We start from the raw sequence: 534,965 nt of genomic DNA on the forward strand, positions 1-534,965 counted from the left end.
TAAATTGGAGTGGGTAAGTTCATTATTAGGCTTAGTTGTGTAGAGTGTTCCATTTAATTGAAGCAGGGAAAAAATTGTTCTTTTTAACTTTATTTACTGCAGTAATACTGCAGTTCTATTCAAAGGATAAAGATTAAATTATGTTTCAGTGCAAAAGGATTAAATACTTTTTATGAAGAGCGCTTATTCCCTGAAATCACTGCTTTAGTTCAGGATTAGTCTGACTGTAATATTTATATAACTAACTATATGGATGGGTTTTAATTGAGTTTTAACAGAAGTTAAAAGACTAATTTCTGTCCGTGCCAATGGACATACTCGTAGTACTCTCCAACGGTTCGCGTTCCATTTTTGAAATCCCAACCTATCACAGATTAAAAGTATCATGATTGTGTTGCAAAAAAAAGAGCGAAATAATAAAAATAGATTGTACGTAGCAAGTTTCTACGGGCATTGGACCGACGGAACCAATTCTGGGCCGATGCGGAACGTTTTGTTGGAAATAGCTTTCCTTCAATCTGCATTTTCTTGCTGATTTACCAACTTTCATACAGACGGAAACTTTCTGGATACCTCGGAACTTGCGCCGAGTCGACACATTAAATTATTATTAAACTTCATTCAAATTCGGAAAATGCGAAATTTTGTGATGAATTGTTCGGTAGTTTCGTATTGTTTCTTTTTGGTTTGTCTTTATTTCCGCCTAGCATAAGCGTTAAAATGTGCTAATTGAATAAAATCTACGTCGTTTTAGAAGTTTCTGTTACATCTACGAGAATATTTACTATTTACTCGTGAGGGTCAATAAATTATTATAGAATTGTCATCAATGAGCAGAAAATTTAAAAAAATATAGGCAGTTTGCTATTATTGATATTTACCCTAACATTCAATTTGAGACTATTCAACTGTTTTATAATAAACTTGAAAATCATAAAAACGGTTAAACTTTTCAATCAATTTAAAAAAATATATCTCATGCAAAATAATTTCAGAGAGAGCCTAAGTTAAGTATTGTTTAGTCGAAAATATAATAATCTTAAATAACTTCTAAAAGTTTTCTATTCCAAATCGAAACATTAGTGGAATCGGGGTCAGGTGCTATTTATAAAATAAACGAAACAATAGCTGTCAGTGAAAAACAAAAACGCAAATCAGAGCGTAATAGAATTACGAAAAGGCCTAGTCACTTCATAAAAACGTTGTAAAAATTGAGTTCGTTTCGGCGCGCTATGAAAACCTAAGTGATATAATAACACACGTACGGACGTCCAGCACGAATCTCGTAAAGTCCAGGGTTCGATCGCCGAGTGGGTCGCGAGTTAACTACCGCGTCGGTTGCGTGACCGGAATGGAACGAACACGATGAATAATTCGTTACAAATATACTCAGAATGAGATAATTCATACTGATTGTGGGTGTGATGTAAATTACTTATGAAACGCCTATGTGGAGTAGTGGTTAGATGGTTTATTCGGAGGTCCCGGATTTGGTTCCCGATGAAAATTGGTAAAGGATGAATCGTTATATTCCCTGAACACCACGCTTAGTTTGGGGGACTAGTCTACGTAGGTACAATATTTCATTACATCACATTTCACTATACCTAGATTACAGACAATAAAAACTCACGGGAATAGTATGATACTTTGAAAGTTAAATAGTGTTCTGAATATTTTATGTTTATTAAATAAATACAGAATAATAAATGCAGTGGTTTATAGTCTTTTATTGTTTCACTGTATGTTTTTTGAACAAAATAAAATAAAATTATAAATCATGTGGCTAATTACTTATCAGTGCATAATAAATTAGTTGGCTAAACTGCATTCTGTTCAACTCATTTTAAAGGGGCTGGCATAAAGTACGAAATGGATCGTCAGCTTCGGCTTTCTTCACCCCAACGCAACGTTTGCTTGCACCCCTCTCTCAGAGGTAGTCAGATAATTCGCTAACGCATTTCAACAGCAGAGTGCACAGTGGAAGCGTGCTGGGCCCATAACCCAGAGGTCCGTGGATCGAAACCACGCTCTGCTACAAGAGTCAAAATCACAATTGTTTTGCAAATTCATTAATTAGCTTTATTTTATCCATACCTATGCATATACGTTTCATGAAGCATTCACTTCTATGATGACATTCTGATTATTACTCCTTACATTTTCCATCAAAAGGTAAAATAAAATGAAATACAGTCAGACAGTTGCACTTCAAAGTAGGGTTTCTAATACACGAATCCACGTGAGGGAAGTTGCTATTAAAAGCTAACAGGAAGTGCTATACTATAGAGTCAGTGCCTGAGGTATTGGTGCGGCACGGGAAGGTACATTTCTGAGACGTCAAACGTCAGCGAGACTTCAGATATGCTTCAGTAGGTCTAGACAAAGTGCACATTTTAATCGCAAACCAGTCGAAAAGTGGTCGAAAAGCCTTTTTTTTGTATGGAGTTTTGACGGATTCGATTTTCGATTCGATCAAAAAGTGCGTTTTGTCTAGGGGGGCTGCCCGATCGAATCGAATATTTATTTATTTTCCACACTTATAACTATCATTACAGGTTGACGCCTAATGCGATAGTATAACATACTTTGTTAAATAATGCTTAATCTAAACTTATATCTATACCTAACCATATTCTAATAATCTTAACAATAACAAATCACGTATAGAGCAGCTATTGTGAACTCATTCAGAGAGCAAGCAAATAAATCAATTCGATCCGCTAACGTATTAATAAGGCGCATGGCGCGAGTGAGCGGTGCCTCCCGCAGCAGGAGCGTGCGCGCGCGCGGCGTGTCCAGCAGCCGCGGCCGCCGCCTCCGCTCCACGTAGCGGCTGGGCACGCTCCACCGTATGTGTCCCAGGAGCTCAAGGTTACTCACCTTGCCTCGCATCAATTTAAAAATATATATGGACAGTGCGAGTTCCCTCCTCACCCTGAGTTCGTTATACCCCACCATGCCCAGAACGAATAAGGTGGGATACTTCAACGGGTAAAATGGGTACACCCCGTACCGTCTCATATATAAATATCTTATAAATTTGTTCTGAATCCGCTCGAGCATCACGCTGTACTTGGTTTCATGTGGTGACCAAACAACCGAGTTACATTCGAGGTGACTTCTAACTAACGCGTTATAAAGTGCGACGATGGCTCCGATGTTCTTAAACCCCTGAGATCTGCGTAGTATAAAGCCTAAATTGCGATAAGCTTTTTTGCAAATTTTGGTGACGTGATCTTTGAATGTCAAACTCGAAGTAAGCTGGACACCCAGATCCCTAACTTCGGTCACCCTCGTCATCGTGACCCCTGCTACCTTATAATCATTCAGGGTAGGATTGTGTGCGCGTGTGAAAGATATTGTTACACACTTGGAGGTGTTAAATTGTAACCTGTTCTCCTCGCTCCAAGCCACAACTCTATCGATGTCCTTCTGCAACTTCACACTGTCCTCAGGATCTTTGATCGCAAGATACAGCTTCAGGTCGTCCGCGAAAAGTAAACACTTGGCGTCTCTCACGACCTTCGGCAGATCATTTATCATTACGATGAACTCAAAAGGTCCAAGGTTACTACCCTGACTCACGCCTGACCTTGTGTAGTATGGTTCTGATGTGTAACCAGTGTACTCCACGTATTGTTGTCGATCCCTCATGTAACTAGCAAATATTTGTAACAGGTCCGGAGTGAAGCCTACACCAGCTAGTTTTTTAAGGAGCACGTCGTTATCGACCAGATCGAAGGCTTTTTTAAAATCAAAATACGAGTTAATACGTACAGATTAACCCAACTAATAAGACAGCCTTTTGTCATGCCCTAGCGAATCCAGTAAAACACGTAAATGAATGATTTGTCTAAAAATACCCAGGGGAGGCATTTACAGAAATGGAGGATTAAGCGGCCCCTCGGGGGAAATAATAAAACCTACGTTTATGATCTAAGAACAATGCTCGCGTTTCACAAAATTCATCTTGGTTCTTTTGGATTTACGTAAAAGTATTAAAAATGATGACCAAACTAAACCAAAGATATTTTGTCTATCTCTACTATATTATTAATAAGCAAAGTCTCTTCGTCTGTAAAATTCAGATCTCTTAAACTACGTAAGAAACAAAGTAGGTAGGAGGTATTCATGAGGATGTTTTAGACGTACGAGTATTACATTAAACCCATATGATGTCGAGGCTTACGGGTAGAAAATAATAAAACGTAATTCCTTAAATTCTGTAGATTAGAAAAAAAAATCTTTAATATATGAAAAGGCCTTAAAATGTCTACCGTATTCACAAATCTAACTTTATAATCTCCACAAAAAGCTTACTCGGGTCCTTCCATTTTATTCCAATGTGACAAGATTTGTAATCGAATAAAAACGTCATCAGTACGTCTGGAATCGTCACCAATAAAAGGGAAAAGGAATCAATTTGTTTAGGCAAAATAACCACTCCAGCCACTTCCCATGGTAAATCAGCTAATGGACTGTACGTGAGTCGAATCCGTCCCATCCACTAAGGAAAAACCGATAAGTATGAAAATTAAGTTTAGGAGAGCTAAATTACTCGTACCTTTAGTTGACGTTCAACAGGTTAAATCGAAAGTTTAGATGTGGGTTATCAGTTAATATTAGTTATTACGATAGAGATGATTAATTGCTTACATTGTCATAAATTATTGCCGTTGTGACAATATGATCATAAACTAGAATTATCTATCTACGTAATTTTAGAAACTGAACTGAACTTAACTTAACTTATCACACATATGAAAAATACAGTTGCCAAGGTTATTATTAAATATTTTGTTTTTAAAAGTTTGTCTCACTGGACTGTACTGATTTTTTCGTATAATTTGCTCCGGAACGTTCTCTTCTTTTAGATGAATTATTAAAATAATTAATGAAGCTGCTGATTCTTCGATTGTCAAATATCAGATTGGTAAAATTATTCTAGGAAATACTTTTTTATTACTTGTATATTTACTGAACCTTGCTCTATATTTAAAAACATAATATTAAAATATAAATCTCACGAAATTTTTTCCTTCTTAGAACGTCTTATTCTATCCATAATAAAACATGATTTGTAACTTTGTTTAACTTAACAATACCTACTTACGCTAAATTTCATCTCAGTTATTAGAATCCGGTGTTTGTTGATTCCACGAAATCGCGGAAAATTCTTCGTAACGAAGAATTTTTCGCAGTACCTATTCCGCTCGTAGTTAATCCACAGTTCTGTATTTTTTGTAAAATATGATTAGCATAATTAGAATCTCTGTTAGTTTTAACGTAGGTCGAAAATTCAAAATCCTCTTTTTCAATTGTCAAACTTTTAAACAATTAATTTTAGCAAACCAAACAAGTTTATAAAACAAAACAACCTACTATGTTACAAAATAAACCTACTTTCTGCGTAGTGCGCATTCACACATTGAAGGTAGAAGTCACAAACGTTATTACTCGTACATGCTCGTCAAGAGAATCTAGCTAGAGCATTTGGTATGCCTACGTAGTAACAGTGCGTGGTTGCTAATTAATTATTATGGAAAGAAAGAGAATAACAAACAACCTGTCACTTCCAAATGCATAAAACCTCCTTCTTGCGAAACAAAAGTCGTTATCCTAACGAAAGCATTAAATAATTTATGGGCGCTTTAAGAGGTAAATGTTTCCGTAACCTTACAATAAAATGGTAAAAAACATACTATATCAAGCGGACTAATAAATTATTCAGTGGTTACCCTCCAATTGTACACATTTACACGTATTTCGGTTCATATTTCACAGTTAATTTGACGGGGTCGATGTGTTACAATCACATTGGAACGGGTATATTTTTAGTGCCGGATAATTGGGTTAATTATTCAAATTTACTATCCGGACAGTTACAAATTAGCACTGCTTTTTAGCTTAACGTCAACGTTGAAACAAATAACTTGCAGCATTGACCCCAATTTTTCTAGGATTATGTTTTGCTATTTTTAATTAATTCCAGAACAATCAAAACAGGCTGTACCTAAGGACGTTCTTATGTATATACATAGAGTAGTGTTTCTTCTTTAACACAGCTTAACACCCGCATGCAATACTGAGTGAACTGCTAGTGTAAGTAGCGCAAGATAAATTGCCGTAGCAAAGAGACAGTAGTTTCTTTTTCTTGTAGCATTTCCTGCCAGAACTGTAGACACAAGTGTCTACATTCGCACATCGCTAGGCCGCGTAGCAGTCGTAGCAGTCGTAGCCAAAGCCGTTATCCCACATTTAGAGGTCAATAAACTGCGACGCGGCTACGAGTCGCCGGCGTCGCGGAGGCTGACCTATCCATTACTAGATGAACAAACCCCAAGAAACGGCTTATGGTAATAAATTTTAATGCGCAGTGACTAAGCTTGATGTGCGCGTATAATCGTCAGAGATACTCGTACCACTGGGCAAGGAAGAAACAAATTACAATTTAAGTGTAGGTATTAGGAATAATTTGTGTTATATGGTAAAGGAAGTATTTACCAAATAGATCCTCACTTCCATACTTTTGTGAAAAGCAAAATGTAAAGTTGTCAATATTTTCACATTCATTTGTAAACTATTTTCACAATAATATATAGCATAGAATATCCTAATATGGTACCAACTTCAAGTAAGTGTAGTAATAATCAGCTATTAAATGTAAAATAAATGAACATTGGTTGAGGTGTAAAACTACCTATGTACAAATTTTCTGATTTAATTTAGTATGTTAATGTTCGATCTACAGGCTTGTACTAATGAGCTACGGAAATATGCGCTAAAAGAACTTCCCTTAATTAGGCATATTGCTAATTACTCAAAATACAACAAGGCGTTACATGCAATTACAACGCCGGCGTCTTGTTTGCGGCGAACGGAGGTGCCGTGTGAGGCCTTGCGTTACACTAGTGATGTAGAGTGTACATTTGAGCATGCTCAGGCGAATGAGCGGCTCATTTGGCTCAAGTGGAGATGCTTGAGCACTTAGGTTCAGGCTCGGATATTACGATATAATGTAAGCCTTGTATGTACTTGAGCATGCTCAGGCGAATGAGCGGCTCATTTGGCTCAAGTGGAGATGCTTGAGCACTCAGATTCAGGCTCGGATATAATGTGAAACCCTGTATGCACTTCAGCATGCTCAGGCGAATGAACGGCTCATTTATCTCAAGTGAAGATGCTTGAGCACTCAGGTTCAGGCTCGGATATAATGATTTAATGTAAAGCTTTGTATGCACTTGAGCATGCTCAGGCGAATAAGCGGCTCAGTTGACCAAACCGCTCAAGTAGAGAAGCCTGAGCACTCAGACTCAGGCTCAGCTCAGGCCTCTCCACTTGAGCACTCAGGCTCAGGCTCGACTTAGGCGTCGCCACTTGAGCGGCTCAGCCAAATGAGCCATTTATTCGCATGAGCATGCTCAAGTGGATACAAGGCTTTACATATATTCGTTTTTATTATTAAAATTAGATAGATGAAGATATAGATAAATAAAATAAAAACAAACGAAAATGTGACAGTTTTTATTAGTTACTTCAAGGAATTATACTTCGTCGCTGCATCCTCGAGATTTTCATATTTACCAGGTAGTCCACTTCTCATTGTACTAGGCATCGAACATTTTAGAGCATACAATACAAAAAAGTACTTGTTATGACTCGATATCCGGCGGTAGTGGGGCACGCTTACGTCACACCCCTCCAACCGTCGAGTCGTCATTCGCTTCGATAGTGCGGGCATCGTAACATCGAAATTTCTCGTTCGTGCCGCAAAAAATAAATTAAATTAAATTGGAAAAAGTGTGTGCTTCGTGTGTGTTTAAATGTGAAATGACCATAAAAGTAAACATTTCGATAAAATACACAGTTATTACGTCGTCTAGAGCGACGCACACTGGATCGAGCCCATACAAAGCGTTGGACATCGCTTCCTTACTCAGTGTTTTTAAAATAAAATGAGATTGCGTCAACGTAGTAACTTCAAATTTTTACAGTGTAAGGTTGACAAGTTTATCTTTCTAATGTGATAGATTTTACTTATTAGATGGCAATTAATATAAGTGAAAAAAAATCTTAAAATATAGTGATGAAAAACTTGTATTTATTGTTCAATTAAAAGCAAATACTCACTCATTTTGGTCTGTTTCCATATTTAAAGAGTAACATAGTCTAACAATACTCTAAATTTATTCTCATTAAGTGTTAAAATTATTAAAGAAATATTTTTGTAAACGCCTGATTTTTCATTGCACACAATCACTTTGTTCGATTTTGTCGAGCTTGTTTTCATATTCTGTTAACTGTTAGATACATAATCTAACAATACTCTAAATTTATTCTCATTAAGTGTTAAACTTATGAAAGAAATGTTTTTGCAAACGCCTGATTTTTCATTGCACACAATCACTTTGTTCGATTTTGTCGAGCTTGATTTTATATTCTGTTAGCTGTTAGATACATACTAATGCAATTTTATAGGGACTTAGCGGACTACAAAACTGACTCCAATCAACAGATTGCCTAAGCCAATCTACGTTTGTAGCTAAAAACTGGTGCTCATTATAATGACACTACTTCTTCTTGCGACAAACAATGTCAATGAAATTATTGTTTTTTTTTTATAGTTATCTGATAAATAAAATGTGTAACTCAGTACCTACCTAACACAATCATAAATGAAGAAAAAAATACATACAAAATGTATGTATGGTATGTACTAAATTCAACGACAATCTTTTGAGATGATGACAATATGATTTTTTTACTATATCTGTTTTATAGTATTTCTTTATGTTCATAAAGTATTAACTACGTTAGTACTTACCTCTGTTTATCTGAAGAGAGTGTATGCGAAAACAGCTCTAGTATCCTAGCTAAAGAACTAGCGCGATCTTTCATCGTGGTTTTTAATAATGCATACAAATCTCTATTTGACTTGAGGTTTTTCATTTTAATGAGTATTTTTACTGAATTGCACACGATAAACAACTCATAAACCAAAATAAACATCTTTGGTTTACCTGACATTATTTTAGTGTAACGAATTTTACCTAAGTTAATTTTGCTATGCGGAAAAATGAGGCGCTTTTATTTAGTTTTTTGTGATTTTCTCGAAAATAGGGATGAATAAGGGTCTAAAAACTGAGTAATAATATCGCCCACGTTGTCATCTATCATCTCTCATTCATGGTTTGTTAAAGATCGCCCAAGATGTCAACTAAAACACGCAGTTTTCATTAAAAAAAATACCTTTTAAAAATACGTCAAAATAGCCAAGCTAGAAGTTTTTTAGGCACTCATTTTAACACACAGATTAAGATAAAGGTATAAGATAATACATTAATAAGTAATAACATAAAACCAGTGAACGAAATTGGATAAATTGACAATACAAACAGAAGTCAGAAAATCCATGATTTTGACTTTGTTCACTTTACGGTCGCACCACATAACTATGATAGTAGATCATGACTTGATATTAGTGATATTTGATAGAATGAAGTCTCATCTTTCAATTTATATGCAAATCAATCTTGTTTTAAGTAGTTGCATTTAAAGCACCATGTCCAACACCTTGTATGGGCTCGATCCACCGTGCGACGCGACATTTGGAGGATAATAATGGCTACCTGTTGGGGAATCAGGAGACCGGATCAAGGCCGCAAGTAAGTGCTCCGCCAACGAAAGTGCCTGCCAAGCTGCAGTCTGCGAGGAATCGCGCCGTATTGCAAAAAACATCACTCATCGTGAATCACAATGATGACTACGACCACTCTGGCAAGAGTGTACCGACCGAGAGGCAGATGAGTTTGGGGAATATTTAAAACAATTATTTTGTTTTTACCCAACTGTAAAAGGAATGGCAAAATGTTTTCGACTATGTTCAATCTGTGCTCGTACATAGGTACGTAATATATTGGATCCTAATTTAACACTGAGTTGTGCTGTGATGTGAGTTGTGCTGTGATGAAGTTCATACCGTGTTCATGGAATCTTACCTTAATGCTATTAAGGTAATCTATGTATTTCCTAAGAGTAGTGATGCGATTACTACCGAAATACCAAAATCGTAATAAAGAACCTCGATGCGATTGAGGTCAAATACGAATCTCTTAGAGTAGTGATGCGATTACTACCGACATACCAAAATCTTAATAAAGAACCTCGATGCGATTGAGGTCAAATACGAGTTTCTTAGAGTAGTGATGCGATTACTACCGACATACAGTTCACAAGAACAAAAACTCGCTGCGTGCCTCCGCACGGCGCGCCTGCCGTGACCACTGGCCCCGCCGCCCCGTCGTCTTCCCGTGCGCCCAGGTGGGACCCCGCCGTGGTTCAGCTGCTCTGCAACTGCCCTTCGCGACCTATGTCGCCCCGTCCGAAAAACGGTGTCGTAAGGTGAGTGCGTTCATTGCTATCATAATTGCTATTGAACGTAACTAAATTTACTTGGCTGGTGTATTTACATACAGGACCTACCTATCAGATTTTTTGTTTAAACTATTTAAATAAAATAAGAAACTATATTCAATTGTACTAAAACAATGATTTCGAATAATCAACCTGTAAACCATCAGCGAGACCTTATATATATTATGTATTTCCTTGAGTAGTAATGCGATTACTACCGAAATACCATAATCGTTATGAAGAACCTCGATGCGATTGAGGTCATATAACTATTACCTAGAGTAGTGATTCGAAATATCAAAAGAATCGGATGATTCAACACAGGAGGAAATATCAGTCTGTTAAACCAGCAAAACCGGATATAGAGGTTACATAGGTAAATAGTTTTAACTTCAGACACGGAAAAGTTATCCCGTTAGCCAATAATATTTTGGAAGGCTTAGGTCAGCCTAAAAAGTAAAACTGAGGTGTACGCACTCCAATTTGGAGATGAGATAATATTCTGAACGCTTGGGCGAATCTTGGCTAATTGACTGAGGGACGAGTCAATCCAGAAGTTGACTAAAATACTGGCACATGTTGTCACGTGTCTCTTACGCAAATAAATTAAAACGGGGGGCTTATCCCTCAAGGTAACTGCTCGAGGAAGCGCAGAAATAGTAATAAAAAAGAAAAATACACAAAATGATAAAATGTATTTATTTAAAACTTTTATACAAGTCCATAAATTAAATTAAAATTACAATAGGAATAAGGACTTTAATCTAAATCAAGAAGACGTTATTTAAATGTTCAATTATTATTTTCGAATATTTGCCTCTGTGTGGGGTAACCGGTTCACGCATTTCTTTTCCTCAACACCATCCGGTTATTGTATGTGTGCGCGTGCGCAAACATCACCAACACCCTACAGTAGTAGTGCAACTGTCGCAATTTTTTGAGCAGCAGCTTTATTGAACGGTGGCATGATAAACACCAAAATTATTAAGATTATATATCAGATATTTAATAGCAGTAATCCTACCTTTAGGTTTTGAGTGCCAAAACACATCAGCAGTTTCAGTTTCGGTCATCCTTATGAACAGCAGCGACGACCCGCGATTGCTACAGCAATTTCGTCCAAAACAAACAACAGCGAATTATTTCCGCTTTCTACGCTTTATTCTGGTCTCGTGATAAGGTTTAATTTAAACCAGTATACCAGCTTCATTCCATAGTTACAAAACAGAAGCTTATGCCAACAACTTATAAACATTTTCACTTTGGTCTACCTAAGAACTGCAATGTTTTTTCAATACATAGTTATACATATTATACATAAATATTTGATATGTATATCAAATCCAGTTTAACTGAGAAGAGTAATTCTACGATAATCGTAAACCATTTACGTTCTCTTTTACTCGAGTAAAGAATTTAGTTCAGTCGCCTAAATTAATGACTTTATGTAAAGAGTCTTATCCCACAAGCAAGATACCTACTTAAGATACCCATTACTTAATATACCTATCATCATCATCTTTTTACTTTTAGCAAAGTTAACAAAAAACTGGTAAATTGCCATAAATATTATCGACATAACAACGAATCCAAACGTTAACAATACCTAATAAACTATCATTCTATAGGAATGACGAATGTTTTAAAACGTTTCATTACCTGAACGTAGTTAGAATAAGCCACCTCTTTTGTGTGCCGACGTTCTGTCGGACTGACCACGCTGACTGGCGATACTCACGGATTGCGCGCAAATTTTTGCGAAGTACCCACTTATTTAGTTAATCTTTAATTTTATATTCTGTTAATATAAAGTTATCGTTCTCAGTTTGGTTATTATGTTTCCAATCCAAAGCTAGTGTTACTAAACATTGTGCTTCTCTCACGTTAGTGAATTGTTTTAATTCTTGGGGATATAAAAATCTTAAACTAGATATAAATTCAATTATCATAGCTCAATATACAAAATCTGACCCCAGAAAACAGTTATTGTGTAAACTTAAAAGCGAAGGCAAAATTTCAAACAACAGCTACATTTTATTTGAAGCAGAAAATTACCATCAGAATACTATTAAGTATTTATTCCATAAAAAAGAAGTAGTAAAAATATTAATTCGCAGAAGAATGGGACACCTGGTCTATTATATTTACCGGTGATTTTACTAATACTTTAGCACCCGGGCGATCTCAGTTGCACTTTAAAGTATTGTTTTCAATATCAGAGTTATTATTCCAGCAAATACAATTATTTCTTACAAGTTTACAGAAATAACAAGTTATATTCGTATCCTTACTAATACTAAAAAACTAATCTCAAACTACGAAGAAATTTTACCACAATGCAAGAACCTCTATGATAGATTAAACATATTTGAATATTTTTTCATTACGTGAGAGTTATATTGATATAACCTAAAATTATATTCCGCATAAAGTGTCCGTCATGCAACAACTAATCGTTGAAAAGTTATCATAGAATCGATTAAAAGAAAAGCAGCAGGCTAATCTAGAAAATTACCTTGAATTATATTCTTAAATTTTGAAGCAAGACCTTCTGCTTCGCATTTTGATAATACTTTACTTAACGATAATACCTATTATGTATAAATTAATATTCTTTATAAAGGTCTAATTTATTTAAATAACGTATTTATCATAGTTTTGATTTCACTAAAGCTCTCTAAACATCTACCTGGTAAATATGAAAATCTCGAGGATGCAGCGACGAAGTATAATTTATGGTTAAACAAACTTACCTTAAGTGAAATTTGACCGTAATTATACGAGTCGCTGCATCCGAAGAGATTTTCATTCCCGCCCTACCCCTTAGTTTACACTTAACTTACCCTTACTTAACTTTAGCGAAATCATACTCTGAAATGAATGACGACTCGACGGTTGGAGGGGTGTGACGTAAGCGTGCCCCACTACCGCCGGATATCGAGTCATAACAAGTACTTTTTTGTATTGTATGCTCTAAAATGTTCGATGCCTAGTACAATGAGAAGTGGACTACCTGGTAAATATGAAAATCTCTTCGGATGCAGCGACTCGTATAATTACGGTCAAACTTCACTTAAGGTAAGTTTGTTTAACCATAAATTATTTGCCTGGCCTCTATTTCTTTGTCTTTATTTTTTTTATCTATTTTTCCTTCTTTTATACATAAATATTTAGGTATTTATTATAATATTGTAACTAGTCGATATCCTATTCCAAAAAGTGGGGTATAATAAGTATCATGTTGTGTGTAGCTGTTTGTCTTTCTGTTATTGCTCTAAAATTGTTTTTTTTTGTTTCTATGGGCTTCTATTTACAGTTACGTTATCGATCATGTTGTCGGTTTATTTTCTTCGCATTTCAGTGCTTCTATTTAGAGTCGCTTAACAATATTTTTACTGTCAAGTAAAAATTAACGATTAGATACAGAATACCTGTTTTCTAAAATAACATAAATAAAAAATAGAAAATTGGTGTTTTTATCTTACTACCTAGCTCTAAAGTTTATTTTAACTGACACGTATTATAAATTATTTAATTTTAGCGTTAAGAATTACATCTCAAACTAATTTGAAAATTATAAATAACTTGGGTTCAATTCCCGCCTCAGACAGTTCGTTTTTTTCAAGTTATTTATAATTGACACGTATCATATTTGTGAATTTTGAACTGGATAAACAATATTTTTGTTTTTGTTCAATACAGCCGGTAGTCAGCTAGCGAGGCAATTTGTTTGTGTCGAATGGATCAATGCGGACGAATGCTTGTAGACAATGTCACATTCGTTATTGATTACGATTTGATAAAGTGACATACATACATTTGTTGTTTTGAAACCCAGTTGGAACGTAATTGGTAAAGAAATTACGATATAAATATTTTAGGTAATTCATGGTAAATCCCAGTAATTTCTTATTATTGTAACTTCATAAAATATGTTGGATAAAAAAGTGAGTGTAATTTTATTCACATAGTAAATAAATAAAGCGCAGATTGATTTCTATAAACTTTTATCAAATTAAGACATCGTGTTCTGAATACCTAAGTAAATCCTTAAAACTTATTTATTTAATAAAGATCAGAAAAAGTAAGCCATCTGTAGGTGGGTACCTACTTTTTAAGTGAATTCAAAATTCAGGTTAAATTATTTATAAATCTCAAGCGTAATCACGACTCTAATTCTATGCAAATACCTAGTAAGTTTAAATTTAAAATTATACTAAGTTCCCCTCACTAGCTGGCTTAATGAACGCTCTACTAGAATATCCAGCTACATTTGATCCACATATTATTAATAATGATGTTCCGCTGAAGCTTGAGCCAAAATGTGGGGTCATTGATGTCGGCTACAACAACACGGCTACGAGCCTTATTAACAAAATGCTTTCTGTCTGTAAACTATATTATCAAAAAAATTGGTTATGGTTATTAGTTATGGTGCGTTGAAGTTCCGCGTGACGTCACAAAGTGCTACACTTCTAAGCACTCCTTAACGTCACGGACTTTTCTTTGCAAAAGTCAAAGTTAAAATTCCTTAATTTGCTTGGACTATTAAGAAAGTGCTTACAAATCGTCAAATATTAAAATAAAAAAATAAAGACAAATAAAACTTTGGCGCGCTTTATTTCTTTCAATTTTCATTAGTTTGAAAAAGTGAAAAATACGTGTCGAGTGTTTTTTGATAAGTGAACTGACGGACTAATTCTTTCAAAGTCTTGCCTTTTTACCCACACTCACTAATATTTATTGCAAGGAACCATTTGTGATGCATTGCGATCTCCCGCTTACATAATGAAATACAACGGTTTGCATAATCGACAATTTATGCAGTGTAAACAACTGAATTGAATAAGCTAAAGAGATGATGGTACGTGATGAGACTTTTTAGTGATTTATATTTGAAATCTATACTTTTGGAAATAATAAATATTCATTATTACCATTAGTCATCATGTGATTGAAAATATAGACACGAGGCAATGTAGAATACCTATTTTTATTCCTAAAAAAAGTCTCTATCTTAAAAGGAATATGAAGACGTAAATTATGTAAAGTAAATACAATAAATAGACAACAAAATATCCCTCCCTCGAGTCAATTTGGGGGCAAGATATTTTTTACCTTATCGTTAACCAAACCACTTTGTTTTTGTTGATATTTTCCTCTGATAAAAGCCCGCGAGAGTGCAAGGTATTGCATTTGAGTCACGTATCCCCGGAGGGTAGTCGGTACCCACCCGAAAAACGTTGCAACGCGTGTTGCGTAACACTCATACCAATTGCCGTTTTCTTTTTCTGCTACTTTGGGTTTGTTTGTGGTAGAAAAACTGTTTGCTTGACTGACTGAAAATATAAAAAGAGCTCAAGTGGTATTGGTTGCTTTTATGAACGACATTTTTAACCGTTATTATGATACGATAATTACAGTTAAATGAGGAAATTATTGGCATCGATAACTTTAATGATTTCAAGACTTAAAGCCGTAGTAACCTAAGTTGACTTATGCGCGTTTTCACCACCAATCCCTAATTTTTAAGTGATCCCTATAGGACACGTAACAGGAATTTGGTTTAGGTACATAGGGGTCACTTAAAAATTAGGGATTGATGGTGAATATGGGCATTAGTCTAGTAGGTATACAGACCTTCCAAAGTCCAGGCTGAATGTACGAGTACACTGTAGTATGAAATAAAAATAACCATGCAAAAGGATGTCCGTAAAGGCATTTCGGTGACAAATCGTCAAACCCACGCGGATCCCTAGTAAGGGGAGGGTGGCAAATTGCATGTTATTTTTGGCCTTTTTATTTCTCAAGTATGGGACAGTCATCATCAATGCAAAATGCCACTCCAACCGGCCCTCCAATTATGAAGGGGTTAAAGTTAACAGCACTCTCTATATTACCAAACAAATATTTTTGCATCGTTGAATAAAATCAGTCAGATTTTTAAAACTTTTTTCCAGCAGTAGGTAAGTAACTAAGTTGATAGTAGATCTTACTATTAGTAATTAAATTAAACGATTAACAAAGCTGTAATAAAGCTACTTATCCTCTCGTCAGTAAGCAAATGACTCTCGGTATGTCAAAGACTATACGCATATCGTCATCCCAAAGATTTGCACATTTGCGATAGATGACGAATGTCTATTCATAGCAGAGAACTTGGAGACAGTTAACGACAGAAATAATCATATCAAACATACTATCAAAAGTTCCTTACACGACCTCTGCAAGTCATATTACAGACGTGCGCATCGCTATCAAGGCAACAATATGTAAATAGCGTAACACAGTCTTCTGCTCAACAAATACACCCGCATAATGCCAAACTAATCTTGTCCGTCCCAACATCTTGTTACATGTATGCACAATATTATCCCCGGGTGAACGCGATGCCCTAAGAAAGCATTATGGCGATGCAGTGGTCTCACTCAAACGGCGTCTTGAGACACAAGTATTGAGACCGTTTCTGCATGATACCGCAATAACAATACGAGCTCTAACGTCGTTGTCTGTGGAAATGCATAGATAACAACAGTTAAAAGAGAGTGGACAGTCCGATAGAGGGGTGGTTCAACTCGGCCCTATTTTTAGGGTTCTTTCGGATGCGAGCCGCTCATATAAATGTTGAAGCTTACATAAATAATGTACATGTTCTTTTAAAGCAATAAATGATTATGATTCATTTATTTTACTTCATTTGCCACAATAACGATGATTAAAAAAACAAATATGTATTTGGAAAGACATTATTATTTCGTGTAATTAAGTAAATTATCAAGTGTATTTGTACCTTCCCTGTATATTTAAATAAGAGCATTTATACACATAATTTGAAGTAGGTAATGACTGGGATATTTGACGTTTTATTTGATAAGCCCTCGATAAATAAACGTAGGGTATGTATTCTACGAAATAACGAGGACCCTGACAATTACGCGCCTAAAGTGAAATTACCCTAAATTCTATTGAAGCTTTTAAACTTTTGTAAATACGTGCAAAAACTGGCAATATGTTTTTACCATATTTTGTACTTTTGTACATAATGATAAGATATGTCAAAATGACAAATTTAAAAGATACCTACCTGACGATTGAAAAATCTGCCCACATTATCTAAAAAAGTGAATTTATCTAACAGACGGCAGCTCACTACTCACCTACATTTTCGTCAAACATTATTTAAAATTCAATACACACGAGTATAAAGTAAAGTGATACTTTGTAAATCAGGCTTGGACCAGCGCGTCGCCTCTTATCATTCAAATAAATTGAGGCATAAAATACTTACACGACGTTGTTGCATTTTGCTTATTCATACAAAAAGTGTGCTACTCTACGTGTTACTCTTTAATACGGGGGATAACTTTTAGGTTTTAAAATATGTAACTGTTAATAGCATAACTTGATTCATGCGTGTAGTTTTTCATAAATACTACATCAGAGTTTTGTTTGGGAGAAATATCCTAATGGGAAAGGTAGTATTTACAAAGTTGAAGATAAATAAATTGTATGCACTGCAGTTTGCTTATTTTGAATTGTAGGGTAACATTTATAAATTTAGCATTGGTGTATAAAATAAACTGACTAAGTGAAATAAACAGATCCTCTTTAATGAACAAAATGGTATTTTCAAAGCCAATTTGATACATACTAATCAGTCTTTTAAGTTTGCTCTATAAACGCATAACTTATAATTGTCATATTCAGTAAAAAGTATTTGAATCTTGCAAAACTAGCCAAATTCAAGGAATCTTCCAAAACATTCTGATCCGCCGTAACCCAGTTCGATATTACGTAACTCAAAAATATCCAAGAAAATCCGTGGTCGTTTGAAACTTAAAGAGCGCTCGCAGCCGAATGCAATCTTCGATTCGTCCAATTTCTATTTTTCGAGTGCGGGCCAGGGCGCTCGAGTTATTCTTTGGTTATTCGTCTTTTGTCTTATTTTATTATGCCGTTACTCGGTGCCGGCGATAAAGGCTAGCGAGACGGCTTGTCTGCCAGTTCTCGGTGTTCTCGCCCTTGTTTATCTGGCTGGGGTAGTTGAGCGGCGGAGTGCCGCCCCGCGGCAGTGCCTCCGCCGCCCGCCCAGCGATGGGACGCACGCCGCCCGCCCCGGCGAGTTTCACACCACGCGCGATCTCGCGGCACAGGTGAACCGTGACCGAATCTAATGTGAACGCGGCAAAATGACTCTTTTTCTACATTTATACTGTGTGATATGGATAGCGGTACTGCTGTGCTGCACCACGACAGGTGAGTTAATACAGCAATTAGCATTTTTATTGCGTTTGTCGGCAACTCGAACGAAAGTTTGTATTAAATTCGCATGCAGTTGCTTTTACGTTGACCAGGACAGGCTGTTTTATTGGAAAACGTAATTAAACACAAATATCCCGTAAGTTACGGTTGCTTGTCCTTTTTATCGGTTTAATTTTATTTTAAATTGTAAAATACTCTTTCCGCTTTAAAAAACTACACAGTTTTCGTTAATTTAAGGATTAAAATTACAATATGTTGTTAACAAAATATTTGTTCCTAGTAAATAGATATACCTACGCTAATTTGTTTCTGCTAGTACACCCACCCGTGTATCGTTTGTTACTTAATTACCTAGCAACTTCGTTGAGATAATGCTATCAACCGACTAAAACAATAACCAATTTACTGATCAAGTTTAATCATACGATCGTATTTTAGAAATACAATAATACATTTTAGATTCAAATCAATTTTGAGAAACCAATATTTTTTTATTCTGCTTCTAAAAGGCGTGAAAAGTAAGTATTCTGTAGGTATTTTTAAAGTAATGCCTACCAAGTTTTCTAAGCTATAATTTTCCGCATCTCTTGACATAATGGTACCATAAAACAATAAATAATAAAATCGATCTATAAATAGCTATTTATTATTTTATTTGGTTAAAATTTGTTAATTTTAAATAGTTTTAGAATAATAATATATCTTTATATTTATCAATTTTACAACGGTTTGTATTTACTTGACACGTGAAATATGTTTTTAATATATAAATTGTAATATTATGTTTTTGTAACGTTATAAATACTTACTACGTTAAACAATTAATTTACTTTTAATGTAGTTGACTTCCGAAAAGAATCTGTAATGATAGTAGGATTTAATTATTCATTATAATTAATGATTAATGAAACTACGGACGCTTTTATGAAGGTAAAATTTAGTATACGATGAGCTGAACGATAAAATTAACATTGTCACATGTAAAACACGGATTAAATGAAGTAATCGTCGGTGCTACTAAAACATAACACAGATGAAATCTTTACAAAGTTACTCTGTCAGTCTTAGTAAGATTGTAAACAGAGCCACCAGGAAACTAAAAGTTCTTAGCACTACAAAATGCTGGTTTTCTATATTCAATCCTGATCCAAATCCGTCCATCATCTGTCAAATTTCAATATGTTTTTGGACAAAATATCTGCGGTTGTCGATGTTTTTACATTTTCATGTTGTTTATTAAGGACTATTTAAACAATATTAAAGTGCATGAAAATATTTCATGTAATAACCAAATTAATTTTGACAGTTGAAATCCGGATTTGGACAAGCATTGGGAATATGGGAAATCAGTTCCTATGTACCTACCTTATTTAATGTTTGTATCCTCGTAAGTGTGACGTAAGTACATGCTTTAGATGCTATTAGACTATAAACGAAATCACGGGCGTCCACTAGTTACATATGTAAGTCGAAATGACAAAAGGACCCAAATAAAAACAAATGCGTAAAAATTGCGTATCCAAGAAATAAAATTAAAATAAATAAAGTTCATTCAACACTCACTCGGTGGACCGACGATCTAGAGACACCATAATGCGGGCAGCGCAGGACCGGTAGTTGGTTGTCCAGTTGTCCAATCCTTGAGACAGTCATTATTCAGCAACATCTTTTAGCTGAAACAACGGCGACAACACAATATTGAATGCACTTAACTATAGATATAAAATAAATGGTTTTGTCTCAAAAAGGACCTAAAGAGAGAGCTAAGACGATGGTTTTCATTCGACACCTCTAGGGCACAAGCTCTACTATGTCGCACGGTTGTTTTTGCCTGCCTCCGCCTCACACCTCACTCTAAGCCCGCTTGCATGGATGCACACTTAGAGGCACAAACTCAACGTGCAAATTGAGTCGCGTTTATACTGCCTTAGCAAATTTAGGGTAGCTGTAGGGTTTCTGGGTATTTAGTCGTTCTGACGCGCAGGAAAAGTGATGCGTATTTTAAATTACATGACCTAATGGGCTCTTACCTTATACATTAACTAGGTAATGAGACTCGGGTGTGTTTTCTTTAAGTACAAAGGACTTTCATTATGTTGAAATTACCTCATGTAAAAAAAATCTTGCAAAGGATTGCATTTATAACACTCTACATGGGCCCTGTCCTTGTTTTTCTAGGTCTTCTCCTATTTGGTACACATTTATAACGATTATAATATTAATATATCAGAGGCTTTACACTATTTCCTAATTTATTTACAAGCATGTAGCATAAAACAGGCTTGTAAACCACAAATACAAATAACATTACGAGAACAGGGAAAACACAAGTCAACAATGCTAAAACCATCGGCTTCCAGGATAAAAAACATACGTAAAGAGAGGCAACTCGAAGATTTATTTCAAGGGCGGAAAATGAGGAGCACTCGTACTCTTACAACATAATTCGATTAACAAGGGAGGGAGATGGCCCACGATACGCCGGAATAACAAAATAAGGGTATTAAGAAAAAATAAAAATTGATGGTGTAGAAAGGAGAATTGTCTTGAAAGCGGTAGGAACCAGGTTCGACTCAAAACACGACAAGTGGTCTTTTACGCCCGTGTTCACAAACATTACTATGAGGTCTCACAGTGCGCGTGGACGCACAGGGTTACACCACACACGAACCAATCACATAGCTCTATTCAACGCTATGCGTTCGATTTGCTGCTTCACTTAAGCAAACATCGTTTGTGAATACGGGCGACAGACCTCTATTCAACGCTGTGCGTTCGATTTGCTGCTTCACTTAAGCAAGCATCGTTTGTGAATACGGGTGTTAGGCCCGCAGACTGAAGCCAACAAAACACAATTCAACTTCAAGCAAATTATGAAGTCTGTTGAATTTAAATATTTAGACCAATCACAGACTTTCATTGTTTTCCAGTTAGTCTAGACTGGAACCTTCTTGTGTATCATAAACAGAAGGAACAATCACAAAAAGTAATTCCATTAACTTTAGTAAGTAAATATTTCTTAAGCTAAGATAAACTGTATTGTAATTAAATTATCTCATAACAAAATTACTGAATAGATTAAGTATTAGGATGTAAAAATTACTTGGATATTTTTAGCTCGAATTTAACCTATCATTTGGTTTGATATGCCCCGTAATTACAGTTTAATTCCGATATCATTAAATCAGACGGGAAATAACTTTTTGTTTCTTTTAAAAAATATCATACAAAAAAAAAACGAATTCTTTGTTGCTTACGATAAAAGCTACAACAAAAATATTCCAACAAGAAATGCCATAAACTGTCGCACCCAATTGAGTCGCACGACGTCATCCCATTAATGCTTGCAAGCGCCTCAAGCATCTCAGATTCATCCAAGGGGTCGTTCTTGTATTCCATAATTCAGTTAGCTGTAGGGAAAGAATCGCAAACAACGCGGGGTGACCCCTAGCCTGATGCGCCGACGGACGTCCGCTCCCGTCGCAACTGACAGTTATCGATGTATTCCACCCCCGCAATAAATATAATTGAGATGAGTTATGACAAAATACGCATGAATAATACCGTTTTGCCCGGATTTTACGCTGGCATCTGCAATATTTTGAGGATATTGGAAGTGAGGTAAAATGGTTATATTATTCTATCAAATTGAAAACACAGCTTACGTGCTACTTTGACATAGTGCATATAAGGACTATTCACTATTATTGCAAAATCTTATTTTAACTTTGACAAACGTGAAAAATCTGTCAAACTCCATACAAAAATCAGTGGTTATCATTATAGTTACGATCAAAGTTAGGTAGTGCAACTCAGCCTATGATTGCGATGCGTCATTCGTATGGTATTAGTTGGTACCTACAAGAAAAAATAATATTATAGAGAGAAGAATGACATTCAGTTACATGAGTTATACCTACATTACTAATTTACTTTCACTATTAATAAGTTTATATCTTAAGACCAGAACTGATTTTAGACATACCTACCAACCAGCGTTGCCAGACGTCCCGATTTTGGCGGGACGTCCCGATTTTTAAATAAAATTTATATGTCCCGCGCGGGACAGGCTCGGTCCCGCTTTTCGGAGAGAGACATTCACTTCACCAGACTATTGTTTGAAACGCCATATTATTGTAAAGATTTTTTTATTATTTCGATTTTGGTTTATTTATTCTTTTTTTATTCTAAAGACGAATTTAACGATAGAGTAAATCTGATTTAAAATATTATTTTTTGTTAAAATACATTTTCTATGGCTACTTTTCCTATCTATTGTCACGTAAACGTAATTTTAAGAGCCATTTTACATTTTCGTGCGAATTTCTAAGATTTTGGAAGCATGAATTACTATCTTAAGCAACACCCAGAGATTATTTAATAACTGCGAAAGATAGGTCAATCCTTGGTGTTGACCATTAATGAAATGGATTTACTAAAACTCTTTTGCTTAATTCACAGTGCCCCATCTCCCACAACCATTTTACGGAAAAATTGCCGCAGACTCATTTTCAAAGTCCTGTATCTATTATTTATGCTCATATAATAAGCTTAAAAATATATAGTAATCATCGGACATATATTCTTGTAGTCCATTAATGAAATAGATTCTTGAATTTCATTACCATTATTGAGTAAAATCTAAAAATAATTTGGCAAATTTGAAGATTAACGTCACATTTTGATCGTGGTTTTTGGTTTAAAAACACAGCAATAACTGCAATAAAAGTATCCAAAAATAAAGAATATTCATTGTAGAATTGATTTCTACAGTTATTGTTTAAATATTAGTAACCACTTTGTCAAAATATTGATGTGAATATCAGTATAAATTAAAATACGCAAGCCGACATCGATTAGTATGGCGCGAGCGCCCGTCAAGGTAGGACCTGTGTCATTTTTCCCGCCGTGACGTTTACGTGCGTTCGTGTCGTGAAGCGGTGATTTGTACGGCGACCAAATGCATTTGATACTATGCCGAGAGGCTGTTTCGAGTCGGCCGGCCGAGCAGAAATTGAAATGATGAATTTTAATTTCTTTGACGGATCTGGGTGTAACTATGTAGCTATAATATGTAGGTACCATGTATTTAATTTAATAAATAAATTATAAAAAAGTATATCCATTATGCTAGCACCCTTAACACAAGCATATTGGTTGCCTACTTTTGGACTAGATGGCGCTGTGAAATTGTCCAAAGATTTGTTTATTTATTTATCCGCTTTGAGTTTTGTTTCGTGAAGAAGAAAAAGAAGCGTTTTGTTTCGAGAGGGAAGCTTTGTTGTTAAATCTATACTAATAAAAGAGGAAAGATTTAATTGTTTGTTTGTTTGTTTGGAGGCAATAGGCTCCGAAAAAAAATTCTATCACGATTTAGAATCCTAATTTTTTTCTATGTAGGCTATAAAATATTTTCAAAAACTTTAGTCCAAAATCTTTGATAAAATTCGACGTTTAATAAATAAATTAGATAACATATTATTAATACTTTTTTTTCAGTACGATTTTAGTACTTGTTTTTCAGAAATTCTACGATTTAACTAAACTTCTTAAGTGTTTATATTTTATGCATATTTTATTAACTTCTAAAATGTACATAATATCCTATTGATAGATGATGTGCTTCGTATTTTATTAAAATTATTACCTGACTAGGTTAAAAAGGTGTGGAATGTTATTTTGGAGATAACTTGGTTCCATAGAAATATAGAGAGATGCTAAGTAATGCGCTGAGTTCGAAACTCAGTGTCGTATTAGAAATTCACACACACAAATAAATCAAATTATGTGCTCATTATCCACTGCGGTATCAGTATTCAACGTTCGAATAATCTTTAGTACTATGCAAGCAATATAAACTGTTTACATAATGACGTCGCTACTGTCATCATTGCTTTCACAAGCAATATGTTCCAATTTGTCCCTTGTCACATTTCCCTTTAGTTTCTGTGATCTGTGCTTGTTTCTAAGTTGATATCAATGAAATATTCCTTAGTACTTTTGATTTAAATTATTTTTTTTATTTTGACACGTGTTTGAAAAATCAAGGTCAGATAACAATAAAATAACAAGTGAAAACGTAACATTGCATTGCAACTCGCAATTTCGCAATATTGATGAGGAGATTCCATTGGAAAGTCTGTATTCATTCCTAGGATTCCCCTAACACCATCAAATTCAAGAGAATTCAAGAGAGTGCAGTTTCCCATCTCATGCTTATGGACCACGGTTTAAAATAGTGTGGTTGCATAGAGCCTGCAACGGGCAACGGCGTGCGCAGCTGCTCATACTAATTTTCGATACAAAAGTAAGTGTTGGCGCCCTCACGAGTTTTAGCGGAGTTCTATATGGTAGCGGGAGTAGACTTAATGGAAATCTATGCTTCTCCGACGACCAGTTGTATGTGGAATACTCCAGAGTATGCGCACACAATAGCCTGGTGATTTTAGCACCTGAAGGAAAAACAAAAAAACATTGTTTACAAATAAATCTGCGGCAGGTGTAGTGTTTTAATTTTGTTTTAGAAAGATCTCATAATTTTGTAAGTATTCAAATATTTAAACATAATAATTTGTAGATTTTATATCAAAAAATATAATCATTTAACAAAATTAATTTTCTTAGAATATTTTAATTCTATTAGAACCATTTTCCACTTCATCGTAGAAGAAGTCGCGGGCAAAAAGCTAGTATGAAATATGTAGTATTGCCCGCGGCTTCACCCGCTTGAAATTTAGTTTGTCACAGATCGTCATAAATTATAGCCTATACATTGTTATTCTAGTCGACGCCACGGATGGATGAGCGTCGCTGTCGCTGGCGACAGGGTCTTTTGGTTTAGGGTTCATGGCGTAGGTCCCAGTCAAAATGAAATTCACTCGTAGAAATTAATAAACTCAGTGTATTCACGAAAATGATTACACACAGCACTACAGTCGTATCGGAACTGAGTGAACCAAAGGTCTTGCGATAGGAACGTCCGACCCGAGTGATAGTTGAACACAGACTGCCTAGTACTGCTGTACTGTACTGTAAAGTTTCATCAAATCTGTTCAGTAGTTTTTGCGTGAAAGTGTAACAAACACCCAGACATCCACACAAACTTTCGTATTTATAATATTAGTAAGACTAGTAAGAAGTAAGATAGTAAGATGAATTATTTTAGTTATTTGTTTACTTATAATAATATTTATTTATTTATTTCTTAGCTCTGTCTGATAATGGATCTGGAGGAGATGCAATGGCCACCTCCGTAACAAAACAATAGAACCCTATGGAGTTTGGGCTTGTGTGATTCGCCTTGACGAATAGTTCGTATCCAGCGTCCGATGATGGAGCTGTAAGGGGGCAGATTTTTTTTTCACTATGTGACTGTCTTTATTTTGTACTTAATATATATTTTACATATTATACCTATTCGTGTTTCATTATGAATCGAAATATAAAAGACTTAATAAACTCTATTAAAATTTTAAATTAATTTATCAAGTTTGAATACCTCATTCTACCTTAAAATTAATAACTTAAATCAAGTCTTAATACGGTCACGGCTCAAGATTTTTTTGTCCATTTCAGCGTTCTTTTTACTCTTTTGACGTTGCGTTGACAGCTTTTGCCTAAATTCGCGCGGAATATTTTTGTGAAATGGCTCTTAAGTCAAATAAAAAGATAAATATTTGAAAACTTTTGATTGTATACGTTTTTTTACTATGTCCCGCTTTTGACGGAAGAATCCCGCTATTTTCACTCGAAAAGTACCAAAGTCCCGACTTGGCGAAAAAAAAAACTGGCAACGCTGCTACCAACCTACTCGTTTCGCCCACTGAAAACCAGCATCGTGGCCTTCCCCACCGTGGGCCACGGCATATGCTGAGTGGAGTCCCATTGCGATGGGCATCGCTGTTGCGACATAATAGCACTGCTTAGTTCATTTTTTATTTCTTGTAATATTTATGTGCTATTTCTGTCTTTTTTTCTGTATACGTTCTCTGTCCTTTACTAAGTGATGTTCATCGTAATAAATGTTTCTTTCTTTCGTTTATTAAATAGATATTATAAATATTTGAAGGATAATAACCTTTAATTAATTTCGTAAAAGCATTTCTTTTGTTCCAAAAACAGAACAAGACGCTCGACACTCGTCAGTACCATTTATATATCATTAACAAGAAATTAATTGTAATTATTACGAAGGACACTTAGAATTAAAGATAATTAAAAGATAGAAGCTTTTACTTCGAAACCCTTAATGAGAATTGTAAAACGATTAATTACTGTGAGACTCGTTTTTTTATTAAAATTATTTCTAATGCCTTATATTTTGGTAATAATAGTGAACACCTACAGATTTCGAAGGAAAATTACTTAAAAATTAACTAAACAAACAATACCTTTACTAGGAAATGTTTTTTTAAACTTCCTTGGGCACTACTCACATTATTATAGGTGGGTCACATCTTTTGGTAGTATTATCTACTTTGTCTATTCTGTGTACATTTAATTTATTAAAACACGCAGGATAATCGAGGTAAATTATATCAGATGACTATGGGATCAATGCTATACTGGAAAATAATGTTACATTCTACCTTAGCTCATACCTATTACATGCCCAGAGGTACGAAAACGACCCAATGCTACAATGTTCTCTTGCAATGCCTATAAAAGAAACTGTAAATATGCTAAATTAAATGCTAACAAAAATCTGAGACCTAAAGTTCTGGGCATATATGGGTTAATAGGGTTGTAAGCTAAGCCATTTTTAGTACGTTAATTACATCATCAGAACACAAAATTAATTTACAAGCGATAGGGAATGTAATTACTGTTCCCACGGTCTGAATAAAGTACAGACAAATGGACATAAAATTCTCTCCAATTAAGTTAAAATGTATCGTTTTATTTTGGAGGAGATTAAACCAAGTTGTGGAACTAAGTAAATTGCCCGCTATCCCGCGTCACGTAAAACAAAAAAAGAACTTTCCTAAATTGGTTTTAAGGCTCTGAAACTTTTTTCATAAATCAGATCCCCGTAATAGCAGGGCGTGTCTTTAAATTATTTAAATTATCCTCGCCTAATTTGATATTTTTTGCTCTGTACATTTATTTTCTATTCCCGAGAAAAAATTTACGTTCTTTCGTCTCAGTATCAATGACTACTTAAAGTTTGCGTACAGTAAAAGAAGTCGTAAGAAATCGAACGGCGCGACGTCTAGACGTCTTTTATGAAACGTATTTAATTGTTCGACTACAGGCATTAACATTTTATAACGAACACGTCATTAAAGTCGATTATCGTCGTTTAACTATATCGATTTTGCGGTTAACGCGTTGATCACTGCTCAACGAATGAAAGGAGGAAAGACTTGGGTTATGGTGGAATCCAATCCACTTATGGCGAAGTTGGCAATCGGACTGGAAGCGGCTTGTTTACCCTCGCAATGACCCCATGTCAACGAAGCTTGAGAAGTTGTGAGCATCCCTTCACAGGGAACTACGAAACTAAACATTCCTTGTTATTGGAGTCAACAACTAAATAAATATTTGAGTTCCGTGGAAGCTCCTTTTTCATGGAACGAATGTGGAACGTATTTTTTATGCTGCTATGGTATTAGTACATTTATTATTTCTCATCATATTAATTTCACTCTGGACATTCAAAATTCAGTTCAAATCCAGAAATAATTTCCGACAATTAATTATGATGCTCATTATCGTATCATTTTTGATTGTTGATTACAGGTATGATAGGTATAATTTTATTGCAATTTTAATTAATAGGTAACTGAATATTTTACAAAAAATCAAGAAATGGAACCCTAAAACTTTTACTAAATATTTTAATTTAAAACAATCGTATATCTTTTAACAAATTACTATCGCCTTAATAACGCTCAGAGTCGTGAGCTAAACATTAAAGCTTCAACGCCGCATCCACAGAGCAGAGTCGAGGGCGTGAATTATTCTTAAATCCGTGCCGATAATGGAACAATCCTGTCGCGCAGGGCGCTGTCATCGCTAGGCTTAATGGCGCACTCCCAGCAAAAACCTATCCTAGTTAATGTACCGGAGAGATGACAGGGACAATTAATGTGTTGTGTGTTGTGCACTCGCTTTACATTAACGCTATTAATACAGCTCTTCAGTTAAGTTTTTATTTCCCACGTGAGCGGCAGAGTGCGCCACGGAAATGGAAATGCAAGTTTAGGTTGCATGTTTTATGCAAAAGCCAATGGGCATTGAAATGAAGTTAGGTGTTCCGTGATCAAATATGCAGTCGATTTGGGTGGGGTCGATGGGTTTTCAGGGGCCTTTTCGAATATATTGACTGGCTTCACTTGTAGGTTAAATGCGTTTGCTAAATAGGAAACGCATTATTTAGGTCGCTGTAATTATTTGTACATTTGTTTTGTATTATTTGGCCAGATGAATATACATATTATGGTAATATTAAAATCGTATAAAAGTCATTACCGTTAAAATTCTTGAATGTTTATGTGACATACCTAACCTATTCCAAATTGAATTTAAATGGATCAAACTTTTTCTTATTAGATTAAACCACAAAATTATCCTCTTCATCATTTATCATGAAATTGGCATTTTCGAATGATCAATATAATATTCCTGTCTTTTGTAAAGCCAATTAATGAGCAAACATTTTGTTAATTTGTTGCAGGCCGGGAATTACCCACTGGACAAAATGTAGTATCCGTAGCACCTATAGAAGTTCCAGACGGTAAGTTCTTTGGTAATTACTAGTAATAATAAATCTTTATCTACCTCTGGGAAGATTCTAATGTAATTGAAATTATTATTAGTAATTAAAAGTTGGGACTAATGATAAAATTTACCTACGCCTCAAGACGAAAATCTCCTTACTTAGCATGGTTTCTAGCTGTGCACTATTTACTGCGCTTGACACAAAGTCAGCAAGTTTTATTTTCATATCATTGGGTGTACGATCTGCTGTTGAAAACTGGTGTTAAAAATACTCATTATTATGATGGAGTAGTTCGTAAATTGAAGTGCTATTCTATGTTTATCATAATGGCATAATCATGCTAAAAATGTTTAGCAATCTTGTTGTTTTACCAAGTTATCGGTTTAACATAGAAATAAAGTTAATTTGCAAACAATTGACCATAGCTGCGATAACCATCAGTAAATTAAGACTTACGATCCTTTTGAGCTCTAGAAATTTGCATCGAATTAACCGTGTTGCGCAATACATCGTTAACGTGCGTAAATAGGTTATGTTGGTCACAGTGCTAGTAAATAACAGTAGGCTCATAATGTTCCATAGGGACCATAGGGCTAATACAATTTTCAGGCAGCGCAAAATCCTTAAGAACGAAACATGAGGAAGGTACATTAGCGTAAATTTTCCGGGGGATAGCCTTTCTCTGGAGGTTCCCTGGCCCAAGCTTAAATTTTAACATAATTTTTCACTAAATGATACTACCTCAAAAGAATAGATTTTAATTATAAATCGAGCAATTCTCAAAAACCTGATGAAATCGGATGAATTGTTTGAAATCTACGAAACTTATTAGGGACGGTATCCCTATCGATTGGCAGGAATTTTCTCTATAACAAACCAACCTACTGAATGTATCTACATTAGTGCCAGGTATTCGATCAATTGACCATCTTGAAAGCAGCCGCACACTACTAAATGTCACTTTGTGAGAAATTCCTTTGGCACTAACGAGAGATTCACTGCTAATGTGTCGGAAAATACGGGATTTATCGCAAATAGATTTAATCGCGTCTTAGAACTTCCTTCCACGTGTTACCAATGAATCCTACCTTGTCTAAAAATAAATGTATTGTCCTGTCCTCTTGTTCCTTTGTAGATATTGATAGTTTTTGGTTAGTCCATGTTAATTTTTAAAAATGTGTCAGGTAACTATCTCTAGGGAAATTGGGAATAAGGTAGGTATACTATTATAATTTTACTTTTAATCATTTATTATTATTTGTAGCAGCTTTATATAGTAAACCAAAAATTCAAATAAATAAACATTTTACTTATAAAGTTCTCATTTGAATAGATAACAAACTCAATGGGGTGGCACTAAGTATAGCTTTAACATACAAAAAGGATAACTAATGTATACAAGTATACAGGGTGACTTTTCAATCAGTATCCAAATTTTTAGGAGCGACTCAGAATCACTCAACTATACAGCTTATTAAAAAAATTTGGATACTGATTACAAAATCACCCTGTATGTATACAGGGTGTTAGGTAAATGGGTATATGAGCCGACACTAGCCCATGTTAACATATAAATGGTATGGTGAAGTCAGAAAATTGATATCATCATTTTTTTTTTTTAATTTTCATACAAAATAAATTTTATAAAATCCGATTTGTATGAAAATTAAAATAATTAAATTTGAGATATCAATTTTCTAACCTCACCATACCATTTTTAAGCCCATGTTAACATGGGCTAGTGTCGGCTCATATACCCATTTACCTAACACCCTGTATAGGTAGACCAAAAGTAGAGAACGACAAATTAAATAGGTCATTACAGTGACAGAATGACCTGCATAATAACTTTCCGACTGCGGTGAACCACGTGGCATTAACATTGAATGCACCTAGTAGAATTCGTTGTATTTTAACGTGCGATGTGGTGGACGTCATTAATTTTATCGTTTCGGTTTTCAGTCAAAAAGTCCAGATAAATTAAGTATTAAATAGTTCTAAAAGTGACAGATTCGTAGCGAATAACCATCCTCTTCACTGTAACAATTACTGAAAATTGCATTAAAATCCATAGCGTAGTTTTAAATTATGATTTTGGAGTAAATAAATTTAATTATTTTAAGAAGATTTATGCAAACAGACAGCGGCAGTGATTCGTTTTATACCATGTTTATTTATTCATTTATTGCTATCAAATACATAGTACACTAATAAACTTAAAACTAGGTAACTTAGATACTATGCACACCCAGTTGGGTAACACACGAACAGCCAAACCTGTAATAACTTAAATACCTAATGCAAAAACACTATGAGTAGAAGTAGAATCTTATTAATTAAGCAACTCTTCCTTTAAAGAGAAAAAGCATAAAACAAACCTGCGCTATCGTTCTTCAGATAATTATCTACTCAGTAAAATTAAATTTTGCACAGTGTTCCTGAAAAAAATTCGAAAATTTATTTCTTGAGAGTTGCTATTGCAGAGCTAAGATTTTAAAGAAGATAAAATTATTACAAGTTAATAATATCGCAACTTACTGATTTTTTTAATATCTTATCTCTAGGTTGACTGGAAGAGATCGCTTTATAGCTAAAAGAATGCCTAAATTTTGCCATATTTTTTATATTTCTTTCGTTTATTTTCTTTTCTTGTATGATGTGCAATAAAATTCTATCTATCTATAAGTAGCTGCTTTCAGTCTGCTTCTACAACTGTATTTAGGTATTTTGTCACCGAAGTGACTCTTCACAAAAATAAGACATACTGTTTGTTATTGGGGACCACGCATTAATCATGCCTATAGTTTCGCCGACGTCGGACGCGGTGGCACCAAGGACTTGGCCTCAAGTGAGCGTCAAAGTAACGTAACCTAAGTGCACTATATTAATAAAACAGAAGAGTTTAAGTACTTGCTTCGTTGAGGTCTCAAACTACTGTTTCGAATTCAAAAATTACTTTTGTGTTCGATGGATGGATTTATAAATAAATAATAAATAAATAAAAAATCGTTTATTGCTTGCTTTACAAAAAAGGAATTACAAAAAAAACTTATATTATAAAGGTGGAAGCAATTAGAGGTGGCTCAGCTTGTGCTGCCAAGGACTACTTGTCCTAGACGGCGCTGGTTTTCAGCCATCCCCACTTCTCTTGAGGTGTTGATCGAGAAGAATGGTCACGGGGGCTTAGAAAATACGAGTAAAAGGAAAGACAAGTAACAGTAATATGTATCAAGGATGTATAGAAGCAGAGTCTCAATTAAAATATTGCAAAAACGGGACACATTATTCAAACAATTTTCTCACTAAGTCGCAGGCACAGCTAGGTGCCTCGTCACACCTCTACAATATTCAGTTTTATTCCTACTGGAGTGTCTCTTCGAAGAAATTCTGTAGGTGTGGTGAACATGCGTACCTACCTATATGTCAATTTGTATATTATATTCTCTGAAACAGAGAATGATATGTAATTCTGCAAATTGTGTTACTTATTGTGTAAAGATCATGTTCCATAAGTCACTTTTAAATCTCTGGCTGTACAGAATTCTAACGAATTGGGGTTTAGTTGTATATTTTCTAAACTGGAATTTAAAAGAATGAGAAAAAATATATTTATTTGATACCAAAAATAGACAGATACAAATCAACATAGAGCAAAAAAAAGAATTAGTTATACCAAATTGTCTCTGGAACCATATAATCAGATTATTTCTTAATTGATATTCGATACTTGTTTTTAACAGGATAAAATTATTGAATGTAATACCAAAAGCAAAAAATCATCCACTTTAAGCTTATTTTGATAGTACCATGTGCCACCGCCCATTCAGTATTGTTATTCAGTTAGGTAGGTATATTATTTAAAATCAATTTGTGAATAAACAAACGCGGATAGTGAAGCCCCGTCTTTAGCATACGTAACAACGTGATGTTTGTGACTTTCCGTGGTTCAGTCCGATCGATCTAAAAGTTTTAGTCTAGCAAACACACAACAACAACAACTTTATTGCCGGTCTTAAAAACAAGCTATTTTTTGTTCCAGAAACAATGTATCCGAGATTCGCGGAGCCAATACCGAACGTCACAGTGACGATAGGTAGAGACGCGTTGTTAGCGTGCGTCGTCGAAAATTTGAGAGGATTTAAGGTAATATCTTGTGATAAGTCTTCCGAGTACATTCTTATCCTTAAGACATGTAAGTTGGCATTGTGCTGGTGTTTGTTTGTACGAGACTTAGAGGCCTATTGTTCGCGCATGCCAAATCTGCTATAGATAAATCTTTTGTTTTAGGTGGCCTGGGTGAGGATGGATACTCAGACAATACTGAGTATCCACCACAACATAATAACGCAGAATCCCCGGATAAGCCTCTCGTATAATGACCATCGGTCCTGGTACCTCCATATAAAGGACGTGCAGGAGGTTGACCGCGGCTGGTACATGTGCCAGGTCAACACTGACCCGATGCGGTCAAGGAAAGGATACTTGCAAGTTGTAGGTGAGTTTATCATTCCTATTTTAATGTGTTACATTAACTTGCTTATTAATAAATAACAATTGAAGGCTAATTTACATTTCATGTGACCTAGTTATAGTAGTAAATTGTCTAGAATATTATTATTTGGTTTAATCAATAGCGCTATAAAATATTCAAAACGACCGATAATTATTACCTACTATAAGGTAAGGAATGTTTTAGTTTGAGGATAGTTATATATATATATATTTTAAACCCTTCAGTTTTAAGACAAATTACTTACACCTGATTTTGAATATTAATCGTTATTTATAAAGCCTTATATTAAATTAAAGGGAAGTCAAAAACAATTTGAATATAGGTATGTAGTTTCATATCTAAAGAACTTCTAACCACCAAACCCTTTATTTTTCTTTTTTTTTACGTCGGGAAATGCGATTTGGTTTTATTTATATTTGTTTCATTAGCGAGTCCTTAAGTGTTAAGACAAATTACACCTAATTTTGAACATTAATTAATCAATCAATCCTTATTGATAAATCATTATAATTAGTTAAACCGAAGTCAAAAACAATTCGAATATAGTTTCATATCTAAAGAACTCCAAACGACCAAACCAAAACCATTGCACCACCCTCGAATATAGTTCCGGTAACAAGTTAATAACATGTTTATTGGGTCGTGCAGTGCCACCATCAATCATCGACAACATGACGTCGACCGACATGGTGGTGCGCGAGGGCTCCGATGTGACCTTGGTGTGTCGCGCTTCCGGGTACCCGGAGCCCTACGTCATGTGGCGGCGCGAGGACGGGCAAGACTTCAACTACAATGGAGAACAAGGTATCTAAGGGAATATTCTTTTTTTGTAAATGCACTCATTGTCATGAGAAAGAAAGAAAATAAATTAAATGTACACAATATACTGAAAAGGCTATGGAGAGGGCTATGCTTGGTGTTTCTTTGCGAGATCGAATCAGAAATGAGGAGATCCGTAAACGAACCAAAGTCGCTGACATAGCCCGACGGATTAGCAAGCTGAAGTGGCAATGGGCAGGGCACATAGTACGCAGAACTGACGGCCGATGGGGCAGAAAGGTTCTGGAATGGAGGCCGCGTACCGGAAAACGCAGCCTGAGACGTCCACCTACAAGGTGGACCGACGACATCGTAAAGGTAGCAGGGAAGCGCTGGACGCAGGCCGCTACCAATCGATCAACATGGAAAGCATTGGGGGAGGCCTATGTTCAGCAGTGGACGTCCTATGGCTGAAATGATGATGATGATGATGATACTGAAAAGGTGGGGCCCACTCAGCGTGTGTCGTAGCATCTCAGGAATGCTACAACTCTGATCTTCATTACACTATATCGTGTTCTTTTACATAGTTACACACTATATTTGAGACTATATTACATAAAGTACATCGCAATATGAAGTCTAACTGGTCGCTTCAATTCAACATTAAATTAAATCACATTGTTGCGATTTAAATTACCTATTTGTGGAACGCTTAACGTCTGGACTGAAAGGGAATTTAATTATTTTCCAACGTCTGTCTATGTTTGTCTTACCTCTCTTTAATAACAATTTATTAATAGTTTTAAGAAAAAGGTTTCATCATTACACAAAAACTATTAACTCGGTTAATTATAAACAGATATGTATAATATGTGAGAATATGTAGCAAACAGGTCAATGTAAAAAACTTACTGTTTAATGATTTCAAACTGACAATTTTATCGAAATTTAAATCATTGACTTTATTTTAAACATTATTTGGTTATTTTAACGATTTCGTTCCAGCGAACGTACCATTTTATTTGTTACAAAATCCAACGAGCAAACAGCGGGATTCCCGTAAATGCAAACAAATAACCACCGAAATGTGGAGGGGCCTCCGGAAATTATCAGTCGCGCGAAATTCCGGTTAATGTTTAGTAATGCTAGTGTTTATATCAGACTGAGCTGAATTCTAACCATGCAAATATTGCCCAATTTTACCCACAATTATTTTCGTTTAATCCCCAGTTTTTGATCCGTAGTTAAAATAACCAACTAAGGTACAAACATCTTGGCCTAAGTTACAACGATATTTATAATGGAATCTCTCATGGGACATAATTCTAGAATTTTATCTGCTATCGAAATGAGAGCATTTTAACGTAAGTACTTAGTTTAATGTTTGCGAGTTCCTACAGAATGTTAATATTACTTGCACTATTCGGTACAAGCGCTCTAACTGTCGCCATCTTTTACCACTGCACACAATATAAACACTCAGGGCGCCTCCAAATTAGACGCGTGATTCCTCACGGTCACCAGTTAATAAAACTTTAAAGTAACTATATTACCTGATCAATACTGTCCTGTCAGTGTGGTCATCCGATTGATAGTCATCATTAACTCAGAGTAATCAAACGTAGCTGTGGTGAAACCTGGCGATCGAATAGAGCGATATCATTGTCACTCACTCACGATTCCGTCAAAGCGCTCTGATTTAGCACACTGCCAGATGTCGCATCTGTTCGCTGTGCAAACTCTAATAGCACGAGTGCATTACTAACTTAAAACAGAATTTATGAAAAAAAAAGTTTAAAAAATTATAGAATAAAATAACTTAAGCCTACCTATTCTGCTCTATCTTAACGGGATGCACCCTGATTTTAGGTGTCAAAAGTACTTACCTATTGATTCAAATAATTGGGAGATAAATATAGTTACTTCAGAAATATATTGTCCTTTCTTAACTTAATTTGTGTCTACGGGTACAGAATAATAATAAGTATAGATCTACGGATCTACCTACCTTTCAAGCATAATTTTTAAATACCTACTAACTTGAACATATTGAATTGCCTAAGGTGGGAATCGAACCCTGGTTGATCCCAAATAGTTTAACACAATTTATTCCACAAACTTTTACAGACACTCGTTTACGTTCAAAGTTTTTATTTCAGATCTTTTGTAATGGTATTGTTTTTGTCTGAACAGTCAGCGTCGTGGACGGGGAAACTCTGACCATAACCAAGGTCTCCCGACTGCACATGGGAGCGTACCTCTGCATCGCGTCCAATGGGGTTCCCCCTTCCATCAGTAAACGGATCATGCTGATGGTGCAATGTAAGTACTATATCACCAGCAAAGAAATCTGATTTTTTAGGAAGTTACAAGATCCATGCCTAGAGAAGTATTTTTAAAACATCATAGCGTAGGTACCTACGTAGTCTACAACCTTCTTAATTACTAAAAGTCCCATTAGCCCCTCGTGGTAAGCTAATTGTGCTTTTATTACGAGTGGGCTCACCCAACCACTGTTTGGTAACTCATGTGACTTTTACTTGTGAAAAAATATCTAATATCACAGTTAATTGAAAGCTAATTGTGTTTATAGGGCTAAAGTAATTTGTTTTTAGTTAATTAGTCCCTTACAGTTATTGGTTTCATTTACCCAATTAATATTTTCTCAACCCACACAAGAAAAATATATGTACCGACCCATTATAAATATTTGTCCTAGAAAGATAATAACAATTAAAATATAGTTTCAAATTGTTTACTGCCTGCGTAGGTAGACTTGTAATTAATACCAAGTATTACAGATGATACGCGGGCAGAGGGGAATATCCAAGCATTGCTATATTGCAAGGGGAATTTGATCAATGCCATCTCAAATTTCAATCTCGATTGTACGAAGCCCTTGTTAGTAATAATGCCCAAACTTCAGTGTCCTATCAAATTACTGAAACTGTCAAATCTATTTCCACCTGTATCAATCATTTCACGCATTATAAGTGATCGGTGAACGACGTCAACAAAGTAGACCTTCAAAGGAAAAGAAGGCACTCTATTGTCTCCCACGGTAGTCAATGTAGTTGAAAAAGTAAAAACTTTTACTTTAAACGCCTTAGTTTCAATTACGACTCTACAACTGAGCTTTGAGTGTCGAATGACTGGGAGTTTACCCTATCAGACAAATACATGCTACCTGGAAAAATGTCCAGAAACATTTGAATACAGACGATGGCACAATAAGCTAAAAGATCTTGTCGTATTTCGTTGTGATACAGGATGTTTTGCAAGGTGCTGTTGTCCGTACAAAATAAACTTCTAAAACAACAAAAATTGACAAACGTGCGAACCAATATTTGCAAATGGGTTTTACAAAATGAATTTGGGTCTATTACTAGTGGATATGCGAAAACACAGCTAGCATGCAAAATCGTAGGCAAACGCGAAACCCAGGGCAGTTCAATCGCGTATTCATCACAGTAATCTCGCGATCCGAATAATAAAATGTTCTGTGTACTCGTATACAGGCCTATGCATTATTTAGTAAATGAGAAGACTACCTAAAGCCTTACTATCCGTATTTTGTATATTATGTTTCTACTCGTAGCTACAGCGTCGAATAAAGCTGTTACTTGGTATCGAACTTCACTTTTACAAGTTCGTTTAATTCTCAATTTTTGTCCCTTTGGACCATAATAATATTGGCCCATTTATTGTCCCGAAGGGCAGGATTAAGGTAATACTCGGACGCGTAAAAGCGCTTTTAAAAAACTAATCTGCAGAAAGTAAATTAATTCTATGACTCGACTTCATATCACTTTGAATAGACCATTGGTTTGTGTAGGTAGTTCTTTCAAAGTTATTAGTGGCAATTTTGTTGAACCTTTTACTAATCCTAACTAAAATATCAGCCTTTGGAATTAAGAACTGTCAGCCACTTAGGCATTAAACGAAATATACTTTTATTGAGTTGGTTTTTCCTTGAATTTTCGCAATATTATGTAATTTTTGTCACAGTTCCACCGATGCTGTCCATTCCAAACCAGTTGGAAGGTGCGTACATCGGGCAAGACGTCACTCTGGAGTGCCACACGGAGGCATTCCCCTCGTCCATCAACTACTGGACCACAGATAAAGGAGACATGATCATTTCCGGTGAGATTTTTAATAGAATAATTCTTTAGTAGGTAATTCCTTATAAAGGCGAGAGTGAATAGGCACTTACAAGGCAGATACCTGTACCATCCAAAAATTCATTGCACCAGGAACGATTGCGGTCAAATACCTGCCTTGTTATGCATTAAAAAATTGGATCTTTTGTCTAGCATAAAATTTTTCACTTAAAAATACAAAAATATCTCGGATAGTGTCAAATTTTATAAGTAAATCCAATATTTCCACCACTCAGAGGTCTACCAGCGAAAAGCCGTAAGTTCAAGTATTAGTCGCTTTTTCAAGTCGAAGATCATATTTTGATCAATAAACCTTACACGTGTATTAACTACCGCTGCTAGGCCTCATATTAGCCTACTCAGTTACAGTAATAACACCTTTTTAATTAACACCCATACTTATAAGCGTAATGTGGGTTTTTAACATACTACTGACAATGAGGCCTTTTACTAGGCAAAAACTTTACACCTGAAAATTTTCTGTATTGTAAAAACAACAGAATACATTAAAATGATCCACCACACAAATTGAAGCACATCCTGTAATAGGTCTGGGAAACTTAATCGGCGCTGGAGTAAACTGCTGATTGCATTTACATTCAGATGCATCCTGCAAAAAATATGAATGATCAGACTTCAAAAACTACAGTTTTCAGTGTAAACAAGGAATTTATAGATTCCGCAACATTTTAAAGATTCAGCATTAAATATTATTATTATTCCACGAGAACTAGAGTAAGGATGCAAAACAAGACTCAAATAAGACAACGTTAAAGATGCACATTTTTCTCGCTGTGTCGTTTTAATATGCAGCCAACGTAATTTAGTTGGTTTAAGAATGCTATAAAAGTCACAGTGCACATACGTTTACAGTATGAATATGAACAAATATTGCAGTGCATTTTCTTCTTGAAGATTATTTCAAGTTTTTATTTTAATGAATAAAGATTATGAAAGTTTGATTGTTACTACCGCAAATCTGTTAGCATTGCTAGGCTAGGCTAGGATATCCTTGTTTTATCTTTGTCACAGGTACAGACAATAGCACCTCAAACACTATCTATGCTGAGTTGCACCACCTAACTTTGACCGTAATTACCTAAGTATAACGATAGCCGGTGCTTTTTACATGAAGTTTGTCAGATTTTTGACGTTTGTTAAGTCAAAGTAAGATGGTGCAACCCAGCCTTAGATGTAATAAGTGCTATTTTGCAACAAAATGTTTCAGTTTAATGTGCTGTCGTCTGTAAGTACATAAAAGTGCTAACCTTTTTATTTTTCTCCTTTTTCTATTCATTAACAAACACTCACTCTCTTTTTATTTACTTGAAATAAGTACCAATCAAATCGATATTATGACAATGCACCCCATTTCTTCTAAATATTTTGTGAGTAAGTAATATAAAACAAACGAATCCTATTTACATTACATTTCATTTAGCTTATACCCCGTTGGTGTTGCTAAAATAGAATGGCACCCTTGCTTGTCCTCTAGACTCGTATATAAATATCAAAGGGTCGATGTTTCAAAAGAAGCGTTAATTCAAGTTTTCTGACGCTGGACTCAAGTTTGCATGCTTATCCAATGAAGCACATCTCTCGATTCGAATTTCAATGCAATCTGTGCTAAAATTCGTGTGATTGAAACCATGTCATATGCCTTAATGATTCCAAGTTCTAAGATTTCTGAGCTCTGATATTAGCATTTTCAAAATACCTAATTTTGTTCGATACAAAAAAGTAATTAAAATCTGTAATACATGTCCAGTACTAGTAGTAATACTTATACATACTATAATCTACGAACGGACTGTTATTTGTAACCAATTAAAACACCATTTGGTTTTAATAAATCTGCTCACTAGAAAAATAATATGAGCAATGATTCATAATTCTGAAAAATGGCGAATGCTTTGCGTCAAATTCAAAGACCGAATAATAGATTTAATTGAATTCTACTCGTATTGTTACTTTTCTTTGGAAATATTTACATGGCGAGAACCTTACAACCTATTGAATACATACAGTGTTTTACTATACAATTGAAAGCTCAGAATATGAACTAGCATTATTAATACTCATGTAAACAAGCAGTGTCTGTTGAAGAATGGAATCGATTCCATCACTGATTTATTGCCTCTTAATGAAAATAGTTTTCCCCTGTGTTCGTGTAGTGTATAAATAAACGTCCCGAATGTAATTCTTCATGCAAGCAAGTTTTATCATGAGAATACTTTCGCATTGTGTTTCGCATTCAAACCTTGCAAATGAGTATTCGATTTGCGTAGTAACCTGTTTTTGATGAAATAGGCATAATATTATACGAGTTTTATGATGAAAAAGATGATTTAAAACTTTTTTCAGACCTATTTTGTTCTCTCTGAATCCTTGCTTCTTTACTGCTTTGAGCTTTTATTTCCATTCTTACTTTGTATTAATAATGTTGCTCAATACAGTTAACGCCACATCAATTAAATAATATTAAAAAGTGTGGTGTGGTGGTATTCAATTTAATATTAAAAAAAAATCCAATATGCTTTCGACTATACTTTGATCAAGTGGATTTTATTTCCGTGCTTTTTTTGTGTTTACATAAATCCAGTCAGATTCGGTTCGTTTTGTACCAACCCTTACCAGTTTAAATCAAAACGATCTCCGCAATCCTCAGGACCCAATAAAAAGTTTTTCCATCGAATTTAAGATGCACATATTTTTAGCACAGCCTTACCAATATTTCTGACGTCCACGCAAACTAAGTTGCGGACATAGCTAGTAAATAAATAGGTCAAACTGTTTGTGCATGTATGCGCTAACTTTGTAACAAAGAGCCTTTTGTCTCCTTCAAATCTACATACATTACACCCGTATTGGAAATACGAGTTAAAATCAAGTGCACTGTACCGGTGACGGGCAACTTTATACCGCTAGAATGCACTAGTTGCAAAGTTCATCACCATTTCGTGTCGACGGCAATTCCTTTACATGTTAGCGTGTGACCAGGATTTCACCACACTGAGGCGCATACTAGAGATGAGACGTATTTACTAGAACAGATCCACACACTAGGTATTTTACAGTACTAAGTGGCACCTATTCCAATTTTTAAAATACTTGATCCACCTAGTATTTTTTAAATTACACGATTTCCGACCCTACCATCAAAGTAATAGAGGTTATTATTGCATAATACGTAGTCGTGTATTACGCGCACCGCGTATTTCTCGCTAAGTATTTTTTAAATTACACGATTTCCGACCCTACCATCAAAGTAATAGAGGTTATTATTGCATAATCCGTAGTCGTGTATTACGTGCACCGCGTATTTCTCGCTAAGCTTATGTGCGAACGTAGAGATTCACTCCGTCTCTGTCTGACAAACAAATTTGAGCGCAGGCAGGTGTGAGATAGGAATAGGTGTTTGATGTATTACGTAATTTAAACTCTATTTGTACACAGGTAAGGTTTTGAATATTTTAATTTTTGTTCTCTCTCATCCAGCTCACTCCTTGTTGACTAGCCGGTAAAAAACCAGTTTTTATTCTTCCGACAGGTTTGTTTTGGTTTGTTGTCACGCGTCCGTGATAATTGCATAATTTGTATTGAAATAGTAATTTGATAATTAGATTAAATTGGAATAGTTTTCGAGTGTTGATTAGATAGAATTTAACTCCTGTTTCTGAGAAGTTACCCGCTAAAATACCGGTGGTGACAAAAGTTCCCAGAAATTTTTGGTAGTAGATGACCCATGGGGAGTTTTGTCACCAAGATTTTTTGTCTGTGTTTCTTTGTCAATTTGGGCGTGTTCCTTTACATGTATGGAGATTTGCTATTTTTGACATCAACGTTGATAAATTTAGCGATATCTGTGATATTTCTTTAATCTGTAAGCGTTTTGTGAGCGATGTGAAAAAATGTTGAAATGGAACACTCTCAGTTTGACATGAGCCGTCACACGTCCGATTTTTGAAGTGTTTATTTTTTACTATTTTTTATAGAAGAAACATTCTATTCTACAAGTTATTCAATTTCAAATTGCATTATTAATACAACGGTTGTATCTTTTCAAAGAAAATTGTATTTTAAAGTCATAATACGTGGATTAGTCCGCACTCCGCACTAGTCGCGTCAAGTATGGTAAATTACTACGTACTAAGTGGAACAGGTATTTGGATCACGTATTAATAAATACTTGGAATAGGTGCACCTAGTATCAAATTTACCTAGTATAACCCATCTCTAGCGCATACCTACTAGAGATGGGTTATACTAGGTAAATTTGATACTAGGTGCACCTATTCCAAGTATTTATTAATACGTGATCCAAATACCTGTTCCACTTAGTACGTAGTAATTTACCATACTTGACGCGACTAGTGCGGACTAATCCACGTATTATGACTTTAAAATACAATTTTCTTTGAAAAGATCCACTCGTAGTCGTAGTATTAATAATGCAATTTGAAATTGAATAATAATGTTTTTGCTGGTTGTTGATTGATTGATATCCTCCCTTCATACTTCAACAGGCTTAGGACTGTCAACTTAAAAGTTGGCGTATTTAAAAGATATCAATTTCATAAAAATATTTACATAATTTTTTCTATTTTTTATTTATGCAATTATCACGGACGCGTGACAACAAACCAAAACAAACCTGTCGGAAGAATAAAAACTGGTTTTTTACCGGCTAGTCAACAAGGAGTGAGCTGGATGAGAGAGAACAAAAATTAAAATATTCAAAACCTTACCTGTGTACAAATAGAGTTTAAATTACGTAATACATCAAACACCTATTCCTATCTCACACCTGCCTGCGCTCAAATTTGTTTGTCAGACAGAGACGGAGTGAATCTCTACGTTCGCACATAAGCTTAGCGAGAAATACGCGGTGCGCGTAATACACGACTACGGATTATGCAATAATAACCTCTATTACTTTGAGGGTAGGGTCGGAAATCGTGTAATTTAAAAAATACTTAGTGAGAAATACGCGGTGTGCGTAATACACGACTACGGATTATGCAATAATAACCTCTATTACTTTGAGGGTAGGGTCGGAAATCGTGTAATTTAAAAAATACTTAGTGAGAAATACGCGGTGTGCGTAATACACGACTACGGATTATGCAATAATAACCTCTATTACTTTGATGGTAGGGTCGGAAATCGTGTAATTTAAAAAATACTACGTGGATCAAGTATTTTAAAAATTGGAATAGGTGCCACTTAGTACTGTAAAATACCTAGTGTGTGGATCTGTTCTAGTAAATACGTCTCATCTCTAATACCTACCTCAAAGTTCGATTCCTACTTGAGTACAGATTCAAGCCTGTGATTGGTTGAATTTCAATATTTTAATAGGCTTGAATCTATTCTTATCTGTAAATTGAGTGTAATTTTATATAAATAAGTACTCGTAAAGTTTAAATCGACCAGGCCAATTTTGATATGATTGGGGGAGACCTATGTTCAGAAGTGAACATTCTGTGGCTAAAATTATGAGGACGAAATATTTTAAGTTGTCTTCTCCTACTTAAATAAACTGCCGAATCTGCCACTCCTTCCCTTTTGTGCATTATCATATATGTTTTCTATCGTCTATGAGTCGTAATAAACTACTTAATCTGTCAACCCTTACATCTTTTCATTTTGAGCATTATCTTATAACTTTTCAACTTTTGTATAACGTTTGCTATCTTCTATGAGTCATACCAGCAGCAGGTTTGATATTTAAGTAGAAATGGAAATTGTAGGTGGGAAGTACGAGGCGTTTCCGACAGACAGCGGCTACAATAAGTACATGATGCTCAAGATAAGGAACATCACTAAAGACGACTTCGGGTTCTACAAGTGCATCGCGAAGAACTCTCTGGGGGAGACCGACGGCATCATAAAACTTGACGGTAAAGTTTTGCAATTTTTTACCTTAAACGACCGATTATAAGGTCGAGTTTCCTAGTATTTTTTGGTTGTTATAAGTCATTATTTATTGAACTTGGTGTTACCAAAAAATTGAGTCATTCGCTTCGCATCGCTCGCACGGTACGGACGTGCGCTCCGCCTCGCCCGCCCGCTCGCATGCGCTGCGCTCCGAGTTCCTCGAGCTTATCGCCCTCGCTCTGCGAGTCTTGTTTCTGTGGTGTTTTGTCACAATTACGTGGCTTGCCCGCGGCTGCGCTTGGGATACCTAACGGTGATAACGAACAAGCGTAGTTAAACGCCTTTCTAAAGGCGGTTCGGTTCGATTGGGAGCGACCGACAGTGCCTTTTTCAAGGCGCTGAAATTTCCTGCCGCCGCCGGTATATTAGGCTGTGAACCTTGGCCTCCTGGAAGGCACGTTTGAGAGGGTGAGGCGTTCCTCCTCGCCCTTGAGACACTCGGTTTCACAGTCTTTTCACTGCCGGGCGTGACCCCCCTACCCCTCCCTACTTTCCATCCCTGAAGGAGCGTATCCCTGGTTGTTTTTGCAACCGGGGCCCTCCTGAAGGACTGATAGGAGTAGGTACTCACCCTACGTCGCGGCGTTGCTACGTTGCGGCGTAGTTACATTGGTTAGGGCACACTTTTCCCACTCACCCCGCACGGTTTACACCGACTGTGCGGGACTTACACACCGCTATAACCACCGAGTTTCTTGCCGGCTCTTCTCGGTGGTTGCGACTTGCGAACCGGCGTAGATTCACGCGTCGCGAATACACCCTCCATGCCATGGACACGGAGGAACTCTTAAAGTTCCTCCGGGCCACTCACCCGGAGGTCCTCTCCGGGTTTAAAGCCCACATACGGGCAAAGACCCTCGCAAGCTCTGTGTATGAGGAGCCTGCTTCCCCTTCATGTCCCGAGGACGCCATGTGCGATCCGAACTCGGCCCCTCTACCAATCCCGCTCACGAACGAGCACTCTATTGTGATAGATCACCAATCCCATGCCCCCAGTAGGGACATGGAATGTGACTCTGTCTCAGACGCCGATGACGGTGGCTTCACCACCGTCAGTCGTCCGAAGAGGACCCGCAAATCCGCGGCCTCTCCCCCTCCTTCCCCCCCTGCGAAGGCGCTGAAGGCCAACTCGGGCCTCTCTCAGCCCTCGCAATCTTCCCAGCCCTCCGGCTCGCAGTCGAGCACCGGGCGGACTGCCAGAGTCCCCCCAGTCTTTGTCCAGGACAAGGCGTCCTGGAACAAGATTTCCGGCGCGTTCAAGGAGCGCCACATCAATTTCTCGCACGCTAAGTCGTGCAACGTAGGCATTAAGGTGTCCTTGTCCACCTCGGACGAGCACCGAGCCCTAACACGTTTCCTCGATGAAAACCGTATCGGTTATCATACCTTCCCTCGCGAGGAGGAAAGGGAGCTGCGGGTTGTTATCCGTGGCCTTCCCAAGGAGCTAGACTCCGCCTCCATCTTGGCCGACCTCAAGGCACAAAACTTTCCCGTCAAACAGGTTCACCGTCTGTACAGGACTCGTACACGTGAACCATTTGACCTTGTCCAAGTAGTCTTGGACTATTCCAACGAAGCGAAATCGATTTTCAATTTGAAAACGGTTTGCTTCATCTCCGGGCTCAAAGTTGAGCCACCCCGAAAGCGCGGCGCTCCCGGCCAGTGCCACCGCTGTCAACATTACGGGCACGCTGCCCGTAATTGTCACGCCCGTCCTAGGTGCGTCAAGTGCCTAGGCGATCACGGCACAGCCGACTGTGTCCGTGACAAGGCCACAGCCACCGAACCACCGAGCTGCATACTGTGTGGTAGCCAGGGTCATCCTGCGAATTATCGCGGTTGTCCCCGGGCTCCACGCACTCAGCCGCGTGCCCCCATCCCCTCTGCCCCCAGGCAGATCAATGCTACTCGCAACTTTGCGGTAGCAAGTGAGGCTCCTAGCCTCCGCCCCAACAGGCCCAATGCTTGGGCTAGGCCTCTGGCCTACACCCAGGCTGCCAGCCTTATTCCCACACCCACCCAAACAGCTGTGGCCCCACCCGCGCTCCAGCAGGCTCCTCAACCCCACCCAGCCCCTAAGGCTACGCCAAAGGCACCTACCCAACAGGCGCCTAACCCAAGTCCCCCTGCCCCTAAGGCACCAGCCCACAAAGTCCCGGCCCCTCAGGCCATGCCCCAGCCTTCACATTCACCTGCGGCTGACATTAAGTTGGTCAGAGACTTCTTTGGCCAAATTAATGTCGGCGAGATGTTTGTGATCGCCGCAAAACTGCGCGCGACTAATGGCGAAGACAACATCATGGATAGGTTATCTATCCTCGCCGAACACGTAGACTTTTGCTACGCTATCTCCTCTTTCCACGCTCCGTAATGGCTAATCCCACCGCTAGGATCAAACCCCGGTCAATCACCTTAGCATTTTTCAACGCTAACGGTCTTAGACAGCAGAAGGACGAGGTTACTCAGTTCCTTACCGACCACCAGGTCGACATCTTTCTGGTTCAAGAGACCCTCCTAACACCCTCTATTCGCAATCCTAGGATAGCGAACTACAATATCATTAGACACGATAGGCCCACACGTGGCGGCGGCACGCTTATTTATTATAAGCGTTCTCTGCACTGTGCTTTAGTCGATCCCCCTTCTCTCTCTAACCTAGAAGTCTCACTCTGTCGGCTAGCCATGACTGGACACGAGCCCATCCTCATCGGCTCGGTTTACCTCTCCCCGAACAAGACTCCCTTAAGGAGCGACTTTCAGGCCCTCTTTGCTATGAATAGTGCAGTCATCCTTGGCGGCGACTTTAATAGCAAACACACTCATTGGGGTTGCGTAACATCCACTGCCAATGGCAACATGTTAAGCGAACTCTCTGAGGAACTCATCTTTGACATCTTAGTCCCTATGACGCCCACTCACTATCCTTACAATGTCGAGCATCGGCCCGACATTCTGGACATGGCAATTCTAAAGAATATAGGCCTCCGCCTACACTCTATAGAAACCATGCACGCGCTCACTTCTGACCATCGCCCGGTCGTACTACAACTAGGCTCTCCTGAGTCTACACCCACTATGAAGACAATTGTGGACTGGGACAAACTCAAGGTAAAACTTGGGAACTGTCAGAGCCCACAACTGTCCTCAATCCCCGACGATATAGTTTCGCCTCACGAAACTATTCACGCGATCGATGCGCTCACTAGTCACATCTCGGTCGCCATCGGCGACTCGTCTAGGCAAGTGCCTGCGATGGCTAACCACCGTCTCAGGTTGCCGGACGATGCGCGAGAACTATTGAGGGCAAAGAACGCAGCCACTCGCGATTATGACGCTTATCCAACCGAGGAAAACAGAGCCCGCCTACGTTCCTTACAGCGCGCTGTCAAGGCTCGTATCGCGGAACTCCGTAACAATCAGTGGGATGATCTACTTAAAGAAATCTCGCCATCTCACCAAGCCTATTGGAAGTTGACGAGAGCCTTTAAGTCCGACACCGTAGCGTCCACGCCACCGCTTTTACGTCCCGATCAAACGCTTGCGTTTGACGACGACGCCAAAGCCGAATGTCCAGCCGACAGTCTAGAAGCACAGTGCTCCCCCAGTACCCTCCCAGTAGACTCTGCCCACCTCCGCATGGTGGACAGCGAAGTCGAACGTAGAGCCGCCCTCCCTCCGACCACAACCCTAGACCCGACCAACGTCGACGAGGTGCGAACGATAATCAAAGGTTTCCGTCCCAACAAAGCCCCCGGCCCGGACCGTATCTCTAATAGAGTCTTACGCGCCCTGCCCGCCCCCCTAGTATACCTCTTGGTTGCTATTTTCAACGCGGCCATGTCTCACTGCATCTTTCCCGACGCGTGGAAAGAGGCAGAAGTCATTGGCATCCCGAAGCCCGGTAAGAAACTGGCTGACCCCACAAGCTACAGACCCATCAGTCTCTTAAAGACCATGGGTAAGTTATACGAACGTATAATTGTCTCTCGATTAAGATGAAGTATGTTGAGTCTTGAGGATGAATCAATACAAATGATGATCTTCAGAGGTGTTTATTAAAACATCTTCTCTCAACCAGTTTTACACTTATAATGATATAAAATCTAGTTACATAAATTACTTTAATTATTCTTACGAAATCTGCCTTACTATGCTTTTAAAGCGCATACTCTGCTACTTTATGTTGTAGACACTATTAATAATTATGTTACTGTTAAACACTAAATAGCGACTTATTACAACTCCCCAAAAACTACAGGGTACCACCCCCGGGGCTATTAAGAAAAAAAAATGTAGCATAGCGAGACAGATTCGCTGAACATTACATTAAATGATTAATACATTAATACTATAGACTTAATTATAATGTCGAACTAAACTAAATTATCATTTTTTTTTTATACAATTTCCAATAAATGGTTTTGTATTATTTTTATGTATAATATATTCTAATTTATTTTTTATAATTTTAACATTAGGACTTATATCTTCTATTACTTCAAATGGACCTGAAAATAAACTATCTAATTTATCTCCTAAATGATTTTTTATTAATACAAGATCTCCTGGCTTATAAACGATAGGATTACAAGTTTTGTCGTAATTATATTTCCTTAAATATTTATTATGTATAAGGTTTGCTTTGGCGTCCGCTTGCGCTTTTTGCAACCTGAATTTTAATTCCTTTGGGTAAGAATCGAAGTTATACAAAGGATCTATACCCGTTTGTAAGTTATTTGGTAGTACACAGTGTTTTCCAAAAACAAGTTCATAAGGTGAATATTTTGTTTCTGTGTGGACAGTAGTATTAAAACAGAAACACCAATAAGGTAGCCAATTACTCCAATTACTCTTATTTTGTTCACATTGGATTCTGAGATAGGCACCTAAATTCTTGTGAGTATTTTCTAGTGCACCAACGGTCTCATGGTGATAAGAAGTTGAGTTTAGTTTCTTTATATTGAGTAAAGTGCATACCTCGGTCATGACGGAAGACATAAATTCTGTGCCCCTATCAGTTAATATTTCTTTTGGTACTCCATATCTCAAAATAAAATTAGTAACAAAAGCTCTAGCGACCGTTTCTGTATCTTTGGTCGATAGTGCGTAGGCTTCGACAAATTTTGATAAATGGCATTGTATTGTAAGGATATACTTATTGTTGTTATCGTCAGGCAATAAGGGCCCCATAATGTCTAAACTAATATGTTCAAATGCGCTTGTTGCAGTTGAAGTAATAACCATTGGTTCCTTAATGTATTTATTCGTATGTTTTTGTATTTGGCAATGCTTGCACCTCCTCACGTAGTCAATTACATCATTCGATAACCCTGGCCAATAATAGAATTTTTTAATATTATTTAGCATTCTATTGGTCCCTGCATGACCACTTGTGGGTAATAGGTGAAAATCATTTAAGATGACTCTCTTATGGTCCTTATCTGTGATTCTAGTCACATCTTTTAATATTAATAATCGTGGCGCATTTATAATATTTTTTGCCAATAAACTGGCGAGGGTATTGATATATTTTTCGCTGCTTTTATTTTTTATTATTAGTAGTTCAGCGATATTTAATTTATTACATAATGATTCTAGATCTCTCACTAACACCGGCATGGTAGATAATGATCGAGATTCTAAGAAAATATTATTCTCTTTTGGTACATATGCGCAATATTTTAAGTCGGAATAAATATATTCCGGGTTATTCTGCCTATCATCAATCAAGGAACAGAATCTTAGCTCTACAACGTTATTAGGTTTTTTCAAAACCTCAACAACAGAAGGGTTATCATTTGTTTGGGTGGTAGGGCGGTCGGCGGTCGTATCAGTTGAAGGGCGGTTTAATCTTCGTGACATAGATCGAGTCACAACTGAAACGACTTGTTCTTGCATACTTTTTAAGTCATTAGAATTTATTACAATTCTACTTAGTGCGTCCGCGGCTGCGTTTGTCTTTCCGGGGACATATTCTACATCGAAATCATATTCCTCTAAGTATAGTCTGAACTTAGTCAGTCTACTAGATGGGTCTTTGAGGCCAAAAAGATAGATAAGTGGCCTGTGGTCAGTACAAACCTTAAATTTCCTACCATACAAGTATGGTCGAAAATGTTTGACAGCCCATACGATGGCTAACAATTCGAGGTCTATAATCGGGTAGCGAGTTTCTGCTGGATTTAAATTTCTACTAGCATAAGCTATTACTTGACCATCGCTATTTGATAGTATAGCTCCTAAACCTATACGAGATGCATCAGTTTGTAACACAAACTTATTATTCATTGAAAAATCAGGGTATGCTAATACTGGGGGGGTCATAAGTATTTCTTTAATTTTCTTAAAAGATGCTTCACAATCTAGTGTCCATTGAAAAACTGCCTGTTTTTTACACAATTTATTTAACGGGTAAGTAATATTAGCAAATTGTGGTACAAAACGTCTGTAATAGTTAGCAAACGCAACAAATCTCTTAACGTCGTCAGCGTTTTGTGGGACTGGGTAATTTTGCAATGCATCAATTTTGTTTGGGTCTGGTAGAATTCCATTGGAAGTAATCTTGTGTCCCAAATAAACTATTTCAGTGCGAAGAAATTCACATTTAAGTGGGTTAACTTTTAAATTGACGTGTCTTAGACGTTCTAATACGTTAGTAAGATTTTGTGAATGAGAATGTAAACTTTTTCCTATAACAATTATGTCATCTAAATAAACTATTGCTTCTTGATAATTAATCCCAGACATCGCTATGGTCATTAACCTTGAAAAAACACTAGGTGAAGTTTTCAACCCCATAGGACAACGTTTCATTTGATACATCTTGTCCGCAGTAAAAGCTGTATATTGTCTCGAACCTTTATCTAACGTAATTTGATACATTTTATCTAATTGAAATGCGGTATATTTCCGTGAATTTTCCTCTAAATTAAGTTGGTAATAACTTTGAGATAAATCAAGTTTTGAAAAATAAATACTACCTGATAAGGAGTCTAAAATATCAGTAATATTGGGCAGCGGGAACTTATCATCGACGAGCTTATTATTTAACTGTCTATAGTCTATAACAAGTCGCCATTTTTTCTCATTAGATTTGTCACACTTTTTTGGCACTAACAAAACTGGGCTGGACCATTCTGAGACTGCTTCTTCAATTATATCATTATCTAACATTTCCTTGATTTGCTTTTGTACTTCTGACTTTAAAGAATGAGGAATTCTATATGGTTTTGAATAGACCGGTGTATTATCCTTTAATGTTATTTTATGTTCCATTAAGTTTGTAACTGTTAACCGATCACCCGGCAAATGAAAAACGTCAGAATATTTCGCACATATTTGTTCAATGTTCAAACGTTCTTCCTTATCCAAATAATCTAGGTTTAATAGGTTGAATAATACTTTTACTCTTTCGACCGAAGAATAATACTTATTGAAGTGGCAAACATTAAATTCGTGTAAGTTTAAAATTTCTAAATTGAAAAAGTCTATTTCTACATCCTTCTCAGTTGTATTAAGCACTCTGATTGGGATACATCCGTTTTTTGGACTTGCAATAACACCCGCTAGAAAAACTCCCTCTTGTAACTCTCTTGCTAACATAACGCAATCGTTTACGCCCTTACTGCTTATATATTTAATTACTTCGCATCGGGCGGGAATAATGTGTTTGTATGTGTTTCTATTATTTTTTATAGGTATACAAACGTTTTTATAATTACAAGTCAATTGTAAGGTGCTATTTTTATAGTTTATTATAGCATCATACTTTGCAAGAAAATTTTCTCCTAATATACCACTAGAAGTACATGACATGTTTCTAAAAACATAAAATTTTTCGGTGAATGTTACACCTGCATATGTTAAATTTAAAAATAGGTATCCTTCGGAAACAAGTTTTCCACTAACACCCTTTATAGTTAATTGATCACATATAACATCATTTAATAAACTCTCGTAATGTTGGCTTATCCATTCATATCTTAATACGCATAAACTTGCTCCGCTGTCTATTAATAAATCTATATTTATATTTTTATCTAACTGAAAAGTTACATTATTACAAGTATTACAACTTAGGATAAAATTATTTAGATTGTTAGTCACGAAAAAACTCATTATTATTCGGTGCATTAAGTGCATTTTCGTCATTGTCATCATTTTCTTGTGGGTCAGTGTACTCAGCGTACGCTGTTTGTTGCGCACTTATGTGCTGAGCACGCGGATTCCGAACGTTGACGTTCACGTGATGCGGTGACGCTCGGTTACGTGTGTATGTGCGGCCGTGTGATTTTTCATCGGTCATTGAACTGGCCTGATTATTATAATTATGATTAAAATGGCCACGGCCGAAATGACTGCGACCTCGGGCAAAGCCACGATAGTTATTTCGTCCTCTAGGAGAACTGTATTGTCCCTTGTATTGATTCAGATTCAATACATTGTGTTCTGGGACTAGGAATGACTGTTCATCTGTGGCGGCCCTAATTGCTTCTGGAAGTGAATTAAAAGTTTTTGATGCAATGATCGTACTTAGACGAGTGTTAGATAATCCGTCTGAAAATCGTTTGATTGCTAATCTCTCGTTAATGGGGCGGAGAATCTTAAAATTATTTTCATCTCCGTTTGCTTGGGCTATTGTTAAATTTACAAATAGTTCTTCTAATTCTGAACCGAATTTTTCTATAGACCTATTGCCTTGTCTTGCGCGAAGAAGTTGTGTCTGAAGTGCGACTTCGGATTTTTTTTGTATGAGTAAACACTTCATATCTTTAACCAAATCATCAACTGATGTATAGGAAGACTGTAGACGAAGTTTTGCACTGGGAGACAATCTTGTTTTTAATACAAATTCAATCAAAGTTTGGTGTAAAGCGGCACCTATCATTTTACTATATAAACTAATTCCATCGATTAGCTGAAGGGTAACGTGCTCTTGCCCTGTCATGACAGGTAGCAAGGCAATTGCTGTCTTTATATCAAATATGGGAGACATCTCGGTTGCCATATCTAAATTAGAACATTCAGAATATTCGGAACTCGAACTAGAAAAATCTCTCTCCTCTTTTTTATACGTTACTAAACTTTGAATACTTTTGAATAGGGATTTTATATCATTTATAATACTATTTAATAGAGTTAAGTCACATGTGGCTATCTCAGAATCGTCAATCTGTTCTTTTACACGGCCCAAAATATTATCTAACTCTTTATAGTATGACTGAGCTTCTAATAATTTACTATGTGCTAGTTTTGACGAGCGACGCTCCGGTCCTATCTTAATTAGATATTCCTTTAAGTATAATAATTTTCTACGTAATTCACTTAAGTCTTGAGTCATATCATAATTTTATAGTTTATATTTTTATAAGTAAAATAAGAGTAAAGAAAAAAATGTCTACCTAATTGAAAACGTAATGGTCCATTTGAAATTTATAAAATAAAAACGCTTACTAGTTAAGTAGGTCACGATGTCATGATACGTGGGACGATGACAGGCGCGTGACGTGTGGCGTGATGACGCGTTGAGGAGCTAGCTGGCTGCAAGACTGCGTAGATTGGGCCGGGTTTATTCCCTGGACTCCGTGGGCCGGGATTACCCTGGACTCCGCTCGAACTTGGGCCGGGTTTATTCCCTGGACTCCGTGGGCCGGGATTACCCTGGACACCGCTCCAACTCTTCGTCACGAATTTATACTGATGTTGTTAGTTCTTGCGTTGATACAGTTATGTTGCCCCTGGTTATCTCACGCCGTAGTGTTTTTACGATATTAGCTCTGCATTTTCGCACCATGTACCAAACAGCAGCTAATATTACGAGGATGATGAGCACGATGACGAGGATATCTGTTTGGCTGACTGCTGAGGCCTTTGACGTGGCTTGTGCGTCTCCACTGGCGGTTTGTGCAATTATCACGTCCTCTTTTGTTTGAGTGCTGCCCATAATTATGTATTCTTTCTTCAGTTCTTCTTTAATATGGTGATGTATATTAATATACATGCGAAGATAATAATGACCGCCAATAGGGTAAAAAGGGTTGCTTGATGTGATTTCATGTTCTTTCTTCACGATTTCATTGGCTCGAGTGGCAGGGTCGCCATGAAGTATGTTGAGTCTTGAGGATGAATCAATACAAATGATGATCTTCAGAGGTGTTTATTAAAACATCTTCTCTCAACCAGTTTTACACTTATAATGATATAAAATCTAGTTACATAAATTACTTTAATTATTCTTACGAAATCTGCCTTACTATGCTTTTAAAGCGCATACTCTGCTACTTTATGTTGTAGACACTATTAATAATTATGTTACTGTTAAACACTAAATAGCGACTTATTACAAAGAGATTATGTTTTTTCTAATAATCTCTTAATAAACGAACAGTTTGGCTTCCGCGCCTCACATTCCTGCGTACAACAGGTGCACCGCTTAACGGAGCACATACTTAGCGGCCTCACTGCTAAGCCACCCGTAGGGACAGGAGTGCTATTCTTCGACGTAGCGAAGGCATTCGATAAAGTCTGGCACAATGGCTTGATTTACAAGCTTTACGAACTCGGTGTGCCGGACAGTCTCGTGCACATCTTACGTGACTTTTTATCGAATCGCACCTTTCGTTACCGAGTAGATGGCTCCCTCTCCTCCCCCCGCCCCATAAGAGCCGGAGTCCCCCAGGGCTCCGTGCTCTCGCCCATCCTCTTTTCATTGTACGTCAATGACATCCCCAAATATCCGAATACGGATTTAGCCCTCTTTGCGGACGACACCGCACTCTACAAGTCCGGACGTAATCGGAATTACGTCATCTTGGCGCTCCAACGCGCAGTCACGCAATTAGGCGAATGGTTCAGGAAGTGGCGTATCGAGGTAAATCCCGAAAAAAGTGCAGCAGTGTACTTTTCTAGGGCTTTGTCTGCGAAACGTCCTCCGGTTCGCACTCGTCCTAATGTCCCCACCCATCTCACCTTATTTGACCAAACTATTCCTTGGAAAAGTGAGGCCAAGTACTTAGGTGTCACCCTCGACCAGAGATTATCGTTCGCTCCGCACCTCAGACGCGTCTTGAGCCGTGCGAACCACTACATCCACCGACTTTACCACCTAGTTGGAAGGAAAAGTAAATTGTCACTTAGAAATAAGTTGACAATTTACAAAACCTGCATCCGTCCAGTGTTGACTTACGCCAGTCCGGTGTTTGCTCACACTTCCTGCACAGACCTTAAGAAATTCCAGACCCTCCAAAACAAATTCTTACGCCGAGCCGCGGATGCCCCGTGGTTCGTGCGTAACACGAATCTCCATAGAGATTTCGAGATCCCATCGATTGATCACTTTATGAAAGAAGCCTCTCGCCGCTACTTTGATAAAGCGATCAACCACAAGAACCCTCTTATCGTTAGCGCCGCCACGTATACACCCCAGAAAGATGTCGCTGCCCAATACCGACGACCTAGGCATGTCCTAGACGACCCGGACGATCCTATTACCGAATTTCTGAACACAGACATCACTGCCTTAAGCACGCCAACTACTCCACAACACAGTAGCTCGTTACACCGTACTCGCCGGCGAGTACGAGGCCCTGCTTTCCATTTCGGACGGTACAGACATGTACCGGGCCGGTTCTCCCCTATCCGTCCCCCGGACACGGCCTGAGCCGAGGTCCGAGCCTACCGTGGCGCCCTCAGGCCGCGTCCGTAGTCCCCTCGATCGGGCCCACTAGAGTGAGCCCGCCGTAGGCTGGACTTTGGTCCAACACCGCGGTGGGCAACCCTCTAGTTGGGTCCGCCACTGATCGGGCGCCTTATGCGCTCGATACGGCCCGATCGCGAACGTCGGTCTGCGACCGACGCGGACGAGCCTGGGCTTCGCTTCGCGAAGCCCACACTCGGCCTCGTCGGCACGCGCACCGACGATCGCCAAACGGCTAGAGTACCTTCTGTACTCGCCACTCTGCCCGGTGAAGCTGGAAAAGCTCCTCAAGCTACCAGCGCGCGTCCCTTCAAAAAAAAAAAAAAAAAAAAAAAAAAAAAAAAAAAAAAAAAAAAAAAAAAAAAAAATTGAGTTTACTGAAAAGAGAGTATATTTGAACTTTTTTCGGAATATTAACAGCACCAAACAAATTCTAATAGTTTTTACAAATCAACTGAAATCACAACTTGGCAATAATATAGCCTACTCGTGCGTACTTGACGAGGTAATTTTAGACTAATTTAACCTGGATTTAAATTAAGCTAATAATAAAATGAATATTCATATTCCAAAGCGAAATTAATTATGAAATGAACCCGTACAAACAGCTACAATACTACGTTTATTTCTAGAAATACCTGCTCCACCGTCTGCCCTGACCACAACACAGAAATCTATATTAGACAACCAGACGATCAGAAAAAAAGGTACGTAGAATAAATTAATTTCAACATTAATTAAAATTCGCAGAATTCTTCAGATTTCGTTGGATTAGTTTAAAAGAGCATTAATAAAACAGACCTTTTTATGGCTTCTATTTGGAGCTCAATTATAATTATAATATTCTCAATCTAAAAGGGCGATTTGCAGAATTAAATCTTTTTTCTTTTTGTTTTAAAACAGATAAATACCCCGCCGTGCAAAGAAATGACGTCATCAGTTCAAATTTCCAAGGTGGAGCTTACGTTGAGCAGATGAAAGACTATGGTAATTTGAAAAAACTTTTTAAAATAGGTAAATAACTTTTTCAAATTTCAGTTTTTTTTTGCAGTCTGTACTTACTACTTTTCGTAGCAAAGCTTCAAGTTAAAACAGTCTTGAACTGGGTTTTGAACCAATACTTAAGTTTGTTAATCTTTAAACTTTTGTTTTAATTGATTTTTCATGCCATTCTAAACCATAACCAAAGGTAACATCTATAGAGTTGACATTCATTGTTTCTATTTCAGAATTCGGCGACGAGAACTCAGCTTCCCCAAGGCAATTGAGTCACATTTTATTTTCCGTTTTATTTTGTCATATAATAAATCTAGCAAGATACAGTTTTAGGTCCTGATTACCTCGGTCCAAATAATTCAGTTTACTTTCTTGTTAATATAAGACAATAATGGCATGGACCTATAAAAAAAGTCGGACGGATTCTCATCAACAAAATACTGTGACATTAGGATACACCAGCTTGCCTGTACGTACAGGCCGGCACGCACACATTCACACCCTGATACACCACTTCGAGTGCAAACTTCACACAGTTGACACATTTAAGCAGCGAAAAAACAACACGAATACGACATGTCTTGTGTGATGAAATTGTGTAAAAACCGTTCTGTTCGAACAAACAAAAATTAAGGAATCACATTTCACAGGCAAAATAATAATCCAATCACTTATTTCCCGACATTAAAATATTGAAATTAATTGAAATCAAACGTCATTCACTCGAAAAAATAATACGTCAAAGACCAGTGTTCTCAGTTATTTACGTGGGACAATTACCCGAAATATGGGAAATTAATAATAATTTTAGGACTTTTTAGTTATGTATTACGGAATGATACTATGGAAATAAAATAATTTATCATAATAATTGTGTTTTAATGGGATATATTTTCATAGGCAAATTTGATCCTTCCCAAAAATGTGGAACTGCGAAATTCAAATTTTCTTACATTGATTGCAAGTCAGTGTGAGGTTGTATGTTAAAAACAATCTATCAGAGATAATAATAATATATTGATGATGCATAAGATTATGATTATAATGTACACAAGATTCGTAATTTGTAACTGCGTGAATCATTTTTGATCAACATTATGTACATACCCTGACACACTGACTTGCAAACAATGTAAGATGAACATTGAAAATTTCGCGCCTACCTCAACGAATTCACCTTTCATCCTTTTAAAATGGCACGGAATAATTCTGTCTACATTTCCAAGTAACATCTGCCGATCTATGTTTTTCTTAAAATAAATGGGTAAAATGTTTTGGCTAACATGGCATCCCTAAATTCACTCACACAATAGACAAACGCCAAAATTTTGCGTCACAGTTTTGTTGTAGCGCGAGTTCCGTCCGCCTTTTTTTATAGGTCCATGAATAATGGTAAATTTTTCGCATAATTTACTCAAATAACATAAACCAAAGTTTTTTGTAATACATACTGTCGAAAATGTTTTGTAATGATTTTAGTAGCTCTAATTACTATCAAGGTGTAAGGACATGTAAAAATGCTTAGATTAAAATAGAGATAGACCTCTGAAATCTGTCCACATCATTTTAAAATAGTGGCTACTCTTTTAGGCTCTTATTTTATAACAATTTAGGGTTGATGTTTTGCTAAATTCATGAGTTATTTGAATGCAAAATGCTCTTAGTGCTTGTCTAGAAAATACACTCGAGTGCGGCAAATTCAGGTCGATATATTGAATACTGAATGAAAGTAAATACTAGTAACGTCAGCAAGGAAAGTGGGTAACACAAAAACGTATTCATAGTTACATAAAAGTATGTAACAGTATTTGCGAGATCGAATCAGAAATGAGGAGATCCGTAAACGAACCAAAGTCGCTGACATAGCCCGACGGATTAGCAAGCTGAAGTGGCAATGAGCAGGGCACATAGTACGCAGAACTGACGGCCGATGGGGCAGAAAGGTTCTGGAATGGAGGCCGCGTACCGGAAAACGCAGCGTAGGATGTCCACCTACAAGGTGGACCGACGACATCGTAAAGGTAGCAGGGAAGCGCTGGACGCAGGCCGCTACCAATCGATCAACATGGAAAGCATTGGGGGAGGCCTATGTTCAGCAGTGGACGTCCTATGGCTGAAATGATGATGATGATGTAACATTATGCAATTTTATATTTATATCTTCAATGTTTCCTAAATACTTTTTTTCCTTGAATTTATCGCTCTAGAGTGTATTGTGTAAATTATAATGTTCCTTGCTTTATGAATTAATTTTAAATCCTTGTAAATTACGTGTAAATGATAATTTAATTTGCTGTAAATGTTAGAATTTTTAGGGTACCACTAGTCCAGTAAGCAATTAGGCCATTTTGTAATACAATTCAAATATTTCTACCATTGCTACAAATGGGAACTGCCAAATAAATGTGTACATTGAAATAAATTAAAGCTTAACATACATAGTTGTTTCATTTCCATAAGATATTATACATTGTATTTTATTAGGTTTTTAAACTAAAATAAAAAGGTTTCTACTCATAACCACTAGGTACTACCTTTCCCTTATGGGAATGGAACGAAAAGGGAAAACTTACCAAACACACTCTTTTTGTATAAAAAAGTAATTGGTGTAAAAAAGCAATTATATTTTGGAATGATCAACCCTATTCGAACTGAACATCCTGTATAGATCATTGAAACATTTTAAGATTGGTGAATACAATTATCATACATTTTCCATATTAATATCGAAATTGTTAAAAGATAACTCTTTTCCATATTATCCTGCCGACCTCGTAGATAATGCATTAAGCAGCTCAACTTTTTATTATGTTTTCGATGGATCCGTATTAAAAGCTTTTAATATATTAATAAGAATATGTTTTCATGGAACAGACGAGCAGGTTAACACAATATTATATTGCTTATTTGCTTCCACTTGTACATACATTCGAAGAATATTGCCTATAACATCATTGGGTACGTAGGATCCCAACTAATATTATAAATGCGAAAGTAACTCTGTCTGTCTGTCTGTCTGTCTGTCTGTCTGTCTGTCTGTTACGCTTTCCCGCTTAAACCTCGCAACCGATTTTGATGAAATTTGGCATAGAGATAGTTTGAGTCCCGGGAAAGAACATAGGATAGTTTTTATCCCGGTTTTTGAAACAGGGACGCGCGCGATAAAGTTTTTCTGTGACAGACAAAATTCCACGCGGGCGAAGCCGCGGGCGGAAAGCTAGTATTTAATAATTGAAAATATTTTTTTTAACTTTTTTAGTTCAGCAATTCAAATAGTAAAATTTTCAGGCTAATTGGTGTTAAATATCAACATAGAATAGTAGATTCATTAATATTTATGTAGTTCTAATCTCTAAAGCAGATTCTCTTAATTTGGGGCTAAGTAAGTAATGGTTGAAACAACTTATTTATTTTATTTATTTACAAGATCATTCCAACTTTTCGCATCCAAGGTATCCTACTAAATTCCCATGGACTCTAACGGGAGTCTACCGCTACTGTCATTAATACGTAATAGAACAATCCTGGTGCACTGCCCTTTGCTTTCTGAAAGAATCGATAGTCGATACCTTACTTAGTAATTTACTGCATTCCACTTTCATGCTGGTGAATTTCCAATCGCTTTGGGCAAAGGTGGCAATCTCTACAAAAGCGGGGAGAAATCGACAACCATTTTTAACCCGTGTGAAATGGTGCGGACTTTATATTGGATTACTGTAAGTCCCAATGTTTGTTGAACGTCTTATGTAAACTAAAGACTAATGTTTAGCCTTACATGCTTGAAGGTAAACCTGAATAATGATAAAGTGTGCTTTGACTCACAAAACTAATAAATTACATACAGCGTTATAACTCCGTTATGCGACAATACTTGATCACTGTGACAACTGGCTATGTGTTTCAGTGATGGATATACAGACAAAAGCACATCAGAGTAATAATACATTTTTGTTCCAAAACGCCATCATATAAGATGAAACGGTATTTAACATTTAGCTTAATGTTAAACCTAACCTAACCTAAATATTGGAAACGAAGATATTGAGTTCGTTCGTTCGTTTCAGCCGAAAGACGTCCACTGCTGGACAAAGGCCTCCCCCAAGGTTTTCCACAAAGACCGGTCTTGCGCCGCCCGCATCCAGACAAATCCAGGCACCGACCTTCACCAGATCGTCGGTCCAACTAGTGGGAGGCCTGCCCACACTACGTCTTCCGACTCGTGGTCGCGACTCGCGAACTTTTCTGCCCCAGCTGCCATCAGCTCTGCGAGCTATGTGCTCCGCTCACTGCCCACAAAGATATTGAGTATTGTTTTTTTTCCTTAGCCATTTTTTAAATAAGCTTTAATTTATTGTAACCGTAGGCACAAAATATAACAGAAGGTAAACTCATGTATGTACCTCGCTTTGCATACCTCTCTCGCTCGCACGCTCGGCCGTCGCGCTAGGGTTGTCTTGTCATGTGTTGCGTTTATTTCGTTATGATAGAAAAATGTTACTCTTAATACTATGCAAGAAAGACAATAACAGATATCCACGTATACTTATTTATATTTAGTACGTTATTATAGTAATAGTTTGCAAACAAATACACGAGAAGGAAGTAGTATTTAGTTGAGTGGTTGACACTATTATCCAACTATAATATTATAAATGCGAAAGTTTGGATGTCTGGATGTTTGTTGCTCTTTCACGCAAAAACTACTGAACGGATTTTGATGTAACTTTATAGTATTATTGTTTATGACCCTGAATAACATATAGGCTATAATTTATGACGATCTGTGACAAACTAAATTTCACGCGGGTGGATCCGCGGGCAAAAGCTAGTTATCCAATAATTCCTAAAACCTCTCTAAAACAATTCGATATTCCTAATAATTGAGTTGAATTTCAATTGAAATTTAAATAAATAAATTACTTACCTCCCCGAATCAACTGGTAATTTAAAAAATGAAAATTCGGTATTTAATGATGAGTGTAAGCAACCAAATACCGAACAATTATAATACGACTTTTTCTGTTCACTCATTTTCGTCAATTTCGCAAAACAAAATAATATCACAGGCGGTTGACCGGCGCGTGACTCAAGCGAACCACAGCGAACGTGTGGCGAACGTCTGCCGCGCCACGTCGCGCTCGCATTCGTCCAAGACAGTCTTGCTAGAGCGGTGTCTATGTGTGCGTGGCTCGAGCGCGTTTAGTATGGAGTTTGTCTTCTGTTATATTTTGTGCCGTAGGTAAGTAGTAGGATAAAGATATATTTCTTCCTTAACCCTTAACTGGTATCGTGGGGGCCGCGCGGCCCCCACGCATGACGTTTTCTTTGATTTCTAAGAAGCTACGCATCGTGGGCAGCCAATATTTTTGGTATTCTCATAACGGCACTACTCGCGTCTGGTGCAGGTGTTTCAGCACTGCATCATTCACTAGGACGAAGTTATGCACGTGTTGGGGTCCGCGCGGCCCCCACAATACCAGTTACGTTGGTTTTTTTTCATGGTAATTTTTATTTGTTTTTTGTTTTTTCGGTATTGATTCAAGATGCCATGACTTTTAAGTGATAAAACAATAGGTACCTAAGGATGAAGTTTTTGATTCCAAATTGGCATACCAGAAGGATATAGTGATAATAAAATTGTGAAGACCTAGTAACCATTTTTCGGTCGATAATGAGGAAATTGATTCTGATTCTCAAGTTATTTCTTCATAGAGTGAAGATGAAGATGTTGTAGGACCTAGTTAATCCAGCTACTATGATAAAATAAATACAATTGGTCTGATAATTCATAATAAAATTTACATTTTTATTTTCATGAAATGCTAATTATTTTTTATTGAACATTACTATAGAAAGTTATTTATTATGAAGTTCACATAATAAGGATTCATTAAAACAATAATATTCTTGGTTTTAACTTTCTAGACGATGGGTTTCATGGATATTTGTAACGTTAAAAAAATATTACGTAAAAAGTTCTTACTACTATGTAATCTCTTGTAGTACATAGGTAAGATACCAGTTACGTATGTCCAATTTACGATACCAGTTAAGGGTTAAATCGTTTTTGTGTCTAATAATCATCTAAGTACCTACTTACTTTACCATTTCAGTGACCTATACAAACAAGCACATAACTTCCTCCTATTTTTACAATACTGCGAATAGGTACAGGATAATACATACGTAATTATTTTTAATGGATTCAATAATTTCAATACGAAAGAATTATTCCGTTCACCGTCAACATAATTGGTAATTTATCTAGTCATTCATAACTTTATTTGCGACATCTACTGATATTGAGAATTAGTAAGACCCTTATTATCATTCTGTATCGCAAAATGGGTGGATATTCTCAAGGCAATGAAAAAACATGCAATAATAAATTTTGATTTCAATATTTTAAACAAAGACGAATGTCCTATCCCTTACGCACCTATTGTGATGTTTAGATGAAAAAACAGGCTAGCTAGCACGCCCCAGAGCAAAGTCACGCCACACACAAAAAATAAACAATCGTCAATGTAAGTCAGAGTGCGTGACGTCATCATACTGAATTGTTATCGGTGTGATGTTTGATTTTAGATAGACACCGGTTTTCTAGTGTAGTATTTCGTTAATAATAGGGCAAGCTTGAGTTTAAACCAAGTTTTAACAACGTTTCCTCATACGGGCCAATGCAGTACACGAACGGTATGAATAATAATACGCATTTAAACGGCGTGATTTACCTCAGTCAATATAACTACGGTTGCCTAGCTTCACACTTATTTACAGTCACAACTTTCCTGTGTATGGCAGACTATTATTGAACAGTTCATAGTACACTCTTGTTTACTTTTTTTGCATTTAATCAGAGGCAATAATGTTTAACAACAAAAAATACGTGTTTGGTGATCAAAACGTCAAGGTTCCGGCTCATTTGAATTTCGGCAAATACATATTGGATCAACTTCGCCTTAGGAAAAATGAAGTGGCTTTGGTAAGTAACGGAACTGCGTACAGTTTGACATAAATGTGTAAAGTTAAAATAAATATAAAGAGACTTGATAAATACAAATTCATTAATTGCATGAAAAATTATACAATTCGAGGAAATTATACTCGTCGTATTGGTTTAAATCTCAGTATGTCTACTACGAGCACATTCACCCTGCTGCAAAAATATTAGATAACATTAATTATTGAATAAATTTAAGTAGGTGTAAGCATTAGGAGAGGCCTATGTTCAGCAGTGGACGTCCTATGGCTGAGATGATGATGATGATGATGATGAAGTAGTATCGTTAATTTAATCACAAAATTCTTAGAAGAAGGCATGATCACGTATTCTGTTCAATTTAAAAGTCAAAATTTTATTTCAAAGCCACTATATTTTTACTGATACTGCATTGCATTGCCTGCTCCTCACGTGACGTATAATTTCTTGGTACAGGAACTTTTCGACACCGGTGAAAAGATGACGTACAAGGAGTTGACGCAATTTGCGGTGAACCTGGCCATTGGGCTGATTAAACTGGGAGTGGGCATTGGGGATACTGTGGCCGTGGGATCTGAGAAACGCAACGAGTTCATGTCCACCATTCTTGGCATTGTTTTCACTGGTGCCACTTATACGCCTTATGACTTGAAAAGTGGAAGAGGTGAGGATCTTTTCTAATAGATTTAGTTCTTCATCATTAGTGATAATATTCTTCTTCAAAATAAGGCAGTAGTAAGCAGGTCCTTGAATGAAAATATTTTGTTTCTTTAAAAAATATTAACAGACAACGGCATAATCTAGTTTGGCATCTTAAGCAGTTGTATTATCAAATTAGTATTTGAAAATATACAGCTAGTTCTGACCAGGCGAAGTTCGTACTGCTTATATTAGTCACAAATAATGTGGGAGTCTAATAGTAAAAAAAAATTTAAAGTCAGTCCAGTAGTTTCGGAGCTTATTGAATACAAACAAATAATTTATATACCTATATCAGTGTAGATTCTGTGCCGTCCAGTCAATTACCTACTTACTACATACTATTGACACTATGTAGGAGATTGGGATAGGAATGGGATGGGATACCTTCGATTGAGCAGACTCCACAGGACGGTCCAAGCTTGGTTCTTCTTTCACTTTCACAAACACTTGAATTTTATTGAGATGAGTTTAGCGCGCGATTTGGGTTTATTTGAATTGGTTTATTTTGGATACTTATTTAGTAATTAACGCCCAGATAGGTAGGCGAAGCGGCGCGTTGCGATGCGAGAGCGAGACTGAAGGTGGGAGGGAGAGGATAGGACAAGGACTGTCAGAATGAGTGATAGAATAGTGTGACATGAGTTTGAATTGCATGAGGTTTTAATGCTGGCGCGTACAACTCCCCCGGCCTAGAGGTCTTCCTCTAGATTGAGTAGCGTTTGTAAAAAAAAAATAAAGTTAAAAACGCAAAAAAGCATGCGTTAGAGAGAACTAAACGAGTTAACTTTAATTTAACTCAAGTTGAGTTAAATTGAAGTTAAAGAAAAATTAAAGTTAAAAGCATTATTTGAGTTACTGTAAAGGAAGAGGACAAACTCTAACTACAGGCCGAACATAAATACCGGTTGCAGTGCGAATCTTTAAGGTGCGAATGATTTTGTCCTTTCCGGGATATACTTCCACAACCACACCCAATGGCCAACAAAGAGGATGCGCATTGTCATCTTTTATAACAACAACAGAGCCCACATCTATCGGTTTGGTCACCGTATTCCACTTTTCACGGCGTTGTAGAGAAGTTAAATACTCCTGACTCCAGCGACGCCAAAAGCTTTGCACTAATTTATTGACTAACTGATAACGCGTTAACCGATTGTCAGAAATATCAGAGACATCCTCTACTGGTAAGAATTTCAGTGGAGTTATATTGAGAAAGTGATTGGGAGTGAGAGCGGATATATCAGATGGGTCAGAGCTAAGAACACACAATGGTCTACTATTCAATAAGCCTTCTATTTGTACAAGTACAGTGTTGAACTCTTCGTATGTTAACACTTGAAGACCAATAACTTTATAAAGATGCGTTTTTACATAACGAACATTTATCTCTGTGATGCCGTTAAAGTGCGGACCATATGGTGGACTATGAAGAAACTTAATGCGTTGTTCAGCCAAATGTGAACTTAAATAATTTTTGTGAGAGTCAAAAGAGCGTAAATTTCGTCAAGCTTGCGTTTAGCGCCAATGAAGTTAGTACCTCCGTCGCTATATATCATGGAAACGGGGCCTCTTCTACAAATGAATCGACGAAAAGCGGCGAGAAATAGATCAGAGCTTAAGTCTGAAACTAACTCTATGTGTAGAGCCTTAGTTGTAAGACAGCAAAATAAACAAATATAAGCCTTCTGGCTTTTAACACCTCTGCGGCGAATGTGAGTAATAAAGAAGGGACCTGCATAATCGACCGATGTATAAACAAAGGCTTTAGCTTCTGAAACGCGAAATGATGGCAAGTCGCCCATAAGAGGGTTTGTAGATTTAGGGTTTAAACGAAAACAGATATTGCATTGATGCACTCTTTGACGTACTAAGTTACGTGCGGAAAGTATCCAAAATTTCTGTCTAAGCAGACTGAGTAGAAGTGAAGGACCAGTATGTAAATTACATACATGAAAGTAATCAACTAAAAGTTGAGTGAAGCGATGTTTAGGCGATAGAATGATTGGATGCTTTTGTCCATAGTTGAGTTGAGAGTGAGTGAGTCGACCTCCGACACGAAGTATATTATCAGAGTCAATGAAAGGGTTAAGTTTGAGAAGCGATTTGTTAAAGGGTTTATTATTTTTAATTGCGTGCATATCTTGAGTAAAAAATAGTGCCTGTATACTGTATATGGCGTACTAAATAGAGTTCAGCGAGTTCTAAATCAGAGGATGTAACCACTCCGTTTGAACGTAGTATTTTAGCGAAGCGTAACACGTACACAGTAGCGCGTAATAATTTTGGGTACGTGGAAATGCGATCAATTAATCGATCGAAAGGGTGAGAGTTCGATTGAGAGTTTGTCTCTGAAACAAGAGCGATAGTTTTCTCTTCCAGTCGAACACTGTTAGATGAAACTTGAAATGGCTCGATAGGCCATTGCGAGATTGGCTGAGCTGTCCATTGAGGAGAGTGAAACCAATTTAATTGATTTAATAATGCTTTAGGAGTTACAGGTCGCGATATTACATCTGCAGGATTTTCATTTCCATTAACATGATGCCAAATTTTTGCGTTGAGTTTCGAATTAATTTCAGTAATTCTATTCGCAACAAATGTGTGAAATTTGTACGCGGGAGAATGTATCCACGTGAGAGTGACAGTCGAGTCTGAAAATGCGTAAATTGAGTTAACAGGATAACGATTCTCTATACTATCGCGAACCGATAATAAAAGATTTGTCAAGAGCTGCGCTGCGCACAGTTCAAGCCGCGCAAGAGATATTTTCTTTAAAGGCGCGACGCGCGATTTGGATGCGATAAGAAAGACTTCACCGGGTGAATCTGCATCAGAGCTCACGCGCACATAAACTACAGCTCCGTAGCATACTTCGCTGGCGTCCGCGAAGCCCATGATAGTGACGTGACAACCCGCGGTGATCCCTATATGACGAGATATTTTTAATTGCGATAAATAGTTAATCTCACTATCAAACCGATTCCATTTATTTTTTATTGAGTCTGGAACTGGCTGATCCCATTCAAGTTCGCGCTGCCAGCATTCTTGAATTAAAAGTTTGAGAAACGCTGTCACAGGGCCTAGCAAACCCAAAGGGTCGAATAATCTAGCGGTTGCGGAAAGAATCGTGCGTTTTGTGCATTGGTCAGAGTTAGTAGAGTTAATTTTGTAAAGAAAAACGTCATCATTAGGAAGCCACTGCATGCCTATGATTTTTGTCGTAATTTCTGAGTCAGTGTCAAAATCGACGAGCTGTGGATTTTTATGCGAATCGGGAATCTTATTTATAAGCTCAGGGTTGTTCGAGATCCACTTAACCATTTTAAACCCCCCGGCCATGAACATCTTAACCATTTGATGGTAAGATTGTTCAGCTTTTTCTAACCCGTCCATCGATGAGACATAATCGTCCATATACATACAGGATTGAGCTTCAGACGCGGCGATAGGATAACTCGCGCGCTCGTCCTCAGCGAGTTGGCGAACGACACGCATAGCGAGGTAAGGCGAGCTAGAAACGCCAAAAGAAACCCTATTGTATTGATAAGTATCAATCGGTGATTCAGGATCAAATCGAAATAATATGCGTTGAAACGGGTGGTGATTTTGATCAAGCTTTACACAGAAATACATCTTTTCAATATCAGCAGATAAAGCGACTGAGAAAATGCGTAAGTTAATTAAAAGATCAAAAATATTACTTTGTAAGTTTGGGCCAGTGTAAAGAACATCATTTAACGACTTTCCAGAGGTTGTTTTACAACTTGCATCTAAAACGACTCGAGTTTTTGAAGTGAGTTTATCTGGTCGGTATACTGCATGATGAGGTATATAATAATTTGGAGTATTTTCCTCTGAATTCGATGCGTTTTCAACTTTTGACAGAAAACCGCGATCGATACAGTCTTGAATATTTTCATTATAGTTAGTGCGTAAGCCCGGAGTTGAGTCTAACCTTTTCTCTAAGTTATAAAAGCGACGCCTAGCAGTAAAGTAAGAATCGCCGAGTTCTGATGGGTCGAGTTTAAATGGCAAAGAAACGGTATACGTCCCAGAGTCGTCGCGAGAATGAGTTGATTGGAAAATGTTTTCACATATTTCGTCGTCAGGGCTGATGTGTCTCTTAGTAGGTACACTTTCAAGCTCCCAAAAGCGTTGCGTGAGTGATTCTAATGAGTGCGAGTCTACATTGCAAAAGAATGCTTTATTATCATTGCGTGAATGAGCTGAGTAGCACTGAGCGCGTCCCATAGCGAGATATCCGAGCGTGGTTTCGATAGCGATGACAGAGGATTGCGGTGAAGTTATTTTATTACTACCTAAAAGAAGCGGGAATATCTCATTGCCTAACAAACAATCGATTTCAGCAGGGATATCGAAGCTGTCATCAGCCATAGGAAGACCTTGTAAATGCGATAACTGGGTTATGTCAACCTTTACATTAGGTAAATAATCGGTTATTGTATCAATGACGCGTGCGTTAATAGTGTATTTACACCTGGGATCAAAGCGTGAGGCAATTGTGAAAGATACATATCCTAGCGACACACTTTCAGACTGACCGATGCCCTTAATAGTGGTAGGTAGCGGATTGACTTTTAAGTTCAGTCGCGCACAACATTTATTTGTGATAAAGTTGCTCATCGAACCTGTGTCTAGAAACACGCGTAATTTTTGACACGTCTTATTATTGTCATAAGTATACACTGACGCGGTGGGTAATAAGACCGTGGTACTAGATTCATCAGCGATCGACGGCGTGACTGCAAAGAGAGATACATTGTTGGTTGGCATCGATTGCAACGGCGGCGTGACCGGACCGGGCGCGGACATGGACGCGTCGGTCGGCGAAAGCGTAGCGCTGCAAGTCAGCTGTTGTGACGTCATAGGTCTATTCACGTTAAAGTTGTCTATATGAATAAGAGTGTGATGTTTACGTTGGCAAACTGAGCAACGATTTTGAGATTTGCAATATTTAACATTATGAAAGCCTAAACAATTGAGGCAAAAGTTACATTTTTTCACTAGAGAGTAGCGAGTTGGCGCATTTTTCGAGCGAAAATAACTGCATTTGAACAGGGCATGTTCAGGTTCCGTCTTACAAAGTTGACAATTCTTGCGTACAGCGGATGGAGTGTATGAGCCTTGCGAATTCGGTTGAGATTGGAAGTAATGTTGATTGGGTTTTACTCCAGAAGCTGTATTAGAAACAAACGACTGTGTCGGTTTCGAGTTTTTAGACTGCGATGCGAAATTCGTTTTATTATTAACGTACGGCTTATTCTGCGTAAAACATAAGCGTAAAGCATGGATTTTATTTTGTACTTTTATAAAAGTCTTGAGATCATTAAACGTAGGCATTTTTACGTGCTTAATGGATTGTTCAAATAAATTTAGAGTGTCTTTGTCTAATTTACTGAGAGCAATATGAGTCAAAATGAAATCGGAAAGGTCATCAATCTGTAAACGTCGTAAGGCAGCTTCAGCTGAGCAATACTGTTCCAAAAATTCATCTAAAGATTGCGATTTGAAATTTATTAACTTTTCCAAATACATAGAGGCTTGTACTCTTATGTCTTGGTATTTTTCTAATAGATTGTTCCAAATTATGTAATAGTTCTCACCAGTAGGTGGAATACCCGAGCAAATTGTAAGTGCTTTTCCGGAAAGTTTTCCTATAAGGTATTGAGCCTTTTCACCTGGAGACAAACCAGTGTTCTCATGAATAAGAGTTTTAAAATTTTGGTAGAAAACGGGCCACTTGGAAGGGGCTCCGTCGAAAGAGACTAGTTCTAAAGGCGGTAATTTTTTTACGAAATCCTGTTTGCGACGCTCTGTGTTGGCCTTTAGTTGTGCGATGGAGCTTTGCACCGAAAGGATGTTACAGTACAAATCGTCAAACGAGTTGAGTGCGGCAAATGTAGGTTTGAGTTCCTCATCATCTTTCATATAACACAAATTAAGTTCGTCAATAGTATCAAGAAAATCCGATCTTGTTTTTTCAATCGAATGCATGCGAGACATGAAAATTTGTTCAATCTGAGGGTCGGAGACCTTTAGGCTGAGGTCGTATAGTTCCTGAACCCTCTGAAAAAGCGCTTCTTTTTTAGCTTCAAGCAAATTAATTTTGCGTATTACTCCCTCCATTGTATTGTAGGTGAGCAAACACACGCACGAGAGCTAGCGTTAAAAATGAGTTGAGTTGTGCGTATTTATTTATAATCCAGTAGGAAAATAAAATGCGTAGCGTATGTAAGCGAATTTGAAATTGAATTGAAATAAAATTTTAAAAGATTGAATTTAAAAAATATACGTGTTTACAAACAACGAGTTGACGTTTGAGTGAATAGCAATTTCTAGAATGTGTCAAATGTCAAACGAATCGAACTTTCCAGAAAGAATGTGTCAAACGAGCGAATTTTCTAGAATTTTCTAGAGAGTTGTCAAAATGACGGATGCGTGAAAATGTGTAGTTGTGATTTTCTGTAAGTGTAAAGGATAGGAAATGAACCATGCGGCTCGGTAGGACCAGAAAGGAGTTGTAGGAGATTGGGATAGGAATGGGATGGGATACCTTCGATTGAGCAGACTCCACAGGACGGTCCAAGCTTGGTTCTTCTTTCACTTTCACAAACACTTGAATTTTATTGAGATGAGTTTAGCGCGCGATTTGGGTTTATTTGAATTGGTTTATTTTGGATACTTATTTAGTAATTAACGCCCAGATAGGTAGGCGAAGCGGCGCGTTGCGATGCGAGAGCGAGACTGAAGGTGGGAGGGAGAGGATAGGACAAGGACTGTCAGAATGAGTGATAGAATAGTGTGACATGAGTTTGAATTGCATGAGGTTTTAATGCTGGCGCGTACACACTATAAACTTTCTTTTTCAGCTGTATTGAAGCACAAAATATCTATCACACAGCCGAAATATTTCATATGTTCCAATTTGTTCTGGAACACATACAGCGATATTTTGAAGTCTTTTGACTGCATACAAACATTTATAACTTTGGACGACGCCATAGAATTCGTGGTGTCTGTGAAAACTTTGATTGCACGGGACGCTGACGTGGATCTCTTTGAGCCAGTGGCAGTACAAGGACAGACAGACGTAGCTTTTATTTTATATTCGTCAGGCACTACGGGCATGCCTAAAGGGGTGCAGCTGACGCATCTGAATTGTATACTGAATAGCTTAGCTGACGAGTAAGTTAATAATTTGGTTTTTGTAACACGCTGTCAACTAATACAGGGTGTAAAAAGTAAGCAATGAAACCTAAGATAGCTGCACATTTTGGTGATGTTGAATTTGAAGTGCAGTGGAAGTAATTAATTATTATTATTATTAGGTAACTTTTAAAGATAATTGTGATTTGAAGTTTTGACAAAAAAAATAACAAACCATGTAGGACAAATATCGCCAGCATATCCATCATCATTAAAAAGAAGTCTTTATTTCAGTTTTAAAGACGAATCTCTCAAAACTGTATTTCTATACGGGGAATGGTATCACAATTACGACACATTCATGACTTACAAGTTTCTGTCCTTGGGAAGGCGAATAGTTTATGTGCAGGAGCCATCACTGATATCATTCTTAAGTTGCATCCAAGGTTGTCAGGTAAGCATAAGAAAATCTTTTTTTAGATTTTCTTAGAAGACTATCACACACTTGCACACTTACGGGGAAAATCTATAACACCGAAACTATTCCAATGTAGGTACTCGTACATATCTGCGTTTGCTTCCCCACATTAATGACGTGGTAAAGTAAAGGAAGAGATGTGTAATTAAATTGTACCTATCATAACATCGAAACGGTTTGGAGCCGTAGATTTGCTACGAGCATAAGAAGGTTACGTGAAACTGCTCAAAGGTTAACAAAAGCTTGTATTCTTGACGTAAGATGTTTTTAATGTTTTAGGTAGACATCGCAATGATTGTCCCTTCTGTCGTTGGATACTTATCAAAGTCAGACGAACTGGGCAATTATAATTTGGACTCATTAAAAATTATATATTCGCGCTCATCGCCACTACACGTCAAGACCATTGAGAATGTTAAAAGGAAGTAAGTTTTTCATAATTGGATAGTTGACAACATTAGCCAATTATTCAAAGATACAATTTCTTTAAAACTTTTCATTATAGCCCTAAAAACAGATTTGGTTTTCAGTTTACTGTAAAATCTATTTTGAGAGGCCATGAATCTAAAAGGTCACTAAAAGTTTGTCAATTGAGTTTGCGACCTAGTGACGTCACAGGTCACACAAAATGTAAACGCATTTAAAATGCATTCGTTTATTTAAAATGCGGCATTTTGCCTTAGAGCATTAAACCAACACCACGATTGACTAATGGTGTCAATCAGATACAACCCTATTTCATGTGTTGATATTTGTTCGTAAACGGTAATTTTAAATGTAAGTAACTTTATTACTTCTCTGTCAAGATTACCAAAATTGAAAATCCTGCAAGGATATGGTATGACTGAGTCAGGGGAGCCGACGTCACAGAGTTGGGCAACGAAAGGATATAAGCCGGGAAGCGTGGGTATGGCTTCGCCAGGAATAACTTTGAAGGTAAAAATAACACATTTTTCTTAGAATTATAAACAAACGGAGTTTACAAAGACACGTAATAGATCGTTAATAGGAAGGGTGCGTTGGAGTTGAAAACAAACAAAAGCAAGATACTTAAGTCAAATTGTATATAGCGGATTTAGGGAAAAATTACTGTAAAGCAAAAATTCAGAATGTTCAAAAGCACTGATAGGTGATCAATATTTTTGAAACATTACTTACTGCAGATTACCAGCGGCTGCCCGCGACTTCGTACGCGTGGATCCCGTTTTACTCCCTTAGGGGTGGAGTTTCGTAAAATCCTTTCTTACCGGATGCCTACGTCATAACATCTACCTGCATGCCAAATTTCAGCCCGATCCGTCCAGTGGTCTGGGCTGTGCGTTGATAGATCACTATGTCAGTCAGTCATTCACCTTTGAGTTATATTTATTACTAATAAATAATATTTACTTAATCCCTTTTCAATTTTAGATTGTTGATCCAGTCAACAACGATATATTAGGTCCGAATGAACGCGGGGAAATTCGACTAAGAGGGCCTGTGTTCATGAAAGGCTACATAGGGATGGACCCTTCCTCATATTTAGATCATGGAGGTTTCTTCAAAACAGGCGACCTGGGATACTATGATGAAGACAAATACTTCTTCATCGTTGATAGAATGAAAGAAATTATTTCCTATGACGGCAATAAGGTAACGTTTAATTAATTATGTTATTACGAAACTACGCACCAAAATTCAAGTCAATCTCTGGCATAGATTCAATAAACCTTTATTAATTAAATTTAAATATTCAGACCAATCACAGGACAGACTCTTCGAGTGGGATATTTAGAATAAGGAATAATTTGAAATATGTTCTAATTTAAGTATTGAAAGTTATTTTCGTTGAAAATTACTCAACAAAGAAATAATATTGTTGTTACATTTTGCCTCACCTAAAGCCAAGGCTTATATTACTTTATTTTTCTATTTGTTCTGAAATCCTATCTACCAAAATCTTTTCAGCAGATTGCTTATCTGGTTTAATATTACCACTGATAATATAAATTATATTTTACCTTTGACGCGATATTCTTCAGATGCTAGGTCAAATAAAGTGCCTAGTTATTATGAAGATCTCCTTTAATTTATATTCATTGATGTGATTTATTCTCACAGATAGCACCTTTAGAGCTAGAAGCTGTATTACAGCTCCATCCAGCTGTAAAAGAGGCCGGGGTGGTGGGGAAGCCCGTGCCAGATTTCGGGGAAGAACCGACCGCGTTTGTTGTCAGACAACCGGGAATGGATGTCAGTGAAGAGGAGCTAGTCAAGTTTGTTGCTTCGGAGGTATGTCTACAGTCAATATTACCACTAGTACGAGTAGTCACTAGTATTTTTTATTTTATTGATCACGATATTTCACGAATTATTACTACCTGATGACTCACGTCACGAGTACAAAATATTATGACTTCAGGCATTGCGATAATGAAAAATAATTCGACTTTTTTATCCACAACGAGGAAGCTCTTGACCTATATCTCACGTATTAATATTATTCGTCTATTCTGATTGGCTACTTTAATTTTAACTGTAATGAGCTTATTGAGTTCTATTTTCGTTTCAAATTATTGTTAAAGGAACTTTAATATTCAAATTTTATTAATACAAGTAGGTCTTTAGATAAGTGCAACAACAACGAAATCCTTCTAAGATGTTCCGCATTTAATATTGATGTAAAATTTCTAGGTACCACCATACATGCAGCTAAGGGGCGGGGTGAAATTTATAGAAGAAATCCCAAGAAACTCCCGAGGGAAGATTCTTCGTCGCCGACTCAGAGAGCTTCTGAGTAACAAGCCTTAAATTAATATGAAAGCAAATTGAATGCCTAAAATGAGTGTACAGAATTTCATTTGTATTCAACTGATAACGTATGAAGAAGCCTTATTTTATATACGACCCTTTATGAGTCTATTATGAAATATATTTTATGATACTAAATATGCGATTCAAAGAAATGTAATCGTAAATGTTACCATGAATGTATCGTATAATTTTTAATATAAGTATTTTCTCAGTGTATATGTTAGCCTAGCTCAAATTAAATAAATATTTTTAAACCAGTGTTTTTGTTTAACGCAAAATTGCTACCATTACGTGCTTCAAAACGTGATTTCCCATATCTGACTTTGACAATTAAAAGGTAATTTTATAGCAATACGAACATGTGCCGTTACTTACCTATACACCGTCTCAAATGACTGACTAGTTACACATTCATTCAAATACAGTGTGAGTCACGTTAAAGTGTACATATGAAAATAGATGAAACTAGACCTATTTTTATCGACAAAAAAGAGGTCAAAAAATTTTTGAGATTTTTTTTAAATTTTTTATAGATTTTTTTTCTTCCAATTACTTATAGTAAAGAAAACGTAATAACTTTTAAACTAAGAGGTATATCCTGATAAAATAAAAACAGTAATAATGCTAAATAACAGGCGATACTAAAAAATACATAAAATACACAAAAAAGGCCAACAAATAATAAATAATGATACTTTTTGAAAAAAATCTGCTTTAAAATTCGTGTTTTTTTGGTTATTTGATAAATTTCTCCAAAAAATGCCCCTATAACCGGTGGTTTTTACTACTTTGTATTATTCTCTATCGTATTACCTTCGTAAAACCAAAAATCGCATGTCTCTATCCCCATCACAACATTTGCAATGATCGTTTGAACTAAGCCTCTCCGGGCGCGCTATTCAACGCTTCGTTAACAACGAAACTGAAAATGGCTCTAGATTTGTAATTTAGATAAAGACAAGTTAAATTTAAATAAAAACAAAAGATTTCGAAGTAAAATAAGCATTTTAGTTAAAATTAAAATTTTCTCTACCTGCAGGCGGAGAATAATGTTGTGGCAGGCCTTTGTTCAAACGCTCATAGCAAATGTTGTGATAGGGATAGAGACATGCGATTTTTGGTTTTACAAAGATAATACGATGGAGAATAATACAAAGTAATAAAAACCACCTGTTATAGGGGCATTTTTTGGAGAAATTTATCAAATAACCAAAAAAAACACGAATTTTAAAGCAGATTTTTTTCAAAAAGTATCATTTTTTATTATTTGTTGGCCTTTTTTGTGTATTTTATGTATTTTTTTAGTATCGCCTGTTATTTAGCATTATTACAGTTTTTATTTTATCAGGATATACCGCTTAGTTTAAAAGTTATTACTTTTTCTTTACAATAAGTAATTAGAAGAAAAAAAATTCTATAAAAAATTAAAAAAAAATCTCAAAAATTTTTTGACCTCTTTTTTGTCGATAAAAATAGGTCTAGTTTCATCTATTTTCATATGTACACTTTAACGTGACTCACACTGTATAACTTCTACATTACTTACACAGTTAATTAAAATCGAATTACGATTTGAGGGTCAAAATTAAGCTGTTTTTAAAAAAGTGTGCTATGGTAATAAATGGGTTATTATTCCCCTTTTTTACCTCTGCCATAAAAAATACAATTTTAGAACATATCAAAGCATTACGTGAATTTAAGTGTAACATATTTGTAGCATTCGATCTGCCAGTGACCTGTGCCATCTTGTGTAACCCGAACTACTCGTAACGTATTCGATATGCCCTGCTGACATATCAACCGTTCACGCAGGTGGAGTGCGTAATGCGTAGCAACATCAACACGTCTGCCATTTCCAATCCTATTATACGTTATTGCTATTCCATTCCATAATCTGTCGGATCCCAACATCTGTTATCGATACAGCAAACATAACAAACAAGTTCAATTATTGTTTGGTAGGCTTTACACAGGTTAGCGACAGAGGGAGGTGACGTTTATTATGGCGTTGCCGGCACAAGCTTGGCAAACTAATGGTTTCAGCCGTATTATCACGTTTGAACTTTGTAATTTAATTTGAATATGAAAATTTATAAATTATGGGATGGTTTGTACGAATAAATTAATAACTATGGTTTGTGTAGATCAAGGTTATTGGCCCTGTGACATTTGTGCTCAAAGAAATATTTTTTTTTTGCATTTTTATACTTAAAGGAGCTTATTTTAAAAGGCTGCATTAAATATTCAGCATTAAAATAATCTCAGATGCAATAATTATTCGTGAAAAAAATATTTTTGTGTGTAACTATGATTTTAAGATTTACTGATTTAAATATTTTTAAATTTTTTTTTTTTTTTTTTAATTATTAGCAATTTGTATTGCACAAATTACTAATAGTCCTGTTGGCCCCTCGTGGTAAGCTAAATAAGCTTGTGTTACGAGTGGGCTCACCACAATAGTCGAGCGGCGGTGGGATTCGAACCCGCGCTCCTCGGATCTCGAGTCGGCCACTCCGACCCATTCACCGTTCGGCTATCGAATTATAACCGATCGGCTTATCGAAATTCTTAGAATTAAAAGCTTTGAAGTGTGAGACTTTTATGAATACTTGAACAAGCGCAAAAAATATAAAGTCGACTATTTCTTATTATTTTCTGTAAATACGAGTAATTTTTAAGCATCGAATCATTAATAACGTTCTAATGAAACATTTCTTAGAACTAATCCGCCTAAAAGAATCCCCACTAATCTAACGAAGGATCATGGGCCATAATGGATGGTGTACCCAGTCGCAATAAGGTCACGATCACAATCTGCGCGTAATATGGCCCACCCCGACCATTTGCATTGGCAATTTTTTAAATGAATCTCTTTTAACATTTAAATTGACTGGTTCCACCTCGGAGCAATTTAGCCCGTAGCTCGCCCGAGAATGGTCCCTGCGGGCTGTAATAGGTTTCTGAAAAGGAAATCGAGTTAAGCAGGCGTGATTGACTTAATTGTGGTATAGCTTTACTTTCCAAGATTAAAGAATTCCGTTGTCTTGGCTCAAATACATTAACCTGGTCCCGATTTCAGCGGGCACGCCAGAGACACTTTGTTTTAATGGCCCGTGTAGAAAGTTTTTAAAATGTAGCCTTTGAAAGAGTAGAGTAATTTTTTTATTTATTTTCGGCATCGTCTATTTTATCGTCTTGTTCGTTTATTTCAAAAATATACAATTAAAAAAAATGATTGCGATGAAATCTATCTTAAGACGGATGATTTTTTTTAATTTTTTATTGTAGGTAGATTTGAAAAACATTGAAGCATTACGCTAATTCAAGTTATTCGACGTAGAGTGTCATGGTTCATGGTGTGAACAATGAAAAACCCGAAAAAAAAACAATCGTGTACAGTGATGATCCACTAGGTATTTAAGTTTGCCAATGGAGCCATCACATCTTGGAATTTTCAGGTATGTTCATTAACATACTTTTTTTTTATTTTGTGCAGTCTAGATTACTAGTCCTAATTCACCTCATTTCATAATTATTCTGAATTATTTGAGGTTTAATGCGCTATTTAAAAAAAACGAAAAAATAAACCAATTTGGAAGTTTTTACTGACACAATCATTTTGTGATGATTAAAATTGACGTGATAAATTGTTTTCATATTATTATTTTCAGTGGGTCTAGACAAAGTGCAAATCGTAATCGCAAACCAGTCGAAAAGTGGTCGAAAAGCCCCTTTTTTGTATGGAGTTTTGACGGATTCGATTTTCGATTCGATCAAAAAGTGCGTTTTGTCTAGGGGGGCAGGTCAAGTAGTAAACAGAATTCAGACACAAATACTCGTATTTATGCTCACTTCACATTTAATTCCCGATTCGATGATTTAAAACGTGATAGATTGAAACTGACGTATTTATAAATTGCCTGAATTTCACGAGCCATTGTTTCGATTTATTTTATTTTAATAATTAGAAAACAATTATTTAAAAACAAAAACTTAATTAAAAAGTTTGCAATATTTACTGTTCAGCTGTGTTTTCTTGAATAAAAAAAGAACTAGACTAGCTAGACTAACTAGACACCAATGGTAGTGACTGTGTGTCCTTTGTCTAGGTGTGCGTGTTTTTATTTCATCCATTGTCCATCAATATCTTACTGCCTTTCACTTACATCCACTTATACATATAAAATATCGTATAATGTATCTCCAACAGAACCAATATTATAGCATACTGACACGCAAATGCATAAAACAATACTTACACTTTTATAGTGAGCAATAAACTTACAAATAAAATGGCGAGGGAAACAATGTGTCACCAGACATACTACCTAAATCGTTATGCTGATGACGCATTTGCTAAAGAAACAAACAAAGTAGTTAATAAAAAGTTTAAAGAAAAAGTGGAGTTAAGGTGTGTCAGAATGGGTGATTTAATTAATGAGAGGTAGTTCGACCAGAGGCTCTGACGTATCCCTAAAAATATGAAGAAAAAAAAAGTTTCATCTAACTTTATCCGACTGTAAAAAGGAGGATATTCTCAATTCAGATTCGGTTGTTTTCCTTTATTAGTCTCATCACAGATAATATAATACTAGTGTCTCATTTACCAATTTTTCCAAGCTTCGTCTCGCAAGGACACCAGTCACGGCCAATGATCTCGGAACGTTACTCAATATTCCTGACAGTTGTTTTCCCAAATGTCACATTTAATACTTTGAAAGCGGAAAATAGACGCGAAAGTCTTCATTAATTTGCCACTTCGAAAATTGAATCGCTTAATCGCGGTGCGACGAGGGCTCAGCGCGTTGGGAAAGGACGACTCACATTGGGAAGGTACAGACGGAAAATCCAGCTAAACATAGTGTACCTTATTAGCTGTTAATAGGTGTGATATTGCTACAAAAATATGTCGACTGATGTGCGGTCCGGTGTACCCAGCTATATTTTTTTACATGGAATCCGAGGGGTATTAGACTACATGCAAATATTACAATAAAACCAAACTTTTTAGCGCAACACTGCCAACAGTGTTGGATATTTCAAAAAATTGTGTTTGTTTTTTTGTCAATGGAGTTTGTTTGTATAAATTAATCTCGTGAACTACAGTTTACAGTCCATTGATACAGTTTGAACAAGCTAGACCGATTCCGTGAAAAAACTATCCATCAATCTGCAACCGTGCGTAGCATATCGCTAGTAGATACACATTTTAGTACTTCACTATACGTCCTTTCATCCCCAATTAACCAACAAATACTTCCGCGTTCGCAATATTAATATCGATTTTATATTATGACTAGCTTTTGCCCACGGCTTCACCCGCGTAGAATTTTGTCTGTCACCAAAAAACTTTATCGCGCGCGTCCCTGCTTCAAATACCGGGATAAAAACTATCCTATGTCCTTTCCCAGGACTCAAACTATCTCTATGCCAAATTTCATCAAAATCGGTTCAGTGGTTTAGGCGTGAAAGCAAGACAGACAGAGTTACTTTCGCATTTATAATATTAGTATATTCGTAGAAGTATAGATATAGATGTGTATCAACCATAAAGCAGATCATAGACGATGGTATAATCGTTAATTACGCTGTGGCCACAATCTGCCTTCAAAGTGCGCTAGACTTTAGCGCGAACGCATCGAGGCCATAATTACTGGAACACCTTTGATGTTGCTGAGATGGAGCAATTAAGCCCTCGACTGGAGGAGTTTACCTTGCTTCTTACACCCTCACCTTTCGAGAGGTCACAATATTTAAAGATCCCTTTAGAGAGCTATAAAAGAAGAAATGAAAATTGTTGGAACTAATTTTACAATATCTAAAAGGGCCCATAGCGCCTGATGACACAGAATTGCAACTAAACAGTTTATTAAGTCTTACTTATTCTGTGTATATTTAAAGGTAGATGTGCTTGCTTAATTTTCAAATTAGCTGAAGCAATAGTTCAATCACAGGGTCTTAAAAGTCTTCACGTTCAAATATCAATTACACCATTTAGATACATTACTAGGGCTTATGTTTATCCAGAGATTTAGCGATTCTATTAACCGATGAAGGAATCAAAAACATACTCGACTATCCAGTGTCTCTAACGGGATTCAAACCCGCAATATCTGTTGGCATTGTAGTAGTCCTCTAAGCGAAACGCGTAGGCTTCTAGGCGAACCACTGAGCTATCAGTCATGCTCTGTTTTCTTAATATCCTTAAAAATGATAGAGAAGATTTTGGATACCTTAACATTAAAGTTAGATTTTGAACTCCAGTTAATGCGGTTCTCCATCTACTGGAGTTGCGGTAAACAGTTCATGTAGTGTGTTTACCACATTAGTTAACGCGAAAGTAGTTTGTATCTTGGGCATGACAAAGTTCGAGATAACCGAGACAAAGCCGACTCTGATAAACCAACCTTCAAGCTGGGTAATTTATTGAAAAAGGGGCGTACCAACATGATAGTGATGGGAGTCTGCGAATATATCGATTGTTCAATGAACACCTTTTTCAATATCGTTTGTAGTAACCACACCATTCGTAACAGAAGCAGAGGTTGAAATACAAGACATTTGAATCTCTTCCAAACATTTGTCATAATTACATAAACATTTCCAGATTACCTACAAACAACTAGGTCACCATAATTATCTGAAAAACAAAATAATTGAAATACTAAGTAAAGATGAAGAAAAATAATTTGATTTAGAAGGAGAGTCATTGGTTGCAAAAATTACGTACAGCCATGAAAGGTGTCAAACCACCTGACAAGGCCTTCCAACATACATTAACCATCTTATTATCATCTATAGACTAAACGTGTAGGTAATAGTAGTTATATGGCTGTGATAATGTGGATAATATTGTACACAATCTCGTTAGCCTAACAGATATTGAATTTCAAATCATATCGATATCCAGCCGCATAGCACAACACTATTGCAAGTACTTAACAGGCGCCGTATATGCTTACTTACACTAGCTCCTTCGTTGATAATGTTTATGAGCGCTATTCATAAAGATATCGCTATAAAGTATAAAAGATTTATCTCCGCCTTTGATATAAAAGGCATGTTGATTACCAATACCTACGATTTTAATAGATTACGTCTTAAATTGAAAAATAAAAGATCTTTCAGCCAATATTTTCTGAAACTACGATTGTTTGCGATGAAGATTTATGGCTTTGTTTGTAATAATAAGATATTATATCCATTTAGTTTGAATAGAAAATGCTATGAAGCATTTTACCCAGAAACATGTGATTCATCAATGAATGAGTCATTACATTCGCCCAAATTCGCCCAATCCGGATGGTGGAAAGTAAACCTAAGGATCAGCTTATTTATCGATCTTATTTAAGGCCTTAGTAATGTGACAGGATCCTTCAGTATTAATACGGCCCACATTTAGCCTAGGCGCAGACTTTAGACCACCAACTTTTAGTTGGCCGATAGTTGGACCCGATTCTATTTTGTATGAAGAATCGGCTGATACCAAATCGGTGTAATTGCGCACTTCCATACATGCCCATACTTATTAACTGCCCGACTAAACTATCGGCCAACTAAAAAGTCAGTGGTCTGCGCCTAGACTCCAAACAACAATCAACAATCCAAATCTTGTCACACTAGCAAAGAAAGCATTTCTTACCAAATTCCCCTACCTGAACAGAGCCCAGAGAAATAGTTATGGGTGGCGTAAACGCTAACGTGTCGGTCCGCCCGCATGAAGCCGTTCGGCGCCATTTAATTAAGTAAGTACCTTCTAAACGGCAGCGGTCATCATAGCCCGATCTAAACGGCGAATAAGCAAACGTATAAATCCGCTGAGCCCCGGCAAGCCCCGGCTTTAGATGGCTTACTGGCTGCAAAAGCTGCGAAACGCGGTATGTGCCGCTGAAACAGGCAGGGTGACTAATTAATTTCATAAATTCTGTTGACATGACAAGACTTTTCAAGTTACTACTGATGTGAACGTTTTTTTAACTTATGTTGTTTAGAATGCGCTGAGGGCTGACACTGACGAGTTCCTAAGTTTTACGTAGCACTTAGTTAAGTTATTTTGTTAAATCTTGATACAATTCTAGATATACCTACATCTAGCCTTATGTCATATTTTCTCTATAAAAACTGGAATGACCTTTGTAAAGTGCGATCGATTGGTATCCGAAACATTTTAGTGCAAGTCATAAAATCCTTATTTATTTGTGAATGCAATATCTAAAAAATATTTTCACAGTCTCTCTGAATACCATTCCCTGCTATATTTCAACAGTTAAAGTATCCGCTCTATCTATATGTATATGATAACTTACAAGTCTTTTTGTAATATCGCCTTCAATTGAACATTGATTTTTAACGTATTTAATACTTACTAAATCACTACAGTTAACATTATCAGTTCATTGACTGGATTGTTTTCAATTAACTTACTGTTATCATTATTTATAACCTCCAGGCACGTTGCATGGATGTAAATATTTATGCGACATACGTAATTAATCACTTTACTCAATTACGAGCGCAATTAAAAATATGATAAGAGAACAGAGACCCAGTGGCCTATTTTACATCAATTACGAACTTTTTATACTAGTACAAAGCCACGGCTACAAGGGTTTTTTCGCATGGTAGATACACATTTAACCCACTGCTGATAGACTACAGCAATATTGTGGTGAACACAACCATATTTAGCATACCACAAGGGGATAAACGGGACACATAAATACTAAATTATTCCCTAAAAATACCTACTTCAAAGAAAAAACTATAGCTTCTTCGACGAATTTAATCCCATGCAAACAGTCAATAGTGATGCCAATTTACGTTAATTCTTCATTCATCGTGTGGGTTGTAACGACGGCTCAACCCTCTATCAGCCACCGTGTAGGCGTTTACATGGCTCAATTAGACTAAGCTTTTAACAGATACAAATTAAATTCTCTATTTAACCCTCAAGATGTACATTTATTAATTTGTGCACTGAAACCTTTTTAACAAAGTCAAATAGAATGCTTGTGTTAGGAGTGGGTTTACCATAACAGTCCAGTAGCAGGCGGCGATCAAGCAAGCGTTCCTCGAATTTTGAATTGGTAGTCCGACGTTGGGCTATTTTCACGCCTATTATTTACCTATTAGTACCTACACAAGCATTTCAAGCAAAATCCGTCAACATTACAACTTACACCTATATTCACAAACGATGCTTGCTTAAGTGAATCAACAACGCTATGCGAAGTCTAACGCACAGCGTTGAAGAGAGCTCTGTGTTGGTTCGGTGTGTGACTCCGCCACTCAAGTATTTTCTATGAATAGGTTTTTGGGACTCTGCGCGTCCACGCGAAACCTCATAATAATGTTTGTGAATACGAGTGTTAATGTATAAGACGTAAAATAAGCTATAATCAATAATATTTTGTTTCATAAAAACAGTAACGTTTTCGTCCGATTCTAGCTGGCCGTGACCAACGTTAAGCGGCTCTGATTTATTAAGCCTTCCTCCCTTGTCACTGCTCGTGTGCTGGGACATTATTTAAATTCGCTTCGTTACCATAAAGGGATAAAAGTAAGTTCATCAACTGGTTACGTACGAAATACGTCATACACATACACGTCATGCTGTAAATTATTGCAACTCAGTAGCAATAGAAACCGTAACAGTACACTAGGGCTGAGTTGCACCACCTAAATTTAACCGTAACTTTAACGATAACCGGTGCTTTTTGTATGGAGTTCGACAGATTTTTGACGTTTGTCGAAGTTAAAGTAAGATGTTTTTTTTTTATTTAGTGGCAACCAAACCTCTCGGGGAGGTTTATTTCTGCCAATGTCAAAGCAGGTTGTTCATACGACAACCCACTCGACACTCGATGCGCGCTCAAATTCGAAGTGTTTCAATGTTTTTTTATAATGTATCACTTCACTGCACTTTAGAACACAAAATAACACCATTTGTACACTAAAGTCCATCCCAACTAATATTATAAATGCGAAAGTAACTCTGTCTGTCTGTCTGTCTGTCTGTCTGTCTGTCTGTCTGTTACGCTTTCCCGCTTAAACCTCGCAACCGATTTTGATGAAATTTGGCATAGAGATAGTTTGAGTCCCGGGAAAGAACATAGGATAGTTTTTATCCCGGTTTTTGAAACAGGGACGCGCGCGATAAAGTTTTTCTGTGACAGACAAAATTCCACGCGGGCGAAGCCGCGGGCGGAAAGCTAGTTAAATAATAAATTGAAACCATTAAAACAGATCAACCATGCTTCCCGTTCAACTACCCTCCACGTAAGATGGTGCAACCCAGCCTTAGTATGTTACAAACCTCAAGATATCACAAGTGAAACAACGTCATATATGGAGGCGTATAGTGTGAGTTTACGCCAAACATTCGATGTCGACTACGTAAAAACGTGTCAATAAATGTACGACGGATTGTACACCGCCCCTAGCGGAAACTTTCAAGAACTAAAATCTTCATATATTTTTAACGCGATAACTAGCAACGACGTTTGATGTAAACTCACACTAAGCCCTCTGAACATATTTACATCTTTCCTTAAATTTTGAATGTACTTTTGATTCAATAGAAAACTTTGTTTGTTCTTAAGTGTGAAAACACTGCTACAAGCACCAAATTGTCCTGAAAGATCCAATTTATCCAACATCCGTAGTCTCTAGTCGCACGCATGATGCATTACTACAAAAGCAAAATACTTTAGTACTTTCTTTCTTGCAGTCAAATATTTCAGTTTCTTATTCAGCTTAAATCTGCCACCCATTAAAACCGTTGTGCAGCGAGTTTTAATAAAAAGCTTGTTATTTTAACAAGCCAAGAACTATTTGATGGATGGTTCCCACCAGCAGTGAGTCTTCCAAGTCTAAGTTTTACTTAACACTCGAAGACTGAACGGACAAACTTTGCCTGCACTTAAACTTCTAAACGTTAATCGATCATCTTTGGTCAACGATCTGTGAAACTGCGTGTGTTATATTGCTTTATGATTAGTTTGAAATTAATGTAATATTCGCGATAGGGAATGAACAATATGACAAATGCTTACCGAAGCGTTTTCGATTTTATATTAAACTAAGCAATATCTTATTCTATTTCAGTAAAAGCTATTTTGCAATAAAAAGTTAGTCTTTAGTCTCATGTGCTGTTTACTTTACTAGCATGTAGAAAACCTTTTCTGAATATCTTTTTCATTCGCTATCAGTTTTGTCTGCCATTTTTTAGTATCAAAACTTACAATGGGTAATAAAAATTTGATTGATCAGTGAACTGGAATGCCCGCATGCGACAAGGGTTAGGCCAGTTTTATGCGAAATCCGTGCAATATTTTACGAGTTTAACTGCCGGTCGATGCTCGTCTACCCTATGGTGCATTGTCGGAGTTTTATGGAGTCTCATATTCATAGGCTGCACCGTTCACGGATCATTAGCCATTGACGCAGAGTCCGTGACGGGGGCAAGAAAGTATGAATATTGCAATTTCTTAGCCTAAAGAAGTGAACGAAAGATTTTATCACATTTATGATAGAGTATTTAGATAGAGGCGACAATTGCCCAACAATGTTGACATCGAACTTCCGATAAGATTCATAGTATTTTAAATCATAGGTTATAGTCGGTCAGTCCATGAATGCTGCTATTTATGATACCCCTATACTTACTTAAATACGTCTTATAAGACTCCTTCAAATGCGACAGGAACATTCAATACACCTGCTTTTCCTAAATGCTCGACAATATCTATTTACTCTAAGGCTGGTTTGCATCAACTAACTTTTACCGTAACTATAACAATAAAATCGGTATTTTTGTATGGAGTGTGACAGATTTAGATTAGAAGTTTGTTAAAGTTAAATTAAGATGGTGCAACTCAGTCTAATTTCTGCGCCTTTTAAATTACTTTACCCTTTAAAAATAAAATAAATCGTGCTAAAGACATTAATTTGTTAAAAAACCGTAAAATGTAAAACCACAGAATAATAGTAAGCACTACGTACGTAGTGTGGACGCAGCTTTCAATCGGTCGAAGTGATAGGTCGGTGAAATCTCCCGAGATCTCATCTATAAATATTTGATTTGTGCTGCCATCTATCACGCCCCGCGTGTTAGACGCAACGCAAAGTGCGCGGGGTTGTGATGTGATCCGTATTTGTGTGGCGAATCACACTGTAAGTTGCATACATTGAAAGTAAATTCGTCATGAACGTGAATAAATACGCGTCAATTTGTCACGAGAAATATTGAAATTCTCTGTGATAAGTCGTATCTGTGGCAAATCTATCGCGAAACCTCAGAAACTAATAACACCTAACAACTTGAAATATGGCATGTAGGTAGATTTCACGAAAGTCGGATTTTACGAAACTCCACACGTAAAAGAGGTAAAACGGGGTCCAGGCGTACGAAGTCGTGGGCGGTCGCTAGTCGATAATAAACCTACCTAAGCTTACTTTTTCTCAATAATATTTTTTACTAAACTGTGTTCACAAATGAGATGAGGAAATATTTGAAATGATGAGATCATCGCCGACGCGATCAAAGGCCAATGACAGGTCGCGCGACCCGTGACAGTTCACACGACCTGTCATTTGCCTATGATCGCGCCGTGATCGCGCCGGCGATGGCGATCTGCACGCGTCGATGTGGTTAAAGCTTTAGTCAATATCCTTCCAAAAATCAGAGTGTGTTCCCAGAAAATCTCCGACAAGGTGCATCAATGCACGAGTGAACTTACGCTTAGCGGTAGAGCGCTCGCGTTACAGGCTTCATTAATATTGATGCAGCCGGTATAGCTGCAATCTTGGCCTACCTTGACTCCTTCATAATTTGTGCACTACGCTTATGAAACTCGGAAATTGTAACACAAATCTTGTGATTATGTAAAATCTATTTTTACCACCGAACCGTCGGAAAAAGGAGAAAAGGGAAATTATAATCATCTACATCTAAATCTCGTAGCATCGTAGCGTCTCGTAGCAACGTAGCATCTCATTTTAATTAAGGCAACACCTTAGCTTAATTTATTTATAAGGTAACTGTGAATGTATGGTGTATGTTTTGTTGGTTGTCCTTAAATAAATAAATAAATCTCGTAATATAAATGAATGATAAATTAAAAACTCTTTCTAAATGTTCCGGAATCGAACTTGGGACCCACTGAGTCCAAGGCAAGTATGCCATTAGGCCGTACTAGATAATAAATATAAACGTCTCAACAAACGCAGAGCCGCCGGAAGAGTCTGACAAATTGTTTCCTATTGTCGCCGTCGACCGGAGACAATAATTGACTTAATTTTATTTCTGCAAATGCGAATATTAAAAAGAAAAAAGCGAAGAATAACCAAAGCAAGCAGACGTTAATGACGTACCATCTGCAAACCTTAGATAACCTATTATCCCGAGATCTGATTTGTGGGCGGTAAATTTATAACTACGCTCGACTTAGGGGCAAGCTAGGTCAAACTGACGTTTAGGTTCTGTCTCCATTGTGTATTCGTAGACGAGGGTCGTGATTTATGTCGGGTATCGACGACAAACAAACGGGGAACACAGTCGAACGACATCTATGTGCTAAGACACCGGCCTCTTGGACAATTTTCAAGGGGATGCTCGCCTATTCTGACTAATAATTTGCCCCCTGTTTGAATATTTTGTAACAACACAAATGTACAAAGGTTTTTGGAGTAAGGAGGGGACAGTATTTTTTCGAATGGAAGTGTTGTGTTAAAAATAAAGGTTTATAGTGGGTAGGTTTTTGATACAATTTTAATGTAATATCGGATTTTTCTCTTTATTATTTTAATACTCGTATTTTTACTATAATGCTGATCCATGTTACATATGGCTATAGTAGAAATGTTAAAAAATGTTAATCAGTAATTCAATTAGCATATTCTGTAGGTACAAAATTATAAGAAATCTAAGATAAAAATATGTTCTTCCCACACATTTATTATCGTTTACTTATTGTAGAGCATTTTTTTTTTTGTCGACAAAATCATAAAATTATGAAGACGATAGCCATATTAATTCACGACAAGTTTTCATATCTGATACAATATTAACACAGCGTATCATTAATCCCTTCTCGTTATATTTTACATGCTGATTCCATTCTGCTGCACCCCAAACACGGACGTTTTAAGCTTCACCGACGAAGCTTTATTATACAAATAACTAGCTGTGCCCGCGACCTCGTACACGTGAAAACAGTTTAAATAATTTTTCCCGTTTTTACAACAATTTTCTTTATTGCTCCGCCCCTAACTAGCTGTAAGGTGATTTTATGTAGCTTAAAACCTTCTCCGATAAATGGGCTATCCAACACAACATGAATTTTTCAAGTCGGATCAGAGGGCTTAATGTGAGTTTACATCAAACGTCCTCACTAGAGAGCGCGTTAAAAAATATATGAAAATGTAGTTCTTGAAAATTTCCGTTAGGGGCGCTGTACAATCCGTCATACATTATGTTTTTTTTACGCGCTCACTAGTCACGACGTTTGTGTAAACTCACACTAAGCCCTCAGTAGTTCCTGAGATTGGCGCGTTTAAACAAATAATAAACTCATTAACTTTATAATATTAGTATAGATTTATCCAAAATAATTCACGCGAGAAAGATCAGGTGCCCGTGGATAGTTGCCCAGGGCTGTGCAGCCAGCATGTAGTTTCATCTGCTAATTAACTGGATTACCCCAGCCTCCCCCATTATACGGAATGGGGGCTATTTAGTGAATGGATTTTGTACGCGTGACAGCGTAAATTTGGTTTGCTCTACGGATAATAAACATTATTAAAGTGGGAGCGGGAAGTTTCTATCGGTTACCTGTTAGTGTAACTATACGTATATGGACCTTTGTTATGCTAGGCTGTTTGTTTGTATCAGTAGTTACAGCATATCAAACTGAATTTTGTTGAAAAATAGTACCTGTTACTACGACATAAGATGCCATAGCTTACCTTGATGTAACGTCGTCTTACTTGTATATAGTGTCACGCAATATAATACTCGAATACTCGTATGATTGATGAAGACTTATTAGAGTTTCAGAAATATGAATGTTAAATTTATTACCGTATTCTGTCTATTTGTGTCCTTTACCTTGTGGAATACTGTTTTCCACAGAAGGATCTCTCGGGATCTGTGGTCAGGGACTATTCCCGTACTGTTTCTATGAATAGAAATAGTAGTGAAAATGTTAATATAACATAATTATGTAGACTCGTATTATTAGTTCTACCTGTTTAAACAAATGAGAACAAAGAGAAACAAATGAAAATAAAAAAACATATAAATAAAAAAGGGACACATAGCTCGTAGAGACGATGGCTGTTGGGGAAGAACAGTTCTCGAGTGGCGACTATGGGCCGGAAGACGTAGCGTGTATAGGCCTCCCACTAGGTGGACTCCATCTGGTGAAGGCCGCGGGAAGAGCCTGGATGCGGGCAGCGCAGGGCCGGTCGTTATGGAAACCCTTGGGGGAGGCCTTTGTCCAGCAGTGAACGTCATTTGGCTGAAACGAACGAACGAAATAAAAATAGATTTGATATTTTTCCCAATAACAAATGGTTTTTCTGCAGATTAATTTAGATAGCAGTGCAAAGAAACGATGTGGTATTTAAAAGGCCCATAAATAATAGTGACGGGTCATTTACGGGGTCACACCACACACAGCTAACGTCAAACAATTAGTACGCGATGGTATCGGCGAAGTAGCATTACTCAAGTTATGGGGTATTGAGGTACACCTACATACGGTGGTTAGGCAAATCGTTACCACCAAGAGCACATAGCGATAACTGCGGACTGGGATGCTACATTTCAAAATTAAGTATTGTTGTAAGACAAGTGTATTGTCGATGATACTGAATAAACATTTTTTCTTTCTTTCTTTCTTTCAAAGTTTTTGTGAATTGAAATTTACTATAGGTACTGAACAAGTGTAATCCTCCTTCGTGTGATAATTTAATACAAACGTTGTTGGCTCAATTTTATTCCGAATACTTATGTAAATAAAACAGACACTGTAACTTCTGAAAAATGTTGCAAAAATTCCTTATTTGATTAAAATTCAAGGGATCTACCCTAGATACTGCGTTTTCAAGGGGCATTAACAACCGTCTTAGTAACATTTAGCAGCCGGTTTTTGGGGTTCTAAGCTGCTTAAACAGATTTATTTTTAATTCTAGAGGAATGATGCGAAGATAATTTGTATTGTTCTTTTATTTGAGGATAATAACTAAGTGATTCTCTGACCAGAACGATGCTAGTTTTATGTTTAAGAAAAGAACAAAGTGTGGTTAGTTTTTACTTGTGATTTTTTAACTTGTTTTGTGTAACACCTAATTATGTAAATTGTACACTTTGTATATTCGTCCAATATTTCGCTGTTGTGCCTAACAAAACATTTAGTGCTCAAACTAAAGTTTCTACTCATTACTGAAGTGCTTAGTGCCTGTAACTTAATAGGCATCCATTAGTCCTAATGAAAAAATACACCCTTATAATAGATTAAGCTGTTCTTTGATTAATAAACACCAAAGTTTCTTCATTACTCTATGTTCATTGATTAAGAGAACTGTTATAACCTCTTGGGTATGAAGGCAACATCTAAATAATAGGTAATAAAGACTGACCGTCTTCCTAATTGCGTAACTGAGGATCTATCGACATTGTTATAGGTTTTACTTACACATACCTACATTCGGTCATGCGCCAATATAAACGTAGAAAGTTTTTATGTGACAGCGATCGATGGCATACCAAGCTAAACACTGTATCTTCTATAACAATAATAATTAATGTTGCAAACAATAATGTCTAGTATACTGTACAAAGATTATTATGTTGAGAGCGACCGCGATTGAGGTCTCGGATCAAAATTAAAGATCAAAATTAAATGGATATTGGCACCTACAAAATTTAATTTAAAGTAGGTACCTACTGATTTTATAAAAAAAAACATCGTGATTGATATTAGGTTACACAATTAGGCCTCAGATCAAATTACCAAAATGTGATATGCCTACATATAAAATGTATGTAACAAATCAGAACGATGTATAATGTATATCTTGAGACCCAAAGCTTACGAATGCAAAATTGGGGTGAGCATTTGAGCAGAATGCTCACTTCGTCAGCTTGCGTGACATAGATGCGCTGTTACATTCAAATTCTTTACTTGTAGGTATAATATTCCCTCTTCTTCAGGGCCCGTATACACGCCCATAATACAACAGCCTATAGACTGCTTTTCCATCGGTTCGATGGTATTAAGAAGCGATGGAAAAAATTCAGACCACTTTTAGAAAGATAAAACTAAAATATTTTGGTTGTTTGGTTTGGTATTTTCATAAAACTATTACAATCAAGTTACTTATTTTCTGCAAATAGGCCTTTAAAAGCACTTTTACACGTCTCAGTATTACAGGTATTACTTTAACCTGACCACTCCTTCGGAGCTAAAATGGGGCAGTGCTAAGAAAAAGCAGCACAAGAAACTCAGACACCACTGTCAAATCTTGCAATAATTAAAGGTGATAGTTAGATAAATAATAACGATATGATAAATTAAAGCTCTACATAATATGATTGTAAACAAAAAGTCGTAAAGTGTTCATGGCTGTTGGTACCTAATTTTACTGATTTTATAAAATCATCTTTTACTGTAACCCCCGTTCGTTACCACCCACTTATGCCATTTGACCTATTAAATTATCTTAATTTTTAAACAAAACGCCAAGACGGGTTCAGCCGTCACGAGTGAAGGAGCACATCTGTTACCGGTGCGCGCTCCCCTGACTTGTAATAATGTAATTAACCGGCCGGTTATGAACAAACGGAGTCTTCATTTCAAGAGCTTCTTCCGTTTGTGCCGTATTTTCCCGCTGCACGGTATCACTGAACCAATTAATGAGCTTTGCTTTGTTGCCATTTAAAAGGTCAGCGTCACAGTAAAAGTTGATGGTAAAACATCTTGTATTCATTATGTATTTTTCCAGCTTAATGGACAGATGATCTTATCTGAGCTAGCATTGGTAATAAGCATTGCAAGGCTTCAATCTTTTAAGAAAAGGCCAGCAACGCACCTGTAACTCCCCCGGGGCCGCGGATGTCTATGGGCGGCAATACTTACTTACCATCACCTTCGTAAAGGTTACTAACTACTAAACCTTAGTTTGTCACCTGTCAACCGCTTTGCAATGGAGTTCGAACCTTAACTTCAAACTCCTATGTTCTTCTGATTGATTTCGTTGCGGGTCCAATGACAGTTTACTTTCCCCCGGCACAAACTTGACCTTCACTGGTTGGGTTTTCATTGGCGGTCAAGTTGTAGATCCTAGCTACACAGGAGTTGCAGGTGGAAATGAGAGGTGGGAATAGTCCCGTTACCATCAGGTGACCGTCTGTTCGTTTGCCTCCATACTGCTCTACCACCATCCTCAGGTCGTTTTATTTAATTTACCTAAAGTAATATTACTATCTATTAAATTGAGGGTTGTGCCTTAAAACTAGATAAACTCCCTAGTCCACACCACAAGCTATTAATTAAATAGTAGGGTAGTTCGATAAAAGTAAGTTTGATGCCGTCGCCCAATTTATTATTCACCAGCCGATACACACATTTAATGGGCGTAGCTTGACACAAGTTAACGTTCAGTACACTAGCTATGATCCTGATACAGAAAACTGAATCGATATTATTAAAATAAATACTAGCGACCGCCCGCGACTTCGTACGCGTGTACCCCGTTTTCCTCCCTTAGGGGTTGAGTTTTGCAAAATCCCGTCTTAGTGAGCACCTACATTATAAAAGGAACCCCCATGCAAAATTTGAGACTCCTAGCACTTATAGTTTTCTGAGATTTCGTGATAAGTGGGCGAGTCAGTCAGTAAGACCTTTCGCTTTTATAGATAGTTTACTTACCGTGAAATAAAATTAGAAGCTGAAAATGTGTTAGAACCTGAACACATTATAAAATGACAGAACAACATACTTAAAAGAACTTTTCAGATACTCGTAGAGATCTGCCTTGAAAAACAGATAGATAGATATCTAACACAAAATAAAGCAATATACCTAGCGAATAGGTATGTACGTACATAGGTACAAATCACTTCTAAAAACGCTGTTTTGTAAAGATATTCTGAAAGCTAAATTACTCTTACAAAATACCTAGATAAGTACAGAAAAATATGTTTGATACAGATTTCATAATAATCTTATTATACAAAAACTCCATAATGTAGTAAATCTTTACGTCGGCCTCTAATAGAGCGATATTGGTTTCCTCCAGCTTTGTTGGTAATTGTTTTTCTGAATTATTAAGCAGAAAATAATCTCTTCTCCAATATGTTCATTCCTCTAATCAATAGCTCTTACATTACGTAAATTGGATTAATAAGAGAGAGACTAGGTTCTGTGACCGATTGTAAGCGATACGATTGATAGTACTAAGAATTGTCATTACTTAGTGTTATTATTGTTTGAACGTGTTTATTGTTGTAGTTAGTAATATACGAACAATGCTTGAAGTAATACAGATCACTTCATTTAATTACTTTGTTCAAATTATATTTAACATAATTATTATCGTATACGAATTAGAATGCTTGTAATAACTATTTCCTCATTTTCTGCTTTAAAATATTATTTAAGATATAAGAATGTAGGTAAATCATATTTTGTAGGCAGTGTTATGTGCAAACTTTTACAATTTGACAACGTGCAAACCTACTTAGTAAATATTATTTTAGTTACTTAGCTCTTTTTAGGGAAGTTTGAAGCCATTTGTCAAAAACAGCGGCACTTAGGTAGTTGTTGCAAACTGCAACTAGACATATAAATTAAATTCAGACAACAAAGTGTCTCTTACTTTAACTACTTCAAATTCGCGTCTAGACTGCTATTTAAATAATTTAATGAATATTGGACACTTTCCAAGAGCCATTAAACAGGTAAACACAGTGTCTTAGGAGCCGAACATCAATCCCCAGAGATGAGGGTTCCGTACCAATATCTGGATGAGCCAATTAATTTCAATCCAGGGTTTGTCGCACCCTTAATCTGATGGTCACTCACGCCCAAAACTTGTAATTGAATTTCAGTTTGGGAGTACTCAGCAAACTCGCCCCGAGCAATATGATGCACTGACTTCAAAACTTTTACAAATAAATAATGCTCTCGCAAAAATTGGATTACCGCTCCTAGACTCTTTTAGTGCCGCTTTTAGTGGATTCTTTCAAATATCATGTTTTCCTAATACTTGATTTTCTGCGAAAATAATACGATTCTATTTACTGAAGTCAATGCCCCTTTCGATATTAGGTAGTCTGTAGAAAATATTTGGCAGATTTCGTCCACAATTACTTTACTACACGATCAAGAAAAAGTTCTACAAAGTGTTCGCAAAACAACAAAATGCTGACTTGTCTAACAGCAACTTATCCATATGCCTTTATGGACATATTTATGCCTCAAATAAAATCACAGTTACTTTCTCAAGTAAAATAAAAATGCTGGCATACGAAAGCATGCCTACAGTACCATGGTGTACCTTGATAAAAAGTAAAGTGCCTTGACGCCGGAGGTCAAATTAGGCTGCACACACTTTTCCGGCTGGTCACGTCTATCGTTTATGCGAAATCGATTCGTACGGTTTTATGTGACGTTTTCCGGCGAATTTAATAGCCATGAGATGACTGGACGAAGAGCAATAAACGGGAATAAGTATTCTTACACATTGGCCGATAAAACTTTATTCCCTAACTACCCTGAGACGGCACGTATTGAGTTCTAGTCATTACGCTTCGAAGTTCCGTGGGCCCGTAATAACCTCAATTTCATACACTAATTATGTTTCAATTTGTTGCTTTATTTCGTCGGCGTTTATTCAATTTACGCTTTAAACTTTCATGGTAGTAGTGATGTAGATAATAGCTGTTAATTGTGTTCATTTTGATTGCGTAATGGTATTGTTTTAAGTGCGAGGTGGAGTCGGATATTCAATCCAACATAGTGGATAGTATAGTAAATAATTCATACTGTAACCGGTAAGTGCGAGCGCGTTACGGGCGCTCGGAGACCCGAGCGAATCTGCTCGACGAGGGCGAAATCACATCGTAATTTTATTTTGCGAAATTAATTTTTAATTCGCACGTTACCCGACAAGGAATCAGTGTTAGGGAGAAAAATAAAACCGCATTATTCTTTTATTGCCACTTAAGCGAGGAGCGTGGAAAATGGCCTCCTAACTTTATGTTTCAACAAAGTACGATAAGTCTCTCTCAAGCAAGCCATTGTTAATACTGTAATTTCACGAAGTTCGCTTGCGTTGTGTTTTTGTTATAGATAATTCTATATAGCAACACAACTCTAATTTATTAGACAAACTAACACTAATAATAATAAATGTTTTCGGTAAAAATTTATTCTGGAAAATTTTATTTCATCTAAGATCAATAAAGTAATCGTAATCTTATCTAGGTATATCGTACAATACCTAGTTTATTAGATTGATTGTTTTAGGTACGCGAAACTTACTTGAAGCTAAAGTCATCACTCAAGATGTGATTTTGCAATAAAAATGGAGGCTCCATTTTTATTGCAAAATCACATCTATTACTATGTTATAGCTCTAATGTGATCGTCTCTACATTCATAATGCGTTATCAGAGACGAGTGTTAAACAAAATCCATCAAACATTTTCATAAACGCCTTCACCATACATATAGCACGTGTAATCTGTCAAAAGTACCAAATGAACCTCAAGATTCAGCACTCAAGCAAAGAGTATTACCGCTACAAAACCGATCCGTCCATTTCGCGAGGCGACAAACAAAAAGGTTTTTGTTGTTCCCGCAAATCTACGCAGGATTCCCGTCACTCCGATACATTATTAACGTTCGACGCGACGTCCTATCACACGAACATTATGTCCCAAAAGGGGCGCCCCAGGCTCAGTAGATAAGCTCATAATTTATGCATAAGGTGTTAGTTGATTTAATCACTGATACACTTTATGGAGATCGCGATGATAATACACCCCAGTGACCCGTGATCGGATGCGGTTGTTAGCGGTATAATTTTAGATATTTTCGGTCTTATTCATAATAAAATGCTAATATAGGTTTAAAACCTACATTAGCTAAAACGTTTGATAGGCTTAAAACACTCTTATAAACCTCTGATAAAAAACGTTATTCATAATCGTTTATAAACCTTTGATAGCTAAAACAGAGTTTAATATTTTCTTTCCACAGACTATACAAAAAGAATGAACGAAAACAGCTTTTTTGGTGATTTAACTTGATGGACCATGTAAAATCATAGACAAATCGCAGAAAAAAAAAACAAAAAATTGGCAGCTGTGACGTTTTACTTACTGACATTGGCACGAAAATTTAATAAAGTTTTCGGTTTTTTCGATCAACTCCCAAGTTTTATAAAACTTGGGATTGTATGTTCTGGATTCTGTACCTCTTACCCTGTACTCTGCAATAAGCTCTTACGACGACCCGGCTAGTTACATCGGATACTAATTATGTCCATGACGAAGGAGAACAGACCGCCTAAAAGGCAACGATCAGAAAACTGGTTGGAGGAAGATAAGGTAGTACTTATTTTTAGCCTGATAAAGTGCCTACTAATTTTTGTAGCATGGTTTTATTTATGTTTGACGCCTAGTGTTTGCTTTTCAGTATTTGCTGAAAGAGTTGGTGAAAGAAAGAGTAAATGCAATCGAAAATAAAAATACAGACACTAACACGAATAAACGGAAGGTTGCGGCTTGGGCTGATTTACAAACAACGTTGGTACATCTTTTGATTTCTGCCTTCAATATAAAATTTTGCCTTTACCTGTAATTCAAAATCCTGTCATTTCTTTTTCAGGTTTAATTCAATGTGCGCTGGTATGAACCGCTCCATTACCCAGTTAAAATCGCAATGGAGCCTCATAAAAATCAGTGCGAAGAAAGACAAGACCATTGCTAGGCAGGCTCAAATTAAAACTGGCGGTGGTCCACCATTATCAGTGCCTGACGATAGGGCTGATGATATAGCATCTTGGTTGCCCAATGAATTTGTAGTCGATGTTAACAGATTTGACTCGGACTCAAATAAAAGTGAATTAATTAACATTCAAGAGGAGGAATCAACTCAAAATACGCAAGATCAGGAATTGATAAATAATGAAGAAATCCAATATGAATTGGTGGTACTTGATGAAGAAATAGAAGATACACATGCTTGTACTACTAGAGGCATATTGGAAGATAAAGAAAATAAAAAAGTAGAGGCAAAAGAAAATAAAGCAAAACCTAATTTTAAAGCACCAGCAATCAAAAAAAAAAGGAAACTGTTAAACAAAGAAGGCTTAATTGATTTAAGCAAAGTTAGGATTTCCGAAATTGCAGAAACAGAATCAAAATGCCGGATTGAACTGCATGAAGTTCAAATGGAAAACGAACGGAAGAAAGGGAGAAACTTGGATCTTGAGCATCAATTATTACAGGAAAAACTTAAATATTACACTCACATTAATAAAGAATAATAAGTCTTTTGATGTTAAAGTTTTTCAAGTACTAACAGATTCTAAATAATAAGTTAGTTCCTCCCTTACTTCTGTTTGTTTTTAATTTGTATTTTATGCAGTTCCAATCCGCATTTTGATTGTGTTTCTGCAATATATTTAGACGGCTATGAATATGTTTACTAGTCATAACTTAATAAGAGTTTGAGATTACTATTAACTAGCTGTTGCCCACGACTCCGCCTGCGTAGACTACTATTTCTGTAACCTACAGGATCTGTGCATTTTTCCAGGATAAAAAGAAGCCTATATGTTATTCGAGACTATATAATCTATCTGTTTTAGCAATTTATTTGTTTATAAGAATTGAACTGTGATTTTTAGTAAGTAAGTTTAATAATTGTACTTAAATTAGTGATATAAAGTAAATACACATATGCCTAGTCACAAACATTCGCCTTTATAATAATAGTGTAAATTATGGTTATTTTGTTTTAAATGTAGAAGGTTGATAACCTCCGAATAGAAACGTTTATACTTAAGCAATTTCTTTGTTTTAAAGAATTGAACTGTGATTTTTAATAAGTAAGTTTGTTGAAACTAATTGTACTTAAATTAGTGATATAAAGTAATTTGTTTTGAATTTTTGCAGAATAATTGCTTTTTTAAAGAGAACTACAGGTTTTGTTTTTGTGATAGTAACAAATTGGACTGAAAATTGAAATACAGGTATTTTTCAATCAAATATTCTTTTTATTTTCATTAAGATGCCAGGAACAGTATCTGAAAAATTAAAATACAACATTTTCATGAACTCAAATGACATTACATAAAAGTAAATCGTTGGAATTTATCAAAATGTATTTTAGTACCATTCAAAAATGTTGATTTATAAAATTTTGTAGTATCAACTGCGACCTACGCCTCAACAATGAAGGTCGGTTGTCGTGAACACTGTTCTCCGTCGAAAGTTGCGGAGTTACAGGGACCTGCTCCATATGTTGTTCTGAAAAATATTATGAATTTGTCAACATTTTGTCATAAAGATTTGTATTCCTTATGTACAGTCAAATTGATAACATTTACCTAACAATGTGTCATTCATATCAATGGCTATATTATGTAATACAGCCAATGCTATGATCACAGCTTTTCCATTTTGGAGGCTTACTGGTAAGCCATGGAGTAGGCATTGGAACCGCTGCTTCCACACCCCAAAACACCTTTCAACAGTGTTCCTAGTTGAGATGTGAGCATTATTGTATGCTTCTTCTTCTGGACGACTAGGCCTTAAAATAGGTGTAAATAGATATGGCAGAAGAGGGTAGCCCGAATCGCCAATAAGGCGTCCTCTAAACTGCCTATCCTCAAATCGTTGTTTTATATTGCTCTCCATAAAAATTCGACTGTCATGTGTACTGCCTCGCCATCTAGCCACTATATCCATTATTTTGAGGTCAGCATCACAGACAACCTAAAATAAAAAAAACAGTATCCTGTAGGTAATCCATCCAATAATATAGTGTTGAATGTTGCTAAAATTTAGATCATACAAAGTAAAAATTATAGACATTATTAAAACAAATCTTTCTCTGTTGTAAACTGTATAAAATCAAAATATATTTTACCTGAACATTCAGGGAATAATAGCCTTTTCTATTAATATAGTACTGGGCCATGTCACCTCCGGTTTTTTTAATTTTAATGTGGGTGCAATCTATGGCTCCTATCACCCCAGGAAAATTTTTAATTGCTCTAAATTTGGCACTAATTCTTTCCTGCTCTCCTATAGTGATAGGCATTTTGATGAAGGAATTTGCCTTATTCGCGATTGCATGCGCGACTCTGGCGCATATCCGGCTCACTGTCGGCTGACTTAGGCCATGGAGGTCACCAGCATCATCTTGTACCTGAAAATGTATGAAAATAATTATAGCAGCCACGACAAAGGGATAAAATAAAACACTTTTTTGTGCTTACCTCACGACGTCCCCAACATCTTATGGCCACTAAAACTTGCAGTTCAGGACACGTGCCACCACCTCTAGCGCTCTGAACCAGATCATCTTCCACCAAATCTATGATGGTGCGCACTGTGTCCTTATTGAACCTATATTTTATTTTAAAATTTAGGTCCCGCAAATCGAATGGGTTGCTTCGTTGGCGGTAGAGCTTTCTACGTCGCGCTGGGTCGGCATTATTGGCTAAATGTACAATTGCATTTATAGCATTCATTTTCACAAGCAAGGATCACAGCAAGGATATTTTGAATAAATAAACCAACGAAGTGACATTCATATGAAATGACATTTATAAAAGTTAGGTTAAAATAGGTTTATTAGAGCTTTAAACAAGGCCCGAGCTCTCGATAACTTATCACACAGTTATAAGAGGATTTTAGCGCTAAATGACGATTATGAATAACAATTTTTATCAAACGTTTTATAAACCTCTAATAAGCATTTGATAAAATGTGAAAAATGATTATGAATAAGACCGTTTGTGTTTAAATGAAAATGAGATTTATTTATTTGAAATTACTTTACATTAAGCTTTTAGGACTTTATTACGAAACAATGCTCAAAACTAAATTCTATTTCAGACATGGATTCTAAATAAATTGGTTTAAATATTGAATTTCCATCAATCTACTCGTATGTACGAGTGGGTACCTTTTTTTGAAATTGAACCGAGCTTTTGAGCTTTGTTCTAAAAATCTACAAATATTGTTGTAGTGAATCTCACGGGTAATGTGGTTTTCTTAGGAAATAAAGTAACCTGTTTTAATTTTTAACATTTATTCAATGGCAAGAAAACACAGTAAACATTTTCACACAAGATTATAATTGATGATGATTAAAACCGAAAATAAACTGCTTTAAACAGAACCCTTTGCAATAACGGATAGCTAGGTCAACTTAAAGAACTAGATTCTTAGAATTTTGGTGTCAATATTAGTTTGCAAGATTTCCCCAAAGTCTATCCCAGGCTACAATAGATTTCGTACTTAGTTACGCAATCAAAATCCAAATACCAAAACAAGACCGGCACAGACGCTTTCAGCCAATTTTGTTGCTTAAGTAGGCGACATCTTCCGAACTTCACCATTCATCTTTTGTAAGCTCATTACGACAACTGCTGTTTTATTCAATCACCCCTACCAAGAAACAACAGTTCGCAATTTTCATTTACTAAATTGAAACGGCTTAGAGCGAAAACGACGGTAACACGGTGCACTTATTACGGTATTAGTCGCGTTAGTCAAGTTTCTTCGGATTATCCCATGTGCCGATACGTAATTCAGGGGAAGGTCGGGACCCCTCCAGTTTGCGCTGCCCCGACATTGATATAGGGCATTAAGTTCCCATCCCTGTCTCCCTTAACGCGTAAACAAGATAGAACCTTTCTACGTATCGCCCTACCAAAGGTTAATAATTTATTTAACACTAAGCGCGAGATGCTTTCCGTCTATTTTCTACTATAAACTAAAATTGTTTTGTTTCCATCATGCTGCAATCCCATGAATTATGTATGGACCATGGAAAATAAACGGTGATACTCAAATTCGTACTCTCTGAAGGAATACGTAATTGGAGCCTTTTTCAAATGCAAGATACAATCATAATGCTCGTTTACATTTCAATTTCTGTTTATGGAGCTGATTAATTTATACGTTAGAAATCTGTAAGGCATTTTTAAATTGTATATTAATAAGGTAATAAGACTACTTTTCCGGACACAAAGGTACAGAATACTCTAACATTATTGATTAATTTGTAAAAAAAATTGTTACAGCAACTAACTAAGGCTGGGTTGCACCACATTATTATTATTATTGGTTTTTGGGCCTTTATTTAGACGCGCAAGCGAGTGTACGAAGCGGACGTGTTGCAAATTTCTCTCAAAATATTTAAATATTAGTCAAAGTAAACTAAACTCAATAGTGAAAGAAACGGAGTTCATTATCAACTGAACGCAGTAAGTGACATAAGTCGTTGTCACATCAGCGAGCCAGACAAGAAGACCCTCTTCACCCCCTCGGGTGAACGAAACAGACTGCGATAATTCATCTCGCTCGTTTACCAGCGCAGTGCCACAACATGAGCGTGCGTCACTCACCAAGCAAGGGGCTCATTACGTATGGCGACAGCGACGGTTTGATGGCAACTCATACGATTGTGGCCAGTGGATCACAGCCCGACCTAAGACAACCACAATTGTTTGACTCCGAATTACAGCAAGTAACGCTAAGAAATAAAAGAAAACACTACGATGATGATTTGAGTGCCAAATTTGATGCCTTTGAAAGCAGAGTAATGGCAATTTTGACTACGATGACAGAAAAACAAAACGAAAAACTGAACACAATATCGCAAGATATATCGCAGATAAAAGATCAAGTTAGCCAGATGAAATATACAACTGATCGCCTAGCTGAAGAGCAAAATGAAATGAAAAAAGAACTACTAAAAGTCACAAAGTTCAACAAGGATACTGACAACCGAATCAAAACAATAGAAACCAACATTGATAAATTGAAATCAACTTCTCCGAGCAAGAGTTTGCAAAGTGAATATGATAATCTAATATCCGAAGTTCACGAGCGTTCAGAAAGGGCTAAAAATCTGATTATAAGTGGAATTGATGAATTGTCTTCTAAAAACGCTGAAGAAAGACGCAACTACGATATGGATCAAGTAAATAAAGCTATCAATATGATTGTTCCAGAATGTGAGGCACCTGTAAAAGTGATGAGACTGGGCAAGTTTGATATCAATAGAACTCGTCCCATCAAAGCATTTTTTGCAACGCCAGAAACACCAAAGAAAATCCTACGAAATAAAAACACTGTACAAAAAGAATCTTCTAAAATCAAAATATACTCTGACGAAACACCTATTCAGAAAAAGGCGATGGAAACTTTAAGAAATGAGCTTAAACAGCGAACAGAATTAGGTGAAAAAGACCTAATTATCAAATACGTCAAAGGCACTCCAAGAATAATAAAAACAGTTGCAAAAAACTAAGCAATTCAGATACCCAAACCCAGCGCTCAAATAATAATGATACTATAACTTATGAACTCACAAAGGACCACGTTAGTATAAACCAAACTGCGAAATCACTGAAGTTCCTGTATGCAAATATTAGAAGTATTGTCAAACCAGGTAAACTAGACGAATTGAGATGCCTTATAAGCTCAACAAAGCATCAAATTCATGTGATTGTATTGGTTGAAACCTGGATAAAAACAGAAGCAGAAGGACAGAGTATACAACTTCCAAATTATGCACATTATTATAATTACCGAAGTGGAATGAGGGGAGGTGGAGTTTCGATATTTGTGCACAAGAACTTAAAACACAATTACATCCACGATCTTTGTGAAGACGACAATCATTTTCTATGGGTACACCTGGATAAATTTTCTGTGGACATAGGCGCCGTATACAAACCAGAGAGAACCAATAACCCTAAATTTCTCGAAACGTACTCCGAGCAATTATTACAACGAAAAAGAGCACTGGTGTTTGGAGACGTTAACTACAATCTACTTAAAAGAAATCGACCGTCTACAGCCTATAAGCAGATGTTAAAAGAGACTGGATTCTTGATATCAAACAAAGTAGATTCCGAGTATTGCACACGTGAGTCTGAAAGCTCGAAAACAATACTTGATCATGTCTGCTCTAATATAAAGAATAACACTTTTCACTTAGCCATTGTGGAATCAGTAATATCAGACCATAAACAGATTTACTTAGAGATTCACCAACTTCAACCAGAAAAGAATTTGAAAATTGAATATCAAAGTATCAACTATAATAAACTACCCGGAGAACTGAACACGATGAAGCTCGGTGACTGCAATGGTGATTATGATAAGCTGGAAAAAATGCTACTTGAAGCCATTACCAAATGCAAGATAACAAAAACTAAGGTACTCAACCCTCTTAATAAAGACTGGATAAATAAAGATGTCATAAAAGCAATAAGCACAAGAGACAAACTAGGATACAATCACATTAGAAGACCGAATGATGAAATAGCTAAAGAAGAATACTTTGCAGAGAAGAGAAGAGTGCGAAGATACATACAGAAGACAAAATCTAACTATTACCTGAAACTATTTGAACACTGTGTAAACAAACCGCTTAAAATGTGGCAACTTATTAACAACCTAAACAATAGGAAAGTTAAAACCCACGCTGCCCCTGCTAAACTTGTAACCTGTTCAGGTGAGATTACCGAAGTTGCAGATATATGTAACCATTTTAATTCGTTTTTTGCTAGCATAGGTTCTACATTGGCTAATCAGATACCTACTTTAAATAATATACCAGTGTATCATAGGCAGAATTCCCAATGTGAGTTTTCCATTTTTGACCCCGTTGCATCTGACGAAATCGGAAAAATAATTGATAATTTAAATCCAAATACCAGCAGCGGTTTAGACGGCATAACATGTAAAGTTGTTAAGAGTATTAAGCCATGTATCTTAGTTGAATTAACGAAATGTATTAACCAGTGCCTAGTGAGAGGTTGTTTCCCTGATTCACTGAAAATAGCCAAGGTTAGTCCAATTTTTAAGTCGGGTAATAGAACTGATGCAGGCAACTACAGGCCCATATCTGTATTGCCTGTTATATCTAAAGTGTTTGAGAAGGTTATTTACACACAACTGGAACGATACCTGAATTCCATTAATTTTCTCTTTAGTAAGCAATACGGTTTTCGTCCAAAATCCAATACCCTGTCCGCATGTATAGATCTTACAACTAGAATTAAAACGGAAATCGACCACAAAAAGATTGCCCTTGGTATATTCATCGATCTTAAGAAGGCGTTCGATACGATAAGTCACAAATTACTATTACAAAAATTGGAATCGATCGGCGTTAAGGGAATGGTACATAAAATGCTCCAGTCCTATCTCACAAATAGATACCAGATTGTTAGGATCGATAATATGCAGAGTTCAGCAGAATCAATCATATATGGTGTTCCGCAGGGATCTATTCTGGGGCCACTATTGTTCCTTATTTATGTAAACGGTATTGGCGATCTGGGTCTATGCGGTGATGTTTCTCTGTATGCCGATGACACTTGTTTGTTTTACTTTGGAGATGATATTGTTTCTACGGCGCAAGCAGCACAAAAAGACTTAGACGCTTTGTTTGGTTGGTTTCAGTGTAACTTATTAACTCTAAATATAGCCAAGACCAATTACATAATATTTAGCGCCAAAAATAAGCAAATCTCCCATTTTGATCCGTTAACCATCAACAACGAACCATTAAACCAAGTAAAATCTGAGAAATATCTGGGTCTTACGCTTGACAACCGCCTCACCTGGAAACCTCACATCGAAAAAACTCGTTCTAAATTAACATCCCTTATGTCTATTCTCCGTGGCAACGTTCGCTGCTTCCCCATGTCTGTTCGGTACACTATATACAACTCCTTAGTGAAACCCCACCTGGATTATTTGATCGAAGTTTACGGTAGCGCTCCCAAAACGAACTTGAAAAAACTACAAACATCGCAAAACAAAATTATAAAACTACTGTTCCAATTTCCCTACTTAACACCAACAACAGAAGTCTATAGGAAAACCGGCTTAATGTCAATAGCTCAAATGTATAAATTTAATACATGTTTACTTGTACACAAAATATTAAGAAAAACTATTCACACACAACTATCATTTATAACAAAATCACAATCACAAAAGCGTTCCTTAAGAAGACCTTACGATATTCAATTACCGTCACCCAGAACCAATTATGGCAAGAAAAATATAATGTACGAGGGGGCACAACTATTTAACGGGCTGCCAAATGATATAAAAAATACGCAATCTTTTTTCTCGTTTAAAAAGAAATTAAAGCACTACATTACAAAACACTTTTTAGAATTCTCGTGAAAAAAAAAAAAAAAAAAAATCAATCTGGTTCATTGTACGAGCACATTCATTCATTCACATTCTCGCGTTTTTATTACTTGTAATGTAGGAAAAAAAAAAAAAAAAAAAACCGGTCACATAGCAACTGTGATAGCAACTGTTGAGCGTTACGTAATGGAAGCCAAGCAGGTTGCTGGTTTTGTAGTTGCAGTGTGGGTAGGTTAAGAATAAAACTACACTTGAATTTGAAAAAATATAGCATTTGAGCGGTTTGTTATTATTTTATTTTAACTTCATTATTTTCTGTACCTAGTTTCATTTAATACATAAATGAAACGAGCTTGTCTGTTGCGTGCACTTGCTGCTTATTTATTATAAAGTGTATTCTGTATTTTTCTTATAAGTGAATATAATTGTATTCTTTTAGAAAAATAAATATCTAAAACCATTAAAAACCATTATTTGCGCCAACTCGACCAGGTTTGATCTATTGTGGCAGCCCTTGTCTTTAAAGTTCACTGCTTAGTCCCGTTGAGTCTATAAATTTCCAGATTCTTTGGAGCGTGATATCTGCTATCTCATCCGGGTGCATGATGTGTCGCCCGAGATGGATACTTCTTTTGCTCATAAGCGGGAAGCATGAGCAAAGAACATGCATGGCCGTTTCTTCTTCTGTATGGCAGAATCTGCACAGAGTTTCCTCGGTCATGTTCATGTTCGATTTATGTTTGTTTAGTTTGCAGTGGCCGGTCAGTATTCTAGTCACTGCACAGGCTTTGTATCTTTTGAACTTTAGCAGTTCTTTAGTTACTTTATTGCTATATCCCTGAATGAGTGCTTTTGAGTGTTTTTGTCCCGATGTAGACTTCCACCACTCAATAGCCTCTTGTTTGCAGAGGGCGGTTAGTAGCGTGGTGGCTCGTTGTTTGGTAATGCCACAGAACGGTTCTACGCCGATTTGAGGGTTATCGGCTCCATCTCTGGCGAGTTCATCAGCTACTTCGTTTCCTTCTATATTCGAATGTCCTGGTACCCATGTAAGCGTTACTTTGTTGGTATTTCCCAGTGCATTCAGTGTCTCGGTGCATGTTTGCACCAATTTTGACGTGTATTCGAAGGATGTTAAGGCCAGCAGTGCTGCTTGGCTGTCTGAGTTGATGTAGATGTGTTGATCCTGGAGCTTCCTTTCCAAGTTTATCTCTGCACATTTGTTTATGGCAAAGACCTCGGCTTGGAAGATTGAGGCTTCAGTCCCCATGTTTAGGCTAACTTTGAGCTTAGGCCTCTCTCCGTAGATCCCGCAACCTACATTATTTTCCTTTTTGGATCCGTCCGTGTACCAGACGTGACTACCTTCCTTAAATGACATTTGGCCTTCTAGCCATTTGTCTCTAGGAGGTATGTTTACGGAATATAGTTTGGTGAAGTTACATTCCGTATGCATGTCGTCACTGGGCATGCACAGAAGTTTGTTTTCAAGTACTGATTCCTTGAGTCTTATCAGATTTTGAGAAGCCCATCTGACTTTCGTGCGGGTGCAGATTCTATATGTGCTCTGCTTGGCTTCTCTTGGCTCTTAATAAAACTTGTAACAGCAACAAAAAGGTCTTAGTTTGTGGAGATTTTAACGTCAATTTACTAGATAGCTCATCATCATATTCTGTAAGACTACTTTCCCTTTTTAAGTCATTTAATTTGTTTAGTCAATTTAAGGAACCAACTAGAATTACGGAAACCACAGCTACTTGTCTAGATAATATTTTCTCTAGCTGTGTCCCTGACAATAAAGCTGTCATACACAATCTTACGTCAGATCACTGTGGTATTAAAGTAGAATTTATTTGTAATAATTTAAATAATAAAAGTAATAAAAATGCCGTATGTAGACCTGTAACCATTAGTCGTCTAGAACGTTTTAAAATTAATCTTGAAAATAAATTGCATTTAGTCCCGTATGTGCAGGGAGACCCAGATGCTCTTTACAATAACCTTTTCGAATGTATTAAAACCGAACATGACAAAGTTTTTACGGTAAAGCCATTAAAACCAAATACCAAATCTAAGTTTAGTGACTGGGCTACTAAGGGAATATACAAAAGTCGAAATACGTTATATGAACTTTATGGCATGAAAAAGTATAATAATAGTATATCTTTTCTTGAGCATGTAAAAAAGTATTCAAAAATTTTTAAGAAAGTTTGCTTCATGGCTAAGTCTTTTTATATTCGGGACAAGATAGGGAACGCCAGTAATAAAATAAAAGAAACTTGGAATGTTATCAACCGAGAGACTGGTAAACTAAAACCAAGAGATAATGACTTTTCTCTCAAAGTTCACGATAATTTGATATCTGCAGATAAAGATGTAGCGGAAGCTTTTGATAAATTTTTTGGTAATATAGCTTCAGCAACAACTGCCAACTTAAAGTCATCTCCCTCCGAGGCTGAAGAAATATTGAAAACCCACGTGACACCCTGTGACTCGCACTTCTCTTTTAAACATATTACTCCTTTAGATATCACTAAAACTTTTAATCTTTTAAATGTAAAGAGTACAACTGATATCTGGGGCATCTCTGTCAAGATAGTCAAACACATTATTGATATAATTTCCCCACAGTTAGCGATAATATTCAATAATTGCATAGAGAAGGGAATCTTCCCCGACCTCATGAAACATAGTAGACTAATGCCATTATTTAAGTCTGGTAGTAAAACCGACCCTGGCAATTATAGACCCATTTCTATCTTGCCCGCTCTGAGCAAGATTTTTGAAAAAATCATACAGGAGCAACTTATGATTCACTTTGGCTCTAATAAACTATTTCATAGTGAACAATATGGTTTTACCAAGGGTCGTTCCACCACCGATGCCGGGGTTGCACTACTTAAACATATCTTCGAGGCTTGGGAGAATTCTCAAAATGCACTAGGGGTCTTCTGTGATCTCTCAAAAGCTTTTGACTGCGTAGAACATCAAACGCTAATTCGCAAACTGCACTTTTATGGGGTGAAGGACTCGGCTTTGGATTTAATACAATCCTATTTAAACTTTAGAGTTCAAAAAGTTGACATAAATGGTGTTTTGTCTTCTGGATCACCTGTGAAAATGGGAGTTCCGCAGGGGTCAATTCTGGGTCCATTCTTGTTTCTTATATACATTAATGATCTACCATATTTTGTTAAGGACTCTTGCGAAATCGTGTTATTTGCTGATGACACATCTTTGATTTTTAATATTGATAGAAGTAAAAATAACTTTGACGATGTAAATAATGCACTAACAAGAGTTTTAAGTTGGTTCACTACAAATAATTTACAACTTAATGCAAAGAAAACAAAATGTATAAAATTCTCTTTGCCTAACGTAAAAACAGTTAGTACCCAAATAGAACTTAATAATAATGCCATCGATCTGGTAGACTCTACTGTTTTTCTGGGAATTACCCTGGATTCAAAACTCCAGTGGGGCCCCCATATAGAAACTCTGGCGGGAAAGCTCAGCTCAGCGGCTTTTGCAATAAAAAGGATACGGTCATTAACCGATGTTTCAACAGCTCGCTTAGTTTACTTTAGCTACTTTCATAGCCTAATGTCATATGGAATCATGCTATGGGGCAAAGCTGCAGATTTTGAAACAATATTTATTTTGCAAAAACGTGCGATAAGATACTTGTATAAAATGAAAGCAAGAGCGTCCCTTAGAGAATTGTTTAAAGAAATTGGCATTCTCACGGCCGCTTCACAATACATCTTAAACTGTATTCTATTTATTCAACAAAATATTAATGAATTCAAAAAGAAAAGTGATATTCACCAAATTAACACTAGAAATAAAAATAAATTGGCTATACCCGCTTTTAGACTTAATAAAGTGTTTGCCACTTTTATGGGACAAGGTATCCATTTTTATAACAAAGTCCCTGATAAATATAAAGAGCTACCGTATAATAAATTTAAAGGTATAGTTAAAGATCACATGCTTAAAAAAGCCTATTATACAACTCGAGATTTTCTTAATGATAAGTCATCCTGGGAGTAGGATTATGGTCCTCTCATGCTCGCACTAAAAATAATTAAAATGGAAAGTAATGTATAAACTAATAATAATTTCTCAAATGTTATAGTGTCATGCTTCTCAATCTGGACTGTTACTTAGCTTTATTATTAGTTTTTTTTTTAAAGAGATAACTTGGAATTGTCATTCTCACTAAAATGTCTCTGGGGTGGTGGCGTAGTGAGGCGGGTCGTTACATTCCCTCCAATATGGTCGAGTGAAGCGATGGCTGGTTCACTCGTCATGTCTGTGAACAGGCGCTGCTTTCGGGGACTGGTCAATCCAAGTTATTCAAATTTATGTATGCGAGTCATTTCTACTAGTATCTTAATATGTAAGTCTAGATATTAGCACGTCACTACCTTGTTTAATATACCACGCAATCTTGTATACCCATTCTTATAAGATACACCATACAAGAATACATGGTAAATTCAGTGAACTGCTCCTGAATCGAATGTACCTACTACTACTATTTATATTTATTTATATTAACCGGCAGACAGTGGTGACTGAGTTTGTTGCGGCGCTTCTTCTCAGCACTTGCCAAATGTTGGTCTCGAAGCGCTGGTAGGGTAAAAAGATTATGAGACATGTAGAGGCTCCTTAAGAGCAAAATGACGATTTGTAAGAACTATTTATTAGTCTAAACAAATAAAGAAATTTTGACTTTGACTTTGACTTTGACTTCTTTTTGCACATGCATATGCAGTGGTATAAGATCAAGCAGAGCATTTAATGCAGCCCCTGGTGTCGTTGATAGTGCTCCGGTTGCTGTGATGCAGGCTAGCCGTTGTAGGCTGCTCAATTTCTGTATTGTTGTCATTTGGTTGACCTTGCTGCACCAGACGGCAGAGGCATAGGTTATTATCGGTCTCACGACCGCTGTGTACAGCCATAGGGCGATTGCGGGTTTTAGTCCCCATCTTGACCCTGCCATTCGACAACAACTCCACAGAGCCATTTTGGCTTTTTGAATGATGTTGTTTAGGTGCGAATTCCAAGTAAGCTTTTGGTCAAAAGTTACCCCTAGATACTTGGTTTCGCTTGAGAAAGGAAGAGTTTTTCCGTTTAATTTCAGATTTACCAGTTTTTCCAGTTTTCTCTTCCTCGTGAATGGTATTATCACTGTTTTATCCGCATTAATAGATAATTCGTTTTCTCTACACCACCTACTTATGGTGTTGAGAGCGCCTTGCATTAGACTTGAAATTGTGCTCAGGCAGGGACCTCTGATGATAACCACTAGGTCATCAGCATAGCCTTGAGTATCATAGTCTTTTTCTGCCATCTTAGCAAGAAGTTGATCTACTGCTAGTGTCCATAAAAGTGGGGATAGTACGCCTCCTTGTGGACATCCTCTTGTGGCAAGAAATTCAAGCTTTGCAGCATTGAGGGTTATGTTTACTACTCGGTTGGAGAGCATGTTTTTTACCCATCTGATGGTGCTTATATCAATCCCTTTTGCCTCCATTCCTTTTAGAATGGTTTCTATAGGGGTGTTGTCAAATGCACCTTCAACATCGAGAAAAGCACATAGGGCCGTTTGCTTATCCTCTAGGGATTTTTGCACCTTATCGACCAGATCGAGCAGGGCTGTTTCAGTAGATTTTCCCTTTTGGTATGCATGTTGGTTGATGCTTAGTGGTCTTTTCACTAAGTATTTGGCTCTAATGTGCTGGTCTAATATCCTTTCCATGGCCTTCATCAGGAAGGATGTTAGACTTATGGGTCTGAAGGATTTGGGTTGTGAGTAGTCCCTTTTCCCCGTTTTGGGTATAAAACGAACTTTGACCCAATTCCATGGTTCTGGTATAATACCCCAGGCGTAACTTGCTCTGAATATTTTTACCAGATGCGGGAGAAGTAAGTTATTACCTTTTTGTAGAAGAGCAGGAAAGATGCCATCTTCTCCCGCTGATTTAAATGCTTTAAACTTTTCCAAAGCCCATCTAATCTGGTTAGGCCTAAAGATATTGGAGGCCTTATTCCAGTCTGAGCATTTAGCCCTATGGAGTTCATCATTCCTTTGGGTATTGCTTTGTGTATTGATTTGGTACGAACCCGGAAAGTGTGAAGACCTAAGGAGATCCAGAGTCTCCATCTCGGTGTTCGTAAATGAGTTATCTGGCTTCTTTAGTAGTCCAAGATAGTTGTTTGGGGTCTTAGCGAGGATTTTGTGAATTCTTGCTCCTTTGTTAGTTTGTGAAATTTCTTCACAGAAGCGTCGCCAAGAGGCTCTTTTGGCTTTTCTGATTTGTTTGTTATATTCTGTTAGGGCCTTTCCGTACTTGTCCCAGTCGCACGGTTTGGCACGGTTGAATATACGACGTGTGATGGCTCTGAGCTTTTCTAGCTTCTTGTTCCACCACATTGGTGATTTGTTAGATTTTACTTCTTTTTCGGGGCAGCTTCGTTCGTAGGCATTGATTATGCCATTATTGAGCATTTTGACCGCGGCATTAAGAGAGTCCGGTGTTTTGATAGTTTTGGGTATATCCTTTAGATTCTCACTGAGCAGGGTTATATACATATCCCAGGAGGTGTCTTTTGGATTCCTTACTCTTGGATATTGAGCTTCTACCAGCCCTGAAATATCAAAACGTATATGTCTATGATCAGACATTGAGTTCTCGCTGCTGACGTGCCATTTTGTTATACATTTTGACACATTTTCTGTTGCGAATGTTATATCTATTACTTCCTGTCTGGTTTTTGTTACGAATGTTGGCGTGTGGCCATTGTTCAGCACCTGTAGACAGTTAGATAGAAGAAAATCGGATAGTAACTCACCTCTCATGTTGGTATCCGAGCTTCCCCAGATGGTATGGTGGGCGTTAGCATCGCATCCCACTATCAGTTCCGACTTTTGTCTTCTAGAGTATTCCAGGACGTTAGTCAGTTCTTCAGTGGGATCTTGCTTATCTCCAGGAAGATATGCCGAGCAGAAGAGTACTTTGGACCTGTTCGGCCCTTTGACTTCTACGTACGCGGTGACAGTATCTTCGCTGCAAAGTTCTGGAACAGGTAAGAAGTTAGTATTTTTGTTAAACACGATACAAGCCCTAGGTTTGCGGCCTTTTTCGCATACAAGAATCTTACCAGCGTTGTTCAGACCGGCTACCATGGAGTCGGCGTTTATCCATGGTTCTTGAATGAGGGCGATGTCCAGGCCACCTTCGCTGAAGATCTTTTCTATGACCGCAGAGGCTGCGATAGCGTGGTGTAGGTTGGCCTGTAGTATCGCCATCCCCTTTGGGCGTTGAGGTTGGTGGGGACTATTGTGCTTGGGAGCCGCGGCGCCCTTGTGTGCCCCGCCGCCCTCGGTACGGTCCTCTGTGCTGCCCCCTTCCTCTGGGCGGATGTGCGCCCCTTGTGGTCCCCCTGTTGGGGGGAAACCGCGTTCCCCTTCCCCTGTTTGGGAGTGTGGAAGTGGAGGTTGAGGGGGTGGAAGGAGGGTTGACCCGTTGTGGTCCTGTGCGGACCTGCACGGTACCCTCAGGGGGGGTGGTTAAGGATGCGGGTACGGGGGTAGAGGTGGTGGTGGTTGCGGCGGTGGTCGGGGGTTCAGCGGAGGGTTTGGAGTCCTGTATGGGGCCCTTAATTCTGAACTGGACCTTTTTGAAGCCAATGTTGGCCTTTAGGTCCATCATCTTCAGGGCCTCAAACGAGTGGTCGTCTAGGGATACGGTCAGAGTTAGACCTCCCTTGTCAACCTTCGTATTGAGGACCTTCCAGTGCTCGGTGTTCAGACCCTCATTCTGAGCACCGAAGAATTCTAAGGCCCGCGTTGCGCTGCTGGCTTCAGAGATAGGAATATATACCACCCCCACATTAGGTTTTCGGATTTCAGACTCGCTCAAGAGAACGAGGCTTGCTTCCGGCCACGGTTTGAGGGGGGGGACTATATTCTCAAGCCAGGTTTTTGAGCGCTCGTCCTCACACGTGATGAGGAGCCAGCCTGGCTTAAAGGAGCAGCCCACGAATTTAGGCCCTTCGCCCCTTCCGGATTTGGCAATGCTTTGCAGGATGGTATTGCGCAGCGACTCCAGTTGTGTGTTAGTCATCAAGGACTTGGAGTCTTTTATGCCGACCCGGATTGAGCGTACGGCCTCGCTGTAGGCTACGGTGGTTGAGGTGTTTAAGGTCTCACTCACCTTTGGGACTTTGGTAATATGTCCCTTTGGCGATTCCTCCTCCGAGCGAACCCGTTTTACCGGTTTGCGCCCAGATTCAGGTTGCGAGGCCTTAAACTTGTACCCCATCTGCTTCAGCTCAGCGAAGCTCTTGACCGCCAGTGTTGAAGCCATATTCGGCTCCACTCCCAGCTGCCTCAGAGCTCCGAAGCGCTTTTTTGCCGCACTTGACATTTTCCTGCCAGTGGGTTTGGAGGCGGTGTATTCATCAGTCAGCGAGTGTGAGCCGCAAGCAGCCCTTTCTGCCGTGCTGATGGATTCCTCTGTCTCCATACTGAGTTGCTCTGATATTTGGGTCGGTTGTTCTACTCCTTCTATCAGTGGCATAAGTTCCTGGCATAGGTCTTCCAGGTTACCGTTACTTTTTTTGGGAGAGCATTTATTCATGTTGGTCCCACGAGTAGCTAGGGAAAGTAGGTCCACTCCAGCAGAGCCCCGCATGCCGGAGTAAGGCTATATACACCTCGAGGTCGCCTGGTATCGAGGGCCCACCGTTAGCGACTGAGCTCCCCCTCAGCCACGCATCTCTCGGCACGGTACGGATAACACCTTAGATTGGGTATCGAGTCTTCGGCCGCCAGGTACCGCGTCATTGAGATCCCATTATGAGATTTCAATGCAGCACTATCTGACGTTGCCCAGGATGAACCGCAACAGGCGCTACTATATCCCTTCCGACATGTCAGAGTGGATTCAGTAACAACCCAGTTTTACGTGGAGGTAACTCGAACTGACACCCCTTGCACCACATAGCGTTAACGGTAACTTTAACGATAACCGGTGTTATTTGTATGGATTTTGACAGAATTTTAACGTTTGTTAAAGTTAAACTAACATGGTGCAACCCAGCCTAAGAAATGTTGCAATTTTACTTGTTTATTTATACTATATTATGAATATAACTAACAGTATGACCCAGGTGTGTGTAAATGTTAAATGACCATTAAACAAAATGAAAACAGTATAAGTAACTGCCATTTTTATCTTCCCATGGTAGAGCAAGAGAAGTGGTCATTCTGGGTACCAGATGGCAAAGGTAGCATAATTCCGCACCCTAAATAAAAAAGTACGAAGGGCGCCAAAAGATCGATTAACCATTATTAAAATCATACTCTATAAATTTAATTATCTGTGATAATAACGTCACCTTCAACGGCACAAAAGTCGATACAACATATTAATATTTTTATAAATAATATTCCACGATCATACTCTACACTCGTAAATAAATTAGTATAGCATCGTCAACCAACACAAATATTAATGCACACAATGTCCGGTACGCAAATCACTGGGCCAGGAGCGTAGACGGCTATTTATAATAACAGTGTTTCGATTCTAGTGCCACTGAGTGTATAATCCGAGATCAGCGACAGAGTAAAATCAAATTAACGAAGGCACAGGTCATATACCTCCGTATTAGCACCTATGTACTGTTAACGAAGTGTAAGCGGATTTGCAAATTCGATAAGTTAGGTGAAATCGCGTGGACAGATCCCGAATAAAGCCCGGTTTGATCCTATTATCGCGCGGGTAACGCGGGATCTTGTGACATGCTCTGGGCCGACTCTATCCAGCAAGTTTATCAAGTGTTACGTATATGCCGATTCTACCCATTTGATCATTGCGATTGTCACGGCTTTTACTTTAGGCCTTTTCACGGTAGAATTATAATTTGAGATCACAAATAAAATTGTCTGTTTGAAAATAATATTGATCGTTATTACAATCCTAATGTTTACAAAATATTTTCCTAGCTTATACATTTTTACACAACTTTTAACATAGATATAACTATGTTTGTCACTATTTATGGAAAAAGTTTGCTAGCAAAAATCATATGAAACATTAGTTTATTAGAATTGCTCTAAAGGCAATGCTGATAACTGGCTAGCAATCAGTTATGACTCAGGAATTGATAGATTTGTAGGCCCTTTTCAGGGCTTCCAAATAGCTTGCTTAAATACCACCACTACGGGACAACATATTAACATCGGCGCAAGAAGCATTTCTTAATTTTAATATGTAACGTGGTATAATTACCTTAGTTTTCTTACTATTCTAGTTATGAAATGCCCTAGTTCGATCCATCCATGATCAGTATAACAAGCATCCATTAGCGCCGTCTCAAACGTGCGGACGACATCCTTGAAATGTCCAATTATTATCTGTACCTACATCCGAACGTACACAATGGTCTGCAATTAATGAATCGTGATCAATTAGCGAATAATGAACTGACTTTTTACGAACACCGCGCTTTATTATTTGTTTAAAAGGAGAGAGCTAATGAAAGAACGAAAAACTCAGTCGCAGTCAAAAGACTAAAAGCTTTTCGAATTCGAAGTAGCTCTGTGAGAGTAAAAATCGTGATAATCAAATATTGAAATGCAATTATATTGCTTTAACTGAAATTAAAATAGCAATGTCGATAAAACTTTAAGTTTTAAAAACAAAACGAAACAATAACAAGAATATAGTAGTGGAATAACTGAATTTTATGAAATGGATACTTCCCAGTGTTAACGCTATCGCAAATAGCCGTTGTTAACGATGTTTAATATAAAAAATCTGGAAAACGGGCGGGTTTATGGTACCACAAAATTAAATTGCAGTGCGCTAATTTCGTTTGTTCCATAGGCGTAAATAAACTTTGGCTATTAACACGTCAAAATTGTTGTTTAACAAGAGGGGAAGCATTGAATGGAGATTAAACAAGACGATACGGGAGCCGGCCTCTTCGATGACTTTATGGAATTAGTTTGGGGAAAGTAACTTGCCTTAGGTATATTCCCTGCGAAATATACAATCAGCTGACGGCCACACAAATATGTACCTTATGTCTTAGCTTTAGGAACGAGTAAACCTCTACAATCATTACATTGAAACCTTTAAAGCAGAACTTATTACTTGGAAAATTGTTAGCCGGTCTGAATTTAACGTTTGCGGATCGTTTTCTGGGTGTTTGGGTTAATAAGCCGTAAGTACTTTTAAGGCTACCTGTAAGCTCTATATTTTAACGCTGTAAAAAACAATTGTTCCACGATTTCAAATTATCTTGCTTGTACTTGTACCTATTAGGTAATAAAATCATGATCAAACAAAGCATTGTGTTAACGATGCATTTTTACTGCGTTCACATATCTCTAGCCATGGCTATACTCGTAGTAATCAACAAAATTAATTCGCCATTAAAGACGTAAAAAAGAAAATAGGTTATAAAGCGGCTAATTATATGAAGTCTGCGGTGGCTCATTCCTTATGCATTCAGCTCGCCTTAATACCTTCATTACGAGTTTAAAGTATTAAGCAAACTCGGGGACTCGCCGAGATTCGGATAAGTGGTCCGCTAGGTGAGGCTGCCAGGAAATATTGTACGAAAAACAATTTCCCGCCAATAATGAAACAAGGAGTGGTCGGAAGAAATCTTTTTTAAGACTGGCTACAAGCTTCTGGAATATTCCAAGATCGTTTAAGCGAATTTGAGGGTCTCGGTAAATACCATTTTTCAGTGCAATAATTCCCGATAATTACGTACATAATCAAATCATTACGTACGTAATTATCGGGAATTATTGCACAGAAAACTATTAAAAATATTTTATACATTTAGGATCTCAGTCAGTACCTAGCGCATTTAATTCTTCAAAGATAACATGATTTTTTATCAAAATAAAACAAACTATACTCAGCTATTAATCAAAATTCAATTGTGAACAAACAAAAAGAATTCTCGTATTGTGCTTGTTATTTTTGTGAAAACTCACGTGAAATTCAAATCAATTGCTACCTACGAGTATATTATTCTCTATTGCGAAACTAAATTTGCGATAATTACACCATTAACATTGAATTCCAACAAGTTCGTCATCAAAAATAATAATCCCGTAACGCCGTTCCTAACTTATTACCAAACCTACTAATCCTAATGTATGAGCTAATTGGACATCATGTCTTAGCAATATCGTCAGTGAACTAAACAGCCTATATTACATTTGCGTGTAAATGCTACGTCTTTAAGTTTAATGGCACCTAACCACAGAGTCAAATGCGGGGAGTTTTTCTTTCCCTCCACAACACCAATTGGGAAGTGTTAATGGCCTGTATTAGATCCATGCTTATGAGTTTCATTAGTACTGAAGCCGCAAGCGATTCACGTAAGTACGTGCCTTTATTAAAGTCGACGTGATTGCTTTGAAAATTACTTGATAAACGCAAGGTGCGGGCACTCCATTTATACTGCCATGTCACAGCTATATTTCAAAGAAAACAGTGTTTCTTTTCATTGCGTCATTAGGGTCCGGTAATTCCAAGATTGCAACTTTTTTGAGAAAATTTTCATTAACACATTATGCTGTAGGTATTATTAGTACAGCACGTCACCACTGAAACACTGAAATAACACACAAGTGGTGTGAGCTCACTTTTTAAATTATAAATAAATAATAAATTATCATTCAGCCTATGGCAGTCCACTGCTGAATATAGAAAAAGTTATTCGAAAGGACTCCTCAAAAGAGGACCTTTTGCTTTTTTTCATCTGAGTTGTGATCCTTTCTATCTGGCTATTCTCCATAAAGATGAAACACCCTTAATGCAGCCATACTGAAAAAATAGGTCAGAAGAAGAACAAATAATGGGAATAATTTGATTTATTTTAATTTCTGTATATCCCTTGCCTACCTAACCCCAAGGACACCACTAAAAGGAGCATCCCATTTCATCAAAATTCCAAAGAGTAAACTTTGAACACCTAAATGTCAGTTGACAGTCAACTGTTTACAAACAATTATTTCTGAATTAAATTTAACCCGTTTAAAATTTGTCGTCTCCCTAAAAACCTCATAACTTTGCCCTAGACTTCTTTAGTATAATGAATTAGAAATGAACGAGATATAAATACATAACATTGCAATTTTATCGAATAAAAATTCAACTCAACCTAAAAGTATTTATATTAATAGTTATTTCTGTGACTTTTTATTTTGCTCTTTAATATACCTACTCGTATATTATCCATATGATACATAAAATACTCGTATATTTAAAAAAAATCTTGTAACTGTTTATCAGGAAATACGTATCGTGTACAGCCCTATCCAAAATATCTGCGAGTGTTTTTGCATCTCCGTAACAATATTTCTCTATTTTGATCAAAGAAACTATTTTTGTGTAGATTTACGTTTGCGAGACTTTGATCTCCTATTTCCTATGAGTATGCTTAGGAAAGCATTTTGTCCGTTCCATTCATACTCGTTATTTTCTGTTCAAATCTTAATAATATGGAAACTAACTTATTACTGAACATTTTATTTCAATGAATTATTTTTTTCTCTGGAAAAAAAAAGTACTCAGTTCGTAAAAAAATCTCGAATAAAGGTTGTGTACGTCTCTACGTACGTATGTAGCTATAGTATGAAAATATTCGAATTTAATGTGAGTAACTAGCATAAAATAGGCAACTAAATTATTATTCTTGCACAGGTTTTTTGCAGAAATTTCTAGGAAAATATATTTAGATTTAGAAAATATGTAAACTCGTGTTATTTGGATCCTTAAAAGCAGAAACCTGTAAAACGAATGCTCTATTTCATACCATAAAAATCAAACCTTTGAAAGCTATGAATAATTCAGACATACTTTATCGCGTGATCATTGTTAGTTAGGCGGTCAGGCGGGCAATGTTTACAAAACTGCAGTAAAAACATGATTTAGATGGGTATTAACAAACTCACCTGTTTCACTTTGTCACATAATTAATCGTATATAAACTTTTTAATTGCCATTTTTATAACTTCTTATTTTACTACTGCTTTGGATATTAGTATAATTTAAGTACCTTGTCGCATACTAAGGCGTTTATAGAGATAAACATTATTATTCGTTAAGATTTGCTAGTTACCAATCTACTATATTGACAGTTCAACCACATTCTTGAAGCATTACATTATAAATTATCATAGCCTTAATTAGTTATAATTTGATCTCTACATTCTGTTTTGGACGAAAATTTTACCTACCTATATTTTAATATCACATCTAAATCATAGAAACAAAGTTGACCAAAATTAATATATCGATCCATTCAACTATCGCTTTTATCGTGGAAACAATAAAAACAATTTTCTACGTAACGTACGTACAAAAAGTGACTACGAAGTAAGTTGGTTTTCTTTGCGCTCTTGTAATTTATGTATGACGGCGCAAATGCCAATTTATTGCTGAGTAATGGCACCGTTTGCAGATCTGCAAATGGGCTAGTCGAATACGAAGAGAAATGGTTCGGGACGTGCCCCGCTAAATGTATTTATAATTTATTTATCGGGCATGTTACAAATCCAAATTGTTAGCGCAAGAATTGCTCCGTTCTTGGGCCAGCTTGCATTTAAATAATGACCAAGGGAGTGCTAACAGCCTTTGTTTACTCGCTTCAAAGCTTTTTAATTTGGGTGCGAGGATCGCGGTCCGTCGAACGACGGGCATTAGAATTCCAATAGGTACATATTTTAAAAGGTATGCGGACTTTGGCCAATAAGCACGGAACGTCTTAATCAGATTCTCGAACGCCGATTAAATCAAAGGGCTGAATCTTAGATATTGGCTGAAAATTACTGCATTTATTTCCTTGATTTAGTATGCTTGTAATGTCAAAGCTGTTAACAAGTTATAGTAAAAGCGTTATACTCGTAGCTGGTTAGTGGTAAACTCTAGCTTTGAATTAACTTTTAGAAAGTTAAAATCTACAAATATGAAACTTTTCGATGTAGGTAACTAATTCAAAAACGTAGACCGTATAAATCATGGTTTTGAAGATTTAGTATAAATGCAGATGCTATTATTATAATAGCCATGATTAATAGGAGAATGAAAACTTACCAGTCACACTTGAGAAAGTTTGTTTAAGGCCGTTGGAGTGGCTTGACATTATGAACACTCACCTCCGTGATTTATCGTCCTGACATGACAAGTGGTCCCGTGGTAAGACATCATGGGCCACGAACTATGTATTTTATTACAACACACTATTCGTAGTTGGTATTCTTTTAGAAGAAAGGGCATAAAAAATCTTGGAGAAGAAAACCGTGGAAAAACAATGAGTTTCACAAAAGGCGCAATTACTTACAAACAAAATGTGTACCTATAAACAACGCCTTAAATGTACATAATATGCCTTATGTATCAATCGTCTCTTAAAATAGGTACTTACCTGGGTAGTCCCTAATTCACAATCTAAGAAAATACTTAGGACAAATAAACAAACAAGAAAAATCTTTCAACGCAAAATTTGTTTGCCTAAGCGGCCCCAGATTACGGTCTGTATTTATCTTGAAGATAGCCAAAGTCAAGAAGCAATTTATTCAGTAAAATGAAGTTTCAAATTTTAATAGACTATCCTAGCAACCCACGAAATTTGGTCCTTTGAACCACTGGTCGATTGCAAATTGCTTTTTGGAAAAATTTATTCGTCGACGCTTTACGAAGACACTACAATTTCCCATTTTGTTCAGTTACGTATAATGATTAGGTCAGCTACCCTACGCTATCTATCGCTCTAAATAATAAAATAGGTACAGTTGAACTTATTCAACCTGCTACTTAAGTAATAATTCATGAACAACCTCAGTCTCAGTAAAGTTATATTGCAAATAATTGTAGAATAGCATGAGTTTGAAGAAACTAATGTTCGTTCGAAAGTTTAAAAGTGCAAGGTGCGATGTTTTCAGGGCAGGCGTCCAATTTATTTTCATTGGGCGCCCAGGTCTTTCATCAACTCCTCGATAGTGAGATCACAGCTCGTTGCTGACTCTACTTGCCGCTACAATGGCTGGACAATGAATAGCTTTTAATCTAACTTTCTTTCCCTTAGCGTGCAAACAGGAAGAATGGCCACACCCACACAAGGAAAACACGGCTGCTTTAATTAATTAGTGAACATTTCTTCAGTGCGATTGTGACGGAGTTCGCGCCGTTCGGTGATTAATGCAACGTTTAAATGTCCGCCCGATAATGAGGGACGATGACAATTTAATGGACCATTCCTTCTATAATTCAATCTTTACGATGGAACGTTATTACTTCTTAAAAACTGCAAGATCTAAGACTTAAGAAAACGATAAAAATATTCGAAAATCTTAGATTTAAAACTGAAAAGTGCCTACCTATGTCATTCAACTTTTATGTCGATGACTCTACAGAACTAAACGACGACAAATATCTAATAGCTCAGCAAATATTGCAATATTTGTGTTACCATGAGAATGTTCGGTATTCCCACACAAGTTTATCACAATCAACCAAATCAGAGAAAAAGAGATCAAGTTTGTAAGATAAAAGCCAAATAAGTAGAGGTAGGTATACAATATACATACAACTTAGTCGAGAGGCGGTCGGCGAGTAAAGCCTCAAATATTTGTTTCTTTGAGGGCCCTTGCTCTTTGCTCAAAAATAGGGTTGGTATTCCAGATTTTCCTTCTCAACAACATAATAATATTAACCTTTTACAAGCATCCATTGTTCTTAGAACGTGTTTCTTTACAAGTTCGAAAGTTATGCAAAACATCGTCAGAGTTTATTAATGTTTTTAAGAGGGTTAATTTTATGTTTCAGAAGGTTTACACACCTAAGTATTCTTCGACTACTATGATGGGTTGACGTGATAATCTCTTTGAATGACTAGTTTCAACTTGGGGGAGGCCTTTGTCCAGCAGTGGACGTCATTCGGCTGAAACGACGACTAGTTTCAAATTCGCTGAATAACTAGAAACTAAAAGATCCTTTACGAAGCAACTAAAACGGATTTACCTACAATAAACACCAGCAATACTATTAGTTAAAGGTCAGAAGGGATAATTTTGATAGCCCTGTCTAGATATGGTAGGAAGCTATAATACTTTTCCAGCTAATCTGTTTTGTGACTAGACTTAGACCCCTGTCATAATACCTTAAGTTACATAATACCTCAGGTAAAGTTCCAACACTACGCGCTTAGTTACTACTAAGTTTGTTTTCGACCCAACATTTACTAAGATACGAGAACTTTTCTTCAGTTCCCGATTACGAATGAACCCAACAGGGCTTTGCCCTTTACATGTTTTGTGCTTTTGTATCTCTACCATAAAGAGTTCCAGAAATAACCAACTCACAAAAAGTTCCACATTTTCTTCGACATATTCCGAAAAGTGCAATTTCAGTATCAATAAGAAGTCACGTGGAGCGTCCGAGTTGGTTCGTTAGCGGACTTGCATGCCTTCAAAACAAATGCGGTTAGAAAATCCGATTTATTGTTGCACCGTTCGAACAAAAATAGAGGCAGACAGTAAATATGTATAGTTTACGGTACGACAGCCGTTCATAAATTGTTTATGAGTTGCAGTGCCGCGAGCAGTGGCGTGGCAGGGTACGAGGCTATTAACCAACTTAAACTACTGTTTCCACCTAATCAATAAGCGCTCCATTCGGAAATTGCTTCATCGTTTCCACGCGGATTTTTCCGCGCGCACTTGATTCGTTCAGTTTCCCTTTTGTAGGTTGGCTAATTCAATTTACCTACTACAATATAACTGTAGCCATAACGTAACATGACTATTAACCCTTTGTTTTACATATCTATCAAACAACAGATGAAAACTTGATGTGACAGGACAGGAAGTGCCATTTTCATGTGATTTGACAGTTGCAAGCATTGTTTGTAAAGCCGAATAGCCATGACAAAAGCCATGAAAACGCAATAAACGGGTGATGGGTAGATAGATGTACCTACAAACGAAATCCACCGTATGTACACCGTAGGATTATAAGTCGTGTAGTAAAATGTAGAGTCTGATGTGCTGTAGAGTCGACAGCACATCTGACTATCCATTTGTGGTTAAAAATAGCACCCATTACAACTATTCACGATGCCACAATATAGTATGACTGTTTAATACACCTCTCGGTATGCCGTCATTTGATAAATAAGTAGGTACCTACCTACATTCAAATTTCGAATCGAATAACGGCTGACATTAATGCCACGACTGTCACTTGTTTGTACGGCTCAAGCGCAGTATAGATGACCCACGCTGAACTGTCCCACCAAACTCAATGACAGGGGGGCGCTACCATCGTTCAACTATATGGTTTCCAACATGGCAAAAATCGGAAACAGCGATCCGGTATTGACGGTGGCGCCCCACTGTCAATGTCATGCATAGGACAGTTCAGTATTTTGGAACTATAACGCCATTTTGGCGCCTGAACGAGCATAGATACTTCAATTTCATTGTCCACGGTTTTTATTTCTCATCAGAAACTATGAATTGCAGAAGTTACAGACATAAGGCTATAAACGAAGGTGCCTGCTACTCGTGTCATTGACGGATGCGGCCGCGCGCATCGTTACGGCCGACGCTCCATCAATGGCTTGCGCTTTTAACGAGCACCAACGAAGCGGAACGGCTAGTTTTATTTGCCAAAACTACTCGGCAGTAGATGAATCTCTTTCATTCAACCCCTAGTTGAAAAACAAAACATAATTCTGTACATTGTGCCTATGGGTTCAATGCAGTGTGATCTCAAAAAATTTCAACGGTTACGCGGCTTGTAGAATTAGGCCCTTTTCACATGTCCCGGTTGCCTGCTAAACGGCGCCGGGTACCCGGTGGTGAAATGTATGGGCATGCCGGATTACGTACATACGTACGTAGCTTTCACATGTACCGGCGTAATTAATCTGGCATGCCCATACACTTCACCACCGGGTACCCGGCGCCGGTTAGCCGGCAACCGGGACATGTGAAAAGGGCCTTTTTATCAGTCAAAGTCAGTTTTTATAAAAATTCGCATAGATTAAAGGCACAAGCCACTATTTATTTGATATAAGAATATGACGTTAAATTACTACATAAACCCCTCGGTCTCACCTCATTGTTGACAGTAATTGCCGTGGGCATGACAGTGTACGACTTAATTGCGTTGTTCAGATGCGCTTTTAAGAGGCGTCTCCTGTGTGCCGTGTCGTTAGCTGCAGCTAAATATAATTATTTTTAACACATTTTCATTAAAAGTGCAGATTCTGTTGGTTGGAAGTACCTAGTAAGTAAGTAGGTACGTTCTATTTTTAAAACCTGATCGTGTATTGGATTAGCAACTCTTGGATTCTTTCTATAGCTAGTACCTACAACGCCCAAGCTGTTCGAATCACCGCCGCTGAACTATTGAGGTGAACTACTCGTAAACATAGAGTTATTTAGCTTACCACGAGACACCGAGAGGTTAACGGGACAATTAATAAGTAATTTTGTAATTATGTTTTTGTTTTTATTAAATCAAAATTATTGCCTTTAAACCATATTTTTTTGTTCTATGTGTATGGTACCTTCAGCAGCATCAGCTCATCATGTTAGAGCTAAACGTATTATTATCACCTTCCACAACTGAATTGACCTTCCTTTTACCTAACCTAAACCCATTCTGTGGGTAAAAGTACTGCGTGCAGGCAAACACATAAGAACAATGAAAATCACGAGTCAAGATATTATATTCCTGTGGGAGATGTTCACACAGTTCACAATATCACAGTGTGTCACGAAGTCCGCGCGTACAATGTAAACAAAGCGCCTTGACGCCCGGGGATCTTTATCGGGAGGCCACGCGATGTATGTTGGCAATCCCACTTTTAAATTTTTAACGGCGTCCGAGTCCTGCCAGCTTGAACAGCATAGAAATGAACATAAAGTGAAAAAACCCCAATGGAATATATTTTTTAGACATTTTAGACTCCTCCGTCTACCTTTACAGTCTACACACCAACATTGTCTTCGACTTTTTTGTTGGTGTTTGTACATAACTACTTATGTAGTCGGCGACTTCAAATTCGTTCAAATTGGAAAACTTTGTCGGCGGCAATATCTTGCCACGAAATTCCGATCGACCAGCAGATCAAGCGCCGCAAGTGGAACTGGAACTGGCCACACTCTCCGAAGGGACCCCGATCACATCCCTAAGCAGGCTCTGGATTGGAATCCCCAAGGAAAACGCAAACGTGGTCGACCCAGGCAAACTTGGCGGCGCACTGTAGCAGACGAGGCGAAGAAGATCGGCGAGACCTGGAGCGAGATCAAGCGAGAAGCCCAAGACCGAACGAGATGGAGGACTGTTGTGGACGCCCTCTGCCCCATCTAGGGGACATAGGACCATAAGCCAAGTAAGTCAAAGCTTTCCATGTTGATCGATTGGTAGCGGCCTGCGTCCAGCGCTTCCCTGCTACCTTTACGATGTCGTCGGTCCACCTTGTAGGTGGACGTCTCACGCTGCCTTTTTTCGGTACGCGGCCTCCATTCCAGAACCTTGCTGCCCCATCGGCCGTCAGTTCTGCGTACTATGTGCCCTGCCCATTGCCACTTCAGCTTGCTAATCCGTCGGGCTATGTCAGCGACTTTAGTTCGTTTACGGATCTACTCACTGATTCGATCTCGCAAAGAAACACCAAGCATAGCCCTCTCCATAGTACGCTGTAGAGGTAAAAATCGTTTGTCCGAGGTAGACTTACTTGTCAACAATCTCGAGAATTGAGCTCCCAACTGAAACTGGGTAGGGCGCAACATGGACATTCGACATAAGCTTCGTTTTGTCCATATTCATCGTCAGGCCTACCTGTTGGGAAACTCGGTTAAGGTCTTCGAGCATTGTACCAAGATCTTCCAACGATTCTGCCATGACCACAATATCGTCGGCATACCGAAGGTGAGTGATGTACCTACTCGCCGTTCATGTTTATGCCGAATCCTTCCCATTCCAGGAGTTTGAAAGCATCTTCCAATACAGCCGTGAACAGTTTCGGAGATATAAACATCGCTGTAGAGGAATCGCCCTCATGCTCTGTGCACGAGGGCTATTCCTCTACAGCGAGGTGTTAGGCAGGGCGATGCTATATCTCCGAAACTGTTCACTGCTGCATTGGAGGACGCTCACCTTAGGTTTGCTGACCCTATTGTGGTCATGGCAGAATCGCTGGAAGATCTTGGCACAATGCTCGAAGACCTTAATGAAGTTTCCCAACAGGTAGGCCTGCGGATGAATATGGACAAAACAAAGCTTATGTCAACCTATTTCGGTTGGGAGCTTAATCCTCGAAATAGTTGACAAGTACCTATCTGCCTCGGACAAACGATTCAGCTAGGTAGGTCCAATTTCGAGAAAGAGGTCAATCGTCGATACTAACTCGGCTGGGCAGCGTTCGGGAAACTACGCAACATCTTTTCGTCCAAAATACCTCAGTGCCTGAAGAGTAAAGTCTACAACTAATGTATGTTACCAATGATGACTTATGGTTCGGAAACGTGGCCTCTCACTATAGGCCTATACAGAATCTCAAAATTGCACAGCGTACTATGGAGAGGACTGTGCTCGGTGTTTCTTTACGAGATCGAATCAGAAATGAGGAGATCCGTAAAAGAACTAAAGACGCTGACATAGCCCGACGGATTAGCAAACTGAAGTGGCAATGGGCAGGGCACATAGTACGCAGAACTGACGGCCGATGGGGCAGCAAGGTTCTGGAAAACGCAGCGTGGCACGTCCACCCACAAGGTGGATCGGCGACATCATAAAGGTAGGTTCAGCAGGAAGGCGCTGGACGCAGCGCTACCAACCGGGCACCATGGAAAGCATTGGGGGAGGCCTATGTTCAGCAGTGGACATCCTATGGCTGAGATGATGATGATGATTCAATTATTGTGTTCCTACTACAATTATTCTTCTAAATCGGTTCAACGATTCTTGAAATAACACCATTTTATAAAATGATTGGTCACATCATCATAACGTGATCAATTTTACGATTTGGCCACAATATAAATGCATATTAGTGTTAAGGACATTGTCAGAAACCGCCTTAGATTCCTGGGCACAGCAGTAAAGTATCAAAATTAATCTCTTACTTTTTGAATACTTAAATATTAATTAGATTGTAACGGACACTTGAGGATTAAAAAATGAAATAATAAAAGTATTTTATATGTATTCCATAATACTATGACGACATCCGGACATTTTAGGGCGTGGCCTGCTCCATATCCTATGAAGTTCCATAATTTGTGTCGATAAAATCTATGTAAAATCGGCACAAGGCAATGCCGTACTTCATTGTTAGGAATCCATGTAATAGTGATGTTGACTGCGGTCATCATAGACAATAAGATACCGATCTTGTAAATAAAATAAATCGTCCAAATTGCTACAGTATGACTAGATTTTAATTAAAAGTTAAAAATATATTGCACGATACTACAAGAAGCTATCTAATGTGTCCAACTGGTCGAAGGTCATGAATAAAATAAAAAGAATTGTGATCATAACACTGATATAGACAATGACAACAATATGGGATCATCTTTAATATATCTGTTACAGTTTCAAAATTCGATGAAAAATCCAATGCCGCTTAAAGTGAGAGAAATGTCTAAAGTTCTAATAGAATTGAAAGTTTTATTCGCTCAAAATGCTTATAACAATAATTGGTAATACATTTCAAATATTAAGTACCTTTATAATGTATCGATAGAACCAAAATGATATCCTCTCAGCTTGGAAAGGGAAAACCCAGGATTGGGGGAGCGCTCCAGGCAATTTTTAGAACATTTCATAGGTGGTAGTAAATAATATTTATTTTATTATTAAAATTGAATATTTTGATATTGATAAAATTGAATATATCTTTCGATTCAAATACCGAATATTTTTCAATCGATAATAATTATCGAGAATTGTTAATAATATTCAATTAAAAGTTGTTCAATCCCTAGTCATGCATGGACTAAGACGGTAACCATGGAGATAGTTAGTTTGGTAAGTCACGTGTTAAATGTCAAGAGTGGAAAGTAAACATAGGATTCATGTTATTTATTTACGTGCAAAATGTAAGTAAGCAAATCATAAAAGTGGAACGCCGAGCTATTTCCAAAACCCGTCCAATATTATAATACAATTTGGCTGCGACAACTACAATACAGAACATCTCCCAAATCGATGTGCATAAAATAATATAATACAATACTAGTAAGTAAGAGGTTATGATAACAATATTGCTATCAATAAGTTTATAGAATTGGTCCGCCAGGAATAATTGTTCTTACATAAAGATTTGTGTCATTTAGAACCTAGAAAGTATTATTTCGGCACTGTTGATCTAACGGCGAACAATGTATGGAGAACGAACATTGTCCTTTGACTTATTACACATTAATTAATAAACTGAAATGAGAAAAATTCAATAAAAATAAAGAAAAGATACCAATTGATAAAATTATGAAATTATTTGTTTTTACCCGGTATAAACACCCACGGGTGGAATGAAATGGGTTTTTACCCTCATGTGGGTTTTTACCCGGGTGGAAACCCATCTCTAGAAGGCGAGCCGCCACGTAACGCTATCCACTTACTATATCTTTGGAGACCAACTATTACGTGATCTGTGGAGATCAACCATCTTCTGTCATCTGTCAGTTATGTCACTTTGACACTCGCTTTTTCGCGACTCGCGCTGTCTCATCTGTGGACTCGTGTCTCGCGTGTTGTTTTGGTGTTATTTGTCGGTCTTTTTTGTAAACTATACGAAATTAATAACATTTTTAAATTAAGTTTATTGAGAAAAATATCTTTTACTGTGTATTAGAAGCTACCATTATTATAAATTATTAAGAATACATGCTCAACTATTCATATTCAATAGGTAAACTTTCATTGAACTTAACGTTATTTCTCGATTAGTTATAAAAATCTTTTACAATCTTTGTTAAATTATAAAATAGGTACTTACTTATACTTTACTATTACAGATTGGCTGGTGATTCTATCTCGAAATACATAATTACATCATTATTTTCTAAACTGACTGAAGAATGGCAGATTACGATGAAAATACAGTTATCGATAAGAAAATTAAACCTATTTTGCACACCATCCTTTCAAATTGTAAGGTAGAAGCAGAAAATAAATGTTTGCAAGTGCCGATAAATGAATTTGAAGAAAGAGTTGCTTTTTACACTGGACTCCCGAAGGCAATGTTGAATCAAATCTTTTTCAGCAACGCCACCAAAAACAATGAACAATCAATAAGGCATCGTATCGTTATTCTAAAGGCATTACTAAAATTTTATAAAAATGAACATAGACCGAATTTCAAAGATCTCTATAACTATCTATGTATGTCTAAGCTCAAAATAACCACATTCAAAAATATTGATGACTTTCGATATGCTTTGATTTCAATGGGTTTTGATTACAGAAAAACTAATAAAGGATCAATGATAGTTGAAGATGCAGAAATAACATTTGAAAGATATAATTATATAAAAAACTATAAAAAGTTGAGGAACGCAAAAATTCGTATGGCCTACGTAGAAGAGAGATACATTACAAAAGATTTTACATTTAACAAACCTGATTTTGATAATGATTGTCCTTACATAGTGGATAATGAAAAGTGCTTAGCGGAGGGATTTTATTTTTACCATGTTCTTTCAGATGCAGGATTAGAAAATTATATCATTACTAATAAAATTTGTGTGGCAACTTACCAAAAATTTGTTGTTGATGTTTTGTTTAGACATTTAAAAAAAGGATGTGCTGTTGTTATTGATAATCATCCAATACATGGCAAATTGATAGATCAAACAATTACAAGATATCACACAAAAGCTGACATGTTGAACTGGCTACGAATGGCTAATATTCCGTACAGCGATAGTATGTGCAAAGCTGAGTTGTATGAACTTATATCCAGATGCAAGAAACCAAGTTCAGGATATGAACTTGATAGATTGTTAAATGCCCACGGACATGAAGTTTTGCGCTTGCCTTCAGGGTGTGATGAGTTGTCACCTTCTGTATTATTGTGGAATCAAGTGAAAGAGGACATGAAAGGTATGAAAATAGACGATACACAGTTAGAAAATGCTATCATTTCAGCAGTTACTAAAGCACACAAACATTCATGGAAACCATTAAATAAAATTACATATGAGACAGAAAATACACTGCTATCATTATATGCAAGTACAGAGGAAGCGCTAGATAAATTTGTTCAGTTTGATGTAAAAAATGTTGGATCAAGTGTTTCAGAACAATTGCATCATGAGTAACTGAAAATGTCATGCATTTATGTTGTTTTGATAATTTCACATTATGATTTTTGCTTTATTAATCTAAGGATTTTTATAATATTACTTAAACTTAAGTAGGTATAAGTGATCCTTTTTCTATTATGTAATTTGAAAAATAAAACATTTTATGATGCAATTTTTTTTTCTCATTTAGTAAATTTTTGCTAAGTAACTCCCCCTTTTAGTAACCTAACAAATGGAGAAAAAATAGATAACCTTAGGATTAGATAACTACTTGGCGCAATGGTTAAGCCCAAAGTATCTTCTGATATTGGTCTTGGTGATTTTTCGATGAAAGTATGACTGTAAGTAGGTAACTAAAAATGTTTTATCTAAAACATAACAAGACTAAATCTAATCATGTTTAAACCACAATCTAAATTCATAACATAGTGATTAGGTAGGTAGGTATTTGTAAATAGGTATTACCGTAGTTAGGTCTAGTTACGTCCTTAGGGGCACTGCAGAACATCTTTCTATGTTCTGTGCTTAGTAACTATACTTGCTTACCTATTCCTACCAAGCGTGAATAAATATTGTGGTAACACGAGTGTAAGCGGGCACGTCTACCCAAGTTTATGTTATTGGATAAAAGTTCTAACAGAAGTCTGAAAGACATTCATAAAGCTAAGTTTTATAAGCCATGGATGCCATGCGATATTTTCATTCCGAGTCACGCGAGGGCTCGCTGCTGTCTGGAATATATTCCATTTGTCACCTGCTGAATACCGGCTGCTGTTACGGTGACCGTGCTATTTTCACTTTTTTACCTCCTATGAAAATGCGCGATGCTATTTTATTTAAAGTTTCCTTCGTTTAGTTAGCTATGTTTCTTCTGGCACTAAGTAGGTTCTAGTAAGTAGTTGGATAGCAAGGTTCTTATGCCCTTTTTCGCCATCAATCCCTAATTTTTTAGAGATCCCTATAGTAACAAATTGTATGAATTTTGTTTTCATAGAAGTCACTTAAAAATTAGGGATTGATGGTGTAAACGGGCACTAGGTACTTAGGCCCAGTTTTTTTATTAATAGTTAAAATAACAAATTGTTAAATTTTGCTACTAATTGTTAAATATTAACAAAATGTTAACTAATAGCACAGAATAAGTAATAGTACAGGTACAGAAGGATTACTCCGCAAGACGATTTAAATAAATGCGAGTCTTGCTACGACGCGATACAGTGGAATTCAGCTCGCACAGCACTACGTACCTACAATTTTATTCACCTACAAGTTTTGTCTCTTTCTATCGCGTGCCTCTGAACTCTTCTTACGCTGTTAGGGTTGCTGTCTAGTAGTGTCTAGTAAAAAAAATATTAATATACTTATTTGTTTCATTATGGAAAACCTTGCGAGAGGCCTTTGTCCAGCAGTGGACGTCATTAATTTGCTGAAACGAACGAACGCATTCTGAGCAGTAGTCATGGTAGGTTAGGTTCCTATACTATCCTAAGAATTATTGATTACCTACATGGCCAACATACCTTTCAGCATCTTTGGGAAGCGAAAAAAGAGATAAATCCGGTAGATTTCTTTTCGAATTTAAACACCCGAACGCCGCACAATAATATTTCTTTCTCTTTATGTCCATTTTGTAATAATACTTCAATCATAGAATTAGGTACTACAACGCACGCCAGCATCCTGACGGGCGCGCGCGTGACACTCGACTGATATAATACCCGCCGCGGCGGGGCGCTTCGCTGTAGGTAATTATCGGATGTACCGCGCGGAGTGAGCCAGGCCTGCTAATAGTTAAAAAATGTACTAAAAGTCAAGCTAACCATTGTTCAAAAAACATTTTTTTCTGATATTTAACCACTTGTCATTTGACATCTGTCAAATTTGACTATTGGTTATTTTGACTACGAATCAAAAAACCGGGCCTTAGTTTCAGTGTTGGGTAACAAATAGGTAGTTATCCGAGCTAATAGACTGCGGTAATCTTGCTAACTTGGGTCGCTTAACATTGACTTCGGTAACATTAAGTACTTATTTAGGTAATTATAGGTAAAGAAGGATGTAGTTAATTCGAAGATTTATACATAGTTTGAATGTAGGTAATAAATACTTACCTTTTATAATCTAGGTAACATTAGTTTATGTTGCTATTAGGCAGTTGCTTAGATACCTACTATAAATAATTTTAAGTTATAATATCCCAGTTCCCAACAAAAACTGACTTCGTAACATACCTTTAGAAAATTATAATCTCTTTAGCCAATAAGCCTCGAAGCCAATTTCGAATAAAAGTGAACAGTTAAAGCCCAAGGTAAAAACACGTCCTCGTCGCCACCTCGCTAAGCCACGTACTTTTCATGTAAATTTTAAGCTGTCGGTTTTTGCGAGGATTTCCATCAGATCCGTATTGTTGAGACAATTTTCGGGCAAACTGTGGACAGTCACGCATGCTGCGGGTAGGTACTGATTTGGTTGCTTTTTTATGAAAAATAAAAACCCAAGCGAAAAAATCGATTCATGTGATGAAAAGAGGCTACTGGCGCGTATGAGGTATAATCAAGTTTTTGCTTCTAAACAAATAATAGGTAACTACTTAGGTACTACCTAACTGATAAATAGGTACATTCTAACTTCCTTAATTGACTGGAAAAGATCGCTTCCGAGCGATAAGACTGCCTTAATATGCCGTTTCAATTTTGCATTTCTTTTATTTACCAGTTTTAAATGGTCTATTTAAAATTAAAAAATAAAATTAAATTCATTTATTTTGCAAATAGGCTTTTAAAAAGCCTATTTTCTCTATCTATTTTTCGTATCACGAGGTATGTTGGTAATTAACTTTTAAAATGTAATTTGGAGTAGGTATCCGTAGAAGTCTGACATGACTCACTCACAGGTTGAAAATTTTAGTGATTTTTCAGTTAGTGTATTTATGGCAACCATATAGCCCATTGTCTGTATTGTTCACCCGTTAGAGTTTCGACTCTCAAGTTTTCGGTAGTTTCATTTAGAACCGCAGGCAGATGTTAGAATATGGAATGGCCTCAAATGTGTTTGATAACACATCCTAGTTTTCATCGAGTTAATCCTTAAAGCAGGCTATGTTTAATAGAGCCCACATCAATTTAAACTATGTGAAGATACGGTTCAAAACCAATTACTTTTTTGCTAGCCTGGTTAAATTAAGTTTTTTTTTTCAAAAATAAACTAACTAGTATGTACTTATTGCAAAATGAATTACCAAGATTAATATGAAAACTTTTCTAATAACACTTTGTACAATTCTCAACGTTAACCATTTCACACAAAGAGGTGGTTCAACAGAAAAAGTTGGCAAATTTGTCTTGCCCGGGGCACACATTATCTCGCTCATATTACGTTATAAATGGCTGAGGTTTATTCGATGTCTGTAGCTGCGGAAGAAAAACACTTTTGTTGACTTTATTTTTGCATAATTAATGTGCAAATATCTCCTCCATTGTAGAGTTATAAATTCTGCTTTGGCACCATTACAATTAAGGTGGAATATCCAACTAAAACAAATGGAGAAGCAACGCTTTATAAATATATGTTACGGTCAAAGTGATAAATGTGAAAATTATGAATAATCGCCGGTTATTATGAATAATTACCGCATGATTTGGTAAATGTGATTAATATGAGGTCATTTATGTGTGTATAAAACTAAATAGGCGGCTTAGGGGTGGCCCAAGGGCCACCCCCGCCGCACCTTAACCTATTTTTCACTTTAAATCAAAACATTATGTTATAGGCATCATGGAAAAGTAATATTATGCAAGAAACGTTCCAAACTCATTATGCCAAATTATATTATTATATATTATGATATCAAAACGTTCAAAAGTTTGGCTGTACACGAGCACGTACACAAGATGTTGTTCTCTTTTATGAAATTTGTTAGTACTAAGGTTGAATTATTAAATAATCACTGTTAAATGTGATTAATTTATCACTTTTACCGCGACTGTCGGTAATTATTCATAATAACCGGTTATTATTAATAATTTTCAATTTATCACATTAACCGTAACATATAGATACATAAGTATGAACCCGCGACTATGAACAGTAGGTACTTAAAGCGTATCTAACCACTAAGCCATATTATGTTTATTCTGTAGTATTAATTCACACTACAGGTTTTTAGGTATCCAAGTATTTTCCTAGGATATGAAATCCTTAGTATAGGTAATTAGAGTAGGTAGTTACAATAATAAATAACTTCTTCTGAGACTTTCTGAATTTAGTTATGAGCACTTACCTAGGTACTTAGTAGGTAGTTAGTTATGTATAAGGCGATTAGAGTCCTCAATCCGCGTCAAATGGGCATTTTGTAAAGCCTACTCCTCTTTTACTGCTGGACAGAAATAGTTGAAAAAAATATATGTCATACAACAGTTCAAGGACTACATTTGTGACGTTTGAATTTTCGCTACGTCTCTTTGTTTTGGATTAAAAAAATAAATACGGGACATCGATTTTTTACTTAAATTCCCTACTCCTCCAAAACGGCTATGTTAATTTAAAAGATTTTTGCACGAATAGATTAGGAATTCTTTAATCTTTAAATGACACGTTGCGTTTTTCAATCGAACATTACTTTCATTCATAAATTTTACTTTTGATAAATTCCGAACGTTTTGCTGTTGAGGGGGCCTTCGCGGGGTGCGGGCGGCAGTCGGCCGCTGGCCTTCAGACGGGGAGGTTGTGTCACTCGCTGCAAACTGACATTAGCGATCAAAATGAATTTTTTCTTTGGCTGAGTTGCACCACCTGACGTGACCTAACTTTGACCGTAGCTTTGGCGATAACCGGTGTTTTTTTGTATGGAGTTTGACAGATTTTTGACTTTTGTCAAATTTAAAATAAGATGGTGCAACCTAGTCTTTGTTTCACAATAGTTTTTATGTCAGAGTTGTTCATAGAGCAAGTTCAGTCAGACGATACGATTGAATTAAGGCATGCTCGGACGCTATTATCTACCTAAATAGAATCTATTAGTGTAAAAAATCGACTCCAAAAAAAACGGCACTAGATAAGTAAAAGTTGAAAATATATTCCGTTACTTATTTACTAGGCCTTTGCAATCAGTATCCAAATTAGGAGCGAGTCAGACTCAGTAACATAATCGATTTACGTGAAGAAAACAATTTATATTTTTCATACTTAGGCTCGGCGCAAATGGGCCATTTAGAATTAGATTTTCAATATGTTTCTTCGCGAAAATACCACAGTTTAAAAAAATAAGATAAAGTGGTATTGATAAATTGTTCTATAGAGCTTATTAAAAAATGTGGATACTGATTACAAATGCCCGTATATCATGATTGATATTTTCGGAGTTGGTGACAGCCTACCTTTTGGTGATTCGTTTTGGAGTTGGTTTTAATTTTTGGTGAAAATTAATTTATTTCATGCCTTTAGTAGACTATAGGTACTCAATAGACCTTGTTGTTGCCACTGAAGGTGCATAGGTACACAGTACATTGATACCATATTTTTCATGTTAAGTGCAAATAAACTTCCCTAAATTACCTAACCATGAAACGTACCTATAGGCTATAATAATTAAAAAGTTTCGTTGTACTTGTTTTAAAAAAAAGGTTTTTTCTTTTAATTTTTTTTTTATTTATGATGCGGAATTTGCTGCGGCGTAGTAGCAAAGATTTTTCGTTATGTAGCTCGTAATAATTTCGAAGAATAGGGATGTTTTCTGGGTAAAGCAAGAGTTTGAATTAGTCCGTCGGTCAACTTACCAAAAAAATACTTTAAATGTATTTTTCACTTTTTTAAACTTATGAAAATTTAAAGAGATAGGCGTGCTTAAAATTGTTGCGATTTGTGACGTCACGCGGAATTTCATCGCATCATAACTTCGTAATTACTTGTTTGTTGACAAATAAAAATATCCCGTGTCCAATATTTTTGATAGTGTAATTGACGGACTAAAAGTGTTTTTTTAAGAAACTAGCCTATTCCTACGGCCACATTCCAGCTCCATCATCAGACCCTGTTTGCCTTTGAGAGTTGAAGTCGCTTACTTACATAATATTACTTACTTATATTTATATAAATAAATAAATACAAATCAAACGAGCCTAAACTCGATGGAATCGTTTAATCCCGGAGTTGCTATGGGGCCACTGGCATTCCAGCTCTATCATCAGATCGACTCCATGTCATCCGAATTACATGTATATGTTACGGTCAAAGTGATAAATGTGAAAATTATGAATAATCGCCGGTTATTATGAATAATTACCGCATGATTTGGTAAATGTGATTAATATGAGGTCATTTATGTGTGTATATAACTAAATAGGCGGCTTAGGGGTGGCCCAAGGGCCACCCCCGCCGCACCTTAACCTATTTTTCACTTTAAATCAAAACATTATGTTATAGGCATCATGGAAAAGTAATATTATGCAAGAAACATTCCAAACTCATTATGCCAAATTATATTAATATATGATATCAAAACGTTCAAAAGTTTGGCTGTACACGAGCACGTACACAAGATGATGTTCTCTTTTATGAAATTTGTTAGTACTAAGGTTGAATTATTAAATAATCACAGTTAATTGTGATTAATTTATCACTTTTACCGCGACTGGTCGGTAATTATTCATAATAACCGGTTATTATTAATAATTTTCAATTTATCACATTAACCGTAACATATATCCAAAATTTTAACGCAATCAGTTGTTGAAGGATTTCTAATAAAAAGACGAGATTAAACACATTTTCAGTTTATTCTTCATAAGTGACACAAAGAGAATGACAATAGACAAAAGAAGAAACATTTGCTTTTTTAAACCATAGACAATACTACTATGTGTTCCAATACCTACAGTTGTCGTCAGGAAGTTGGTCTAACAAATTCAGTTTGCAAGATTCCACCCGAAGTTACCTACATATTACATGTTCAAATTTCGAGAACGGCTGAACCGACAAAAACATTAGAAAATTTACTAAAAAATTAAAAAAAAAATATCCCGTACAAAATGTTCATGGATTGTGTTATTTTTATTAAATAACTTTACGCCTGAGTTAAATGACACCGACATCAAGGTTCATCAATTCAAGTTTAAAATAATAGGCAGTAATGTCATGAAAAAAGAGCTTCTATTCTGTATCTACCTATGCCCGTGTAATTTTGATCGGTGTCAAATCGGAGTTTTCGTGCGGGGTGCGCGGGTGTTTCGCGCGGCGTGAAGGTCAAACGCCCAAGGTCATTGAGGACTCTAATCGCCTTAACTACTTAGGTATCTAAAAAAAATAAAATAGGTAGGTAAAAACTAAGTAGGCACATGACACAAATCTCTACCTAGGTTACCAAATTCCTAAAAATAATCTTGTTTGTATTTTCATTTATGTTTTAGTTTGTCTAAGTATTTCTTTCGCTACAAAGTCGTAAAACGAAAATGTTTATGCTTCGGGAAATTAAAATCAAAGCGGATCGCCATTCGTTTCTCTCACTGTGAATTATTATGCTAACTCCATCATAGCCTCCATTGTAAAAATGCATTTTCCCGTTGAAGGCACTCGGAAGACATTGCTTTTCTTTACGGTAAAATAGCTTTGGCATAAATTTATATGAAATGCAAATTCAAACGATTCAAGCCTTTTACGTTTTAGGTTCTGATATCATGGACCGTTGGCTTCGGCGAAGCGGCTGGGGACAAAGTTCGTACGTAATTTATTTGCATATTTTTTACTTTTAAAGTTTTCACTCTTCTCTGTTTAAAAAGTCATTTACTTAGTAATGACAAGACTTGTTGGTAAAATTAAGTTCGTGATAATTTTCAGTTAATCTAAGAATAGGATTTGATTTGACGCAAGGTACAAATGGGGCCCCAGCACTTCGAATACGTGATTTTGAAGGTAAACCTATTTTTGTTGGCGTTTATGTTTTTCTAAGTACGGCTTAGATTCACAATTGGACCCGACGGGTGTCACGAGGATAGGGTTCCAAGAATATGCTTAACACTGGAGTAGGACAAAGTCTATTCGTTTTTTCTATTCTATGGATTCGGTGTAAAAACAAAATGCTAAAATTAAGCAAATATCCCCTTATTAATCTTTACATCTTTACCTACACGTGTGTTGAACAACAGTTATGTGTATTTAACGCGTGTTGGTAATAACAATGTGGTGGACTGAATGAATGGTAGGTACTTATTAGTGAGGTGTCTTGTCATAGATTCAGATAGATCAGAATATGAAAGGCACCCGAGAGCAGAAGAAAAGGAAGAAGAAAAAGCCAGTCCAGCAATAAGAGCCGACTCCTTCAGCGACGAAGTAGCCGAACAGGAGTCCAGCAGGGAAGAAAACGCCAAGTCCAGTGATGTGTCTGAAGAGGGTAAATATCAACTGGATTTACTTTAATTACAAACATTTTTAAATACGCAAGTAGGTACCTACTAGTATTACTTATTTATTATAATATAAGATCTACTTATCTAGGTCCTACACCCTCTTTCATCTTTTTACCTTACAGTTATTACTAGCGGCCGCCCGCGACTTCGTACGCGTGGATCCCATTTTACCCCCTTCATCTATCTTACGCGGTTTAGATTTATTCATACAAATGTTTTTTCCCGCTAACTCCCGTTCCCGTTGGTATTTCGCAATATCCTGTTGTAACTAAGCTTTAAGTTTACTAAGAGACCTTCATGCCAAATTTCAAGCGTCCAACTTAAGCGGTTTAGATTTTTCATACAAAAGGATTTTCCCGGTAATTCCTGTTCCTGTGGGAATTTCGGGAATTCTTTTCTTAGTGCACCTCTACGGTACCTAAGCTACGTCCCTTATAAATTTCAAGTGCCTACGTTTAGCCGTTTAGGCTGTGCGTGGGTATGTCAGTGAGTCAGTCATACAAAAGGAATTTCCCGCTAATTCCAGTTCCCGTGGGAATTTTGCAATATCCTGTTGTAACTAAGCTTTAAGTTTACTAAGGTACCTGCATGCCAAATTTCAAGCGTCTAACTTACGCGGTTTAGATATTTTCATACAAATGTTTTTTCCCGCTAACTCCCGTTCCCGTGAGAATTTTGCAATATCCTGTTGTAACTAAGCTTTAAATTTACTAAGGTACCTGCATGCCAAATTTCAAGCGTCTATGTTACGTGGCTTAGATTTTTTCATACAAATGTTTTTTCTCGCTAATTCCCGTTCCCGTAGGAATTTTGCAATATCCTGTAATAACTAAGCTTTAAGTTTACTAAGGTACCTGCTTGCCAAATTTCAAGCGTCTAACTTAAGCGGTTTAGATTTTTCATACAAAAGGATTTTCCCGCTAATGCCCGTTCCCGTGGGAATTCCTAAGTATCCTATAACCTGCCCAGGAGTATGAAGAATAATTGTACCAAGTTTCGTTAAAATCCGTCTAGTAGTTTTTGTTTCTATAAGGAACATACAGACAGACAGACAGACAGACAGACAGACAGACAGACAGACAGACAAAAATTTTACTGATTGCATTTTTGGCATCAGTATCGATCACTAATCACCCCCTGATAGTTATTTTGAAAATATATTTCATGTACAGAATTGACCTCTCTACAGATTTATTATAAGTATAGATTTGATAGAAAGCTCAATACCTTTTTAAATGGTGCCATCAAACGAAATCTTTAGCTCTACCATAGTAACTATATGAGTATGGCTCCTCTACTATTTTAACATTGATAGATACTAAATATTTTCAAGTTTCACATTAACGTCTGACTCTACTCTTTTACAAGTTGACCCTCATCCGTAATTCCAATAGAGCTGGGAGCAATAATTAACTTTAAAAATATTTTTAAACTTATATTTTCTTTACAGAAAGAGGCAACAGCAGGCACAGAAGTACGAAAGGATTACAGCCTGGAGAGTTCGAGCCAGAAGGTACGTAATTAATATAACTTTATAAAAGTAACTAGGTATTTTTGAAACATGATCCAACTAGGATAGTTTTAATATTACTATCATTCGTTGTAGACAATCCAAAAGTCCATGGAAGATATCAAGATGATGATGAAGAATCGGATGAAGAAGGTAAAGTAACAAAATTACATTACCTGTCTAAACGTTTGTTTGTTGCCTGGACTAGGTACTTTGTATACCTACTAGATATTTAATCTAAATTTGGTTTCACAAACAGCGAGACGTCATCATCGCAATAAAAGAGAAATCGACTATGAAGCGGAAAAACGAAAAAGTAAGTTACAATTTTATCTATCTACCTGCCATCCTATGTTATTGTTTACCGCCAACAATACATTTCATGATTTTGGATCTAATTTGTTTGAAGTACCGACCTAAGAATAATTGACTGTAAGAGTTATAATGAAACAAACATTCATCAATATTCAATTCATGCAAGTAAAATTTGGTCCTAGAAATATTATTGAAAACTACAAATTGATATTTATTTATAGAAATGGTATTAAGTTCGAAACAAAAGCAAAATATAATAAGCACGTAGTGTATCTACTTACCTATATTTCAAAAATAAAACTCATATTTCAGGTAAGAAATTCCGCAGCGCTAGAAAACAAGGGGTAACCAGAGCGTAACGGAGGATTTCAAATTCAATACTGAATTCTGAAATATAAAATTAGAAAATGTTTTAGGGAATGTTTTATTTTTGGAACAGTTTTGCCTTGACTTTTTAATATCACATCGCTATAGTTAAAGTTCTTTGTTTCAACCTATTGTTCGTTCAATTTGCTACTTTTCTTGTTGAATAAACTTCAAAGCACAAAGAAACACCAATATGGGTCACAAAGTCACCGTTCAAATTCAGTAGACCTACCTAAAGGTTTTATATCGGGTTCTGTATCTACAAGTTTCGAAGAATAAATAGTGATCTCTACTTATATTGTTGTAATTGCTTTCCAACTTAGGTATGTTTTCATTCACACAATCAACACAATGTGAAATGCTTGTACCTATTGTGCGAGGATTGAACTCGCAACCAGGCGTAAGTAGGTACCTACGCTTTAAACTTTTACAATATTAAATTACAATTCACTATAACTATAATAATAGTAGGGTGTCTTACTTAGGTAAGTAACCCTTGAAAAGCTTCGATCCACGTCGATAAGACAACCGTTAGGTAACATAGCTCTGTCAGCAAAAGGAAAGACGGTTTGAATAAAAAGGATCGGAAAAACCCCTTTCAATTACTATAATAATAGGAAAATTTGTTGATATAGAAACCTACCTAAATACCTAGTAGGTATCGACAGACGGAAACAGTCCTTATGGAGAGTTAGATAAGCCGATGACTCTACCTGGCTACCTGCTCTCTTTGGGTTCTATAGTTTCAGAACGTGAAAATCAAAGAAAATGGTGGAAACTCATACGTGAAGTGTGTGTAAGACGTGTTGTGTGATTATACGGTTTAAAGAAGCTTAGGTAGGTCTACTGATACAGGTAGTCCACAATAGATAATGACTATCTATCTATCTTTCCAAATTAGGTAATTATCTACAAAAAATAGGGTGGTAAGTATGGTCCTATAAAAAAAACTTCATTTGAAAACCGTTTCCGGCTTCCAGTCGGGTAATAAAATAGTTGATCTTAACTAATATCTGATGATACCTACCTACCTACTTATTTTCTTTAAGTAATGTTATCTCATTCATTAAGTTCTCAGTTTAGTGGTAGGTACCTATTCTATAGGTAGCCTTCCCAAATGCTATCTGAAACTCCTTCGCTTCTAACTCCATTTGATCGCGTTCATCTGAAATTAATGAATTATTCACGGCCTGAGATTCCCACTTCGTTCAATTTTAACTTTTACTCGGTTTATTTGATCAGGATCAAGACGTTTCGTGATTTTAGCTATAGTTAATTACTAAAGATAGGTTTAGACAAAAATAAAAATTCATATCTCCTACTTACTAAGAGTTAAAATATTTATTTTATAAAAAGGCCGCTTTCAAAATAAAGACTGATCCAAAGCTTGAGTTTTACCTAAAGCTTATCCAATGTATTAACTATTTGAAATCAGCTCTATGTAGTAGACGAATTTAAGCCTCGTAATTATTGGACGCTACATTAAGAATTGATACGGGATTTGTCAAAATATCAAAATCAATCAGCAAAGAGAAGAGTTTCGAATGTCGTATCGTAGCCTAATAAAAATTGAGCTTTTTTTGTTCTTGAATGCTAGATTACAAGTCATCTTAAGGCATAAACTTGTAATGTTACAAGTTCGTCCGTCAGAGGTCGTCTGAGGCCGGCCAGTCCACCGCAAGATATTACCGAGAGCCAACAAAATTACACTATTAAGCCGAATATATTGCCACCACAATGGCTGCCTGGCGATTCCGAAAGTTTCTAATCGATTTATTATGGTAACACTACAAAACCGTTGCTGTAATTTGCATGCATTAAATGCAGGTAATATTCTATGTAGAGTACCTACTTTACCTTCGTACAAGATAGAAGTCTATCCAAGTAGGTATAATAGGTAAACACTGTAATTTTAAGATGTTACTCAGATTACCTAAATATTTAAACCGATCATAGCAGCCTTCATTTAAGAGAGGTGCGTTAAATCTACTTTTGTAGGATACCAGGTCTCTACCTTATTCATCTGTAACTGGACATGGTAGAAGAATCAGTAAGGTCTTTCTTATACTTTCCCCCGGGACAAACTTGACCTTCACTGGTTGGGTTTTTATTAGCGGTCAACCTGTAGATCTGGCTACACAGGAGTTACAGTGGTGGGAAAGAGAGGTGGGAATAGTCCCGTAAACCACTATGCCGTTATCTCCCGTTTCTTGCCGAATCGATAAAGTTTCCAGAATCACCTGTCTGGGTGGGTAAAGTTGTCTAAATAAGGTAGAGACCGAAACGGTCACAGTAGTGTTAACTTAGATCTCTTCTTTTGGGTCTTTGTCCCGCATGGCAGATCAACTTAATAGACCATGGGTTAAGAAGTAGGTAGAGACGTTAAATTTATGACTTCATAATATTTGTGTAACATGTGCTGTAATATGGATAAAAAGACACGCATACAGTCTTCGTCTAAATACCTACAATTTACTTACCTACTTACTTCTCATATTATAGGTACGCCTATTACTTATATGCTGTTTAGCACGCGTAACCTCTATTGAAAGCAGATTATCGAAGTAAGGTAACTAAGGTAAGTTTAGTTAAAATTACAAAAACTGTCAGTAGACTGGACCGACTTATCCCTACAGAATAAAGAAAGCGGAATTATTATTCGGACTGTACAAAAGGGATGGTATTGTTCGCTGATATCTGGGGAGTTAATTAGCATCTCTACTGTTTCCTGGTCCGCTGTGCTCAAGGAGGATGCTGTTTTCCGCTCGGGCGCCGCCGCAAAGTCGGCATCTATTCGCTTTGCCCGGATTAAAAGGTGCAATTTAAACAGATTCATTTCGCCGGCCGGGTAAATCCAGATTGCGGGTAATCGACCCTCTGGTTCTTCAAAAAACAAAAACACGTTCATGAATATGCATATCTAGATCTAATAAAATTTAGGGGTGCCTTATGGCGTAGTTGGTAAGGTTTTCTTAGGAAACTTGTTTTTAAACAACTTATGTAAGTAGGTATTATTAAAATTATGTGGTGTCAATTTAATAAGCAGGCACATAGATAATTTGCCCTAACTAAGGTAAGGACGAAGGTACCTACATCTAACACTCACGGGTTCCGTGACCTAGGTAAAGTAGGTATACCCGTATTAAATATTTATGTAGGTAGGTAACCTAGATTTGTCGATTGTCGAAACCATTAGTTGCTTGGGAAACTCGGGAGTGATTAAATTTCGAGTTTCCCGAGTGACTTCGGAAATTTTGTCCTCCCGCATTTAGGATTTTATGTTATATTTAGTAAAGTAACTTATTTAAGGTGAAATCAAGATGCCTACGTGTGTCTACTTAGGTTACTACGAAAGAAAGACCTAAGTAAGTACTCTTATCTATCAAATCGGAGTTTAATAAATAATTTGTTCCAAGCTTAACACAACTTTTCTGAACGTGTGCCATGGAGCCTACTTGTATCAAATCACGTAGGGTTTTTTAAGGTCCCCTCTCGTACTACACTCGTCGTCAAATAAATCGCACCTCCCGCGACAAGCACTTTTAAACGTATGCATCCCCACTTCCCACCAATATTGGCACTACTTAAAAGCCTAGTTCTAAACTTGATTTCATTATAGGAAAGGTTTTTACCCCAAAAATGTGTCTTTAGAAGGATCCAGAGTCACTTCTTCAAAAAATAGGTAGTTACGCTTGAGCCAACTTTTATGGCTATAAAACTGTTAAGTTGGGATTAATCGCTATCCATCGGTTAAAGAGGACACGTGAGATCATTATTTGGTTTTATTACCATAAAAATTGGTCTAATTGATCCCAGAGGTGAGCCCAAAGTGAGGTCTTTTTTCAAGTCACATTTATGGTATATGTTAATCATTTATTATGAAATTGAATGTATTTTTCTTTAGGGATATTTATTGGGCTTTCAAATAATACCAATATTGTTGGGGTACCATGATTGTGTCAGAAGAAAATCTTTAAAGTTCGCGTCGCGGAAGGTGCGATTTATTTGATGTTGAGTATATTAACAAATTTCAGATAAGTAAGTACAAATAGGTAGTTAAACAAGATTTTGAAGAAATTACTAAGTGGTAGCGAATGACTAATTGCCGAATAACATCTTAATCCATCCTAAATCATATTATTGGATACAAATTAATTTGGAAGCCGAGCGCATACCTACCTTGAGCTCTGAGCTCTGACTCTCAAAACTTATAATTGAATCTTGAATCCTTAATTGGATAGTAACAGTCGAAGTCCACGATGAATAAGGGAATTGTCACTGATGTCCTTATAATTCAATCAGGAAGTTAGGTACGATGTAAACTTTCACATTTATAATATTAGTAGGATACTAGTAGGATTGATGATGTCTTTATTTTATGGGCCGTAATATCGCCGTAACTCTATAGAAATTCAAAATTAATTCACTTTCCCGTCAGTTGCATTGTGCAGCTAAAGATTTTTACTACAATCGGGGCCTGATGGTCTCTCTATTTTGTTATATCATCAATGATCAAAAATATACCATAGACAATGTTTAATACAAGGAACAGTCTTCGCAAACCAGCAGGCTAACGTCTTTAGCGGAAAAAAAGGCGGGAAACTTCGAAGTGGCAAGACGCGCTTCCGAAAGTTTTAAATTAATAAAACTAAATCTGTTAGATTTCTGTTGTTAGGAAAGTTTATTAAGACGATGGGGAGGGGTAGTAAAAAAAGGAAAAAAGTGGAGGTCACCGATTTGGATCCGGGCGATCGCAGCAAGGGCGATACCAGTTCATCAGATTCCGAGGTGGAGGATGGTCAGGGAAGTGTTCTTGTTCCGTATTATGTTACTGACTACACCAGGTTATACCCAGAGGACTCTGCAGCTTTTGAATTCGTAGTCTTCATAGAGTCAGCTGATAGCCAGAGGCCCATTGGTACCAGAGATTTATTATCTCTTTCCAACGTTCTGAGAAGGTACAATAAAGGCGTTAAGTATTTGAAAGCACTCAACAAGTACAAAATAGGAGTCTACTTTGAAAAGCCAGGTCTAGCCAATGCACTACTGAATAATAAAACCTTCTTAAATGATAATCAGTTCAAAGCCAGCATTCCAGCTTCATCCACCGAAACCACGGGGATAATTCGAAATGTGCCTATAAAGTACAATAACAAAAAAATCTTTACCATGTTGAGCAGTAGCAAGAAGATTATCAGCGTTCGCAGATTCTTCCGCAAAGACACCACAACTGAAGGTTTCTCCCGTCAGCCCACAGGGACAGTCGCCATCACTTTTGCGGCGACGACCCTGCCAGACTTCGTGGAGCTGGGCGGCTGGAGGCACAGCATCACCCAGTACATCCCTCCAGTTAAGCAATGTTACCGCTGCCAGAGGTATGGTCACATTTCCAAGTATTGTAAGAACGAGGAACGGTGCTCAATTTGCAGTAATGGACACAATTATAAAGATTGTCCAACTCCTAAAGAAAATGCAGTATGTTCTCATTGCAAAGGAAACCATATTAGTATTTCAGCACAATGTCCAATAAAACAAAAGAAAATACAAGAAAATAGAGTGAAATTTGTTAAAGCTCCCACTTATGCAGACATATCTAGTAAACAAACCTTTCCAGAATTAAGAACAAATAATAAATACTTATCAAAGCCTGAAAACAACTTAATGTCTATATTGAACTCTGATGCAACGGTAATGAATCTTTTAATAGAGTCAATAGTTAAAATTATAACATTAAATAAAAGCAACAACACAACTATTTCATCCAAAAACATCTTAGATATTCTTACAGACACTTTCAGTAAAAATTTTAATTCATCAAATTCGAAGACCAAATAAATATAGTTCAATGGAATGCTCAGAGCTTTCTGTGCAATCGTAATTTATTTACTAAGTTTATTTATGATAATTGTATAGATATTGCTGTAATATCTGAGACTTGGCTTAAGCCTATTCACAAATTTAAGGTTAAAGGTTATAAAATAGAGCGAAATGACTGTGGAAATGATCATAATGGAGTAGCCATTCTGATTCATGAAAGAATTCAATATTGTAGACTTCAAACTTATTTTGATAACTCATTACAAAACTTAGCAGTTCAAATCACAATCAATAATAAATCATACACAATAGTTTCAGTTTATTGTCCTACTAATAGTTCACCTAGATTTCATATAAAGAAATTTTCAGATTTAATCGTAAGTTTGCCAAAGCCAGTTATTGTAGCTGGAGATTTTAACGCCCATCATACCATATGGGGCTGTAACACTGTAGACAGTCGAGGACGAGATATTTTAGATAGTTTAGATGATTGTGATTTAGTTTTATTAAATGATAAGCAGGCCACGACTGTGGGAACACATGTCTGGAGACCGAACGGACTCGACTTGACTATGGTGAGCCCCTGTTTAGCTTTATGCTGTGACTGGAAAGTGCACGATGATCCACTTGGTAGTTATCATTTACCCACCATAACCTCAATACAACTATTACCAACTGCATCGCAACCACGTCTAACATACATGCCAGCAGGTACTGATATCCCTGATCATCCTAATCTTAAACTAGTTAATTGGAAACATTACTCAAAGCTAGTCAATGAAATGTTGAATGATTTTACAGTGTCTAATAGCAATGTTTTGGAATTGTACAACAACTTTTGTGACATCATCAAGTCAGCTGTAAATATGTCAATGCCAAACTCAAATAAAAAAAGTCAATCTCAACGTTTCGTTCCACACAGATCGTCAGTTATAAAGTCTAAACGTCTTTCGGTTCCTTGGTGGAATGATCGATGTGCTAGTGCTGTACAAAACTCGAAAGAAGCTTACGTGCAATTCAAAAATGACCCTACTCCTGAAAATTATGTACATTTTAAAAAATTACAAGCCCTGAAAAAGCGTGTTATTAATACAGAAAAAATTGAGAGTTGGAAAGAATTTTGTTCTAATCTAAGTAGATTTACTCCCATATCTCATATTTGGAATACTTTACGTAAATTTAATAAAAGTAATAATTGCAAGTTTTCGCAGAACGATTCTTGTCCGCTTTGGGTTCATGATTTTCTTACGAAATACACTCCAGACCATGCAGAATCGCCACCATTAGATTTCAATAATCATACAGCAAGTAATGCAAATTCTTATCTGTTAAGCATGTTTACATTTACTGAGCTTATATCAGCGATCAAATCACGAAAGGACACCGCTTGCGGCTTGGATTTTATCTCTTACAAAATGTTAAAAAAATTAAATAAACAAAACCTATTAAAATTTCTATTTATCATTAATAGTTTGTGGAAGGAAAATCTGATTCCAGGTCAATGGAAGACTGACTGCTTAGTTCCCATATTAAAACCGAATAAAGATAAAAATAGTCCAGACTCTTATCGTCCGATAGCTTTAACATCGTGTGTAGGTAAAATTTTTGAACAATTGATAAAACAGCGTCTGGAGTTTTACATAGAAAGTAATAATTTGCTTCCAAGCAACCAATTTGGGTTCAGACGTGGGCGTTCCGCTCGTGAAAGTTTAGGTTGTTTATACACAGACATACAAAAGGCTTTAAAAGAAAATAACTATCTAATCTGCGTTTTCTTTGATATTGTCGGTGCCTTTAACAATGTCAATCTTACTGTGTTATCCTCGATTCTCTCTTCATTAGGTCTTCCAACTAAAATTGTGGCCTGGTTACATAATTTTTTAAATAATCGCTTAGTACATGTTAAACTTAATAATAAGTTATATGGTCCAAGACTCTCTTTCAAAGGAGTTTGTCAAGGAGGTATTTTGAGCCCGTTATTGTATATTATATACATCCATAGGCTAAATGAAATTTTGGGACCTGATCCCCAAATATGTAATTTACAATTTGCAGATGATTTAGCAATATATACTCAAGGCCCAAATTTGTCCACGTTAACAGGCAAAATAAATGTACTACTTAATAAACTGCATAATTATCTATCGTATTTGAATTTAGATGTTAATGCAAATAAAAGTAAAGTTGTTGTTTTTAAGAAACGCTGCATACATTTATTAAGTTCGGGTATTAAATATAATCATCAAGAACTACCACTGGAATCAGGTGCAAAATTCTTAGGTGTTACTTTCCAACAAAACTTCTCTTGGAAACCCTATGTTGATTGCCTTATAGAAAGATCTCTACGTGCTACAAATATTCTTAAATCTCTTACTGGAACCAATTGGGGTGCAGATCCTAAAATACTTTTATTATTATATAAATCTTTGGTAAGAAGTCATTTTGAATATGCATTCTTTTGTTTTGCCTCTGATAAGAAACTTGTAGAGAAACTTGAAAAAATCCAAAATAAGAATTTGCGACTTATATTAGGAGCAATGAACACCTCACCAATTAATTCAATGCAAATCGAGTGCAACTTACCTCCTTTATTCATTAGATTTGATTATCTTAGACAAACGTTTTTGATGAGATTGTTGTCTGTAAATAATAGTTTATTAACGACCAAGTTATTACAAATTAATTTTCCTTCTTATTTGAGTACTGTGCTATCGGATATCAGAAGGTTAAAAGATGATAATAATGTACATACTAGTGATTTATTACCGTGTTATGGAGGTGAATATGACAGTAAGTTTTGTTATATAAATGTAATAATTAATAAAAAACTTTCTTGTAAATATGTTGTAAATAATGAACTTAATTCTTGGGAAGGCTATAGACAAATATACACTGATGGTTCAAAAACCGAAGATAAGGTTTCTATGGCATTTTATGACTTAAATGTCAAGATTGGTCATGGGATAAAGTTACCATCTGCAGCAAGTATTTATACTGCCGAGGCATGCGCAGTGCTGGCTGCTCTGGAGTACATTGAGCATTCAAACATTGAAAAATGGATAATAGTTTCCGACAGCATGAGTGTTTTAGAAGCTTTGTCGAACCCGTGTCATAACGCAAAAACAAACTATATTATTTTTCAAATAAAAGAAAAATATCACAAACTATGTAACATGGGCAGAGATATTATTTTTTTCTGGACACCTTCACATGTGGGCGTGGTGGGCAATGAAGAGGCAGACACTTTAGCTAAGCTTATAACAAACACATCAGATGTAGTACCTGTTAAAAAGATCAAAATATCATATACAGACTGTTCAACCCTTTTAAAAGAACTAATGAAGAAAAAATGGCTAGACCATTGGCAAGAAAGTATTCAAACTAAAGGAAAATGGTACCACCAGATTAACCATGGAATAGGAAAGCCCTGGTTTACAAAAGGAACCTATAAGAACAGAAAGTTTTATTCTTACATATCAAGATTAAGAATTGGACATGGCCGTTTTAATGAACATCTCCACCGGATGAACATGATCACCTCCCCATCATGCTCATTCTGCAATCAAGCTAATCAATCCCTCCATCACATATTCTTCGAGTGTTCTATATTTTCACTCCAAAGACTCATTTTGATAGAAGACTTATTACAAGTTTATAAAGAACCAGAAGTCATCCCGCGCTCTCTACCTGATCTTCTCAAAAATGAAAACTGTTTCGTAGCATTATACAAGTTCTTAGTTACCACTAAAGAAGAAATTTGAAGAAATTCAAAGCCGAAGTTGAAGGGAAAAAAATAATATTGAAGGGAAATTACTCAGTCGGCTTCAAAATGAAAATGTTTCCTCTCTCTCGCGCCGTCTCCGTGAATACAAACTGAAGACTTGGCTGTATGGCGAATGCCTTTGCCTTTTCCTGCAAGAGGAAAGAACGAAACCAAAAAAAAAAAAAAACGTCTTTAGCGTCAAATTTGACAACACTAACAAACAAATGTCAAAGTCAACTTCAATAGTTTTTGATAAACTGCGATTGGCACGAAAAAATAGTTTACTGATTTTAATATTTTTCTGTATGTATAATTAAAGATATCAACTTAAAAATAATGTTATAAGTTGTCCGAATAATTACTTTGAACTATTTCAAATAATTAAGCTAGTGGTATTGCAACATCATGACATCTGTTTGTTTTGATTTAAAGTTTTAATTAATTTACATTAATTCCTATAAATCAAGTCAAAATGGAAGGAGGTGAATGGAGAAGTACCATTATAAGTCAGCTCCAAGCCAGGAATAAGTATGAAACGACTGCTTTCCAGGATATTATTACTTTTCGTAAGTAACATAACCTATAATTACAATAGCCTTTGTCTATTTGTTGACATTGGAAATGTATTTCTGAAGATTAATCTCTAAGCCATTGTTTCACCATTATTTGTTTTAGATGTTCCCTTATCTTCTAGTCTAGCATCATAAAATTAACCTACTTCAACTACACACAGATCAAATTAAAAGATAAAAATGTAACTTATCTTATATATTTTTGTTTACTCTTGATTATTTTAAACTATACTTCCTGTTATCCATAAATCTTTAGTATCTATTACTAAAGATTTAGTTAACAATAGTCTAAATTGCCAGCTATGTTAAAATAAAAACTCAGAATGATCAATTGATATCAACTTAGATATGCAATTTCTATTAGGTATTCAAAGTTACTATGTACATAAATTTTGCTGACCATGTTAGAATGTTAATAACTTATTTATGTCAAACTAAATTGGTAAAGGATTATTGTTATTAATTTGAAATTGAATAACTCACAGTGAATAAATTATTCTGTTATTTTCAGAAAGTAGACTGTTTGACAATGTGAATACTCTGAAGAATGAAAATTTACAGTTGACGTTAGTTAATGAGAGAATTAGATATTCAAGCACAGATAATGTTCTATCGCCTGGTGGTAAGTATAATGTTAAAATTATTATGAAAATGAAGGTATCATGAGCTCCTATTGCAATTTGACAGTAACTCAATACCATTCACTATGAGAAAATATAAAAAATATGACTACCCTCACTTACCTCATGTATCATACATATTAACATTTCGTTGTGAGCACAGTAAGTTTATTAAAAACAGTGATAACAATGGATTCAAGTGATGAAGATTGGAGTAATTTACTAAGTAATTTGTTACTTACATGATTCATATCGCAATACATTAATTAGTAGTAAGAAGTAACTGTTCTAATTTTAATGCAGCACCTCCACTTATTTACATAATTAACGATTTCTGTGTTTCTGCAATCGATAGTGATTAACTATAAAAGTTGAATATAAGGCAATAAGTTTCAATGTAGTTAAAAAATATCCATTTTCCTCAATATTTACGTTTTTGCATAGATTCCTACACAAATTGATTTCCTAACCAAAACATTGTTAAGCATCAATCATTTTACAGGAAGCAAGAAAAAAACCGTTTCATTATATTATTTAGGCTATAACGGTAATATTTTAGTCTTATTTGCAATGAAAGTAACTAATTCAATTAAATAAAAATATTTCAGGTAGCGGTAACAATGAAAGGATACAAGCTTTAGAACAGAAAATACTAGTACAGCAAGAGGAGCTAACGTCGCTCCACAGACGTAGAGGAGAAAGTGCACAACAAATCATTAACCTCAACACTCGAGTGCATGATTTAGAAAAAGAATTACAGGCAAAAGATATTATGTAAGTATTTGAAACAACTGCCCAAAATATTTTAAAATAGATCAATGTCACAAATTCAGGCCTGTTAGTCAGCTAATGACACGTCTAATGTTGTAAGTCAACCTTGAGACCACACTGTCCCTCACGAAATTAATGATTTTTGTTATGCAACTTGTATTTGATATGTCAATAAGTAAATAACAAGATTTATTTAATTGATAAACTAAGGAAAACAAATGATTAGTATGAGGCATAAGTAACGGATAAAATTATGATACACTCTGTCAATAAATTATTAAACTTATCACTTTTATTTAAAAAGATTATTCTCTTTGTAGAATTTCAGAAAACACAGCTTTAATAGCATCTTTACGAGCTGAAATACAAATGTATGAAACAAACATGACTGAGTTGCAAGGATTGAATCAAGTATTACGAGACGAACATCAAGCATTACAGATGGCTTTTGCAGCTATAGAAGAGAAATTAAGAAAAGCTCAGGTAAATTTTGACACAGTAGTATTGATATAATATTGGATTTTAATTTATCAGACTCTAGTCTATCTAAGTAAGGTCATTATGTTAATGAAGTTACCCAAAACTGGTTTAAGTTAACCTTGAACCAACATTTAACGTTAAAATCAAGTACTGTAAAGTTCCTCATTTACTTAAACTACCCTATTAAATGGCTCTAAAGTAGTCAAAACGGACATATTCCTAATGTTCACTACATATTTATAAACCTTAACAAGCGTTTCAATACTCTGATTTAATAAATCCCCGATGACCTATTGTTGGATTTATTCAATGTCGTCGCCCAACTTGGTTGTGTAGGATAACATTACAAGGAAACCTGCACATTCAAAATAGGCTATGCAAATCATACTGTCACAATATGTTAATGATTACACACGGCAAACTTTTATTGCAACATTATTAGTCCACAGAATGGCTAAAAAGTTTTGTTTCTAATTTATACACAATACCTTTTGTGATTGTTAGAGAGTTGTCACACGGACGTTTACGTTGCGTTGCGGTTACGCAGCGACACGGCGTCGCTCGTCAGATTTATTATGTAGCACTACACTACGCAGCGGCACCGCTGCGATATCGCAACGCAACGTAAACGCCCGTGTGGCATATTCTCTCTTAAATGGCAAGGGACTGTGAAATGTAAATAAATAACAAGTTAATTAACAATATTGTTAATATGTTACAATCCCTAATGACAACTGCCTATTGACAATGATAAAGAGGTCAAAACACAACTCGAGCATTACTGATAAACGTTTACTTTTACTATTAGGAAGTAATTTAACGTATATTTAGACAACTTGTTATCGCTATTATCAGGAGTTTGCGAATAACAGGCGTGTGGTGTGTAAAAGATAATTAGGAAGTGCCTACCTGCAAACTACTACTTCGAATTAAAATTAATGCACGTCACTAATTCAGTCATAATGTGTCAGATAAAAAGTTGTCCAAATATAAAAATCTGTTCTGTTGCTTTCTACAAGTAGGAATAACTTATCTACCCTCGCAAAATTTCGCATGTGTAATATGAGGATAAATTAATTTAGGTATCAGTTTGTGTAATATGACTTAATTAATCAGTTATGTAATATCTTAATTACTTTGAAACTACACTCGCGAGCAAAACTATGGAATCACTTACATGAAGTTGTTTCCACGCGATCTTGTGTACTAATTTGTTAGTAACAAAAAAAGTGGCACCATTTTAAAGATTAAACTTTTAGCTTTTAACTGATACCAAATTCATTTAAATCACACCGGTATTTAAAAAGATTTCCCGGCTGATGTGAAGAAGTAAGGAAAAAGACATGTATCAACTGTTTGATGTGGTTGATACGTCGCGAGTTGCGGCCTACTTACCCCCTATAAAAACACGTGTTTACGGATTTTTGCTTTCACGCGTTGATCCATACACATCTCCGCTTTTTTTGACCTGGGACTCTACACCTACAGAAGCAGCACAAATCGTTGCACTATTGCAAGAAGGGCTCAGCCAGCAGGCTGTCGCACGTCAGCTCCACGTAAGCCAGTCCTGGGTTTCGAAAGTTTTAAGACGCTTTCGGGAGACTGGTAGCTTTATCCTGAGACCAAGTTCTGAACAGCGCCGGTGCATATCGCAGAGGGATGACCGTTTTTTCATGTCAATCTCTCTATGAAATCATCATTTGAGTGGTATCGACGTCCAGCAAGAGCTCAGAAATGTTCGTAGGATAGCTATTAGCGTGTGGACAGATCGTCTAAGATATAAGCAATAGAATTTGACTCCAAAAAGACCTGCCACAGGCTCGAAACTGACGGCAGGTCACCGACAAGCACGCTTTCAATTAACTCGCACTTATTTTGATGGGTAGGCGAGTAATGGAGGCGAGTTTTGTTCTCCGATGAATGCAGACTGTGTTTGCGGTGCAGCAGTAGAAGAGGTCGGGTCTATAGGCAGCCTGGGGAGCGATTTGTGCAGTGCTGGTTCGCTGAAACAGTGGCTTATGGGGGTGGCTTGCTCGACTTCCCATCGAGATGTGTACGAGCAAATTGAAAGCGTACTTATCGGTGACCTGCCGTCAGTTTCGAGCCTGTGGCAGGCCTTTTTGGAGTCAAATTCTATTGCTTATATCTTAGACGAACTGTCCACACGCTAACAGCTATCCTACGAACATTTCTGAGCTCTTGCTGGACGTCGATACCAGTCAAATGACGATTTCATAGAGAGGTTGACATGAAAAAACGGTCATCCTTCTGCGATGTGCACTGGCGCTGTTCAGAACTTGGTCTCGGGATAAAGCCACTAGTCTCCCGATGCGTCTTAAAACTTTCGAAACCCAGCAGGTCTGGCATATGTGGAGCTGACATGCGACAGCCCGCTGGCTGAGCCCTGCTTGCAATAGTGCAAGGATTTGTGCTGCTTCTGAAGGTGTAGAATCCCAGGTAAAGTGTCAAAAGAAGCTGAGATGTGTATGGATCAACGTGTGAAAGCAAAAATCCGTAAACACGTGCTTTTATAGGGGGTAAATGGGCCGCAACTCGCGACGTATCAAACAGTTGATACATGTCTTTTTCCTTACTTCTTCACATCAGCCGCGATATCTTTTTAAATACTGGTGTGATTTAAATGAATTTGGTATCAATTTAAAGGTAAAAGTTTAATCTTTAAAATGGTGCCACTTTTTTTGTTACTAACAAATTCGTTAGTACACAAGATCGCGTGGAAACAACTTCATGTAAGTGATTCCATAGTTTTGCTCGCGAGTGTAGTAAACACACAGCTCTAAAAGAATTCAATAAAAACATATTACCACTCCTTTGCGTCAAAAAAAGTTTAAAAACCCTAAAAAACGAAGTTATCGCGTATTTTGTGCAAAATTAATGTCTGAGTTAAAAGTTTAACTTAATCTAAAGTTATAGACCTGTGCACGCCTATAATCGTTTTTATGGACACTGGAAACTGTATGAATAAAGTATATTAGAATATTCATCAGCAGTGAGCTCTGTTTTTATCGTTTCTCTTGACCGATCTTAATTGCCTTGGAATGATGTGTCACTATAGTCGGCACTAATAGAATCCGATTACACTACATACATAAATGTCCCCAGCAATGTAAATGATACAAATCAATAGATTTTCAAGTCTATCATCTCATAGAAAAGATTGGCAAATTGAATTGGTGCGGACTTTACGCTTTGTGGGTTTCTGTTATTGTTTATGAAATTATTTTTGGCATAGTAATTCTAGTTTTTACTTGCGAACAATTTATTCTGCTGGAACTTTAGAATTTTATAGCATCATTTAAAACTTGGGTTTGTGCCAACTCAATTCGAAGTTTTATGCAATAATATTCAGCGTGTTCAATATTTTTAAAATAATACATATTATACGCCTGTTTGTGCATTGTCATACTGGTTTTTTTCGCTGTACTATTATGAGGACAAACATATAGACAGTTGTTTGTTTATTACATAATGTCAACCTTGAATACTTTTGATTACATTTTCCTTTTAAACACCATTAAACAGGTCAATAAATTGGTCGCACCTATCCGACTCTACTTTAATTAATTAAGTAATGGCTATGCCAACAGTAAATGGAGCAAGCTGTATATTTACGAGCTTTATATGATTACCGTAGTGCGTATACACACTGTAGCTAGGAATATCTGAAACACCACTTTTGTGTACAGTCTGAATGAAAACGTTGAGTAAGCGCGTTCGGTCGTAGATTGAAAAAGTATTTTCAGTCGGAGAAACGAATTGATCTTTTCTTCTTTTCTATTTTCTCGCAATAAACTGTGGGTGTTGTGTTGTACGCGACTTGTTTTGTGCTGTGATTATAAAGATTCTGAAGATGCGCAAAATATTCAAAAAGGTTGTGCTAAATAGGTGTTGTGTTTAATTGTATTTTATAGTTGAATTATCTTTAAAGTTCGGTTTTTGTGTGTTTACAGGACGAAAACCGGTCGTTAGTGGATAGGTTAATAAAGTACAAAGCTAAGGATGCCGACAAGATGAATGAAGAAAATGAGCATTTTCTCAAGTAAGTATTATTTGAGCTTATTAGATTGTTCAGCATGTAGTATAACGTAATATAATACGCGACATTACCAGACTAAAGATTCGCAGCTCTATTTTGACTTGGTATTGTAGCGTCAACAATATAAGCTAAGCTGATGTAAATATAAGATTTTTTAGTATAATAACACTGGCAAATTCACTGCTCGTCCTTCCACAGTGGTCCTATGGCCGTTTGCTTTTTCGCTGTAATAAATTAATTATTAATTTTCACACCTATTACCCAAATAATAAGGAAAATGGAGTGTTCCAAGTTGGTTCATACATTTTGCTGTTGGAAAGAGCTTCTGAATGAACATTATTACTTATCATTTAAATGGATGATGGATTATACCGTTGCGGTTGTGTAAAGGTGAGTAGTGATGTTCCAGTGTTGCCATATTAAAAAGTCTTTAAGTATATCGTGCATAATCCTTAGTAGTTGCCGCTATTATACCAAGTTAAAGCTTAATCACTTCGAACGAAGCTGTTCTTTTAAGAAAAATCGAACTTCACTCGTTATGATACGTTTGATTTTCAAACATACAAGACTGCTACAATTTATTTTTGTTTCTCGGTAAGAATATTATTTATCACATGAAGATGTCTTGACAATGGTAGCAGTCGCATATATTGTTATAAAAGTACTTGTTTAACTGTTGCATAATATGGGGCATTTGGTAAAAATACTATGTAAGTACACTTAGCTACATACGTGTACAAGTAGTTAGTGTATGTCGCTCGCTGCTATTATATGAATAAAACACTTATATGCACCGCAAAGTAGACAAAAGTTTGTCCTGTATTTTGAACTTTTAATTAATGAACTTTTGCGGAAAATAGATCGTGAATTTATCGATACATGGCAAACAGTAGTGGACACTGCACACGATATTATACTTTGTGTTTTACCTAGTTATGTGTATTTTAAAATGCAGTTGTTTTGATAGAGTGGGTGATGTGTGTGCGCGGCTTTACAGCTTGCATTTTGTACCGATGATTTTTGTTTTTGCTTCTTTTTGTTTAATTTGTTCAACAGGTCAAGCAACCCTACCGCGTTTTTCATCAACACGTTTGGTAGAGTTAGTTTCGGGTGAGTTTGACATAATGTGAATGAGAATGTGGTGGTTTGAAGGCATTGTGGCGTTCATAATAATTGAACATACTTCCTCATGAAAATGGCCCATGAATGTCGTAACTGCACTCTGAAACTGACTCATTTATCGTAATTTACCTTCTGTCTCATTGTAAGATGTTACTTTTCGATATTTTTTTGTTTACCTAAAACTTATTAAATTGTTTTCGTATAAGAATTTGTTTTTCTTGTCTATGCTGGTTTGTTTTCATGTTCCTTCTGTGAGTTATCATTTCTATTTGCTCATTTTAAGGTGTTAAAATGTAATAACTACATCGATGATCATTTCATACTTAAAATGTTCATGAGTGTGCATGTAGTTATTTATATGAGTTGTGTGAAATGTACTAAATAATCTAATAATAAAACTAGGGTAAAGTTATAGACTATCAATGTATGTGTTCAAAAATGTTTTCAATCATCTTGTAATTTTTTATGAGTGGTTAATAGTAAACACGAAATCTGAGTGTAAAAGCATTTAATTGTTTACATCAGGTTTCAAAGTTCTTTTAATGTGGAGTTTTATTAGATTCTTCAATGGATTCTAAGCAATAAAATAAAAATTAACATATTACACACACACTAAACGGTGCGGTTCAATTTGTATCTGATTTGTTTATTATTATTAGGTTTTGAGAATTATATTGTAAAGTTTTATTAATAATAATGTCAGCACGCAAATGTACTGCATGAATTACTGCATGTTTTGATTTCAGATACTTGGCACATGTAAGGTATGCATTTTGACCGCTGATTAACATTGTTTGCTAAATCTATTGTTTTCAAGTTTATGTCAGATCATGTTGGATGTAGTCGTTTATACTCGACTAATGTCATGTCACGATAATATTCTGATTTTATAAATAATAGTCAGTCATCAATCCCTAATTTTTAAGTGACCCCTATGGTAACACATAACAGGAATTTTGTTTATACATATAGGGGTCACTTAAAAATTAGGGATTGATGGTGAAAACGGGCATAGTTACCTTGGCTTCATATCGAATTGTAATATTTATATTGTGTCGCCTAAAGAACTAATAGACTTTTTCATACAAACAATTCATTCATCATACCCATGCTGAGTAATTATTAAAACATTTCGACATGAGCTGCGTAATTTGGAAGCGATATAATTATATTGTGTGGTGTTTGTATTGCAGTTTTGGAATTACCTTGTATGTAGTTTCAGTAGTGTAAAAAGTTCACTGTAAATATGTCATAGCACTAAACACTGATCAAATGATACGTTTTATATCGACACAATCACTTACGTTAAGGTGTTAGATCAGCAGTTCACAAGCAATAAGGTTTGATTTTGGTGCCTTTTTATAGGACACTTACGTCACGAAGAGACACAAAATGCATGGTGATTGGTTACGCATAACTGCTTTTGCAAAATATGCTTTATGGTTTGTATACGGCCGTATGGACCGTCAGTAGTTTGTATTGAATGTATTTAAAGGTGGTTTTTCTGTTATTTTCAGAAAGAAGAGCGATAAGCTTCGGAAAGAGTTGGAGGAAGCCGCGAGAGAAGGGGGCAGTAGGAGTAGTGGTGGTTCGCCTGGTGGTTCGGATGACAAGATCATGGAGTCGATGCCGTTTTATGCCACGACGTTGCCCACCAAAGTAGCGCTGAGATTTGTGAGTATTCTCAACTCTATGTAGTCAAATATTCACCATTATCAATTGATTAGTCCAGATGTTCCCAAAGGTCAAATACCTGCCCTGTCTTGCATAAAAAAAAGGGTGCGCAGCGGTGTTGCGCCATAGAAATTAAATAAAGAAGGACATCGGGAGTCAATCCTTTACGTCGCGTTGGCGCTTGAAAACCGTTGATGGCCTAACATGTCAATATGAGAAACAGACATTGTTTATCCGAACAAAAATCAGTATAATACAAGTCAGTGGTGCCTACGAGAACATGAATGCTCGCTCGTGTCACACGATAAGTCTCAATTTCACCTGCAAGCAGGTAATAGTCGTAAGGGTACGCACGCTCGCACACTCACTGCGGGCGCGCGTCGCACAGTCGCGACAGCAATATAATTACGCGCGAGCGATAAGAATGGGTATCTTGGGGACAAAATTCTACGTGCTCACGGACCAAGCTTTACAAGGTTATTTTTACTACAACTACTTTTGTTGAAAAAGCGTCTTTGCAGTCTTTTAGGCAGCCGCGGATCCACTAATAATGGACATGATATGCATGCTCTCAACCTTATTAAACTTGTGACGCCACGCACACTTCGCTTTTCAAATTATTATTTTTTATACAGGACGCGCATGATGGCGAGGTTAACGCCGTCAAATGGAGCCCTACCGATCGCATGGTTGCGACGGGAGGGACCGATAGAAAGGTTAAATTGTGGGATGTGTCGAAGTGTAAGTATATTTTAAAGGCCCTTTTCAATAATGAAGACCAAACTTCCTCTTAAAATTCAGCAGTTGCTCATTAACGCTGTTAATTTAGATCATATATTGCTTTGTCAAACAACAACGATGGCTATTCGATTGTTATTTGGAATTCACGTTTTGTATTTTTATAGGGTCTGACTAAGGCCCAAAAGAGACGGTGAAACGAAACTGCAACTTTCTGATGATTCTGATGTATGAAACTGAAACTGAAAGTTTCAAACTGGTCGCGTCATGTGTGGTCTCTCAACGGACGCTATGGCAGAAACTTAGATGCAACTTAAAAGTAACTAGCAGTTGCAGTTGCGTTTCACCGTCTGTTCTGGGCCTAAGAGCTCATAGTTATGCTTGATTTTTAAACTTCAAGTTCAACAGACTCATTCGTACACATCTATTTGCACAATGTCACATTTGCTATGAACTTTCATGTAGGATCCTCGAAAAAGATCTTTACTTTTACGTTCTTTTTATTATTAAAATATGGTTGATCAATGCCTATACCTCTCGTTCGGTAACGTTCTTAAACTATTTATATCTCAAGTCAACCTTTATTTGGTGATGATATTAATATTACCGGTATTCTTCTAGTGGGTCTGGTGGAGAACAAAGGCACCCTAGTGGGGTCCAACAAAGGAGTTATGTCAGTGGACTTCGACTCCTCGGGCGCGTACATCGTGGGAGCGTCCAACGACTTCGCGAGCCGGGTGTGGTCGGTCGGCGATCAACGGCAAAGGGTGAGTTGTGAACAGTGCCTGAAATTGCAGAAGATATGATTTTTTTATGTCATTAAGGGCTGATTCTTCAATCGTCAGATAACTTTTAACCGAAGAATAAGTTTGGCACATTGACAGTTTCAGTATGAGAAATATGTCAAAATGACAAGTTTATTCTTCAGTTAAAGATATCTTAGGCCTCAGCCTCGAACTTAGCGGGCAGCGGGGCGGCGGCGGCGGCGGCGCGGGAGCGGCAGGATCTTATGCGTAAAATCAAATAGACCGGTTCTCGAAAACAGCGGCGCGGCAGCGGGCAACGAGCGGGCAGCGGCGAGGGAGCGGGCAACGAGCGGGCAGCGCACTCCTTCTTTTGCCCACAATAAATCGAGCGTTAGGAATAAATTTGAATCGAAATAAAATTGTCGCCGTTGTTTAGACATTTCGTTTGCGAATAAAAACAAATATCTCGACAACACAACCCCGAACACAACACTTCGCCGCTAAAGCGCCGCGCGAGCTGCCCGCTTGTTTCGAGAACGGGTCTGCGTTGCCCGCCCCGCTCCAGCGCCGCCGCCGCTCCCGCCCCGCTGCCCGCTAAGTTCGAGGCTGAGGCCTAAGGGCTGATTTTTCAATCGCTGGATTTAACTTTTAACTGAAGAATAAAATGGTCACTGACATTGACAGTTTCAGTATTGGAAATATGTCAGTATCACCATACTGAAGCTGTCAATGTGCCAAACTTGCACATTGACAGTTTCAGTATTGGAAATGTGTCAAAATGACCATTTTATTCTTCAGATAAAAGTTATCCGACGATTGAAAATTCAGCCCTTATACATGTATCTACCTACATTGATGGGTGGTTTGAATCCTGAAAAGCCATAAACTGCTTTACTCTTAATTTTTGTACAGGTTGATCCTTCGAAAATTGCTCAACGGAAATGTTGAATTCATTAACAAAGAACAACTTGTAAAGAAAACTCATAAAGAATTACCCCGTCTATATACTGAAGCTTGAAAATAAGCCCTGAAATTAACTACCTTTAGATTTTAGATAATCCAAAACTTTATTTACGGTATAATTGTCTGGCTAAAAAAGTAGAAATTTTTTTTTTTTTTACCATTGAAATTATTGTTTTTGTGAAAAAATTAAGATGATATTAGGTAATATTATTGTTAGTTGTGTAACTGAATGTATCTGTAACATAGACCTTGTATTAAAATTAAAACATAATTCATGTAATTTTGTTAGCAATAAATATTAGTTTTCATTTAATGCATTCATGTTTGAAAAACTATACAATAAGCGTACTCAAAACCATCAATAGATAGATCTGAATCATAGTTTACTAACTAAACACCATAAGCTTTTTGATCAATGGCGCTTGATCTGTTCTGGCCCTGCCGTTTACAATGTCATAAATTAATTTCTCTCTGTGCGCAATCACAAAACAGTTGATAAGATGCCCGTGCGTCAATAGTAGTTCCTAAAAGGGCGCGAAAACACTGGGCGCATGGGCTGTACCAGCGTGGACGCACGTTAATATGATAAAAACCGAAGGAAAAACTATACAATAAGCAAGCGTATTCGAATACTGTCGATAAATAGATCTGAATCATAAGCTTACAAATACCATAAGCAGTATGATCAATGGCTACGAAAATACCATCAGAATGACTTGAACTGTTCAGGGGGGCGTAGTGTGAGTTTACGTCAAACGCATTTGATATCGACTGCGTTAAAAATATATGAACATTTTAGTTCTTGAAAGTATCCGCTGGGGGCGCTGTACAATCCGTCATACATAGTAATATAATGCACACAAACACTTTTTTACGCAGTCGATATCGAATGCCCCCCTGATCCCGCCGTTTACATTGTACACGGTGTTGTTATCATTAAAGTCTCCATAAAATTTAACATAGTTGATGTGCGCGCGCGTCGATAGTTCGTTCGTTATGACAATGATGATAAAAATTGGCATATTCTAAAACCATCGATAGATACATCTGAAACATAGTTTTGATCCACCATAGTTTACGAACTAAACACCATAAGTAGGATAACTGTTTGATCCCACCGTTTACACTGTCATAAATTTGTTTCTGACTGCGCAATCACAAAACACAGTTGATTGATGAAATTGGGACGATGCGCGCGCGTCGATAGTTCGTTCGTGTTCGCTCTGACACGGATAGACCCGTGACTTGCCGTGTTGTGTGCGAGTCGTGTCAGTCCGCGATTCAACTCCTATCGCGGTTATTTATACTCAAGTTCACTTGCAGCGATATCGATAAATGCAGCACTGTTTTAGTCTTAAGACTTTTTTTAAGATTTTGTTACTTCAAACTATGTCTTTACGAAATTTCCAAATCAATCAATTATTCCCAATGGAAACTTTTCTGAAACACTTTCGATGTTCTTGAAAACTCGGTTAGTGGTTAATTAACTGTAAAATTTGATTTTATTTGGTTAGTAAATATTAAATTTGCTGATCCGTTTGCTCGTTTGCCTCCTATAACATAAAAAAAAAAAAAAAAAAAAAAATCAATAGAACTGGCAAACAAGTCATCATGCCGTAGGTTCCAAGCATATGAAATTAATAAGAGAATCGAATTTTGATAGCTCCTAAGTACACAAAAACTATGTCAGTGATGGTCAAAGACCGACTCTATCATATATTTTCGATGGAAAAGACCATCTATGATGTCACTGTAACTGAATGGACCAACTACTCATTTATTATTTTCTAAGCTCTTTCTTATTTGACAGTTAATTGAACACTAATTGAGTCTTCTGTGAGGTCGTGACTTGGAATCATTGGTCACTGGTGTCAACCACCCAATTACTCTGGACGATTATCTACCTGCAAGCTAAAGTCGCATCTATATAGATGAAGCTCACTGAAGCTAATGTATACTAATATTAGTATACATTAGCTTCAGTGAGCACCATTAGTCTCTGACAACAGCCTTCCCGGTGCATTTATAAGGGCGCATCTAAAGAGCATTAATCTGATCAGTTCAGTGCATTGGGAATCTATCGCGTGATTGGAATCCCTCGACTTTGCCCTGATATTTATCTATAATTGGATTTCGTATATTTTGTAAATATATTTGTGCTAAATGACGTATGCAGCTGACTCGCGCAATTTATTGCTTTAAACAAAAAAAAATTAAACGAGTTTAGAGTAATATCACAATCGACCTCTGAAAAATGCGGTGAATGATGAGAATTCGCAACACACCGTAATACCATTATGTAATGTGTATTGCTATGATATGATTTTGTATTGTTAGCGCGGAACCATTCGCAGATTCCATTCTGTGAAATCAGCGGGTGGTTCTCTCATTTCTGTGATACAAATCTTTCTCCAGTCATTCATATTATGCGTGTATGCAAACTTTTGTATCAGTCAATAAACTGTTCTTAAACGGTAAAAACCTGTTCTTGCAACCCTACGATGATTACTAAATCAGAATATTACAGCTAATAATTATTATGTTAGTAATAATCCACTCGCGGTACACAACTTGTACTTTAAAGCTCTATCCTTTTACTGAACACTAATATATTCTCGCTACTAAACGCATTCTAGTAAAACTTTATCAGCCAAGCTGTCCGTCAGATGTGTAACATAATAGTCGTATATTTGTCGAGACTGAGAAGTTTACTTTCGCATTGAATTGATTGTAAGGGTATAAAACTAACGCCGACGAGCGTGATAATCGGACATCGGCGCGGCGTTGGCAACGATATAAAGCCGCTTGCACAAGATACGAACATAATTGGATAACCGAACAGGAACAATAATAGTGTCCGTCAGCTCGGACATTATCATCGGGCACGGGAGGCGGGGTCGCGAGCACGATCCTCTATTAGCGGATAGTTAGCGCGCGTCGGCGCGTCGTGATGCACTCTGATCACTTCCGACGGACCGGGGATGTTTCATCTCGTCCCACTGTGCGAACGCGCCCCGGCCGCGATCCGCGACTAATCCGTGACTAAACGTCACAAAAAACACGCCACGAACATTCCCAATACCCATTTCGAATACTAGAAACTAGAAATAACCATTTCACTCAATGCAACGTACAAGTTGATGCCTACTCGAACTGCCGATTCATATCGAAGTGGGACGCTTCAAAATAACCCACAATGTATTTTCTCGCAATTTAAATTCTGTTCACTACTACTCAATATCCTTTCCTGAAGGATTTGCATAATGCAATGGCTGCACTAAATTCAATAACTTGAACAAATACCACGATACTCGTGACGGGAAATTATACATTTGCCTGATATCGATAAGTCCAATGACTATAATAAATGTCATTTCGAGCCACCCACTTGGAGTGGTTTCGATTGCTCAAGTCATCACGAGACTTTGTGTAAACATGCAATCAGGACCTCAAGTTCAACAAATTGGAGGGTCCGCCCACTGCTTTACTGAATGTTCATTTGAAAGGATACCTGGAAGCGCCGATAGCGGATCGGTGAAAATGCGATGCATTCTTTCCTGTTATTACACCCTAATTTTCCCGTTAAGCACGTTGAAAAAAAACCAAGCGTTTACCATTTTTAAGGAATTATGAGTTGAGTATTAAAATCTCATAAGCACTGTCTCATTATCGCCCATTAAAACTGTAGTTAATGTTCCCTTCACATTGATTGAAAATGAAAAAAACCAGCAGCGGCAAATAATTTGCGTGGACCATTATAAGTAAATCCATTTGGGAAAGGCTTTGTGCGTCCGTCTGAGGACATAAATAGGCTGACAAGATAGATGTGCCCGATCCAGGTGGCGTAGTTTTGCGGTGTTCAGTTTCTCTGTTTATTTTCGCATCAGAGTGAGCTGCGTGATCGCGGTCGCGAAGGACTAACTTGATGCAAATAAGTACACAAATTGCGCCACGAATCAGTAACCGGCGCCGTGGAATCGGAATATAATAGACGAAAATCGATTGCACTTCGTGAACATACCAGATAAGCACTTATCTCCTGACAGATTTACGATCTGCTAACAGAATCTCCCTGTACGGCAAAACTGACAATTTCTAGTTTACGATAGCCTTCCATTTTTAAAAGTACGTCTCGCTACAAATAGCTTTTATCCGAGGCACTGGCAGTAATCTGCTGAATATTTATTGGAGTCATTGGACCGCGTGTGTGTACGGCAGCAGTTGTGTACATCATGTAATATTTCCCTTTTAATAAAGGGTGTGGCGAGCAAACATCACTCGCGAGCTACTTACTGACTGGCAGCAATTATAAAGCAAGTGAAGCCTGTCACTGACATAATTTGTCCGTAATACCTTTTTAATTTCATTCAACGTCGTTAAGTTATGCAAGAATGCAGGCAAATAATGTCTGAAAGATGAACGTACTTGTGTTATAATTAAAGGTCAAAACACCTATTTTTATAGTCGCTAAACGGATGTGATTCAGCCCGTGGGATTCATTCTCAGGATACGTTGTCAAAGATTTTTATCTTAGTCATGGTCGCACAATATCTTACACATTTTATTATCCTTGACGAACAATAAACCCGAAACACACTGGTTTGTACGGATGTATTGTTTTCCATCGTCCGACCTGACTTGTATTAACGTAGTGTATGTATAAATTATCTCTTAAAGTATCATGTTATGAAAAGATGACTAGCCCAGATTACTGATCTGACTTTAATTTGGGAGAAGTTGTGAATTCGAGCCATTATTTGATTTTAAAAAGTACTTTGGAAGATAAAGACTAGCAATGTACTCATTTACTTTCATTTTCCTAGCGAAAGTGTGTCCTAGATCGCTTTCAAAAGGCTCACTCAATGCACACTTACCGCAACAATAGCCCTCTGTAAAAAACCAAAACCATTAATAAAGTGCTATGTATACTTTTTTTATCAATAAAAACTTTATAAAAGCTAATTTCTAACGATGTTTATTGAAAACGATCTACAATGGATCTACGTGGATCGTGACCTTAAATTTTTATATGCTTACGGCCGAATACTGAAACACTACTCAAATCTGTCACTCAGCTGACGGGCTCCTAAATTTAAGTATCCTTCAATTTTAAATGGTATTCTCAAACGCTACTCAACGGATTTGAAGCCGTGATCAGCTAAGCAGCTCTCAAATGTTTACATAATGGCAACATTTACCAAAAAAAGTATGTTTTCATTTACACAAATGATAACCTTACGTCTTTTATCCATTACACGCAGCATCGTTTGGTTATGTATTGTCTTTTATGGAAATATACTCAATCAACATAGAACAGTTTATTTTTAGTTTCTATTATATATAAATCTCGTTTTATCATATAAAAAAATTAATGCTTGCATTTTTATTTAATAAAAAAAATAATTTGAAAGGTGATACTTTTTATTGTTGAAATCTATTAAGTGGCGATCGTGGACCGAAACGTAACCACAATTGACATTTATCATTGTTGACTGACAGAGCATCAAATTGACAAATCAACAACTCTTGGAAATGCTGCTATGCGATGTCCCCTTAATCCTCAGAAATAGGCATGTTTATGTAAAGCGATTTCATAGGAGCTATTTTGGTTGTTACTTCGTGCACTATACGATGCACAGTTGGCTGTTAGATTTGGAAGATATCACCTAGTACACGTTCATAACTTCCCGTTGCGTAGAATAGTAGGGTTATAATAAGTATTTGGTCCACTGGTTGTATGGCATTTGGTGAGGGGTTTCAAAGAGCTTCCAAATTATGAATCCAGAAACAACACCGTTTCTTTAGGGACGCGGAACCTCGCTCGGAATTGCATGTCATTATAATAATATTTTTCAATAGCGTTCAGCCTTATTGCGTTCCTGCGATTAGATCTAGGTATTTCCTCGAGGCTCGAAAGAAATGATAACGATGACACACATTATTTACCACTATTTAGGTCGTTTTAGGTATAACAATAGGATTTAAGATACCGCGCAAGCACTCTCAAATTTAACAGCTGCTTAAGACGATTTGACAGTTGTTTGAGTAATGCTTAGCGTTGAATGGCGTTTCAGTATGCGAAAATTCATTTAAGTGGCGTTTGAGTGCAACTTAATTTGAGAGGTGCTTAAAAATTGAGAACTGCTCAGATATTGTTTTGAGTATGCGAAATGTAAGTTTAGGAGCTGCTTAACTATTTGAGAAGCCGTCAAATATTTAAATGGCGTTTCAGTATTCGGCCGTTAGATATTTTTTTGTTACACTTACCTACTTCATACTATGTTTAGCTAAAATGTTTATGAACATGTAAAAAATCTTGCTTATAATCGTATAAAATTTAGTTCAGATCTATTTTCAAACCTATCCTACGGGAGAGACATAGACCGATGATCTTATAAACAGGCTAAATTAAATGCGGAAGGCAGAAGATGAGGAACATGGGGAAACTGGAAAGAGGCGTAATGTATTTTGCATAATTTCCTCCCAGGCTAAAAGGCTGTTGGTATTAGAACATTACATTTATGTATGTACTAAATATATTATCGATACTTGAGTGTGCTATTTATGTGAGACCCGTCTTGCTCCATTTTACTTGAAATGAACGCGAAAGTTTAATCTTATTATATGCATTTTGACTAGTTACTTTGTCTAATATTCACACTTAGGTATAGCAGCGAGTGGCCTTCACCTCTCATTCTGAAGAATTCTCTGAATATCCTCAACCTATCCCATAAACGTTAATGTTTTAAACCACGCACTATAAAAAACTTATTGTTCTTTCTGGTCATTGAGCTCTTTGAGAGTACCCACCGTGACTCATTTATTGTAATACTTAATCAGATTACATTATTTCATGAGAACCGAGCCGCACCGACAATATTTCATTTGTGTCGCGATGCCAAACGTGCGATTACATCTACAAATGCTCGTTCAATGAGTACCTACGATCGGGAAAGCTATCATAAATGGAATTAATACGATTTCTCTCCGAGATCTTCCCGTGTTGCTCAGCACTCAAGATATCGTCGGCACATCTTGTAGTCATTCCAAAACAAGCTGCATGCACAAACGCCTGTCAATCTTCGTATAAACGAGTACCTACGCATTGGCTTTTATTTTTTCCTCGCTTCGATTCGCATTCGCTACGAATGTACCCCTCGGTGGTCGCCATCATTCCTGCTGTTCCGTGTATTTCATGAATATTTTATATTATTGTAAACGACTTTATCTTTGCCTACATTGTTGCATTCAATAGTATGATTTTACGACACATAAAATGCATTTGGCGCCAAGTACAAAGCGCTGCAATAAGCTTAAAGTGCATTTGTTTGAAATGTTTCAATATTGTGCTTCTGCTTGAACACAATGTTTTATTGTATTATCTAATCTATCTACACCTATTAAATTGTTTGTCCAGACTGATTGATGTATCGAAGAACTGCCTTAAGAGAAATAGAGTTGGTACTAGCATCTAAATTGGAAACAGATTTACAGTATCATTGTCGCTAAAAGGTTAACTTAATTTAAATTCTTGCCGTTTTGTGCGATAGCATTTTTTTTGATGAACCTGTCATTACAACAGGTAATTCAAATAATTATAAAATCGTTTATCATGCAATGCCTGTAAACGATTTTAATACATACTATTTTCGAGCTGTGTAAATACAGTATGATAATCATGCAATGCAAACATTCAAAAGTAATTATTTGATGTCATCGTGTTATATTATGCATTAATCATATTTTTGCTTTTATGTGTTTTTCATACAATTACTTATCCATGAGTAAATATTGAGGGATCGTTTAGCGTCATTTTGCTTCTTTTATTGAAATCGGATTAAATGTGCATCTGTTGTGTTATTCAATATAAGTGGAGAGCTTTTACAGGTTCGAGGTAATTTATTATCTGAAGACGCTATTTCACTGCCTCCTCTCTAAGCTTTACGAAATTAAATACGAATAACGCCGTCTCGTTGAATTTGTTGAATTTATGAGGGCGATCACCACCAAGATAAAGTGTCGCTAGTGGAGTGCTTACTAAACAAAATACAGAATACATTTGCTAGCTTACTCTAAAATTGCAAGTTACATAGAGATGTATTTACGTCGTACAAGGCATGTCTGTGCTCTACCAAGTTTCAACAAACTGGCATTTAGAGATCGATACTTTTATCAGAATTAGGTTAGACCTAGTTTTCAGAAAGGTGTGTCAGCTAAGTGTCGTAGGATATGTGATTAGGATCTAGGGAGGAAGCTAGATTAAGCGTATAGGTGGCATAGTAATGGGGCACTTTCGATAAACTGGTAGTTATTTGAGGATATTTTAATCTACGGGAATTTTTAAATGTTATGTAGGCTTGCTGATGATTACAATCGCACCCGAGGGGTGCAGATGCGATCTACGGCGAGCTAACTTGACCAGGAGATACCTATTCGCTTCAGCCTTGAAGGCTTAAGAGTTGTGAGAGTTCAACAACTCAGAGACAACTTCAGCTGGCTATGCGCAATATAATATTTTTAATAAGTATTACAAACTTATAAAATTGCCTATCCATTTCACAAATTAGGAATATCCTTTGAAAATTGATCGCATAAGGCGGATGAATATTTAAATGACAAGGGTGCATGGACTTTACCTGCTTTGCTCGCACTTTTTTCATAATTCTTGTAAATTGTATTTCCTGCAATTAACAATTACTTACATATACGACGTTTCTTCCGCCACTTCTCACCGCCAGACGTGTTGCCCCGAAGTGTTTTAGACCAATCCTTTGCCTATACCAGACCGCTACTGGTCGTAGGCATCCGCTGATACTACACGGCTTTTAATCCCGTCTTTGTCTTCTCTTGACTTTTCATAAGTTTTTTTAAGATTAATAGTAATTTGTTATTACACAAATTACTAATACTCCCGTTAGCCCCTCGTACTAAGCTAAATATGCTTGTATCACGAGTGAGCTCACCACAATAGTCGAGCGGCGGCGGGGACCGAACCAGCGTTCCCCGGATCACGAAACGGCCAGTCCGACCCCTTCACCGTTCGGCTATCGTGGCCTTAAGTTATTTAACCTCCTAAAAAATATATAATTGTTTGAAACAAATCGAATCCTAGCGAGCAATATTGTAGAGACTAAGCAGTAAGTCCTAAATATATAATAAGCTATAAAAAGCCTCTTCATCATCAGCATCCTATGACAGTCCAATGGTGGACATATTCGTCTGCTGATCCTACTCTACAGTAGGTCCTATTACTCCAAAAAAGAGAAATAATTTTAATTTGAAACAAATCGAATCCTATCAATATTGTAGAGACGTGCAAGCGCACCAAAGAATGCGATCGGATCTATACAGGAAGGGCGGTTTAGCTGGTGTACTAATTGGAGCGTTTTCGACACGTGTCTCGTGTCGTAATCGTAATGTTGCAGAAGTGTTTCAGACCAAGCTATATTTGGGCCCTAAGTACAGGTATAGTAAGCTGTGAAAAAAGGCTCTTCATCGTCATCCTACAGCAGCCCATTGCTTTCGCTGATCCTACTCAAAATGGACCTATAATTCCTAAAAACAGAAAAAAAAATCGAACCCCAGCAATATAGTAGAGACGTGCAAGCGCACCAAAGGATGCGATCGGATCTATACAGGAAGCGAGATTTAGCGTACAGGTGGTGCACTAATGGGAGCGTTTTCGACACGTGTCTCGTGTCGCGTGCCGCGGTCTGCGATCGGATCGCGAGCACGAACGCGCGAGGCGTGCCCTTTCACACGTGCCCGCCGCGACTAGCTGCTGATCGCATCTTATTGATGTGAGCCGTTTTAAGAGCAAATCTGACCTGCGAAACCTTTGTTGGTATGCGAGATGTCGCTCGCATTCTTGGACTCGTTTTTAAATATGAGACTTATCTGCTTTATGGTTTATGGCGATGGATCTCGTCTGTAGTCGCTGTTACAGTTTTGTCTATGAATTATTAAATAACTTTCCCTTCTAAATATTCAGCTCTTGAGTATAAATAGGGTTAATAACAGACTTTCGTTGAATGTGTCAAGATTTTTATGAAAATTCACAGATTTTTTCTAACCATTTATCATAACTAATTACATTTATAAATCTAGTAAATTATTATGGTGCTTTACTGGTACGGGATCTACATATCAATGCTGATGCTGCTGCATCCACCTGCTATTGTAACTTTAACTATTAAGTACATGAGTTTTTCATTGATCTGAGAATTTTCTGAATTTTATAGCAAGAGACATTCAGAAAAATATAGCCTTAAAACGACATTACAGCCAAACGTGTACCACGTTTTATTGGTTTTGCTTGATAGGAATATGTAGGTAATTATTTCCAATGTTTGTTAAGTCACTTTACTTTTGCCTTTTTAATTTTTTCCACTTTTGTCTTCTCTCTTATTTTTAATTCTTTCATTGATTGGTCTATGGATTTTTATATGAAGTTGTCTTATTTTTAATCATTCACAAAAATAATCACTTGCTTTTCAGTCTTGTAGCTATTACTTATTTTACTAAATAATTTATTATTTATTTTAATAAAGAAAATGATTGTCAAATACAGTATTTTCACAGAAATAAAGCCATAGAGGCAGAGTAACTAATGCATTAAAATAACCCTGTTTATTAAGAAACTGTGTGTTGATTGATATGCGTACCAGTATTCATTAAATTGCTATTTACAGGGAGACAAATAAAACTTCGAATAATATTCTGAAATATTTTATTTTAGGTTTGACAAATTGGACGGATGAAACAGATAAAATGATTACAGCATTTTATTATTAACATTTCAAATTTAAGGCACTAATATCATAATAAAATACTTTCAGTTTACATCGCAAACGACAGCACATGTTTAAGTAAGCTACATGTATTTGCTTAGGTATTCATTTATATTAGGAATTTATTAAATAGGTATAATTCAATCCTCAAACATAAATTACGTAAAAAAGAAACTATGCTAAATTAAATAAATTACGATGTCGGGACGGCCGTCAATCCATCGTCTCTTGACTTAGGTCGCACGTTCGGTTATCTACTTAAAAGGTACTGAAATGTTACTTTTTACTTATCACTATCATTAAAATCAGGCTTAGGCTACTTTAAAAAAATATGGTACAATACGTCGTCGGATCTCCGAGTGGACATCCGACCGTAAAGTGAACGAATGAGCGACGTGATCTTGATAACGACTCACGGCCACGGTCCCGCCGACGCGGGCCGGGAGAAGGGGACAAGCGAGCGTTCGCATTCACTCCACAACGCGGTCACACAGCGCCCGAGCGCCTAGCATCCGTCCACAGCCACACACGCTCCCTGGTCGTCCCCGCCTCCCCGCCGCGCTCCCCCGCGCGCGCCCGTACGTAGCACCACGCGGAAGACCTCGGACAATACCATTAAATAACCGCTATCGTTGCCCTGCGCTTCGTTAAAGGTGGACGTGTCTCTCCGGCGAAACGTCGGCCTCACGAGCCTGGACTCGACGGGGGTTTTTAAACTACTATATATGCTACTATTGCGGACGCTGATCACGTCGACATGCCTACAGTTACTCAGAAGTGCCTCTGGTGCGCACGGGAGAAACTGGCATCGTAGACTTTGCAGAGGGTTGAGGGAGCGGTCGGGCCCGGGAGAAGCTCGGCCGCTTTCGCCGCCGCACGTCGACGCTGCCAACTGCAGGTCCACGCTGCTAGGACGACTAGTTGCGCGGCCAGGAAGGCGGCGGCGGCGAGCATCGCTCCCGCGGCGTTGACGCAAGTGGCGTCGGTCTCTCTGATGAAAACTGAGTCTTCGGTAACGTTCTTCGCTCGCTGTTTGTCGAATCCGAATTTGTCGGTGATCTGAATCGTTTGCACAAGAAGCATGTTCTCGGTGGGCGCTGCAGACGTCGAACGCCTCTTCCTGCGGCCGTAAGATGAGATGGTGCGAAGTTCGTTTGGTCCGCCGTTACACTGAACAGGTTCGCAAGTCGGCATGCAAGGAGTCACCAGAGCGCGGAATTGCACCACTTCGGACGACGGGAACTTGAAGGCGTCGAAGTGTGACAGCAGTATCTGTAAATTAAAGTAGAATTTATAATACTTGTACTCAATTGCCTGGAAAGTTTAACATAATAATATAACAAAACAACTACATCAGCGACCCTCATTAACGTTTCTCATAAATAACAAGAATAGTTAGATTTATTACTAAGTCTTGGTATTCAGTTTTATTGTGTTTTTGATGTGATTTATGGCGTGATTTAGTTAAGGATTGGAAAGGCCATTATAATTATAAAGGAAATAGAGAATAACATAAATTGTATGGCTATAAATTGTTTGGTCCTATTGGATGTCAACAATAAGTATTGATTGCTAACAACGCTATTATATTTGATATCTTACCTTCCCGCTTGTGGATGATTTGAATAGAGGTCCCATGATGAAGTGGTCTGTAGGACAACCCTGGCTGTCGATAAGGGTGATTTCGCTGGAGTCTACGCCATCCATAGCAACCAGTTCTCGCACAAATATTTCGAAAGGTGAGTTCGGGTCCAAAATCTCGAATCGGAGGGCCTGGAAATATTACGAAAAATTAAGTAAAGAGAGCTCGTTATTGCGCATACATTCCAAGTCGAAGGTAAAGAAGAGATGATTACCAAGGGATCTCCAACTTCCGCAGATGCGATGGTGTCGTCTCCGCTCCTGTCGGTGATTCTCATGGCTACGTTGGGCGAGTCCACAATAACCTCCTCTGACAGACCAGTCTTGACATCTCCTTGGATTCCGAGGTCAACTTCGTTAGCGACAGTCTTGTTTGTCAAGTCGTACTGGCAAGCGACGGCTAATCCCAAATCCGAGGATGTAACAATAGTATCGTGGTGTTGGATTACAACATCGTTCAAGTATCTGTAATAGAATTCAACTTAGTACCAACATTCGCGCGATATATTTGCGGTCACAAGATTATGTATTTTATTACCTGCCGAGACCATTTTGCTTGACATTGCATTCAATGTTTGAGTATTCCATTGTCAGTTCAAACTCTAGACTCTGTTCAACGTCGACAGCGCATGAGTTCGGACTTCCTTTTGCGTAGATTTTCCCATCAAATAATTTGGAGGTCTGAATGCGAGCTACCATGTCACCAGCGCGGCAGTCGATGGAGACGTTGTAGCATGAGGAAAGTTCGTACGTGGCAGCTTCGGGCACCTCCAAGTAAGGGTCCTGGCAACAAAAAATCATACATAAATAGGTACAACTCAATAAGAAAACTAAAGAAAATTTCAACTCAAGCAACGCTTTACCTGGATATCAGCAAGAGTTGCTCGTGAATGGTGAGACAGACGGCAAACGTGGTCACCAGTGTCGCCGTGGTCGTACGAATGGCATCGGAAAGGCGAGTTCAGGCAGAGCTCGCGACACTCTTCAACTGTTTGGACGTCTTGGTATACGGAGTCGACAGTCTTCAGGATGCGTCCGCTCATCTTCTTGAACTCGCACAATTTGGTCGGTTCTTCGACACAGTTGTTTTCCAAGTAATCGGTGTCTGGAAATGAAATATTCATTAGTCTCGTGGACACGAATATTAAATGTGGTATTTATTTATTAGGTGTTTTTGATATTTTATTTACCTTCATTAGGCTGGAATGCGCTAGTTCCCGCGAGGGTGATCCGATCCATGTTTGACAGCACGCACTCGCCAGTCTTGTTGTTGTAGTTCGCTGATCTGTAACAAGGTTAGACGTTTTTAATTTGCAGCGCTTTTTCTATTCCTTTTTTTCACTGTGTGAACTTTCCCAGGGAGTTTACCACACGAATTCTATTGCTATTTTACGTCAAGATTAGCTAGATGTTCTAGCACCCTCTGCTTTTATTCTTCTTTGCACTTTTTTATATTTTGTTATTTGTAGTAAATAATTACGACTACCGAGTATTTATAATCATTATCACAGCTACCTAGTTATCTACTAGTGCATGTTAAAAGCTTATGAGCAAAGTTTATGTGCCTATCGATATTTCACTATCTATATGAAAGCTATAAAGCTGAATAAGTAGGCAAATACCATAAATTAGCATTATAAACTGCACATATTTCACAGCTTCTTCGATATTAGCAATATCTGCTAAGATAAATAATGGTGTTGCTATTAATATTGTTTATTGTTAGTATCTTTGGACTTAATAAGGTAGGCCTCAATATGTTAATTTTATATGTTGCACTTAAAAGTACGATCGAGAGCACATCAACCTTAACACTGATGCGTGTTATGTAGTTGAAATAAGTGATCTTTTGCAACAAAAATGTATTCTCATAGTCTGATGTGATATCGGCTGTAATATTCGATATCGCTCGAACTACTTGAAGCAATTTTCAGCGGTTTGATATTTATTTTTATGGTTTATCTCGATTGATTGAAAGTCCCGTTGTAACGTAAATATGTATTTTGCATAATTGTTATTTCAAAATGCTTTTAATAAGATAAGATAATGACCGACATACATTTATAATTTCTCAGCTTTATCACAATTTAACGACTTTAATTTTTCAGGCCTTTTTTGTCAATTAAATTATCCTACGTTAAGTTGATATCTTAAAACATTTTCGTATTAAATGGAGTACGATACCTACAATATAAACTTTTTCGAAAGTTTTATCCTGGTCATCTCCTTTATTGTCCTGATATACCTACTATCGTCCGTACCGATCAGATGACCTTTACACAAGAAAGAACGCATAACGACTGAAGACTCAAGAATTCTTTTGTATTATAATAGTAAGAAAGAGAAACAGTAAAAAAGATTTTTTTTTGTGGTTTCTTTAAAACTGGCCAGTTCTGCGACAAGATTGTATCCTATCATTTAGTTTTATGAAGTTGCTAGTGCGTTAGTGTTACATGTAATCTACGCGTTACTGAATAGCGGCATAGGGCTATTACAAGAAAACATTAATTTAAAGTAGCTCTCAGCTTTATGATTGCAAGAGTGTCCCGCTACCAGCCGTTGTATTCATTAAACACCGCGCAGACTTGCTTGAGTGAATGCGTCGTCTTCATCGCATAATAATTACGACTACAGGCAATCTGTTTTGCTGCAACATTTCCTATATATCCGTTACAAAAAAATTGAATGTAATAGACATCAGAATAGACTACCATCGCTGTAAATTTTACACGTCGCTATCTATTTACGATCCTCTCTATCTTTATATCTATTTATCGTTTTGAAATGAAGGTAATGTAGTCGCTCACCTGACCTGTCTTGGTAATCACTACTTAAATTAATTCCAAAACGATTATTTTAATAAACGTTTTGCCTTAAAGAATAGGCAATTTCTATAAATCATAATTTCTATTACTTGTATTATGAGACCGTAACTTTTAGAGAAGTACCTAGGGCCTCGGGGCATCCCATAAAGGTGCGCCAGAACAAGGGCTCGCGCCGAACATAATGTAGCAAAGTTTTATTCCCACATAACTGTTCCAAGGCATGTAATGTCCAGTCGTGCAGTCAGCGGGGCCGCAGTTTTCCGATTCCAATAAAAGTAAAATATTTTCGAAGGGTTCGGAGCGAACAATATGTGTTTTATCGGTTATTGTATCGTGAAAGTAGGAAGCGATAGGGCAGACCGCTCCCACACCGCGCCGTCCGCGTCTTGCTGAATATTTGCCAAATGTCGTGACCGCCGACGATCGCGATGCGCGCCGCCCGGGGTGCGCCCGGGTTGCTCGCGCTACTCTCAATGGAGATACGACGATTTGTACCCAACGGTACACGTGTCGAACTAGTCGAGACCACGTAAAATCGCGCAATTCATTCCAGTCGCCGGCTCTAACTTTAATCGCCGCGCCTCCGCCGTGATGTTTACACTAACTTCAACAACGGACTAGACTGCATAAGTAATATATTCGCTGCAAATACAGCTACGATTTTATCATGCAAGGTTCATGACTTGAGTTAACAACATCATATTCCATGAATATTATTGAATGGACCGGCTTAATAATGCATCCCTAAAGATGAAAGTAGAAGTTTATAAACTAAAGGTCGATTTCAAATTGGAGCCAGTATCGACTCGGATGCGGTCACGATCTTTGCGGGGAAAGTTTATCTTAATGTGTGTCTTTCCCTTGCGATCTCGACTTATAATGCATAGCAGAGAATGAACAATGATATTAATGGCCTATTGGAATTGGAAAGTACTTCCTTATAGCTCACTTATTCATTGTACTTTAAGGTTAAGCCGTAATGCATACATAACATCCTATGAGCTTAATCCTTAAAAATCTAACCGGAAAAATTAAATCATTTTTTCTGTCGATGACGGTCATTATACAAAGACATGCAGTTATGGAAGTAACTAACAACGTTGTTCAACTAAACTCGCCATCAGAAATACGTGTATCGAATGTGAGCGTCAAACCTGCTATACTATTTATGTTAATGATATCAAAAACCTTACAAGGAAATAAACACAATAGGACAGTCATGTCTTGGTACATTAGACGCCTGAGACGCGGCCAGCGCAATTGGCCTCCCTGCTTTGTATATAATGCTCGTTTGTAGAATTCAGAAACCAAACAGTTACCAGGAAGAGCCGTGACTTATCTGCACTGGCGCTGTACCGAGCGAACACCATTTATAGCGACTCGCTGAAATCTTGAAGCGAATTGATTGACTTTGCTGTACCGTAAATGAATGATGACTTAAAACATACACATAACTGTACGTAGTGTCCGAGTTTCACACGGTCGAAATTGAATCGAGAAATATGAAACCCTTCGTCCAAAGACAACAATAAATGGTCATAAATTGAGTTCATTTATAACATGACTTCGGCTTTGTCGAGTGCAAGTCGCAAGTATAATAAAGTCATGACGCGCCGTGTCTGTTCGATTAGTGCGATTGTATTGAGTAGTACGTCTAAACTTCTTTTAGTCCTAACTAAACACGCTCGTAAATGTATGTAAATAAATATATCTTCTTTACTTAGAAGCGTATGAAATACTTCGCAATCCTTAATTAATTTCCTGGTGATAAACTGCATTAACTATCCGTTTCATTATTGATATCGCTCTTTATAGTAATTTAATCGTCCTAATTGCTCGCGAATTACGTTTCACATTAAAGTATCTCCAATCCGATCCGATATAATTAAGTTTCGTAATTTTAATTACCCAACTATTTGCAATGATACCTCAGGATTGTTAATTAGTGATTAGAATGGGCGTGCGCTGCTGCTCTGCCTTGATATACTGCTTTTATTGTTTTTCATGGAATTACAAAGCCTTAAGCATGTTTGATAAAAAGAAGCATCTGTAGAAATTCCGCTAATTAAGCTCCGTTTAGTCGTTTTCTGTAGTCTATTTGATATGGCATTACAGTTGGCGAGTTTAAATACGCATTAATAAACATAGTGATACCTATTTGCACTAATGGCTAGCGTTTTAAACGTCTGGGGAGTCGCGCACTGTAGGTCGTGTCGGGGCAAGGAGCTCGCGGGTCATTCATGTCTCACTCCGCCCATAGAAAGCTCTACTTTGTACATTTCTTGTGCACTTTTAATTTATCTGCGTACTCGGATTTACTCGCTTCCTCCATAAATAACTCGTCAACGCATTCATACAGAATATATTCATGGTTAATAACTTCATAAGCTGATATGAGGAAGAGCTCTTAAAATTTCCATATTCGCGGCAATCATACTAGAAGCCGTGCAGCAACTATGATAGGCTCTGTAAGAGTAATGGCGCAGATCCTCTGGTTCCTGGCCTTTTGAATTGAATTGACTTAACATACTACGTGAATCATAGTATAAATCTAGCTTTTCCTTTTCTAAATATAAGATACTGTACACGCCTATTTTTATAGTCGGACTTCGTTAGTCGTAAAATTCACCTGCCGTAAATATTCCCGTTGACTATTTATTGGAATACTTCTGAATATTACTATTCTGATGTTTTATATTATGTGCAATGCGGACTTGCCGGTATAGTCTGTGGGGGACAACTTGTAACCGCTCGATGCTATAAGGAATGGAGGCGATTTTAATAATTTTCTACCACTTCCTTCTATTGTGGTTTCGCTTTGGTGCATACGTTTTATGTTTATATCCATGAGAAAAGTATGAACTGTCATAGGCTTGCTGGGCTTTATTCCTTGAAACCATGGTTATTGACAGTTACATTTTATATTTTTTACACATTGCTTTAATAAAGTGTCACAATAGGTGCCAATTATTTCGAAGTCAATGTCCAATACACTTTTTTGAAGTGACGTTTCTAAGACGGGCGATTCAAAAAAGCACTGTCACTAAATTCACACATTTTAAATACCTGCAAACAAACTCGTTCTCCCCTAGGCAGAGGTCCAAGCACATCTGCCTAGATCCAACGGTGTGGGTCCTCTTGCCTCTTCCCTTCAGGTGGTACCCTCGGACGCGGTCGAAGCACCACGCGCGCTCGCAAGGCCTGACTCCCAGGCATGACTTCTGGGCGTAGATTGTGAAGACAGGGAACTGGGATTTTGTTAGAGCACCTGTAATGAACACGTTTGTTATACTAGATTGTAAAGCATTTTGAAAGGTATGGTGTTAGGAATAAAGACGCGGTTCCTGTAGCGCGCAGCTTTTAAGGGACTGATTTGAATCTTCTCTTATTTCACTAGCTCGTAAAATAACAACAACGTTGTCATGTTTTATTATTATCATCTCATGACTCTTGACTTGACCATGTATTGTAAATTGTCGGTGCACAGAATTACAAACCCGGATACATTAGCGATATTATTGGGCACTATTATTTCTAAATGCAAGAATAAGGACGTTTTCTATTAAACACGCATATCATCATTATATTCTTCATGCTCCAACATAAGTGTTCTGGGTAAAGAGGCGTTCAACCTTAGCGAATCCAGTCTACGTCTAGGCACGGGCGGTGTAATTGGATCCATACGCCTATTTCGCTATTAATGTTTTCAGTATTTGATTCACCAACCGCTATTGACTTTATTCTGGTTTAGTATAGCGTATGCACTGTGCAGTTATTTTAATTACCGTCTTAATATAATGCGTGTATCGACTTCATGTATGCCTATTAGCCGTAATCGCGAGGTAATTATAAATCTAAATATATGGATCATCCCTTGTCGTACAAGCGACAGAGATTTTATCTTATCTGATCGCGATAATATCGCTTCGACGCGAGTGTTAGCCGGTAAAAACCGAGCAAATAGGTCCAATCGTTTCATAAAACACGAATCATCTTTTATAATACGAATGCTGTTCGGTTAAGAGGTCAAGGCGCGTTCCACTAACTTGTGTTAATATAATAGACGCGGTCAAGTTTTCCTTTTCGCGGTGAGAGTATTTTTTCCAAATAAGGCCTGATGAGCAAGCACCGGCATGCCGTTATCGGCATTCAAATGATGTGTGAGAGCAAAAAATCGGAACGCCTCACTTGTTTGTGTGCTCACACGTCTATGTCGAACAAACGAGAGTATATTGGCTCCATTATTGTGCCACCTGCTATCTGCCCCGGTTATAGCTTACGATGTGCGCATGATTGTTCCGTTATTGTTCCTCTATTCACATGCATAATCACTTAATCTTCGTTCGTGTTTTGGAACGGCCGCGTCATGTCCCAATTTTTATCCCACTTAATGAATCAAATAAGGTATTGTGTGTGCGAATGCACTCGCAATACCGTTTTATAGATTTACGAAGCGTGTATTTCTACAGATGCTAGCGAGTGTTAAATAATTTAATTGACTTCAGATCGCATGTTTTACATTTATTTTATCATTATAAGATAAAAACTGTACGTGTGCTAACACAAAAATAAGTAAAGCTTACTCAAATGGAAAAAGTTGAAGTTAAAAATGTTACGAACAAGCTAGTTTATAAAATGTAAAAAAAAATAAAGCTCTGTTTCAAAATGACACGTCAACAGAAATGACGTTATAAACGGCCTATTGTGTCTTGTCACACTCTTTTAAGTCTTCGATCACGACCAACTCCTTTTTTGTCCCCTCGCATATGCAAAACTTCTCTATCAATTATCTGCCTCAACATTAATCCACAAAGGAATATACTTGTCACATTTTTTACAAATGAAATTCGATAATGTAACTTTTTTACTCGTTACCGATACTAGCCGTGTATGTCATCGATACCATTTACATTAATATTTGTGACTTCGATCTGATTACGATCATCAGCTTATTAATATTTAATGAGCAAAAAGCAGTTTGACGATATATTTTATTTTTGTTTACATTGTATGAATCATTTGTCACAAAGTAATAATGATAAAAAAGTTTACTGTTCTATTTTTCGTTTTTGCGCAATAAATAATTCAAGACCTTGGATCTGACTGCATAATGAACAACGTTGCAGTCGTCTGCGCATTTTGTTATGACAATTCAATACACATAGTCTTGTCAAGCTCCACGTACAGATGAATTCATATGCAAACACATAGATAGGTACTGAGGAAGATAGTATTGATCAATCATATCGCGGTTGATGTGTCGTCAGTCATGATTGTCACTCACCCGGCAACTGGTCCGCGTCGGAGCCGAATAGCACGCAGAGTCCCGTCTCGTAGTTGACGGCGCGACAGGTGTCGTTGGCCTGGCACTGCTCCAGGCAGTCGGTCAACATCAGAGTGCCGGGGATGTCGTCGAGTATGTGCGACGGCGCCGAGAAAACGTACCTGTGCATGACACGCCACACTGTTAACATGATATGCGACCTGCGCAATGCCAGCCGCGACCGCCGTTAATTGACGGCGCTTTGCGCGCGCGCAATATGTAGAGCTGGTTTGAGCGTGAAATGAGATATATTCTTATCTTTGGATTTATTGGGATCGCTTAAACACTGACTCGTTGATGTCTTTTTCAAGATTAACAATTTATTTGCCTTTTTTGCGTCCTCATCAAGTGGTATTTTAATAACCGTGACTTCACGCCTGTTAAAGATTTACTTTCATATTACGAGCGTCTTAGAACTGATTTTCATTAAATTATAAAGATTTTATTCATACCCGATAAAAGATTCTAACTAAGATGTTTTTACAGAAATGGTCAAGCTACTTTCATGATAAATATCTCATGAGAAAAGTGGGATCTTGATAACTTCACTCCTCGTACCGTTGCGTCGACTTAGCAGTCTTAATTACCCGCGCAATTACCGGTCAGTACTCCGCAAGTGTTCTTCGACATTAAAAGTGCATAAGGATGTAATTGAAAACTTACCCGGTCACGAGTTCAAATCCAATCATCTCCGGGTCGCATTCCTCGAGCGAGTTGGCGGGCGCTGAAGGAGCTGACGCTCCGCTGGGCGCTGATGGTGGAACTCCACCAGACGCGGTTTCAGGGACTGAATCGTCTATCTCATCTGGAGCCTCGTCTGTTGTTTTCGGGGGTGGCGGGGCTCCCGGGTTCTTGTACTCCTGCGGAGCCGACACCACCGCGGGCTCCGGCGACCCAGACTCCACGGCCAGGTTGTCTTGCGGCGGCGCCTCTGCCGCTGATCTGAGCGTACCCTCAAACTTTTTAGCAGCTTCCGCGGCGTACGCCACTAACACTAAACCGATTAAAAGCCGCATTGTACTCTTGCTGAGAGGCCGTGGCAACATTTGTTATCTGTAACAAAAGACGTGTTGATTAAAAAAAGCTTACGACGCTTTAATATCCCTACCATAATTGCATGGGAAGTTCAGAAATTATCGTGTATAACGACTCAACTTTATGCACGCGAGCATTCATCGTGAATTTAATAAAATCTTCCGATATCTTATGGCCAATATCAAGCGTCGTTTACCGCAATAGATGGGTGGCGATGATAGGTAGTATAAAATTTCCGTGTCAGTCTTTATCCGTGATACCCACTAAATTGAGAACCGAGTCAGCAAGTACAGTACCTATATTGTTCCCTGTTTACTTTGCGAATTTAGCACAACGTTCTTAACACTCGTAAAATAATTATCTTCCAAGCATACGTGATCATCTGATGAATGTGTGAGAATAAACAATTACGATCTCTATCTAAGGGCATTAACTGAATAATTGCTACAAATTGTAATTAACTTGCTAGTGAACTGTAGTATATGACCTGTAGTTCACTACAGAAGCTCGTATTAACCGTATCATTACGTAATCATACCGAGATACAATTTTCTGAAAAACTCACACAAGGAATGAATCGTGAGAAAAATCTGCACCATGTATTCACATTGGATTGTTTGAAAATTCACGAGGAAAATCTTGGTGCAGTTCAAATACTCCTCCTACCCAGATTGTATGTTTCTTGCTCTATTTTCAAGCGCCTATTGTTGCCTTTTTGCCCGCTTTGAATTAGGAATGTTGAAGAATGAATTTTTGTGTTAAATTTATCTGTGTTTCTTTTTTCGAATTCAATGTAAAATGACAGGTTTTTAGTCAAAATTAGAATCGGCGGCAGGCAGCACGTCACGCTCACGTCTCACGCCCAATGTTCGTAACGGTCTGCCTCTGGTGACCACTTCGTGGTCAACGGTACCACTATTCCGAATTCATTGTAAAAAAAATATTGGTTACGACCCAAGCATTACAACAAATTACATATTGTTAACAATCATTGCTGTCACTTGGTTTTATGTAACTTAACATAAGTTGCAAGTTTCTGTTATGTATTAGATAGAATTATGTTCAAATCGTATCGATTGTTAAATAATGAAAGATATTAGTTGTCTATGTACAGATTTAATATTATCAATTAAAATGTTATCGACTTTGATTATTTGTACAAAACGTACATCTTAAAGGTTTTCAATAATGTATCTTGATATAGTATACGTATAAATTCATTGTTATGTGCAGTGTGAGTTAATAACACCGTTAATATTATCGCTTAAACGGCTGCAATATCTAAATTGATTTAGAACCATTTAACAGTTTGTATATTAAGCATTGCTTACTTAACCACATTGGCCACGGGCAATAATATCGTTAAGGCGTCTAGTTATATTAACGCCTGTTTGATCTTTACTGTTGATTGAATTTACAAGAGATGTTGTAATTATTTATGTTATTACAGCCCCACAAACAGGGGCTAACGCATAGCAATGCATTCGCACGCCTGAATGATATAGCCCGGGGAGACCTTATTCGTTGCAGGCGTCGCGTCGCTTTAGGCGCGATAGTAATTTGATCTGCATGTCTATCATGAAAATTAAATTATGCGCTCATAAACGTCTGCCCTATGTCACAGATACCGGTTCCAACTTTTTTCTTGAAGAATAATCCAGCATACCAGCACATGCTGCCGAGCACAAGAAATATTCTATAAATAGATCTACCGTAAATTTTATTCCTTTTATATGTGAGCCGATAACTTAGGTTTTCCGCTGCAATCTTGACTTTAGTGAAATTTATTAGAGCATAACTCACTGTAGCTGCTTCCTCACGGTAACGTAGTTGTAAAATTGTCCAAATAACCCCGCGATCTGATGTAACCGCGTTATAAATGATCTCGTGCGCGGCGTCTAACAGTTTTCTAGAATAAACAATAAACATTACACGGGAACGGAGGCGAAACGTTGTTATTTGTCATGCTCCTCCCAGGCAGGGTTCACGCTGCAAAGTATTAATAAATAGGGCCTGACTTCGACGTCAATGGCGTGAAATAACAGGAGTTCCGAGCATGGTCGACCTTACCGGGGCAGGGTGTGCCCTACGGCCGGCTCTGACCTACACCGGCCTAGCAGTAAACCTGGTCATATGCTACGATCTCAATCGGCTCTCCTATGGCATTGAATGCATTTGATCAGATACTGATCGACCGCATTCTCCCGATGTAACCTATTTTAAAATGTCAATAAGCACAAGATATGCGAATGCATTACGATTCAAACCGGTTTATTGATTTCACTTATCAAACAAACTATCCATACGCTGGAATATGCCTCAAGATTCTGAGAATTTCAGTCTAGCGAACCGCATTTATGTTTGTATTTTTGTTGAAGGAATATGTTTATACCAACGTGGAAATACCAATAACGATAAATGCTAACTAGAGTCTGTGATAAAATGATTTTTGCATTTATTAGATTTATAATTCATATCGTTTGTGTCTAGACTATCTAGACTAGACTAATTCAAATAAAACTAGATAATTATAGTCTAGTGTTGATATACTGTATGGGTGATATAAGCCATGAGAGTTATGTTTAGATGGAAATGTGTTATTTGCTTCTTCGTTCAATTAAATTGCTTCTACAAAATACGTAGGTTCCGTAAAAGTTAATTATTATAACGAACCTACGGTTGCAACGAGAAACTCATCAAAGTAAAAGGAAATAACAAACTCATATCGATATACAATCAAATATACTCAAATAAATTGCGGTTTCATAAATACTGATATGCGATATAATTTGACTGAAAACAGTCTGATGGGTCAGCGCATCAGTGTGAGAACAAAGCGAAGAGTATTACGCCAACAGCGAAGAGCAATTTTCTAGCCCTTGCGTGTACAAGCCATATCAGTCGATATAAGAATCCATGTTATCTCATCTCCATAACATGTTAACTTGTTCAGAGGTCGTGCGCTATAGGATCACTAAACAGTACTCCTAAGTAGGCCATCAGCCTCTACCATGAGACCGAGGATGTCGTAAACCAGTCGCGTGGAAATTTTCTATTGACCTCTAGAAAGGCTAATTTCCTTTCAATAGTACCCGTAAAGATACGTTCTAAAAATAGTCCTGCAAATCAATATTAATAAATTCAATCAATTGCTCTGTATTCTGAAACGATAGACAACTTAGAACACGCATGCGCACCCTATTTCGATTAATAGATCTTTGAATATAATCATCTCTTTCCTTTTAGGTTAACAGACCCGCAAGTTCATACATATAAAGCCCTAAGCGATAGTAAAATCAAGTATTCTTATATCTTGTTAATATTAATTTTGCATCTATTTATAGTAACCGGTTGTTAGCCTCGTTTGCCCGAGTATTTCATTTTCACTTGACATCAAAAGTACTTTTAATTTGTTCGTTAACTATGATGATTGTTTCAACGATGCTATGGAATTCTTGAGACCTTTTAAAATATCGCAGTTTGTGCTCAGGGATGTCTAGTTTTTTTCGAGACTAGACATAAAATAAATTAACACAATACTCGGCGTGGTAGAATTGCTTGTAGGTACATATTTTTGTTTGTGTTTTCCTTTGTTAATATATCTGTGTGCAAGGCCGCATTGTAAGTCGCAGACGGCAAAAGAAAAGTTGAAACGGCTCCGGTATTTCTAGACAATGCTGTGTACATTAATGAAAAAAAGATTTTTAATTCAACAAAATGTTGCTAATGAACATGATGGGTAGCGTTTATTAATACAGACATTGAAAGATCAATCATCGTGATAGCGACGTTGATGGATGTTAAAAGAACAAGTAGTGTAGTGACAATGGGCCGTGGAAAGCATTAACTTTGATATTAAGGTCAGTGGTGTCATTGCGCGCTCGTCGGTTAAATAAAGACTGAATAAGGTGTAGTATCAATGGGAAGCAAATTCAGTTGTTTCGTAATGGACAATGTTGGCGATTAAAGGGAATAATGTTAGCGATACGTGTGGATGCGCCGTGTGGCGAGTGGTCTCAGCGCCCCGATCAGATGGGGTCAGCGCATTCAATGAGCCGGATGCCTCCAACCTGCTATTTACGTTTCACCATACCCGTACCTGTTGGCACACTATGGATGCCTTTTCTTGCACACGACGCTTTAGACCTCAAAATATGGTATTAATCTTATTACGATATAATAGGCCGCGTTTCAATGGGATACGGATACTTTCTGTGCTTTGTATGGGTTGGTTTATAACTTTGGGAAAATGCTATAAGCATGACGTTGTCGCACTGCGCTCTTTCACTCCATTAGATATTATGCTTAACGGATATATTACAATAATAGATGTTTAATCAAATTACCTATTTATTATCGAGTTAACACGTTTGTAATAGTTGTTTAGTGCAACGCCTCCGTTTCGTAGCAGGCATTAGTTTTATGACTCAATCTGCATGAAGACCGGTCGTTATCTCACAGTTTGAAGTATTTGATCTTGAGTCAAACGTCATATTTATGCGCGCGAGTATTTTACCTACATTGTTGTACTAAATTATACCTATGTAAGTGGGCAACGTATGTTCTACTCTAATAAAATATGTGTATAAGTAAATCATCTTTTAGATTGCAACTGGAAAAAATATCACTTAGATATGCTATTTAAAAGTATGAGCATCATGAATGAATATTACTTTATGCTGTGAACACTTTTTGTGCTTTTATCCTCTGACACACAGCTGCGTTACTTTTTTATATTCAGCACATATTATATTCTACAGACACATAAAAGTAATAAGAAAATATAAAATTTATAATTTAGGATTCGTTTTAGCGCGGTAATATAATAAAAGGAAAATAATTAGTACCTACTCTCATAAAGTTATAGTTTCGTGAAATTACGTTGGAAATTTTCAGATTTATTGCCTCGTCATTATTTTACAGCGGCAGATCACCATAAAAGTTGATTATACAAGTTATTTTTATACATCACTGGCACCGCCTTGTTGCAGATATTGATGCCTGTCAGATAACAATCGATATTCTTTAAGTCTCAATCTACTGGCCCGTAAACTATCGGGCGTGTCTATGACCAGCCATTAGCATCGTGAGAGTGCTTCGCGGATTTACATTGAATGAAATTGTAATTTGTTATGTCGTTCTCTAATAGCTCGGCGGTATCCTTATGTACTGACAAAGCACCGGCACCGTGCAACCCCGCCCTTACAAGGCGTCCGACAGCAGCCGTCAATGTCTCTCATTGTGTGCACCGAGCCTTTAGAAAAATACCACATAAATCCACCAAGAAAATCTATCGCTCAGTGATACTTAATCTCATCTTGTAACTAAGAATACATTATTCACTCTCCCAACTAGAAGCGCTTCAAATAAAATTATTATCATTGATCACCTGACAGCATTCCCCAGCAGAAACATCGTTTAAATCTTTTTTGTCATTTGGAAAACTCATGGATTCTAATAACATAAATACTAAGCCGGCAAATTATTGCAGTTTATTACGCCATTAATACGTGTAATGTGAACATTGAATATGACATTGCATTACGACCGTAGCTTTTAATGTGTTTCATGGTTACTGCAAATGGAAATGGGGAGAGTTCTAAAAATAACTGTTATTACTATCTCGTTGCTTTCTGAAGCTTTAAAATGTTTTTGTTCCAACGTTCATCTAGCTTATATTCGTATAATACTTCCGAGATTAGCTCGTCTCCGCATGGGTAACTCTCTAATGTACATAATTGCGTACTTACTTACAGGCCAAGTTTATAGTCAGTTGAGTAATTCTTATTATCACAATTAAGTGTTCCGCGAAATATTTATGCGAGTGAGCTAACATAATGGTACAGTTGCCAGCACGTGAGACTGTACATGTTTGAAGGAAAAACGCATCTATTCAAGTAACATAAGATGCAGCCGTGTTTAGTTTTGCGGGATGTCGTCCATACATGCGATTATTTGTTGCATGTATGTGAACACTTGTAAACAGTAATCGCGGGAAGGTGGGTAAATTAGATATTGGTTAGTTTCGCTTAGTCTCCTCGAGGGAGGTTAGTGGGTTGATGCGCCGGCAGCGATACTGCCCCTTCGTGATTTACATTAACGAGGGGATCTCGATTTCTCTGATCCCGATCAGAACCGTCTTCGACCCACAGCGACTGCCGCGAAGCCGCCTACGTGACCAGGTCGTAAAATTAATTCTAAATTGTTCAATTAAGACACCAGAAACCAACAAACAAACGTCCGTAATCTGTCTTACTGTCTGAATTGAAAGCCTTTTACTGTCACTCGGTGTCGCTCGCGAAAGCTGGTTAGCATATCATCAATCAACTTATGCAAATGATACTCGCTTACAACACAGTTGTGTGTTTATTCTCTACACTGTACGTGCGTTTATTGACGTTGATTTTTAAAATTCAAGGGAAATACATTTACTACACGAAATGTTTTAGTTTCGCAAGTTCATGATTGCGGTATACAATAAAAGCAAAAAAGGTAGAAAATTTAAATTCCTGAAGAATAAATATTTCATTTTTCTCGTTGGCTACATACAACTAAGTTAAACTCAAAAATTGATCTTGATAGCATTGCGGCTTACTTAGTAATAATAAAGCATTAAATTCCTGAAGAATTAAGCTTATAGAGTAACAAAAAGTCGGTAAAGTCGTCTGTAACAATGTATTGTGGTCGGCCGCGCTAAACAACATTACGAACGTGCAATACAAAAGCGCTATGAGGCTCATGCGAATCAAAAGTATAATATGTGTAATTTGAAAACATCGCAGTGTCTACACAATGTTCTAACTGAAATTCGTTTGAAAAAATAGCTCGATCGTGTCCAGAATGACTCTACTAATGATTGGTACGGCGTAAAACGTGCGATCTCAAATTACTAACGTATAATCCAGACCAGTTTTCTCTACGATTAATCATGCTAACTGAATGAGGGACTGCTCTCTAAATCCTATAATTTAAGGCATTGTTCACGGCAACATGGGTCGGTGCAGCAAGCGGAAGTAGGTTTTCGGTGCAGCCGTTGCATCCGCGTCTGCTTTGGCTTTCTTTGCCGGCCCTTAATGTGCACTGGCGGGCTACCTTCGCAATTGTTCTGTAATTTAATCTCGCACAATATAGTGGTTATTACCTAGGATCACAACACGATTGTCCTGTCAAGCGCTCGCAGGCGCACCTTGCGGTCGCTCGCTGTATTATCGGGTGCGACATCGCAATTTGTTTCTATTTCTGCCCACATCATCCTTTGTGGTGTTTTCTGCAATTACATTTATTTTACCTCGCCTTTGATTACTTTTGAGGGGGCTCAAACATTTTTTATTACCATTTATTTTATAACATAATGATACTCTTAAACTGAACGGCTGCACGCGTTCTTTATTGCTGTTTCTTTTACTAAATGTGCCTCCTCATGTGATAGGTTTTATTAAGTCATGGCTGTTATTATTTTCATTACTTCATCTTACGTTCGTTTTGTTTTTTATATTACTCGTCTTTCGTATGTAGTTATGTTCCGTATTTCTTTGGTTTTTAATGACACTCTTCAATTATTGAGTAATTGTCGACGATGACGGTGGCGTTTTATAGAACAAACGTTATTACTTGTTCAGCAGACAACATCCAAATATAATCCCGTTTGAAGTTAATAGTAACTTTAAAATGTATTCTGATAGATAAATTAGCTTTAATCGATATCTAGCTTTTTAATAAAAGTATAAATTGACTTGGCCCAGACATATAAGTAAATAATAGAAATAAACTCTTTACCTATGTCCATATTTGAAACAGCCTTTGCATTACTAATACATTTCTAGTTATGAACTATCTCAAAACAATCTAAATCAAAACATAAAATAATAACTGAAAACAATTACGTACTAGGATGTGATACTGTATGAACAGTAACTTGCTTGAAATAAAGCACAGCTACGCTGCGTTTATAAAGTACTATCATAACTTAAAAGATAAATAGGAGCAATAGAAGTTTCTTGTTTGCCTTTAATATCCACACCCGGCATGGTGTTCGTTACAAATAAGTTTACGTAAAGCACTCGCGCTTGTATTCAATTTATCTGGCGCTGGTGCTGACCGATTCATCTGCTTGATAACATCGATTTGTGCCATTAAAATTTATTTTATCGTCTGTGTACTCATGAGGTGGTTCGTAAATTTTGCCTAATACTGGTTTGTGTCCTGTCACATCCATGCAGGGCCGGCCGCATTGGCACCTGTTCCCGAGCGCTTGAGCCAACCGGTTCCACTTATCTCCCATACACCATAACTCTGCTGCCCCATACCTTACCGTGAATGCGTAATTTGTGTACCTACTTAACGCTATTAGAGTAAACGCCATCTTCTATATTATCTGCTTCGAAGCTGGAATTTACTAATATACGATTTTAAACAAACCATCACTTACGGTATTAAGATGTGTATACGTTTCGTACTATCATAATAATTCTGTATTGTGAGCCATCGAGCTGCGTGTCTCTTTGTGCGTTTTATTTATGCGCTTCAATAAAGTGTTTTGTTTTGCTTTTATTGTCACGTAGTATAAATGCTTCGGGTAGGTAAGTGATTTAATTGCAGCAACATTGTACGTGTGTGTGCTTAATAGAGTCATATTAGAATGCTATATCGGCGTGTACTCGCATCGTAATGTTTATTGAGCCGTCGCGGAGCCCTGCTATTTGTTAGGGCCCGCATGATGGACGCCGCCCGTCACGGCACCCAAGGGTGCTCTTGTTCTACAATCCCGAGTACCGCCAATAAGTTAGTCGAAAGCACATTTCACTCTAAATGAAATAAAGCAATAAATGCGTATAATAGAGGAGACTTGCACGCCGCAGGGCACCAGTTTCGCTGCGCTCGTTGGGCTCCGCGGTTTCTTTTATTTTCGATAGTATCTGCAATAGTTGAGTAAATAAACTTGGGATAGCCCCTCTATTTGCGTAAGTCTCAACGCGGATCGTTGCCATATTCAAAGAAAAACATGAAACCTGACGTATGATAGTATGAGCTAATTGAATGAACGTGGCCCGTAACAGAGCTTAATGGAAATCTGATAATGCATGTTGAATCCTCGTAGTGAAATTAAAAATAATTAATAAAAGGCTCTTCTTTTTAAAATTGCTCACCATTAGAAGTGTAGATAAATCTTTAGATTAAAATGAAGAATCTTAAAATAAGATAAAAATAATAATGGGAAAGTTTAATGTGCTGGGCGCTAATGAGTTTGAGCGGGAAATGGTTTCCCTTGGTTGTTTTAATGGCAATTCTTAGAAGTTTTATTGCGTGGTCTATTTACTATCGGTTAGGTAGAATTTGTAGTGTGGTAAAGTTCGTTGGAAAGTTAGTGCTGGGCGATTGCCATTGATAAATACCTTCCCGATTGGTCGGGCCTGTTAGAGCGCTTGTCACATTCCGATCGTCACGCCAATTTAATTGTGTGCAGCGGAAGGGCGCCGTGCGGCATGTCAATTGCGGCCTGCTTGCAGTAACAGTCGGCAATAAGGTTGCCAGATTTACTGAATCGCCTAAGATTGTTACATTCAAATTACACATTGATGCGATGCAATATTTAAATGTAAACACTCATGTTTCAAGTAAAATACTCAAGACTCGTTTCGAGATGGTTGATGGAGGATTTTTATCCCCGCAACCGGCAGTAAGTCCCCGTAATGCTATATTTCAAGCGATGTAAAGCATCACATGCGTGAGCTAGCCTGGCATTTATTGCCACTAATGGTTTTTTATGGCTCACTCATAAAGTTGCAGATGTCCTTCTCAGATTGAAAAGATGGATTCGCAACGATTCCATTTAGGAAGGATAGATAAAATCTTGCGACTGATTCATTTAGGGATGCGCAAACTCATATCCATTAAAACTGACGTGAATTACTTGTCTAATACCGACTGAGATTATTCAACATCCAACGTTGAGAAGATTAATGGTACCCATGCCCTTGGCGTGTTCCCATATTGACGACATTAACATAGACACGAAATAGCGATGCAATAAATAGTGAAAATGATCATGTACGAACATTAGGTTGATCCAGTTATTGATAAATGTCTCCTCCCACGTTTTCGTCCAGTATTTTGTCGAATTCCTATTACGCAAATGACACGATCCGCTCTGCAGGCGTCATTGCGGCTTCGGTCGTGCCGTAACGGCATCATCAATCATCTATAATTTGATTTCTATGCTCAATTATTGCGTTCGCGGAGGTCGAGGCGGCCGCACACTACTTCCCCGTATCCACTGAACCAGCATTACACAAAACAAATTGCGTAAACCTACGCAACTAATAACATTTCTCCAGACTCTGCGGAAACGCTACCGTACTTTATTCGCGATTGTTGTAATTTTCCTGTCATCAACTTCAACGAATCAATATCGGGAAACCCCGATCGAATATTGAGGAATTTATTTGCTGTTATTCAAGTCCGAAGAAGAGTTAATGCTATCTAATCTACGTCTACGAAAAGTAGACGTGTGCCTCAAAATTGGTGGGCATGTCACGTGGCTGCTATCACGAATTCTATTGATCGAACGCCGCACGATCGTCTCGCGGTCGTGCGCCATGAAACTTGAAAGGAACGTAAAATTAAATTCAGATTAAACGTGGTGACTCTACAAAACCTCTGTGGACTTATTATATTATACGTACGTCGAAAAAAAATCTAATGCAATTACTTCACGCGCAGCTCTAATTTGATCGGAGTTTTCCCGCGGCGGGCTGTGGACGTGCCGTCCGTCTCATTGTTGCGTTGCAACTAATGATGTTAGTGCGTCTGCAGCTTTCGAAGAGGCCGTAGCAAAACGGATCTTGACACTGTTTTTCCTCAACCGTGTTCTACAAAAGTACTTACATCAATTAATTTCGACGTTTATTGAAGCGGAAATAGTTATTTTACTTTAAATAGAACTTTAAGTTAATATAAACGTGCTTACCTGTTTATGACTATTTTGATTATTTTTTATTCGTTAAAATCTCACGTTAATTTTGCTTTGAACTACGCCAGTAAAAAAAATTAGTATAGCTTTTATATCGATGAGCTTTTATGTCTATGAGCTTTTGTACTGATTAGGTTTAGTTCGTCTCCGTATGCAATGTCAAAGAACTTCAGTGGCATCTGGGATATCGCACAATGGTTTGACGTGACGCAGGCGCGAGACATGATAATCACTGGTAGCCATGACAGAGGCACGCACGCGCGCCGGTCACGAGTACAGCCCCGGGTGACGCTGCCGCCGCCGAAGCTCCGCGCAAACCAACGACCTTTTAGACAATGATCTTTACTACTCCACAAACTAGGTAATATCACTCGCTTATTTCCCCATCCATCACAGGCCTGCATGACAGCAGCCGGCTGGTACACTTCACACAACGAGAACACGTGTTTTACTTAACGACATGGGGACAGCGCTAACGATGCACTTAGTGACCCGGTCAGGTGTTATCATTGTTGCTGTTTCATATGAGAGTCTATTGTAACGGCGGTGAAAAGTCGTGATTTGTGGAGTGTTTTTATTGCGCACGCTATGCACATTTGCGCAAGGGGTGGCGATGGCCGTCATATCAGCATCACGCAGCCGTGCAGCTAACTGTCCGCGAAGTGGTGCAGTGTAACGGTAGGCGCCGCGTTGCGCACGACCACTTCTGAGTCCGCGTGTCTGCCTCCCGCTCTCCTCGAACGAAATCGCCAAATACGCAGAAAATCCGAATTCGTCATCTTTTTTTTCGTTTCCGTCGCGCGCGGCCACAATAACAACAATAAGCTGTTCTCTGGTGTTGTAAAATACTGTTATCCATTAGCTCCGACTGCGACAAAATAAGTACGAATAAATTTTTGGTATCTACTCGACTTCAGCGATAACACTGCAAATGGTAGCCGTTTTCATTCGGTTTTCAATACATTCTCAATTCTGGTGTATCACCAGAAGAAAATCCAAAAGATTTTCTTTTCCCGAAACAATGTAAAATAAATCTAACTTTAATAACAATAAACTTTCTAGGAATGTTAACTGCAAATCAATATAAAACTTTTATCTTCTTTGGGAAGTTACAACTTGGCGGCGACATTTAACTTATTCACAAAATGCGTTTGGCTTGTGTCATAAAGTTTAGCGCATTGTCGCTTGTTGGACACGATGGCTAACAGTACCGCATGTCCACTTGTCGTAGGTCGGACGAAGCTATACCGGATTGTATTATGGTATTGCACTAACGGCAAAACGATCGGATCGAACTATCTACGTACAGCAGCCGGCCGTGCCCCGGACTCGTAAATAGAATCTGCTATCATACCGGTGATACATCCGTCGATACCGAGTGAAATATGAATAAGTGTCTAGACGCGAGAAAGTTATGAACTATGATAATGAGGTATTGACTTGGATATTCGAATAGCAATTTAGTTGGATAAGGATCAAATCGTAGCATAAATGATGTTAGGAGACGGTGCTAAACAAATAGTTTTTGGTCTGTGTGAAATTTCCGACCACAAGGAATTTGTAGCTCGCTGTAATGACAACCGGCCGTACGCGGTAGATACGATTTACAGGTTAGGTTCAATCAGTGCGCCGACGCGGCAGTAGGTACCTGCAAATTGCATTGCGGCTTCAGGTGTCCGCAGGATCGAACTCGAGGTATTGGTCGTGCGCTCAAATGCGCTGCATCGAAATAACGAATCTACTTTTCGCTGATTAGCCTCGTTGGAGGCGCAATAGTTGTTAGTTAACACTTCAATAGTGGCGCGGAAATGAGATCGGGCTGATCGCGTCGAGCGTTTTGTACCCCACAAATGGAGAGGCGCGCAGGTCTACATTATATTTTCACGTCTTTTATTGTATTTTCAGCTCTAGTTTCCATCGTCACGCGATCAATTTCAGTTATCAAAAAAGCTAATCGTTTCTTGTTACGACTTCTTCAAAAGCTTTTTATATCAAAAGTAAAATTATGTATGGAAGTAGGTAATCTAGTCTACGTCTTACTGATTTCAATTAGCTTGATGAACGATTGAATTTATGAATTTGTTAATTAATGGACAGTTATAAAACGATGCCAAACTTTGAAACATGATTGAAGCGTGTCTATCATATAAGTAGCTGTCGCGTTCAATTTTATCGATACGTAGACAACCGTTAAGCCAGATGAGATTGGAATTAGGAAGCACGCGAGTGTGATTCAATCTGTTGATTCCTTCTGCACTTAGCTTGTTTCAACGCAATGATGAAATTACTCGACACACGTCGCTAATACTAATCGTAAACTCGACAGAGCCCGGTGCAGTTGACCACGACCAAGTGGTAGGGCGAAAGGGACGCGTTAAACTTTTCAATAGCCTATTTAAACACCTAAATGGCCTTAACGAGTTTCATTATTAAATATTAAATACTTTTTCTTTATGCTCGTTAATTTTATGTTAACGATACTCTATAAGCTTTAACTTTTCCAACAAAAAATAAACAATTAGCAATACAAACTGTTAAATGACGTGCTTTGCGCCTATTAAACCTTTAAACCAACTTAGCTTAAGTGTGGTTAACGATTTTTTTGGTCGACTCTACCTCTATTACGCTCTGTGATCGCTCTGGTAAACTCGTTACTAAACAAATTCATAATCTCTAATAATACTTAAAGGGATATAATCATCGACTGGTTTAGCTCGACATCACTCCAATCAATGTTACTCATGATATTGCTTCTTCAGAGGTAATTCCCCTACATCATAATCGAAGTCTTAATATTAATAACATATTCACCGCGTTCCGGTGTAAGAGCTTGACATTATCTATAATTTGTTCTATGATGCTGCTGCTACAAAGTTTTTTTTTTAAATGAAGTCATTGCTGTGTAAAATTAATGGATAGTATAAGATTTAATATTTGACTCAAATAGCTTTAACTTTTAAAAAAATAATTCAATTTGACTAATTAAAGGCAACGTTTGCATCATATTTACACTTGAAACCCATTTGGATGCATGATGCGTAGTAATAAATGCGAAGCTTTTTACAGCACACGAGAAGTATGAGCATTGAGCTCGCGCCCGCGGAGGCATGTTTATTGCGGGTCCTGTGCATTTTATGCTTTGGCTCTCCTCTCACGTCGATCCTGTCTCCTTTTATTCTTACCTTTTATTAAATTCAAACTTTATTTGCCGTTGCTCCTATTTTACATGGCTAATTTATGACCAACGTATTTCTACATGTCGCCGTGAGGTTCGACGGAGAGATGCAAAGACTCTGTATAAACATTGAAGGTTTACTAGCAGGCGAGTAAAATTACCTCAAGTGAGATCTGTATTATGTTCCTTTAAGAGCGCCGACGTGCTTTCAGTATTTTATCGCGATGTTTACACAATGAAAGCGGCGCGGCGCGGCGTTTCATTGACACACTGCTCGTAACCGCCAATTTTGTTGTAATCAGCATCCTGTGTGCTTTGCCTGGGAAAGTTCGGCCACGTTTCGTAGGCGGGCCGCGCTGCTTTTGTTGCAGGCGCGAGCCGGGAAGAGCGGCCGCCGGCTAACACGACGCCCGCGCCTCCGCCTACCGCGCACGCCGCCATTGTTCAGCCGGCCCTATCGCACCCGCACCAGATATCCCATACACCAACAATTAAAACCTACTTTACGATCCCGCTCTAACTCTAATCTAATGAACACAATTTTATACAGCATAAATCGCCACGAACACACACCGAGATCGTGTACCGTCTCAGACTGTTTCCTGTTCGCGTCTGCGGAACACACGTGAGCTTTTAATGTGGCTACGTCACTTCGCACGTGATTTTCAATGTTTAACCTGATTACTGGTAATTGGTTACATGCAGCGACTGCTAAAGGGTGACAAATGGCATACGCTTCAGACGTGTAGAAGCTATAAACAACAATCACGAGCGATTGTCTCGCGGACGCGTAGTCGCCGTTATGCGAGCGTTCGCGCAACATTTTGCGCGCACCATGCAAATCAGTGGGCGCGAACTCGGCGCGGCCATCTACGTCACATTAAGCTAATATGTAATTGATTGACTTCCCGGTGCTCGGGAGCGGCGACGCACTCCTGTCCCACTGATGTCGGATGCAAAAACACTAATGTTATAACGGTGAGGAGTCTTCCGGCACGCAATGTACCGATCGACGCTTCAGCTTCTGATAAATTGAACGGTCGCTTTCAATCATGTGTATTCAAATGCATCATGATACTTAGCTAACACGGCACTACATGATAATCGTGCCAGATGCTTATCAATCCTCCATCTTCATCTACTGCCCTCCATAAAAGATAAAATCCATAATATCAGTTAAAAGCTATATAAAGTAGGTCAAGATCGAGAGATAAAGCGATCACGGTGCGTAAACATAAAGTGGACCGTTATATTGTCGGCGTTTATTGATTAGAAAACATTATCATTTAAATTAATAGATTTGAGTAATTAAAATCATTTACACTGTCAATCATTCAACTCGTAAGCTAAACTGCATACTAATAGCGGTCACGCCCCTTTCCCATCAAATATGAGAATCTGTGCCAACTGCGAAACAATTACACACGTAAACCTCGTGATGGTTGATTTTGTTTTGTTTTCAAACATGGATGATTAATGTAACGAATAAGTAGTAATCAGCAGCCGTCGCGAAGCCAAACACATCATTCATCTGATTAGACAAGAGGTGTAACGGTATGCATTGTGTGATAATAGTCTTTTACTTGGTTTTATTTGCTCTCATTACTTTCGGTTGCCCCACAATTTAAACGGCGGAAGAGGTTCCGTTGAACGTGGGAGGCTCCCATGCCGGCCATTGTTGTCACATTTCACGAATTTTATCGTTCCAAATCACTACTTTGGATATCATGCAAATTGCAATATTAGTGTTTCGTTTTACAAAGTAATCTCCATTACCTTCGAGGTGTAATTTAGTAAAGTACCGTTGTAATTATGCAATGTTACCATATTGTCTTTTTAACAAACAATACGTTGCATAGTTCACATTATTAGTCAGTCGATATTGAATGTAGGGTCAATACACCTATTTAGCGTCACGTCATCCCGCGCCTACCGTTATCGGTGATTGATCGGCCGTTTACGAGGCTCGTTTAAGCACATCATTGCTATTCACCGTGATGCTGTGCTATCGGTGAACAACTGATTTTTTACCTTCGTTCGGTTCACCTGTCGTTGACCGACATCATTGACATTGTTTCGTATGGAAGTGGCCTGCAGCATTTCAGACCATAAGGTAGAGTGGCCATAAAAGTTTTATCGCATCGGAACTGGTGGACGTTTTCTAAGAAGTCTGTCTCAATCGCGGCGGGTCTCGGGTGTGAGCGAAACAGCGTTTTTACGGCGCCCGTATCGCGATAGTTTACCGGAACAAGCTCGCACGTAATTTAAGTGGAGCGATGTATTGCGGCCGCACGATGAGACGCAAAACCATGTCGGCGCGCGAATCCCGTTGGGGCGGACGCCATTACCGCCCACCGCACCGCGCACGCGTAGAAAAACCGACCCCGGCACGAAGATGTCGCGCGCCGATAGCATTCGACGGACACTTGACAACACCGCCTCCGAGCTATCCTCGACGTGTTTATCTTTCGAATCGGGAGCTTACCGCGAATATCCAATTATGTTCTCACAGATCCCACCACGCGATCATATTTACTGCGCCGACGCAGCGTCCCCGCATCTGCATGCAAGGTGGCGGCCGCGACAGTCGCAGGTTTCTAAACAACGATCGTAAAACAAACAAGACGACCGACTGGGCGGCTGCTTTTACTTACCAACTAGATTTTTTACGTTATATACATTTTAATGCAACATTTCAAATACAGTTAACTATACCACGTTAAGACTCGTTTGCTGTTATCAAGATGCGGAACTCGTGTGAACTCCCGATCCGACTGACCACTCACTGTCATAACATGGATTCTTGTTTTGACATATGACGTATACCATTAATTTTAGATTGACCCAGATCTTTTATCATTTAACTTGTAAATAAATAAACATTTATGTATCAGCATTGAACAAAAACAATACTATTGCTCTATTTAAAAGAAGACCTACCTACCATACAAGGAAACGGTAACATTACAGTAACGGTGCCGTGTTGAGAAGTTATCATTTAATCCTATCTAGGTTATTTAAACAGCGTTAATTGATAGAGCACCATGTTAAACGATAATTAACGGAACACGCGAACAGCATTAATATTACTTACACTTTTTAAACTCTAATGACCATTCATGTTATATCGAAACTAAAAAATCTCAACCGGTTGCGGTGTCACCCGTTATTAAAAGCTTAACTCGCTGAAGTTATGTTTTTATTTGTTCAAGTATGCAATTACATGCAAAACTGTACTATAAACGTGTTCAATTACGTTCAAGATGTAAAACTAATTGTTGGGCTAATGATCAAACGCCGGGCAGCGGGTGGTCTGCGCGCGCCGCCTAATTGCGCCGACGCTAATGTCACTCGGTCTTTTCACGAGCGTATTGGCAATCAACGAAACGATTACTTAAACTGTCCAGTTCCCACCACGTCGATTACTTACAAACTTACCTACTGCACTGCAATTATGTGTTTACAAATAATGAACTTGACCGTAATTTCCTTATGCCTTTAAAAGGCTGAGCTCGGTATCACACAACGAGAGCCTAATCGTGCAGATTACCGAAGATATGGCAAATAGATGTATTGCCCGGGCCCGTTGGTCAACAAACGAGGCATGATCGCTGGAGCGCTCGGTATCACACACTGTAATGAGAGGGTTAAAGGTAAAATGCTATCGGACTGGCCATCTATACAGGTCGCCTACTATCCATTGTCAATTAAAAGCCCCTGGCGAGCATAGCGACCGCCTTTTGCTTGTTCTAAAGTCTGTACAAGGATTGCTTCCCGATGCATACCCTGCGCCTCAGGGTGGATATTCCTCGGACATTTCCTGTATTACTACTTGCATGCTCGCTTTGAACTAATCTTTATTCTGAGTGTTCGCTAAATTAACATAAAATCTATTTAGATCTGAATCATTGTTTGATTATTATTGTTTCGTGATCAGGAAACTGCGCGGACATGACAACTGGTTTGAGATTCGTTCGCGTTGTTTGGTCTGAAAGGTATCGCAATCATCGCGGTGCTTCCTATGTTGTTTGAATGCAATATTGATTTGAACAAGAAGTGAAAAACGAGTTCTGAGATTGGCTACCGTTTCTAAATCTGTCTGGGCTCTACTTGTGTGTACATTAAGAATAATAAATAATAGTAAATGCATTGTAGCGATTAATTTATGACGTCAAGATTCATCACCATTGTGCTAATTAGTAGCCTCAAATGTTGTACTAATCTCAGCGATGCCGCGAGTCGGCGCGAAAGCGATCCTACGATAATAAATCACTGACCTGACAGGCGGCTCATTTAATCTCATTATAGGAAATTAACAATCAATTTACACATTGTAAATTATAAAGTTAAATACTTGAGCGACATGACGTTTACTTGCAATTTTCTTTGTAAGAAATGATTTATATTCAATATAAATAGTTACTGATATATCAGTGCCTGAACGTGTCTGTAGCGTGAACGGGGCGGTACAAGAATGTTCTACAAAATGCGCCATATAAAACCATTAAGGCATTATTTTATCTCATTTAGATTGAAAGGTAACCTCGTTGTAATTTATTTTAAAAATATTGTTTTAAATTGCACTCTAGATAGTTGACCAAGAAAGTTGTCCGTCAGATAAAACGCAGAACAAGCGGCACTGATTCTATAAAGTTACGAAATTACGCGATAAATTGGCTACATTAGCGTGATATAGTCCCCCTGAGCTTCTAATACATTGTAACGCGTTTGCTGAACGCGCCTACGTGTGTCTTCATAATAATCGCATCACGATGCGGGTCGTAACCCGGACAATGTGGTAAACGCTGTTTTCAACTTGCCGACCAATAAACGAGAATAATTCGCGCCATCCTTCTTGTGTAACAAGCGAGACACTAACGACGAAATTCCGATTTAACTCAGTATGCGGTGAAAAACGGATCTACTGCTATTCGTAATTAGGAGCTTTAAGCGTCAACAGCACGTAATTTAAACGCGTTTAAAAAGAACAAAATAATTGGATGGAAGTTTTTTTATTGTGTATTTTAACCCATTATAGACTGAGTTTTGTTAAAGTGTCAGATTTTTGTTTTTTTGAAATATGTTCATAATAATAATTATGGTCTACATAATGCTATACAAGCATTAAAAAAATGATCCGACCTGTAATCTAGAAAAAAAATGCTGGTACCATATGGTACCGCTAGCCTCTTACCGTGTCAGTCGGTTAAAACTTAACTTTATCATGGACTTTATAAAAATAGGGTAAATTATATATTTTATTATTATTATAATATGTATTAATATACAAGCAAATAACAGAAGTGATATTAAATGTAAAAAAAAACTGTATATTATGTAAGGAATATTCATTTTTATCTTTGAATATTCAAAAATTTGGAATGGAGCTTGACATTGTACGCTGCACTTAGCCCCACGTAACATTTCCTATACTCTAATATTGTTCGAGAATTGCAATTATCTCGAGTTCGTTCTATAAATATCTGCTTCGTCTTGGGACCTTCATCGTCCTCCAAAACTGCCAATGTTTCGTGTAAGTTACATCTAAAATAAACAAAAACCCATGGTTTTGTAAAGTATAGGAAACTATTTTACTTTATCTTCCTGTATACCTTATATACCATTGAATATATCACATACTTCCCAATAAATACAGTAAAAACTAAAAATCATAAAATAATGAAAAAGACACGGTAAGCGGCTAGCGGTACCGTACGGTACCAGTAATTTTGACATACAATATTTCCAATTATTATTACCTATCGACGTAATTTTACACCATTTCATAATTAGAGCACTTATGGAGAATACAAGATTGTAACAAAATCAGTATTTCACCATCACACAAAAAAAATATGATCACTTACTTGAATGGCGCGACAATTTTTAAGAGAAAATTTTGATGCGCTCACTTCAATCATTTATTACACACAACTGAAAAGAATAACTGTCAATTTTTATTCCTAGAAGCATAGACCATATCTATTGGCTACGACTTGCATCAATCAGAGTACTGCATCTTTTCACGTGTTAATGTATAGAGCCAAATTAAAACACACTAAAAAGTGGTACCATATGGGACCGCTAGTCTATAATGGGTTAAGATGCAATTACTTACCTAGTAAGTTACTAAAACGAGTTATTCTAAAGTTGTTCACTTTGGATGTGGAAGCTATCAAAATATTTTGAATGAAGTTTTCCCAATAAATCATCCCAAAAATCTGTCGCACTGTGATTTAAACGTCCGTTTTGATGCAGACGAAAAACGGTAAAAGTAACAGGACGATGGCATAAGAAAACCGGTCCGTTGCATTTGGAAATTGAGCAACGCAAAATTGTACGTTGTAAGCAAAAAAGATAACGGAATGCAGTCCTTGGCATTGTACGGACCTGTATCAAGTATTTCGGACGACGATCCTTGGTTTTTATCGACTTTAATTTTATCCTTACGGGTTTTGTTATGTAAACATGACACAAGCATTTACGGTAACAATTTATTTTCGACTGTCGTAAATTGTCACAATAACAATGTAGTTTTGGTAATTTCGTTGGCTCTACATTCTATTTCTTCCCGACAACGGTACACTAACTAGTTTTCTTCTATCCGTGCATCAATTTTGACCACAAACCTTGCATCAAACCTAACATACATTCACTTCCCTAAATTATTTGCGAGTCACTTCATACGAATTACTCAAAACTAACTGTATATCTGTTTGCACTTCGTTGAGCTCGAGGTCGTTATTTCTGAGCCGTATTCGTAGATAATTTGACATTATTACGAGCTTGTATTGGACTTTTTACCGTTTTTATTATAGCGATCGACCATTACGCGTCATGTTTTACTCACGATAATTAAATTACAAGAAATTCACTTTTCAAGTTGCATTAAATATTTTAATATAGTCAATTACTAGCCTCACATTTTATACTTAATAGATGCAATAATAGATGGCTCAACAATCCCCTGGTAGGAGCGAGCGTGTTATTTTCCGTACATTTGCTCTAAGTGCTTCCTCAACGGCTAATAAGACATAATGACGTGTTATTTCTGAAGATTCACGAATTCCGATCGCATGAAAGTAAGGTGGTTACGGTCACTGACCTGTGAGCTCCAGAACCGCTACCGCTAACCACCGCCGCCGTCCTGCAATCAAAGTAAAATACAATTGTTAATTACCCAGTTTACACATGACCGTATCTCAATTATGACTGGATTATAGGCGCATGAGTCGTAATAACACGCTCGCGCAGCCTTATGCTCACACTCGTGATTCCTTCATTCAGGAACCGAGCAACTTCCAAGTATCGACTTGTAATTACGACAGTTTAACCCTAAGAATGTCCCGGTATGTACACCGTAGCATAATTTCTTTAGATGGTCTATTTGCACGAGCGAATTTATTTGTTTTCGAATGCACCTGACGCTAAATGCGAATGCGATTGTATGCGTACTATGTTATCAGATAAGCTGCTACTCGAGTCGTGTATTACGTAACACTTGTACGCGATCATTGCGGTAACGTACGATTCGACGTTACAATTTATAGGAACTAATAGTGTACTACGCCGTAGTATTTAGGGGCATTAGTGACCATAACACCGTAACGTTGAGTGATTTTAAGCACAAGTTTATGCGCAATAATGGTTACGAATGTACCGTAATATGGGTAACATTACACCATGTTTGTTGTTATGCGTTCTGTACGAACTTTATGAACCAAGTTTATTTTAAGCAGCTTTATTATCATTTTAGTGTTAATGAGGTACATAGAGTTAAAAATAAAATATTTTATAAAGATACAAAGAAGTAAATAAACTTTTTCAGAAAATATGCAGTCAAATAAGATTTTTAGCTGTATTTATTTTACATTCACTTTTGTCCTTTTTGTTTTATGTATTTAGCTTTAATTTACAGTAAATAATATTAATATTATACTCATTCTGCACAGACTCTACAATAATTTTCTAACTAATTTTTAACTCGGCGATTTACTAATCTATTCTGTTTTTTGTTCCAGGTAATTATACGTATGTGACGTAATTTATGCTAATACCTCCGTACATCTCCCGCACTATCCGGTAGGTGCAAGATTTCCCTAATGAGCTATTGAAAGCATCTAATGAGCAATCTTCGGTAACGGTTAAAGAAACGGATAGTCCTATTTTATTATGTAACTTTTTATCTGGATCGTTAATGTCGCTTGAATTAATTGACTACATCTTAAACAGTTAGTCTTAATTACCACCCGAAAGCACTAGATTACTTACTATGCTTTGAAACTAATTTTAATGTCTTTAACTTACTATTAACAATTCTTATTCATAAGCTCTATATTTTATAGCGACCGCCTTGTTTGCTATCGCCGTCAATCCGAGCTGTCAAAATGTAAAACAATCATTTTTTTTACTGTGAATTTTTACCCACACTTAAAAAAGTACACAAATACATTATCGATACATTTACACCGTAGCAGACGATCTTCAAAAAACCTATCTCTACCCGTCACATAAAATCTACCGCGCGTCACCTAAATAGAACACAGCCACTTATCTTATGCCAACTCAATTTTCTCAATCTGTTCCATTAATCAAATCATCTGTTCGGTTTCTGTTACGTCACTGGCTGTACGCTGTCCCACGCTTGGGTACGTATAGCCACAAAAAGTCTCCGATCCGTCAGTCGGGTACCACCACCACCGGCCGACGTGATCGTTGAACCCTAAACAGAACCTCGAACTCCCATCAACATGGTAAAGTATACGCGCCAGTTTACAATTGCGATTTCACACTCAAATAACGAGGAATGGACAGCTACGAAAATAGTGTGGGAGCTGCTGCGATTTAGCAATATTAGGAGGAAAAAATAACCGTAATTTTATGGAGGAAATGTTCGAAATTTGTAGATCATTGGAGAGATTAGTAGTCACATTACCGTAGAAATAATGCTCTTTTTAGAGCCTGTATTCTAATTTGTCGTTTTATTTTATTAGATAGGTACAAGTTACTGCCATCAATTAAATACAAATAAGTGCCTGTAAACGGCAATATAAACTACCTGCATGATCAACGCTTCCAATCCTTTTTTTTTAATACGTATCTTGATTAATGTACCCTAATTGCTTTATATGGCAATTAAAGAACAACTACCAAGACTTGTGGGAGGTTTTATGTAGCCATGGGATCCTCAATCATTTAATACTTTTATGACTATTCTTACTATTGATTTTATCTTTTACATTTCCAGTCTCATGCATTTACATTACGGTCATATAATAAAATTGTAACTGAGATATAGTAGAACATTTATCTATTCAAATGGAGCGTATAATTCTTTTAAATTATGGCTATTATTTTATTACCTCCATTAAACAAAAAGTATGCATCGTTATTATGTCGGCAGCAAGCCGTCAAGCAATGACTCAAATGAGTCTTTTTTGCCAACACTAGTACTTATTTGTTTAGACAGACACGTCGATATCTATCTCGAGGGTTTTTTCCTCTTTCTTTTAATACATTCACATATCACGACAGGCGTTGTTTTTAATGTATCCTCATTATCGCGATCGGCGATGAATTATACACCAAGGCGGTAGTTAAACTTCACCTATCACGAATCGTGATCTCTTTTAATAAAACTTTTAACACGCTCGGTCGGCTCAAGTGGTTTTATATTATTTTTGTGGGAGACATAGCGGGCGTTCGGGTGGTTAGAACATAGAACGGGGTGTGTTATAAACCGTTATTTGTTTGTAATAGAAGTTCAAGGTTCGCGAGACCCAATTGTCGGGCGTTTTGTCTCGATTAGTCTGACGCGCAAATTACGGTGTTTGCGCATCGGAGGCGCGAGCCGCGTCGGCCGGCCAGCTCGTGTCAACGCGTCCCGAGCGCTGTCACGACCCTCGCGCCCGCGCATCATCCGTCAACGTCACGCCCCACTGCTATTCTCACGTAAGCACGCTACCACGAGGAAATGTTTTTATCGCCATTACCTAAAGAAGCCATTACCTAAAGAAGCCATTACCGAGGGCGCCCCTCCCAGACCCTTCCGATACATACCGCACTGTTTTAAACTAGTTTAATCTTGAGCAGTAAATTCACATCAGATAACGGCAGCTGAACTCCGTACATGGGTGCTCGCAGTTGAATTCGTGCCTTGATATCTAGACATAATTCCGATCCGTTTGAATACATCACCGCTCCAGTACTGAATGTAGAACCACTTAGCGTGAATGTACAGTAGTAAATGTCTACCCTAAATCTTCTTCTGAAGCTTAAACTGTTTAGTATAGTTGCACTATCAATTCTGAAGGATTTATTTGAACTATTTTACTATTATCCTTTATTGTTCGACCAGCTCAAGAAGGAAGTCAGGTCAACCACCTGTAAATATTGATCTTGCACAGGCATGTGCCTAAGCATACAATACGTGTTTGTGTCGTGGCTATGAGTGCTTTCCTATTAGAAACATAGGGAGTTAATAACATGAATAGCTTAGGGCGAAATAGCTATAGAACGTGATTTCATTATTTAGAGGGCCGCCGTGCGGTAGATTCCTATTTACATTTAAATCAAATAAATGTTTCTTGTGACAAACAAATAAACAACGGTTGCAGAATAATCGAAATCATTTATACCAGAGTTGTAATTTAAGAATCATAAATTAAAAGGTAAACAGTATATTTTTATAATGGCTTAGCTCGTTGCGCGGCGAATCGATTAAATAAATGCCCCTTGCAAATCGCTCACTATGATTACAATTACATGGTATACGATTAACCGTGTTGATTAATGTTGTAAGCCTACGTAACCTTAGTCAGCTCTCGTCGAACACCTACAGGCTCATGTCGGGAATCAATAGATGGATCTCTCGATAGGGCCGGTGTATTCACAATACGTCACAACTGCCCACGCGCGCTACCTTGCTACGCGTCTCTTATATCACCGGTTGTCCTTTTCTCCTTTCTTGCATGTCGCTTAAAACTTGATGGCGGCTAAGTCGTGCTACTCACGCCGAACAATACCACGCACCCTAGAAACGATCATATAAAATACGATTTAAACAATAGAGGAATAAACTATGGTCCATTTACAGTCGTTGGACAGACGGATCGTAGATATCTTTGCCACTCAGGGACAATCTGCTTGATAACATTACGTTTAGTACAAATCATTTTTGTTTAAAAACATTAGCCGTTCAGATATGACTTGACACACTTCGATCGTTTTAGTTTTTTTTTTGTCTTTAAACATTGAATTAGACCCTTTCTTTTCTTTTTTTTTTTTCTTTCTTTATCTTTATCAATAATTGCAATAATACTTTAGTATCTGGATAGCGTCTCTACAAAAGCTCATTGATCTCTTATAAGTACCTACTCATGATACGAGTAGTAATTGCCCAGCAAAAGAAAGGTTGAGTCCTACCTGAGACCATTATTTTTCCGTGAAAAATCATATTTAAGAAATATCTTACATTTTTATAAACGCAAAAATCTCAGTATTCATTACTTTTATTGAAATCAGTTTTCAATCTGTAGCCATATAATTTTGTTGATGCACCTTTGCGTATAATTTGATTAGTTTTCGTGAGCCGGGCGTCGACCTCGGAGGCATCATCAGCATTAAGTATTATTTCGGGGTTGAAGCTACGTGACGCCACGAGCTCCACGTTCCGCTGAATTGCAAAGCTATTTATGGATCACTTACAATAGGAAACGTGATGTTGTCTCGAGCCACATTTCCAAATTTCGTGGAATGACTTTATCTCAATTTATAAATTTGACAATCCGTGTATTTTACTCTACTGTCCCAATCATAGTTTTTGTTTTATGCACTAAAACGTGTTTGTTTCAAGTTATAATCAGTGAATTGATGTTCAATCTAAAGTTTAGTAATAACTCTACGAAATAGACTAAAGTCGAAACAAAAAACGTAAATAAAAGTCATAAATACAGCTAGAAATGCTCCATCGCCCACCATGAAATCCGCTACATTGCTCTTGAATGTACACCGGAAGAATCTAACTGAGCGTTTTATTTTAAAATTCATTTAATACAGTTTTTATTGTTTTCTTCATTGCACTTGTCTTTATTCTGTTAAATAAGACTGGTTCTTGGTGGCCAGTTAAAATTTAACAATGAGTGTACGCGCAGTCATTGTTAGTTGGAGACAGTAATTGTTGTCGTTAGAGGTTGGTAGTGGCCAGCGATGTGAACAAGGTTATATGGGGGTCTAATTGACAGATCGCAGCGACAGCGCCGGACACCGTAACCGCCTTTATCCAGGCTAACTGTACTGCTACCGTACACAGCCGGCTGCCAGCTCGCCTCGCACCACCACCGCAACGGGAAATACTCGCCGTCGTCACCAGCCTTATCGACAACCTCTTCAACACCGCACTCAATTTCCTGGAGCGACCGCGTGGTTTGTTACCGCAACCAAACTGCCGACCGACAAAAAGTAACAACCCGCCTCGCCGGAGTTTCACACGAAAGTAAATCTTCGCAGTAATGTCACCTTCGTTCGGCAATTGCTTTTCATTAAACATTCTTGTGGTAAACTCCTTTCTGTGTCATCTCTGTTGGAATTATTCGCTGTGTCGGTTGCTAAGTGAAACCGGCGAGAATCTTTTCTTCTCCTTAATGCGAGCCGTTTCGGCTCTTGTTCGGGATCCTACTGTGACAGCCATTATAATTCCGAGTGAATGTGGAAGTGTACAAAGACGGCTTTGTGCTCGCCATAAATATTTATGAGTAAGTGCCTATTTTCTTCACGTGGGCTGGTGGATACGCACGATACGGCCGGCCTAATTGGACGTCTGTAGGCGCGAATTTGTTTCACTCTGACGGGATCTCTTTATTTATATTTCAACAGCGCTGAAGAGAAATTTATAATAATGTCGTCCAACACAACTTCCTGGAAAACGCCCACCATTAAATTGAGCACATAAAGGACAATGTTCGTTCTCCATACATTGTTCGCCTAAAGAACCAACAATTTTGACATATTACTACCCGAAAGCGAAATAATACGATTCTGTGTGTAAGAACAATGATTCCTGATGGACACTTGCCATAAAATTAATGATTAAGAATATTAAATCACAGCGATTTTATAATATGTCGTTTATGACAACATGGCGTCTAATGTATTGTGTGAATGTATGAACACCGATTCGCGAAAAATGTTTTGTATTGTCGTCACGCCGAGTCGCAGCCAAATAGTATAAAATAATAGAACAAGTTTTAGAAATACAACTCGGCATTCCACTTTTACAATATGCCCACATATTGCACGTAAATAAACAACATGAATCGTAGGTTGTTTCCACCCTTGTCATCTGACACATGAAATAAACTCCTATTGTATTATAGATATCGAAGCCGAATCGTATATAATAATAGAATGGGTTTTGGAGATCACTCGGGGTTCCACTTTTATAAAATACCTACATATTACATAAAAATACCACGAATCATGAGTTTTCTTTTCACCATTTACATCTGACACGAGATAACAAACTCCTATCTCCATGACTACCATCGTAGTCTATGCCAAAGACTACAATATTTTAAGCAAGAAGTTTCAAACCTTAGCGGCTACGGTAACCCCTGGGCCACATACATCATGATAACATTCGGTCGACACCGGAACGAAGTCTTGCGATTATGCAAAAAAGCATCGTATTCTAGTGCGGCTATATCACGTTCAACCGGGGTTTTAATTCGACTAAAGTCCTGACTAAAGACTGGAAGAAAATACGCCGCATTGTATGAGCACTTCGTGTTCGTTAAAGCGGCTTCAGATCTAGAGCCCACATAGTTTTCTTTCCAATAATATCCGCAAGTAGCGCTGCATGATCTTTACAACAAAAACGGCAATAGTTATTAAGGTGCCAAAATTATATGATTACTTTGGCACGGTATTATACACGTGCGAAGATTTGTCATTTTCATTCATTTCTTCATCATCATCATCATTTCAGCCACAGGACGTCCACTACTGAACATAGGCCTCCCCCAATGACTTCCACATCGCACGGTTGGTAGCGGCCTGCATCCAGCGCCTTCCCGCTACCTTTATCAGGTCGTCGGTCCACCTTGTGGTGGGTTGACATTGCAGAATATGACTTTTGATAGGTTCATCATAGAATTCGGCGGGGATATCCTCACGGAGGAAGTTCGTAAAAGGGCGGAACAAGATCTTATAATAATGCAAGGCCGAAGCTGTTACGCGCGTGCTCCTACGTGTAATCCGGCGAGTATGCAATAAATAGTAATGTCTGGTAAATAGTGGTAATACGTATCGTTCGTTCGTTCGTTTCAGCCGAAAAGACGTCCACTGCTGGACAAAGGCCTCCCCCAAGGATTTCCACGAAGACCGATCCTGCACCGCTCGCATACAGGCACCTCCCGCGACCTTCACCAGATCGTCGGTCCACCTAGTGGGAGGCCTGCCCACGCTACGTCTTTCGGCTCGTGGTCGCCACTCAAGAACTTTCCTGCCCCCCCGCCCAGTCTATGTCTGTATGCGCTACGATTACAGGGTATCATTTTGCATAGTCGCAAGACTTCACTCCGCTGCTGTCAAATCAATGTCGCATAATGTTATCGCAATGTGTGTGGCCCTTGGCCAAATCACAGAAGCCTATGCGAAGAAAGAGCACTTGAATGACAATAAAAATCAGGGTTACCATTTTATAAGATTTCCTCACTATTGAGGGTAACAAAGTAACATTAATAATCTAGCCATTAATTACATTTATTACCTATACGAGAAAGTAAAGCAACATGCGGTTTTATTTTAATTTGTAAAATATTAAACCCCTCATATTTGTAACAGTTTGTTCCAAGTTTAGTTTTACTGTTTTGTTAACAGTATTGCTGTTTCAGCTGTCACTGTGAAGCTTTGGGAAAATAAATAAATAGAAAAAATATTAACATAAATATTTATTTAAGTTTTTATGTTCATTATCATAATATGCCAATTTAAGTTACACTGTGTGACAGTCTTTGACACTAAACAAACTCTTCAGCTTAATAATACCTACCTACAGGGCGTTTTTATAGTTACTCTTGCTGATGAAACAAGAAGGGTTGATTCTACTACTGAAATACAACTACTTTTCTTACAGGACCAATATCAAATTCTCAAAAAAATTCACATCCTCGTGATGGTGATAATTTCTATGGAGAGGTTTTTTTTATATTCGGTCTCTTGGGATAAGTTATTCCATTTGAGCAGTAGAATTAATCCTTTTTATTCGATCACATATAAAAACAACACAAGTGTTTAGGAAAACTTCTTCTTTGGTATGGTATCACTACGGAGTTATAATGTCGGCAACTCTGTATCACTGACTTGTAACTTTCAAACAGCATGAATAATAAGGGCACCACATTGGTTTTCTTTCTGAAAAAAGGCTTTCAGTTTTAGTACTAACCCTTTAGCACTATTTCATTGAAATAAAAATACAATAAACGCACAGAAGACTGAAATTGAGTCAACTGACGTGACATTTATAATTTGTTGACATTATGACAGTTTGACAAGACTAGGGATTGAAAAAGTTTTAATTGAAAAAGTAAAATGACAATTTATTAAAACGATTCACATGGATATAATCGATTAAAAATATTTATAAAATGTTCTGATACTTGCCTGTAGCGATTATCCAATCCTGGTTTCTACTGAAAAACTACCTCGTGGCAAGATTTTAATAAAATAATAAAATCTTTATCTTCTCTTTCACAATCTATAAAAGTTCATTTGGTCTATTATTATACATGTGCTATGAATGAGGGTTTTCGCGATTGAAAAATCCGCGAGATGGCAATACGTAGACGCGAGGTCCAAATGCTGCATGATTGGTGGATATCTGTCAATGTCATGTCAAAAATAACCAATCATGCAGCATTTGGACCTCACGTCTACGTATTGCCATCTGGCGGATTTTTCAATCGCGAAAACCCTCATTGGCATAGATTATGAGAGACTGGCAACTATACTAGGTTGATATCAGGTGATCCGTCTGCTCATTTGCCTCCTGTCACATAAAAAAAAAAAATATATGTTTCTCACACTTCAACTGGCATTGGATTCAACATCGGATTCTGACACTTTTACAGTTATGATACCATGAATATCAGTTTATGGTCCTAATTATTTTTATTTTATTTACGACCTTCGACCAGTTGGACACTTTAGATATCTTCTTGTAATAGTGTCAAACTGTCAATATCTTTTTAGCTTTTAACGCAAATCTAGTCTTCAAAGCAGTTTAATCGATTTATTTTATTTTCAAAATCGATATTTTATTGTCTATGATGGCCGCAGGAACATCACTATACATGGACTCCCAGCAATAAAGTACGGTAATGCCTCGTACAGATTTTATCGGCAAAAATTATGGAACTTGATAGGTTTTAGACCATGCCACGCACCAAAACGTCCGGAAGTTGTAATAGTATTATAGAATAAACGTTAAAAGACTTATTTATTTAATTTTTCAATGCTTAAGTGTCCATTAGAATGAAAGGGTGCTTAATGTATTAAAAAAAATAGAAAATAATTATGATGGGTTAATGTTTTTGGGCGGTTTTTTAGGCGGTTTCTGACAATGTCCTTTCAGCAGTTTTCCACGCTGCGATCCCCCACAAATTGCCCTTTCGATTGTGTTATATAACGATAAATGTATTAGAGATACTAATCCTACTTTCTCTTAACTAGTTTCTTGAGGCCACCATAAGAAAGTAAAACCCCGCTACGCTAGCGCTCGCCCCGTGTCCTGATGACATACAAATTGCTATGATAAGTTATTCTGGGATGGGTACAGATTTCTATCGGTTCTTTAATTCTTGCAGGTTCATGTTTACTTCGATTCCGTTTTGGATGTGATCCAAGTGTTTCATTGATTTAAATGGCCGCGCGGACGCGTACATGTAAGCGGTTCGATTAAAGTGAAATGCAACCGTTTATGTGCATGGCAGGCGACGACCATCTTCGACGACCCCAATGGTACTGCGTTCGCATGTACTTTCCCGTATGTGGAACGCGGGAACGGTAGTGCAATGTGACCAGTCAGGCATCTTGCCCTGTCCCGCCTTAACTCCTGACCTTTGCGTGGTTTTACTTAACGTTGCAATGCATTGTATTCGTGTACTGTGTTTACAATCGTTGAGAGAAAACGTGATTCTACTGAATGTTCATTAAATTACTTTGCTTGGTTAATTAAATACAACAATGTAGTGTCCGACCGAAACTAGTTTTACGAGCGAAACCGAAACCGAAAACGAATTTCGGCAACGGTGTCTCTTTCGGCCGAAACCGAAACCGAAACCGAAACTTCCTTACAAGGCTCATATTTTGAGGGAAAAATAAAGAAATGCGAAAATGCACTGCCTGAAAGAATCGCACAACCTACTCCGACTACATGACTAGCCGCGCTATGGAACCGGCTGGGAAGGGGTATCTTTGTTCAACAATAGCTTCGAAAGTAATAGACGTAGACTAATAAATTTGCATTCGTTTTGTAGAATAGCTCAAATACTAATAATACAATACAAATAAAACATACTTTAACGACCTGGTTTTTCTTGTGTTGGAAAATAACTGAAAAAGAAGTTAAAAAAGTCATGTTTTTAAGTAGAAACTTAAATCCATTCCTACTCTCTTAAAATGTATGAAACTTGTGTCTGTGTTTTACTTTACTAATAGATCATTTTATCAGCTATCGCATGACATAAAATATTTGCTCATTAGTGTTAAGGTGCCCACGCAGTCACTTGTTTTTGAAGGAAGAGGTGAATTCTAAAAATTAAAAACTTAAAGCCTTGTAATTTTTTGAGAAATGGGTCAAGCCCCTGAAGTATTTTCATCGATAAAATTGTCCATAGATCACGCCCTTAAAGTTTGATCACTACATGCCCGGACACATTGTATAATACTATAAATTAAGTATAAACTATGATCGTAATGCACATTCGGTTTCGGTCGTAGTTTCGGCAAGTTTGCCGCCGAAAACGAAACTAAACCGAAACTCGTGTTTTTACCGAAACTGAACCGAAAACGAAACCGAAACCGAACATTCGGTCGGACACTACAACAATGTTACTCATTTATTTTACAATAATTATAATGCAGTCTGAACTTGCTTATAATTTGCTTTCGTAAATTATCTCTATGAGAATACAATTGCATGAGTACTTGATGTTAATTAAACACAACATAATATTATCTCTATATTATTTTCTTAACTGTACCTACTAATAAACAAAATTTTAAAAAGATAACAACTCATCGAAGAGAACACGGACAGAGCGGAATCGAATAGGTGATCACGACGTTTCGCTGACTTAGTACATGGTTGGCACACTTTCAGGGGGTCCCGCTTACACCGGCGACGACGTCACGTTTCCCGTGTTAAGGATTGTTTATTGAAGTCATGATGTGACCTTAACATTGTATTTTACGATTGTCTCGTCACCGGTCCGCACACTGACATTTCAATAGGGAAGGTGAGCGCGGGTCGCGCGTGATATGCGGCACGAGCGCACGCCGCACGTCCACCCGGCTAGCACCGCTGCAGCCCGCTGCCAATGGTGCCACCACACGTCATCCTACCGTCCTACCTATCATCCCTACCGTCAAATGTCATGGTGCTCCACAAACGAAACCTCACGGAAGTCCATTCCCGACACCAACTCGAAGGGTGTTGACTGCCTATCGACGTCTTATTTATTTTTCATTTTCTCTATTATTTATTAACGACCCGTGCCCCGGCCGTCGCATAAATCACTCGATATCGAGTCGCATGACCCGAACGAGTGAAGGAAATATTTCATCTTTCGATAAAGCATTGATATATGGGCACCATTTTCCACATTGACACCCAAGCGCCGCGTTGGGACTAAACGGGATTAATTTCGAGCCGGCCGTGCTTGGACGTTTGCATTTCTCGGATCGCCTCCGAAAGCTTATCGGTGTCGGTGTTGACTTAAATTTGCATCTAGTATATTTTCGTCGCCGCGTCGATTGTAAGTGCTCACGATTTAACGCTGGTATTAATGCATTATTCAGCGGGGTTTTCATTAGAGTGTCGATATCGGAGTTGCTGATCTCGCTCTCGTTAAAATGTACGGATGGCATGACGAGTGCTCGTATTGAGTGCCTCTGCGTCTCGTCAGCACGCGATCACCATCTATCGACACTTGCGGTGCTAACTCGAATCGCTGAAAAACGCAATCACAACAGCGTTTTACGGGCGAGTGTTCGAATTCTCTACATTTCTTATCCCATTATGCATATTTTATGCCTTTTCGCGCTGTGCTATCGTTTTGTCTTTCAATGGCCGTTCCTTTTTCATGGTCATAAATTTCGAGCTGTTTAAGTTTGCCTATAAAATATTAAGTGCCATTGAAGACATGCCACTACGTGTCGTTCAATAGAAGCAGATAATCATAAAACATTAGGAAGCCGCTATGGGCGTTGTTCCCAGGCTCACGGTTGCGTGCCACTTTGTCATTTAGTTGGGGTGATAAATATTACTCTGGACGTAACTACGAAGTTCTTCGGAAGGCTATTTTTATTGTTCCTCGCCGAGGTCCTGTGCAGAAGCTGTGTGTTTATCATACTACAATAAAGTCATTATAGCAATTTGAGATCTCTGTGTGGTGGACTGGTTATTATGGATTTTTCGTAATCATTTTAACGCTTTATTTGAATGACCAATTACGCGCATGCAACATCGTTTACCCGAAGGCGTTTAACGCTACTTAATAATGCGTGTCATCATGAGAAATGAAACATGTATGCTCATAACATTTACAAAGATAAATTAACCCTTTGTATGGCCGGGTTTGATTCCACTGATACCAACATTACTCGCAAGAAACTAAGGCTCGAGCTTTTATGGGTTATTCCGTATTCGACCCACGACAACTCAACCCACTCATTATTTTTTCCTTACTCTACCCAATTTTGTTCCTTACTCTACCCACAACAAATTTTTAATTTTATGTTCCTTATTCACCCCAAAAACATTCCTAGCTCAACCCATTTTAAAACCACTTAAAAAATATAAGATTTTTATGTACGGTCAGAATAAAAATATATTTTTTTAGAAATTTAAGCTTATTAACTTTTGTGTTAAGATCGTTCTATTAAATAAAACTGCAGGAATTCTGATACAATAATAAATTTGAAAAACGTTTTTCACAAAAGGACACAAATCAAATAATGACTAATTAGAATCTACTATAAATCCACTATAAATCTACTATAAATCAAACGACTGTGATTTTTTATTAAATCAGTATAACCAAGCGATGGCGTATAATTTTTTCCCTAGACACTTGTTCATGAATGTACAAATATTTCAAATAATACAATGTATTTTATCTTTTTTTTTCAAGCAGTATGAGATGACAAAAGAAAAATAATAAAAGTATTCGTGTGGATAGCTAATCCCGCGGTAAAAGTTTTCAGCCTCTTAATTTGTTTATGTATTTACCTTAAAATAAAATAAAATCTTTGATATATTTCAGTTAATCAACATATTCATATCTATCATTTTTTCATGTAGGTGATGTTTTTTTTTTTTTTTTATTATAAATCAATGTACATACTAGTATGTATTTATCATTATTAAATTTCTGAAAAAACAGTAAACTTTATTTTGCTATCCATACTTATTTTTGGTATATTCACTTTGGGTTGAGTAAGGAATGCATTTGGGTAGAATAACGAAATTATGTAATGGGTTGAGCTAGGAACACTAATTAAAAAAAAAAAAAAAAAAAAAAAAAAGGAACACTAATTTGGGATGAGTGAAGAAATGGGTTGAGTTGTCATGGGTCGAATACGGAATAACCCTCCAACTGCACACGTGTTAAGGGTAGGCTGCAAAATACTTGTACATTGACATATTGCCCGTGTCTGGTTACACTTAAAATACGTTCTTTTTTATTTGTGCAATTTGTAAGCCGTCGTTAAAAGTCGTACATCTCATAATTTTCCTTGTACAAAAAACTCAAAACTTTTACGGGATTTTTTTCAATATTGCTTACATTTGACATTTGACAAATTAGGGTTTTTATAATTTACTTGCAACAAGTACTACATTTTGTATTTTTAACTCTCACCCACATTCAGCTATCAGCTAGCTAATTTGAAAAAAAAAAATGGTTGTTCCATTACACATTTTTACAAGCTTTAATTAACGTAGAGCCTTGATGTAGGTCAGTTCATTATATCTTTATCTTTTTTTCATTTACTCATCTGACATTTTGCATGCCCCCTTAACCGCATTCATGCTACACAATTGTTAATATCAGGCTATGGGGGGCGTCGCGTTTATCAAAGGCCGGCTAATTAAAAGGCTAGTTTGCAACAACCAGTTTAAGAAACTGGCGCGACCGACAGGTTTGTCAACCCCACACATGATACACTCGCGGATGTATGTGGTATACTTTCGATGTTAACGAGCGCACATCCCGTACGCGAATGCCCTAAATAAAGTGACACACAGATGGTGCCCGGTTAAAAGACGTTCGATGTTAACACGTCCGCGACAGGTTTTAACACGACGTTAATTACACAGATATTGTATCCCGAAAGTCATTACGTGTTATGGTGTTCTTATTGAGATTGATGAATGGAATCTATTGGCAATTTGACACCTTCATCTATATCAGAATCTATCAAAGCGAAAGGTCACTGACTCACTTATAACGAATTCTCGGAAACTACAACTGCTAGGAGTCTCATGGGCATGGGTGTTCCTTTTAGAACGTAGGTGCTCACACTACTCACTAAGATTAAAGATTTCCGAAACTCTATCCCTAAGGGGGTAAAACGGGATCCACGCGTAGGAACGACGACTTCGTACGCTTGCGCTTCGGACTTTTTAATAAACGCTAAAGCCATTCGATATTCTTTCAGAACCACATAGCTTTTTATATGATAGGTATCATGTTATTTATAATTATTGTGAGCTTTTGCTGGGTTCTGCTGAAAGCAGTCAAAACATCTGTCAGTTAAATCGGCTTAAGTCAAATTTATTTCTCAGATAAAATGCCTGTTTTTAATTTTACTTTATTCAGCCATTATGATAGCATGAGTGTCTAAGAATAAGTCATCGTTTTAGTAAAATATTGAGTAAGCTTAAATATCCCACTATTAGCAAAAAAACGGGTCCGTGGCCGAGTCCCCCAGTATTCGACGCACCCGTGGTTGAAGCCCCCGATTTAAATAAATTTAATATCATATTTTTTTCGGCTTTTGCACTAAGTACAGTCAACGAAAACCATGCATGTTTGACGTTATTTAAAATGATGTATTTAATTTTTGTTAAAAATACTTAAAACTTTTATAATTAAAACTTTTATTTGTAGTTAGTTAAATGTAGAGAGAGTAGAGTTATTTTAAAGACTGATTGTTACAATTATTTTGATTAGGTAAAACGATTAACATGTAAATATAGGTAAATAAAACCTATGATAAAATATGATAGGTTAAAATAAAACCTATTATATTTTTAGGTATCATTATGGTAAAATAATATTAAACATTTATTTGTACGATCAGTATAAATATTTATTCGTTTATAAATATATTTGTGACTGACTGTACATTTGATTAAAAATTGCTTCTATCTGATCGGGGGCGTCGACCACGGGTGCGTCGAACACAGGGGGACTCGGCCACGGACCCAAAAAAACTGCGAAAAATACTTCTTACACCTGCAAGTATCTTGATACTTACATATGATTATAATAAGAGCAGATCAATGCCTCGCACGTCTATGCCTTACATAGTAAAACACCAATCTTGTAACTAACATATTTTAGGTACAACTACCGGTAATTTTTTTATCTGTAACCCGATTAGTTCCAGAAAAATAATATCAGTAAATTGTATGTATAAATCGGATCGACGTAGTGCCAACTCATTATAAGTCCCGTTGCAGAAATGCAATTAGGAGCGATATTGTGGTTATTGACGGAGACTTTAAGACGCTCACAGCTCACACACCGCAAAAGCAAAAACGCTTTATTGCTTTATTAGCGCTCCAAGTTTTTAAATTGACCGAACTTTCCCGATATTAATACGGAGTAACCCATTTATTTTCGACATTAAAATTTTATGAACTTAATTCAAAAGCTCGTTAAGGTCTCATTAAGACATTTAAGTGAAATAATGTATGCATTTATTTTCAATTTTACTGGGAATAACAAGATCAATGCTATAATAATAAGTCCAAGAACCACTTTAACTTTGGTATTATTATAATGAACCGCAATTTACCAAACACCCCTTATGATATTTAATTTTGAATTCCCTCTAATAAATATCATAATGAGATCACATTTATATTGATTAGGGATCAACACAATTGAGTAAAACTGTTTGTCCATCATTATGTTTGTGCTTTACACACAATAATATTTGACCATAATGGTATTCATTCCCATCGTCTCACGGTCTACGGCAATTACATAGACGTTCCATGTGATACCGTTCGCGTTCCACCATTGACTGGCCAGTGAAGGCGAAAATATTCAAAGAACGCTTATTGATTTAATTAAAGTCGAAAGTGTTTTGTATCCGCCGTAATTGATAGAGGGCCGCGAGTCATCGACACGGAATTAACACTGTCGAACTGTATCGTGATAATAATGCCGCTACGTTATAATTACCTTGTCGACGCCTGCCCGTGAGTGATGTCGGACTGTACGAGCACCTGCAACAAATACACACTTATAACTCACGTCCACTCAATTTACTAGTCCATTCTGCCAACAATAATTCTACAATTTATGCATCTCTGCCGCTCGCGAATTTACGACCCAGAAATGCGCATCCTGCTTTTGATCTAATGCTCTAAATAGTTAACTTGTGCTTCTCATTATACATGTCCACTTGATTAACATATTGTTATTTGTAAGTTAGCACAGACGCGTAGGTTTGAAGCCTATTCAATTAACTGATGCTGTTTGTTTATAGACGTAATAGTTTAAGTTCGCTTATAGATCGGCTTCATTATTGAGCTCAGACACGCACGCTCTATCTAGATCGGAGGCAGCGCCGGATGCTTATAAGTTCACGCCCAGCGCGAGGGATTAGATGTCGGGCAAACGGCCGCGCTGAAGCTTACACACGACTTAACACGTGTTTGTATTGCAATTTTAGATTGAAATGTCTTGCGATATTACGGAATGAAGGGATAAGTACTTGACATGGGGACATCGCCCCGCATCGGACATTGAAGCGAAATGAATTATGCATGACGCTGTACAGTTGCGTAACATGTTTAGCTTATAATTTTTCAATCGTTCATAAAGTGTCGTTATGCCAAAGAAAGAGAATTTCCTTTTTCATGACTCAAAAATGCACAGTCAAACATCGCAACATTCATGTAAACAAAGCGCTACACTGACCGGGTTAAACTTGAATGGTAAATGTGTGCGGAGTTTCGCCGAGGAAAAATATGCCATTGATGCAGGCAGCGTGCGTGCGCCGGATAACGGTCACCACGAGCCGAATAAGTGGTTTAGCGTCGTACGCGGAATGATAATGTTCGCGGCGGACTTGTCACGCGATTGCGCTCGTGTCACTACCGGACCACTGCCTTTCATAGTCCCACTTTCTAACCTTATGTCCTTGAACTGTTACCATATGTGCAACTGCATTTCTTGAATAAATTCTCCATACGTACGCTTATGGAATTAACCTTGTTTCACTTTCTGCATTGCATTTGCGGATGAATCGGTTTAATAGAGACGACGCATTAACACGGATCGTGGCGGGTCGGAACGAGGCCGGTGTCGGTGTCGTCGTCGCAACAATGCGCGCTAACGAGATATAGCGCGGCCCGTCAGGCGGGCGGCCTGCGCTGTCTCCCTCGGAACACCTCAATCCTCTTTGTTTACGTTAGCATCGGCCTCGCCCGCAAAGCCCGATCGCATCCCGAACGCAATAAACCTCGGAGCTAGCTCACGACTCCGCAATGTCTACTCTTTATCGCCCCCACCAAATGCGGTACGATCTTAAACGTATTTTAATAACTTCCACCCGCCGGTCGCCGTAATGGGCTCACCATGCAAATGCCTGTGCCCACAGAGCACCGTTACACACCGATACCGCCGGTAACGAACCGCCCCGCGAAATAAAGAAAGGCAATAATCGCAAACGGGAAATCCGATCAGGCCGCGGGGCCCGCTGGTATGACTGGGACCCGACGCTTCCCTCGCAAACGACTACTATGTAGCTGAGTAAACTGAACCGCTAGCACACGATTGCTAATCAAGCTATCCATCCGTCTTTAGCGAGCCATGAAAAAACACGCCGTGAAGAAAGTGCCCTTACTAGTTCCTGTGTACGATCCTATCTAAGATCGAATGAGGTGAACGGTAGTGAAGTTGATAGTGTGGATTCGAAGTTCCCTTTCGTGATATGGCGCGGCGCTTTCCCTGTCACAACTGAGCTCCGACGCTGACTCTTCCTTTCTACATCGCGGCGACAACGATGCAAGTCATCGCTAATGTGCACAAGTGCTAATCATTATAGCACATCTCCATTATTTACAGTGTTAAACATTTATCTGATATCTTCATTATGTTCGCGCTGTGTTTATGTACGTGCCGAAATGCGGCAATCACAGCATTCTATCTAATAAAATGATGCTAATCCTGTCGGCTACTTATAATGAACAATGACGTCAACAAAAATCATATTTCAATTCAAAAGCCGCTTCATCATTTGCCAATGCAAACTGCATTACAAAATAAGATTAACAATTTTCTCACGTCCGCATCGAGATAGAGTTGGGCGATGACAACCTCTGCAAAAAGTAAGTTGGAAATCTAATAGAGTTTGTGGCAAGCCGGTTATTTGTGTTATTTTTTAGTTTCACTGACGCTCAGGAGAAATGCTATGTAACGCTCGCGAACGAAGACGAAGCAACCTGACATTACTGTAATAACACCGAACCGCCCTTCTGTCATTACTGTGTTCACTTTCCTCGGGTAACTAAAGACGAAACGCTTTTTATTTTTCAAGGGCATATTCTTTACAATTGCTTTTTATATTCGTACCGCCTCGGGTCTCTTTGCCGCCGCGGCTAACGAAGTTTTGATGGCGAGTCTAGTTGCAATGAGCGTAATTTTTTGTTTACATTCGTAATATTCATTTAACTGCATTACAACAGAAAAGAACGCGACGTCCAATTACGTTAAATTATGAGTTTATTTCTTTATAATGAGGGTCGAGTTAATGCTTGCTTGTATTAGTACAAGATGGAAGTTGAGACAGTTGAGTCGAGATCTTGGCGCCTAGACGCGGCTGTTGCTTTAAATGTTATGTATTCCCTTCATACCAATCTCACACCCATTATACCTTGAGATTACAGACTGCAAGTCACTACCTTTTCATTACCGACTTATAACTTAGTCAACTAATTGACCTATTTTACATGATCGGACGTGTTCGTGTTACCGTGATTGACGATGATGCTATAAATCTAACTGGTTGCCATCACAATTACAGGTTTTACATGGCATTATAATCTTTAAAACAAAAGTTCTGCCTACTATTTAAGCGCATCGTAAACGATCTTAATGAAAATGAGTGTCATAGTTTGAATAAATTATTGTATTACGTTTGATCAATAAGGGTTATTCCGTATTCGACCCACGACAAACTCAACCCACTCATTATTTTCCTTACTCAACCCAATTTTGTTCCTTACTCTACCCACAACTAATTTTTAATTTTATGTTCCTTATTCACCCCAAAAACATTCCTAGCTCAACCCATTTTAAAACCACTTAAAAATATAAGATTTTTATGTACGGTCAGAATAAAAATATATTTTTTAGAAATTTAAGCTCCGTTAATTTTTGTGTTAAGATCGTGCTATTAAATAAAACTACAGGAGTTCTGATACAATAATATATTTGAAAAACGTTTTTCACAAAAAGACACAAATAAAATAATGACTACATGCAATTAGAACTATAACTTTTCATAACAAAACAAAAAGTAGATACATTTTTTTAAAATCTTATAATAAAAATCACAGATTAAAGAGGAACCATAACTTACATAATTTGAATCTAATATAAATCTACTATAAATCCACTATAAATCTTAATAAAAGTATTCATGTGGACGGACAGCTAATCCCGCGGTATAAGTTTTGAGCGGTATGATTTGACCAAAGTTTCTTAATTACCTTAAAATAGAATAAAAGCTTCGATATATTTAAGTTAATCAACATTTTTAAACATTTTCTAACAAAACAAAATATAGGCACATTTTAAAAATCTTATAATAAAAATCACAGATTAAAGAGGAACCATTAACTCCAGCTGTATATTATTATAACAACATGGACTTTATGTAACAACTTCGAATAAGGAATCATTGTAGACTATTAATTTGTTAATTTACATTAAAATAAAAATAAAATCTTTACTATAGGTACTTAATCATCAATGTAATAGCTATCATTTATAAACTTTTACAAGACAAAATATAGGTACATTTAAAATTTACGGCCTCGTTGCGTATCCACATAACACAAGTCACCATCACGATTGTTATGCATTTTAAACACGAGATAGGTGCACTTCGTACGTCAGTTAGGGGTAAACTGATAAGGGCCGATTCGCAACATTGTCAAAACAATTAAAACCGGTTTAAGGGTGAACAATGGATGGACAAGCCGCTTGGCAAGCGGTATCGGTTACTCATTTGCATAGATAACAGTTAATAAGATAATAACTCACACTTTTACCTTTAACAACGGTTTGTTGAAAGTGCAAGTTTTCCCATATGTATGTTTGTATATTTTATCAAACATGTAGGTGATGTTTTTTTTTAAATAAAAATAAATGTACTAGTATGTATTTATCATAATTAAATTTCTGGACAAATAGTAAACGTTGTTTTGCTATCCATACTTGTTTTTGGTATATTTACTTTGGGTTGAGTGAGGAATGCATTTGGGTAGAATAACGAAATTCTGTAATGGGTTGAGCTAGGAATACTAATTTGGGATGAGTGAAGAAATGGGTTGAGTTATCATGGGTCGAATACGGAATAACCCATCAATAAGTCTCTATCAATGGTCTCTAAAAGTTATAAAAGGCTATAAAGGTTTTAAATACCTACACACAAAATTAAACCATTCTTTAAGTTATAAAATATTCTAAATAAAAGCGTGAAACCTAGATCGCTAAAACAATAGTTCTCAAAAGCATTGTAAAATTAATGACCCGTGACTTATTAAAACTGCAATCAGGGTAGATACACGAAACGGTGAGGAAATTTGAACAAAAACAAAAGACGCTCTAACAAAAGAAGCTTTTTCTAACGGTACGTCCTTTTCCTGGAGTTGTTTTTAAGACGTGCCGTTCATAATCAGTGCGATCAGGCGAGGTGTTACGTAATTGCAAGAATGCGGTGGCGTGCACCTTGCAGACGCGCCCGGCGGTTCCTGTTCGCATGTGAACCGTATTTATTATAATTACGTCGCTCGGCCGCTGACTCCGCCATCGATGAGACGGGAGTGCTCCCTGATGAGTCCGCGCCGATACCATCGCTCCTCGCCTCAATTATGTACACCCCACTTACACTTCTGAAAATCTTATCTATGATGCAATCAACGTTATGTCTTTATCAAAATAATTGCGGCCAGAGATTAAACGAAGCTTCTCTCTTCCTCGATCCCCTCGCGCGGCGGCTGTGCTCAGAATAATCAGTCATAGATAACATAAACATTTGTATCTGTGCCACGCATTTTTGGTTAGTTGAGCAATGTGTATGCGCAGCGGTGATTCGAGTCCCGTAAGTCAAAGATGCCGATGCTTATCAGGGTCATGATGTGCATCGGAGATCTAACACGTCTCCGTTGGCGGACAATTAGAATATCAGGGTTCTCCGGCGGCATTAATTGGAGTTGCATTGGCAATAGTTTAGCGATTAATGCTGGCGATCGCGCTGTATGTGGGTCCGTTTGCGTTAGCGATATCGGGCGAGCAATCGTAACCTCTTCCCACATAATTGGCGTGTGGGCGCGGCGGTGGCGGGCGCAGGCGCGTTATCCCGATCGCCGCCCACCGGCGGCGAGGCGACGCCCGATTAGATAGCTCGGCCCCCGACACACGACCCGGGCAACACCTCCCGGAGTCCCGGCTCCCACTGCCGGGTAGCCAGGAACCGAGCGGAGATAGCGGGATACGTGCATGCAACGTAACAATACATGCTCGTATTTCTGAAATTTACCACTCGTGACTGCTATGGCATGCCAGATGAAAAAGCTTACCTAAATGTTTAAATTGAAACTGGATTAACAGTACCAGTAAATTACATAATACATATAATAGTCAACAAACGATTCTATCTAACGCCAAAATGAATTTTCATATAAATCAACAGTTTACATAAATTCTCAGAGAGCCAATAAATATAATTCCATCGTATTAAATCAATAGCGTTGACTAATAACTGGTCGGTTGAAAATTCCAACACAGTTAGGATTTCGATCTAGATACCTTCAAGACCAATAAATAGCACATTAAGGACACCCAACGCGAGTCGGTGCAATAGAACTAACTGCAGACAGTGCTTGACGCTATCACGAATCATAAATCGAGTTAGGAGGACATTTTCAGCTAATATTTTTAAGATACTGTTCAAATGGCTTTAATGCTGGCTTTTATGGGAGGCGGAAGATGTGACTACCATTGTTTGTCTTGGCGACCCTGTAAAATGTTAGAAATCGATAAGAAATCACTACTGATGTTCCTTTGAAAAAATTGTACCTAAATCTTCTCGTGGGATTCAATTTCTAAATACAGAACCAAAAAGATAACTGAGTATGGAGCGGAATAACGGGACTGGATGTAGGAATAGCAGCAGCAAGATTGATGTTGATGAGCCAGCTGCTGCTAGAATGTCCCACAGCGCGGCGCACGCCTCCTGCGACAATACTCCGCCAGAGCTCTCATTAAGCGATAAGAAGTGCCAGTCGCGGCTCGTTACGCAAGACGAGACAGTCCGGACGCTTCATTAATTGCGTATTGTCGATGCTTCCAGCCAGCGATCACATCGCAGATCGCCCTGCCGATCTCACGACGTTCCTATTTCCGCCCGATATTCCCCGGCCGCGAGCTTCTCATATATGGCGATCGTTAATAATAATGTACGGCGAAAATTAATCGGAAACATCATGATAAACATGCGCTTCTCGAGCCGCAAGGATAAACATAGATAATCGTAGCGACCGCTAACTTGATGTAGAACATTGGTTCCGCCCAATCGCGATGAGGCTTAAACGCTTCCATATCTATAGTTATTATGTTTAATCCTTAAATAACTTCATAACTCAATGACAGGACACACTCCTCGTGACACCATACGTCCTATAATTTAAAGCGGCGGCTTCCTGCGTAGGACTGGGAATTCTATTCATTACTACTAGACAAATAATAATGATCCAACGCGAGGAATGGCCGTGACTACGTGTATCTCTCCAAGAACATCCCTGTAATTTAATCCTGCTACTGCTACTCAAACTGCTCCGGACAAATTATTCCTGGCTTGTAATTCACTTTCTAGTTAACGCGAATGCCCCTCGGGTCTTACGCGAATGTTCATTCTTGAAACTTTTACTTGTCTCTGTCTACGTCCAGTTTAATAGATGCAGTGCAATGGGAAACACGGCCGCTATCGGCATCGGCTATCTGCACAGTTGTGAATAAATCAAGCGCAACGATGCATGCTTTTATCGCGGCACAATATGGTTGACGTTAATTGACGAAATGCGGGTGCCAGAGCGTTAGCGAGCTCTGATTTATGCGCGCGCAAATCGCTACTCAATTTGCATTGGATCTATGTAAAGCGCACTCGTTACCGCTCTTGACCGTCCTCAACACGCGCGCCACTGCTAATCGTCACGACTCAATCGCAGGAATGCCAATATTTTATTCATTTGGCACACTGCTCTAAATTGGACGGACACCTGAATGTTATTGAAAAGGCTTCTTTACGACCCATAAATGCATAAAAGTTTTAACAACAATAGCCTGGCGGATAAACTCAAACCCACTTTCTTTGCTGAGATTTACGATGATCCAGTACATGTACTTAATAACCTCATTGGGATGTAAAATATGCAGACAGGGGATTGTAATTTATACACCTAAGTGCCGTTTATTAATAGAACTCTACGCAAATAGAACGATTTAGTCGATGCTCGTATAAGTTTAGTTTCTAAATGCAGGTAATCTAAATGTTCCGTAATAAATAAATAAGATAAGGCCTAATGTATGGAAATCACAGCATTTGTCAAGAGCATAGTGGTTAAGTACAAACACAAGTCCACAGGTCGTAATTTAATGCTGTGATACGAGCGACTGTTCGGTGGCGGCTTACACGTTCTCGGTAAGGCTCGGCACGGATGTTAGAATATACGACCGTCAGATGAAATCATGGGCATTGTTTGCGTGCCGCGGAGATGATTGCAAACCAACTCGGAAGGTAAATAAAATGAAGGAAAGGCGGCGGCATGCGACCGCATGTGGACGCATATCCATTGCGGTATAACATAGCGGCGCGCTCTGTAAATGACATTCCTCATTCATGCCACACCAAATAGGTGCGGAACGTGGGCCGTATTTGGGTCACACACTGATTCTCTGTAATAGAAGTGCGGGGTGTAAAACTGCGAGAGCCACCGCAAGCAATTCGAGAAGCGCATTTAGAGTTCCTGTATAATTTGCGGATCGTGCGTTTCGGGCTGCGGTCACGCGCGTGCCTGCCGCAACAAAAATCTGGCTACTGAAACGTGCTCCAGAACGCAGTGTGCCGCCGACGACGCTTCTATAGATCTTCCGATCCTCTAATATCTTTCAAAGCCAAGTTCACTGATCGTTTAATAGACGTTACTTTTCGTGCTCACTCACTTTTGGAAAATCACGACCGGCATCAAAATTAGAGGGCTGACCGAATACTATTTTCCTACCCACAAAACGAATTAGAGCTAATGCGAAAAAACCTATGTGTTTCTTTTTACTAGAAAATCTCCGCAAAATATTTCGCATTGGAACAATGTGTTTCCTTCTTCAATTTATGATGGTTGTTGTGACAGAATTTATTAAGACGTGCTTCTATTTGAGACGTGGTGTGCTCACCTTATTTTCACACCAGTATTGATTATGTATGTGAGAAACGGTTCCAATGATCGTATTATGAGGATAATTTCATGTAAATTTAATCAACATTTACTTTTCTTACAGCTTGTTCATTCGTATGCCGAATAGCATTTGAGGGCTGTGTACGAGGACTTTTGATACTTAGTGAAGGAATCGATCAAATGATCCATAAATTTTCGCCCTGATGGTTTTTATAAAAAAACCACTTGACTATTATCTGTTTGTTGGTTTTCATTATAAAGGTTCCGACTCCTATTATTTCCACATAATTGAACATTGGGCTGTCCCCCTTGCCAACAACATCCGCTTTAAGAGTCATTAATTGAATGAAAATATACATTTTTTGTTCATTTTCGCTAATAACGACAAATTAAGAGTACGTATTTTTAATTGTTAATTGCACGATAGGGGTAATGACTGGGCACGATCTATGGTTGCGTGATGAGCGCTGCATCGGTGGGGTCCCCGCGAGGTGGCGCGGTGCATCTGGCATCTTAGACTCCCCGCAGACTGCAGACTTTCAATTGGCCAATATTTGAACGAACTCTTGGTCAGTATAACGATACACAAATGCGTACATGATATTGATTGGATCTCGATAAGTTTCATTGACTTTACATTACAAATGCTTTAATTAGGATTAGGAATGGTAAAAAACGTCCTTATTTCAATTTATCTACAAACAACAGAAGTATCGAAAATGTATTTAAGGTCTCTCTTTATTAACATACATTACATTATGAGTTTATGAGCATAGCAAAAACTTAAGAAGTGTTTGGACTCAACACTTGACTTACGTTCCCTAAAGCTTAATTAATTAATCATATATAAAAACAATGTTCACCGCTAGCTATCACGATCAAATTATAGTCCTATAAAAAAAGTCTGCAGTGTGCGAGGACCCTTACGACTGATTTTCGAGATCGCGACCGCGATTGATAGCTCGCATTGTGATCGTCGTCGCCCGCGCAGGTTGCATAATGCGTCGGCCGTGGGAGCGGCCCGCGCCGGCGCCGTTATGCGACGCACGCTACCGGTACCGTTCCATTAGCGATTTTATTAGACGATTCGCGTGTATCGTCCGTAATCAATTTGAGCACGTTGCTCGGCGTTGTAACTCGCTCCACTTGCAACGTATTATAGAGCATAAAACGCTTTACAGCCACGCTCCCCATTTAAGCTCACACGGTGTTTCATTCTGCTTCAAGTGCGAGCTAATGTAGGTAAATCTTCCCAAACAGTTTTCGTTATCTAGGACGCGATGGTATATCACGTTTATGGATGAGTCAAAGCTTATTGACATCGCAAATATTTACTCTTCGGAAGTATCAATTTGGTTCGAATTCAACTTTTATGACTGAACGGTTTTTAGAAAGCTCATGCAAATATACATAATCATGCAAATTTTCGCGAACGCTAATGTTAATGTAAAATACAAGCGAATGTTGGTTTTCGTTAGTTTTGCTTTTGTTTGTCACGTTGACCGCGAATAACTCAACGGTACTCGTGTTTTCAGCATTCTTGTTCTTCACTTTTTCTGGCCACTTTCAGGCGGTAGATAAATTGGTTTACTTTGAATAGTGTTCTCCATTGAATTTAGACTAGGTATGACACAAATAAAAAGAGTGAATCTCGTTAATGGTACCAGTAGTGTCGTTGATAATATTTCATTTCGTTAAGTATCGTTTCGTGTGAAATCATTCATAACTGAGAGCTTATTATCTTTTTCCTTCTTCCGCAAAATTTTTTTCGTAATTAACTAGATGGTGCAAAAACTTATTTTTTTTTTTTAACTTTCTACGTGATTTCCCTAACAATAGTAGTTTCAAATAATATTATAAGTAACTGTATTTTTTATTGAAATAGAGTTCTCGTTTACCTACCTTCAAACCGAAAATTTTACAAAAAATTGAAACTGGACCAATTCATTCAATCACTTTTTCTATGTGTCTTCCTAGTTACTAAGTAACTTTAGTTTATTGCTCAGATCAGCAGCATTTTTAAATAGACCAAATCCAAATTTGCTTCATGCGACCATAATGATATTTGTAAAAATTGTGATTTTCGCAAGTGTCAGTCGATGGTCCGTTATTTATTAGTTATAAAACAGAAAGCTTCTAGTTATTTGGGCAATGACACTAAACCTGAAGTTTTCCTTTAACTCTCTTCTCGTCATAAACAATTAAAATGTTTTGCGCGATACCTTTTTTCGTCGCGCATAGTTCAGCTTCAAATGACTTTTTACTCTGTTTTTTAGCCATTTAATTTACAACTCTCCCGTGTCTCTTTGACCGCCAATACCCATTGTTATCGACAAAACATTTGTAAGTCAACTACAGAGATAAATAATTCATGCCTAATTATAGTTTCACATCTAGTGATTCACTTGCGAAGATAAGTACTAAATTGAAATAAGCTCAAAGATACACGGCCTCACCGATTGAAATTTATTGAGAAGACTTTAAAATAAGTATTATGTTAATGAAAATAATGACAGGTGGAGAGATACCTAATATACAGTTTGTAGTTCCCCATTAATCATAGTACTCAGTCAGAATCTCATTCTCTATAATGTTATGAACACCCACTTCCACAAGATTTATGTTCGCGAACATCATTTCCGTACAAAAACACTTCGACAAATGATGTCGGAATTGAAAGTTTCGAGTGTTATGTTGGTTTATTTTAAATGCAAAAAAAGTCGAGTTGAATTTGGGTTAATATTGCGAACAGCGCTTGGACCGGTCGACGGTCGGCCGCCAAATATTGCTTTATTTATTAGCATGTCAATATTTGGGCACGCCGTCTGCGTGAGTCAGCTCACACCCACCTTGTCTCCATAACAGAGATTTGAATACTCATCCCGCTATCAAATGTAATAAAATTAATCCGCTTATTACCATATTTTTTTCTTAAAATCTTTTTTCGTTCATAAATATCCAACTATACAAACATTAGCACAAATACCTCAATCGCGTAAAAAACTTTAAAAGCTTAATGCAAAACAGTTAAAGTGAGTCATTTACTTCCGAATTTCTGAGCATCCAAATTCTGTCAATTTAAGTCGAGTGAAATCACGATCATCAATTTAGAATCTCCTTATAAGTCGGTTTTTGTACATAACACTATTTGTTAACCGTCTAGTGTAGAAAAACATCTATCTCAGCGCATAAAGCGCTCACAAAAAATAGACAATGAGTAGGACACCTGTTAACGGAAGAGCTGTCGAATGGCCCGCGCACCCGCACCGCCAGTTCGTTCACCCGGCCGCGACGTAATTAAAATCCTTCATGGAAAGCACGCCTGATGGCATCCATCCTGACCTGCGCTCACGACCGCTCGCGCCTCTAAACGCTCCTTTATAAATACGAGCAACCGCGAGGTGTGATTGCGTGATGGGAGAACACCGTTTAGAACAGACTCCTATACACGACTTATAGCGCCAGATAAAGGAAAGCGGGCCACGGAACAGACGCCACGAGCGAAGCCTTATCTGAATAAGTTTGTTTTGCATTAGAGTTACTAAACGCTGGCTGACCTCGAAAACAAAATAGCAAATATTATTGATTTATTTTGCTATGAAAATATTTTGACAGCAATGTGCTATTAAATTGTCATTTAAAATTAATAACCTGGTCCGGCGAACATTGTATTTAATTTCTTGGACATAGCAATAAAGTCTTAAATTAAGCATAACTGTCAATTAAAATCGCTCTGGGACATAACGGCTTGATTTCATGTTCATACGCAGCGCGATAGTAAAACCAAAGAAACCCCTTGAATTCAACATTGTAATACAAATTGCGTTGCACCTTGTTATACGCGCCCGCTTCGAATTCCATAGCTCCGTTACTAGTTAGCCACAACACAATACATTTGTGCAACTTTTTAACTTTACATTATTTCTACATTTTAAACCCAGATAAAATCAAACATGTTCTCATATTACATTTTCCGCGAAATAATAGGAGCGTTAATTGTTTAGTATGAATATAAATTATTGTTTCATTAGCTTCAAATACACTAAATTATATTAAACAATCTAAGAATTAAAAATATACTTAAGCATAAGAATTTCACTGTACTGAATTCATTGACTCTACATGTCAAGGTTGTATTCATTCAGTTGTCAATATGTCGTCGGCATACTATAAGGCATACTACGAGTGTGTTCGCCGCGACATGCATCGATCAATGGTCCATTCATTAAAAAAATGTCACTGGAGTTTCAATGTGAACTCGGCGGTCATCGATGAAATCATCATATAATACTAATATCGTAATCACAGCGTAGTACACATTGCACGGATGAACCAAGATCGCTGGGCTAGAAAGACCCTGGAGTGGAGACCCTGCAACAAAACCCGCGGCACGGGAAAACCGCCTAAACGGTGGACAGACGACATCCGGCAGCAGGCTGGAATGAACTGAATGCGAGCGGCCAGGGACAGAAGACGGTGGAGGGTTGAAGAGGAGGCCTTTTTTCTGTCGCGGAGGAAATGCTTTTCGCACCGTCACCACTGCCGGGGGACAGGGTGTTGTGTGGAACTCACTGCGCCCTGAAAAGGGCGCTGCTCCGTCCTGAAAAGGACGAGGTATACCCACAAAAACCTCCGCGGCGTTCCGTCATCGCCCGAGTGGGGGTGTCACGAGTATCCGGCCGTAGCCTTCATTGAACAGCAGCCCTATGTTCGAAGGCGAACCCCCTAAATAGATAGATAGATTCGTAATCACAATTTTTCCAGTCATAATCAGGAAATCGGAACACAGTCTCGCCTTGTGCCCGATAGTTCCGAGTGGCGTGTCGCCAGCGCGCGCGCAGTCACGAACGCGCCGCTGTTCTCACGTGACCCTCTTAATTATAATCTCAGGGCGCCGGCAACGGGGTCAGATGTGCCCAACTGTAATAAGATTTTGGAATAGGAACAAGATTCTGCGGCTTTTTGTTGTGAACCTATTTGTTATATCTAGACCGCACACTATTTCTTTCTAACTTTTTTCAATCGAACTGAAAAAATATCGATTTGGTACATTATATTATTCAATTTCCGGCCCGGAGTTTTCCCGGAAACTATTCGAATTTTTCTCGCAGTAAAAGCCATCCTCAGACTTCAACGAACTTATTTAAAAAAAAATTTGGTAAAATTGGTCCAACGTTGTTGAGTTATGAGCTTACCAACACATTTTGCGATTCATTTTATATTATAGATGATTAATGCAACTGCATAAAATGAACATGTTTATTTCAAAACAAATGCAACACAATGTTTTGCCTGTACGTTTCTATTTACAAAACAAGCTATTGTAAACAATACTCATATGAATAAATCATTTTTACATTAAATATTCGAGACTAACGTTAACATGACGAGCACGAATAAATTTAACATGTTCCAAAATGAACATGTTGTTTTCATTAAGTTCCTCTAACGCTAACTCGTTCTAGCGATATGATAAAAGCAATTAAGAAAACTCGCAAGTGCTATGCTGCACAAAAAACTGGTGTGTTCCGTTAGCATGATACGAAATCAGTGTCACGTAAAGCTTCTCAATACGCCATTGCGTTTAATTGAAATCGAAAAAGATTTCACGGTCTGGCGGACGATGATACATAGCAGAATTTATCAGTGTGCACAGAATAAGTGAATTGAGAAGATACACATCGCGGAGTTAATATCGTTTTTTAAAGCCTGTTTGTAGTCGTTTGAATTTGATTGAGGTTTGTTTATTTTCATATTGATGTTTTATATCATTACGACTTTTTTGTTTACTCTCGAAGACAGTTGAAATGTATTTTCTGATTTATATTCTGTATGATTTGCATGATAGTCAACGGCGAATTGGAAAGCATCTTTAGAATCAAAAGCGATGCTTAAATCCTGTTACGGGCGCTTAGATCGCATCTTATTTAATAAATACTTCGTGGCCACACTATCAGATCCAGTATCACCATATTTATGTATATCGGCGCAACAAACGCCTTAAACTCCATCTGATGACCCGGCGTACACTTGTATTAAAACATTTCCAGCTAACAAGACAGCGCGCGCGGCAGGCAAGGACCAGGGTACTAATGCTGACCCCTGACCTCGATCGTGCACACGAAATCGTTCGTTATACTTTACTGGCCTGCGAAAGCTACCAGGTTCCGTTTGCTATCGCCAGCCTAGATACCTAAGGTAATCCGCCGCGGGGACCTCAATCTGCTGGATTCGCGTGGGAAACGCTTTTTTTCTCATACACTCACTATACACACTTTGGTCCTTTTTCTTAATTAAGTTTAACGAAGGCCCCGACGTTGATTAATTTCGTATCCCAATGAATTTGCATATTGCGGTACTATTTACGTACGAAATAGTCGCCTCCGGAGGCGCACATTGCGTTGAGCACAGCTCGATGCTTGCGAGTGGTAATCTATACAGTAAACCATCAATAAAACTGTCAAATGATGCTAAACATAACTTTGGAATTACCTATCAGTATTATTAGCAATAAGAAGTTTTATAACTTCCATCTACAGTTGAATCTTACCCAGACCTAATTACTTTGAAATAACTACACTTGTAAATTATTTTACGCTTATAAACAAAGCATTAAATAAAACCATATCTATTTCTCAATTCTAGATGCATTTCTAACGCTCCATAAAACTCGTATAATGGCAAAGCTTTCCTCATTCCATTAAGTAAACTATAAACGATAAATAAACACAACACACACAGCATGAAATCGGTGAAAATATCCAAATGAAGTTGAAAATTGATCAGTTTCAAAGTATAAGAGCTAGACTAATGGATAGCTACAGAAAGCTCATTAAATCCGTGACAGCTACCACATAATAACTAGTCTTGATTGTACGAGATGTTAAAATTATTTCTTATTCCAACAAGCGAACCACACCATTAGATTTTGCATTAAAAGTTAAGAAATTGTCATTAAAGTCACGCGAGTTTATCGCCTCTTGTAAATATTGTGCGACATATAAAAGCTCTTGCGCGTTTTGCTAAATTCTGTACTTAAAATTGTTTGTAGCACTTTTCATGGTTATAGCATTAATATTTTTTGGATGTGCGGTTGTAAACGTGTTATTATAAATTTAAAACTCGCACTCAGTGGGGGCTTTGCCATGTTAAAATAAATAACATTCCTTTCTTTTTTATCACTGAAATATTCTAAATGTAAAACTGTGAATCTTTTTTTAAAATGTCCTTGGCAGTCAGGGAATTTATTGTAAAAATATTCAATGAAGAAATTCACACCTGGTTCTAAAGTCTGGAAGCACTGGCTATAAGTTATCTTGATAGCAGTCTATTTACCCTTAATTGCAAATTCCACGCCAAATATAGCAAATACAACATTTTAAAACAAGCTTTCTGTTATATTCATCACACGGCTAAGATATCTCACTCTGTCTTCCCTTTTTTTGTTATTAAAATAGTAATATTCCTCCTCACAATGAATCTTCAGTGACACAGGAATTATAATTTGACTCGACTTTATGGAATAGAAAATAATATACGAGTAGATTTATCGTAAGTTTTTATGCGACTCGTTATGAACGTTATAAAATTAGTGGTAGGTATGTATTCTATATTACATTATTTCTTCTTTCTTTTGGAAAGTACCTGTAATGTATGATATATTTTTTTGCCTTATACCCGGTAAGTTTTGACGCTAAAAATAAAATTGTGGCATATTTTGTAATAATTACCATTTTAATGTGATCGTCGGCTCGCGTCAGATTTATGAATTTTATTATTTGGTTAGAGAATATTACTTCCCGTGCTGTTTTAGGTGTTTTTTGTGTGTGTAAGTTTTTAGGTACCACGACTGAAGACCATCGTTGATCGATCAAATAATTATTTAACTTATGGTGCTTTAAATCCTGACGGGATTTAGTGAACTCTTTTTGGTGACAACTAAAGCTACGCATAAATGCACCTCATGTAATTTTGCAATGAACAGTCGACATTCACAGTGATTTGCCATAATTTAGCATTACAAACAAAATCCTGTTCATGTTCGACATCATTGCGTTCATTACTGTTGTGTAATTAATCTTTTCTATCGCGTTTTATGTTTAATCCGAGGCCGTAGCACGCTACACGCATCTGCGCTCGCGCCGGTCGAGCGTTGATGTCTTTTGTATGGACGCACCGAACGCCCGCCCTGCAGTCTTTCCGAACGATCGATTTCTATTATTTACCCCACTAATGGAGTTTCAACTATTTATTTACTCAAGTTTTTTGTTCAATATCTTTCCTCACTTCGCTTTTTAAGACCTTTTACTTTTCTTAGACAAATGATTTATATTTCCGGTTCCATTTATGATTTTTTTAGATTTTAAATTGATTGCGATTTTAAATCCAAAAACAATGGAACAATGATATATTATTTTTACGTAGGATTCGTTCGTAATTGAAGCCAATAAGTAACTATTTATTGCCTACTTTTTCTCATTTTCTGAATGAAGTAACATTCTTCTTAGATTATAAAATTCATTTAAAAAAGATAGATGTATTTATAGATAAAATAGCCCGCAAAGTTCGCGTGTTGTCCCTTTGCCAGCGGCGTTGTTCTAACGTTCTGTATCTAGTTCTTTTTGTGCGGCCGCTTTGCGCTGGACATCGGAGTAAGTTCTATCTCATGTTTTATTCTAATAAGTCCGCCTTTTAATTTTTAACTGAACATTTTATTATGTAAGGTCATTTTTTTCTTCTAAGACGTGATTCACGCTGACAACGGCAGTTTCATTAACGTGTTACGCAACTTTTAAAGAAAATTGTTTTATTGCTATATTTTATAAAATGAACAAGTAACATACTGAAAAATATTTTTAAAGTAATTAATAAATTACTGATAAATATTTTTTGCAAATAGATACAATTTTTACCCGAATGTGCCATAAAGGGGAGTTATGAGAGTTATGTTTTAACGAGTTTTCATTCTGCACGGAAATTTAGTTTTTCCCAGAAGGCTATAACGTATTTTTAGAATTATTTCATACTGTCCTCAGATAAAAAAATGTAAAAATATTTAACGGTATAAAAAATTGCGGAAAATTATTGTTTTAATTTTCCTAATTTCTTTGCTTTAATTTTACATTTTTCCCTTAACTCTGATCCTCTTTCATAAATAGTTCTGATCGTTTTTACGCCTCTACATTTCCATCGGATACCTGGCCCGCAAAAAATAATATTAACACTTAATCTAGTCTTTCAAAACGGCTCTTCCCCGTCACGACCCGTCGTGTATTTGTATTAAAATTGAGTTTAAATAATAGTCCAATACGGGTGATAGAATGAAATGATAAATCCTCCCGCAAAGGCGCCAAACGAAGCGGCTCTAAATATAGCTTCGTTATTGCTATATGCGCACCGGAGCTTATCGCTCCATACAAGATCGAATACCGAGGCGTGCTCGCAAAAACCCCCTTCTGTTGCTACCTTAACGGTACGCGCAACTAACGTCATTCTCTTATTATTATTTTTACATCGTTATTTCCACGACCGCGATACAAAACCCCAGGAATTTTCCTGTTAATTGGTAACGTGAGCTTTTTCTCGCGCGACTCCGCTAAGTTTGTAGGGCATTTTCCTCCGACTCGCCACTATCGCGAATTGATATGACATTTTTTGCATAACAATGCGTATGAATAAATTATGGGTGAGCTTCCCCTGACTTTGAAAGTATAACTTTAAGTAGTGCATAATTAATTTGAATTTAATTTTTTTCGCGTTTTAATTTAATTATAATTTAATGATCAAAATGTAATTATTATAACCGCAGAAATATGTTTTGTGATAATTAATTTAATTAATATTTCGACGAGATATTTTTTTTATTAATAAAAAAACTTTTTAATTTTCTCTCCAATTATACTTATTGAATAATTTAATACCCAAAGTTCTCGCTATCCCTTACACTTACTTTTTTCGTAAAAGTCAAACGATATTATTGTAAGCTCGCTCAATTCTCACACTCGTGGAATATAAGCATCTAATGAATATTTAAATAGACAATTTAGATTGGAATATTTCTATATTTAGCCCTTCGAACTTATCTTAACATCAATTCCACAATGAGCGCTTAATTATCTTATATCTAGATGCACTCGTGTCCTTGATTGCGGCAACCACCAAACCACCATAAAATATTTAATAAACCAGTTTATTGAGCGGGATGCACTCAAATGCCCTCGACTTGATCTTCGCTTTCGCATGAAAAATATCTCTTATATTGCGGGTTGCGTTATTAAAATTGTAAATAAATGGCAGGCGCTGTCCTGTTTACGTACCTTCGAAGGTTCGCGGGACACGCCACAAAGCGTCTGCGGCACGTGATACAGTTCAAACAAATTCAACACCCAAGTTCATGAACTTTTCACTGTTCGTATGTATATCACAGGCTGGGCACAGTCCTCGTCGTGGATGAGACGCGCGCGCTTCGATGGTCGCGAGCCAAGTGTCGCGGCCACTCTCGACGAGACACTGAACTTGCTGGAGTGCGCCCCAACGGTTATAACATAACACGTCTGACGTAACCTTAACCTTGCAAGAAGAAGAGGAACGAGCCGCCGAAGGACGGAGAGAGAGCGCGATAGGCCGGAGAGAAAGGGAGAGATGGCTCGGACGCAGCGCGGCCGCGGACAGCGCCCGCGCGCCCGCCGCGGCTGATCACTAGATACGCCGTTTCCCATACATTTCGCTATTTCACACATTTTTAAACAATCCAATTGGAACATAATTAGTATTTGATTTCCCATAGCAAGATAAATGGAATTTCACTCCCGTAAACCCATGTTTTTTGCGTCTAACCGTTACGCACACTCTTTTGAAAGTGAGTTAAGGATCATAAAATGGGACGAAAACCAGATGGATATTTTTTTATTTTATTTATATAAAACATGACAAATCGCAATTTTCAAAAATACATTGGTTAATAAAAAATAACTGTTAATGATAAATAATTAATTTTAAAAAATCTTTAAAAATAATAAAAGAATAGTAAAAAATAAAAGTGACAAGAATTTTTTAAAAGTAAATTCGACAACTTATAAATTAATTGATTCGGTACAACAAAATTGTTTATGTACAAAATTTTGAAACATTAAATACACGAACAATTATCAAAATTCCCGGAACTTTCTCAGTTCGTTGACTTATTGCCATTTAGCCACCTCATTTTTGTGTATAGATTTATGAATGAAAGAAAAAATGAACAAAACAATTCTCCAACTGTTTTGACCTTCATGACACACACCAACAATGGAGTTCTTTAAAAGTAAAATCATTTCTTATAACTCAATTAGGAAAGTTACAGAGACATTACTATTCTAACTAAGCAGCAGCTAAAAAGTAACATCTTGAAATGGCTTCCTCACGGGCAAATAAAAATGTAAAATATTACGAACAATCTAATCGGTGTATTTATTATCCGTCGCATTATTTTTCAAAGATCACGGCGCGACCTCCACTTTCTACGGGTCACAAGGACACGGTAGATTATTCAGTATTTTAACTTATTTCTTAGTCATTGTCTAGATGCAAATACTGCTTTCACTCGTGTCTTATACGTACGTGGAGTAAATACGGCTTCAATATCATTACCGTAATCGATGTATCTCAGTTTCTCATCAATTCATCATGGTTCCTCACTACTTATTGATTACATTATGAAATAATGTTCCCAAGCTCATCCAACGAGACGTTTTACATTTCCCATCAGTTCCCGACTGCCTTATTACACTAAGGTTATGACTCTTTCGTTTATTAGCTAGTGATGTATATCTTATTGTTTATAATTGACGGCTATTACTGCTGCAGGTTCCGCAATTAGTTCCAATAAATAGATCTCGTAATCTGCATGCCCATAAGAAAGCTCCGCAATAAAAATATTAATGCTAGAGCCATTTGGTTTTATTTTTAATTTCCAATCAACCTTAACCATGATTGACTGCTATGAACTGTAAAACCTTGCTTTTGTATATGCAAATGAGCCATTGAGTCGTAAAAGTACATCATGTGTTAACTAAATATTATCTTGTCTCGAAGAGAAGAACTGTAGAGGCTGTTACCATCTTTTTATAATCGCGGACTTGAACCAATAATATAAACTTGAGTTTAATCTATAGTTGTGTAAACGTGAATATACTCACGTTCTAAGTGCGGTATTTAATTTATTAAATAAATAAGTGTGGTTGTTAAACTGTCTTTCTCGGTTTCCAGATATTTTTGGAATGGCTCATTAATTTAGCTGTCGCATAGGTCCAGAGGTCTAATATCATTTGCATTCCTATCCCCTGCAAAATGCTATTTCTATAATTATGTTCACGGCAAAACTTAATACACCTACCATGCTTCCGTGACGCTAAATTAAGTCTTATTTCATGTCGGATACGGAGGTTGAATCATAGCAGTGTTAATACTTTACACTCGGTGAGCTTTTATAGTGAACATATTTCTTCGAGGTGGCGTTAAGTACCTTGCCGTTCGTAATCGTGGCTCACCCTTAATAATCGTTATTGTACCACACTCGGTCGAATAGTCTTGATTGAGCTGTCAATCCTGTTCGATTCGGCGGGTAATGAAGAATATAACTTTGAGTTATTAGGATCTAGTAAACAGTAACCGCAAAGATAACGATATTGATTGATGCTTCTATCTTTATTTTGAATAACAGTACTTACAGATAATGGATGCCACTTCGAAGTATTCGAGGATGCCTCTCGTAAATTAATGAGTGCCCGCCCACATAATCGGTGTACAAAGCGATTTTTATTAAGTCTTTGTAGACTTATTTACATGAGACCATTAATGATTGGGCGCCAAAGACGTTGTATTGCTAAAACAAGCAAAAAAGATCGAGTATAAATAATTGCATCTTTTGCATCTAAAACTTTGCAATAATAGCCTTTATTATTCATGCCCAAAAAATATTGTAAGTTTAACCATTTCTGAGTTTGGAAATGATACCCATTACTGACATTGCACGTTTCCCGTTAGTAAAATGTTATCTATAAATTTATCATCTGCGCCATAGGTACATGTTTCCCGATAAACTTCTGTTAAATCATCGTTCTTGATATCTAACATAAAGTTATCGTGATTTACGAAGAGGAAACCTGTAAAATGAATATCGCTGTGTCAGTTTAAATTATGTTTCAGCAAACATTCTTCTTACATTGTAGATCGTTAATCAACTCGTGAAATAAAATATAGGTAACTGAGACGCGATCGTTCAATCAAACAACTGGTCTAATTTTATTATGTGTTTTAATAGAAACATACAAGCACATTAAATGTTGTTTTTATTCAGCTTTCAGCTACTTCAGAATGTTTCGCGACTCCTGAAAAAACTGTTATCACAACCCTTGCCAGACGACTGGTAAACACTTTGGTATATACTTTAAATCATAACAATTAATGAAATAATTATTATTTATTACTATTTTTTTAATTAAATATAAACTATACTTGCAGCAGCTACTCCTCTACCCGACCTAACCTTGACGAATAATACATTTATTATCCAGCAAACTTCAAGAGGTTACACAAGTAAATGAGTGGATAAACAAACGGATGTTTATTGTACTAGGAAACTAGGCCTCGAAACTACGGGATCAGATGCTGAAGTACAGCTACCACGGAGGCTGATCAGATCCGATCATTTCGGAGATCGTTGTGAGCATAGGGATCCAGCTATTTTTCGGATCGATTCAAAGCCATACGACTTTCTAGCGGATCGATCCAATGTCAAGAGATCGGATCGGTAAATACCGAGTTAATCATAAACCGCAAATATCATGTCATATTTGCTCCCGAGTAACGTTCATGGTAGTCAGTCGGTAGAGTCTCTGGAGTTTTGTTTACAATACGGTCAAATAAAATCAGATGAAATTCTGTTAACTTGATTACCCTGCAGATTTTGAAAGAAGCGAAATGAAAGAAAGAAGTAACAATAAAATCACTTTACTTAGTGAAATACGTAAACTCAATCTCTATTACACACGTCCGCAGAATATCGCGGCAATTTCAAGACCTTAGTCATGCTTACAGCCTATTACCTGATAAAATTTAATTCAATACAGGCTAAATACAATAATAACGTTATACATACCCAGCTCCAGTTGTGGTCACGTTTCCGTGAGTAATAGTTATAAAAAGCTACAAAATCTCACAATTTCGTGTGTTAAGCCACTTTTAAATCTGTACTAAAAACTTACCAATCCACTTAAAATGTAGGCCTTAAAGCAGTTTTCTAGTACATTTTATACGTCAACATATTTTAAGGAAATAAAAAGTACATAAAATTTTTGATCATACTTTTATGAACTCACAATGTAAAATAAAAAAGATCTACGAGTCTTCGTATTCTACTCCAAAGTTTATTTCGCTCGTTACACTTATTTTGTTGTCTCCGATTTACATGGCCGTATGTTAGTAAACTTATGATGCGGTTAAATGTAGAATTAATTAAAATGTGTGGTCATTCTGCGAAGTTTGTTTGTAGTACACTCATATCTTTTACTTAAAATAAAATCAATATACGTTGTTTTTATCTGGTTAGAGCGTATAATTTTTAATAGTTTAAGAGACGCTATTTGTGTTAAGTCCATAGAATAGGGTAAAGCTTTATAGATTATGGTCAATTATGATTAAATGCTAGAAGAGAGTCTGAAAAAACTCATTGGACGCATCCGGAGTGAAGCTGCTTTATTGGTTAGTAAAATCATTTAGAATCATAATCGCGACCGTGCAAAGCCTAGGCCTAGTATACTTGTAACACTTTGATGCGCAAAAACCTAACATTTGAGGATATAAATTCATCTCGGTTATAAACTACGTTATTGATGTTTTCCTTTTCATTAATGTATTTACCTACAATGTAAATCGCACTTTCTAAGCGTATACAATGTTTGTATAAAGCGCCTAATGACGCCATTGCCAAAAAAGATGATTTATGAAGCTAATGGAATGTGAAGATGTTACATTTCCCAAGCAGCCAGCGACCACCGGAAAGATAGAGACATTAGAAAGTTACATGAGATTATGCAAATGCTACACATAGTAACCTGGAATTGTGACTCAATCCTCTGACAATTTGAATAAACCCGCTTTACATCTTGTTTAGTTGTAATAACGATTGAGCTTGCGCGCTAGGACGGGAGCTAGCATTATTTGCCAGACCTTTAGGATCGATATCCAGCATCCTTCGCTTTTTACGAGCTAATTTCCTCTCTCTAATTCACACATGCACATTTCTCTTGATGACGTCTACTTTCACACGCTCAAGACCGCGCGTTAATCAACACGCGAGCTTTTTACGACTATTCTATGAACCAGGAAACGTAAGCTTGGTTTATGAACTAATGGAAATGTAGAGCAATATATTTTTTATCGTAACGCTAATCTCATATTAATCTACGAACTAAATGCTAAAAAAACATATAAATTGCCAGACACTTTGACCATAATAATGCTAGCAATAATGTTTTATACACAATAATTTAATGCTCTTTGCGAGTATTATTTATGTGCTGGCACTTATTCTTGATGTAATATTAGGTATAAAAAATTCAATTAATCAAAATGTCCTAATTTATTGGTTGAAAATTATGCAAGACATCAATATCGTCCCAATAGGTGTACTTGATCAATTTTAATTTTGTGTCTTGTTAACACTGTTTTAGCTTACACGAACACTGTAAACGATCTGTAACTGACACGAACGATACTTTAGTGGTGTTAAAATTACTAAAGCGTGAAAGAAACAAGTGTGATAACATGATCACACAAGTATCACTGAATTAATTTGAAAAAAAATTGAATTACATCTTAATAGCACACTTGTAACTTAATGGCGCGCATTTGTTTCCGACATCAAGTCGCACAAAGAAAAATCATAGAAAGAAAACTCTCATTAGTATTTCTTCGCCGGTGCTGACCCATGACGAACTATTGATGTCTGATCGACATTTGATGATATCTCTAAAGCTAACATTGAGTGATTACAATGAATGCGCAAAAACAAAGGCGTGGGTACACGAGGTAATGGCATAAGGCGATAGATGCTATCAATTCAAATTCAATCGTTCAAATTGCGGCCCGACGCACAGGTACAAACAAGTCCTCCATTTCTTTTTCTATGTAGCTCTCAATGAATGTGCCATTAATTTATAAAGTCATCAATCTTCTTGGTTTTAATTACTAAATGTATTTATACATATAAAAGCGATAAAAAATATTAACAATACCAACACGGGATAAATTGACAGAAATCTAGATCACGCCTTCTTGATCTAGATATAAATAGAGAGGTAGAGTATTAAAATAATAGGTAAAGCCCGATTGACTTAAATCAATAAAATAAACAGAAGCAGATGTAGATATTTATTTACATAATTATCGCTTTACATTTGAGTTTTGAACAACACAGCATCCATATTCATTGGACTAATCGATACAGCGAGTATTTTAGATCCTCATCGTTGTTCATTACCTTTTAATTGAACTTACCGTTGTTAATTGTGTTTAGAGTAAGTATAATTGCTTGCATGTATATTTTAATCTAATTTAGCCATAGCACTTAAGCGAATTACATAGCACGCATATTCATAGCCGTCTACGGAATGCAAACAGTTCTACGCGTACACGCGCACTGAAAGCTTTGCTTAGTAAGAGCCAAAGCTGTATCCTTGTGGTTAGTAGCAATTAAGTTTGAAATAATTTTCTCGTACATAAGCCCATGATACGCAAAGAGCACCCGCGTTCATTACACCTAATTGCAATGTAATTATCGGCTATTGAAAGCGGTATGCGGTGGCGGTGCCCCGTGCTCCGACACGCTGAGCTTTGTTTTATGGTGTTCACACAGATAAATAATGTGGTATACGGATAATGCTTCGGCCAACAAACATCCAACAATGCGACATCAATAGAAACGTCGGCGGTGTTCGCCGGCTACGCCACAAAAATGCTGGTCCGTGTAGGGTAATTGTGGATGCAGATTCAAATAATTGAGAATGTTACTAGGTATGCAAAATCACTTGAAACCTATGTTACAGTTAAGCTTTTACATTTACAAATACATTAGTTTTTATTTCATTCAAAAATACCCAGCAGTTATGATTTTATAGGCATTCAAAGTTCGCTTAAATATTGAGTCTTCTTCTTAAATATTGAGAATGTACGTCACGTGACCCCGCGTGACGTACATTCACAGTGTCCGCTCACTAGATTAACTTTTTAAAAAAATAAAACCGACTTCAAATGCGTGAACACAAAAAAAAACTAAAAATTAAAAATATTGCGTATAAAAAAGTTCATCCCCAATTTTCCACCCTTGGGGGTGAAATATTTTCTTCAAATTCGCATGAAACCACCCTTTTGATAATACCTATTCAACAAAAAAAGAATCGTTCAAATTGATTTATAATCGGCGGAGATATTGCGTATAAAAAAGTTCATCCCCAATTTTCCACCCTTGGGGGTTGTTTTTTCTATTATTAAATTTAAATGGGACCACCCTTGAAGTATTACCTATACGCCGAAAAAAGATTTTTTCAAATCGGTTCATAATTGGCGGAGTTATCGCGTAACAAACATAGAAAAAAAAAAAAAACATACGGGTCAAATTGAGAACCTCCTCCTTTTTTGAAGTCGGTTGAAAACGGATATAAACATATTTAAATACATTTTTTTTTGTAAATACAAACTTATTATACATATTAACACCCAGACCCATCACAGAAATTAAAATTGAACCAAACCCAAACTTGATGCGATTGTGTCGTTTTATTGCGAATTACCTTCCAGCTCCATCATTAGACCCTGATTACTATATAGAATTAAAGTACTCATCAATACAAAACGAACGAGCCCAAACTCGATGGATTTAAGTCGTTTTATTATAGAGTTCCTATGGCCACCTTCCAGCTCCATCATCAGATCAGCTCCATGTCATCATAATATTGCATGGTCATCCAAATCACATGTGTTTGTAAAATTTCAGCCTAATCGGTTGCCTGGAAGTGGGTCTTAATTCAGCTTGCAAGATTCCACCCATACAAATATGAGCCAGTCACTGTAATATGACGTCACGCGCATAAAATGGCGGGCTGGCCGCCGCCCGCACTTTTAAAATTCAATATCTTGGAAACTAATTGACGTATCGAAATAATTCTTTCACGTATATTTTTTATTTTTAACATAGAATACAGAAAGCTAAAAAACAAAATTAGTGAACATTCTTCATTACTGACGTATCTTCAGGAATATTTAATGTTTCATTTAATCGTCACCAGATTTATACAGCATACCTATTCTGATGAGTCAAATTAAATTGTTATAAAACATAAAACCATTTTATGGTGTTTCATCGTAATGCGGATCCGATTAGCATTTCCTTTAATGTATTCATCTTTTTGTTCATTCGGAAAATGATAGTTGTGTCTAAGCTTTACTGCGCCCTCGTTACTACGTAATCGTACCGATCGCGATCTGGCCCTGTGCGCTCTAATCATCATAAACAAAGCGAATTACTGTAACAAACACGGAATGGCGTTCGGTCGATATAATATCTGAAAATGTACGGTCAAAGGATTTAAGTTTTGCGTACATACATACAACTATGCATTAGCTAAGTAAGGATACGTATATAAAAGTGGAAAGCTCGAGTTAATGGGCTTTACCTATATCTTAAGAATTTATTCGTAGAAAGAAGTCTTGTGAAATCCTTGTTCCTAAATAGATAATCATAAGAAATTAGCAGCAAATTAATGCCATAAACCTACGCTTGTGGTGCATATCAGCATCACATTTAACGACTGTCGTAAGGACTATTTGACCTCAAAACTGTGTTCGTCTTAACCCTATCAAGTTTCGCCATCATACTCCGTTAGTTATACAAATTAGCAAACACAAAGCACTTGAATTCCGATGTTTATTAGGTAATATGTCGGGCTAAATTTAATGATCGCGACCGGTTTTTTATTAGTCCCCAACATAATCTCGCGAATCCATTTAGGAGGCTGTTAAGCTTCTGTCCCAGAAGCCAGTCATTAGTGCGGACATGCTCCTAATTAGACTCAAAAACAGATTAGTTTCTGCGACCGTACAATTTGAATTTTATTTGTTTTGATAAAATACTAGTTGCAGAAGTAGAGTCAATACAACCTCTTATGTAATCTTATAGTGGCATTCTGTTCGACGTAAAAAAAAAAGAAAATACACCTTCCATTCAAAACATTGCTCAAATCATATTTCTGCTTATTTCATTGAAAATTAATAAATATCTCCTAACATTGTAAAACAGATACAGTATATTGCAAAATTATGTAATAATGATACGCAACAAACCAAAGTATTATACTACTAAATAATATCGGTAACATTCCACTAACTTACACTCGCAAAACCAATCCGCTTTTGTATCGTTGGCTACAATTTAAATGCACATAGTATTGTGCTTTCTTATTTTACGACTGTTGTCACCCAGTCGCCAGATGTGTACTAGTTTGTAAATGTAAATTCGTTTTTGTATCTTTTATCTTCATACAATGCAAGTTTCAAAACCAATTTTCACGGTGTCTTTCTATGACATTCACTCCAATGTATGTAGATTGTAGACGGTCAAATGTATACCGCTCGTAAAGGTAAAATCTCCTATGTCCGGCATTCGCGACCATCAAGATTGCTCAAACTTGTTAGCGTAGTTACAATTGCCCTGTGTGGATAACTCGACCAGCTCATCCAATTGTTTGCTCAAGTTCTCATAATCATTTTAATTCGGTTGATCCGAATATTTGCACCGTTATGTTATCCATTATAGCACACAACATTTTGGACAATCGTAGGAAGTTGTTAGTGTGCACTAAATCCAATTTGCATTAATGGGCATCATAACCTTGTTTGGGTCATTTGATGACTCAGAAATTTCTCCCTGAATCCTGTTGAAAGTCAACTCGTCCGATGCATTTAAGCTTAAACAAACACTATCAATTTCACTTTTCCCTCATCTGTAATAGTGACATTTGTATCACGATCGGGGCCGCGCGTGCGATTTGTACTAACACGACGTGTGTACAAATCGTTGCTAAACTTGCCAAATCATTTCTACTTCATACTTGCTGATCGTATCTGACAGACTGTGATGACTGTGATAACTTATCATTCATCGCACTATAGTATTAGAGATGCATTCGCAAATGAATCGAAGTACAATAATTGACATAATAATAATAATACACCCGGCCGATAAATGGTCCCCGGAAAAATAAGTTTCTGCAAATTCGTTATTAAGATAAATGAACGTTATCGTTCCAGTGTTATTCAGACAGAAGGAACTGTGCAATAAACGACAGGAAAGCCATCCGTGCTTTACGAGCGAAGATGTAAGTCCAATTGGTAGTTAAAGTATTTTAACAGCGTATTGCTTTAGACTTTAGAGTTTAAAATTAAAGCGGCGGATGTACGCCACGGATGGTTACTGGAATTAATTAGTTGTGTTCTGGAATAATTTCTCATTAATTTCAACACGGGCAAGTGGAAATCGCGAAGCATTTCCATGCTTTGTAACTGGAAGCTGAATTACCATATGTAAGGCATATATCACGGCTGTTTGCGCCGGCACAGCTTCCCGCGGGAGATCCTTAATTCAATTAACGTTTAGCAATTACGCAACCTTATACGACCATCATATTTCATTATTTAAAGTACGAAATGTGAAGTGTTTTGAAATATACTAATAGAAATAAATTATCAGTATTTATTGTCTTTAAAGCGCTGTTTTTACCCACAAAAAAGGTGTAGTGGTTATTAAAACACAATCCGATTTGTCATTGATAACTCTGAATCATACTTTCACGAGATACAATAATTGAAACGTATTATAGAAAACGATTGTGCAATTGTGCATATCTAATTAGCCCAAAATTATTTTCATTGCCTAGTTACTGTTGAGCCGCGAGTTCCCGCTACAATTTGGTTTAATCCCGTATCAGCGTCCATAAATTTTTCGTTTTATAGGTACTAACCGTGCGTCTTGTACGGTATCAGAGTCATCAACGCTTTTTTCTTTTTTCAGGTATGTAGCAGCGGCGATGATTATTCAAGCCAGACTCGGCTGATTATGCAGCAATCTGATTTTTTGTCGTAAGTCTAAAAAGTCCTTTTATTGTAATCGAAACTTAACGGGACACGCTAGACGCTACATGTCCCTCCAGCTCGGGCCCTTTGACGCGCACAATTACGGTCACCATTCAAAAAGAATAAGCGTTATATCATGTTTTTTATGCTCAATTTCATTAGCCTCAGTGAAATCGATGAGCACGGCGAGTTGAAGGTTGGATTCTTGCGTCCGTTAAAAAGCGATTACTACAGCTGTTTAATTCTTAACAAATTACGGCGTGCGTCGCTAAATTAATTTAATAGTGATACAAGTGTTGTAATAAAGCCGTGCTTAAGTGCGCGGCTAATAGTTTGTCACGATCATAACGAGCGATGCTATCCGCCGCGATGGTGACGGCCGGCTGCGATTCTCACGCGTCGCGCGACTCTTTTACGCACTGCCTCGCGAAACCTTTTCTTCCGTAACCTATTGTTAGTGCAGGAATTTTGACGTTTATTCGCTTTTCTCCTGTATGCTTTCGAGGTTTAGTGATATATTCTCCTCTGTTAGCCCGCGCGAGAGCTGTTTTGCACGTTTCCAACTTAGTTTTCTTAGGCTCTTATTGTAAAACAGAACCGAAGTATACATAAAGCCTGTAAGTAATTTGTTGATTCACAGAGATTAAAGATTCACATTTGAGCGTTGTTTCGAAATACACACTTTAATTCCATTTAAAAAGAATTAAGTCATGATGACTTTCGGATAAAGTTATTCCTGTTAAGGCGAGGTGAAAGTATTTCTGATTTTAAACTGTACTCATTTATCGGCCCCATATTATCTTATGCAAATGAAAATACCTACTTGCGGTAAAATTTTACTTCCTTACTGTCAATCGACAGCTTTTTAATTGGTTTCAATATTTGCTTTAGTTGTTGTTACCATGTTGAAGATTCCGACATTGAGCAATAAAGATTTTGAGTTGAATTGAATAGTTTTTTTTTAAATTTGTACTTATATGACAAATAGTCATAATCATTTCTTCAGTCTATATGTATTTTTTTTTATTTTTTTTTATATAATTATTTTTTCTTTTTTTTTCTTTGGAAAACTTACAGCTAATGTTACATTAAGTACTGTTTAAAATTAAAGTAAAGCCAATTACAAGTTTCCACCTATGCCATACATAAGGGCAACAAAAATACACAATCATCTCTCAAACTCAACTCTAGACAAATTTACTCCACTTTCCATTTTTCACAGGCCATTTTCTTGGACACAGACGTGGTAAGTATGTAGTGATTCGCGGAACGAAACGTGGACGGCCAAGGCTACCCACATAACCCACTTTTAACTCGATATAAATCGTTCTGACACGATTACGAACGCCATTTGACGTCGTTGAAACAAAACACTGCCGCTGATGACGTTCCTATACCGATTCGAAATGACACACATCACTACTGTCGCCGTTTTTTTTTACTTTTATAAAGTTTCTCAAAGTCAGAATATATTTTCAGTGTTTCCATACATAATTTTAATTTAATAGCCGACGCCGAATCATTACTGCTATTACATTAAATGGCGCCTGTTAGACTTATTCGAGCTATTTATTGGGAATAAAACTTAGTATTGCTTTCTGAGGTTTACTACTTGGTTGGTGCTTACAACTTTAATATTTAGATCCCGTTTCTGTTCCTTGGTAGGGTTTAGTTCGCACATTTCTCCAAGTTTGCGCAGTAGTCAACGCTCGTTGTGGGAATGCGGACGACCCTACAATGCGCTCTGTGTCTCCCTAATCAACACCTACTACACATTATTTATGCATGCGAGTACCGTAGAATACGTACTGAACACGGTCAAGACAATAACGACCACACTTTACTAACGGATATACCTAATTTTCTTTTTAATATAGACTTTTAGATCCAATTAAAGGATTTAGTCCTAAGAATAGTTATTCCGTTAAAAAAAGACAAACGACTCTTTTACGTACCTATACAAAGAACATTGCAGAATCATTTAATTAAAGTTACCTTTTTATTTGAGCTGCTTTGTCTACAAAGTATCTGATATCCGTCGGTCGTAAAAATAAAGCAAACTATCCAGTGTTTGCACAACAACAGTCAGTGTGTAAAGTTTGAAAAGATTATTATCCGTTATGCCAATAGGGACTGTCTGTGCTTTGTCATTATTTACCTTTTAATCTAAAGTCGGCCAAGAAGCTGTAGTTATTCCCACCGCGTTGTCACGTAGAGCTTCCATCGGGCATACACGAAACCTAAATGTGAGCTCATGTTTACATTTATCAATTCCATTTATGGTCACTCGTTTTAATTAGTAGCTAAACATTTTGTTCAAAGCTCACCGTAATTTCATAAATCGTTGTTAGGTATTTATTGAACCAATTCTTAATCAAATGGGCTCTTCAAATGAACTTTAATGGCTGAAAACATGTTATATGAGTAAACGATGTTGAAATCTAATACTAATAAAAGAAATTTTAAAGACACCGATTCCGACCGCCCAAATGGTATGATTCAATTAAGAGAACCAACGATTATTATACCTGTTTGATTTCGCTTTGATATTTTTGGGAGTCGCTTCGGCCTCTATAAACGGACTTATAAAAATAACCCAGTTTACCGATATTCTTGAGTCACTCGTTCAAGTGGTTCATTTGCAAGTCTCATGCTTAAACTATTTCACATATCAAAGTATTTGTATAATAGTAACATCTTACGAGTAATTGAACAATCCATTGCCCCTTCTTCACGCTTAATAAAGGTCTAGATAGCCAGAGCACCTACAAACTCGTACCAACCACATAAATAAAGGTTGATATCTATATTGCCAGGGACCATATTAACCTTTTCATTATATTAGTGCTGATAAATATCGTAAACCAGATATTGCTTACAACAACTTATACTTACTTAAATAAATACTGTCCTTAAAAAGATAATTATTCAATGGTATATCATTTTGCGCATAATTTTTAAATGCGCATCATTATGATACCAAAAGTAAATATAAGTATCCGGCTTGAAGGACCAGTTATGTATTATTATATTAGTAATACTTCACTTCACTGTCGATCTTGTCGCTGTTAACAACATAATGCTTTGAAAGTAAATTGCTTTATGTCGCCAGTCTTTAGGTGTCTCGTCAGTTAATGTCACTTTTGGAATAATTGGACAATCGACATTTAAATCGTCTACCGTTTTATCGTGATTACTTAGTCATTGAAAACGCCATTCCCGACTTACTAATTTGTATTCAGTGTCGTCCCCGATATTCAGACACCTGTGTGATTTTGCATACAATTTGCATGCAGGTTACTACCGCGAACTCTTCTCAAATACTGTGCTCTATTTAGGAATGTTTACCAGATTCGGTAGATTTCCCCGACGTCTACAGTATTAAATTTCGTAGATGATGTAGCGACGTACAGTCCTGTAAGTAATATATCTTCAAAGTAACAATAAAGTTTAAAAGACGCATTCCACTATCATCGACTAAAGCAAAAAGTTTGATGCAATTTTTCAGAGGCAGTCTAATTGGGCTTTTACTCTGCAAACTTTTTATCAGATCTCAGGTATATCAATAAAATCCCAGTCATTAAAATTAATAATTATGATGTTGTAAACCCTAAGATTTACAGCAACAATGGAGATGCAACACGCGAAGCTCAACATGTTTCACAAAGTTGCCCAGTTGATTGTATCTGATTGTTTGAACAAATTCTTTATAGAAAAATCGCGTAACTTATGTTATTAAAACTGTTAAAAGTAACACGTTAGATAACTATGGTCAAGCACCATTGAACAGTTTTATGGTTCCGTGACAGGACTTAACTCAATTTATGTCAATGCAGCTGTCGTAGTCTTGAATGAAAGTAACTAAAACTATAATTACTATTATTTCTTGTCTTTTCGGTGCTCGTTTAAGTACTTTACTCATAGGTCTCAATTCCATTTGCCATAAATTTCCTGTCCGTTTAAGGCGCAATGCAAGGTTTTGTTCCCCATAACTGTATCTGTACTAAACACACAGATCTACGAGCGCTGCTTTCCTTTCTATCGATGCATATGGTCATGCCCGCCAAACGAACGATATCTGGTACGGATTTTAGATCAATTAGCTTAGAGTCGCACGGTACAAACAAAACTGAGTAGATAAAGAAATAGATGAAGAAAATAAACATTTTTAGCAATCAGATAATTAATTGACATCATCAAGTTGACGTCAACCGTGGTTATGAGCCGTCAGAAAGCGTTACCTCATAGATGTTGTATGTTAATGGGTATGTGAAATCACTATTTCACCAACTGAATTGATTTACTATCAAATTGTTTTCAAAGAACTAGAGTTCTCGTGCGCCAAACTAATGCTGAAAGTTTTATTACCCGAAACTGTTAACATCTCAATTTGATATTGTTTATTTCGTTTACAGCTCGTATTCTATAACGGCTAATCCCAAACGATCGGATGAGTGTATTTTGTAATTTTAAATAATTAAACACTACAAAGTCAGACCTCACCGAACAAACGTTACACGATATTTACACAAATCAACACTTCGATCTTATCTGTTATAATTACACCATTTCGATAGAAAGTCGGCGTGTCATGTATTATTGATGTATGTAGATTGTAGAATGTCTACAGGTGGCAATTACTCCATTTCGATAGTGTTCACAGTTCAATGGCGGGTAATAATAGAAATCAATTTAGTATAAGGAGAGCAGTCGGCAAAAAAACCGCTAACCGAACTTTGTGGTGGAGTGTCGACTCATTCATTACGGACAAGTCGTGCGGTTTGGTTATTTAATGAAACGTTACACCGGCACCGAGACCGCATCAAGAACAGCACAACCGCATTGTCTTTTAGCCAAATTTATTATTCGCGAACTGTATTCATATGTTTTTGAGTTGTCCTCTCTAGCCGTAAATTAACATCTAAGATAATTTCGTGTCGTGCCACAAATTATTAGGCAGTCAAACGTTACATAAATAACTGTACCTAGCAAGTAAAATATTACACTTGAATGAATACATAATTTTAATTAATATCATCTGTTTAGACTTCACGCTGCAAATGTTAAACAAGTTATTAATTATCATACAATCCAATCTGAAAATGTCAGTGATATAGTCAAGAAACCTAATTCTCACGTAGAGTTAACTAATATCTATAAAAGTCAATATAAGTCATAAAATAGTTTTATTCCCATAAGGAATGGCTTCGTAAATATCAAACTAGCGATCAAAGCTTGGTAATCAATATAATCTAATCGCATTTTATAGAGCTAACACTCCCCTTCATGATTATCTTCAATATTCAGACACAATCCCGTATCAAGGGTAAATATTTTAAGGCATAAATAATAATAAATTCATCATGTGCAAAATTAATGCACTCGCTAGATACTATAAATGATGCAGATTAATTAGAAATCAAATATGTGTATTTGATACCAGCCAGACGTAAAAGTTGATAAACTAAATTAATCTTGTTAGGTGAACATTTGACCTCTGAAATCTAGTTTCCAGTAATAAGATTTCTGCTCATTCCCCCGGCCTACATTTCATAGCAATGGTTTAATGAGGGAAATGTAATAAAGCTGGTTATTTGCACGAAATAAACGCATAGGCTGTGGTCAGTGCGTTCGCGGCCGCGTGGACCGTGGTGCAGAGCGTCCACCGCTGACGAATGTCAATGGCACGTAGAGACCGTTACTCGATCTCTCGACCGCTGAATTAATTCGCCAATGAAAATTCGCACAACGATTGATTCCAGAATCGATCGGCTTAATGAGAAGCTTGTTGCTCCGGCGCCGTACCCGTTATCGGCCATCTCACCCCACGCCCTCTATACAAGTAACGCTAATGCAAATAAGCCTGTCATTCATCATGTATAAAGTTTTATTACCTCTATTATCTACCGACTGGAGATCATCACGGTCAAAGACACGGACACTTATTGTTGTATAAGGAACACGGCCGCTGCGAGTGCAACGCCTTTACACATTGAAATTGAGAGGTGGAGCTGAAAGCTGCCAGTAATGAGAGCGCGCTACATTTCTTTAAATGTGTTATATACTTTTATTGGTTGGTGCTGGTGCTGGTTAGTTAATCCGCGCGCCTGTCGAGACCTCACGCTGTTACGTTAACTGCCATTTGCATGGCTCACTGGGGCGCGCGGATAAAAAAGGTCTCGTTTTCCCCAGTCGGCACTCGTCATTGAAAAGAATAAATAGAATAGTAGAAGGCTGCCGATCGGGCGCCACACTTTTACTTGCATCGATCTCAATGTCTTGTCTTCATTTTGATTTATATCTTGCGCCTCAGCTCCGGCTCGTCTCGTTCGTTTTGTACCATGATATGCCTGTCGATTTAATAGCACCTTCATAAGGTCTATATAAAACGTATTTGTCATGTATCTGTTGATGCACTTAGCATCGATCGGTTTCTTTTATCTAAAATCATTCTAAGCTTTACAGATGATTTGTTGCTGCGCGGCCGAGTCGTGGTATGTAATTGTAAATTACATTTCGAACGATCTTATCCAGCAATGCGCTTTTAAACGGTTGAATTAGTGAAACTTAAGTGAGTTCATCTCATTACAGATGCTCTAGATTCCAGTCACGAATACTCGTAACAGCCGGATACCTGTCGAAGCGCCACCTAACATATCAATTAAGCTAAGTTTAATTCCACCATCGATCATCTGCCGTCCACTCGATCTGGGGTCAATATCTTTTCGTAAACTCGATCGCACCACATTTATGCTTAGCCGTTGAATTTTAATGAAACTTGTTTATAAATTATTTGCATCTGTACCAGAGATGCTGATTATAATTCTTTGTTGCAAGAGCTATCGCAATAAATAAGAGAGCAATCGGGGGTTTTCCTTTTGTGTTAACAGTTCAGTACTAGTTATTAAAACAAAGGGTACCTTGATGATAGCTTGTCCATGGCTAATGTGCGGTTCTGCGTCAGGCGTCCAATTATTGCTAAACGATATGAATTTTTAAATCAAGATTGATGATAAAAAGGGCTAGTGCGCGAGTGGTGGTGGTGAGTCATCGTCGGTCGTGTTCGTTTTGTGACTATCAGATGAAGCTCACGACGCCGCGTCGCCCGTCGCCTGGTGCGTCCGCACTCCGCGCAGGTGCTAACTTCAGCAGTCTGTGTTGAAATCGGACCCGGCTGCGCCGACGTGCCATTAGATACCGGATCTCACTCAGGCGACCACGGCAGAATTGAATTTAGAATTGCAGTTATGCACCAACGTAACTGAACTGAATAACTTCTGAATGATCACTTATGTTTGATGTTGGTTAGTGGTATTCCAACCACTAATAAATGTGCGATCGAATGAGTTTTCTTTAATGGAAAGGCTTTATTTTTCGACAATTGGAGCATGGTATGTTTTTTATAATAAAACTATCGGCGACTCTTCCTCTTCTTGCAGAATTCTGTAACCCTTCCCACGGGAACACTTCTCACCAAATTATTGTTGTAAGATCATTATTATGTATTAAGTACGCTGTCATCAAACACACATTTTCTCTTCCAGCGTATAATTACTTAATTTACTTTACATATCTAATGGCACCTCTAACTTAATCATTAACCTGCATTAGCCATTATAATCGTATCTTTTTCTTAACTCATGCTGGGACTTTTTGTTTAAATTCAATTTTACAAGAAATAGTCCGTAAACGCTTAAGCGGCGTTATTAAACGACAATTTGCTTATCGTTGTAAAAACTTAAAGAGCCTCGTGGATGCTTTTACGCTACTGGACGCCGGGCTAATCGAACGTTCGACGTGGAGCCAATCTGCGTAGATGGTGCGTCGGCGCACCGGTAGTGCATGTAATCTTGTCATTGTATAATCGAACCAATTTATATTAGGCGCCGAGAGCTACGTTACTCGCGCCGAAGTTATGGTCCGGCACCCACAGTTTATTTAGATGCCACCAGCAGCCGCCAGCGCAGCCGATTGCGAACCCTCTGATTCGCGCCCACTTTTGTCTTGTTTTATTGTTAACGGCACATTTATTGCTCGATAACACACTCGATATTGAATGGAGATGAAATACGGCAGTCTTTTGTTATCATGTATTAACCTCTTTCGACGATCCGTGACGACGCAAGCGACTCTAGAAATGTCCACCAATGAAGCAATGAATGCGGTATCAATGGCGTACGTGAAGTGCAAAATGACCATTTAACTCCAGGATTTACGATTTGTACTATTCACAACGATATCTGTAATGTATTAAACAGTTGGTTCACACCGTGTTATTATAGGCGATCGTCTACATATGGCATCCGGTGCAAACGAGTTCAGTGTCAGTTACATTCAATACAATTTTACCACTCAAAAACATGACCAATTAATTAGTATAAAAAACTGACAACTAAAATGGCAAATGTCGAGTCTGGGCGGCAGAGGATTCTTGAACAACAACATAGACTGAATGTTCAACTATTCCTAATTTAAATATTGCCATAAAAGAGCTAATAAATAGTTTCATAAAAGTACCGTGTGGTTAATCGATTATATATTTTACATTTTATTACGTAATCATATCGCAAGCAACCGTAACAATAGGTTACGATCATAAACAGCGTCATTCAATCAATTGGTGCCGTTTAAAATATCTGAAAACGACCAGTTGCGGTCACGTAATTATGTGCTTTCGCATTCCATATACTTCATCTAATGACATGGTGAATATCAAGTTACTGTAAAATGTATTTATTTACATCTTATTTATCTGATAGAAGCTGTAGGAGTATCATTATGGTGAAAATTAGTAGTCTTTCACACAGGGGGGTACTATTGAAGAGGGCAAAATACTTAAAGCGACCTTGCGCGGCGTCCTTGCCTCCCGACCGAAGATCCCTGGAATCTCGTGTCCCTTACACTCCCGGGCATCGGCTTCTGTCTATCCCGCTCTATCGCGACGTCCAGAGCCGCCCCACTCGATGCGCGCCGTGATAAATCGCATTCAACGACAGCCCTCGCATTGCACTTTACGGGACAAGTTTACTCACACTCGTTCCATTTTTATTTACGACTGAATGAAAATACCTTCGTGCGCTGGAGTATTAAGTGTATTAATAACAGAACCTTTTTTAGAACGTTATATTTTTGTACCGGACAAAGTGGATGTTGCATTTTTCGTTTTTGCATTTGCAGTTAGACGTGCAAGGTCGACCGGATCGATAATTACAATGTTACGGTTTACTCACAACAATTTTTTATGGTCGTCAATATTTAAATGTGCCATAAAGGCGATTGTTATTTACAATTTGCAGGCGATGAATATTTAGTAGGGCGGGCCGAATGCGCCGGCGCAGCGCCCGTGTTCCCGCCTAATGAGGAGCACCCTTATGGAAGCCGCGTCGTGTTAGAAAATCCCTAATTGTACATAACTATGTCGTTGATATTCGGAACGCGAATTTATGTCCAATTAAACAAACCTCACACTCGCATCGCCCATCGCTATCGCAACTCTAGCAAGCGCTCGGGATCGGTATCTCAAAGATGTACCGATTGCGTTCTTTTTTCACTTATTCTGCAAAAGGGCTATTTTTCCTGGAGGTCTGGTAAATGGATGTAGATTGTCTATAGCTGAACTATTTTTGTGCGTAGTAGCAACGTTACATCGTCGATTCATGGAAATTAGCATACCATTATCTCCTAAAGCCATGTTACATTGCACGCCTGAGAATGTTCAATGGGTAATATTACCGAAGTAAGTGTCAATATTAAGGTTTCAAGCTAAATTTAAAATTGTATTGTTATAGCGCACTTAACACTTACCACTTGCTGCTCTTAAGTCTTATGTGGCTTTAGTCTTCCAACAGTAAAGCCAGATCATTATTATTTTGCAAGTAAAATGTAGCTTCATTGTTCTAACTAAACATAATGTGAATCGTTTATTATAATTGGATCAATATTATTATGATCTGTATGTACAATTTAGATAATGCATAAGTGGAGTCATTATGTTTGTTGATTTATAATAAAAACTGAGTAAATTACTCGTTATACCTATATATGCATAAAGTTTCAGAAAGATATTAAAATAACACCAGCTGCGTAAAAGGGAGTAATTTCAATAAACCAAAAACAAGAGTACCTATTTATTCGCGGAGCCATTAATTTTATAATAAAGTAGTCGCCATTACAGCGTTTCAAAGGGTTCGTTTACTTGCCTCACGAAACGACGATAGAAGAATTTACATGAATTTTTATGAGTGAGTATATTTACAGATATCCCCGGGGCTCAGTGGGTTAGTTGGTGAGTGAGCTATGCGTCGTTTAAGGCACAGCTACCACACACTCTATAATAATAGATCGATAATAATCTTGAAATCTTAATATACAAATCTGCACAATCTGTTAAGATAAAAACGTTATCAATCCCTAATTAACTTTTTCCTTGCCCCCTTTTAAATAGAGAGTTACACAGGCGTTGTTGTCCAGTCCAAATTACGTTTCCATTGCAATTCTTCATTTTGTGTTAAAGGCTCTTGTTACTTTTGTTGGTAAAAGGCTTAGATTAAAACATAAGAGGCTTTTCATTATACACACTATGGAAAAATAAAATATACAATGAATTTATAAATAAGTAGTTTAATATTGCCGCCACTTGCACTTTTCAGATCAAGAATAATCTGATACTTACTCTGTTGTTTTTCTATTCTGTGTTGTACATTCAGAACTTACTTACTACTTAATGTTTAAAAAATAAATACATACCAGTATTATTAAGATGACAAATTACGCAATAAAACCAAACAAAAATAAGAACATCGATACGATCAAAATTATTGAAAAATATTATCCAAACTTATGGCTGTTCTGCGAAATTATACCAGAATTTCAATTATTATCTTTTAAATTGCAGTTATTAAACAGAGTATAATTCTCTTATGTTAATAGCGTTTATTCCGACGCTATCTATCTAGTAAATAAACAACTTACCCTTATTGTGTCAATATGAGTGCCCTCATGCCGCGTCGCCCGCGCATCGCTTATTACTGGCGCCTCATTGAATAATGTGCCGCCGATCTGGGCTAATCAATGCGTGACTGAACCATCCATAAACACATCGCACTTTTATAACAAGAAACAAAGTATTTCACCAAAAAAACACCCCCATCACACCAGCATCCGCTCCACTATAGCCTATACTTAAGTCATAAAAACCTATAACAAAATTCTTAGATAAACAAACCACATTTTACAACCGCCCTGAATACAGAGATCAATGTATAAATACGGTCATATAAACTTTGTTCTTTTGCAATAGTCGGATAAAGATGGTTCTCAAACGATCGCAAAATGATCACTAACGCGCCGATATAAAATATTATGAAAAGATAAGCTATTTATAAGCAAGTGCTCCGAGTTAGATCCCATCTATTTTAATGAAGGTTTTATTACTCTTTCTCTTTTTTTTATTTAAAGTTACGTATATTATGCATACATCTGTAGCATGGACCGTTCATATTTTATTTTAAACGACCATATTTCAGTAATTGGTTCGAAAATTATTATTCATATAAAAAGTAAAGCTAAACCAGAAAAGACGTAGACTAGGAATACAACCCATATAGTAGGCTCGCAAAAGGACGAAATGAATTAATGTTTAATAACCGCAATAATGATGACGCAAGTAAAACTATACAAAATAATAGTAAGTAATATTAATTTTGTCCCATCTTTTTAACATGTAATGAACCGTGTAGTCTCGTAAAAACAAAAAAGTATATCGTATGCTTAATAATGCCATAAAAATCTAACTGCGATGTAAAATTGATCGTAACACCGGCAAGAGTATGTTGTGGGATCAGTGGGTACATTTTCTGTGTGTGTAAAATATCACATTTACTTACTACTTATTAAGTGACCAGACGCAATAAGTGTTATAATAAAAATGGGACTAAACTTATCGCAACTTCCATCTCCGTTTCAAGTTTTTTCTTTGTATTCAATTAGATATTTAGTTTAGTCGACCAGTAAAAGATGAAGATAAAAATCTTTTTTATAGCCGGTCGGTGGTAAACAATAAGAATATTATGTTACGCGCCGAGTACGACGACGTGCGCGGTGACTGAAAAATATCTGTGACGACACTCGATCGGCGATAATAGGATCCGCTCATCAGTGCGTCACCGGTGGCGCCTCCATCATAAAGCAAATTGCACGCCAACCTGTTCTCATACGAACCGTGTGCATACATGTAACAATGTAGCGCTATAAAGACGCAATTACAATTTGTTGCAGTAATTAATTACGCGCACATCGGACGTGGGCCCGACGCATCCGATGGGCAGTCAAGAATTGACCGAACGGGCTCATCAGCATGCGTCGCGGATTCCCTAATGCGTCGGCGCAGCCCCTATTACGCGCATCCTAAGTACTCCTTTTAAGGCTACCGCGCGTGTTGCCCTGAAATACGAACACTTGGCGTAACAACCGCGGTAGCGAAAACGACCGCTTAACAATCGAGGCATTGTTTTACAAAGTTCTACGACAACTACTTGGACAACTTACTCGGACAGTTAGTTTTAATTATGACCTGACAGCATAGTCTGTGAACACGAAAGGAAATATTATTCCGGATAAAATCTCAAAGATGATGTTATAGCAGCGAACTTGTTTGTGTGCTTATTAGCATTTTGATGGCCCGAGATATCCCGCTCTGATGTCGCGGAATTGTACGGAGAACCAAAAACTGCGTTCACGCAACCACGCCTGCGGGACTGTTAGCCCTTAATGTCCCGGCTATCGTCGTGAGATCGCAGATACGATCCTTGTTTATCGCTCCGCTCGTCAGCGTCGCCTCTACCGGGTCGGGCTCGCCGGCGCCTCATGATTTACAAGTACACCATAGTAACTCTTTGACATGGAGCGAGCTCATTTTGGCGTACTACGGTACCCGACACATAGGCATGATCGCCGATGTTGAATACGCAGCGCGAATCGAGAGGTTCGCACGCCACTATCAACATTATACTCTACCCTCCTGTTCTGCCTAATGACTTGATCATCCAAATTGTGTCCACAACTTGAAAAACCAGTAGGATTAACAACACCAACATTATTTACATCCCTGAAACGTGATCTATAAAACTTAATTTAACTTTATCTGTATTCACTTTGTATGGCCCATCAGAACATTTAACGACAATTTAAAGTGGACATTTTATCATACCCATTAATATTCATTATGCCATTTTTAGCAGAATCATGTTCAAAGTGCAACTTAAATCTTGTTAATTGAAATAAACATTTGTAAGCCTAATGAGTTTGAGGTGGTCACAATTTCTAGTTTCCGTTTGAGTAATTTACAATGACCAATATCCTGCTTATTATCTTTATGATGATGAGAATGATTTGTAAATAAAATCTTAGTATATTATTTTAATTTACAGATTCCACATGAGCTTACTGACATCAACGATAAATTAAAATATAACTTTACAACTCACCTGTCGAATATGATAGGAATTAAGCGGGATCGTTGGAAGGTTATTTAATGTCAAAATGTCATACAGACTTGCCGTAATACCTTTCGAAAGTGACAGTGTACGGGCTAATAATTGTGTAATGTTCATCAGTGATTGAGCGCGACAGGTGGACATAGCGCAAAACTACCCTTGCCCGCGTTATTCAATAACTTGAAACTTTTTATTTTACATTGTCAATAAGTGTTTCACGAGTTTCGTCTCTCGTATTGAGTCGATGTTAGTATTGCGAGGCGACATTCGTGCGTGGCCGCCGCAATCGCCTAAAGTGTTGCACCGCAAGAGCCTTCATTATTTTAGTTTATTAAACGGCCCGTTGTCAGGCAGCCAGTTCGAAAATTACATACATTTAACGATCAACGAATTGGATAATTGCCACCGGTGTAATGATACGCCACTAGACATCCCGCAATTTGAGCCTCAAACTTTTTTTCGCTCGTTTTAAAAGTGTCCACACATAATGCACAATCTTAATGGTGATGAATTGCGGGCAATTGAAGTAACTGTTTTAAATTACTATTAATTGAATAATTGCAGGTCTTTACGACATCTTACCGGATTTAAGACTTAGTAACAAGTAGCTTTTATTCCACTACTTATTATGCTTCATATTTAGAATGGAATATAATTTTAATTCTAGAAGTGGTTAATTTACAAAATTATTATAAACTTAATTAGTTGTTTCTCGTCATTTAAATCATCAGGTGAGATACTGGCCAAGAGCTTCCTCGTTGTGGATTAAAAAAAAAAACTCATCACAGTTTTATGGATGTTGATTCAGACCGTCGAACCCTAAAAAACAAATCATGAAGTTACGAATATCCGTTTTCTAATTAGTTGTATCTAACTAATAGGTTGTATAAGTTATAGGTATGCAAATCAATATTGATATAAATAATTTATTAATTAAAGGCGTGTTTCAATATGACTAATAATACTGTTAGGTATATTGCCTCTATCAATGTCATTTACCCGCTAGCCCGTTATGTATTTGACGTGAGACGCCTCGGTGTTGGATGGTGCCATTTGTTTTTCTCATTAATGATGTGTGTGTAATCATGTCATCCATCTACAGTATCTACGGTATTAAGACATTAACGTTAAACAAACACTGTATCGGTGTGGAAATATCGCCGAAGATTTATGGGTCTAGTATAGCAGGCCCAGGGTGCCCATTACGAGGCTAGGGGCGCGAATCGGAACACGTGTAGTTTAGATCACGGTATGATTAGACCAATTGCTCCATTTCAATGAAGCTTTCTGAAAGGTAAAACTATGAGTGTACAACTACAAAGAGAAAATCCAAAATCATGACAAGTGTGCTGAATAGCCCCGTTAAAAATTACATTATAGCATCATCATCATCATCATTTCAGCCACAGGACGTGTCAGAATGTTGTCGGTCCACCTTGTAGGTGGACATCCCACGCTGCGTTTTCAGGTGCGCGGCCTCCATTCCAGAACCTTGCTGCCCCATCGGCCTTCAGTTCTGCTATGGAGAGGGCTATGCTTGGTGTTTCTTTGCGAGATCGAATCGGAAATGAGGAAATCCGTAAACGAACTAAAGTCGCTGACATAGCCCGACGGATTAGCAAGCTGAAGTGGCAATGGGCAGGGCACATAGTACATTATAGCAATTTACATTAATAACCGCCTGGATGCTAAGTGGTGTCTTCAATTCTTCTCAATCATGAAATATGTTGAAGTAGAACAACAATGTTGGAAGCTGCAGACAGAAAGCTATATTTGTGTGGGACTTGTTTATAAGATGAATGGCACTACTTTGTATGAGAGGCGGCTGTCATTTGCACCTCGGATGGTGGAACAGCACCGCTCCAGGGTGGCTCTGCGTCCCCCTTATTACGAGCGCGGACCCATATGCACCGCTGGGAGCCCCGCTCTGTCATTAACCCTCCCAGCCCGCGATCACTCCGATATAAATCATGGTAATGGCAGATTATTCTAGATCAGGGATGTTATGGATATCCGAAACCGTAACCGATTCAAAAGTTTCGGATAGTTTCGGATGTAGGCAGTTTAATTTTTTTTTGTATAGCATTATATTAAATGTAAAGGCATAACAGCCTGATTTACCTTGATAATTCCATCTAGTATCAATTTTTATCTTTTATTACTTTTTATTCGATGTAAAGTGTGCGGCCATAAATGAACCGTGTTGGACAACTATTGCAAATTGCATTCTAAAGCACAGATACCGTAACCGAAACTTTCGGATATCCGAAATAAAAAAATATCCGTATCCGAAACCGGTATAATATTATTCCTATATCCGTAACCGTATCCATAACCGAAACTACATATCCACAACATCCCTATTCTAGATACAGCGAAACACCCGGGAAATGCGCTCAGCACCGATTACATAGAGCCCACAGACGTAATTGCGCCCCTCATTGATACCTCATGAAATGTAATTAGGCTTTGTTCCACCTAAGCACCGCGCGAGAATCCGCACTCATTGTGCAATTTCGTTATGGTATTAAGTAATGATGGTTTGCGGACGGCGCATCCTAGAATAATTTACTGATACGTGAATATGTGGAGAGCATTGGCAACTCACAATACGCCTAAGCCCGAATAAAAATAAAACTCAATACACGATACAGGATATCAAACAGAACGGGCAGCAGCGCTCTCTGAAAAACATCAATCTTTTAAACTGCGATCTCTAACCCGCCTGCCAAGCGTGGAGATTATGGCAAAACCCTCCACTATTATAGTGGAGGAGGCTCATAGTCCAGCTGTGGACTGTAAAGGGCTGTTGATGATGATGATGATGACACGATACGGCATAATCTCTTGTATGGTAGGCAAATTCCATCATTTTCCCGTTTCTAAGAAAACCCAAATGGGCATATGGTCAGATGAGTCATAAAAGCTTCGTATAGTGTGTTACTCACTCAGACTGCGTGGAATTCGGTCAGGAGGTGAGTTCAAAGAGTAACGAGAGACAAGGATGGGTATTAAATAAATGAATTAATTGTAAGTAAAATGTATTGCATACTTTGAGTAGTTTTCAGATGATTGTAAATACAGTTTTTGTAAAAACAAACGTTTACGTCAAGTGTGATATAAATCCTAATGAATGTATCATCATATCATACCTGTAGCTAACTTTTTGGCATGAGCGTGAAATAATTATCCTTTATTATACTCGAACAATTAATTATGTAGAGCTAACAAATGTTTTTATAATTGATTTACTTAACTTTGTTATTTTTATCATCGTAAGATCATCGATTTTCAGTAAGTTAAGTGATATGGTCAACTAGATAACTGAATATGGATTAGCCATAGCCTAATCCAACACTCATTCATACGTAATGCTATTCTAGCTGCCAATATTGACTGTATCCATAAAACGGATCAGATTTGTATCCTCATATTTATGTTCTATCACTTTACTGTCCAAGCTTGGATTGTCCTTATTACTTACCCACAGGTAAACTTGACCATAAAGACCGCCTTAATGCCATTGATATCCAATGTGTTACTGTAAATCAGTCTGTCGTGCGCGATTTCATGAGATAGATATCGTTGAAAAATATGTGTCGTGCCGTTATACGATGCACGTAGAAATAATACAGTCGTAGTTATGATGTTCGGAGCGACGATAACCTATCGCCCCGCAGACTCGCCGTCCGCCGGAGACGCGACAGCACTATCGTGTCTAATCAGGTTCGCACGCGGCGCGGTGGCTAAATCATCCGATTATTGATTTCCGATGTCGCGGTCGTGATCGGGCGCTTGATCCAGCGAGCGCCGTGACAGCGCGGCCATTGTCGACGGCGTAGCTCGCGCAACGCGACGCGCGCGCATTCTGCCTGATTAAACGCTTGTAATTCCAATAATATCTTCCCAACTGTCGGATTCAATCTGCGCGCGCCGCCGCTGCCGCGCGTCGGGCCGCACGTCATCCGCGCCGACGTTACTAGATCAGCACACCACGTCAGTCAAAGACCCCGTGCCTTAACGCTCCCAATCGCATTAAAAGAATTAACGAATTCCAATCGTCGAAACCTCTTATTTCATTAACGGTATCCAAACATCCAAAAGCCCGATGAAATAATTAACATCATACCGCTAACATAATTTTGAGATTGCTTTCCTTGCTACTGCAATTCCGCTCTCTTCGACTGTTCCCATTATACATGTATTATGTGGCCCGTATTCAGATAAAAAGAGCCTGTTCGCAAATTTTTGCTCTTATTGCGCACTTAAGCCGCATTGGACAATAATAGGGAGGCGATGAGATCGGCGGATGGTAACGAGCAGTCGGTTGTCGTTATTAAACCCCATTGTTGTGATGCGCAGTAAAAAGCTTGAGCTGGACCAATCCCTTTCTAATGTCTCCAATAATGCATTGAAAGTGCACTTGCGGCGCGATTAGCTTTCTTATGGGGGGTTGAGTGGGATGGTGAGGTCTATTATGGGCGTTAACGAAAGTAGGTAGTGCACGGCGGCGGTAGCAAGCTCGGTGGATGCGCGCATTTGCATAGGGAATTGGGCGCGCACGCTCCGGCTGGCGGCGTTTCTCACGCTGCGCCCGCGCCGCCCGCCGTCTAATGGTTGCTCCATCAGCACGCTGCTCCTGTTCAAATCCCTTTTTCACTTTTTTCACCTGCTGTAATGCTTTAACCTGCCCTTAAGTGGCTTCCAAAGAAAATACGTCTTTTTCTAACTCTTGAGAACCATCATAAAAACACCGTCATGTAAATCGTAATACATAATACCCTAATTTATCAATTTTCCTAACTATCTCAATTACTAACAACGTCTTAAATCCATGCTCGACCAATTAAAACCTGGCCTGAGTAGGTAAATAAATTTATAGCAATAATTAAATATAATTTCTTTACAATAATCTCTGTCCATGCATTAGTTTTAATTAACGATTCTATAAGCTGGACATGAAATTATAGCACACCTGTATGTATACAAGAGGAGGAAGACAATAGTCTGATGAATATTGCATAAGCTCGTTTATTTAATGACGATACTTACAATGCACTAGCAGTATCAATTAGAGGCACAGCAAGAGTTATTTGTTTTAGTAGGCTAGAGACAAAGCCTGCTTGTCCCATGACCTTTAAGCCTGCGGTCTCAATTGTGAACGCTAAGCGAGCAATCTTATTATTTTGATTATTGCACAAATTGCTTCTAATTAACTTAATGACCTAACTATACACGAGAAAATTGATGGATAACAATCTACAATTTATGAAATATGTTAAATGAATAAGCATTTAGTTTTTTCTAAATAACATATATCCGACGCCCTTACGCTTGTCAGATGCTCCGTCATTTTTTATCTGAAACTAAAACACATTTTATTTTAAACATAAACACAATAATCAATTTCTACTCATTATACATACATTCCTTGGGTTCTTGCACTAGCATGATCATGTAGTATTTAGCGAAATATTCAGCCTATTAGTTTAATGAAACCTTATTTAAAGGTCATAATGTGTAAGGCCTTCAGACCTCTTTATTGGGAAAATTATCGATTAGGAAATTTACAAGGTCGGCTTCAAGATGTTTTAAATGTTTTTCAAAACTAAAGAACTGGCTGTATGTCATTATGCCTTTGTATTTTCCTGCAAAAGAAAAGATTAATTATTAGAACCTGAAAAAATCTCTGTCGCCCTTAATGATGTGATCATATGAGGAAGATGTGAAAAACTCTACCTTTCATCGGCAACTTTGAATAGCCAAAGCCAATAATTGGCCCCAAATAAAACCCAACAAGTGTCCATGCAAAGTGGGCAATGACAAAATCATCTTCAAAGCTATGCTTCTTATGACTTATCCCGTGTGGGCAGTCCAGAAAGCCGTGGCCATACTACAGCGGCTGCGGAAAGCGGACAGCACGCAAGAGTTCTTGCAACGTATTCAGCAGAGCAATGCGCCGGCGCAATGCGCGGACCTCTTATTGTGCCTAAATATGCGTAACCGCTGCAGCACTATTCATAAGCACGGATATCTTGCTTATTTCCGCGTAAAACATAAACATTACATGTGATTCTCGCATTCTTTGTTGTGGTGAATTTAAGATTCGTCAGATTATTACGGTCCAGTGCGGTTTAAAATCGATGTAAATTGGGTAGAACAGAACTTACGATTGAGCCGATAAAATACGTGTTTTCCAGTTTCATTTAACTATACAACATAATATTCAAAAGTAATTAATAACTTAAAATATGTCTTGTTACTAAAAAGTTTATTATGCTAATTAATCTTCAAAACCGAAGATAATCAAGCGGTCTTCCTTTGAAGATGCTGATAGAACACGATAGTTTATTATCATAAATGAGAAGATATATGTAAATGTTTTGATAATCAACACTCCTCATGACTTATCAGTTTCTGAGAAGATAACTCAAAAGCTATGTGTTTTAAACTTAACATTTTCACACCGCACTCTCGGCAGGAAGTGCAGTCACGATTCTTGAACTTTTGAATACACAACCTCAGTGTAAACCTTTCCTATCCACAAATGTCATGAGACAGGACGAACAAGTGGTAAATAGTCTAAAGACAACCTGTCACCTGTAAGTACGGTACTTACATCAGCAACTTCCAGTGGCACTAGATAAAACGTGCTATGTTTTGAAATCTTAGCCGTGTTAAGTATATTAATATCTATCATCACACTATATTTTTGCAATCTTTACACTGCTTTGAACTGTAGTTGATGGTATTTAAGTGTTTACGCACTACCGACTATTTTCTCGTTCATTATATTGAAAGCTAAATATGTGGAAGATACTATCTAACACATAATTATTTTGTATACTTATCTTTCCTCTGAAAAGTGTTTTTCTTAGGCCAATTTGAAGCTGAAAATTGTTTTTATTGGTACCTTTCACTTGCCATATGATCATTGAGCTACTGAGACATTAAGTGACCTGCTGATATTATTATCTTCAAGCTTCGTTTCAAATACGGTTGCTTTCCGTTCAGTAGCTCTGTTATCCGTAAGAAAACTATTTCACACCTTAATCAATTAAGATAAAACCGCTAATTCAATGGTTATTATGATAGTATCCTAATAAAATAACCGTATCGTTGTGGGTTCGTATCCAACCTTAGGCAGTACGTTTATCCAAGTGAAAAATCATGATATTCAGCATTATAAATGCAAAAATCCCTTTTAAGTTGACATCGGAATCAAAATCGCCATCCCTTTGAAGGGAATTACGATAGAGTGCAGGAAGCACATGGCCAGTGGTCAAGCGAGTAATCAAGAAGTTCGTGTTCTGTGAAGCGAGTAACGCGTGCGCGTCGACATTGCGACCGCTTTAGCAGCATACTCGCCCCGATTGTTTTTTTTTTTTTTTTATCCACAACGAGGAAGCTCTTGGCCTGTATCTCACCTGATGGTAAGTGACGATCAGGCCGAAGGTGGAAGCGAGCTTCACCCGGAATCCTCAACCACGGAGGAACTGGCTATCTTACCTCAACTGACGGAACACAACAATGCTGTTAACATTGTTGTTATGGCGACAGACTTAGGTAAGATGGTGGTAGCTAGCCAGGCGGACTTAGAACAAGCCCTACCACCAACCAAACCGAACAGAAAAATCTGCCCCCACTGGAAATCGAACCCGGGACCTCTGCGTCTGAAGCAGGTGGGCTTACCACTAGACCACAGAGGCGGTTGTGCCTAAATGTCCGTAACACGACGTACCAGTAAACGCCGTATGAGTTGAGTCGCGTGCAAAAATTATATGTAGGTAATGTGCTTTGTCAAAAGAAGGTTATGGAAATTCTGGCGAATGTTCTGTGATGACAACAAAGTTAAGGTAGCATTTTCAACCGACTTCAAAAAAAGAGGAGGTTCTCAATTCGACCCGTATGTTTTTGTAAGGTAGACTATTGTATTCCATTGGGTACTTGACATTAAGGCTAAACTGTAAAATTTATTGCACATACAAGTAGGTGTAATTCAATTGACTAACTATAATGTACTATTTTCAAAGCAAGTAAGAATCCAATTACAGATGGTTAATTAAAATCAATGAGAAGAAAGAGAAGTGGTGCCTTGGAATTATTTGTTCATTGTTTTTTTTTTTCACTATACAATTGCGTGTGTTCCTTAAAGATTAACCAGGCCCTGACTAATCAATGGTAGTAATCATTAAGGCTAAGTTGCACCAACTTACCCGTAACTATGACAATAACCGGCGTTTTTTGTATGGAGTTTGACAGAGTTTTTACGTTTGTCAAAGTTAAAGTATGATGGTGCAACCCAGCCTAAGTATACTAATCCATACCACAAGGCAGTTCATTTTCATGATGTCATAGAGTTTTCAGTATTCCACGAAATGCTTAAAAGTTGCGCAGTGTTTCCTTACGATGTTTAAGTAGCTATTCTTCGTTGCTTATATTTTACTGCCTAACTACGAGAAGTGAACATAAGGTGTTCCGCGAAGCCATACTAGCGATATCAGTGTGCTGCCCAAGCTACGGCCAAGTCTAAACATGCGTAACAAGCTACAGTGGGTGCCTATGAGCAACAAGGGCTATGTTCTGCATCAATATTGTACGTCCGTTGAAACTGAGCCCTACATTCCATTATGGTATCTAGAGAGAATCTAATTTGTGTTTAGAACTCAAAAAAGAAAAAATAACTCGTCATTTTGGGAACATGCCGTCTACAATATTTTCTTACCAGTATCTACGCGCGTGTATTTCGGTAAAAAGTAGTGTAACTAATTATAGCCTATGTATTTTTCTGTGAAGCTATAAATAAAATAAAAATAAATAAATAACATTACAAAGTATAACAAAGAAAAATAAAATCATAAATAATTCCGTTAAGTATGTTGGCCAAGGAATTAAATTAATAAACTGTACATTATTTTCTAAGCTCGTAGCAGCAGTGCAGCTCCGCCAATAATTGATTTTATAGTTCTTGCAACTCATGAAGGCGAGTGAGCTTTACATGTGTGGTGGCTCGCTACTGTTCGTTTTTCAAAAGTTTTGACAGACATTACACTATCCTGATGTGCATGTACACACTACACATACACACACAAGCAAAGCTCACTCGCCTTCGCGAGTTGCAAGAACATCACGTGAAATATGAAATGTAAAAGCTTCCGCTTCATACTCCCGCTATTTAATCTCAGTGTATTGATCTGTATCAAATTTCTCGTATCATAAATGCAGTACCATTTGTGAATATATTTGCCCTCAATTTTGCAGACCTATCTGAATCAGAGCTTTAAAGCTTTGTATGATTACTTACTGTAAAGATGTTTTTTTAAGTAATAAACGTAGGTTTTGTTTTAACTCTTTCTAATGTACACTTGACGATTGATAGGTTTTCTGAATAAAGAATAAAATAAAATAAATAAAATAGATTTTGAAAATGCGCACGGACTAATTTTAAGGTTTTAATTACAACTTGTTTAGTAACTACTTCTATCTTAACATAAAAATAACAATACTAAAGCAAAACAAAAATAGATAAATTCATTTTACCAATCAAGAAAATTAATTAATTGCAATTCAACCATAGATTGTATAAATTCCCCGCGCCTAGACAGTTATGCACCGCCTCAAGTAAAAGAACTAATTGTAAACTATAAAAGCTCATTAAGATCGTAATAAACTGCTCGTTATTGTCTACTCGAACTCATTGTAGGTATTTTATGATCAATTAATAAACTAAAACCTAGTTATGATTCGAATTGGAAATTCAATACGTATGTGTTTTATTTATTATAATTCTGCAAGTCACCATCTTGTCTAGGGGTCACCTGTTTTCTTTATAGTGGCGCTATGAATACTGATATTTTTAGTTTTTGCATATTTCTTTACAACTCGCTTGACGTGAGACATATGAATGGGAGCATGTAATTGGGTTCTCTGGGTAATCATTCATAATATTATGTGGCGCATGTGAAACTAGCTTTTTGTAAATAAACATTGGCGCTGCAAGCGTCCGACTTGTCGGACCTCGTTGCTGAAGGCATATGATTAATGATCGCGTTACTTTTTCCTCTTCCCTACTCATTAATGATGTAAAAAGTAACACGTGTAACAAATAGTAAACGGTACCTTTTTAGATGACTGTCCGATAAAAGTTCCCAAGCAAAACAGCTACTACAAGCTAGCTGTCAGTAAGTAAATAAATCTTAAGTCGTTATAGTTAATATCTTTAAGAAAAAGCTACATTAATTCTCTACTTAATTAAAACCTTAGGCTATTGTTAATGTTAAAAATGCTATTTGAATCAAGTTTGTTATAATTTCAAGGACTGAAATTCCACATGATGTGAGCAGAATCGTGATATAATACTGTTAGGACTCAAAAAGTTAAACCAAGCATATGTTTGCAATATTATAATCGCTTTTTTGGAAAAACTGAGGCTTTTCTTCTTTATAGCACCATAAAGACCGTCTAGACATAACTGCGAAATGTATGATCATTACGTTCTAACAACTAAGTGGTCGTTACTTTTATTTCGCCAAAATTACTAAGTCTAAGGTGGATGAACATTAAATTTTTTATAACAAAATAGGTAGGTATACTGAAACTTGAAACGTACACCTCACACTTTATTTTATGATGATTACATAACAGATACGCAGTAAAATAGTACACATAAGTAATAAAAACTTTCATTACTTGCAATTGCCTTTGTTTTCGTGGCATTAACGGACGTATATTTTTGTGTGCAAGCAAAGAGCCGTTAGCAACGAAATGTGTATTGTTGGTTCTCGTAAAAGCTCGAGCGGCGTTAGTTGGGGCGGGCGCGGGCGCGGGCGCAGCTAGCGGTCCGCGCAGACGCGATGGCATCGGCGGTCGTGCGCCACCGCTCACGGCGGCCGCCGGCGCTCGCGTCGCAGTGACTTATGGCCCCCGCGCGAACTTCGATCGTCCGATTGAATAATAATATCCGATTCCCGTACACCGAATTTATGTTAGGAAGTGAGCAGTGTCCCGTATCGACGGGCGCATCGGCCGCGCCTCGCCCGCCCGCAATTTCCAGCCCTGTCCCTAGGCGCTGATGTGCGGTACGATACCTGATAAATAAATTTTCGTGGAGGCGCTGTTCCGGATGGAAGTCGGCACTCGGTCCTCGCGCGACGTGGACGCGGCACGCCCGCTACTCGCGCGGCTCACTCGCCCGTCACGTTTCACTGCTACGATTACGTTAAATTTCAATATTCCCATCGCCTCTGCAACATTTTTGCAAACGGGAAATCGGACCCCTTCAGTAATTGAGATACTTTTTATGAGCAGTCAACACGATGTTTCTTCTACTTTGTAGGTTCTATTTTCGTATTTAACGAAGCGAATGATTTATTTATTACAAATCAATTAAAAAATTGAATATGTAAATTATTATTCGGTCAATTAAGTTAACAGGATCAAATATCACAATAGTAAAAACTACTATGTACTCTTAGATTTCCAGACTAACCTTACAACTCCAATAAAACTAGATTCAAAATCCGAAAAATAATCTGCAAATAAAAAAAAAATTATGACTAATTTGCGCCTGATACGCGGGGCAAATGCGTTAACCAAAAAACAGTCATCAGTAAACCACAAGTTGTGCTATTTTATACTCGATAATATAACAAAATTAGTCACAATAAGCGCCAAGTTCGTTCTATGACCACTTACCAAATTACTTTGAAGTTCAATGCTCTACAAATTTGTTAGTAAATGATGGGTTCACACGTCTAATGTTATCACTCGGATTTGATCGTGACCGATGTAACAGGCTAGGGATCGATGCATGCAGGAATTTGGTCGAGTGGTACCGTTATCAGTGTGCTGTCTCTCATTAAATTTTTCACCGCCTTTTCATAAGTCACGCGTTCCGCGAACCGCGTCTCATTAAAAGCGTTGCAATCATTAGCACGTACTTACATTATGATCAATAACATTACCAGTTACAGCTATATTATATGTGCGTGGTTCCGCCGGTGAAATTAATAGCAGAACCCTAGTAGGCAGTTATGTACGGAAAGCTGTACCATCCTCGTAGCATCTCAGGTTGTTGGAATAAATGCTATATTGCAACAAAAATGTTGTTGTGTCTGTGTTGTTGACTGTACGTAACCGTACATAGCACGAGTAAAAACATTTTTATATTAATCACTTCACTTATTAATGCAATGTCGCCAACTTAGCAATAATATTGAGAGTATGTATGTTTTGTGAATATACAAAGATTTTTTCGAAAGTTTCATTTCGCACTTTGTCTGTAAATGTACTTTTTTTATGTAATATGGACCACAGCTAGACAAAAAACATAATACATCTTTCATATTGTAATGATATACCTGCCTAAACCAGACTATCTAATTTGGCTAAAAAACTTTGTTCGTATGTGTAATGCGCCTTAGATTACAGAGCGCAGACGCAAATTATATTAGTCATGTTTAGCGGCATTGTTCGCGCTGCAAAACGCGAATACCTATGGGGTCTTAGTAAAAAAGCCTCATTCTCTTACGGTACCCAGAAAATTCGGAACATTCAAGCACGCTATACTTTAAATATGGACAAATTATTTCCACAATACATCATCATTACGTCCTAACGGTTGTATCAATTAAACGTGATTAAATCGAGTAGCATTCGCGGTCGATCACGTACAGCGCCTTTCGCGGCCATTGTGCATTTTGATTCTGTCGATGCTGCCGTCTCCAATGCGGCGACAATTACGGCAGGTCTTGAATTTATCTAACAGAATTATTTAAAGATAGCGACGATCGCTATCTTGCCGCTATCATAATACAAAAGCGCCAAGAGAAATACAAAACGCTTTCGACATTACTCTTACTGGTAGCGACTGCCACAGGAAAGCTTCACTTAATGTAACAAATCGAGCTCTAGGCTCTGCATTTAAGAGCCATTTCACAAAAATATTCCGCGCGAATTTAGGTAAAAGCTGTCAATGCAACGTCAAAAGAGTAAAAAGAACGCTGAAATGGACAAAAAAATCTTGAGCCGTGACCGTATTAAGACTTGATTTAAGTTATTAATTTTAAGGTAGAATGAGGTATTCAAACTTGATAAATTAATTTAAATTTTGAATAGAGTTTATTAAGTCTTTTATATTTCAATTCATAATGAAACACGAATAGGTATATTATGTAAAATATATATTAAGTACAAAATAAAGACAGTCACATAGCGAAAAAAAAATCTGCCCCCTTCCGGCTCCATCATCGGACCCTGGATACGAATAATGAAACACGAATAGGTATATTATGTAAAATATATATTAAGTACAAAATAAAGACAGTCACATAGTAAAAAAAAATAAGCCCCCTTACAGCTTCATCATCGGACCCTGGATACGAAATATTCGTCAAGGCGAATCACACAAGCCCTAACTCCATAGGGTTCTATTGTTTTGTTACGGAGGTGGCCATTGCATCTCCTCCAGATCCATTATCAGACAGAGCTAAGAAATAAATAAATAAAAATTATTATAAGTAAACAAAAAGAAAAAAAGATATTTATCTTAGTTCTTACTAGTCTTACTAATATTATAAATACGAAAGTTTGTGTGGATGTCTGGATGTTTGTTACACTTTCACGCAAAAACTACTGAACAGATTTTGATGAAACTTTACAGTACAGTACAGCAGTACTAGGCAGTCTGTGTTCAACTATCACTCGGGTCGGACGTTCCTATCGCAAGACCTTTGGTTCACTCAGTTCAGATACGACTCTAATGCTGTGTATTATTATTTTCGTGAATACACTGAGTTTATTAATTTCTACGAGTGGATTTCATTTTGCCTGAGACCTACGCCATGAACCCTGAACCAGAAGACCCTGTCGCCAGCGACAGCGACGCTCATCCATCCCTGGCGTCGACCAGAACAGCAATGTATAGGCTATAATTTATGACGATCTGTGACAAACTAAATTTCAAGCGGGTGAAGCCGCGGGCAATACTACATATTTCATACTAGCTTTTTGCCCGCGACTTCTTCTGCGATGAAGTGGAAAATGGTTCTAATAGAATTAAAATATTCTAAGAAAATTAATTTTGTTAAATGATTATAATATTTTTTTATATAAAATCTACAAATTATTATGTTTAAATATTTGAATACTTACAAAATTATGAGATCTTTCTAAAACAAAATTAAAACACTACGCCTGCCGCAGATTTCTTTGTAAACAATGTTTTTTTGTTTTTCCTTCAGCTGCTAAAATAACCAGGCTATTGTGTGCGCATACTCTGGAGTATTCCACATACAACTGGTCGTCGGAGAAGCATAGATTTCCATTAAGTCTACTCCCGCTACCATATGGAACTTCGCTAAAACTCGTGAGGGCGCCAACACTTGCTTTTGTATCGAAAATTAGTATGAGCAGCTGCGCACGCGGTTGCCCGTTGCAGGCTCTATGCAACCACACTATTTTAAACCGTGGTCCCTAAGCATGAGATGGGAAACTGCACTCTCTTGAATTCTCTTGAATTTGATGGTGTTAGGGGAATCCTAGCAATGAATACAGACTTTCCAATGGAATCTCCTCATCAATATTGCGAAATTGCGAGTTGCAATGCAATGTTACGTTTTCACTTGTTATTTTATTGTAATCTGACCTTGATTTTTCAAACACGTGTCAAAAAAAAAATAATTAAATCAAAAGTACTAAGGAATATTTCATTGATATCAACTTAGAAACAAGCACAGATCACAGAAACTAAAGGGAAATGTGACAAGGGACAAATTGGAACATATTGCTTGTGAAAGCAATGATGACAGTAGCGACGTCATTATGTAAACAGTTTATATTGCTTGCATAGTACTAAAGATTATTCGAACGTTGAATACTGATACCGCAGTGGATAATGAGCACATAATTTGATTTCTTTGTGTGTGTGAATTTCTAATACGACACTGAGTTTCGAACTCAGCGCATTACTTATAATAAAATCAAAATCAAAATCAAAAAATATTTATTCAGTTTAGACCACAAGTGGCACTTATGAATAAAAATAATAATACAAATAATAATAAAATCATTTATTTGCAAGCTTAGCATCTCTCTATATTTCTATGGCACCAAGTTATCTCCAAAATAGCATTCCACACCTTTTTAACCTAGTCAGGTAATAATTTTAATAAAATACGAAGCACGTCATCTATCAATAGGATAAATGTATATTTTAGAAGTTAATAAATTATGCATAAAATATAAACACTAGACTTTTAGTTAAATCGTAGAATTTCTGAAAAACAAGTACTAAAATCGTACTGAAAAAAAAGTATTAATATGTTATCTAATTTATTTATTAAACGTCGAATTTTATCAACGATACTGGACTAAAGTTTTTGAAAATATTTTATAGCCTAAATAGAAAAAAATTAGGATTCTAAATCGTGAAAGAATTTTTTTTCGGAGCCTATTGCCTCCAAACAAACAAACAATTAAATCTTTCCTCTTTTATTAGTATAGATTTAACAACAAAGCTTCCCTCTCGAAAAAAACGCTTATTTTTCTTCTTCACGAAACAAAACTCAAAGCGGATAAATCAATAAACAAATCTTTGGACAATTTCACAGCGCCATCTAGTCCAAAAGTAGGCAACTAATATGCTTTTGTTAAGGGTGCTCGCATAATGGATATTCTTTTTTATAATTTATTTATTAAATTAAATACATGGTACGCATATTATACATAGTTACACCCAGATCCATCAAAGAAATTAAAATTCATCATTTCAATTTCTGCTCGGCCGGCCGACTCGAAACAGCCTCTCGGCATAGTATCAAATGTATTTGGTCGCCGTACAAATCACCGCTTTACGACACGAACGCACGTAAACGTCACGGCGGGAAAAATGACACAGGTCCTGCCTTGACGGGCGCTCGCGCCATACTAATCGATGTCGGCTTGCGCATTGTAATTTATACTGATATTCACATCAATATTTTGACAAAGTGGTTACTAATATTTAAACAATAACTGTAGAAATCAATTCTACAATGAATATTCTTTATTTTGGGATACTTTTATTGCAGTTGTTGCTGTGTTTTTAAACCAAAAACCACGATCAAAATGTGACGTTAATCTTCAAATTTGCCAAATTATTTTTATATTTTACTCAATAATAGTAATGAAATTCAAGAATCTATTTCATTAATGGACTACAAGAATATATGTCCGATGATTACTATATATTTTTAAGCTTATTATATGAGCATAAATAATAGATACAGGACTTTGAAAATGAGTCTGCGGCAATTTTTCCGTAAAATGGTTGTGGGAGATGGGGCACTGTGAATTAAACAAAAGAGTTTTAGTAAATCCGTTTCATTAATGGTCAACACCAAGGATTGACCTATCTTTCGCAGTCATTAAATAATCTCTGGGTGTTGCTTAAGATAGTAATTCATGCTTCCAAAATCTTAGAAATTCGCACGAAAATGTAAAATGGCTCTTAAGATAAATTTGCGGCGTATATCACGTCTCTGCTTTTAAACACGAACATAGTATTGATGTTAATTAAAGTTGGCACGCCGGGATGGGCGAAGCGCTGCGGGCTCGCACAGCAATAATTACCGACTTTTGGTCCGTTTCGCCGATAGAGCGCGGATTGAATAGAACTTCCGACACAATGTGCTAGGACGCGTGCATCCTATTCGAAGAGCGCCGGCATGCGGACGCGTTGTCATTTTACGAGCGATTGTGCTCGCGGCCCGCCCTCCGAACCGATAATTATGATGACTCCGCTATTCAATAGTGTTGCGCCACTCACTCACCACGGGCTTATTGTTTATTGTGAACCCTGGTTATTTATTACATCCGATGGCTCGCAACGGCACAGTTGTCGTAAAGTCAACAGTCGCCGGCTCGTAATCGCCGCATTTGCATATCGGATGCGCGGGCAAGTCAGAAGTGTGGTTAAGGGATGACCCCCGTTATCTGTATCTGCGTATCTGGCAAATATTCCGCGTCTTCGGAATCCTGGGTTGATGCCCATTTAGCCGGGGCGGTCATTGTATGTGAGTGCGGTATCGAGTGGCGGCTGATCGGACTATCGCGAACATTAGCATTATCAAAGAGCCGGCGTCATGCTCGTATCGGGGGACGCGCGACGGTCGCGGAAGCGCGCGTGAAGGCAAAGGCCCCGACGGGGGACGGCGATAACTCAACTCAGCATACCTCAAATACAATCGTGTAGATACTGCTGCGGTAGCGGCGCCATTGCCCTTCTATGTCCAGCCGTATCGTACGCGACACCGTTTAGATAACATTATAATTTCCTTGTTTGAGGAGTTGAATACGTCGACAGCAAGTGGGGGATAAAGATACTGTATCGGAGGTTTGTTTGTGATTTATTTAATCCATTGCGATTATCGCTTTTGTGCGACTTCATGACTTTATCTTGATACGTTCGCTAATCTTTTTTTTTAATTGCACAGAAAATATTGCTCTTAATTATGATGATAACAGATGAAAGTCTGTTTTCAGCTCTTAGCTTTCTTTATGAATTTCGTTAATCACCTTCTTAATAAACTCTGTAAAAAAACATTCGTAAATTGACTTTCTAATTAATTACTGTTGTATTTTTTGTTATTGATCAATACGCCATTGTCTTAAAAGAATTTCAGCCCAATCGGTCTATAGAAATATAAAAAGTTCAAGTAATTAATGATAATAGAATAAAAATTCAAACCTATTAAGATATACTTAACATAGTAAATAGATTTATTTATGTAAATACATTCATTTATGTACCAATCTAGGAAATACTAAAATTATAATGATACTAGATTTTAATTACATACAATGTTTTAATTATTTGATGACTGCACAATAATCGAAATGTATTATGACCACCAAAGTTAATGTGCCAATTACTACCTGCTACCTAATTATAACATTATACTTATACCATTAAACATACACTCGCGAGCAAAAGTATGGAATCACTTACATGAAGTTGTTTCCACGCGATCTTGTGTACTAACGAATTTGTTAGGAACAAAAAAAGTGGCACCATTTTAAAGATTAAACTTTTATCTTTAAATTGATACCAAATTCATATAAATCACACCAGTATTTAAAAAGATATCCCTGCTGATGTGAAGAAGTAACGAAAAAGACATGTATGAACTGTTTGATACGTCGCGAGTTGCGGCCTATTTACCCCCTATAAAAGCACGCGTTTTCGGATTTTGCTTTCACACGTTGATTCATACACATCTCCGCTTCTTTTGACACTTTACCTGGGATTCTACACCTTCAGAAGCAGCACAAATCGTTGCACTATTGCAAGAAGGGCTCAGCCAGCGGGCTGTCGCACGTCAGCGCCACATAAGCCAGTCCTGGGTTTCGAAAGTTTCACGACGCTTTCGGGAGACTGGTGGCTTTATCCCGAGACCAAGTTCTGAACAGCGCCGGCGCACATCGCAGAGGGAAGACCGTTTTTTCATGTCAACCTCTCTATGAAATCGTCATTTGACTGGAATCGACGTCCAGTAAGAGCTCAGAAATGTTCGTAGGATAGCTGTTAGCGAGTAGACAGTTTGTCTAAGACATAAGCAATAGAATTTAACTCCAAAAAGGCCTGCCACAGGCTCGTAACTGACGGCAGGTCACCGATAAGCACGCTTTCAATTTGCTCGTACACATCTCGATGTTAAGTCGAGCAAGCCACCCCCATAAGCCACTGTTGCAGCGAACCAGCACTGCACAAATCGCTCCTCAGGCCGCCTATAAACCCGACCTCTTCGACTGCTGCCCTGCAAACACAGTTTGCATTCATCGGAGAACAGAACTCGCCTCCATTACTCGCCTTCCCATCGAAATGTGTACGAGCAAATTGAAATGGTGCTTATCGGTGACCTGCCGTCAGTTTCGAGCCTGTGGCAGGGCTTTTAGGAGTCAAATTCTATTGCTTATATCTTAGACGAACTGTCTACTCGCTAACAGCTATCTTACGAACATTTCTGAGCTCTTGATGGACATCGATTCCAGTCAAATGACGATTTCATAGAGAGGTTGACAGGAAAAAACGGTCTTCCCTCTGCGATGTGCGCCGGCGCTGTTCAGAACTTGGTCTCGGGATAAAGCCACCAGTCTCCCGAAAGCGTCTTAAAACTTTCGAAACCCAGGACTGGCTTATGTGGCGCTGACGTGCGACAGCCCGCTGGCTGAGCCCTTCTTGCAATAGTGCAACGATTTGTGCTGCTTCTGAAGGTGTAGAATCCCAGGTAAGGTGTCAAAAGAAGCGGAGATGTGTATGAATCAACGTGTGAAAGCAAAAATCCGAAAACGCGTGCTTTTATAGGGGGTAAATAGGCCGCAACTCGCGACGTATCAAACAGTTCATACATGTCTTTTTCGTTACTTCTTCACATCAGCCGGGATATCTTTTTAAATGCTGGTGTGATTTAAATGAAATTGGTATCAATTTAAAGATAAAAGTTTAATCTTTAAAATGGTGCCACTTTTTTTGTTACTAACAAATTCGTTAGTACACAAGTTCGCGTGGAAACAACTTCATGTAAGTGATTCCATAGTTTTGCTCGCGAGTGTAGATCTACTAATAATGAAGTAAGTAAATGTTATTTTAAATAATTTTTATCTAGACTTATTATTTTTTGCGCTGGTTCATTATTAATATAAATCTAGACATGCGGAACATAAGTCCAAAAAACCTGCACTAAAAAAGTAGAAAATAATTACATTATTTATTTATTAGGACAAATGTATACCATGATTGATATTCTCGGAGTCGGTGCCAGCCTGCTCAGTGCCAAGCTCAAGAAATGTTCTAAATTTACCGGCACCGACTTCAATAATAGTTTTACATTTTAAGTGTATATAATCTTCCCTACAAAATACAGGCTACCTACCTACTTTAAATATCGGCAACTAAAAAGTATCATCTAACTCCTAACTTACGATGTTTGTATCTTTCGTCATCAGCTCACCTCAAAAACCTGAATTATTACAACTGTATGTACATAGTACGTACCTAAAATATTTCAAGAATTATTCTCCAACTCCTAACCTTTAAGGAGTTTTACCTTCCATCTTCACCTCATCAACATTAGATGATGACTACCAGACGCATATACTTGAATAACTTTAGAATAACAAACAAACACAAACATATTTGATGTACTTAAATTTGACTATTCTTACCGTTAGATAATTCCTGGCAATAAGTGGTGACTGAGTTTGTTCCGGCGTTTCTTCTCAGCACTTGCCATATGTTTGTCTCGAAGCGCTGGTAGGGCCCAAAAGATAAGGAGACATGTAAAGTGCCCCATAAGGGCTACCTTTTCTTTTTTTATTATTTTCTATTGACGTTCATAAGTGCCACTTGTGGTCTAAACTGAATAAATATTTTTTGATTTTTGATTTAATAAATATGAAAAACGTAATACGTGCCTATAAAATTTGAGGTTTGCCCTCGATTTCCCTAGGATCCTATCATCAGATCCTGACTTGGTGGCAATGGGACCACCTCCGAAATGTACCCTATCGAACAAAAAAAGAATTTTGAAAATCGGTCCACAATTGACGGAGTAATCGGTGAACATACATAGGGAAAAAAATACATACAGCCGAACATTTTATAACCTTCTCCTTTTTTGAAGTCGGTTAAAAATAGAATTCTTCTTTACGCACTCGTAGAATACAATCAGCATTATGTATCTAAAAATATTTGACCGCTGCTGCAGTTCTAAGACGTCTTCATATCGAGTCTGCAATGTTCCACAAAGGGAAAAGAATGATGGTGCATAAATATTTAGTTCCTATTTGCAATACGCCCGTGCCCACTCGTCAGTTATTTTTCAACGTCACTCACTCGCCATTTTGTTCCACAGATTCGATGGAGGTCCACTCGTTGAGACATATAATTCTGTCCCTTTAAAACATTTATGTACATAATACCCGTGTAATATTTACATTCGTTGCAATTCATTGATATGCTTATTACGCTCCGTATCCTACTAATTCATAACATAAATCATCTTCGAATGAATTTAAAATTCGATGCCGCATTGAAACATCGAAATGGAAATTGGTATTCTCGGGTACGATAAATGAAAGTGTATAAACTCTGCCTTTATAAGCATCGCTTCTAAATATAGAGTTGCAATTTTCTTCAATAGGTAAGTGAATTAAGTGTGGGTTATGTTTCTGCAATTCACGTACATGGGCTAATATTAGTAAAGTGTAAAAGTAATATGTCCTCATTCATCAGACGCGGCACACATGGCCAGTAATGATGGCACTCAGCGGAGAGAAAGGTACATGCGTACTGATTAAACTCCTTTGTTCTGGTTTAATGGGTTTGCTTTCGTTCGGCCAATTGGACTCCGTCCAAACAGTCCTGGTATTTGCGTGCATTAGCATTGGGCCTATTAATCAAACACGCATAATAGAAGTACATCTCAGTGAAAACTGAATTGGGTAATTGACACCAATAATTTCAAGACGCAACTTCTTTGTAAAATACTTCATGTTGCTCTCAAAATCGTGTTTGATTTTTATTTGCTGTATACCTAATTCGATTTTTAGTATCTTTGAAATCAATAAATAATAAAGTGTGGTGTTATTATCTAAGATATTGCCCCTCTTACTGTCAGAAGTAATTTCGAGACTGAAATTTCTATGTAGAAGTGCATTTTTTTTTTGTTAAAAAGTTTTATAGCTTACGTACAATACTGATGTATTGCTCAGAAATGATGTTGATAATAACTCTTTAAGTACCTACCTACGTCCATAATTACACAGGTGGGTACTGTTTAGTTCCCGCGAATTGTGCAACTTGAACTTTGAATGGTTATTACGTGTGCAATATAAATTCATAAATTCATTTCATTCTCAGTAAGTTGGCTTTTAAAAATCTCTTTTACACATGTACTTTTCCATTTAATTGCTTAAAAAACTCAAAAAGAAGTTGGTTGTAATTTGAAATAATATTTTTCGGATCTCAATATTAGTTAGTGAACAGTTCGATGATATCATTATCAGGTTGAAAAAATAAGCTACTAGAAGATTATTAAAAACTGACCGAGATATAAGAAACAGAAAAGATACAAACTATAGCATATTAGCTAATCAGTATAAATTGCTTTAAGACTAATGACCTGCCCGAATTTTCCTATGCTCCTGGAGGTGAAAATGTTGATTCAAAGTAAAAACAATGACTTATACTGAATCACATTAATCTTTGTTTAATGAAATGACGAATCTAATGGCGCGTACAGTTTCATTCAATCTCAAACCATATCCTGCTTAGATGAATTTTATACATCATCATGATAGAGCACGGTCTCTTGCTTTTCTCATCTAGCCTATGCCTTATCTTCTTCAAGTCGTTAGTCTTCAAGCTCAGATACTGCTCTACATTTGTCGAGTATGATATTATCTTTATTCATCAAGGCTAATGGAGAAAATGTCGCCGAACAATTTGCAGGTTATGAACTCAAGCACACGTCGCGTCGCATATGAATAAACAGACGGTAGTTGTTCACCGGTGACGCGCGACGTTGTCAATGGGCGTAGCGCGGAAGCGTGCGCGGGCGCACCGTTACCACTTGCCACCGCACTGACCATTGCGCCACCAGTCTTAATTATCAACAGTTACTGCGGACTTGACATTACCAACCGTCCGGATCGCCAAACGCCTCCAACTCTATGACTCCGACATATAGTGAGGCGGAGCCTCGATGTAAGCGGGCAGACTTGATGACACTAAACAGTAAAGCAACTTCTCTGATCTTGAAACGAAACGAAGACTACCTTCGTAGTATTAATAAATTGTTGTCTTTTATTGTTCTGAATTGTGTTAACGTTTGTTTCTTGTTCTTAACCAAAGATTATTGTTTACATAATAGCATAATAGTCTGTTTCTTCTGTAAGTGGTTTTATAAATAATGAAAAAACACATCCATAGAATAATCAGGATATTAGCTTGAAAATTATCTTTATTCCATCTAGTCCTACCAGTAGTTCAATAGTCGAACTGTTTTATAATCCGCTTTTCCAAATAGTTCGGTCAGTATAACAATTTGAAAAACAAATCAAAACAGTTCGACTATCGAACGAACTACTGGTAGGACTAGATGGAATAAAGGGAAAATTATGAGTAAGTAATCAGAGAAATGCCTCATATTTGATGAAATTCTGAAAATCATGATTGGCCATGTCCATGCGACTCGTGTTCACATTTGAGATATCGTTTTATCGCTCGACCTCGCGACTTGCTTTCATGCGCTGCGTTTCTCTCATCGCTTACGACTACGGCACAACTTTACCTACCCCTAGGGCGATTTTTCAATCGCATTTATCCGCAATCATGTCATAATACTGTAACATGCTGCTACTAGTTTCTTCTAACGTTACATAAATTGTTAATCTATGAGTAGCGTCACTTATCGGTGTTGCTTGACATCACTGCAATTGCTACGTCACAGTCTCCGAACACATCTTTCACTAATTATTTATGTTTTAACCTGGCAGCAGGTACTAGAAGAAAAATCTGACCAGCGTAAAAACTTTCCCAACAAAAAATGCGTGGAACGTGCTAACTAAATCTGTTCTCCTTAAATGGTTATTTTAAATTAGCAATTAATAAATAAATAGAGAACGTTCGTGTTCAGAAGAATCTCGCCGCGCTTCCCTTTTATGTTGGCTGCCTTGCGTGCTACATGATGCGAATCCGAAAACGCATCGATGGTGCCCATAGATCGCGGTGGTCGGTTTTAACAAATATTTTAACAGGTATTTTATTGTTAATCGCGCGCTGGTGTGGCGGGCGATCGGTCGGGCGCCCGATCTCTCACACGATACGGGGCGCCGGATGCCGAGATAGCGTTCGCTTTACTGCCTTCGTTCAGGGCTGTTACATTCAATTGGAGCTTTTTCAACGATAGTGACGAGTGCCAGTTTTACGGACATGTTGACAAAGAACAAACTGAGGTAAGCTTTAACCAAGCTTTTTTTATTTCTGTGAGAAAGCTTTAGTCTTCTTCTTTTCCCAAGCCCTTTTTCCCATTAATTGGGGTCGGCTCTCCTGGTTCTGAGGCGCCAGGACAGAATGACAGGTTGTCAAAATATTTGTCTGGGCACGCTCTAAGTCCTTGGCCACTGTTGACCGCCAGAAAGCTTTAGTATCAACATTTATTTATTTAAATTTTCAAATTGAACACCTTGGAGTTTAGACATTACCTTTGCTTACGTATCTAATCTCGTAGCAAAAGTATGCAATTTTTTAAACAGCAAAAAAACAGAAAATACTTCTCATCTTCCTTTAAAAACAGTGCGCATCTACCGATATATAACACTGAAAAATATCCTCAAAGAAAAACTGTCCCCACACTTAACCATCACCGCCTGGCAGCCCTGGCTGCGCTTGCGCCTCCGTCGTCCTCTAATTACATCAAGCGCACCGCGGATGTACACGCAATTCATGTACTGAGCATTGTCTCAAAGCAGTGATCTTAATCGCGCATTATTTAGACGTTAGATCGCCGCCGTGCCGGCTTTCGCACAGTTTCAGTTCAATGTTTATCTTTTTCACTTAAACCTAAATGCTTTTCTTAATGATAAATTGATTACGGACATTGTTTAGATTATCTTTGTAAATTCACTGCAATTTGTGAACGACAATATTTTATGTACAGTCAGTGTCGAATACTTCGTAACACCCAAAGTAGCCAATAAGTTAGCAACACGTCTTTGTTACAATTTGAGTAAGCTTGTGTTATCAACTTATTAGCTAATTTGGATGATACGAACTATTAGACGCTGCTGTACACAGATTGTAGGCAATAAATGGACTTCAATGGTTAATTTGATCTATAACATGCTCTTTGGCATAGTAAATCGGAAATTGAAGTATGTTGATCTTATAATCGTTTTATGATTTAAGTAGCTGATCAAACAGAAGGGCCTTAAGCGTAATATATTCACTAACATGGTAAATTAGTTCATTGCCGGAAATTAACGAAGATTGTTTAATATATCCAATGACTTGTTTATTAATGATCGTATGCTAACATGAGTAAATATGTTTTCCTTTACCTACGGGTCTGAATGTATAGAATATTAGTTTGTCACATTTATACCTCCGGCATAGAGATGAAAAACTACCCATGAGCTGTGAAAAATGTGGAAAATGCACGTCGTTATCTTTTGTTTTTCCTACCTCAATGTAGAGCTGTTTCTTCCTTTGAAAAAACTTTCTGCGGAACTCTATTTTACTTAGGCTCGATTCGACCAAACTTATATCTGAGAATAACTCTGGTATAACTAGCACATTGACAATTTCAGTATGGGAAATATCTATGTAATTTATTTTGAGATTGATATTTACTCTTTTTGGTCGGATCCACCCTTAGTATGTTAAATTATGAAGGCACCAAATTCAAACTTTGAAACTCAATTTATTTAAATAACCAATAATCTTGATAACATGACCTCATGAATCGTTTAGTTTCATGCCGTCTTAACCGCTTTAACGTGAGTTATGACAAGACCCAAAGACCCAGAGAAATTGACCCTATCAGGTTGATCCTTATACTTGTAACCTCTATATTTCATATCGAAGTATCTCGGGAACTAATAAATTTCAAACTGACAATACTTTACAATTGATGGTGTGTTGTTGACTGGTTGGGGTCAGGTGGAAAGAATTAAGTTGGCAGAGTCAAGCTGGGAGATTATTAATGTTTAGGGCTTGTTGTAAAGTCGAGCTCTATAAAAGACTCTTAACTACCTCAGACCCTACTATAGATGTTTCTGATTATCAACACTGGTAGCTTTATAGTAATATGGACAGCAATAAATAAAACCAATTTAAAGAAAAGTTTTCATCCAGTTGTATTTACTTAATATCTAATCTAGCTTTGATAATTAAAATAACCGCAAACGCGACTTTGCCCTTTAATGCGGATGCATAAGAGCAATCAATATCACCGTTTATGACGTCTGCCCAATTGCATCGATCATGTTGATTACCCAATAAGTATGAGATACCTGTTATTTTAATTAAGCCTTCCCAGCCGAGTTCATTCAACTGATATTTGAATCTGTAATTAATTCATTTATCTGGTAATCCCTTTGGTGAATACAAAAAATGCTTTTGGAACTCGTGTTACTGAGTGCTCATAAAAGTCTTTATTTTCTTTGAGAAGCAATCGTGTCAATTATGTGTAGTTTTATTGAGATTGATAATCTCGAAATTCGAAGATAAAGTAAAGTTCCTATCTTAATCGCCGCTAGGTACCGTTGCTAAATGTTTGCTAAATCGCGTCAGAAATGCGCGGTCGCTTGAAGGAGCGTGTTCTCAAAAGATTAGAGCAGCTGGTTTTATCTAATTAATGTAGGATGCGTAGTGTAGCAGAAATGGCCGACTCTGGGCCACCCAAGCCGACGCCTGCTCGAATCAATCTCATACCAGTCCGAGAAACATCTAATTCAAATTACACCCGTCACGAAAAATATTACATGACAGCTCTATGGACTTGTCACTTCGCGGCAATATGAATATTGACATACCCAAGCCTGTTCGGCAATTTTAATATTTTGTGACAGGTTTCACGTGTGTACCAGTTAACCAAATGCTTTGTGATGTTCATGCTAATGAAAAAACTCTACATACGAATTTTCTATTGATGCTAGTTAAATATCGATGATTGCCATCTTTATGCTTTTTTAATTTAAATACAGATGACAGCACAAGTCATCAGACTATACTTACCTATATTCTTGTTACAAAATCGTCTCGATCATATGTAGGTGTAGGATGCCACAGTGTGTAGTTTATTTAAAGTCTTGCTGTAATACTTATCCATACTAGGCTGAGCTGAAATGAGGATCCGGAGAAAGCGGTGCCCCAGCTCATAGCTCCTGCAGACTAACATAATTAAATACTAGAACTAATTGCATCTATTTAGCCAGCAGTTAGCACTGTAATCAATGGCCACTGCGCCGCGCTGGGTCGCTATTTGGTTCACCTGCACAACACCTAGCACTATTATATTGCCAATTTCTGAACAGCTGCGTGCGTGACCAAACTGCACAATATTAGTTTAAGTCGTGTTTTAGTTTGTTTGAATTCTATAATACACTTAATGACCTTTTCAGAGCAAGAAATTACAGGGGAACTTTACAATACATAAATATAACCTTACATACATATTGTTTGGAAATATCGTTCTTCACTTGTGCCAGTTTTAAGAGACGAGACTATACACGATACCAAATATTGAAAGAACCAGAAAAAATAACTTCGAACTAACCTTAATGTTCTAAAATGTAAATCCATCTCTATAAATATGAATGTATAGTAATTTGAAAAAAGATGTAAAGAAATGCCGATATAAAAAGTGCATTCATCTTTGTCTTTTTAAAATAAGATGATCGCGCGCTCGCGTGACTAATGAAATGGGCTGTAAAATTGGTTACTTATGAATCTCTTTCACTCAATGAACTGAGATTAGAATATAAAAGATCAAAGTTGAATACAGGAAAGCCCCTAAGGGCGTCTTCTTCATACGGCACCGTGCTGCCACTGCACTTTCTCAGGCGTCTATTTTAAAGGTGCCCTAAGGAAGCTATAACAAAAAACTTTTCAACAAATATAATGATGCCGCCTTCCTTATCGGATAAATAGTGGCACTATAATCATTAATATCCAACACAACAATCACAGGTATACCATGATAAAGTGCAAAACCTCCTCCTCTTACTGTTCAAAATAATATGAAGCTCATTACACATATTTAAACGAGTTTAATATGCAGGCGTGGTCATACATTACGAGCGACAAAAACAATGATAAATTGCCATCTCGATCCTGAAAAGTTCCTTGACATCAAAACATTGGTTGTAGGCGACGCTCATAACTCATGTTATTGGCTAGGCCAGCGCCTCCCAAACTTTTTTTGTATCCCAATAAATCGTATTGCCACGCCTTTATATTTTCGTAAATAAATCAGTTTGTGTACTACTAATTTGCTCGAGGGCGCAATTAAAGTCACAAAATTCCACTAAATAAATATTTGCGAGGCAGAATCAAAACTAGTAGATTTTAGTGCCACTACTAATTTCGCGATCTGGTATCAGATTGCATTCTACCGTTTGAGAAACACTGGTCTAGACTATGATAAGAGGACCTCAGTCAAATACTGATGTTTTTTTTATCTGTTTGTGTAGATCGCTGTTGAACCGTGAACTTCGGTTGTGTATAAATTTATTAACTATTGTTCGTATCACGTTATCGTGCAAATCAAAACAACACGCCCCTTTTAATTTATGCTTCTGTGTACAAAAGAATTGGCGCAAAAAATAAGGCTGTTGACCGCTCGCATTGAACGTCCCCAACTTCATGGATGATAAATATTTTCTTTTAATCTGATGGTTTAGATATTTATCTAAATTTTTATACAAACTAGGATTTTACATTCTTTCTCGGCAGTTCAGTTTTTCCAGATTACTATCAGATTCATCTTCAAAATGGCTGCTGTTAGCATCATAAAACATAAATGTATTTATCCAATAAAAATACAAATTTTTTGTTCAGATTTTGATTCCTGCCTCGGTATCCCTCATTCAAATTCCACGCTCCTTGCTGATGCTACGATGACCTTCCTGTTTTCCTCTGGGATTTTGCTTATCTTTTAATAACCATGATGCACTTAAAGTGACGCTAATTGTGATCACGTAAATTTTTTATCCGGTCGCCGGCTGTCATGGTAGGCTACTTTCGCATAGTTGGCATCTTAACGCCGTTCATTCGCTGACTATTCATGTCTGCAACAATTATGTAGCAGTTTAACGTCTCTCTTCCCACGATTGTATCGTCAGACTGAACCGAGTTTATTATGTTCAGATTTATGTTTATCTCCAACGTGCCAGTCCATAGATTCGCAGGGCAACTCGTCTAGACTTATTGGCGATTCTTCTTTAACTGTTCCGTTTTTCATGTCCACTGTAATAAATAAAAGCGTCATGTTGATTAATTATCGGCAAACTTCCGCAGTATCCTGTTCGCGGTATAAAAACAACAATGTGCACTTATTAGTAGAATTCTAGTTGGATTAAATCGTTGCGGTCGGGTGGTCGTCGGGTGGTGGCCGTATTCCCTGTGTATAGATGCGAATTTGGGAGGTGATGCGCTGGCGCGGTGTTCCGCGTCGTTAATTTGATGTGCCCGCGGAGGCAGATGCCCTCGCGCCGATAAATGCGTGCAGAGGGTGCGGGCTTTCCGCGCTTTGCCTTCAGTGAAAACTGCGATGAATAATCGCTGCTGTCTGAGGGCATGGTAATTAATTAATTATTAAAATTAGTTAATATAATCTAATTTGGAGAAAATGGTATAGGAAGTGATAGATCAAAGAAGAAAAGATATTCTTAAATACAAAATTGAATCTTAAATTATTATTATTATAACAAAACATTACGATGTATCCGTGTCAATTTCGCCATAATGCCTTAACCGTTATCTGGAGCATTTTCGTCAAAACGAAGTTTTGGGAATAACTGTCTTTAGTCCTTTTTCATATGCAAATACTTATTATGGATCACGTTTTACCTAATTTGTTTTATTACTAGAACTTCCTCTCATTAACGTCTTGGGCATTAATTTAGTTAGATATTCATTCAGATGCTAAACAGGTTAATCCAGCCATAAAGAGAAATATTTTCGCAAATAAATTATGTAAAATTTAAACCTTTCCAGAAATGGTAAAGTAACAGTTAAATCTAACAAGGACGACTATATTTTTTATAAAAAGCGGTGATTTTGCTGATCCACTGGCTAGGGCAAAATTTTATGCTTGAGATCTCTGCATAGATTAATTTAATTATCGTAACAGTATCTAAGAAGACACTTTAAGGCTACCTAAAGTAATAATCTTTTGTGTGCCATACAAAACTATTATAATACTGACCTACTAATAAAAATAAATTTTGCATTTTTACTTTTGCAGACAAACTCTAGGATACCTAAACGTCTAACTTTAAACGTTTAGAAAATACCACTACATTCAGGTAATTATTCAAAGGTACGCCTTTTTACGTCAGGAAACAGTCAATCAGTGTTCTGTTGGCTGAACAAGAAGTCAAGGACCGTTCGCATATTTGTGACGAATGTTTCCATGATGCTGGCGACGTAAACCACATTAGATACGGTAGGCCGTTGATGATAGTTGTACCGAAATTCGCTCCGGCCATTTCTCTCCGAGACGTTTTGCCTTCCACGACTTGACATGCTTAGAATACCGCTGTGAATGGTGGTGTGGAATAAAATTGGAACCGCTCATGCAGGAAAACGTTCGCCTGAAACGTCAGGTGGTGCGGACCGCTGTGGACTGTGGAGGCACGGACGTCGCGCGTCGTGAACTGATGTAGGATTCATTCACCCTGCGTTACGCTGCTTGCGCGCCCCGGCCGCGCATTGTCTCACACGCCGTACGAAATCCGAACGATCCTTTGTTCGTTACACTTTGCCTACACTGTAACCCAAACCACAACACTTAGCGCCCACTTCCAAACGTAACATTCACCCTGTTCAGCTTGCCAAGTGCCAGCTCTGATTTAACTATATTTACTCTGGAATAACAAGACATGTTCCTCGCTGACGTGTATAGTTCTCAAGAACAGACGCACCTTGCCCTTAACGGCTCATAGCGAACAGGTGGCCGTGTATTTCTAGCCTAGTAAATTTACAATAGGTATTGTGCATTACACCCAAGTCTCTACGATTGAACTCGACCCAAATCACGATTTATTGTGAACCTTCAAGTAATAACTATTTCAAAACGTTTCAATGGTATACAAGGAAGTATTATTGCAATACCAAATCTTGAGCTCTGATCTTCTTAATGATCAATACTCGCCATTTCCTGTTGGCAATCGTATAATACGTCTGAGTAAAATGTGACCGTCTACTTTCATTTGAAAAGGAAACAATTTCCAACACGTATTTTGAATGCCGATCATTACTTTCTCGCGATGCAAACGTATAATTTAGCGAATGACCCATTATAGTAAAATATGCTCTAAACTATGATTCCAATCGTTTTGTTTGTCCTTGCCTCCCTTCATTAGTCATCAAAAATTATTATAATTTGGTCATAATAATGCATAAATTTGGTTTTAACGGACACGACTTTTAAAATAGAAAGTGTGTTTGCTTATTGTTTACTGTTATTGTCTTGTTACAATGGCCACATCAAATTGTTTTAAACGGCCATTGCGAGTTGGAACGACGCTACATTTTCATCTTGTCCAACAGACGCTTAGAAAGTCAAGATGCTTTTGCGTCTTGTACATAGAATTCCTGTACCCTATTACTAAAACGTTGACCCTTCCATAGCATGATTATGTAAGAAAATTAATTTTAGCTCGCTAATGTGAAACGATTAAAGATCATAATATGTAGTAGCAAACCATTACACAGCCTTATCGCTCCAGCGGCGCTACAACTAACAGGCATGTGTGAATTGATATAATTACTACATGTTAATCAATTCATGAGGCATAATTGATTTAATACAAATTTAAAATAGTTGGAAGGCTATCGTTTATGAGCGGAAATTGATACGCGCTGTAAATAATTCGATTATTACGTTTTAATAACGACTGACGCCATGTAGAGCACGATAGCGTCGTCCGTGAACGAACTCCTAATGTCTTCATTAATCGAACCGCAAAAAAATAAGAATTATTGCTGTATGATAAAAAACACACGAGTAAGTGCTCAAATTCGTGTCCGAAGTAACTAGAGAATTTAACTTTTTGAACGAGTTTAAAACTGCGACAAAAAATAATATAAATGTCTTCCGCTTGTTTACACTTAACACCTCTATAAGATGCTTTTAAGATATTAGCTATGTAGGAGTGTTCAGATTTATTGCAGTCATTTTATATGTGGTTCATTTGTAAAAGTTGTCATTGGTCATTAATACTGACGTTTGCAATCTTTGCTACTGTTGTAAAAATAATAGAAATGTCTTTTATTTCTGTCATAATGTGACGCTAAAAGCCACTTAAAACGCAGTAAGCTTAAAAAAGTCCACAAACAATAATAAACGGCATTAGAATTCGAAATTAATTAGCGTCGCTTTGCATTAATTAATTCTATTTACGACACGAGCGGTAACAATGTTTGCGCGCTCGCTCGCGCGGCCGCGGCTAATAACAAAGACAATGCAAGTTGCTCTATCAATTACTTAGCACTCACACGGTGCCCGATATTGCCATTATAAGCACATTAGAGATGGTGTTGGCACGCCATAAAGGCATTACCAGCATCTGTAACACGGTCACATCATTTCACGACCGCCCAATTTTGGTTTTACCGCATACTTGGCTGGGCAATTTTACATGAGCGTGCGAAACTATTTTGAATGTTTCGGTTGTGGATTTCAGATTTATCGATTTACGGGGCGCCCGCTGCATCGGTAATTTATATTACCGTTTTCAATTTTTTTTTTTTTGTTTTAAATTGAGTGACTCGCGAAATTTATTGTGGAATGATATACACCTTTGCGACCTGGATTTTAACATGCATCAACAGATTGCCGTGCGAAATTTTACCCATCAATAATAATGATTCTCTGCTTTCGATTTTACTATTCGGTACTTGCCATTTGCACGTTTGTGTAATTAGTTTTGTACCCAATAATAAGCCGCAACTACCTAACAAACAATTATTATTTAATGTTATCCTTAGCAGTTAATATTCATGGAGCTTTTAAGGTGCCATTTAAAACAGTCATTTCATATTTAATGTGATCCCTATTTCATGTTTATCTGTTATTAACTTGTAGCAATTTGAACTCGAATGCGTGCCTCTTTCGCGCTGGGAATGCGCCAGGAGCAGTTCCCTGCTCCAGATAGTTAATGTTGCCGATTTATGTTGGTAATTAATAATTTTCGTGTCCCGGGGTCACGACCCGCGCTTCCCACACATAAATCGGCGGTAGATGTCGCGTCGTGCGCGGCCCTCCCCGCGCCCGCGCGCCCCGCACCCTCCGGCTACCGGACCTCTTGTTTGTTAAACCAAATGTAATTAATAATGGTGAACTCAGTACCCGATGCCGAAGTCATTCCTCGCAGCGTGCTACGCCTAAAACGGCTACAATGCAACACGCTACGGCTACGGTAATATCTATCTACTATCTCCTACAAATATGAATAAGCTTTTAGCGCGACACACACACACAATAAACACAATCATTGGTGTAATAATATTGTGATATCATTACACTACGATATTACTTTTGAAATTCACAGTCGTTTAGATACCTATGTGGTGACTGCGAATAAATCTCTACATTTTATGGAGGAAGTAGAATTTGCTGTAAATTGTGGTATTTCACACGCATGTACAAACATTTTATTTTCTCGTTCCATTTGGCTTAAAATATCCACACTTAGTGTGAAAAGAAAAAATGAAAGCACTAAATGCTCCTACTTAATTTATTTAATTAAAGCTCGCACTGATATCTGCGTGGAGGCATCTACGTGGTGCATTTCTTTGATGGTTTTGATAATGTGTGTGCGCGTGCACAAAACATAAAACAGGAGCGGGCACGACAAGTGCGGCGCGGTACCGGCGCGCGCGGGCCGCTCGCTCCCCAAGATATTTCGTTAATTGACTAACTGTTCATTTTGCAGCCAACGGTACACTTAGGCACATATTTACATTGATTTATACCCCCACTTTACGAGTTGACACTAATCGCAAAAATACCATCAATTTCTTTCCATAATTTTAGCAAGGAGCTGCTCGCTTTCCTAATATAAATTAATTACAGCAATATATCATCTCGAGTACTAAACAACAAGCAGGAATTTTGATGGCTGTCTCATCTTTAAGTCAACGGTTCATTTGGACACACAGTTTTGATTTATTTTCACTTAATATATTAATGTCCTGGCCATTAATTATAGTCATATATAATTTTTGCCGGCTTGACCTCGATATGCGTATATTAATTCATTAAATTGGATACGGATCTAAATTGTAATCAGAAACATATCGTAAATTTTTATTAATTTGTTGCTAATTTATTTTGGGATTTCTTAACAAGTTGATTCAGCAATAAATGTTTATTGACTTTTAATTTGGGCTCGGTTCGTTAAGGTCTATATCTGTTATTACGTACTTTCTTTATTATGATGCGAATAAAACGATCATTACAACGGTAACCGCACCAGCAAAAGTAAATCAGTTCAAATTGTAAATAACTAAATCCAAATAACACGCGTGGTGGAAAGATTTCAGAATTAATCATTAATTATATTGCGAAATTGATTAATGAGTACAATGAAGGTGGGAGCCGATCAGCCGACACACTTTATTTTAGCGCCCCATAAAATACAATTGCATATAATTTAATCTCGATGAATTTCAGTCGTATCATTACGTTTTGAAATTACGGATGGTAAATGTTAGAGTAACGAAGTGATAGCTCTTTACCGTTCGAAAGTCGACCTGTTAGTTCCTAACGAAGTATAAAATAGTGGTATGAAATGGATAGGTCTCATATTGATCATGCTCAGAAGTGGATGCGCGAGCGCAGCGCCCATAGACTCTACTAGTACTTAATGCGACGGAATCACGCAGCCAATTTATAAATTAAATGTGAGAATGCGCTGATAATGGATGAAAGGTTACTTTGTTTGTGGGTTAACTACTCATTATAGTCGGCGTCGGAAGGTGCTGTGGAAACACTCTATCATTGTGTCTAAATTGTCGGAACTGTTGTTTGTTCTAATAAATTGTTGTGATCAGGTATGATGGTGAAATGAAAGCTCTATTGGTGACGCTACTGTTTGTTTATTTGATCTAAAATGACATAGAAACAGAATTTGGGTCATAACTAAAAAAACACGAAACATTCGTTTTTTAAGAGTTTTTATTAAGTCCTCAAAGGAAACAAAAATAAGAAATGCCGAACCAATCAGAACTTCGTATAACGGCTGTAGCGTCGAACATTAGCACATTAAATAACCTTACTTTAATTACATAGTAACGGAGAAAGGAAAAGATATTAAGACTGACAAGGGGCGTGTTTGATCTTAAAATGATTTCAAAGCAAAACACAAAATGCTCTTTTTGTAATGATATCAAATTATACACTCCCAACGGTAACACAACAAATCAATTAGCTAGCAAAAACTATCCAACAAAATTGTGCTTAATATTCTGAATATAAGTTGAAATTCTCACGCGGCACGATGACCGCGAATCTTCTGTTATACCATTTAAAATAATTCATCTATCTGTTCCTTATCCAAATTAATATTCATTTAATTACCCACTTCATAGATAAGGATCCGACTTACCTCATCTAAATAGGAAATGAAATTACCATATTAATAATCCATTTGGCAACATTCATTGGATTCGCCTAACAAAATGTATATTGTCGGCGAGTACAAACCGATTTAAACTTGCTTTCTAAATTGTTCAATTACGAATTATAGACTTGCAAATAAAAGTCGTACGATTTTAGTTCTCGACCTCCTCTTTAAATCATTCTTTAATTAATAACGTAGAACTCGATACCCATGTTAGTCATTAGTAAGTTTTAGTGTATTTATTTCTGTTCAATAGTCTATCCATTAATTTTTCAGGTATTCTTCTTCGAAATAAGTAAAATAGTGGTTTGAAATCAATTTCCGCCGCGCACGGTTTGATGTTGATCGCAATTCGCCATTGTAACGCTACTCAGCATAGCTGTGTTATCGTAGATTGGATAAGTCGCCCTTGGGGCATATTGTCGTCAAACGGTATTATTGTGTTAAGCTTGCATGAAACAATCATTCCAGCTTAAGACAACACCGACCTCCTTGGAACAAACAGCGGTGAAGTATTCTAATTTAAATATAATAAGCTTTGAATAATTCTGTTCCGTTTACCACGCTGCTTGACTGCTCTATGATTGTGAAACTCGGTAACAAATTGACATGCTTACAGGTATTATGTGCATTATACATTCTTAACTCTTTAAGCGTAAAGCTAATTGCTATTGAAAGATAGACGTCCGTTATGTCCATGTAATAGCCGTAGCTGACGATCAAGCACCACTCTACTAATACTTATGTAATTCAAAAGCATCTAATGCGCTACTTAACGTGCAACGTATGCATACAATGTCGCCCCGCCGCGTTCGCCAGCCAGCAGTAATACAGCGCGCCCCCGCGGCGACCACTCGTTGATTGCATCAGGTTGTCGCTCCTCATAGTGCGCGCCGCCATGATTTAGCCCACCTGTCTTTGTTTATGCGCCGCGATAAAACCCACCAGGAAGTAACCAGAAACGCCCAGATCAACAACGTGTCTAGAACTCTAGGGAACAAACGCATAATTGGACCTCTAATTACAAAAACAATGCAGGCGCCACGCATCTCCTATGCGAACAGCATTTCAATAAACGCAACTTCTTCCACGGAAATGAATGAAAATTATAAGCCTATGAAAAGCAAGTTACAACCGCCTCGTTGATATAATGGTGACTATAAATCAAAACTGATACGACATCGTGTGCATACATGCAACAGTTGCATCAAGATGCACTCACTGAGAAATTTGCGTCTTGTTACATCATTAATAAGTAATAAAACGTAATCAGTATAAAAAATCTGTTTTTAATTTCTCATCTCAGATTTTTGACGATATCGTTTAGCAGCAGTTATTATAAATTTTGCTTGAAATGTTTGCAAACATTATAGTCGTAAACATGGAGAGTAATTAGAAGTTTATTTACAAATCAATTTATTAAATGAAATGTTTTGGTCCGAAATATGAAACGAAATCGTTAATTTTATTTTCTGGCGCTTACAAAAAGTTTTTAAATTAGCTCTAAACAAGTTATAAAACATGAAATCGCCACATAAAATGTAACTTTATAATGTGGTGTACATCTTTTTCAATGTTATTTTTAACTTCGTTTTAGCTGCTGTTTATACGAGTATTATACGCTTTATGTACCTAGAATATGAATAATTGGATCGAGTTAATTTGCCGCCGTAACGGCCGTGTTAGCTAAATCGAAGGCTCATTTAGGTATTTATTTATCGAATAAAAAAGGGATCGCTCTATTATCTCACTTAGTCGATTCGGTTCTCATATAAATAACCTTTATGTACATGCTTTCCACGAACGCTTTCATTTTCACCGCGCTTCTCATGTCATCAAATTAAGAGAGATTTACTGTAACTCATGGAGTCTCGTGCACGCTGACCCATAGTCTTCTGATGGAAAGTGCTGATAGACGCTACGTTTCAAGAATCATAATCTTTTCACTCTCACCTCGGTTGACAAGTCATTTTAATCGCTTGACACTTTCTGTAGTTCCACGCTCTACCTCTCTGTAGCACGCTAACAAAATGCAAAACGTAACGGAGTTTACGGTAAACTCAATTAATGAAATCATTTGTTAATCTGCAAACGATAAGCCAATATGGCGATGGTAGATCTGAGCGTATATTTCGTATACAATGTTCAATTTTGTAGGCAAAGTAATAAGTTGTGTATTTCTCCAGAAGGCTTCGTAGTTTGAATCGCTAATGAGGGGAGCGCAATTCAAATCGACTGATTTATAAGGAGTGAGCCATTTTGCGCGGCTCACGTACGATATTTATACATTCAACGGCCACTCGGATATTCAAATTCATAGCTTTCAGATAAGTGTAACGAATCGATGTTGCGCGGATCAGCGGCATTGTTTTAGATGGTAATACATGACTATTTGTTACTCCTTGAACTGTGCAGTCCAGGAATAAATAAAAGAAGCAAAATTACAACAGTAAACACGTATCACAATACCGATTTTGATAGCACTCAGATATAGTCTTGTTTTCAGGAACTTAGAACTCTACCTACATAGCAGCCCTCTACATACACGCACGTGTATGTCTTTGGAAAATCTTCATGATTTTCCCAATTTTAATGAACTAAGCAAATTCTGAAACTATTGACTAACATACACATTCGAATTAGGTACCTATTTAAATTTGAGGCATTTAGTGTATGGAAATGATTTCAATGCTACAAATAACCAACCCCCACTGAATTACTCCAACTAATAACGGAGATAATTGTCTAACGATATGAACCATTGTTCAATTAGCATGGCTAATTCTATTATGTATTGTCGTCTCGATCCAATGAATCGTACAATTTATTAGGCTCCCTTGCATTGGAAAGCTATTCGCGAGAGAGCGGCGGCATCGTCCCGTATTAGCTCGTTAAGTCGGCGGGCCTTGTCCGGATGATATCGCCTAACCCCCTCAATTAGTGTGGCCCTGCTATCGCGCGGTCACCGCCGGCGCGTCCCGCCGAAAGCGGAGTACACTACCCGCGCTCCGCACTCGTGACGGGACGAACCAACCAAATCACTGTAGGTACTTACCTACTCTTAATTAGCCCTTATACTATAAATTTCAATAGCGATAATAAGGTCCCGTTGCGCGCGCACTGGGAACACCGTGAATTAAATTTAATTAATTCCTCCTCTCCGCTTAGACAGGACCCAACTTTATGAGTTTGCGTTATGCCCGTAATCCGGGTCCAGTCGCACAGGCGTCCGCGTGCAATAAAATGCCTTGATGCGATTAACCACCTCATTCATCTCCTGCTTTACCAACCGACAAATGTTTTAAACCTTTGAAAAATCCAGATGCCATTTGTCAAGTCAGAATTAACTTTTTTCAAGTTGAATTTAATTCAAGCACCGTTCTCTGGTAAGAATTCAGAACCGAAACATGCGACACGTGGTAGAATGTATACGTGCCAAAATTGAATTCGTGCAATTACTGTAATGACTGTTAATGGTTGGATGTGGGCAGCGAGTAGCGGGTGGAACGGTACACGCGCGAGTTGTCGTTAGGCGGGCGGAAAAACGCGGCTGATCGCCATGCGGTACTCCGATATTGGGCCGGACGAGTGCAGAGCGCTGTTCGCTGCGCTATGCGTCCTGGCCTTTGTTTATGTTACTGTTTCCAGTACGTAAATGGAATGAAACTTGCTGACCGCCGCCCGATAACGGAGCGTTTTGTCTGTAATTAAGAGCAGCGAGAGCGGGTCAGCCGTCCGCGCGCGCATTACCACCGAGTTATGGAGACATTTTGAGCGTGCCCGGATTGTTTAACTACAAGCCTGTCATGTTATGCATAAACTCGTGTTATAAATCTGCTAGGGCGACGTCATGGTTCCAGTGAGAATGTTTGTTAATTATAACTAATAGACTGCCTGTACCGAACGAGATTCATGGCTTTTCTAATTCGTATTGGCAGGCATATGGTTCTGTTGTGATTTAACTATATTGATGTTTAAAATATCTTATCATCACAAAACCGATTTTGCTGAGTTGTTAACTTGTTCACAAAAGCTCTACCTGCCATTTAAGGCGATTAGAGTCCTCAATGACCTTGGGCGTTTGACCTTCACGCCGCGCGAAACACCCGCGCACCCCGCACGAAAACTCCGATTTGACACCGATCAAAATTACACGGGCATAGGTAGATACAGAATAGAAGCTCTTTTTTCATGACATTACTGCCTATTATTTTAAACTTTAATTGATGAATCTTGATATCGGTGTCACTTAACTCAGGCGTAAAGGTATTTTTTAAATTTTTAAATTAAATATTTTTTTCGTAAATTTTCTAATGTTTTTGTCGGTTCAGCCGACATGTAATATGTAGGTAACTTCGGGTGGAATCTTGCAAGCTGAATTTGTTAGACCAACTTCCTGACGACAACTGTAGGTATTGGAACACATAGTAGTATTGTCTATGGTTTAAAAAAGCAAATGTTTCTTCTTTTGTCTATTGTCATTCTCTTTGTGTCACTTATGAAGAATAAACTGAAAATGACAATCTCGTCTTTTTATTAGAAATCCTTCAACAACTAATTGAGTTAAAATTTTGGATATAGCTACATGTAATTCGGATGACAATGCAATATTGTGATGACATGGAGTCGATCTGATGATAGAACTGGAATGCCAGTGGCCAAATAGCAACTCCTCCTCCTCCTCCGGGATTAAACGATTCCATCGAGTTTAGGCTCGTTTGATTTGTATTTATTTATTTATATAAATATAAGTAAGTAATATTAAGTAAGTAAGCTACTTTAAAAATCACGAGTACCTACCTACTTCAATTCTCAAAGGCAAACAGGGTCTGATGATGGAGCTGGAATGTGGCCGTAGGAATAGGCTAGTTTCTTTAAAAAAAACACTTTTAGTCCGTTAATTACACTATCAAAAAATATTGGACACGGGATATTTTTATTTGTCAACAAACAAGTAATTACGAAGTTATGATGCGATGAAATTCCGCGTGATGTCACAAATCGCAACAATTTTAAGCACGCCTTAACGTCATGTGCCTCTTCTGAACTTTGGCGCGCTTTATCTCTTTAAATTTTCATAAGTTTAAAAAAGTGAAAAATACATTTAAAGTATTTTTTTGGTAAGTTGACCGACGGACTAATTCAAACTCTTGCTTTACCCAGGAAACATCCCTATTCTTCGAAATTATTACGAGCTACATAACGAAAAATCTTTGCTACTACGTCGCAGCAAATTCCGCATCATAAATAAAAAAATAAATTAAAAGAAAAAACATTTTTTTAAACAAGTTTTTGTATGCTAGGTAATAATTTTAGTTTCATGACATGCTCCTAAAATTCATCATCTTATAAGAGGATTTCAGTTTTTATCGACGAAACTTTTTAATTATTATAGCCTATAGGTACGTTTCATGGTTAGGTAATTTAGGGAAGTTTATTTGCATTTAACATGAAAAATATGGTATCAATGTACTGTGTACCTATGCACCTTCAGTGGCAACAACAAGGTCTATTGAGTACCTATAGTCTACTAAAGGCATGAAATAAATTAATTTTCACCAAAAATTAAAACCAACTCCAAAACGAATCACCAAAAATAAAACCGACTCCAAAAAACCTACACTAAAAAGTAGAAAAATAATTACTAATTACCTACTTATTTATTAGGACGAATTATTAATATTTATGTAGGTATACCATGATTGATACTTCTGGAGTCGGTGCCAAGATTATGAAACATGCAAAGTTTGCCTGCACCGACTCCAAAAGTATCAATCATGGTATACCTACATAAATATTAATAATTCGTCCTAATAAATAAGTAGGTAATTAGTAATTATTTTTCTACTTTTTAGTGTAGGTTTTTTGGAGTCGGTTTTATTTTTTTTTATAAAATTTTACTTATTTCTTGCTTTTTAGTTAACTAATTATTACCTTGATGTTACCACTGAAGGTAGGCAGTACATTGAGACCAAAAAAAATTGGTTCATAATCGGCGGAGATATTGCGTATAAAAAAGTTCATCCCCAATTTTCCACCCTTGGGGGTGAAATATTTTCTTCAAATACGCATGAAACCACCCTTTTAATAATACCTATTCAACAAAAAAATAATCGTTCAAATTGGTTTATAATCGGCGGAGATATTGCGTATAAAAAAGTTCATCCCCAATTTTCCAACCCTGGGGGTTGTTTTTTTTATTATTAAATTTAAATGGGACCACCCTTGAGGTATTACCTATACGCCGAAAAAAGATTTGTTCAAATCGGTTCATAATTGGCGGAGTTATCGCGTAACAAACATAGAAAAAAAAAAAAAAAAAAAAAAAAAAAAAAAACATACGGGTCGAATTGAGAACCTCCTCCTTTTTTGAAGTCGGTTGAAAAGGTAGGCTGTCACCGACTCCGAACATATCAATCATGATATACGGGCATTTGTAATCAGTATCCACATTTTTTAATAAGCTCTATAGAACAATTTATCAATATCACTTTATCTTATTTTTTTAACTGCAGTATTTTCGCGAAGAAACATATTGAAAATCTAATTCTAAATGGCCCATTTGCGCCAAGCCTAAGTATGAAAAATATAAATTGTTTTCTTCACGTAAATCGATTAAGTTACTGATTCTGACTCGCTCTTAATATGGTTACTGATTGCAAAGGCCTAGTAAATAACGGAATATATTTTCAACTTTTCCCTAACTAGTGCCGTTTTTTTTTGGAGTCGATTTTTTTATACTAATAGATTCTATTTAGGTAGATAATAGCGTCCGAGCATGCCTTAATTCAATCGTATCGTCTGACTGAACGTGCTCTATGAACAACTCTGACATAAAAACTATTGTCAACCAAAAACTAGGTTGCACCATCTTATTGTAAATTTGACAAAGGTCAAAAATCTGTCAAACTCCATACAAAAAAACACCGGTTATCGCCAAAGCTACGGTCAAAGTTAGGTCACGTCAGGTGGTGCAACTCAGCCAAAGAAAAAATTCATTTTGATCGCTAATGTCAGTTTGCAGCGAGTGACACAACCTCCCCGTCTGAAGGCCAGCGGCCGACTGCCGCCCGCACCCCGCGAAGGCCCCCTCAACAGCAAAACGTTCGGAATTTATCAAAAGTAAAATTTATGAATGAAAGTAATGTTCGATTGAAAAACGCAACGTGTCATTTAAAGATTAAAGAATTCCTAATCTATTCGTGTAAAAATCTTTTAAATTAACATAGCCGTTTTGGAGGAGTAGGGAATTTAAGTAAAAAATCGATGTCCCGTATTTATTTTTTTAATCCAAAACAAAGAGACGTAGCGAAAATTCAAACGTCACAAATGTAGTCCTTGAACTGTTGTATAACATATATTTTTTTCAACTATTTCTGTCCAGCAGTAAAAGAGGAGTAGGCTTTACAAAATGCCCATTTGACGCGGATTGAGGACTCTAATCGCCTTAAGTAAGTGACATTTGTCGGAGAAATCTCGACACGTATTTGATTTAGTGAGACTTTAATGTGTTCTGTTACTCCAGTACTTACCTGAATCCTATCTAGCGTCATGCAAAACCCATAACGTCGGTAAATGACCCCATTGTAAGTCTAATATGGCCCTCACTGCACTTCACTCTATTATTGTGGCACTTTTCCCTCAGGCCAATGAATTGTTTGAAAAGGCGGAGCGCTTTGGTTGACGGCCATTTCAGTACGTGTATTGCCTCGGAATGGTTTTTACGAGCTTTCTTATAAATCTCATCAGAACTCGGCAAATAGACTAGATCGCCTTATAAGTTCATTGGTTCTTTCGGTTCGCATCAGGCTGCTCATTACGCAGTGGCTCTGGAAAATTATACGAGCGCTATCGCTCTATTGTATCTCGGTTACACTGTTGGGATTGGCCGCGATCCTTTTGTTTTTAGTCGTGTTTCTGTTTCAAATATTCAATTTAATTGTTTTTTGCCTACTTAAATAATTATGTTGTGAGATAATTTTGCAAGCTAATTATTAGACAATCTAAATGCAAATAAGTTGCGGCGATTTGGTTCGTGAGCGTTCGAGCGGTCGGCCGCCGAGTGAAGCTGTTAGGATCACGAGGCTATAAAGCGAAGACAATAATCGTTGTCGGTGGCTCGCAGCCGGTAGCGCCGTGTAAATGGCTCGAACGATACACGGTAGCTGCTGCCCACCGCTTCGCCGACTAACTTTGCCACAGTTTTTATACTCACACAACGCCTTTTTGAAAATTCACACCTTTTTAAAATATTCGCATGACAACCGACCGGTTTATTTTGAGTTCGCTCGTGTCCGTGTAAACAAAGGCACAATAGTTTAACAGAATATGAATCATACATGATTCATTAGACAGGTTATATGTAGTACGCTGGCAATGTTAAGACTAAAGTTGGAGTCAATATGCGATACAGTAAACATTATTCCAACTCTCAGGATGTGGTTCTAGAAAATGCTATTACCTTTCCATATCTAGATCTAGTTTAAGTCATAGACAATTGGTGTATAATGTCCGGTTCACAGTACTCGTATTATATTGATACCTGTCTGGCCCGGTCCCGGCTGCGCATGAGTGCGTTTATGATTTAAAATTAGATTTATGGCCAATAAAGCGCTCGAACTCGGTGGGCATTTCTCCAACTCTCTTGCAGTCAATCACCATTATTAATATCACTGTCCGGCTAATCTTAAAATTACGACTGCGGGATAAAAAAAAGGGTAATGACGTATCGGTACTTGAAGGAAGTAGGAATAATTTCGTGAACTGCAAAAGCAATTTGTAATGTTCACTTTAAAAAAATATAATTATTTTTGTTTTCGTCCTTGCATTCCAAGGAGTTATAAAATCTTACAAGTAGATAAACTAGTTTTTGCCCGCGACGGTGCGTGCGTGTATTTCCCCAGATCATATAGGGATATACAAACAAATTAACGTCAGCGCCCCCGCACATTTGTCACTAGTCGGTGGCACGAGCTCATACATTTATTATGGTGTCATGTCGGTGGCTAAGTTATTTCGTGCGATAAGCAATAAATGTATGAAACCCGCTTCATCAAAATGTTAAAGAGACTGAATCTTCATCAACAAATCTATGTGTCGATAGACAACAACATAGGATGTTATATTATTACAACTACATAGGACGCCGCAATTTTTAGCACGGTGTGCTTACGTGTGTACGTTTATGTTGAATACGTGAATACCAATTTACACAAACAGTATCAATTTTCCCGTCGTTAATTCTTTTTGTTCAATAAAATATTTTTAATTGTATTGTTGTTTCAGCACACATTAACGGGCCACAGTGGGAAAGTGATGGCCGCCAAGTTCCTCGGGGAGCACACTAAAGTCATCACCGGCAGTCACGACCGGACCCTAAAAGTGTGGGACCTGCGGAGTAAAACGTGTAAGTTGCAGCGCAATAAACGCACTCACTTTACTACCCACATCCAAATATTCTAATTGAATAGCAAATACAGTAATATACGCCTCTTTAATTTGAAACCGATACCGCTCTTACCGAGCTTTCAATCGCTGTATTTAAACGCTCGTCCGGCCACACACGTTTCTAAAACTACACCTTAACGACCTGTTTTAAAGTCCAATTCAGTTAGTAATTTAGAGCAAAACTTGTTATCTTTCCAATACGGCTGTTAACCAACAAAACCACAGCTTATTTCTTACTATAATAAAACGGCAAAGGCCCTGCAGACTGATAGAAATTATTGATAGTAATCGAATTAGTGCCATTATCGTTACTTGCTAGTACGCAATATCGGGTTCATTACAGAACTGGGAAGCTACCACCACGGAAGTTTAATTCCATAATTACAAAAAAAAAAATCATGCTTAATGGTATCATGTTATCTTCTACATTTTAATAGTTTTACTACACTTTATTATAGCTACGTATGATAAAATTGTTGTTACGAGTAAGTAGCAGAAAAAAATGCTTAATGCTTTTTGTATAAATAGTATCATGGTTAAATGAACAAACTGGAGAATCCAAATACATATATTACTTACTATATTTTTATTTTGGGTATTGTTACCTATGTATAAAAAAATATTAATTTGCGGGTGCAGCTACTGATAACCATCAGTACTTATAAGAAAAACTAATTGTTACATTTTATAGCCAGCTTGAAATAATTGAAAATAGACGTTAAACTTTTAACGACCATATTAATAGGGCTGGCATGTGACTTGTCAGTGGCAACTGCTCTTTAAAGGCGAGCACACACTATCAATGGAGTCATCTCTCGAGTTTTAATTATGACACCTGATAACATCTGACTATGAAAGCGCGCTCTGTATTTATAGAAATAACAGGTAACTACGTCATCTTGTAAAGGTGTCTATTTGTTTAACTACCTTCTGCTTGCTGCTTTACCCGAGAAGTTTGATATTAATGGCGAAACTTCAATTATTTTTCTAGGTGCCCTTAACATCAGATAAAATCGGTATTGCCGTTTCGGAAATTAGCTAGAACGAACAGTATACAACAGAACATAATATGCTGCTATTTTCTTATTGTTTGTTTATTGACAGATTATTTATTTAGTATTTTTAAAGATGGTGGTACTATTTTTATTAACGATTCATAACTTTAACAGGTACAGAAACAAAATTCGCTGGATCGTCTTGCAACGACCTGGTGACGTCAGACGGCGCGGGGTCTACCATCATATCAGGGCACTTCGACAAGACGATACGATTCTGGGACATTCGGACAGAGAACTCTGCCAACCACATCCTGCTGCAAGGCAGGGTGACGTCACTAGATCTCAGTAGAGGTAATTATACAGTTTTCAGACACATTTTCAGCGTCTCGAGGACAATACCACAGTAAGTAATGAACAGAGTTCAGATGAGACTGTCATAGGCTGAAATAATGATGATGCATGATCTTATTGAGTACCTAAATCCTATCATGAAACATGATCGATTCGCTACCTCCGTAAGTAGGTAAGATACAAACAAAGGTAGCTAAAATCTTTGGAGAGAAATAATTTAGCGTACCTAATTTTTCATGATTCCTATACATTATGTAGGTACCTATAGTTTAATGAAACTATCAAAATCGAATTTATGGGGATGTTATTAAATTCTTTTGTAGGGGCTTAAATTTTATTATCGATTTGCTTGATTTTCTTCGATATTCTGCTTGTGTGTTTTAAAATCTTATGCAATTAATTGTTTTAGTCTTAAGTTATTCCACGCTATAAGGTCACTCGTAAAAAATCTCCAATCAATCATCGTTCTCACACCTTACTTATTTAAAAGTTATGACTGGTTTAACAATTATAATCATTATTTTTACCTCATATATAAGTAACATAAATTTATAAACCATGAAGCAAAGTAATTATTACCGATCTCTGCACGTAGCTTTACGCTAAGTGGCCAAGATGGACATTAAGTTCCCAGCAAGGGAAGATAGAGTTTGTAAATTACGCCGTCGCGGAAGGATTTCTAAAATGTTTTCTTCAACAATGTCCTCGGAATCACCTTTTTAGTCTGTGAACGAGTTCCTAACTCGCATAAAAGCTTTGAGCTGGAACCGCCTATCTCACTTAAACACAATGTAATGACAATCAATTTTAAGGTACTTAATTGCAAATTTAGCTGCATTGTTGGCCACGGGGCGGCCATCAAGTATTAGATAATCTAGCCCTGCGGTCGCTAGTTGACAGCTTCGGTACTAAGCAAACAGTTATAAGGTAGTGCAGGCGTAATAATTTCTTTAACGTGGAGAGCAATGATAGGAGGTAATTGAATACATGGTGTATTAGTACCGGTATTCGTGTCAGTCGGCAACGTGACGAGTTGGTCTGGTGGCCGTTTCCGTTACCCGCGCGTCTCGATCGAACCCTTTTTTGTTGGTAACGGTCTGCATGGCTCACGAAACTCAAAGATTGATACCTTCAATCAATCGGTGTGTCGGGACGTCGTATCGACGGAAACTGATTAAATCACGTCGATTTCGTCACCGGGCAAATGAATAGGGAGACGGTTCACAGTTACCGATCATGGCCGCTCCAGATATATCAATACAGTCCATCAACTTTGTTAGTTGGGTGAAATGGAGATCGCGTACATCACACGCCCTAGATTCCATTCTAAATGGTCAATGCAATACTGTATCTGTTTAAAAGTAAAATGATGGTCACTTTCAAAAAGTTTAATTTGTTATCTACCTACATACCTAGTTTTATGTGCAATAAACTTTTGAATAAATAAAGTTCGGATCATCCCCTTAACTAGAAGATATTTCTTACCAAGAATGAAATGCAGTCTTTAATTACACGTAATGTCGTATGACAGGTCGCTGTCGAAACAGACTGCTCGCTTATCTAAAGCTATCCTTATCTTGCACTTAAAATGTTGGAACTATGCATCTAGATTTTGATATCCAACAGCTTTATCCATTTCCTGCTCTTTAATTGCGTTAGCTAATCACATACGCTGCATTATAAAAGGAAATGCATCGGTAAGATTACTTTGCCTCTCGCTGATTTGAATGAAGGGAAAATTACGACCGTGCCAATCAGTTAGCAACTTTGACCAAAACTATAGTAGTTTTCACACCGAATCGACTATTATTATACTCTATTCATTAAGAAAATGTATGTTAATTAAACATTATCGCAAGTTCATCAGCCATAAACTATAAATAAACACATAAGTCTAAGGAAGGTGTTAACAAGTTTAACCACTGAAGAGTTATTAAATATTCATTATTGTTATAAAAATACATGGCATCCCATAATTTGCAGGAGATCTTAGACGCGAAGGTCTTAAAGCTCAATTCATCGTCAGTTTTCACACCACTGCGTTACAAGTTCGATTAAACGTGTCGGGACTCGGACTGCAATCGGCTTACGACTTCAAATCTCGACAGCATCGTCAAGACCATAATCATTCCGTTGTTTGCACGCGATTAATGCCTTATGACCGCACATTGTCTATCCATTTAATTTAATTTAATTTAATACAATATCCCGTTCCGTTTAACCTTATATTGTCCATTTTATGCGACCTATCGTAAGGCTAAGGTTAGTTTATCTCTGCACTATCATCGAAAAGGAAAATAACGGGTCGTGGGATACAACATGAAGTATCTAAATTAAGCACAAGCTATCATTATACAATTTTGTAATCTTAAACATCGTCTGCCGCGGCATTAAACCTTCCGTCGATGCATTGTCAGTAATTGACAGTGACAAGCTTAAAAATTCCATTAACTCAAAATAAACCAACATATGACGTTTAGCCGGCGCTTAATAGAAAATTATTAGCGCATGTCGTTTGTGTGTTTGTGTACGCAGTGACAGTAATGCGAATTAATAATGTTTTTTGTTACAGACAGTAACTATCTGCTGGCATGCGGGCGGGACGACACAATACAACTAATAGACCTGCGGATGAACACGATAGTACGCTCTTTCAGGTAACATAAAGTGCGCATGTTTATATCCCTGCGTTTGATTAACCTTTGTGTGCCGCTATTGATTATGTGTATTATGAGGCCCCTTAGATAAATATGATGATATCAACCTGCATGGCATATTAACCATTCTGGTGTCGCAGTAATGGAAGAACAATAGACTGGCCGCAGTCTCCCGGAGTTAGGGTTTATTGTCGTCGTATCGATATCGGCCTACTGTGTAAGGCGTGCTACTAATTATTTCCGTGATAATACTGATTTCCCTCTACTAATAATGTAACGTTAACTTGCTAATTGGGTCACAGCGTAGCTGGAATCTAAGTTGACTTTGCATTAAAATATGTGGCGCTCATTGACGGAATTGGCCAGCCAATTTCTTCAAAAACGTAAACAATGTAAACGAATCGTTGATGAAATCGTGAACGAAACTAACAAGGGCATTCCACATCCAATTTAATCCGATACATAGTTGCCGTCTGACGCTATCGTTTCATAAATCCACATTTGTACTAGGACCGGGCAAACTAGCGATGCATTAAAACCTAAGAAGTGTGGACACCGATTGAAAAGCACCGTAGATCGCGACACAAGATAAATGTTCTGCGCAAATATCCAATTTCATTCGTGATCTAATTTATTGCGCACCATTTCTAATTAATCGTAAACCATTCAGACAGCATTGTTCTGTTAAGGAAGGGAAGAGTGTAGCGGCAACCGTAATTCAGTTGAAACCCAAAACTGAGTTTGTGTACACCATATATTTTCGAGTTAACGCGTTTTGTATAGAGTTCAATGATGCATGAAATTCAATCTTAATGTAATATTCTTCAAATTATGATCGTAGTTAATAAATTTAACTGTATATATTCACAACCACCGGTTCAGGAATGCCACCAATAATAGCCTTGAATCTGAACCGCTGGTAGTAATAGGGTTCTAATCCAATTAAATAGTCCATATCCTTTCTTGTTCCATCATGTTGGCGGTAACAACCGTTGTGTCAGACAAGGGACTATAGGTATGTGACGTAGTTAGGTACTATTGCATGGGTCTACCTGTAATAATATTAGATGTATGTGTGTGTAAATAGATAAATTATCAAGATTGATAGAACTAAAAATAATACCGTCGTTGACGAATGAAAACCTCGGGAGTACCGCTGAAAACCAGCGTCGGGGCACGCGTGGCTCGATTAATGCTGAGCTGGCGCCTTTTTGGCACAAAAATATGCGTGTATAGTTTTAAGTCCCTTTGTTCTGTTTTTTATTTTTTTCTTTTTGTGTCAAATAAAGATTTTCTTTTCTTTCTTACCGAAAACTAAATTTTTCAGGAGAAACAAAAAACCGTCTCCTGAATATTTTTGTATGAAACCTGTTCCCGGTTATTGATGTTTATTACAAGGAAACATTCGAATATAGGTGAGTTTGAAAAGTGCGTTAAGGTTTTCTTATTAAACAGTGTTTTTAGTGAAAATGCGACTTACGAGGTTTTCACTCGTCAACGACGATACTGAAAAATGTTATACTGAAATGCGTCTTTCATATAAAATTCAGCCAAATTAATTTACATAGTATAAAAGAGAAGAATGAAAGCATGAAAAAGAATGAATGAAGAAAAAAAAGGCGATGAATGACCTACAGGAAAATATTTATAGTGAGATAAACTTTGTCATGTAATTGGGGGCGTAGTGTGAGTTTACATCAAACGTATTCGATATCGAGTGCGTAAAAAAATGACATTAAAATGACGAATTGTACAGCGCCACTAGCGGATACTTTCAAGAACTAAAATCTTCATATATTTTTTAACACAGTCGATATCGAATATGTTTGACGTAAAATCACACTGCGCCGCAATTCTTCTAAAGTACTATTTTGGAACAAACATAGCCTAAAGTCTGTATCCCTCTATGTCCAATTTTCAGTCACGAGTCATTCAAAGTGGGGTGCGACTGGTCGAGGGCGGCGTTCGGGCCGGCTGGGCGGCTGCTCGCCGTGGGCGGGGCAGATGGCTCGGTTTACGTTTGGAACACGCACACTGGCCGGTTAGAAGCAATACTCAAGGAACACTCGTAAGTATTAAAGGCGATATATTTTTTTAAATAAAACACTATTATTTCTACAGTTATTTTACAATAAATCAAAACGGCCATAATAAACTCGCGTAACAGCACGCGCGACTACTCTGATTTGAAGTTTTCTTCCGGGTGTTCATAGGGTAGAATAATTTTATGCGTATTATTTAAGTAAATAAAATAAACAAACATGAATTTGCAATTTAGTATAGAATAGATAATAAAGGAAAGCAAGTAATTATGTCGATATAATAGTAATTCCTTGCTGTGAGTAATATTGCACCAAAGGAAGTTATTGCCCGTTACGTAATTTACAACGTGAATTTAAAATTACACGACATAATTTTTATCACCAATATGTATATCACGTATTATGACATGTTTTTTATGGATGAAGTTGTTTGCGTTTTAAGAGAAGGTTGACTTGCAATCAATTACATTACCGGGAGCTGATTGCACTCATACACTAAGCTAGAGGCAATCAGGTGATACTAAACTTATACACGACAACTTGTCGTGTTACTGGACAGTCATTATAAGTGTGCCTTCGTCGTCACAAGAAGAAATTCCTCTACATGTTTTCAGTACATATGTACCCGTGCAGTACTTGTCGCGTACTGTATCAGAATTACTGATTTTACATACAAAATCACGTCCTACCGTGCTTTTACTTCGCAACACACGCTGATACCATGTCGCCGTGCAAAAAGCTCCTACTAAAACGGGGTTTTACATAAAACGGAATTAATAAGGGCAACAGATTATAATGAATCACATGGTGAGTTAGGCGGCATTACATAGGAACTTAAACATACTCATGACCTCTCGTGATTATGTGCAATAACTATTAAGTTCCAGTTAGTCTATAGGCCATTCAGAGGCAGGGTGTGAGTAATAAACTTGGACGGCGACAAGTCGAGCTTGCGATGTTCGCGCCAATTGACTATAGGAATCTTGCTAACATAAAAGTTGCAAAAAGTTGCCATGTAATTCAGGTAGTCAAATATAACTGCTGTTTTTATGATACCAATATCGAATACTTAACAAAAACACTTTGTGATTGCAAGTTTTTTATTATGGTATCAATAAGGCCCAGAACAGACGGTGAAACGCAACTGCAACGAAACTGCAACTTTCTGATCATTCTGATGAATGAAACTAAAACTGAAAGTTTCAAACTGGTCGCGTGTGTGGTCTCTCAACGGACGCTATGGCAGAAACTTAGATGCAACTCAAAAGTAACTAGCAGTTGCAGTTTCGTTGCAGTCGCGTTTCACCGTCTGTTCTGGGCCTAAGACAAATATGTCTTGCCTTGCCTGTAGACTAAAAACTAAGTAGGTACTTTCTTCCTCTAAGGCTCAGATTAAAGGCCTGACTGCCTACTGACGATTAAAGACTGAAGAGCCACTCGATAGTAAGAAGGTGCTTCATACAAGACGTGTTGACTCCCGTCCATTCATGCGCCTACGATGTCCACAAGTGTCACTTGTGGTTGTTATCTTGTTCATTAAGTGACGTCAACACTATGTTTAGAGGGTTTGTAAATATTTAATTAGGTTTTTTATTGTATTTTGGTACTCTAGGACAGCGGTTCCCGAATGGTGGTCCGCGGAACCCTGGGGTTCCGTGGAAAGGCCGCAAGGGTTTCGTAAAAAGTTTATCCCACGTTTCGTGACCGACGTTGTTCGCTCGCACCGACTTGTTTACGCACAAGGGCGTGCGGGCGGAGTAGTACAGGGGTTCCGCTAGGAAAAGTATAATCAATTAGGGTTCCTTGGCAAAAAAAAATTGGGAAACCCTGCTCTAGGATACCTCCATTTGTCTCGAGTAAATCAAAGAAAGTTGTGCTCCTGCATTGGAAAGAAAATGACCTGATGATGATGATTCAAGGATCGGGCTCGCTGGTATGAATTTGGGTAGGTTCTGATCAAAAAGTAGACTCATGCTGACAACTGAAAAAAATAACTGAAAACTATTGAAGCATCTGAAGGACACGTCTCTATTTTTACAGAAGATATCTTACTCATATACAATACAAGTTTCTCCGCATACTATCCCCGGCAGAACTGGTCACTAATAAATGTTGATCGAACAGGTTGAGCGCGATGACAAACTAACGTACAAGATAAACTAGGGCGCGTTTAAACGGAAAAATTGCCGGCATAGTTGTAAATATTAATTATTGGTTTAATCGCTGACGCTTTGTAGCTTTTGAACTCGGCCGTGCACGCGAGCGCGTCCACTTAACATGCCCATAGACAACCGGTTGTTCAGATTGCAACCATATCAACTCTATTTCAGTACCCCGTAGTCATTAACCTTGTTGCGTAATAAGGACTCGTTTTTAAATTAATGGTAATTTAAAATGGACATGTACGATGTGATAATCGTTATTTATCATAACGACGTTTCACCAAAGAAATTATTTATGATTTTATAACGCACAATTTCTCCCGCTAATGTTTTCGAGATGCGGGAACTGTGCTCTGGTATTTCGTCGCTAACCATATTAGTTTACAATGTCAGTGTTATGCGGTCGTGAAATGTATTTGTAGGATAGCTAAGTGACGGGTTTTCCTGAGAACTGGATCCTTTTCTTTATGGAGCGTGGCCAGCCCTTTGACCCTGCCACGCCGTATAAAGTGTCAGCAGACACATATCTGACCTTGAATATGAGACTGGAATTGTCTCGATCGTGACATCGTTTAGTTTCCCCTTAGCATTTCGCATGGACAATTGAAATCGTGAGGTCAACATTGACTCTAGCTGTCTTTGCAAATTTCTCTTTCCCATACTCCGGCCGTCGCTTTTGTTTATAATGGTATTGATCAGTATTTCTTAAGATAATCGGCTAACACTATTTTTGATGAGGGCGATAATTATTAATTAGCTGTTATGTGGGTTGTTATGGGCTGTGAACACCTGTTAGTTTGATGAGCATGAGAACATGCCATATCCATGGTCAAGAAAGTCTACCATAAAATAGTTGGACAATTTATTTTAAAGCTGTGGTCCTGAACCTCGCGCCTACATAATTTAACCCATTCATGAGCCTGTGACATTGTCCATTGGACGTAATGAATAATGATTCTTAGGGCCCTAGAATTTCAGCCCACGATCCAGTGCATGAAACAATTGAAACATACAAGTTAAGATATCTGTTGTCGGCTCGTGTTCTAATACAGTTATGACCCCTGACAAGCGCCACGGTGTAACTCGGCGGTACCATTGTTCGGGAGCGGGCTGTGCGGTCCTCGCGCACGGCTCGTGACGTCCCAACATGCCGTGATGCAATCGTGCTCAATTCGCGCCCAGACACACAATGGGCAAAATAATTTCCCTCGTGCCAAGGACAAAAGACACGCGGAAACATTCACCCCACCATCTCAACATATATCTTTGCCTAGCAACTCAAGCTCCACGCTCGAAGTCGCGCGGTCACTTTATATCTGCACCGAAGATTCTAATTCAATATTGAAACAATAAGTACGGTATTCTCGCATATACCGTTGCAACATAAAACTCTTATCTTATTCGGTTGGAATCAATTTGAACAGGTACAATATCGGAGTGAAGCCAGATGAGCAATAAAGATTGTATTCCTTTTGGCCCAGCTATTGTTTCGCATTTCATAAACGCGTATAACCGCGAGCGCGTGTTATTGCATTGCGACCGTTTTATGTCTGCAGATATTGGCGTTATCCAGGAAGACTCATTAAAATTATTGCGCAACGGGTGTTCAGGGTATTAATATCGACTATTGTAACTCTGAAGGAAAACCACCGTCTAATGACTGATTTTCCACTACAAGTTTCATATAAAATATCTAATGGTCATAATAGCGATGCCGTAAAACTTAGACTCGCAACCGAACTGCAATAGTGTGACACGAATGCTAGCGGGCGAACCGTTATGAAGATATCCGCGTGCACAATCCGCAATGCGTCCGAATCCGTCAGAAAGCTGACGTTATGTCCAAAAGCGCGTTCGTTCGTCCAATTAGCGTAAATCGAATGTGATCGAGGGCGGTTTCTGTATCGAGTATGGTATAACGATGGCCGGGCGACGTTTCCGGATGTGTACAATAGTGCACCGATGTCGGTGACGGGCGGCGCGCGCCATTTGAATGTTATCGCGGGCGCGCTGTCCGCGGCGCAGCGTGCGGCCCGGGAATTAACAGAACAAGTGCGACATGCGTTCCAAGGCGGCGCACACTGGGACAACACTACGTCCCCTCAGTACATAAAATAAAACAAAAGAATTGGGTGTTTGAAAACATTATAATGAAAACATTCCAACAGCTTCTCAAAACAAACAAAATTGTAGGCCTAAAACTGAATTAGGTATCGATTACCCGTAAACTATGATTTTAGTGCGTACCCATGAAACCAATAAACAGCAAATTAACGGATTTGGCGAAAATGTGACGTCATAGCCTCTTTTGTTATAAAAATCTTCTCCCATGAAGCAATTTGGCCAAAACAAAGTTTGGAATAGCTCATAAAAGTGCCCGTGTCAATTGATTAGTGTGTGAACTACTCTATTGACTCTATATTCCTTCTAACGGTATTAATCGGAAAATTCACTACGAAATCTATATAACAATCATATCCTCCACCTTTTGTTAACATTTGTATACCAAAGAATAGACAATCCACTTGTTGAAAATGGTTATCATCTCTCATTGTTATTTACAATTCAATGGAGGGTTGCCTTTCGCCAATTACCACCCACCATTTTATAACCTTTTATGCTTGAATTCTGAAACCCTATATCGGTACGTACAGCATGTATGAACAACCTCATCACGCATCGTTCTGAAAAAAAATCTGACGCATATTTCGGAAAATATGACTTTCTTATATTTCTTACTATAAAGAGCTTTTAAAAAGTAGAGAATTCAATAAATTCAATTCTATTCAGATCAAAATTTCAATAGTTTTATTTGATGTAGAGACGACAGCATTAAGCTAAGCGCGGTGGCACCGTTTTTCGGTGTAATAAAGGTGCTATTTAACAAACATTTATAGTCTGATAAGCTGTTTACTGAAGTAAATGCTGCAAAACAGCATAGCGCTATATCAATTGTGTGCCAATTGTGTGTCGTCTATGACAAATGAAATTCTCCCTTATTAAGCTTATTATTGGTAATGCATTAAAGCATTCCAGAAATCCCCCGATCATAGTCACTAAGCCTCCGTTAGGTATTTCTACATCATTCATAATGCAACAATCTGCTCGCTGCGGAGGCTGTGCCTTTGTGGATGACGGGATTAGGCAAACACGCATCCTGCCGCCATCGGGTCCCTATTCTGTCTGGCGGGCTTCAATTTTCTCGCGGAAATTACATTTAGGATTACGATCGGAATTATTTTCATCTTGAGCTACGGCTCACTCGGGTAGAAAGTTTCCTGAAAGCTGATTGGTGAACTCCGCGGACTAATTACAGTGTTGGTTACTCACTCCGGGCTAACATCGTCCCGTCTTATTCAAATTAACAGCTAAAGATGTTGTTCTAGGTAATTCAGTTACGATAATCTTGTAAAGCAAACTACAGGTTAACAGGTTAAATGTGTAGTATATTTTAACACAATTTATTTGACGGAATGTCGTGACAACTGGTGGAGATCAACAAAAGTAGGATTATGATTCGTATAAATCACAAATCCGGGCGACGCCATCTATCGGCCTCCGTAATACATCAGCGCGAAGCCGGGCGGTCTGATAGTACAGCATAAATATTACCTTTGATATCGTAGATTTATGTTATCAATCATTGCTATCTTGATATTCTGACAATGTCGTAGAACATAACCTTTTGTTCACAGAAATATATTTCTAGCGTGAGCAAATATTTTACGATAAAGTACGGAATTTTAGACACCAGAACAGAAAACATAATGCAGCGTAAACAATGGAACTGGCGATATTTCCTGGTCGGAGCGCCCCGCGCATATCTATGCGTCTGCTTCAGTCAAAGATATTCAATTAGATGCGTCCCAGTGTGCGCGCGCGCTTATTGTCGTCCCCGGTAACGCTATGATTTACGATTCGGGCTATCGGCTAATCGTATCACGGCGATTTATCAACGGGAACTATATAAACTGTCAAACGAAACGCAAACACTCTTATACTAATTGAACGGATGTTCTGCCCCAACAATTTATGTAAAACGCCCGATAATCATATCTGTGCCTGTTAACGGGCGTAACTACGCTCTTGCGTGTCATCTGAACCTGTAATTTCCGCACTCAATTATAATTCATTCACTCGTTTACGAAATAATTCTTGGAGGTTCGTGATTTAGAAATGTACGATGGAATAGAACAGCCACAGTTATGGCTACCTACTTCCCGCACGCCCACACACGATGATCTTTTTCTTTTATCACGCCAAGCCTTATTAGTTTATTTTTATTTTAGCCAGTGATGATATTCTTAAAAAGGAAATTTTGAAAGTGGAACAGGTCATGTTTTTGCATCTTTCTATTTTTAGATTTAATATTAATGCTATGGTTATAACACTTTTCAATGTCTTTTACCGGTCCTACATGATATCAGCTATGAATCGAATAGCTTAATTTAAAAGATGTTTCATTACACTTAATTGGCACCTGTAACTTTAATTATTATGAAAAAAATACTGACACAAGCACTATCAACTAATTAATATAATAATATGTTTTATATCAAAGTCTCATTACCTATATCTGATCTCTCAGCATTCGATGAACTATGCGTATGCTTAGATCCATTTTCTAATCTTCAAAGACTTATTTTAACTTTTTTTAGCATCAATAATGAATCTTTTTTGTATGAATAAAATTAATTTTAATTAAGTGGACTTAATTATAAAAAATAGTGTCCGACCGAAACTAGTTTTACGACCGAAACCGAAACCGAAAACGAATTTCGGCAACGGTGTCTATTTCGGCCGAAACCGAAACCGAAACCGAAACTTCCATACAAGGCTCATATTTTGAGAGAAAAATAAAGAAAACGTTATTATATTCAGTCAGTCTTTATTGTTTTCTCTTTAAATTGCATTAAAATTGAACTTATAAAGCGCCTTTTTACTCTAAAAGGTATCAAATTATGTATAAAAAAAGAAAAAGAAGGATTTATAGTCTAGATTTTTTTTAATTACTCGCAATATTCAGGACATCTACATAACCCGTCCCATGGTCGGGTCTTTTACCATAATAATTTCTCAAAACAAAATTGGTAGTACGTAAGTTAGTATCTACTGTACTTGCCACTTGGATACCTTGGTGATAAATACTAAAATGAACTTTGAAACTCTGAATCCATAATATTATCACCATGAAATGCACTATAGTCATTACTTACTACATAACTAATGTTTGTTTACGTATAACATTTGCGAACCAAAAAAAAATGTATAGGTTAGATTAACCGATTGAGTCCCAGACGGGCATTAATTAATGTCATAACAATTGATTATCTATTGTGTCTAGATTCGCGGAGCTTGAAGGATTAAACTTGATTATACTTTTATCAGTCATATTGAATATTTTTTTTGATGTTTACTACCCGCTCTTATGTTATAACGACATAAAACGAGACAAAACTTACCAAATTCAAAATAAATCACTCGAAAACTCGCCACCACAACAAAACAAAAAAACTAACAGCAAACAAACAAGCGAGCGAATCACGACATTAGCTCTGATCGGATTCATTCACTCATTCAACGCGCCGAACATGACCGATAACAGCGCGGAAACCCCCGAATGCACATTCGGTTTCGGTCGTAGTTTCGGCAAGTTTGCCGCCGAAAACGAAACTAAACCGAAAGTCGTGTTTTTACCGAAATTCAACCGAAAACGAAACCGAAACCGAACATTCGGTCGGACACTAATAAAAAAACAAAAAATATTAAAGTGCTTGTGGAAAAATAAAATATGCACCGTTTAAGTTTTCTACTCCCATATCAATATGATCTATTAAGCGTAATAAGAAAACAGCATCAAATACTATAATCTTCTAAGTTCCCTTGTCCCTTGTGATAATTGCCAGATAAACCGTTGGGGATGTCGGAATGCGACGCTCATAAATTAACAGCCAATTTATATGCATAACCATCTCACATACTTCATTCTAACATGTCTCAGGTTTAAAATGGATTTTGTGCATGCAGGCTCCAATAATAGGAGAGCGCATTGGTATTTGATATTCATGTCACTGCTGCTACTGGGAATCGAATGTGCAACCTTTGGGCGCGGGCGGGTCACCCATGCAATCACGGTGGCGTGTAAGCTGTGTGCAGTGGTCGTAGTTCGCATTAAAGCCGGCTAATCGGCGTGCATGCTTTTTGTATCGGGAGGCAATGACCGCGGATATTTCTTGAAATAGCTTTATTGGGTAACCTGTCTCCGAAGTCCGAACACAGTAGGCGTATAATGCGGTTATGAATCAAGGCGCGACTCCGGTAACATAAACGCTGCGCTTATGAACATCCGTTGTTGGCCATATAAAACGGATCGGGCGCTTTAGTGCGCCCCGAGCCACATCCCTCTGTTCCTAACCACATAGAGGTCAAAATCGAAGGACATCTCTCACTCAGCATTAATTGTATTTCCATACACGAGAAATCGATTTAACGTTCCACGGGATTCCGGTTTGCGAATTTTTTGTAACACTTTTTCTTGGTTTAATCATTACTTACAACGATGCCTTAATTTATGCCCTATGGGTTACACTATAAAAAACCATATCTTAATTAACTTTGTCCGGATTCCAATTAACAAGGTATCGAAAAGTAACGGTGATTACAACTCCAAATAGAGCGCGTCAATAACACGCGTCGGTAAATAGGAAGGAGATGGCATCTACTTTTGTTGGAACGAGAAACAATCGCTAAATCCTGGTGCCAGATTTGCTCATTGTTTACGGTGCTTCCTTGTCTCCATATTGGATATTCCCCGGGAAGCTTGTTATACGCAACCGGGAGCGGTATGTGTAAACGAGCCGAACAAACCCGACGCTAATTCTTGTTTATGAGCACCCTTGGTCCGCGTAGATACGATGTAAAGCTTTAAGCGGCCACCGACAATCAAAACGTACGCACAGATTCCATTCTGGTAATGATATGTAGGTACACGCTCCGATCTCGATCCTTCCTCGTGTGATAAATTGACATTTGCAGTCGATTATTTGAATACTTGACCGCCTTTCCTCGTTCGTCTTCAGTGAACCGACATGACTGCTAGCCACTTTCATTTTGGTTTATTTATTTTTTTCTGCTTTATTAAATGCTTGTGCATTAGCAAAAGGCGATGGGTATCTTAAAGTGGCGGTGACACAGATTCAAAAGGCGACATAATATTCGTAATGTACGGGCACACGGCGAGGGATACCGTTCATAGTTTCCTCTCGTATTCCGAGAAGCATAACGGTGCACACGACTCGAACACAAAACGATCCAGTTTCATAATAAAGTTTAGTGTCTGGTGTTGCTTTATGACCCTGGCGAACTTAGATTTTGTCGAAATTCCAGAGTGAGAATTTTTAACTGCACATTTTATACTTTGTGAGACATTTTCATATTTATGTATAGCACGCGATATAACGACGCTTTATCTATATACAAGCTCGTAAATTAGCTGTAAGCGAGAGTTTTTATCGTCTGATTTTAGTATCAGTTTATAGCGATTTTTCATTTTATCAGATTTGATCACATTAAAAGATAGCTTGATAAGATATTAATAATTTATTGCGTCGTAAACGTTAACAAATAATATTCAACTTATCTGATCTAGTTTAACGGTTATCATTTTGGAAACAAAAAAATATGACGGATTCTCTAGATCTTTAACCTATATTTAGCACTATTCATTTGGAAGTTTTTATGGTAATAATCGTGACTCTAAAACGTCCAAAATATCACGTTGTATTAAATCTGTCTTCACTCTACTCTTGAATAGACTAGGCAAAAGTTATAGCCTACAATAATGAGCTACAATTTAAAGATTTGAGGAAAAGAAAGTTTGCGCTTAATCAATTTGAAAGTAGGTAAGTAGCAGCAGTTAATTTCGTTATAATATTTTTTATGATGCATTGCTCATCAAACTATTATAAGCAACGGTAGCGCTTTGCGTTCGCGGATGTGGATTATTTTCATTACAGCAGTCGAACTATCATTATCTGAATTACGTTTTGAAAAATAATGAAACGGTTGTAGTTAATTTAGTCTATTTTCTTAGATAGCATACAAAGGAAGTAAGATACGAATCCGATAAATCAAGAAGTGGTCCAGGCGTCGCCTGCGAAATGTCGTAGACTTTGCCTGGGAGACAGTTCAAAGACTATTTTGCACAGTGGACCTATTTACTCGCAGAATAAAACCAGTGCAAACTGTCCACGCTAAGCTATCCAGCCCTATAAATATTTATATAAAAATTACATTGTTCCTAATGCAGTGGCAACTGACAATTAACACTTCCCCTTTCTATAGTGCTCACTTAACAGCAAAGTGTGAATTAAGCACTAAGTACGATACTTTTACTTGTTTAGAATTGGATAGTTCATAAGTTCTATAAAAACAGAAACAGAAAATTAAGGATCTGAAAAAAAAAACTTATAAAACTTTATTGCATTTAAGTTTACAAATAGGCTTTCAAAAACCACTTTTACACGTCCCAGTATTAACCCTACCACTGCTTCGGGACAATAAATGGGCCAGTGCTGAGATGAAGCAGCGCAAGAAACTCAGTCACTATTGTCTGCCAATTAATTATACAAATTCTCAATTATGATTTATAATACGTTTGAAAACATAAATCTTAAGTCAATTGGAGTGTTCCTATTCTACAGTGCCGGAACCACAATATCGCTCGAATATTTTATTTAAGTAATTGTTCTTATTTTGTGGTACAGGACACCGGTGACGGCGGTGTCATGGCATCCACAGTCGGGTCTGCTGGCGTCTGTCGACAGGAGCAACCGTGCAGTGATATGGGGGGACTTGTGACAGGCATGGGACTCCCTGCCGCCTCCCGCTGAACCTAAGGTAATACACCATTTTAACTTATTTCTGACAAATGACCCAAGGCCTATTTCCTCGCTAATACAAGAGATGGTTTGGGAAATTTTTGTAGTAGCAATCGTTGTATATTTTTTTTAAATATTAAACCCTCGTTGTAAGCTAAATATGCTTGTGTTACAAGGTGGTCCACCACAGTAATTCAGCGGCGTGACGGGAATCGAACCCGCGTTCCTCGGATCTGACCCGACCCCGACACCATTAGGCTTTTGTGAAAGCTTACTTTAATGCTCTACAATTCTAGAACTTATACAACTAAATATCTAAAATGGCTTTAAACAGACATAAATATTCAGAGTAACAATATAAATTACAGTTCAGTAAGGTCCACCTTTGGCATCCTGGCCCTAAAAGGCAGACTGTCCTCATTTAGGCTACAGTAGAAGTCAACGTTGAAAGAGATTTCAGTTTTATTAAGTTGACACGGTCACCGAATGAGTGACACAAGAATGACCGCCGCCGCGCCTCATTGTCAACGTGCCACCGTGTAGCAAGCACACGACGTGCGGGTCGCAGGTTCAATGCCGTATCAGGACATGATCCGCTTTGCCACAACCGCCTGCAATTCACACGTTATATAAGGCGAAACTAGTTTTCAAGATGAATATGCTATTTTTACACCGACAGAAAAGGACTTTATTTTACAGTTGTCCGCCTACATTTGGGAATAGAAACGTCAAATAGATTAAAGCGACAGCTTTGATAAGTTCTGAAATATTAGGCGATAAATTAACAGAAAAATATATTTCAATAGCAAAAATTTCGCTACCAAACATTTATAACAAATTGGTTGACATTAGGATTGTAGACAAACAATCGCCAGCAAGATTGAGATAACAAGATTTAATCGCTTCTATTGTCGGTGTCAAAGATTATTTTATATGACCTATTGTATTCGGTCAGCGACCTACGGTAGATCTTCAGACATTTCGGTAGCTTATGTCATTCAATTCGATATCAGAATCCCAGATTTATGAATTCATCGTACGCAAATAAAATTATATTTCACGATTTTTATCCGCGACTTCGCCCGCGTTGATGTTATTAATAGTAGCTTTCTACTGGAGAAAGAATTTTCAAAATCGTGTTAGTAATTCAAAAGATTACTTCCTATAAACATACTCACTCACTCACAACTTTACCTCGTTAAGATATTTTAAGTGTAGATTTTCAGAAGTGCGTGAATCTCTGAACTCAGATGTACTATTTCCGTGACCCTAATGGAGATAATAGTCTATTATATTAACAGTTAGAAGCGCAATTTAGTTTTAGGCCCTACGGCTATTATAATTGCATGTAAAGACGATGGGTCAATGGCGATGGGCCGTGCATCTGATGATTTGTGTGCGATTGCCATCACGGCCCAGCGCCGTTATCTGCCCGCACTATAAATCACTTATTACGAAAATTTTAAACATGCCACCATCATACCGAGTATGACTGACGAACACATACGCACACACCTCTCCGTGATGCTAAACTACTATAATCGTCAGTAATTTGAAGACGCCGCTTTCATAAATCATATTAGATTAAAAACATTCACAAACTTGTAATTTAGATAATAATAGAGTTTGCAAGCAAACAGATTTAAAGGAATGGAAAAAAACGCTGTTACAGTGATGATATTAATTGGTTTACATTATTGCCACGGAATTGTAAAATTGCGAATGTTCTTGTACTACGAGATTAACCTGTGATCTCTGCTCTATAATTAAAGGATATTACAGAAATAATATTCCAAAAGAATAACAATTTATCTTTTTTCTGATTGAATAAACTATAGCTTTATGAGAATACGAGTATTAATCATAAATATTACCTTACATAAACCATGTTAATGTATAGTGAATCTGATTGATGACTATAGATTTTTCATTACGCTAACTTACATTTCACATTCGGTATCAACCAACCACGAACTCTCATTTATAAGGGACCTTTTTAGAGGGAGGTTCAGCCAAATCTTAGGAGCTCTACATTTTAAAAACTGAAATACCCTCGATTATGTAAATGCTCTTCCTTAACCATTGAAACGGTTGGTCTACCACAACCTGAAGTGTTAGAAATTGGTAAACTTTGTGTGGTCTATACATAGAAATCAAACATACTTCCTGTCCGACTCTACAAAAGTCCTCGTAAACTTACATCTTCAACCTGCGGAGGCAGTCAGGTACTGACAGCCATTTAAATTCCCAGGTGCTGTAAATAAATGCCCTCACGCCTGTCAACCATACATCAAACTTTAATCGGTTGAAATACTTGTAATCATCACGGCTTCATGTCAATGAATAATAATTACGTCATTAGACACCGACAAAATTTATGAAAGTTTAATCGAGAATGTGTGAACAATATAGTAGTTAGTGTCCTTGATTAATGTTTTATATCGGACATCAGCGCTATTAAACTTTATTCATAACTTCTATGATTGACACGAAAGCTAAATTACCTGCAGGGCTTTTACTTGGCCGATGAACAAGAACTTGATTTAAATTTATTATAGTTAATGCGATGTCAATATAGAGTTCAATGTGAGTAAAATAGTAATGAATTCCTGAGTTAAAATGTTTATGAAAATCAAGGTGTGCCATTTTAAGGCTGTATTTTCATTTAACAATGAGCAGTAAGATAACATAATTAATTGAATGTAAACGTCTGAAAACAAGTGTTATTTGATTTGTCGTATAAAAATGAGTGTCGTTGACTCGTGAATGGCCTGTCACTTGAGATGTAATGCGGTAATGCTGGCCACTTACCATCAAATGGAGCGTCTGCGCATTTGCCACCCCTATTGTTAAAAAAACAAAACTTAAATGTAGAAATGTAGGTATTGTACATGAGATAGTGCACAATGCCGGCGACGAGTGAAAGCGAGGCTTTCGACTTTCATTGAGTTTTTGTAAGTGTATGTATGGCCCCGCGGCGGCCGGTCCATATTGTCTCGCGACATGATTCTGCTCAACTTTTCTAGTAAAAGGTGTCCGCGCATCATTGCTTTTTTTATAATTTTGTTACCTTATTTGTCTATTTGACTACTAACCAGTTTTAATCATCTGGCTCTAGGCCAAACTTGGACCTCATAAAATTAAATTATAAGTGTATTTTTTTGGTTAACCATGTTAATCATGAAAGAAAGCCGTTCTAATTTGCTTTATAAAGTGTTCGCGCCGCACTACAATACCTTTTATGTTGAACATCTTTACATTCATCATTTCACGCATGAGGATTTTTTCTACTTTATTGCTTCAATTATCACAATTTATAATCATGGTTAAGCCTTTTGATCTTGATTTACCGAATACATTGGATCCAGTATTAAATACCTCGAATCGAAGTCGGAAAGCTCTTTTCGTGACAGTTTATTCATTAGCTCCGCTGAAACTACGAAATTAATTCTAAATTCCTTTGCTTCCAGTTACGTTATTTCCTTAAATAGGGATGCTTGGGATCAATTAATGATCATTAGTTGATGACAGAACAAGCATTCGTTCGTCGGCGTCTTAGACTTGACGGACTATTAGTCTCCCCGGTAAGTTAATACCTTTCGCAATCTTATTTAAAATCACTTAAGGCCCTTCTCTAATTGATTAACTGTCTTAGCTTTTTATACGAAATCAATACTCTTTACGAATGTAATTGGTATTGTAACTACTATGTTATTTTATGCTTATGCCGACTTTTACGTTTATTGGAGTAGTTGAACTCTACCGTAATGGGTGAGCACCTTTAGCCATTTGAGTGATAAAGACGTCATCACATCATGGTAATCTTGTGGTCGTGGTATTTCTAAGTTCTTTTTTCACACTGAATAAAATACAATGCGAAATATCAACTGACTGAATGAATGAATCTAATAGTTTATAAGTTTTCTAAACTTTCTTTGTCAATCGCATAGTCGGATATACATACAATTTGAAAAAAAAACAGCATAAGGTGGTATCTAATTCTTATTACTTTACTAGAAGTTTTATAAACTTTAGTTACGTAATCCGCCGTGTGGTGACGGCAGAGTAGAATACATTTGTCACCAACCCCTACTCTTCCCGTGGGTGTCGTAAGAGGCGACTTAGGGACTACACATCAAACAGAGAATGGGCAGCAGCGCTCTCTGAAAAACATCAATCTTTTAAACTGCGATCTCCAACCCGCCTGCCAAGCGTGGAGATTATGGCAAAACCCTCCACTATAGTGGAGGAGGCTCATAGTCCAGCAGTGGACGGTAAAGGGCTGTTGATGATGATGAAGTTACGTAATCAAAAATAAAAAGAATGGCTGAAATTTCATTTGTTTCCTGCATTATTCGTTAGGTTTTCCCCTGAAGCATATTTTTTACTCAATGTTACATGTCTTGTTTTCCCAAATCTCAACAGTTTTCTACGAGACATTTCTCTACAAAAATATTTTACCTTAGTAAATCAGTCATAAATGACAGCAAAAAACTAGTTTACCTAAAACTCGGTTATGATGGCGACATGAGGGAAGTTTCACATGCCTACTTGCAAAAAGGACACATAAATTGCTTTGTAAACCTCGACATTTTTATGTGGTGTGCATATTTTAAAAGTTTTTCGCACATGCGTCGCGTGTTGCCGAGTGCGCCGCGTCAGTGACGAAAGCGTGCGCGCCGGCGCGGCTAGGGTTGCCACATGTTTGGCTTTTTACGGACTTGTCCGACCCAATATTCTCTTGTCCGGCCTGTCCGGCTTTTGTTAGGCTTTTTATGTGGCTGCCGCGCAAGCCAAAAGTCGAGCCTCAGAATAATATCGAACACACATGCGCGTATCAGGATGATGTTGGGCTACCGATTGGAATAAGATAGTTGATAGTACTCACTCATGACCTATGATACTAATTGCACTTTGGGGTAAAATTTTAGGGTAAAATGTCCGGCCATATTAAGCACCGAGTACGGATTTTGTGTTTTTAGACCTGGCAACCCTAGGCGCGGGCGCTCAACCGTTCACAAACCGTTTGTCGCCAAAATCAAGCGGAAAATTTAATAGTACAGCAGTCGCTCGCTACGTGATCACTATCTTGCTCTTTTAACAAACCGATGGCCCACTTTCGTTTCGCATCAGGACAGAACCAAAAAACCATCGATAGTCTTTTTTATAAATTTTAATTAAATGCCCACATTGCTGCATTATGTACCTATCACTCCACTTGACATCGATATAGTTTATAAAAAGTAACCAACGCACAGTTCGACAAACCTCGCTCCACATGCCAGATATGTATTCCGTTGTAACTTTTATAGACCGCCAAATCAAATTAAAATAATGTAGCTGTCATTCTCGCCAGCGGATCACAAAGCCGCTGAAATATGCTGGCAGATATGCCTCGCGCTCGGCGACCGTTGACGCTATCTACATCGATATTTTTTTGTTATCACTGTTTGTTGTTGGCTAATAGTGTTTTAAGTTATTCGAATCGTGAAATTGTTGTCTTAAGTCGTAGATGCGGTTAACCGTATCCTAATGTTCTGATGCCGGCAACGGTATCGGCGGCTCTGCGGCCGCGTCCGAATTGCGAAGTTTCGGCGTAATGACCTGCGCGGGCGCCCGCGGCCCGCGCCCGCCGATCCCCATCGGGCACGCTCGTCTATGCCGGCCACATTCCTTCCTCGCTTATCGTAAACCATCGTGATTTAATCCTCAAATCCTGCAAATAAACCACACTTAACTTGAAACTTCTTAATATACAAATACATGTAGAGTCAGTCGCCAACACTCGTAAATGTTTACCTTAACTATTACGACGTTCGCGAAAACGATAATAACGTTAGCAAATTACTAATTAGTGTGTGTCTCGCTATCTCAATTGCTAATTACGAGTTTATTAGCATATGCAAACGATTGGTAACATTGACAGTTGGACTAATGGGCGACGGCCGCCGAGGTCACGCCGGCTGACACCCTCACTTGACACACAGAAAAACGTGACATCAATTTTACCGTAAGACCGTCTTCACATCGAGGATCAATTTGATGTTACCGTTTTAGGAATATAATTATTGTAATACTTGTTAAGTTGGTCTCGGGGTCGTGAAATAATGTTCAAGGCACAATTCAATCATCAACAAGTATATTGTCAATTTGGCACAACGAAATACACATAAAACTTGGATAATATCAGTCAAAACAATATCTAAACACCAAAATATTGGGAGAGTAAAATAGCGCACGTCGCGGCCATGGGCGGACTAGCAATAAGGTCGAATTTAGAAAAGACGCCGGCGACCGTTGGTGAGAGCGCGCCGGCAGAGCGCGCGAGCCCGTGAGTTACAAAATAAAGCCCGCCAAATTCGAATGCGAGCATTAACCACAGAGGTCGCGTTACAACCTCCCCCTCTGACCAAGACATAGCGCCCTCGCGTCAAGGTCAGCAAACGATACCTTGGGTCTACCACGCCTATGCCTCTGACTGAGCCGTTTCGACGGCCCATCGCCTACGGACGGGGTCATCTGTGGGACGCGATACCCTTCGGCGAGTTCCTCCGACCGGTACGCGGTAATCGCGGCGTCCCTAGCATGACGAAATCGGTTTCGTCGCTCCAGATCGCCAGCGGAATAATAGCGCGCGGAATGAATATGACGTGCTTCGTCAGCGGGGTTGATGACGTCATTTCTATTACGGAACCCCTTGTAGGGCCCTCTCCTCCCCCTAGACGGAACGTCGGATGGCAGCATGTCACGTGACTCTGGGTACTCGATTTGGTTCTTACTAAAAGAAGCTAAATCAACATTGGCACAACATGGATGAAGTGGGTTTCCGGGAGCCTCCCCCTGCATTGAACCTGCCCCGGGGCAATAACCATCGGGAGGCGATATCGTAGGGGGTTTCCGGTCGCTCCGACCGTTAACACGTTGAGTGCCGCGGGCTCCGTGCACTATACAGGTACTCAGCTGCATCGTCGGTCTTGATACGCCCTTAGGCCTTTCCTTACCCTGGAGTACCCGGTCTGCTGCTTCTACCTTCATCAGCTCTGCCTTGCCGGTGGTAGATAATTCGAAGCCGGTGATGAACGGATGCCAACATCGTGGCCCATCGTTGAAACGCCAGCTGCTCTGCGGTAAGTCCAGCAGGATACCAGCTCTGGTAATAAAATCCCTACCTAACAGGGTCCTAGTTCGCGCGTGTGGTAGCACCAAGAACGCGGTAGGTATTATACGACCTTTCAAGGTGACATTGACCTCGCCTTCGAGCGTCGTCTGTAGGTATTGCGATCCATCTGCAAACCCTACGATACGTTCGGACTCCCTAAATATAACACCTGCCTCGCGTAACATATTATACAGAACGGGGCTTGCGATAGAGTGTGTGGCCCCCGTGTCAATAATCGCCACTCCCGTTCGGTTTACGACCCGAATTTCTATCAGCGGCCTCGGATCGTCGTCGCTGTCTATGACATAGGCCGTACTAAAGTCCGATTTATTCGTACTACTCGAACCGGGTGCGCCTTTGCAATTATCGCACTTTGACCTAACTACTCCCAGCTGACCGCATCCGTAGCAACGTAGGACATTACTATCGCCCGACTCAAATGTAGTTACGTCACTTTTAATTTCTTTATTGCGGCAGTTATCTTTAGTATGGCCGAAACGTTTGCAATAACTACACCTGGGTCGAACGCGCCTTTTCCCCTCACTATCGCTGTTATTCGCATTTGAAACTCGCGGGTTATTCGACACAGATTCACTACACGAATCGAAATAAACTTCGTCGCGATGTTTACTCATAAATGAACTCGGGGGGTCGTTTACGGCATGCGACGGGTTAACACTCGGGCCCGCGGTCGAGCGGCATCGCGCAGTTGGTGGGTTAACAGGGCTCGCGCTATAATTATTATCAACGTGAGAACTCACCTCTGCCAGCGACTCTTCTACCAACCTGACTTTACATATCAGCTGTTCCAGCCCGTCCACAGCGTCACGAGGCACTCGTTTTCTTATTCTACGATCTAAAAGTCCATAAACAATGTCTAGCTTCATTGCTTCGGGCACTACGTACGGCAACTTTGATAATAAGGCGCGCACTTTATTCACAAACACATCGGCTCGTTCGTCACTTTGTTCGGCGGAAAATATGTCGCGAAATATTTTATACGCAGGTCGCGGCACGCCGAACATTCCTCGAAGTCGCTGTAGGGCTTCGGTCCATGACGTCACCGACGACTTCACGCCTTGCCACCACACGGCGGCCTCGCCGACCAGCAGCATCGGTAGCCCACGCAGGGCGTGCTCCTCACTGACGTTGGTGCACTCGCGGTACACTTCGATGGCATCAATGAATGCTTCGAGCTCGTCCGAGTTCTTTGACCTTCCGTCGAAGCGCGCTGTGCACTTCGCGAAGTTACCCGGGCGCTGTGGGTAACCTGGCGTGTCGGGTTGTGGTGATGATGAGTGCGAATGTTGGCCTCTGTAACCAGTCAGGATGCTCTCTATCAGCGTACGGCTGGATTCCGCTTGGCTCCTGGTGATGCTGGAGACAAGGTTCTGGAGCATTTCCTCCGACATGGTGACGTTCGGTGATGACACCACTGTCCGGTTCACTTCGGTGTCAGTGTAGTCTGCGTCCGAGTCCGATCCCTCGTTTCTCGCGGTCCTCGCGGCATTCCTCTTCGGTGGCATGTTGAGACGATAGAAAGAGTGGGTTCTTCAAGTAAATGTCGAAAGGCTTTCGTTGTTTACACTTGTGTTGAACGTGCCCCGCAAGTTGGGCGTCACTGTAATACTTGTTAAGTTGGTCTCGGGGTCGTGAAATAATGTTCAAGGCACAATTCAATCATCAACAAGTATATTGTCAATTTGGCACAACGAAATACACATAAAACTTGGATAATATCAGTCAAAACAATATCTAAACACCAAAATATTGGGAGAGTAAAATAGCGCACGTCGCGGCCATGGGCGGACTAGCAATAAGGTCGAATTTAGAAAAGACGCCGGCGACCGTTGGTGAGAGCGCGCCGGCAGAGCGCGCGAGCCCGTGAGTTACAAAATAAAGCCCGCCAAATTCGAATGCGAGCATTAACCACAGAGGTCGCGTTACATTATGTTTTTTGTGTGATCCAAGCCAGTAGTCGGCACGCAACATCATGATATCTGACGGGGGCGGGCTAATAGCCGCTATTAGCAAATCGCTCTGAGAAATCGCCAACAATGAACACGAAATATGCTCATTGCCTATGTCTCATTCATTAAACTTTTTGCGATACTAACTTTGTCTTAAATGTATGTCAGAACTCCTCGACTTTTTTTTTCATATCAAAATAAACGAAGCAATTTGCCCTCAGGCGGGACTAATATTGTGATTAAATTATTATCTTTGCGCGTCTGTGATTTGCTTTCCAGTTATTTGTGACTGTTGTGTTCATTTTGCCATACACTAAAACTGGGTTGAAATTACAGATATACATAATTACCTCGCGTTTTCGTTTTGTAAGCTTTTACAGCGGTATGTTTAGGACGTCTAAAATCAACTTGTCTTACAGTTTTAAATCCTAACCAACGTGCATAAATGTCCGATTGTATTTATGTGAATCCGTTTCAATTAACCTAAATTATATTTAATTGCCAGAGCACGCACTTTTACTATCTAAGCTAACTGCTGCGCTCTCGGCAGGTAATCTGAGAACGTTTCGCCAGCTTTTAACATTTTAACTACTTTAACGCCGGTATTCCCTGGCAGCTGTAATGCAATAACGACATGTACCTACAAACAAGAATCTGTTTACCCATTTCAATTTGAATTACATCTGTGATGCGCATATAACGAGTTACTACCGAGTAACGGTCGGGCACACTTAACCCATTAATCTCAGTGAGTTTTACTGTAACTAACTTCTTAATTGATGTTATCAGATACTCCCAGATATTAAAGTGTACGGCTGCCTTCAACGGATATTGATTCCAAATGTATATTATAACTATTGCACTAGTTACGCGCACTGGAAGGGTTTAATGACGTGAAATAGAATGTGCACAGACAGAAACATTGCAGCCGGTGAATGCTTTAATTCGTTTACTGCCTTTAAAATGCTCGCTATCAGTGGCTTGCGGCTTCTTCCTGTGTAATTCGGTCAAATTATTTTATTACCACTATGCTGACCTTATGTTCACCGGCCACATTTCGATGTTACTTTATTGCCTTCAAATTATAGCTGATAGAGCGAGATGCAGCTGAATAAAATAAAAATACTGTTATAATACTCGAGTTCCGAAAATCTTCTGTAGCACAAATGATAAAACGTGAGCAATTTTCCTTTTCCGGTATATATTTGTTACAAAACTTCGAACAAATTAATAGTAATTTTAACACATTGTGTGCTCTACCTGGGAATCGAACCAAGAAACCCTGAGGTGACTGCAAGCCTGCAATCCTATAATCAAATGATATCACCTCAACGTTATTTGTTTGCTACTTTGTATCCCATGGAATCGACCGACTTTCTAACCACGGAGAATTTATTAGCCTAGACTGTTTCTAAGCATGACCTAGACCTACTAGAAGTAAAGTTTTTTAAGTACATTTTATGGAAAGATTAAAAACCTATATTACAAGAATTTGATGAAGGTACTGAAAAACGTTAGCTACGCTATTTTATTTATTTATTTAACATCTTTATTGCACACAAAAACATGCGGTACAAAATTGGAACATAATGCCGAGTGGCGTTCTCTACCAGTAGACCAAGTCTCTAGAGACAGAGAATTTGAGTAGGCGGAGCAAAATTTTCGTAGTTACACTTTCCTATTATGCGTTCTTTTTCTTTTCAGGTTTCAAGATGCGAGGAGGCGCTTGAAGACGGGGACTCCGGGGAGGTGATTCACTTCCTCCGAGGCATAACCACCGATATATTCCATCGGTTCACTGACTAACCTCAAGTCTCTAAAGTCTTCTCTTTATTCCCTAATAACTTTAGCTAGTTTTATTTCAATTGAGTAAAAGTCATCACAATGTCCTTTACTTTTTCACAACTATTTGTAAGACTTCTTTGATCATTTTTTACGTCTTGTTGACATACATATAAATACTGTGCTACTCGTACCGTGTAGAGTGTCAAACATTTTAAATAATAGTCATTAAAAGACGCCTTGGGTTCCGTTACGCAAAATAACTTTTTGTAAATGTATTCTTAGCTAAAGTACCTGCCCATCCTTGTTAAATCGCCGCGGATTTATTGTTTGATGATGAGTAGTTTGTTACAAAGAAAATAAATGTGAAGTGCTAAATTATTTACTTTTAACGTCAAATTGACGTGCTCAAATATTTTAGAGTGGGTGGGCAATGAAAAGTTATTTTACGCCTACATCTTCGGTTTAGATGTGACACTTCATGACTAAAAAATAGGTAAAACGAGATTTCGATGCAGAACGTTTCAAATCATATTTTCGGTGTTTACTTACTCGTCCTTATCTGCATTACAATTTAATTTTGATTGAAAAAAATCAGAGTACTTCTTAAGCTACATTTCTCTTACCTTTTAAACTGTGACAAAGTTTCTGACTTTCCTGAAAAATATTATAGTTTGCAAGGTGTCACATAAAGATCGAAGATATTTGAATAAATCTTTTATTGATTGTAGTTAGGAATTTTGTATTTTTGCAAGGGTGCTTTTACGTCACAAAGTGTATTTAATTTTATAATGACGCTCTATCACACAGCGTTTCGACACTCAATTAATCATTTTGGCATTAATATGTATTGGAAACTTAATACTGACACTACGCTGGTTTAGGCGAGTGTTGAACTGTTGATGTATAAGCCAAACGGGACGGCCTTTTGTCTTCTGACTTATGTACATATTATTATAGTTTGATTTCATTCCTGATCTTAGCTTCGGATGTATCTGCGGTCATTGTTCTGAGCATTGTGAGTTATTAGTTACTAGTATTGTATACAGGTATGATCATTTGTATAGTCGGAAATGTTATAGGCAGCTGTAATGTTATACTTCAATAAGATTTCTCATGAGATGGGACTGTGTGTTGACTCTATCTGTAATGAGTTTTCTTGTATAAGTTGTACGTCATAGAATAGTTGTCAACGGTTACGTGCTAATGCACGAGCTTTACATTATTTTTAGATGATATAGCAATACTATCACGATTTTTTTTTCAATGTTAAAGAATTTTACATTGTAAGAATATAACTTAGATATCTAAAAACCGTTACAAGCAAAATACCGCCCCAATATGAAATGCTTGCGCACAATCGTTGCTATATTGAAGTCATAGTTTTAACAGTTCTATTTTTGTAAAGATTGTCATTTGCTTGTCGCTCTACGTTACAAATAAATACGGAAATGAGAATTTGCGAGTGATTTACTGCTTGGCATGTTTGTATTATCGAGTTGACATCATATTTGTTTTACTTAACAGATCTCGGGCCACCTGCGCTTCCCGAAGTCTCTCATTAGCAAACAATGATCGGGCGTCGCCGGCGCAGTGATAGTTGTAGGGCCAGGCTGCGCCGCTCGATGCGCGTAAATATGGCGGATTCGAACCAAAAAGGAAACTGGGTCCGAAACTAAAATAGCCACTGCCGTATCAGGCGGGTTCACTCTTAATATTCGGCGATAATGTATTCTGAATATTTGCGAGTATGATGACATAATATTTGCGAGTTTTCCTAGCGATCACTATGAATGATCATAAAGAAATGAATTGAAAATTCTTAGACTTTTCGAAATGCGAAAGTAGTTGCCAAAAGACATGTTTTTGAACTATTTTTGGTGCTAAGAAGAATGTGTCGTTTAAGGATTAGGTACGTAGTGTAGTTCGGACAGAGCTGGCTCCGGAGCTATATCGCGATCAATAAACTGCTGGGACCGATAAGAGCGGGTGGCGCGCGCCGCGGGCGACACATCTATAATCTGTGACGTGTGTTTTGACAGCAGCGCTGCGCCACTTTTTCAACGTCATTTTTTACCAAGCCCCGCACCCGACAGTTCGACGACCCCGCACTAAAGTTTTATTTTCACATGTAATTACGCATATAGCCGACCGCTTAATTACCGAAAACGGCCGCGACGCCGGCACCTGGAATTCGATTGAAAAAACGTCAAATCTGGCGCCGCTCTTAAATTATGCTTCGTTAGCCTTCACCTTCCTTATACGGCTGCGTTTAAGACTATTTTAAGACGGTGAACCGGCGTTGCTTGGGCGCCTCGTCTCTCTACATATTTTTGCTTCTTGCCAAAAAAACTTGTCATACTCTTCGAGGATATTATTAAGTACTTGTGATTACCAATGTCTCTACGTTAAATTGATTGATATCTTCGTAACGGTGGCGCAAATGTATCGATAGCCATTAAAACTAGTCACTTTTAATTCTGTTAGTGTTACATTCGCCTTATTTTTCACACTTTTCGCTTGGATTGAATATTTTATTCGCATTTAGCGGTGTTGGGTGCTATGTGCTAATGCTTGTTGGGGAATTAAAAATGTAAATGAAGTTTAACTGTGAAGAAAGAATATTGCTTTTAAAGCCATGGAATTGGAGCCGTTTATGTTTAGCACCGTTGCTTGGATGTTGTTTGGGATTTACGATTGGACGTCCTTGTTAAAGGTGGTTCAGTTAGTGTCAAATTTATAGGTTTTAGAATACAGGTTTAGTCCGTTTATGGTAATTAGTTGGCGCTTTGTAGTTCAAACGCACCCAATATTGTTATAATTTATGTTGTGCGAGACCGCAGTCCAGACTATGATTGCCGTTTGTGTGGGGCACTCTGATAGTTTTTCGCGGCTCGTAAATAAATCACTTTCATTTAGAGTGATTTATTAAACTCGTTCATTAACTATTAATGCTAGTTACTGTTTTCAAACTTTTTCACACGTTTATAAGAATTGTGCCAATTATCGTATTAGGTAAGTTTTTGATTTTTGAACAAAATATAAATTGAAAAGTGTGTAAGGTTTGGACTATACCGCATTAGTAACGAACAAAGTTAATAAAATTGCAAAAGCTCTCAGTGGAGTGTTTCCCGAAATTTTCCGAATCAACTCCTTTAACTGCTTTCTAATATACTACCTATCTACTACCTATCTACCTACATCACAAACTTATATCTGTTATACTAAAAAGCTAAAACTTTCAGTGTGCCCTATGCGTTATACGTAGAGTCGTATTATTTATAGAACTATGTATAATACCAACCGATATGTTTTTTAAATTCTATACCTACTTATATTAATTTTGGTAAAATTTTTACAAATTAGAGAGACAACAAAGCTTATTGTATAAAAACATGTGCCTTTAGTTAGTTATAAGAGTGTAAAAGTACTTATGCATAATTGTCCTAATTATGAAGGAACATAATAAACACGTTCCGTGTTTTTTGATTCCAACACTCGTAGGTGTCGATTATTTTATACTCTTACTATTTGTTCTCGAAAGTCATTTTTGATGAATAATTTTAAGTAATAGTTAATGTTGTAAGTACATAGCTTTACAAAGACTGTTGTCGTTATATTTTTAACAACCTTACACGTCGAAGCGGACCGCTAGGTTCATGTTTTATAATGAGTTTTTTCTCAGTTAAATGCGAAAATTCCAACTCATAAAGTTTATGACGAATTATCGTATGTAAATATATGTGGAAGCATAATATTTGTGAACGCTTCGTCTAGACATTCAGCTAGAAAATTGCTATGTTGTACTGGCTTTCAGATGCCTTATACTTTAAATATTTTTATATGAAATGTATTATATTGTATAGAGCACGTTCGCGTACGGTGAACCAATCGGTCAGCATTGCGTAAATTAAGATTGTAACTATGTTCATCACTTTTATTCTACGACTGTATATTCAATATGGAAATAAAATATGTGTTATTATTGCTAATTGTCTAATTTTATTTTGCGATAGAATACAATTATGTTTTTTCGATTGCGCTCGGTTCATTGTTCGGCGAGTGTATGATTAAGTTCGCACGTTCATTCAAAGCTTGTCAAATTAAGTTTCATTTGGCAGAGCGCCGTTATGCGGGTGATTTATTCAGGTGGGCTATTAACCGAGGCGGTCCGAGCTGGCCATCTGCCCTGACCCAACGTTTCTCCAATTAAACTGCCACCCGAGGGCACTCGCGACAGTAATTACATACGACCGACCCCGGGACGCTAATTAAAATAATCAACTAGAGACAAATCGCTCAGCAATCGACAGGTCAACAATGAATCTGTAATAGAAGAATAACAGAGATTTGCGCTTTAGATTTTTTTGTTGAGTCACTCCTTTTCATTCTTAGTCACAATGAATTAAGTGCGTATATTGTGGTTTAGTGTTGAATGCGATGAATGAAGAGTGAGAGTTGGGATGTGATTATTTTATTATATTATAATGAGTTAGCAAATCAGCTCTCACTTTTGAAGCCCTTTGGAGAACCCTTTCTACCAATTTTGTTCTCATTAGGTAAGTAGTTTTTTTTCTCAGTCCATATTGATGTCAGTTCCATATTGATTATCGCATTTTGGATCTAAACCACATTAATGTTATTAAATGTACCTACCTACTCCTACCATATTTCAATATTTCCGGAAATACCTAAAGTTTTTTATATTGGAAAGCTAAAATGGTGCAGGAGAAAAACAAAAGGACTATATCGCACACCTAGATCTAAACTGAGACAACTCAAAAATTGCCAATTTTGACTTATACTTGTATTCAAATACTCGGTTATCATACGCATCTTTCCAACATTACAGGTTTAATAAAGCCTTAATCCATTTGCCGCTAGATGGTGATAACTTACTTTTGTTGAATCAACGCTTGTCAACCCCTTCCACCTAAACAAGCGTTTTGTCAGTTGACCTTCGCTAGTATCAGTGAGTGCACGTATTAAAATAAACGAAAACGCGGATATTTAGATTTGTTACAGTTAAGCAGAAAATATATAATGAGTTAATTTGAGTAGTAACAGTATTGATGAATTGTTCTGCAATAGTTAACCAAAACATTTTGACCTGTTCCAGTTTTGTTTGATAAAGCAACTTATATTTTGTTACTATTTTGAGTTGAGTTGGTTTTGATGAATCAACTTGTGAATTTCTAGTTGGCGTAGTTTTGTTGGAACAAATTTCATTTCAATGATTTTCTAAACACAACGTGTAGTTTTGCATATTTCACCTAAAATCAGGTACAGTATGATAATCCCTGTTTCTAAATAGTGTTAGTTTTATTCAAACTATCCCCTGTTTTGTTTGAGAAGAGTGTTTTGTGTTAACTTACTATTGTTGGATAAGCAAAACTTACAGTGGATATTATTTTTATTTTCCGAAAAAAAAATATGCTGGGTCGTTTTCTTGTAAATATTTTAAGAGAACAGAACAATAATTAAAAGGCAATGTACAGACGACGGCACTTCAAGTTAAACACTGTAGTAACTTATGTAGTTGTAATACAAGTGTATAGTCTGATATTCTGTTGTCTGCACAAGAGATATAACCTTCTTTATAATATAGAAATATAAAATAATGTAGAAAAAAGGTCTATAATAAGTAAATAAATTAATAAATAAACATATCGATCGGCTGATGCTAAGAAAAAGTGGCTGAAGAAACTCAAACACCTATCATGTTCACCATGTCATGAAATCTTCATTTATATCTCTTATGCTGATCCAGATCGTGTTCAAAATGAACTGTTTTCTCAAACAATTCCTAAATTGATCATTTAGGATATCGAAACATTCAATAAAAACCACTTTAGTGCACACCAATAGTGCAGGAAGAGGACTCAGTCACATCTTGAAATTTTGAAATACAGAGGACCAAAGAACGTGGAAGAGATGACATTTGAAAAGTTTTATGACACTAAAATCTTGCAAAAAATGTGGGCAACTAATTTGGTTTTAGACGAAAATCGGAATCAAGTTAAATGGCACGATATACAAATTTTAAGAGTGGAAAAGGAGAACTCAAATCTCAAAATGTCCAAAAAAAGCTGATTCAAGTCTAAATGTACTTTATTATCTATACAAAGTCATTCTCCTAAAATGTAACAACTAAAAAAACTGCGATTAAAGGTAAAAAGGATAGATTTTTTGACCCAGTTTATATACAGGGTCCTTTCACAGCCTATCAATAATCCAAAATAAAACTGAGTTTCATAACTTCCCTAACAAAAAATGTAGTAATACGTTTTTTTCGCCTCCTGAAAAATGCCCTTTTTTGAGTTGTCTCAGTTTAGATCTAGGTGTGCGATATGGGAACAGTTATAATGTGAGCATTGGATTGGTGAACCTGAAGTCGGATCATAAGGTAACGTAACGATCTTACAATTGGCTCTGGCTCCTAACTCCATTCGATATCAAGTACCGAACAATCGGGAGGTATAAACAAGCGAATTTATTGATTCGTGGTCGCATGCATGCCGCTGAGATGTGGAAACGTGACTTCTCGGTACGAAAACGGTTTACTCTGCACCATGATGTGAAATACGATGTTTGCGCCTTGGAATAATACGCCTAACGTTTGTTCTAAAATTGTCCGTGTTTTGTGTGACAACAGGTTCAACCACGCAAAATTATTTCAAGATACACATTCGGCTCCGTCTCCCTCGCGCGTGCGAAGATGCTGGCATGGATGAGAGAGATGACACATTGAAATCATTCTGCTTGGATATCCACCGTTCGGGCCTCCGCTACAGCCCGTGCCTCCCTAATGACCTTCCCTCTTATTACGCGGCACAATACAGCCAATTAGGCCAACCAGTCGAGATTTACCACCGCATCGGTCGCGCTAACCGCACCGCGTACATTACCCCTGCCCTCGACAACTTCATTACGAACAACGCTAGCGATTGCCATTTCAGTAGGTAATTACTCAGTTCCAGCTAAAATCTTCGCCGTGGTCTCGCGACATATCACACGGTCGCTCCGTCAATGTAGCGCAAACATTAAATCGCTAGAAGCTATCTAGATGCCATTATAGAATCCTCGTCGGCAAACCATTACACACCTCTACAGGTGTGTTTTAGTCATTAGTTTATTTTATCGTGATAGCATCTTGACGGATGTAGACACCGAACATCATTACAATAGACGGGATGTTTTCCTCTAATGGACGCCAACGTATACCAACGCCGCAGCGCAACCCACCCGTCGCCTATTGATGGTCAGACGAAACCGATATGCAAAACAAAAATAACAGTATTCGCACGTAGTTTTTTACTTTTTTTCCTGTGGCATCGATAAAAACCACGTAGCGCGAACTTATTACGGTGAGCAAATTGGACATGGCGTCGTAATTGCGATGCGAAATATTTAGGTAGTAATTACAGAACAGAGCTTGAGCTGTGGATAATTGACAGGCAGTGTTTGGTGTGGTCAGCTTGACCCACTGCGACTCAGAAGTGGCGCTTTCAACTACCACAGATGGCTGCTAGGACCCGACCACGGCACGGTCAACACAGATATTGGGTAGGCACACAATCGACCACAACCTACATCAATCGCCATACAGCTCGCCTAATGGAAAAATACCTTTGTACCATAACTACGTGCGCAATCTGTTACCTACTTAGATGAACTAGTAAACCAAATAAGTTTAAGTAGAAAGGCATGTACAACAATCATCAATCAATCAAGGATCGTACACATTTTTGCGGCTGGTCCAGCTATGAGTAACACCTAATTTTAGCTGGCACCGCCAGGTCATACGCCCACACGCCGTTGATCCGTTGTTATTTACCACATTCTTAAACCATGAGTAATTTTTAGACATTTCCTTTTCAGGACCAGTTGTTAAAGATTTCCAGGTAATGCAAATTAGGCGTCCTTGGGGAAAGTCCTAATGAAAAAAACTACAGATATTATATAAGTATGTACTTAGTTTAAGTGAAAAAAATACCAGAAGCAGCTTCTCTAATTGTATTTGATTTATTGCACGCGCGCGTGGGCCCCCAGATAACGGTCTACTTATTAAACACACTTGGCTCCCAATCGAAAGACTAATTTATTGTGTATGAGTAAAAAACTGCTACATCCGGATCGGAGAAAACTGTCAAGTGTTTTTTACTCTCATCATGTGCCAAGAACACCTATGTACAGTCAGGAACAAAAATCGCCCAATAATATTTATGTAACAAACATAGACCTGGACCGTATGAAGTGGAAAAATATGTGAAATATGGGTTGATGAAGCTTTAGGTTTAGAATGAAGTTGTTTAATTTTTCTAAATTTACGATGGGTAACTATTTTTTTTAGCACAGCTATTAGTAGGTACTAGGTACCCACAGGCTCCCTTAAATCCGTTTATTCCCGATGTCCCCCACTATTTGTCCACCACTGGTGGACATCGAGAAAAAAAGTTGCAATGTCCACCAGTGGGGGACAGCGCTACTGAAATCTTCCCGTTGGGCCCTACTGGTGGACACTAAGAAGAAATGAAGTGTAAGGTAGGTACTCTTTTATTTTTATTAAGCCAGTGCATCTTATTTTTTTCCGATGCACACATTATAATTATTAGTATAAAGTTCTATAAAATAAATAAGATTTACTTAAAATGTTTGTATTCATGAACACAAATAATAATATAATAGTGGGTGACAACGGAACTTTTTTGGTTTCGATGTCCACCACTGAGGGACAGAGCAACACGTTTCTTCTCAGTGTCCACCAGTAGGGCCCAACGGGAAGATTTCAGTAGCGCTGCCCCCCACTGGTGGACATTGCAACTTTTTTTCTCGATGTCCACCAGTGGTGGACAAATAGTGGGGGACATCGGGAATAAACGGTCTTGTCTGCCCTACCCCTAGAGTGTAATTTAAAAGCCGGAGACGAGGAGATACCAATGCATGCTGCATGTTTGCTTTCATGCTGCATGCTCTGCATGCTTATCTACTCTATTAAATATATATGATTTTTTTAAAGATACGAGTATGTTTGTTATAAAGTAAATTATTCTGAACAACAACATTATGAGTTGAAGTATGTTCTTAGTAACAACATTATTAATTAAAACAATATGATCAATGAATGTTATGAAGAAAAAAGATCTGAAAATAAAAATTATGTATTTTAAACGGTTTTTGGTAGTAACAGTATTGATAAAAAAATTATGATTACTAACTGTTATGAGCTCCGATGGTAAGTAGTAATAAAAATGTATGAATAAAAAAAGTATGAAAAATAAAATTATGAAGAGAGATTATTATGAACACCAATCGGTAGTAAGACAAAGAATAGGATTTAGAATTTTATGTGAGCCAATATAGAACCCCACCATTTTACCTATGCTTCACAAGTAGATATTTTGTATTTGTAATTAAACATGATTGCTGACTGTACTGAGTATACGTCACATGAGTGTTTATTAAAAAAATGTAAACACATTTTCTGGACTTAGTTTGATCACGCGTGTTAATCTACAAAATTAAGTAAATGTGCAGGTAAGTCCTACATTTTATAATACGTTCATCAATGTAACCAGGCGCCACCAAGAAATAACTGCACGACTTCATAAAAACGTTTTTATATGATCATCCTGCGTCAAATTGACGCATTAAGCACACTTGTCTTGCCATCCAATCGAAAGACTAATTTATTGTGCACCTTCTAAGTAAAAAATATCTAGGTACATCTGGTTCAGAGAAAACTGTTAAGTTTTTTTACACTCATCATGTGCCAAGAACACCTATGTACAGTCGGCCACAAATGTCGCTTGACGTTTAGACACGGATCATTGACACAATAGGAAATCATCCGGAATTAATAATGTATGAGAGACGGATTAAATATAACATATGAGCGAAGGCAAGCTGTTTTTCTAATATGGCTCATATCATAAATAGAGTTAGAGCTAAGCTCAGTATTATTCTATTGTTAGGATTGGGTTTACTATGGTAATAGCGGGAGACGGGAATCGAAGTAGCGACCGAATTCCGTTAATCAACGGATTTATGATTCAAAAAATTCCATGATAAAAAGTCGTATTACTTGGTTACTTAGAAAATACTTAACCGACTGTACCTACGTCAGTCACGCATTTTATTAAAAGTATGTAAGTTTTACGTTCATCAACGAAAGCACGTGTCTCCAAGAAATAAAGGAGCAACTAATAGAGACGTTAAGAAAATTGTCCTGTACCAAAATTGATCAAATTGATGCAATAAACACTTGCGTCCCATTTGAAAGACTTTATTTATTGTGTACTAGCGGCCGCCCGCGACTTCGTACGCGTGGATCCTGTTTTACCCCCTTTTCCCGAATTTTCTTTGCTATAAACCTCACGGAGCCCGAGAGCTTTCCAACGAATGCAAAACCGTGGAAATCGGTTCGTGCGTTCTGGAGTTATAGCGTCAGGGAGGAAAACCCGACTTATTTTTATATAGTAGATGATAAGTAAAAAACTTCTGCATCCGTATTAGGAAAAAATGCAATGTCATTTAAGTCCGTAAATGAACACCACCTAATATAGAGTCAGCAAATAAATTGCTGTAACTTTGTTTTAGGACATTGAAAGACTTGAAAGAGAAAATTAAAGTTCTGACCATAATATTAAGGAATCGAAACACATCCGGAAACTAATAAATTGTATGAGTGGGGAATTGAAACTGGTCTCGAAATCTCTCGTGTCTCTTCTCTATCCGAATTCAGATGAAACCATGTAAATTTAGGCATCATACGTTTGCATATCTACTTAAGCTACAAACACATCAAAATAAAAACATATAACACATATCTACTTACTAGATAACACCAGTCGTGTATTATGATTTTTTATTTAATAAAGGTGTGTTAACTTGAAAGCTTTCATCGATGTAAGCACGTGTGTTCAAGAAATAATGATTAATAAATCCTTTTTAGATTATCCTGCGTCTCAAATTGACGCATTAGAGGCCGAGCGTGCTCCGAGACTTCGGCCATTACATCAGCTGGACCGACAGAAATTGTGCTCGAGCTTAAAATAGTTTAGCCGACGACGAGTATACCTTCACATCAGTGAGCTAAAATTATCCAACTAAATTGGCGTATTCTAGCTGCCCGAGAATACGCCTCTTTATTTCGAGATGTATTATTTCGAGCAATGCAAGTAAACGGAATGCACTCCACCACTTGACGAATGCCCAAGTTCGCAAGACAAAAGAGCGACGGATTTGAGGTAAATCGACGAGTCGTGACGGAGTCGTTTAATCATAAGCATCGAACCTAATTAGAGTAGGTCGCGAACCCTTGAGACCGGTAATGAAAATCACAATTGAAGCTAGTCGCGACGGCAAATTGCACTTGGCATGGAATTCCTCGTCATTACCAGCGGTTCGCAACTCGGTGGATGTCAACCGGCCACGACCAGCAATTATGCTCCGTTTTATCATGCATCTCGTAAACGAACACCGTTGATACACCGATGACAACGTTATCGGTAGATACCATTTAAAAAATAAACAGACTCACACCTCAGGCGCTCTATCTATCTATTCCTAGCTGTCAGCGCATGTAATTTTGTTAAGATACAGGAAAATGTTTCTTAACACTTTACCGTGCAATTGATTTCAATTAGAGACAATATTGTTAAATCACGGGAAGGTCACGAGTTCAGTGCGCCGTAATAATTTGCTGGGGAGCTGTTTATAATACTAATTCTTCAATAAAACTGTCGACTTGGGAAATAACGTTGTTGTAGCATCTATGCGATGTTTGCAACTCACGCACTATGGTTTTAGAATCAATTTTGCGTCATGTTTTTCAGTTAATAAAAAATAATGGACATAATTAGTAGTAGATATTTTATAATGAAAATACACAATCCCCATTGCTATCAAATAATGCGCACTTGTACACAACAACACTACATGAAGATAATTTTAAATAAGGTATTCCGCAGCGAGAGCAGCACCAGCGAGTTCGAGAGTCGCCTATTTATTACTATCACAATATCCTTGTAACTTATTTTAAAATAATGGCAGCGTCGATTAACGTAATTTATAGACAATAGATGTGGATCCATTATTTATACGGTACGGTAGATGTGTGGACAGGCCTCGTACCTCCTCGTACGGTCGAGGGGGATGACCTTTAGACAAATTGGCTGTGACTCCGTGGCCAACACCATAACCATACCGTGCTCTTTAGCGTGTATTAATCTCGTGAGTATCGAAATTATAGATAACAAGCGTTGCGCGCACGCGCTGCGCTAATCAGGATTCAGGACCCAAGACGCGCTTCCTTGCTTGTCCGCCGCGAGGAAGCGAAGGCGCGCCGACCGGAATATCGAGTTCTTCCTACTTTTTCCTGCAATCTTGTTTACATAATGCTTTTTAAACTTGCAGCCGCATACGGTCAACTCCACTTGTAAGCTGTTGCTATCGCCAAACCAGATTATATTTATTTATATCATCAGCCGATGAGGAATAGCTACCTACCGCATTCAGCATACATTAGCCATCCGATAGCGCATTACGCAAGACGAAAATAATTGAAAACCTGATCCTCCCTAAGTAACAACTCCTATGATACTTATTGGCTCTAATGGTACTCGCTCATTATTATTAATTTAATAAATGAAATGAAGCAAAATAGATACGAGTACGACGAAAGCAAGATTGCCTCATCCATTCATTCATACAGCGAGTTGGCGCATGAAATTGGTACACAACAGTTAAACAGCTCTGCTTTGAGGAAATGTTAACACAGACCTAACTGATCGTCTTCAGCGCTGGCACGCTTTATGAGGCACGATCTGAAAACCTAATAGAATTATAACGTCTCGAGCGTAGTTATTACGAGCGCAATGACTGCGCTTGTCCTACAATGGCGTTATGTCCCTTTGTCTCTATTACCGTTCCGACAATCGGCCTTATCTACACGTGTATCTGGTGTCTGTATCACTCTATATGGAGGCCGTTCTATTATCACATCAGGTTGTTCAGGCCGGTCGCACGGTAAGGGCCACCATTAGCATACAAGCAAATATCGCGATATGCAGCGCTGCGCGGGCAGATTACCGTCGCGCGCGCAACACTTCCGCGCTGTATTGAATTCGGTGGAGCAACAACAGACTCCACTCCCATTGCTGGTTCACGTTTACTTGTTACTGCGATTCCCAAATGATACTATCTGGCTGCGTGGCTCCATATATTGTGGCTGGCGTGCGGTGGCCTCCTGCACTTATTATACATCCGCACTAGCCGTAATTTCAAACGGACTCGAACAAATAGACGGCCATAAGTTTATTTTTGATTGATTATTTTACCATTCGAATAATTGGTTAGTTAGGACCGCTCCGCGCCGAAAGTAGTACTTAGCAACTGTAAAATTTAATTACTGGCCTACTCCCGCACCCGTCGCTTATGTTACTTGTTATTAGGTACTACCCATTTAATGTTGTGATTTATGAAGCTATTTTTCAGGTTAAATGAGAAGTAAAATGGCAATTAATTTACAGGCGTTCATTATCAAAAACAAATATTGTTTTAGCGTGTAAGAACATTTACAATAAAATTACTTATTTTAGACATTAATACTGAAGTTAAATATATAAATCATCTTTTTAAGAAGTTGAATTACTTACTGTTTGTTTTTGCATTTAATTGTTACTTTTTTATATTTAATGGCATCGTTTAAACATAAATTATTATTGATGATAAACGATTCAATAAACGCCTATTCTTGTAACTACAGCAAAGTATCACACGTACATTGCCCGCAAAAAATATCAGGCGCCTGTTCTCCTTTTTATGATAGTAAGTAACTGATGGTTAACCGAAATAATCAATACAATTTATAACCTGTATCAATGCATGAATGCAGTTAAAAACTCATATACCGTGGAAAAGTGATTTGATAACGAATAAGTAAGTTTACTATTTAAGAACTACGAGTAGATACCTAGCTACATTGTATGGTTGTTATTAAATGTATGTATTACATAATAACCAAGTGCAAAATTAATTTTAGGTATTTTTAAATAAAAGATGATCGTGTTCCTTTCTAACACTGCGCACTTATTTATCACGGTGCAGAATTTATTATTCAAATCGGCCGCACGATTTGTGCGATAATTCGCGGCTCCCACACTGCAGGAGCTAGATAACGGGGACATTAGCAGCCGACATGTTCTTACCCTTACATTGGGCTTGTAGCCGCGTAGGTACGGAACCCGACAGTCGCAGGTCAGCTGGCCCGCGTGGGAAGACGCCAGCGTGTGCCGGCATTACATACCCACTCTTGTCACGCTGATGATGTTCTGCGGATAATGCGCTCGCGTTCCAAGTGTTCGAAGTTCGTACGCGCGCAATATCGAATCGACCTTGCTTCCTGGAACCACACGCACTATCCTGTACGACTATTTCACAGATCCAATAGAAGATACTGCGGATAGTCCTTTATCTACTGTGGAAGAGCCATAAAATTTTATTTAGGGAACACTGCTGGTAGATCGTGTAATGATAAACCATATTTTGTATTATCAAGATCTGACTGCCTTAAAAAATATTGTCACGATCCAATCATGGTTACCCTCATGGGTCATGGTGAGGCTCTTTCTTAAACTACAAAGCCAGCGGGTAGCGGGTTCAAAACTTCCGCATAGAGAAATATTAGTGTGACATCTCGAATATTCATATAGGTACCCGGAATCATCGAAGTGTGTTTATAGGTTTCTATTTGCTAATGTACAGTTCTGCTCAGTTGGGACCAGGTCTTCCCAATTTATTTAATTTATATTGACACCTAAATTTATTCTAAAGACATCATTTATACGGCTTTATCTTTGGCTATAAATCATACTGCGTCTTTCATTAACGATCTAACGTGGGTGCTTATTCGCAGATTCCTGCACACCTCGCTTAGTTACACCGCAATATTGGTATTTGTGAAAAGCGGTGTCGAAGTTCAAAGAGCAAGGCGATAAGTGTTGTCGGGATTATAGAGGGTGGGTGCGGCGTCGTGGACAAACAAAGCACGAGGGGAATCGGTTAAAGAGGTTGTCTCTGACAGGGGTCACGGTGTCTGGCGTGGCCAAGCGCGCCCCAGGCGTCGGCGACCGTCGCTCGCAGGACTCTCGCCCTGCTGACCTACAACGGCTAACATCGCCGCAGAGTCTGCGTAAATTGCCTCGGATGACAACTGGCGGCGTGTCGATAAACGGGCACAATATTGAACATCATTAAGCACGCCGCAAATGTATGTGCAATGTGCACTGATACAACCAGTCTCCAGACTGTGTTCAGTAAATTGAAATTAGCTGTATTTGGCCTGCTTTGCAAAATGGAAATCACGAACACTCGTTTGCAATGAAATGTTAGTAGGTAAGGTATAATATTTCATGTGACCCTTTGGTTTCATATTAGGGGAACCTGTTGAACCTTGGACAGAGTTGTACCTAAAACAATTGTATATATTTTTTAAATTATGCGGTTTTATGAACAGTTGTCTATAGTCCGATTTTTAATTCGACGGAATTCTGACAGCTGTCATTTTTTGACAATTCAGATGTAATAAGCCTTTTTTGCCTTGAATTATTAATAAATAATATGAAATGAAATTTCATCAAGTACAACTTACAAGAATGAACTATTGTTTGTTGTGTCAATTTAATGTACACTAATTATTATGTACATTTTAGAGTTTAAATGGAAAAAAACGTGTTTTTAACACAGTAAAACAACATATTATCATTAACGAAAATATGTATTGATCATCAATCATCATTATCGTCGTCGTAATCAACTTGGATTATAAAATTGGCATCTTGTTAAATTGGTTATTTTATGAACCTAAGATTTTATTAACAAAAGGATTTTCATAAAAAAGGTTTGCAACCCATGGATTATTGGCCAGGGAGTCCAGTAATAGAAAAATAATTTCCCAATTTTTTTTGTAACTTCAAAAATATGATAATAAAAATTCAAATAACCATTTTGAAATGATCAGTGCATTTTTAAGCCTTAGTTTTTCAAGTGAAACCTTAAATTCAAGAAAGGATTATTTTTTAATTTGTGAAAATGCTCTCCATTCATAATGGGAATGTTTCAATGTTGACAACACTTCTGAAATGTCAAAATTCCGTCGAATTAAAAATCAGAGTTTAGGGTATTAGATACGTTATTTGTCAACATTATCGTGAAGTTAGCTAAGATTCGCCGACGCCGTGCAAGTACAAGAAAAAATGGTAATTTATTATTTTACACTGACACAGTGAGTTTTTGGAGGTTTACTTCATGTCAATTTATTAAAAATGTTGCATGTTTGACAAAACGGTTATAGTTAGAATATAATCTTTATATATCTAGCTACTGGACGATATAAGTTTCAGATCCTAAGCTCAAATGGAAGTGGGTTTATTAAGCTTATTAAGTGAAGTAGTCGCAATGTTGTACCTTGACCACCCAACTAGCGATGTACCTTGGTCACTGATTTTGATTACGTTTTAATGAGAATTTTATTGTAATTAAAAAAACATATTATATCGTTATAGATACAATGCCGCGAAGACCTGAAAATAGCAACTGAAAGTCTGTTTTTGGTATATTTTCATGAAATTTCTGATGTTTTTTTTAAATTTATGTTTATCGTATCTTCATATGACTTTTTAAGATTATTTTTGTTGCTAAAGCGGTTTTAGTGGATATTTTGCTAGAATTTATGTTAAATGATAAGAAAGCAAGAAATCTAGACTGCAAGTTAAAGCCACTCCAGCGCGTGTTTTGTCCTACACGACATAACATGTCAACATTCAATAAAATTTCCCACAAAAAATGTTGAAATTTATTATATTTATGTTGATTGTGTAAGGCTAAACACGGGCTGGAGAGCCGGCTTGAAATTACGTGATTTGTTGCCAAAATATTATGAAAAATAATGAGTACAAAAAAGATGGGTGAGGATCTTTTTAAAAAAATACTTTGACTTGGATAATGTTGCTAATAACCGTAATTATGGGTATTTCAAATAATAATTCAACAGAAAATAAACAAATTGAAGCTAATATAAGCATTTATTTCAATTTAAATAGGTACAACGTACACGGTCCAAGGTACATCTGGTTTGTTGTACCTAGGACAGTTTTCCCTTTTTTTTTCTAGCAGCTAGTATGCCTAAATTTTTAAAATTATACACAATTTTATGAATGAATTATGTAGTTAATTAAATTATCTTTACATATAAGCGCACTAGACAAGTTTAACTAGCACCATTATTTTTCAAAAAATCAAAATTCGAAAAACTGGCCGAAGTACAACAGGTTCCCCTATACAAACAAGGGTAGTGAACGTAGTGATAAAGTAATTTATCGTAGTACAACACCAGAAAGAAAAAAAAACATAAGTAATTAATTAATAATCCAACAACGAGTTGCTACTGACGATATATTTTTATCTTGAAATTTTATTTTATGTCACCCAAGGAAGAACTATAATAATATTAAGAGCGAAGGACACTTTTTATTTTAATGAGGACACATTTAAAACCATAAATCTTCCCGACTTCCTGCCGTCCTTAAGCAAACTAAATTGGGTAACTACTTATTTAATCACAAGATTAATGGTTTGCCGAGAAATTACACCATATCTTTATGTTAAAAGCTATGTTAGCTTTAATTACGAACTTGATTAAGCTGCAATTACTAATTTACGGGTATGTAGATGACAAGAATACTTAGATTACTTATGTTTATTTAAAAGGGAAATCACATGGAAATGCTGCTATAAACTAAACTTTGGAGATTAGCTATGAGACTGTGATTATAGCTATAAACAATGTTCATAGCACATCTACAGAGTGGAAACGATAAGTGATCTCACTCGATTATTTCTATACAAGATATCGAAAAATTGGTTACTGATCCTGAAAGCGCTTCACGAGCTCTTTCAAATGATACCAATAACAGGTTACAAAATAAACTGGAACTATCTGAAAATTCAATGTTTCCAGCTTCCATACTAAATGTATTCCAACCCAACCACACAATTTAGAAGTATATTTTTTTTTTAAATTAAATAATAAAGTTAAAATAAACTCATAAATTGCATTCTTATTTAAAATTATTTATGAAAAACATTATTTTTAGGCTTTACTTGCTATAATATTATCCAGAGATGAGTGATATTTTAAGACTGATATACTAAATGTATGAAAGATGGAAACATTGAATTTTTGGATAAGTAGATCCAGTTTATTTTGTTACTTAATATTGATACCATTGGATAGAGCTCGTGAAGCACTTTTAGGATCAGTAACCAGTTTTACGATATCTTGTGTAGTTTTTAATATTATGAGGCTGTAGGTACCAAATGTATGGATGTCGGAAACATTGAATTTTCGGATGGATCCAGTTTATTTTGTAACCTATTACTGGTACCGTTGGATAGAGCTCATGAAGTACTTTCAGGATCAGTAACCAGTTTTTGGAAATCTTGTATAGTTTAGAAATAATCGAGTGAGATCACTTATCGTTTCCACCCTGTATAGGTTGGCTATCAGCTGTGCAGGGCAATGACTATAACTCATGATACACACTAGGTACTACTAGTGGAACCGCAGCAGCTCTACATCCCGCTAATTTCATGCTTTTGTAACAACAAGGCGTTAATTATAATCGAAGCCGACCCATCTAATTCGACCACGACTGGTTAACCATGCAAGGAAGTTTCCAATCTAACCATGCCCGGAGATTCTAGCTTTAATAAGTACTACTTACATAGCTGGGCATTAACTCGTTAATCCGTTAATCGTTAATTAACGAAGTTAACATTTCTATTAACGGATTAACTTTTAAGTTAACTTTAAAAAATGTTAACGGACTCGTTAACTTCCGTTAAATTATCCTAAGTCCGTTAATCGTTAATCCAGTACCTAATATTTACCAAAAAGTTACAGCTGCACGCTGAAAAACGCGTTCGGACAAAAACGTTCGGGCTTCCAGAACTTCCAAAACCCAAAACAACAGTTTTTGTAACCAGATCACCAACGCAACGATATAAAAAATGCAATTTATTTATTTACAACTGAATTTAAGACCAGTTCTCCTCAACCGATTGAGCTGAAATTTGGTATACTTATGTAAATACGATGACAATGCAATGTTATAGTGCCATTGAGCTGGTCTGATGATGGAGTCAGGAGGTGGCCATAGGAATTCCTAAACGAAACGGTGGAAACTTATAGAGTTTGGGTTTGTTGGATTTGTCTTTTCGAGCACTTTGGTGCTAAATTGTATTGTAATTGTACCAAGGCTCTGAGATTGGGATACAACTAATAAAAAATTGGCCAAGTGCGTGTCGTGGCACGCGCAGTGTAGGGATCCGTCGTTATCACAATATATTTCAGAAGTAAGCAATTACTTCATCTAAAGTCACTTTTAATATTTTCTTCTAAGGATTTTTTATTAGGTATGAAATTTTATAATACATGAGTAAAACGACTATTATTGTTGAACTAACTGATCTATCTTAACCGCTATAGTTTTCCTTAAAAGTTCATAGGCATTTTTTCCAGATGTTTCAAGCCAACAGTTTAGTTTTTAGAGAGGGGGGGGGGGGGGGACGCCCTACTCGGACAAAAATTGCCACTTTATACTTTAACATTTTGCAAACGGATCCCTAAATCCAAAATGGTCTTAGAAACCCCTAAGCCATTTGAAAAGAGCTATCCATTTATCTATAAAAAAAAATCATCCCCACTTTACATGTAGGGGAAATACCATAAAAAAATTATTTTTTTTTTCAAAATTTTATTCTACCGTTTTGTCGGCGTAATTAATATGTTACGGTCAAAGTGATAAATGTGAAAATTATGAATAATCGCCGGTTATTATGAATAATTACCGCATGATTTGGTAAATGTGATTAATATCAGATTATTTATGTCTGTATAAAATTAAATAGGCGGCTTAGGGGTGGCCCAAGGGCCACCCCCGCCGCACCTTAACCTATTTTTCACTTTAAATCAAAACATTATGTTATAGGCATCATGGAAAAGTAATATTATGCAAGAAACATTGCAAACTCATTATGCCAAATTATATTAATATATGATATCAAAACGTTTAAAAGTTTGGCTATACACGAGCACGTACACAAGATGTTGTTCTCTTTTATGAAATTTGCTAGTATGTACTAAGGTTGAATTATTAAATAATCACTGTTAAATGTGATTAATTTATCACTTTTACCGCGAATGTCGGTAATTATTCATAATTACCGGTTATTATTAATAATTTTCAATATATCACATTAACCGTAACATTATATACAAAATTACAGCTTCCTAGTGCTCTCGCTAATAGTTTCCAAGAAAAACCTCGGACAAACAGACATATCCTTATCAGGACTATGGAACCCTAAAAAGTGTATACCTACTCGTAATAAAATTATAATAAAAAGAAAACTTTTTTTTAAACCAAGCTTTTATTTTGAAATGCAGTTGTACTAAAACGAAAAAAATAATTGTACTTATTATGCAAGTTTCAAATAAATTTGAAAGCTTGTAGCGCAAACATAAAAGAGGAAAAAATTCCATGTGCGAATATATTAAGCTTTCGAAATTATTTGAACCTTGCATACAATATTTATATTCGTTTTATTATCACGTGTTAACGGATTAACGATTAACGTTAACTTGCGTTAAATCTTCCGAAATGTAACGTTTTAACGTTTAACGAAGTTAATTTTTTTAGTAACGGTTTAACGATTAACGAAGTTAACTATTTGATTAACGGTGCCCAGCTATGACTACTTATTAGGTACGTAAGCCAACAGCTGAGATGTCGTGCGTGCTCAATAAGCATGAAACAAGACATTCCTTAATCACTTTGGTATTCCTACCAGGTTTGAGGCACCTAAGAATGAGTCTACTGGTCATTGATTTGACTCTTTTACTAGGTACCTAGTGTTCAGTATCCAATCAGTCATTGGTAAAACTGGTTAATTCATTATAGTAATTGTGCATCGTAAGTAAATAATTCATATCACAAATTATACACCTCCATACAAAAATGTATCTTCCAATTCAAGTGGCTCAGATCTTTACGTTAATATTCATCTTCGTAAGGATCAATTTAAAAAATGTAGGAATCATAATGCCCTTACACACAAATTCACACAATCATCTCAATTTGTACTTAATTTTGTTTAGACCCTGTATCCTTTGTAACGGTATTATCATGTTAATAATTTAACGGTATTAGGGTTAACGCTTGTAAGTTACCATTATGATTGTCTTTGGTCTATTTTATTTGACAATTTCCGAACGAAATGACGTTTGAGCGCAAATTTGGACGTCATTGACATGTGTGTGACAAAGATGGTGCCCGTTTACCAGCTGGCACTCATTCTTCAGTGAAAAAAACTACAAAAACTGTTGCATTGTGCATATTGTGTTTAGCATGGCGACTGTGCTGGATTTAGTGAGACATTATCAACATTCAATAGAAAAATCTTTAAAATATGACAACGACGAGCAAAAGGTATGTCGGAGAATACCACACTGGATTGCTGTTTTCCTCGTAACTTCCATGGGGTTTTCAACCAGATTTTTATAATGGATAGTTTAGGTTCTCCCTATTAACTTTTGAACGTATTGAGCAATTTTCTAAAAGGTAGGTAGGGGTGAAGAATATCTAAATTCAAACATATGTAAGCAAGTACATTCTGAAAAAGCTCCCTGAAGTAGTACGGATTTTACCTAACACGTATTTAAATCGGGTATTGTGCTCGAGATTACAGCTGTCGGATTGTGATAAAAGAACAACACTAACATAAGTATGTAAATGAAAATACTGCTGTGGTAACAAAGTAACCTTTGAAAGTACCTGTTTTTTAAAACTATGTAGGTGCCTACTATGAATACCTATTTGAGCTTATATTTATCAATTTTTAGCACATTAGGTTATGTAAATTATTATTCCAGTAATTGCTAGTTTAAAATAAATCTAAATAAGAACAACAAACAATATAGGTAGGTATCTAACTAGAATTCTCACAGTAAAAACTAACTGACAAGATATTTTTGCTGTATTATTAATAGTAGGGGAAAGTAGTACGAGTTGATCCCCTGGGGTAAGATGATCTTTCGCGATTGTGCTGAAACCACTAATGTCATTTAGTTTCTTTCACTGGTAAAACATAGCTCTGGACACATCCCCGCCTCAGTCAAATCGTAATGGTGGCGTGAGCGATACATCAAATTTGACGAGAAAAAAGAAAAATTGTGTACTTCTGATCTAAAATAGGCATGACTTTGAGCTTATGTTACTTTTATTCAAACAATGTTAAATGTAATTACTGTTGTCGTTAGGCTTTCTATTATGTTTAATTTTAATATTTTGGCCATAAAAACGTAGCCGCGTACTTGTAGATTATTTTAGCAAATATTTAACAAAAAGTGGGACTTGGGTCAAGATGATCCCTTCCTATATGTACGAGATGATCCCTGGGAATTAAAAGAAAAAAGTCAATGGAGTACTTAGGTAAAGGGAAGTGAAATAAAAGAAAGAGAACTTCATAACTCACCTGAGTCTGAAGGAGATGATACTGAGTGGTTGTACTGAACAGAAAAGTTTTCAACCGATACCAAGGGTGAAGGATGGATAAAATGTTATGCATGTGGAAAATGGGGCCATAAAGCATGTGCTGGGGTAGAGGGTGATGAAGCAGGTGAATTTATTTGCGATATATTCAACACAGCTCTAGGCAAAAAGCGTTTCAATTATTTAAACGCTTTTTAGCAGGTACTAAGAAAGAATCAGTTATTTTCGTTATTTAATTCGTAAATGTTTTTCTTTTCTAACTTTTTAACGATTTGTTCGCATAATTAGGTACTCCGTAAGGAATATAACCAGAAAAGAATAGATCATAGAACAGAATCATAGTCATAATCATCAATATTTGTGAACATTGTATCGTCATAATCATCAATTTTAAATAATCACTGTTAAATGTGATTCATTTATCACTTTTACCGCGACTGTCGGTAATTGTTCATAATAACCGGTTATTATTATTATTAATAATTTTCAATTTGTCACATTGACCGTAACATATACATCGATACGTATCTTGTATGTTCCAACTGTCAATAATGTGGGGGGGCCTGGCGACCTGTGTCACAGGTTTCTTTGAAACCTACTTCAGGCACCAGTCTCTCACAAGTGATAGGAATTAAGCTAAGACTACTATTATAAGACCTTGTATTTAAGTACGCATGTTTCCTACTTTGTGAAGAGAGAAATAAACAATTTATTTATTTATTTATAGGGATCATCTTACCCCTACCTGGGGGATCATCTTACCCACAGGGGTGTACAAGATGATCACTTTGTAAGGTTTTGCAAAAAATGAAATATTTTAATGAAACCTCAATTAATTTCTAGTTTTGAGTATAAGGAAAGTTGGATAGATAAATATACTAGTAGTAATCGTCTTTATTTTTGGTTTACCTTGAAAAATATGTATTTTACAGCGATTCCCGCTTAAGGGGATCATCTCGTACTACTTTCCCCTATTTCATCACTGTCATCATCATTTATTGGAGATGCAAGTGATGAGACTGCAGATACTTATATTTTTGGGTACACATATTAAAACAGATTTATATTTAGGTATTTATTTGAAATCAATTATTTCTTTTTCACATACATAACAGTGAAAAATATATTCACAAATCAAATCAATTTCTTCTTTTATTCCAGATTTTGAAATGCATAGACAAATTATTCAACCTAGACGTGACCGTCCAACACCTGCAAGAAACAGGAGTTGGGAGAACTGTGAACGCTCTGCGGAAGGAGCCCGGTGATGTAGGCAGCGCAGCTCGGTCACTCGTCAACAAATGGAAACTTATGGTGGCAGCGGAAGAGAGTGACGAAGAAGATCACAACAACTACAGTGAGACAAAACGTTAGCCTCATTGGTGTTAATGGATTGCAATATTTTTTTATGTACCAGAAAAAATCTAATTAGATTGCAATAAGGGATAGGGTTGAATATTAAGCATGTATTTTTATGTTTTATCACATTTAACATAATATTTTCACAAGATATTTTTTAGTAAAATATCTAATATTTTGATTATTACATTTCTTATTAAATTTTTCCATTGGACAGTTATAATTTGAAATATCTTATGGTATTTCAATTTGTAACATAATAGTCAAAATATGCAAATTTTTGTTTAGCCTTTTGCCCAACAACTTATCTATCTGCGTATTATGAAATTGCTGCCAAGGCTAAAGATGTGGTATTGTGGCATTTTGATAGCAATATTTGAGAATGTGCGAAACGGTTCATTGCAATGGCTTTATTTAGGACAGACAAATCAAAGACATGTAAATTTAGAGAGTAACAAATGTCCATCTTCTCTTTCTTTTTTTTCAAGATTTCTTATGCAGGAATTCTCATGTCTAAATTAAAACAAGTAGGTAAGGCTTTGTTGTAAAGTACATACTTATTAGATTAGTAATATGTTGGTGGGTTTAGAAATGGCTGATGTTTTTTTTTATAAATAACTAATATTATATTTACATAATCACAATACAAATAAGACTTATTTACTATATGCGAAAAGCTGAACTTATTTTTATAAATTAATATATCAATGAAATATTTAAAAAATGTAGTTTTTTTTATGTATTCAGATACATTATTATTTTAAGATTTTTCATATAAAAATACCAATTACAATAATAGGTACTTACTGCCAAAATTATGTTCATAATATTAAATTGTTATACATCTCATTGTACGGATAACATTCAAAGGATTTTTTCCTGGATATTTCTCAGGGTAATAAATAACATATTAAATGATTATATTTAATTACTCAATATAATATTTATTTTGTTTATTTCCTACAGATGCCAGTTGTAACGGACATGAGAATGGAAGGAGCGACCGCTATGAAAAATCTAGCCCAATCATAAAAACGGAACCAAAACTGATGAATGGAAACTACAGTGGAAATAAGATCAAGAGAAAATATAACAGTAGTGAGGTAAGTCTTCATGATAAATAATAAATTGATGCAAAGTATTTCTAGTAAGTATCAATGAGTAAAAATTGCAGTAATCCTAATTCTACGCATTTAATATGTTCTACTAAATTGTATTCAAAATGTTACAAATCAAGTAATGTGGTCTTAAAATGACTAAACTGTGCTAATATTATCTTATCATTGAAACTTTCCATTCAGTAATAAGTAGACATGCAATACTTATATTTTGTGTATTCCAATATTGCAGGATGAAGAACCTGACAGAAAAAAGACGAAAAGTTCTAGTTATGGGAGTCATGATGACATTAAAAAGAAATCAGCAGACCAAGTAAAAAAAGAACGCTCGGAAACTCGTGACGATTCCAGAGTAAAAAAAGAGCAGTCTGAAAGTGATGATGACTCTGATGATAGCAATGATTCAGAGAGTGACAATAGTGACTCTGAAATGTCTGAATCTTCGGAAGAAGAAAAGCCTAGTAAGAACGAATCGAAACAAGTTACCACTCACAATCATAAGTCCTCATCATCTTCCAAACAATCAACACACAGAAGTCCAAAAGACTCTTCGAGTAACAAAGAATCTACAAGTTCAAATAAATCACAAGAGTCTGAAAAACATTCTAAGAAACATCACAATACAGAAAACACAGATAAACATTCATCCGATAGACATTCATCAAAAGAAAAATCTCATAGTAGTTCTCAGAAGCACAAAAGTTCAAAGGAAAATGATAAAAGCGAGAAAAGTTCCAAATCAGACAAAAATTCGTCTGAAAAAGATAGGAAACAAAAAGAAGATCCCAAACCAACTTCTTCAACTTCATCATCATCAAAACATAAAAGTGATTCTGACAAGCATAAATCTTCTAAGCCAGACAATAATGTGGAAAAACAACATCACTCTAGTAAATCTGACAAACATAAAAGTTCCAGTTCCAGTCATTCACAAAAATCAGAAAAAGACAAGCACAAAAGTTCATCAGAGAAAGAAATCTCGAATGAAAAACATAAGTCGAAACATGGTAGTAGTTCAAAAGAGAAACACAGTTCCTCTAGTAAAGAGAAGTCAAAAGAAAGCAGTAGTAGTTCAAAGGATAAAACTGATAGTTCTATGAAAGATAGTCATAAGAGCGAGAAAAAACACTCGTCATCGAGTGAGAGTAAATCTAAACACAGTGATAGTAAACACAAGGCTGATAAGCGTGATGAGGGAAGTAGTGAAAGTAAATCTAAGAGTAAATCAAGTTCCTCGTCATCACACAAAAGCAAATCCAGCAGCAGCAGCAGTAAGTCGAAAGACGAAGTACCAAAGAAAACAAATCAAGTAAATAGTAGTGCAGACAGTGATGATGGCATCGACTGCGGTTCAGGTAAAAATCTTATAGTGCAGTCCTGAATCTACTATTTTCCTGATTCTTCCAAATACATACTACAGAAAACCGTTAATATGTTTTTTTTATTTTCATATTGATTTATTTTTTATTTTATTTATTGACTTACTAAAAAATTATTGAATATTTCAGGTGCTAGTTTTGCTGAAGCTCTAGGCATGATAAGTCCTGCTAAACCCAAAAAGAAAACTGCACCTGTAAAAGAAACGTCCAACTCTAATCACAATGATGTAAGTCCTTTAAAAGTTATTTTTAAGTGGTATCCGATTTGAGCACTGAAATGGTTTTTTTCTAATAAATGGGTTAACAACACACACATCTAATGAAACCGCTCCTTATAACGGTAGTTGGCTCAACTATGATAGATGATAAGAGTATCGACTTCTTGGCGGCTTCATGTTAGCGGTTTTGTTTTGTTTCCTCAAATTAGTGTTTGGGCGTGTATTAATGTGTAATAATAGTGGATTATTAACCATTAAGTGTTCGTGAACGTGCATGAGTGTGGGCGAGTGAAGCAGAACAGTGCATCGTGATTCTTCTGGTTCTGTCAAGTTGTCCATAGGAGGTCTCAGTAAAGCACCACAACTTTCATTATACATTACTTGATCTCATTTTGTAACTCGTATCACATAAATACTTGAAAATGGCACAAATCAAGTCGACCTCGACGTGTATTGCCAACATCATCAAAAAAGAAGAAGAAGAAGATAAGAGTATCTGTTGCGGCCGCACACGGCCACCTCCTTGGCCTTGTGATACTGGCCACTAACAAAAACTGCGCTCTTTTTTCATCGCCAAATATCGACATTCTTTTGTTTTTACTCTCGCTCGACCCTCTATTGTCCACGTAAACGTAACACACCATTTCTTGTCTCGATTTTGCAAATAATTGTAAATTATATTTCGTCTTTTTACCCCGAATCTCGAGTATCAATCAATACATAATATTAAACAAAGTGGCTTCCTGCTGTCTGTTCCTATGTATGCTTAAATCTTTAAAACTACGCAACGGATTTTGATGCGGTTATTTTTTAATAGATAGAGTGACTCAAGAGGAAGGTTTTAAGCATAATACATTGTACCTGTGCGAAGCAGGGGCGGGTCGCTAGTTAATAATCTACGACACACGTACGTTACGGTGGTAAGGTAGAGATTAATTTTTGCTGTGTTGTCACCAGCTAAGCCCAGCGTCTCTATTAGCGCCCACCGCGAAGCTAGCGCCGCTGCCCGCGATTGAAATATCGGCGCTGCCCGAGATATCTCCCAACTACAAGCCGCGGCCGCCGCCCAAGCTGCTGCCACACTTCACAGATGAAGACGCGATGAGCATGACCATGTCTTCCAAGAACCAAAGGTATGATTCTATTGACAAACGGGAGAATTCCACAGCGAAACTAGCCATCGAGATATCAGCGCTGCCCGAGATATCACCGCTCAAGTTGCTGCCACACTTCACAGATGAAGACGCGATGAGCATGACTATGTCTTCTAAGAACCAAAGGTATGATTCTATTGACAAACAGGAGCATTCCACAGCGAAACCAGCCATCGAGATATCAGCGCTGCCCGAGATATCACCGCTCAAGTTGCTATCACACTTCACAGATGAAGACGCGATGAGCATGACCATGTCTTCTAAGAACCAAAGGTATGATTCTATTGACAAACAGGAGCATTCCACAGCGAAACTAGCCATCGAGATATCAGCGCTGCCCGAGATATCACCGCCCAAGCTGCTGCCACATTTCACAGATGAAGACGCGATGAGCATGACCATGTCTTCTAAGAACCAAAGGTATGATTGTATTGACAAACAGGAGAATTCCACAGCGAAACCAGCCATCGAGATATCATCGCTGCCCGAGATATCACCGCCCAAGTTGCTGCCACACTTCACAGATGAAGACGCGATGAGCATGACCATGTCTTCTAAGAACCAAAGGTATGATTCTATTGACAAACAGGAGCATTCCACAGCGAAACTAGCCATCGAGATTTCAGCGCTGCTCGAGATATCACGGCCCAAGTTGCTGCCACACTTCACAGATGAAGACGCGATAAGCATGACCATGTCTTCTAAGAACCAAAGGTATGATTGTATTGACAAACAGGAGAATTCCACAGCGAAACTAGCCATCAAGATATCAGCGCTGCCCGAGATATCACCGCTCAAGTTGCTATCACACTTCACAGATGAAGACGCGATGAGCATGACCATGTCTTCTAAGAACCAAAGGTATGATTCTATTGACAAACAGGAGAATTCCACAGCGAAACTAGCCATCGAGATATCAGCGCTGCCCGAGATATCACCGCCCAAGCTGCTGCCACACTTCACAGATGAAGACGCGATGAGCATGACCATGTCTTCTAAGAACCAAAGGTATGATTCTATTGACAAACAGGAGAATTCCACAGCGAAACTAGCCATCGAGATATCAGCGCTGCCCGAGATATCACCATCCAAGCTGCTGCCACACTTCACAGATGAAGACGCGATGAGCATGACCATGTCTTCTAAGAACCAAAGGTATGATTCTATTGACAAACAGGAGCATTCCACAGCGAAACTAGCCATCGAGATATCACCGCCCAAGTTGCTGCCACACTTCACAGATGAAGACGCGATGAGTATGACCATGTCTTCTAAGAACCAAAGGTATGATTCTATTGACAAACAGGAGCATTCCACAGCTAAACTAGCCATCGAGATATCAGCGCTGCCCGAGATATCACCGCTCAAGTTGCTATCACACTTCACAGATGAAGACGCGATGAGCATGACCATGTCTTCTAAGAACCAAAGGTATGATTCTATTGACAAACAGGAGAATTCCACAGCGAAACTATCGCCGCTGTTCGCTATCGAGATATCACCCAACTATGGTTCATCATCATCATCATCATTTCAGCCACAGGACACACTGCTGAACATGAGTCTCGTCCAATGATTACCACAATGGCCGGTAGCGGCCTGCATCCAGCGCCTTTCTGCTACCTTTATGAAGTCGTCGGACCATTCCAACTATGGTTGTTTTAGTCATATCTTGCAACTTAATTTTTAACCAGGTCAAACAGCTCATGCATAAACCTTCAGTAATGACTTGGCTATTGCTAAACCCTAGGACCTAGATTATAATGCATTTTCTTTTCTTTTTTCAGAACCAAAGTGTACTCTGGTAACAAAGTGATAGGAAAAATACCGACTTTGTACGAAATGTGTGTACAAGTTCTTCAAGAACATATAGATGGTGAGTTTTTTAAAATACCTAATTTCTAAGTTTGTATCCAATGTTCAAGTCTGGTATACTCTGCTGTCGTAACAAATGTTTGGTGTCCGATCGTCGTTTCAGCCGAATGACATCCTCTGCTAGACAAAGGGGGAGGCCCCAAGGATTTTCACAAAGACCGGTCCTGCGCCACCCGCATCCAGGCACCTCCCGCAATCTTCAGAATTACGAAATGGTCGTTCCATGTTGTATTCCGTAAGAAACTTATGGTGACTTTCCACAATCAAGAGCTAGAATTTTTGTCCTGAATCTTACCTCTGTTCATCTAGTTAAGATATTCCTAAAGCAGGGGTGGCCAACCGGTCGATCGCGAATATTAGTCCAGTCGATCGTGACAAGGCAAAAAATACTACATGATTGTGTACTAAACTATAGATGCTGTTGTGTAGATTTAAAATTTCAAGAAGTATGTAAGTGATAGATCGCCCAGGGTTTTGTTAATAAAGTAGATCTTATGTCTAATCAAGTTGGCCACCCCTGTCCTAGAGACTATTTCTACTTGTCGTTCTTATTGCTACAACTCCTTTGTAGCCAGGATTGCTACAGCTTGACCACCATAACCCTACAAGTGAATAATGAATCTAGATTTGTATTACACAGAGTATATTTTTGCTTCAGCCCTAGAGTACACCGGCGGAGTGCCGTACGACATACTGAAGCCGGTCATCGACCGCGCCACGCCGCAGCAGTTGTTCGTGCTGGAGCATTATAACCCTTATCTCATGGAGGATACGGATCACCTCTGGCAGAAGTTCTGCGGGAAGAACTTCAGGAACAAACAGCGGCAGGAGATGGAGACGTGGCGGGAAATGTATATGGTATGTGATATTACAATACTATGCATGCATTCGTGTTTTGTTTTTTATCTATACTTATAATAAATCTGTAGAGAGGTCAATTCTGTACATGAAATATATTTTCAAAATAACTATCAGGGGGTGATTAGTGATCGATACTGATGCCAAAAATGCAATCAGTAAAATTTTTGTCTGTCTGTCTGTCTGTCCGTCTGTATGTTCCTTATAGAAACAAAAACTACTGGACGGATTTTAACGAAACTTGGTACAATTATTCTTCATACTCCTGGGCAGGTTATAGTATACTTAGGAATTCCCACGGGAACAGGAATTGGCGAGAAAATCCTTTTGTATGAAAAATCTAAACCGCTTAAGTTAGACGCTTGAAATTTGGCATGTAGGTACCTAAGTAAACTTAAAGCTTAGTTACAACAAGTAATTTCCGAAATTCCCACGGAAACGCGAATTAACGGGAAAATCCTTTTGTATGAAAAATCTAAACCGCTTAAGTTAGACGCTTGAAATTTGGCATGCAGGTACCTTAGTAAACTTAAAGCTTAGTTACTACAGGATATTGCAAAATTTCCACGGGAACGGGAGTTAGCGGGAAAAAACATTTGTATGAAAAAATCTAAACCGCGTAAGATAGATGAAGGGCGTAAAACGGGATCCACGCGTACGAAGTCGCGGGCGGCCGCTAGTGTTAAAATAAGGCTGTATACTGATGGGCTATTATAGCTAAGACCAATACACCGACACAATGGCACGATTAGATTTTTATGAAAGTAAAAATATCGACTGTTGTTATTGTTTTTGATGCAATCAATCAATCTTTTTATTGCTATCTTTGTTGATAAAAGACACTTGTCGCAGGCTGAACATATTAATAGATTTATTATTCGTATTAAAATTTATTAACGTCACCTGAACTGATTGCGTTGAGCATATAATCTTTATAACCAACCTTCTTGTAGTGCGGTAAATACCGTGTGAATTTTCCAATTGGACAAAGCTGGTTACAAAATTAATATAAATACATACTTTTTTGTAAAGAGTGGCTCATGGATTTTTTTGAGCCAAACTTTTATAAAAAATTACATTAATTTTTCAGGACTTCGTCCTTTCGATTTTGCTGGTTTTATAACAGGGAATATTTTTTATTATTACTTAAATCACCCTTTTTGTCCAAAATGGCCTGTCAACACGGTTATTGCCTATAGATTAATGGCAAGATATAATATAAACTAATTACTTTTACAGAGATGTCAAGAAGAACAAGAACACAGGCTGAAATCGCTTACGGCCAATATCAGGATAGCGCAGGAGGCCAAGAAAGCGCCCATCAAGCAGACCAAAATGGCTTACGTAGACAGCGTCGTCAAACCGCCGAGAAACATTGCTAGAAAACAAGTAAGTACTTGATTGTTTTGTCGATTTTTCTATCTTCTCATCTGTCTTCTATGAATTTTTAATCTTATTTAAGCACAGTAAAAGTTTGTATTTTTTTTATTCACTTTATTTTTTAAAGACCAACAGTTTTAGAGTACCAGAACAATCTATATATATAAAAGAAAGTCGTGTTAGTTACTCCACTTATAACTCAAGAACGGCTGAACCGATTTAGCTGAAAATTGTCAGGAAGGTAGTTTAGAGCCAGGAGAAGGACATAGGATACTTTTTATCCCGTTCGAAATTAAAAAAAAAGTCTGCTTATTTATTGCCATTAAGGCGGAACAAAGTTCGCCGGGTCAGCTAGTAATACATAAATATTTTCGTGTTTTTTTTTATTAATGTCTCAAATTCTCAATTTAAAAAAAAATCTTGAATTAGCTGAATAATAAGATGCAAACTAAATCTTAATAGAAAGAAAACTTTGGTAAAAGTGCAATTTAAATAAATATATAAATAAAATATCCTTGGACATTTTACACTACGCTTCTAGTCCCAAACTAAGCAAAGCTTGTACTATGGGTACATACTTAAATACTTTTTTTGTAAATACATACATATTATAGGTACAGGGTGTTTGGCGGAAGGTTAGACAAACTTCGTGGGTGTATAGGTGAAGTCATTTTAAGAATACAAGTTGGCCCATTTCACCCTAAGTGAGCTGAAATGACCTTACCTATACACCCACGAAGTTTGTCTAACCTTCCGCCAAACACCCTGTACATAGTAACACCCAGACCCATCACAGAAATTAAAATTCATCATTTCAATTTCTGCTCGGCCGGGAATCGAACCCGGAACCTCTCGGCATAGTAGTCCGTTCCGAACCACTACACAATACAAGGCCGACAATTTGAGTCCGACTAAATCAATGTTCATCGTTTACCTAACCAAAAGATGAACTCAAAAGTAGGAAAAAGAGCTTTTTAACCTTTCCTTAGAGATTAGCAACACTGTTATAAATTGCATGATCGTTTATTAACCCGAGAGATTATCTTACCTTCCCCAATGATTAGCAAAGTAACATTATGTTAAAACATATTATTCATTATCACGTTCAGAAACGTCGTCGCAGAAAAAAAAGGGAAACATGGATTCTCTTTCCGAGGCATCCACATAATCACTAGGTAGGTATCCCCCATACGATATCACTTACTATACTTACCGCATGATATCAGAGGGAAAGCTCATTTGGAAATAATAATGACTAGAAATAAAGGTAGAAACAAACTCTCTGATAACACGTTTTACTCATTGTGGAACATATCAGGCAATTTAAAAAGCTTCTGCAATGCAACAAACAGGGCCTCGATTGCGCTATTTTTTAACATCTCAAATTTATTGGCGCTTCTTCTCCAAAAGCGCAATTTCATTCCAGCTGAGGTGCAAATTCGGTATAGCGGTAAAGTTCACGCGCAAACAAAGACAAAACAACGGATTTAATCATTTTTAATGGTATAAGTCCGAAAACCTTACTTTTTCACTAAAACACAGCAAATATTCGTGAAGGCGTTTGAGAAAAAGTAGTTTTCTTTCAGCTTTCAGTTTTGCACAAAGAAGCAGTTGCGTTTTGTTTTCGTTTGAACTAGCTGTCAAAGCGACACCGCGATACGAATTTGTGATTTTCGTTCGTCGTCTAGTCGCGTTTGCCGTCGTCTCGTAAAAATATTTAGCGCAAGCGGGGCACAGGACATCGGGAATAAACTAGTTTTATTGTCTAAACTGTAGCCGATATTTAATTTTCTCTGACTCGCAGGCACTGCACGGCACAGCCCACGCGGCGTCAGCCAGTCCAGCGGCGCGTGTGGCCTCACTGGCCGCGGCGCCCAACGTGCTCCGAGGCAACACCAGGCCCACGCCCACGGTGACTACAGGCTCCTCCTTCAAGCCCAAGAAGGCCCCGTTAATGCAGAAGGCTCTTCAATTCATGCGCGGCCGTAAGCGATGATAACACGCCGCCCGCCTGCTTGTATCAGTGATGTATTTACCGTTTTCTTTAGACTGTCTGTTTTACTTTTTGATTTACAGCGTGCATGGTTCATCGTTTGGGACTGGTTAAAATATAATTAAGCAATATTATTCATAAAAGACATGAGTTGCTCATCTACATTTGTATAGCGATAAAGGTCAGTACGTCAACTCACTACATAATACTATTGAGTCACAATTTTTGGTCTGGTAGTATACTACTTAAAAGTCTGAAATAGCATAATTATTGATTTTGAAAATGACTTTTGTAGAAAGTTGAAAACCAATAGAAAGTAGGTTGATATGTCGGTAACACCACAACGCATGAGTTGTTATTTAAGTAACGAGTACCTAATTTCGTCCATATTTATAATACCTTTTTAGTCCTATTACTTATTGAATGTTACCTACTAATATTGTTCTTAACTTGTGAGCCAAAATCTAAATGACTATTACTCTGTCAGTCGCCGCGCGAATAAACGAATACTTTTTCTGAGTTAGCAATACTTCTAATGCTGTTCTCGTATTGTTTGATCTATCCATCTCTTTCTCTCAAAGCGTCTCGCCGGCATGAGTGACAGCGACAAATAGATTTTAAAAAATACGGAAACAGTATTAGGAACTAGCCCTACTGGTTTCGTAACATAAAATATGTATTTTTTTAATTTATTGCTACATTTTTTATATTCATGTTTAATGACACTCGATGAAACAACACGCTGTAGCTTTTTTTAACCATTCGATCCCTTTCACACTTGCACTAGAACGTACAATTGTACACTTTTATGATCTCAGACATGCGATATAGTATTTAAAACCATCTTTTATATCTATGTGTATACTTACGTAAAAGTTTCAATGTGCAAGTCTTATTTTTATCCCATTTCACTTTCATTGTGTAGAGATCCACGCGGAGCGTAAATAAAACACTGCGTAATTGGTCACTACGTACTTGCTATGTGTTTATTGTTGTACATACTTGCCAAATGCTTTTACTATAAAAACATGAATGTGTGTAAGAATTCTAGCCACGTGTTATTTTATTTTTTATCTCTTTTTGTTGCCAAATTGACAACGCACCGTATGATTCAAATTTACCAAACACATTTGGTATCCACGTGTATCTCATACTTTAAGTATGTAGATTTATTTCACTTAGAACCGATAAAATAGTAATATAAGTCTATCAATATGTGCACGTATGCAAACAACTTTTTACATGTAACACTGTCGAATATATTTGTAGATCGTTTGTTCCTGTTTTAAACCAAAAATAGACAGTGTACTTTATAAATGATGTGTAAAATAGAACAAAGTAGAAATTCACGTTATCGAAATTTCGAAATGTAGTTTAATTTGTAACTTAACATACGCGTCACCTATGGAGGCCATGTTATTTGTAAATAATACTGTATGTGGTGTTTTATTCCATCAATATATTGTTTGTAGTGTGAACTGGGTCTTATAGTCAGAATAAGGGTGAGCTATAAGTATATTAATGAATAAAACGCAAAATTTGGGATGCTGTGATAATGTTGAATGTACTCGAGAGAATCGTGATGTAAACTAGTATGAAATATGTTTTATACTTAACGAAGTGCTGTGTGTAACCATCGGTTTTGAAGGATTTTTTTTATTAAGGGATAATTTTGTAGTTTTAAATAAATTGTATGTGTAGTAACTTCATGTTTAATTAGGAGCGAAACTGAACTGCAAGAAAAAAATAAAACAATGTAGTAAACTTATGATACCTGATTCTGACCTAAAGTAGGTTTTATAAACCGAGTCAATATTTGAATATTGGAAATTTGAACCATAGACAACCATAAATTGATTATGTCTTGTAGTGTCTGTCGCATATTTTTGGGGAACCAAATTTTTATATTAAGTAAGTACATAATGTAATTCTAATATTTAACTAATTACTGGTCAAATAAATCCAACTAATATTAAGATTGTCAATCTCGACAATATTAGTTATTTCACAATCATGTACCTACTAGGACTGCCATATAATATGTGTATGTATTTACATTTCATCAAAATAATTTGTAAGTGTTCGATTAGTTACTGTAATGTTTACGTTGTTAATGAGCGCAGAACATGGTCGTATTTAATTTGAAAATATTGATTGAAATATCTTTTGAAATATATTAAATAAAACCAGAATTATCTGTCTAAGTACTTTTATTTAAACGTGTGTACTAACATTCATTAATATAACTAATCGATCTCGTTATTTAATTAAAATTGTGTATATCTTTGGTTGATAAATAATTACCGTAAAGCTCGAATCCGTAACAAAACATTTATTTTTGTTATTACAATCTTTCACTTGACTATCAAGAACAAATTATTCTGATAATTATTTAATACATCAATACGTCTTTCAACTGAAAATTTAAATAACATACCTAGGTTAACGTGCTAGTTAATTTTACCAAAAGTAAGTGAAAATATTGTAATAATTTACCGAATTAGTGTACTTTGTAACGGATTGTGGGCATCAATATAAAATTGTAAAATGCCATTACATTTGCAACTAAAAGTAGGTATGTAAGTTTTTACATAATTTTGTCGTAACAATAACCAAATTAAACCCGTTTTTTGGGGTTACGGCTTATAACGATATAAATAATATAATATGTAACATTTACATTATCAAACTATCGAAGTAAATTGTATATTTTGAAGTTCCACAGTTTGTTACCGCTTTTGGCGAATTCGCCACTTTTTTTTACATTTATTTTGTCAATGTTTGTTTATTTTGTTTAATGTTTTGAAATAATATGTTTTTTTAAACCAGCCATATTCTGAACATATTGACAATACACAACTCTCACTTTCAACACCTTAATACAACACAACATCAATATTTCTGAACTTAGATTTCAGTTGTTTCTCATAATCTGTGTTAATTATTCTCGGGCACTGATACACTGCCAAAAATTTAAGATTCTTGTAATATTCAGAAATAACGTCGACAATGACTGGCGAAACGTTGCCTATTCTAGAAAGACTCAAACTTTGGAGTTTTACCAAATTATCGCTGCTCAAAGTTTTAAGCAAATTAATTTCAGTGAATTGCACATTGTTCCATATTTGTAAATGTTCTATCCTTTTTAACTTGGCCAAACCGACCAGACCTACGTCAGTGAGATTCTCGCATCTTATTATTGCCAAGTCTTTCAACAATGGACATTGTGACAACAAACATAAACAATTATCGTTTATAGCTTCCCCACCATAAATGTGAAGGGTTTGTAAAATGTTTTTCTTTGAAACAATCAATTGGGTAATAAACTCTACATCGAGGTTTCTAATCTTCTCTATTAGTATATGACTTAGATACTTACAACTTAGAAGGCTATCACAGTTTGCAGATGTCAGACCGAAATCTGACAACGACAAATAGTTGAGATCTTGGAATTGATCATACCGTATCGGCAAGTCCTCGTTTGTCAATAGAAGTAGAGTGTTCTTCATATTTAGTTTTCTTAAGTTGGGCCATTTTTTAATGTCGTCGTCAAATTCTTTGCCGACTCGGCACATCACTACCTCTAGAGACAGTAAGTTGTCGCATTTTTCTAAGATTGATTTTATGAATGGGTAGCTGTAGACGTATTGAATCTTCAGATGGTATATTCGTTCGCTGTGCGTTGAGATGATCTCTAGATTTTTCTCGCTCACTTCGCTTTGTCCTGGTTTCCCAGAGTAAACAATTTGAATAGGTCTCCACACACTCGCGTCTCGCGCCAGTTTTCTCCACCGTTGACACACATTTTCGCAGGCTAGTATTGATTCCAAAGGTAAATATTTAATAATATGTATAAGTATTTCGTCCGGTAAAATATCAATTGCTGATTCAGCATCTTCTTCAAAGCCCGTCATCCTAAAATTCAAAAGCTCATATTGTAATAAACATATGGATCACTTCACTTATTAAAATAATCGAATAATTGTTTTGAACATATGATTTTCAATGAAACTCACCTCGAAGGCAATATTGTACACAATACACTTGGTGAACTACGTCTAACACCGTTAGATGCTATTTTTTATAAAATCTAATTTTAGCTACAAATATTATAATTGAGCTTTTGTTCACTTTACTGCATTACGCACAAAGCTTCTCACTGCCGATAGTGTCTGACAGTAATTTAGCGAAGTAATAGCTATAGACAAGCGTTGGGAAGAACGGTGTTTACATCTGCTTTGTACAGTCTACAAGAAGAACACCTTCCATAAAACAAGAACTATTGTCTATGGTTATTGCACAGCAAATTCATTTTTCTGTCGTCGACTGTACGCCTGATATTGCCAACATCAGAAATATTCATATCTGTATGATAATAATGATCCAAGCTAGCTACAATACTAGTAAACAAACTTATGGATCTAAAACTATAGAATGCTATACACCTATCTGTAAATGAAGCTTAATCTATGTATTCTAATACTGTATTAATTTTTCATGAAATTACATACATGACTTAAACATGGTTACATAATTGTTTTAGTAATGGCACGGGAACAGACACACGTGTACAAATTGAATTATTTTATGTGTGTATGAATATTTTTAATGTCTATAAAAACCACAGACTGAGCTAAGTCTATCAAAACTGCTAATGTCACACATTGTTAACGCATTCTAACCTAATCCAATTAGGATCATGTAATCTTCTTTGTCTTGTCATACTTGCCTAACCTAGAATAATGAAAAACAATCAAAACATATATTATTATCTGCTAAGCAAATCATCCAGAAACACCAAATTGATACACATTACACCAAACAAGAATGCTCATTTAACAATATGAAATTATGTTTCACAGAGATCGAAGGAGGAAACAAAATAAAAAAATCGGCAAACCTTATCGGCCTGCCGGTCCTAACTTCACGCGGATCGATGCTCCTCGTCGCCCGAACCTGTTATGAGCGAGACAGAAAATCCGCATCACGAATTCACGACCTGCGGCCTTTTTATTTTTTGCCATCTGCCCCTTCATTCAGTGAGCCGGAGTTAGTCGGGGCGGGTCGTCACTGCAATCTATCATATTACACTTTATATTTTGTGTATTTTAACTTTAGTGTAGGGCGACCCGATACCTAACCCGACTAGAGTACTTAAAAGCAACAACCATGTTGCACATAAAGAATATCGCTAAGACAGTAGTTCCGCCTTTGAAGAACACCATCCAAAATGAAGCCGTCAATAATATGCTCAGAATTACGCCAGCGGCTGTGAACGTGTGCTGCCGAACATACGCCAGCCATGAGATCCCAGACAGGCTTAAGGACATCCCGACCAGTGCAAACCCCAGATTCTTTGACATGGTGGAATACTTCTTCCACAGGGCATGCCAGGTGATCGAAAACAAACTGGTGGAGGACATGAAGTCGAGGGTCTCCATCGAAGAGAAGAAAAAGAAGGTGGCTGGTATTCTTAATATGATGCAGCCTTGTGATCATATTATTGAAATCCAATTCCCTCTGAGGCGTGATTCCGGCGACTACGAAATGATCCTGGGATACAGGGCGCAACATTCCTCGCACAGGACACCTACTAAAGGAGGTAAGTGTTTTCATTATACTTTTTCCTGGTTCGACAGTCACATCACTCATTTCGGGAGCTGCAAAGCCAATACCAAATTGTTAATAGAAACATTTATTTATAGCTCGCGAGACACGTGATGTTACCGACCGTATTGTTACGTAGCAGCAGGCGAAAATTACATTTTCTCAAATTTTGTGCATTCCGAACAATTTAGAATTAAATTCATGAATGGAAAGTTAGAGGCATATGGAAACTGAAATCTAAAGCTCCCATAATAACATTATTTTACTAAAAAATATCAAAATGTTTCACATTTGCTTAATAACTTGATTCCTGCTATTTTAGTGAAAGTAACTTTTACATAAAATCTTTATTCAAACTTTCTAGAACTAAAAAAAAATTACTAACAATAACCTAAGACAATAAACTCAAAAGTTGTAAGTGGCTTATCAGACGCTACAAAGTGAGGTTATGTATAAAAATTAAGTACTTGAGTAGTAGAGTGAAAGTTCCCTAATAGGCCAATATATTACTTTTGTTATTTATTTTATATGCCGAAACCTCACAAGAAATATAGAACCAAAATGCCGCATTTTTTATTGACTACGAATGTTTTAACGTAGAGTTTACTTCACCTGCTAAATGTCGTCAAAGTAAGATCAATAAGATTTTATAAAACACCTGTAAAAATACATTTTCTCATTAAGAAGACACACAGTACCCGTGAATCTTATGTAACGCGTACCTACCTGTGTGTAGATTTCGCCCACCTACACAATGTTTTTTGTTTTCTTACTCCAACCAAAAGAATCATCGTTTTTATGGCTTCGTAAAATACGTACACACCTGCCTGTGGCGTGCATGATCAAATAAATAATAATAATACTTAAATATGTAGATGGACTTTTGTTTGTAGAAAAACTTTTATGATTGATAGAAAAAAATATTAGGTTTATGTATTTCGTTTTTAGATCTTTTGTGTTAGAATGTTTTTACTTAACAGAAATAAAATATTTTAATGTAGAGGATTTGTAACTTGGTATTCTCATTTGAAAATAATGTTAACCTTTTCTGTTCGATATTTTTCGAATTTCAGTACTTATTCGAATTATCGGCATCGCTCGTGTAATAATTTTTTGCATGAAAGTTTACCTGCCGTCTAAGTAACTTCTTAACGCAGTCCCATAAAAAAGTATTGATTGGGCCATGACTAACAAAAAATTTACACGGGTACGAAGTTGTAACAACAAGTTTTACAATTTATTATGTATTTAATTTAACAAATACGTTATTCACGATGATCTACAAAACGAGATCTACCGGATATTAATGATAACTACTCGTTCGACGTGTCGCGTGATTTTGAAATGGCACAAGTTATTTAATATTCACTAATTTAATATTATGAAATTCGCATAAACGTCCTTGATTATAGTGAGAAATAGCAAATAAGTTGATTACTAGCAGTAATGAGTTATAATAAATAGAGAATGTAATAAAAAAAAATCGAAATGTGTTGGTAAGCGCATAACTTAACAACGCCTGGACCAATTTTACCTATTCTTTTTTTTAATGTTCTTTGAAGTCCAAGGATGGTTTTTACGGCGAGACAAAATCGAATAATTTCCGGTAATTCCCGGGCAAAATATAATTCGGATAATTTTAGTAAATTATTTGAGTCGATAATGTAAATAAATTTCTTAAGCATCCGCTTCCGCTACGCGGAAGATAGAGCTTTTTCGTAGTCGCCATCGTAGCTCGTAGCTAGAAATTACGCGTTTCTTTTGTGCTAGTTTGCATTTTCTCACTAAAATTTGTATTTACTAACACCGATCGTCGGTTTTTTTACTACAAAATTTAATCTTATTCCTATTCTAACGTTCTCAATTCCTGCTTCCACATAGGATTGCAAGAGTTTTTACATTAAAAGAGTAGCAAACTTACTTGTTTGTAAGCTGTCGGAGTCTCGTAGTAGGTATCATGTAGGTATCGTGTCTATGGATTTTGTTGATTCATTTGATTCTTAAAATGCTTCCAATGATTCACTGAAGTCACTTTTAGTGTATCTAAAATTCTCGAGCATTATCAAAAAACATATTTTACTAACAAAATATCTACGTAGAGTTTGAGAAAAACAAAATAATGTGCGAGTCTTAAGTGTTAAAATTAAAATTACTATCTCTACATTTTGTCTTTAATAACTAGATAACGCTGGTAAAATCAAAACTAAATAGGTAATATCTTAATAGCTGACGAACCTAATACTAACTTGAGAATTTTAATTGGCGTGCAATGTTATAATCAGGCAACAAGAAACGGGGTCGTATTACGAAGACAGGAGCTAACTTCTACGAAACATACTGCAGTATACCTGCTTAGTAAGTTACTCAGAACTCTGTGTTGGATCTAAATAGATATCTGTAAAGGGGCTATAATTTGAGCACACAGGACTCTTTGATTTAACGTCTGCAATTTAGGTACTGTTTGATAACAGTATACTTACTGTTCGTCCCGATCTACATACTTCTCAAATTGTATCATTCCCTGAGATCTTGGCCCGCATTACGAAATGAATCACAAAATGAGGTAGTTTTCATCATAGATTTATTTTGTGATTGTAAGATTTAGATGTATCTAATAATATTTAATCTAACCTAACTAACTGCATGAGTCTGTGCCTAAGATTGAATCAAGTTTTGAGCCGACGTCTTGAAAAAAGCGCGTCTTGACGATTTCTTGAAGAAAAACTTTGAATCAAGTTTTGAGCGCGTCTTGAAAAAAGCGCATCTTGACGATTTCTTGAAGAAAAACTTATTACACATATTCGCTCTATTCGTAACATAGTCACACCTGCTGAAGTGCTGACACACCCTTCCTCGACTTGGAGACAATTTCGTAATGGCTTCCTAAAAATATACGCGCTAATCATGTGTCGTACCTACGAGTAGTAACGTACCTACTCTGAGATATGCGATTAGCTCCAACAAATAAGATAAAAATCCGCACTCCGCGTTGGCAACGGAGGCGTGGCTCTGACGTCAGTGTTAGGTAACCATGTTATTTCCTTTTCAAAATTATTATTTCTGAAAGTGTAACTACGGTAAACAGCTCTACAGTTTCCTCGTACTAAATATGTTTCTTTATCATTCCAAATTCCTCCCTAAAAGTATATAAAATATCGTACAAATTCAATAAACACGCAGATATTTACGTAAATAATTTTGATCGGTCACGTTTTTCCATCTGCTTAGTCAAATGATGTCATTTATTTGCCTGAGCAACAACTTGATAAACAATTTGATAAAACAAGTAGACCAATTTTCGATTGCTGATTATAAAATGAAAGATTTATCAATGCCAGGTTTAACAGATAAATATTTCATAAAATTTATAACCACCTATGACGGTTTATAACTTAATAACATTCACACCTAAACAAAGAGAATAAAATATGAAGTTGTAGATAGAATCTCCCGAGCGCTATGTATTTTTAGGCGTGCTAGATTTTAGAGGTTTAAATTATTCTAGTCCTATCGATATTGTAGCAACTTAAGCCTGTATTGATTTCAATTCGGAAGTGGTATTAGGTAATTACCTTTGTTTTGTTGGCGATTACTACATTAATTACAATCTAGTCTTGAAGTCAACGACACTAGCCATTGACGTGACGACGCTCAAGTCTATTTTTACGATGCTCTTATGTTTTGATCTGAATATTCTGCGGATCGGGATCTGCCACCTGTTACATTAGGAGTCACGAAGAAAGTTCGAAATTACATATTATACTTATTACGAACAATCTTACCGAATACGATGACTCTCATGAAACTTTGTTTCTCCATGGCAACATGATTATTAAGATACCTTATTGTCTCGCTTATCTCTTTATTTACTTGACCTCTGAAACACTTAAATGAATTGTAAATTATAATAAAATATGTATATTTTGTCGATAAATAAAAAATAATAGAGTCAAATATTCTCATCTCAATAATAATAGACTCAAGTGTAGGGAGATACTTTCCCTTCTTCAACCTATTAATGATTCTAATTTATTTAATATCCCAGAAAAAACTTTATACAGGGTGTTAGGTAAATGGGTATATGAGCCGACACTAGCCCATGTTAACATGGTCATATAAATGGTATGGTGAAGGCAGAAATTGGATATCATCATTTTTTTAATTTTATTTTCATACAAAATAAATTTTATAAAATCCGATTTGTATGAAAATTAAAAAAAAAAAATAAAGATATCAATTTTCTGACTTCACCATACCATTTATATGACCATGTTAACATGGGCTAGTGTCGGCTCATATACCCATTTACGTAACACCCTGTATCACTTAATTTTTTAATTAAAAAGATGTGAGAGTGTACAAAAAAAACATTTTCCTATTTAATACATATCTATTTACTACGGTGATTCATATAAATACTTACTATCCTGTTCTAATTAATTTACTAGTGTTAACGATTCAACAACTAAGTGTGTTTATTATGATTGCATGTTTACTTTTGCATAATTGTAAATAGACGCACTTAATGATATGATTACAATATGAAATAATGTTAGTGATTTACACAATGTTTTGATTCATAGCAAAATAAGTATCTAATATGTATGTCTTTCTTTTCTAAACACTCATTAAATATATCCTTTGCCAATGTCTGTAAATCTTACAGTAATCATTGAGATTTCAAAAATTTCCCATTACATAGAGGGTTAATAGTCTGAATGGAAATTATTCAGTAGCTTGCAGATTTTCGAAATTAATGCACACAGAATGAAGGTTTATACTAAAGCTAAACAAATCCCAACTAGCTTACAAGTAAAACAAGCAAAATTATTGGAGGATTATTTTTACCACAAACCGCAACAGATTTCCGATCTTCAATTGTTTAACTTTTTGTCTGCAGGTATTCGATTCTCAACGGACGTGACTAGAGACGAAGTCAAGGCCCTGTCTGCTCTGATGACGTTTAAGTGCGCGTGCGTCGACGTGCCCTTCGGCGGCGCCAAGGCCGGCATCAAGATCAACCCCAAGGAGTACTCCGAGCATGAGCTTGAGAAGATCACCCGTAGATTCACCCTTGAGCTCGCCAAGAAGGGATTCATTGGTAAGTCCAACTCGATGATTAATAGTTCAATGGCAAGATAGTACATAATTTGAACCATGTTGAAAGTTCATTCCTAATGATAGTGGTAGCTGAAAAAATGTTAGCATAGCTACATAACGGACGAAAGTTATGATCACTTCGCTATGAATGACGTGGGCATACGCCTTCTGTTTTGTATTCCCAGCCACAAAATAGCCCTCCTAGATATTATAAGTAGGTATATTCTATTTTACCGTCTTTTGAAATTGTCATATTCGTATTGTTTTGTTTCTGTGGTATTTTATTATAACTTCACACTACAAGCCGTTGTCAATGATGTCATGGAATTGCTATTTAATGTAAACTCGCGTTTCATGGTGTCTATAAACACTGGTCTATCTTTAGCGACATCCTCATTAAGATTAATTCATGGTAATTTACACTACACGCCGATTATGCATGTATGCGTAAAACTGCCGTCCCCATGCGGTACTAACTGCATCCAAAAACCTGGAATATGTAAAACAAGTAATTTATTCGGTTAATTATGAATTATTTCAAATTATTCGTTTTGTAATAAGTATGTTATGAATTTTTGTATAATTATCACGAAATTACCACCTTGGCATTGAACTTGAACATAAATCTGAACATTTACGATAAAATAATTATCTATACTAAACGTTCACTATATCCATCATAATAATCAATAGGTATAATAATATAGGCATTAGTTATCGCAAAGTTATTAACGTCTTAATTATTAAAAATTTGACGTAAAAACGGTCTGAGGTCAAATAATTAAGGCGTTTGGTTGTTTAAATTGGCAAAGAACGAATGCGGTAGTAAAGTTCGCAATGGTTTGCGCCTGCTTAAATCAAGCTGTTGGCCTTCGTGCCAGTCGGTCAACGACTGTCATACTCGGTAATTGCTGGTCGATAAACCGAGCTGTAGGAGACTGCTGACAAGCCATACTAAACCTAATCACCACTCAATAGTGCATCAATCCAAATGCAACCAACCGCAATTTCCTGAAAAAACTTCGGAACAATTTCTGGCGGTAATGCTTTGTAATGAAGCAGTATTATAACCCACAGATCTGTTATCATTGTGATCTGTAATAAGCTGTTACGCTTTTTTTTTCCAGAAACTGCGAATTAGTAATATTAGCATAGAATAGGATAGAAAAATCATTGTAAGTGTAGCTTATAGCCTGCGGTAAATAAGTCTAAAATGTTTCTTTCAAAATCACACTTAATATAACTTCAAAGGATGAACATTGTTTGCTAAGCTTGATCCGTGGCTTGACACTATCGACCATATTATGTGAGAATTGGATATGCACACGTCGTAATCAGGTATTTTCGCAATTCCATAGCCCCAGCATTTACTTTAAATATTGTGACAATATTTTCACACCTTTTTCACTAATTTATCGTACTAGTGTACTGATTTGATAACTCTACAAGGCCTATATAAAGAGAAATGAAAAAATATTTATTCCCATTTGTCGGTATCTAAGAACATTTTCAGCCGCGCCAATAATCATCAATCATTTGGCGTCGTGACTTCGGTATATTTTACCATTTGTTGAGTTTTACCTGTCTCTACGTAGAAAGTGATATATGGAACACAATACGATACGCGGTCCCTGGGGAAAACATTGTGGGTTACGTTACTTTGCCTTGTTTGGTGTACAACTTCTGACACTCCTGTCATTTGATACAACAGCAAACGTCTCTTTGTCCCATAAGACTTCAAATATTTCGTACACATGAATAAAATATATGATGATGGTTTATTTTCAATATCTAAATCCCAGGCATGATAGATTTATTTCTGAAAGGCCTAAGTGTAGTAATTATCGTTTTTATTGCTTTATTTTATCAAATACATCCAACAAGCTTATAATAATGCAATACTTTAAAGCTTACTTTTCAACCGACTTCAAAAAAGGAGGAGGTTCTCAATTCGACCCGTATGTTTTTTTTTTTCTATGTTTGTTACGCGATAACTCCGCCAATTATGAACCGATTTGAACAAATCTTTTTTCGGCGTATAGGTAATACCTCAAGGGTGGTCCCATTTAAATTTAATAATAGAAAAAGCAACCCCCAAGGGTGGAAAATTGGGGATGAACTTTTTTATACGCAATATCTCCGCCGATTATAAATCAATTTGAACGATTATTTTTTTGTTGAATAGGTATTATCAAAAGGGTGGTTTCATGCGAATTTGAAGAAAATATTTCACCCCCAAGGGTGGAAAATTGGGGATGAACTTTTTTATACGCAATATTTTTAATTTTTAGTTTTTTTTTGTGTTCACGCATTTGAAGTCGGTTTTATTTTTTTAAAAAGTTAATTATCGCGTGACGTATGCCCGTTTTCATGGACAGTAGTCTCACGTCAAACTTATCAAATAAGAAATATTGAGTGTAGGTAACTAATTGCTATGTTTAAAACTCTTTTATCACGGGTGACGGCCAATATCACTTGCTATCGCCATCAGCATGGCAACTGATAAGATCAAGGACATCTAGAAGTCTTCTGAACATCGAGTAAAAGAAAATTACATCATTAACATTGGCATTCGAAATGAAAACAATGAATTGATTAAGGCACAGATGGAAATCCTAGTTATAGTCGTCATAAACTAGATTGAGATTGAAAATGTTCGATATATGTATATTAATTGGAAAATCAGTCAGTGAGAAGAAAACTGACCTTACAGTAATTTAACATCGCATCGTGTTTCTAACCTGTGCCAATTAATTGTGTGTTATGAAAGGCAATTACAGGACCATTACTTTCACATTAACATTGTAAGTAATGCTGCAATACATTTAAAGTTTGTGTTATTATTAATCTAGGTATCAGTAATATCTGGCTTGCACCGGCTTATCAATTAAGAGCCATATTGGATACAGTAATGATAATGCAATTTTAACAAAGATACATTTCTAAATTAAAGGGTACCGTTTTTGTGAACCTTCAAAGAGCTTCAATTACTTGAATGTGAATATTTGTAACAAATGCGAAATACCCGTTTCGAATTTGAATATTCAAAATTGAAACAAGTTTACAACTGCTCAATTCCTTAAGTTTGATCATACAAGCGACACCACATTAGTCTTTACTTTTTACAGCTACACAAAAACATATCAACATTCAACATTTTTTGTAGGCAATTTCGTTGTATGTTGAGATGTTATTGTTGATTCGTTCGTTCGTTCGTTTTAGCCAATATTGTTGATTATGTAGGACAAAACCCGGCTTAAGATGTTACAGTGCTTATAAACGTGTCATCTGTACTTACACGAGAGTTACATAAGTAATTCATGAATTAAACTTCTCTTTTCTTTTCTAGGGCCCGGCGTCGACGTGCCAGCCCCCGACATGGGAACCGGCGAGCGTGAGATGTCGTGGATCGCCGACACCTACGCCAAGACCGTGGGCTACCAAGACATCAACGCCCACGCCTGCGTCACGGGAAAACCCATCAACCAGGTGAGAAATACTCAGAAACAGGGCCTTATCTACTGAAGTATCAGCTGTATCAATGATAGGGGTCTTTCGGGCTGTTTCGAGCCCCTGTGGGCTCAGAACGTGTGTTACTAAAGCCTGGTCCGTGAGCACGTAGAATTTTGTCCAATGACCCCAAGCTACCCATCCTTATCGCTGGCGCGTAATTATATTGCTGTCGCGACTGTGCGACGGGCGCCCGCAGTGAGTGTGCGAGCGCGATAGCAACATAATTACGCGCGAGCGATAAGGATGGGTAGCTTGGGGTCATTGGACAAAATTCTACGTGCTTACGGACCAGGCTTTACACCCGTATTCACAAACGACACTTCCTTAAGTAAAGCAGCAATGCTATGCGAAGTCGAACGCACAGCTTTGATTACAGCTCAAGCAGTGTGGTTGGTACACACTCAAGCAGTGTGAATAGGTTTTTGAGACCCTGTGCGTCCACGCGCACTGTGAGACTTGACTTACTTGACTTATGGTCCTATGTCCCCTAGATGGGGCAGAGGGCGTCCAGGTATAATTATTCACTATGAACCAGTGAAGTTGCCAGTTTTATTGTGTAAGCTTAGGTTAAGTCGCACCCGCACTGTGAGAGCTCATAGTAATGTTTGTGAATACGAGTGTAAGAATCTCATATAAACTAAGCTTAATCAATTACCAACTCTGAAGTCTCTAAAAAGCTTAAAGAAGTTTATTCATTTCAAAAATAATTAATGTCAAAAAGACGTGGGGACCCCCAACAAATTTTGAAAGTCGTCTAAAGGCACGCTCGCTACGCCACTGACATTTGGGTATTTTACAGATTAACTTCAACAAATATTGTAAAAATGAAGCCGAGATAGGGAGGATTAAGATTTGTTGTCTTGATTAATAAAGATAAATGTTGTTCAAGCATTTGATATGATGATGACGTTATTATTATTTTTGTTTCCAATTTGCGATGTAAGTAGCTTGCGCTAGATTTGCAAGGGATATATGTAATTTAACAGATCTGTTACATATTATCTCGCTGACGTTTGAAGTAAGCCTGCACCGTTCCACTGCCGTAGAAACATACTCATATCAATTATCCGCTATGCCTGTAATACCTCTTCTAGAGTTCTTCCAATTTCATAAATGTCTTTTGTTTTCTGGTCTCAACAATAGTGTCACTAAAACTTCCCCCGCACATTAAGCGACTGGAGGATCGCTCGTAAAATTTGCATCCGCAACTATTGAATGCCCCTAATGTCATATTATGTGCGGTTGGTCCTAATGTTACCATGTACAGATCACAACACATTGTTAGGTCTTATGTATGCGTATGCGGTGCGGACTTGCTACAAATGTAATATGTAAAGTTTAAATGATGAAAAATATTATTAACAATTCTCTCAAATTATCCAGGGTGGTATCCACGGCAGAGTTTCGGCTACCGGCAGAGGAGTATTCCACGGATTGGAGAACTTCATCAACGAAGCCAACTACATGAGCATGATCGGTCAGTATACAAGCAAATATAGGGAGTAAAGAATAGTTTTTGTAAACAGTGGAGTTAAGACATTATGCTGAGATCGATACTTTTTGCCAGATATTGATCTGTAGGTACTTTTGTCTCTTGCATGTCCATACTAAACGTGCTGCTTCAGTTTGTAAGTTTGTGTCAAAAAATTCTCGAAAATAAGAATACTTTTTAAGTTGGTTTTTCTACCGAGCCCTCAATATTTAATTTTACCGTTCACTACACAGGTATACTTTATGTTGTCAAGTCTTCAACACAACAGTACAAAATATTTTCTTTTCAAATTACGTAGCTAGGCTTCCAGAGAAATCCTTTGTCAACAGTTTATACTGCTCGTTATCGATGCTCTAGTAATAGAGAACTTAAACACTTCTCGCCCACGTAAAGTAGGTTAAGTACACATTTCAGGTACCTACGTGTTTTCAATAAGCTAGTTCGTAACTAGCTGAAACAATTACGCCTACAGATTGAATAGAAAATTAAAAATGCTCATTACATTTGCTCATAAATGGAGGTGGAACTAGCACTGATAAATGTTATGATTACATTTACTTCATCATTGTAAAACCTCCCACTTATTGTTGAGTGAAATATGTGTATTCTCACATACTAGATGCATCTAGTTCTTTGCAGTTTAGTAAGGGTTCGGCCAAACCAACGCGATCACGCGCGTTCAGCCGGCGTGCAGCGATGGCGACCAGACTTAAGGTTAGACCAGACCAACGCGTGCAGCCGGCGTGCACGATGACGATGGCGATGGCGACCAGACAGCGTGTATGAATTTGTAGCGATGAGTTCACATCAACGCGTCCTGTCATTGGTCGCGGCGATCTATGCAGCGTCTGCACGCAGCGATCAGCGATCATCGTGACATTAATTTGTCACTGTGACGTTTCTTTTTTTTTCGATGTATTAAATAGTAAGTAGGGGATCTGACAAAAGGTTTTTACACAATTAAAAATGAATTAATCATAACATACCACTAGTCTGACCTACTTGAATAATAAAAAAGGTTTTAGAATAAAGTATCAATATCAGAATTTATTTTTATGTAATAAACAAAATTATTCTAGTTTTCTCTAGAACCTGCTTCTTCAACTTCATAAATAAAATTGGGATATTATCTGAAGAACAAATAAATGAGGGCTATCGTTTTTATACTTAACAGTTGGCACCCCTGGCGATTGACAGGACCTTACTCTACAGTGGCGCCATCTTGATGAGTGCAAATGCGATAGTCCTCCTACCACTTTACCACTGTCTTCGCGACTAGCAAGTGACAGGACCTTACTCTACAGTGGCGCCAACTGGTGAGCGCTAAGCCCTCATTGAGAATGTACATGTCTGCAGCTTTCTCAAAGGCCCTAGAGCAATTCTAAGTATTCCATAAATAAAAACCTAATAACAGTCATCAAACGTCTCAGTCATTAATTTAGTGCCACTAGAAATACCTAGTTGACCAAAACGGATGTCTTTTTGTATTTTTGAGTTATTATTAAAGACAAAAAATATATTTGGACTATTATGTACTCTGTGGTTTAGGTGCATGATGATAATTCCTTTGCCCTAAAAAAAGTAAATGTCAAGATGACTGTTGCACCAAAAATGAAAATGAAAATTGATTTTGATAGATGTTTTGTTGAGTTCTGTGTAGTTTTGTGCGATTTAACGATAAGAACAACAATGGTAAAAGGTAATGGGGGCAAATTTCTTCCCTCAAGGAAAAAGATGAGTTGGTTATAATCTTACTTGCCCACAAGGATACTGTACGAGCCATGGTACGAGCACGTCAGCATCGACCGCGACTAGCCGACTGGCCCATGAACCCTGAACGAACGTGCACCATAGGCACTCTACACCGACGGCACATTGGACTGGACACATTGAATTGTGTACATTATGTAAATCTTGTATATAACAATAGCATAACAGTAATAAACCAGATATCAACCGTCCGCGTTGTTTCATTTCCCCCACTGAGGCCAAGAAAGCCTTAGTGCAGTCCTCCTTCCTATCAAACCTTTCTTTAAATCTAATTAAAAGGTATTGTTAGGGCTCTAGGGACTACAAATGAAGCCAGAAATATAGCTTGGTTATGAGTAACCAATACCTACTACCTATACCGCATGTAATCCTGTCTCATTCTATAATATATGGCCGCCTGAATAAACTTGAGTGAAAAAGTGTTTCCACTGTCTCAATTGCATCAAAAGCTTCAAACAAATTATTTAACTCAGTTTCCATTTTGCCGAATAGGCGTGATTGACAATAAGCAAAAGTGACAATATGCGTGACAGTGACAACCTGCACGCGCAGTGATCGCCATCGCGGTCGCGGCAGTGTGAAACAACTTTTGCACGCGCAGTGGTCGCCATCGCCATCGCCATCGCTGCACGCGTTGGTTTGTCCGAACCTTTAAATGCATTGATCGCCATCGCTGCACGCCGGCTGATCGCGTGTGATCGCGTTGGTTTGGCCGAACCTTAACACACACTAACAATATTCATCACTTACGGGGTTATATTTTGATTTCAAAGAATCTAAAACACAAGAAAATATCTGAACTGGACTCTTTCTTACAGAAATGAAATGTGTTTCATTTTTTGCATCACATTTTTTTGCTTCTTTCAAAACAGCCTTGTTATCTAATTTTGTTTATTGTTCATTGGTGTTTGACTCTGAATATTTTAGATAAGTCGGCAACGTGACATCTCGCGTATGCCACATTCCAAAATTCAACTAAGTTCAATCACTATCATAATGCGGCTATCACTATAAATGTTTTTTTCTAAACTTACTATCTATGTCAAAGTCCACAACTAATGGTTGTTTAACTTTTTTGCTCAATATCGCGTTATTTATATCGTTTTGCTCAATGTCAGTTATCGCGTTGTATCTTGCCGAAGAGCAATTTGAACTTGTTACTATTAGGGGGTCACACAGGTCAAGGCACATTGATTAGGTAATTAAGTAATTTCAAGTTACGTAATTGTTTCTAAACTGACTAATGTAGATAGATCTATCTATAGGACACTAACCCAAACTTGCATTTATTACACACTTAAATTAATTGCATTCCTCAAGAACATTAGACATGATCGTAAGGTTTTATCTCTCTGTATATGTCGGCTATGCAGTATGGTTACAGCAGAGTAAAATGGAACCACTAAAGCCTGGTCCGTGAGCACGTAGAATTTTGTCCAATGACCCCAAGCTACCCATCCTTATCGCTCGCGAGTAATTATTATATTGCTGTCGCTACTGTGCGACTGACATGGCACCCGCAGTGAGTGTGCGAGCACGACAGCGCGGGTAGCTTGGGGTCATTGGACAAAATTCGTGCTCACGGACCAGGCTTTACCACTCTTCTCCCCAACTCGTCTGACCAACTTGAGGAGGTGTAGGCCAAATCCTCCATTTATGTATGAATGATGGTCGTCCTACGACTAAATCAAGGCTGCTCAACCCCAAGCCCGCTAAAGAATTTTAAGTGGCCCGCGCAAGTATGGTTTGATTTTAATAATAATAATTGAGTTTTTATTGCGCTTGTCCTGAGAGTAACTGAAATAGGAAATGTAAGTGACCCGTCGTTAATGACCGAATTCATCCTTTGACCCAACTCTTCAAAAGGTTGCGCAGTCTTAGACTAAATGATGGCCTGTATGCCTAGCATGTGAACCACGATATTTTATCACGGCATTTTATCGGTTTTGAATAATAAATTCATACATTTGTCGTCTAAATCGATGGTAAGATTTTATCTAGCTCGGCTAATGATGACTTGTATCTCCAGGCACGACCCCCGGCTGGGGCGGCAAGACGTTCATCGTGCAGGGCTTCGGTAACGTGGGGCTGCACACGTGCCGCTACCTCGTGCGCGCCGGCGCCACCTGCATCGGCATCATCGAGCACGACGGCGCCATCCACAACCCCGAGGGCATTGACCCCAAGGTCAGTAGAATAGTAAATACAAATGAGTAGGTCATATTTATAACTTTGTACATTTGAAAGCCTGTAATCCTTTGAAAAAGAGGCTGACAGACAATAGTGACTGAGTTTCTTGCGCTGCTTCTTCTCAACACTGGCCGATTTATTGTCCTGAAGCAGTGGTAGGGTTAATACTGGGACGTGTAAAAGTCCTTTTTTTAAGCCTATTTACAGAAATAAATGAGGTTTATGAGTTTTTATGAGTTTTCATCTTCATAGAATCGCACGAGTGCGGTTTGTATGTGAGCGCGCCAACACGTATGCGGCGCGCACGCACACACTGACAAAATTTAGCGGGGATTAGCGGGGAGCCAGTCGTGGTTTGCGCCGAATTTTGTCAGTGTGTGCGTGCGCGCCGCATACGTATATTGGCGCGCTCACATACAAACCGCGCTCGGTGCGTTTCTATGAAGATGACCTACTCATTTGTATTTACCTACTCTCTCTGTAGTCTACGTACAGCTTTAGGAACCTTCCACAACCTAGAGGGTAATGACCCCAAGGCCAGTGATCTAGCTATCTAGATTTTTAGTAATCAGGGAGGTTTACAATCCATGACTTGGACGGCGTTGACCGTAAAGACCTACTCTCAGTAGGTACTTACCTACTGCTTTATAGGACGATGACTATGAAGCTTTGTAACCTTCCACAAGCCCACAACATTGCATTAGAATGTACTGACTTAAGGGCAGTACTCGTTACTCAATGCATTTGGACCTTTATAGCCATCAAAAAGATCGAGGGAATCGATATTTTGTTCCATCCATTTCCCACAATGCCAATTATAAAAAATTACCAAACATGAAAATGTTTTGTTCTTTTTTCCACATGACGTGCTACTCAACAGTCGTAGACATGAATATTTATTTTAATGATAAAAGAAAAGACAGCTTAAAAATACCAGTTCGTGCAGCGATGGAAAATTTCCCCAAATATTTTACGATTCTGTATTAAATCTAGTAATTTTCATCAAATTCATCAAACTTTTGCTTTAGATCTTAAATCTTTCAACACATCGTGTGACTCATAATAAGTAAATACCTGAAATTTTATTGTTCCTTCCAAAAACGTTTTCTTATTCTTAACTAGCTGACCCGGCGAACTTCGTACCGCCTTAGCGTAGAGATTTTCTTTATATTTTTTTCCGTAAAAACCTTGTACAGAGTATTAGAAAACTACAAAAAAAAAAATCAGCCAAATCGGTCAAGCCGTTTTCATGTTATGTCGTGACAACGGAAAACGGGTTTCATTTTTATATATAATATAGATTATTAGTACTAGCATAACATTACGTAAACTGCCAAGGTCAGTGGCGTGATATCGCGCCACAGTTTACACGTTTCAGTTATCTCCATAGTGCCTCCACATTCCTTATTTGGGTTGTGATATCTTATCGAACTATAACCACACTGATTTGGAATTAAAACAATGTCGCTATAGTTACCTAATTGATGTGAATGGTGGGTCTTTTGATGAAATCGTAAATTATCTTACTTCATAAATGATGTCTTACCGAATGAAATAGAGCATAAAAATTATGATAATTGTTTTTGTGATAACAAATAATTTAAAGTCGCTAGTTTTATCAGTCATGTGATAATATTACGTCACTATCAAAACTAACCAATAAATAAAGTTAAAAAAATCCGCCCATCCCATCTGTTTGAAAATATTGGTTTGGTAAAATGTACGACAATTTACGAGTATGTCGAAATGTCGATTACTGGTACAAGGAACCTATATCTAAGCGTTCCTATGTAGGCACAGCAGAATAATAATACCCTTATTTAAATACCCAACTATTTTTACTGAACAGGTGGTCACTGTTTTTGTCCAATCACGTGAGATATCTACAGATAGACACAACGTAATACCTATTTTACAAATATCTTTTCCACTACCGATAATGAACCGACAGAGCACGACAAACGACAAGTGTTATCCATCAAAATTATTGATGGCCGATTGTTTGTCAAACATAATACTGAATCATAGTACTAAAGTTACCTATAGTGCTACAGATTCTTTCGTATGTTATGCCTAAAACATAATTTTCTATCTTTATGTTAACAATCAGTAGTTCCTATACAAGGTAGATGTCACCCCAATGGTTTAGGTATTGCCTATCTTTATGGATTAATTTATTTATCGTTTAATCTGATATAGTAAGTATGCCGTAACCAGATCACGTGCGGTCATCACCTCAAAATCGTCCGAAAGAGAAAGCATATTGAAATAAAATCTGTACATACTACATTTAAAAACTACATTCACTAAATAGTTTTTATGATAAATGAGTTATACAGTAATCTCTAATTTGCTCCCATTCCCAATAAGTTCGGAACCCGTTCTCTGGAAGACTTCAGAATCGAAAACGGCCATAGGTAGTACCTAAAATTCATTTAATGCTGACCTATTTCCAATCCAGCTGACCTGTAATATTTATTTGTTTTTTTTTATTTTCACCAACTTAAACTATAGGTATCTATTTTTATTACAATATTTTCTGAACCTATAAACTCTAGAAGACTACAGCTTTCCCTATTTCCCAAGCTCTCATTTAATTAGTTCCCATTAGAAAACGCAGGCTTTGGAAATGGTCTTCCATATCACCCATTTCCTCTCGAAAGTATTTTATAGTTAATATAATTTTTCTGGCGTTAAGAGTTGCATCTCAATCTAAAATTTTAAAATAACTTGAAAAAATCGAATTTCCTAAGTTGGGAATCGAACGAAATCGTATTTTAATTATTTCCCATTCATACCCGCAGGCTCTGGAAGACTACAGGATCGAGAACGGCACGATCGTGGGCTTCCCCGGGGCTAAGCCCTACGAAGGCGAGAACATGCTCTATGAGAAGTGTGACATCCTCGTCCCCGCCGCTGTGGAGCAGGTCATCCACAAGGAGAACGCGCACAAGATCAACGCCAAGGTAAGGAATACTGATTGTTATTGGTTCACAGCTTGACTGGGCAGGCTTGCAACTAGGTGGACCGACGATCTGATGAAGGTCGCGAGAAGAACCTACATGCGGGCAACTCAGGAGCGGCCGTTGTGGAAATCCTTGTGGGAGACCTTTGTCCAGCAGTGGTCGTCATTTGGTTGAAACGAAACGAACACAGCTTTGCAGGGGGCAGTTTATCCTAGAGGTGGTCAAATGAGGTTTAAAGCAGTCCCTTGCTTGTGTGGGGTACACTAGCGTCTTTCGAGCTCCGTCGTCTTGCCACCACCCACGCAGCGTCGCCAATGTTGAATGCCAAATCTACGCACTACGCAGTTCGAAAGACGCTAGTCGTAGTAAGTGCGTATAATGAAGGCTATCGTTTTTATACTTAACAGTTGGCACCCCTGGCGATTGACAGGACCTTACTCTACAGTGGCGCAATCTTGATGAGTGCAAATGCGATAGTCCTCCTACCACTTTAGCGCTCACCAGTTGGTGCCACTGTCGTCGCTACTAGCAAGTGACAGGACCTTACTCTACAGTGGCGCTAACTGGTGAGCGCTAAAACGATAGCCCTCATTAACCATTTTCCATCGGTCCACTCCTGCTCTCCACTCGATACGCCTATATCAATGTTAGTAGGTAACACAGGCTTTACTTTAACTATCAAATTATCGATTTCCTCTTCAGTTCATAATTGGTTTCAACCAAAAGACGTCCATTGCTGGACAAAGGCCTAAGCTAATCCAAGAATGTTCACAACGAACGGTCCTACGCTACCTATTTACTACATGTCCTTACGGGTGATGCACGCATATCAATCTATTACTTATTATAAAGATACTATCTCAACGTTTTAAATATGATATCATCCCTAAATGTAGGTACTCGTACTTTATCACCTATAATCACCTAATACGGTTATTTTCTGATACGGTAACAAATAAGCTGTTATCAATAGCAGTTGAAACATAATGCCTCATCGGCAGTTTTTATGAAACTCATATTTATTTTTATCAAAGAGATGTGATTAGATAAATAAAAAACTAACGTAACGTTGATAAAGGATAAACTTTTTTCATGGTATGAAATAAGCAGGAAAACAAAAATAAATACCTACTGCTAAGGTATATTTATAAATTTTTAAGAAACGCAGCTTTCAGCTGTGAGGTTCTTGCTTGAGCCTGTTCACATTATTATTGTGAGTCCCTTCTTAGTAAAATACAGAAAATAAATAAATGGTAACTTGTACCTTTTTTAAAATAAAATTCATTTATTTTTGCAAATAGGCTTTAAAAAAGCGCTTTTACACGTCCCAATATTAACCCTACCACTGCTTCGGGACAATAAATGGGCCAGTGCTGAGAAGAAGCAGCGCAAGAAACTCAGTCACTATTGTCAGCCTCCTTTTCAAGGTTTTACAGTCTTTAAAATATACAAATTATAGTCATAAGTATTAATGCGAGCTAGGTAGTTAAACATTCCAAACATTTTTATCCTTTATATAATCATCAACTTTATAGTAGCCCTTTTTCATTAAGGTGCTTTTGATATGTGCTTTAAATTTATGAATGGGCAATTCTACAACAGTTTGTGGTAATTTATTGAAAAGTTTAATACATTTCCCCATAAATGAATTACCAATCTTGTGCAGTCTGAAATTTGGAACGGCAAGTTTATTTTTGTTTCTTGTATTGAACTTGTGTAAATCACTCTTTCTAGTAAATTGCTCTATATTTTTGCTTTATATGTATAACCACAGTTAATAATATAACCAACATACAACTAAACTTTCGTTATGAATAATTTTATTGCCAAATTAATAATTTTCATTTGTGAAATAAAAAGAGGAAGTTACAATACGATTTGATGACTGTGAATTAGGTATTAGTGTATATCCGCAATGTGTTATGACGTTTTAGGTATTTTATGTTTAGCATATAATAGGTATTAGTATGTTTTATCAGAAATCTGCTATTTATACAAGCTAAGACTAGATGTGTGATGTTTATTGTTGTTGTAGGTAGGTGGTGGTTTTGGGTTTTTTTTTAAAAGGGAAAAGACTGCAGCACTACCTAAAATTCTGAAGCGGACTAAAGTGTGTGTCTCCTTGAATTTTTAAGTGACCCCTATGGTAACACATAACAGGAATTTTGTTTTCATAGGGGGCACTTAAAAATTAGGGATTGATGGTGAAAACGGGCATAGATGTCGCAGTACAAATATCATAGCACACTTATCAACCCTGAAAAGGATCAACACCGTATCGTCTTTCGCCGCGAGGAAGGCGTTTACGTTACAGTGCGGATAATGTGCGTTGCCGTACGGAGTTGCATACAAAGAATACTGACCGCCTCGTTTCCGGGTTGACAAGTGTGCTTCGTCCCTAAAAAGTCTTAATAGGGATGGACTGGGTAATGAAATCGAAATTCTATTTAGTCCATCAGACAGATAATAAAAAAAATTTGGACACATATTTTTTCATTTTTTTCATAATCGAATAATTACAGTATTTGTATTGAGTTGAAATGTCGCGTGACGTCACTTTTAAGTAAAAAATCTACTCAAGCGTGACATAACGCGCCATTTCAACTCGATGTAGCACTGTTATTATTTAATTATGAAAGAAAATAAAAAATATGAGTATAATATTTTCTAATTATACGACGGACAAATAATTGAAAATTTGTCATCTAGCCTATTATATTTATTTATTTATTTGACTCGTCAGATCATCGCCGAAGCAGCCAACGGCCCCACCACACCAGCCGCCGACAAGATCCTCATCGATCGCAACATCCTCGTCATCCCCGACCTTTACATCAACGCTGGAGGTGTCACCGTCTCCTTCTTCGAGTGGCTGAAGAACTTAAACCACGTGTCCTACGGCCGTCTCACGTTCAAATACGAGCGCGAGTCCAACTACCACCTATTGGGTAAGATAGCCTTTGAATAACGAAGCTCTATGACACTAAACTTAATCAAAGACCCCTAAAAATGCGTTTAGTGGGTTGTATGGGACTCTCCCCGCCAGACAGGTGGAGTCTATCTACCCATTAAACCATTGGTTCCCAAAGTAGGGGGGCACAAAGAACTTTAAAGGTGGGCGCGGGCCATCTGTGTACTTAAGTATAAAAAACCTGCGACCGCTGAAAGAATGCATTCCAGACTGCTCGATACGACCAATAAATAATCTTGACTTGGCGCGGAATTTTTTGTATGGTCGAAAGAGGGCGCGTCTCAAATAAGTTTGGAAACCAATGCACTAAACCTTTACTAAGACGAACATCCGTCCGCGACTCGCTCTCGAGCTCCGGCTTCGAGGGGTCTACCATTCCCCTCCCATAGTTGTTTTTCATAGTTTTTCTCCTCATGTCCCCAGTGAAACAGGATCTAGTGGTTGATTTGGCGGTTCTAAATTGGTTTTTCTTCCAAGACAATAGAGACTTCGCACTAAAACACCGCTTTATCAACCCTCTACAAAAACATCATGTTTAAATTCCAGAATCGGTACAAGAGTCTCTCGAGAGGCGCTTCGGTCGCGTGGGAGGCCGCATCCCTGTCACGCCCTCTGAATCCTTCCAGAAGAGGATCTCTGGAGCCTCCGAGAAGGACATCGTGCACTCCGGACTTGACTACACCATGGAGCGCTCTGCTAGGGTGAGACATTAATCCTACTAATATTATGACAGTGAAATATTGTCTTAATATCTAAAGTAAAGAACATCACGCGAACATATTTCGCATAGTTCCAATCTAGGTAAAGCATGACTTGTTACCACTAACTTACTACTATGTACTAACTTTTAATCTTTTAATGGTTTGTACACCACCATTTTTGAAAATGGTAATCTTGGTAAGTCAAAACGGGTGAAAAATATTAAAAAGTGCGTAAAAATAGGTATCAAAGCGGTTGGTTATTTTGACAACCAAAAGATGAACATGGATTTAGTGACCTGAATCAAATAGACTGCAAGGAAAAACACGTTACTCGCCTATATCTTTTATACTAATAGGTATATAAAACAATGATGGAGGTATACCTATCTAGATATTTAAGAAAGGGTTCTAAAGAGAATGTACTGCTAATGTAAAAGATAAGCAACAATAAAAAGAGGCCTATTACCAAAGACGGACGAGCCAAAATCTCAGACAAAACGAAACTGTTGCTTCCTCGTAGGTAGGTACTGAAGCAAACCAATAAATGAAGGATTCCTGATCTAAATATTACACTCGCCATTTTGTTTACACAGGCCATTATGAAGACAGCCATGAGATTCAACCTGGGTCTGGATCTGAGGACAGCCGCGTACGCCAATTCCATTGAGAAAATTTTCACAACCTACGCCGACGCCGGACTTGCGTTCTAAACACTAACTTAGATATCTAAATATAAGTATTCTGTGCATTTTATACATTTTATTATATTCTTGAAACTTTAAACAAAAGACATCACAGTATTTATTTTTTGAAATCATGGGCTTGAAACTAATTGTTAAGCGAATTGTAACATTTAAATAATGATAATTTCCGATTATATTATTATCTTATTTGAATAAAATATTGTTTTACAATTATTGTTTTAATTTTAATATCCCTTTTAGGTAGTATAATTTCTTATGGAAAAAAGTAGGTATTGTTGAAGTGTAAATTAACTTGCTTGTATTAATTTAAAATGTTTGGAATCATTTGACTAACTTCCTAAACCTTTTTGCATGATAAATGATCCCAAATAATGTATGACTTGTTGATGAATTTTTACGTGCTTCTATGTCTTAGTATAAATAAAATTGAACTCTGTCATGAAATCTCTTATTATGTAACTTGGCAAGTTTACCTACATACAGGGTGGCCAGGGACCTAACGTTCAAAGATAAAATTTAGAGTCCTTATATCAAGGTGTATTCAAATCAGTCCCATGTATATTCTACGATTTTGCTTAATATAGGAGATAGACTTAATTTTGAGATTTTTCCTTGCAGTTTTTTTTTGCCTTATTTTATTGGTTAATGTCCTGGGCAGTTTTAACAATACTTCACTCTGTATATGGTACAAGCAGGCACCGTTGGATAAAGAACTTTCGTTAAAAATGGCGCTGAAATCGCTATGCACAAGTAGGTAGTTGATAAATAAAATCAGCGTCACTGCTCACTAAAACACGTTAAATAAATAAATAATGCATACGTCCCAAATTGGTCTTATTTATAAAATTATTTATAACTAGCTTTCCGCCCGCGGCTTCGCCCGCGTGGAATTTTGTCTGTCATAGAAAAACCTTATCGCGCGCGTCCCTGTTTTAAAAACCGGGATAAAAACTATCCTTTGTCCTTTCCCGGGACTCAAACTACCTCTATGCCAAATATCATAAAAATCGGTTCAGTGTGAAAGCGAGACAGACAGAGTTACTTTCGCATTTATAATATTAGTATAGATGTTACGGTTAATGTGATAAATTGAAAATTATTAATAATAACCGGTTATTATGAATAATTACCGACAGTCGCGATAAAAGTGATAAATTAATAACATTTAACGGTGATTATTTAATCATTCAACCTTAGTACTAACAAATATCATAAAAGAGAACAACATCTTGTGTACGTGCTCCTGTACAGCCAAAATTTTTGAACGTTTTGATATCTTAAATTAATATAATTTGGCATAATGAGTTTGGAATGTTTTTTGCATAATATTACTTTTCCATGATGCCCATAACATAATGTTTTGATTTAAAGTGAAAAATAGGTTAAGGTGCGGCGGGGGTGGCCCTTGGGCCACCCCTAAGCCGCCTATTTAGTTTTATACACACATAAATGATCTCATATTAATCACATTTACCAAATCATGCGGTAATTATTCATAATAACCGGCGATTATTCATAATTTTCACATTTATCACTTTGACCGTAACATAGATATAGATTGACAGATTCTATTGTTGCGGACTATAAAAACATGAACGTGACTTTAACAACCCTACTAAACTTTTACTAACCGTAAGGGCACAGGTGACTTGTCGCCGTGAGTGTTTCGTCACTTCCATAGAGATGTATGGAGGTGACAAAAAAGTTTCTGTCACTGTCGATACGTGCGCGCTAGCCCTATTGGGCTAATAAATAAATATAATAAAATCCGATTTGTATGAACATTAAAATGATGATATCAATTTTCTGACTTCACCATACCATTTATATGACCATATTAACATGGGCTAGTGTCGGCTCGTATACCCTTTTACCTAACACCCTGTAGGAGATTGGGATAGGAATGGGATGGGATACCTTCGATTGAGCAGACTCCACAGGACGGTCCAAGCTTGGTTCTTCTTTCACTTTCACAAACACTTGAATTTTTATTGAGATGAGTTTAGCGCGCGATTTGGGTTTATTTGAATTGGTTTATTTTGGATACTTATTTAGTATTAACGCCCAGATAGGTAGGCGAAGCGGCGCGTTGCGATGCGAGAGCGAGACTGAAGGTGGGAGGGAGAGGATAGGAAAAAGGACTGTCAGAATGAGTGATAGAATAGTGTGACATGAGTTTGAAATGTATGAGGTTTTAATGCTGGCGCGTACAACTCCCCCGGCCTAGAGGTCTTCCTCTAGATTGAGTAGCGTTTGTAAAAAAAAGTTAAAAACGTAAAAAAACATGCGTTAGAGAGAACTAAACGAGTTAAATTTGAGTTAAATAAGCGTTAAAGTTGAGTTAAATTATAAATAAAGAATAAAATTAAGTTAAGAGCATTATTTGAGTTACTGTAAAGGAAGAGGACAAACTCTAACTACAGGCCGAACATAAATACCGGTTGCAGTGCGAATTTTTAAGGTGCGAATGATTTTGTCCTTTCCGGGATATACTTCCACAACCACACCCAATGGCCAACAAAGAGGATGCGCATTGTCATCTTTTATAACAACAACAGAGCCCACATCTATCGGTTTGGTCACCGTATTCCACTTTTCACGGCGTTGTAGAGAAGTTAAATACTCCTGACTCCAGCGACGCCAAAAGCTTTGCACTAATTTATTGACTAACTGATAACGCGTTAACCGATTGTCAGAAATATCAGAGACATCCTCTACTGGTAAGAATTTCAGTGGAGTTATATTGAGAAAGTGATTGGGAGTGAGAGCGGATATATCAGATGGGTCAGAGCTAAGAACACACAATGGTCTACTATTCAATAAGCCTTCTATTTGTACAAGTACAGTGTTGAACTCTTCGTATGTTAACACTTGAAGACCAATAACTTTATAAAGATGCGTTTTTACATAACGAACATTTATCTCTGTGATGCCGTTAAAGTGCGGACCATATGGTGGACTATGAAGAAACTTAATGCGTTGTTCAGCCAAATGTGAACTTAAATAATTTTTGTGAGAGTCAGATTCCAAAAGAGCGTAAATTTCGTCAAGCTTGCGTTTAGCGCCAATGAAGTTAGTACCTCCGTCGCTATATATCATGGAAACGGGGCCTCTTCTACAAATGAATCGACGAAAAGCGGCGAGAAATAGATCAGAGCTTAAGTCTGAAACTAACTCTATGTGTAGAGCCTTAGTTGTAAGACAGCAAAATAAACAAATATAAGCCTTCTGGCTTTTAACACCTCTGCGGCGAATGTGAGTAATAAAGAAGGGACCTGCATAATCGACCGATGTATAAACAAAGGCTTTAGCTTCTGAAACGCGAAATGATGGCAAGTCGCCCATAAGAGGGTTTGTAGATTTAGGGTTTAAACGAAAACAGATATTGCATTGATGCACTCTTTGACGTACTAAGTTACGTGCGGAAAGTATCCAAAATTTCTGTCTAAGCAGACTGAGTAGAAGTGAAGGACCAGTATGTAAATTACATACATGAAAGTAATCAACTAAAAGTTGAGTGAAGCGATGTTTAGGCGATAGAATGATTGGATGCTTTTGTCCATAGTTGAGTTGAGAGTGAGTGAGTCGACCTCCGACACGAAGTATATTATCAGAGTCAATGAAAGGGTTAAGTTTGAGAAGCGATTTGTTAAAGGGTTTATTATTTTTAATTGCGTGCATATCTTGAGTAAAAAATAGTGCCTGTATATGGCGTACTAAATAGAGTTCAGCGAGTTCTAAATCAGAGGATGTAACCACTCCGTTTGAACGTAGTATTTTAGCGAAGCGTAACACGTACACAGTAGCGCGTAATAATTTTGGGTACGTGGAAATGCGATCAATTAATCGATCGAAAAAGTGAGAGTTCGATTGAGAGCTTGTCTCTGAAACAAGAGCGATAGTTTTCTCTTCCAGTCGAACACTGTTAGATGAAACTTGAAATGGCTCGATAGGCCATTGCGAGATTGGCTGAGCTGTCCATTGAGGAGAGTGAAACCAATTTAATTGATTTAATAATGCTTTAGGAGTTACAGGTCGCGATATTACATCTGCAGGATTTTCATTTCCATTAACATGATGCCAAATTTTTGCGTTGAGTTTCGAATTAATTTCAGTAATTCTATTCGCAACAAATGTGTGAAATTTGTACGCGGGAGAATGTATCCACGTGAGAGTGACAGTCGAGTCTGAAAATGCGTAAATTGTGTTAACAGGATAACGATTCTCTATACTATCGCGAACCGATAATAAAAGATTTGTCAAGAGCAGCGCTGCGCACAGTTCAAGCCGCGCAAGAGATATTTTCTTTAAAGGCGCGACGCGCGATTTGGATGCGATAAGAAAGACTTCACCGGGTGAATCTGCATCAGAGCTCACGCGCACATAAACCACAGCTCCGTAGCATACTTCGCTGGCGTCCGCGAAGCCCATGATAGTGACGTGACAACCCGCGGTGATCCCTATATGACGAGATATTTTTAATTGCGATAAATAGTTAATCTCACTATCAAACCGATTCCATTTATTTTTTATTGAGTCTGGAACTGGCTGGTCCCATTCAAGTTCGCGCTGCCAGCATTCTTGAATTAAGAGTTTGAGAAACGCTGTCACAGGGCCTAGCAAACCCAAAGGGTCGAATAATCTAGCGGTTGCGGAGAGAATCGTGCGTTTGGTGCATTGGTCAGAGTTAGTAGAGTTAATTTTGTAAAGAAAAACGTCATCATTAGGAAGCCACTGCATGCCTATGATTTTTGTCGTAATTTCTGAGTCAGTGTCAAAATCGACGAGCTGTGGATTTTTATGCGAATCGGGAATCTTATTTATAAGCTCAGGGTTGTTCGAGATCCACTTAACCATTTTAAACCCCCCGGCCATGAACATCTTAACCATTTGATGGTAAGATTGTTCAGCTTTTTCTAACCCGTCCATCGATGAGACATAATCGTCCATATACATACAGGATTGAGCTTCAGACGCGGCGATAGGATAATTCGCGCGCTCGTCCTCAGCGAGTTGGCGAACGACACGCATAGCGAGGTAAGGCGAGCTAGAAACGCCAAAAGAAACCCTATTGTATTGATAAGTATCAATCGGTGATTCAGGATCAAATCGAAATAATATGCGTTGAAACGGGTGGTGATTTTGATCAAGCTTTACACAGAAATACATCTTTTCAATATCAGCAGATAAAGCGACTGAGAAAATGCGTAAGTTAATTAAAAGATCAAAAATATTACTTTGTAAGTTTGGGCCAGTGTAAAGAACATCATTTAACGACTTTCCAGAAGTTGTTTTACAACTTGCATCTAAAACGACTCGAGTTTTTGAAGTGAGTTTATCTGGTCGGTATACTGCATGATGAGGTATATAATAATTTGGAGTATTTTCCTCTGAATTCGATGCGTTTTCGACTTTTGACAGAAAACCGCGATCGATACAGTCTTGAATATTTTCATTATAGTTAGTGCGTAAGCCTGGAGTTGTCTAACTTTTTCTCTAAGTTATAGAAGCGACGCCTAGCAGTAAAGTAAGAATCGCCGAGTTCTGATGGGTCGAGTTTAAATGGCAAAGAAACGGTATACGTCCCAGAGTCGTCGCGAGAATGAGTTGATTGGAAAATGTTTTCACATATTTCGTCGTCAGGGCTGATGTGTCTCTTAGTAGGTACACTTTCAAGCTCCCAAAAGCGTTGCGTGAGTGATTCTAATGAGTGCGAGTCTACATTGCAAAAGAATGCTTTATTATCATTGCGTGAATGAGCTGAGTAGCACTGAGCGCGTCCCATAGCGAGATATCCGAGCGTGGTTTCGATAGCGATGACAGAGGATTGCGGTGAAGTTATTTTATTACTACCTAAAAGAAGCGGGAATATCTCATTGCCTAACAAACAATCGATTTCAGCAGGGATATCGAAGCTGTCATCAGCCATAGGAAGACCTTGTAAATGCGATAACTGGGTTATGTCAACCTTTACATTAGGTAAATAATCGGTTATTGTATCAATGACGCGTGCGTTAATAGTGTATTTACACCTGGGATCAAAGCGTGAGGCAATTGTGAAAGATACATATCCTAGCGACACACTTTCAGACTGACCTATGCCCTTAATAGTGGTAGGTAGCGGATTGACTTTTAAGTTCAGTCGCGCACAACATTTATTTGTGATAAAGTTGCTCATCGAACCTGTGTCTAGAAACACGCGTAATTTTTGACACGTCTTATTATTGTCATAAGTATACACTGACGCGGTGGGTAATAAGACCGTGGTACTAGATTCATCAGCGATCGACGGCGTGACTGCAGAGAGAGATACATTGTTGGTTGGCATCGATTGCAACGGCGGCGTGACCGGACCGGGCGCGGACATGGACGCGTCGGTCGGCGAAAGCGTCGCGCTGCAAGTCAGCTGTTGTGACGTCATAGGTCTATTCACGTTAAAGTTATCTATATGAATAAGAGTGTGATGTTTACGTTGGCAAACTGAGCAACGATTTTGAGATCTGCAATCTTTGATGTTATGAAAGCCTAAACAATTGAGACAAAAGTTACATTTCGTAACTAAAGAGTGGCGAGTTGGCGCATTTTTCGAGAGAAAATAACTGCATTTGAACAGGGCATGTTCAGGTTCCGTCTTACAAAGTTGACAATTCTTGCGTACAGAGGATGGAGTGTATGAGCCTTGCGAATTCGGTTGAGATTGGAAGTAATGTTGATTGGGTTTTACTCCAGAAGCTGTATTAGAAACAAACGACTGTGTCGGTTTCGAGTTTTTAGACTGCGATGCGAAATTCGTTTTATTATTAACGTACGGCTTATTCTGCGTAAAACATAAGCGTAAAGCATGGATTTTATTTTGTACTTTTATAAAAGTCTTGAGATCATTAAACGTAGGCATTTTTACGTGCTTAATGGATTGTTCAAATAAATTTAGAGTGTCTTTGTCTAATTTACTGAGAGCAATATGAGTCAAAATGAAATCGGAAAGGTCATCAATCTGTAAACGTCGTAAGGCAGCTTCAGCTGAGCAATACTGTTCCAAAAATTCATCTAAAGATTGCGATTTGAAGTTTATTAACTGTTCCAAATACATAGAGGCTTGTACTCTTATGTCTTGGTATTTTTCTAATAGGTTGTTCCAAATTATGCAATAGTTCTCACCAGTAGGTGGAATACCCGAGCAAATTGTAAGTGCTTTTCCGGAAAGTTTTCCTATAAGGTATTGAGCCTTTTCACCTGGAGACAAACCAGTGTTCTCATGAATAAGCGTTTTAAAATTTTGGTAGAAAACGGGCCACTTGGAAGGGGCTCCGTCGAAAGAGACTAGTTCTAAAGGCGGTAATTTTTTACGAAATCCTGTTTGCGTCGCTCTGTGTTGGCCTTTAGTTGTGCGATGGAGCTTTGCACCGAAAGGATGTTACAGTACAAATCGTCAAACGAGTTGAGTGCGGCAAATGCAGGTTTGAGTTCCTCATCATTTTTCATATAACACAAATTAAGTTCGTCAATGGTATCAAGAAAATCCGATCTTGTTTTTTCAATCGAATGCATGCGAGACATGAAAATTTGTTCAATCTGAGGGTCGGAGACCTTTAGGCTGAGGTCGTATAGTTCCTGAACCCTCTGAAAAAGCGCTTCTTTTTTAGCTTCAAGCAAATTAATTTTGCGTTTTACTCCCTCCATTGTATTGTAGGTGAGCAAACACACGCACGAGAGCTAGCGTTAAAAAATGAGTTGAGTTGTGCGTATTTATTTATAATCCAGTAGGAAAATAAAATGCGTAGCGTATGTAAGCGAATTTGAAATTGAATTGAAATAAAATTTTAAAAGATTGAATTTAAAAAAATACACGTGTTTACAAACAACGAGTTGACGTTTGAGCGAATAGTAATTTCTAGAATGTGTCAAATGTCAAACGAATCGAACTTTCCAGAAAGAATGTGTCAAACGAGCGAATTTTCTAGAATTTTCTAGAGAGTTGTCAAAATGACGGATGCGTGAAAATGTGTAGTTGTGATTTTCTGTAAGTGTAAAGGATAGGAAATGAACCATGCGGCTCGGTAGGACCAGAAAGGAGTTGTAGGAGATTGGGATAGGAATGGGATGGGATACCTTCGATTGAGCAGACTCCACAGGACGGTCCAAGCTTGGTTCTTCTTTCACTTTCACAAACACTTGAATTTTTATTGAGATGAGTTTAGCGCGCGATTTGGGTTTATTTGAATTGGTTTATTTTGGATACTTATTTAGTATTAACGCCCAGATAGGTAGGCGAAGCGGCGCGTTGCGATGCGAGAGCGAGACTGAAGGTGGGAGGGAGAGGATAGGAAAAAGGACTGTCAGAATGAGTGATAGAATAGTGTGACATGAGTTTGAAATGTATGAGGTTTTAATGCTGGCGCGTACACACCCTGTATAATAAAACAAATAAATATTATAACGTGCAATATCAACTGTTATTGTGCCCTCTTTACTGACATTCCGTTTTGTACACAGGCCATCATGAAGACTGCTCAAAAGTTCAACCTGGGCCTAGATCTGAGAACAGCTGCCTACGCCAACTCCATCGAGAAAATCTTCACGACCACCGCCGACGCCGGTCTCGCGTTCTAAACTCAATAGATTATAACAAAGTATTGTCTGCATTTCATAGACTCCATTTTAGCCCCTATGCACATATTTTATTATTAAGACATTTTAATCACAGTATTTCTTTTTTGAAATCATTGCTTTATTACTTACAGATATGCAAGCATTGTTTATCAATTAAGTGAAATTAAGGTTTTCCAATTGTATGTATCATTGTGAATTTTGAATAAAATATTGTTTTACTGTTAATAGTTTATTATTTTACTTACTTTTTTAATAGGACTTTAAAATTAACTCTCAAACGGACACTACTATTTGTGCTACTATTCAGGTTTTTGATTGTTTCTGAACCTTAAGACAATGGAATAGGGTGGTAACCTCTGTCTTATTAAGGGTTAAGTATCAACACAAATTTAAAAATATTAATAAAAATAAAATAAATAAAATTACTTCTTCCATGAGACACTCGCTCACATTGACACAACCCCTGAATTTTGGAAATCGACGATCTCATTAGAAAATTATCTAACCTGCATACATACATACTACAATGCCTAATGCAAGTTATTATTACTATTTTTATTACATAATTAAACAACTTTTATTATTAATAGATAATGCTTGCACCATCTGTAAAAGATGTAAGGATTTATTTATTTAAGGACAGCGAACAAGACATACACAAATAAATGGAAAAAAACATTGAAATTAAAAATAGGTATACAGGTTGTCCCAAAATTAGCACGTCACATATTATGACCAGGGTAGCTGGGTCTAAGCACAAGCTTAATATGTCCATAGAAAAGTTTCATTCAGTTTTGAAATATACGGCAGTAGCAGTGGCTCCGCCGCTTTCTCCCATCCCTTACATTGTGGGTGCCGCGTAGAGAATCGCTGCCGCGCCGCCCCGTTTGTAAGACTTCTTAAACAGGGTGGAATTTTGTAATGCCACCTGGAGGGAAAGTACTGTTAATACTGTACATAGAAAGTTTCATTGAAAGAAAACATTCCTTTATTTTTAAAAAGAAATAGAACTTCGACTTTCGAACGAAAATTTGCTTGCCACACCCGGGAATCGAACCAACTAAAATCTGTTAAAAATTACACCCTGTTTTTATATTGCATCGATCGTTAGGGTTAAGTATATGGATCAAAAATCTCTCTAACAAACTTGATGAATCTAATGAACGGAAAACCATGAAATCTTAAATTATTTTAATTATTTACAGAAAAATGTATGGTGTGGTGGTGAATTTTCGAAAAAAAAAATCAAAAATCTTTGAATGCAGTTCTCTTTCTTTTAAAAAATAAAGTCCACAACCGTATTAACAGTACTTTCCCTCCAGGTGGTGTTACAAAATTCCACCCTTTATAGTCCACTCAAAAAGTGACCAAAAAGGGGATGTAGAGTGCGTGAGCTGGAACCTAAGCAATTCTCCAGAAATTAGTTCAGGATGCATAGAGAGTAAACTTACTAAATGTCCAAAAATTGAAAAAAGTGCTTAGGACAAAATTAATGATCTATAGAATTTTATTGGCTCTGTTATGTTTCATCGAATGTCGTTTTATCGAAGCCGTTTCGAATTATTGAATTAGATTAATCGTGACATCGTCTTCTTCTTCTTTTCATATTCTTCATTCTTCTTATCTTATGAATAAGATAGGAATTTGGAATTCTCTGACCCCATTTTGAGAGATGGAAGAAGAAAATTAAATAAAAAGAACATGAGAAGAAGAAGAGACGAAGAAAAGCAGAAGAGAACAGGAGCTAGGAGACGAGAAGAAAAAGATGAAGGTGGGAAGAAGACGTAAATAAACCTGTTTCGTCCATTCGATGAAACGACATTCGAGATATGAGACCATTTGATGAAACGGCTTCGATAAAACGTAGGGAACCCTTTGTGAATACGGGCGCGTCAGTAAAACAAGAGTTATTGTTATACTTAATCCTCGTCAAGTGCCTTCTCCTTATACCAGAATCCGCTCGAAGTATTTTTATTTTCGAATAAAAATTTTGTTCGATTCTGCAGCATGGAACGCAGCCAATTACGTGGTGTGTAAAATGTCAAGTTGTCATCTGTCAGTCAATCATCAATCGATGAATATTTTTACAAAAAGCATCTAATTTTAAGTTTTATTCACACTTATTCCAAAAATTATCTAAAGATGTTTGTAAGACCATTAATATTCATCATTTTAGTGTCATTATTTAATTGCATATTTTCAAAAAGTGTTGAACTTACCTTCGAACTGCCCGACAGTGCCGTAGAATGTTTTTATCAGGAGATAGAAAAAAATACTTCTGCCGCGCTGGAATACCAGGTAAATTATAGCTTTTCACAATCATATTTAAAGGCTATGACTTATTAATTATAACTAAGAAATCAGTTTGGATAATAACATAACCTACATTACTTCATTTGTTCTGTTTGTGATTGAATTGTTGTAGGTAATCACTGGCGGCCAATACGATGTAGATGTTAAAGTAGAAGGACCCAATAAACAAATAATCTACCAGCAACAGAAGATGCAGTATGATTCTCATCAATTCACTGCTCAACAAACAGGTCTGTATTCTATCAACATATTTGTCATACCCCAATAAACACTAAACTAGAATACATAAGCAATTCTATAAATATGTAATCTTACTCTTGATTTACATTCTTTGAAGTAAGTATTTACTATTAATTAATACTGTCCAAAGTGACCCTAATTGATTACAGTAACCTGTTAATAAGTTTTGTTAAATGGTGTGCTTAAACATTAATTAAATTCTCGACAATATAGTCTACTACCAACTTGAAATATGCTGCTTAATGAATTTAAACCTTATTACAATGGAATAAATTGCATAGTTATCCATTTTTGTGCTCATGACTTCATTTTAATCAGGCCTAACACATTCATGCATTACAAAGAATTGAACAGTAAAATATGACCACCATTGTTCAAAACACCTGTGTGATTGTTTCAGGTGTGTACAAAGTGTGCTTCAGCAATGAATTCAGTACGTTCTCACACAAACTGGTGTACATGGAGCTTAATGTTGGCCCAGAGGAACCTCTGCCAGGAGTAGGAGACCATGCGACAGTACTTACACAGGTAATCTATCCATGATTTGTCTCATTTTTTTATAATACCTTGTATGAATTTAATTATTATTATTCGTTGACTATTATATCGGTCACCACCTTGCCCTTGTCTTGAATAGCTGTCCTCCTTGTCTGCCTGGATTATCTGGAAATAAATTGCTTTCCAGCACCGCCTTAATTATTCTGTTTTAATTCTAAATTCTTTCAATTATTGGTTATGTGCTGTGTGCATTATCTATTATTTATATTTTAATACTTTTCCAGTTGGAGACTTCAGCTGAGGAAATTCACTCCGCCCTCAACAAAATAATTGACCATCAGACTCATCACAGATTAAGGGAAGCTCAAGGACGCAAGAGAGCAGAAGACTTAAACGAAAGAGTGTTCTGGTGGTCCATGGGAGAGACTTTGGCAGTTGTTTGCGTCGCCTTCGTACAAGTGATGGTCCTCAAAAACTTCTTCAGTGACAGACCTACATTATATAATCGAATGTAATAATAGTAAAAGAAATACATAGAATATTTATTAAAAAATTTGGTTTTCTGATTATTTACATTTTATTGAGTAATTTTTTCTTTAAACAAGGGTACAAAATAGATGTTATAATCAATAAGACTTACATTTTCATTATAATGTACTTGATTTGTTAATAATGACTATACAAAATGGAAGTAATTACTGTATGACTGAACAATTATTATGTTCCAGTTTTTGCTATAAGAAATTAAATTACAATTTGTTAGAATTTTAATTGCTCTTTTTATTAAATATTTCTCAACTCCTGTCATGTCATCTAAATAATGTTTGCTTACAATTTATGGATTTCAAAGAATGAAATACATGCATTATACAAATAAAAGTTAAATAAACTTATTCAAAACAAAACTAGTAGTGCAAATACACCGTTGACTAAGGCACATGGGTATGCAATAAGAGGCCTCTGCTCAGCATCACCAGACATAGTAACAAAGAGTCTACTCGCTGACAATGCAGACCAAATCACTGCCACCCCTGATAAAGAAATGCCTAAAGTGCCCTCCAATGACACGAAAATGCCTAGGCCTGCAAGTACTACCATAGGTAACATACAATAACCTAAGACGCTAGCAACACTAAGAACAGTGAAAACACCTTCAGTGCGACACATCAAAGATAATAAGAAATACATCAAAATAACAGACATTACAGATAGACCATACACATAGCCAAAGTGTGCTTTGTTCCCTGATAAAAATAAACAAACGGCTAAAGCGAGGCAAAATGCTATGGGCCCTGCAATATCTGTGTCTCGAAGTAAAAAGTTGGCATCGTCAGCTTTAGACTGGCCATGAAAAGGATTTAACACTGCAAGTGTTTTCTCTAGTATTCGGTCTGGATAAATTTCGAGTTCGTCCAATAGTGGTGGTTCATCGAAGTCGGTTGATTCGGCTATACCTTCGCCAGGTATCGGTGCAGGCGTAAATAAATTAGGATTGTAATATTGGTTATTGTTGGCCTGCATTTGACCATGTCCTTGATCTAGTGAAAAACTCTGTTGATCTGTGGGGAACGTCTGAAAATCTGAAATCAAAAGATAAGGGCGATATTATTTCCAAGGACTCAAAATTTGGGCTGATTAGGGAAATTACCGAACTACTGAGTTATGTATCACTTACCCAAAGTTTGAGCTTGATCTGCGAATGCGTTGGATGTATCAAATGAGTAACTTTGACTATTCTGGTTTTGTGCTTGCCATGCATATTCATTTGGATTATAATTGGCCATATTTACGTTAATTTTTCAAACAATATTTTGGAAATTAGCAACTTCGCCTTCCCTTCTGTTGACAACTGATTTGACAATAATAATTATTTGACAGTACACGTCATAGCACTGCTGTCAGATTGTTTTTTTTTATCAACCTGAACAAGAAATAAAGTGCGTAACGGTTAACAATTAGCAAAGGACAAATAATTTGATTCATTGTTACTTTATTAATAAATTAGAAGAACAATTTTAGTTTTAAGTATTATAATTCGATAAACCTACATGTGAGAGTATTATCGAAAACATTGCAACCTTGCGAGATGATTCGTTACAGTCGTTCCCAATTTTCCTGGGTTCGATTCCACTGACCTCTTTCCCGAAGCTTGCCCTAATATTAATTAATTTTCAAGTAGTGGGTAGGTAGGTAGAATAATTCGTTTTCAATATTAAAACAAACTTTTTATTTATGGCAATCTTTATTCGTTAAATATTTTTTACCATTGGAAATATTCATGATGGAATGGTTTCGTGTATTCGTTTATAGATTAATATGCAGCATATAGTTCATAATAGATTGTGATATACATTGATAACAGTTGATTAAATGCTATATTTACATAAGTGCCATCATAAGTTATCTAAGAAAAGGTATTCGCGAAAATAAACTAGAAATTATTCAATGATATAGAAAAAGGAGTCGATATAAGTAAAATGAAGAAATAATACATTGTTCAGCATTAACAGAATTACATTTGTAGAAATTATGATACTAAGCAATTTATATTTTGATAAAAGTATGTGCCATTCCTATATAAAGATTAATCATCAGTAAATATAGTTATGTAGATGAATACAATTCAGGTACTTTATTATTACCTACCCTTTTCACAGAACCTATATGACACCGATGCTTTAATATCTTTCATGTCAATAATATTAGCTAAAAATAATACAACATAACGGTGTCGCACACCCGACGCAATAACGTCCCAAGTGCAAAAAATTCAGAAATAAGCCACTAGGCAATTCACAAAAGATGCCTTCTACTTCTGTTTCCACAATTCATTCGAATTCAGCGAATTGAAATCACTTTACAAACAAAATGCGGTACTGTCAAAAGAATATATTTTACAAGTTGCGCTGTTGCGCCGAGTGTACGGTTTAAAACAAAACAATGTCGCCACCACAGATTACTATTATTCAATGCCATTAAATTTTACATCGCCTACATTAGTACACTTTTGAACACCGATAATACATTTTTATGATAGTGTTTAACCTGCCTACGCAGATACTAATCCAACTATTTATTGCGCCGACCTCAATATTATTTATTTAATATGCACATTGAACAAATAGTAGTTACTTTCGTTTCTACTCATACAAATTATAATATCAATTACCTATAAAAAGTTATAAAAACAACCTTCATGAATAAAAAACAAAAATCTCACAGTAAAAATCATACTTTAAAATTTCGATGAATCTTGCGACATAAAAACAGTCTTAAGAAAATAAAAAAAAAACATTTTATATTAAATTATCTAATTAACTAATCGAAGAAATACTTCTTATTCATACTCACGATAAAAGCTATTATAAATTACCTACATAGCAAAATTATGTACAATCTACATTTTGTACAAAATGTATGCAAAATTACATACCTCCACTTAAAAATTGTAAAACACTTATGAACACAGAGTTGTCAATGGAGATTACAAACACTCGTCAGTATTTCATTCAGAAAAATATATGTATTTCGTTCAGTGTCTATTAAATGATATCGTTCAAAAGGAAATTTCATTTCAGTAAAAAATAAAAATATATCCAAATTTCAATCATAATATATATCACAGATACCTAAGGAAGATATTACGGAATAACATCCTATCAGTGAGGTATTAGATTGCGGGGTCATATCAACCATATAAATAAATAAAAGCACTCAAATCTCATAACGGGTCGAAAGTTTCGTCACTCATATTAATACCTCAGATCGCCACTTCCGTGCCGGATCACGGCGGCATTCAGACCTGAAAGTAGTCGCTGACAGTGGCATCCGTACCATTGTTAATACTGCTCTTCGGCTCTCTGTTGCCGGCGACGTTGATTCTCTCGTACCCCGCCGCGGAGTCGGACCTCTCGACCGCACTGCCGGTGGGGCCCTCGTTGTTCACTTTTTCATAAGGCGGCTCCTTTCGGGCCAGCTCGAAATATTTCACGCTCTCGTAGTTCGGATCCTTCTTCGACCTGCTCGAGTCTTTCGAGCGGACCGACTCGTACTTGGGGTCCTTGCACCGCAACGATTCGTAGTTCGGGTCCTGCGCGTGGACGCTTTCGTAGTTGGGGTCCTTGGGGCGGACGGACTCGTAGTTAGGGTCGGACTCGCTCCCGGTCGTGTAGAGGGGCTCGTGCGGCATCGACTCGTAGTTGGGTTCCGCAGGTGGTTCGTCGTTGTTGTTCGCGGGCCAGTTGTTGTACTTATTCGGCCGCTTGTTAACCGTGGAGTAGGTGGGCTGGAGCTTGTAATCCGGAGCGATAGTGGCGTAAGGCGGCGTGGGCGGCTGGTTCCGGAGCACCTCGTAGTTTGGATCGGAATCGGACGCGTTGTTATCCGTTTTGGAGATGTGTTCGTACCCTGCGTCACTGCTAATGATGCTGTTAGGTCCACTGTCGGCGTTCACGTGGTTCAATTTCAGCATATTGTTGTTAGAAAAATTGTTCGCTTTGTTGACGTCTCGAACCGTTTCGTAACCAGGATCCTGGTTCTGGGAGGTCTTGCGCTCCTTGTGGGCGATGGTTTCGTAGCCGTGGTTGATGGATTTCTTGCGGTCGATGGTCTCGTAACCGGGGTCGTCGCCGCGGAACTTCAGCGGCGCGGGTTCATCGGAGTACTCTTTGGACCTGCGGACAGGATCGTCGGGTTTTCCTTTGGCTTTCTTCATGACCTTCGCGTACATTTCCTCGACGTTTCGGGAGGGGCTCTCCGAGGCGCGCTGATCAGACGGAAGACTGGCGTTGGCGTCAGCCGAGGAGTAGTCGCTGTAAGGAGCGTCTATGGAGTTATATAAGTTGTCGGCGGGAGTTGGTCTGTTGTCTATGTCAAAGTTTAGCTCCTTGGCTACTAGCGGGCGAATCAGATCACCCGAGCTAAACCTATGCTTGTCCACGGGGTAATTACACCCGTAGAAGTCAGATGAGCTGACGCAGCTGTTGTTTCGTTGGTGCTTCTCGTTGAGACTTCGTCGTAACTTGTCGTGGTTGAAAAGGTCGCCGGTGCTCGATATACGTTGATGATGTCGCTGCAGCGCATCTTTCGGGTCCGAATGGGTTGAGTGCGAGACATGGGACGAGTGCGACGAATGTGCAGCATGGGACGACTGATTGTTATGAGTCGAGTGTGGCGGATGGGACAAATGCATGGACTGGGACGAGTGGGAGGAGTGGGGCGGATGGGAGGAGTGGGGCGGATGGGAAGGGTGCGGCGGGGGCGGCAGGGGCGAGTTGGCCTGCCGCTTCTCAGGTTTTGGCGATCCTAATGCACCAGTTGAATTCGAGCACGAAGAAGAGGATGCTGAAACGGAAAACATATTATTTAATTTACATTGTCTTCTTTGCCGTAGTAATTATACTTAAAATGATCTCAAAAGTAGCATACCTTGACGGGAATGTGTGGCGTTGGATGTAGACGCACCGATTTCTGGAGGAGCGCTTCTTCTGAAAATATGAGAATAAAAAGCTATAAATACATTACAATACAGATCAATTTTATCGGTAAAATAAATCAAGAAACAATTATTGTCAAGCACTTATATGCCAGAATGCAATGTTCAATTCTTTCTCAGATTGAGATAAATGTGATTAAAAACAAAGATAATACAGTTCAACGAAATAAGAGAGTTTTATGTCAAACAGTGAACTGAAAAATAATTTCTATCTGGATGAAATAAGCGGGTTATGGTGTGGCGATTTAGAAGCTAATGATTTATGTCCAGCTTTGCCAGGTTTATTTATTTATTTAAAATCTTTATTGCACACATAAAAAACAGTGGTACAACAGGCGAGCTTAATGCCACGTGGCATTCTCTTCCAGCTAACCAGAAAATTAGACAAAACAGAGAATTTAAGTAGGCGGTGCAAAATAGTACAAATACAAAAAAAACGTATACTAATATAATACATAAAATATTATAATATACAGGGTGTTAGGTAAATGGGTATATGAGCCGACACCAGCCCATGTTAACGTGATCATATAAATGGTATGGTGAAGTGAGAAAATTGATATCTTCCTTTTAATTATTTTAATTTTCATACAAATCGGATTTAATAACATTTATTTTGTATGAAAATTTAGAAAATTAAAATGAAGATATCAAATTTCTGACTTCACCATAACATTTATATGCCCATGTTAACATGGGCCAGTGTCGGCTCATATACCCATTTACCTAACACCCTGTATATTAATACAAAATATATACCTACATAAATACATACATATACATAATATAAGGTGGATAACGAGAAGGTTTAAGAGAGATCAAGACGACGAGATACGTTCAAGGAAATGCTTGCGCACAGAGTATTTATGTCCAGCAGTGGGCTTTGGGCTGTTACCTGGCGTCGGGCTGGGCGCGGTCGGCGGCGGGCTCGCGGCGGCGCGGCTCGGGCGCGATCTGCGCGTACGTGTCTGAACCCTCGCCCACGCTGGCTTCCTCGATCGCCGCATACATCTCGTCTGCAGAAGACAGATTAATGATTCTCTATTTGCAACATCACGGGACTAAATGCTCCTGCGCATTAGGCGGCCAAGCCGCGTTCGTTTTTGTTGACCGCAGCGACCTGCAAGCTATACACCACTAGATTTTTATCACCGAAAAAATTTTAACAGGTTATGTAGAAATGTGTGAAAAATTTAAAGTAAAAAAAAATATTTTTTTCATAAAGTTGATTTTTTTATTACATTTTCTTTAGTCCGTATTTTACGTGTCACAGCTGGGGCACTCCGCTGCTCGCTAGAGTAGTCGTATGCGCTCACGCCTCGACCACGCTTCCAGTGTTATTAACTAACTTCAACTAATTTTGAGTTCTAATAAATGTTACATTATCTTACGTAAATAGTGCTAGCGACGCGTGTGTCCATAAATTACCAATTTTGAGATGAAATTTTGAGTAACTTTATTTAACTTTTTTTTTGCATAAATAGCATCAGTATCAATAACTCATTACCCAGAATTTTTTTTTCGGTGATAAAAATGTAGTGGTGTATAGCTTCGCCGCCAATGAAACACAACCAGTGAAGGTTGACAAGTCCTGGAGGACAGCTTCTTGGAACCCCGCAGCTAATTTTATCAGAAGAATATTGGAAAGCCATCCAAAGATTTGCAAAGCAGAAACAGGTGACTGAAAAGTTATTATAGTCTATCCAATATAGCTTGATTAGAATGACAGCTGCCATCAAAAGTAACGACATAACTTTGTAGTAGCGATCAATCAGAGCTAAATATTGGCGGACGTGAAATAATTCACGTCTGACCTACAAACAATATTTTCGACGACATTGCTTCCAATAAAAATGTTAATTTCGTGTAAATGCAGCATTAAATTACACCAATAAGTAGTAATTCGAAATCATAAAAATCAAGCTAGATTATTAACGACGTCTCTACAAGGTTATCTCGAGTTACAAAAATGTTAGTGATGGGACATATCGACAAACGTCATATTAAAATTAAAGCTATTTTTTTAACATATTTAAGTCAAGTTGTACGTTTTTCTGACGTTTTTTTTTCTGAGCGGCACAGGACCGGTCTTTGTGGAAATCCTTGGGGGAGGCCTTTGTCCAGCAGTGGACGTCTTCCGGCTGAAACGAAAGAACGAACAATACGTTTTTCTAAATGTTCACTATTAAAAACCAAAAAACATTTCATTCTTAAATAATCAAACATCGGAAATCAATCACCGGTAATTTTTTGGGTATTCATAGCACCGTTGCTCTAGAAGATATGCCCACCGCCCTCTATCGTGAGGAAATAAGTAAAATTTTATTAAAAAAAATAAAACCGACTCCAAAAAACCTACACTAAAACGTAGAAAAATAATTACTAATTACCTACTTATTTATTAGGACGAATTATTAATATTTATGTAGGTATACCATGATTGATACTTCTGGAGTCGGTGCCAAGATTATGAAACATGTAAAGTTTGCCTGCACCGACTCCAAAAGTATCAATCATGGTATACCTACATAAATATTAATAATTCGTCCTAATAAATAAGTAGGTAATTAGTAATTATTTTTCTACGTTTTAGTGTAGGTTTTTTGGAGTCGGTTTTATTTTTTTTAATAAAATTTTACTTATTTCTTGCTTTTTAGTTAACTAATTATTACCTTGATGTTACCACTAAAGGTAGGCAGTACACTGAGACCAAAAAAAATTGGTGCATAATCGGCGGAGATATTGCGTATAAAAAAGTTCATCCCCAATTTTCCACCCTTGGGGGTGAAATATTTTCTTCAAATTCGCATGAAACCACCCTTTTGATAATACCTATTCAACAAAAAAATAATCGTTCAAATTGGTTTATAATCGGCGGAGATATTGCGTATAAAAAAGTTCATCCCCAATTTTCCACCCTTGGGGGTTGTTTTTTTATTATTAAATTTAAATGGGACCACCCTTGAGGTATTACCTATACGTCGAAAAAAGATTTGTTCAAATCGGTTCATAATTGGCGGAGTTATCGCGTAACAAACATAGAAAAAAAAAAAAAAAAAAAAAAAAACATACGGGTCGAATTGAGAACCTCCTCCTTTTTTGAAGTCGGTTGAAAACCACTGAAGAACACTGATGATGATGACTACGACTTAGGTTGTACGTACACCATTGACATAAATTTTAAATTTTACTGTCTTTAAATATAAATTTTAATTGTCATTTTGTGCCGTGTGGGGACGGCCGTAAAGAATACCATTCCCCACCGCCAACAGGAGGCGTGTCGTAAGAGGCGACTAAATCCTGTAGCACGAGATGGGCAGCAGCGTCTACGTGCGAAACCTTATAAAAAACTGCGCTCGCCAACCCGCCTGCCAAGCGTGGCGAGTATTGGCAACTCCCCCCCCTGATGAACGGCAGAGCTAAAACCAGGCCCCCAGTCTCCGGCAGCCCCGTTGTTCCTGACTACGGTAGCGGTTGGGGTGACGACGGGGCGGGGGGTGCTAAGAATCCCCGGAGGAGGAATAGCTACCACCACAAACGACAACTGGCCCTCGTAACACACAACATCCGCACCCTGAGGTCCGACGAAAAGATTATAGAGCTGGAAGATAAATTAAGTAGGTTGCGATGGAGTATTATAGGGCTATCGGAAGTCCGGCGAGAGGGCGAGGACACGATAACCCTGAAATCCGGCAACCTGCTTTACTACCGGGAGGGCGAACAACTGTCCCAAGGTGGTGTCGGGTTTCTCGTCCACAAGTCCCTCATTAACAACATCATTACCATCGGAAGTGTGTCGAGCAGGGTTGCATACCTGATACTCAGAGTATCCAAAAGGTACTCGTTGAAGGTAATCCAGGTATACGCACCGACCTCTACACACCCAGATGAAGAAGTGGAAGCTATGTATGAGGACATAAGTAGGGCCATACATGCAACTAAAACCCACTTCAATGTCGTTATGGGGGACTTCAACGCTAAACTAGGCATGCGAGGTGATGATGAGCTGAGAGTGGGGCAATATGGATATGGGCGACGGAACCCCAGGGGACAGAGGCTGGCCGAGTTCCTGGAAAAGGAGAATCTCTATGCGATGAACTCCTTCTTTCAGAAGCCGCCTCACAGGAAGTGGACCTGGATGAGTCCCGATGGTTCCACGAGAAATGAGATCGACTTCATTATGACCACAAAGCGACGAATATTTAGCGATGTCTCCGTGATCAACAGGGTGAAAACCGGTAGTGATCACCGGATAGTCAGAGGCATACTAAACATTAACGTCAAGCTGGAGAGGTCCCGTTTGATGAAGTCTACGCTCCGCCCCTCTAATGCTCATATTCACTGCCCCGAGAGCTTTCAACTCGAGTTGTCAAATCGCTTTGCATGCCTGGAAAATTGCGAGTCAGTGGACGAGATAAATAACAGGTTCGTAGAAACTGTCCAAGCGGTCGGGTCGAAATTTTTTAGACCACGACGTAAAAATAAACCGCAAAAACTAACCGACCGTACCCTCAAACTCATGGCTGAAAGACGTTCAATGACACTGCAGACCTCCGTTGACGCTAAGGCATATCGGCAGCTCAATAGACAGATATGGAAGTCCTTGCGACATGATGTTCGCAACTTTAATACTAATAGTATTAAAGAGGCGATAGAGCGGAACCAAGGCTCCAAAGTGTTTGCAAGAGACAATTCTATTGGGCAAAGCCAGCTGACGAAGCTGAAGACGGCGGACGGTAGTGTAACGTCAACAAAAGCCGAGGTTCTGGGTGAGATCGAAAGGTTTTATGGACAGTTATATACCTCGGTCACCAAACCTGTTGATAGCTCAGCCACAGATCCAAGAGCTAAGCTAACCCGACACTATACCGAAGATATCCCGGATATCAGCCTATACGAGATTAGGATGGCTCTCAAACAACTTAAGAACAACAAGGCACCGGGTGATGACGGAATAACCTCGGAGCTTCTAACGCGGGTGGTACACCGATACTGAAGGTCCTCCAGAGGCTCTTTAACTCCGTTTTACTCGAGGGAATAACGCCAGAGGCATGGAACAGAAGCGTGGTGGTGCTTTTCTTCAAGAAAGGAGATAACACCTTACTGAAGAATTACAGACCCATCTCGCTTCTGAGCCATGTTTACAAGCTGTTTTCGAGAGTCATCACGAATCGTCTCGCACGTAGGTTCGATGACTTCCAGCCTCCCGAACAAGCCGGTTTCCGGAAAGGTAGTACCATAGACCACATCCATACGCTGCGACAAGTTATACAGAAGACTGAGGAGTATAACTTGCCACTATGCTTGGCGTTCGTGGACTATGAGAAGGCCTTTGATTCGATTGAGACGTGGGCAGTGCTGCAGTCTCTCCAGCGGTGCCGTATCGACTATCGGTACATCGAGGTACTAAAGTGCTTGTACAAAAACGCCACCATGTCGGTCCGAGTACAGGAGCAAAGCACGAGGGCGATTCCTCTACAGCGAGGCGTAAGACAGGGAGATGTTATATCTCCGAAACTCTTCACCGCGGCATTAGAAGACGCTTTCAAACTCCTGGAATGGAAAGGATACGGCATAAACGTTAACGGCGAGTACATCACTCACCTTCGGTTTGCCGACGATATCGTGGTCATGGCAGAATCGCTGGAGGACCTCGGCACCATGCTCGAAGACCTTAATCGAGTTTCCCAACAGGTAGGCCTTCGGATGAACATGGACAAAACGAAGCTTATGTCGAACGTCCATGTTGCGCCCTACCCGGTGTCGGTTGGGAGCTCGATTCTTGAGATTGTTGACAAGTATGTCTACCTCGGACAAACGATCCAGCTAGGTAGGTCCAATTTCGAGAAGGAGGTCAATCGTCGAATCCAACTCGGCTGGGCAGCGTTCGGGAAACTACGCAACATCTTTTCGTCCAAAATACCCCAGTGCCTGAAGACGAAAGTCTACAACCAATGTGTGTTACCTGTGATGACTTATGGCTCGGAAACGTGGCCCCTCACTATAGGCCTTATACAGAAGCTCAAAGTTGCACAGCGTGCTATGGAGAGGGCTATGCTCGGTGTTTCTTTACGAGATCGAATCAGAAATGAGGAGATCCGTAAACGAACTAAAGTCGCTGACATAGCCCGACGGATCAGCAAGCTGAAGTGGCAGTGGGCAGGGCACATAGTACGCAGAACTGACGGCCGATGGGGCAGCAAGGTTCTGGAATGGAGGCCACGTACCGGAAAACGCAGCGTGGGACGTCCACCCACAAGGTGGACCGACGACCTGATAAAGGTAGCGGGAAGGCGCTGGATGCAGGCCGCTACCAACCGTGCGATGTGGAAGTCATTGGGGGAGGCCTATATTCAGCAGTGGACGTCCTGTGGCTGAAATGATGATGATGATGATGATTTTTTGAATAAAGATATGAAGAAAAATTGGGTGTATTTTTTTATATCATTTTTTCGAAAACTTATCGATACATCTATGTGAACCGTACGAACTACGAAACATACCCAGCACTAGTCACATTCGTTTGACACAGCTGTCATTCTAATCAAGCTATATTGGATAGACTATAAAAATATTTAAAAATGAGCTTCTGCATATCAGTATGTAGCTCTTAAGTTAACTAAAATTATACATAATATTCTATTTTATTTATAGTAGACAGGCTGTGCATCAGTGCTAGGCTAGGCTAGTTAGCCTTTAATACGCCAGATGCCAAACTTCTACAACTGCAGTCATGTCTTCAGTCAGTCAGCTCAAATCTGCGAACAAGTCTAAATAATTTTGACACTCAAAATTACTAGGAATCTTACCAGAGTCATCTGAAACGGTGGCATAATGTGGCTGCGTCGGCGGCTTGGTGCTTTGAGCGCGGATGTTGCTCAGCGGCTCTCGCACTGATATGCTGGTGTATCCCTCTGAAAATAATATAACCATCAAATCTATCAACTATATAAACTAGCCCTAACCTAAGTTCGTTCGTTCCAGCCAAATGAATGACGTCCACTGCTGGAGGAAAGCCAAGGATTTCTACAACGATCCTGCGCTGCTCGCATCCAGGCACTTCCCACGACCTTAACCAGATCGTCGGTCCACCTAGTAGGGACACTGACACTACGTAAATCTATTAAATGAGACATCTATTATAAAAAAAAACATCTTCGAATTAATTTCTCATAGATTTTAACTCTGTCTAAAGTATTTCAACTATCACGTAACGTTCACATATTTATCGAACATCAGTTCAGTAGCACGACAAACACTAACGATATGATAAGTTACGAAATAGGATTTTACATAATAAGTATATTTTGGGAAAAAAATAAAAAGAGCCGAGTCTATTCATTGATAGGTACAAATCTACGAGATTTATCAGCATTTGGTTTGTTGTTTTGCCGATTTTCAATATAAATTCGATTTAAATCTGAGTCGTCTTTTGCATATCTATAGTACTGTGGGTTCTCAGAAATTGTAGTAAGCACAAAAGGATCGTTGACCAGATTTTTACTAAGATATAATACTTATTATGCATGTTAATAATGATATGAGATTTTTATCTAAAGTAATTTATGTGTTTGCTACTGCAATTTTGCTCTGCATACAGGGGGATGCTTAAATCCTAAATCATTACAATATTTTAGATTATATTTTTTATGAAATTGCAAGTTTTGTTTTATTTTCTGTCAGCAGTCAAAAATATAACCCTATTTTTCCCTATTAGACATTTTCAATAAATAACTAAGGCAGGTTCAATAGCATGAAAAACAATACCGTGTAGGGTTGTCTCTACTTCGATGATTTAAATTTTACGGACAGCCTGTACCTGTGTAGATTAATCGATAAAAAGTGCAACTGGAAAATAAATCATTTTTACCAAATAAGTACACAGATTATAGATAGGAATCAATTAGGTATGAGTTCTTTAATCTTCATAATAATTTGCTTCTAGAAAACTCAAGTTCGAAGGAATAGACTTTGTTCAATGAGTAGACTTTGCATTGAAGTAAAACGAAATTCTTAACTATTCAGTATTTGAAGTTAGTTTGGTGCAATTTCAAAAATAATACTCTGAAACTAAAAAGTGGTACGATACACCTATTTGACTCATCATCACGAGTATTTAGCGAGAGAATGACAACATGTATTTGGTTTAGTCGCTTGAATTTTCCGCATTAGCACCGATTTATAGTATAAATCATCCGGAGATTGGCATTATAGTGTTAAATATACTATCCTACTTTCCCAGCTATCTTGGATTTATCTGTGATATATTTTTCTATACAATAGGTATATCTATGTATAGAGAATAGTTGAATAAAACTTCTGTGAATTTTATTGCATAAAAATTGCTTACTGTAAAAAGAGTCGCTGAAAAAATGAATCCTCTTCTAACGAGGGTGTATGACCATTAAGGGCACATCCCTTACTGTCCTACATGGAAATGTGTATTTTGGCATGTACAATATTTTTTGCTCGCTTCGGTGGAATGGCCAGCTACCACCATCTCACCTAAGTCTGTCGCCAATCGCCATAACAAGAATGTTAACAGCATTTTTGTGTTCCGGTAGTTAGAGGTAAGATAGCTAGTTCCTCTGTGCGGTTTCCACCTTCAACTTGATCTTCACTTTCTATCAGGTGAGTTGCAAGTCATGAGCTACCTCGTTGTGGATAAAAAAAATCTTAGCAGACTTACTGGCAGAATCAGTGGAGTCCCCGCTAAAGTGGACCGCATTATCAGTGATCGGGCGCGGCGACGGCGGCGTAATGTATGGCAACTCCTGGCTCGAAGGCAGCTGCCCGCTGATGGCTACTGATGCCGATATCACCACAGATTCTGTGTGAAAAAGGAAAAAATTAAGAATGGAATATGTAATAAGGCTTATCAATTAGATACAGCCAGAGTGCCAGACTACTGAGGGCTGGCTTTTCAAACGTAATTTTTATACGAATAAAGGCATATTGACAGTTTAATGTGTGGGAAATATGTTGAAATGACAAGTTTATTCTTCAGTTAAAAGATATCTGATGATTGAAAAATCAACCAGCAGTATATTAAAGTTTACAATTTTTAACCGACTTCATTCGAAAAGTATATCATATGTGTTACATGCGTTGTTGTATTTAACGTCTACATGGTTAATTCATTGTTTAAAATCACATTGATACAATATTATTATTACAGGATAGGTAATGCTGATTTGGAAATATTATACCTCAAATAATATTAAATAACTAGCAAAGTTGCGGTTGTAAATTGTTTACCTATAAATAAAATTATAATTGTTTCTGTGATTTTGACATTCCTCTTATGATACTCATTATAAGGATATTTTGTGTTTATTGTGAGTTGACACGGAAAAGCTAGTTGTATTTACTTACTAGAGCTGACCTAAAATACTAACTAAAAAGTAAGTGTACTGAAATAGGAATATTTAAGGAAGATACAACAATATTCCAGATCGATCCAGTTTATTCTGTAACCAATAGTACCGTTTGAAAGAGCTCGTGAAGCGCTTTCCAGTAACCAGTTTTTCGATATCTTCTTGTTTAGAAATAATCGAGTGAGATCACTTATTGTTTCCACCCTGTATTATGTTCTCGTGTTAATCACAGGAGGTCAAGCAAAGCCCATAACATTTCCATAAATACATTTAATTGCATATTGTGTGGTTGACGTCTTTTTATAACGCCATTTGTATGCATTGTAGGATGTGCAAACCAATAGGAAATATAATATTGTTTTACGTACTAATGCAGAAAACTTAATTGTAGCTTATAGCAATGCTATTTATAGCAATATTCTGATGTCTGATAAAATGGTTTTAATAATCTGATCTAATCTAAATCTAATTTAGTTATCAGTATATCGGGAATGACGAAAATAGTGAATATTTTTATTGCTGCTACATGATACGCATGATACAATACGACCAATCGCATCTCTCAATTTTTTTTCTTACTTTTAGGTACTACGATATTTTCATAAAGGTAGGTAGGTATTTGGTGTTTTCATATTTTTTCTTATTTTGTAACTGCTTTCCGTTGTTTTATGTCTAGTATAGACATTGATATTGGTAGGTAATACGCAAATCCTGAGTAAAATTTGTTTTATCATCGAATTGAAATTAAATTATTACGATATCTTCTTTGCATAAGCGCATTAGGGGTTGTTCGTCATCTCGCACCTGTCAAACTCGCTAGCAGGTGCGAGTTGGGAAATTCCGATTTTACCTATTATTTTGTTCGTCAACTCGCACCTTTTCAAAAGTACAGTCAAATAAAAACGAATTGAAACTAAAAACTTTCAGTGTGTCGGGCATGTAGTGATCAAACTTTAAGGAATTCTTTGAATCAGTGCATTTTTGCATGTTAACGCGCTCTATGGAACCGTCTGAACGGGGTATCCTTGTTCAAGAATGACGTCGAAACTAAAAGACGTAGACAATAAATGTAGATTCGTTTTATAGAATATTTGGTTTTTGTTGTGTTGTAAAATAACTGAAAAGAAGTGAAAATTACATGTTTTTTCTACTTAAATCCATTCTTACTCCCTTAAAATGAAATACTTAAATAAATAAATATCCTTAATCATTTTACTTTACGCTTCTAGTCCCAACGGATATAAACATACTTTTTTTTTGTATGAAATGTATGAAACTCGTCTCTTTTCTCTTCTATCAAGAGATAATTTTATTTACTCAAATTCAAATTATTTATTTGCAATAAATAGGTTTTTATTAGGAATTATTTATACTAGGTCCTTACTCATGAAATTATCTTTTTGTATGGAGAATTTTACGAAAATTGATTATTTCCATACTAACATTTTTTTGCGAATTTTTAAGAAACCACAAATTCAAAGGACAATGACCAAAAGTGGTCCAAATGTCTACCATTAATGAGACCTATATTAGCTTATATTCCATTAAATAGCTATTAACTTTCAGTATGGGACGAAAAAAAAAGCTGTCAGTAAAAAGTTATGACTGTTTGAAAAATTGTTGTAGTTTACGCGCTAATCTCAGGAACTGGATGTCCCATTTATCAAGGATGGTTTTAAGAACAATAACATCACCCTACAACCAATAGGGGCGGAGCAGTAAAGACAAATGTTGTAAATATGGGAAATACATATTATTCAAACTATTGTCACGCGTACAAAGTCGTAGGCTCAGCTAGTATTATATTTAACAAAATTCATCTATAACCCCGCGCCATATGCGATATATAACATGCGTTGATTAGTCCAAAATGTGCAATGGATAGAATGATATCAAGAACATATTTTTTCGGATGAAAAGGTAAAAAACAGACTTTTCATTCAGTCATAACTTTTTACTGACAGCATATTTGTGATTGCGGTTTGGTTATAATGAATCAATATTTAGTAGACTATTTTACTACATAGGTCTCGTTAGTGGTGGACATTTGGACCACACTCCATACATTTTTGGTCATTGTCCTTTTATAAAGTTTTGTGGGTAGATTAAAACAACTGTGCAGAGTGTTTATGTATTAAGTTCAAAACGCCACCAACAGATGGCGCTGTACGTTATTAACTCGCGCAAGTGAAGTATTTTTTGGCCCATACATATATGGGTGACTACAGAGTCCATTTTCGAACAACTTAATACACGTCTTGCCTTAGTAAAATACTATTGTGGTTTTATTTGAGTTAACCCTTTAGTACAGTTCAGAACATCGCAAGTTCAGTGTGTTAACAACAACATTGTCCTAACCCTAACCTAAACTTGTCATGGCAACTATTTCCTCATAGTTTGAAAATGTAAGACAAAAATGTTTATATTTTACAAAACTTTGAAGAGCAGTTATCTCGAAAACTATACAAGATATAGAAAAACTTGACTTACAGATGAAATTAATTTTAATAAAATTCTCTAGAAGTATTCATATCGCTAGGATGCTTGGTTTTTTATTTAGATAGTTTTTGACGTACTCGTATAAGCGAAAAACCCAAAAATGGGACCTTCAAAGGCAACGGTGGAGCACTTTTAATAATGTTCATCCCCTAACTAGCTAATCCAAACAAAGTTACAATGTCAAAAATTATGTTCCAAGCATTTCCCTCTGTACATTTTCATTGCCTGACCATTTTTCATGTTAAAAATATACGAATGTATTATTTCAGAAGCTAAATTATAATATTTGATGTTCTCTAGTTCAAGCTTGAACATTTTTTTTTAGGATTGTTTGTTAAAGCTGTACAATGTAAACTGTTAGTTAGTTTTAAAATTGTTGTTCTTCATTTGACACTTTCTTGGGGATATTAGGTGGCATTTAAAAGAAGGCGAATTAATATATTAGAACCCTTTAATATCCCGTGGCTTAGTTATAAAATCTGAGGTTAGATGCCGTGACAAAAAAAATATCTGGGGCTTGACTTATTATAATTCACCATTACTAAATAGCTAGAAATCTAGCTTTGTTTTTAAATATACCTACTTAAATATTAGTAGACAGTTTACATACCTACTAGGTATTTAGTATCCTCAAGACATTGTGATATTCTACTAATATTATAAATGCGAAAGTTTGGATGTCTGGATGTCTAGATTTTTGTTACTCTTTCATCCAAAAACTACTGAACGGATTTTGTTGAAACTTTACAGTATTATTTATAACCCGGATAAACATATAGGCTATAATTTATGACGTATTGTCACCAACTAAATTTCAATGAATAAATAAGACGTGGGTAAAAAGCGCCGCCATCTATCGTCATTGATTAAAATCTACAGCGCTGGACAAAAATTTTGACGTTTGTAAATTATTCATGCGGGGGAAGCCGTGAAACGCCATCTATCAACATCACTAGTAATTAATCTGAAAAGTACATTATTGTTTTATTATTAAACTCGAGTCGTTGCAAGAGTCTTACACAATTCAATATAAATAATTTATTAAAACATTTTTGTAGATGACTATACAGAAACACGTCAGATTTCAAAAAGGTGCGAGTTGATGACATAAAAAACAGAAGGTGCCAACTCGCGCCTTTAGAGGTGCGAGTTGACGAATAACTCCGCATTAGAGTACTGCAAGGCTCATCATTTATTCTTTGACAAATTAATTTATAACATGAAATAACTCAAAAATATTGTAGAACAATTTGATATCATGTTTCATGTTGAATAAGAAAGATGCAATAACGATTATTGCAGAAAAAACTAACTATCGCAAGACAGGAAAGAAGTGGCGTATCCTTGTAAGGTGAAACACAAAAGCCATTTTAACCGTTTTCCCTTAAATGACCATGTTGGATGCAGTTACACGCAATAGTAACCAGTCTTAATGAAATTGCCAACTTTACAGTAGAATTAAAAAATATCTCTAAATAATTAAGTCGTTATTTTTTATTTTGATACAGATACTAAGTACTCAATTTCCCAAACGATGCGTCTCATTACGGCTAAGAACTCATGGCGCGATTTTCACCCGCGTCCGCGGCAGTTGCGGGCCCGCAGCTTCTGTAGAATGCAGATACTTATGTAAAAACTAATGCACAACTCACGACGCGGTTTGCGCCCGCAGCGGGCGCGGTTGTATGCGGGTCCCGCGGCACCGGCGGGAGACTAGTAGAATCGCGCGGGTCGCGGTAACCGCAGCCTCGGCGGTTTTCGCCCGCGCGCTCTGCGCTCGATCGGCGGGCGACCATTTTGTACCAGCAGCCGCCGCGGGCGCGGGTGAAAATCGTGCCGTGAGTTCTTAGAATAACCGCGCAAATAACCTCTTCCGTGAGTTTTGAAATAAAACCGAACCGCAATTCCACAACCGCCGCGGGCGCGGGTGAAAATCGCCCCGTGAGTTCTTAGCCTAACATGTCAAAAATGATGCGATAGAGAACTTCAGTGACAATAAAACGATTTTATGATTTAACGAAGAAAATCTTCGAAGAACTGAAACGTAACAATCACGGTTAGTTTTCGATAACATTTTTTATAATAAGGCTTCCGGAATACGCCGAAATGAAGATAAAATCGCCATTACATAAAAAGAGTACTCGTAGCGTTATCGTATAATACTGTAATACGAGATATAATCGGACGATTTATTGATACGACAATGAACCAATTTGACGAAAAATGGATTACGCTGGTATGTGCAAAATTAACGTAACTTTTCCCGCGGTTTCGGCTGGTTTATCGCAACAGTTTTTTTAAAGAATCTTGGGAAAGTGTGTATTGCCAGTAACAAATATTACAATACTGCAGGAAATTAATATCCTTGATCAGATTTTGCTAAGAAGAATTCAGCATTGCTGCACATAACTAACTTGCGTGCTTAACCTATAAACCTGAATTTTATCAATTAGAGATTTTATGTAGAATGAATTATGAATAGTATGAATTTTTACAAACTTTTCCACTTAGATTCGAGTCCGATATAAAATATGAAACCTAAATTGGGTTTTATTGGTGATAGACTGAAGAGATAAAGGGATTTTCTTCAAAAATATTTGACAAACGTCTATTTATACACAGGATTATACTAATTATCTCTTCCTCAATAATCTTCGATAAAATAATAATGATGTATTGTATTTTATCTTACCAGGACCGGACGTGGTCGCATCCCTTTCATCTATTTGTACTTCGTCATCTGATACTTGGACCGGCGTGATTTCCACGGTGCTGGAAAGAAAAGAAGTCATTAAGAGCCATTTTACATTTTCGTGCGAATTTCTAAGATTTTGGAAGCATGAATTACTATCTTAAGCAACACCCAGAGATTATTTAATAACTGCGAAAGATAGGTCGATCCTTGGTGTTGACCATTAATGAAACGGATTTACTAAAACTCTTTTGCTTAATTCTCAGTGCCCCGTCTCCCACAACCATTTTACGGAAAAATTGCCGCAGACTCTATTTCAAAGTCCTGTATCTATTATTTATGCTCATATAATAAGCTTAAAAATATATAGTAATCATCAAACATATATTCTTGTAGTACATTAATGAAATAGATTCTTGAATTTCATTACCATTATTGAGTAAAATCTAAAAATAATTTGGTAAATTTGAAGATTAACGTCACATTTTGATCGTGGTTTTTAGTTTAAAAACACAGCAATAACTGCAATAAAAGTATCCCAAAATGAAGAATATTCATTGTAGTATTGATTTCTACAGTTATTGTTTTAATATTAGTAACCACTTTGTCAAAATATTGATGTGAATATCAGTATAAATTACAATGCACAAGCCGACATCGATTAGTATGGCGCGAGCGCCCGTCAAGGCAGGACCTGTGTCACTTTTCCCGCCATGACGTTTACGTGCGTTCGTGTCGTGAAGCGGTGATTTATACGGCGACCAAATACATTTGATACTATGCCGAGTGGTCCCTGTTTCGAGTCGGCCGTTTGGTGGAGTGGTTTGAAACGGACTAATTTGTTTGTTTGGAGGCAATAGGCTCCGAAAAAAAATTATTTCACGATTAGAATTCAAAATGTTTTCGTATTTTATGTAGGCTATAAAATATTTTTAAAAATTTTAGTCCAAAATCATTAATAAATTGGACGTTTAATAAATAAATTTGATAACATATTATTTTTTTTTGTTTCCAGTACGATTTTAGTACTAGTTTTTCAGAAATTCTATGATTTAACTAAAGTTTTTATATTTTATGCATATTTATTAACTTCTAAAATATATTATATTCTATTGATAGATGACGTGCTTCGTATTTTATTAAAATTATTACCTGACTGTTCTATAGGTGTAGAATGTTATTTTGGAGATAACTTGCTTCCATAGAGATATTTTATAGAGAGATGCTTAGTAATGCGCTGAGTTCGAAACTCAGTGTCGCATTAGGAATTCACACACACAAAGTCAAAATATGTGCTCATTATCCACTGCGGTATTAGTATTTAATGTTCGAATAATCTTTAGTACTATGCAAGCAATGTAAACTGTTTACATTATGTCGTCGCTGCTGTCATTATTGCTTTCACAAGCAATATATTCTGTTTTTGGGCATATTGTTGCGACACCGGCTCCGCCCCCTTGTCACATCTCCCTTTAGTTTCTGTAATCTGTGCTTGCATCGAGGTTGATATCAATTAAAATTAAATATTCCTTAGTGCTTTTGATTTAAATTATTTTTTTATTTTGACACGTGTTTGAAAAATCAAGGTCAGATCGCATGTTACTTCGATAGTGAGTGTAGTGGAAGTTATAAATGAAAAGAGTGGACTGTATTAAAATAATTGTCTATTCGGTATAGATTTACAAGATTATCGAGACCGTTTTGTGCAAAGTCGTTGAAGAGAGTGCGTCAGGATCGTCTTCTTAGATGTTCGCTCGCGAACCGAACATTGCTCGTTCGTTCGCCGAACGCTCGCCGCTCCCTCCGGTCACGCCGCCCGCGGGCAATGTCCGTGAGTAGACATCGCAATAAAATAACAAGTGAAAACGTAACATTGATGAGTTAATTCCATTAAAAAGTAGGTATGTATTCATTATTAGGATTCCCCTAACACCATCAAATTCAAGAGAATTCAAGGGAGTGCAGTTTCCCATCTCATGCTTAGGGGCCACGGTTTAAAATAGCGTGGTTGCATAGAGCAACTACGTGCGCTGCTCATACTAATTATCGATACAAAAGCAAGTGTTGGCGCCCTCACGAGTTTTAGCGGAGTGCCATATGGTAGCGGGAGTAGACTTAAGGGAAATCTATGCTTCTCCGACAGCCAGTTGTATGTAGCATGCTCCAGAGTATGCGCACAATTCTGGTCGATGCTAGGGATGGATAAGCGTCGCTGTCGCTGGCGACAGGGTCTTCTGGTTCAGGATTCATGGCGTAGGTCTCAGGCAAAATTAAATCCACTCGTAGAGAATAATAGGCTAGATGTCAAAATTTCAATTATTTGTCCGTCAGACAGTTATTTAGAAAATATTACTCATATTTTTTATTTTCTTTCATAATGAAATAATAACAGTGCTACATCGAGTTGAAATGGCGCGATACGTCACGTTTGAGTAGAATTTTTACTCAAAAGTGACGTCACGCGACATTTCAACTCAATACAATACTGTAATTACTCGTTTATGAAAAAAATTAAAAAACATGTCTCCAAAATTTTTTTATTATCTCTTTGACGGACTAAACAGAATTTCGATTTCATTACCCAGTCATCATCCCTATTACACACAGCACTAGGGTCGTATCGGAACTGAGTGAACCAACGGTTGCGATAGGAACGTCCGACCCGAGTGATAGTAGATACTGCTGTACTGTAAAGTTTCATCAAAATCTGTTCAGTAGTTTTTCCGTGAAAGAGTAACAAACATCCAGACATCCACACAAACGTTCGTATTTATAATATTAGTAAGACTAGTAAGATTTAAGATAGTTAGATGAATTATTTTAGTTATTTGTTTAATAATAATAATATTTATTTATTTATTTATTTCTTAGCTCTGTCTGATAATGGATCTGGAGGAGTTGCAATGGCTACCTCCATTGCAACTCCGTAACAAAACAATAGAACCCTATGGAGTTTGGGCTTGTGTGATTTGCTTTGACGAATACTTCGTCCCTAAATGATATCCAGGGTCCGATGATGGAGCTGTAAGGGGGCAAATTTTTTTTCACTATGTCACTGTCTTTATTTTTTACTTATAGCCCGACCAGGAACATAAAAACCCTGGCATAGAGGCGCGTTAATTGCATTTGATAGTGCAACACTGAGTACAGTCGTCGTACCTGTGTTAAATTAATAGGCTAATTTTATGTATCAGGATTCAGGATTACGGGCTAATTTGATATTTTCATAAATTAACGAAAAAAGATTATATAGGTAACTTAGTCTAAATAAATTAAATGAAACCATCAATCGAGCTAGTAGGATTTATTTTATTATTCATCAATAATCAAATTCAGAACTTGAATATTGAACTGCAATGTCTGCTCATGAACGCTTCAAACTCGGTACTTCTTTCCCAATTCCATAAAATTCAACACTTTCAAAGTGACAAAAATCTTTAAAATAGGTAGTTGAAACAAACCACAGCTAATTTTCATAGTGGATTTTTCTACACTATACGATAAACATGTCAGTCAATTTGACAACCTTTGTCGGAAACATTATTCAATGAAAATATTGTCCGAACCCTTAGTACTTCTCTTAGACAAATAATTTAACACATTGTGAACCAGTTTTCTTTCACGACTATAAAAAGTTTTTAGCAATTTAATTCCCAAATCCATTGCACACATTTAAAATAAAGTTTGTTTACACTTTGACAGCAATAGACAGTTTATTATTGACGTGCAAGGTGACATGTCAATGAAGTTTTCAGTTACTGTTGCCATTAAAAGAAATTAGTACCATTAGTTTTCCGCAACATGGCGAGGCTTTTTATGTTCCTGGTCGGGCTATAATATATATTTTACATATTATACCTATACGTGTTTCATTTATTAATCGAAATATAAAAATCTTTGAAAGACTAAATACCTAAACTCTATTAAAATTTTAAATTAATTATTCATGTTTTAATACCTTATTCTACCTAAAAATTAATAACTTATATCAAGTCTTAATACGGTCACGGCTCAAGATTTTTTTGTCCATTTCGGCGTTCTTTTTACTCTTTTGTCTTTGCGTTGACAGTTTGTAGCTAAATTCGCGCGGAACATTTTTGTGAAATGGCTCTTAATATTATCAGGCCGTTTAGTCTTATCCAGGAGCACGAACGACCCTCTCTAATTTATCAGAGTAAATAGGAGGATTTGGTCTACACTCCTCACGTTGACCAGACGGGTTGGGGAAGTCTGATGATCGCTTAGGCCTCAGCCTCGAACTTAGCGGGCAGCGGGGCGGCGGCGGCGGCGGCGCGGGAGCGGGGCGGGCAACGCAGACCCGTTCTCGAAACCAGCGGGCAGCTCGCGCGGCTCTTTAGCGGCGAAGTGTTGTGTTCGGGGTTGTGTTGTCGAGATATTTGTTTTTATTCGCGAACGAAATGTCTGAACAACGGCGACAATTTTATTTCGATTCAAATTTATTCCTTACGCTCGATTTATTGTGGGCAAAAGAAGGAGTGCGCTGCCCGCTCGTTGCCCGCTCCCTCGCCGCTGCCCGCTCGTTGCCCGCTCCGGCGCCGCTGCCGCGCCGCTGTTTTCGAGAACCGGTCTATTTGATTTTACGCATAAGATCCTGCCGCTCCGGCCCCGCCGCCGCTCCCGCGCCGCTGCCCGCTAAGTTCGAGGCTGAGGCCTTATTTGTACCTTAGTGACCTTTTATGATATCCACGGAACTGGAACCACGTTCCCTGGTAGTGTGGTTTGGTAGTGCGATGGGTCAGAAGGGGATTCAACTAAGCTTTAACAGTACGGTAGCCATACCTACTTCGTGTATAAAAAGATATCCTAGTTGCTCAGCTGGCAATTTTAATCGTAAGATTTTATCGGTATAAGATTTACATATTGACGTCAATTATCAAGTAGTCACAACAGGAGAACGCAACGTGTATCAAATTAATTTCGAAATGATACCGCCCAGAAATTTAAAAGAAATTATACAAAAATTGGAACAGCGCTATTGCGGTCTTATACTTTGGATTGGAAACTATCTCTTCCAGATAACTTAGGAAGATCGATCGTAAATCATCGGCAGACAGAATCGTCCTTTAACAAGGATGAACCCTTGGTCCACCATGTCATAATCCACGGAACCTAAAGTCCAAATAGTATACGGGGATCAAACCGGCGACTTTTGTAAAAGTAATCAGGTACGCGAACCACCTACGCGTCGGTCTATAGACGGTAGAGTATTGAAATTGGGCGTAACAGCGTATTACACTTGAACATTTTGACGGATTCATCCAGCGTCTACTCGTAAGTAGCTCAGATGGAAGAGCAGCAGTCGCCCGGCAAGCGAAAGGTCGTGTGTTCGATTTCTGCCTTAGGCAGTTCGATTTTTTCAAGTTATTTATAATTTTCAAAAGAGTATTGTATACTTACACATTGTGGGCCTCGTTTTGTAGCTTTGAATACGCTCGCTCGTATGGGTGGTCCCGACTTGTAGACGCTGTTGCTACTGTTTTATTTCCTGTTGTCAAAAATATAATAAATTAAATAACACACCTACTTCAAATCATAGTTTGTTTGTAAGACCGTTTTAAAGTTAGTAGTTTATAAAATCATGTAGACTTAGAGCCATGATTGTATGGCGTCACAATAACATTTTTTTATATTTTATCAATTGATAGACACCTAAGTACTTAGATATTTAAAATGATTCAACGTCAGGCTCGTAATCACAGGTTTCAAAATAATACTATCTAGTATAGGTACCTATGCACATTCATACGTGAGTAGGATGACTGGCTTTAGTCATTGATAATAAAATAGGTGTGTATTTCGGACCAAAACGACAAACATGAATCTGCTACACTGAAGAATAGAACCAAGTTTGTAACTAAAAGGAAACCTTAAAATGACGTAGCGAAGCGTCACTTTGTCAAGGGTCCAAGATATTGTGACGACTTGACGACAATAAACGATGGCGAATGCTCAAGCAATCTCAACTGTTAGCCGAGGGTTCACTTTCCGTGCCACGAACTATACTCGTCTTCTAGTAAGGCCCGCTTTCAAAGTGGCGAGGAGATGAGATGTGTTTGAATAGCCAATCAGATTTCAGAACGAAGCTGAGCAGAGAGGTGAAGGAAATAACGTAATCTGACTGGTTATTCCAACACATTTTCTCTCCTCACTTTCGCGTGCCTTACTAGATCACGAGTATAGTTCATGCCACGGATCTTGAACCCTTCACTAACAGTTGACGCCCTTTGGTGGAAATCGGGCTTAAGTGGGTAGGTAAATTATAATACCTTCATCTAAATTGACGGTCGCGTAAATCTCTGATGCCGTATCCCCGCTGTCATGCCTGCCTACAGGATGCGGGATTTCGGGCAGGCTCCGTTGACTGTTTTGGGTCGATGCTCTATTAAAAAAGAAACCATCATTAATTCTGAATTTGAATTACCTACATTACTCATACCCACATGAAACATGCTGTCAATAAACTTGTTATCTACAGATTTGGTTAAAATTAATACATTTCATAATAATAGGAGTATTTTTAAGGGATTCCTTAACAATAATAAAATAAATAGTAATACATATGACATAATACTGTATGGTCAAAGCATAGTAGTATGTATGTACGTACACACATCAAATTTTTTGATTTTAGGGAATCAAACCCGCAACTCTACGATTCTACGCGTATCGCACTGCACCTTTGGACCATCCATTTATTACAATCTACAGGTAGTAATTAAACCCATTTATTATTAATAAAATTTGATAATTATCATATTTGTAGGTATCAGGTATGAATTCTATATTTTGCTAAAATATTATTAATCAAGATAAACATATTAAGATACATTTAATAAGATTTATGGAACTAAAATGGTTAATGATGTCTGGGTGATGCTTTTATCATGATATTTTTATCAATTAAAGTCATGCACATTATTCAGTTGCATATAGCTACATACAAGTAATTTGAAGTTTTATTTTAAATTAAATTAATAACATAAAAATAAAATCAATTGTCTCATAAGTTCAACTTATTTTAGTATCTTGGCAAGGCGACTGTCTGAACACAGTACTGAGACAATTGATTTTTATACATAAAGATATTGGTTTAAGACCAGATTTTATTTAAAAGGAAATAGCTGAAAGTATACAAATTAAACCACAATAAAACTACTGAATAAAATGTTAATAGGGTTAATAATCTCGAGTAAATAATTAGTTACATACTACGTTAGGTACTATGATTGATATTGTTAAATGATTAGCCCAGGGGTTAGAGATCTGTCTAAACATGCTGTGTACTACTGTACGTAGTTGGCCTACAACAAACCGCTTGATAGAGGCCGGAGTGGTGGGTGTCGGGGACGGTACCTCCTCATCAAAATGAATTTTGACTACACCTGCCGTACCCACCAACTCATTTCTGTTAAATTGAACAATTATTAAAGTACAAATAACAGTAAGTAAAAGATTTTGAGACGTGTGAAGGCCCCTTGTGGGCAATACTTCAAAGTATTTTTTATTAGTCTATTTTTTTCTTATTAAAATTAGATAATTAGTAATTTGATGATTTCTTTGTAAGTAACTAATACAATATTGTATAACATTACTTTCAATAAAGTTCCTGTCGGTGTAGAGTACTCTGTTATGCAATGGAGTTTATATGTTTCCTTAAATGCTAGTTTTCCTTAATTATTTTCTTTAGCTTATTTAAGATTTTAAACTTTCAATTTTACAGCCAACAGTGACATTTAAAATGGGGTAATAAAAGCTCTAAAGTGTGGATATGCTAATTTGCCTTTATTTCTAATAAGAACTTAATAAAACATAAACCTTCACTGCAATAATAAATTCAATATTCAAGATGTGTGACTCATTGGCAGTCATAATTCCAATGATTGCCATTGGACCCAGGCAACATTCCATTTAGCCAGTGATGACACTGTACACTATAAAATACTAATTAAAACTCTAATAGGACTGTTTGTATGATGTCACTGCATAACAATAGAATAGTCAGTCAGTGCAAGATAATTTAAAATATTCTTGCACAAATGCACATGCTCATGAATAATTAATTTATTGGAACAGAAAATTAAATTAAACCTTGTATCTATGGAATCAAGATCCCACTTTGATTGTAGTATATTATATTATTATGGATAGTATCAATGAATACTTTTATTAATAAATACAAGTCATCAATTTAGAGAAACAACATTTATTTTAATAAATGAAAACTAGTAAACATTAAATATTTATAATTTTTGCACTATTTCTAGCTGTTGTATGACGAGTGGGTCATTCCATGACAAATGTTACCGAGGGTGAAAAACTAAATATGTTCTTTTCGCATTAAATCTGATGAATTTTGAAAGTAAACATTCCAAATTATAATGTGCAACAAAAAAAATCTGAAAGAAACAAGTACTTTTTAAGTTATTAGTCTTCAAAGTCTATACTTAAGTCAACTGTCTGAATGATCATTTTCTCTCTAATTATTTGGTAATACGATTTTAAAAAAACTATCAATCTGTGAAACGTTTTGCTACTATATGATTCGAGGGTATTTATCATAGTATTGGTAGATAGCGTCATAGTCCCAAAAAAATGGATAATCATCAAGTTTTAGGTGTGTTTTCTTGTTACTTCGCCGATGTAACACCCGAAACAGAAAAACAGGTATTTGTTTTATTATTGTACCTTACACATGGATTAGGGTAACAATATTTGGTAAAAGTAAGGTCATGGTAGTAATGATTTCAAATAGTAACTAATATCTGAGCATGATACTAACTTAGTATGTTTCTTTCTTGATTAAAAACTGTAACACCCGAAACGTTTCGGGTATTACATTTTTATTTATATGTCGATAATGTGTGTATATTGCTTGGAGAAGTGAAAAAGTATTACTGTGAGGGTCCTTTGACCTCCCACTAGCGCTGGCATCGGAAAAGGAGTCTTATTTCTCAATTTAAGACTTTTTTGAAATGTCGACTTAACACTAAAATTAAGGTATTGCTAAAAAGTGTAGATGTTTGACATTTCCAATAAATATCGTAATTAGAAATTAAAGTAATGCTATTTCAAGCCAAAAACAATAGAAAAAGCTATATTCTGAGGAAAAATTAAACTTGAACTTTGTATATTTAAAAAAAAAAGCTGCTTCGTAATTTCAAACCAGAATTCCCTCTATTTGTGTTTATTTGTTGTACTCTTTATTTTGTAGTACCTAGAGACTAATAAAACACCGATTTTATCGATAAAACGAGTTGAATTTTCGTACTCGTAACACCCGAAACAGAACCATTGTAACACCCGAAACAAAGAAAAAATTTATAAAAAAATAGTAAAACGTTTTATTTAACAGTGATTGTATGTTACATGGTTTGTAAATGTCATACTTTAGAAGTCCTGTAAGTTTTACGTATGATTCCTTAAGAAAATTCGCTAAATTTCGAGTAAATGCAGCAACAGTCAGAACATAGAGGCAAAATCTCGTAACACCCGAAACGCACACTTTTCGACTCATATTTTCGTTATCCTACATTCTAAGCTGTACAAACTTTATTATTAAGATAAAACAACTAAAAACGGACAGATTAAGGCACTAACATTATTAAAATACTATTTCAAAATACATGAAATTGTTGAATATGTGTGTACGAATGTAACACCCGAAACGATGGAATGACCCGAGTCTTACTGACACCTAAGCTGAAAATTGCAAGTGAATTGATGGGGTAGAGGAGAGTTAAATGGCTCAAAATTACTTGAGAACTGGGCAATAGTCATTGAATTCTAATTGTGTACTACAATTTCAAATTGTACCAATCCACTATTTTGTCAAGACTAAGCAATATTACCAGGTTAATTATGTAAACAGTAACTGTTGATACTCACTTCTGGTTGGAGTTTTTGCATCCACATACACATAGTGATAGAACTGTTACAAGGGTGACAAGCACCCCAAGACTCAATGCTATCTCCAATAAAGTATACATCACAAGAGTTCCTCAATACATTGAAAAACGACGGTGCAGCCGAATGTATTCCATCACAAAAGAAACTTTAAGTCACTTCTATAAAAAGTAATGCATCAGGTACACTACTTTCTTCCATTTGAGTAAAAACTTTTAAAATGTAGGGCACTGCGATTGGCGACCGCATAAGCTGCAATATGTACACTAATTTATCATTCCAGTAAAAGCACCAGGGAAGTTTCTCAATGGACACTTCTTATTAACGCTGTATACGTTAGAATTTTATAGTAATACGAATAAAAGTAAAAGCATAGCACGTCCTCCGAAGACGATAAATAATATACAGCACAGATTACGAAAAAGAATCATTATTTTGTTTGACATTTGTATTCGGTATTGCCAGCAAAAAATATTATTTACCATTTCAATTTATTTCAATCAGACCATAAACGCAACTATAGCCATTGCATTACATTATTAAACGAGGGGGGATAAGCGGGGGGAATAAAGCGGTTATATTTTTTATCTATGGTTATCAGCTGTCCTTTTTGACGTTTGTGAAATTGAAAAAAAAAAACAGAAATGACCGTTGAGAGTGAAGCTTTTTCTGTAATGTTTATTTAATTTTAATACTTTTTAATGAGTTGGTGTGTAATAATGTTATAAATCAAGCAATAAACTTGATCAAAGCTCCACTGTTTTAAAGTTAAATGATTGTTAAAACAAGACTACTATTGGACAAAATCCAATAACCTAACACTTGCCGGTATGGAAGCCAAAAGCGAAATATTTTCCCAAAGATTGGTTGTAGCAGTTATATGGAATTTGTGTCTTCAATGCCTTCTTGCAATTGTGCTAGTTTTCGTCATACAGATTGATTTACTGCACCCTCTGTCATGGATTTCATCAACGATACAAGATATTTTTGGTTGGAAAATGGGACTGAATCTGGTACTTCTTGCTATGGTATCTTTTTTCCAAGCTTATATATACGGCAACTACTACATGATGCCCATGCCTAAGTACTTTACGAGGTTTTCCATGTTTTTGAACATGTTTTCAGTTCAGAATATAACATTTAGTATGTTGTATGCTCTGAGTGGCTATTTCACTATGAGTCTGTATTCATCTCTAGCAAAAAGCAATTTCAATGTACTAAAGAAAAAATGTGAGAACTACGATGGGCAATGCATATTGGAGCAAAGTTTATTCCTGCAGTTTGGAGGTATGTGGATGGGACTATATTATTTCTTGAATGGACACATTTTTGGGACCTCAGTTTTATTGTTCCCGCACATTTATCAAGATAAGTTCCAGCAGTTAAAATTGTCCATCAGTAACATCTTGTCCATGGGCTTCAAACATGCTGTTGCTCCTGTGATTTATTTTAGCATATTTTACTATGTTTGGGGCAACAAACCAAGAAGTGTTGTGTCTGAAGTCTATGGCCTATTTTTGGAAGATCCCCCACTGGATAACATACTGAATTTGATTGCCTCTGGAATCTGGATTGGACTGTGGTTTTATACCAGTTTGTTTTTGATATCTGTCTACACAATGAGAACAATATTCAACATCATACTAACTGAACCCATGAAGTTTCCCATTGAGTCAGATTCATGCCTGACTCTGTACAACGCACTGGAGCAAAGAAACCAATTCAATGGCTACTTGGGAGCTCAAGACTTGAGGATTATGGCAATGACTGACCCAGCAAGACGTCAACATATTTTTACTCTTTCGCAACCTGGCGGACATCCAAGGAACTGGAACAATCTGTTGCAGAAATGTCTGACGATTGTCAATGAATTTAGCAAAGAACTTGGCAACATAAATTCAGATGGAAAACCTATAGAAATGGAAAACTCAGGAAACAAAAAATTATTGAATGTGACTCCTCATGTTGGATTATATTCAAGCAATTTGAGAAACATGGCACAATCACCAGAGTTACTTCATATGAAAGATCATAATAAAAATAAACTTGAAGACACTTTTGCAGATGTTGCCAAGGAAGAATTTAATCTTTTCCTACATAAACTATGCCAAAAGCCTGGAATAAATTACTTCTTTGGTGAGCTTACTGATACACGGCTGAAATTTTTGTTAATGCAAGCGCAGCCAGTTATGTGGACATGTGAAGGATTAGCGTTTATTGCTGCAGCCTCACTCAAAGAAGATAATTATGGGGTGGTCCAGAATGATTTGCCAGTTGTTATATCAGCTATGATAAATCTCAAACATAGCATAGACAAACTATCAAAACCTGGCCTTATTCACCGAAAACATATTCTCAATGATATGTTTGCAATTAAAATTAAATCTGCCCTCATTTCATCTGTCAAGAGAAGTATTTACAAGATTGTTATAACATTCTCAAAGTACATCCATGAGATACCATTAGATCCTGATGTCCAAATTGCCTTGCAGCCATTTTTATTATGTAAAGAAGCTTAATTTAAGGACTAGAATAAATAATTTGTATTTTTCTTATATGTTTCATTTGTTTACACTTCCTACCTCCTATAATGTAGAGTTAAAAGGTATAATGTAGACCAAAATAAAACACATTTTTAAATTGAAACATCTATTAAAATTTTCATAATATAAATTATACAAAACAAAATTAACTACATGTTATCAAACAGTGACTAGAAAATGGTATTTGTAATAAATACACAAAAACTCTCGGTTCATAAATCTATCTATGATCTTATTGATTTGCAGAAAAAAAAATGGCAACTTACTCTGGCCCTACTATTTGTAGTAATAATATTAATCACTATTCTTTATTCTAGTTACTAATAATGGAATTCTATCACATTTTTATCATACCAAAATGCTAACTATGTAGAGCAAGGTATACTTATTGACTTTTCTTAAATTGGGATTGTGTACTTATAGTCCGATTTTTAATTCGACGGAATTCTGACAGCTGTCATTTTTTGACAATTCAGATGTAATAAGCCTTTTTTGCTTAGAATTAACAATAAATAATATTAAATTAAATTTCATCAAGTACAACTTACAAGAATGAACTATTGTTTGTATTGTGAATTCAATGTACACTAATTATTATGTACATTTTAGAGATTAAATAGAAAAAAACGTGTTTTTAACACAGTAAAACAACATATTAACATAAACGAAAATATGTATTGATCATCAATCATCATTGTCGTCATCATAATCAACTTGGATTATAAAATTGGCATCTTGTTAAATTGATTATTTTATGAAGCTAAGATTTTATTAACAAAAGGATTTTCATAAAAAAGGTTTGTAACCCATGGATTATTGGGCAGGGATTCCAGTAATAGAAAAATAATTTCCCAATTTTTTTTGTAACTTCCATAATATGATAATAAAAATTCAAATAACCATTTTGAAATGATCAGTACATTTTTAAGCCTTAGTTTTTCAAGTGAAACCTTAAATTCAAGAAAGGATTATTTTTTAATTTGTGAAAATGCTCTCCATTCTTAGTGGGAATGTTTCAATGTTGACAACACTTCTGAAATGTCAAAATTCCGTCGAATTAAAAATCAGAGTTTAGTAGTATCCACTTTCATGAGTTAAATGCATTTGAAATGCTAGGTTTAATTATAAACTATGCAAAATTCATCATTTTTACTCCTGTAGGTGTATCGCCGTGATTGCATTTAACTCTTGGCGCGTAATCTTTGCTTATGTAAGTAGTAGGTAAAATCTACGTATGGATTAATCGATCGCTTTTCCGAGAGGTTATCATGAGTAAACTTTTCTAGATTACGTAGCTAGTCTCATGCCCGTTTTCACCATCAATCCCTAATTTTTAAGTTACCCCTATGACCACAAAATTCCTGTTAATTGTTACCATAGGGGTCACTTAAAAATTAGGTATTGATGGTGAAAACGGGCATCAGTCAAGCTGAGATGTCCCTAGTGATGTTAGAATAGGACTCAATATAAGTGAGATTTTAAAGTAATGTGTCTTCGTCGCGTAGATCGCTGCTCAGCAGAAGAGACCTTTGGCTGGCTGCGCCGAGTAGCGCTGTGCGTTCGGCCGATGATGTTCCCGATTCGTAACTTAGAGAAGCTATAAATAAAAATGATATTAACTTATGAATAGGTATTCATGAAGTGGTAATTTGTTATGAAAAATGAGAAATAGATCAGATATATTATGATAAGGTAGTTTTTATTTAGAAGTACTTTTTAAAAACTTATCATATCAATTAAATAAAGTTAGCTCGTAGTAAATAAATTATGTAAGTTTTGATACCTCTTATTGTTATTCTACATAGGGTTTGGTTTCAGGCAACAGTAAAAGCAACATTGTAATTTATGTACTTTATGTAGGTTTACGATACACAAATCGTGGATTCACCCACGTGAATCACATGAATAAACTTTTGTTTCACGAAACTGATAAGGAGTAGACCTTGAGTTGAGTAGACCAATGTATTTTTTTATGTGTGTGGTTTCTGACAACCCTTGCGTATAGTTCCAATAGGGCTGTCAAATCGTATTTTAGGCGCAAGCAAAATAACCTTGTTTTCCGCCAACACTAAAATTATATTTTCGGCCAGGGATTGTTCCTTATCCAAAATACACAATCAAAAATTGCCAAACTTTTACTGTCCCCCATCGCGATAGTAAGAGCGCAAGCGGAGCATACATGCGTATAAGCGTGCGGTACATACGAAGGCGGGATTACCGTCGGGGCTTGCGCGGGGCGTCGCGCTGTGGACCCCGTCCGGGGACGCGAGCGCGGCCCGCAACGACCCGCCCGGGGACTCCGTCATTGACGCTTGGAGGCTGTAGCTCTCTCTGGGGAAATTTGTTGGATATTGTTACAACTACTGCAAAAATCCATGAATACATTTTGAAATGGGGAGAGATATCGTCGAAATGTAATTTTTAGGGTTGCGTACAAATTAACTGTCTGCTTATAGACCTTTTTTTAGCTTGAAGGTGTGATGAAGTTAAAGTTAACATGAAATGAACTGCCGAAACAGTAGTAAGTAGTAGTGATATTGATAGATAACATAAAGCTAAACAATTTAACACATACACAACGAAATAACAGCCAGCAGGCCAGACTGTCTTATCGGCGCAGAGCTGCCGTCATAGTTGCAGAATGTTACCGCTTTCACCCAGTTAACTTATTCGTCGTTCAGGTGTTAGGAAGTGTTATCATTATAGCGAAATTTAAACTTCCTAACAATATCCCAAAAATTGAGTCGATATTCTGAAGCACACAATATTTATTTTTCGATGGATCAGTTTGTTTCAAACCTGCAATGCCCTAGTCAATCGGGGTAACTTATAGTGAATATAACATTCACTCAAAATTGAATTGCGAATTTAGGTATTTTTTTTACTTCGATTTTATTTCTTTCAAATAAGCTTTGTATCTTTGACTCGATGTTCGCAAAGCTTGTTTGAAATATGAAAAATCAACGCGAAAAAGTACTGAATTCGCAATTACAGCCAAGAGCCAATGTTATACTGATGGCCAATGTTACCCATATTGACTGTACTCCATTCTGCAAATACACAACGCAATCACTTCAGCAGTTGAACACCAAACGGATCATGCGTGCACGACATTATCTCATTATGCCTAATTACTGATAGGTGTTAGCTAGCCTGTATCCGGAAGTCGAGGAGGTCTGCGATATCTCGCTGTCATACGAGGTGTCGGTGTTGGCGGCGGCTGGTGCTAGCAGAGGCGGCTGCGACCATACTCGGCGGAGCGGCGTGGTGTCAGGACCGGGTGATGAGCACTCGTCGGATTCCATTCGCGCGTGTGACATCTGGCGGTGGAAGTGTTGTGTTAATTTTATATTATCACTTTTTTTATCCACAACGAGGAACTTGGCCTGTATCTCACCTGATGGTAAGTGATGAAGTTCATTGTCTTTGTCAAGAAGAATGTAATGCAGAAAAAGAAAAGATATTATAATAATAACTTGCGTCTCGGATTTGGCCCTCAGTTCCTTATTTGTCGTGCAGGGGAAGCTCGATTTTTTAGGTTGTTGGAATGGCTTTTTCCTGAATTTGCGTTCACTAGATGGCGCCATTGGAGTGCAGGGCAGGACCTTACTCGACAGCTTAACATGTTGAGTGCAAACACGGTTGTCCTCCTGCTGCTTTAATGTTTGACAGTTGGTACCCCTGTCATAGCCACTAGCCAACTGCAGGATCTAGCGCCACTGTCTTAGTCACTAGCAAACGATAGCATCTTATTCGCCAGTGGCGCCCACTATACAGGGTGGAAACGATAAGTGATCTCACTCGATTATTTCTAAACTATACAAGATATCGAAAAACTGGTTACTGATCCTAAAAGTGCTTCACTAGCTCTATCAAACGGTATCAGTAATAGGTAACAGAATCATCTGGAACTATCCGAAAATTCAATGTTTTCAGCCTCCATACTAAATGTATGCCAGCCACACAATATTAGAAGTGTTAGTTTTAAAAAAAAAAAAATAAACACTTAAAATTAACTCGTAAATTGCATTCTTATTTAAAATTATTCATGGAAAGCATTGGTTTTAGGCTTTACTTGCTATAATATTATCAAGACATGAGTGCCATGACTGTGGCAGTACTAAATGTATGGAAGCTGGAAACTTTGAATTTTCGGATAGATCCCGTTTATTTTGTAACCTATTATTGGTACCGTTGGATAGAGCTCGTGAAGGACTTTCAGGATCAGTAACCAGTTTTTGGATATCTTGTATAGTTTAGAAATAATCGAGTGAGATCACTTATCGTTTCCATCCTGTATAGTAAGCGCAAATACGATAGTCTCCCGGCTCCCTGTCGTGGTCTCGCTACGGCCGACCTCGCTGTGGTTACGAGTGGTGGTCGGTATACATACGTCTGGTTTAGTGTTCCGGCTGCGTCTAAACTTGAAGGTCTTCTTCGAAGGACCATGAGCGCGTTGTAACCGCGGGCGGTCTCCCGGCTCGCTATCGTGTTCTCGCTACGGACTACCTTGCTGTGGTTACGAGTGGAGGTCGATATACATACGTCAGGCTTAGTGTTCCGGCTGCGCCTGAACTTAAAGGTCTTCTTCGAAGGGCCATGAGCGCGTTGTAACCGCGGGCGGTCTCCAGGCTCGCTTTCGTGGTCTCGCTACGGACTACCTCGCTGTGGTTACGAGTGGTGGTCGGTATACATACGTCGGGCTTAGTATTCCGGCTGCGTCTAAACTTAAAGGTCTTCTTCGAAGGACCATGAGCGCGTTGTAACCGCGGGCGGTCTCCCGGCTCGCTGTCGTGGTCGGGTTCACTTCGGACGGCGAGGTTGCCGGCGTCGCTCTCGCTCTCTCGCGGGTCGCGGGGTGAGAGAGGCGATAGGGGCGACATTGAGTTCTCGCCTGTAGAGTTAGAATGATTGCATTTTGTACGTTAGCACCATAGCAATAGTTAGACCTTATTAAAACAAAGAAATAGGATTAAAATGTGGAATAGCGTACAAATTATGTTACGGCAATTAAAAATCTGAAGGATTTTCAGAAAATATCTGATATAGATTGCGCTGTGGACACGATAATCTTAGGAGCGTCTGAGTAACTTAGCACTTACCTGAATTAAGCTTGAATTCTACTGAAGGTACAAATCTCAGTTTGGTCTGCGTACTACCAAAGGACGGAGTGCTGGCGGCAGGTTTGGTGTCGCTTCCAAAGACTGTAGATCCTGTAAATAAGCCAAAAGGAATTTAATCCCCGATGCAAATAACGCATGTTAAGCAGGGGAGCACACGCATGAAAAAAACCTAGCATTTGATATCGAATCGGCACCACTTGATAGCGGCTAGCGCATTCCAATTCTAGAATTATGTACTGTATATGTACTTTTGTGCCGCACCACAATTATTTTAGAATTTGATATTGGTCCTTTAGAAAAAGTAGTTGTATTTGAGTAGTAGCATAAACCCCTTTTGTTTGATCTAGTGTAAAAATTACACCCTGTATGTACCTATATTATTTCGTTTAGCTTACCCATGTGCGAGTTGTTGCTGCTGCCATGGTTGTTGCTGATGTCGCTGGCACGGCCGCTACTGGTCATCGCTTCAAACAGTTGCATGTGCTGGCTGGTTGTGGAACCGCTCGATACGGACTCTGGAGCAATTTGAGCTTTATTGCTATGGAGATAGGGTTTCTGATCGCGGTGTACAAGAGGATGAGAGAGGGGGTAAATTAGGTGCAGTTTGAGAAGTGATTTTGATTTAGACACTTGTCCCATTGAAGAAAAGGTTATTAAGTAACTGTAAGTAAACTGCTTGCCAGACCAGGACCGGACCAGAACGGATGTGCTTCTTCGTCGCTTATTTTATCGTGTCGCACATTATGAACGAGTGCGCCGGTTATTAGCTACGGGCACAGTTTGAGAGTAGAGTTGAGTAACCATATCAGAGTAGAATAATACTTCTCTCTCTCTTCGTATGTATGTAATAAGAGATGTTCAATGGAAAAATATGCGAACCCTCCTCAACCTCATCGACAAAGACTGATCAGCGTAAAGAGTAGGCCAAACCTCCCTTTTGCCTCTGGTTTAGAGGGTTGTTCTTGCCTTCAAGACTAAATAACCTGATGGTGATATTTTCCAAGCTTTTCTTACCTCTCTGTGCAGACAATGGCGCCCTTGGCATATCACTTCCACGTTCCACCAGCATAGATATAAGCGAGGGCCGGTGCTGTTGTGCTACTTATTTCATTGTCTCACACACCATCGACGTATGCGCCGGCTATAAGGTCCAGGCACAGTTTGAGAAGCTATAATTAGTTTTCCAATTCTTACCTCTCTGTGCAGACAGTGGCGCCGAAGGATGATCAGGCGTCCTTGGCATAGCACTGCCGCGGCCCACCAGCATAGATATAAGCGAGGGCCGGTGCTGTTGATGCTTCTCCTGTGCATTCGTGCGAGGGAACACCTCTGAAGCCCTCTTCCCTGCACCCTGACCTAGGTTTTCGGCTATTTGGTCGGGAAATAGATCTGAAAAATTCGATTGAATTTTTTGTTCACTTTACGGTGGGTCTTTTTGGCACAAACTTTCATGAATGTTAATGAAATATTTTTTGTACAGAATCTTTCAAATTTTCAATCTATTCTATTTAGGTATTTGTAGAGAATTTAGCTTTTGCACATAAAAGTGATGTACATTGGCGGATTTACTGCCGCGTGGCATTCTCAATCAGATAAGCATAGGTCAAGCAAAGAAAATAAATACAACGATTAGATAAAATAAACAATATAATACAAAATACATTATCATACATATAAATCTTATTAGTCTAGGACTCTAGGTAAGCAAATGGTGATTCTGGCCCGTGACTTATTATAATATTGATGCAAATTATCCGAGTAAAGTAAAATACTTACCGTACTTGAACTGGTCGTAAGATTCGCGCATAAGTTTCAGCTCGCGAGCTAGATCGGCCAAGAGCGTGCCGCGAGCGCGCGCCGCCGGCAGCTTGAGGCCGCGAACACGCTCGCGAACTACGAACTGCATGTGGCGCTCGTTGTCGCCTATCGGCGGCTGGGATAGCTGTTCGATAAAATGATGTGTTACATTTGTGAACTTTAATTAACTTTATGAACAACTAGATTGTCCGGCGCAACTCGTAAGATTTCAGCAATAGACAATTTGACACCATTCCCCAATAATTCGAAATCACAACTTTTCTAAAAAGACACTTCAATCTGGTCCTTAAAACATAATTAATTTTAAATTGCCTGTAAATTACGATTTTTGGTCCCATTGTAATTGAAAGAAGTAGTTTAATTGAGTTGACAAAATAGTGACGTCACTTGCTTGTAATGCCATACAAAGTCTATGGGAGAGTTTCGTTTTGACAGTTTTAAAAAGTACGTCAATTGATTGGTGGTGTCAACATGTCTATTTCTTGCAGACTTGAATTTGGCCAAAGACAATGTTTTCTATACACTTTCCTAAATCTACTGTAGAGCTCTACCTCTATAAAAGACTGTGAAGCTCTGCCTCTCTAATTCAAGTAGTTTTGACTCTGATATCATTTGCTACTGTGTAATAACGTTTGCAACAATGCTTCTTGTAATGTTTTTCAAAAGTTTCCCAAATAAAATGCTGGATAAAATAATTGATTGATTACCAACCTTGTGCACTATGAAAGGCTGCAGCAAAATATACAGCGGTGTCCTATAAGTGACGACGTGTTCCAAAAAGTCCCATAAATGGTGTGCCGCCTCATTCCGCCGGCCTAAGTCGCGCATCGCTCGCGCTATACGGCCCCACTCGGAACATAACTCGCTTGTGAAGCACGAACACATTACTTTGAGTGCTGTGGAGAAGGAATTTATTAGTTTTCATGACTTTAATGTGTAGTGATTTGAGATATTGTCATTTTACGATAGTGAGAAGGGAAACAAAGGAGATTGAACTAACACAATCTAGATATACAGGGTGTGGCGTTTAAATAAGGTACGCTACAATTTGTATAAAATAGTCAACTCACACAGGTATTGACTAACCATTTTTTTACTAGAATAAAATCATTACAAACTATATAAACATTCTGCAGCTCTTTCAGCGTCGTTAAAAGATCTATCTTCTCAATTAATAGACGAATTTGGGAACCAATTTATATTTGTCTGAAAATCTAACTACCTACCTTACAGTTTGTAGGATTCATGAATCAGTATTCGGCAAGGTTGGCGAAACCCAAAGGAATAAGATCATTGAGTTTGTCCATGTCCATGAATTTTGACTTGGAAATGTTGGTTGTTTCATAAATGCACAAAAAAAAAAAAATACTTACACAAAAACGCAATCCTATACAGCTGGTTGGACAGCCTAGTAGTATTCCTCGTGTCCCTACTCCCAGTGAACGTTAGCGAGTTGGCCCTCGCATCGGCCGCGTTCAGTTTCGCATTGACGGCCGCCAACTGGCCGGGCGGCGCCGGCGGGCATAGCGCGTTCAGGATCACCGATATTAGATGGTTGACGTCCGATTGACGGAGGGGAGGCGTGTCTGAAATTAGGAATAATAGGGATGATGACTGGGTAATAAAATCGAAATTATATTTAGTCCGTCAGACAGATAATAAAAAAATTTTAGACACATATTTTTTTCATAATCGAATAATTACAGTATTAATTGAATTGAAATTTCGCGTGACGTCACTTTTGAGTAACAATTCTACTCAAGCGTGTCGTAACGCGCCATTATCTGTCTGACGGACAAATAATTGAAATTTTGTCATCTAGCCTATTGCATTTGTTTATACAAACATTCACATTACTTTAGGAATGTTCATTAAAAATCCACAGTTTTAAAGGTCTTTATCATAGACCAGAAAGGATCGTCTGGAGCTCAAATAAAAAAAAAGTATGATATACATATAACTTACCATCGAAAGCACAAAATGAAAATTAACAACCTTTCCATTAAAATAAAAAAGAAAAGACCACTTCATAGGTTGATATTGCATGGTTATTGATAACTGATAACATCAAGAAGGTGACACAGTCATTGGCTGTGTAAAAATGCAGAATATCGACATTTTGCCATTTGGGAATGTTTAATTTTTTAAGTGACCCCTATGAAAACAAAATTCCTGTTGTGTTACCACAGGGGTCACTTAAAAAATTGTGATTGATGGTGAAAATGGGTATTAATCTTATAGTGGACTGCAATTAGCTGCAATGATTAAGTAGGCAGAACCTCTTCTTATCCATGCCTCTATTAATTTTGCGATAGTAGTATTATTTCTAAATGGGTTACCAAATACATACCTTTTCTACCGCTGCCAATTCGCAAGCACAGGGGCATGAGTAAGTTCATCAACATATTCTCAGTTTTTTCTGCTGATGGGAATATTGCAGTGCCGCCACACATTTGTTCTATGCTGTAACTGTCCTGAGAAGGCAGATCAACGTTTATAACCATTTTTTTATGTATAATACCATATATACGATATTTATAGGTCTAGCTCTTTACTCAGTCAGTGCCTGAGGTATAGAATCGGCAAGGGAGGGGTGTCATACACAGCATACACTCGGCATCAAATAAATCGCACCTCACGCAACAAGCACTTTTCAAACGTATGCATCCCCAGTTCCCACCAACATTGGTATCATTTAGGTTTGGTAGCCTAGTTCTAAACTTCATTTCATTAATGGAAAGTTTTTACCCCAAATATTCTTAAAGAAACAGGTAGTCGTCACTCAGGAGGATTTGATGAGTGCTACTGACAACGCCACTCTTGTGGCGGAGTTTTGGGCTGACACTGTGTAGGTTTGTTGTCGACACGAAAAGAAGAACAGGTACTTAGCCAACTTTTATGGCTATAAAACTGTTAAATTGGGATTAATCGCTATCCATCTGTTAAAGAGGACACGTGAGATCATTATTTGGTTTTAAACCACAAAAATTGGTCTACTTGGTCCCAGAGGTGAGCCCCAAGTGAGGCCTTTTTTCAAGTCACATTTATGGTACCTGTTGTTTATAAAAAATTAAATGTATTTTTCTTTAAGTTTATTTATTGGGCTTTCAAATAACACCATAATTGTGTCAAAAGAAAATCTTTGAAGATCGCTTCGCGGAAGGTGCGATTTATTTGATGTTGAGTGTATTACCACAGAATAATAATAAGTACTACGTACAGAAGTTTTACTTCGCGAAGGTATTTAAAAAAATGTATGTTCAATGTCATTAACAATATGGTGTAATTTAGCCTGTCTCTAGAGTCAAGCACCATTTTGTTGACAAACGTCAGTGATCGGCACTGCGCCGAAGCTATAGGGCTGACTTCGGTAAAATGATGTGACGTGAGGTGCCAAACTGCGGAAAATGGCGGAGGAAATACATGATTTAGCATGAATTATCATGAATAATAATAACTACTTATTTACCTCTCAGTGTCTTGAGGCAACTTAAAAAAAGTACATTCTGTGTTTTTATTATTATTTAGGCAGTTAAATACTGCACAGTATTTAGTACACCATTTTCTTTATTTTCTTCCATCATACACAAGAATACGCGTGCGTGAGTCAATGTTCGCTCGTATGTGAGGCCTTGTCGAATAGTATCCTGTAGGTGGGCCATCGTGCGTGTTTTGTTTTCGATGTAAACTCGCGGAGATGAACAGGCCTGGTATTACGACGTGATAGAGCATATAAATTTGAAGGAGATCAGCAGTCTCGCTGACGTTTGACGTTACAAGAAGACCCTCCCGTGCCGCTCAAATACCTCAGGCACTGAGTTAATCGCTGGACCTATAGGATCACATACCCCTGTGTTAACAACTTGTATAGCGAGTAATCGTACGACAGTGCTACAAAAGTGTGCCGGTGGTGGCTGAGACATAAGCGCAGCTGAGGCTGAAGACAAATTCTCCCCCGTATTATTACTATCTGATACGATTAGTGCCTGGAATAGAACGATTTAATTTAGTCCAAATACGGATATGAGTAAGGTTTAAATTCATATGTATGTCAAATTACCTGGATAGTATTGAGGAGTGTCTTCACTTGCTGCCAATGCATTATGTACGGACATCGTATCATAGTTTCGTAAACCCCTTTCAGTAAGTTCGACGCTGAGACCCAGTCTGTGTTCCGCTGGAATTGCCAATAAATTAATTAATATATGGTTTTAAAAAAAGCTTTAAAGAGCTTACGAATACAAAAGTCACTCAATTTCAGTCAGTCAATTTATATTTACTGATACTTGTTTAATAAGGTATAGCCTGACCAGGAACATAAAAACCCTGGCATAGAGGCGCGTCAATTGCATTTGATAGTGCAACACTGAGTACAGTCGTACCTGTGTTAAATTAATAGGCTAACTTTATGTATCAGGATTCAGGATAGCGGGCTAATTTGATATTTTCATAAATTAACGAAAAAATATTATTATAGGTAACCTGATTTAAATAAATTAAATGAAACCATCAATCGAGCTAGTAGAATTTATTTTATTATTCATCAATAATCAAATTCAGAACTTGAATATTCAACTGCAATGTCTGCTCATGAACGCTTCAAACTCGGTACTTCTTTCCCAATCCCATAAAATTCAACACTTAGAAAGTGACAAAATTTTTTAAAATAGGTAGTTGAAACAAACCACAGCTAATTTTCATAGTGGACTGTACTATACGATAAATATGTCAGTCAATTTGACAACCTTTGTCGGAAACATTATTCAATGAAAATATTATCCGAACCCTTAGTATTTCTCTTCGACAAATACTTTAACACATTGTGAACCACTTTTCTTTCACGACTATAAAAATATTTTAGCAATTTAATTCATAAAACCAATTGCGCACATTTAAAATAAAGTTTGTTTACACTTTGACAGCAATAGACTGACATGCAAGGTGACATGTCAATGAAGTTTTCAGTTACTGTTGCCATTAAAAGAAATTAGTACCATTAGTTTTCCGCAACATGGCGAGGGTTTTTATGTTCCTGGTCAGGCTATAACATATTATAGGTCGCGCAACGAAAGTTGAGACAAACACCTACTCATATTGATGTTATATTTTATTTGAATATAGAACACAAATCAGAATACGCAAGACGCTACAAGCGTATTATAGATAAAAATCTTTGCTTGTGTTGATCGCCTCATCTCTTGCTGCGTAACCTTTAATATGCATACTAAGGGTGAATTCGACCAAATAAGAGTAAATATTAATCTCAGAATAAATCATCAGTTATTCGTCATTTTGACATATTTCCCCCTACTGAAACTGTCAGTGTACCAGTTTTACCAGGAGTTATTCTCGGATAAAAGTTTGTTCGAATGGGGCCTAAAACATCTATCTCATTGCACTAATATATCTCTAGCATCAACCGCTTATAACTGTCTTATAACTTACCCGAATGCCTGGTTTCTTAGCGATCTTCAGGAAGACTTTGTCAAGCCGTCTCAAGATCATGATCAGAGACGGTCTTAAGGCGTCGTCTGCCCAATCAGCAGCTGGTAGGACTTCGCTCATGTACCGTTCTAGTCCACGGCAGCCCATAGACTCGGGGTCATAAGGGGAAACCTTTAGCAGGGAGTGGGCGATTTCTGCTAGACGCTGTAAAGAAAATTACGAATAAGGGATTTTTGATAATGATGGCGTTTGTTTTTCAGTCACAGTCAATAATACAAGACCTGTCATTTAGATGGCTATGTTCATTAGGGGAGACCGAAGAGAGTTGTAACAGAGTTGTAGAGGTGAGTTTATCAAGCCAGTAACTTTGCAAATTCGTTGCTCTTTCGAAACTCCGCAGTTTGCGTGAAATGGTCAGCAATATGTCAGCAAGTATGGCCTCATTTCCACCTCTTGTTCCCATCGCTGCTCCTGTGTAACCAGGATCTACAGCTTGACCGTCAGTAAAAACCCAACCAGCGAAGGTCAAGCTTGTCCCGGGGGAAAGTTTAACTGTCATTAGACCCTATTTACAAAACAATAGAACCATGCAATCTACAAAGTTTTTAAGTAGCCAATGTACCAATTTTTAATATGACACTTACAGCATGTGATTTGGAGTCCAACAGTTCCACCGGTTTCCCTTCGCTGCCACCACTGCCTTTAGATCCGTTGAGGTCTATTAGCCTTGTCGTAGCTCGACCAATAAAATCTCCGACCAGAGACAAAAGAACGTCACGAGGACGGCGGTATTCGGCTCGCACCAACTGATAAAAAAAAGTTCTGAAATGAAGCTTATTAAAATATGCTGGAAATGATAATGCAATACTCGACGCTGACTCGTTGCAGACAGGGCCATAATTTAAAACAGCCCACGCGCAAATATTTAATTTTGATTTATTATTACAAACAACGCTCATCTCCTCTACCTGTGTGACGTCACCCATAACTAGTGTAAGTGCGAGAGAAAACGTGATATGCGCTGTCTTATTATTGCGCCGTCTGCCTTGAGTTTTTGGCCGAGTATAGAGAGAGTCCAAAAGTATACAGCCAACATAAATAATATTTAATTATGTACTTTACAGTTATTGGTAGAAAAAATCTGTAAATTAAAAATTTTAATAAGTGTGTTTTCTCACACTAGGGTTCATTAAAGGTCCAATCGAGATGAATTCTAGGCGTCAGATATTTAAGAGCATCTTTACCTACCTACAATGGTAATCTAGTCAATGGTGTAGTTTGACCGATGTTTCTCAAACAGTAAAGGTTGATTAAGTTATTAAAAAAATGTACCTCGGAATCCTCAGTGCCAGTAAATTCAGGCACAGTTATTTTAGAGTTATCGAACTTGGAGTGTGACTCGTCAAATATGATATTAGTCGCCGCAGAGCGAGGTACTGCTCTTTGGGAAGAACCTTTGTGTTCTGGTGACGTTCTGTATGGACCATTGTAAGATCTGAAGAAAAAAATACGTTATGTTTAAAATATGCAACAGTTTAATACAAACAGTTAAAAAAAGTGTTCAAAAACATTCTGAAACTAAAAAAAAAGCTTACTTAGACAGTCCTTCGCAGTTATTGACTAAAGTTTTGATAGCAATGGCTAGTTGCTGTATGATCTCCTTTTCAGTCTTCCCTTCCCTGTTATATGTCGGCAGTTGTATTTGTTTCACGTAGCACGGCAAAATCGCCTCTAATATTATCTGAAATAAAGAAGTATGCACGATGAAAAGGGAAGTTGGCGAGATCAGATAGTGAATTCAAATTCTATTCGAATGCGATATCTTTAGTAGCAATTGTTTTATCCTGACAGCTCTGGTAGGTTTTCTACAAAAGTCAATCTTATTCTTCAGGTAATAAAGACCAGGGTAAGGACTTACCAGCATCTGATATCCCCTCATACTCTCAGCGGAATACGAAACAACCATGACACAAAGGCTGATGCAGTCCAGTACATTGACCATTTCCTCTTCGTCTCGGTAACAGAAGTCGATGGGTTTCAGAGGTTTTTCTTCTTTGATCAGCTCGGCAATGTGTAACGGATCAGGCGAAGGAGTCTCTAAGCTTAGAAGCAGGTTGAAGAGGCAGCTGGATTGGACCTAAAAGATATTTGTCATTAATAATTTTATTTACTTTCATTTCACTCATATTTTTTGTTGTTTGATAATAAGATGTAAATTGGAAAGTCAAAACCACAAATATAAATAGCAATAGGTATTTTATGACCTGTTCAAAAGCGACAGATGTCCTGTGGGCTGAGTGTAAGTTTATATCAAACGCGCTCACTAGTGAGCGCGTTTAAAAAATGTATGAAAATTTTAGTTTTTGAACGTTTCCCGCTAGGGGCGCTGTACAAAACGTCATACATTTAATGCCATTTTTTGACGCGCTCACTAGTGAGCGCGTTTGATGAAAACTCACACGCAAAAAAGGTGTCCTGTTATAAATTATTTAATTGCACAAAGTAAAGTGATACTTAAAGACTACATTATTTTAACTTACCTTGCTTGCATCACCGTAAGTAGATTCTTCGTCCGTATCCAAGATGGCGGATACGGAGCCAAACATTTGCAGTATGAATGGCTTCCTATTTAGAAGATAGAACTGTTTCACGGCGTACTCGATTGTAGTAGTCACTAATTTATTCGTTTGGAAGTTCGAATAAATTTGCAGCAAAGTTGGCATTATTAGGAGGTATCTAAAATTAAAATAGATTAACAATTACTGCTTAAATAAAGGTCGAAATTGCAATAACATATTTTATTTTATTTCTAATCGCATGCGGTATTGGATCTTATAGCATTTCTAGTATCTTTATAAAGAAACTCATGCCTGTAGGCCTAAGATGCGCGCCGCGATAAGCGGTTATCACGCCGTTTTATCGATTTTGCTCATACATTTGACGTCGATAAAAGTTATCACGGCGCGCATCTTAGGCTTACTGGTATCAAATACTTGGCTAAACATCTTCATCGACGTTAACACTATCAAAGAATACATACCCGTTAGTAGAGAAAATGCTTTTAAAGTTGAATGCAGCGTTCACATAAGTAGCAATAACGTATCTTAGTATCAAGGAGTCTTCGCTGTGCAACATAAGTGCGCCATTGAGGACATTCAAGAACAGATGAATGTCCCTCGAAGATGTGAAGTTACCCGCCATCGCTTCGAACATACGCGCTATCAAACGTACCCACCTGAAAACATTGATCTATGAAATCCGTAGAATAACATAAAAGTAGTATATTATGTAATTTACTTGAGCTGACAGTGATAGATATATTACCGTCCCTTTTAATATTACTTGGGAAGTAGAGGGATAGTTAGGTTTTGGAATGAGACCTAATCTAATATAATAGCGCTCACTAGTTGGCAACACTGTAGAACTCAGTCGGCGTTACTGGTAGATGACAACACCTTACGTGTTGTCATCTACCAGTAACGCCACCTAGTGAGCGCTAATACGGGAGCCCTCATTATGGCAATTTTTAATGCTATAAAAATTTAAATATCTTACATGAACTTGTGTAGAACATCTAGTCCTAATAGAGTAGAACCTAATGGCCCATGGCTGTATAAAGTCAAATCAGCTTCCAGAGCTTTGCGCGGGAATGACGGTAGCTTCATTAGTTCATCGTGCAAGAATACGACTCGTTGGACGACCTGTTGAAATTCAATTAAGTAATGATTAGATATGAAAATACGTGGAAACAAGTACAGTTGAAAGCACAGCAGACTATACAGTTTTGTTGTAAAGGTTCGGCCAAACCAACGCGATCAACCGGCGTGCAGCGATGGCGATCAATGCATTTAAGGTTCGGACAAACCAACGCGATCACAGCGCGATCAACCGGCGTGCAGCGATGGCGATCAATGCATTTAGGTCTGGTCGCCATCGCTGCACGCCGGCTGATCGCGCTGTGATCGCGTTGGTTTGTCCGAACCCTTAGGTCTGGTCGCCATCGCTGCACGCCGGCTGATCGCGGTGTGATCGCGTTAGTTTGTCCGAACCCTAAGACAGCACCTATTGCACGGACCTACGAACTAGGGATGTTATGGATATGTAGTTTCGGTTACGGATGTAGGAAAAATATTACACCGGTTTCGGTTACGGATATCTGTGCTTTAGAATGCAATTTGCAATACCTAGTTGTCCAACACGGTTCATTCATGGCCGCCCACTTTATGGAATAAAAAGTAATAAAAAAATAAAAATTGATACTAGATGGCATTATAAAGGTAAATCAGGCTGTTATGCTATACAAAAAGCTATTTAAACTGCTTAATTTTGAATCGGTTACAGTTACGGTTACGAATATTTTTTTATTTCGGATATCCGAAAGTTTCCGTTACGGTTACGGATATCCATAACATCCCTGCTACGAACCCACAATGTTAGATTAACGTACTGTCTCCTTTACCCACTTACCATATCTACATTCTTCAGGATGGCCCAAGTAAGCAACACTTTCCCAATCTCAACAAACTTCGCCAACAGTTCTTGTTGCTGCAATTTGTGGAAAGCCTCGTTAGGCTCCATGTGAACCAACCCTAGTTGAGGGTATTGCGATCGCTTGAAGAAATAATGATCGCGAACGTAGTTTTGCGGGTTGTGTATTTGACCTGTGGAAAATAAAAGAAGTTTGATAAATCAGTTGCCAAACAAATGTCGACCTAATTGAGAAGAGGATAGTGTCTACTTACGCGTTTTGAAATCGACCAAGAAATGTTCACGATGAAGATGTTCAGGGATGCCAAAGAAATCAAGCGATTCTTTTAAGATTTGTGAGAACACTGTGTCTTCTTGTACAGGGAATTGAGAAGGGATACTGCCTTCGTTATCAGCTGAAAAGTATATTTATTAATTTAGACGAGCAATCTCGTGGGTCTTCTCAAGTTTTGTCCTAAAATAATGCCCTTGTAAAAGACAATTGACAAAGAAGAAGTAAGTAAATGCTTACATGGACCGTGCACGATGATTTTCTTAGCAGCAGGCACATTCGCTGTGAGCAATATTGAAGCATCACATTGCTCTTTCCGTAATATCTGCTTCAAATCTTTGAACATGATTCCGTGTACACTGTGGACGACCTAAAATCAAACGTACTCGTATAGAATAATACACATTTTGAAGTATGTAAAGTTAAATAGATTAGACGAAAGTCTGTGCTACAGATACTGTGTGACAAGGAGATATTGTAGAACCTCCTATATTTTTAAATGTTGCTGTACATATGAGTCTTAATTTACCATCCATAAGATCGATAATGCTGCTCCAATCAACCTCTGTCCATCTTCATGAGGAGACCTGACGTAGAACATTACGTAGCCAATGATGTAGTTATACAAGGCAAAGGCCGCTTGTTGCGGCAGTCTCGGTATGAACCGTATAAGATGACGTAGGAGTTTGAACATTTCGTCCTGGTGGTCGCGGGTCAAACGCTCCAAGACGTGACGTAGGAAGAGGGCTGAGTCTTCTACCAGGCAGCCCCATATGACCTGCAGAATAATATTAGAATATTTCATGTAAAAAACTGGAAGGACCAGAGGAGAATTAGAAGTGATACGAAAAGAATTACAAGGTGATGTAAAATGCATGGCAGTAGTGGGACATAAAGTATTTATGTATGAGACGAGTATTTAAACAAACCTGATAAGCAACTTCATAGACCGAACAGCCGTCGCGCGAGACAGCCGCGTCGTCCAGCAAAGACACGATCTCAGCCACCGCTGAGCACAGCACAGAAGGGAACAGCGCCGACGCCACTTGCGTGTGGTGGGAGCCTCTCACTCCTTCGGCCAGCTCTTCGTCTACTGGCGCTAGGTATGAAGAAAAAGTTGGTATACTATGCGAGAATAGAAACTGGTGATGGTTCGAACAAGTGAAGCCAAAGAATCAGAAGTGGTCACTCTTAAATATGTAGCTATCCAAACAAATTATCTTCAAAATTAAACAGCAGTTTCAGAGATGCATTGACATATGTACAAGTCAGGTGAATTTTCACCTCTCTGGGACGCACTCGTCCTATTGTCAATTAAAAAATTGTCACTTTACAACCCAATCGAGCTACCTGCACACCTCGTTGGAATGCGACTCCCTCCCACTTACCCGCGCTCACCCCATCTTTATTAGTGTCGAAGTGACGTCACGGCTGCCAGGTGCGTAGTTAACTCGACCGGTTGTAGAAGTTTGCTGAATATTGCAATTAGATTAGAGATCCTAATGGGTCGAAATGCACTACGCTAAGACGTGGCCCCATATAAGATAAGCTAGAAAATGTAACTATTCGTGGCGCTAGTGAGTCCTTAAACGAGAGAAGCTAGAAGAATCGACAAAGTGCAAAAAGTTGGTTTCTTTTTATTTGTAAAGATTCCTAGCTATTTTAGATAATAAGTTATTTACGTTCAATATGGTCGTCGGCCGCATGGTCCAAGGCAGGTTCTCTGGCCGCTTGCCTGGTGATAGGTATGGTCGTGATGAGGAAGCTTTCTCTCTCCGCGCGTTTCTTGTCGTTTCGCTGTTGCAACGCTCTCTTGATAGCTTCGGTTTGCTGCTTCTTTCGCGTTTTCGTCGCGGTGACTAATGAACGCTAGAGAGAGTTGTGGAAATTAGTGACTGTGGTTTAAAGGACAAGGTTTTGACTTAAAGCAATTGAAAGACTTTTTGAGTGGAATGGGTTGAATCTAGTGTCGAATCAAGTACTGGGTATAAAATACAGAAGAGTAATTTGATGATTTTTAACGCACATCTCAAGTATTTTTAATTTAAATTAATATTTACTACATAAAACTGACGTATCTACAAAATGGGAAATATGTATACTTATTTGTGATAAAATTATATTTAAAGAATGTGAATTGAAAGCTAAAGAACTACAAGTATTTTAAAGAAGGTACAAGTACAAATTAAAAAGAAGTATAATTATAACGACTAACTCAAAGCCTTTAGATGATTGCACATGGAGTTAACATTGAAGATACATAAGCATTAAAATCGATTGTACTTGCGCGTGGCCATCAAACCGATAGAAAAGTCAAGCGTTGATTTTCCATTGCCTCAGTCATCCCACTGGGATACTCAATGCAGGCCACATCTTTTTAAGATAATGCCAAACTGTATGTGCAATAAAGATTAAGTGTATATAAAAAAAAACTAACGCGATGAAAGTGTTTCCTTACATGGCGTTCTTGATTCAAGGTCATCTCCATATCTTTATCCTTGACTTGCGGGCTCCACGGAGGATCAACCACTGCTAGCGACTCGATGCCGATCTTGGGCGAGGGGAGAGTGAATTCGATGCCCGGCGGAGGCACTTTGAAGGTCATAGACGCGCCTTCCTCCATACGCGGCCACACTTGGTACCGTAGCTTCCACATCACTTGAAAGCGGAGGATTGCGTTTATTCTGAAAGGGATAACAGATCTATCTATAGCATATATGCATCTAACATCACTTGATCGGAATGACGGGTTTTCGTAAATACTTAGGCTGGATTGCACCATCTTACTTTAACTTTGACAAACGTCAAAAATCTGTCAAACTCCATACAAAAATTATCGTCGTAGTTACCGTCAAAGTTAGATGGTGCAACTCTAAGGGTGGGTTGCACCATCTAACTTTTACTTTGACAGACGTCAAAAATCTGTCAAACTCCATACAAAAAACACCGGTTATCGGCATAGTCACGGTCAAAGTTAGGTGGTGCAACTTAGTCTAAGGGTTAGAGTATGAAGCAAGAATTTAGATTTGAGTGTTTTATGTAGTTATTTATTGTTATCTAGCACTCATAGTACCAGCTTGGCTATATTAGGGAGTTTAATTACAATGGTTTTTTATTATAGGTCAAGTGCAGTGCCTGAGGGGAGCGGCACGGGAGGGGGTAACATTGACATACTATGACGTGACAGACCATACAAAACTGAAGGAGATCTGAAGTCTCGCTGACGTTTGACGTTACAAAAACGCCACCCCGCGCCGCTTCCAAACTTCAGGCACTGACTTAAGTGTCAGACCTTTAACTACTAATGCTTTAACCACACCAACGCGTGAAGATCGCCATCGCCGGCGCGATCATAGGAAAATGACAGGTCGCGTGAACTGTCATGGGTCGCGCGATCTGTTATTGGCCTTTGATCGCGCCGGCGATAGATATCTGCACGCGTTGGATGGTTGAAGCTTAATTTGTGATGAAAACTGAAAACAAACATCAAAATCACATACCTAACTCCAGGCTCGGAATGCTTCAAATCGTTATGCATGATCTCAGCAGCTGTATGCGGCGTCTTCACAGCGGCCAGTATAAACAGCGCTGCAGCACACGAACTCAACTCGCGGTCCGATTCTAGCAGCAATTGCCACGCTACCGGCGCCGATTCCGCGAATAGTTCTTCACTCATTGTGGTGGCGCCTTTGATTAGTGTTGCTAAAGTGGTGTGGTGGGCGTCGCGTACCTGGTGACAGTTAATATTGTTAGTAACTGATAATTATGACAACTATGTAAGGAGTCATAAATCATCAATTTTATGAGCTATCAATATAAGATTTGCTGATATCTTTTGATTTTGTACAGTCATAACGGTCTTTGACGTTATCCATGTTTGACTATTTATCGATTTCAAAATAACTAAAAATTATTATTTTTTCATTTTAGTATCTGTTAAACTTTCAGGTTTCCTCATTCAAGTGATGAACCACTTGAAATTACACAATTACATAATTTACAAATGTTTTATCGAATTATTTATTGTAAAGCATGTTAATATTCCATTGTAATAATAATCCTGACATTCAAACGCTGTAATTTGAATGTCATGACTAATTAAGTCAACATGTGGACATGCCAATTGTAATAATAATATCTTGTAAAACCATGTAAAAGCAAATAAATATTTCTGATTTCTGATCGATTATACGCTATATCGATTAAATCCCAAGACACTACGAATTGGAATTTTCGTTAATGATTTTAATTTTACTGACCTGTCCTTTCAGATACTTGAGTATAGGTGGCGGGTCAGGCGGTGGATACGGCATCGCGCCAGGCTTGGTGATAGGCGGTATTTCTGCGTGAGCCATCGTGTGGTCAACTACCGCCGCTCGGTACGCCAGCCCGGCCGATTCTATGACTGAACGGTCAATCCTGTAAACGAAGTTGAACATTACTATCATGAAACCTTACAATACATTGTAATTATTATTTCTAAACACACACAATATAAAACAATATGGCCCAATATTTTGAAACTCATCACAGCTATAGCTCTTGAGTAGGATATTCAAGTATTCGTGGCAGTAGTAACTGTAGGCTAATGAAAGAGGCTTCAAGCGGGCGTAATTCTAATTTATCAATCAATCAATGGTGAAGTATCAATACAGCCTAAATAATATACGATGTTTTAATAAATTATAACTTAAAACTTTTTATCTCAAATTTACAAATCCCCAGATAGGATGTATATGATAGTCGGCCGTTTGGTGTAAAGTCTGGTCGTCGAGCACGTAGAATTTCGTCTAATGACCCCAAGCTACCCATCCTTATCGCTCGCGCGTAATTATATTACTGTCGCGCTCGCACACACACTGCGGCCGTCCGTCGCTCAGTTGCAACAGCAATATAATTACGCGCGAGCGATAAGGATGGGTAGCTCGGGGTCATTGGACGAAATTCTACGTGCTCGGCGACCGGCCGAGAGGTCCCGGGTTCGATTCCCGGCCGGGCAGAAATTGAAATGATGCATTTTAATTTGTGTGACGGGTCTGGGTGTTGCTATGTATAATATGTATGTATTTACAAAAAAAAAGTATTTAAGTATGTTTATATCCGTCGTCTTGTACCCATACTATAAGCTTTGCTTAGTTTGGGACTAGAGGCGCAGTGTAAAATGTCCAAGGATATTTATTTATTTATCTACATATATTACGGCTATATTTTGGTGACGTTATTTACCTGTCAGTGGAATGTTCAGATCCTTTGCGCGTGCGCCGATTTCGGCGCGCTCCACCGGTGGCGTCGTCCGAGCTTGAAGTGTTCACTTCAGGGCCGAACTTCTCTCCGTAAATCTACAAGTATACCATTAATGTACGTATACAAATGAAAATGAACCTTAAAATGTTAACTTAGAATTGAAAATGGTTCTACCTTGTGAACAGATTTCATGAGCCTGATGCAAGCTCTCATGTTGCGTCGGAAACAGTACGGGTGGCAGAAGTTTTGGTGGCAGCACACGTAGTTGAAGGAGTTCAAGAATTTCACTATCACCTGGAACATTTCGTGATGTGGTATCGTTGAATTTGGAGAAACATATATTTTGTTAAGGAAAAGTTATTCTTAAATACTTGACAACAAGGATTAGTTTACCTTGAGCCAAGGGAATCCCTTGCTATTGTCGGGAGGATCAGTAGAATTGCTGTCCGGACTATCTGGAGGATGATCGTGGTCGTCAGATAAGACTCCTGGACTCTCCTCGCCTCCGCTGTCTACCTCACCAGGCATTATCACTGTCCCACCTATTGTCAAACATCATACACCATTTGTGATCAACATCCAGCCTATTTACAACGGAATAAGACTCCATTTTGCTTAATAATACACTCACCCGTGGCTGGATACACTTCGGACGTGTCGCTTCTGTCTGAAAGTGAAGAAACTTTTCTTCTACTCTGTATAGAATCTGATCTTCGATTCAAAACTGAAACAAGCACGTTGCATCGTGCAACAAAATGTAAAAATAGCTTTTCAGAATTTTCAGCTTATTTGAATTTTGAATAGAATTTTTTTCGAATCGGTAACCTGATTATATTGGCTCATTATTATACAGTCAGCTTCAGAGACCAATTAGCTGAGAGAAATAAAGCTGTGTGACTGACTCTTCATTTAAAGATTAAAATACTGATTCGAAATACTAATCCGAATTGTCAGCAGCCAATAATTTATATAATATTTGCTTACAGTCATCAACGTCCCTGGTATCCTTCTGCCGCAGTTTGATTGAACGTCTCTTGATGGAACCATAAGCAGAATGCGTCTGCTGCGTGTTTCGTCGATGCATGCACGCTTTGCCTCGAGACCCAAGACGGCCTTTTTTCTCATCCACCGCTGGAGGGATGGCATCGGCTAACTGTTGAAGAAGTGTATTAGGTACAGCAATAGCAGATCAATCTATTAAAATCTGACTTTTCATCTGTTTTGATCCTTACATTGGAGTCAAAGTTTCCAATCTTATACCTTACCTACACTACTCAGAATGTTGGTCGAAGTTAATTGAAGTAGGATATTGTAGACACGCACTTCACTTCGACTTGCTTTGCCCGAATTCAGTTAATTGTCGGTTTGCGCCCGATTCAAAGAGCCCGAAACGACTCAAAGTTTGAACGTGAAGTGTCTGACTTATACTCGGGTTAAGCTTCTGTACTTTGTCGAAACATCAAAGCTAGTAGTGTAGCTGAGGTAATAAGTTTTTGCTAAGTTTATGTGTCATCATTGACTAAAAAATTTAAGATTAAATACTTGCAGCTAAATATGATTATCATGTTGTATGTACTTACTGTAACGTTGCTTCCTCCAGAAACATTTTCAGGTTCGTGCAGAACAAAAGATATCTTTCTCTCAGTCTCTGCTCCCGCTATGGACTGAAGACTCTGGGCAGAAGCTTGTGAGTGACCCATACTTGACAGAGCCATACTCCAACGACGATTAGCCTCCCTGTCCCACACAGAATACATACATAAATACCATCAAACCACAAACAAATGTCTCTATGGTTCTTCTTTAGCTATAGTTTAGTAGCTCTATTTTTTATCTATTTAAACCTCTTTGATTTCGTTATTCCGCATGCCAATGTAGCAAAGCAATTTATATACTTCGATATACTAATTTTCATCTAAACTATTGCACTTAGAACTATTGGAAATCGATACCTTAAAGGGTGTTTGAATAAAAATTATTTTAATATTTGTGTCAGTAATTATTTGTTTATCTTTATTCGTGTTTAGCAAAGTTACGTGGGTATTTTACAACATACCATGCAGTTTAGGTAGCCGTTAGCTCGTTTTAGGTACTCTTAGGTTATCTTTATAATGTGAGAATAATACGGGCGCTTGCGTAGCCACTTCAGGTGTCGCTATCAGGGGGACAGCTATTTGTGAATGTCTAATCTCCATGAGGCGAAAAATTTTATTTACAAATGATCATCATGACAAAAACAAAGACATCCGTAAATAGCTACGTTTGCGTAGGCCCCTAAGTGCCAAATATTGTCGATAGGTGAAAAAAATCTAAGTAGACCCGAGTCTTCGTGTGCTCTGCACTTAGTTTTAAAGGTGTACATTATTCAACTTATGTACAGTCTATTTACGCATGCACGCTTAGTGCTGTATGCAAGGAAACATGCATTATTTCTTTTGAACACATACTCGACTGGCATTAATGTGTGTTGACTGCTAAGAGCCCTGTTAAAATAAAAGTTTCATCAAATATATGCACTCTTTAACACATCATTTCAAAACGGAACATAATGAACTCACTTAGTCTTACACAAAAAACGTCGTTTTTCCATCCATCTTCGCACAACATAATAATAAAACATAATCAATTTACACCCAATTAATATTACTTACCAAACAAATCTTCATGCAATTCAATGTGATATCGTACCTGTATACTCTGTCCCAAGGTCCTCTTTCCTTTAACGACGAGCGGCATGACTTTGGTAAATTTTGGTACGTTTCTCGCAAGAAAGCGGTTACTTCGAATAAAAGAACGCAGGCGACTAGTCTTAGAGCTCGAGGGCAATCGGCTCCAATAGGTTTTCCAGGCAGACGAATGCTTGCTGTAAGATCACAAATAAAATTATACCTTGTTTACATAGTGATAAGTTAATTTTTGTTTCAGAGTTATATTTCTACCTTCGTCAAGGAAATCCTCTTCTTCATCTTGCTGCAATAGCTCTCGTTGTCCATCGGGATCGGTTACCAGAGTAGTAACATTTTCTAGGTGTTTTTTGTCTTCTACCAACATTTCTTCGAGTCTGTTGCCTATAGCCTGTAATATGACATGCAATTTGAATGCTACAGAAATGAAAAAGTATAATAATTTTTATTGACAAAGTACACAATATAATAAAAGCCATATTTTTTAACAAGGAATAAACTTACTTCGGCCCATTGGTAGAATAGTTTTCCAGCAAGACGTCGTCTCAGTTGTGGGCTAGAAGACACTGTAAAGAAAAAATATTATGTAAATGTTCATAACCTACATATTTTTTTTATTTGGTAACATTGACATGATATCTTACCAGTATTCTTAGCTATATTCGACTTGAGCCAATAAGGCCACTGACCCTTGTTGCAGTTATGCACTAGGTGGGCACATTCCAATATTATAGCAGCTCTTCCCACGACGACAGTATGAGGCTGAAATACAACCAGCATCAATTTAAAACAATCTGCCAGCCAAAATTCAAATAGTTTAATTCATAGGACCACTCCCACTCTTCACGTGAATGTTGTAAGAGGCAACTAATCGTTTGGCCAGCGCGTGGAGTTTTAGGCTATATCCTCTTTTTTTCTCTGGTAAATTAGAAAGGGTCAGCCTTCTTCAGAGACTAGAATGATGATTAGGCCACTTACCAAATCCAACAAAGCTGCCATAAACAAAGCGTCAGGAGTGCCACCAGGCTGCGTAGCGTCCAACAAGAAGTTGAACCTGGCCAATCCAGCATATAAAGGCGCGGCAGCCACCAGTCGTCTACGTTTCAGCACCACCACCTCGGATTCTCCACCCCCTGAACCGCCTTCCGCTGAACCACGTCTTGACATGTCTAGAAATAGGAATGTAATTGTTTTAACGCAATCAATAAAGGCATGGACTGTTGACAGAACATTAGACGACACATTTTTGTTGCAAAATCGCTCTTATTACAACTGCATAAGGAGCAACAGTATCTTTATGTATCTTCGTTCACGCGTATAAACGTTGCATGCACTAATAGATATATTTGAGTTATGTGTGATATAAATGGATAAATACTTACATCCACCGCTTGTCTCTTCAATGCTGCCATCACGTTTCTTGCACATTTTTCTCAGACCGAATCTGTTGAGTCTATCTTCAACCCTTTTTCTAGCCCTGTGAAATGAAAACTTTAATATACTATAGCAACTACTGCCGTCTTGGTATCTCTTACTTTCGCGAGAGATATCATACTCCCGAAGATAGGCAACGATCGAGTCGCCGGAATCTACTTTAACTGAAAAATATTTACTATATTGCGGTCCAGTCACTTGTCACAGCTTTACCTATTGAGCGTATATCCAACGCGTCGTTTTACGTGCACAGGACGGCTCGAGTGTGGTTGCGTGACGTGTGGTGGTCGCGCAAGAGATATCATACTTCCAGATATCGGTAATGATTCGCCGGAACCACCGCCGTTGCGGATCAACGATTGCGACTGTTGCGGCTTTTGACGGAACCAGTTTACTGAAACAAATAGGAGTGTGTTAGTTTTTCTTATAATGTTTGAATGGATCGCTAAAGGTAGTAGTACAAGTCGACAGCACTTTAAGTATACATTTTTGCTACAAATATCATCTTAAATCTACTTAAAATATCACGGTATTTAGCTTGCACAGCTGCGTGGCTATGTGACTATCATGCCAGTAGTTATATTAATTAATAGCCCTCTTATGAATTACAAATAGTCAAAAAGTAAAGTTAAATGCTCTACAAATAATAAAGGTAAACTACTTCTTTGCGTAAACATTTATTTTACCATACTTCTGGTTACCAATTTTGTCAAAGTATCATATCAGGCGCCTAAAGCGGCTCAAAACCCTGATACTGACTATCCAAAAAAGCCAAATACTTAAAAATACTTACCAATACCGCTGATGTGGAATTTAGAAGGTATAGATTTCGAGTGCGATATCTTATGATGGGGCGTGATATCCGCAGACGAAGCGGAGGGTATCGTCCGCTCCGACTGTCTCGGCGTCAGCTGGTAGCGGCGCGTGCGCACGGATAGCGGAGATTGGCTAGCGGACTCATCTCCGCCGTCCGTTTCGAGCAGGCTCTGAAACAATAAGAAGGCGGACTACGGATTAATAAGCTTAATATTCAGGGGTTATTTTATTTCGATGTATTTTTAATTGATTTCATTTTCAGTCATGTGACACAATGAGGGCTATCGTTTTAGCGCTCACCAGTTGGCGCCACTGTAGAGTAAGGTCCTGTCGCTTGCTAGTCGCGAAGACAGTGGCGCCAACTTGTGAGCGCTAAAGTGGTAGGAAGACTATCGCATTTGCACTCATCAAGATGGCGCCACTGTAGAGTAAGGTCCTGTCAATCGCCAGGGGTGCCAACTGTTAAGTATAAAAACGATGGCCCTCATTATGTCATAGGGATATTAGTAAAGTTCACGAAAAATTGCAAGTTACATTTTCTTCTTTATTTTATAAGTTTTTTTTGTTATAATTACATAAGGTCTTTAAATGACACTCAGGGTAAAATACACTTGGAATAAAAAACAAACGACATTCTGGGTAGTTTCTATCTAAGGGCCTTGCCACACTGGCGGATTGCAAGCGTTTTCTGGGCGGAGCAGCTGCGTGCGGCATTTTGCAAGCATTTTTGCAATCCGCCAGTGTGGCAAGGCCCTAAGAAAGAAGTTTAAAAAACAAATGACTCTCAGATCCCTATCCGAATGATCATAAGCATCACTTGTAAATTCCACTTACATGTGCACCAGTGGAAGAAGTGCTTCGCTTCTTGAACGTGAACTTCTTGTTGTGGCTTCGGTCATCGGCAGCACATCCCGAATCCGCGCCCGTGTCGGATCCACGTTCGTCGTCAGCTGGACGTGGGATATGCCTGTTAAATAAGTAAAATAAACAAATTACTAATAATCCCGATAACCCCTCTTGGTAAGCTAAGTATGCTTGTGTTACGAGTGGGTTCACCACACTAATCGAGCGATTGGAGATCGAACCCGCGTTCCTCGGATCACGAATCGGTCAGTCCAACACCTTCACCGTTCGGCTATCGTAACTTGCATATCATCACCATCGGTTGCGCTGCGGTTTGCATTGCGTATTATGGACCATTTACTTATTTTTTGTTTCAAAATAAACGCGATTTCCCACTTATAATATTTCGTAAGAATGTGCAAAATACATAGTTTAATATGAATTTTAAAACCTGTATAGCAACTACAAGATAAGTGTAACCAATAACAAACCTTATGACCCTTGTAGTCTGCATATTCGACTCCTTTTGTTGGCTGTCGGGCCTTTCAGCTGTGTCAAGTAGACCGCTGAAAGCCACCACTCTGAATATGCCACCGTGAGCTTCGCGCACGTAGCTTAGAAGTAGGCGTACTTCCATGTACAGTTTCTGAAAATACAATTAAAGCAAGGGAAATTATATTTGAATAAAATCATAGACTCATAAAATAGCAGACAGACACAGATGGCATTAAATATTATTAAAACTTTTTTGTTTCTCTACGTAATTTGAAAGAGAAAGTGACAAGTCCACTTTAGCAGAAAGTGACAAAACATTAATTGGAATATACGATGAAATACTCAATGGCTTGTTTTTTTTTATGAATAAGGTAGTCTTCTTCAATTCCTTGAATGGCTCAATGGGAATTCAGTGGAAATGCATTTTTACAGGTTTTAACTGCTAGGAAAAGTTATCGTATTTGGAGTAGTAGGGCTCACCCTTTTCGTCTTAAAACTCATCAGATAGACATTAGATAGGTATATTAAAAAAAAAATTGCACTTACTGAGTTATCCAGCATCTTCAGCTCCTTATGCATAAGGGCGAATCTGGTAACAAGCACTCGAAAAGTGGACTCTATAATAAACGTCTCTATGACTCTATTTGCATTGGCACATTGGGCGGCACCAAAGTTACTTGCGTAGGCGGATTGTAGGTGGCTGATTTCTGGAGACTTGGTGCTTCGTTTTTGCTGACCTACGATTGATAAAATAAGGTTTATTATTATTTTTTTAAACGTCGTTCAAGTGAATAACACGTTTCTAAACATTGCCCCAAGCACTGGCACATTTATTGTCCCAAAGCAGTGCTAGGGTTAACGTAATACCGGGACGTGTAAAAGCATTTTATTAAAGCCTTTTGACTTTTGTAGGCAGTCCAACCAATTTAAATGATTTGTTTTTTCTAATTTTCTAATTTTATACCAACTAAATTTTCTTTGTAGATTGTATAAATAATGGTCAAAGTTATAGTTGCAGAAGGCGACTGGTAGAAAAGATACTTACTCATAGGCGACACCAAAGTCGAAGGCTCAACACAGAATCCAACCGTAGCATGTAAATTGTCAAGCACCTCTCTAATAGGGGCGTATTTAGTCATCTCCTTCAGACGCATGGTAAACTTGGGTATGGCTTCGGAGCGCAATTGGCGTAGGGAGTTCCTGGCTTGCACCCTGAGGCACTCTGCTTGGGGCCCTCGGAGAGCTGTCATGCAGCCGTGAGAACAGCCCAGTTGGCGAAGCAGTCTATAAGAAAGAGATCACATTAAAAAAGAGATCCTATAATAGTATTTTTAAGGTTCTGTAGAAGTTTTTACTCTAATGAAGTCTGTCTGTAAGTAAGAAAATTCTCTCAGTAAATAGATGGATATTCTTGAGAATTAAAACGATGTCGACATCAAACTACCAATTCGAGGTTCGGTAGTTGGATCTGCGTTATTAATGTGTGCACTACCAATAAATTGAGATTGAGAGTTTACTGCTCTCACCTATTGTCTGATGAAGTAATTATTATAACATTTGCTAGTAGATTTGATAGTGACATACCTAAGTATAATGTGCATGATCATGTAGTAAGGACAATCGAGGTTTTCTTCATCTTTAGCCTTCTCTTTTGTGCTGTCGCAACCATCTATGTTAGTGTTATTGGAATCTTGACTTTGTGCACACGGGAGTCCAGAATCTCTTTCCTTAAATCAAATCAAATCAAAATTTACAAGGCATATGAGTTAGAACAATTTTACTGGATAAGACAAAAAATTACAGGTACCTTATTCTCTTTTTCCTTGCTAAAATCAATCAGAGGATCGGGTGTTGGTTGTATTTCTTCTACTTGGTTATTCTGCCAGTTCTTGTGAACGCCAATCTCCATAAGTGTATCCACCAAGTTCAGCATAACTTCCATAACCCGTAAGGTGATGTAGAAGCTATCCATGGTGGATACTGAGTAGACTGCCTATGGAAAAAAGTATCATAATGTCTTGACTTTATATTCGAAGTTTGAATGACACATTTCTTGAGACATCAAAATGTTTTGGCATACCTTAAGAACAACCTGGAAGTCAATATCTCCATCCTTGGTGATATAATGCAAGGACCCTGGAGCCTCTTGTATTTCTTCGACAACGTAGGTGATATTTGAATCAGTCTGAGATCGCGACAAACTGGGTTTCCTTTCTGGCGTTGGAATATTATGTTGAGATCCTTGCATGCTCACTGAATCTATTTGTGATTCTAGAGAGCCCTGAAAATGTGTTTTTTAGATACCGAATAGATCATGCAAAAAATAAAGAGTAATTGAATATGATTAGAAATTATGCAGGCACCAATGGGCAAAACCAACTGTACACTTAAAATTGACTCTAAAAATTAATAAACCAGAAGATACTTTAGCACTGCTAAGAGATTAAAGATCATACTTGTCTTGTCTTAGAGAGATAATCCGGCGACGGTGTAGGTGTGTGTTCTGTGACCGTTATAATAGGGTTGTTTTTCTTTTGCAAGTTGGAAGGCATTGTATGAGACGGACCGTGTGCTCTCTCTGTCTTCACCTCCCCGATGTACCTGAAATATACTAGTGTGAGTACCGATACATTCCAGAAATGATATCGGTGATCCACAATATTGAACCTTATACACTGGTGTTAGTGCTGGTGGGTGAATTAGGTTCACTAGTGGAAATACGAGTAATTGTTAGTGATTGTTGAATGTGAGTGATGTGTATTCTGTGAATGATTTTAATTATTGTATCAATTTAAGATCTGGAATTGAACTGAATTAGGAATAGTTAAAAATTGTTTCATTTTTTCAATCTGCTGTCATGCAAAAAGTTTTTCAGTTTTCAATTTAAAATATGGATATAAAACACTCTTTACCTCTTTGTGTCAATTAAAATAGAGATTTTTCAAATGTACTTTGCAGTGGGCACTGCTGGTACCTATCTTCTTAAAGCATACAAGGTATTTTTTTCAGAAGTTAGAGTTGAGTTATTTGATAGAGTTCTAGACTTGAAGGTAAAATTACGTAGGGAGTATTCAAATAAATTAAAGAGTGTTTTATGACCAATATTTACGATGCCATGCTCAATAAACAGGATGATGAGTACGATGTCACGTTCACTTTGACTGGCATAATATAATTTAAATGAATCAATAAATATTATAGCACTAGTTGTACGATTTCAGCTCAAGCGATGCATATAAGTTTTCTGCCTTTAACTTGTCAATCTACTTCGTTGTTCTAATTGCTTGTAATAATAATAGTAATGTGTGAGATGATTTGCGTAAGAATGCGTGCAACCAATCCATGTGGAGATTGTTTGTGTCTGAAAAAAGCAGTGTTGAGTGCTTATTGTTATCAAAGTGATGTTTATTCCAAACCAAGCTGTACCTACATTGCCTTACTGAACCCGCTATCAATAGAAAACCGAACTAAAACTATTCTAAATCAACAAATGCCTATGCGATACCGTTGTGGTAGTTTGCCTAGCAATGCTTGCAACTAATTTACGAAGCATCTAATTCGTCGGAATACTTGGCGCACTTACCCATTCGAGGCTAGCTCATCAATCAGACAGCTAGCGACCATTTTGTTCATCCAATACAATAGTGTACGGGTTTAAGCGTTATTAAGACGGGAGAAAGAGAAAAATACAATTTTTAAAATAGGAAATATCACCCAATGTGTAATAAAGAAACCATGCTGTGCTTTTATAGAAACATAAAAGTAATGAAAAATAAATAGATCGGTATAATCACCTGTAATCAATTTTAAATTTTGAAGGGAAAAAGTACATTAACTAAATACTCTACGAGTATTGTTTGGCTAAGCTTAAAACGCTTAACTATGGCTAAGTTTTATATTCCTAGAAAATATAATCGCTGTTACTGAGTCGAAAAATAAGAGACATGAACTTCAAAATACTTAGCTATAAATAGGATAGGTAAAATTAGTAACTAAGTATGTAAGTAGGTATGTAAAAAAATCTTAAAAACTAAGTATTTAGTACTCACCTCAGACTCGGCATACTTTTCCCTTTGATCAGATTGCACTGAAATAAATCGCCAGTTAGTCTAGGGGCAAAAGTTGGGAAGTTGCTTGAAAGTGCAGAGTTTGGTCTATCATCAGCATGATCAAGACTTCTATGATACTCCTAAAACAATAGGAAGAGTCAAGAGAAGAAATTCAGTAGAAACAAACAAATAACTACAAGGTGAAAGGAAGGAAGAATATCTACAGATATCATTCTTACTGCAGTGTGAAACGTGAACTTGTGGTCTTCCTGCCCAATTTTTTCCAGTGCCTTATCCGATTTCGATAGCAGTTTTGTTTCAACGAACGCTTTGAGGTCGGCCATTTTCATTTTGCGTTTAATTTTCTCGCTAGATCGTCTACTCATTACAGTTTCTTCCTCAACTTTAGGGGAAACTGGAAACGGTAGTTCTGTGACTGGCGACATGTCTTTGATTTCTGGCACTTCCATGAAGTTTTTCAAAGAGTCGCGCTCTTTTATATCTGGACTTTGGTACACTGAAACTTCGATCTTAGGAATAGGTAAAGAGTTACTTCTTTTCCTTGGCTGTGTTTGTTTAGACATATCATCACAAATATCACGTAACCTAGAAATGTAAAAAGTCAAGTTTACGAGAAAAGTCGGTGAAATATTTCATAGTGAGTTTATCTTTTTTTTTTTTTTTTTTGGCCAATAATACCTGTTGTACAGATAGTGAAGTGCCCAATATACACCTTCTTCTTGCCACTGAGAAGTGAATAAACACCGTAAAGTCGCAACATCTAGAAAAGTAGCGGCAGATACCTGAAAACAAACAGATTAGACACTTTAACACAATGCAAATGAGTTTCATTTCTTCTTCTTCTTCTTCTTTTCAGCCAAATGACGTCCACTGCTGGACAAAGGCCTCCCCCAAGGTTTTCCACAATGAACGGTCCTGCATAGCTCGTAGAGACGATGGCCGTTGGGGCAGGAAAGTTCTCGAGTGGCGACCACGGGCTGGAAGACGTAGCGTGGGCAGGCCTCCTACTAGGTGGACCGACGATCTGGTAAAGGTCGCGGGAAGAGCCTGGATGCGGGGATTTTAATTTACTTTAAATTAATATTTATGTCAAAAATCTTACATGAACTTGTTTAGACATGGGCTTCTCTGTTGTTGGTACTCCTTTTTGTTGCCCTATACCAGCACTATCTGATAGAGATTCCTTATCAGACGAACTGAAAACATAAATAAAATAAATGAACATGTTTGATTTTGAAAAGGGGTTGAATTCTCAAAATACTTTTTTACAGCTCTGTTATTAACTATAGTATACAGTTTTATTAATTAAGCATTATATATGTGTAAGCTATGTACCTCATTTTAGTCACAGGAGGCAGTGGTTTGATACCAGGTAGACCTGGTTTTGAAGGATCAGTTTTGCGAAGCTGGAATAGACTTGGGTCAGCAGCATACACTGTGTAAGTTTCTTTGACAGCACCACCATAGTTTTGTTCGGATGGCAAGCGATAAATAAACTGAAAAAAAGAATAATTTTACAAGTCATATAATATGCATAAAAATATCAAACAGTGGAAATATTTGATTAGAGAATAAAATGAACTTACAACATGCTCCTCTTCTGTACTAGAACTCTCTTCTGGTATAGTTTCTGGAAAGATTGTGTCCTTTGGAGAAGAAAGCCAGGGCTCTTCCTCAGTGCTTGGCTGTTTGGACGGTGCCTCCGACTGAGACACTGATACATTTTGACTTGGTGGACTACCATTGACTGTACCCTCTTCCTTCGAGAATTTGCCTTAAACATTTTATGTATATTGTAACATTACAATTACTTCAACATTACCAATTAGGAGTGACATAAAAGCGTTTAAGCCTATGCGCAAACCATCGATTTTTCGTCGGCCGATAGTTAAGTCGGGTAGTTGATCAGTATGGGCATGTACGGAAGTGCGCACATTACACCGATTTGATTTTGCCGATTCTTCATACAATTTAAAATCGGGCACAACTATCGGCCGACGAAAAATCGATGGTCTGCGCCTAGGCTAAAAGCAGGAAACTAGTAGCAAAATGTGTAAGTATACATAATAAATGTCATAATGTTTTATTATGTATACTTGAAGCGCACTGAAAGATCAAGGCTGGCTAGATAAGAGAAATTTCAGTGGAAAATATAAGGGAAATAATAAATAAACGTACGCCCCATAAACACGTCCCCATGCTGATTTCGCTTAGAAAATTTCCCACCCAAAGGTTTCGGTTTGGGCTTGACCAGGGTCGAGAAGCACGGTGCATCGGGATGCCGGAATTCCCACATCGCTTGCCACAACTTCAGGCCATTTTCTAATCGGTAGTTGTTGGTGAAATCAGATTCCTTTAGGTGTTGAGATATTGGTGCAAAGAGGAATACAAAAAGCTGGAATTTAAAACAATACAAATTAACAAACAAAATATGTTGCATATTTAAAGGCTAAATAATATTGATTTTATTACGTACTGTTATAGAAGGTACTGAGAAAAGGTAATGGAAAGGGTTTGAATAGAATACTCCATTCTCATAGTCATTGTCAGCACATTCGTCTGAGGCGTCAAGGAGGATCCAATGTAATGTGTACAGGAGGGTAGTTTCCACATTTCCCAGGGACTGCATGTTGTCTTTGACCCTGTAATATTAAACAATAAAAGGTTATGAAAGATTCTAGATCAAGAAGGCCTCTGAAAATTATTATCCTTTCAAGCCCCGTGAATCGAGACACAATAGTTAATCAACTATCGCGGTCATATGCGACCGCCTGGGGGTTGATGCGACATAGTGTCGTTTAAGTCATTAAAGTTTAAAAAATATCTGTTTGACTCAATAATGTATAAAAAGTATCAAATACCTGTTGTGTAAGAGTGCTGCCAGAGAGTGCATTACATGAGGAAATGCAGCTTGAATCAGGCGCCATCGTGGAATAGCTTCTATTGCTTCCGATTCCGTTAAACTAATCGAAAGACCCAACCGAAGATTTTGTACCAAAGCCTTCTCGAACGACTGAAATTTACGAAAATAATTATCATAGATTAGTTACTGAGTTTTATAACACCGTTTACAATAGTAAGAACTTATAATATTGCACCTTTTTTCTTACCTTTGCAGCTTGTTTTATTTCCTTTGTGAGCATAAAAGAAAACCAGATTTAAAATATATTTAAATTACAAAGTAGATACGAAAAATCCTTGCAGCAACATTTGTTTGTTTACAAAATTTTGACAAAAAAACAACATGTGACACTGACGTTGACATACAATGCTACCAACTTAACAGTAGTAAAATAGTAGGTCCACAGTAGGTCTAAGATTCTATAAATAGAGTGAGCTTCCTTACTACGTCACAGTACATATGCAAACAGAATGGCTTTAAATTTATTTGAAGTTGATTGATTTTCTAAACTCATGAAACTTTTATTAAAATAAGCCCCACAGAATAAAATTTATAGTTAAACTGAGCTAGCTTCAACGTATACCATAATGTCCTAAAAATTTTCAGCAATAAAATGCAGACCCGCATAATAATTGGGCACAATTAGTATGGTATACAAATCAAGGATACAAAAGGGAAAAGCTTACCCTAATTTTATTATGGCCATAATGATGCATGAAATTCAATTTCCCAGAAAGCAGGTCAAGCATGATAGCGATAAAAGTTTTATAGCCTGACCAGTGGGTCTAGACAAAGTGCCATTATAATCGCAAACCAGTCGAAAAGTGGTCGAAAAGCCCCTTTTTTGTATGGAATTTGACGGATTCGATTTTCGATTCGATCAAAAAGTGCGTTTTGTCTAGGGGGGCTGGAACATAAAAACCCTGGCATAGAGGCGCGTCAATTGCATTTGATAGTGCAACACTGAGTACAGTCGTACCTGTGTTAAATTAATAGGCTAACTTTATGTATCAGGATTCAGGATTACGGGCTAATTTGATATTTTCATAAATTAACGAAAAAATTTTATTATAGGTAACCTGATTTAAATAAATTAAATGAAACCATCAATCGAGCTAGTAGAATTTATTTTATTATTCATCAATAATCAAATTCAGAACTTGAATATTCAACTGCAATGTCTGCTTATAAACGCCTCAAACTCGGTACTTCTTTCCCAATCCCATAAAATTCAACACTTAGAAAGTGACAAAAAAATTTAAAATAGGTAGTTGAAACAAACCACAGCTAATTTTCATAGTGGACTGTACTATACGATAAACATGTCAGTCGATTTGACAACCTTTGTCGGAAACATTATTCAATGAAAATATTGTCCGAACCCTTAGTATTTCCCTTCGACAAATACTTTAACACATTGTGAACCACTTTTCTTTCACGACTATAAAAATATTTTAGCAATTTAATTCATAAAACCAATTGCGCACATTTAAAATAAAGTTTGTTTACACTTTGACAGCAATAGGCTGACATGCAAGGTGACATGTCAATGAAGTTTTCAGTTACTGTTGCCATTAAAAGAAATTAGTACCATTAGTTTTCCGCAACATGGCGAGGGTTTTTATGTTCCTGGTCAGGCTATATGTATTTTTAGCTTTTAAGAAGTTTCACCGTTTTTCAGATTCATAGAATATCCTAGCTACAGCTGCTGCAGCTAGGGTTGCCAGGCGTCCGGCTTTAGCCGGACATGTTTGGCTTTTTAGGGACTTGTCCGGCCAAAAATTGCCTTGTCCGGCCTGTCCGGCTTTTGTTAGGCTTTTTATTTGGTTGCCGCGCCAGGCGAAAGTCGAGCCACAGAATCATGTGAAGCGCACGCATCAGGATGTTGGTTAGCAACCGATGATGATAGTACTCACTCATGAGCTGACACTAATTGCACCCCCCCCCCCCCGTCACATGTCCGGCTTTTAGGGTAAAATGTCCGGCCAAATGAAACACAAAGTCCGGCTTTTGTGATTTTGGACCTGGCAACCCTAGCTGCAGCTAGCAATGGGTATTAGCCACACATCGGTGAAGGAAAATTGAATTTTAGCTCGTTAAGATTTCGGATGTGTGTTTTCTAAGGGGTCACTATTACTACAAATAAATAACTATATCATGTAGGTACCTACTATAAATAAGACCATTCAGGACACAGGATTTTTAATTTCTCATTCAACCTACCTAGAAGGTAACCTTATTTGTTTATTGTGGCCGATTTACGATATCCATACTAGAATAAAAACGAAGGAAAGATCAACCACAAAACCAAAAGCGCAGAATGGATGTCCTGAAAAAAAGGAAGCGGCCAATACGACAAATAATTCATGCTACGAGCTACGAATCCTAAATTTATTTAAAACGAGAGTATTGTGCATAAAGTAGTAAATAAAGTGTCAAAAAATTAGTTCATAAACCGCACTTTTACTTAAATCAAAAACAAAGCCTAACTAAGATCTAATTTTATAAAAAACTTCAGCATTCACTAGTGTTCACTAAAAGAAAATCACGGCACGCACCTAATATTTAAAATACTCACATGATGCCCAGGAGCTCTCTGACAGAACTGTATCAACAATTTATTACGTTTAAGCAATTATAAAAAAAATACAAAAAGATTTTTCCCGTACCGGGAATCGAACCCGAGCCTCCTGGGTGAAAGCCAGGTATCCTAGCCACTAGACCATACGGGAGTTGCGGAAATGGTTGAAATTACCATACTGGCTGTAATGTAATTTAGCATTAAGATTCTAATAAAAATTAAGAATTATTTTTTTGTTTTGCTTTAATGTTAAGTTATTCTTTTTATTTATTTCAATGATTGAAAGGGACTGTGGCATGTATTATAGGATTCATTTATTCATATTTACATTAAAATGTATATTTTATTCAAGTTGATTTTGGCTATAACTAAGATTGTTTATTAGTACTGTTTCTTAGTAATAAAAATAATATTAAGTTACTGACCATGCAATCATCGTCGTGGACTCTGCCAAGCCTGGGCCTGACGAAGGGAGCTGTGAGTCGCCAGAGAAAGATTTGAACCGGGATAGGCACCACGTCATCCAAGTTCGGATCCTCCTCAGAGATTTCCTTCATCTTCATTTTGCTTGGGTGCAGTTTGTCTAGAAAATCAATAATACGTAATGTAACTTGATGTACGACTTTTTAAACTTTTAAACTTTGTCACAAGGTCGAATTCATTTTGAATGCAGATGGAACCCAAAATCCTAAGCCGTGTAGAGTATGAGAAAAATATGTTATGTCTTATGTTATGTACCTATTCATTAGCTAACTTATTATGTACTTAAATGAAGACGACAAATAATAGGTGGGCGCCTATTATTTTGCAATTTTAAAATCGAGGACATCAACGTGTTCCAGGCACTGGAATTTTAATAACTAGTATACAATAAGAAATGAATTTAAATATAATCATAATCTAAATTATCAATACGATCTTTATCAGCTCTGATAGGACGTGCCTCTATTTTTTGTAAGTACCTATATGAATTGTTGATGTGAACTGCGTAATAGTCCCATGTATTTAAGTATCCCAATATGAATGGAAGACAAAATGGATTCCATGTTCCGAAAAATATTGAAGGAAGGTAAAAAAAAAATATTTCAGTTGCATGGATATCATATCAGGATTTTTTCTCCAAGATTAACCACCCCTGCAGAAACTACCTATCTAGTCTTAGTTTCCGAGTCAAATTGTTTTTCGACTGTCTCGTTATCCAATCACACAAACGTGCCTATTAAAATTAATACGAGAGGCTAACTTCCACTGGCAATCCAAAAATCACTCCTCATTCTCTATTCAAACTTTCCATCCCAAAAACAATATAAGGTCCAGTACATACCGATGACCACAGCGGCGAGCAGTAGTCACATGGTGGGTTTGACAGCACAGTCACTGTTTACGCAAGGGTTGCGAACGCGAGGGCGCGTCGACGGGAGGGAAGCTCGGCTCGGAGTGAGGCTTTGCGCAGCCTGATCCAGACAGGAGCATAGGGATGGTACAAACAATAAATGTTCCATGTGTTTACGTAATGAAATACATGTTTAGCACTACTTTTTCTGTTTCTTTAGAGAAGATTATATTAGTTATTTTTCTTTTTTGTTCCAAATTATAATTTTTGAATTTAGTAGCATTAAAAAGCTATTACACATAGCTACATTAATTGCTTATAATTTACATAGAAAATCAATCAATAGTAATAGGCAATAAGTAAAAATAAGGACCTGAATAACTCAATATCCGATAATTTTTCCAGTGAAACTTCGAAAGTTAGCTTGTAATGCAATTCGGTATTCGCCACAGTTTGCCGTCTAATCATGAATGAGAAACTGCGCCCAAATATTTACAGTGATTGAGAAGAACTGTTAGAACGGTTATGGTGGCACCCCTACAGAATTTTCATTGATCTGTGCGCGCAGCGCAGCCTCCGGTTGTTATGGAAACTTCAGCTGCCGTCTGTACAAGAAATCACTAGAAAATTAGGTCATATTTATTTATGTCGGCGTTTGCGACGTTATGTAAACAAAATATATCATTACAGCTTTGTAAATACTTTTAGTGATTGTGTAGGTAACTACTTGTATATGTAAAGCATAACTTTATGCACAATACCTAACTTGATGAACGATTTCATTTAGTCCAATCAACGAGGAGATTCGTTGTATGGAGACATCCGAATAATTCGTCCGTCAATGAAACTTGGCACATGGTGAAAGTAGGTAATATAGATCAGAGATATGCAAAAATCCAACAAAATTTTTTTTGGGAAGTTATGTTTTTTGACCTAAACATGAAAATCGTTAATAACTCTCTGTGTAAAAATTCTCAGCCTGAAATTCTTTCTGTATACGTACCTATGTACTACTTAGAATATGTATGTAAAAGAATCCAACACTTTTTCGATTTCAGAGATACCTGAAATTTAACTTTTAACATTTTGCACTATAACTTCTACTGAAAAATTGCTCTGCCTATTTTTATTTTTTAATACGCTTTTATATGTTCAAATACATAGCTTTTCACAGTAATCCAATAGATTTTCCTTTACTATATTATAGTTCTTATTTTTACGTAATTACGTCGTGTGAATAATTGCTCCGTCAATTTTAATACATCTATTGGCCATTTGATAATATATTAAAACAGATTTATCAATAATCCAACAAATTTTCGAACGTTAACTATACTTTTAATGATATAATGCACGCGGGCAATGTAGTTCGCGGACTAAAGTCAGCGATACACTCTTATTACTACTCCCGTAAGGTTAACATTTCAAGTAACAAACCCATCCTTATCACTCGCGCGTAATTGTATTGCTGTCGCACTCGCACACTCACTGCGGCCGCATGCTGCACAGTTGCTAAAGATGGGTCATTGGACGAAATTCTACGTACTCGGCGACCGGGCTTTAGTTGTTTGTAGTAGTTACTAATTGTTGCAGACAGGGAACATAATCCATGACATGCGCAAATGATAGCTGTTATGATGAAATAATTCTTTGACTGTACATTTATAAAATCGATTAAAAATAAATACTTACCCCCTTACTAATAAAACTTACACGCTCGTTGAACAGTGTTTTAAAGTGACGTTTAGTATGGAAATGTCATTTTAAAACAGTGTTCAACAACTGTGTAACTTTTTATTAGTAAGGGGGTTATTATTCTTCAAATACATAATTGTAATCCACACTAATTTACGCTTCTGAATAATAAATTAAAAACACTGTGACGTGATTAAAACCAAAATCACAAACTAAGCATGCATTGTCAAAAGTTAAATCGTCGTCGTCGTTTCAGCCAAATGACGTCCACTGCTGGACAAAGGCCTCCCTCAAGGTTTTCCACAATGAACGGTCCTGCGCTGCCCGCATCCAGGCTCTTCCCTTGATTCAGGCTCGACTGCCACTGCAAAAGTTAAATAAAAACGAAAAAAAAACCGTCCGGTTTTGATGCTGAAGTCGTCAATATAATCACTATTCTTCTATCGCGGTAAGAAGTCTTCCTGTAGCTCTTCGGTCGGAGGAGGTTCACTCTTGATCTGTTCGGAGAACTGTCTTGAGTAAAACTGATTGTGGAACTGATAGTAGGGAATTTAGTGCAATGATTTGTATGGAGACTAGGGCATGTAATATCGGAAGATTTTCAATTCCGATATTGAATTCCGATATTAGATCTCAATATCGGAATTCCGATATTAATATCGGAATTGAGTTCATGTGCTATAAAATTAATATTTGGTTATATTCGTAAGAATTCTGGATTGTTTAAAATAAAATAATGATTGTAATCAAAATCTTTAATTTGGTACAAAACAGCACTTCATAAAATTGAAGTTTTAAAACCATTTTTATGTTATGGGTATCCATTGCATTTGGTTTTTTATGTGACAAGAGGCAAACGAGCAGACGGATCACCTGATAATGAATGGTTACTGATAATGAGCTTATATGGACTAGCAAATAATTAAAGTGTTTTTGTAAAATCACAGGTATCAAACAAACTTTTACTCCTTTATTATATTACCCTGTTTTATGTTGGCGGAACGAATTTTAGAGTCATTCAAATCACGTGCTACAAAAATTGTAGAGAGTGGTAAAAAACTTGAATATGCTTGTAATTTGTTCCTTTTTGATTATCGATGTACAACTCACAAAACCACGGGCCATCATCATCATCATGTCAGCCATAGGACGTCCACTGCTGAACACAGGCTCCGATGCTGATTTTCACAATAGCCGGTTGGTGGCGGCCTGCATCCAGCGCCTTCCTGCTACCTTTATGAGGTCGTCGGTCCACCTTGTGGTTATGAGTCCTACGCTGCGATTTCCAGTACGTGGCCTCCACTTCAGAACCTTGCTGCCTCATCGTCCGTCTGTTTTGCGTACTAAGGCAGAACCGTTGGAAGACCTTATCACAATGCTCGAAGACCTTAATCAAGTTTCCCAACAGGTAGGCCTTCGGATGAATATGGAAAAAACGAAGCTTATGTCGAATGTCCATGTTGCTCCTTACCCAGTTTCGGTTAGGAGCTCGATTCTCGAGATTGTTGACAAGTAAGTATATGTCTATCTCAGACAAACGATCAGCTAGGTAGTTAGATGCAATTTCGAGAAAGAGGTAAATCGTCGAATACGAAGACGAAAGTCTTCAATTTGTGTGTGTTACCAGTGATGATATACGGCTCGAAAACGTGGCCTTTGAATATAGGGCACAACGTGCTATGGAGAGGGATAAGCTTGGTGTTTCTTTCCGAGATCTAATCAGAAATGAGGAGCTCCGTAAACTAACTAAGGTCGCTGACATAGCCCGACGGATTAGCAAGCTGAAGTGGCAATGGGCAGGGCACATAGTAGTTAGTACGCAGAACTGACGGTCCATAGTCCAGTAAAATTAATGTTTGAAAGGGAGTTGAGATGTCGTTCTTTGTTGACCAAGTACCTATGGCAAATGCTAAAATTGATTTAGAACAAGTTAAATTAACCACAAATAGTAAAGATATTAAAATATTTGCAGTGGAACAAAAAGTGAGGGTGAGAGACATGAGAAAATCATTGGTCTTTGCCAATCATGTACTTTGGGCTTTGTGGCAGGTTGTGGCGAGTTTAAACGCTTTGTTTAAAATCTCAATTAAAACTTTTATCTGATTCCGATATTACGATATTGGGTCGCTCAATATCGGAATTGAAATATCGGATCTCGCAGTCCGAGATTCCGATATTACGAGATTCCGAGATTCCGATATTCATGCCCTAATGGAGACCCCTCCACTTTGGTATAGAAGGCTCATTTTTGCACCAGTTGTTCTTTGGGTGCTCCTGAGTAGATTTCCGTCGGTAGACATCGGGAGCCCCCCCTGTGGTAGCAGGGGGAGGGGGGGCAAGTTTCCTTCTGCCGCGCTTCACTTTAAGGCCCATATCTTCAAAACTATAGGTATTAGTTCAAGTGTGATGTCATTTTCGGATAACTAAAGGATGGCGAATTCATTTCTAGAACAAACTTTTTGCCTTTTCATACAAAAAAATAGAAATATTGAGAAAAAATCACAAAAACAAAAAAGTTTTTTTTTAAATAAACGTCGTTTACTTTTAAACCATTGGAGATAATCTAATAAAAAAAATATGTTCTGAAAGCTACATTTACCAGGATTATAAATATATACCAGTGTATGGTACTTTTTTCGAAAAAAGTAGGTGAAAAAATTTTTTTCTTCAGGACACAGCGGGCGAATTTTACTGCGCGTCGGAAAAAAAAATTTGTTTTATCCATGAATTCATACTATTTGGTTCATAAGCAAGTAAGGATTTTTTTTTTTTTGAAGGGACGCGCGCTGGTAGCTTGAAGAGCTTTTCCAGCTTCACCGGGCAGAGTGGCGAGTACAGAAGGTACTCTAGCCGTTTGGCGATCGTCGGTGCGCGTGCCGACGAGGCCGAGTGTGGGCTTCGCGAAGCGAAGCCCAGGCTCGTCCGCGTTAGTCGCAGACCGACGTTCGCGATCGGGCCGTATCGAGCGCATAAGGCGCCCGATCAGTGGCGAACCCAACTAGAGGGTTGCCCACCGCGGTGTTGGACCAAAGTCCAGCCTACGGCGGGCTCACTCTAGTGGGCCCGATCGAGGGGACTACGGACGCGGCCTGAGGGCGCCACGGTAGGCTCGGACCTCGGCTCAGGCCGTGTCCGGGGGACGGATTGGGGAGAACCGGCCCGGTACATGTCTGTACCGTCCGAAATGGAAGGCAGGGCCTCGTACTCGCCGGCGAGTACGGTGTAACGAGCTACTGTGTTGTGGAGTAGTTGGCGTGCTTAAGGCAGTGATGTCTGTGTTCAGAAATTCGGTAAGGATCGTCCGGGTCGTCTAGGACATGCCTAGGTCGTCAGTATTGGGCAGCGACATCTTTCTGGGGTGTATACGTGGCGGCGCTAACGATAAGAGGGTTCTTGTGGTTGATCGCTTTATCAAAGTAGCGGCGAGAGGCTTCTTTCATAAAGTGATCGATCGATGGGATCTCGAAATCTCTATGGAGATTCGTATTACGCACGAACCACGGGGCATCCGCGGCTCGGCGTAAGAATTTGTTTTGGAGGGTCTGGAATTTCTTAAGGTCTGTGCAGGAAGTGTGAGCAAACACCGGACTGGCGTAAGTCAACACTGGACGGATGCAGGTTTTGTAAATTGTCAACTTATTTCTAAGTGACAATTTACTTTTCCTTCCAACTAGGTGGTAGAGTCGGTGGATGTAGTGGTTCGCACGGCTCAAGACGCGTCTGAGGTGCGGAGCGAACGATAATCTCTGGTCGAGAGTGACACCTAAGTATTTGGCCTCACTTTTCCAAGGAATAGTTTGGTCAAATAAGGTGAAATGGGTGGGGACATTAGGACGAGTGCGAACCGGAGGACGTTTCGCAGACAAAGCCCTAGAAAAGTACACTGCTGCACTTTTTTCGGGATTTACCTCGATACGCCACTTCCTGAACCATTCGCCTAATTGTGTGACTGCGCGTTGGAGCGCCAAGATGACGTAATTCCGATTACGTCCGGACTTGTAGAGTGCGGTGTCGTCCGCAAAGAGGGCTAAATCCGTATTCGAATATTTGGGGATGTCATTGACGTACAATGAAAAGAGGATGGGCGAGAGCACGGAGCCCTGGGGGACTCCGGCTCTTATGGGGCGGGGGGAGGAGAGGGAGCCATCTACTCGGTAACGAAAGGTGCGATTCGATAAAAAGTCACGTAAGATGTCCACGAGACTGTCCGGCACACCGAGTTCGTAAAGCTTGTAAATCAAGCCATTGTGCAAACTTTATCGAATGCCTTCGCTACGTCGAAGAATAGCACTCCTGTCCCTACGGGTGGCTTAGCAGTGAGGCCGCTAAGTATGTGCTCCGTTAAGCGGTGCACCTGTTGTACGCAGGAATGTGAGGCGCGGAAGCCAAACTGTTCGTTTATTAAGAGATTATTAGAAAAAACATAATCTCTTAATCGAGAAACAATTATACGTTCGTATAACTTACCCATGGTCTTTAAGAGACTGATGGGTCTGTAGCTTGTGGGGTCAGCCAGTTTCTTACCGGGCTTCGGGATGCCAATGACTTCTGCATCTTTCCACGCGTCGGGAAAAATGCAGTGTGACATGGTCGCGTTGAAAATAGCAACTAAGAGGTATACTAGGGGGGCGGGCAGGGCGCGTAAGACTCTATTAGAGATACGGTCCGGGCCGGGGGCTTTGTTGGGACGGAAACCTTTGATTATCGTTCGCACCTCGTCGACGTTGGTCGGGTCTAGGGTTGTGGTCGGAGGGAGGGCGGCTCTACGTTCGACTTCGCTGTCCACCATGCGGAGGTGGGCAGAGTCTACTGGGAGGGTACTGGGGGAGCACTGTGCTTCTAGACTGTCGGCTAGACATTCGGCTTTGGCGTCGTCGTCAAACGCAAGCGTTTGATCGGGACGTAAAAGCGGTGGCGTGGACGCTACGGTGTCGGACTTAAAGGCTCTCGTCAACTTCCAATAGGCTTGGTGAGATGGCGAGATTTCTTTAAGTAGATCATCCCACTGATTGTTACGGAGTTCCGCGATACGAGCCTTGACAGCAAGCAACCGACTCAGTCTTCCCTTTACCCGACTGGTTGGGGGTGGACCAGAGTCGATAGCAACATGGAGCCTACATGGACCGATTTGCCTGTAGCTGCCGAAGCTTGCCTGAAAATGGTGAGATGTAAGTGCAAGAAGTAGTGCAGAAGCTGGTGCTGTCTGAACGAACAACTATAATGGTCTCAGCCGTAGCCTTTGTGCTAAAAATAATCTTCCGTACTATGATTATCAATCCTCACTTTTCTCACACTTACCTTTCCGTTAAATCACTGGTACAAAAGTATGTAGAAAGTGTTAATTAAAATAATAATAATAATAATCATTAGACGTTTAGACAAATTCAAGTTCTTTATTTAGTTCTTTATTCTTATGATATTTTCAATATTAAAATGTATTTAAGCTATTTTCAACCTTATGTCTTACACATAGAGTTCAAAATTAATTGAAGAAAAAATACAAATCATGTTACCTTGATGTGCCAGGAACTATAAATAAATTCTAAAATAATAATCCTTACTTGCTTATGAACCAAATAGTATGAATTCATGGATAAAATAAATATTTTTTTCCGACGCGCAGTAAAATTCACCCGCTGTGTCCTGAAGAAAAAAATTTTTTAACCTCCTTTTTTCGAAAAAAGTACCATACAATGGTATATATTTATAATCCTGGTAAATGTAGCTTTCAGAACATATTTTTTTTATTAGATTATCTCCAATGGTTTAAAAGTAAACGACGTTTATTTAAAAAAAATACTTTTTGGTTTTTGTGATTTTTTCTCAATATTTCTATTTTTTTTTATGAAAAGGCAAAAAGTTTGTTCTAGAAATGAATTCGCCATCCTTTAAATAACTGGAAATGACACAACACTTGCCCTAATACCTATAGTTTTGAAGATATGGGCCTTAAAGTGAAGCGCGGCAGAAGGAAACTTGCCCCCCCTCCCCCTGCTACCACAGGGGGGGCTCCCGATGTCTACCGACGGAAATCTACTCAGGAGCACCCAAAGAACAACTGGTGCAAAAATGAGCCTTCTATACCAAAGTGGAGGGGTTCTTGAACTAAATTCCCTACTATGATTGACGAATCGGTCCGGCGGCCGGTTTATATACCGCTCCAGCTCGCCTACTAACAGACTAGAAAATCGACGGTTCGCCCGCTTTCTGCAAGACGCGAGTACTTGCTCTAACGCGCGGGACTCGTAAACAAAGTTTTAAGGCGTCCGGATATGAGCCTTATTTCTTACGCGCTACGGTCGGTTATCGCGGGCGCGCGTGCTATCTCTGTCATTTGTGCGCTCGCACTGTCTCTTTCTTTTCAAATACTTGCCGCGCGCCGATGATTTATAACATATCTATCCCATCAAAAACAATACTTGTCAAAAAAACCAAGTCTCGCAACTCAGTTGTTCTACGGTAAAAAGTTGTGAGATCCATGTAATACCAAGTCCAGGCCAGGAAATCTTTAACGTTTTACATAAATTATTGACTTGGCCATCGCACTAAATAATTTAATTTACACGTGTTTTCTTTCTCTTTTGTATTTTGTAGACAGCAGTTATGTATCTAGAAAACTGGACCGAAATTGAAAAATTTTACGCGACTTGGCGGTTGCACTACCGTGCCCCCAAATCTCATTTCTTTTTGTATTTTGTAGACAGCAGTTATGTATCTAGAAAACTGGACCGAAATTGAAAAATTTTACTCGACTTGGCGGTTGCACTACCGTGCCCCCAAATATTTTAGTTTTTCCTTGATTCATACACCAAACACTACTTATATTCCAAATTTGAAGCTTCTAGGTCTGCTAGAAGTGCCTTAGAATTTTGATGATCGGTGAGTCAGTGAGTCAGTGAGTCAGTGAGTCAGTGAGTGACAAAATTAAGTAACTTTGACCCGTTATAATTCTTAAACTACTGGTTCAAATTGAATGAAATTTTAAATATACCGTGTCTTTACAATGCCTGCATAGCTAATGAAAATTCAGCCTTCTAGTTTTATCCACAACGAAGTTACAGGCGGTCGAAAATGGCCTGAATTGCTTCGAGAAAAGGATGGTACGGCCGTGCCGCTTTTTTGCTCGACTTGGTGGGGGCACTGCCGTGCCCCCAGATAGCTATAATAAGTGCGTATATGTATTTGCTGCGGTTTCTTTATGTTTATTAGGGTTCTGCGGGAAGAATTCGTAGTCGTCGTGAACAGTATGTAAAGTTCCAAAAATGTTACATGCAAATAATTATAGCAATCGAACCAATGATATTAAAGAACTATAGATATGTTACGTTCATAGAAATTACGATTTGAATCCGTGCCGAGCTATTCCAAATTGCACACATTGACAAATGTAACTGATAAGTGAAACAAAAGATACGAAATAGCACGCAAATGAAAGAGATAGCTATAGTTTTAACGATTCTGCACTAACTAATCTATGTCCGCAGCGCACGCATCCTTATCGCTCTAACGTCAAAACAAGATCGCTTTCTCTTTCTTAACTTGAACATGGCGCATGGCGTCTGGATTGTTTGCATAAATAATTGAAAATATAAATACTAAATAATTTTGCATAATCACATGTGGTAAGAGATCCCTTGTATTTTGTTTACTTTAGAGTCATAATTGGTACACTTTCGAAACACACACGATGGCATTTTTTATTCATTTTGGTAAGAACACAGGAACTTACGGTGTGGTACGCACGCGATTGCGCACGACGCAGGCCACACGAAGACTAAACACAAGACGTCCCAATTGGGACGTATTTGAGTATTCACAGCGCGAGCGCTTATAACATATCTGCTTTTGTTTTTATATAATATCATTGAATCGAACCCTCAAATTGCAATACTCAGCGATACGAAACTAAATTCATTGAATATCGGCTATAAAATGGTTTTTGAATACCTATGACGTGTGTTTTGTTAAGATAAGTTTTTATTTCATTGTATTTATGCATGCATAAAGTTTAGGTTTTTTATTACACCTACCTAGCTAGAATAGAGCAACAAATGACTGAGCGAGCGAGATGTCACTAGCAGCAAATTGGTGTAATAAAAAGAGATGCGTGATGCCGTCACCGTCACGTCAAACAGAACCGTTTTTGGAAGGAAGGAATAATAACTTTATGTTTTTATGTAACTTTTGACAATGCATGTTTAGTTTGTAATTTTGATAAAATTTAATCACCCAGTGTTATTTTTAAGAGAGGTAAATAAGTGTAAATAGAATTTACGTAATTACGTGAAATAAGCTTGTTTAATATTTAGGTATGTCGATTATCTAGGTACCTACTACAATCGCTATGTTAGTACATAATTAAACCAAATACTTACTTAAAATTAAGGCGTATGGTGAAAAACTCGCTATGGATACGCGTCTACCTTCTGTTACTTGAAATGTCAACCTTACGGGAGTAGTAATAAGAGCGTATCGCTGACTTTAGCCCGCGAACTACATTGCCCGCGTGCATTATATCATTAAAAGTATAGTTAACGTTCGAAAATTTGTTGGATTATTGATAAATCTGTTTTAATATATTATCAAATGGCCAATAGATGTATAAAAATGGACGGAGCAATTATTCACACGACGTAATTACGTAAAAATAAGAACTATAACATAGTAAAGGAAAATCTATTGGATTACTGTGAAAAGCTATGTATTTGAACATATAAAAGCGTATTAAAAAATAAAAATCAGCAGAGCAATTTTTCAGTAGAAGTTATAGTGCAAAATGTTAAAAGTTAAATTTCAGGTATCTCTGAAATCGAAAAAGTGTTGGATTCTTTTACATACATATTCTAAGTAGTACATAGGTACGTATACAGAAAGAATTTCAGGCTGAGAATTTTTACATAGAGAGTTATTAACGATTATCATGTTTAGGTCAAAAAACATAACTTCCCAAAAAAAATTTTGTTGGATTTTTGCATATCTATGATCTATATTACCTACTTTCACCATGTGCCAAGTTTCATTGACGGACGAATTATTCGGGTTACAAACGCCTCGTTGATTGGACTAATTGTCATTATAAAAATATGTCCTTAAAGATGCATGGGTTTATTACCATATAGGTACGCTCTGTGATGGGTGTTATGGCTCTAACTTTAGATTAATTATTCGGAAACAAATTTCTAACATGACAACAATTCCAAACGTATTCGATGTAGCTAAGCTATTAAATAGCCTTTAAATGAAGACTGCTGTATCGCTGTCGAAAGAATATGAACTCAACAATACTTCCTACAGTCATCTCTAACATGTAGAAAAAAAATCCATCCATGCAAACCAAGCGGAACAGATGTAGTTATGTATGACCCCGTCTAAAAGCTGTTTATTAGCCCAGCTAACGGTGTTGAATTAACTAGATTGGGTTGATATCAATGTTCACTTAGCGGCAATTTATAAATAGAGCGGTGGGAGCGCCCGCACTAAACAGTTAACAGTTGCCACTTTGTAGATTGTTTCTACTGATGTGTGGGCACAATGTCACTCAGTCGATGTTATTTGCTGCTGCTAAAGTTATTTAGTAAAGTTGGATTAAGAGCTGAGATTTATTGGAATATGTGAAGTTGACACACACCGTTCTCTTAAGAACTCTACCTACCTAGCGAAAGCATGATCTAACTACACATCTCGATTTTAAATATTGGGGTTATCGAATAGGTAAATAAAGATTTATGTGCCGGCTGACCTCTGGTTAGGATATAGAGCCCTGAAGAGATATATTAATTAGAAAAAAGCTTACAGAAAAGCGATTATTTTATTCAAATTGGCAGTCCAATGCCTATAAACCTCTTCAAAGCCGAAGTTTAAAAAAAGTTACATCGTTATATGTTACTAATTGCTGGCTGTTTATAAAAAAACTCAACACAAACACGAAACGCGTCACGAATCTGTCATCGAAAATTCGCAAAATGACAAACAAGGAAGGTGTGGTTTTTATTCCTGATTTATTATTAATATTCTTTGTTCTGTATTTTTATTTATAATTTTTTAAGAAAACAATATTAAGCCCTGATTTTTAATGTTTAGACGGAGATTCGAACTGTGATCCGCGAATCGCAGGGCTCCTTGCGGTACACCTTGTAAGTCAAGTTCTGGATGAAGCGTATGTCATAGCGAATGCTGCTACTGAATCAGGTACATAAACAAAGCCTATACAAGATTTTTTGAGTTTAATTCTATTTTTCATCTAAACTTTGACCTACCGGTTCAATAAAAAAAATTGATTTCTTGATTTTATTCCAAAAATCTTAGGACAACCATGGCGTTACTTGGCAATGTTGAAAAATCTAAGAAGTGGTCCATTGATAGAGGAGATTGAGGGCGACGATACCCTCACTGCAACCAAAGGAGACGAAGAAGCCGTACAAAACAATACGGATTCGGCCCCTAATGTCGTTGCTACGTCGACCCCTCAGAAAGTAGCAGGTACTTGATTCAGAGAAAACGTATAAACAAAAGAGGTCAAGGTATTGAAAAAATATGCTCCGGTTGAGAGAATGGTTCCAATAATAGAACGCTATATTTTCGCTGACAAGAGCTATGTAATTTTTCATTGAGTAATCACGAATTTATAATGTAGGATAAAAGATTTTCTTTATTCGTTTACTAAATGTAAAATTCTAAAATTGTACAGTGCAATTTTTATTTCAGACGAAATCTACCAAGTGTTGAATGAAACTAGTTTCATAGGCCAAGGTGACGAAGAAAACGATTTGGTATGTTTATTATTAATGCTTATGTAAATGGGTTATTATTTAAAAAAGTAAAATTATTATTTAAAATCACCTTTTAGCGCCAGAATGAATTGACAAAATCAACTTCTATGTTTATCAACCATCTGTTTGATATGAGTGAAGTCGAACGTGTCATAATATGCGATGATAATGACACCGAGAATATTCGAAGTGATTCCAATGATTTGTTGACTGAAGCTATGACAAAAATAATGGAATCCTACGTAAACACTGCCCTCGGTATAGCTTTTGGTGAAGATCTAACGACCATAGAGCCCACAGGGCAAAAATCTCCAAGTACAGACCATTCTGGATATTCCTTTTTGTCGGATGCATTCACAGCAGACTTTGGCAAAGATATGGCTTTTTGCGAAGACAATGAACCAACTAACAAGGGTTATGGATCTACATCTGTAGTGACTGAAATAACAGAGGTAAGATAACTTGGATATTAATCAGCAAAATAAATAGAAACCTCTGAACTTACAAATCCATTTACAGGAAGTTGAACAGCAAGGAAATGAAAAATCTATGAAAAACGATGACGTTGCTTTTTATGAAAATACCTATTTAACACTAAATCGTAAGTGCTATTGAAAATGACGTTATTCAGTTATTTGTTGGGAATAGTTTCTATAAAATGAAATTTGTAACGTAACATCATCATAATATTTCAGGTGACTACGACCAATGTTCGGATGATGATGGTGACCCCATATTACAAGATACTAAATGCATGTCCATGCAAGAAGTTGAACTAATGGCTATGCCAACGTCTGATGAGAATTCACCACGCATCGAAGAACCTGTTCAGGTTACTTCCGTTTTTATCATTATTGTTTGGTCTAGTTGTGATGCTGAACTTTCTAGCAATGAAGATAAGAGTTAATTTAAGAATGGGTTTTTTAAACTTTCCAGCATAAAAGCATTGAAGAGCTGGCCGCTACATCAGCGGCCGCGGTATCAGCCTCAGCAAGTGGTTCTCGTAAGAGTGGGCTGGTGCAGCGGTGCCGTACGCAGGGGGCCCGCCTCCTAGCTTGCCTCCGCGGCTGGTGGCGACGCAAGACTCCTGGGAAACGCAGGGTTTTAAATCATTGCTTAAATAGGCTATTAGCATGTTCTAGGCGTTTCGTTAGTCATGACTCATGACGGCCGCATGATGCGATGATTCACACTTTATCAAATGCCGTGGGTCGGGATTTATCGCAATTTACATCAGCTTATTTACTTTACAGGAGGTGCGAGTCCCAGGATCCGTCCGGGGACTATGCCCCCTATCTCCAGATGCAAGACGTCGCGCTGCCAGTCTGCTAGACCAGCGCAAGCTGTGCTCATCCCCGTCTCCCGCGCAGCACGTCGTGTGGAAGTTCAACACCGTCAGCGAGGCCCTCGTCAACTCCTCCCGCTGGAAGAACTACACCTTCGACGTCAACCCTGATGAATGTGGCGAATACTGATTAATTTATCTTATTGATCCTGTTATATTTTAGGCAGCTGGTTCTTAGCTAATAAATGCTTCAAAGAATTTTATTTTTTATTTTTATATAAAAATCTAGTCCTCTTGATATAAAAGATAGAATTGGAAGATCAGAGATTTTATCTGCCAATCACAGTATCAGACACCTTGGTTTCCAAGAGCGGTCCTATACACCTATATCACAGAGATCGATCGAAATAGTTTAGCGTAAATGTAGATATACCATTGGAATCGGAGTCAGCACGATCATGGGGAAACCGTGAAAACTCCTCGTCTCGCTCGCGCCTACGTGATCGGCGTGCGTTTGAAGACGCTGCGCGCACGCTCCAACTTCGCCGAAAATAGAACGGTCGCGGATTCCTGGGCTAAATCTCAAATATCCAGACGGGTGCGCCATCTAAGCCAGTTAAAACAGTCCCGCGAAAAGTTACCGAGCCCCACTTCTTGTCTGAACGTCTGCCAGTGAAGACCGGGAGGGAACCAACTAACACCACACAAAATGGTGAGTCATCCATGACGGCAGTGAAATGTGAAAAGGTGTTAGTGAAAATGCGGACTGTTAGATCGACAAGTGATATAGGGAACGTGTTGTTATCTCGTGAAACGATTCCGCAGACCGGAAATCGCGAGCGACATGGAGCTTCAGCGTACCTTCCATGAAATAGTGTTGTGCATAAACAGTGAGAAAACATGGTATCGTATACCTTCGTCGCTTACACACGAGCACCTGCAGTGTTGAAATTCACCAAAAACACACAAGTTAGACCCACACATTGCATGACACGCTTTAAAACATCAAAGTAACGATATGTTTTTGGTAATTTTCAGAGCGACCTCAGCAAGAACGACGTTGAAAGTGAGTATTAATTTTCTGAATCATTTAAATAAATAAAACTTTTAACATAACTTTTAACTTGTATTGACATTAATTTCAAATCTTGAAGAAGTTCAAATGAGTCCTAATTGAGATATAACTGATTAAAATTAAAAACTAACATAGGCATTGCATCCTAACATGAAACTTTAACATGCGGTAGCTATAGTTCATATACGCGTACTTTGCTGAAACATTACATAAATGAAATGGGAGTGAACATCGTAACATCTAAGTTTAGACCGATTCTCTTAAAAGGCGTGCGTTCCTAAGAGAAGCCGGTGGCGGCGCCAGTGGCAGGGCCACGCTGCGCGCGCGCTGCGTTCCAAAATTAAACTTTTGCGTCACGTGATCCGTTCGGCCGCCCGCCCAAACAGAGAAACTCCGCTCAGATTTCACTGCAACCTGCCGAGAGCTTTTTGGCGTGAGAATTAGCCGGCCAACCGTTACCTGTTTACATGCAAGATGCAACTAGTGAACCACCCATATGCGTCATATTTGGGACATTAATTGGGGTTCTGTTGATATGATAAATCAACTGTCATTATCAAGGTCGTCATGTGGTTTTAGTCAGCTGACAGTAGACTCTTATTTTTCTTCATCTAGCAACAATTATTCCAGTACACCTAATTCTTGAATACCTAATAACTTGATAACAGTTATTAAGACTTTTTGTTTCAAACTTAGATATTTTTGAAAATAATTTGGTTTTATAAAATCGATATTAACATGAAACATGAAACAATCAATTCAGGATTACAATCGGGCTTGTTTCTATATTTAAGGGATTGCTATTTAAGAATATCGGACGTTTGGCACCCAGTTAAAATTAGGGCAGAGTTACAATCGAGATATAATTAGAATGTGACTCAGTGAGTTTGCAGTGAATATATCGAAACTTGCGGTGGAAAGTATTATTCTGGGAGAAGAATGTATGCCCACGCGCCGCCTACGCGCGGCACCTGAGCGTTCGGAAAAGTAATGAACTGAAGTTTATGTGACTGAAAATAAAGACTGCTGATGTCTAAACAGATGAGATAAACATTCATAATTCATTAATATAGAATGGGACTATGATTTTTGGAGCAAAGCTGTAATATTCTATGGTAGAGCATAAAATAAAGCAAGTGATTCTTAATTGAATTTCAATATTTTGACACCTAATGGGTCGGTTCTTTCTTACTTAGGCGTCGTTTCAGCCTTAAATTAAACTTTGTTATTATAGTCTAAGATCCCGCTATACAACGACCTTCACCGAGATGCTTATTTGATGAAACATATTTTATATACAATTTAACATGTCAATAATTATATTGCTTATGGGTTGCCTAATAAATTTCAGTCCAGGATATGATTAATTAATCATTAAAAAAAGATTTTTTTTTAAATATTTCATCGGTTTGACTATTAAACAAACTCCATACCAATCGAAAGTATGAAGCCCATAGAATATGCAAACGTTAGGTTGCCTATTCTTTTCCAGTCATAACTCTCGGGTTGCCAGGTATAAACAGGTAAATTGATAGAGCATTTTGCATCGGTCTGATAATTTAATCAAATTTAAATGAAAATAAAGATTATTTCATTCTGAACACGGTGGTATAGGGTTGCCTGCGAAAAATCAGTCCTGAATGACGGTTGTCGAATTTTGTAAAGTGAAATTTAAACTGAAAGGTGACATTTTTCGAGTAGTTGGCAACATTTGGATAAGACGAGTTGTATGAGGCGTTTGTGTGTCTTGTCAAGAGGTGTCGCTTGGGTGAAGAAATTTCTCCAGTGTTGCCATGCTTTGGGAGGTTTGGTCCAAAAATGTCGAAAGTGGAAATAACGACTTCCGGTCAAAAATTTGGATGACGCCTCCTGCAAAAGGGTCGTACAAATGACATTTGACCATTTTCATCTCGATCACCTGGCAACACTGGCAGCTACGGGGAAAAGTATTGTTTTCGACATGGGTGTCTTTAAAGTTAAAAGGACGGACAGAAGGAGATATGGCAGAAAAAATCCAAAAATGGGGTTTGGTCGGTTATACGACCCAAATTATGGGAAAAATCCGAAAATTCAGAAAATCAAGATGGCGACCGAGTAAGCGGCCATTTTGTAAAAAGTTTCAGATTTCTGATTTTTCAAATGCATTTTTTGGGCAGTTGGCAACATTTGGGAAAGTCGAGTTGTATAGAGCGATTACGTAGTTTGCTGAGGAGTATCGTTTGGAAAAACAACATTTTCCAGTGTTGCCATACTTATTGCATTCTTCGCTTAATTTAGACCATTTTCCGCGCTGAAACCCATTTTTACTTTTTTTCTAACTTAAACCAATCCCGTGAAACAATTCCTTAAAACCACCCAAGTCCCAAAATTTTGTGGCACCGTAGCTGCCAGTGTTGCCAGGTAATCGAGATAAAAATAGTCAAATGTCATTAGTTTGACTTATTTGCAGGAGGCGTCATCCAAATTTTGGACCAAAAGTCGTTATTTCCATTTTTTACATGTTTTGACCAAATCTTTCAAAGAATGGCAACACTGGAAAATTTTGTTTTTCCAAACGATACTCCTTAGCAAACTACGTAATCGCTCTATACAACTCGACTTTCCCAAATGTTGCCAACTGCCCAAAAAATGCATTTGAAAAATCAGAAATCTGAAACTTTTTACAAAATGACCGCTCACTCGGTCGCCATCTTGATTTTCTGAATTTTCGGATTTTTCCCATAATCTGGATCGTATAACCGACCAAACCCCATTTTTGGATTTTTTCTGCCATATCTCCTTCTGTCCGTCCTTAACTTTAAAGACACCCATGTCGAAAAAAAATACTTTTCCCCGTAGTTGCCAGTGTTGCCAGGTGATCGAGATAAAAATGGTCAAATGTCATTTGTACGACCCTTTTGCAGGAGGCGTCAACCAAATTTTTGACCGGAAGTCGTTATTTCCACTTTCGACATTTTTGGACCAAATCTCCCAAGGCATGGCAACACTGGAGAAATTTCTTCACCCAAGCGACACCTCTCGACAAGACACACAAACGCCTCATACAACTCGTCTTTCCCAAATGTTGCCAACTACTCGAAAAATATCACCTTTCAGTTTTAATTTCACTTTACAAAATTCGACAACCGTCATTCAGGACTGATTTTTCGCAGGCAACCCTATACCACCGTGTTCATAATGAAATAATCTTTATTTTCATTTAAATTTGATTAAATTATCAGACCGATGCAAAATGCTCTATCAATTTACCTGTTTATACCTGGCAACCCGAGAGTTATGACTGGAAAAGAATAGGCAACCTAACGTTTGCATATTCTATGGGCTTCATACTTTCGATTGGTATGGAGTTTGTTTAATAGTCAAACCGATGAAATATTTAAAAAAAAATCTTTTTTTAATGATTAATTAATCATATCCTGGACTGAAATTTATTAGGCAACCCTTAAGCAATATAATTATTGACATGTTAAATTGAATATAAAATATGTTTCATCAAATAAGCATCTCGATGAAGGTCGTTGTATAGCGGGATCTTATACTATTATGTTCATTCTTACTTACAAACTATTTAACCATTGCTCAAACCACTCCAAGCGTTAAGTGGATTCACTTGTAACAATCTTAGTGGAGCTAGAAATCTTGAGTGCTAATTGAGCTATAACTTGAGAGAGAAAACTCGGACTGAAATGGGCGTTGCTAACTTAATTAATACAAAGCAAATAAACTTTACATTAAGCAAGTTTAATGAAAATTAGGCACTTTTTCAAAGTTATTAATCATAAAATAGCATCGAGAAAAATATAGAGCTTTCTGTTCACAAAAAAATTAATATTTAGCCACGTTATACTAATTTTTAAACTATCAAAATATTGACAGTGATTAAAACATTGCATTTAATAAATCAAACAACGGTTTCGCACTACACTACGCGGCTCACTCCCACCGGAAGTTAAAATACGGATCCATAAAACTAATTAGAGAAAAAGGATGACGGAAAACGAATCTAGTATGTAAACTACCATACAAATAGTTCTACGACTGAGTACAGTCAGCGTCAAATAGTTCGTGACAACTGACACCCAAAGTGGCCAAAAAGTTGACAACACAACGCAACAAAGACGTGTTGCGAACTTTTTGACTCTGTGTTATGAACTATTTGACGCTGACTGTACTCCGAGCAGTGTTTTCACGTATCGGATTGGACGTAGTGTGGAACCGCTCTAACATTACAACCCTATGTAAAGTGTCTTTACAAATTGCGCCACGAGTGACCGTCGACTACTTTTAAACTAACTTTCTTTACCTACACGCGCCATAACAATATTTTATTGTCAATCCAGGGGCATCCTTCGCCTACTCCATCTACGACTTCGACGGCTCCGGCAAGATCGACGCCTTCAACCTGGGTGATGTCCTGAGGGCACTCAACTCCAACCCCACATTGGCCACCATCGAGAAGCTCGGTGGTACCAAGAAGAAGGGAGAGAAGACCCTCACGGTAATTTTATTCTATTGTTTTTCAAGAAATCATCTTTAGGGCCTATTATCTAAAGCGCAGAACCCACAGAAGGATAAGAGGTCCAGTAACGGACCTGCGGGAAGCGATTGTTTGCTACGGTGGCTATGCTATGGCTACAGTGGCTGCGCTACAGCTACGGTAGCATGATAGTTCACCCCTTAGTAGCTAGTTTCTGTGTGGCCAAGCGAAACCAAGCATAGCAACCCGAAAATTACAAAATTTTTCGCCTCTGAAATGCTTCCGGCACTACCACAGAGTGTTCTGCGCTTAAAAACGAGGCGAGAGTGTAGCAACTGTAAAAATGTGGATTTAATAGCTCTAGTACAGGAATCGATAAATAATAATCAAAAAAGTTCAAACCATGAAATTAATCCGCACATGATGGTCACCCTATTGCATAGAGTTGGCAGCGTTATTGGTAATCAAAGGCCTTTGACTGTTAACCCGAACCAAATCTATTTTCATCTCGTTCTCAACATTTACATAATACGTTGAAGTATTAGGTAAATATTTATTGATAGCCCAAGGTTAATAGAGCGATTGTTGGCACTATCTCTTATTGTTCGACACGATGCTCACATGATGAAAGTATTTGTTTCAATGTGTCTGTTGCCAGTTGCCAGAAGCCCTTTAATTTAACGACATCGTTTTGGCTACATGTTTAATTTCTTTGCACGTGTTTAACTTTTCTTTGTGATGATATACAAAATGAAGAGTAAGAAGCACTCTTTTTTGTTGCCAAGCCAATCCAGATTTACCTACTTGAATACCACCTTGTAATCAAAACTTATAAATTAAAAACCTCAATATTAGATGGACACAATTTATGAAAGTGATCAATGTTATCTTTGTATTAGCATCTGCTATTGATTAATTAGCATCATATCACGTAGATTATCATACTGAATAGTACACAGGGTGTTAGGAGTGATCGATTCTTGCATGTCATACAACAGCATGCTTTAATTTGTTATCATTTCTATTTCAGCTCGAAGAGTTCCTTCCCATCTACGCCCAAGCAAAGAAAGACAAAGACCAGGGTTGCTACGAGGACTTCTTGGAATGTCTGAAACTGTACGACAAGAACGAGAACGGTCTGATGCTTGGCGCTGAGCTCACACACACCCTCCTCGCGTTAGGTAAGTTTAAAAGTTACTCTATCATGTAACTATACGGCTTACTTTCCTGTAATCTTTTGTCCGAGCCTTTTGCGGTGTGATACTTATGGTACCTACATTGTTTCACAGTAGAATAGGTATGCCTTGGCAAAGATGCAATGGAATCATACAAAGAGTTTCTAAATCCGAAATATCGTCACAAAGGCTATAAATTATTAAATCTTTTTATTGCACGTCACTAATACAGATTTATCGTGATCCATGCCATAATCTGTGCAAAGCTGAAACTAAAGTTAATTCATGCTACAATACTATTTAGTTGAATACATTAACAAAGTTAAAAGCTCAAGGAACTTGTGGTATCTTTGTACCCGGGGAAGTTTCCAACTAGATACTGGAAAATTATGCAGTTATTCAAGGCTACAGTATAGTCTGTCAAGACATAAATATCTGTTTTAATTAAGTAAAATATTAATTAAATGCCCGATTTGGATGGTTGGCCTCAGGGTTTTGGTATTTTTATTCTCAAGAACTTGTCATGGCAGCTCAAGCTTAGAGTCTCTTGTCACGATACTCCAGTTAATTAATGGTTGCCAAAATAATCCAAGATATTTGAGTGGCATACACGAATCTTTGATTAATTGTTAGGAACTCTTTAGTAAAATCAATTTTCATGGGAAATTAAACCTTTTCAGCAAGTGCTTATGTCTCATTTCTTATTCAGGTGAAAAGCTGGATGACAAAGAAGTCGACGAAGTCGTCAAGGACTGCATGGACGCTGAAGATGACGACGGCATGATCCCCTACGCACGTAAGTATCATACTAGCAACAAACCATTGTATCCCTTTTGGCAACTCTCAATATTGAAAAGACTTTTGTGTACGTAGCATATTTTGTAGATGTCTTGAAGATGAAGGTACCTTGTAAATTTAATATAAATTAAGCACATTTTGCATGACCCTGGTAATGAAATACCAAACCTTAGTTGTGTGGAACTGCACATCCCCAAACTAGATTAGCACTGATTTTACCCTAATCACACAAAACCTAGAGTTACCCTAAATTATAGCACCCTTAGTTCAGTTAATTTGAAGGAGCACAAGGGCCAAAACATTTACCATTCTGCATGTGTCCCGATTCTTATTGATTGTACCTTTACAGCATTCCTGAAGAAGGTGATGGCGTAGAAGATCTCATCTCGTCATATCTTTAGTTATAAGTCGTAAGTGAACCAAAACATAAGGATGCCGCTACCGCAAACTTCTTCTCGCTTTTAGCAGGTTTTATAATTCTTGTCTCATGTCTGTCTGCTTCAATTTGTCATTTAACGTTTTCTTATGTCATAATTAAGTCGTTCTCTTACATACTATGTCACAAACAGAATTAATATCTAAATATTTATATTCTTTGTGAATATGTGTACTTAATAGTTTTCATTGTGTTCGGGCGTTAACGTACTCTTACTTGGCTATTAACAAGTCATTGACAATCGTTGCATCAACTTACATGTATTTTTGTGTGGCAGCTTTCCTCCGGAAAATGTGCGACGGCTGGGGCGCAAAGAAGGAGGAAGAAGCCGCGCCCGCGGAGGGCTAAACTCTTTGCGTCCGGACCCCGGACGTCGGCTGCCGGACACCGGACGCCGGCCGCCGGACGGCGCCCGCGCACCGCGCCCCGCTGCCCGCCGCCCGCCGCCCTTCCCTCAGCCGTCTCAACACCCCGTATGCGCCATCTTAGATACGGACTACCCCCTTTTTTATACTATGCAACAACATTGTACAACTCGATATCTATGACATCTATGACTGTACATACTAAACTAAGATTAAATTAAACTACTGTAAAACACACGTTGTACGTGTCTTTTTAAATTTTATTATTATTTATTAAGTACATTTATAATGACAAAAATACAAAAAACCGTAAATTATTTTATAATAAATTGTTAAAATTACTAGTCTTGTCTCACTTGATTTTGAAGTGATAATAATAAAATTTATTTCATCCCTTACATAATCACGTGGTTCTGCTAGAACCTGATAGGTTTATTTTTATTCTAGTCTGAAAAACAAAACAAAATTAGAGATCTAACTGATAACATACCATGAATTTTGAGACAAGATTGCATGTTGAAACTTTTGTAGATTTTTCATTAAAGATTTTTTAAAATAATACATTTGAATATCTTCATTAGGTTAAATTTTTACTTGCTCTATGAAAGGCTAAAAATGCCTGAAACTATGACTGAATAAGCAGCAGAAAACGACGACAGTTTACTTAGTCACGAAACATAATGGAATGTCCAAATTAAGTAATTTGCATTAGCGAGCTGATAAAAACAGCTGAAACTAAATAAAGGTAGGTCTTGGTACATAATATAAATGTACGTATTTCGGCAAAATGATGCAGATTCAGCAATATGCAAGAGATGCTAAAAAATAGAAATCCTGGAAGGTGTGACATTGCCTAGAATAAACGTAGAGTCCAAAATGGAACCAACATCCTTACGTACGACAAAAGATAAAATGAGTTGGTGCCTAAATGTTGGCCACTTCCTACAGCTAAAACCAAGTAGAGCAAACTTTTTAAAAGTACATTTCAGCTATGCGGGCCTGTTTTCTGTGAAGACTTCAGTTTCATGAGAGGTGCAAGTTTATTTTCTATCAATGCGAAGGGTGGAGAGAAAGATATCTGTGTAAGTATATTCAGATTAAAATATCCAAGTCTACTGAGCAGCTGAGGTCTGACATAGGTATGTTCTCCCTAATTTTAGTAACTGCGAGTACTTCTTAATTAGCTTACATAATAAATATACCATATCTGACAAACTTTAAATCAATTATAATGACTCCGAAATATGACGACTACGACATGATAGTGTGATAGAATAATAGAGTTACTAGAGTCTAGTAACTAAACCAAGGATTCCCTCGGGGCGTCTCTCAAGTCTCAGCACACCTATCTTGATAAAAATTATGGCTTGGATGAATTTACATATAATAGTCACCTAATAAAAATACATAGGTACTATGAAGATGGCAAGATACTGAAACAATTAATCTGACTGCACTAAGTAAGTAGAGTAGGTAGTTATTTTTCAGTATTTGAGTATCCAAGATACTGTTATTCTTAATTTCTAAAATTTTTACAAAAGGGATTTATTCATAAGAAAATAACGTAGACTCTACATTTCATTCCCTAATCGTGAATTACGAGTAGTAGGCACAAAGTCTCTAATTAAAAAATCGAGAGACGCTACATTGTAAAGCTCATACAATAACACCAAAACTTGATCAAGGTAGATTTAGCAGGTAGCTGTACTCGTTCATTAATCAACTCTAGCCACGTAATAAAGAACCTTCGGGTTATTGTATTATGAGTTATTATCGAGAGTGAGACCCTCGGTGGTCAATGCCCGTTTGAATACGGGTCAACTAGGCAACTCATAGGGGTGTCGTTTGCCAAAATCCACCCTCGCGCGCGCCAAGAAAAATGGCGCGGAAACTGCTTTCCCGGCATCAATACAAGCGGTTCGGCAGAGCTCGGCACTCGATCGGATTTATTCGGGTATTGCAGCGTGTGAGGCTGTGGGATATTGTTGCCGTGGTTTTCCCAGTCCCATGTTTTAGGGAAATTAGTTTTCTTATAAAATGATATACTTAGTATGATAGGCAATTTGCATTGTGTGGGTTGTGTAAACCAAAACTCTACTAAATATATTGATTAACTCGGAAGATAATAAAAATAAATTTATTCGAAAAAAAAAATGAAACTAGGTACGTGGTAAAGCTCTGCTGCATTGCTTAAAAATCTCATGTTTGGTATATTATATTAGCTTACTTACATTATGTTTTCTCATAAGTACACGAATATGAGGCTTTTTCAATGTCAACAACTCAGAGTCCATGAACATTTAAAAAATCTCCGAAGATTTTTTGTCGAAAAGTCAAGAAGTGATAAAGTACTATTGCTTTTGATGGCACACCATTACATTACAGTTCTACATTAAAAACTCTAAACAAATTAAGTAAAAAACCTAAAAAATTGTAACACCAAATAATGAATTCTTGCTAAGTTGAAAAACATCTAGTGGGGATTTTCTCCCACGCCACTGGCAACACTGTTCGGCTCCGGCGTCCCAGCGAGTTTCCGCGGCGCAGTGTTTATCTCGACGCGAGCGCGATCGTGCGGTGCGCGAACTTTGAGTGAGTGTTATCAGTGATAAGGTGCTGTGTTTGCCGGCACGCTGGTCGACAATCTCTCAAGTATGACTTCAATGTTTTATAGATTTTTTAAGTTCACTTGTGAGTTAAAACTGAGATATACACTTTTTGGCAAGGCAACTCAAACGACATAGAGCGCGGCAAAAGTAATTCGAATAAATCTTAAACTAAGTATGACAACGACGATTAGTATACCCATTAAATAAATTACATATCAGTTAGTAGAGTTATCTCTACCTTTTGGTGTGGCGGGTGTTCACAGATCAAATAGGTACCATTTCAATCTTCAGGGAGAGTTCTAGAAGTCCTAAAAAAAGTAAAATACAGCGTAATAACAGACCACTTCTAATCGTTTAATCAAACTTCAAGGAGAGATTTTATAAGTCTCAAATATTAGTTAATCCTAGTTACCTAGCCTACTTTTTCAGCTGTGAATTTCTTCAGAAGTTTCGTGTCTACTCGTTAAGTGAATTAACTTATGCTAATAGGCAGATAGATGGATGACATCATGGTTCTACCCTTTTATGACATCACCAAGACTAAATACTGTCGATACAACGTTATAAAAGGATTAATATAAGTACTCATAATAAAGATAAATGAGTTATTCTATAGTTACCTTGATGTAAAGATGACGTAAAATACATTGTTAATGCCGTTGGAAAAATCATCGCTCAGTACAAACAATGCGTTGTTGTTTATCAACATCAATCACAACTATCTAGCTAGCTGTTATAAACTATGACAAATATTGCAATTATGTTGATAGGTCTAAATTAAATAAAGATTTTATAACATTAGCACTCAACCATGGACTAATATTGACTCAACCCACCTCTGGAAAATGTCTTAGCACGGGAGTATGGCCTACAATTTGTATAATTTTCACATTTACATAATGTTATTCAATTTCAGTATACATTTTCAGACAGTGTATGTGTAAAACATACTTCGTTTCTTGGGATTTCGCCCGATACTGAATTAAATATTAACCCAGATCCAAGAGCTTGTTTGATGTAGGCTTGGGAGATATCGTTAATCAGTGAATGTTAATAAAATTGCTCAGTAATAAGTTTACATTGTGTACCGTTCATTAATCAAACATGGTTTATTCATCGATTAGTGTAATGAGTTGACTGAAAAAGTGTAGTCCGATGCCGAAATTAAGATTCTTTAAGTAAAGGATGCTCTAAATTACCGCCGTTATCCACTAAAAAGTTATAGTCACATAAACTGTCAGGGTATTTTCGTAGAGATGGATTATGTCCGGGTAAGACTTGACGATGGGATATCCTCATATGCCACAGAAGATACGTATCTTATACCTAAGTCCTGTATTCCTGGTGGATAATAGAACTGAATTCTGGTTCATCGAGTATTGTACACTTATTTTTATTTACTTGCTCTACATAATATTCTGCTTTCTAAGATCGTTGACACGAGTTATTTTAATAAGGGTCAAAGTTTCAATACTCATACCTACTCTTTTTGTGTATTTCTATGAAAATAGTAGCAATTTAGTTCATCAATTTAGGTTATGGCTTCGTTATAGGGAAACAATGCGATTTTTATTATTCTAAATACTTTAACAAAGTCTACATAATTGAGTAGTTGCCACTACCAATCAATTGAGGTACCTACTTTATATAGATTGTCCAATTGATATTAATTAGATTTTCTTGACTAATTTATAGTGCTTTTGTAAAGAAGTATTTTTTTACCACTATCCAACATTATTCAGAACTTCATCTACGTACATGATGTAATTCATAAAAAATAATTTCAGGTACCAATAAACGCAGTGACTTGGAATCGCCATGGCAGACGTGAAGGAGCCCCCAGCCTCTCCGGGCAAGGACATGGACAAACATAACACAGGTACGAGTAAATTGGATTAGTTTATACAATAATCACCATACAAAGAATAACTTCGAGAATCGTACTTAAGTTTTGTACGTAAAACTACGAACTTATTATTAGTTACATGCGTCCTTTCGTGACATTTGCGATAAGTTGTTGATTAATTTTGTGTATTTTTGTTGGTAAGGTGAATGGTCTTAGCAAGAACGTGTTTCATGTTGGGGAGCTGTTTTGTGAATTGTATTTTAAGGTTCCTTTAGTATGCTGATACTTAAGTGTTTAGTCTAAACTAGAGATAAAACGGATATCCGGCAACTATCCGGTAGGCCGGATATCCGGCCTAAATTTACTATCAGGCCGGATACCGGATAGTAACTCACTATCCGGCCGGATACCGGATATTAAAAAACTACGACAATTTCCTATTAATAAAATGAAAAACATTAATCTTTGAGGTAAATATCAATAAAATGGCTTATAATAATGACGGCTTTTATTTAAAGTCCAAAATGTTACAAAAAAGCCATTCTTCAAAAAACTTATTTCTTTTTCTGGGCTATTCACTCTAATGACGAATACATAAATACAGGGTGGCACAGAAGAAAATTCACTTTTGAAAATTGAAGGAAACCAAAACTGTAATTTTTTATGGAACTTTAACTATTGCAATTTGAAGGAAATTTAATGCAATTTATTTTTAAATTTACCTTTATTAAACTACATCGCCCAGGAGATTTCCTTGACGCTTACAACATTCGATCAACATACATCAAAACCTTGAAATGCGTTCGTTAGAATTACCTCGAAACCTATTTTCAATTTTTTGCCGAATGCTCAGCTTCAGTTGCTGCATGTTTGTTGGATTATAAAAGTATACTCTATTGTTAATGTAACACCACAAAAAAGAATTTTCTGGAGTGAGATCAGGGCTTCCTGGTGGCCAGGAGATGTCACCCCTGCCTGAAATTATTTTTTTGTGGGAACAATGACATGTCTCTTACTATCTAAATGCTCTCATTTGAAGTGTGACATGTAGCCCCATCTTGGTGAAACCAAGTGCTCCGGTCATAGCCTTGCGAATCTTGCAGCTTTAAAAATCAAAAAGCTTTTCAGCCTACCAGTATAGCAATCTCAAAAATTAATCATGCTTTCAATGCAACAAACCAATTAAGCAGGGATGAAATCTCACTGCCTCTGAGAAGCGCTAATCTCATTCCAGCAGACTTCTTTTTGCGGGGTTACCTTATGAGCAGAGTATACTCTAATAATCCAAAAACTGCAGAATTCATCCATCCTGAATCCATTTCGAGGTAACTCTAACGAAAGTTTTCCAAAATTTTGATGTATGTTGACCGAATGTTGTAAACGTCAAGGGAATCACATGTACGATAAAATTTATAAAAGGAAGTAAATTTTAAAATAAATTGCACTAAATTTCCTTTAAATTGCAATAGTTAAAGTTCTACAAAAATGTACAGTTTTCGTTTCATTAAATTTTCAAAAGTTAATTTTCTTCTGGGCCACCCTGTAGTAAATAGTATTATCCGTTAATGTCGAAATATTGCCGGTCTTTTTTTCACTGATGGTTTGATGACATGATGCATGCAGTTCAGTCAGATTACGCAGCAAGTAAACTAATTTAATTTTCGCTATTCAATCACACACTCACCATAGCAACCGAAATCGCTCGAATTGATCTGCCCCCTAGACAAGTGACAAAATCTGACATTCTATTCGGACAGATTCGATTTTCGAAAAGTGTGACTAGTCTAGTCTACTAATAGACCCACTGATCGCGTTCGAAGCACCTGTGCGGCGCTAAACTCGTCACGATAGGAAACGAGACAATGGGCCAACTATCCGGCCGCCGGATATCCGGCTATCCGGCCTAGCGGCTGGCCGGATATCCGGTATCCGGTATCCGGCCAAACAACTATCCGTTTCATCTCTAGTCTAAACTTTAACTATAATTAAGATCATGATTTTTACTTGATAACTTGTAGAAATCTTAACCTACGATTTGCTAGGATTTTTTTTAAAACAGCAATTTGCTTATCTAAAACTAAGCTTTTATTCCCACGAAAAAATTTCTAAAATGTCAACTTTTAACTTTTCATAATTTGATAGGAGCTTCTTATTTACTTTCTGTGTAAACTTCTGCGTTCAACAAAAATATAAAAATATTCCTAGCGGAGAAATACGAGTTCACGTGTACTTCATCCTCTTTGGGGACCTCCCTTAATACGAGCACCTACGCAATATATCCACTGGGTACAATCCCTATCCTTTTTATTTGGATAGGTAGTAGGTACCTACGTGGGACTAACATACCTACTTAATCAACCCTTCAGCTTATTGTGATATTAATACCAATTTTTCTTATTTTTTTACGGTCAACGTTTGACTATCTATGGATAATTCCTAGGTGTACGGATACCTTTCCATGTGGATGAGTGCGAGGGTCGAGGGATTCATATTGATCCTCCCGTTAACGAGTCCACACGTTATGAAAATCAATATAATGTACATAGTTAGATATGTCTCGAATAGAGATGGGTAAGTGCTAATAATCCGATTAATAGCAATTGGCTAGTAACGGATTAAAAGCAGTTATTAGCCATTAACAGCCAATAATAGCCGATTTCAGATGGTAACCCTGCTATTAATGTTATACTAATGATTAAACATATCCCTTCATAGTTTACAAATTTAGCACTTGAAATTTGGAAGGGACGTAGCTTAGGTACCGTAGAGGTGCATTAAGAAAGGAATACCCGAAATTCCCACGGGCACGGGAATTAGCGGGAAAATCCTTTTGTATGAAAAATCTAAACCGCTTAAGTTAGACGCTTGAAATTTGGCATGCAGGTACCTTAGTAAACTTCAAGCTTAGTTACAAGAGGATATTGCAAAATTCCCACGGGAACGGGAGTTAGCGGGAAAAAAACATTTGTATGAAAAAATCTAAACCACGTAAGATAGACGCTTGAAATTTGGCATGCAGGTACCTTAGTAAAGTCAAAGCTTAGTAACAAGAGGATATTGCAAAATTCCCACGGGAATGGGAGTTAGCGGGAAAAAACATTTGTATGAAAAAATCTAAACCACGTAAGATAGACGCTTGAAATTTGGCATGCAGGTACCTTAGTAAACTCAAAGCTTAGTTACAAGAGGATATTGCAAAATTCCCACGGGAACGGGAGTTAGCGGGAAAAAAAAATTGTATGAAAAAATCTAAACCGCGTTAGATAGATGTAGGGGCTAAAACGGGATCCACGCGTACGAAATCGCGGGCGGCCGCTAGTCTAAATATATAAAAGGAGAAACTGACTGACTTAGTGACATATCAACGCACAGCCTAAACGGCTAAACGTATGCACTTGAAATTTGGAAGGGACGTAGCTTAGGTACCGTAGAGGTGCACTAAGAAAGGAATTCCCGAAATTCCTACGGGAACGGGAATTAGCGGGAAAATCCTTTGGTATGAAAAATCTAAACCGCTTAAGTTAGACGCTTGAAATTTGGCATGCAGGTACATTAGTAAACTTAAAGCTTAATTACAACAGGATATTGCAAAATTCCAACGGGAACGGGAATCAGCGCGAAAAACATTTGTATGAAAAAATCTAAACCGCGTAAGATAGACGCTTGAAATTTGGCATGTAGGTACCTTAGTAAACTGAAAGCTTAATTTCAACAAGGAATTCCCGAAATTCCCACGGGAACGGGAATTATCGGGAAAATCCTTTTGTATGAAAAATCTAAACCGCCTAAGTTAGACGCTTGAAATTTGGCATGCAGGTACCTTAGTAAACTTAAAGCTTAGTTACAACAGGATATTGAAAAATTCCCACGGGAACGGGAGTTAGCGGGAAAAAACATCTGTATGAAAAAATCTAAACCGCGTAAGATAGATGAAGGGGGTAAAACGGGATCCACGCGTACAAAGTCGCGGGCGGCCGCTAGTTCAGTATGAGTCTTGAGAAAGTGCACATATGAAAATAGGCGGAACTACTAAACCTATTTTTATCGATAAAAAAAGTCAAAAAATATCTGAGTTTTTATTATTTATTGACATTTTCTGGGTATTTTATGTATTTTGTTAGTATCTCCTGTTATTAAGCACTAGCGGCCGCCCGCGACTTCGTACGCGTGGATCCCGTTTTACCCCCTTCATCTATCTTACGCGGTTTAGATTTTGTCATACAAATGTTTTTTCCTAACTCCCGTTCCCGTGGGAATTTTGGAAAATCCTGTTGTAACTAAGCTTTAAGTTTACTAAGGTACCTGCATGCCAAATTTCAAGCGTCTAACTTAAGCGGTTTAGATTTTTCATACAAAAGGATTTTCCCGCTAATTCCCGTTCCCGTGGGAATTTCAGGAATTCCTTGTTGTAACTAAGCTTTCAGTTTACTAAGGTATCTACAGGGTGGAAACGTTAAGTGATCTCACTCGATTATTTCTAAACTATTCAAGATATTGAAAAACTCGTTACTGATCCTGAAAGTGCTTCATGATGAGCTCTTTCAAACGGTACCAATAATAGGTTACAGAATAAACTGGATCTATCTGAAAATTCAATGTTTCCAGCTTCCATACTAAATGTATGCCAGACACACAATATTAGAAGTGTATTTTTTTTCATTGAATAATAAACTCTTAAAATAAACTCGTAAATTGTATTCTTATTTAAAATTATTCATGGAAAACATTGGTTTTAGGCTTTACTTGCTATAATATTGTCAAGAGATAAGTGTCATGACTGTGGTAGTACTAAATGTATGGAAGAAGGAAACATTGAATTTTTTGATAGATCCAGTTTATTCTGTAACCTAATATTGATACCATTAGATAGAGCTTGTGAAGCACTTTTAGAATCAGTAATCAGTTTTACGATATCATGTGTAGTTTTTAAAATAATGTGACTTTACCAAATGTATGGAAGCTGGAAACATTGAATTTTCGGATAGATCCAGTTTATTCTGTAACATATTATTAATACCGTTTGATAGAGCTCATGAAGCACTTTCAGGATCAGTAACTAGTTTTTTGATATCTTGTATAGTTTAGAAATAATCGAGTGAGATCACTTATCGTTTCCACCCTGTATATGCCAAATTTCAAGCGTGTAACTTAAGCGGTTTACTTTTTTCATACAAAAGGATTTTCCAGCTAATTCCCAATACCGTGCGAATTTCGGGAATTCCTTGTTGTAACTAAGCTTTAAGTTTACTAATGTACCTACATGCCAAATTTCAAGCGTCTGACTTAAGCGGTTTAGATTTTTCATACAAAAGGATTTTCCCGCTAATTCCCGTTCCCGTGGGAATTTCGGGAATTCCTTGTTGTAACTAAGGTTTAAGTTCACTAATGTACCTACATGCCAAAGGACATCATCCACGTTTCATATATTTTTGGTCCAAAATCAAAAGTGCCGGCCAACAAAAAAAGTGCTGTATTCTGACAGAATACGTCTGCCTTAGCATTTGTTACTATGGCACCAAAGCCGTAGCTCCACTGTGCGTCGAGTATTTGAGATCTAAAAGTCATCGATTATTCATACATTTTTTGTTCAAAATCAAAAGTGTCGGCCAATAAAAAAAAAAGTGCTGTGTTCTGACAGAATACGTCCGCCTTAGCATTTGTTACTATGGCACCAAAGCTGTAGCACCACTATGCGTCGAGTATTTGAGATCTAAAATTCATCGACGATTCATACATTTTTTGTTCAAAATCAAAAGTGTCGGCCAATAACAAAAAGTGCTGTCTTCTGACAGAATACGTCCGCCTTAGCATTTGTTACTATGGCACCAAAGCTGTAGCACCACTGTGCGTCGAGTATTTGAGATCTAAAATTCATCGACGATTCATACATTTTTTGTTCAAAATCAAAAATGTCGGCCAATAAAATAAAAAGTGCTGTATTCTGACAGAATACGTCCGCCTTAGTATTTGTTACTATGACACCAAAGCTGTAGCACCACTGTGCATCGTAGTATTTGAGATCAAAGTCAGTCGTTTCATATATTTTAGAGCTCAAATACTACGATGCACAGTGGTGGTACAGCTTTGGTGCCATAGTAATAAATGCTAAGGCGGACGTATTCTATCAGAATACAGCACTTTTATTTTTTGGCCGGCACTTTTGATTTTGGACCAAAATGGATGATGTCCTTTCAAGCGTCTAACTTAAGCGGTTTAGATTTTTCATACAAAAGGATTTTCCCGCTAATTCCCGTTCCCTTGGTAATTTTGGTAATTCCCTTCTTAGTGCACCTCTACGGTATTTAAGCTACGTCCCTTCCAAATTTCAAGTGCCTACGTTTAGCCGTTTAGGCTGTGCGTTGATCTGTCACTAAGTCGGTCAGTTTCTCCTTTTATATATTTAGATTCTTTTTAACTACAATGTCGTTTATATAAATTACATTGATGTTTTTTAATATTTTAGTTCTTTTTTGTTTCTTTGAGTAATATTTGATTTTAATATTAATTTGATTTTAAAGGTGGAAGAAAAAACGTAAGAAACTATTAATAGCAGGGTTACTAGCCAATGGATGGCTAATAATGGCTATTAATAGATAATAATCAGTTATTATCCAAACTAGCTGGCTAAAAACCCATCTCTAGTCTCGAATAATATGAAGTGAAAAATGATTTTATAAATGACTATCTGTAAAAGTTCGGGTTTGTCTTTGCGTCCTCATTTCACATTGTGTACTAAAGAGAAACCTTTCCGCACTGACCGACTGCTTCTAATGAAACCAAAGAAGGCATTAGTAAACAATGTGCTCACGGAGTTTACAACTAATAGTTGTAAATGTTCGAGGGAACGGGAGTAAAAGAACGCACAATGTTACAACGCTAGTTCCCACAACCGGTGAATGTATGGAAACGTAAAAACTACGTTCTCAGCATACTTTACGTGTAACTCAGTGTATTCATACGTTATCAAGTAATACATTAGAAGATTTTGTAAGATAAGATATTAATTTATCATCTCTCAATTTATTTACAGTAGAACGCCGATTATCCGAATTAATTGGGACCGGGGTCGATTCGGATAATCGAAAATTCGGATAATCGGACATAGACTGGTAATAAAGAAAAAGCGTGTTAAAAACGAACTGACACACAGAATAAACTTTATTAACTGTGTTTAGAGTTGTACAATAACGCTCAGTTGAAAAAAAATATAGACTCCTGTGAGTTCCAACTAGTTACAATACAACAAAACAAAAATTACTAGGTTCAAATTTTTTATATTACTCTTAGAACCGATTCGGATAATTGGCGATTCGGTTAATCGGCGTTCGGATAATCGGCGTTCTACTGTACTTCCCACTCGTACCTACATCGTTTTGTGTTATGCCAAATTTTCGGAAAAACATCGGAGTGTAATGCCCTAAAATCTACATTATCTTGAACTAAAATTAATACAATGACTTGTGGAAAGTGGAAACATTTTCATATCGGTATAAATAGTAAACTGTTCTAACAAAGACGTTCAAAACCTCTTTGAAGTGAAGCGGTTATTGTACAGCTTAAGACAATAACGAGATCATGCATCCTCCATTATTTTTTCGAGTTAGGAAGTCATAAACCTGTTAATGAGTGTCTCATCCCGACCAGAAAGCGCGTAGGCGCCACACTCGGCACCAATTCCTTCAATTCACAAGATCAGCGTTAGCATTCTTGACCATTTACTTAGAATCGGCTAACAACACTAATAAAGTTGCCCCAGATGTCAGTTGTCACCAAGATTTATGCCAATACTTCGGCCGCGTCGTAAACGCACATTCTGCCCTTGCACGTTTCATTACTCCACTATTAATTAATGCATCCTTATGCAACCGTTATAAAGCTCAAATTAAATAATGCACGCTCTACAATAAAGGTCGTGCCTCCAGTTATCCATCGCAGTTACTAACAATTGTTCTGGCATATTTATTAACTCACGCTTAGGTACCTATTGTGTTTGTGAATGTCAATAGAGAAATTGATAAATCTACGAGTATGTAGTACGTACCTAATCATAAGCCTTTTATGTTTCGTCGGGTTTTCATAGCTTATCGTTATCTTTGTGTGATAATGTACGTAAATATACCTACTTCATGTCATAATAATGCAGTTCCAGTTATTTAAAACATTGTCTCTATATTGTGACCTTTTTTTATTACATTTAGAGAATTTCACTTTTAGAAGAAAATGTGTTTGTGAGTCAATTGTTTTTGTTTTAAGGGAAGCCGTAGCATCCATCAGCGAATAAAACTAGAGTGTTGACCGTGCCAAAGAGTGAGCACAAATAGATCGGTTGTAGGTGGTGTTTCTAGAATATATTTATTAAATGACCAGGTCAATACTCGTGGTGTTGCTAAACAACTTTAATTGCATTCAAACATCACAAAATAGAAATCAAAATTGAATAGAGAGTGAATAGAGAGATAGGTACGTAACTACGAGTACTTACAAGTATGTACTCTTACTTGCAACTACTGAAGCCTCCAATACAGGCGTTTTCTCAAAATAGTGTTATAACTATGTCAACGTAAAAGATACGTCTAGATCAATGGTTAAAGAATAGACCTATTTTAAATAACAACTCAATCGCTATTAACATAGCAATCACCATACTAATTGCGAGTTATAAACAGTACAATTTATAGCAAGCGGGGTAGGGGACACTTTCTTAGACCGTGCCTGTCACGGGCTAGGTCTCAGTCCTAATACTTGTAATTATCGGCAATTAACTTTGTCGTCGCCATTTTTGTGCCAGTGTCTGAAAACGTTCAGTTTTAAATGCCTGAAGGCAAGTTCTGCGGTTGGTACCAGTTGGGAAGTCCGTGAAGTATTTTCTCGATTGACTTCGTTTGTAACGTAAAAGCTCGTTTCACTACTTAACTATTCATTATAGTTTCAGTTCTACTATGTATTTAGTTTAAAAATAATGAGATTAGATTAGTAGTAATTAACCTAAAACAGGTTCGGAAATCTCTATGGATTATTGAAACTTTATCAATAAAAACAATAGTTGATTGGATATTTAAACTTTTAAATTAGGAAATTGCGTTACTAACTACTTAGTTTACTATTAACTTAATTGGCGCCAAATAAAGCAAGCTCTCAAGAAGAAAGCGTAACGCACCTGTCACGCCCCTGGGTCTGCGGGTGTCTATGGGTGACGGTAATCACTTACCATCTGGTGATCGGTTTGCTCGTTTGCCTCCTGTCACATAGAAAAAATAAAAAGAATAATTTGAGCAAAAGATTATTTATATTCCAGTCCTACAATTGACGTATAATGTGATAGAGGTATAAGTAGGATCTGTACAAATACTTCTACGGTGCCAAAAGCTTCATTATGTTTTATAAACAGTAAAAAGCTTTCACAGAATTTCTTGTTATTCATAAAAAGTTCATACGTGAATTTGACTACAAAGTTTATGGCAAAATCATTGACAATACATTTCATCGTCACCTAATTTATTTTGTCATCCCTTCGGCAGCATTAAAAGATTGGGGTAGAAGTTACTCGATCGCACAAAAGATACGGTGAATTGCATTTCGGAACACGGACACGTTCCTTTTGAATTCCCTTCCTTTTGAAAATATTTTGATTACACGTCTTTTAGGTGGGACAGGCAATTAACTTAAACTTATGCAGAACTATTTTAAAAAATATAATGTTGAAAAACCAAGCTAAGCAAAGAAATGAGCAATCCCTACCTAAACAGGCAGAAGATAATACTTTGTGTTTTATTTGTTGACAGGTTTTGCATTTATCTTAGGACATAGGTATTTTGAGTTATTTAAACCGTAAATCTAAGTATTTGCTGTCACAAGAAATGAAAAAAGAACTAAACACAATGTAAGCTAATCGTTTAAGTAGCATCTTTTTTGCTAAGTCTTGTAACACAGAACAATGTGTCCATCGTAAAATACTTTCTTTCCATTAAGAAAACTACAACAGTGAACAAGGTTTAAACAAAAGGGTTACAAGTTATTTTGTAAAAGCAATAAATGTAAAGCACTTCACATGCACTTTCTCATTAGTTAAAAACAATGCATGTTATTTGTATGTAATAGATAACAGGCATTCTCACAAAGCTGTATCAGTGATGTCATAGAATTTAAGTTTTATCGATAAAACAAACTTTCGCACCTTTAAAGTTAAACCGTTACTAAACGAATTTTTCGCAAAAATGAGTTATCAACGCCATCTTACTAAAGGACACGTAAACTACAAGATAAAATAGACCACTTCTTCAAAATAGCCTTCTAACGCCATCTAGCGTTAAAGCATAACGTTACTAAGCCAAACTTTGAACGGCTCGCTAAATACAATAACAGTACCTCTAGTAGGAAAAATTTTCGAGTTCGTTTCGTTGCGTATTCAAAGTGTCATCGAAAAATTTTGTATGAAAAATTAAACAGCGCCCCCTAGGGCGGCTATAATATAGGGGGCGCTGTTTAATTTTTCATACAAAATTTTTCGATGACACTTTGAATACGCAACGAAACGAACTCGAAAGTTTTTCCTACTAGAGGTACGGGTCTATGCAAGTAGTCTAAGATCCCGCTATACAACGACCTTCACCGAGATGCTTATTTGATGAAACATATTTTATATACAATTTAACATGTCAATAATTATATTGCTTATGGGTTGCCTAATAAATTTCAGTCCAGGATATGATTAATTAATCATTAAAAAAAGATTTTTTTTTAAATATTTCATCGGTTTGACTATTAAACAAACTCCATACCAATCGAAAGTATGAAGCCCATAGAATATGCAAACGTTAGGTTGCCTATTCTTTTCCAGTCATAACTCTCGGGTTGCCAGGTATAAACAGGTAAATTGATAGAGCATTTTGCATCGGTCTGATAATTTAATCAAATTTAAATGAAAATAAAGATTATTTCATTCTGAACACGGTGGTATAGGGTTGCCTGCGAAAAATCAGTCCTGAATGACGGTTGTCGAATTTTGTAAAGTGAAATTTAAACTGAAAGGTGACATTTTTCGAGTAGTTGGCAACATTTGGATAAGACGAGTTGTATGAGGCGTTTGTGTGTCTTGTCAAGAGGTGTCGCTTGGGTGAAGAAATTTCTCCAGTGTTGCCATGCTTTGGGAGGTTTGGTCCAAAAATGTCGAAAGTGGAAATAACGACTTCCGGTCAAAAATTTGGATGACGCCTCCTGCAAAAGGGTCGTACAAATGACATTTGACCATTTTCATCTCGATCACCTGGCAACACTGGCAGCTACGGGGAAAAGTATTGTTTTCGACATGGGTGTCTTTAAAGTTAAAAGGACGGACAGAAGGAGATATGGCAGAAAAAATCCAAAAATGGGGTTTGGTCGGTTATACGACCCAAATTATGGGAAAAATCCGAAAATTCAGAAAATCAAGATGGCGACCGAGTAAGCGGCCATTTTGTAAAAAGTTTCAGATTTCTGATTTTTCAAATGCATTTTTTGGGCAGTTGGCAACATTTGGGAAAGTCGAGTTGTATAGAGCGATTACGTAGTTTGCTGAGGAGTATCGTTTGGAAAAACAACATTTTCCAGTGTTGCCATACTTATTGCATTCTTCGCTTAATTTAGACCATTTTCCGCGCTGAAACCCATTTTTACTTTTTTTCTAACTTAAACCAATCCCGTGAAACAATTCCTTAAAACCACCCAAGTCCCAAAATTTTGTGGCACCGTAGCTGCCAGTGTTGCCAGGTAATCGAGATAAAAATAGTCAAATGTCATTAGTTTGACTTATTTGCAGGAGGCGTCATCCAAATTTTGGACCAAAAGTCGTTATTTCCATTTTTTACATGTTTTGACCAAATCTTTCAAAGAATGGCAACACTGGAAAATTTTGTTTTTCCAAACGATACTCCTTAGCAAACTACGTAATCGCTCTATACAACTCGACTTTCCCAAATGTTGCCAACTGCCCAAAAAATGCATTTGAAAAATCAGAAATCTGAAACTTTTTACAAAATGACCGCTCACTCGGTCGCCATCTTGATTTTCTGAATTTTCGGATTTTTCCCATAATCTGGATCGTATAACCGACCAAACCCCATTTTTGGATTTTTTCTGCCATATCTCCTTCTGTCCGTCCTTAACTTTAAAGACACCCATGTCGAAAAAAAATACTTTTCCCCGTAGTTGCCAGTGTTGCCAGGTGATCGAGATAAAAATGGTCAAATGTCATTTGTACGACCCTTTTGCAGGAGGCGTCAACCAAATTTTTGACCGGAAGTCGTTATTTCCACTTTCGACATTTTTGGACCAAATCTCCCAAGGCATGGCAACACTGGAGAAATTTCTTCACCCAAGCGACACCTCTCGACAAGACACACAAACGCCTCATACAACTCGTCTTTCCCAAATGTTGCCAACTACTCGAAAAATATCACCTTTCAGTTTTAATTTCACTTTACAAAATTCGACAACCGTCATTCAGGACTGATTTTTCGCAGGCAACCCTATACCACCGTGTTCATAATGAAATAATCTTTATTTTCATTTAAATTTGATTAAATTATCAGACCGATGCAAAATGCTCTATCAATTTACCTGTTTATACCTGGCAACCCGAGAGTTATGACTGGAAAAGAATAGGCAACCTAACGTTTGCATATTCTATGGGCTTCATACTTTCGATTGGTATGGAGTTTGTTTAATAGTCAAACCGATGAAATATTTAAAAAAAAATCTTTTTTTAATGATTAATTAATCATATCCTGGACTGAAATTTATTAGGCAACCCTTAAGCAATATAATTATTGACATGTTAAATTGTATATAAAATATGTTTCATCAAATAAGCATCTCGATGAAGGTCGTTGTATAGCGGGATCTTATACTAAAGTAAGAACGTGTTTGTTGCGGAGTGATGACGAAAGTTTAAATTCATAGTGTGATTATTTGGATAGTAACCAAAAAAAGGTAAGTTGTTTAGTTTTTTTAATGAGTAAAGTGTGACTATATGTTTAAACACAGTTTTCGTTTAAAAAAAATACACAATTCATTATAAAATTTCTTTGGTAAACGGTAACAGTTGGTATAGTCACAGTTTGCCTTTATTTTTTGAGGTACTTATCTAATAATATTTATCACTAAAGGGTGCCTATTTCGTTAATTACAGTTTTTCAATAAGCAATGAGTAAATTTTATAATAGGTATGCCTAGTTACAATAGTGAAACATTTTTTTTAGTCTATAATAAAATATAGATTAATAGCATTTATTTGCTCCAGGTGATGTCGTATTTCCGGAACCCACGTTTGGCTCGCATTATGGAAGCTATGGACGCTGAAAAATATTCCTCATGTTTCGAAGAACCCAAGCAAACATCTATGGACGAACTTAATATAATTTTAACTATAATTTTACACAAGATGTAAATCCGATACGTCATTCCGATCCGCGGCTTGCGCCAGTTCTCGTCCGCGAAGGAGAGCGGCGTGAGGCTTTTGTCAACTGCCGCAACATCACGATGCATTCCGCACTCATTGGTAAGGAAATAATCCCTGAGACTGCACACTTCACGGTTGTGGAGGTTCTTGGCATTTAAAAAGCCTCGACCTCCCCACTTCCGTGGAATATACAGTCTCATTACAGATGAGCGCGGATGTAACATGCGATGTTGTGTGAGCTGCTGACGTACCTTCCTATCCAGGGCGTTAAGCTCAGTCAGAGTCCATCTTAGTATGCTGAAGGAGTACTTATATTAGTAGAGGCATCACCCAACCGTTGAAAGCTCTTGCTTTGTTGCCGCCAGACAAAAGGCTATTAAGAACTTTTGTCAGTCGGCTACAAAAGCGTTCTTTCACCGATTTTTTTATGTCTTCTACCGATATACCTAACGATTCTGACATACCAAGATACTTATAGGTCTCAGTTTCGGACAGAGATTTGAGTGTCATTGTCTCAGAAAGTTGTAAATTCGGAGAATTCACAACTTTTCCCGGTCTACATGTAAGACCGCACACTTGTCTACACCAAACTCCATCCTGGTGGCGTTGCTAAATACCTGTGTGGTTTTTAGCAACTTCACCAGGTCTTGTCGTTTTGTTGCGAACAACTTGAGATCATCCATGTAGAGCAGGTGACTAATGACCTCACCCCCTCTTCGTAGCTGATAACTAAGCCCTGAATCCTTTAACAGAGTGCGAAGAGAATTCAGTGCTAGGCAGAACCACAAGGGACTCAAACTGTCACCCTGGAAATGCCTCGCTCAATCCTTATGAAGTTCAATGGATCAGGAGACCTCTCACCACCACCTGGCTGCCGAAGGACTGTAGTCCACTGCCCCATGCATAAGCATGAGCGTAAAAAAGGATCTCATTGCATCTACCTTATACAACTCTAAGATCCTCTCCAGCCATGAATGAGGCACCGAATCATAGGCCTTCTTATAGTCAATCCAGGCAGCAGAGAGAGCTTTCCTGCTCCGCCGAACTTGTTGGCTAATGGTTATGTCTATGAGGAGGAGCTCTTTAGTACCACGAGACTCAACCTTACATCCATTCTGAGCAGTGGCCACAAAATATTGTTCATTATTTTTATTACTAAGTGATTTAAGGTAAGTATGTGAACAACCTTTCGAGGGTAGGGAAATAATGCTGAGATTGTTAGTATTGTTACTTGAGTTTAATATATTTTTTATGTATTTTTTGTAATTGCTAGGTGTGTTTTTTTTATTTCGAATGTTTGTTATTTTTTTAATATTGTAACATCATCACAAATACCTACTCTATGATATAAAATTTAAATGTATAATAATATCACCATTATCATTGAAATTTAAATAGTTTTCAATATAGTAACGTTATTTGGACTGCAATTTGAATAGTAATTTATTTAAAAATGAAAAAATAGTAAATGGTAAAGTGTTACTATAATTATATAAATCAAAATAAATAATACTATACATAAAATATTTTATTTTTGTAAATCACATAACATAGCGTTAGCACATATCTATCATATAACTCATTAAGAAGCCTTAAATTACTATTTCCTTTGACTGTATTGAAAAAAAACATTGACTTTTTTCTTATTTTGGCTCTCCTGCAAAATTTCATAATTTCGTTTAGTAACGGTTTAAATTTAAAGGTGCGTTATCATTTGAGAATTAAAAGAGCAGTTACATCTCCTATCGATAAAATTTAAGTTAGGACTCCTTTCTCAGATTTTTACTACTGAGGCTGGTGAACATTTGATATCTTACTAATATTATAAATGCGAAATTTTGTGTGGATGTCTAGATGTTTGTTACTCATTCACACAAAAACTACTGAACGGATTTTGATGAAACTTTACAGTATTAATGTTTATAACCCAGAATAACATATAGGCTATAATTTATGACGATCTGTGACAAACTAAATTTCACGCGGGTGAAGCCGCGGGCAAATGCTAGTTAACTATAAGACAAGTAGCGTCGATTTATTACTTGACGGTTTATCGATATAACAAGATGCATCGATACTTCCGCAACACTGCAAGGAGATTGAACTGTTAGCAAAAACATTAATAGGAGTAATTTCATGCTACATATCGTGCATAACGTTAGCACTTTTTGTGATGGCAATCGTGTTCATGTGGACGACTCTATAGGGGAAAGTGTTTACAACTTTCTTTATTGATAAAACATTATAATGAATAATAATGAGTAGTATAGTGTTTAATACGGACAAGACTTAGACACCTGTAATGTCTGACTTCGTGTTACTAACTAATTTAGACACTGCTCCGCTCCTCATTAACCTGCCCTTCTGTATAAACATAGGATAGGTGGTCATCTACAGATATAAACACTAGTAAACAGGAGAAACACCTATTTACCACCATGAAATTAACAAAAGGTTTAACTAAATTAATTGTCAAAATTCAGTAAAATGCTAGGTGGGGGCGCGATGTGTGAGTAAATAAGAGGAACACGTATTTTTACTTTAATAAATTATATTAACAAAAGGCTTTAACTAAATTATCATGATTTAGAAATACATTTTAACATAATAATATTCAGTTCTCTGTTTACCTACTGTTCAAGAATATTCGTCAAGATTACAATGTGCTGTAATGTTTCCATCATCCTTGATAAGTATTAAAACTTTCCCAATTAGCAAGCGCCTTTCTGGCGTCACATTCTTTTAGTAGGGCTTCAGAATCTGTAGCCATGATAGCATAAATTAATTTCCGTAATGGCTGACGAAATACCGCCTCGTTACTCGTCCTTATCATCATAGACCTTAGGGAGAAAATGGAAAGTACCTTGCTGACTGAACAAACAATGGAGTTGGCGAGTCGAGGCGACATCTATTGTGCTATGTTAATGCCATAAACACAATTAAAGTCACTTGCTCTCGTTAGTGATAATGTGGACTAGGGATGTTATGGATATGAAATCATTTCGGATTATCCGAAAGTTTCGGATAACTTCGGTTACGGATACCTATTAGAATTTAAAAAAAGTAAAATAAATAGCAAGATGCACCACGACCCACATACCCACTTTATGTAGGTACTATGACGGTACCTATGGTAAAACAGGCGGGGATAGCATAATATGGTGCTAGGAGATGCCAGACAAGTGACGATATCAAAAAATTTTAAGATTTAGACTCCGCTTTACCCGAAACTTTTGAATCGGTTTCGGTTACGGTTACGGATATTTTTTTATTTCGGGTATCCGATATTTTCGGTTACGGTTACGGATATCCATAGCATCCCTGATGTGGAGTCTTTGCCCCCGGCACGAGCATTGTCTTGCCGCTGCGTCTGCGCCCATTGTATTCTGGACCAGCTGATATTGCATTTCGTTAAGGTCTCATCAGCGACCTGATTTTAGTGGACAAACTAAATATTAATTTGAAATCTACCTAATGGGTGTAGGTAAAATATGCAATTGTCTCAAATGTCATAAAATTACCCCAAAGCCCCAAACTCGGTGGAGCCTTTATAGTTGTGGGTGTCAAATTCTACTATACTGGGATACCGGGACTGGCGTTTTGGTCTAGTACATAGGTAAACACTCAGGCCAGCTATAAGTTAAAATATTATAATACTGATACTTTCTTGAAATAAAAACGTTCTTACAGATAACATTTTCAATTGAAATGATAAAGATAGATTCGGCTTTTTAATTAAAAATATTCAAATGTTATTTTAGTTAATAAGTATCTTTATAAAGCTATTTATATGATAAACATCACATTTACCACCACTCGAATGCCAGAAACTAACCAAGTGAAGTTATTAGGTACGAGTAAGTAATATAAATATGGATGCAATATTACACAAAAATTAGGCCAAATTCAAACAGAAGACTGTAGAAACACAAATAAATCAAAGGAACGTGGATTATTATATTTAACTCACAGTATCTCGTTGATTCGCTAACTAGATCTTAGCATTTAAGTACTGTTCCACTTATTAAGGGTCATTAGGATCTAACATCATTGACTTCTGTTAATTTAGTATTCCTGAGATGATGTCATTGGCCTATCAATATTATGGACCATATTCTTATAGAATTTTGTCTTTGATCACGAAGAATTATTGCTTTTTCGGAATCCAGAACATCCGAAATAGGATCTTGGGGATTTCAAAGGAGTTGTTGTATACGGAGATACAGATCGTTGGCTGTGTTCACACATGATTTGTATGTGGGAATTTAATTAACAAGGACTGAATGATGAAGTGGTTAAAAGTTATTAATAGTCTTAGCACATTTTAGTGACTTATTTATAGAGATGAAGATTATTATTGAAAGTTATCGTAAAGTATATTACCTACCTGTGTGACACATAGTAGTCACATAGGTAGTATAGTACATGTGTGACTCCTCAACTAACTTAAAATATGGATTATAAAACTAAAAGTTTCAACTCAAAAAAAATAAGCCTACCTATTTTTTTTGAGTTGAAACTTTTACTTATCTCATAATTCACTCTACCAATTTCAACTCGCCAAACCATATCTTCCTAGAGCTTCTTCGTTGTGGATAAAAAAATTAAAAAAACTTATATCCGCAGACCTTCTATAATATTCCAAGCGAAAATCAATCGAGCTTCCAAACAAGTTATTATTTATTTATCTATGTGTGGTGCAAAATGGTTCATTAATATTGAAGATGATCAGACCCCCGCCTTATCCCGTGGGCGCGGCGGGAGCTCCCGACCTGACAATGCCACTGATTAATGAACTGTGAACCGAACAATGGTCCTCCAAGATATTTTACAACTGGTGGCATAAAAAGTTAGGAGTTCTTTGTATTTTTTGTGCTCTATATATTTATTTAATTTCCGAAATAGGAGTACGTAATAAATTAGCAAAAACTGCCGGAACGAAACACAGTTTATTGGTTTTGAAAGGTGATTTCTATTACCAAAAAATTAAAAATTAAAATAATATAATCATAAATTAATGAACTATCGATACCTATGGATTAAAAGATGAGTTGCATGATGGTTTATGAGTAGATGTGTCAGTAGACCCTGAAAAACACACGTGTATTAGATCTAACACTGAATAATTATGTACATGCAATATGCATCTTAAAAAGGGAACCAAATCTCCTATTAGGGGGAAAATTTAAAGCAATAAAACTGATCAACCATGCTTTCCGGTCATATAGAGGGTAGGAAGGAACCAAACTATGCTATGTTAAATCGTAGTTAAAAGTAATAATAATTGACAAATAAACGTCTGAAAAACGCTGCGCCTTTGCTAGTTTAAGCTGGATCGTTAACGTTATCCAGGAATTCCTAGAGTAGGCGTACATTCCTTCCTATTGCGACAACTTCGTCATCGTCATCATCAGGCCGCGGTGAGCAAAACAGTGGTAATGGGTGTAATGTCTCTTATCAAACATCGGGCCCGTGGTACCGCGATTGGTAAATTGCCGGATGCACAGACGCGCACGCATGTCCCACCTACAAGCGGTAGGATGCTTTCGGTACATTGTTTTATGAATTGGTTTTGATGCTTATCAATAGAAATATAAGTAGGCATATATGTAATAAGGTTGCAATACAAAATAACATTAAATCTGTGTTCATTTTGCATATGCGGTTCCCCTTTTCAATGTAATCGCATAGCAACTTATGTATCTATTGTGTTATTGTCTTTATTGTTATTTTCTTTATTGTTTAACCATGGTTTATTACATATAATATAGTCAAATTACTTTAGATAAATCTTAGTCGTTTTAAAATGCCAGTTAACTCATTAGCGATTTGGACGCTCACGTAAAAAATGTGTTTTGTTAGCTTTACAAATGGTATCCTCTTTAGCCTAATTGCAAAGACCCACATAAGGCATGACAGAGAAGACAATGCAGGGCAATTCCGAATGAATTAAGAATCGTTACCTCGTCCTCCGAATCGGTATCGAATTAAAGCAATAACGTCGCCCACCAGCGATTACGATATAATCGTAACGAGCACAATTCAGACGTTGCGTGAGCGCCGACAATTAGGCGCGACGAACAATTAAAAATGGTTCGTAAAATAAATAACCGCCATGACAAAAATAATCTGATTCGCTGAAAAAGTTAGCAGCCCACCCGAGTTTACGCTTGTAAAATTTGGAGTAAGGAATATTTTTATGTCCATTTCTGGCATTACTTTCTGCGTAAGTTAGATGATAACTAAGTACGATTTCCTATAAGTGCGCCTAATCAGATTTGATTATCAGTTTAACTCAAAAAAATCTTGGTACATTCAGGTGTCCAATTTTGAAATGTTCAAGTATAGACAGGATCTTTTCAGGGTAGGAAACAATTCCATAGCGACATCCATTTTTTTTTTCTATTCTAGGATCGTATAATTTTTACTTTGCTTGACACGCTACCGCGTGTCTAGATGGAATCTGTTTATGAGCCTGAAACCTGAATGTGAATCAATAAAGTCGTTAGTTGGTAAATAACGAAAACAAAGAAAAAGTAATCACGAGTTCACTCAATTCGATAGAAAACAAATGGGCATCGAAACCTTTCTCAGGGCTGCTACTTGCTTTTCATTAAAGCGTATTCAAATTGAGGAGATACTGCGGATGTCAAGTGAAACATCTGCCGTGGATGCCCCAGCGCAGGGTCGCTCCGAACGTGATGTCGCATACGAATTAGTCTAGCGGTGCGCACGCGCTCCTCACAACTGACAGTCGTCATGGTGTGCGTTTGCATACAAATAGACCTTACGTCACAACAAGGACAGCGGCAATAGTCTCGAAAACTCCGATTTGTTACATTTAAAATCCATTGTCTGATAAGTCAGAGGCAGAAATTACAAATTTAAATATAGGTAGTTACTTATGCTTGCGCACTGATCTGAATCTAGACATGCGCAGTAGAAAGATTAGCCTAATAATATACGACTTGACATTCATGCTCGCTGTTTACGCATGGAGGAAACAGTTTTTCATTGCTACTCCATTCTCTGAACAAAAACAATGTTGCATTAGGACCTATTTAGGTGCATCGTCTCGATAATCTTTAAGATATCCGCTTGCGCAACGAAAAATTGGGACATTGTTATCATGCGTAGAAGACTTAACAATATTTGCTTGCCTATTTACGAAATTTTGGATGCTTGTAAAATTTTGTGCAACAATACAAGTTCTTATCTGTTCTTAAAATGTTAGGAGGCAGAAGACATGGACATTTATTTACTTCTTTCTGACAGCTATTTACAACGGAAACAGAATAAATAATGTGATGTGACTCTTTAATCTTACTAATGGCGCTTTCATGTTTTGTATTGATTAATATTCTAATCAAAAACACATGTATTTTTAACGCTTAATGCTACTACAGTAGACATAACTGGTTCCCCAAAATCAAGTCTTCTAGTTTCTACTTTCACGTTAATCAGTTGATAAAATGATAATGTTTGTTGTCACTTTCTAGGAATCATTGATCAAAACAGTAACATTTCTCTTACAAGTTAATTATGTTCGTTTACTATGGAATTGTTTTATAGACAACATTAACGAACAGAGAGTTAGCTAACTGGACTTGTAGTCAATAGTGGCCTGATGACCCAATGCGAGGAGGTGTTTGTATAAACACGAAACTGTTGTAAGTCTGGCGGTGATGTAATTCAAGTTGTGGTCAAATCAGAACGACACCCGAAGGTCGCGGGCATTGTTGACCTTTAGAATATTTGCAGTATTTTATTATTTATTTTATTATTCTTGCTTATAATCCTTTAGCTAGTAGTAGCCTCAATTTTTAATAATATAATTAAATAATAAGCGCTGAGGGGTCACCGGTTAGCCCCAACTAATAAATTATTGTGTCTACTTTTTCGGTAGTTAAAGACTTAATAGTATCGGCTTACTAAGACATATTACACCTACTTACATACTTAATTAACAGCCAAAACCCAAAACAATAGGCTGATAAATGTTGCAAATTGTCGAACCTTAATTTCCTTTGCATTAAAATCGACCAATTACCATTAATTTTCTTGTCTACCAAATGTTTCTACCTACCTATTTTTGTTATAGGTAGTTATAATGATTCTGCATACTACCTACTTTGCGATTCTGGTTTGGGAGTGATAAAAGAGACTCATCTCTTGTTTTTTCTTTCATTACTTTTGGAATAATATTTAATAATACGAGTAGGTACGAGTATAAAGCGATGACATCGAGAACTTTCTTTAGATTAAAGTTTTAATTAAGATCAACGACAGGCGCAAGCTCTATCTACCGTTGGGTTTCAATGATATGATAAATTCTTATCATATCAACTTCATTTTATACTAAGGTCGTATCGCGGTTGTCAACACAATCCATGCAATTTTTTCGCTTATCTTTTAACTCTTTGTTTTTGAACCAAAAAACATTGTTAAATACAAAGAATATTTGTGAGGTTAGATATCATCACTTTTATTAATGAAACTTATCTTCATCTAATGATGCTTGATGCAAAAGGTCATTATAATTGGCTTAATTATTTGTTTGAAATGAACGTCCTTCATCATTTGGTCTAATGAAATTTCATCATACTCTTATATCGCGAAGGCAACTTTCCTTTTTGTACGAGTATTTATCCTAAAAGCTAACCAAGCTATTCCTCATAATATTATGTTTTCAGAGTTAGAGTTCAAACAAGCAAAACAGAAAAGTGAATACTTATAGAGCTACTGGACTAGGATATATCACAGTAACTCTACATAATGGACCAACATTGTCATTTTGTCAAATAAGTATAGAAAAAAAAACCATAGTCTAATCGTCCAAGTCTCCAGTTCGGGTGAAATTAGTCAAGTAAATGGTTAAACACCGAAACATTTTGCTACTCTGAGGCCCAGTCTCAACTGGGGTCATTATAACCCGTAGAGCGGGGGGTTGCAAGTTGCGACGATGGGGTTCAACCGCTCGCTTGAGAGCTCTATTGTTTGCCGCCTCACTTCGGATCGTTAAGCATAGAGACAGGTATAGATTGTTTATACCGATCGCGGGTATTTGAAACTGGAGGCGTATTTTTGCATCATTTAAGATTCGAAATATTTCAATTTAGGAATTTAAAAAAACAATTACTCAATTTAACTTTACTTCTTAACTTGAATCGCATCTACAAGTAGAATATTACAATGTTTACCTTAATGAGCCATGTTTTTTGCATTATTGTGGTAAATACGAAGATAAGGATATTAGTAAAAACAATTAATGAGTGCGAGTGTTATCAATAGTTAAAATAATTAATTGAATTGATATGGTTATTTTTAGCTTGCAGGAAAGGATTAGTTGTTATTTGAAATAAACTTTTATTTTCTATGGAAGAGAAAGTTTGAATTTCGATTTGTATTACCCGCGAAAATAACAATTATTGTCCTTTAAGTTTTTGGATCTTTTCCAAAAATAAAATAAAAAACAGAAATTATAAAAACAAAACTTTAAAGCAAAAAGAAAAACAATTGTACAGTATATTTTCAGTAGACAGCGCCACCTATCTACGAGCCGAAACACTGCTACAAACAATTACGTTACTGGTTAACGCACGACGAGTTTCGTGAAAGTCTGGGAAAGCTACGAGCGAGGGCCGTGCTACGAGGAAAATGGTTTAGATTCAGCGCACGCTACGATATGTTAAATCACTACGAGTCGCATAGATGGCGTTAGCAGTACTTTCAGAGCAAAGGTTTCTCTACATTTTTCGATTGAAAGTTGTAATCCGTTTAAATTTTTAGTTTGGCTTTGTGGTAGGTAAATCACATAAGTTATTTGTCATTGAAACTTGTTTTTGCCAGCATGAAATTAATAAAGTTCTCGTTTAAATCTCTCTTTCAGGGTAGTTTGCGTCTTCTCGACATGAAGTGAAATTATGTATCTTTAAAAGTAATGTCAAGTTCTGTAAAGTATTAGAAAACCAAAATATCTGGCACAACTTATAAATATGTAATTTACTCGAAAACCAAAATGTTAACGTTTGTTTAAGTAGGAAAAGTCCTGAGAGTAGGTACTTAACACAAACATTTTGTAACTAAACCACATTTTCACTAATCCTAACAAAGCATTGCAAGTACCTACTACAGCTACCACCAGAAGTTCTGAGATTAAGATCTCACGGACATAGTTTAAAAGTTTTCCTTTGCCATTTTTTATAACGTGGAACTATCAACGAATACCAAATGAATTGTGTTTCTGCCGTGCGCAAAATACAGGGTGTTTCCAAGGCTGTGGGGAAAGAATTCCATACATTTTCCCACGTTCAACCACGTATAGCATGTGCGTAGAGGCGTCTATTGATTGGCCGATAAAAGACAATGCAGCGTAACTGAGTTACTGAGTATTTTTCAGGCGGACGCCTGGATGCGGCACGCAAAACGTAATGAAATAACGCACGCGATCGCGGATTCGCTTCCTGGTTGGGACGAATTTCGGCAACGCTCGTAACCTTCAAGGACTCTACCAGTAACGATCACAAACGATCGACAAGACAC

General features: G+C 37.5%; 18 protein-coding genes and 1 non-coding gene across 28 annotated transcripts; 10 read left to right on the top strand and 9 right to left on the bottom strand.

Moving 5' to 3' along the window:
- Nucleotides 1-2,646: 2,646 nt before the first annotated feature.
- On the bottom strand, nucleotides 2,647-3,657 carry LOC135076673 (uncharacterized). The gene has a single exon (XM_063971093.1). It carries the CDS (start codon nucleotides 3,655-3,657, stop codon nucleotides 2,647-2,649), a length of 1,011 nt encoding a protein of 336 aa, XP_063827163.1.
- Nucleotides 3,658-18,507: 14,850 nt separating this feature from the next.
- On the top strand, nucleotides 18,508-57,859 carry LOC135076864 (lachesin-like). 3 transcript variants are annotated; one of them, XM_063971335.1, is made up of 11 exons: nucleotides 18,508-18,672; nucleotides 29,357-29,416; nucleotides 33,441-33,544; nucleotides 33,689-33,896; nucleotides 34,563-34,718; nucleotides 36,870-36,998; nucleotides 38,685-38,822; nucleotides 44,578-44,742; nucleotides 57,107-57,181; nucleotides 57,378-57,488; nucleotides 57,704-57,859. In XM_063971335.1, the coding sequence occupies exons 1-11, from the start codon at nucleotides 18,606-18,608 to the stop codon at nucleotides 57,808-57,810; spliced, it is 1,320 nt and encodes a 439-aa protein (XP_063827405.1). In that variant the 5' UTR covers nucleotides 18,508-18,605; the 3' UTR covers nucleotides 57,811-57,859. The 3 variants fall into 3 exon arrangements, with proteins under 3 accessions (XP_063827405.1, XP_063827407.1, XP_063827406.1); XM_063971337.1 differs by having other exon boundaries at nucleotides 57,378-57,461; XM_063971336.1 differs by having other exon boundaries at nucleotides 44,593-44,742.
- A 6,360-nt stretch (nucleotides 57,860-64,219) lies between these two features.
- Nucleotides 64,220-75,844, top strand: LOC135076872 (luciferin 4-monooxygenase-like). Its single transcript, XM_063971349.1, has 9 exons — nucleotides 64,220-64,455; nucleotides 64,909-65,116; nucleotides 72,045-72,360; nucleotides 72,616-72,775; nucleotides 73,079-73,224; nucleotides 73,606-73,735; nucleotides 74,210-74,431; nucleotides 74,900-75,070; nucleotides 75,473-75,844. The coding sequence occupies exons 1-9, from the start codon at nucleotides 64,339-64,341 to the stop codon at nucleotides 75,587-75,589; spliced, it is 1,587 nt and encodes a 528-aa protein (XP_063827419.1). The 5' UTR covers nucleotides 64,220-64,338; the 3' UTR covers nucleotides 75,590-75,844.
- Nucleotides 75,845-99,817: 23,973 nt separating this feature from the next.
- Nucleotides 99,818-101,627, bottom strand: LOC135076874 (putative nuclease HARBI1). The gene is made up of 5 exons (XM_063971353.1): nucleotides 101,114-101,627; nucleotides 100,762-101,043; nucleotides 100,220-100,607; nucleotides 100,006-100,139; nucleotides 99,818-99,916 (listed from the first exon to the last, which is right to left on the bottom strand). The coding sequence occupies exons 1-4, from the start codon at nucleotides 101,366-101,368 to the stop codon at nucleotides 100,009-100,011; spliced, it is 1,056 nt and encodes a 351-aa protein (XP_063827423.1). The 5' UTR covers nucleotides 101,369-101,627; the 3' UTR covers nucleotides 99,818-99,916; nucleotides 100,006-100,008.
- Nucleotides 101,628-139,880: 38,253 nt separating this feature from the next.
- On the top strand, nucleotides 139,881-143,033 carry LOC135076510 (uncharacterized). 3 transcript variants are annotated; one of them, XM_063970963.1, is made up of 8 exons: nucleotides 139,881-139,987; nucleotides 140,056-140,107; nucleotides 140,227-140,301; nucleotides 140,621-140,779; nucleotides 142,246-142,308; nucleotides 142,402-142,458; nucleotides 142,565-142,621; nucleotides 142,933-143,033. In XM_063970963.1, the coding sequence occupies exons 1-8, from the start codon at nucleotides 139,940-139,942 to the stop codon at nucleotides 142,977-142,979; spliced, it is 558 nt and encodes a 185-aa protein (XP_063827033.1). In that variant the 5' UTR covers nucleotides 139,881-139,939; the 3' UTR covers nucleotides 142,980-143,033. The 3 variants fall into 3 exon arrangements, with proteins under 3 accessions (XP_063827033.1, XP_063827034.1, XP_063827035.1); XM_063970964.1 differs by having other exon boundaries at nucleotides 140,260-140,301; XM_063970965.1 differs by lacking the exon at nucleotides 140,227-140,301.
- Nucleotides 143,034-152,816: 9,783 nt separating this feature from the next.
- Nucleotides 152,817-343,752, top strand: LOC135076870 (autophagy-related protein 16-1). Of its 2 annotated transcripts, XM_063971345.1 has the most exons (15): nucleotides 152,817-153,132; nucleotides 153,650-153,760; nucleotides 154,367-154,532; nucleotides 154,850-155,012; nucleotides 158,981-159,069; nucleotides 160,123-160,176; nucleotides 161,706-161,862; nucleotides 162,498-162,603; nucleotides 163,222-163,367; nucleotides 311,599-311,719; nucleotides 312,930-313,109; nucleotides 315,682-315,766; nucleotides 317,688-317,834; nucleotides 328,736-328,868; nucleotides 339,683-343,752. In XM_063971345.1, exons 1-14 carry the CDS (start codon nucleotides 153,039-153,041, stop codon nucleotides 328,827-328,829), a joined length of 1,713 nt encoding a protein of 570 aa, XP_063827415.1. In that variant the 5' UTR covers nucleotides 152,817-153,038; the 3' UTR covers nucleotides 328,830-328,868; nucleotides 339,683-343,752. The 2 variants fall into 2 exon arrangements, with proteins under 2 accessions (XP_063827415.1, XP_063827416.1); XM_063971346.1 differs by lacking the exon at nucleotides 160,123-160,176.
- On the bottom strand, nucleotides 175,022-242,787 carry LOC135076869 (uncharacterized). Of its 2 annotated transcripts, XM_063971343.1 has the most exons (12): nucleotides 242,581-242,787; nucleotides 223,764-223,807; nucleotides 207,173-207,214; nucleotides 185,552-185,941; nucleotides 184,850-185,010; nucleotides 182,632-182,833; nucleotides 177,931-178,025; nucleotides 177,604-177,845; nucleotides 177,279-177,523; nucleotides 176,956-177,205; nucleotides 176,702-176,872; nucleotides 175,022-176,371 (listed from the first exon to the last, which is right to left on the bottom strand). In XM_063971343.1, exons 4-12 carry the CDS (start codon nucleotides 185,932-185,934, stop codon nucleotides 175,871-175,873), a joined length of 2,250 nt encoding a protein of 749 aa, XP_063827413.1. In that variant the 5' UTR covers nucleotides 185,935-185,941; nucleotides 207,173-207,214; nucleotides 223,764-223,807; nucleotides 242,581-242,787; the 3' UTR covers nucleotides 175,022-175,870. The 2 variants fall into 2 exon arrangements, with proteins under 2 accessions (XP_063827413.1, XP_063827414.1); XM_063971344.1 differs by lacking the exon at nucleotides 223,764-223,807.
- On the bottom strand, nucleotides 334,506-337,534 carry LOC135076674 (activity-regulated cytoskeleton associated protein 2-like). The gene is made up of 2 exons (XM_063971094.1): nucleotides 336,770-337,534; nucleotides 334,506-334,565 (listed from the first exon to the last, which is right to left on the bottom strand). Exons 1-2 carry the CDS (start codon nucleotides 337,532-337,534, stop codon nucleotides 334,506-334,508), a joined length of 825 nt encoding a protein of 274 aa, XP_063827164.1.
- On the top strand, nucleotides 337,810-375,223 carry LOC135076675 (uncharacterized). The gene is made up of 12 exons (XM_063971095.1): nucleotides 337,810-337,857; nucleotides 339,683-339,771; nucleotides 361,149-361,311; nucleotides 363,535-363,742; nucleotides 364,699-364,835; nucleotides 365,083-366,205; nucleotides 366,359-366,456; nucleotides 367,405-368,885; nucleotides 369,389-369,477; nucleotides 370,135-370,334; nucleotides 371,574-371,723; nucleotides 373,519-375,223. The coding sequence occupies exons 1-12, from the start codon at nucleotides 337,810-337,812 to the stop codon at nucleotides 373,708-373,710; spliced, it is 3,978 nt and encodes a 1,325-aa protein (XP_063827165.1). The 3' UTR covers nucleotides 373,711-375,223.
- Nucleotides 375,224-375,899: 676 nt separating this feature from the next.
- Nucleotides 375,900-378,465, bottom strand: LOC135076875 (F-box/LRR-repeat protein 7-like). The gene is made up of 2 exons (XM_063971354.1): nucleotides 377,724-378,465; nucleotides 375,900-377,622 (listed from the first exon to the last, which is right to left on the bottom strand). Exon 2 carries the CDS (start codon nucleotides 377,619-377,621, stop codon nucleotides 376,584-376,586), a length of 1,038 nt encoding a protein of 345 aa, XP_063827424.1. The 5' UTR covers nucleotide 377,622; nucleotides 377,724-378,465; the 3' UTR covers nucleotides 375,900-376,583.
- Nucleotides 378,466-378,731: 266 nt separating this feature from the next.
- Nucleotides 378,732-409,556, top strand: LOC135076871 (glutamate dehydrogenase, mitochondrial). 2 transcript variants are annotated; one of them, XM_063971347.1, is made up of 9 exons: nucleotides 378,732-379,309; nucleotides 384,215-384,415; nucleotides 387,764-387,903; nucleotides 389,311-389,404; nucleotides 393,219-393,376; nucleotides 396,184-396,345; nucleotides 399,089-399,293; nucleotides 399,863-400,017; nucleotides 409,215-409,556. In XM_063971347.1, the coding sequence occupies exons 1-9, from the start codon at nucleotides 378,877-378,879 to the stop codon at nucleotides 409,329-409,331; spliced, it is 1,665 nt and encodes a 554-aa protein (XP_063827417.1). In that variant the 5' UTR covers nucleotides 378,732-378,876; the 3' UTR covers nucleotides 409,332-409,556. The 2 variants fall into 2 exon arrangements, with proteins under 2 accessions (XP_063827417.1, XP_063827418.1); XM_063971348.1 differs by lacking the exon at nucleotides 409,215-409,556 and adding an exon at nucleotides 400,611-400,931.
- A 1,819-nt stretch (nucleotides 409,557-411,375) lies between these two features.
- On the top strand, nucleotides 411,376-412,935 carry LOC135076867 (transmembrane emp24 domain-containing protein 3). The gene is made up of 4 exons (XM_063971339.1): nucleotides 411,376-411,629; nucleotides 411,757-411,874; nucleotides 412,285-412,412; nucleotides 412,667-412,935. The coding sequence occupies exons 1-4, from the start codon at nucleotides 411,474-411,476 to the stop codon at nucleotides 412,895-412,897; spliced, it is 633 nt and encodes a 210-aa protein (XP_063827409.1). The 5' UTR covers nucleotides 411,376-411,473; the 3' UTR covers nucleotides 412,898-412,935.
- Nucleotides 412,936-413,241: 306 nt separating this feature from the next.
- Nucleotides 413,242-414,235, bottom strand: LOC135076865 (protein YIPF5). Its single transcript, XM_063971338.1, has 2 exons — nucleotides 414,058-414,235; nucleotides 413,242-413,962 (listed from the first exon to the last, which is right to left on the bottom strand). The coding sequence occupies exons 1-2, from the start codon at nucleotides 414,164-414,166 to the stop codon at nucleotides 413,277-413,279; spliced, it is 795 nt and encodes a 264-aa protein (XP_063827408.1). The 5' UTR covers nucleotides 414,167-414,235; the 3' UTR covers nucleotides 413,242-413,276.
- A 370-nt stretch (nucleotides 414,236-414,605) lies between these two features.
- On the bottom strand, nucleotides 414,606-442,780 carry LOC135076868 (transcription factor mef2A). Of its 2 annotated transcripts, XM_063971340.1 has the most exons (10): nucleotides 442,351-442,780; nucleotides 439,778-439,870; nucleotides 438,732-438,844; nucleotides 437,863-437,950; nucleotides 432,445-432,524; nucleotides 426,566-426,706; nucleotides 424,686-424,790; nucleotides 418,772-418,892; nucleotides 417,810-417,868; nucleotides 414,606-417,725 (listed from the first exon to the last, which is right to left on the bottom strand). In XM_063971340.1, exons 1-10 carry the CDS (start codon nucleotides 442,449-442,451, stop codon nucleotides 416,179-416,181), a joined length of 2,448 nt encoding a protein of 815 aa, XP_063827410.1. In that variant the 5' UTR covers nucleotides 442,452-442,780; the 3' UTR covers nucleotides 414,606-416,178. The 2 variants fall into 2 exon arrangements, with proteins under 2 accessions (XP_063827410.1, XP_063827411.1); XM_063971341.1 differs by lacking the exon at nucleotides 439,778-439,870.
- Nucleotides 442,781-442,999: 219 nt separating this feature from the next.
- Nucleotides 443,000-444,919, top strand: LOC135076511 (nucleoporin NDC1). Its single transcript, XM_063970966.1, has one exon. It carries the CDS (start codon nucleotides 443,199-443,201, stop codon nucleotides 444,885-444,887), a length of 1,689 nt encoding a protein of 562 aa, XP_063827036.1. The 5' UTR covers nucleotides 443,000-443,198; the 3' UTR covers nucleotides 444,888-444,919.
- A 1,069-nt stretch (nucleotides 444,920-445,988) lies between these two features.
- LOC135076676 (protein unc-80 homolog) lies at nucleotides 445,989-484,549 on the bottom strand. The gene is given in 65 exon segments (XM_063971096.1): nucleotides 445,989-446,508; nucleotides 447,130-447,242; nucleotides 448,065-448,231; nucleotides 449,609-449,805; nucleotides 450,014-450,124; nucleotides 450,430-450,549; nucleotides 451,229-451,423; nucleotides 451,811-451,976; nucleotides 452,564-452,748; nucleotides 453,226-453,438; nucleotides 454,203-454,326; nucleotides 455,701-455,838; nucleotides 455,913-456,029; nucleotides 457,298-457,501; nucleotides 457,942-458,103; nucleotides 458,630-458,792; nucleotides 458,893-459,038; nucleotides 459,216-459,434; nucleotides 459,838-460,033; nucleotides 460,338-460,532; nucleotides 460,853-460,998; nucleotides 461,765-461,958; nucleotides 462,040-462,180; nucleotides 462,297-462,426; nucleotides 462,586-462,834; nucleotides 462,986-463,155; nucleotides 463,739-463,925; nucleotides 464,515-464,740; nucleotides 465,557-465,786; nucleotides 466,316-466,475; nucleotides 467,283-467,395; nucleotides 467,475-467,594; nucleotides 467,694-467,842; nucleotides 467,932-468,024; nucleotides 468,285-468,453; nucleotides 468,881-469,037; nucleotides 469,989-470,163; nucleotides 470,240-470,375; nucleotides 470,489-470,746; nucleotides 470,963-471,153; nucleotides 471,367-471,461; nucleotides 471,632-471,812; nucleotides 472,212-472,425; nucleotides 473,069-473,201; nucleotides 473,569-473,723; nucleotides 474,119-474,309; nucleotides 474,618-474,856; nucleotides 475,157-475,299; nucleotides 475,380-475,565; nucleotides 475,653-475,853; nucleotides 476,029-476,173; nucleotides 477,156-477,185; nucleotides 477,622-477,761; nucleotides 477,846-478,227; nucleotides 478,321-478,424; nucleotides 478,745-478,838; nucleotides 478,978-479,138; nucleotides 479,229-479,416; nucleotides 479,821-480,037; nucleotides 480,119-480,284; nucleotides 480,504-480,655; nucleotides 480,753-480,773; nucleotides 483,123-483,149; nucleotides 483,551-483,708; nucleotides 484,450-484,549. Coding segments are annotated over 64 exon segments (10,347 nt in total). The 5' UTR covers nucleotides 483,689-483,708; nucleotides 484,450-484,549; the 3' UTR covers nucleotides 445,989-446,389.
- Trnae-uuc (transfer RNA glutamic acid (anticodon UUC)) lies at nucleotides 483,205-483,276 on the bottom strand. Its single transcript has one exon. It is a non-coding gene; the product is annotated as a tRNA-Glu (tRNA).
- Nucleotides 484,550-496,065: 11,516 nt separating the features above from the next.
- LOC135076512 (uncharacterized) lies at nucleotides 496,066-498,465 on the top strand. The gene is made up of 9 exons (XM_063970967.1): nucleotides 496,066-496,131; nucleotides 496,234-496,341; nucleotides 496,459-496,632; nucleotides 496,858-496,922; nucleotides 497,000-497,374; nucleotides 497,442-497,523; nucleotides 497,618-497,754; nucleotides 497,859-498,023; nucleotides 498,176-498,465. The coding sequence occupies exons 1-9, from the start codon at nucleotides 496,116-496,118 to the stop codon at nucleotides 498,395-498,397; spliced, it is 1,344 nt and encodes a 447-aa protein (XP_063827037.1). The 5' UTR covers nucleotides 496,066-496,115; the 3' UTR covers nucleotides 498,398-498,465.
- A 346-nt stretch (nucleotides 498,466-498,811) lies between these two features.
- LOC135076876 (myosin light chain 1) lies at nucleotides 498,812-506,874 on the top strand. 2 transcript variants are annotated; one of them, XM_063971356.1, is made up of 7 exons: nucleotides 498,813-498,919; nucleotides 499,246-499,273; nucleotides 503,623-503,780; nucleotides 504,790-504,940; nucleotides 505,644-505,730; nucleotides 506,082-506,142; nucleotides 506,446-506,874. In XM_063971356.1, the coding sequence occupies exons 1-6, from the start codon at nucleotides 498,917-498,919 to the stop codon at nucleotides 506,105-506,107; spliced, it is 453 nt and encodes a 150-aa protein (XP_063827426.1). In that variant the 5' UTR covers nucleotides 498,813-498,916; the 3' UTR covers nucleotides 506,108-506,142; nucleotides 506,446-506,874. The 2 variants fall into 2 exon arrangements, with proteins under 2 accessions (XP_063827425.1, XP_063827426.1); XM_063971355.1 differs by lacking the exon at nucleotides 506,082-506,142 and having other exon boundaries at nucleotides 498,812-498,919.
- Nucleotides 506,875-534,965: the final 28,091 nt, after the last annotated feature.

The sequence above is a fragment of the Ostrinia nubilalis genome, chromosome 12 (genome assembly GCF_963855985.1).
Source record: "Ostrinia nubilalis chromosome 12, ilOstNubi1.1, whole genome shotgun sequence".
NCBI lineage: Eukaryota > Metazoa > Arthropoda > Insecta > Lepidoptera > Crambidae > Ostrinia > Ostrinia nubilalis.

Bases quoted from the DNA above. Each gene is read 5' to 3' on its own strand.
- LOC135076867 (XM_063971339.1), top strand. From the start codon at position 411,474: ATGTTTGTAAGACCATTAATATTCATCATTTTAGTGTCATTATTTAAT. The intron at 411,875-412,284 runs GTCTGTATTCTA...TGATTGTTTCAG, and splicing joins ATTCACTGCTCAACAAACAG to GTGTGTACAAAGTGTGCTTC. The intron at 412,413-412,666 runs GTAATCTATCCA...ATACTTTTCCAG, and splicing joins ATGCGACAGTACTTACACAG to TTGGAGACTTCAGCTGAGGA.
- LOC135076510 (XM_063970963.1), top strand. From the start codon at position 139,940: ATGCATTTTCCCGTTGAAGGCACTCGGAAGACATTGCTTTTCTTTACG. The intron at 139,988-140,055 runs GTAAAATAGCTT...TTTACGTTTTAG, and splicing joins AGACATTGCTTTTCTTTACG to GTTCTGATATCATGGACCGT. The intron at 142,622-142,932 runs GTAAGTTACAAT...CTCATATTTCAG, and splicing joins TGAAGCGGAAAAACGAAAAA to GTAAGAAATTCCGCAGCGCT.
- LOC135076876 (XM_063971355.1), top strand. The intron at 499,274-503,622 runs GTGAGTATTAAT...TTGTCAATCCAG, and splicing joins CAGCAAGAACGACGTTGAAA to GGGCATCCTTCGCCTACTCC. The intron at 503,781-504,789 runs GTAATTTTATTC...TTTCTATTTCAG, and splicing joins AGGGAGAGAAGACCCTCACG to CTCGAAGAGTTCCTTCCCAT.
- LOC135076872 (XM_063971349.1), top strand. From the start codon at position 64,339: ATGTTTAACAACAAAAAATACGTGTTTGGTGATCAAAACGTCAAGGTT. The intron at 65,117-72,044 runs GTGAGGATCTTT...TTTCTTTTTCAG, and splicing joins TGACTTGAAAAGTGGAAGAG to CTGTATTGAAGCACAAAATA. The intron at 75,071-75,472 runs GTATGTCTACAG...TAAAATTTCTAG, and splicing joins TCAAGTTTGTTGCTTCGGAG to GTACCACCATACATGCAGCT.
- LOC135076868 (XM_063971340.1), bottom strand. From the start codon at position 442,451: ATGTATACTTTATTGGAGATAGCATTGAGTCTTGGGGTGCTTGTCACC. The intron at 432,525-437,862 runs GTAAGTATACAA...TTTTCTTTCCAG, and splicing joins CAAAACGAGGCCCACAATGT to CACCGTGGAAATCACGCCGG. The intron at 426,707-432,444 runs GTAAGATAAAAT...TTTTTCACACAG, and splicing joins TGCGACCACGTCCGGTCCTG to AATCTGTGGTGATATCGGCA.
- LOC135076512 (XM_063970967.1), top strand. The intron at 497,524-497,617 runs GTAAGTGCTATT...ATAATATTTCAG, and splicing joins TACCTATTTAACACTAAATC to GTGACTACGACCAATGTTCG. The intron at 498,024-498,175 runs GTTTTAAATCAT...TTTACTTTACAG, and splicing joins AGACTCCTGGGAAACGCAGG to GAGGTGCGAGTCCCAGGATC.
- LOC135076865 (XM_063971338.1), bottom strand. From the start codon at position 414,166: ATGGCCAATTATAATCCAAATGAATATGCATGGCAAGCACAAAACCAG. The intron at 413,963-414,057 runs GTAAGTGATACA...TTTTGATTTCAG, and splicing joins AGATCAAGCTCAAACTTTGG to ATTTTCAGACGTTCCCCACA.
- LOC135076673 (XM_063971093.1), bottom strand. From the start codon at position 3,657: ATGAGGGATCGACAACAATACGTGGAGTACACTGGTTACACATCAGAA.
- LOC135076674 (XM_063971094.1), bottom strand. From the start codon at position 337,534: ATGCCACCGAAGAGGAATGCCGCGAGGACCGCGAGAAACGAGGGATCG. The intron at 334,566-336,769 runs GTGAGTTCTCAC...GTTTATTTGCAG, and splicing joins TAGAAGAGTCGCTGGCAGAG to GATTTGAGGATTAAATCACG.
- LOC135076869 (XM_063971344.1), bottom strand. From the start codon at position 185,934: ATGTTGCCACGGCCTCTCAGCAAGAGTACAATGCGGCTTTTAATCGGT. The intron at 177,846-177,930 runs GTAAATAAAATA...TTTCATTTCCAG, and splicing joins CGCATTCCAGCCTAATGAAG to ACACCGATTACTTGGAAAAC. The intron at 176,873-176,955 runs GTAATCATCTCT...TAATATTTCCAG, and splicing joins CGGAAGTTGGAGATCCCTTG to GCCCTCCGATTCGAGATTTT.
- LOC135076874 (XM_063971353.1), bottom strand. From the start codon at position 101,368: ATGAATGCTATAAATGCAATTGTACATTTAGCCAATAATGCCGACCCA. The intron at 101,044-101,113 runs GTAAGCACAAAA...ATACATTTTCAG, and splicing joins GATGTTGGGGACGTCGTGAG to GTACAAGATGATGCTGGTGA. The intron at 100,140-100,219 runs GTAAATGTTATC...AATATTTTTCAG, and splicing joins TATGAATGACACATTGTTAG to AACAACATATGGAGCAGGTC.
- LOC135076864 (XM_063971335.1), top strand. From the start codon at position 18,606: ATGACTCTTTTTCTACATTTATACTGTGTGATATGGATAGCGGTACTG. The intron at 29,417-33,440 runs GTAAGTTCTTTG...TTTTTGTTCCAG, and splicing joins ACCTATAGAAGTTCCAGACG to AAACAATGTATCCGAGATTC. The intron at 57,489-57,703 runs GTAAATAACTTT...TTTCTATTTCAG, and splicing joins GAAAAAACTTTTTAAAATAG to AATTCGGCGACGAGAACTCA.
- LOC135076870 (XM_063971345.1), top strand. From the start codon at position 153,039: ATGGAAGGAGGTGAATGGAGAAGTACCATTATAAGTCAGCTCCAAGCC. The intron at 154,533-154,849 runs GTAAGTATTTGA...TTCTCTTTGTAG, and splicing joins TTACAGGCAAAAGATATTAT to AATTTCAGAAAACACAGCTT. The intron at 315,767-317,687 runs GTAACATAAAGT...TCCAATTTTCAG, and splicing joins ACGATAGTACGCTCTTTCAG to TCACGAGTCATTCAAAGTGG.
- LOC135076511 (XM_063970966.1), top strand. From the start codon at position 443,199: ATGGAAGCCAAAAGCGAAATATTTTCCCAAAGATTGGTTGTAGCAGTT.
- LOC135076871 (XM_063971347.1), top strand. From the start codon at position 378,877: ATGTTGCACATAAAGAATATCGCTAAGACAGTAGTTCCGCCTTTGAAG. The intron at 393,377-396,183 runs GTCAGTAGAATA...TCATACCCGCAG, and splicing joins CCGAGGGCATTGACCCCAAG to GCTCTGGAAGACTACAGGAT. The intron at 400,018-409,214 runs GTGAGACATTAA...TTTTGTACACAG, and splicing joins CCATGGAGCGCTCTGCTAGG to GCCATCATGAAGACTGCTCA.
- LOC135076675 (XM_063971095.1), top strand. From the start codon at position 337,810: ATGGGCGGACTAGCAATAAGGTCGAATTTAGAAAAGACGCCGGCGACC. The intron at 364,836-365,082 runs GTAAGTCTTCAT...CCAATATTGCAG, and splicing joins GAAAATATAACAGTAGTGAG to GATGAAGAACCTGACAGAAA. The intron at 371,724-373,518 runs GTAAGTACTTGA...TCTGACTCGCAG, and splicing joins GAAACATTGCTAGAAAACAA to GCACTGCACGGCACAGCCCA.
- LOC135076875 (XM_063971354.1), bottom strand. From the start codon at position 377,621: ATGACGGGCTTTGAAGAAGATGCTGAATCAGCAATTGATATTTTACCG.